Source organism: Ictidomys tridecemlineatus, chromosome 4 (assembly GCF_052094955.1).
Source record: "Ictidomys tridecemlineatus isolate mIctTri1 chromosome 4, mIctTri1.hap1, whole genome shotgun sequence".
In the NCBI taxonomy this organism is placed as follows: domain Eukaryota; kingdom Metazoa; phylum Chordata; class Mammalia; order Rodentia; family Sciuridae; genus Ictidomys; species Ictidomys tridecemlineatus.
Window position 1 is genome coordinate 173,886,094 of NC_135480.1, and position 571,132 is coordinate 174,457,225.

The window sequence follows — 571,132 nt, forward strand, 5'->3', positions numbered from 1 at the left end:
CCTCAGCACCACATACCAACAAGGATGTTGTGTCCGCCGATAACTAAAAAATAAATATTTTAAAAAAAGAGCTCATAATATATTCCTAAGAAAATATATATGAAGGAAACTGACCTCCTACATCTATAGCTGAGCGTAGTGGGGCATACACGTAATCCCAGAGGCTCAGGAGGCTGAGGCAGGAGGATCAGGAGTTCAAAGCCAGCATCAGCAAAAAGTGAGGCGCTAGGGAACTCAATGAGACCCTCTCTATAAATAAAATACAAAATAGGGAAGGGGATATGGCTCAGTGGTTAAGTGCTCCTGAGTTCAATACCTGGTACCCCCCAAAAAAGAGGGACTACAAACTGAAAAAGAAGGCAGACATAGACTGCAGATACTAAAATGATAAAAAATAGTATATAAAGTAACTATGTTTAACGGTTTCACCTGAAGAGTTAAGCACTATGTAGTGCAAAAAGAAAGAACATTTGGACCAAGTTGGACCTTCAGGGTAAGTGCCCTAAGGAAATAATGCCTGAATTGGGATAAGAATTATCTGGGTAGAAAAAAAGGATGAAGGCATTCCAAACTGAGAAATCAAAATCATGATGAGCAATGATATGGAAGCATTGAACAGTATGAGGCAATCAAGGAAAACTACAAGAATTTCTATTATTAGAACAATAAATGCAGGGAAGGGTAAGAGAAGCTGAAGAAGTACAGGGAGATTAGCAGGTGGAGGGCTCTGTAGACTATGTAGAAAATATGACCTCACTGAAGGATTTTAAGGAGGGAATATCACAGTCAGTTTTGTTTTAAATAGTAGTAAGGGGAAAGAATTTAAGATGGGCAAAGCTAGAGGAGTGAAGATTATCTAGGAGGCTAGTATATGGTAGAAATAATAAAGGTCTAAACTACCAAAGTGACAGTAAATCTGAGGAGTAAAGAGATTTGAGAAACAATAGACAAAATTGGCAAAAGCTGGCGAGTATTAGAAGGGCTCCCAATGTTTCTTGCTTACAACTAGGTGATACTAACTGATCTGGGGAATACAACAGGAAGAATAGAATGGGATAGAATAAAATAATGCACTAAATTATGAAGATGTTAGGCCTGAGGCCCTTGTGGAAAATCAAGCTTGCAGATGTTTAACAAGCAATTGGATTTGTTAGATTTAAACTCAAAGGATAAGTTATTGCTAAAATAACCCATACATTAGCTAACTCACCCAAGGAGAAAGAAGCACAGTGACCCAAGTGTGGAACTCAGAGTTAGGAAATCATATGAAATTTTTTATAAGTTTTATGGCTTCTTAAAAGACAGTTCATAGGCAAATACAACTATAAATCCATATTAAGCATATATATAGTTTCAGAAAATTTAAAACCATCTAAAAGAATAATAGAATGGTTAAATTAATGTAGTATATCTACTTCAGAGAAGATCATAGTCATTAAAAATTACACTTAGGGTGGGTTGGGGCTATGGCTCAGCAGTAATGCACTTGCCTAGCATGTATGAGGCACTGGGTTTGATTCTCAGTACCTCATATAAATAAATAAAATAAAGGTCTATCAACAACTAAATAATTATTTTAAAAAATTATACTTAGGAAGAAGTTACAGTGCATAGGAAAGATTTATGATAAATTATTAATTACTTTCTTACTTTTTAAAAAATCTACACATTATTTAGACAATGTAAAGATATGAATGGTAAAATCTGGAAATAAATACAAATAAATACAAATTGCTATATAAATTATTTTGAAATTAGAAGTTGGTGGGAATTTGCCCTTCTACCTTTGCATATCTTCCCAAGTCAATATATAATATTATTAAAATTGGAAAAACTTTAAAAGAAACAACAGGATTTCCAATCACCAAGAGCCCCTCAAAAAACAAAGTAATGAATTAATATATGAGATTTCAGGACAGTTGCCTCAGATGTTCTTCCCTTCTAGAAGTCTGCAGCCTATCATGTCTGCAAAATAGGCCTCCAGAGATGACATCCTGGGTCTTCAGGGTAGACACATGGCTCTGCCTCTGTACCTCAAGACTCAGTGTCATCCATCACTACATCTCTTTTCTGAAATTCTTGGGTCCACCACCATACTTGACCAACTCCTCTTCTTTCAACCCAGTACCTCTTCCATCTTCTCCTTAAAAATACCCAGGTAGCTAGGTGCGGTGGCACATGCCTGTAATCCCAGAGGCTCGAGAAGTTGAGGAGGAGGATCACGAGTTCAAAGCCAGCCTCAACAAAAGTGAGGTGCTAAGCAACTCAATGAGACTGTCTCTAAATACAAAAAAGGACTGGGGATGCGGTTCCGTGGTTGAGTGTCCCTGAGTTCAAACACCAGTACTCCCCCGACCCTTAAAAAAAAAAATACCCAACTAAATTAAATTCCCCTCCCAAACAAGAGCCTGGGTAATGTTGTAGAACAGGTGTTTTCCAAGTCCTGTTTATGACCAGAAACACAAACATAAACAATTCCATGGAACAAGAAATATAGAATTCCTGGAAGGAGAGCATAGTTATCTTTTTATTCTACTGGCAAGGAGTAGGAGACAGAAATTAATAACTTGGTAAATTATTTTGGCAAAAATATAAATTAACAAGCACAGAATAAGTATCTAATATTGCCTTTTGTATTTTCTCTCAGGACTCAAATTACCTTCTTCACCCAGTGGTTACAAATTCAAACATCAGGCATGTAATGCAAATGAGTAAAAATGGACAAGTTGTAAGAAAACAAAATAAAGGTCCCAACATCCTTAATAAAACTCCTATAGCACAAGAATTAAAACCAAGAATCAATAAGTGAGATGGACTCAAACTAAAAAGTTTCTTCTCAGCAAAAGAAACAATCTGTGAGGTGAACAGAGAGCCTACATTTTGGGAGCAAATTTTTACCCCTCACACATCAGATAGAGCACTAATCTCTAGGGTATATAAAGAATTCAAAAAGCCAAACACTAAAAAAAACCCAAATAACCCATTCAACAAATGGGCCAAGGACATAAACAGATACTTCCCAGAAGAGGATATTCAATCAATTAACAAAATCATAAAAAATGTTCATCATCTCTAGCAATTAGAGAAATGCAAATCAAAACTATTCTAAGATACCATCTCACTCTAGATAGAATGGCAGCTATTATGAAGACAAACAATCATAAATATTGGCGAGGATGTGGGGAAAAAGGCACACTCATACACATTGCTAGGGGGACTGCAAATTGGTGCACCCAATATGAAAAACTGTATGGAGATTCCTTGGAAAATTTGGAATGGAACCACCATTTGACCCAGCTATCCCACTCCTCAGTCTATACCCTAAGGACTTAAAAAGAGCATACTACAGGGACACAGTCACATCAATGTTTATAGCAGCACAATTCACAATAGTTAATCTGTGGAACCAAATTAGCTATTTATTTATCTACTGAAGATGCCCTTCAGTAGATAAATGGATTTTTAAAATGTGGCATATATACACAATGGAATATTATTCAGCAATAAAAGAGAATAAAATCATGGCATTTGTAGGTAAATGGGTGGCACTGGAGAAGATAATGCTAAGTGAAGTAAGCCAATCCCCCCCCCAAAAAAAACAAATGGCGAATGTTTTCTCTGATATAAGGTGACTGACTCATAGTGGTGTAGGAAGAGGGAGCATGGGAGGAATAGATAAACTCTAGATAGGGCAGAGAGGTGGGAGGAGAAGGAAGGGGCCAGGGGGTTAGCAATGATGGTAGAATGTGATGGACACCATTATCAAAGTACATGTATGAAGACATGAGTTGGTGTGAACATACTTTATATACAGATATGAAAAATTGTGTTCTATATGTGTGATAAGAATTGTGATGCATTCCGTTGCCATGTATTTAAAAAAATAAAAGCAATTAAAAAAAAAGAAAAGAAAATTATAGTCACAATGATAAACAGCAACCAGACCTTAGCCTTGGCATTAACCATGGCAAGAATATGGTAAAAACTGGGGCAAGAGCTGGACATGGTGGTGCACACCTGTAATCCCAGGTACTTAGGAGGCTGATGCAGGAGGATTACAAGTTTGAAGCCAGCCTGAGCAATGTTGCAAAGCCCTAAGCAACTTAGCAAGATCCTGTCTTGAAATAAAACATTTAAAAAAAAAGGACCGGGAGTGTAGTTGTGCAGTTCAATGGTAAAGCACCTCTGGGTTCAATTCCCAGTACCAAAAAAAAAAAAAAAAGGCTGGATATGGTGGCACACACCTATAATCCCAGTGGCTCAGGAGGCTGAAGCAGGAAGATCACGAGTACAAAGCCAGATCTCAGTAACAATGAGGTACTTAGCAACTCAGTGAGACCCGGTCTCTAAATAAAATACATTGATTTATGATAATATGAGCTGGGCATGATGGTGCATGCCTTTAATCCAAGTGACTTGGGAGGCAGAGGCAGGAGGACCCAAAATTCGAGGCCAGACAAAGCAACTTAGAGATACCATCTTTCAAAATAAAAAAGAACTGGAGGTATAGCTCAATAGAGTGGTAGAGTACTCCTAGGTTCACTCCCAAGTACCAAAAAAAAAAAAAAAAAAGAAGATGAAATGAGGCGTGTCATCAGGAACCTTAAAAGAAATAAAAAGCTGAGGCAGGAGCATGGCAAGCTCAAGACCAGATTCAGCAATTTAGCGACACCCTTTCTCAAAATAAAAAGTAAAAAAGATTGGGGAAGATAGGGGTTGTAGCTCAGTGGTAGAGTGCTTGCCTAACATGAGTGAGGTACTAAGTTCAATCCTCAGCACCACATTAAGACAAATAAATAAAATAAAGGTTAACTTTTTTTAAAAAAAAGTAAATTTAAAAAAAGGGAGGGGACTGGGGATTTAGCTCAGTAGTAAGCATCTCTGGGTTCAATCCCCAGTAAGTAAGGAAGAAAATTTAAATACAGCATATACTAGACACCAGGTATTATTCTAAGCACATGTATTTATTCATTTAATCCTCAAAAAGAAACTATAATAAGTAATAATATTGTCCCCATTTTATAGATGAGAAAACTGAGGTACTAAAAAATTAAACAGTTTGAGGTTTCTCAGGTAGGATGTCACAGTTAGGATTTGAATATGGTAGTTTCATGCTAGAATCTATGTCCTTATTCATAATACCTAAGGCATATTCTGGCCTTGACAAAAGGGGATCACCCAGATTGCCCTATATGAAGGATGAGTTACCTTCATAGAGATAATTTTTTTACCCTAAATTCAGAAAGAAGGCTGTTAAGCCTCATCCCATATGGGGGATGGGAATTCTTTGTTCTGTGATGCAATGATGACCTCAGAGTAAACTGCCATTAGGCTGAGGAAAATGCAACAGCTACAAGAAGACCTGCCTTGGGTTAAGGGAGAAATGGGTATTCTCTGGGGTCAGCTGACCCAAGCTCTGACTTGCAGACACTGTGGCAGCAGCTGCTTTCAGAGTCCAGGGAATCTGGTGATACTATGCTTGTTCATGGTTTGGCAGTTCCGGAGATGGTGGTACCTTGGGAGCTGGCAACAGCTTCAGCCCTGGTGCTCTGGGGACATCATGCAAGGCAAGGTGGGTGACTTCTGAACATGGAAGTGCAGTTCGATTAATAACTATTGACACTACATGTGAGGTTAGGTGAGGAATCACTAGTATGTGTGTGGCCCCAGATGGATGATGATAAACCCTAGATTTGAGGCTGAATGTCCATTGACATGAGATTTGAAGCCTGATGAATGATCACTGACTCCAGATGTAGGGTTATCTGAGGAAATGGAGATCTCAAAATGAGGACTCATAACTTTTAACACTGGATGAGGAATTGGGTGAGTGACTACTAACCACATATGTGGGACCAGATGAGTTAACTGTTCACTCTTCATGTAGAGCAGAAACTGAGGACTTCATGACACAGCTTGTATCTTCAAGAAGGCTTTGTGTCTGATAATATCTCTCTCTACTCCCTAGGGCCTACCCCTTCTGGACTTCTTTGGCTCATGGAGGCAAAAATCAGAGGAGGAAGAGGAAGAAGAGGGAGAAGAAATGGAAGAAGGAAAAAAGGAAGAAAAGTCATCATCTATGAATTCGTTGAAATCACATTCTCCTACCAAAGATGATCCCATTGGAGAGCAAGGCAGCCAAGCCCCACCCAAGCCACCCTATTGTTCCAAGAGCCTCCCCAAGGCCATAGGGACACCAGAACAAATACTCACATCACCCACAAACCCCTTCAGATCCTTCCCTACCTTCCAGATCCTGACCAACCTGCCTGTGAAGAACAAGACAACATTGGGGGGCTGCCTGCAGCAGAGAAAAAGCCAGCTATTCTGGGGTCTCCCTGCTCTGCACAGTGAGTCCTTGGACACCATCTTCCTGAGCCCAGATGGCCCCTCCTCCCTGAAGCTATCTGTTTGTCCTTCTATTTTCTTCAACAAGCTTGCCTTCCTGTCTAGGTATAACTTGCTGCTTCCCCATTATCTTTCCCCAACGCAGCTTCTTACTCATGAAGCTCATACAACAGAATATTTGGAAAGAATGACCTCTAATTCTCAGTTAGTTCCATCTCCATCCTCCCCTCCTGTCCCATCATCATCCCTCCACCTTAAGCCCTTGCCTAAGAATCACAAGCAAGTCTTATCTGGTGCTAAGGCACACACACAGTGGCTTACACAGTATAAAGAGATTCCTTGGGTCTCTGGGGATCAAGTGCTGCACCCACAGTCTGAACTCCAAAGAATCAGAACCTCCAAGTTCTCATCCTCATCCAAGGCCTGGTGGGGGGTACCAAGGGACTTCAACCTCCATCAACCCAACCCAGAGTCACTCTCTACCTCTCTTCTCTATGCCTCTAGACCTTTGGAAGTCCTAACTAGATTTGAGGCCCCATGTAGGACCATGGGACAAACTGAGAACCTGAAATCCTCTGAGCCAGCAATGTCAGCTCCTAGCCCAACCCTAGCTTCCCTGACAGAACTCCAGTCAGCTAGCCCCATAGTAGGCCTGACTAGATCTAAATCCCTCTGGGAAACCACAGAGCTAAAAGAGAACTATCAGATCTCTGAGCCACCAAACCTGGCCTTTTACCAAACTACAACACCCATGATGGAAGCTCAAGGAACTAGCCCTCCAGGAGTTGCACCTCAATATGAAGCTCAGTGGGGAACCAAAGGCCATAAAGACAGCCCCCAAGTTTCTGAACCCCCAAGACCAGCCTCCTGTCAACCCCCAGTTTCTCTGTCAGGACCCCAAAAAGTAAGCCCTAAACGAGGACTATCTAGGCCTAAGGACTTCTGGGGAACCATGGGATACAGAGAGAATCCTCAAGTCACTAAATCTCCAATGCCAGCCCCTTGCCCTCCCCTAGACTCCCTGTCACAAATCGAAAAAAACAGTGTCCTAGAAGACCTATCTGGATATGAGCCACAGCTGAGAGGCACAGAAAACTCAGGAAATCCCTGGGCCTTTGAACCTCCATGTGTGGACCTCCGGCCAAGACTCTCTGAAAGCAGTTCTGCATATGTCCCCTCAGGACATAAGACTCCACTGAGGGGCATGCAGAGTAGAGAAGATTTGGGGGTTTCTGCAGACCCAGTTTCATCTCCCAGGCTTCCCTCAGCCTCTCTGATGGAATCTTTAGTAATGAGCTTCCAGGAAGTCCTGTTGGAGTCCAAAGCTTTGCAGGAGACCAAGGGGCAAAGAGAGAATCTCTGGGTATCTGATACCCTAGACCCTACCCATACAACATCTCCAACCCCCTTTATAGAACTATACAAAATCAATACTGTGAATGGCCTCCCTAGATCAGAAGCTACATGGAAGGACATGGAGCATTCCAGAAATTCCTGGGATTCTGAGCCCCCATCTCTTGCCTCTGGCCCACTCTCAACTCTTGTACTAAAGCCCCTCAGAGATAGCTCTGTGGAAATCCTATTTGGTTCTGAAGTTAGATGTGGGGACACACAAAGAAAAAATAACTCTTGGGCCTCTGAGCTTCCAGCTCACAGCATACCCCAGGATCTACATGGAGCCAGTCCCCTAGGAGTTCTGTCTGACTCTGAACCTATTAGAGAGAACATGGAGCAGAAAGAAAACTGTTATGTTTCTGTAGTTTGGGGCCCCAACCAACCCACAAACTCTCTTTCCAAGTCCCCCCAAAATGAGCCTTTTGGAGACCAATGCAAATATAAGCTTGTGAGGGAAGAAGTGAAAGAGAGAGAGAACTGTGGGGTCACTCAGCTCCCAGCCCTCAGCTCTCTGTCTGCTCCTCTACAAGAACCACATACTGACCTTGAATTTATGTGCAGAAATGTGCAACCTAGGGAGGCTCCCCAGGGTCCCAGCCCACCAGTAGTGGATCCCCTGCATCCAATATCCTGGCCTCCCAACCTAGCTGAAGCACAAAAGATTGAGCCCACCCAACCTAGCCTACAGAAAGGAGAGATGTTCTCAGGAGATAAGGCAGAGGCCCCATCCTCCCAAGATAAGGCTATCCCAGAAATGCTCACCGACCCTGGGATCCATGCCTGGCAATGGAGTAGAGAGTTAGAACTCAAGCTGAAGAAACTGCAGCAGAGCCCATCTTTCAGTTCCCCTGTCCTGAGTTCCGTAACTCTAGACTCCTGGGGACTCTCTTCCTGCCCACCACAGCAAACTAATTCCCCAAATCTACACCCCCACTCTTTAAGTTGTAATCCCCCTAAAGTTCAGAGCACACTGTCTCAGTCTGTCCAGTCCTCCCACTGTCACCACACCCACTCCTCTTTCCTGCCTCAGCCAGGAAAGAAAACTTCTGGCAGAGTAGAAAAGTCTCAGAAAAAGGAGAGAATAAAAGATAAGATGGTAGCCCAAGTCTCACCCCAGGGGCCACATAGTCAAATGCAGGCTGGTGAGAACTGTCTAGGTATGGGAAAGCTATCAAACCCTGGGGTTCTAACCTCAGGCAAAAGACAAGCCAAAAAGAAAGAGAGTCTCAGAAAATTCAAATCAGGAGAATGTGAAAGAGGGAATGCAAGACTGAGTTCATCCACACTCACAGAGAAGAGCCACCCTGCCCAGGCCTGCAGACTAGCAGAGGCCCTTGTAAGCAGATTTCCCCAAAGGTCTCAGAGCAGGGGCCAGAGCTCTCAATTCACTGCTCTCCCTCACCAGCTTCTGCCCAAGGCTACAGGTCCCCAGAATCAGCGAAGTTCAGGGCAAGTAGCTGGTGACATTCAGAACCCTCGTCACTGTGAACACTGTCCTTGGGTGCACATGGAGAAGAATCTTTCATCCCCCACACCCCAGGTTCCCCGAACCAGGGGTCTTCTAAGAGTCCTAGACAAATTTCTGGGTATCCATGGAACCCTGCCCACTAAATCCTGTCAATAGAGAAAAAACTGGTAGTACTGCCACTCAGTACCTCATAACCTATAGCCAACCTATAGTTGGAGGGTGAGGAGAAAATCTAATAAACTAGCTGACCTAGACAAATCCTACTCATGTCTTCTTTGGAGTCAAGGTTACTGGAGTATCAATTCCTTACTAGCTTCCGCTGCTGCCATATTCCCTCAGGATCAGTTCCCAGAGGTAAAGAACTCAGCATTCTGCAGACTCTTTTCCAGATTTTACAGATGACCACATCTGTTATACACACATCTCTACCGAGTGAGGATATAGGGCCAGGAAAATGCAGCATAATGCTGCCCTTTAAGAAAAATACTTCACAACAAGTGAACATAAAAATATATCCATTTACATGAGCACTAGCCTGAGTCTAGGAAGTTGTTCTTGGTCCTGGGTATGGTTCCCTTCTTCATCCACTTGACCCACAATTTATCCAATGATAAATTTATCATTTCTTCTCAGCCCTGCTCCTTTCTCCCTGTGTCAGCTCATCCATCCCCAAGGCCACCAAAAAGAACACTTTTTCACATTTAATAACCATCAGGATTTTTCTTCTATAGTTACTAACTTGTTCACAGCCCTCTCCTATTTTCCTATTGCACAGCTGTTTGAATACTACATTGTCTTTATTCTGTTGCTCTAATAATCACCAAAAAATAAGAAATTTTGTCAGAATTCTGATGTGTCTCACAGGGCTAAAATCAAGGAGTTAGCTAGGCATGGTGGTGCATGCCTGTAATCCCAGTAGCTCAGGAAGCTGAGGGAGGAGGATCACAAGTTAAAAGCCAGCCTCAGCAACTTAATGACTCTAAGCAATTTAGTGAGACTAAAAAAAATTTTTAAAAGAGGGGTTGGGGAGGCTAGGGATGTGGCTTATTGGTTAATCACCCTTGGGTTCAATCCCTGGTTCAAAAAAGGGGCAGGGCCCATGGGGGTGGGGGATGGGTGGTCCGCAAGGCTGCATTTCTTTCTGTAGGATGTAGCTAGGATTCATTCCTTCACTTTCCCAGGCTCTAGAGGCCTGACTACTGGCCCCCCACCACCCTTCCTCTATCTTCAAAGGTAATAGAGGAAAGTCGTTGCATTATTTTGGCCTCTTTTGTCTCCCACTTCCATTTTAAAGACCCCTGTGATTAGAGAGTCCAGGATACTCTTCCTATCTTTATATGTAAGGTAATATATTCATAAATTCTAGGGATTGGGATGTGGACATCTTGGGAAGCCATTATCTTACCTACCAGAGTTATTAACTCGACCTGTTCATGTATGATACAAATATTTTTCCCTATCTATAGCTTCCCATCACCTAATTTTGCTTATACTGTCTTTTTCTATACCAAAGTTTAAAAGTCTTATGTAGCCAGGCATGGCTCATCCCAGGAGCTTGGGAGGCTGAGGCAGTAGTATCACAAATTCAAAGGCAGCCTCAGCAACCTAGTGAGGCTCTAAGCAACTTACACAGTCTCAAAAAATAAAAAGGGGGGCTGGGGATGTGGCTCAAGCGGTAGCGCGCTCGCCTGGCATGCGTGCGGCCCAGGTTCGATCCTCAGCACCACATACTAACAAAGATGTGTGTCCGCCGAGAACTAAAAAATAAATATTAAAAATTCTCTCTCCTCTCTCTCTTCTAAAAAAAAAACAAACAAACAAACAAACAATGTGGCTTCCCAATTAAAAATAAATAAATAAATAAAATAAAAAGGGCTAGGGATGTAGCTCAATGTTGAGTGCCCCTGGGTTCAATCCCTGATACCAAAAATAACAATAATTTCTATGTAGTTAAATCTACCAACACTGTCCTTTACAGCCTTTCTAAAACACTTTCTTCTGCAACTTTCATAGTTTATTTTCAATTGTTGATGGACTTTATTGTCTTTATTTTTATGTGGTGCTGAGTATCGCAAAACATGCATGCTAGGTGATACCACTGAGCCCCAGCCCCACTTTCAGAATAGTTTTGTAATATTTATGTTAGATTGTTAATCATAATTTTTAGTGTGATATAAAGTGAAAACCTAACTTTCCCCCATAATGATGTCCAATTTTACCAATAACAATTTTTAATTTTTATTTTTGGTAACAGGGACTGAACCCAGAGACACTCAACCACTGAGCCACATCCAAACTCTTTTTATTTTTTAATTCTAAAACAGGGTCTCACAAAGTTGCTGAGGATGGGTTTGAACTTGTGATCCTCCTGCCTTAGCACCCTAAGCCTCTGGGATTACAGGTGTGCACCACTGTGCCCAGCCTCCAATAACATTTTTTTTAAAGCACAATGACTTGAGCCCATTCCACTAAGTATCTGAGCTTCAGATACAGAGTCAATGGATTACTAATATGATCATATTCAACTTGTCTATTTTTTTTCTTTTTTTCCTCCAATGTACACAGTTCTATTGAAAGAGACTATATCATCCAAATACCTGAGCCAGAAACTTGTCATTCTTAACTCCTCTGTTGCCCTTCTCCCTGACCCATCATCAAATTATATCATAAAATGCATTTCAAATCCATCTTCACCTCATTTCCACCACTTAGTCCAGTTATCATTCCTCACCAAATTAGTTGTCATATTACTTTTAATCCATCCTCCACATGGGCTATAGTTCAACTGACTCCATTTTTTTCAAGTAGATGCCGTAAGTTTGAGCAAAGTAACATACAGATGCAACTTCTAGACTGGGTATATAGGTCAAACTAGTTGTCACATTTGGTTACTTGGGAAAATCTCAATATAGTATGGGTATTAGACTGATTCCTAACCACCACCAGAAAATTTATGAGGGAAAGGTGGTACTTACCGACTTTAAAAAGTTATCAAGTAGTATGATCTCACTTTAGCTTTAAAAATGCATAGACACATGTTTACACACACACATACAAAAAGATTTAAGAGTTAAGATCTTAGAAATAGTAATTTTTTTGGGGGGGGGGGCCAGGCATGGAGGCACATGCCTGAAATTTCAGCAACTCGGAAGGCTGAGGCAGCAGAATCACAAATTCAAAGCCAGCCTCAGCAATTTAGCAAGGCCCTTAAGTGCCTCACAAAACTACATCTCAAAATAAAAAAAGAGCTGAGGACATGACTCAATGGTTAAGCATCCCCAAGATCAATCCCTGGTACCCCCCAAAACAAAAAAATTATCATCTGGGTACAATGGCACATGCCTGTAATCCCAGCTACTCAAGAGACTGAGGCAGGAAAATTGCAAGTTCAAGGCCAGCCTTAGCAATACAGCAAGATCCTGTCTCAAAATTTAAAAACAAAACAAAACAAAAGGGCTGGGGTATAACACTGGTAAAACAACCCCTGTGTACTTCAATCAGTTCCACCTCTGCCAATACAAAGTGGAATTGTCTATACAAAACAATGAGCATGCAGATATTGTACTGTATATCTGGAAACAGGTTTTTTACAATAAAAGGGGAAGGGCAAATTAATATCACAATCTGAAAATCACTTCCCTGCCTAAATTTATCATACCTTTAGTTCACTTCTGTTCACAACATGGTTCCTGATCTCTTCAAATTCATTCCAGTATTCCGTTGCTATTCTATCCTGCTACTTAAGCACGTCCTGCTTTCTACCCTATGCCTTTTGCTCTAAGTGCTCTCCCTTTCTCTTCTCCTTACCACTAGTTTACCACCATCAAGGACTAGCTCATACTACCTCCAGAGTCTGCTTATTATTTTGTCATAGTATGGTTTCTCTTGCTTACAACCTTATTAACGGCACACTTTTCTGAGAGTATAGCTTTATTTGTTTTGTTTTAAAGATTATTTTTTTAAATATTTTTTTTAGTTGATGATAGACCTTTATTTATTTATATGCAGTGCTGAGAATCAAACCCAGTGCCTCACACATGCCAGGCAAACACACTACCGCTGAGCCCCAGCCCAAGCCCCAAGAGTATGGCTTTAAAGAAACTGAAGCTATTCAAGATAAAAAGTTCAAACTCCCAAACCAGTGCTCTTTACATTCTACAATATTCACTCCAATTTGTATATTTTATTTGAAAATTTAACAGCACTCAGAAGCTACATGTTGCTGCTCTGCTTCCTCATTAAAATCCCTGTTCTATTTCATATTGTCCAAACCTATCTATAGAGTCTGAGTCTTGCTGGCAAAGGGCAGAGTTGAAGAACATTCCCTTCCACTACTATGGTCTCAAAACAATGTAATTTTGAATTTCCACTTGACATGGCAACAGTCAATGTCTATGCTTCTCTAAAGAGCCTTATGAAAAGTTCAAATCCTATATTCTTAAGTTTTTTAAAGGTCTCAGAAGGGGTAGGAAAGGCTTACAAACCACTTAACATTTGTCACAGTTCAGCTGAACTAATGTTTGGCAGGCCTGTGTTCTTTATGGGCACTGAGTATATAGTGGATCATCAGAGCAATTTATATCTTAGACCCAAATACATTGTATAATGTTAGTTTTACAGTTCCACCTTTGCCTCTATAGTATATTGTTGGTTCTGTGATCTATTTGATGCCATAATCTTGGTCAAAACAATCCTCTACTCATAGCACTTATCCTATGGAAAGAAGTGCTTAGGGGCTGGGGTTGTGTCTCAAGTGATATCAAGTGCTTGCCTAGCACACATGAGGCACTGGGTTCGATCCTCAGCACCACACTAAGATACAGATATTGTATCCACCTAAAATTTAAAAACAAATATTTTTTTTAAAAAAGTGCTTAGCTAGTTAAGATCAACTTCCAGTTTTCTTGCCAGGCATGGTGGTATATGCCTCTAATCTCAGCTACTCAGAAGGCTGAGGCAGAAGGATCACCAAATTCAAGGCCAGCCTAGGAAATTCATCTTTTGTCCCAAAGGGCTGGGGATATAGCCAAGTGGTAGAATGCTTGACTAACATTCATAAATGTTAAATCAATCCCCAGTATCAATAATAATTTCTTTCTTTTTTTTTTGGGGGGGGGGTCATGCTGGGGATTGAACCCAGGATGCGCCTCATGCATTCGAGGCAAGCATTCTACCAAATGAGCTATATCCCCAGCCCTCCAATTTTTTTTGAGAACATAGGGGTAAGAAGTGGGGCTGGAATGGACTGCCTACACAATTTGCTTCTTGAAATTTCAAGTATGCAGGCTTCTGTAGGTGCAAGTTAACGGAACAGCCATATTACTTTCTACAGTTTTGGAAGCATTTTCAATCCTTGTACCAGCTTGAGACCCCAAAATAAGCACTTCAATCTACAACTACACTGCTTCAAACACGAGTGCTAGAATTAGCAGCAGGTCTCCTGAGCACAAGTCTTCTCTTGGTTTTTCCTAAAGAATCTACAGAGGGGGCTGAGGTTATAGAACTCAGTAGTAGAGTTCAATCCCCAGCACCACCACCACAAAAAAAAAAAAAAAAAAAGAAAAAGAAAAAGGAAAAGCAGAGGGTGCACAGAGAATATTCACTGATGTTGTTCAGTGATGGAGTACTGGTCTAATCCCAGTACCACAAACAAAGAAAACCTTTCCCAAAATAGCCTTGTCTTTGGCCCTCATTGAGGTCAGGCTGCCAACTCTCAAAGATGACAGTGTCAAAAGTCAGAGCAGAAAAAAAGACTGTTGGCTAACCATGAGAAATACACCTAAATGAGAGGACCAGTAAGCTAAGAAGGACTAGTAACATCTAGTGAAGAAATCATCAAAGAAAATAAGGAATAGTCAATTCAAATTCCACCAGTGCAAAAATATCTACTCACAGCAAAAGTTCCAAAGATGTCCCAATTTAAAAATGATTTGTATGCAAAATCAGATAGAGGCTGGGTGCACACCTGTTAATCCCAGCAACTCCAAAGGCTGAGACAGGAGGATTCAAAGATTGCTTCAGCAACTGAGTGAGACCCTAAGCAACTTAGTGAGACCTTGTCTAAAATAAATAATATATATAAATAAAAAAATTTATATATAAGTAAAATATATTTATATATAAATAAAAGGCTGGGGGTATAGCTCAGTAGTAGAGAGCGAGTTCAATCCCCAGTACCACTAAAAAAAAAAAAGCAGAGGGGGCACAGAGAATATTCAAAAGCAGACATAATATTACTATACTTGGGGCTGGGGATGTGGCTCAAGCAGTAGCGCACTCACCTGGCATGCATGCGGCCTGGGTTCGATCCTCAGCACCACATACAAACAAAGATGTTGTGTCCGCCAAAAAATAAAAAATAAATATTAAAATTCTCTCTCTCTAAAAAAAAAAAAAAAAAATTACTACACTTTTACAACCCTAAGATTTTTAGAGAGTACTTTCAAATCTAGTTCTTGGTCAAGAAAAGGTGGCTCTGGGCTGGGGTTGTAGCACAGTGGTGGAGTGCTTGCCTAGCATGTGTGAAGCACTAGATTCGATTCTCAGTGCCACATAAAAAATATTGGGTCCATCTACAACTAAAACTATTAAAAAAAAATAAGATAAGGGGGCTCTAGCTTTACCATCCACACCAAATATTTAGGTAGAGAGATGCCACATTCTCCACAGATGCAGCTCCATCAGGCTGCTCCTCTTCCACGGCAAATCTATCCAGTGATAACTGCAGATACACAGTGAGCCAGCAGGAGATATCATACCAATGTTCATCAGTCAGAAAAGGGTGCGATCTTGCCTCCAGGACTTCAATGGAATTGTGCCTTGTCAATGAGGGGTAGCCCAAGGCCCTTCCCAGAAAAAGAAGCAGGCACAAGGGCCAGGACTCAAGCTCCATTTTGACCCAACGTTTATTGTCCTTTTACAACATGTCAATTTTTGGTTTAAAAACTGCTTGTGATTAGTTTTCCAACAATAACTCAAAAGCATGTAAAATAAAATCAATCTACTCTCTATAAACACCCAGCAACTGTGGCCCCTCACCCACCTACCCAGGTTGGCTACGGGAAGGGAGGGCTCGGGCAGCATTGAGTGACGTGCAGATGCTTTACTGTAGGAGTCAGTGGTAATGCCTTGGTTCACACCCCACACAGGTCCCCTGTACTGCCCCAAACTACAAGAGAAATGGCGTAGGCCCAAAGGCCCAATTCTCCGTTGGTAATTCACTCTCCACCTCCCAAAAGAAAATCACTTTTATTTTATCACTTTTGTTTTGTATTTTTTGCAACAAAAAACCCCCTGTCCAGAGTCTGACTGGTAGCTCAACTGTTCAGACTGAGAAATGGAGCAGGCCCTGGGCGCACCCCTGGTCCCTCCTGGGCAAGCGCCCCCACCCCCAGGGAACAAGGTCCAACCAGGCCAGCTCGACACATGCTGGCCACTATCACTTAGCCGTACAGGTCATCATCATTATCTTCCGTGTACACACTGCCACCTGTGCCACCTCCACTGCCCTGACTAGGGCCAGCTCCACCCTGGTTCCCTGAAGGGAATCTGTATAGTAAGAGAAAAGACAAAAAAAAAAAAAAAAAAAAAAAGAGGGTAAGGATAGGACCTATGTAGGCTTTTCACTCTACATTCTTTAGGACTCTCGCCATCTTCTTTATACAGGTCCCCAAAGCAACTTAAGAACTGCCCACGGCCCCCAACCATTACCTGAAACTGCCAAAACCTCGACTCTGCTGAAGGGTTTGAGCAAACATTTCATACTTCCGAATGTCATTATCACTGACAGAACGACGGGCAAAGCGCATGGCTTCCTCAAAGTGATCTCTGCGGATCTCTGGCACTGGATCATCTTCTTCTACTTCCTATTAAAAAAATTGGTAAATACAGACCACCCTGGCTAGTTAAGACCCAGATTTGACTCTGTCCCTGGTCTCCCCACCCTTCTATTACTTCAGTAGCTTATTTGTCTCCTGGTCCTCAATCTAATCTGCCTGAGATACCAGACCAAACTTTCTAAAATTGAGTCACTGCTCTGCTCTAGGGAAGCCATTAGTCACATTACTTTTAAAACTCGTCCATGGATTCTGGAAAAGGAAAAAGTGCAAAGATAGAAATCACATCAGTGTTTGTCAGGGTCTAATAAAGGGAGAAGATGCTGACTAAATGGTCTGAGGAAACTTTAACAGTGATAGTAGTTAAAGAACTTAAATACACATCTGTCAAAAAGCATGGAAATTGTATCTAAAAAGGATGCAGTGCATATTACTGCATAAATATTATACCTCAATAAATCTACAGTTCAAAAAGAAAATATCAATTGCTCTCAGGGTTTACCACATTATTACTCCCTATGTAATGGCCTTGCTTCCAGTAACACCTGTGCTTAATTAAATAAACCTGGGTTTTCCCAATTCCTGCAACCCTACTACTAGAGCGAGTTAATTGGGTAGTTTATCCCCTTATCCAAATTCTCTCAAACCCTATCTCTTCCACTGAGAGGCCACCCCCATTGCTCTAGCTTACAAGTCTGCTTCCAAGCATTAATACATCATTACTTTATAAGATTTCATTGAAGAAAGGAGAGATGTCACAGATATCTTCCCAAAAGGTAAAAAAAAAAAAAAGCCACTTACTCATTTATTAAGTCACAAACATGGAACCATGATAAAGTGAGAAACAAGTCATCTTTATAGAGCTTACACACAAAAATATTTTGGTAGGTCCATGTCCTCTTTCCCCACTACCAGGGATAGAGCTATAGTTAAGTTCGAAATCTTGTTCCATTTGTTTGCTGCACAGTTATACTTTGATTTTCTTCAAGAAGGAAGGAAATACTATGGTTTACCTCAGCATTCTCTCTTTAATGCCCTGACTCAATTTTTTTTTCAGGCAGATAACCTTTCAAATATCTTGTATTCTCAACTCCAGGGCCCAGGGCACAGCGGAGACTGTTCCTGGCTTCCCAGACTGGCACCACTGATGCAGACTCACCATGGCAGATGGGTTTGTCTGCCTCTCCCGTTCTCGCCTAATCTCACTCTCAATGGATTCACGAATGGCCAGCTTACAAGCACGTTGGCAAATCTCTGTCAGGTCTGCTCCAGAGAAGCCATTAGTCATCTTTGCCAGGAACTCCAAATCCACATCCTGAAAGCAGCAGCACAGCTACTTTAGAATTTAGTCTTTCATCTCTTGGGATATACTGATCTTCAGGCTCCCTAAGCACTTCCAACTTCAGTGTGCCCCATCTTCTGCCTCACCCATTTTTTAAAAATTATTTGGTACTGGGGATTGACCATAGATACTTTACCACTGAGCTACATCACCAGTCCTTTACTTAAAACAAAAACAAACAAAAAAAAAGGGGCAAGCCAGGGATTGAACCCAGGAACACTTAGGAATACTTAATCACTGAGCCACATCCCCAGCCCTTTTTTATTTTTTTCTTTTGAGAAAAGGTATCACTAAGTTGCTGGAGCTGGCCTCAAATTTGCAATTCCTCCTCCCTCAGCCTCCAGAGTTCCTGGGATTAAAGGAGTAAGCCACTACTATATCCAGCTCCTATTAGACCAGTCCTAACCCCAGAAATCGCCAATGGAACCCTGTCCAGAAACCAAAAAGCACTCCACACCAGCTTCACAAGGCCCTATGTCCCACAACCTTGCCTTGGCAACTGGGGACTTGCGCAGATTGGCCTTGAGGATGGCAACACGGGACTTCTCATCAGGCAGTGGGATGTAAATAAGCTGATCAAGGCGGCCAGGTCTTAGGATGGCAGGATCAATAATGTCAGGCCGATTGGTAGCGCCAATGATGAAAACATTCTTTTTTGTGGACATGCCATCCATTTCTGTCAGGATCTGGTTAATTACTCGGTCAGCAGCCCCACCACCATCTCCAATGTTACCACCACGAGCTTTGGCAATTGAATCCAGCTCATCAAAAAACAGCACACAAGGAGCAGCTTGGCGTGCCTGTGTAAGGAACAAAAACTTAGCATTAACACAACTGAGTCTCTCAGACCTAAGAAGGAAAAAAGTAATTTTCAATGTCCCAGATGAGGTGACAATAGTAAGATGATTTTTTAAAAATATTTATTTTTTTAGTTATAGTTGGACACAATACCTTTCTACCCATCTATATATTTATTTATATGTGGTGCTGAGAATCGAACCCAGGGCCTCACACGCACTAGGCGTATGCCACAATCCCAGCCCAGTAAGACTATTTTGACTCTCCCAAACAATCAGTTTCTATCCTACCTTGCCCCCAACCAAGTGAACAGATAGCCCAGCCTCTTATACCTTACCTTGTCAAAGATTTCCCTGACATTGGCCTCAGATTCTCCAAACCACATGGTGAGCAGTTCAGGACCCTTGATGGAGATGAAGTTGGCCTGGCATTCATTAGCAATAGCTTTAGCCAGCAAGGTTTTCCCACAGCCTGGAGGTCCATAGAATAGAACTCCCTTGGATGGTGTCATACCAAACTTAAGAAATTTGTCTGGGTGTTCTACAGGATACTAGAAGGCAAAGGAAAGAAGATTCGAGGCTACCTCCATTTTTCCCCACAGGGCCAAGGACCGAATTCAGGGCATTGTGCATGCCAGGCAAGCAATCCCCAATCCCATATCTTCATATTTTGAAAGAAACATAACCAAATAGAATCAATCCCTCCACCACTTTATGGTGCATTCTATGGGCTAAGAACCTGGCTACCTAGGAGCAGGTTTCTGAGTTGTGGTGTCACAACTCTAGCAGAGAATGTGCTGACACCCTGAGACCACTCAGGTCAATTACAACATACTGTGTCAGGGACTCTCCTAGACCAAGTTACCCTACCTGGACTAGCTCCTGAAGCTCACGTTTGACATCCTCCAGGCCCCCAATGTCTTCCCAGGTTACCTGTGGCACTTCTACCACAGTTTCCCGCAGTGCTGATGGGTTGCTCTGACTCAAGGCCCACTAAAAAGGAAAAAATAAAAAGGGGGATGAGACTTCCCACGGGAGAGAAAGTGTATGTGTGTGTGTATCTCAGGTGGGGGTATAGTCCTTACCCGGAAATCATCCATAGTCACTGCCAGGGAGTTCATGACTTCAGCATCAATGGTCTCATCCTCTAAGTCAATTAGATCCATCTTCTTGCGGATGGCCTGCAGGGCAGCCTCTGAGCACAGAGCTGCTAAGTCAGCACCCACATGTCCATGAGTCTCATTGGCTACCTGCAGAAAGATATCTACTGATATTCTGTCTCTAAGACCCAGCTGCCTTAGGAAACTTGAGGGATAAAAGAATCATGATCTCTTCCATTTGCTTGAACACATACACTAGCAGACCCCCCACCAGTTGAGGTTTCAGTACTCAAGCCTGAATTTGGGCAGTGGAAATAAAGTTACCCCAACAATTCTGCTTTACTCTACTGCATTATCACTAAAACACATCACTTTTTTCCTGGTTTCAGTTTCAGATCATTTTCTTTCCCCTCCCTAGGAATCTAAACCAATCTCCTCCCATCTTAAGTTCATCTCTAATCAGTTCCTTGCAACTTCTTAGAAACAAAGATATCCTAATTCCTGGTCAGCCCTCATCAAGACTCTACCTGTTCCAGGTCCACGTCATCTGCCAGCTTCATGTTCTTGGTATGGATCTGAAGAATTTCCAAACGTCCTGTAGCATCAGGGATTCCAATATCTACTTCCCTGTCAAAGCGACCTGTGGGACAGTGCAGGGATCATTTCTGGGTCCAGAGGGAAGAAGGAACAGGCCTAAGGCAATCATCCACCTCATCCTCAGGCTTTCCTAGCATTAGCACTGAAGGTTTCATGACCTGGGAAACCTGGTTTGTCAGTATCAGACAAACAGGATGGTTGGTCATTTTAGATAAAAATAGGGAAAGGAAAAGAATCCCTGGGGCTCTATCATTGCAAAGAGCTTTAAGAAATCCTCAGGATTTGTTAGCTTAGATAAGGACAGAGGTGGGATCATGGAGATTACACCCAGTAGAACTATAATCTCCCTATGAGCAAGGGTAGGGTTGAAAGAAATCTGGGGTCCTTACCAAATCGCCGTAGGGCTGGATCAATGCTATTGGGTCTGTTGGTTGCTGCCATAACTATTACATGTGCTCTCTGCTTTAGCCCATCCATAAGGGTCAATAACTGTGATACGATACGCCGCTCCACCTCCCCATGAGTCTGTCAAGACAAGATTATCTGGTAAGAAGCGAAATCAGGACCTTCCAACCACCCACCATCCTTCAGGTAAGCTCCTACTTTCTCTCTTTTGGGAGCAATGGCATCTAGCTCATCGATGAATATGATAGCAGGAGCATTCTTTTCAGCCTCCTCAAAGGCTTTACGAAGGTTGCTCTCAGACTCACCAGCCAACTTGCTCATAATCTCAGGACCTGAAAGGATTCAGAAAGAAAATTTTAACAAAACTATACTAAATGAGAAATCAGTTCTCATTTTCCCAGCCTATAGAAACATCACGGGTAAGAAAGTGGTAACCTCTACAGCCAATATCCCAAGACAATCGGGCAGGCTGGAGAGAAGCCAAAGGACTCAGTACACTTTCCTCACAGAAGAGCCAAAAGTGTGAAGATGACAGCAGATGCTCTGGGACCACTGGTCAAAAGGAGGCAGTATACCAGTTGGACCTCTACCAGCTAAATACCATTCTCAGAGAGCCAAGTGATCTCAGCCCATCTTCCCCAAACCCTCTCAAATAATTGTGTTCCTTTTGATTTCTCATTTCAGTTTGCTCCTCCTAAATGTCTTTAGTCTGTTTACAATCTTTCTCAAGGGGGAAAAGGATAAGGAGCAACAATATCTTCAACTTGTAGTTTATCTATCCAGTAATACACCCTACCAGAAGATGCCAAAGTATGTACAACTGCATGGATGCAAATGGACACTTGTCCATGAACTCCTCAGCTCAAAGTTGGGTCTAGCCAGAGTCAAGATAAACCAAGACTTTTACCATTGATCAGGAAGAAAAAAGCTCCAGTCTCATTTGCCACAGCTCGGGCAATCAAGGTCTTCCCAGTTCCAGGAGGTCCATAGAGGAGAATTCCCCGAGGAGGCTAAGAACCAATACAGAGTGTGATTAGGTTCAGACTTTCATCTTCTCCCAACACTATCCATCTTAAAATGGCTCAACTAGGGCTCTAGAGAGGGTGAGAATCAAGGTTTAACCCCAACACCAATAAGAATAAGCCCTCGAGGAGGCTGGGTGTGGTGGTGCATGCCTGTAATCACAGTGGCTTAGGAGGCTGAGGTATGAGGATTGCCAAGTTCAAATCCAGCCTCAGCTACTTAGTGAGTCCCTAAGCAACAAACCAAGACCCTGTCTCAAAATAAAAAACAAGGGCTGGAGATGTGGCTCAAGTGGTAGCGCGCTCGCCTGGCATGCGTGCAGCCTGGGTTCGATCCTCAGCACCACATACAAACAAAGATGTTGTATCCGCCGAAAACTAAAACAAAAATAAATATTAAAAATTCTCTCTCTTTAAAAATAAATAAAAAAAAAATAACAAAAAAGGGGCTAGGGATATAGGGAAGCTGGCAGAGTGCTTGTCTTGCATGCACAAGGCTATGGTTCAATTTCCAGCACCACAAAAAAAAGGGCTGGGGATGTGGCTCAGTGGTTAAGTGTCACCCCTGAGGAGTTCAATCTCTGGTACCTCCCAAAAATAAACCTTTCATGGATATGGATGCAGCTCAGTAATAGAATGCTTGCTTAGCACATGTAAGACCCTGGGTTCAATCCCTAGTATTGCCCAAAAAAAAGAAAGTAAATGACAATAAATGCTGCTTAGGCAATTTACTTCAGGCCATACTCAGTCCTGCCAACACCAGAGAAAATATTGCTAAAAAGATGGCAACATTTATGAATGCAATTTCCACAGGAGACTAATAGCACAAAATCACCCTAAGAGACTCTATTATAAGGGAGTTTAAAGATCCTGGGACTAGAATAAATTCAATCTTAAAAGACAAAATGCCAAGGACCAGCTAAACCATTTAAAAAAACATGGTCTATATTCTTCATTGTCAAAAGTTCATTCACTCTATAATCACAGTTTTCCAGAATTTATTATGATATCGGAAATGCTTTTCCTTAGGGTTAACAACAGATATTCCTCTTTGAAACTATCTTTTCTGTGGCCCCACATACAGGCAGGATATTGAAACTGCTCACATAGAAGATGAAATTACTTGTAAAATGCTTACAAGGCAAAGTATTAATTTCATCTTCATTGTGTCCCACGATACAGAAAAGGTCAGAAAGCTACACTCTTTAGATGGGTAGTACTGGACCACTAGCACTCTGCAAATTTCCTTAAAGTCTGCTTCTATTAAATGACAAAGTTCTTGAAAGAAGGGCAAATTATGGTGAGAATTGTTTTTGCAGGCTCCATGAGGTTAAGAACTGCTTTTATGTTTTTAAAGATACACATATATGCCCAGTATAAAAGATTTGTGAGCCACGCGCGGTGGCACACGCCTGTAATCCCAGTGACTCAGGGGGCTGAGGCAGGAGATTGAGAGTTCAAAGCCAGCCTCAGCAACAGCAAGATGCTGAGCTGAGAACCCAGTAAGACCCTATTAGTAATTAAAATACAAAAAAGGGCTGGGGATATGCCTCAGTGGTTGCGTGTCCCTGAGTTCAATCCCCAGTACCAAAAGAAAAAAAAAATACATATGAGCCAGACCCTGTGGTACACACCTGTAATCCCAATAGCTGGGGAAGCTGAGGGTAGAATTTTGAGTTCAAAGCCAGCCCCAGCAACTTAGTTGAGACCCTGTCTCTAAATAAAATATAAAAAGGGGCTGGAGTTATAACTCAGTGGTGGAGCGCTTGGCTAGCATGTGTGAAGCACTAGGTTCAATTCTCAGTTCTGCATATAAATAAATGAATAAAATAAAGGTGCATTAACATCTAAAAAAATATTTTAAAGAGGGGGGCCTAGGGCTATGGTTCAGTGGTTAAATGCCCTGGGTTCAATTCCCAGTTTTAAAAAAAAAAATTAGTTTATCTTTTCTTTTTTTGGTACTGGGGATTGAACCCAGGGGCGCTCTACCACTAAATAACATCCTAGCACTTTTATTATTTCTTTTTTTTTCCCCAACATTTTTTATACCTTTATAAAACCCGTGACTCGCACGTACTAGGCAACTGCCTGACCACTGAGCCACAACCAGAGGCCCCTTTTAGACAGTCTCATTGAGTTACTTAGGGCCTCACTAATTTGCTGAGGCTAGCCTCAAACTTGCAATCCTCCTACCTTAGCCTCCCAAATTGCTGGGATTACAGATGTGTGCCACCACATCCAGCTAGCCTGCTATTCTTGACCATCAGTAGCTTTAATAAATTTAGAGCTTTCTACAATACCAACTAAGATAAAAATGCCCCTCTAATCCAAGCAGTAAGTGAAAACAGTCAGAGGATTAGACATTGTGTAGACATTAATTACCATCCTAGACTAGAACCCACAAAGCCCAGGAAGCTCACCTTCACGCCAATTGCCTTAAAGAGTGCAGGATGTCTCAGAGGAAGCTCCACCATCTCCTTTATCTGAGCTAGTTGCTTCCTACAGCCACCAATGTCATCATAGCCTACTTCATTCAAGGACTCTTCCTCATCCTGAACATGGGAGAGACAAAGAAAGGAGAAGGCAGGAATATTTTATCAGCTAAAATTAATAAGAGTTTCTCCAAATAATCCCATTAAGTGGTGTGGAAAAATCTGCTGTATGAATATGACAAGATTCTTGTCTAAAGGGATCATGCATTAAAGAACTACTTCAAAAATTCCAAGGCACAGTCCTTTGCTCTCACACAGCCCTTACTCTTTCTGGAAAGGACTCTCTAAAACCTGAAACTAGAAACTCTGGGAATGGGGCACAGGCCTGGATGCCATCCATTAGCTTCATTTCAAAAATTATTCCAGGGCTGGGGATGTGGCTCAAGCGGTAGCGTGCTCTTCTGGCATGCGTGAGGCCCGGGTTCGATCCTCAGCACCACATACAAACAAAGATGTTGTGTCCGCCAAATACTAAAAAAAATAAATATTAAAAAATTCTCTCTCTCCCTCTCTCATTAAAAAAAAAAATTATTCCAGGGCTGCTGACAGTTCAGTTGCGAGCACTTGACTAGAGTACACAAAGCCCTGGGTTTGATCCCCAGTGCCACAAGAAAAAAATAAAAAATATTCCAATCTGTTTTAACTTTTAGGTTCAATCTAAAATTCCTGGTATTGGGTTCTCCAAAAAACACATGGGCCCAGAAATGTACATCGGGGAGGTTTCCCCACTTCCAGAAGCAGCTAAGTCCAAAAAGCACCCAGTCTCAATAGTTGCAACATGACTCACACACTAAATACAACGAAACTGGGTACTAGGGCCAGGGAGCAAACTCACCTCTCGTTTGATAGGCTCTCCTTCACAGTGGATCACTGTGTCTGGAGCAACAATACAATAAGGGCTGGGATCTGTCTCCACTACTTTGAACTCCACAGCACGCATCCCACCACGGACAAGGAAAATGTCCCCTAAAACAGCAAGCAGTAAAAGTGCAGTTAGAGGTCAACTACCAGACCAAATGAGAATTCCTTAAGGTCTAAAATGGCAAATCACTACATATTGCCCTATTCTGCCCCATTCCACCTCTCCTTGTCTCAGTAAAGCCCATAAAATATAATTTCCAGGGTAGAGACAGACCAAGCTTTCACTACTATAACCATCAATGGTAGAGTTGTATACACACTTTTTAACTATAACACAGCTAAAATGAACCACCTTCTCACTTCAGAGACACGAGAGGACAAGAGGACAGCTTACTCTTTGGGAACACAGAGGCAGAAGACACATGGTAAGATACATGTGTTATACACAAATATGTGAAAATGAGAAAAAGATATTCCAATACTCTAAAGTATTCCCACAAACATCTTTAAAACTCAGTTCCTAGAATTATCTCTCACCTTTCCGGATGGGTCGATAAGCTTCCAGGAAGTACGGCTTAAGGTATACCTCAAAGAGATTGCCAGTGATGCCTTCCACTGTGTCATCGATGGGTAGCACATGGATACGTTTGCCGTACTTCACATCAGGGCATGGCTGGATGCTGAGGATGACAAGCAGACTCCACATTACCAACCACACTGCAGCCCCAAGCACTGGGCGTCCGAAAGGGCCTGGCACAGACAGCTGATGGCAAGCGAAAAAGAAAAGGCAGGGATGGCTTTAGGTGAAGAGAGGAAGGAGAGCAGGGTTGGAGTGAAGGCAAAGGAACAGCAAAGCAGAACTAAGACAGGTCACACTCAGGGTAGGGTAGCAAAAGCTACTAAAAGAGGCTACTAGGGCAGCCCACTCCTAATCAGTGAGCCAAAATTAAGAATATTTGGAAGTCCCACCAAAAAAGACACATACAACCCTACTACTAGAGTCTTCAGTGAATGACATCCAAGGATGATTCCTTCTAGCTAATACTAGTGACTTGTATTAATAATACAAGAGAGGCCTTAGTCAGACAAGTGTCATGGTCAGGGAAATAGAAGTGAAAAAATAATCTCAGCCACATGGTCAGAAAATCTTCAGAAAGTGATAAGCATCCTCAGGAAGAAGAGTCCATGAAAAATAATCAGAAGCCTTAGATGATCTTAGCCAGGTGACTGGTAGTTGGGGAAGCCTCTCATTTACATTTATATAGGAACAAGCAAAATCACTCACACTGAAGCTATCCTGGGTCTGGCTCCAACCATACCACTCTCCTAGATTAACTTACATCCTTAAAAGAACCATTAGAAGCCCACCTTCCATATGCTTCCCACCTCATTCTAGCCCCATCACAAACCATTCATTGAACACAGTAGTATATAAGGAGGCTATTTGGCAGCTATATACCCTCATCCTAAGATATGATGGCTTATACCTCTAATAAGAAAAAACAAAGGCATCAAGAGTCACAGAAACGTCAACTTGTCTCATGGGCTATGCAGAGGTAGATTTTGAAGTCCAGGAAGACAGAACTGAAACCTAAAGAGAACCCTAAAGCATAGGTCCTCCCGTGGCCAGGTAGCTTCCTGTACCAGCAGCTGCCAAGGAAATCATACTGGCTGTAACATAGGGGAATACTGCCTTTAATGCAGGATGTCTCTGACCTCCCATCCCTGAGGGGCCAAGAACCCCACACACACACCTGATGACATCCCCTAGGCGTACACGAAGGTTATTCCGAACAACTCTATTCATTCGAATCTTCTCATCAGAACATGTGTCATCAGAAAGCACAATGCACACAGCTTCCCGCCTCTTCTTTCCTTTCAGCAACACTGTGTCACCTCGGAACAACTGCAGTTCATCCATCTTGGGCTAAGGAAAGAAGGTTAAGGCCTTTGGGTCACTGGGCAAAATGGGGTAAGCAGCAGCCCTGGAGACTGGGATTCCCAGTAAACCCCACTCTATCTGCTGCCACTGTAAGAAAAATGAGAAAAGAAACCTGGGGAAATCCCTCCAGTGCAATAAAGAAAGACTGGAGTGTCTACCCAACTTACCTGGGACAAGGATACCACACTGTTGTCCTCATTGATGGCTTCATCAACAATCAACCGATTGGGACGGTTCTTCTGTTTGAGAATGGCTGTTGATAAGTCATCACCCTTTGAACTAGAAGGAGGAAACAAAGTCAGTTCCAATAGATACCCCATATCTAGAGGCCCCAACAATCTCCAAAAAACACATACTTAGGAAACAAAGTGGATAGGTGAAGGTATTCCTATACAGAGCTCAGATGAAAGAAATTCAATCAAGAAAACAAGGAGCAGTATCCAGTTATATTACATTCCTCATTCTATTAACTCTAATAATTAAGAGAAATGAAAAGTCTTAAAACTGTATAAAGCATCAGTTCAGAGCAGGAGCAATGCAGTCAGACCTATCTGAAACCCAACACTGCCAATGTTTAATTGCAACATTGGGCAAGTTAGTTAATCTCTCTGGACTTTGATGTCCTCATCTGTAAAATGGGGACTGCAGTAGTACCTATTTCAAGAGATTTACCTTTTTAAAAGAATTTTTAAATAAATAAATAAATAATAAAGAGATTTACCATTTTAAGTGAGATAATGAGTGTAAATACTCAACACAATGCCTGTAACAAGGTTCTAATGGTCATCATGATTAGCACTCCAAAGCAAAACACAAGCTCTTTTTTATGCTAACCTTCCAAAGAATAAACTGAGCTAGACAACTTCCCTTAGGGGCCTGGGGACACCAAGTCTCACCAAGCAAGCTGGGGAACAATGAAGCAGAATTATTAGCACTACTCTCCTCACAAGATAGACCTGTTCAATGCTAGAGCTTTCCCAAGTACCACAAGAATAGCAAGCAGGCAGATGTAGTGGTGCACGCCTGTAATCCCAAAGACTTGGAAGGCGGAGGCAAAAGGATCCTTGGTCTGTTCGAAGTCAGCCCAGCCTACCTCGCAAGGCCTTCTCAAAATAAATAAATAAATAGGGGCTGGGGATGTGGCTCAAGCGGTAGCGCGCTCGCCTGGCATGCGTGTGACCCGGGTTCGATCCTCAGCACCACATACCAACAAAGATGTTGTGTCTGCCGAGAACTGAAAAATAAATATTAAAAATTCTCTCTCTCTCTCTCTCTCTCTCTCTCCTCTCTCACTCTCTCTTAAAAAAATAAAATAAAATAAATAAATAAATAAATAAATTTTTAAAAGCAGATAGAGATGTAGCTGAGTGACAAAGTGCCGCTAGGTTCAATCACAGTACCAACATACACACACACACACACACACACACACACACACACACACACAAAGAAAAAGAAAACCAAGCACTCAAAAAACTATCATATTCAGAAAAAGCATTTAACAGTCTAGAACCTTCAGAAAGAGGTTCAAAATTGGGCAGGGGTTCTACATGCCTCAGCTACTTGAGAGATTGAGGAATAGGATCTCAAGTTGGAGATCAGCCTGGTCAAAATAAAAAGTATTTTAAAAGGTCTAGGAATGTACTCAGAGAAGAGTGCTTGCCTGGCATATGTGAGGCCCTGGTTCAATCCCCAGGAAAGAGGCAGGCAGGCAATTAGTCAGAATCAAGTCTAAAGGAACTTCACAGTAATTTCTGCAAAGGCACACAACTTCATAGAGTTCGTTCATCAAGTCAAAACCAAGAAACGCTAAAACATGTGACAAATTCAAATCCCTCTCATCCAAATGAAGGTTGCCAGAGTCTAAACTCAATTTCTTTCACTTCCTAGAAGCTAGGATCATTCAGCAAATAGTGAATGAAAATAATTTTTTAGCTAGCTCTCTCCATCACATACTAGATTCAATGGGCTCTCCCTTTGAAGAGTTACTTCTTCTCACTAAGGTTGGGCAAATGTGTTAACCAAAGAAAAAAATATAACTATTTCTTCATTCAACAATTGTCTACTGTAATCCAGGTACTGTTCTAGGAGCTAGGAATATTGCTAACAAAATAGTATTGCCATTAGATATACCTTCACAATTTGGAAAATAGATAAGATGCATGGGTTCTAGAATATCAAATAAACCCATTCATTTTACAAAATGGTAAGCTCTCTGCTAATCTTCACTCTGTTTGTTGTTTTTGTTTTGGTTTTTTTGTTGTTGTTTGGTACCAGGGATTGAACCCAGGAACATTCGGCCACTGAGCCACATCCCCAGCCCTTTTTAATATTTTATTTAGAAACAGGGACTCACTGAAATTTTAGGGCCTAAGTTGCTGAGGCTGGTTCTGAATTCACGATCCTCCTGTCTCAGCCTCTGGAGTCACTAGGATTACAAGCATGCATCATCACATCTGGCTGGTTCTATCTTTACTACTGCTTTTAAACTAATTTCCAATAGTAGTTTCCCCATCTGTAACTTTACTCCCCCATTCTAAAAGTGAGCCATTCTGTGCACAATGCTGCAGAGCAGGTAGACTCTTTGAAAAATTATCAACACTCTAGCATGGGCAATGTAACTGCCCAGGGCAACCTATGTAAACTTACCAGTTCTCCTGCCTACCCCCAACCCATCAAAATACCATCCTATACTCCCCCCCCCCAAGGACTGCCCATCTTCCTGTTTGATTTACAAAACTGGGGCTGGAAAAAAAATAAAATGCCAGTTGCTTCAAGTCATCATACTTTGTATATTAACCTCAAAACTGCATTCTAGAAAAACCTCCAATATGCCTACCATTACTGACCCTACCTCTAAAGAGTGATATGCCCTTCACTTAATGTAAAAACCTCTAAGACAGGCACAGTGGCACACACCTGTAATCCCAGCAACTCAGGAGGCTGAGGCAGGAGGATCACAAGTTCAAAATCAGCCTCAGCAACTCAGCAAGACCTTGTCTCAAAATAAAAAGGACTGGAGAGCTGGGTGTGGTGGCACACACCTGTAATTCCAGCAACAGAGAAGGCTGAGGCAGAAGGGTCACAAGTTGGAGGCCAGTCTCAGAACCTTAACGAAGCCCTAAGCAACTTAGCAAGACCCTGTCTCAAGGAGAGAAAAAAGTGGGAGGACAGGGGAGACAGGGATGTGCTCAGTGGTTAAACCACCTCTTGGTCCAATCCCTGGTACCAAAAACAAACAAGACCTCTAATTCCTTATCTGTGGAGATCAGTAAAAGAATGAATTCAGCCTGACCATAGGCTAACTGCAATTCTGGAGGTTCTTTGGGAACATTCCCCATTGTCTTATGCATGACTCAGGTCCTTTCCAGAACCAACAGGCCACAGGAGACTTGGAGAAGATTCAGTAAGTCATTAAGATGACCTAGAGGTGAGAAACTGCTAGTGATTCCAGGTTACAAGAATTTTAGATTTTTAGTTTTGAAAAGCAGAGGCTAGCTGGATATAACCTGAGAGCCTATTTTAGGTATCAACAATCACCTTTTTAATTAAGCAAGTAATACTTCATCCCAATTCAGAAACTTGAGAAAAAGGAACACACCTCAAAACACTAATCTCTTCAAAGCAGGAAGGTGATTTACATACAAGTTTTTAGTAGAACGTGGTTTTTTTGTTTTGTTTTGTTTTTTTGTATCTAAACCTCTAGATTCTAGGCAGAATAGGCTGAGGTGACCAGGTTTTATCTGATGCTTTCCTGAGAGATGAAGGTAGGGCCAGAAACCCCCAGGCCCAGAGAATTTCTCTAGGTGGCTGTTTCAAAAAAGGGGCGTGTGTGGGCAACTCCAACCTGCAAGTCACAAAAGCTAAAGTGTAGGGAAGCCCACAAAACATAAACTGAGCTTCAAACTTTAGCAAGGACCTCTCTAGAGCCTCCTCGTAGGCCTAAAGTAGGACGATGGCCAGAGGCGAAAGGCAGGGGCTGCCCTTTCCTGAACAGGCCCTCACAACTCAGGTGGCTGAGGATGCCAACCTCGGGCCAAGTAGTCCCAGCTCCAAAAGGGCCAGTGTGAGCTTTCCTGAGCTCGCTGGGACTTCCCCCGCCCGGAACCGCAGCCTGAGTCTCAAGGCTCCAGAGGCCTTCACGTGGCCCAAAGTCCACGCCCACCGGGCCCAGTTGGGGCTGCGGGCTCGCGGGGCCTGCTCTCTTCGTGGGCCCAGGGTCGTCCACGGGTGGTACGCGGATTCGCAGACCGGTACCTCAAGGCCCTGGGGCTCCGCGCAAGCAGCGTGAGACGTAATACCTCACTACGCCGGGGCCGCAGTTCCGAGAGGGTCAATCAGGCCAGCCGGGGCCTGCATGACACAGCACGATCTCGCCCAGGCTCCGACCCGGGCCCAAGACAAGCACAGCCTAGGTGGCGCGCTGGGACGCGGGCCCATAGGCCCTCGTTTGCCCACTTCCTCGCCTTTCCTCTCCCACCTTCCCGGTCTCCACCTCTCAGACGCGCCCCCGGCCAGGCCCCGACCGGGGCCTACCCAGCGCGGCGGATCCCGCGGTGCGCGCCCCCGCAGCTAGCTGGCGGGCGCGCGCACACACTCACTCGGCTCCAGAAGCCATGGCGCGCGCCTCTCCCGGTCGGCAGCTGTGGCGGCCCGCGGGTAACGGCTACAAGAGTGGCAGGCGACCGACTGGGCCGGAGCTAGGCTCTCCCAGGCTGGGGGAGGGATGGCGAGCAGCAGCTACAAACCCACAGGGGGCCTCCCTCTCGCTTCCTCCCAGCGGCACTCGGGCTGCGGGCGGGCGGGCGGGAGACGCTGGCTGATTCGCGAGGAGGCAGCGGCAGCGAAGACTCCAACGACGGCTGCAAACGCTTAGCTGAGACTGAGTCGAGAAAAGCCGAATCATCGGAAGGAAAGCCGCTCTCCCTTCAGCCAATCAGCACCTGCCTTGGGAACTCGCGCCCGCCTCTCCGCGCCTCTCCCCAGCAACCCAGAGACCACAGCCAATCAGAAAATTCGCTTATGGCCTGGGTCCCGCCTCAGGGATACAACACGCCTAGTAACGCCACGTCAATTGGTCGCAACGCTACGCTTCCTCGACGGATTGTGAGTCTAGACCAATCAGCGGAAGAAACTGGGCCAGATCGACTAGTAAAAGGAGAGCCTTTAAGCCTTTGGAGGCGGACTCTCCCACTTGGCTCCAGTTCATTGGCTTCCGAGTTTATCCCCCTGGAAGAACCTGGCACAATGGATTGAACTCTTATATTAGTCTAGTTCTGTTGTAGTGATAATCCACACTAGTTTCTCCACAAACCTGGGGATCCTTTTATTCCATCACCACACAAACACTTCTTGATTCTTTAAAACACTGGCACCAAGCCAGGTGCCATGGCGCATGCCCAGCAATTTGGAAAACTGAGGCACGAGGATGGCAAGTTCAAGACCAGCCTCAGCAACTTAGTGAGGTCCTAAGCAATGTGGACAGTCTCAAAGTAAAAATATAAAAATAAATAAATAAAAAGGGATGGGGATGTGACTCAGTCGTTAAGTGCCCCTGAATTCAATACCAAGCACCAAAAACAAAATACTGGCACCAGCAACCCCTACTCTGGCTCTTTTGACTAGCACCCCAGCTATTCATCCGGGCTACCTCATTGTCATTGCACCCTCCCCAACAGTTAATCCCACGAGTTTTACCGTTTCCAAGTGCTTAAGGGAGGGGTGCTTCCCCTACCATAGAGTATTAATATTGATGCCTGGAGGAGAGCACATTCAGAGTCCAAAGAGGTCAAAAGGCAGCCACAGAACACAAAGCAGAGCCAATATCATCCAAGGCAGCAAGAAAATTACATACTGGAATTAGAAGTCCCTCAGCTACAATAACTGGCGTCAATAGGGTTCTTTGGGGCTTGCTGACTCAAATCACACTTCACCCCCATCCACACAGACAAGTTTGACTGAAATGAGTTCAGTTTCTAGAATTTAGAATTAGGAAGTAGGTGAGAGGTCATTGATAGACTCAGAGATCTGGTTGTCCCTCCTCAGTATTAAGAACCTGCCATTAACTTGAAAAGCCTGTCTAGGTCACCCTCCATACCTAACTCCTGTCACCAAGCACAGGATTTGGGCTTTGGGTCTGGAAAGGACTAAGGCACTGAATGAGGATTAGTATAGTCTTTCCATCATAGCTAGGCCTCCAGTTCATAAGACAGATGATGTTGAGAGGATGGGAGTTCATATACAAGGCCTAGATTCAATCGCTAGCACCCCCCGACACACACACACACACCAACAAATAAAAGGGGGGAAGCACAGGCAGTTAATATTGGGAGAGGGTTCTTTTGACAACCAGCACTCAACTAAGCACCCAAAAGCTTTCCCATCCAAGTATATGTACTAGGCAGACAAGATATATATATATATATGCATTTTTATTCAACACAGGAAAAGGGGAAACAGGAAAAACAGATGCTACAAGCAAAGTCAATGACTTGTTGGTAGCAGGGAATACTTCCTCCAGAAGGAAGGAGTATCCCAAACCACACAGGACTGCCACCAACTTCACCAGTACAAGAGTTACATAGGAATGATCAGCTCCAGTCACATCACCCAAGGAGGGTAAAGCAAGGGGAGGTGGGGAGGCCCTCCTCACAGAGATGATTCACTGGGCCCTCAGCTCAGGCTCTTGGAAACATAGCAGCTACAGGTCATGAGGCTCCTGCAGAGATGTCTGAAACTCTTCAAGGAAGGTTTCACAGTCAGGGGAATGGATCCAGCTCAAATAGATTTCTAAGTACAGGGGGAGAGACCTGGAGAGCAAGAAGAGTGATGCATAAGAGTGAAAGATCAAAGGTTAGGCAACTTTCCCTCCCTTTCATTCCTTCATCACCCCCAATACTCCCAAGGACTCCACAACTCCAACTGTCCTTCATCCCCAAGCCAGCAACCCTTACCAGGTAGATTCCTTCTGTGGCAGTTGAGTTTGGGCCTGCAGCCTCCAACAGAAAGCAGCGGCCTCATCCTTCCTATCCAGCCTCCTTAGAGTCTGAAGCAGGTAAAAGGAAGCATCTCTATTACCTGTAGCCCACCCCAGAGTAGAAAGATTAAGAATTTGATATAGGCTTAGGCATCATTTTATAAAAGAAGAAACTGAGAACTATAGAGACTGTCTTGTTTACACTCACATATGAAACCAAGAGTAGATCACTCACAACCATTCCTCTTCCAGGATTTGTCACCTGCCCAGTAAAAAGGGCTCAGCTGGCCCCATTCCCACATAGCCCACACCAATGCAGTCATGGTCTTTGTGTCTTAAGGACACAGGAAACCAGGGAACTCTTGGGAGCCTTGTATATATACTATGTTTATATGTGCACACTTAGATATATCCTAGTTTTAAACAGCATAATCTCACTCAGCCCTCCTGTCTCAGAAAACCACTCTTACACAAATGTACCAAGTACCTCCTCTGTAGACCTCTCTGTCCCTGAACATCCATGCATAACTGATGTTATGTATAGCATACATACCTGGGCAAACCTGCACACTGAGGAGGAAGTCCTGTAGGGCTTTGGTATCTTGACCATTGGCTGCCCATTCCAGTCCACGACTGATCAGGGCAGCTGCCCGAAGATGTTTCAGTGCCATATCTGACCTACACCCCTGCTCACAGTTGGAAGCTGCCCCTGAGGACCATACCCAAAATTAATAAGTGTCTTCCTAACCACATATCACCAAAACTCCAAGTTCCCCTCTCTCTCTTCTTTTGTTTGGAGCCCCTTCTCTTAAGTCTTCTAGTCTGGTGGACTGGGATACACAGAAAGGAAACCCACTTTCACCTCCACCCCTTCCAGGAGATAAGGAAAACTGAAATTCTAAATCACCTTGTTCTTTGTCCTCAGGTATGGCCCGGAAGAGCAACTCAAGGCACCTGATATGGAACATGGAGCAGGAGCGAAGAAGAATCAAACTCAGAAATTCAGGTGAGTGAGTAAGAACAGAATTCACCAACCCAGGTCCCAATCAGAAAATCTTTCTTCCATACTTCCCCAGGACCCTAGGTGGCTTACTGGGCTCACCGGCTAAATTCACTAATTGCCTCTTTTGGGGCCCTCAGTTGTACCCAGGCCCGGCCCTGAAGCAGGTAAACAGCAGAGACCCAGAGTGGGCAGGATGGCAGTTCCTTGGTTCCTTTTCTTGCATCTTCCCATGGCTGGAGCATCTTGGGAAGCAGAGAAGATGTGCGGGTAAGCAGCTCCTCACATACAGTCAAAGCATCTTGGGCTCGGCCTGCCTGTATCAGTGCTGCTGCCGCCTCCAAGAACACCTCAGGCATGCAAGGTCCTGGGGGGCTGGTTGGTGGGCAGAACTAGAGTGGGAGAAGGATGCATGTCTTGAAGAGATCTCTTCACCAGGCTCTGGTACTATAAAGACCATATAGAGCCTGGTCTTCCATAATGGACAGACATAATAGTAGAGGGAAAAGCAGAACAATCATTCTGCTCTACTCCAAAGGAACCCTTAACCCTCCCATTTCATTATGGAGAACCTACCCGTGGATCTGAGCCATCCAGCAACAGGGCCAGCAGGTCCAAGTAATGCTCTGCAGCATCTTCTGCCCTGGAAAGTCATAACACATAAACACTACCTTAAGCCCTGGCAGGGTCCTCCAAGGGCTTCAGGGAAAACGTTCTCTCCTTGCTAATGAAGGGATGCTTGTAGGCCTTGAGGAATAAGAGAGAAGGTGAGGTCTAGGCCTACAACCCTGGCTCTGCATGGATCTACCTTAGTTACAGAATGGACTGGGGAGATTTCAGTGTTTCAAAGATAGAAGTTATTGTCTGGATGAAAAGCCCTCAGATCAGGTCCAGCAGTAAGGCAGGACACTGGGGAGTAGAGACCTATTGCCTCATTCATCACCCAACTCACAGGAACAAAAAACAGAGTCATGGCTGGGCACAGATGTGCACATCCTATAATCCTAGTGGCTCAGGAAGCTGAGGCAGGAGGACCACAAGTTCAAAGCCAGCCTCAGCAACTTAGCGAGGCCCTAAGCAACTCAGTAAGACCCTATCTCTAAATAAAAATACCAAAAAGAGGTAGGGATGTGGAGCAGTAGTTAAGTGCACCTGGGTTCAATGCTCAGTACCAAAACAAAATAGAAAACCTAGAGTCATACCCTGGGGAAGGCATGAAGTGGGAAGAGGAGCTCAGCTGAGCAAGAGGGAACCTCACCTCCCCATCTGTAGGCATCTGCTTGCTAACAGGTGCTTGGCTTGGCTCTGTGTGCCACAGTAAAGGGGAGAGGCTGGGTCAGGTCGTGGGAGTAGCAATTCTACCTCAATGAGAGGCTGTGGAACTTCAGAGCTATGGGTGGTACTCAAGGCCTAAATAGGAAAGAAAGAAGAAAGTATATCCATAATCTTTGGGAGTCATGCTTCCTTATACTTGTATCTTGTCTAGTTACTTCAACACCAGCACCTCAGCCATTCTCCACCCCATATATTCATCTGACAGTTACTTACCTCAACCAGCAGCTCCAGACTCTCCAGCTCTGCAGCTGTATCCCCCAATTGCCGATATAATCTGGAAGCCTCTAGAAGTGGAAGACCCCAGGGTGATCCCCCTTTCAGGGCTGCAATCAAGTACAGCAAAGCTCTCTGTGGATTTCCCTAGAGGGGTAAAAGGACATAGGCCTCAGCTACCATCAAAAAGAAAATGCTGTTTATAATGCCCAAGGTTTCCCCCATTTCTCCCACCCCTCAGGGCTATCTTTACCATCTTACGAAGACAGGATCCTAATGCTGTATACACCTGTACCAAGAGAGGTCGTGGACACAGACCTGAGGCTGCTTCATGCAGGCTGCTCAATGCCCTTGGTAGGCTCCCTGAAATCAGCTCCTGGAGGCCTGAGGGCAATTAGGGTGTGAGATTAGAGAGGCCCATAAAGTAGAAAATGTGATGGGAAAGTGAGCCCAGAAAAATTCCATGGAACTGAATGGGATATGACAGGGAGAGTATAAGCCCAGAGGATACCTTAAGGGAAAGGATGAGTCAGGTTGCTAACTGACCTTGACGGTAGGCAAATGCTGTCAAAAGGATATCCCTCAAACCCTGGGCATTCTGCAGGGTCAATGGGGCATCTGATTCCTCAGCTGGAGGGTTCCAAGTTTTTAGAAGTAGCAGCAGATCCTTAGAGGCCCCATTCTGGAGAGAAAAGGATCAAGTCTCTAAGTCTAAAACCACTCTCACTTCTCCAGTCTTGGGCTCCTTGAGTTAAAGACTCCTCCTGATTCCTGCTCCCCCAATTCTACGAGAAAGATATCTGAGAAGGAAGGATAAAGGAAAGAATAATAATTTAGGGCAGTGGGGATCTTTTCTAGTATGCCTTCTCATTCAGGATATGCCAATAAGGTCACGGGGCCAGTTTAGTAACCATGTTCGGGTTACTACTGAGAAGACTGAGATTGTGAGTTAGTTTCAGCAAGATCATGCACAAAAGCCCTAACCGTAACCAAATTCATTAAGCTGTTCTTAAAAAATGCCCCAAAGATAATCCCCCACAATGGGACAACCAGAGCAAGGTTACCTCAGAAAACTCAGGTTTTCAGACTACAAATGTAGAAGGCTTTCCAGTAATCATGCACCTGCAGCAGTGGAGAAGGAAGGAGGGATGACACCCTCATCTTCAGATCACTTCCCCCATTACCTGGTTGCCATTCAGAGTCTGCAACAGCAAGGCCAGGTCTTCAAGACGGTCAATGCTCAGCCAAAGGGCAGCCTGCAGGCCAGCCAGGTGGTGCAGGGCACACAGTAGCTTGGGCAGAAGGGAGGAAGCACAGAGGACAGACTCCCACAACTTCCTGATCCCTTGTTCTGGCCTGGGCCCCAACTGCTCCTGGGTCTCTAGCACTATAGAGTACACATACACAAAGCAAAGGTGAGACCACATACTCCATCTCCCCACACTCTCTGTCTTTCCTCTTCTGCAAAAGCCCAAGGATTACAATAATAACACCCCAACCTGGTCTGAGGAGCCCATAGAGAATTACAGAAGGGCACCTCTCTCCATGAAGATGATGTTTTTTGTTGTTTCTCCCAACCTCTTAGACAGACTTAAATCCAGACTAAAGCTGGCAGGGGAATAGAAGGCAAACTGACCCTCACCTCTTTCTAGGCCTCGTTGTATATCCTGGGCCTGGTCTTCAGTGAAACCCTGGGCTAGGCTCACTTTCAGGATAATGAAGTTACAGGTGACAGTCAGCTCCAAGGGGAGAACAGGGACAGCTGCAGGAAGTCCTGAAGCAATAGATGCTGATCTTAGGCTCTCTCACTCACACACTCTGGTTCTCTCACATGAAAATTTTCCCAAATAAGATCCCAATCCAGAGATCATCCCACTCTAAACAAAACAGCTTCAATGAAGAACATGTCCTCTGGTCAGACAGTCCGGAAAGAGCAAATCATTCGGGAAACCACTTCTTCCCATGCTACCGTTGTGTTTGCATGCTTCCGAGCCCATACACAGGCAGGCGCAGAAGAGAAACTCCATGTACAAAGACAATTCCACTTTGGCCCATTCTGTGTACTCCCTGTCCCCTAAGTAATCATCTCAATCCCAGAAATACAGAAGATTCTTGGCTGTGGAGAAGGCAAAACGACCATCCTGGAGAAGACTCTGCTTACCATGCAGAATGTGTAGGAGCTCCCTGAGTCCCTCCAGTGTGTCTTGAACCAACTTGTGGCGCCTCAGAGACACACCAGAGTCCTGAGCCACCTGCCAAAAGTGGGAGGGAACGTTACTGAGAATGAGTCTTTTTTTCACTCCCCTTTCAACAGCATTCTCCAGGCATTTTTTGCTCTTCGAGGGAAGTCAAACTGTGCTCCTTCCCAAAGACTGGGGTAAATTCACTGCAAACGCGCTTTCTGGGATCCTGGTGCAACAAAGTGAGGGTCCCAGTAACCACGTTACCTTGGCCTGTCGAACGAGCCGGTCGTTCTTTTCCTTCCACAGGTCCAGGCAGCTGGCGCGAGCTTCTGGGGAGCCCAGGAAAGACTGGTGGGCCATGGTCGAGGAGGGTGAACCCCTACACCTGCGGAGGGTTTCTGATGGGTGAGGGTAACCCCGCCGTAGCCCCCACCATAGTCGAGAGAGGCTTGCTCACTTCCGCACCCTTTCGGGGTCCCTTCGAGATCCTTACAAAGGCTGTCCACCCTTTCCAGCACAAATCCGGAGATCACGCGTCCCGCGGCTCCCACCCTCGCCTCTGGTTGGCCCGCCCAGCAAAACTCTCTGCCGTGATTGGTCCTCTTCAAGAGTTGTTTCCGCGGGAAACTTGGGTAAGAAAAGTGTCCCGACCGAACAGAACAGTCAGAAGCGGTGTGGCATGTCTGAGCTGGGAAGTCGCGTGGCAGGCCCTTCCACCTGCTAGCCCTCGCGGGGCCCACCGCCTTCACAAACGGTGGCAGCAAGCGTTCTCAGAACTAGTCTGTAACTCAGCCTTTCCACGCAGCCACACCCCCAGGCCTGCCCGGATTTCCCCTCTCCGGCGTGTTGGCCCGCGCAGTGTATGCTGGGGTACGTAGTACGACGGGGAAAGCCACGCCCTCCGTAATAGTCCCTTAACTGGGCAAAAACAGTACAAAATTCAACCCTCCATGTGTAAAATCAACTCAAAATGGGTCACAAATACAAGAACCAAAAATCCAAAACTTCTGAAAGAAAACATAAGATAATCCGTTTGTGGTCTTGAATTTGACAACTCAAATATATTTTTTTTAATATTTATTTTTTAGGGGCTGGGGATGTGGCTCAAGGGGTAGCGCGCTCGCCTGGCATGCGTGCGGCCCGGTCCTCAGCACCACATACAAACAAAGATGTTGTGTCCGCCGAAAACTAAAAAATATCAAAATTCTCTCTCTTAAAAAAAATATTTATTTTTTAGTTGTAGTTGGACACAATACTTTCATTTTATTTACTTATTTTTATGTGGTGCTGAGGATCGAACCCAGGGCTAGACGAGCACTCTACCGCTGAGCCACAACCCCAACCCCCCCAAATATATTCTTAAATACCATAAACGTATTCTTAAGTACATTACAAACATGAACATTCTTAAGTACGAAAGCATGACCAACCACAACAAAAAAAATGACTTCACTAAAACAAAAACCACTTAGTGCAGCAGCGCAGGCCTCAAATCCCAGCTCTTCTGGAGGCTGAGAAAGGAGAACCCAAGTTCAAGGCCAGTGAGGCCCTGCCTCAAAAAATAAAATAAAAAGGGATGGGGATGGAGCTCAGAGGTAGAGTGGCCCTGGGTTCAATCCCCAGTACGAGAAAGAAAGGGAGCCAGGGAAGGTTAGGGAATTTGGGTAGATAACGGAAATATTCTAAAACTAAATTGTTGCACGTGGTAATAATTTTTTATATATAACATCAAAATCTCAAGCAAAAAAAGAATAGGATTTGGATTTTTTTCAAATTTAAAAATGTTTATGCCTCAAAGGATATTAAGAAAATGAAGGCAGTGCAGTCACACACACTTGTAGTCCCAGCTGATCCAGAGGCTGAGGTGGATTTACTTTAGCCCAGGAATCAAGACCCCATCTCAATTGACAACAAAGGGCTGGAAATGTAGCTTAGTGATAGAGTGCTTGCCTGGCATATGTGAAGCTCTGGGTTCAATACTCAGCACCAAAAAAAAAAGAGACAAAGAAAGAAAATGAAGAGAAAATTGTTGGGTCTTCCTCCAGTTTCCAGGTTTTCCTCTCCCTAAGGCAAACCAATCTTTCTCTGCCTTTTACCAAGAAATTCTCTGACTTACCTCTTCTGAAAATAGGTCATAAGACCCATCTTATTCCAGAGGGGTCCTTTCCCATACTCTGGAGGAAGAAATACTGCACCTTGCTAGGCTTCCCCATCCAGTCTATTAGCAATAATGCCTATGCAATAAACACCAAAAAGGTCAGGCTGGAAAACTTCCTTATATCTGAACACATGGTGGTTCCTGGAGGTAGTATATCTAGATAGGAGGTTGGAGCTTTGCACCCTTTTCCACCATATGTACATCTTCTTCTATATCCTTAATAATAAACTGGTGTTATGGTTTGGATCCACAATAGCTTTTAAAGGTTCATGTGTTGAAGGTTTGGTCCCTAGTACAGCAATGTTGGGGGGGGGGGGTTGCAGACACGCACTTTGGGAAGTGATTGGATCAGGAGGGCCATAAACTCATCACACATGCTTGCCTAGCATGTGTGAGGTTGATCCAATTCTCAGCACCACATATACATAAATAAAATAAAGGCATTGTGTCCAATTACACCTAAAATTTTTTTTTTAAAAAAGGGTATTGTGTCCACCTACAACTAAAAAAATATTTTTAAAAAATTGATTAAGGGGCTGGAGCTGTGGCTCAGTGGTAAACCGCTTGCCTCGCACATGTGAGGCCCTGGGTTCAATCCCCAGCACCACTTAAAAACAAATAAATAAAAATAAAGATATTGTGTCCATCTACAACTAAAAATAAATAAATAAATAAATAAATAGGTTAATCTACTGATACTCACAAGTGAATGGATTAATGGTAGGTAGTGAAAACTATAGGAGGGAGGACCTAATTGAAAGGAGTAGGACACTTTGGGGACATGCCCTTGGTGGCTATCTTTTGTCCCTGCTCCTCACCCCTCTCTCTCTCTCTCCACTCTACTCTCCCCCCACTCTCTGCTTTCAGGTCCCCATGAGGTGGGCATTGCTTCTCCACCACACTCTCTCTACATACTCAGGCCCATAAGAATGAAGCAAGTTGACCATGAACTGAAACCATGACCCAAAATAAATCTTTCCTTTTTTTTCCCCCTCAGGTACAAAATAGGACAAAAAGTCGACACCACTGATAAACATAAGTAAATGTTTCCTTGAGTTTTGTGAGCCTCTCAAGCAAATTAATCAACCCAGGAGGGGGTTGTGGAAACCCAACCTATACTGAGAAAAATCCCAATTTTTTTCAATCAGAAGCACAGGTGAAACAACCTGGGGCTTGCAATTTACTTTTGAAGTGGTGAGGGAAGTGGAAGAAGTATTGGGAACTGAATCTTCATTCTGAGGGAACTAATCTTATTTGCTTATTGATAGTGTCAAAACTGAATTGAAGTAGAGGCTTCTCATCTGGTGTCCACTGCAGAAGTGCTTGCTTGTTGGAAGGAAGAAATACCCATGCCTTGTGAAGTCACAAAAGTCTTCTGTGTTGGTTGTGGTTAGAGAAAAGGGGAAGTCAATATTTTGTTTTTTACTGACTTTTACAACAACCCATAGAATGGAGAAAATATTTGCAAATCACAGAGATCTGGCAAAGAACTGGTATCTAAAGTATATAGAGAATGCTTACAATACAATAATTTAAAAAAGACAAATAACCCAATTTAAAAATAGGCAAAGGATCTGAATGGATAATTTTCCAATGAGTACAAGGAAAGATGTTCAACATCACAGACCTTTAAAGAAATGCAAACCCAAAACACAATATTATTTCACATACAGTAAAATGATTGGATCAAAAATAGATAATAACAAGGGTTGACATCACTGTGGAGAAATCAGAACTCATACACACTGCTGGAAGGAATATAAAATGGTATAGCAACTTTGGAAAACAGAATGGCAGTTCTTTAAAAGATCAGAATTACCAAATGGCCCAGTATTTCTACAATATACCATTGGATATATACTCAAGAGAAATTGAAACATATGCCCAAACAAAAACATACATGAATCCAGGGGTGGTAGCACACACCTTTAATCTCAGAGGCTGAGGCAGGAGGATCAAGAGATCAAAGCTAGCCTAGCAAAAGTAAGGCACTAAGCAACTCAGTGAGACCTTGTATCTAAATAAAATATAAAATATGGCTGGGGATGTGGCTCAGTGGTTGAGTGCCCCTGAGTTCAATCCCCAGTACCAAAAAAAAAAAAAAAAGGGAGCCAGGCATGTTTACAGGCACACGCCTGTAATTCCATCAGTTTAGGAGGCCAAGGCAGGAGGATAACTAGTTCAAAGTCAGCCTCAGCAATTTAGTGAAGCCCTAAGTAACTCAGTGAGACTTTTGTCTCAAAATAAAAATAAAAAAGGACAGGGATGTGGTTCAGTGGTTGAGTGACCCAGGTACATAAAACAGAAAACAAAAGCCTTATACATGAATGTTCATAGAAGCCTTATTTACAATAACTAAAGGTGAAAATCCAAATGTTCATCAACATATGAAGAAGTAAAATGTGGTCTATCCATGCAATGGAATTACTTGGTTATAAAAAGGAATGAAGTACCAATATATAATGCCATGTGGATGAACTTTGAAAATATTAAGCCAAATGAAAGACAGACCTCAAATGTGGTAGTGCAGGCCTATAATCCCAGCAACTCAGGAGGCTGAGGGAGAAGAGTCACAAGTTCAGTTCGAGGCCAGCCTCAGCAACTTAGTAGTCCTAAGCAACTAAGTGAGAAGCTGTCTCAAAATAAAAAAAATTTAAAAAGGGTAATGGTAAAGTGTCTTCAGGTTCAATCTCCAGTACAACAAAAAAAACAAAAACAAAAACAAAAAAGAGGAGAAAGAAGTAGGAGGAGGAGCAAAGAAGCAAAGAAGTCAGACAGAAAAGGGCACATACTGAATGATCCCATTTATACAAAATATCCATAATAGGTAAATATGAAACATAAAGCAGATTCCTGAGGCCAGGGATTTGGGGATAAGAAGGAAAGTGATTGTTTAATGGGTACAGGGTTTCTTTTTAGGGTAATGAAAATTCTAGAATTGATAGTGCTGATGATTGCACATTATGAATGTACTTTTTAAAATGGCTAAAATATGGTAGGCTTGGTAACACCGCTTGTAATCCCAGGAACTCTGGAGGCTGAGGCAGGAAGATCGGAAGTTCCAAGCCAGCCTCAGCAATTCAGCAAGGACTTAAGCAACTTAGTGAGACCCTGACTCAAAAAATAAAAATGGCAGGGGATGTAACTCAGTGGTAAGGTGCACCTGGGTTCAATCCCCAGAAACCCCCTGCCAAACAAAAGGTTAAAACGTTGGATTTTATCTGAACTTAAAAAGAAAAAGAATCGAAAAGCTGAGGCCAAGTTCAAAGCCAGCCTTAGCAACTTGGTAAGGCCCTAAGCAACTTAGTGAAACCCTGTCTCAAAATAAAAAATAAGGGTTGGGGTTGTAGCTCAGTGGTAGAGTGTCTGCCTAGCATGTATGAGGCACTGGGTTCAATCCTCAGCACCACATAAAAATAATATAAAGGTATTGTGTTCATCTATAACTAAAAAAGAATATTTTAAAAATAATAATAATAAAAAAGGCTAGGGATGTGCCTCAGATTCAATCCATGGTACCAAAAAAGAAGAGAAAAAAAACAACATATACTGATATATAAACCTTGGAAACATGATGAAGAGGTCAATCACAAAAGACCACAGATTATATGATCTCATTTCTTTCTTCTTCTTCTCATTTTTTTTGCTGTACTGGAGATTGAACCCAAGGGCGCTCTACTATTGAACTACACCCCTATCCCTTTTTATTTTTAATTTTGAGACAGGGTCTTGCTCAGTCTCCCAGTTTGTCCTCAAATGTGGGTTCCTCTAGCCTCAGGTTTCCAAGTAGCTGGCATTAAAGGCATGTGCCATCATGCTTGGCAAGAAAGAAATTCCAGTAGTATATTTAATGGTAATCAATTTTCTAACACATCTTTCTCTAAAAGAATCTTAAAGATTTATCAGGAGAAAGTGATTAGACAGTGGTTGATAGATTAGATTATCCTTAGGCTGTAGGTAAGGAAGGCTCTGCAAAATAAATAAATAATAAAATACAATTTGCGGGGAGGTGAAGGTACAGACAAAGATACTAGAGGTACTGCCTTAGGTACTAGAGTACTAAAGAACTAAAGTACTAAAGGTACTTCCCTAGGTACTAGAGATGGAAAGGGTGTTTTCCTTTCTCACAAAGGAATTGTTCCACCAAACTACCTCAGAAGTTGCCACCAGGTTGGGGGAGGGTTTTCTTTTCTTTTTCCCCTTATTTCTTTTATAGGCTAGCTGGGGCCATAACTTATCCATCTTCATTATTTGTCTTTAATATTTTTTAGTTGTCAATGGACCTTTATTTTATTTATTTATATGCAGTGCTGAGAATCGAACCCAGTGCCTTACACATACTAGCGCTCTACCACTGAGTCACAACCCTAGCCCCTCTCCATCCTACATTATTAAACCTGTTTATAACCCAGTGTAACCAAGGATCTATCCTTTAATTGCCTCACAGAATACATACTTTTCATCTTTGCATTTGACCTCTGTACCCTAGTCTGTTAGCCATTAATACTTTGAACTCTTCCCTTAGCTACCTACCACAGCAGTATATTTCTTCCTCACAACCAATGCTCCTTACCTTTTCTTCCTCATGCCAACTAAAGGTAAGTGCTCTCCCATTTTTTAAAGATCATTTCTTCTTTTCCTTTTAAACAATAGCTTTATTTTATTTATTTACTTTTATGTGGTGCTAAGGATCAAACTCAGCACCTTGCATGTGCAAGGCAAGCACTCTACCACTGAGCCACAACCCCAGCCCCAAGATCGTCTCTTCTTTCAGCAATCCCAACTTCTCATGACTTGGACATGTTCAAACCTCCAACCTAACCTTGGCCCTAATCCTTCTCCCCAGAGGTTCTTTTCAACTTTTTTTAAAAGATAAATAATCCACTTTTTTTATTTTATATCTACTTTTGTGGTACTGAGGAGTGAACCCAGGGGGTATAACCACTTAGCTACATTCCCAGCCCTTTTTGAGACAGGGTCTCACTAAATTGCTGAGGCTGGCCTTGAACTTACAATCCTCGTTTCCAGCATCCTCAATCACTAGGATTAAAGGCATATGTCACCACACCTACCTGGCTTCCAAACTTTTTTTTTCCTCCCCAGTACTTGGGATTGAACTCAAGGACACATGGCCACTGAGCCACATTCCCAGCCCTATTTTGTATTTTATTTAGAGACAAGGTCTCACTGAGTTGCTTAGTGCCTTGCTTTTGCTGGGGCTGGCTTTGAACTCACAATCCTCCTGCCTCAGCCTCTCAAGCCGCTGGAATTACAGGTATTTGTACCTGGCCAAACTCTTTTGATGGATATCTCCAGAGGATCTCATGCCAGCACTTCAAACGTGACACCTGAGAATGAGGGTGGAATGGACAGAGGACACAGGAGAAATATAAGAGAAGCACTAGGATTCCTATGGTTCTGAGGCTATAAAAATTAATAAATTAATAAATACAATTTGGCTTCAAGTCCAGGAATAATCAATGAGACAAGGTGGAATGTTCTACAAGATGGGCAAGAAGGTCTGTACTCTGGAGGAAGCAAGAGAATCACAAGTTTGAGCCAGCCTCAGCAACATAGTGAGACACTGTCTAAAAATAAAAAAAGGGTTAGAGATGTAGTCAGTGGTTGAGTGCTTATCTAGCATATGCCAGGTCCTAGGTTCAATTTCCATTATCATCTCCCAACACCCCCCAAAGTAAAAAGATGGGCAAGTGGATCTGATAAAGAGAGCCAAGAACACTGGCACATGTGTGTAATCTTAGCAAATGAGGAGGTTAACAAGGAGGATTGCAAATTCAAGGCCAGTCATAGCAACTCAGAGAGGATGTCTCAAAATAAAAAATAAAAAAGGCTAGGGATGTGGCACAGTGGTAAAGCAGCCCTGGGTTCAATCCCCAGTATCATAAATAAAAAAATAGGCAGCACAGGTTGGGAAACTAGGGAGGCTTCCACAGAAGTGAAGAGCAAAGTGTCTTTAGAGTGAAAGGACACATCAGGGGAGATGATTTGGGGCTTCAGTGAAATTCTGTGTACTCTATGATACCTGGGTTTATCTTCTCAGTCTTCTCTGCAATCAGCCAAAATGCAAGAACTCAAAAAATGTGTTGACTGAATAGCAAAGGAAAATCATAGGTGGGATAATAGGACTGATTTAGGAAAAAGTGGGGGCAGTAAATTCAGACAACTCCAACCTCTTGCCAAAGGTTCTCAGGTATAGCCAAGCATGTCTAAGATGACTGATCCAATCTGCCTGAGAGAGGAGACTGACCCTCCCTTCAACACATGTATAACAGTGGGGACTCCCCCACATCTCAGACAAACATATTTACATTTTTTTATTCCACTTTGGAGACCCACCATAGCTAACACCCTTATCCATCAGATGCAACCAAATCAGGAGTTAGGGATCAGACTCCACTGTGATTTTGAATTCTAAAATAATGAAGTCCCAGAGCCAGCAGTGCCTGGCTGCATGGTGGAAAGAGATGTAGCTGAGCCTCTCTTGTAGTTTAGCTAGCACCTGTACAGGCCAAGCTATATTATTCTCCAGTTCTCTCTGTAGTCAGATATAAGCATCCATAGCCTAGGCTACCTCTGATGAGCCAGAACTAGTTTTCTGAACCAGGAGCTCACAGCACCATCCACTCGCATCACCAATGCTATGCCCAGGAGAAGTCCCACGCTGCTCACGATGAAGCCTATGGCCTCAAAAATGAACCTGCAAAGAAAGGTGGAGTGCCTCAGGAGACGAAGAGTAGGTTTAGTGCTTTTTCCCTACAGAGGCAAAACCTTGTTCATCCTGGATGTTCTTAATTTGCTCTAAATTTCTCCCACCCACCATTTTCCCTTTTAAGTAAATCCACTCACTTGGGGGCAAACACCTTCCAGACCATGAGATGCCTGCGGAGGATGGAGGCAGCCAAGGTACAAGCCAGAATCTAAGGAGAGAGAGGAGAGTCCCAGTTACTTGGGAAAGGGAGAAAGAAGCAATGCAAAGGGAAAACTGCTATAGGCCACTGTGAAAAAATGAAAGAAAAAGGAAAGCAGCATGTGTTTCTGGGGAAAAAACAACAACAACAACAAAAAACCCTGGGACATGAGCTAAGAAACCTAATTCTTGCCCTGGCCCAACTACTAACTCAGTGACTTTGGGCAAGTCACCATCCATCTTTGATGCTAACAATTAAGTTTTGACTCCCAGGGTAGAGGAAGATGTCAGTACATCTTCTGCATCCAGAGAGAAGGATGGCTCCATGATCATAGTTTAAGAATCCTGGCCATTACTCAAGTCTTTCCAGTATGTCCATAATTCCCAAATGCAACTAGCAAGGTGCAGATCTAGGTTGTAGAGGAAATGATCCAGGACTAGATAAAGAAACACAGGTTTAAGTCTCAAAATTGTCATTTGAGGTCACCAGGCTTAGGCAACCTCTTCATTTATCTACACTTCAGTTGAGAGATTCCCAAGGTTTTTCTGTTTGTTTTTGAGACAGAGTCTCATTATTTTGCCCAAGCTAGACTCAAAGTTGGGATCCTTCTGCCTCTCCCTCCTGAGTAGCTGGGATTATATGCATGAACCACTGTACCCTGCTTTCCCAGGATTTTTTAAAGTATGAAAGAATGTGAAACATACACATGAGAAAAGATTACTAGCTCCCTGATTTCTCTATACGTACCTGAACACCAAGGACAAAGAGGTACTTGAGGCCCAGCTGCAGAAGTGCTGCATTGAAGTGGTGAGGTGCATCCCGGAGCCTCATCTCCATCAGTGGCTCCTCCACCTCCTCCTCAGGCCTGACTCTGGCCTCAGCTTCACTCCCTGGGGGTTGCCGCCTCTTCCTTGGCCCTTGACTCTCACATAGGAAAGGCCACAACAGAAGTAGTGGGCAACCTACTGCCTCAAGGAAAGGGCAGGGCTGACATCAATGGAAGACATTGAGATTGGTCCACCCTAGTCCCCAACCACCCTAGTTGGCTCAGACTCCAGTTAGCCTAGGCCAAGGGATGCCAAGGATCTAACGAAACCACATCTTCTTTCTAAATTCAGGATTTTCCTTTTTTTCCACAAAGCCAGAGAAAACAATGAAAGTAAGGGAGAGGAAGCAAGGAGGTACCTGAAAAGAGGAGGTGGGAGGCAAAGGTGTTGGCTCCTACTAGCAAAGCAGGCAGCCAAGTAGAGGAGCCATGACCTTCTGGGAATCCCACAAAAGCTGCATGCCAATGGATGGCTGGAAAGACAGGCTGGTGGCCTGTAGAGTAGAAGGTCTGTGTGGCCATGAGGGCCCATGCTGACACTGCCTGCCATGGCACAGTAAAAGGACCTGGAGGAAAAAGTATACCTCTTTATGATTACAACTCATCCCCTAATCCAGAGCCTACCACCCTACCATCATATACAGCAGCTAATTCAGTGGTAATTTTCATACACATATGCCCACCACCCCAACCTCTCTATAAGACAACACTCTCATTATTCTTTTCTTTGGCACTGGAGATTGAACCCAGAGGTACTCCATCACTGAGCTATATCCCCAGTCTTTTTTTTTTTTAATTTTGAGATAGGATCTCACTAAGTTGCCAAGGCTTGCCTCAAACTTGCAATCTTCCTGCTTTAGCATTTTGAGTCACTGGGATTACAGGAGTGAGTCACCATGCCTGGACACTCTCATTATTCTAATTCCCTGTTGCACAAACTCCAGGCATCCTAATCTGAATCCCACTGAATTCAATCTATTTCTTTGTCTCACATATACACAGCTCACTATCATAATGTATTCATAATTTGCCACTTCTATCACTGGAGAATAAGGAAATGTGTTCATAAGGATGCAGCATTTCCATGAGTCCTGGAGGACTCCTTACCTATCACTCCTCCTACCCCCACCTCCAGTAACTCATTAAAGCCAATAGGAGGGATCAGCTTGGCTACAGCAGGTAAGAGAAAGGACATTAGTAAGACTTTCCCAATTGTGTGGGGCATGAGACCCTATGTCAAGGTGAGGAACATAAGGAACAACACCTCCTTGAAAACAAGAGGGGCTGGACTCATATCATTACTATCTTAGATGAATCAGGGCTGAGATATATATTTACCAGGGGTGGTGATGGGTATCCCAGCAGCAAGCAGATGCAGGAGAAGGAAGCTCTGCAGAAACAGAAGCAGGAACACAAGGCTGATGCGTTCTGCATGCAACAGCAGAAGTGGAAAGGCCAAAAAGGTGAGGGCTGTGACCATAGCAGCTGAGTAGATGCTCCCCAACTGATAGGCAGCCACAGTCAAGGGACCCTGAGATTTGGTCCTCTCTAGACGGCCCCGGAACTCCTCCTGCATGTGTCGGTAAATTTGAGGGACCACATAATCCAAGTCAGCTTGAGAAGTAGGGGGCCCCGAGAAGGGAGTGAGGACAATCCTGGTCCTTGGGGCACTTGCCCCAGCCTTTACCAGCACTGTCACAGGCCTCCAGAGAAGCAGCATGAGTCCTGAAGCAGCCAGCGCCACCACTGCCCGAGGAAGCACAACTGATGCCCCAGCAACCAGGGCTCGGAGACGCGGGGGTGCTTCATCGGCCCCTGATGCCAATGCCCAGTAGGCAGCAGTGCCCAGTGCCATTACAGGCAGCCCCCAGCGCACAAAGAGCACAGGGGGCTCAGGGCTCTTGAGATTACCATAGCGGCCAAGCCATAGTCGCACAGCAACTAATAGGGTCACCAGTGCCCCAACACAAGCTCCGTACCACAAATTTTTGGCTCGACCTCCCACCATGGATGCCAGAGGACTCAGCCAGGGAGAGGAGTGGCAAGCAGGTGTCTCTTCAGGGCAGCGATGAAAAAGCCCAGCTAGCCTTGTACATAAAAGCAACCCAACTCCAAGCTTCAGGGCATATGCACCACTGTGCCGTGGGGGGCCTGTTGGGGAAGAAGAGCCAAGGCGGGGTATTGTGAGCAGTTTAGGCGGTAGCAGCTGACCCTCCCAGTGAAGCTGGGCAACCAGGAGCAAAATGAGTGAGCCCAAAAGGAAAGGGGTAGCCCTGGCCTCAGCTACAACAAAACTATCAGAGAAGAAGGCAGCCAAGCGAATGAGCAGGAGTAAAAGGACAGGCCCAGGGATGGGAAGCAGAGTTGCTATGGGCCTCTTAGACCCCCAGCCAGCCCAAGCTTTCCACAGAAAAGGGAGAAGTGAGCTTGTTGCAGCCATGGTCCCTAGAACCACTGGATCCAGCTTCAGCCCAGTAGTTGCCAGGAGTCCTGCATATAGTATGGCTCCACCCAGGCCCCAGGCCCCAGGTATAAGCAGCAGAGGGCGAAAGTGGAAGCTTGGGGATGTTGCCCACTGGGATGCGAGCAGACAGAGAAAGCAGGCAGCAGCCAAGAGAGCAGCACCCCCTGCCATGCGGACCAGAGAGAAACGGGCCCAAGACTCAATGCATATAGCCCGAGCTCCCCGCAGGAATTGCTGCAGCTCAGCAATCACAGTCTGCAATGCAGCCTCAGCCCCTTGGGAGTTCTGAAGAAGCCACTGGTAATCAGCAGAGGCCTTGGAGAAGAGATTCTGTAGCTGATGAAGCTCCTTAACTTGGAGGTCCTGAGTAGCAGCTGAGTAGGTGTGAAGAAATCGGGATACCTAACAGAAAAGGTCAGAGACCAAGGGCAACAGGTCAGAAATATAATTTAGGGCAGAGGAAAGGATAAGTATTACAAGAGGGGGCACTTGGAATCAGGGACCCAAACTCTGTTTAGCATAGAAGGAAGGAATAATGGGAAGGGGACATGGCTATGAAGGTGGGAAGACTAAACAAAGGACAATGTAGTAGCCATTATGCTTCTCTTATGCCCACCCTAATTTTATCACTCAGAAGCCCAGCCCTCTTACCCACCTGCTGGGCATTGAGATGGAGAGCTGAGGCTTGGGCTAGAGCAGAGAGGTGGGGCTGGGAGTCCTTGCCTGCTGAGAACAGCTCAGCTATCACCTCCCCAATGTTTCCAAATGGTATGGGCAGGCCTAGTAGCAGGGCCAGTGTGGGCACAAGGCTGACTTGAGGAATCACTTCTGGCTCCTAGAGGAAAAGGACAGGGATTAATGAGTTCATCAGAAAGCTGAAGTAAGGGGCTGGGCTGGGGCTCAGCAGTAGAGTGCTTGCCTTGCACGTGTGAAGCACTGGGTTTGATCCTCAGCACCACATAAAAATAAATAAACAAAATAAAAGTATGTGTCCATCTACAACTCCCCCCGCCATTTATTTATTTATTTATTTAAAGAAAGCTGAGTGTTTGGGATGAAGGAAATAAGTGGAGCCATGGGTTGGTGATCCCAGGATCATGGATTTGGGAGCCTAAAATAAAGTGACCTATAAGAGTACTGTGATCAGAGATGGGGTTGTGGCTCAGCGGTAGCGAGCTCGCCTAACAATATGCAAGGCCCTGAGTTTCATTCTCAGCACCACATAAAAATAAGCAAACAAAATAAAGGTATTGTGTCCAACTAAAAAATAAATGTAAAAAAAATTAGTTAAAAAAATACTGTGATCATAGGGCTTGGCAGGGTGTCAGACGCCTATAATCCCAGCAGCTCAGGAGCATGAGGCAGGAGGATAGTGAGTTAAAAGCCAGCCAGCCTCAACAAAAAAGAAACGAGGTGCTGCAACTCAGTGAGAACCTGTCACTAAATAAAATACAAAATAGGGCTGGGGATGTGGCTCAGTAGTCGAGTGCTGTGGAGTTCAATCCCTGTGGAGTTCAATCCCCAGTACTAAATAAAAATTAAATAAAAAGAATACTGTGATCATGCTGGGCATGGTGGCGCATACCTGTAATCCCCATGGCTCAGGAGGCTGAGGCAGGAGGATCACGAGTTCAACACCAGCCACAGCAACTTACAAGGCCTTAAGCAACTCAGTGAGACCCTGTCTCTAAATAAAATACAAAAAGGGCTGAGGAATATGGCTCAGTGGTTGAGCACCCTTGGGTTCAATCCCTAGTACCAAAATAAATAAATAAATAAAAATACTGTGATTATGGTAAGGAATGAATACTGGTAAACCAGAAAAGGCACAGTCCAGGCCTCACCTCTGGTGGGGTGCTGGGAAACAGGGCTGTGGGGCTGTATAGAAAGAGTGCAGCTGAGACTTCCAGCTCACTGTCCCCTCCATGGTCTCCATTCATGGTCATCCCGTGGTCCCCAGCCACCACCAGCAGTGTGTCATTCTCCAAACGGTCCACAAGTCCCCTGTGAACCAAGAAATGTGTCAGGGGATAGAGATGGATCAAGATCTTTCTCAAGGACCCATTCACCCCAAGCTATGACTTTCATAAGTAGGATCTAGACCTTTGGCAAAGAGACACCTCTTCAATCTATTGTCCAAATCCACCCATTGAGTTATTCAAGATGAATGAGACCCCTCACTTTAGAAAAAGACCTGGAAAATATAGAGATCAGCCAGGAAAGAGGCTCCAAATAAGGACTTTTTCTCCTGGAACAGTACATTCTGAGATTCTCAGGCACAAACCCACTCCCCCAGTCATTACCCCACACTCACTGGATCACCTGGTCCATCTGGCTAAGTTTCTTGGCCATTTCAGGGTGGTGAGGGCCATGCTTGTGGCCACAATGATCCACACCCAGGAAGTGAGCAATCAGCACGTCCCATTCACCACTGTCCACTGTGAAGGGGAGAACACTGAGCACAGGGTACCAAGGCCCGCTCCTCAACCCCAGCAAGGCTTTAACACTCCTCTATGTCTGGGAACAAACACCCAGGCCATTTTACCCATGGGAGGTTCAGAATCTGTAGACTAAAGCAGCTGTCCCCAGTTCCCAGTCTTAGGGACTAAGTGTTCTGGCCCATTGCTCACTGGTGGGATACAGGTGTTCCAGGATGCCATTGTCCACTGTGTGTAGGTCTCTGACATTGAAGGAAGAGAAGAAGAAAGCTTTTGAAAAAGCTCCAGGGAAAAGATCTTTCCAGGTATCATCTCCCATGAAGACTACACGCCTTCCTGCAGGGACATGTGGAGGGGAGGGTGGTCAGAAGCTGAGTAGGAGTCAGGGGAGGGGAGAAACAGAAGAGGAGACCCTTTAAGACCCATTAGAAATCCCAACCATGTATCTTAAAGCACAGCTATTCTATCCAGCAACTCTTATCTTTCAGGGCCCAAAATTCCCATCAGGAAATTTTCCCTGATGACCATACTTCACCTAGACTTCTCACTCCCATTCCTCCAAAATGATTTGCTAATTTTCAGCACCTGGGTATCTCTGCTGATCTGTTTTTCTTGGGTGTATTCTGCTTTTTCCAAGTCAGTGAGTGAATAGGGACTGGATCTGCCTATACTCTTCTTCACACTTGTGAGTCAAGATTCATCTTCTCTTCATTTCTCCCTTGCCCCTTTACTGAGAGTTCCCCAAGATCAAAATCAACATTCCACATAGATTTAAACTTTCACCAAAGACAAAGTCCTTTGTCCCCCAAACTGAGCTTTCTACACACAAGGTCCCAATGTCATTCTCCCCCTCCCTAGACCCCTACGCCACAACCAAGTGGGCAGCTGGGCACCCAAAGTTCTGGCTCCAGAACTTCTAAATAAGATATCTGCCAAAGTATTCTTGGCTTCCAAAGGAGCCCATACTGACCTGCATTGGTGAGTTGTTTAATAAGATTGTCTTCCAATATGGCATGGCTGGCAAAGTTATTGCCAGCATCAATAAAAGTAGGTAATGAGCCGGTGGTGAGGGCCTTGAGGCGCTGCATGGTGGTCGTAGGAGGATCAACCTGAGATCGGTAGAGTCGGGCATGGTGAGGCTGAATCTCCAGGATCCTTTGCAAGGAGCGTAGTTTGCCCAGGAAGGGCAGTGAGACAGGAGGCTCCCCAGGCACTTTTGAGTACTGGGGCTGGGCAAAATCAAATCGCAGGGCATCTATCAGCACCAACACAACCCGGGAGAACCGGGAAGCCATCCAGCAGGCCCCAGGCTTCCCTTGGTTTCCCCAAGGCAGGAACCCAGGACCTGGGGGCTCTTGGCAGCTGCTATGGTTAGTGAGCTCCAAACGGGTGAGAAGGAAGCCACTGGTGAAGAGGGCAATACCAGCATAGAAGAGGAAGCAGACCCAGGCCAGGAAGAGCAACACGGAGATCTTCTGCATCCTGCTAGGGACAGGAAAGGGAATTCATTATTGTGGGGTGAGGTTGGGATATACTGGTCTCTCGATACAATGCCCAGATAGAACCCCTTACTCTTAGAAGCAGTCCTGGACAAAAACAGCCCCATAAACAACCCATTACAATGTTCCACTCCACGAGTTATGCCAGTATTTCTGAGAAGAGGTCTCTAAGCTATGAGCAGCAACCTGGAGCCACTGTTAAAAATACTATTTCCAGAGTCCATCTTATATCTATTCAGGATCTTTGCTGGTAGCTCATAAGGAATTTGCATACAACCAGGAAATCCTAATGTTGAAATATCAGAGTCCACGAGGAGAACTTACTCCCAGTGGCGGTCCGCTCCTGACCCAGGGGAACCAGGGCTCACGCGATGGCGCCGCCTGGCGGGGACGGAGGAAACGAGGAGAAGTCACACTCGCTTCCCGGCAGTCTGGATAGCCAAGAGGACCCAAAGCAAGACCTCTTCTGCGTAGCAGGGCAGAGGCACCGGTATAAATCCCATTGGGCCTCGCCGGGACCCAGACGTCCACGCGGCTCTGCCTCCTCTAATGGCTACCCGGCCTCCCCCTGGGCACTCTGGCCCTGGTATTGGGCAGCCGTGACAGCGAGCTGGGGCAGGAGTGGGGGCTCCCTTACTTTGGGTTGATGGCATTGAGGTTTTCGAGAGACCCTGGCTCACCTGAATCAGCGCCCGGAAGTACAGCTGCAGCGTCTGTGGCCAGCACAGAGGTGCACGCGTCAGACAGAGCGGCCCACGGAGAGCCTCATCGCCACCTGCCGGCTCCTGGGTGAAAGTTCGGCAAGGATGGTAGGGCTTTCAAGAGTTTGTCACTTAGTAATTGAGAATGGGGCAAGCAAGGGACTAAGCTAGAAGAGTTCAGGGAGCCACTGTCCATTCTTCGTATGACTAAAAGCTTGGCTACTGGAATAAAACTTATCTAACTCTAATTCTACAACTCATTGTGATTACTGTGCATTAGCTATGTAAAATACGAATAAATTTTACATTTTTCCCTTTTTTTCAGTTGACTCCAACTGATAGGTTTCATCATTCCTGCTCTCAAAGTCTCTTACTGAACCTTACAATAAATTAATGAAAAAGCAAATAATCCAGTTTAAAAACGAGCAAAAGATCTGAATAGATATTCCTCTAAAAGATAACACATGGAAAGATAGTTGCTTAACATCATTAAACTTGGGCTGGGGATGTAATTCAATGTTAGAGCACTTGCCTAGAATGCAGGAGGCCCTGGGTTCAATCCCTAATTAAAAAAAAAAAAAAAAAAAAACATTGACTATCAAGAAAATACTGGAGGGCTGGAGTTGTAGCTCACTAGTAGAGCACTTGCCATGGACACATGGGGACCTGAGTTCAATCCTCAGCACCAAATAAAAATAAACAAAAATAAAGTTATTGTGTCCATCAACAACTAAAAAATATTTTTTAAAAATACTGGAGATATCACTTCAAATCCACCAGGATGGATATAGTCAAAAGGCCAAGGCTAAGGGTGTAGCTCCAGGGTAGAGCATTTGCTTAGCACACAATACCCAAGCTTCAATACCCAGCCAACATGCCCACACACACACAACTGTAAGTATCGGCAAAGATGTGGAGAAATTCATATTCATACTTGGCTGGTGGGATTGTAAAATGGTGCAGCACCTTTGGAAAACAGATCATCAGTTCCTCAAAAGGCAAAACAGTTATCATATGACCCAGCAATTTCATTCCTGGGTATATATATATATATATATATATCCAAGAGAAATGAAACATGTCTAAACAAAAAACTTGTACATATATATTCATAATAGCATTATCCATAATTGCTAAAAGGTAGAAACCCAAATGTCCATTACTAATAAACAAAACACGGTGTACTCATACAATAGAATATCGTGTGTGCATGTGGAAGGTGAAGAAAATGTTCTAAAATTGTTGCACAAGTGCGAATATACTAACTTTTTTTTAAATGTACATTTTAAGTGGGAAATGATATTTGAATTAAATCTTAATGAAACTAATAAAACAAACACCAGGTATGGAGGTGCAGGCCTGCAATCCCAGGTAGACAGGAAGCATACACAAGAGGATCACAAGTTCAAGGCTATAAACAACTTAGACCCTGTCTCAAAATAAAATTTAAAAAGGGCTGGGATGTTACTCAGTAGTTAAGCGCCCCTAGGTTCAATCCCTTGTACTAAAAAACAAAACCTTTTTTTTTTTTTAATGTTTAACTCTTGATATGCAACTCAGCAATTTTTTTTTTTAAGAGAGAAAGAGCGCGAGCACAAGAGATTTTAATATTTATTTTTTAGTTTTCGGCAGACACAACATCTTTGTTTTTGTATGTGGTGCTGAGGATCGAACCTGGGCCGCATGCATGCCAGGCGAGCACGCTACCGCTTGAGCCACATCCCCAGCCCAATCTTTTTAAAAATTTAACCTTTATTTTATTTATTTTTTATGTGGTGCTGAGGATCGAACCCAAGGCCTCACCCATGCTAGGCAAGTCTCTACCACTGAGGCACAACCCCAGTCCATGGTTTATCATGTGCATAATAAAGCCCTACATGACCTTACAAGTCTACACAGTAACCTCCTTGCCACTTTGCTTTTTTTGCCTTTGGCAGTGCTGGGAATCAAACCCAAGGATCAAATACCTTGCACATGCTAGGCAAGTGCTCTACCATACCATATCCTCAGCCTTCCTTTGCTCTCATGGTTGTAAGCCAGGCATGCTCTTAGAATCTTTGCATTTGCAATCTCCTTTGTCAGCTTCATTCCAGATGCCCAGATGGCTGTTTCCCTTCCCTCCTTTATATCTAAGTTCAAATATAGCATTAGATGAGGATTCCTGGAATCCTCTACTTAATATTACAGCCCCTCCGACACAGCACTTATGGCTTTCTCCCAATGTCTGTTTGTCTTCCCTATCTGACCTCAGATTCTGTGAAATCAAAGGCAGTTGTTTTTATAACTCACATCTAACACTGAGCTTGGCACATGTAGACTTCATTAAATGTTTTTGAATAAATGAATTACAACTGCCCTCAGTCCTTGAAGACCTTTGAAGCACTTAGCAGTACTACCCTGTCAGAGCAATTTTCCTGTGTAAAATCCCTAAACACCTGCCTCAAAACACATAGCCCTACATGTAGCAGGAGGGAGATTAACTCCCCAGCTGGCAGTAGGCATGTGATTTAATCCTTCCATACTATCCTAGTTTCTTTTTCTATTTTTTGCAGTACTGGGGATTGAATCCAAGGGCACTTTGCCACCAAGCTAAATCCCCAATCCTTTTTATTCTTTATTTTGAGATAAGGTCTAAATTGCCTAGGCTGGCCTTGAACTTGGGATCCTTCTGCCTCAGCTCCCAACTTCCTGGGATCACAGGAGTGTGCCACTGCACCTGGCCCAGTTTCTCTTGAAGACAGAAAGGCAGATTTCACTTTATATGATGTTCATTCTTGCTCATGGAAGCATGAGTTCCCAAGAGCTGACAGGACTAGAGGGTGAAAAACAACAGTGGGTTTCCCAACTTCATTACCAATCAAAGAGGACAGTTTCTGGTGTACCACTAGTGAGTTTATTACATGATTAATAAGTTCAAATTAAAAAAATAAAACCCAAAATCTTGGCAGGGAGACTAAAGCCAGAAACTAATAGTGCTGCTTCCGTCCCCAGACTCCCTGGCCAAGGCCAATTCCACTAACTCAGTTTGACTCGATCAAGTTCTTCATCAAGATTTGCATCCGTGCCCTGGACATCACTGCCACTCCTGGTGGAAACCGAATTCTGGGCCCCTGGCACTGGGGCTTTGGTGAGGGCTCCATATACACCCATGGCCTAAGAAGAGGGATAGAGAAAAAGCCATAAAGACAAATGGCGGAAGGTATAGCCGAACCTACCAATGGCTAAAAGGAAAAAGGTTTGGCTGGGACTAGTGAGCTTGGATTTTCTTTCTCCCCTCCCCTCAACCCTTAGACTTTAAGGATTTAAAGTCAGCTCTAGGAATCTCACTAACTATCAGAGCAGGGTGACCCTCAGATCTCTAACATAGGTATCCACAGAAAGGTATCTTGAGAGTTTCCTTATCTGCAGAAGTGAGTAAAGTGTCTCATTCTTAGAGATTCCTTCTCTATAAGGAATGAAGAGAAATCAAGGGCCAAGGCAACCTGAAGATCTCCATGATGTGTTAAGTGGTGCTGATGATAGTGAGGGTTTCAGCCCCCAGGACTGGGGTTCTGTGCCCCTGGGGTCTTCAAAGAGCTCTAACCTGAGCCACCATACTGGTAACATCGCCAGGATTGGAAGGCAGTAGGATAGTGTTGGAGTCCTTGGCCAGTTTGGAGAACGCACTGACATATTGCTCTGCCACAGTCAGTGAAGCTGCTGCATCTCCATTCTATAGCCACAGGGGAATAAAATCAGGGATCACAGATTTAGAGAAGGGGATATTGGAAGAAAAAGGAGGTGAGGTTTCAAGAAAGAGGGTATGCATATGTAATCTGGCTCAATAGGACCCTGAATGGCAGGAACTTCTCTCAATGGTGGATGAGAGAACCCCCTCCATTGTCAATTCCTGTTCCCCACTCCTAACTGAGGATTTCTCACATGTTGTGTCAAAGCTGCGGCCAGGATGCGAATAGCTTCAGCCTTAGCCTTGGCCTTGGCCAGAACTGCACTAGCTTCTCCTGGAAGAAAAGATAGTGAGCTTAACCCATAAAATCAGAGTACCCCAAAGTTCCTGTCCCAGTACCAACTCTCAAAGACCCATGCCCTCCTCATTCCTCAGCCTCTACCCTCTGCTCACCTGCTGCCTGATTTATTTGTTCAGCCTTTTCTGCTTCAGAGGCCAGGATCTGAGCCTGTTTCTTTCCCTCTGCCACATTGATGGCCGACTCTCGGGTTCCTTCAGACTCTAGAACTGTGGCCCGTTTCCTCCGCTCTGCCTCCACCTGGAAGCCCCCAGCAACCCTTATCAACAAACCAGGGGAAACCCTTACTAAGACCTCCAACTATACTCATGCCAGTAAGGAAGATACTCTAAGTCCCTCTGGGACTGGATTACCAAGGTCCTCTTCCCTACCTGCATCTGCATGGACTCTTTCACCCGAGGTGGCACATGGATATCCTTGATCTCATAACGGAGGCAACGGATGCCCCAGCAGTCAGCAGCCTGGTTGATGGCATCCACAATGTTGGCATTTAGGGACTCCCGCTCCTAGAGGGAAAAAGATGTAAGCTCCACAGCTTTAACCTACCTACCAGGGAGCTAAGATAATAAGGGCCTGGGTCTGATCTTGTTTCCCAGAAAGGACTGACAGTGCCAAGCTGCCAAGCACATGCTTCAAACCCCAACTTTGCTTCAGATCCACGTACCCGGAAGACTTTGTCCAGAGAAAGTTTGCCAAGCTCTGATCTCATGGTCGTCTGAGCTAGCTGGGTGACAGCATACTCAGGGTCCTCCACACCATAACTTGCCTAAAGGAGAATGAAAAGTGTAAAAAGCTTTGGTACAGGATTTTAGGGAGGAGGGCAATTCAGAAGGCTGGATAAAGCAGGAGGCAAATACCTTGTAAGGGTCCATGATGCGTAGGTAAAGGACTCCATCAATCTGCAGAGTTACATTGTCTGCAGGAATAGAAGCAGGAGAGAAAATGAAGGTCACAGCCCTAGGTCCCAGTCAGCTCTTTCTCCTAAGCTCTGGATCTATGTAGCAACCACATCCTAATGATCTCAGTGCACCCGTGTCACCCTGTACCCTCACCAAGAGTCACAGCCGACTGCTCAGGCACGTTGATGACAATTTCCTTGAGACTCTGCACATATCGGATCCGGTCTAACACAGGGATGAGGATGTTCAAGCCCTGGGAAGAGGAGTCATGGATCCTCAGAAGGATGGGGGTAATGCAGTTGGAATTTAAGCTAGGACTGGAGTAAGTAGGGAGTAAACATGTGCAGTAGCCCCTGCCAAGAGGTGTCCCCAGAAGACTGGGATGTCAGTGGTAAAGTAACCTAATAGCACCCGAATGCACGATTAGGCCTCTGAATGAAGAGAAAGGTAGGGAATGGGAGCCAGGAGAATAGCTATCTCTAATCGGACAGGTGGGGCTGAGAGGGTAGGTAGTAGCTAGGGTAATAGGAAAAGGTGGTTAACATGGGATGCACGTCAGTAGCCTGGGCCCTGCTAGGATTGGTCCGAAGAGTTCAGAGCCAAAGGTGCAGACAGGCCCCAAGGAGGCATCACTCCCACATTCAAGGGATCCAAGCATCAGGCTGCCCCGAGGTGCGCAAAAGGTTCTCACTGGCTCCAAGATCCGGTGGAATCGGCCCATTCGCTCCACCACCCAGGCCTCCTGCTGCGGCACAAACAGTACTACTGTGTTTCGGGGCAATCCTGAGGAGGCGCGGCGCGGAGGGGCAGAAGCCTGCACAGCGCTCTGAAGGAAAGACAAGAGTAAGCTGAGACCCCCGCTGGCCCAGCACCATGCCCCTCTGTCCTGAAGGCATCGCCCTAAACCTCGACTCACAAGGGTCCTCGGAGAATGACTCACGTGGGGCCCATGACCTCTGACCCCAGTCCTCTCCCAAAATTGGAAACCCTCTCCTTCCTAGATGAGGACCCAGGTGATCTCTGTCCCGACCCTCTGGAGAAGGTTGTCTCATTCTCACCCTCAGCAAAAGGGCTCCACTGCCCCGCGCCGCGCGCGCCAGCATTTCCCACAGCCGCGGCGACCTCCGGAACCAACGAGACGCGGAGCAGAGAGGCCGGGCCAGAAGCCCTCACCGGAGGCTTTCCTTCAGCAGTTCCACTCCCCCGGATGTACTTCCGCCGCCTCTTCCCCCACTCCACACTCACTCAATCGGAGTTCCTTGGAAGAGCGTGTTTAAATTGTTCCCGGGGAAACGCAGAGGGCCGGAGGCTGGTTTGTTCTGGTTCTGGTAGTTGGCGTCCAAAATCCGAAGCATCTTGGCCCAAATGGAGTCTATTTTCCTCTCGCAAGTGACCCAGAAACACCTACTACCGAGTTCTTTAACCCTACCTGATACCCAATTTACCCTCTAAAGTGTATAATCACGCCCGTGTGTTACCATAGCGACTGCTGGATTGGAACTGACTCGTTGCCATGGTTGCCACAGTGACATTCTGTGGTAGGCCTGCTGTGTTGTGCCCAGCTCTCCCACTGGGGACTGACCCCATTCCCGTTGCCATGGTAATAGGGCCTAACTTTGCTCGTCGTCGATTGAGCCGAGATTTACCCTCCCCTCTTTTCCCGAGATACCACAGCTCTTTCCACTTCTTCCCAGTAGAAGTCTGTCAGGCCTGGTCCTCCCATAGAGTCCAGCAAACAGCATCAAGCTTCAACCTCGTCTAAAGCACGTCACCTTGCACAAATCCCTGATGCTATGGCACTCCCTTTAAGAAACCTGTATAATTGTCATCCTCATAGGGCACTGAAGTTCTGAGGAGCTAAAATCATTAACAAAACCAGTATAGAATTCAGCTCTCCCCCAGCACCCTCATTACCTGAATAAAAAAAGCAAAATCATGCCCCAAGAATCAGCAGGACTTAGCCCAAGACTTCATGGGCTCAGGCTTCCTCTACTCCAGAAGAAAGGGCAGGGTCACAGCTTCAGTTAGGCCCTCCATCACCCTTTACATCCTCTCTCCAACAGAAAAAAAAAAATAGAGCTTAGTTCAAGTTTCCAAACAAGAATTTATTATTTTTAAAATTTATTTTCCTAAAAAAAAAAAAAAAGTACCAGGTACAATTTTTCCTGTTTGTTTGTTTCATTTTGTTTTTGTTTTTTTCAAGTTTCAGCAAATGCTTGTTCCCCTCAGTCATGTCCCAGGAGTCAAGGGCTGAGGCTGGGTCTGAGTCTGGAGTGGGGAACAGGGTAGTTGGGAGCCACATAACTGAGTTTGAGAGATGCCCCTTATCCCAGCTGAGGTAGGTGGGTCAGAATCTGGCCAGGTGAGAGGAGACATCCCAGTCCTTGGCCCTGACTCTGTCCCTGGACACCTTCCTCAGTCAGGACCCAAAGTAAGGAGATATAGGCAAAAGGAAAGGGACAACTGAGTCTGGAGCCCCAGGTGAGGGGTGGTTAACCCCTGTGTGTGTGCATGCATGCACACTCTTTTTCTCACAAATATCACAAACACAAGCTTGTGCTTCCTCACACACACACACACACACACACACATTCTCATAAGTTGGCTTTCAAAGATGTATTGAAGGGTAGGGGAAGGGAAGGTAACAGGGAAGGACAGGGGAAGCTGAGTCTTTGGCTAGTGACTCAGTCCCTCTGGGATAATCCCTCTGTCCTCAGCTGAGGAAGAACAGTTTTCTCCCTGCCCCCACACTTCAGCCTCTTCAACTCCTGAGTTTGGAGCAATATTTGAGAGTGAGAAAGGAGGAAGGATGATGCCAATTATCAGGTTTGGGAGGTTACCAAGGCAATCCAATTTGAATAAATTATAAATTAAAAATAAATAAAATAAGAAGTGGCCCCTGCCCAGGACAGGGAGGCAACGCTGGCATGACTTGCCTGGGGACTTGGGACAATCTCAGGGTAGCTCTGGTTCCTCTGTACTACCTAAGCTGGCCTGGGAAACCCAAGGGAGGGAACAGGCACATGGAGTACCCGGAGTAGGGCAGGGTGTGGAAGGATCAGAAGCTTTAAATACCCAAATAATCAATTTGGGCATGAGCGTGGTGAGGACTTTAATTCAATCCTAAGGGGTTTTCGCCATTTCTCCACGTGTTTACTCTGTCCAGGATGGAGCAGGATGGGCAGGCTTTTGGCCCACCTAGGTTCAGAGCACTGGCAATCAGGGAAAAGGAGAATAACGTGGATTGTGGGGAGCCTCAGTTACGGCCTGCAGTTCATAGGGGAGCCCTGTGTCCAGCTCCAGGCTCCGTCGGGAAAAAAGCAGGCGGATATCTCCATGTAGGCTTAATCGGCCTGAGCGGGAGCTCCGGAACCTAGGGAAAGACAGTGTGATCAAGGTAAGAATCCAGAACTAGAGAAGCCAGGAAAGATTCTTTTATTCACGGAAGGGATACCTGGATCCTGTCCTTACCTGAGGTGCAGCAAGTAGCAGAGGAGGCGGTGGGTGGGACTAGCATTTCCCTCCTCACCCACAGGCACCAAAAAGAGGCGATGGCGCAAGAAGGTCATGTGGGCAGCAGGCATGTCCGAGAAGTCAAAGGTCACAAGGAACATCTTCACCACAGTCTGGTTGGGGTTAAATAAGGTCTGGGGGCAGGATATTCAAAGTTGGTATAGCCTAAGGGCTGTTTTCTTCTTTCCCCATGCCCAGTCCCTCAGAGGACACTCACCACTTGAATGGTGCCCACCTTGGGCACGCTGTAACCCTTCCTCCCCAGGGGATTCAGGTCCACGACACCCTAGGAAAACCAAAAAGCCATCAACCAAATTGGGGACCAGGAAAGCCCTGAATACCAGTCTCTCCAAAATCTCATTCTGGACTCGCTGCCACACTAGCCCTGACTTACTTTTAGGTGAAGAACATCTAAGGAATACCTTTGGGCCCCTGCCCCAGTCCCCAATCCCTCCTCCTTCTGAAGTGCTAACTTTGGTGTGAGGTCAAGTCATACCAGGAAGGGGGCCGGGGCATTTTGCTCAGAAACATCAAAGAAGGTGACAGTGACAGGCAGCGTGACATGCTGGGGACAGTAGGACCCACTAGCTCCAATCTCTGCTGTGAAGCCCTCAATGTGGCCAGATGGTGCAAAGCGTCCTCGCAACAATGATTCCTGGTGTTAGAGTGGGGAAAACACATTATGAGACAGATGCCATTATTTTCCTTATCCATCCAAGCCACATTCCACTATCCCTCTCCTCCCAGGACCCCCCAATCACAAAGCCCAGGGGGAGCTACCTCAAAGTTGCCCAGCAGGGTACGGCTGACAGCAGGGGTAGGAACAGGGGAGGCACTGAGGGGGCTCAGCAGGCCTGGTCCCTTCCGGAGGCTTCGAAGGGAGCTCCTGGTAGGGGAGGGGACACAATGGGTTGGCTTGAGGAATTCTGGGATTCCTGCTCATATCCTTCGGCTCCACCCTTTGCCACTATCAAGTGGTTCCTGCTCTGGGGTCCCCTACTCTAGTGATAGAAAGAAGAATACAGACTTTTGTGCCAACTCTCACAGATAGGGTAGAGGGAGAAGCTGGTCACTTACAGCTTCAGGCGACGGGCACCTTTCAGCCTCCGCCCCACGGGACTGCAGTCTCTTGAGTCCTATTGAGAGAAAACATTGAGAAAAGTGGTGGAGAGGAGCTCATCACAAGCTCTAGAGGAACATCTTCACAGGCCTCCACCATTAATCACACAAATATCCTCTTAGGAGTAGATGAGCTCCTCTACGGGCTTACCAAAACAGGCTCCTTGGGCCCGGGAAGCAGGTGGCTCCAGAAGGGTGTGGCTTTGGCATCAGAACAGTTGGCAGCAGGAGGGTGGCCCAGGGTTCCCCGGCGCCTCCGAGGGGCTGGCCCCTCATCCTCAGAGCTGACATCCAGGGCTTCTCCAGCGGGAAGCAGCCTTCGCTTGGTAGGGCAGGGGCCTGGAGGTCCAGGGCCAGGGGGTGTGTGCTCGGGACTGTGCCCATTGGCAGTGCCAGGGGACTCCCTAGGCCAGGGGCTTCCCCCGTTGCCCACCCCAGCCACTGGGCTCTTACCCCCTATTTGTGCAAGACTGTGCAAATCAGTGTCAAGTGTGTGCAGCTGGCCTGAAGGGGCTGGCCCTGGAGACTCCCCCAGGGACCCCTGTCCCCCTGGATCTGGGGAAGCCCAGTCTCTGGTGTGCAAAGTATTGCAGGAAGCATTTGATGGGAGCCAGGGGGGTCTTCGGGCCCCTGAAGTCCAAGGTGAGGTGGCATTACCTCCCTGTTCCACAACACAGAGGCCATGATGGGAGAAATGCTGGCTGGCCACACCCAGTCCCAGACCCAGTCCCTCTGGGGCCAATAGCCCCACAGTAGATGGTTCTTCAGGGGGTAATCCCTCTCTGGCCCCCAGCCCAGGGCCTCTCTTCAGCTCCCGGGGACCCTCAGTAGGTGGGGCCGGCCGCTTCAGAGCCCTGTGAGGCTCAGAGGCACCAGCTGGAGGGGAAAAGATGGATACCTGGTAGACCCCGGGGGATGCTGCCCCCCCTGCTGGGCTGTAGCCCATGAGCAGGCCACCCTGGAGGGTCCCCTGTCTGACTGGAGGCTGTGAAGGGCCAGCCTCTGGCTCTGAGGATGGAGACGGCTCCGCCTGCACGTGGCGCATGAAGCTCCCCTTGGGTCAGGGGGGCCCCCCCACACGGCCTTTATGCTGGGCCTGGGTTGGGGGGCCTGGGGACATCTGTGCAAGAGAAGAGAAGAAAAGATAAGGGAAATTAATGAGTCTTCTCCTTCCAGCCGAGTTTCAGACCTTCCCTTAACCTGAAGAAGTGACTTTGAGAAATTCCTGGGGATGAAGGTATCCAAATCCCCAGATGGATTAATGGAATACAGAGGCCACTCTTAGAACTTCTGAGAGGATGACATTATTTAGCTCAAGTTTCTTACTGCACCTGCTCTCCACTCCCACTTACCCCGATGAAGGGGCCTCAAGCCTAGATGTGTGTCCCCTCTTCCAGACTGATGCCTTGTTCCCCTAGCTTGCAGTCTGGTCCATGCCTGCTGCACTGGCAAGGTGACTGCCACCATTCCGGGCAGCTCCTGGGTTCAGCTGGACCCTGATGAAAGAACAGACATAAACCAGGATCTGTGGAGTCAGTAGTAAGGGCCCTCCCTGATTGTGGACTAATAGAGTATACTCCAGGATACCATTCTCCCACACCATGAGCACTTCAGAAGTAAGCTCCAGATCCAGTACCCAGGCTGTAGAGCTGAGCTACCTGAGGAGTCACAGAAAGGTAGGTCTTGGTTCAATGTAAAAAGGATGTTAAGAAATGAGGCAAAATGAACTATTTGTCAGGGCCACCATCTTGGGGACTCCTGCCCTGAATTGGAGGGGGGATGAAATACCCTCAAGATCCAAGAGATCATGTCAGCTAGGGGGTGGGCAGAGAAATAATTCAGCTCTCTTACTCAAGGCTGTGGAATTGCACAACTCTTTCCCATATGTCTATATCAAAAAGGACAAGTGGCACCCCACAGTGCTAAGGGCAGAGTTCTTGTAGACTGTCACACCCCATTACACTCTTCTCAGAGTCACAAACCTCAGGTCAGCTCAAAGCCAGCCCTATAGCCTTGAACTCCCAATCTCCCCCAGCAATCTCTTTTTAACAAGAGACAACAAATCCAATCAAAAACAAGTGGCAGGGGAGGAAGGGACAACAGAAGACACTTCCCAGGGCCTGCCCCTCCCCCTAGGCTCTGTGACCTAGAGATAAGGCAGCAGCAGGCAGTCAGCTGGAAGCAACTAGAAGTATCTCCATGCCCCTCCCCCAGGGTTCACATACCCAAAAACACCTATACCCAAACCACTGCTTTTCTGCCAGAGTGCATGATTATCTCCATGGACTAGTGTACACTCAGGTGCCTATACTAGGGTAAAGAAACTGTCAAGCTGAAAGCCCCCAGGGTCAGCTTTCTCCCTTGGGCTTTTGCTGCCTGCCACCTACAATGCCCTTTCTCCTTCAAGGTGGGCCCTTTGTATGCCTATCCTAGCCATATTCTTCCTCCTTCAAATGCCAACCCTTCCAAAAAATCAGCTCTGGGTCTGGGCATGTAGCTCAGAGATATAGCACTTGCCTACTATGCATGAGGCCTTGGGTTCAGTTTCCAGCACTCTAAAATAAATAAAGTACAACAGAAAGTCTGTTCTTTACCCCAGACCATATCTTCCTCATCTGAGACCTCACCTATGGGAGTGTCACTACCTCATGTAAATATGAGCATCTTCTAGACCAGCCACAGGATTTCTGAAGACATGTCTATGCCCCACTATCTTACTCATCTCCAAACACAGAGGAAAGCACATGACAAACTCAAAAAGTGGAATGCTAGCCCCAGAGATTTGGGCAGCAGTCCTGACAGTGCAGGGGGAAAACTTCCTGATGAGAGAAGCAGAGAGATTAATTGTACAGGAAGAATCAGCAACAATAGAAGTGGGGGGTGGGAGGTGGGAGGTGGGGAGAGAAGGGATATTTGCACTCAGGGATTGAAAACCTTTCCTTTTCAAATTATTCTCATTGCATCCTACACTTTCCCATCTCATCACGTCCTCATTAGAATTGAAATACCTAAGAAAATTCTGGTCCCTTGTGGTGGGTGGGATGGCTGGAAAGGGTGGAACACCAGTGGCAGTGTTGTCAGAGGATACAATGTGCACTCTGATCTCTACCCATTCATTTCTTCATCCAAGCCATACAGGTTCAGAAAGGGCCTTTTCCTTAGCACCCTCACATCCTATGTCTCCCAGTTGCCTGCCTGAGCCCTTGCCCTGGGGAAGCCAGGTGATGACATGATGCCCTACTTGACCCTAGCATGCCTGGCATCTGCTCATTACCCCAGAGCCCTTGCAGTTCCTGCCCCATCAACGAGAAGCTGGAAGATTCACTCTCCTGCCACCCAGCCAGTCTGGCTCTAGACCATTGCTTCAAGCTGACTCATGGGGCAGGACTGCAGGGGGGCAGGGCAGGGTAGGCCAAACCTCACCCTCCATCGTGGGGTGGGCAGCAGCTGGCATCAAACAGCTGGGCCAGGCTGTGGCTAGCAAGGACTACAGCTCCCAACATGCCAAGGGAGCAAAACAGAAAAAAAACAAGTCCCAGAATACCATGGGATCTGTACCCTCAAACACCTGCTAGGCCAGGGAGGTGACAGAGGTGGGTATTGATATAGGCAGAGCTCCTAGATTAATTCTCCCCTTCCTTCCCTTCAGTGTTAAAGATACCCACTTCTGCTCTGACTAAGGAGGGTGACAGGAAGGAAAATTCCTACCTATGTGCTTTCCACCCTCATTCTGTGCAAAGAGAACTACTGCTGGCTATTTTATATTTTGTCTCTACAAGCTTGGGAGATTGTTCTTACAGACCACCACTGTGGGTAGAAAGGTCAACCTCTGCTTTCTCACCAACCCCCTGTCCCCAGCCTAGAGCCCTTCACACTGAGAGGAGAGGGAGCAGATCTCAGTAACCCCTCCAAACTAAGCCAAGCAGACTCACCTTAGCTTCTGGACTCCTTTTTCTGGACGATTCCCCTCCCCTTGCTTAGTCTCCCAGGTCCTTTCCTCCCCATACCCTGGGACAGGCCCCATAACCTACTGTGGCTAAGGAGATTTGCTCTTTCCCCTTAGCACACACTCACCCCGCTCCCAAATTGGCTCCGCTGCGGTGGCGCTGCTCCGGGCCCTTCCGTCCTGTCCCGGTCCCACCCCTCGATCCTCGGTCCTCCCTGCCACGGGCCCCCAACCCAGACAAAGGGTAGCTCAGGCTGAGCCCTGCTCTGCGAGGCTCTTCCTAATCAGCTTCGTGTGCAATACTAGCGGACCCTCGCGCCCGCAGCCCCCCAGCCGCTGTTGCGCCCCTCCCCGCGTCGATCCCTCCCCGGGGCCACCCCGGCTCCGCGCCGCCGACTCCGCTGCCCCTCTGACTCACAGGCCATTTCCTACCAGCTGATGGGGCCGCCCGCCCCGCCCAGCGCCCCACCACCCCCGCCGCTGCCGCCACGCCCCCCTAAGACCACGCCCCCTGAGCAGCAACCATGCTCATTGGCTTATAGGAGGCCAGCCTCCCTGCGACCCTAAGTGTAAGTCACGCCCTCTACTGTAGGTGCACACCTATTGGTCCACAAGGGGGCAGGCCTACCCAAGGCCGCCCCGCCCATCTCCTTAACTCCTCAGCTGCCAAAGCAACTCCTGTCCTGCCATTTAACCCTTTCAAAGGTGCAGGCCTCACACTTCTCAACCCTCCTCCCCCATCCTTCCTGTTCTGAGACTGATTAACAGAAAGTCACAGCGCTTTCACATACGCAATTCAACAACCCCCCAAAATCAACCTGCTCTTCTTACACCAGACCCTACCCCCAAATATACCCATTCCCATTCTACTCTCCCTACATTCCAAACCAGAGCTCAAAGCCACAGGACTGCTGGAGCCCAGGAAGCTTCATACCAGAGCAGAAGATCTAATTTAATACCCAATCTTCACCGTGCTGAGAAATGGTATTCATCCTTTTCCTACAGCTAATTTATGTTCCTTTGCCTTTGTTAGAGGGGTCCAAGGACTCCTGATTTAAGGATAAATTTTAATTTCAGGAACCTAGGTATTATTCTTCGTGTCTCTGAACTCCTATTCCGAGATCAGGGTGCCCCATCCCAGTTGCCAGCACTTTTTACTCAAGTCCATATTCAAAGAGCAGAGCACATTAGGAAGCAGGATAGGAGGGCTTCTGCCCAGAGCTAGGGAAATGAGCCCAACTCTTGTGATGGAGCTTATCCTCATGACTCACAGCTCCCTCGAAACTCCCAATCCTCCCCTTGAGTCACTGGGCCCCAGGCCCTATCCCAGATCTAGCTAAGTAAAGTGGCAGCAGAAAAAGCATCTCTAACCCTGTCCTCCTATTCTTTAAATGACCAGGATGGAAACCGCTGCAAGAATTAGGTGTTCAAAGACTTTTTAGAGGACCTTTTCTAGAAGCAACCTAAGAAAATGGATAGTTCTGTCTAGCTCACCCTCTGAACTTATCAGGAAGTCATGCAGGTTATCAGTAAAATCAGTCTGGATTCCTCTGTCATCCACAGAAGTAGGAGGCAAACATAAAAGCCAAAAGAAGTAAAGTCCATTATTCTACAGTTGAGAGGCAACGAAAAGCCTTAAGTTCTTGTTTCTACTTTATTGTGAGCTACCCAAGACCATCAGGTTGTCGCCAGATAGTAAAAAGAAGCTGTCCTTCCCTATTTGCTCTTTTTGCTTTAGACTTAGGGGGGCAAGCAAGTGTCAGTTCTTTTAGGCTCCCTTCTCCTTACCTCAGATGAGGGGAAAGCCCTGAAAAAGAACCCAATTCCCCTAGACTGACTTCCTTGCTGGCTGGTTCCCTAATATTAAGGAATAGAATTAAAGAAATTCTTAACACCCTGACCAAAATTGCAGAGTAAAACCTTACTGGGAAGACAGGTAGAGATACAGTACAGTGTAGTAAAGGAAAAAATCCCTTAGCAAACCTATCTTGTTCTACCTCATTTCCACTACCATTTGGCCTGGCCTTATATACCCTACAAAGGCCAGGGAACCATAACTCATGGAGAAGTATCAAAGATATTCTAGGCCTCTGTATGCTCTGGGAAACGTGGCATGGTAGAATCAAGAGGTCTTATGTCCTAAAATTTACCTTGCCTTTTTTTTTCCTTTTAATTAGCGGTTATCACAAACTGACCTATGTCCTTTCTCACAAACATATACCAATTTTTCTTTTCCTTTATTAGATGGAAGCTCCACGAGAACAGCAAGCTTATCTGTCTTTTGTCATTGGTCATATTCTCAGGGTCAACATCTCAGAGCCTGAGACTTAATAGGTATTCAATAAACATTGGCAAAGAAAAACAGTATGTGCAGGGCTGGTGAATAATAATCAGATATGGATTCTAACTCCTTTTCTTTCACTATGAAACCTGGGAAATCAGTCTCTTTGGCCATAAATTTCCAACTCTGTAAAATGAGGGATTTGTATAAACAATGACCACTGAAGGCCTTTACAACTCTGGCCTTATAATTCTAATGACTGTTGTTCACTCATGTCCACTTCAGAGGATGAACCCAGTTATCTGAATGCCCTGCAGCTTTCACCAAAGCAGAAAGGCTGTGTACTCCAGCCTCAGCAGCAAACTGATGCCCTTTCTCTTCACGCCCCACCCACTCACACAAAATGCCCCAGTCCTGAGGAAGCTGGTGTGAGTCTACCCTAGGCCCGCCCTCTCTGAGAGACTGTCTGGGAAGCAGTGTTGCCATAGCAATCAGTTCCTCTTCAAAAGGCTTCAGTTTGCCCTCCTTTACCCCACCCTACCCACAGCTTTGTCTGGCCTCAGCAGCCCCCCGCCCCAGCCAGTCTCTCAGCTACTGGGTGGTTGTATGGAAGACTGGCTTAGGGCCCCTTTCAGCAATACTGTCACACTCATTCAGTCACGGTGTGGAAAGCAGCCCTTTCCCACCCTCTCCCAGCCAGCAGAAGCAAAAAGACCTCTGGCATTATTTCAAGTCCCCATAAGGTAGCAGAGGAGTTCCCCCAACCCCCCCCCCATCAAGAGGATGAGGTCCTACTTCTGACAATTTCCAATCCAAGAGTATGGGGAGCCACTCCCTTTTCCTCCCCTAGCTGAGGCTGGAACCTCACATCCCTTCCAAGGTTAGGCTTACAATAGCAGCCTACCCCTGAAAAGACAAATCAAAGATCCTCAGTACTCCTTACTTCTTCCCTCCCTCCCAGAGAAGCCCAGAATTCCTGAGGGCCCTAGGATTCCCCAACCAGAGGAAGGACAAGGATGGGGAAAATCAGTTACTGACAAGCAGTAAAATGTGGCTACCAGTCACTTTTAAATCAGTTGGCAGAGACCTTGGTGGTAGTAGTGGGATGGGATCTGAACCTTGTTGCTGGTTACTGTGGTCTCTGGTCGTGGAGTACAAAGTCCCAGGCAGGGCAAGGACCAGGCCAGGCCCCAGGGTGAGGAAGGAAGTGGGAAATGAGCACACCCAAGAGCTTAAGGGCAGGGCAAAATGGGGGAGGGGGGGTAGAGACCAAGGCAGGCTTCTGGGAGGAACAGGAACTAGGGTTGGGGGTTGACAGAAACCCCATGGGGGAAGGGTCTCCGGGGGACATCAGCTAGGGGAAGAAATCCCTGTCTCAGCCCCACAGATCCAAGATAGACTAAGAAGACAATCACATAAGACCTGGTGGCAGCCGGATCTGGCTGCTTCTCTAGTGCCCAGGCCATAAGATAGGAATTGAGCAGCCAGGAGCACTACAAACTAGTTTCTTCAACCCCAACTAAATCCATCACCCTCACCCCTAGAACACAAAACACAAGTGTCTTCCTGAAGTCCCTACAATGCCTTAGACTGTTGCTTTCTAAAAGTACCAGTGGTTCTCCTGTCGTGGTTCTCCCGTCTCCACTGGGTCTACAACCCTTCTCCTCACACAGTGCTCCCAGGCGCATCCCCCTCTTCCTCCACATAGCCCCCTCAGACCCTTCCACACTCTGGACCACCAGTCCTTCTCCATCACCAGTCCTCTTCCCCTAAAGGTCTTCCAAATCCCCTCCCCCTCATGTATCCCCACTAACTCTCCACATCAGACAGCGACCCCGCCCCCTAACGTTGTGCTTCCCACCTCCACAAAGCACTCTCGCCCTTCCCCCGCATGGGTCCCTGGATAATGCCTCCTTGCCTTAACTGCTCCCCTAACTCCGCATCCAACCCCCATAGCAATCTCCAGATTCTCTTCATCCCTAACGGTGCCCCCCCGCCCACCTCCTGTCTGGCCAAGCGCACCCTCGTCCTTGACTCTTCTTTCTCGCGTACCCCGCCCCACACCTGTAGTTCCGTGGGTCCCGTTGCACTTGAGGAAGGTAATAGATTGGGGCAGTAATTGAGCAGCTCTAGCTGCAGCCTCGGCCTGCAAACCTCGCCACTTTGGCCAGAGCTCCGCCCCCACAACAGGCCGGCCCACCCTCTCCCTTGTCCCAGCTCCCACCTTCCCAGGGCTTGTCCCCTTTCCTCGTTTCTTTAATCCCTCAGGCTCCTCCCCTGTAACCAAGGCCCCGCCCTCCATGGTCCCTCCCCCTTCTCGTCTTCTTTGCATTTCCCCAGGATCCTCCGCTTTCCCCAGGCCCCACCCTGATTCCGCCTCCTTTTAGTCTCTCCGCCTGTCACCGAGACCCTCCCTCTCAGAGTAGTCCAGCCTGGCCGAATCTCCGCCAGACCCCTTCCACCACCAGCCCCCACCGATCTCTGAGGCATTCTTCGCCCGCCCCTTCTTTCTCTGGCCTCACCCAGGCGCTCAGGCTCCAGCCCGGATCCGCTGCCTCTGATTGGCGGCAGAGGCCCCAATGGATGACGAAGGAGACAAAGTGATGGCTGCAGGTCGCCTGAGTTCCCACCCCAGCCACGTGCGGCTTCTGTGATGACAGGTCTAGAGGGGCGGGGCTTTGGTCAGCCGGCTGCAAGCCCTAGCTGACTCGACCCAGACGCGGGTGGGGACCCGGAACCCGGGACAAAGCGCAAGCCTGAGGGCTCCGAGACCTGCTAGGACTCTCTCGAGCTTTCTTACTGGCGTGAGCAGCATGCGAAATTTGAAACTTTTTGTAGGGATGTCTGGGTTAGCAAGTGCGTTTCCCCGAATGGGATAGGTCAGTGTGCATGGTAGTGTAAGAAATTTCCGGGGTCTGTGAAAATAGGGGAATCGGTGGTGGAGTTTCAGGCTTCTGAAGCCTGCGATGTGCGGGCAGACCTAGTTTCTGGCAGGCGAGCTAAGGGTCAGATCTTTATCTGTTGAGGTAAAGGAGATCTGTGGGTTTTACAAGTATAAGTATTAATTCGGGGTTATGGGGGTCTGAAATTGCTGGAGAAAGTGGGTTTTCCCCCTTGTACAGGTGTTGAGTGAAGTTTGTGACTATTACAGATGTTCTGAAGTTTAATTAATCCTTAAGTCCTCTTCTCGCCTACCTACCCCGAGATTTATAGCAAGGTAGCAAGATGCTTCCCAGATACCGATAGATGGCAGCACAGGACTCTTGCAAAACAGCCTAGACAGCAGATTTGGGGCTTCTTGAAGGAGCCAACCCGGGAAGAGGGTCGGGATCCAACCTACTCAAGTTCTGAGGTTCTGAAAGTCTGAGATTCTTTTGGTTCTGTGACTTTTTATGAGTATTTAACTTAAACTGCTGGTCTAAGCGTCAATAGTGTGCCAGGCGCAAAAAAGAAAGAAAAAGGCATTTCCCTGCCCTTAAGGAATTTTTTGTTTAGACAGAACGGATCTATAGATAAAGCTGGAAGGGTTTTATATGTGAAAAAAGCATAGGGTTTGAAATCACCTGTGTTGCTTTCCGAACTTTGGGTATTTGCTTGTGGGTAGATTAATTTTTTTTAATAAACTCTAAATTTTAGAACAATTTTAGATTTACAGAAAATTTATGAAGATAGCATAGAGTTTCCATATACACTACAATTCAATTTCCCCTATTATAGGTTCATTTGTCATAATTAATGAACCAAGCCAGGGCGGTTGTGCACTACTCTAATAACAGTGACTCTGGAGGCTGGAGGCAAAAGGATCACAAGTTCTATGGAAGCCTGAATAACTTTAGTGAGCCCCTCAGCAACTGTTATGGTTTGGATATTAGGGGTCTCCCCGGAAGCTCAGTATTAATGCAGGAATGTTCTTAGGTGAAATGACTGAATTGTGAGAGTTGTAACCTTTTCAGTTCATCCCAGTTTGAATAGATCAACTGGGGTTCTAACTGTAGCCAGGTGGAGGAGGTGGGTTGTTGGTAGCATGTGGTAGAAGGGTTCATCTTCCTTGCAGTGCCTTCTCTGCTTCCTGGCCATCATGAATAGAGCAGTGCTCCACCATTAAGCCCTTCTGCCTCATCTTGGGCCTAGAGCCAGTGAGGTAGTCAAGGACACGAACTGACCCTCTGAAACTGTGAGCCAAAGTATACTTTTCTTCTTCTAAATAGTATTACCTTTAAGTCTATATTTTATTAAAATTTCCTTTGTTTTGCTGGGTACAGTGGCACAGGCCTGTAATCCCATGGCTTGGGAGGCTAAGGCAGGAGGATATTGAGTTCAAAACCAGCCTGAGTAGCTTAGTGAGGCGCTAAGCAACTTAGCAAGACCCTGTCTCTAAAATTAAAAATATATGTATAAAAAAAGACCTGGGGATATGGCTCAGTGGTTAAAAAAAAAAAAAGAATTTCCTTTATTTTTACTGTATGTCCTTTTATTTTGCCAGGATCCCACCCAGGCTAGCAAACATTACAGTATGTGGCTATCATGTCTCCTTAGTCACAGTCTCTCAGACTTCCTTGATTTTGATGACCTTGAGAATTTTGATGAGTACTGGTCAAGAATTTTGTAGATGGTCCTTCAATGGGCATTTATCTGTTTTTCTCATGATTATGTTACAGAACTGGGACCTTCTCAGAAACTGAGGCAGTGCAAAGGCCCCCCACTTCAACCTGTAATGCTTTGGATCAAATCAGAAAGATTTCAAACATGTTGCTCAGAGTAAGTCATATGTTTATTAGAAGGGTTAGGAAAGGGGAAAGGGGTACACTTTCAAAGGTGAGTGTGGATTCTGTGAGAGAGGAGAGAACAAAGTGCCTCTCCTGCCCTCCAGTTTTTTGAGGGTCCCAAAGAAGTTTCCAGACACTCCCACACAGGTTCACCTCTTGATTTTTGACTGACAGCAAGATGACATCACACTTTTAAGTCCCTACTGCCATGACCTTTCTAGGTCACTTTGGTTCATGCTGACTGGTTCTAATTGGAACCTGTTCGAACAGATTTTACAGTCCGGGAGGAATTATCCTTATCTCCCTGAATTCAGGTGTTTGGTCTGTGAAATGGTCATAAAAGTCCCCCTCCACCCTTTAGGGTAACTTGTGTTCTTATAGACATTAGGTTTTTTTTTTTTTTTTTTTTTTTTTTTTTAGTCCTTTAATTTTTTTGTTGTCGTTGATGAACCTTTATTTTATTCATTTATTTATATGTGATGCTGAGAATTGAACCAAGTGCCTCACGCATAAGAGGCAAGAGATCTATCACTGAGCCACAACCCCAGCCCCCTTATGGACATTATTCCAGGCCTGTATTTCTCTTACAGATAACAAGTAGTTTGCTGAGGAATGTGCCATATCCTGTTCACTTAAACCAGGCAGAGCTGCAGATAAATTGCTTCTTGGAAAAGAAAGCATGGGGATGTCAGCACAGTAGGCTCATTTTATAGAATTATTCACTTAACTTCATGTTACCACCACTCAGATCTGTCTGTCCCATATCAATTAGACTGGGGTTATGAGTTTTGTGGAGACCACAAAGGTAAAAGTATTACTTTCATCACATCATCACATCATGTCACATTATAGAGGTAAAGTGCCAGTATCTGTGGTGTATATATGGTATATTTGGAAACACAGACAATATACTTTGTGTTGCAATCTTTTTTATTTTGGAACAAAAATTTAAGGGTGTAGTTTTTTAAAATCTCTTTTAATTAGTAATCTTGTATATTTAAATATATATTTATAACATAAGCCGCACCTTTTTTTTTTTTTTTTTTTGGTGGTGGTACTGGGGATCAAACCTAGGGGTACTTTACCACTGAGCTACATTTCCCAACCCTTTTTATTTTTTCTATTTTGATACAGGGTCTTGCTAAATTGCTGAAGCTGATCTTGAACTTTAATCCTCCTGCCTCATCCTATTGAGTTGCTAGAATTACAGACATGCACCATCTGGCCCAGCACAATTTCTTTTTCATAATATTTTCAAAATTGTAATTGACACATAATCAATTTCTTTCTTCCTTCCTTCTTCTTTCCTTCCTTCCTTCCTTTCTTTCCTTCTTTCCTTCTTCCTTCCTTCCTTCCTTTCTTCCTTTCTTTCTTTCTATCTGTGGCACTTGGAATTGACCACCCAGGGTCTCATGTGTGCTAGGCAAAGGCTCTACCATTGAGCTACATCCCCAGCCCTTTATATTTTATTTTGAAACAGGGACTTGCTAAATTGCTCAGGCTGGTCTTGAATTTTCAATCCTCCTGCCCCAGCCTCCTTAGTCTCAGGGATTATAGACAAGTTGCCACCATATCCAGAGAAGAATAAGAAGGAAAAGGAGAAGAAATATACTAGGCATATAGAAAGTTATAAAGAATAGCCGAGGGTCTAGGGTTATGGCTCATCAGTAGAGCACTCTCCTAGCATATGCGAGGCCCTGGGTTTGATCCTTAGCACCACATAAAAATAAATAAAATAGGGGCTGGGGATGTGGCTCAAGCGGCAGCGTGCTCGCCTAGCATGCGTGCGGCCCGGGTTCGATCCTCAGCACCACATACAAACTAAGATGTTGTGTGCGCCAAATACTAAAAAATAAATATTAAAATTCTCTCTAAAAAAAATAATAAATAAATAAATAAATAAAATAAAGGTATCGTGTCTAACTACAACTAAAAAATAAATATTAAAACAAAAAAGAATAGCAAGATTGTAGTGCCCACCTATAATCCTAGTGATGTGGGAGGCTGTGGCAGAAGGGTCCCAAATTTGAGGCCAGCTACAGCCATTTTGCAAGAACAACAACCACAAAAAATTATAAAGAATACTAAAATAAAAAAAAAAGAAAAAATTTTATCACACAGATTTATCAAATCTTAGTTTTTAAATTTCTTTTAATTTTTTTATAGTTATAGATGGACAGAATGCCTTTATTTTCTTTGTTTATGTGGTGCTAAGGATCAAGCCCAGTGCCTTACATATGCCAGACTAGCGTTCTGCCACTGAGTTACAGCCCCAGCCCAGATCTTAGTATTTTATCACATTTGCTTTAAATTCTCTTTTAAAGAAATTAGCGAAGCTAGGTGCTTTGGCCTTTGCCTGTAGCCCCAGCAACTCCACAGGCCGAGGCAAGAGGGTGGCAAGTTCCAGGCCAGCCTAAGCAATTTAGAAAGCCCCTCATAAACTTATCGAGACCCTGCTCAAACAAAAAATAGAAAGTGTTGGTGATGTAGCTCAGTGGTAAAGTGCCCCTGGGTTCAATCCCCAGAACTACAGAAAAATGGATAATAAATAAGATTAAAGAAATTAGTATTTCAGATCAAGTTAAACCCTTTAAGTACTCCTCCCTAGTCTCTTTCCTATCATTTTTCACCTTCTGTCTGAGAAATAACCATTATCCCAAAATGGTATTTATTTTGTTTATGTACTTAAACAATTTTATTGCTTAGTATACACATAAGTCTATTGAAACATAGCCCCCCTTTGAAATTAAAAACTCCAAATTGTTTTAACTTCTGAACTTCCTCATACTGAGAATGGATGCTGAGGGAGGCTGGCCTTAAGGGGCACCTGGGAACCTGAGAGAGTGACACATTTCCTAGCTAAATCTATATTATGTATGTTTCCTGCCTTTTGTCTCACTGTACCCTTGAGTCTGATAAGACAGAGAATTGGAAAAGGAAAGTCTCTTTTATATTCCTTGAAGCCAGCTTTTTTTTGTTTTTTTTTTTCCCCTTGCCAAAACAGCCTCCTGAGTTTTTAGTGGAGCAGAACAAGGAGTCAAATCTCTTGCTCCCTCTTTCACATTGGGCATAAACCTGTTGACAGAATTGCTGAGTCACAGGGCCTGTGTAAACTCAGCTTCAGTAGATGTTGTATTGTAGGGACAGACGAGGCAAGGCACCGAAGATAGCAGGAAACAGTTTTATTTGGCTGCAGCCAGGCTCAGAGGGCACAGCTTTTGTTGTAATCAATTAATCTCCTGAACCCTGAGTTCAGGTAGTTTCAGAGTTTTATACCCAGCATGTAAGGGGAGGGGCTCAGAAGTTCACATAAAAGCAGCTTTTTTTTTTTTCCCCACTGTTTTGGGCAAGTTAACCCTTCAAGGACAACATCTAAGAAAGGGAGAGCTTCTTCTCCCCTTTCTTTCCTCCCCCTGCTAGTTGTTACCATGGAGCTCAGTTAGTAACTTATCTTTAAAATGTAGACATCTTTGTGAAGTCCCAGCTCAAGGCCAGAGGCCATGTTTGCACATTTCTACAAACTACTACACTGGATATTTTTGTGAAAAACTAGTAAGTGGGTGTCCAGAACCTGGAGTTCTGGTATCTTCCCGGCCAATGGCCAAGTAAAACTGGGCAACATGAACATAGGAAGTTTATCTACATTGAACTCTTTTGCAGAGACTCTTTTGCTGACAGTCCTAAAATCAGGCATGATGAAGATTTCTAGAGAAGCTCAGTTAAAAGACTTTTCTGTGGAGAAAGAGGGTGCCACTTCAGTTGCCCACATATTTTCTGAAGAGATTATAATAGTTCCAACTCCTATAGCAATATATAAGAGGTCTAGATACTGCACATCCTTGCAAACAATTTTTTAACTTTTGGGGGGAGGTGGGGTTCAAAGGGGATTGAACCCAGGGCCTTGCACTGTAGTGGCACTCCCTCCTCCACAGAAAAATCTTAATTAAGCTTCTCTAGGGACCCTCACCAAATCTATTCTTAGACTATCAGCAAGAATTTCTGCAAAAAAAGTTTTCAAGTGGGAAGTGTGTTCAAGTAGACTGTGATAAGGCAGTCTGGTGGAGCCAGGAGCTTTCACAGAGGTATTTGCATTTCAAAGGATAGAAGTTAGATCCCTAGGAGTCCACAAGATAGGAGTAAATGGTACAAATCAGGTTCCTTGGAACCAGCTTGGTGGCAGTGTGTGTGTGTGTGTGTGTGGGGGGGGGTGGAACCTCTTCCTTTCCTAGGCACTGGTTTTCACAGAGAGTGTCCTTGATTTATTTTCCAGGCCTGGGTTGATTGCCCAGAATAGTAGGACAAAACTACTTTTATGTGGACTTCTGCAGATTGTGAGCCTCTGAGCTCCTTCTTCCCCTACACACTGGGTATAAAGTTCTAAGCATTTGAACAAACTGGTTTAGGCAAAAGCCACCTCTGGACTGGCTACAGCCAATAAACCTGCTTCCTGCTAATTCCTAGGTGTCCAGCTTTGTCTGTCCTATAATAGCACATGCTAGGCAAGTGCTCTATAATTGAGCTACATCCTCAGCCTACATCCTTGAAAACGCTGATGATGATCTTTTTTATTTTGGTGAATCTCAGTGAGGCATTAATTGTATTTCTGTGATTTCTACTGAAGTCAAGCACTTTTTTTTTTTTTAAATCAGTGTCAATTGGTTATCTTGTGTTGTATGTCATGTTATCTTCTGTGAGAAACAGAAATTCTGGTGGTCCATTTTCAGAATATAGTATTTAGCCTTAACTGGGATGTAACATCCAATTGAAACTGGTCTTGAAATCAGGATAAGGTCCTTAACCCCCCTCCCACCCCTCCCACACACACACACACACACACACACACACACACACACACACACACACACACTGATGATTAAACACCTGAGAAATACTAAGGCAAGAGCAAAAAGTTTTGTGTAAAGGATAGAACAGAGAGAGAGAGAGAGAGAAAGAGAGAGAGAGATTCCTCCAGAGAGGAGAGGGTCCGGAGCTGGTGCCCAAGGGAGTAGGGGTGTCTTGCCCCTTTTATAGATTTCAGGTTTCCTTTCTCCTCATGCTTCCTCCTCACATCCTGCCTATGTAACCAAAAGGGCAGGAAGAGAGTTATCTGGGGAGTGATTGCTTGTGTTGGAAAACGTGATCCTTCACCTTCCCCAAAGGTTGTTAGCAACCAGATGATGGGGAGTGCTATCTACTCATTAACTTTTTCTTGGTACCTGTCCTTTGCAGCTATCTGTTCATTGCCCTGCTCTCACAATCATAGTCATGTTAACTATACCCCTTTGCCCTCCCCAATTTAAAAATTAGCCTATTGCATAGATTGTTACCCCAAGCTCTTCCTATCAGAGCATGGGACAGTGCTGCCTTAGGGATAAAAATAGGTGGACTGTCCACCAAAGTGTACTTCCTTTCAGACTTTGTTCAGTAGCACACCTTCTGCAGAAGGTGTTTGCCTTGCCAAGGTTGTTGTTGTTGTTGTTCTTCTTCTTCCTTTTTAATTAGGTATATATGACAGCAGAATGCATTTTGATTTCATTGTATACAATTGCAGCACAACTGTACATTTCTATGGTTGTATACTATGTAGCTGGTCATACCATATGTGCAGTCATACATTGTACCTAGGGTAATAATGTCCATCTCATTCCACCATCTTTCCTACCTTCATGTCCCCCCACCCTTACCTCCCCTTTGCTCCATCAAAGTTTCTCCATTTTTCCCATTCCTCCCCCCCCATTATGGATCAGCATCCACTTATCAGAGAGAACATTTTGCCAAGGTACTTCTGAGCATGTGTTTGATTTCTTGCAGTACCCAGTATTTCTAATAATTTTGGCGTCCAACATGGGGCTCCATACATTGCCTAGGGGATTGTGAGTACTACCTCCTTAGAGGACAAACCTATTAGCTTGTTGTGGTGGCCTTGGAGTGGGGGAGGAAACCTGCAATCCCTGAGGCTGACAACAGATCCCAAATTGAAAGTGCATCAGCAACCCAGGGAAAGAGCCTAAGGAAGCACCACGGTGACTAGGTAACCCCGTGCACAGACCAAGGTAGAAAAATCTATTCTTGAGAAAGACGTGGTGGTCAGGACATCTTGGAGGTTGAGAGGGTGTTGCAAGAAGCTTCCAGTGGGGGGTTGAGCCCCCCCCCCCAAAATAAAAAACCTCTAAAACTGTAGTGTAGAAAAAGAGAATGCTGGCAAGGGAAAAGACACCCAAATTTCCCCAGATGCCCCTTTGGGTCTTATGTTAAAATATTGGAAAGATAGTCCTAGCACAAAAGGGAAAAAGAAACCAAAGATGATAAAATACTGTTGTTTTTATTTGGACTCATTGAGAATGTAAGGAGTTTGGGGTATACAGTAAATCTCCAGAAAAAAATTGTAGGCCTAGGGACAGGGAGGGAAAATGAAAAGCACAGGCCCATCCTATGTCTGAGTCATACTATAAAAAGCTGTAACGGGCTGTATTTTAATTTCTAAAGGATTAAATCTGATAGTTCTTTTTCATCCCACTTGTAAGGATTTAATACCTAGTAAACAGCTACCAAATCTTTGTTTCCTCTCAGTTTTATGTACACTTCAACATACCTGTGATATTGTATGTCATGTTTATATACATGCTCGTGTCTATATCTTGTACATGGTATCAAAATTGGTTTATAGGTAAATGAGTACTCATAAATTTAATACATGGATCCAAGTCCCTTTCAGTTTATGTGACTTAAATAAAACTAACAAATAAGAGTCAATTTAAATTGGTAAGAGTAAAGATGCTGTTGAAATCACTAATCCACATATTTTTCTAGGTGGCAAACCAACCAAAGTGTTGGTTTCTATAAAATGTTTAAAGTGCAATGTCTATTGCTTCTAAGGATTTTTCTTTGGCAGGAATAAATCTAGTTAAATTATTAACTAGGCTTGTTTGATAGCTTGATTTTCATGGGTAACCTAAGTTAGAAATGGGTAGATTGGGTTTTTTAAAATATTTATTTTTTAGGTGTAGTTGGACACATACCTTTATTTAATTTATTTATTTTTATGTGGTGCTGAGGATCAAACCCAAGGCCCCGCATGTGCTAGGCTAGTGCTCTACCACTGAGCTACAACCCAAGCCCTGGTAAATTAGTTTTTGTGTGTGTGTGTGTATATATGTGTATGTGGTGCTGGGGATTGAATCCAGGGCCTTGTGCAAGCGAGGCAAGTGCTCTACCAACTGAGCTATATCCCCAGCCCCCTTAGTTTTTAACATAAATAGAATTAATCTTCAGAAATGTGTTAGAAGAGACATCTGAGCCAGGCGTGGTGTCGCATGCCTGTAATCCCAGCAGCTTGGGGGAAGCTAAGGCAAGAGGATCATACGTTCAAAACCAGCCTCAGCAACAGCAAGGTGCTTAGCAACTCATTGAGACCCTGTCGCTAAATAAAATTCAACATAGGTTGAGGATGTGGTTCAGGGTCAAGTGCTCCTGAGTTCAATCCCTAGTACCACAAAAAAAAAAAAAAAAAAAGAAAGAAAGAAAGAAAAAAAGAAGAAAAAAGGAAGAGACATCTGATTAATTTGCCAAATTCATATACTAAAACATCAACTATGTATAAACTCAAGTATTCTTGGCTTCTGGAACTCCATAAGGTAACAAATATTTGGGTCTGTTAAATGTGTTTTTATAAATTTATAAATAAAAGAAAAAGTTTAAGATTGCTTGTTTTAGAGTTTTAACCTAAACGCAATATTAATAAGAGTTAAAATTCTAACAGGTGTAATTATATATGCAAAAAGTACAAAAGGTTTCAGCTATGTTTTAACTAAAGCTTATTAAAAAGTGATTTGTCTATGGGCTGGGGATGTGGCTCAATCTGTAGAGCGCTCGCCTGGTATGCATGTGGCCCAGGTTCAATCCTCAGCACCACATACAAACAAAGATGTTGTGTCCGCCGATAACTAAAAAATAAATATTAAAAAATTCTGTCTCTCTCACTCTCTTTAAAAAAAAGTGATTTGTCTAAATTTAGAAATTTTATAAGGATTGTTTCAGAATGTAAATTTAGGAAAGAGCACTGGAAAAAGAGAGATATAAAAAAAGTTATAGGTATGGAAATATATTTTAGTATGAAAAATTAGAAGGAAAAAGAAATGTTTCTGGGTGAGAAAGTATTTCATATGGTAAACAAGTTGTAGAATGTCTAAGTAAGTTGCACAAGGCTTGTGGAAGTAACTCTCAAAAAGTTCATATGTGTGATTAAGTTGACTATAATCAGCACAAAGTTATTTAAGTGTTTTTCCCTAAGGTTAACCTTTAATAGGTGAATTCTTTGTTTAGAAACAACAAGTACCCCTTAAAACATTGATCTGCTATTATATATCAAGACAACTTCTTGTGTCTATTAGGTTTTATTACTTTAAAATTAAGTCTCAAAGGATTTAGAGTTTATATCTGTTTCAAAGTCTTTTAAATGATTACTTTGTAACTGGTCAAATAAACAATTGTTTTGTATACATCTGAGAACTGTTTGAGTCTTGTCTATGTTTTTTTAATACATGCTCATCTTTTTAAATATCTATATATCTATATAAATCTATATCTATCTATATCTATCTCTCTCTCTCTTTCTCTCTCTCTCTCTCTCTCTCTCTCTCTCTCTCTCTATATATATATATATATATATATATATATATATATAATTTTTTAATGTGATGCTGGGGTTCAAACCCAGTATCTCACATGTGCTAGGCAAGTGCTCTACCACTGAGCCACAACACTAGTCCTTGTATAAGTTTTAATGTAAAAGCTAAACTTAATTAATAAGGACATCTGTGTAATTGTGATCCTAACCATTACTGGTTTCTCCGTATATTAGATGCATTCATGTTCTTCAAGTATACAAGCATTTTAAAATGTAAAGCTTAGGAGAGTATTTTATCAAATTGGTGATCTCCAAAATAAAATTGTCTATAGCAATAATCTCCTCAGATTTACATAGAAATAACCAATTTGGTTGGTATTTATGTCATTCAATGTTTTGTAGCTGGATAAAGGTAACCTGTTATCAATAAATTATAAGTTATATACATAGTAATTTTGTGTTACTTTTTACACTAGGATGGGAGTTTAAATGTGTTTTTAGAAGGTAATAAGGAGAGTATGATTTGTTTAAGTTAAGAGCTCTCTTGGCCTTTTTGTTTTATTCATGTTTCAGATGTAATGTTATATTATGTTAACTGATATTTAGATAGATTTGGGAAGTAATACATGAGAACTTTGTAAAAATGATATTTAAGAAAGAGGCAACTTATGGCTTCAGAAATAAAGCATTTTACATAAGATTTGTCAAGAACCCAGACTCACCTGAAATAAGACTGCCTCTGACCTTATTTTATGTTAGGGTGGCTCCCAAGTAGGCCAGAATTAAGCACATTTATAGTTAGGTTCAAAAGATAAATTTTTGTTGTAAAGGTTATTGTGATCTCAATCAGACATAACTTTCCTCTGTTCATATATGAATACACGAGCAGTGTAACTCCACATCATGTTCAACCACAAGAATAGAATCTAATTAGAATAAGTTATACTATGTGTGTGTGTGTGTGTGTGTGTGTGTGTGTGTGTATATATATATAATGTCAAAATACAGTTTACTGGGTTGGGATTGTGGCTCAATGGTAAAGCCCTTGCCTAGCACGTGTGAGGCACTTGGTGTGATTCTTAGCACCACATTAAAACAAATACATAAAATAAAAAGGCATCGTGTCTATCTACAACTAAAAAAATATAATACAGTTTACAGGCACTGGATTGTAGCTCAGTGGTAGAGCACTTGCATAGCGTGTGTTAGGAACTGGGCTCAATCCTCAGCTCCACATAAAAATAAAAACAAAACAAAGGTATTGTGTTCATCTTCAACTAAAAGTGTTTTTTTAAATACAGTTTACTTTCACGTGTATCTAAAAAGAACAACAAAAAAGTAAAAAATAAAACACATTTTCCACACACAAAAAAGACTACTGTGAGCTCAAAAATAAATAAGAGATATAATACAAAACTAAGTAAGGATTTGGATAAATTATAAAAGGTATTTAAAGTTGAAAAGAGTTTTGTTTTGTTTTTAATTTTTTTGGTTATTAATGGATCTTTTATTTATTTATTTGTATGTGGTACTGAGGATTGAACCCCGGGCTTCACACATGCCAGGCAAGTGCTCTACCACTGAGCCACAACTCCAGCCCAAGAATTTTAAAAGGAAGTAAAATTTACAAAGAATCTTGTATGTGATTGAGTTGATAAATTTATGGGTCTTTGTGGCAGCAAAATAGATATTAAAGATATAGTCTGATTGGGTGTGGTGGCACACACCTGTAATCCCAGTGGCCGGGAGACTGAGACAGGAGGATCACAAGTTCAAAGCCAGCCTCAGCAAAAGCCAGCCTCAGCAAAAGATATAGCTTGGTGCCTCTTTTCTGTGTGTTTTTTGGGGAATAGCAGTTTGATCAGTGTCTGAAACTGGAGGCAGCCCAATGTTGTGGAAAAGACTAGATTTGGTCCCAGAGAATCTAGATTCAAGTGTATGCCCTTTGGGAAATCTAAGTTCATATCAAGGCATTCAAAATGGGGAAAGAGTATTATTGCATTTGGGGAATTAAAAAAAGGAGCTTCAGATGAAGATATTAAAAAGGCTTACCAAAAATAAGCCCTCAAATTTCATCTGGACAAGAACAAATCTCCTCAAGCAGAGCAAAAATTTAAAGAGGTCACAGAAGCTTATGAAATGTTGAGCGATCTTAAAAAGAGGGAAATATATGATCAGTTTGGGGAAGAAGGGTCAAAAGGAGGAGCAGGAGGTACCTTTCAGTACACCTTTTGTGGTAATACTCATGCCACATTTGCAGCATTTTTCGGAGGTTCCAACCCCTTTGAAATCTTCTTTGGAAGACAGATGTGTGGTGGTAGATATTCTGAAAAAATGGAAATAGATGGAGATCTTTTTAGTGCCTTGGGATTCAGCATGAATGGATATTCGAGAAACAGGAATTCTGTGGGGCCATTCCATCTCAAACAATATTATTCAGTTATTCATGAATTTAGAGTATCACTTGAAGAAATATACAATGGTTGTACCAAACAGTTCTTAGAACAGGGTAAACCCTGATGAAAGTAATTATAGATTTGAGGACAAAATTCTCACCATTGAAATTAAAAAAGGGTTGAAAGAAGGCACCAAAATTTACTTTTCCAAGGGAAGAAGATGAAACACAAAATAATATTCTGGCAGACACTGTTTTTATTATTAAAGACAAAGATCCCCCCAAATTCAAAAGAGATAAATCAAATATAATTTATAATGCTAAAATTAGTTTATGGGAGACATTATGTGGCTGTTCAATTAATGTGCCTACACTGAATGGAAGAAACATACCTATGACAATAAATGATATTGTAAAATCTGGCATGAGAAAAAGAATTATTGGATATGCCCTGCCATTTGCAAAAAGTCCTAATCAATGTGGTGACCTTCTAATGGAATTTGAGATGTCCTTCCTAGATACTATATCTTCATCATCCAAAAAAGTTCTTAGAAAACATCTTCCTGCCTCACAGAATGAAGAATTTTATTACCCATATTTTGATAAGGCACTGAAAATATAAAAGGACTGGCAGTTTACTGATGTAGATGTGAATTCTGTAAAAAAAAATGTGTAAATTCTTCTGAGGGCTCATTAAATTGCATGAATAGAGATGGTTCAAATAAACAGGCAAAAGGGATTTTTACAGTTAGAGATGAAGGGAAAACTTCTCACTGTATTTTATTTCTCCTAAATCAGAAATTTTAGTATTTTGCTTATACATGAAAGTTGGTGTAATGGTTAATTTGAATTGTCAAATGATTTGATTAGGAGATGCCAAAGATTAAGAGAATTACAAGTGTGTCAATGAGGGTGTGTCTAGGAATGTTTAACATGTGGGATAGCCAACTGAAGTGGAGACACTCCCTATGTGTAGGCAGCACCCACCAATAGGATGATGGCTTGGATGGAATAAAAGTTGGAAGAACAAGTGTGTAGCAGCAGATGCAAGCTCAATTCTTCTTGAATGGGTTCTTGATCACCGCAGTCATCTGAGGATATCAGACCCTTGCTTCAATTCTCCAGTAGCCTTTAGTCTTAGACTAGGGTAGCATCATTGATCTCTCTTGTTCTGGGGCTTTAGCTTCTTGGACTGTGCAGCTACTGGTCCTTCCAGCTCTCCAGCCTGCAGAAGGCCATTGTGGACTATCTAGCTTCTGGTCGAGTAAGCCAACCTAATAAGTCTGCCTTTTATAATACTTTCTGTTTATTCTTTTCCTCTAGAGAACCCTGACTAATACAGTTGGTTTTGTGAAGTCAGCAGATATATTTTTAAATAAAGTACTAGACAATCCAATTACTTTATTTCTTATATCTTTAGATAATAAGTATTACTAGGTTCCTGTTTATAATGGAAATTTCAATTCTTTTAAAAAATTTTATATTTTTTTGTTCATAGATACAACTTTTTAAAATGTTTTTTATTTATTTTTATGTGGTGCTGAGAATTGAACTCAGTACCTCATACATGGGAGGCAAGTGCTATACCACTGAGCTATGGTCTCAGCCCTCAATTCTTAACTATACATGCAATATGTATTTCTAGAAGAGAATAAAAGCCAAAGTTGTTTGGAAATGTGGTTATTAGATTTAAATCACCTTGAAATACTGTTTAAGGGCTAATACTAACCAGTAAAGAACATATTCATGAATATGTTTCACCATTTTGATTTTTGAAGTATATGGTGTTATTTTCTCTATTTATTTATTTATTAGTTGTTGATATGTGGTGCTGAGAATTGAACCCAGTGCTTCACATATGCTCGGCAAGTGCTCTGCCACTGAGCCACCACCCCAGCCCCCAGTTGTAATGTTCTTAAGACCAGACCTTTCCTTCATAAAAATAAAATAAATGGCAATTTGTCTCCTGTGGAAATCCCAATTGCCTGAATTACTGATATTTTAGAAATAGACCATTTTTAAATGCCATATGTAATTTTATGCATGTTAACTATATATCTTTGGCTTAATAAATTATAGGCTCATTTTGATGTCCACTAGTTTAAAATAATTTGTTTAATAAGAATTGTGTTTTTAGAGGAAATGAAACACTGTTACGGAATTAATTTCCAATTACACAGTTTTCTATAACTTACTCATATATGCTATATATACCTTATATAATTTCCCTAAAAAGAATAAACTATTACTAATGGTGTTAAACCAAAATATAGGAAACATAAACACAAACTGCTGCTTATGATCAATGTTGCTACTACTTGCTATGCATATGATTATCTGAACTGCTAAAAAGGGGAGAACTCATTTTCCTGAGTGATTTCCACCTCAAAAAGTTAATGTCTAGGATGGATGACAGTATCAAAGGATACAAGAACAAAAGTGAAAATAAGATAGAAAGGTATAACAAGAAAAAGGGACAACTTCTGAGAAATAGAAAGTTCAGTGGTCCATTTTCAGAATAAGAATTGAGCCTTAATTGGAATACAAGATCCAATCGTAGCCATTTTGAGATCCAATTATAGCCATTTTTAACTATACCCCTTATCTTTGTCCTCCCCAATTTTAAAATTAGCCCCTCACATAGATTGTAACCCAGAGCTCCTCCTATCAAAGCAAGGGACAGTGCTGCCTTAGGGATGAAAGCATGTGGACTTCCTGCCGAAGTCTGCTTACTTGCCAGACTTTATTCAGTAGCACATCCTTCTGCAGAAGTAAAGTTTGGGGGCTGGGGCTGAAGCTCAATGGTAGAGCACTTACCTAGCATGTGTGAGGCACTGGGTTCAATCTGTAGCACCACCTAAAAATAAACAATTAAAATAAAGCTATGCTGTCCATCTACAAGTACAAAAAAAAAATTAAAGTTTGCCTTTACTTATTGGAAGTAATGCTCCTTACAACCATGTGTTTGATTTCTTGTGGCACCCCAGTGTTCTAATACTTCTTTTGTGACTTGTCCAATCAAGTCCTTGGCCCATTTTTCCATTTACTTTTCTGTATTTCCCTATATATTTGTAGGAACTCTTTGTATATTCTAGATATGATTCTTTTGCTAGAAAAAAAATCTGTTGAAAATACATTTTCCACACTATGGTTTACCTTTTTCATTTTTATTATTTTTTTAAGATGAACACGACATCTTTATTTATTTATTTTTATGTGGTGCTGAGGATTGAACCCAGTGCCTCACATGTGTGACGCAAGTGCTCTACCTCTGAGCTATAACTCCAGAACCCACCTTTTTATTTTCTGTATTGTGTCTTTCAATGAACAAATTGTTAACTTTAATACAGTTCAATGTATCTTTTTGGTTAATAAAATTTCTGCCCTGTTTAAAAATCTTTGCCTACCCTAAGGTAATGAATGTATTCTCTTATGCTGAAACTTTATTATTTTACCTTTTATAAACATCTGGAATAGATTTTGTGTATCGTCTGAGGTAGGGGTCAAGGTTTAGCATTTATGGAGGAAGAACAGAGGCTCTACTGGGAGCCTTAGAGTTCTACCTTATACTGTATTGAATTGTTTGAGGAAGAAAGGGGCCATAGGTCTTGTGTATATATTTAAATGTATTTGGGTTGGGAGAAGGCCTTGGTCTGTGCCAGAGAACTCCTCATGGTCCCCTGACTACTGGGCATGGCTATATCCACTCTGAGTTCCTTCTCCCTATTATCCCCTACCAACCCCTGAGACCCCACCCCTACCCCACCTTAGTTGCTGGATCTATTCACATTCATAAAGATGGGAATTGATTTTCCACTTGTAGGATTTTTCTACCATACTCTCTGTCTTTATTCACATTCTGCAATGTTAATTAGTTCAGCCCCTCCAGACAAACATTTTTTTTTTTTGCTTTTATCTGTATTGCTAGATGGAGATTTTGGATTATATCTCAAAAGTAGGTGCTTTGCTAGGGAGTGGTGGTGCACACCTATAATCCCAGCTGCTCTGGAGGCTAAGGCAGGAGGATTGTGAGTTCAAAACCAACCTCAGCAAAAGCGAGGCACTAAGCAACTCAGTGAGACTCCATCTCTAAATAAAATAGGGCTAGGGATGTGGCTCAGCGGTAGAGTGACCCTAAATTCAATCCCTGGTAGCCCCCTCAAAAAGCAGGTATAGTTTATTTTAGCTTGTTCCTTTAGAAAAGAAATCATATAAATTTTTGTCTATGTACAGGCCTCATCCAAATAGTCTCCATGCTTTTGTGGATATAATTTTAATGATGAAACAAAGTTTCTCTGTGTCTATTGTAACTGAGATGTCAGTTGGGGTCATCTTTTCTTTTGAGATTAGACAAAATTGCTGCTATTCCTTTACCTTATATAAAGGAAGAACTCTGGTGCCATTCTAGAGCCTTCTGTGAAATCTGGGATGGAGAGGAGTTTGATTTTTTCATGATATTCTCTCTCTCTTTTTATTATACAAGTCAGTGTTGAATTTTATTTGACTGAAGAATTACCCTCTATGAGAAGTCTACATGATATAATTACACGTGAAAATGTTTCCAAGGAAGTTGAGAAAACACGAATTCAGTAAAAGCTGGAACTTGCTAAAATGTGTTATAACTGATGATGTCAACTGGGCATGGTGACCCATGCTGTAATCCCAGTTACTCAGAAAGCTGAGGCAGTAGGATCATAAATTCAAATCCAGCCTGGGCAACTTAGCAAGACCCTGTCTCAAAATAAGAAACGTGAAAATATAAAAGACTGGCAATGTAGCTCAGTGGGAGAGCTCCCCTAGATTCAATCCCTGGTACCATCAAAAACAAAAACAAAACCCTCAAACAACTGAGTGGCAAAAATATACGTAAATATATGTAAAGCTGGGATTACAGACTGTGGGTTTGATCCACCACCACCAAAAAAAAAAAAAAAAAAGGCAAAACAAACAAACACAAAACAAAATCACAAAACAAAATAAGATTATGTGAAGCAGAAAAAAGCTTTGCAAGGCTTATGAAAATGTAATTTGGGATGGGAAAGAGGATAAAATGAATTGGACATAACTTTCCTGTGTTCATATATGAATATACAACCAGTGTAACTCCGTATCATGTAGAACCACAAAAATGGGAAGTTATATTCCCTGTATGTATAATGTGTCAAAATACATTCTACTGTCATGTATAATTTAAAATAATACATAAAGATTTAAAGAAGCAAATACAGGGCTGGGGATGTGGCTCAAGCGGTAGCGCGCTTGCCTGGCATGCGTGCAGCCCGGGTTGGATCCTCAGCACCACATACAAACAAAGATGTTGTGCCCGCCGAAAACAAAAAAATAAATATTAAAAGAATAAATAAATTTTTAAAAAAAGAAGCAAATACAAAAAAGTGTAATTTTAAAAAAATGTATGTTTATTAATTGTGTAAAGTACTTTGCAGAAAATATTTGAATCTATCATGTGTTATTAAACTATTAATGCATTATTAAACTAATGTGTCAATTTTAGTTTTCATTTGTTCTCATAAACTTAATTATTGCTGGGGCTGGGAGTTTTAGCTCAGTGACAGAGTGTTTACTTTTGTGTGTAAGGCCTTGTGTTTAATTTTCAACATCATACAATAAAACAAAACCCAGAATCATATTCTGTTTCCATTTCTGACAAAATTATCAGAAAACTGATGATTGTTTGTTTGCTTTTAAGTCTTGGGTGCTAGGGACTTGAACCCAGGGACTTGCCCATACTTGAGCAAATACTCTTTCACTGAGCCACAATACCACTGGGCATGGCTACATTCATTCTGAGTTCCTTCTCCCTATTATCCCCTATGAACTCCTGAGACCCCACCCCTACCCCACCTTAGTTAAAATTTTTATTTGGGGAAAGTCTCACTAAGTTTCCCAGGCTTGTCTTGAACTTGTGATCCTCCTGCCTCAGCCTACCAAGTCACTGGGGTTACAGATGTGTGACACCTTGCCTAGCCTAGAAAGACATTTTCAAAGATGACATACATAAAATCTTAATCAGAATTATCAGATGAATATTGTAATTTATTTATTTATTTTTTTTGGTACTAGGGATTGAAATCAGGGGTACTCAGCCACTGAACCACATCCCCAGCCCTATTTTGTATTTTATTTAGAGACAGGGTCTCACTGAGTTGTGTAGTGCCTCGCTTTTGCTGAGGCTGGCTTTGAACTCACAATCCTGCTGCCTTGACCTCTGGAGCTGCTGGGATTACAGGCATGTGCCACCAGACCAAGCTTGCAATTGATTTTTAAGAAATGTGGACGAACACAGTACTTTTATTTATTTTTTATATAGTGCTGAAGATCGAATCCAGTACCTCACATGTGCTAGGCAAGTGCTCTACCATTCACCCACAATTCCAGCCCCTGCAATTGATTTTGATAATGTTGTGAACTCCAACTAAGCAAAATGTTACCTCCAGAAAAGATTATCATCCTTCTCATTTGTAGACCAAAAAAATTATTCAGTTTTTATTTGTTTAACATTTTCAATTTAAAAATTGTGGAAATTTAGTGGAATGCAGTGGCCCATGCCTGTAATCCCAGTGATTTAGGAGGATTAAAAGTACCAAGCCAGACTCTATAATTTAGTGTGACCCTTTCTCAAAATAAATAATTCAGCCGGGTGTGGTGGCACATGCCTGTAATCCCAGTGGTTCGGGAGTCTGAGGCAGGAGGATCGAGAGTTCAAAGCCAGCTTCAGCAAAAACGAGGCATTAAGCAACTCAGTGAGACCCTGTCTCTAAATAAAACACAAAATAGGGCTGGGGATGTGGCTCAGTGGTTGAGTTCCCCTAAGTTCTATCCCCAGTAACCCTCAAAATAAAAAATAACGAATACAACTGAGCAGAGCCAAATAGATTCTGGTGCTATACTCTTAGACCTCAAAAACTGTGAACTAGGGGCTGGGGATGTGGCTCAAGCGGTAGCGCGCTCGCCTAGCATGCGTGCGGCCCGGGTTCGATCCTCAGCACCACATACAAACGAAGATGTTGTATCCGCCGAGAACTAAGAAAAAATAAATAAATGTTAAAATTCTCTCTCTCTCTCTGTCCCCCCCCTCACTCTCTCTTTAAAAAAAAAAAAAAAACTGTGAACTAAATAAACCTCTTTTCTTTACAGGGTACTCAGACTATCAAGGCTTCAGACAACATTCAGGTTCTAAAAAGCATCAGTAAAAGTAAACTGATAGGTGTCAAATTAGGCATGGGTAACATAATTATAAAAGACTGAAAAAAAATGACCACTAAAAATCTGCAAGGGTTTTTAAATTGTAAGGAGCTTAAGAATTACAGGATCTTTATTTTTCTATTCTATATTATGTCAAAGTACATGGAGACATCTACATAGAAAAGGTCTTAGCCTTACATCCAAAGTTTGGTGAATAAGCCTATATTTAAATATTTTAAATTAAAATAAAATGTTTGAGTTATGTACATTACTAGTATTTGATTCCTCTAATAAATCAGCTAATGAACCAGATCATGTTGAATAAGAAAGCTTTTACTATTCATGTCAAGAAATGATGTATTAGTGGCATTATTACACAACAAAGTAATCATATTTGCATGTTGAAAAAAAATTCACAGCTGGGTGTGGTGCCACGGGTCTGTTAATCCCAGTGATTTTGGAGACTGAGGCTGGAGGATTGCAGGTTTGAGGCTAGCCTCACTACTTATTGAGACTGTCTCAAAATAAAAGATAAAAAAGTGTTGTGGGTGTTGCTCAGTGGGTAAAGTGTCCCTGTGTTCAATCCCCATTACTATAAAAAAAGATATGTGTGTATATATGCATATATACATGATATAGTACATACATATATTTTTGTTAAAAAATAAAAAATACAAAAGTAGTGGGGTTATGGCTTAGTGATAGAGCACTGTGGATGGGTTTCATTGCCATTATCAAATACAAAAAATGTGGAAATTTGCTTTCTTTCTTGATATATAAGTACCTATATAATAGCTTTAAATTTGCTTTATGGCCCACAAAGCCTAAATATTTACTGTTTGATTCTTCATGGAAAAAGTTTGTTGATCTCTCCTATCAATAATGTATAGTAGTAAAACTGAGAGAATACCCCATCATTTCTTCTGTTTCCAATTATTGGATAATGTTTTTCAATAGATACAGACATCCCTACTCTCAGAAGCTTTGTACTAGATTGAGGGGAGGAGTGAACAGGCAATAAATAAAAATGTATAAGTGAAAAGAGAATTGAAGGAATGGTATGTGAAAATAAAACAGTGTGATGGAGAGTGCTGGGGATCCAATTAGATTGGGTGGTCAGGGAAGGTGTTACCAAGAAGGTAATTGCAAATTAAGCCCAAATGATAAGAATTAAACAGGTAAAGATTTTGAGACAGTTTATACCAGCATTGGATTTTTGCGGGGGAGGGGTTGGTGAGCACTGGTGATTGAACTCAGGGACACTCAACCACTGAGCCACATCCCCAGCCCTATTTTGTATTTTATTTAGAGACAGAGTCTCACTCAGTTGCTGAGCGCCTCACCTCCATTGCTGAAGTTGGCTTTGAACTAGCTATTCTCCTGTCTCAGCTTCTGGAGGCACTGGGATTACAGGTGTGGGCTATATTTGTAGTGGAGATTGAATCCAAGGGGACTTTACTACTAAGCTACAACCCCAGCCATTTTTAGTTTTTATTTTGAGGCGGAATGGATTTGGTGCTTTTGGGGAAAATAAAAAAGATCAATGTTGCTAGACCAAGATAAGCGGTCTATAGGGAGAGGACTGTTAGATCCCAGACTAGGTGTCATGTCTGCTTCCTGCATCTGTCATGAGGCCCTGCCCCAGGTTTAAGAGTAACCATCTTCTTTGCAAAATATTTTTTCATGCTCTCATATCTGCTCTCTTTTGACTCAGCCTGTGTTGGAGGCTATGTATTTGAGGTAACTGATCAAGAGTTTGCTTTCCATTCTATCCTGTCTTGGTTAGTTTCCACTCTGTATATCTTATTTTTGGGGTCTGAGGTTGTATAAGAAGGCCAGCCCAACTCTGACATCTGGTGGTGTGGATAATATTGGATAGATCAAATCTTTTTTCTTCTCCAGGCTCCAAGCTATAACATTTGGAGTGCCATTCTTTTTTTTTTTTTTTTTTTTTTTTTATTCCTTTGGGTGCCTGGGATTGAACTCAGGTGCACTCCTCCACCACTGAGCCACATCCCAGCACCATTTTCATTTTATTTAGGTATAGGGTCTCTCTGAATTACTTGGCGCCTCGCTGTTGCTGAGCTGACTTTGAATGAGATCCTCCTGCCTCAACCTCCTGAGCCACTGGAATTTCAGGTGTGTGCCATGGCACCTGGCTGGAGTGTCATTCTCTCGTAGTACTTGTTCTAGTACTTAGAAAGTAATAGTAAAGTTGGAAAGCTGGGTTCAGCATTTATCTTGCTACTTCATTCAGTTCTTTTTTGGTGACATCTTGGGAAAATTTGACTAACTGGCTGGATTGTAGCTCAGTGGTGGAGTGCTAGGCTCTGGAATTCAATCTCCAGTACCACACCACACATGGAGAAGGAGAAGGGGAAGGGGAAGAAGAGGAAGAAGAAAAAGAAGAGGAAGAAGAAGAAAACTGGTCTAAAGTAAGTTTCAGGGATCATCTGTGGATTCCAATTATCAAAGCCATTTTATCCTCCCTGGGCTTAAGTTCATGCAAAAGGTATATATCTCTTTCCTTCCTTCCTCCCTCCCTCCCTCCCTCCCTCCCTCCCTTCCTTCCTTCCTCCCTCCCTCCCTCCCTCCCTTCCTTCCTTCCTCCCTCCCTCCCTTCCTTCCTCCCTCCCTCCCTTCCTTCCTTCCTCCCTCCCTCCCTCCCTCCCTCCCTCCCTTCCTTCCTCCCTCCCTCCCTTCCTCCCTCCCTCCCTTCCTTCCTTCCTCCCTCCCTCCCTCCCTCCCTTCCTTCCTCCCTCCCTCCCTTCCTTCCTTCCTTCCTTCCTTCCCTTCCTCCTTCCTTCCTTCTGACAGGTTCTCTTTTGACATGTTGCCCAGGCTGACATGGAACTCTTGGGCCTAGGCAATATTCCTGCTTCATCCTCTCGAATAGTTGAGACCACAGGTATATGCCACCAGAGCCTGACTTTTTGTTCTAAATATGGTTGTGTGTGTGTGTGTGTGTTTTTTTTTTAATATTTATTTCTTTTGTTGTAGTTGGACACAATACCTTTATTTCACTTATTTATTTCTATGTGATGCTGAAGATTGAACACAGGGTCTCGCAGGTGCAAGGCGAGTGCAGAGCCTGACTTTTAATGCTCTGGTTTTCTGTTATTGTTTGCACTGAATGGTTCCTTGATGAGTGTAACTGGTCCTGATCAAATGCCTGGAGAACAGAGGACCTTATTGCTTTCTTCCTCTGAACTTTCCCTTTTAACTGTTAAACTGCAATGCCTTAGAGCCTGTATCATAATCTTCAGTGACTCTTGCTTTCCTAAGCCCATCTTTACCATCTGTGTATATTCCCTGCTAGTGTTCTCAACATAAGTAATAATAAACAGGCTTTGGGGCTAGGGTTGTGGCTCAGTGACAGAGTGCTTGCTTTGAATATGAGAGGCACTGGGTTCGATCCTCAGCTCCACATAAAAATAAATAGACAAAATAAAGATATTGTGCCCATGTCAATTAAAAAGATATATTTAAAAAACAAGCTTTGGATTTTTACCATGTAGCAGATAATTCTGGGGGTGGGTATTTGGGATTGAATCCAGGAGCACTTTACCACTAAACTATATCCCCAGCCCTTGTTATTTATTATTTTTAGACAGGGTTTTACTAAGTTGCTTAGAGTCTTGCTAAATTGTTGAGGCTGTTCTTGAACTTGTGATCATCCTCCTCAGCCTCTCAAATTCCTGGGATTACAGGCTTGTGCCATAGTGTCCAGCTGTATCAGGTAATCTAAGTGCATATCTTCATTTAAACCTTAAGACCAGCTTATGAAGTAGATATTATTTTTTCTCTCTTTTTAAAATTTATATATGAATAAAGTCATTATTATTATTATTATTATTATTATTATTATTATTATTATGTACTGGACCTTGAACCTAGGGGAATTCTACCACTGAGCTACCTCCCCAGCCAGTTTTAGTTTTTGAGACAGGGTTTCACTAACTTGTTGAGGCTGGCTGGTAACTTGCAATCCTCCTACCCAAGTCTCCTGAGTCTCTGGTATTACAGGTGTGTGACACCACTTCTGGCCTTGTGGCCAATACATACTGTTATTACTTACTCTCTGAAAAATTAAGATTATTTAACTTGTCCTAGGTTACAGGTATGAAAACTAGGACTCAAATCCAGGTGTGATAGGCAGATTCTAAGAACTTCTGTAATGATCCTATCTCCTGGTAGTATTCATGGACTTGTTTAATTTCCTTCCCTTGCATGTAACTTGCTTTTGGGAAAGAGGATACATTAAAAATGAGGGTAAGTCACTTCTGTAACTAGGTTTCAAAAGATTGTGAATTCTATTTTCATAGCAGACTCTACTGCCTTCTCAGCTTGCATGCTTTGATGAAACAAGCTGCCATGTTGGAGAGGCCCACACATGACAAGGAACAGTCAACAGCCAATAAGGAATCAGAACAAGAGCCCTAGAGGAATTGAATCCTGCCAACAATCACATGAACAAGCTTGGAAATGGATCCTTTCCAGTTCAATCTGGTACTTTGCAGCTTGTGAGAAGCTGTTCCCAGATTTCTGACCAACAGAAACTGTGAGGTTTTTTTTTTTTTTTTTTTTTTTTTAATGTGGTTCTAAGGATCGAACCCAGTGGCTCACACATGCTAGGCAAGCACTCTGCCACTGAGCTACAGACTCAGCCCAGAAACTGTGAAATATTTTTTTGTTTTTAATGTGTGTGTATATGTGTGTGGTACTGGGGATAGAACCCAGGAGTGTTTTAACACTGAACTACATCCCTAGCCCTTTTAATTTTTTTTATTTGAGACAGAGTTTCACTAAGTTGCTCAGGCTGGTTTTGTACTTTTGATCCTCCTGCCCTCGGTCCTGAGTAGCTGGGATTACAGGTGTGCACCACTATGCCTGGCAAATTAATGTTTCAAGCTACTGAGTTTTGGGGTAATTTGTTATATGACAATATGTACTACTCCAGATGAATCTGGCTCCAAAGTTCATGCTTGTCACAATTTTATTAGGTTGTTTCCAGGTGAATGGTGACGTTCCATCCTTCATCGGATGTCCTCTGTATCCTCTAGGAGAATTTCTGATTTCATTAGAGCTCTGTTTGCTGTCTCTAAACTCAGTCACAGAATCCATAAGTTCAATTCCTTTTTAGCAACTTGCTCTTATGGTTTAGGACAGCTGGGCTAAATAGCTAGGCATTCCAACCTCTAGTAGCCTAGAGAATACCCAGAGATTTTGAGTTCAGACATCTCCCTTGACTAGGCTGGCTGAGTTGCCTCAAAATCTTCCTTGGGTTATTGCTGCAAATTTGGATTAAAACAGGAAAGATCAAGTTTTTTTCTCTTCCATAACATTTGTAGTTTCTCATAACACTTATTCCAATAAGAGGAGTCATGTGGTAGCTAGTCCCCATCCCAGCACTAGAAGTTGAAACCAGGGGTGCTGTCCACCACTTAGCTACATCCCCAGCCCTTTTTTATTTCGAAATAGGGTCTTGCTAAATTGCTCAGGCTGGCCTCGAACTTGCAATCCTCCTGCCTCAGCCTCTCAAGTCATTGGGATTACAGACATGGGCCAGCCTGGCTATGAAGTTTGCTATTTTTTAAAAAAAAATTTTAGTTGTTTTTTAGATGGACACAATATCTTTATTTTTTTAAAATTTATTTTTATGTGTTGGTGAGGATCAAACCCAGGGCCTCACGCATGCAAGGCAAACGCTCTACCACTGAGCTACAACCCCAGCCCTAGGGGGTTTGCTATTGTGGGTAAAGATCCTGTTAGAGGGGCTGGGGTTGTGGCTCAGTGGTAGAGCACTTGCCTGGCATGTGTAAGACCCTTGGTTTGATCCTCAGCACCACATATAAATAAATAAATAAATAAATAAACTAAAGGTCCATTTACAGCTAATATATATATAAAAGATCCTGTTAGATCCTCTCTGGGTCTGGCAGGTAGAGTCCTCTGGGCCAAGAATTTGCCAATGGTGAAACCTAGCTGGGCTAATGAGACTAAGAAAGCACATAGTGTATGTGGTGCTCAATCTTGGCAGCACTATGTATCTTCCTGTTTTCTATTCTATTTTTTTAAAGTTCTTCACATGTGCATACATCATCTTGCCATCAGTAGCCAGTCAGCTTAAAATGTCCCTCTCTTAATGTAAACATTAATGGTCTGATTTCTGCATATTAGGTGCTATTCCAGTTAATGGAGAAACAATGAAGAGCATGAAAATAAGTCAGAGACTTCCAGACACTATATTTTCTTTTCTTTCTTTCTTTTCTTTTTCTTTTTTTTTTTCTTTTGTGATGCTGGGGACTGAATCCAGGGTCTTGTGCATGTGAGGCAAGTACTCTACCAACTGACCTATACTCCCAACCTCCAGACACTATGTTCACTCAGTTGTGTGTGTGTTTTTTTTCTTGTCCTAAATAACTAATTAAAATTTACTTTGGTCAGACATGATGATGCACACCTGTAAATCTCAACAGTTCGGGAGGTGAGGCAGAAGTGTAACTTCGAGGCCAGTCCCAACAACTTACAGAGACTCTGCCTCAAATAATAACAAGGACTGGGAATGTAGCTCAGTAGAATAGAGTCCCTGGATTCAATCCCCAGTACCAACAAAACAAAATAAAAACATTCTTTGCCATGTGGTACAATCTTGCTAAAATATATGGCAAGTAACCAGTCAGCTGTTAAGGCTAACCTTTTTAAGGAAGTCTAATGGAAATTCTTCAATGAAAAGAATGTTTCTGAGTGGAAGCCCCACCCACGTGGGAGGAACCGAGTGCTTCAGTTCCCGCCTCACACAGGTGAGGGGAAGCCCCACCCCACTTGGCGTGAGGATTTGTTAGTGGGCTGAGGGGCATTTAGTCTCGCCCGTAAGAGGAAGGGGACTCCGCCTCCTACGCGCCTCAAGAGGGGCGGGGTTGGAGGACTGGGCGTGAATTGATTGGTTAGGGGGCGGGGCGCCAGGGGTGTGTTCCGCTCAGGCTCTCGCACAGATCCCGGGTGAAGTGACGGTGGGAGTCTGCCGCTCTGGTCTCCCAGCGATGGCGCCGCGGTGCCGCGCCCAATCCCTGGTTTACCGGCGGGTACTTAGTGCTGTCCAGAGCTCACTCAGATGGTGAGAACTGGAGCGGGACCGGGGGAGCGGAGGGAAGCTGTCTGCTACGGGGACCATGAAGAGCTGCCGGACCCTTGGGACTGATAGCGGGCGCCGTCGCGGCACCTGCTGAGAGAAAAGAGGGAGCGGCCCGGCGGGGGCCCGGCGGTGGCTAGTCGGCGTAAGCTAGCCGGCACCTCGGCCATGTCACTGCTCTGTGTGCGCGGTGAGTGTGCGTATTGGAGTGGGGAGGCGGCAGGTTCCACACACTTGGGTTATCGTACAGTTATCACCTCTCCCAAAGTTCCCTTCCGCGCCTTGGAGGACAGATGTGTTAACCGTTTATAAACATTTGAAAAATTTCCTCTCCCCACGCTTCTGCAAGGGACTGTTACCTCTCCATTCTGGTAGCCATGTGACAGTGTTGTTAGTTGGCCGGCCCAAGTCCTACAAACAGTGACTGGGTTTTTTCTCCTGTGAGAGCGGACGAGTTAGGAGACCGCGGATCGTTGGAGCCTGTCAATAGCGGGCAGTCTCCCATTGTTTCTTCCTTTTCTCTGCACTGTAAAACTAGTATATAGTAGCAGGTTCTTTTTTATCACTCTTTAAATGCGTTAGTGATACAGCTGCCCATTCCTTCTTCCAGTGTATTTCCTGATTTGCACCTTTATTGCTTGTTCCCTGCTCCTTCCCTGAACCCCAGTCTGTAGTCTAGACTAAAATTATTCTCATATTTCACTCTGAAGGGTGTTTGTTCTCTGTTGGAACAGAGCATAGTTTTTTTTTTTTCTTCTTCCCTTGAAGCTTCCATCCCAGTAACTCACAGTGAAGGTCTTTTATTGCTTTTTCCCTGAGGACATTTGACCTAAGAAGATATGTTAAAGCTAGAGCTTTGGGGGTTTAAGATAGAGACCATGAATACATTAAGCTTCATGTAGATAGAGACTGATTCCTATTGGTTTTTGTAGTACTCCCAGTGCCTGCTTTAATAGAAGCTCAATGTTGGTTTTGAATGAATGCAAAAACTGATTTTAGAGAGATTATCTGCTCAGAAAAAGCAGGGTTTGGATTACTGTTGAATTTATCTTGGGAAATTTAAGTTACAACCTGTCATAGCTGGGTTGAACAAAATGGGATAAAGTGTCTTGATTATGAGTGAGAAAGTACTTATACACTGAAGGCTTCACCAGAGCTTTTTCCTGGTACCTTTTACTGGACAGTTAAGAGTTTATGTTTTTTTTGGCTGTACAGATTAGAAGCATTGTCCTTGTTTGTGATCTCTCTGATAACAGTGTTTCCCCCAGATGCTGGCAAATGGAACTGCTTTGCCCTGCTCTCTTCCATGGTTTTGTTAAATCTGCATTAACCCAAAATGGGATTTTGTTATTTCCGGGGATTATGAGACACAGTTTTTCTTCTTTCATGGTTGATTTTTCATTAATGAGAATTTTGCTTTGGTTTTAGTAAGATATTTTCTCTCAGCAGCTGGGAGTCTATTTATTTCTTTAGAACCCTGCTGCTGTGTAGCAGGATTTGGGAAAGGTTGGGTTTTGCAATGTCTTTTGGGCAGTTTATTAATTCTCTACTGCCACACCATAATAAAGACTTATGAAAGACTCTTTAAAAAACAAATTCTAAAGCAGGCAATGGTGCACACGTGTAATCCCAGAGCTAGGGAGGCTGGGGCAGGAGCATCACAAGCTTAAGGTCAGCCTCAGCAGTTTACCCAGGCCATAAGCAACTTAGTGAGACCCTGTCTTAAAACAAAAAGTAAAGATTGGGGTTGTAGCTTAGTGAGAAAGTGCCTCTGGGTTCAATTCAATAAAGTAAATAAAACAAATTCCATTTAACTGAATTTAAATAACTTTAGAGAAGGAGTTGCTGCTATTTTCATTTGTTTTAAAATCAGCTAGCTTTAATAGAAGCTCAATGTTGGTACCTACTGTTTGGCTAACATCTTTGCTATTTATCTATTGTGGTGCTGGGGATTGAACATAGGGTCTCAGGCATGCCAAACATGTACTTTACCATTGAACTACATTCCAGATTCTTTTTTCCTTTTAATGTTACATTAGGGGCTGGGAATGTGGCTCAGGCCGTAGCGTGCTCGTCTGGCATGCGTGTGGCCAGGGTTCAATCCTCAGCACCACATACCAACAAAGATGTTGTGTCCGCCGAGAACTAAAAAAAAATAAATATTAAAAATTCTCCCCCCCCCTCTCTCTCTCTCCCTCTCTCCTCTCTCACTCACTCTCACTCTCTCTTTAAAAAAAAAAAATGTTACATTAGTCAAACTTCTCTACTTTTGAGGAGAATAGAGACCCTGAGCAGGTCAGTATCCTTTTTTTTCTTTTTTGGTATAGGGAAGGTCTTTATCTTTTGAATAGACATCTGGCATTTATTTGTTTATTTTGATGGTGCTGTGGATCAAACCCAGGATCTTACACTTGAAAGGCAAGTGAGCCCACTCTCTCAGACTCAGAAAATTTTAATTACTGAAACAAGCCACTATCTTTTATGCAAATACTCATTAAATGGTAAAGTATTCACCTGGGAAAATGTACAGAAATGGGTAAATATTTTAAAAATGATATTCCTTGCATTATATTTTGACTCTAGAAATATTATTCGTATTCTGAAAATAGCTTATATAGTAGATAGTGTATAACAACTTACTTTCATTTAATGGTGGAGTAGAATTGAATTAGAAATTTTCTCCATGTAGTAAAACTCAAGTAGTTAACTTGATGTAGAAACTGGCAAACTGGGGCTGGAGTTGTGGCTCAGTGGTGGAGTGCTTGACTAGCATGTTTGAGGCACTGGGTTTGATTCTCAGCACCATATATAAATAAATAAAATAAAGGTCTGTCCACAACTAAAATAAAAAAAAAGAAAGAAAGAAATTGGCAAACTGGTGTTCATTTAATCATCCCCAGACATCTTGATTCAAACTTCATTTCCTTAGTTTAATCCTTCAATCATGCTTTATTGCCTACAGCCCTCCTTTTGACTCTGTATTCCTGCCTGTGCTTATACAGATACTTTGCTTCTGCACTGTATTCCCCATACTACCTTTGCTTTATGCTGCACTTGTAACCCCTGAAATATCTTTGGGGGAAGTTGGGTTTTGTAATGTCTTTTGGGAAGTTTGTTAATTCTCTACTGCCACACCATAATGTTTCTATATTTTCTAATTAAGAAACTTTCCTTTTATTTTGGGTACCAGGAAATGAATCATTCATGGGTACTTAACAAACCACTGAGCCACATCCCCACCCCATGTGCCTTTTTAATTTTTATTTAACAGAGTCTTGCTAAGTTGTTTAGGGTCTCTCTAAGTTGCTGAGGTAGGTTTTGAACCTGTGATCCTCATGCCTCAGCCTCCCAAACCACTGGGATTACAGACGTGTGCCACCACACCTGGCTCTTTTCATATTTTCTGCTTATTGAAAATGTATTTTTTCCAGTTTAAAGTCTGTATTTTGTTGTTGAAAATTTTCAGTTCCTCCTTCAAACTCTTAGAGCACTTGTGTCTGAACCATGCTATTAATATGGTAATGAATCTTGTACTAGTCCTATATTGCTATGCTTATGGTGACCCAAATAAAGGAAGCAATAGCACTGGTCAGATCAGATCTGGAATTGTGTTCAACTGGGCTATTTCCTTCTAAGAGGCACATTGAGAAAATCTATTATTTTAAGAGGAAAAAAATTTTTTTTAAGAGCTTGATGATTAAAGAAAGGTGCAGTAGTTGTTTAAAGAATGTGGGAAGTTTACTTGTGGGAAGATTTAAGAGGGACAGGATCATAACAGTAGAAGAAGATAGTTTAAAAAACTGTAGATCCTTTTGCCAAATCTGGAGGATAGACCTGAGACAAGTGGACCAATGGTTTAAAATTGGATATTAGATTAAAATAAAGAGCTGAAACAATTGTTTTTAACAAATGTAATAGACTGAGGATTTTTTTTTTTTTTTAACACTGAAAGAGATTGAATGAGTGGTAAGGATATTCTAAAAGGATGTTGAGGGGCTGCAGTTCTGGCTCAGTGGTAGAGCTCTGGCTCCTCTAGCACATGTGAAGCCCTGGGTTCAATCCTTAGCACCACAAAAAAATAAATAAATGACCAACTACTAAAATATATATATAATATATAAAATTTAAAAAAATAAAAAGATATTGACCATTGGGTGGGTGGTTAGTCTTGAATTTTTAAGAAATCACTTTTTTATAGAATTCCTTTAGATTTTTTTTTTTAAGAGAGAATTTTTTTTTTTTTTAATATTTAGTTTTTAGTTTTCGGCAGACACAACATCTTTCTTTGTGGTGCTGAGGATCGAACCTGGGCCCCAGGCATGCCAGGCAAGCGAGCTACCGCTTGAGCCACATCCCCAGCCCTAGAATTCCTTTAGTTTTGTAGCCACACACAGTGGCACATGCAGGTAATCCCAGTGACTCAAGAGGGAAGAACACAAGTTCAAGGCCAGCCTCAGTAATTTAGTGAGGCCCTAAACAACTTAGGGAGACCATTTCTCAAACTAAAAAAATAAAAAAGGGCTGGGGAGGTGGCTCGATGGTTGAACACTGCTGAGAGTTCAATACCTAGTACCAAACAAAACAAAACAAAACAAAATTCACTTACTCTTTTAAAAAATATTTCCTGGGCTGGGGATGTGGCTCAAGCAGTAGCGCGCTTGGCTGGCATGCGTGCGGCCCGGGTTCGATCCTCAGCACCACATACAAACAAAGATGTTGTGTCTGCCGAGAACTAAAATAAATAAATATTAAAAAATAAAAATAAAAAAAAAATAAAAATATTTCCTGAAACAACATACTGCAGGGACACAGCCACATCAATGCTTATGGTAGCACAATTCACAATAGCTGAACTGTGGAACCTACCTAGATGCCCTTCAGTTGATGGATAAAGAAAATGTGATATATGTATACAATGGAATATTATTCACCATTAAAGAGAATAAAATCATGGCATTTGCAGGTAAATGGATGAAGCTGGAGAATATAATGCTAAGTGAAATTAGCTAACACCAAAAAACCAAATTTCTCTTGATTTAAGATTCAGATCCATAATATGCTATGGGAGGGGATGGGAGGATTAAATGAACCCTAGATAGGGCAAAGGGGAAAAGGGGAGGGAGGGGAGGCAGCCGCGGATGGGGTAGGAAAGATGGTGGAATTTGATGGTCATCATTATCCTAAGTACATGTAAGAAGACACCAAGGATGTGACTCTACTTTGTGTACAACCAGAGATATGAAAGATTGTGCACTATATGTGTAATATGAATTGTAATGCATTCTGTTGTCATATATAATAAACCAAAATAAAATACAAATAAAAATTTATTACATGCCTAAGGCATGGAAAGATAAATAAGTATACTAATAAGTATTTTTCGATGTACTAAACAACTTAAAAAGCTGTATGTTCCCTCAGTCATGTCTAAAAATATCATTTCCATTGCATCATTTGAATATATATATTCATAGTCTTTTTAAAAAAATATTTAATTTTTAGTTGTAGTTGGACACAATACCTTTATTTTATTTATTTATTTTTATGTGGTGCTGAGGATTGCATGTGCTAGGTGAGCCCTGTGTTACTGAGCCACAACCCCAGTCCCTCATATATTCTTTTTTTTTTTTAGTTGTCAATGGATCTTTATTTATTTATATGTGGTGCTAAGAATCGAACCCTGTGCCTCACACATGCCAGACAAGTGCTCTGCCACTGAGCCACGTCCCCAGCACCCCCCTCATATGTTCTTAATATGTATTATTTCTTGGGTTTATAAATAAAATGTGTAAAATATAAAAAAATTTCCTGACATAAATATTTTAACATTTTTGGCACAGCTTTTCTCATAATCCTGATATTATTTTGCTTCCATAGCATCAGTACTACATGAACAACTTCAGTAAACTTAATCAGGGATTTTCTTTAACATTTATTGCTGTGGTGTTCATGATGAACTTAATCTAAATAAACATTTTAAAAAATTGGGCCTTTCCATAATATCTATTTGTAATTCCCAGTGTTTATAACAGTGCTTAGTCACACAATTTTCCCTCCTAATTTTCACCAGAAATGACCACCATTGACTTGATGAAGAACCATTTTTTGGAATTTAAAAAGTATTATATACTAATATATTACTGATTATAGAAATTTGAGAAAAATGAAGAAAAGTATAAAAAAGGAAAATAAAAATCTTTTTTTTTTTTTTTAATATTTATTAGTTCTCGGCGGACACAACATCTTTGTTGGTATGTGGTGCTGAGGATTGAACCCGGGCCGCACGCATGCCAGGCGAGCGAGCTACCACTTGAGCCACATCCCCAGCCCCGAAAATAAAAATCTTCACGTAACTACCATCTGCTAGAATCATTGTTAACTTTTTTATTCATTGCTTTTTTTGTGAGTTCTGGGGATTAAATCCTGGGCCTGAAGCATGCTAAGCATATATTCTACCACAGGGTTCACCTCCATCCCTTATTTAGTTTTTTTTTTTATAAGGTAATATATGTGCATAATAAGAAATTCAAATAATTGTGTAATGAAAGAAAAACATTCTCTTGTCCCTATTTCTTATTACTTAGTAGTGCTGTTTATTGGTTTGTATGTATTTTTCTTTTTCATTACATATCAATATAAAGTTCTACAAGTGAATGTAGAGTTTTCCTCAATTTTTATTTTTTTTAAGATGTTGATGAACCTTTATTTTACTCATTTTATTTTGAACCCAGTGCCTCACACATGCTAGGCAAGCACTCTGCCACTGAGCCACAACCCCAGCTCTCCTCAACTTTTTAACTTCATGATTTTCCTGTTAGCTATATACAATTCTTTCTAATGGCTGTAGACCATCCCATTATATATGTTATCTATTATTTATTTATTTATATTTATATTTATTTTTAAATTTGTTTTAATTAGTTACACATGACAGTACAATGATCTTGACATATCATACATTTGAATCAGATGGAGTATAATTTCTCATTTTTCTGAGTGTACAGGTTGCAGAATCACATTGGTCATTCAGTCACGTTTATACATACAGCAATAATAAAGTCTATTTTATTCTGCTATCTTTCCTTTCCCCCTTATTTATTTATTTATTTTGGTGGTGCTGGGGATTGAACCCAGGGCCTTGTGCATGCTAGGCAAGCACTCAACCAACTGAGCTACATCCCCAGCTCCTATAATTTATTTTTATTATGATTTTTTTTTCTGGTATTGGGGATTGAGCCCAGGGGCAATATACCACGGAGCTACATCCCCAGCCCTTTTTTATTTTTTTAGTTTGAGACAGGGCTTGAATTGCTGAGGCTGGGCTTGAATTTGCAATCCTCCTGCCTTAGCCTCCCTAGTTGCTGGGATTATAGGCCTGCACTGTGGTTCCAGCTGTGTCTGTATTTAGATTCCTATTAATGGATAGTCAGGATTTAAAAAAATTTCCTTTTAACAATCTACAATTTAACATCCTGGTAGGTGGTTTTTGTTATATGTTTGAAGAACTCTAGTCAACTTTTCAACTGGACTTTTGTTTGATTGGCTCCTTGCTATATTCTTTTTCCTTGTGGGAAATGAGAGATTGAACCCAGGGGTACTTTTCCACTGAGCTACATTCCCAGACCCTTTTATTTTTTATTTTGAGACAGGGTCTTGCTGAGTTGCTTAGGGCTTCCCTGAGTTGCTGAGACTAGTCCTGAACTTGTGACCCTCCTGCCTCAGGCCTGCAAGAGGAAACAGTTATCTTGGCATGCACCACTGTGCCTGGCCATTGCTATATTCTTTGGTGAAATAATTACACTCAGTTGGATTCATTAGCAAAACCAAATGTTTCAGTGTCTCTCAGAACATCATCCCTTAGTAGAGGCAAGTTCTTTACGATAACATAATATTTTGTGCTTAACAAAAAGACCAAGACTACTCTGGTAAGTTTTACTTGTGATTACATGTAAGTTTTACTTGTGATTACATGTACGTTTCTTTTTCTTTCTTTCTTTTTGTATTTGAAAATTGGGTTGGGGTTGTATTTCAGTTGCAGAGTGCCTGCTTTAGCATGCTTGAGGCCCTGGGTTTGAGCCCCAGTCCACACAAATTCCAAATTGAATGTGTATTACTTATATTTTTTAAACAAAAAATGCCGGCTGGGGTTGTGGCTCAGTGGTAGAGCATCCGCCTGGCACATGTGAGACCCTGGGTTCCATCCTCAGCACCACATAAAAATAAAACAAAATAAAGATACTGTGTCCATGTATAACTAAAAAAAAAAAAAATGCCACTAGTGATAGTAACTGGACCAAGTTGATTATGTTGTGACTTCCTCTTAAAAAACTCTAATTTATCACTAATTAGTTATCCAATTAACTGAAAGGATACTGCTGGGAAACTCTTAGAAGGTGAACTTTGATGTTTCAAGTATTTATAGCACACCCAGGGCACACATTGATTGTGGGTTGATTCTCTTACAGAGAGAACTCTAAGATAGATTTTTGTTTACATTCACTGTGGCAAATAGGAATGATAATGATTTTAGATTTTCCAGGCACAAGGGTAGATTGGTCAAGTACTTCTCACTCCCCCCACATTATTGTAATTTGCTTCAGCTAATTCCTTGCTGACTTTTCCCATCACATCATGGTTTCAGTAGTCCCTGTCCTTACAAGCAGAGTTGCTGCTGGTTCCTTTCACTTAATTGTGGCTTCAGGAAATTGATTGTGCCTTGTCTGAGCCACAGAGCAGTGAGAGAGGAAAGGACCAATTTCCTCTGCTATGTGCTTTCGTCATAAACTCTCTTCCTTATAAGCAGTAATACTTAATCCTAATTTCTTTTCTAAAAATGGGATTTTTTCTTTTCCTTCTTTCTCTGTCTCTCTTTTTCTTCTTCTTTTTTTGTTAGTACTAAAAGTGGGATTTCGTCTCTCTCTCTCTCTCTCTCTTTTTTGTTGATATTCAGGGATTTAATTCAGGGCTTGCACATGATAGGCAAGTGCTCTACTACTGAGTTACCTCCTCAGCCCTTTTTCTTTTTTGAGACAGGGTCCCACTAAATTGCTGAGGCTGACCTTGAACTTGTTGATCCTTCTGCCTCAGTCTGCTGAATCACTGGGAATACATGTTTGATGTACACAGCTTCCTTTTCTTATACAAACCCGGAGTCTAAATTTTAGAATATCAATAGGTCTGATATAAGATAAGTAAAATTAGTTCCTTCCAAAATGGGAAAGTAACTGTACATGTTTTTCTTTTTTCCGCTCCATTGCTGGGGAATCAAACCCAGGGCCTTTTTCTAACTTTTTTTTTTTTTTTTTTTTTGTATAGGGGATTTGGGGATTGAACTCAGGGATGCTTAACTACTGAACCACATCACCAGCCTTTTATTTTATTATTATTATTTTTTAATTTGAGACAGGATCTCCCTAAGTTGCTTAGGGCCTTACTGAATTGCTGAGGCTGGCTTTGAACTTGGGTCCTCCTGCTTCAACCTCTTGAGTTGCTGGGATTTCAGGTGTGTGCCACTGTTCTTGGCTTTTTCTAACTTTTAAAGCAAGATTCTTTGGTGTGAGAGCTGGTCTCTAGTTAAGTGATCCTCTTGCTTCAGCCTCCTGAGAGCTGAATCTATGGACACAGGTCACCATGCCTGGCTTTATATACCCTTTCTTTTTGTTTTGAGGTGCTGGGATTGAATCCAGGGTCTTCAGAATGCTAGGCAAGTATTCTACCCCTGAATTACATTCCCAGCCCTTTATATGTGTACTGTCTTTATTAAAGGTCAGAGAAGATTTGTTTTTTTTTTTTTTGTATATTTTGAAAAAACTTTTTATTGATTTTGGGCACAGTGACCTGCACCCGTAGTGCCAGCTACTAAGGAAGCCAAGGCAGGAGGATCCCTTGCCTAGACAACATGGCAAGAACTATCTCTATAAACAAACAAGCAAAAAAAAAAAAACTTAAAAAATTGTCTTTATATATGTTATACACGCATATGTAAACATAAATTTTAAGTGTTCAGCTCACTGAATTATTACAAAATCAACACACTCCTGTGACTACCACCCCAGGTCAAGAATAGAACATGACCAACACCTAGGAAGCTCCCTTTGTCCTTTATCCCAGTCATTATTCCCTCCTTGCATTCCAAAGTAACCACTTGACTCCAACACTAGTTTTGTCCATTTGGTTTCGTTTCTTTTCTTTCTTTCTTTCAATTCATAGACTTTGTATATTTTAGAGCAGTTTTAGGTTCACAGAAAAATTGAGTGGAAAGTTTGCCTGTTTTTTTTTTTTTTTTTTTTGGTACTGGGCGTTAAACCCAGGAGCACTTTACACTTTACCACTGAGGTACATCCCTAGCCCTTTTATTTTTCAATTTTGAGACAGGGTCTCTCTAAATATGATCCTTTGTCTTAGCCTTACAGGTTTCTAGGATTATAGGCATGTACCACCATGCTTGGATTTGAATTATGTATGTATTACTGTGAGTCTGGTTTATTTTGCTTAACATTATGTTAGATGCTTCCACTTCATTGATTTTCATTACTATGTAATATCTCATTGTATGAATATATCATGGGTTTTAAAAAATGTATTGATCTGGTGACAGTGAAGTTTGGATGAAGTGGGGAGATATTGGAGGTACATTATAGCAGGAGTGATTTAGATTGAAAATAGTTTCTTGATGAGATTTGAACTGTCATAAAAAAGCTGTGAAATTCATTTTTCCAGAACTCATTTTTCAAATCTGTTTCCTTTTGTGTGTAATATGGTATAGCTGCTCTGCATGACTTAACTAACTTTGTATTTTCTGTTTTGTTGTGATCCTTTCTTTCATTACTGGGAAATGAAATAAAAATATAGGTATGTGGTAAAATTTTATGTTCAATTTAATAAAGGAACAGTTGTTGTTGTCATGGTGGTGCTTGGGATTGTACCCAGCGCCTCATATGTGCCAGGCAAGTGCTCTACCACTAAGCTACATCCTCTCATTAATAAAGGAAATTGTATTTCATTTATCTGTTTGTCATGTTTAGTGGCAAATGGAATTTTTTCTCAAGTGTAATCTCCCTAAGCAACTATCCACTGAATATGTGAGAAAGGCCCATAGAATCAAAGGAAAAAGAGTGATGAGGAGTTATTTTTTGTGCCTGTGAACTCCGCAATGATGAAAAGTATGATAAAAAGTTTGTGCTAGGGTATATGTATGTAAACCTTTTTCTCTTAAAAAATGATATAAATAAAAGCAATTCTTGGTCTTTAGGGAATATAAAATTCCCAAAAGAAGAATTTGATTATTTTTCTATAAATGCTTTTGCTTCTTGTATTTCTGTACATTGAATACTTATTTGGACCTGGCATTGTGGTACAGACCTGTAATTGTGCTACTCTGGAGGCTGAGGCAGAAGGATTGCAAATTTGAGGCCAGTCTTGGCAACTTAATGAGACCGACTTAAAAAAAAAAAAAAGGCCTGGAAATATAGCTCAGAAGTAGAATGCCCCTGGGTTTCATCTCTAGTACCAAAGAAACAGCTGGGCTTGGTGGCACATGCCTACAATCCCAGTGAAGCAGGAGGCTGAGGCAGGAGGATCCAAGTTCAAGGCCAGCCTCAGCAAGTTAATGAGGTCTTAAGCAACTAAGCAAGATCCTGTCTCAAAATAAAATTAAAAAAGGCTGGGGATAAAACTCAGTGGTAAAGCACCCAAAACAACAACAAACAAAAATTAACAAACATACAAAACCAAATTTATTTGTTATTGTGGAGAACAGATAGGCCCATGGATTGTGTTGGGCTATTAATTTTCTTTTGCAGCTGTTTGTTTTATTGATTTTTCTGTAGTGTTTCATTGTGAGTGATATTGAGAAGGAAGGGTAATGAGTAATGAAAGTGTGCTAAGCAACAAAGGAGAGGCTGGCAGTTGGACAGTGGGAAGATAATTGCTTTTATATAATTTGGTGGGGCAAAGATGAATCAAAAGACTAGCTCGCGGGCTGGGGATGTGGCTCAAGCGGTAGCGCGCTCGCCTGGCGTGCGTTCCGCCCGGGTTCGATCCTCAGCACCACATACAAACAAAGATGTTGTGTCCGCCGATAACTGAAAAATAAATATTTAAAAAAAAAAGACTAGCTCATTTACTTGATTTCTATTAGTTGTGAGCCAGATTTGTAGAGACTTCATCTGTAAAAGGATAAAGGAAATCTGCCAAGGAGAGGTGTATCCACCTCACTTCAGCCATCCATACCCCATAAAGCTTGTCATTCCTTCAAATGGTGCAGTCCTTTTGTAATCTTAAACTTCAGACTTTGACTATTATTCTCTAACTTGCTAACTGTAGATTGATCGATTCCTCTCTCTTTCTTTAATGGTAATAGAACCCAGGGACACTCTCCCACTTAGCTATATCCTCAGGTGTTTTCAATTTGAAACAGGTCTTACCAAGTTGTGGAGGTTGAACTCAACTTGGCATCCTCCTGCCTCAGTCTCCAGAGTCTCTAGGATTATAGGCATGTGCCATGTGTCTGGTTCCAGTCCATCTTTCTAGCTTTCACCTTTGGTATCTTTTGATACACTGTGAAATAGGGTAGATGTTACAGGCTTCGGTTTTAGATATACATGACTTGGTGAATATATTTCACCCTGATGAGTTATGTACTCTTACATATGTTGCTTGGCTTCATTGAAACTTAATTTCCACATTTTGAAATCATATATTCATTCAAAAATATTTAGTGAGCTCCCTATTCTAAAGGAGTTTAATTCCATTAAAGAATGGTTCAGAAATCAGGTAAATAATATAATTTCAGATAATGGCAAGTACAGTGAAGAAAATGAAGTAGGATAAAAGAATTGTGTTCAGAGTGGAAGAATTATTTGAAATAGGATTGACCTGGATATAGTGGCACATGCCTATAATCCCATGGAATTGGGATTCTCAGGAGGATTACAGTTTGGAGGCCAGCTTCAGCAGCATAGTGAGACCCTGTCTCAAAATCAAAAAGAGCTAGGGATGTAGGTCAGTGGTAGTGTCCCTGGATATAGTTCTTAATAATGGAAAAACAAAAACAAAGCAAGCAAACAACAAAGAAGACAAAGAAGAAAATTTGTTTATAGCTTGAAGGGAAAGAATATGTAACAAAGGGAGAGTTGAGGTGAGATGGGGATTAGGAGAGATGAGAACTCACATCTCTATAAAATAGGGTGCAGGGGATAATTTAGAGAGCTTGAAGAGAGGGCAAATAGTTTCATTCATTTTTCAATAACTATTGTGCTAAGCACTTGGGGTAGAATGGTGAGAAAAAAAAATCCCTTGTCATCCTGGAAGTTATACTACAGACCAGTGAAGAAATAAACATTAATAAACAAAGAAGAATCATACAAATTAATACAAAATTACAACTAGGGAAAAATATAACCATGATATATGCTGAAAGGAGAGCACATGTTATTATGAGAACATGAGACAAGGAGAGTTACCTATTCAGGTCAAAAAAGCCCTTTCTAATGAAGTAAAAAATTAAACTGATGTCTTGAAAAAGAGGCATACTTAACCAAGTGAGAGGAGAGGTTCTAAGAAGAAATAGGATATGTAAAGGTCTTGTGTTGAGAAGGAAGAGCTGAAAGAAAGCATGGATAGTTGGTGTGCAAAGAGGAAAGGAAAACATGGATCAAGAGGCAAGGGAGATAGGAAGGGCCAAACTACAGAGCCTTATCAACATAAAACATGGTAAGTCAATAGAAATAAGACTAAGGGAGAAGTTGATAAACTGAAAACACTGGATTTGTAATTACATTTATTTGATTCTTCTTTTTATCACTGAAAGCTTTTGGCAAGCCTCTTGACTACTCAGCCACAATTTTTATTTTATTTTTTTTACTTTAGTTTTTATTCTTTTTAGATATACATGCAGTTGAATGTATTTTGACATATTATACATACACAGAGTATAACTTCCCATTCTTGTGGTAGTACATGATGTAGCGTTATACTGGTCGTGTATTCATATATGAACATAGGAAAGATATGTCAAATTTATTCTACTATCTTTCTTATTCCCTTACCCCTTCCCTTCCCTTTATCTGCTTTTCCATCCCCCTTCCCTTCCCTTTATTCCCCTTTGTCACTCCTCCCACCGTTGTGTGTTAGCATGTTCACATCAAAGAGAACATTTGGCCTTTGGTTTTTTGGGATTGGCTTATTTCACTTAGCATGATAGTCACCAGTTCCATTTATTTACAAGCAGATGCCATAATTTTATTCTTCTTTATGGCTGAATAATATTCCATTGTGTATATATACCACATTTTCTTTATTCATTCACTGTTGAGGGGCACCTAGGTTGGTTCCACAGCTTAGCTATTGTGAATAGATCAGCTACAATTTTTTTTTTTTATATCAGGGATTGAACTTAGGGGCACTTGACCACTGAGTCACATCCCCAGGCCTATTTCATATTTTATTTAAAGACAGGGTCTCATTGAGTTGCTTAGCACCTACCTTGCTTTTGCTGAGGCTGCTTTGAACTTGCTCTTTTCCTACCTTAGCCTCCAGAGCCTCTGGGCTTATAGGCGCATGCTGCCGTGCCCAGCTCAATTTTTAAATGGAAGTTTTAATATCTGTTCAACATACCTCATAGAGTTGATGACAAACTCTGAATGAGATCATGCTGTGAAATTCCTTTGGAAGTTATAGTCACTTTTATTCTTGATTAGTCCCTCTTTCCTCTGTGGAAACTTAAGTGTTTTTACACTTATAAAGGAAGAGGATGTGATCCGTTCATAAACATTTATTGAACACTTAACATGGGTGAGGCATTGAGCTAGCCACCCTAGGTATATAAAGATGAGTAAGAAGTGGGCCTTGCCCTCAAGAAATTGAAAGACAAGAAGGAGAGAAAGCCATGTATCCAGCTAAGCAAGATGCAAGTTGCAGTTTTAGATAGTTACTATGATAAATTGTTTTAAGAAATTCCATTTGAGGGACAGGAAAGAATTATCGAATCAAGTTTTTCATCATAGTGTTATAAATTAGGATAGGGAACAGCATAATAGCTTTTGGGGAGATGATGATTTTGGTGTTATTAAATTTGAGGTGCTGGCAGTCTGTTGAGTTCATGTGTTCTGTTTGAAAACATGACTTGGGAGATATGGGTTAGAGGTATAGATCTGGTCTATCGTAGAAGAATGACTACATGGTAGCATGTGCTCCTCCTCATCTTCATATACCTTATTTAATCAACTACAAGATCCCCTAAATGGTAAGATGCATCATTTTACATATCATCATGAGAAAAAATAGTATTATTGAGCTCTGATTCAAACTGTCTAATTTAGAATATGTAAGCCAGGCATGGTAGTGCCCACCTGTGGCTGAAGCAGGAGGATCCCAAGTTCAAGACCAGCCTCAGCAGTTTAGCAAGACTCTAAGTAATATAGGGAAACTCTCAGAATAAAAAAAATAAGAAGGGCTGGGGATGTGACTCAGTGATTTAAGTACCCCTGGGTTCAATCCCCGCACCCCCCCTCCAAAAAAGATATAAAATGTACTTACTTGGAGATAAATTAAGCTTCCAGTAAAATATGGGGACCTTTCATGTAAGTTGAGAAAGGGATTGGGGATGTTGCTCTGTGGTGGAGTACTCACTGAGCATGCACAAGTCCCTGGGTTCAATTCCCAGTGCTGCAAAAAAGAAAGGGGCGGGGAGGCATGGTGATGGTGGCAAGTGCCTGTAATCCCAGTTGTTGGGAGGTTGAGATAAGAGGATCCCTTGAACCTAGGGGTTCAAAGCCAGCCTATCTGGGGAAAAGGTGGGGGGAGGAGAGAAAGGTAATTATTATATACGAAGTCAGCCCAATAAATAAAATTATAGAATTTCCTATTTGGCTAGTCTGTCAAAGGGCTGGTCTGCTGACCTCAGGCTATGGTGTTAGAAGTTTTTTGTTTGTTTGTTTTTTTCTATTACTGGTGATAGAACCCAGGGACATTCTACTATTGAGCTACATGCCCAACCTCTTTTTATGATTTATTTATTTTTTTAAAAATATTTTTTAGTTGTAGATGGATACATTTATTTATTTATTTTTGTGTAATGCTGAGGATCGAACCCAGGGCCTCACACATGCTAGGTGAGTGCTCTACCACTGAACCACAATCCCAGCCCCTTTATTTTTTATTTTAAGATAGAGTTTCTCTCTAAGTTACTGATGCATCCACTTGCAATCCTCCTTTTTCAGGCTCCTGAGAGCTAGGATTATAGTCATGTGCCAACACACCTGATGGGTCCTAGAGATTTTAACATCTAGTCTTGGGTATACTAGCTAAGAGAACTGTCATGTTAGTATATGCATTTAGTATATTAGTTTTTGTTGTGGATCCAACAGGAGTTTATTCAAGAGAATAAGCTTCAAGGGGCTGGGGTTGTGGCTCAATGGTAGAGCACTTGCCTAGCATGTGTGAGGCACTGGGTTCAATTCTCAGCATCACATATAAATAAATGAATAAAATAAAGGTCCATCAACATCTAAAAAAATATTTACAAAAACAGCAAATAGAGAATAAGCTTCAGAGTTTGCCTTGTATTCTATGAAGTTAGCATAATATTCCTTATGAAATTCATTAAGAGAACACTTAAAACAAAAAAAAACTTTTTTGTTGTTACTGGGATGGAACCTAGGGGTGCTCTACTACTGAGCTATATCCCAGTTCTTTCCTTTTTTATTTTAAAACAGAGTCTAAGTTGCTGAGATTGGCTTCGAACTCATTCTTCCTTCCTCAGTCTGCCCTGTTGCTGAGATTATAAGTGTGTAACACTGTGCCTGGCTAGAGAACACTTATTAAAACATTATTATATAAATCATTCTGCTTTATTTACAAAGATGAGCAGACGTGGTCCATCTTCCAACTAGATGGAAGACAAAGGTAGATAGAATAACTGCAATATAGAACAGAATATGAGTAACAGAGGATTACTAAAATATAGCAGATTTCAAATGGAGGATGGTAAGGGAAAATGTTTTGGTGGTAATTTTTTTCTCAACATAAGAATACTATATAGTCACTTTAGAAATTAGGGGAAATACATCATCAAAAGAAAAATAAAGCGAGCATGGGAGCAATGGAGGAACTTTGGATAGGGTAAAGAGGATGGAGGGAAAGGGACGGAGGAGGTATGGGAGTAGGAAAGATAGTGGAATGAGATGGACATCATTATCCTAATTACGTGTATGAAGACATGAATGGTGTGAGTCTACTTTGTATACAACCAGAGACATGAAAAATTGTGTACTATGAATTGAAATGTATTCTGCTGTTATGTATTAGAATAAATAAATAAATTTTAAAAAATAAAAAAATTAACTCCATTGGTCTTTTTTAAAAAATATTTTTGTAGTTATAAATGGACAGAATGCTTTTATTTTTTATTTTTTTTATTTAGTTTTTTAATGTGCTAAGGATTGAACCCAGTGCCTCACATGTGCTAGGCATGCACTCTGCCACTGAGCTACAGCCCCAGCCCCTCCACTGGTCTTTTCTTCCCCAGTTTATCTCTTCTTTTTGTTTTGCATTGTACTTTCTTTATAATTTATCCTGATTTCTTTTTCTTCATGGAATAGTACTATATAGAATACAGTTTTATAAAATCAAGAAATATTCAATGCAGATTAGAATTTGATAGCCTTTGTGGGGTTTATCTTCAGTTTTTTGGAAACTGGGAAAGATCTTTTAGAAACTTCTAGTAAACTAAAAGGTAGATCAAGAAGGCCAATAAAGGGAGCATGGGAGCAATGAAGTAATGTTTCATTTAAAATTATGATACTTTGTAAGCTACTTGAAAATGTGAAAAAAACTAAAGGAAATAATCAAGGAAGGGATTGTTAATTGCTACTTCAATAATTCCAATCTGCTCACTGTTAATAGATCACTAAAGAAATAAACCATGGGCTGGAGTTGAGGCTCAGTGGTAGAGTGCTTGCCTTGCATGTGTGAAGCACTGGGTTCAATCCTCAGCACCACATAAAAATAAAATAAAGGTATTATATCCACCCACAACTAAAAAAAAATTTAAAAAGAATAAACCATAATAAATTACTGAAATTAAAAAAAAAGGCATCAGTATTTGATATTTCAGGATTTGTTGCTTGTATGTTTTTGTGGTATTGGTATTGATTGCATGGCAGAATGACCCAGCCCTTTCAAGTGGAACTCCATCTAGAATACTTAGAACCTCTGGTTCTCTTTTCAAGATGATAACATGTTTCTTCCTATGTTCTATAATTGCTGTTTGTATAATGTCGGCAAAACTTGCTTGTTAACTTTCTTGAGATCTAGTTCTGTAGATTTGTTCCAAATGGAGAATGGAGGTATGCTATTAACATAACCCCCCATCCCCAATACACACACTTTAATGACTTGAATTCTAGCTTGTACCTATTTTGAATTATGTTAAATGGGACCAGAGTCTTTCACATAATAAAGAATACTTAGTAGACATTTGATTTGATTTAATGTATGTATGTATCAGCAATTTAATAACCTCTGGGCTTCCCTATGGTATTTTTAGTGAATTTTAGTAAAGACCAAGAAATAGGCTGAGCACTGTGGAACATTCCTATTTTCCCAGCTGCTGGGGAGGCTGATGTGGGAGGATCCTTTGAGCCTAGGAGATTGGGACCAACCTGGGAACATAGTGTGATTCTCCCTTTCTGTCTCTCTCTGTTTTTATTTTTATTTTTTGAGGTGCTTGGGTGCTGGAGATTGAACTCACGAATGCTCTAATGCTTTACCACAGGGGTACACCCCCAGCTCTTTTTTTGGGTGGGTTGCTGGGAGTTGAACTCAGGGTCACTCAACCACTGAGCCACATCCCTAGCCCTTTATTTATTAAAGATTATTTAGAGACAGGGTCTCACTGAATTACTTAGCACATCGCTTTTGCTGAGGCTGGCCTTGAACTCATAACCCTCTTGCCTCAGCTTCCCGAGAGACTGGGATTACAGGAGCACCACCATGCCTGACTTGTTTGTATTTTAATGAGACGGGGTCTTGCTATGTTGCTGAGGCCAGCCTGTAATATGGAATCCTCTTGTCTCAGCATCCCAAGTTGTAGGGATTACAGGCATGCTCCACCATGCCCTGCTGAGACTCCCACCCCTGTCTATCTCTCTTTTCTTTTAATATTATTTTTTATGTAGTTGTAGATGGACGGCATGCCTTTATTTTATTTGTTCATTTTTTTATGCCGTCTAAGGATTCAACCCAGTGTCTCACTTGTGCTAGGCAAGTGCTCTGCCACTGAACTACAGCCCCAGCCCAGGGACCCCCGCTTCTTGACAAAAAAAACAAAACAAAACAATAGTCATAATTTATATACAAGATAAGAAATCTTAATTCTAATGGTTTTATCTATTAGAGTTAAAACATGAGGGTGAGTGTTTTGGATAATATCCCACTTTTAAAATATTTCGTTATAGCCTATAAGAGTTACTTTCCTAGGTGGCTAGACTGAATTTGTGCTATGTATAACCAAATCTGAATTATTTCTGATAAATAGTAACCATAGAAATTTGTTTATGTATCAATGTAAAATATTCTAGCTGAGGTTTATTTATTTAGAAAATATTTAAAAATATGTATTTGAACACTTGTAACATGCTTAATTATAACCTGGACTTTGTTTACTTTAGAATTAGTCATTGGCTTTGTTGGTTGAGGTTTGACGTAAGTACTTTTTGTTTGTTTTTTAGCTTAAGAAGGATTTTATAGATAGTAAACTTTGTTGGTTCTTTGATTTAAAAGTTATTTTTTAAAGGAAAAGGTAACATATTTGTGTATACTTTATATTCTCTTTAGATTTTGATAAAAAGCTGTGAAGTGGAAATTTAGCAGTGATATTTAAGACTTCAGAATACACATAAATGAATGAAATTATAGATGTAGTACTGCTTTGCAAGTTTAGTTTTATTACTCTGAGCTATGTCTTTAGCACTTTAAAAATTGTCTTTTATTTTTTAGGACATTATACTTAGACATAATAGTTCATATTGACAGTTTTCTTTTAATCCCATTACTATTCTCTTCTTTCTCTGCCCCCCCCCCCAACTCTTTTCCTCCATTGGTCTTCTTTCTATCTCTTCATTTATTATTTTATTTAATTTTTTTTTCTTGGCACTGGAGATTGGATCCAGGGATGCCTTACCACTAAGCTGCAGCCTCAGCCCTTTTTATTTTTTGATATAGGGTTTCACTAAGTTGCTTAGGGCCTTACTAAATTGCTAAAGTGGCCTTGAACTTGTGATCCTCCTGCCTCAGCCTTCTGAGTCGCCAGGATTATTGGTATTTGTCCCTGTACCTAGTTTATTTTTTTAAATTACTACATTATAGTTATATATAAAATTGGAATACATTGTGGTATACTTGTACATGAAAATAGCATACATTAATCAACTTCATGCCTCACTTCTTGCTCTTTTGCTCCCTTCCTGCCTCCTCCTTGGTCCTGTACTTCTTTTCTACTTATCTCCCTTCTATTTTCCTAAGAACTTCTCCCCCCTTTTCTCTCACAATTTGAAGGTTGGTTTAATATTTAGTAAAGCTATTTTTATAATGCAAGGACTAAATTCACTCAACCAAGTTGATAGGTAATGTAAAAAAAAGTTAACAAAATTTGATATGCTTCTTCAAATGTATTGTCTAATATACCAAACCAAAACCAAAACAAAACAGAGAAAGCTTTAACAAATCATAAATACAAGGGTACTTTCTTAACCTGAAAAGGAATTTCTACATGTAACTTACATAGGACAGAAAACATATATTTAGTGAACAATTATTGAAAATAAGGATACCAGTTCCTACCACTATTCAATATTGATTTGAATAATTTCTGTGCACAAAATTTTGTACAGGAATACACGTAGCAGCACTATTCTGTATATCTACAAATTCGAACATGATTTCAATGCTCAAATGTATAATAAAGTACAACTAAATTGTGATCACTCAATGTAATAGTACCATAGTTAACAATGAGAAAATCACATTTACCAATAATAAGATGAATGAATCTGGAAAACAGTGTTGAGTGAATGCAACTGAACACAAAAGAGGACATATGTAGTATAGGTACTATACATTGCTGTAAGTGAGGAGAAAGCTTACACCTGGCCTGTAACCTTGAAGGCAGTATGCAGAGTTCCTGGGATTTGGATGATGTGTGTGTGTGTGTGTGTGTGTGTGTGTGTGTGTGTGTGTGTGTGTTTTAATCTAGAGGCTAGTTACATTGTGGTTTTATTCATGAAAATTCATGATGCGGAACACTCATGCTATCTCTCTCTTTCTTTGAATTATTATAATTATACAGAGTAGTTGGGTTCATTTTGACAAAATCTTTCATGTATGGAATTTGAATTACTCCATTTCATTCCTAGTACACCCTGCCTTTTCCTCTCTTCCTCTCTTCCCCATTCTCTTTCCTCTATTCTACTGACCTTCCTTTTGCTTATTTATTTATTTGGTACTGGGTATTGAACCCAGGAGTGTTTAACCACTAGGAGGCTGATTCATAGTGGGGTCAGGAGGGGGAGCATGAGAGGAATAGATGAACTCTAGATAGGGCAGAGGGGTGGGAGGGGAAGGGAGGGGGCATGGGGTTAGAAATGATGGTGGAATGAGATGGACATCATTATCCAAAATACACGTATGAAGACATGAATGGTGTGAATATACTTTGTATATAACCAGAGATGAAAAATTGTGCTCTATTTGTGTAATATGAATTGTAATGCATTCTGCTGTCATATATAACAAGTTAGAATAAAAAAATTAACAAGATAGAAATAATAAAAAAATAATTTATTTTATAGTACAGTGTATTTTGACATATAGTACACAGATGGATCACAAAATCTCATTCCTCTGGCTGTACATGGTTCAGTCACTGCAGTAGTGTAATCATATATATATATATATAGATAGATAGATAGATAGATAGATAGAAAGAAAGATAGTAATAATATCTTTTTCTACCATCCTTCCCATCCTCACAACCCCACCCCTCCCTTTATTCCCCTCTACCAAAGTTCCTTAGTTCTTCCCTATCCCCCTGTCCCACTATGGATCAGCATCCACTTATGAGAGAAAACATTCAGCTTTTGGTTTTTTGGGATTAGCTTATTTCACTTAGCATGATATTCTCTAGTTCTATCTATTTATCTGCAGATGCCGTAATTTCATTCTTCTTTAAGGCTGAGTAATATTCCATTGTGTGTATATATACCACATTTTCTTTATCCATTTATCTGTTGAAAGCCCTTTTATTTTGAGACAGGGTCTGCTTAAGCTGCTTAAGGCCTTGCTAAGATGCTGAGGCTGGCTTTGAACTTGCGATCTTTCTGCCTCAGCCTCCTGAGTCACTGAGTTTACAGGCATGCACCACCATACCCAGCTATTTATTTATATTTGATTGGTGTTTTCTATGTATATGTAAAGGTGAAATTCACTGTGGTATTTTTTTATGCATATAGAATGATTTTATTAAATTCATTCTGCATTTCTTTCCTTTTCCTGTCTCTCCTTCCTCCCTTTCAATTTCCTCCTTCTACAGTACTGATTTTTCCTATATTTTTATATCTGGAGAACTGCCTTTAAAAATTCCTCATTTCTCTCTTTCTTCCACTTATGGGGAAAAAAACCCATTAGACACATGAGCTTCTAAGTCTGGCAAATGACAGGATTTAATTCATTTTTATGACTGAATAGAAATCCATTGTGTGTTTGTACCACATTTTTTTTTCTTTTTAAAAAATGTATTCTAATCATTTATATATTACAGTAGAAAGCTCTTTGATTCATTGTACACAGTGGAGTAAAATTTTCCACTTCTCTGGTTGTGCATGAAATAGAGTCACAATCATTCGTGCAATCATACATGTACCTAGGGTAATGATGCCCATCTCATTCCACCATCTTTCCTACCCCTTTGCCCTCTCCTCCTTTTCCCTTTGCTGCATCCAAAGTTCCTTCACTTATCTTACCCCCCTACCCCCTTATGGATTAGCATCCACTTATCAGAGAAAACATTCAGCCCCTGTTTTTTTGAGATTGGCTTACTTCGCTCAACATGATATTCTCCAGCTTCATCCATTTACCTGCAAATGCCATAATTTTATTCTCTTTTAATGCTGAGTAATATTCCATTGTGTATGTACCACAGTTTCTTTATCCATTCATCTATTGAAGGGCATCTAGGTTGCTTCCACAGTTTACCAATAGTGAATTGTGCTGTATTACTGTAGTATGCTGTTTTTAAGTCTTTAAGGTATAGGTTGAGGAGTGGGATAGCTGGGTCAAATGGTGGTTTCTTTCCAAGTTTTCTAAAAAATCTCCATACTGCTTTCCAGATTAGTTGCACCAATTTGCAATACCACCAGCAATGTATGAATGTGCCTTTTCTCCACATCCTTGTCAACATTTATTGTTGCTTGTATTCTTGATAGCTGCCATTCTGACTGGAGTGAGGTGAAATCTTAGGGTAGTTTTGATTTGCATTTCTTGAATTTTTAGAGATGTTGAACATTTTTTTCATATGTTTGTTGATCGATTGTATTTATTCTTCTGAGAAGTGTCTATTCAACTCCTTAGCCCATTTATTGATTGGGTTGTTTGTTTTTTTGGTGTTAAGTTTTTTGAGTTCTTTATATATCCTGGAGATTATTGCTTTATCTGACAAGCCTGTGGCAAAAATGTGCTTCCAAAGTGTAGGCTCTCTCTTTGCTTCATTGACTGTTTCTTTTGCTGAGAAGAAGCTTTTTAGTTTGAATCCATCCCATTTATTGATTCTTGATTTTATTTCTTGCGCTTTAGGACTCTTGTTAAGGAAGTTGGGGCCTAATCCGACATGATGAAGATTTTGGCCTACTTTTTCTTCTATTAGGCGTAGGTTCTCTAGTCTAATTCCTTGATCCGTTTTGAGATGAGTTTTGTTCATGGTGAGAGAGAAGGGTTTAGTTTCATTTTGCTGCACATGGATTTCCAGTTTTAAAGCACCATTTGTTGAAGAAGCTATTTTTTATCCAATGTATGTTTTTGGCACCTTTCTCTAGTATGAGATAACTGTATTTATGTGGGTTTGTCTCTTTTGGTCTACATTTCTATTTTGGTGCCAATACTATTCCATTTTTGTTTCTATTGCTCTGTAGTATAGTTTAAGGTCTGGTATTGAAGTATTGAATGCCTCCTGCTTCACTTTTCTTGCTAAAAGTTGCTTTGGCTATTCTGGGTCTTTTATTTTTCAAAATGAATTTCATAATTGCTTTTTCTATTTCTATAAGGAATGAAGTTGGGATTTTAATTGGAATCTCATTGAATCTGTATAGTATGGCCATTTTGACAGTATTGATTCTGCCTATGCAAGAGCATGGGAGAGCTTTCCGTCTTCTAAGGTCTTCTTCAATTTCTTTCTTTAATGTTCTGTAGTTTTCATTGTAGAGGTCTTTCACCTGTTATTTAAGTTTATTCCCAAGGTTTTTTTTTTATTTTTTTTTGAGGCTATTTTGAATGGGGCAGTTTTCCTAATTTCTCTTTCAGAGGATTCATCACTGATGTATAGAAATGCATTTAATTTATAGGTATAGATTTAAATTTTGTTTTAGTTATAGGTGGACTCAGTATCTTCATTTTCATTTATTTATTTATTTTATGTGGTGCTGAGGATTGAACCCAAGGCCTCACACATGTGAGGCAAGCCAAGCAGTCTACCACTGAGCCACAACCCCAGCCCTTGGTATTGATTTTATATCCTAGTACTTGCTGAATGACTTTATTAATTCTAGAGGTTTTCTGGTGGAATTTTTTGGATCCTCTAAGTATACAATCATGTCCTTGGCAAATAATGATATATCTTCTTTTCCTGTTTGAATTCCTTTCATTTCTTTCTTCTGCCTAATTGCTCTGGCTAGAGTTTCAAGGGCTGTGTTGAATGAATAAAAGTGGTAAAAGAGAGCATCCCTGTCTTGTTCCAGTTTTTAGAAGCAATGCTTCCAATTTTTCTTCATTTAGCATGATATTGGCCTTGGGTTTAGCATAGATAACTCTTACATTGTTCAGGTATGTTCCTACTATGCTTAGTTTTTCTAGAGTTTTGAACATGAAAAGGTGCTGTATTTTGTCAAATGCTTTCTCTGCAATAATTGATACAATTATATGATTCTTAAAGTCTATTGATGTGATGGATTATATTTATTGATTTCCATATGTTGAACCAACCGTACAGCCCTGAGATGAGCCCTATTTGATCATGGTACACTATTTTTTTTTTTTTGAGAGAGAGAGAGAGAGAGAGAGAGAGAGAGAGAATTTTTTAATATTTATTGTTTAGTTTTCGGCGGACACAACATCTTTATTTGTATGTGGTGCTGAGGATCGAACCCGGGCCGCACGCATGCCAGGCGAGCGCGCTACCGCTTGAGCCACATCCCCAGTCCCACTATTTTTTTAAAATATGTTTTTGTATGTGATTTGCCAAAATTTTATTGAGGATTTTTGTATCTATGTTCATCCGGGATATTGGTCTGAAAATTTCTTTCTTTGATGTATCTTAGTCTGGTTTTGGTATCAGGGTGATACTAGCCTTGTAAAATGAATTTGGAAGGATTCCCTTCTTTTTTATTTCATGGAATAATTTGAAGAGTATTTCTATCACATTTTCTTTAAAGAACTAGGAAAAACAGTCCCAGCCCTTTTTATTTTGTTTTGAGACAGGGTCTTGCTAAATAATTCAGAATAGCAACTTGAAATCTTTCTGCCTTAACCTCCTTTGTTTGGGCTACAGGAATTTTTGTGTTTAGAAAATTGACACTTTTTTACTGTTTTGGGAATTCCTGCAAGTAGGTGAGAATATAAATTTATGTTACCACTTGGAATATAACTTGGAAATATCCAATAAAGTTGTGCATATCCTATAGTCTAGCAATTCTTAGGCCCAAGCAGCATGCAGGAGGATGATGACTGCAGCATTGTTTGTAATGGCAAACATTTAGAAACATCTCAAAGTCTCATGATAGAAGTTTAAATTAGATGAATTTCATGTTTGTTAAGTGGAGTGCTAAAATAAGTTAAAGTGAATAAACTAAAGCTATATTTACCCATAATGATAAATCTTAAACCAAAATGGATAGAAAAGCAAGTTCAGACAGATGGGCTATATCATATATTTAACATTTAGAAACATGCAAAAATATAGTGATGTATATCCATGGATACAAATATATGTTGTAAAATAACCTGGACTGGAGTAATGCATATCAATTTCAGAATGATAGATGGATGGAAGGAATGGGATTAAGTAGTGATTTCAGTGTATCTGTAATGTACTAATTAAATCTTTAAAAAATGATTTGAAGTAAATATGGCAAAATGATGAGATTTGGTCAGTATGGCTCTTAGGTACATGGTGGTAATAATATTTTCTTTTAAATATGTTTTAAATATTTAAATAATAGGATACATTTCTTTAAAAAGTCTAGTATATAGTATACATGGCACAAAATAACCATGTTTTTGGGCTTAGAGAAGAATAAATTTTCTAAGAACTAGGGCTTAACCTACTTAGGTGACATTTCAGACTTTCCAGAAAAATAAAATTTAGAGTAAGCATAGGTTCAAATGCACATAGTAGAATTATTATTGAGTGTCAGTTTCTATAATGTGGATCCAAAGGTTCAACCTAGACATTTTTCTTGGTACATGTGACTTTGTCTCCTTACCATGCATGTTGTGTGATTACCCTTGAAAGCCCTGGAAGCAGTTTATTTGACTGTTTGTGCCCCTGCTGCCCCCACCCCCATCAAACCCAGGGCCTCATGCATCTTAAGCATGGGTTCTACACTGAACTATATTCCCAGATCAAGAAAGTGGTGCCAGAAATTAAACCTAAAGTTCTTGCATTCTAGGAAAGCATTCTGCCACTGAGCTACACCTCCAGCCATTTGTTTTTATTTTGAGGTAGAGTTTAGCTAAGTTTCCAAGGCTGACCTCTAATTTGAGATCCTCTTACCTCTGCCTCCCAAGTGGCTGGGGTTGCAGGTGTATGCCACCATACTCAGATTTAAAGTACTTTTAAAATACAACTTTTACTCTCTATAGTCATCAAAGGTTACTTATAATGTTACTAGTTTGTTAGGACTGTCATAACAAAGAATTAAAAAAAGTTTGGAAAGTTTGGGAAATAGACATTTGTAAATTATAACTGCCATAACAAAGAACTACAAATTGGGTGGGTTGAACAACAAAAATTTATTTTCTCACAGGTTTAGAGACTCAAAGTTCAAATCTGTCTCTCTGTAGAGTCAATTTCTTCTCAAGGCTTTGAGAATTGTTTTAATGCTTCTTGCCTGGCTTCTGCTGGTTTATTGGCATGTCTGGTGTTCTCTGGCTTGCACAAGTATCACCTCCTATCTCTGCTTCATTTTCAATCTTCACATGGTAGACTCCTTCCTTGTGTGTTATGTCAATGTCCAGATTTCACCTTTGTAGAATATCAGTCATCTTAGATTAGGAGTCTTCTGATGACCTCTTTTTTTTTTTTTTTTTGGCTGGGGATTGAAGCCAGGGGTGTTTTACATCTGAACTACATTCTCAGTTCTTTTTTTTTTGTGGGGGGGGGTCTGGGGATTAAACCCAGGGGCACTCAACCACTGATCCACATCCACAGCCCCTTTTAAAATATTTTAGTTAGAGAGAGGGTCTTGCTAATTTGCTTAGGGCTCTGCTAAATTGCTGAGGCTGGCTTTGAACTCGTGATCCTCCTTCTTCAGCCTCCCAAACTGCTGGGATTATTGGTGTGTGCCACCTTGCCCAGCTCCCTTTTATTTTTTTTATTTTGAGACAGGTCTCACTAAGTTGCTTAGGGCCTTACTATGCTAATTTGCTGAGGCTGGCCTCAAATTTTCAATCCTTTTGTCTCAGTTTCCTGAGTGACTGGGATTCCAATGTGTACCACTGTTCATGGCTTCTAATGACCTTTTTAAAACTAATTGAAGTAGCAATGATTTTCTTTTTTTTTTTTGGCAGGGGGGTGGGGGCTGGGGGTTGAACCCAGGGCCTTGTGCATATGAGGTAAACACTCTACTGAGCTTTATCCCCAGCCTTGCAATGACTTTTATTTCCAAATAAGGTTACATTCTGAGGTATTGAGGATGAGGACTTCAACATAGAAATTTTAGGGAGACAGTTCAATCCATAACAATAACATTTGGTAATTAAAAACAAGGTGATTGTCCTGTAGTAGTGCATAAGAAGTACTATTTATGAAGTTATTAATGGGGAAAAACAAATTGAAAAACCAGAGGTAAAGGGAAAATAATGTATATTGATTGAATAAAGATTGAAGATATAAATGGTCATCTTATAGAATTATGAAAAAAATTTTTTCCACTTTTTCATTGTTTTTTTAACTTTATAAGAGCCTTCTAGGTAGAAGAACCTTCTAGCCTTCTTTTGGAAGGCCCTGTGGTAGGAAAGAGATTATTACAGTGTTCCAGGAACTGGAAGTAGGCCTGTGATAGGGTAGAATAGTGGGATGAGAGTAAGCCAGAGAATTTGAAAATGAAGTGGAAGCCAGGTTAGACAGAATTTTATTTATTTATTATTTTTTTTTGAGAGAGAGAGAGAGAGAGAGAGAGAGAGAGAGAGAATTTTTTAATATTTATTTTTTAGTTCTCGGCGGACACAACATCTTTGTTGTATGTGGTGCTGAGGATTGAACCCAGGCCGCACGCATGCCAGGCGAGTGCGTTACCGCCTGAGCCACATCCTCAGCCCCCAGATAGAATTTTAGAGCATGGTAAAAGTTTAGATTTTGTTCTGGTTAAATAAATAAATAAATAAATAAATAAATAAATAAATATTTATTTTCAGTGCTGGGTTTGAACCCAGGACCTTGTGCAAGTGAGGTAAGCACTCTATTAACTGAGCTATGTCCGCAGCCCTCCTAATTTACATTTTTAAAGAATATATTGGGACTAGGGATGTGGTTTGTAGCTCAGTGATAGTGTGTTATCTAGCATGAAGGAGGCCTTGGGTTTGATCTCTGGCACCACAAACAAAACAAAACAAAAGCAAAAAACAAAACCAGAACCATTAGAGATCCAGAATGAAAATGAAAGGCTAATTAGTAGGCTGTTGCAATAGAGTAGGTGATTTATGAAGATGGATTAGACTGCTTGGTTAAAATGGAAGTTGAGATTTAGAGTAGTAGATGGAATTGAGCACTATTTACTAGGTGAATTGGCAGGACTTCATTTATTGGAAATAGGGGATGATGGAGAAAGGGTCCTCAAGAATTCAATCACACAATTCTAGCTTGAGCGACTGAATGGCAGTTCTGTTTTTTAAGGTATTGAAGATTGAGTGAAATAATAGACTTTGGGAAGGGTAAATCAAAAATTCAGATTTAGAAATACTAAGTTTGGAAAGCCTGGGAGATAGACATTTGTAAATTATAACCATAGAGATTGTATTTCAAACTAGAGAATGCTTTCATACCCTCCTGCCCTTTTAAAATTCAATCTCTAGGGAATTCCAGTATCTGAGGGGTTGGATAGAAGAGAAAGAAGTGGTAGTAAAGGAAAAGGAGCAACCAAACAGCACACACATCAGTAGAGTTAGGTCATGAAAATGAAGAGAAGAGTGTATTTCCAAGAATGAGCTCTGTCAGCTTGGAGTAGAGAATATGGGCACTGAAAAGTGTTTATTGGATTTGTCCTAGTCCAGAGAAGTTTCAGTGGAATGGTGGGAATGCAAGACAGAATGGAATGGTTAAGAATCAACAAGAGGTGAGGAAGTAGAGGTGAAAAATGTAAAAAGCAGTTTTATTTTAACACATATTCCATATTCAGCTTAATGCTTCTCCCGGTTAATAGGCCAGGGGTGGCCTATCTTTAAGGGCAGGGGTAATGTCATAGTCCCCTTTTTTGCCTTCCTTAACTGTATTATAATGCCTAGGTGCATAACTGGTTCTCAATAAATTCTGAATAAACATAGTTTCCACAACATACTGTCTTTTACTTTATAGTGTTAATATCTCTCTCTCTCTCTCTCTCTCTCTCTCTCTTTTGGTGGCTGGGGATCGAATCCAAAGCCTTGTGCAAATGAGGCAAGCACTCTACCAATTGAGCTATATCCCCAGCCCTATAGTATTAATCTCATGCTTTCAAATCCACATATTTATTATAAGTATTTCTGCTTTTGGTTTTTTAGGGCCTCTTACAGTATACTGTTTTGAGTGTCACTTAGAAAATGTCTCCATATTTTTTAGATCTTTTTTGGGGCATGCTTTTTTCCTCCTCTTCCTTTATTTAAATTTTTAGTTTTTCTTTTTTTGCAGTGCTGGTGATTGAACCTAGGGCCCTGTGCATGCTTGGCAAGCACTCTTCCACTGAGCTACATCCATAGCCTACCTCCCTCCTTCCTTTAAATCATAAGTGTTTATCTTGCTATATTCAACTTATTCCACATTTACATAGAATTTGTTATTAGCCTACCTCATTTCTGAAGGAGTTTTTTACCTTTTTACCTTCATTTATACTTATAAATGTTTTCTATCTTTCTTAAGATTTTGTCAGATTATTTTTTTCTTTGTAGAAACATTTATTGAGTACCTTTATCAACACAACCAGTTCTTTTTTACAATTACTAATGTTTCCTCCAGGTCGGTTTTTAGGTTTTGAGTTTATGATGAGTATTTTTTCCTGAGTTATTCCCATATTACTCTTTTCCCTTTAGTCTTCCTCTGCCTTGAACACTTCTGTATTGTTCCCTTGGATACCTTTTACTTGTGCTTGGGATCCAAGGGATTCAGCAGATTATTCAGATTAATATATACTCTTTATTCTAAGCCAGGGCTTCTATCCTGATCCTTTATCTGCTATCCTTCTCCAGTAATCAAAGTAGGGAGCCAAGGAAATTTTAGTGTCCACTTAAAAAAAAATTTGTTTGTTATAATTATATATAATAGTACAATTCATTATGCTGTATTTGTACATGCAGATAATATGATTTGATCAGTCTCATCCCCTAGTACCAATCCTTTCCTTTCCCTTCATTCCTTCCTTTGATCCACTTACTCTGCTCCACTGATCTCTGTTGTGGTCGTCATCATCATCATTTATTTCAATTAGTTTAGTACCCAGTTTTAAAAAATATTTATTTTTTAGTTGTAAGTGGACACACAATATCTTTATTTAATTTTTATGTGACGCTGAAGATTGAACCCAGTGCCTCATGCATGCTAGGTGAGCTCTCTACCACTGAGCCCCAGCCCCAGCCCTAGCCCTAGTACTCGTTTTTTTATTAGCATTATAGTTATACATAGTAGTGGGTTCTTTTTGACAAATCTTACATGCATGGAATTTGAATTAGTCCACTTCAATCATCATCTCTGTCTTTTTCTTCTCCTCCTCCCGCCCCCTATTCTTCCTCTACTGATTTTCCTTTTAGTTATTTGTCACATGTTACATGTTTGTCCATGTATTTTTGATTGGTGCTTTCTACATATGCATAAATGTTTAATTCCCTGTGGTATATTTATATATATGCATAACATGATTTTATTAAATCAGCTCTGCATTTCTTTCCCTTTCCTGTTTCTTTCCCGCCCTCTTTTTCTTTTTTTTGGTTCTGGGGATTGAACGTAGGGGTACTTACCACTGAGCCACGTCCCCAATCCTTTTTTTTTTTTACATTTTATTTAGAGACAGGGTCTTGCTGAGTTCACCAACTACCTCACTAATCTGCTGAGGATGGATTTAAACTCACAATCCTCTTGCCTCAGCCTCCCAAATTGCTGGGATTATAGGCATGCACCACTGTGCCTGGCCCTCCCTCTTTTTCTTTCTTTCTTTCTTTCTTTTTTTAAAAATGTTTTAGTTGTCAATGGACCTTTATTTTTTTTTTGTATGTGGTGCTGAATTCGAACCCAGTGCCTCACACATACTGGGCAAGTACTGTTCCACTGACCTACAACCCCAGCCCTCCTCTCTCCGTTTTGATCTCCTCCTCCTGTTTCACTGATCTTCCCTACATCTTTATGGTATCCAATTCCTCCTTCTTTTTTCCCTTATTTTTCTGTAGCTTCTGCATATGAGAGAAAGCATTTGACCCTTGATTTTTCTGAGTCTTGCTTATTTCACTTATGATATTTGTTCTCCAGTTCCATCCGTGGCAGAGCACTTGCCTCACACATGTGAGGCACTGGGTTCGATCCTCAGCACCACATAAAAATAAATAAATAAAGATATTGTGTTCAACTACAACAAAAAAATAAAATAAAACAACAAAAAACTTCACTGTGTGTAGATTCCACATTTTCTTTTTAATTTTTTTTTTTAGTTGTAGATATATCTTTATTTATTTATTTATTTATTTATTTATATGGTACTAAGGCTCAAACCCAGTGCCTCACATATGCCTAGGGAAGTGCTCTACCACTGAGCTACAACCCCAGTCCATTTTCTTAGCCCATTCATCTATTTTTTTTTTATTTTTTATTTTTTTTATTTTTTAGTTCTCAGCGGACACAACATCTTTATTTGTATGTGGTGCTGAGGATCGAACCCGGGCCGCACGCATGCCAGGCGAGCGCGCTACCGCTTGAGCCACATCCCCAGCCCCCATTCATCTATTTTTAAAAAATAAATCTTTATCTATCTATCTGTTTATTTGTATTTATGTGGTGCTGAGGTTCAAACCCATGGCCTCACACGTGTTAGGCAAGTGATCTATTGCTGAGGTACAACCCCAGCCCCCCACCCCCCCATTCATCTATTGATGGGCATCTGGGTTGGGTGTATAATTTGGCTATTGTGAAGGGTGTTGCTATAAACATTGAGGTGGCTATATTACCATAGTATGCTGATTTTAGTTCTTTTGGATAAATACCAATGAGTGGAATAGCTGGGTCATATGGTGGTTTCATTCCTAGTTTTTTGAGGATTTCCGCACTGCTTTCCATGGTGGTTATACTAATTTGTAGTCCACCAACCATATATGATTGTGTATTTTTCTCCAGACCCTTGCCAGCATTTCTTCTTCTTATTATTATTTTTAAATATTTGTTTTTTAGTTGTAGTTGGACATGAAACCTTCATTTTACTTATTTATTTTTATGTGGTGCTGAGGATCGAACCCAGGTCCTTGCACATTCTAGGCAAGCACTCTAACACTGAGCCACAACCTCAGGCTACTAGCACTTATTATTATTTGTATTCTTGATAATTGTTCTGACTAGAGTGAGATGGAATCTTAGTGTAGTTTTAAATTGTATTTCCCGATGACTAGAAGTATTGAACATTTTTTCATATATTTGTTGGCCATTTGTGGTTTTTCTTTTGAGAAATGTTCTTTTTCTTTTGCCCATTTATTGATTGAATTATTTTTAATTTTTTATGTTTTGGTGTTAAGCTTTTTGAGTTCTATTCTGGTTATTAATCCCCTGTCAGAAGAATAGCTGGCAAAGATTTTCTTCCATTCTGTAGGCTTTCTCTTCATGTTCTTTTAATTATTTCCTTTGTTGTACAGAATCTTTTTAATTTGATGGTATTCTACTTATTGATTCTTGATTTTATTTCTTTTATTTCTTCTCTTCTCCCTTCCCCTGATTCACTTGCTTTACTCTTACTGAGCCCCCTTCAATAATAATAATAATGATAATAATAATAATTATTTCAATTAATTTAGAACTTTTTTTTTTTTTTTTGCACTGGGCATTGAACCTGGGTGTGTTCTACCATGGGCCACAACCCAGTCCTTTTTATTTTTTATTTTGAGACAGAGTCTTCCCAAGTTGCCAAGGCTGACCTTTTAAGTTGCTGAGATTATAGGTATGTGCCACTGTGCCTGGCAGCACCAACTTTTTATTCTACCTTTAGAGTAGACCTAGGTTTAAGAAGCTACTCATATTTCTTATATTCCCAGTATCACAGGAACTTTCTAAATAAGAAAAAACATTATGAATGTCATATTGAAAAGAGTATAGAGAAGAGATAATTGCCACTCCTAGATTTCATAATATATAATTTCTTCAGTCTATCTGTTTAGACTCAGAGAAGCAGCATGGATTATCTAATTGGAGGGATGAGTTGAATCCATGGAAATAAGAAATGAAAGGAGCCAAGGAGTTTAGTTACAATATAGGAAGTTGGGTTTGAAATAGATTTAGGCAAACAGTTTAGGACTGAGTTGATGTCAGGTCCTTTATTGGTTTTGATTGTTTTGGATGTTGACTACTGTAACCCTTCATAATCCTTGATGTCAATTAAGTTGGCGATTTAGATTTGAAAGAGGAGTATTTTGCTGTGGTGACAAAGAGTTGCCGTTCAGATCTGATGGTTAGTGTCAAACAGAATTCAGGTCTTCAATAGTTCCTTGTCTGGTGTTACCATTCCTTTACTAGACAGTGAGGCACATGTGGGTGTATATTTCTCTATTATGTGACACAGTGTCTTAATTTAGACACTCAAATAATGAAGGACTGAATCTAAAATGTAAAGATGTCTATGTGTTAGAGATTGCTAATATTTATCTGCTCTCCTTTTTTTTTAAAGAGAGAGAGAGAGGAGAGAGAGAGAGAGAGAGAATTTTTAATATTTATTTTTTAGTTCTCGGCGGACACAACATCTTTGTTGGTATGTGGTGCTGAGGATTGAACCCGGGCCGCACACATGGCAGGCGAGCGCGCTACTGCTTGAGCCACATCCCCAGCCCAATATCTGCTCTCCTTTAAACTAATTCTTTTTTTTTTTTTTTTTGAGAGAGAGAGAGAGAGAGAGAGAGAGAGAGAGAGAGAATTTTAATATTTATTTTTTAGTTTTCGGCAGACACAACATCTTTTTTTGTTTGTATGTGGTGCTCAGGATCGAACCCAGGCCGCACGCATGCCAGGCGAGCACGCTACTGCTTGAGCCACATCCCCAGCCCACTAATTCTTAATTCTTAACATATTAGATTCTTTTCATCATTTCTGCCTCCATATTAGTGTAAGCTACTATTATCTCCCTTTCTCTTTTCTCTTCTTTTTTTTTCTTCTGTGGTGCTGGGGGTTGAACTTAGGGCCTTATACCACTTGTACCACTGCCCAAGAATGCATTTTTTTTTCCTGTGCCAGAGATCAAACCCTAGGCTGCTCCTGCTCCTCCTCTTCCTCCAAATTTGCAGTCTCTCTTCTTAAATTTTTGATAATAGCTGAGAGAGTATATACTATTGTATAAAATTTTACTCAGGGAAATTAATGATTTACCAAAGTTTATGGGTAAGAAATAATAAGTGACTATTAATATATAAGCTCTGGTTTGCAAAATAGGCAGAGAAACTTTAAAAGAGGAATAAATATTTTTAAGAATACATACACAATTATAATTTTCACGTGAAAATTGATATACCTTTCCAACCCTCTCATCCAGTTTCTTTTCATTATGTTACCAGGGATGGAACCCAGAAGGGTTTAACCTCTGAGCCACTTCCCTACTAGCCCTTTTTATATTTTATTTAGAGTTAGGGTCTCGCTAAGTTGCTTAAGGCCTCCCTAAGTTGCTGAGGCTGGCTTTGAACTTGCCATCCTCCTACCTCAGCCTCCTGAGCCACTGGGATTGTAGGGGTGTGCCCCTGTGCTGGGCTCATCCAGTTTCTTGAGGAAGACCTTTTAGCCTGTTGGCAAGATGTATCATGGAGCCATCTAATGAGCCTGTCTCTGGGTCTCAGTGAAGAAATGAAGAGAAAAAGTCAAGCTGTCTCCACTCCAGATAGAGGAAGTTAACAAGGATCCCTACTGGAATATACTGTCCAGTCCAGAGGAATTGCAGTCCACCATAGTGGTGAAGAGTGTAGGTAGGCCTTGTGGTCAAAGGGCCTGAGTTTGAGTCTCAGCTCTATTATTTACTGGCTTTGTAACCTTGAGCAAATTGTTTAAATCTAAGACTGAGTGTCCTTATCTGTGACATGAAAATAATACTACTGCTTATCTCAAAAATTCTGTAAGGATTACATGGGCTTTTAAGGGATTAAGTAGCAGTTAGTATGTTTTCTAAAATATTAGTTATAGTTATTGTTCTCACAGTTCTATCACTGCTGAAATTCTGTCATCACTCAAAGGAATGTCTTGTTTTTGTGATATAGGGTTTATGTTGTAACTTTTGATTTCTACATCTGTTTTCCCACAAACTCTCAGAGACCCATTTAAAATTTGTGTTTCTATTGCCTGGTATACTTGGCACATTATACATTTGGGTCAATCCGCATAAAGACAGTTTGAGTTCCACTAATCAAGAGGCCTTTGTACAGAATACTTTCAAAGTACAAACAATGAATACTAACATTAAAAAAAGAAAAAAAATCTGTGTGCCTCATGTATAAAATTGGTTAATGAACTCTCAGGATAATAATTTTGCTTATGTATGAACAAAACATAAGCAGACTTTAACACTGACTCCTAACAACTAACACTCAAGGTCTAGTGGGGAATAAAGGGATGATTCTTTGCCAAATATGAAAACTCGGGGATATATATGTCCACTTTTTGGTGGTTGTGATGTGCTGTAATCAAAGAACATAGAATTCTTCTGATAGCCTTTGTGTCCCTGAGGAACATGAGTCTTCAGCTGTCAATTCTATTGTCTCAGGCTGTCCCAGAGAAGTGGCTATTGGTCCTTATTTTTGGTACTGGTGATTGAATCCAGGGGCGCTTAACCACTAGCCCCAGCCCTTTTTAACTAATTTATTTATTTATAGTTGTAGTTATACACAATACCTTTATTGTATTTGTTTTATTTTTATTTTTTATGTGGTGCCGGGGATCGAACCCAGTGCCTCACAAGTGCTAGGCAAGTGCGCTACCATTGAGCCACAACCCCAGATCCCCTTTTTATTTTTTGAGATGTATATTATCATTAAGTTTGCTTAGGGCCTCATGAAGTTGCTGAGGCTAATTTTGGACTTGAAATTCTCCTGCTTCAGCCTCCCAAGTCACTGTGACTTTGTCCCAGCATTCTAACACTGGGCACAGATAATCTGCTGATCCTTAAGAAATATGGAAGTAAAAAGTTGATCATGAGTGTATATTTTATTTATTTTTATTTAAAAAAATTTTTTTTTAGTTATAGATGGACACAATATCTTTATTTTTATTTACTTATTTTTATATGGTGCTGAGGATCGAACCCAGGGCCTTGTGCATGCAAGGCAAGTGCTCTACCACTGAGCTACAACCCCAGCCCACAAGTGTATATTTTAGCTGTAGTATTGGCTACTCAAAATTTATTATCCTAAGAGTTCATCAACCAATTTTATACATGAGGGACACAGATTTCTTTCTTTTTTTTTTAAATGTTAGTATTCATTTAGACAAAATTATAAAAATGTGGAATATATAATTTGCTCTGTCACTAGTACTTATTATTAATTCTTTCCCTTTTTTTCCCGTCTTCTCTCCCTGTTCCCTTCCCTCTACTCTACTAATATTTCTGCTATTTACTTATAGGTATTTTAAAAAAATCAGTGTCTTGTGGATATATATGATGGTGAGATTCACTTTGATATGTTGATGTATGTATCTAGTAAAGTTAGGTCAGATTCATTCCACTGTTCTTCCCTTGTCCTATCCCTCATCCTTCCTCCTTTACTCTTTCTTCTACTCCACTAATCCTTGTTCTATTTTGATGGAATTCCCCTTCCCCCACCTTTCTGTTTTCATTTTTCCTATTTTGGATTAGCTTCCACATATCAGAGAAAACACTGGATCTTTGACTTTCTGGGTTGGGGTTATTTCGCATAGCATGATAGTCTCCAGTTCCATCCATTTCCTGACAAATGCCATACTTTCCTTCTACTTTATGGCCATGTAATTCTCCATTGTGTATATATATATCTATACCACATTTAAAAAAAATCTGTTCATCTGTTGAAGGACACCTGGGTTGATTCCATGGCTTGGCTACTGAATTGAGGCACACAGATTTCTAAGTATGTGAGGGAATTATTGGGTTTGGTTACCCAAGAAAGTCTTGTTGCAAAGAGGTATTTGTGGCAATTATGTCAGGGATCCTTTACCAAAATTATACTCAAGGAGTTTTGGAGAAATAATATGAATGAAAAAGATAAGTCTTGTCCTTTAACGAGCTTTTGCTCATGTAGGAGTTAAGCTTTTGATGTAAGATGGAAAACAGGGTGAGCATATAAACTGCTGTGACAATTCAGAACAGTGAGGTGGTTTTTGTTTGGGCTTTATTTATTTATTTTTTTAAACTGGGGATCGAGTACAGGGATACTTTACCACTGACCTACATCTTTAGTCTTTCTTGAAAAAATATTTTTATAGAAGGATACAATATATTTTGTTTATTTATTTTTTTATGTGGTGCTGAGGATTGAACCCAGTGCCTCATACATGCTAGGCAAGTGCTCTACCACTGAGCCACAACCCCAGCCCTCATCCCCAGCCTTTTAAATTTTTTATTTCGAAGTAAAACAGTGTTTTGGTAAGTTGTTGAGGCTGGGTTTGAACTTGTAGTTTTTCTGTCTCAACCTTCTAAGTCATTGGGATAGAGATGTATGCCACTATGCCCAACAGTATTTTTGGCTGACAGTGTTTGGAAAAAACTCAAGTTTAGTAGGATTGATAATATTCAAATTTGTGTTAAAATGAAGAATATTAGAGCATGTAGAAATGAAGTATATTGTAAATGTCCTTATTAAGGACAGAAGGCATATATTTGTGTGTGTGTGAGCATGCGCGCGTGTTGCACTCTTATTTGCTTGCACTCTGTATTAAACCCAGCACCTTGTGTAGTGCTAAGTGTATGTTCTGCCACTGAGATGTTTCCCTAGTCCTATTAATGTATTTTCTTTTTCAAATAGTCTGCTTTTTCACCACTTTACATAGCACTGCTACTAATCATCATCATAAAAGCTAGCACTTATTCACTGTTTACTATATACCAGAACCTGTTCTAAGGGCTTATACTTCTTGACTCGGGTTTTAGTCAGCTTTTTCACTGCTGTGACTAAAGGATCTGACCAACACAACTGTAGGGAAAGAAAAGTTTATTTGAAGGCTTTTGGTTTCAGAAGTCTTAGTCCAGAGAAGGCCAGTTGCATTCCTTGGAGCTGGAGGTGAGGCAGAACATTGTGGTGGAAGAGTGTGGCAGAGGGAACAGCTCACATCATGGTGATCATGAAGGAGAGAGGGAGGGGGAGGGGGAGAGAGGGAGAGAAGGGGAAAGAGGGAAAGGGAGAGGGAGAGGGGGACGGGAGAGAGAAAGAGGGAGAAGAGAGAGAGAGGAAGAGGGAGAGGGAGGGAGGGAGAGAGAGAGAGAGAGAGAGAGAGAGAGAGAGAGAGAGAGAGAGAGAGAGAGAGAGAGAGAGAGAGACTCCAGCTCCATATACAAAATATGTACCCCGTAGCCACACCCCCCCAATTAACAGCTTCCACCAGCCACATCTCACCTGCCTCTAGTTACCAATTAATCCCATCAGGGATCAATTCACTGATTGGGTTAAGACTCTCACAATCAGTCATCTCGCCTCTGAACCTTCTTGCTTTGTCTCACATGTGAGCTTTTGGGGGGTCATCTAATATTCAAATCACAACAACTCACCTCACTTACCTATTATTATTATTATTATTTTTAAAGATCTAGCAGCTTATATTTTATATCCAAGCGTGTCTTAGCATTTTCATACAGGGCACCATTTGTTTTTGCTGGAGATCAAAGAACCCAGGGCCTCTTGCATGCCAGGTGAGCACTCTACCATTGAGTTGTACCCCCAGCCCTGTTTCTTTGTATTTTGAAGGACATGAGACCTGAGACCCAGATAGATTAAGTAATTATCTTGCCCATGGTCACACAACTATGGAGTGGCTTGGATTCCAACCATTGAAGTCAGACACCAGGACCAGCCACAACTGGCCACTAAGCTAAATGTTTTACCACTAAGCTAAATGTTTTCTTTGTTTATTCTTTTTTTCGTGCTTTGTTCTTTCCTGCCAGATATTGCCTTTTTTCCTTTTACATTTGTATCAGAGTTATAAATATATATGAAGAATTCATCAGCAAGGTCGGGTATGGTGACACAGCCTGTAATCCCAGCAGCTTAGAAGGCTGAGGCAGGAGGATCACAAATTCAAAGCTAGCCTCAGCAACTTAGCAAGGCCCTAAGCAACTTAGCAGACCCTATCTCAGAATAAAAAACAAAAAGAACTGGAGATGTGGCAAAAAAAAAAAAAAAAAAGAAAAAGAAAAAAAAGAGTCCATCAGTGTGTACTATAAGTTAGAACAAATTGCAGTCCCTAGGACCAGGGTTGTAGATCAGTGATAGAGAGCATGCCTACCATGCAGGAGGCCCTGAGTTTGATGTTTTGAGAAGATTTCCTTCCCATTATAATTTTAAGGCAACTTGTTTGTTACTTGCTAGGACAAAGAAGACTTAGAGGAGAAGCTTTGCATTCAAGACTGTCTCCCCTTCATCTTTTTCTTCCTTGCATGCTTTATGTTATACCTTATCTAGGAGCGTGAGGTAGCTAGTATTCAGGGCATCTCCAGTTTAGGGAGATATCAGTCTTAAATCCTAGTGGATTTTCCCAGCTTACTCAATCTTTGACTTCCCTGTCAAGAATGTCATCTTTCTTCAGGTTCATCTTCTAGTTATCACTTCCCAGGCTACCATCCTCCCTCACCTGCAATTCTGCAAGAGTCCTATGACTTTGCCTCCCACCGATTTGTTCTGTAAACTGCAGCTAGAGTCATTTTTCTGAAATGTAAATCTGGTTAATATCCCTTATCATAGCCAGACATGGTGGAGCATGTCTGTAATCCCAGCGACTATTAAGGCTGAGGCAAGAGGTTAGACATTTTGAGGCCATTCTCATTCAGCAATTTAGCAAGACCCTGTCTAAAAATAAAATAGAATGGGCTGGGAATGCATCTCAGAGGTAGATGCCCCTGGATTCAATCCCTAGTACAAAAACAAAATAAAACAAAACCACAACAAAACAAAACCCTTCAGGATAAAGCCTTGATCTTTATATTCCTTAGATTGTTTTTTTTCCCTAGTTATCTTAGATTTCTCCTCAACACCTGCCATTTTCTATATACACTCTTGCAGTTTAAACCAGTTAGACTTCTAGTGGTTCCTCATATACACAACTTTTTCCTTACCTCTGAGGATACATGCAAAAATAAAGATGTAAAAATGGCTATCCTATGTGCAACCTAGCCAGGTGTGGTGGCACACTCCTGTAATTCTAGCTACTCAGGAGGCTGAGGCAGGAGGATTGCAAGTTGGAGGCCAGCCTCAATAATTTGGCAAGATCCTATCTCAAAAAAAAAAAAAAAAAAGGGATGGGGATGTAGCCCAGTAGCAAATCACCCCTGGGTTCAATTCCTAGGACCAAAAATCAATCAAACAAACAAAAAAATGTGCATTCTAGTACTATGAAAACCAGCAAAGCCATACAACTTGGTTTCCTATGAATAGCAGAAATTGGGCCCTCAGAGTTAATTTGTTCAGGATCAAATGCAATTTAATAAGCAGGTTCTTTTACTGCTTTAGCTTCAGGAATTTGGACAGTATAGAGCAGAGCCATTTTAAGTATTCTGCTTTTCTTTTTATTTTTTTTCTACTTTTGCCCACCAGTCATGTGATCCAGTCTTGTTTATATGATTCACATTTCTCTCCCTTAAGTTAGTTGTTAATTGATTTGGTTTGTCATTATAATTTATATACATCTCATTTTGGCATAGCTTTTCTTTCAAGGATACTTGCTGGGGTGCTAGTATTCTACTGGTTGACTGCCCTTAGGTCTAATTAAAGGAAGACAGGGTGGTGGGTCATGCTGTAGATATGGGTCCTTAAATACATGAAGAGTTGTATTTGCTTTTTTCCTAGCTCAGGGCTCATAGTGTGGTATTTATTATAGCAAAGCACCTAGAACTTAATGGGCTCCTTTTTCATCCGAGTAGCAACAGGCTTGGGACAGAGTTTCTGGGTTGCAATATTTTGCTTATATCAGTAAGAATTTGGGCAGGGCCAAGTAGGAGTCAGACTTGTATTCCTACACAGTCTGTGGTTCAACTTGTATAAAATGCCTTTGACCAAGGAATTCCTTTTTGAAAAAAAATTTATTAAACAAAGATAAATCATCATTTTTTTAAGTATCAAACTTTATTTTCCTCCACAAAATAATTAGTTAAAGATACTTTTTGAGCCAGGCACAGTGGTGCAACCCTGTAATCCTAGTCACCTGGGAGGCTGAGGAAGGAGAATCAGAAGTTTGAGGCCAGCCTCCCCAACTTAAGAAGACCCTGTATCAAAGTAAAAAAATAAAAAGGTCTGGCTGGGGATGTAGCTCAGTTGTAGATCATCCCTGGGTTCAATTCCCAGTATCTGGGAATATATATACACATATATATATGTATATATATGTATATGTATATATATATATGATTTAATATATATTAAATATATTCAGGATATATTTAAAAACCTAATAACCTCACATCTCTCCCTATCTCATGTTCTGAGTTAATATATATTAAATCATATGTATATATAGAGGAATGATTTAATATATATTATAGATGTAAAATATGAAGTTTTATGGAATGATTAATAATAAGTTGTAAAAACTGTGATAAACATAGAAAAATATTTGCTGTATTACTGAGAGGAGAATGATGTTCTTCTTAGACTGAGTATTAAGCTTTGATAGTTCATGAAGGAGGAGAAAGGTGAAGAACATCTTGCTAGCCCATTAGAGCAGCCGAGTCAACTCCTGTGGTCAGTTGGCTGACAGACATCATAGTGCATTTGTTTTTTGTCAAAATACTTGACAAGTGTAAAAATGTAATACATTAAAGTAAGCAAATTTATAATTCTAACAGTTTTTATATATATTGAACAGGGCAGTGGGATTATATATGATTCCTATGTTTAAAAATGTTAACTTTCAAACAAAAAGGGAATGGTGGTTATTTGAGAGACGATATGCTTTTCTTTAATGCTAGATTCTGAAGCAGGAGGGTTAAAAACAAGGCAACTAGTGCCCCAGGATTTGGAAATTGTCCGATGAGTAGGACGGGCTAGAACAAGGCAGTTATTCCCTGTGCCTGGGGAATGAGGTCACCGGTTGCAGAGTTAGTGCGAATAGGATTATTTCCTATAATCTCAAGGATGCCAGTTGTAGATTTAGTTCTACAGCAAGGTCAGAGAAACTCGGGAGCTGAAGCGAGAGTTTGTTTTTTTGAGAGTTTGGATACAGTGCTAATATATTCTCTTATTTCTCCCTTTACTTATAAGAAGACTGGGGGAAAAATACTCTGCCTGGGCCTTCTCCTTTTAGTCCTGACTGCTAGGGTTTTCGTATGGGCTAGAATCTTCACGAGCCTAAGTGTTATGAAATGACTATTTCCTTATTTTTTTTTACAGATATTAGTGTGAAAGAGGGAGGCTTGTGTGCTGGAGCCCCTCCTAGCTTTGAGTCTAAAAACACTACTTTTAAATTTTAAATTGTCCCTCTATATTTGCAGGTTCTTCATCTGTGAATCAGAAATATTCGGAGAAAAAAATTGTGTCTGTGATTCTCTGTACCATAAAAGAAATTTGTGTCTGTGCTGAATATGTAGAAACTTACTCCTTGTCATTATTTCATAAACAACACAATGTAGCAAGTATTTGCATTGTATTAGGTATCATGAGTAATCTAAAGATGATTTAAAGTTTACAGGAGGATGTCTATAGGTTTTATACAGCTATTACCTATGCCATTTTATATAAGAGAACTTGAACCTCTGTGAATTTTGGTATTCTCCCATGTCCTGGAGCCAATTTCCCATGGATACCGAGGGATAACTATAGTTTTAAGTGAAAAATATTTTACACTAGTACTATTTATGTTTTAAGTACATATTAGTTTTATATGATAATTCTAAATAGGAATAAAGGATATACATCAAAAAGTAAATCTTCTTAGGTGTGCCCCTCAATTCTTCACTGAGTGGCATGGACTGAAACAAGATTTTTAGTGTGTATTCTTCTAAATATTTTCCATCTTTGTATCAGCATGTGTGTGGATCTCCACTTCCTTTGTGTTTTACATTAATATATTTTGGAGATTGTTCTCAGTAGCTACCTATAGATCTGCCTTATTTTTATTGCATAATATTTTATTATAAATTATTAATAATCTACTTTTTATTTTTTAAAATACTTTTTAAAAGTTGTTGATGGACCTTTATTTAATTATATGTAGTGCTGAAAATTGAACTCAGTGCTTCACACATGCTAGGCAAGTGCTTTACCACTGAGCCACATCCACAGTCCTAAGAATCTAGTAGAAATAGGTCAAGAGCCTGAATTGCAAACTGATCCATATACTTGGAATAATAGGCATAAAAATTTCAGAGCTAACATTTACTAGGAAACTGAGGAACCTGAGTCTAGCTAGAAGACTTGCACTTTTGCATAGATTTAGACCCTAGGGCGACTAGAGTAATTGACAAGAAATCATTTTCCAAAGCACTGGAAATAAGTTATTAGAAAATATAAGAGAAAAAAATACTCCATTCATATTAACACATATTAACACAAAATATCTAGAAGAAAGCCACAAGAGATATGAAAACCCTGTGTGATGAAAGCTAGAATATTCTAAACTAGATAACCTGAAAAACCCTTAATAGTACAAAAGGTTGGAAATGCTCATCAAATATAATAAACATCCCATTAGGAGTATAGCTAGGACAATCCCCTAGGGGCTAAAATGGAAAAGAATGAACAAACTAGAACAGTAAACTAGAGCTGATGCTTTAGAAAAGTGGAAGATATAGGGGCAGTTGTTGATGGTTTTGTTGTTCCTAGTGGAATAGCTGCCCACCCTCTAACAGCCCAGCTAATTTACACAAGTCGTCATACCTGAATTTGAGTCTTATATTAGCACCTCTGAACTCTGGTAAGTTGGGCAAATCTTGTTTAAGTCCCAGCTTCCTCACCTTCAAAACGGGACAACACTGGTTCTCACCTTTTCTGGTAGCTATGAAGGTTAAATTAAATGGAACTAAATTACTAGCTGACATTTTTTTTTTCCTGAGTGTTTACTATGTTTCATGGCAGTGCTATAAGGAGTGAGTACATAGACTCACTTCTGTTCAAATGGATATGAGGTGAATTTGACTCTACCCTCACTCCAAATCTGTACGTTGAAGCCTTAATTCCTAAAGTGGTAGTATTTGGAGATAGACCCTTTTGGAGGTAATTAGGTGTTATGGTTTGGAACTATGGTGTTCTCCAAAAGCTTCTATGTTAATGCAGGAGGCAAATTGATGAGATTATGAGAACTATCACCCAGTCAGTGGATTAATTCACATGATGGATTAATAATTTGAATGAACTACTGGATGGTTAACTGTAGGCAAGTAGATAGTGGTCACTTGAGGTGTCCTTTGGGGAATTATATATTTTGTCCCTAGTTCCCCAGGTTCTCTGTTTCTACCTGTCATGAAGTGAGCAGCTTTCTTCTGACACACCCCTCTACCATGATGTTCTTCTGCCTCACCTCAGGCCCATAGCAATGGAGTCTGTTGATCATGCGTTGTGGGCCCCAAATAAACTTTTCCTTCTCTAAGTTGTTCTTGTAGGTTATTTTGGTCCTAGGGACACAAGGCTGACTAACATGTTAGGTTTAGATAAGAGAATAGAGTAGGGTCTTCATGATAGAATTAGTGACCTTATAAGAAGAGATACCAGTGAGCTTGTATTCTCTTCCCTTCTTACCATGTGAGTTCACAGCATGAAGCTGGATATCACTGGGGGATCAACCACAGTGACATCTTGATCTGGGATTACCAGCCTCCAGAACTGTGAGAGATAAATTCCTGTGGTATAAGCTTCTCAGTCTGTGTGTTCTTTTTTTTTTTTTTTTTTTTTGGCAGTGCTGGGGATTGAACCCAGGGCTTTATGCATGTGAGGCAAGATCTCTGCCAACAGAGCTATATCCCCAGTAGTCTGTGGTTTCTTATTATGGCAACCCAAGCTAATACATAAAGTAAGGGAGACATTCTTTTTTATTTTTTTAAACTTTTATTGTATTTATTTATTTTTATATGGTGCTGAGAATCGAATCCAGTGCCTCACATGTGCCGGGCAAGCACTCTACCACTGATCCACAACCAATCCCCAGGAAGACATTCTTAACTCAGAGACATGTGGATTCTAATGGCTACCTAAGGATAAGAGAGACAAGGTGGTGCATCAGGGAGTGGGAAATGCAGTCCTTATTTCCATAAAGCAAGAACCCTCAAAGTGAAACCAGAACTATAAAATATTTACAGAGAGATGACCAGGAAGTTTATCCATCTTAGATTGGACTCTGAATAGATTGAGGGAGGTGTCTGAATTAAGAATTCATAACTGTAGCCAGGCATGGTGTCGGTGTCACATACCTATAGTCCTAGAGACTGGGTTGGCTGAGGCAGGAAGATCACAAGTTTGAGGCCAGCCTTAGCAATTTAGCAAGGCCCTAAGCAACTTAGCGAGACCCTGTCTCAAAATAAAAAATAAAAAAGGCCGGGGATGCATGTCAGTGGTTGAGCACCCTGGGTTCAATCTCCAGTATCATAAACTAAATAAATAAATACAATAAAAATAAACAAACATGAAAAAGACCAGGCATATTTGAAAAGAACTGTAAAATAATACTTCTAGTAAAAAATTCATTAAAGTTAAAAACTGAGGACCTAACAGATAAGGAAGGTATTATTGAATTCTGAATGTAGACTAGAGAGAAATTATTCATTATTATACAAAGAGAAAAAGATAAAAAAATGTAAGAGAGGCTAATGTTAACAGAAATTTTTATTTTTGTGTAGGGGGTAATAAGGAGAATGGAGAGGCAGTATTTGAAGATAAATGACCAGACTTTTAAAAATTAACTAGAATAAAAAACCAATTATTCACAGAGAATGACAGATTGATTTAGTACTTTCTAATAGTAATAATAGAAGTGCTGAGAGAAGTTGCTAACAAGTAGTTTTTTCCTAGCTAAATTATTAAAAAATGAAACAGACATTTAGACAAAAATATTAGGATGTAAACTTCGGGATGTTAGGAATTTTCATTTTTGTCCTGCTGTATCCCTAATGCCTTGAGCAGTCCTGGCTCATAATAGACATTTAGTAAATATTTGTTGAATCAGAAAAAAATTGAACAGACTCTCACATTGCTTCTAGAAGAGGAGAATTAAAATGAAAAGTAAGGGTTGAGATACAAGAAAGGAAGTTAACTAAAGAAATTGTCAATTGTAGGTTGCTGTAGTTTGAATATATTACCCCCCAAATTCATGTCTTGAAAACTTAATCTCCAATGCAATAGTGTTGAGAAGTGGCCCCTTTAAGAGGCAGAGCCTTCATGAATAGATTAATGTTACTATCACAGGAGTAGGTTCATTATTATGAGGGTAGGTTTGTTATAAAAGTGACTTTGGCTCTTTTTCTCTGATTAGATGTATTTGTGTTAATCACCTTTTCATCTCTGTGATGAAAGTACCTGAAAGTCTCAGAGGTCTTGCTCCATGGTTGGCCAACTCCATTGCTTTGGGCCTGAGGTGAGACAGAGCATCATGGCAGAGGGGCGTTGCAGAGAAAAGCTATTTAGGGGCTGGGGATGTGGCTCAAGTGGTAGCGCGCTCGCCTGGCATGCGTGCAGCCCGGGTTCGATCCTCAGCACCACATACCAACAAAGATGTTGTGTCCGCCAAGAACTAAAAAATAAATATTAAAAATTCTCTCTCTCTCTCTCTCTCTCTCTCTCTCTCTCTCTCTCTCTCTCTCTCTCTCTCTCTCTCTCTCCCCCCCTCTCACTCTCTTAAAAAAAATTAAAAAAAAAAAAAGCTATTTAGCTTGTGGGGGAAGAAGGAGAGAGCCAGGAAGGGGCCAGGGACAAATAATTGTCCCCAAGACCATGCCCTCAGCAACCTATTTCCTTCAGTAACACCCCATCTGCTTACAATCACCACCATAGTTTATTCAAATTATGAATCCATCAAATGGATTAATCCACTGATGAGGTTACAGCTCCCACAGTACAATCATTCCACCTCTTAACATTGCAGCATTGTCTAACACATGAGCTTTATGGGAAAACATAATATGTTACTTGATACAAAGTTATTATGACTACAGGAAATTTATCCATATGCACTGGTTTAGAATTTAACCCCTATGTTAGATGTAGTTCCATCATGGTTTTCTCTATGGGGGAGGATAAAGGGCTGCTGTAGTGCTATGCTACATTCCGCGCTACTGTTTGAGCCACATCCTCAGTCTTCTTGTTCTTTTTTTAAAGTTTTTTTTTTCATTGTAGTTGGAAATAATACCTTTATTTTATTTATGTATTTTTATGTGGTGCTGAGGATCGAACTCAGGGCCTCGTACATGCTAGGTGAGCACTCTACCGCTGAGCCACAATCCCAGCCCTCTTGTTATTTTTAAAGGATTTTTTTCTTTAGTTTGCTGAGAATTCCAAGTGTACTTACTTTAAATTCACTTTCACATTCTGTTATATTAACATTGTTTCTTATTGTTGCTTTTGTTTTTCTTAGCGTTGGTGTTTTCCATTTTTTAAAAATAATTTTATTGATTTTTAAAAAAATAAATGATAGCGGAATGCATTACAATTCTTATTGCATATATATAGCACAATTTTTCATATCTCTGGTTGCATATAAAGTATGTTGACACCAATTTGTGTCTTCATACATGAACTTTGGATAATGATGTCTATAACATTCCACCATCCTTTTTGTAAAGGTGCATTATGGCAGGAGGCTTTTAAGTAAGAATCTAGTTTTAAATTAGGTCCTCTGGACTTTTGTCTATGATAATGTGAGATGTCACTATGTTCTGGTTCTGGCTGAGATTTTTTGCTTCAACCTGATTCCCAAGGTTGAAGTTCTCCTTCCTATGCAACCTTCTTTAAAATTTAAGAAATGTCATTTTCATTGACATCTTTCTTTTTTAAAGGAAAAATTTTTATAATAACTTTATTTATCTGTTTGTTTTTATGTGGTGCCGAGGATTGAACCCAGTGCCTTATGTGTGCTAGGCAAGCACTCTCTCACTGAGTCACAACTCCAGCCCTTAATGACATCTTTTCCCTGGATTTAGCTCTCTTGCTTAGCTGACATTTGAAGTCTTTTTTTTACTTTTATTAGTGTTTTGCTATCTTGGATTCTGTTTTGTTAGCAGTCTTGAAATTTGGTGCCCAGAATTGAATTATTTTGCCTGATGTTTAAATTCCCTAAGCATTACCATCTGGTCTTTTACCCTTCAGGTTCCATTTCCTTTCCCTCACACTGCTCTCTTTGAGGCACCATGAATACAGATTATTTAAGCTTCCTTCTTTTAGTTTACTCACTTCCCTGTCTGGAGTGGTCTCCTTCTGCCTTTCTTATCTAGATTCTGACAGTTTTCAAGGCCCATCTCAAAGAGTACTTCTCCATGAAGACTTTCCTAATTACCTTTAGCCTCATTCTTTGAACCCTTGGTTTCATGGTCTTCACCATTGTTTCTCAGTCTTGGTATTATCAATACTTTTGGTTTGACAGTTCTTTGTTCTGGGAACTATTCTGGACACTGAAGAATTTTTAGCAGCGTCCCTGGTTTCTACCTACTAACTGTCAATAACATCACCTAGGAACTTATTAGGAATAAAGATTCTCAGGGCCCTGAATGCCACTGAATCAAGAAACAGAGATAGTTGAGCCCTGCACTCTGTGCTTTAATAGCCCTCCAGAAGGTTTTGAGGTATGTTGAAGTTTGAGATTCACTTTCTCAGAAGATTGCGTTTTTCTCTCTCTCCTTTTTTTTTGGAGGAAAGAACCATTGTTATAATTGTATTGTTGATTAGCATAATGGCAAATTTATGCTTGAGGATCAGTTGCTAATTGCAAAACTTAATCTTTTCGAGGTAGTCTTAGCCAGGTATTCAGAGAGATGTGTGCTTTCTGTATTTATGGAAAAGAATAATTGGGAAGAGGATTTGAATTGATATGAAACTTTACAAAGGACATACTTATATTCAGTAAAAACAAATAGATTTTAGCAGTAATTGCTTCCTGAAAATGGAGAGGGTCTTGAAAAACTATTGAATGACCATCTCTTGGAAGTATGAGTGGGCTGGATGTCATTTGCAGTGAAGCTTTTTTTTTTTTTTTTAAAGTTTTGATTTGTAATATAGTACAAGGAGTAGAACCTTTAAGTATCCTTTCCAGGCTTTGTGTCTTGTGTTTTCTTGTTATTCTTTCCCTGCTGCACTTAGCCCTAATCTTAATGGATTTGATATTTGGTGCTTTCTGGAATTGAGCATTTTTCCTGCATGGATAGCCTTTGACCTTTCTCAGGAGGTGACATATCCAATCTGTATGTAGGAGTCCTTGTGAAGTTCTCTACTGACATTTTGGAAATAGCTCTTTGTGATCAGTTTGTCAGGAAACTCCTCTTGATATCTGCTTATTCTCAGAAGTTACTTGTCACTCTAGTTTTAAAAAATCCTCACAGCTGGATGTGATGGTGCACACCTGTAATTCCAACTTAGTGAAACTCTGACTCAAAAATAAAATAAAAAAGGGTTGGGAATGTAGCTCATTGGGAGGTAGGGTACACCTAGGTTTAGTCTGCAGTACCACTCCCCAATCCCCCAAAAGCTATCATCTACATCTGACCTATTATGATCTTTTTTGGGCATGAGTATAATGGAGGGATCTTCTTTTTTTAATTATTTTTTTACTTATATATGACAGCAGAATGCATTACTGTACTTATTACACATATAGAGCACAATTTTTCAAATCTCTGGTTGTATACAAAGTATATTCACACCAATTTGTGTCTTCATACATGTAGTTTGGATAATATGTCCATAACATTCTACCATCATTTCAACCCTATACCCCCTCCCTTTCCCTCCCACCCTTTTGCGCTATCTAGAGTTTGTCTATTCCTCCCATGTTCCCCCTCCCTACCCCACTATGAATCAGCCTCCTTATATCAGAGAAAACATTTGGCATTTGGTTTTTTTAGGATTGGCTAACTTCACTTGGCATTATCTTCTTTAACTTCATCCATTTACCTGAAAATGGCATGATTTTATTCTCTTATTGCTGAGTAATATTCCATTGTGTATATATGCCACTTTTTTATTATCCATTTATCTATTGAAAGGCATCTAGGTTGGTTCTACAGTTTAGCTATTGTGAATTGTGCTGCTATAAACATTGATGTGGCTGTATCCCTGTAGTATGCTGTTTTTAAGTTCTTTGGGTATAGAGCAAGGAGAAGGATAGCTGAATCAAATGGTGGTTTCATTCCCAATTTTCCAAGAAATCTCCATACTGCTTTCCATATTGGCTACACCAATTTGCAGTTCCACCAGCAGTGTATGAGTGTACCTTTTCCTCCACATTCTCGCCAACACTTATTGTTGTTTTTATTCATAATAGCTGCCATTCTGACTGGGGGGAGATGAAATCTTAGATAGTTTGATTTGCATTTCTCTAATTGCTAGCAATGATGAACATTTTTTTTTATATTTGTTGATTGATTGTATATCATCTGAGAAGTGTCTGTTCAGGTCCTTGGCCCATTTATTGATTGGATAATTATTATTTTTTTTTGGTGTTTAGCTTTTTGAGTTCTTTATATACCCTAGAGATTAATGCTCTATTTGATGTGTGAGGGGTAAAGATTTGCTCCCAAGATGTAGGCTCTCTATTCACCTCACAGATTGTTTCTTTTGCTGAGAAGAAACTTTTTAGTTGGAATCTATCCCATTTATTGATTCTTGATTTTTTTTCCTTTTGGTGGGGCTGGAGATTGAACTTGGGGTCTAATGCATGTTAGACAAGTTCTACCACTGAAATATACCCTAACTCTATTAGGATTCTTTATTTAAGTTATTTATTTTTTATTCATTTTTGGTACTGAGAATTGAACCCAGAGGCATTTTACCACTGAACTGCATGCCCAGTCCTTTTTATTTTTTATTTTGAGACAGTGTCTTGCTAAGTTTCCGAGGGTCTTGCTAAGTTACTGACACTGGCAATGAACTTGAGATCCTCCTGTCTCAGCCTTCTTTGTCATTGGAATTATAGACATGCACTACTGTGTCCAGCCTATGATGAGTTTTAAATAAGAAATATTTGTAACTTAAAGTTTAGAAAGATCTCCAACATGAAACTGATGACCTGCTATAGGAACAATGTAGTTCTCTCTACCTCTCTGAGGAGACTGAAACAGAGATTTCTGCATTGAGTATGAGATTATATTGTGTGACATGAACTCTCTCTCTTCAATGAAGAACTTCTTTTCTCAAGAATTACACTTGACAATGGAATCCCACCTCTAATATTGGCACACAGCATGTGCTCAAGAAATGTTGCTGAGGTAAAAAGATTTGTAAAATTCCTCATAGTGTCTTCTTTTTTCTCTTATAGTTAAAAGAGCCAAATTCCAGGGTTCACCAGGTAAGTCCAGCCTTCTATTATTTTGTTCCTTCTCCTTCCATACTGTCTGTGATTTTAAGTGTTCTTTAAAAAAATCATTAATTTTTGTAGTCCATTGGTTAAATTCAATAATTAACTAATTGATTCACTAAAGTAATTCATAACCTTATTAATTAAAATCAGTGCTATTGTAAAACATTAAAGTTGTTTGTATATCTGTGTTTGTCAATAAGTTGCTTTACCTCTTAGTCAACCCAATTCTACTTCTCAAAAGTAATTTTTGTTTTTTTTTGTACCAGGGATTAAACCCAGGGACACTTAATCATTGAGCCACAGCCCATTTTTTTTTTTTTTTTTTTTTTTTGAGACAGGGTCTCAGTAAGTTGCTTAGGGCCTTGCTATGCTGAGGCCGGCCTGGAACCTGTAGTCCTCCTACCTCAGCTTCCCGAACCACTCGGATTACAGGCATGAGCCACCCCACCCTTCCTATTTAGAGATTTTTTTTTTTTTGTAATTTCAGACCATTCCTTTGTACACATTATAGACAGAAATAGATCATATTCCATGTATCTTTGTGCAACATGCTTTGTCCTCCAGCAACATATTGTGAGCATATTTGTGTTTTTCTATTTCTTTCATTTAAGGTACTATGTAGAATTTTGTTATGTTTTGTACTCTAGGATCTTTATATCTACCTACCTACCTACCTATCTATCTACACACACACACATATATGTATATATTTAAAATATTTTTAGTTGTAGATGGACATAACAACTTTATTTTTGTATGTGGTGCTGAGGGTTGAACCTAGTTCCCCATGCATGCTAGGCAAGTGCTCTACCACTGAGCCACAATCCCAGTTTGTACTCTAGGATCTTGATGGATGAATATTTAAATTGTTTCCAATGTTTGGCTATTATAAATAATAAATTTTCTTATGTGCTTATCGTTGTCCAGTTCTGCAAATGTAGTTATATGCTAGAGTCTAGAAATAGATTTAATGGGTCAAAGTTGTTTTAGTTTTATTTTGTTTTGGCAGGCTGGCAGTTGAACCCATGACCTTGTATATACTCTTCCACTGAACTACATTCCTAGCCCCCAAAGTTATGTATTTTTAAAAAATTTGGTAGCTGCTGCCGAATTGCTATTCTTAATTTTTTTCTTTCTTTTGGTGCTAGGGATTGAACCTAGGGCCTTGCACATGCTAAGCATACTCTCTAGCACTCAGCTATACCAGTCCTGAAAGTTTTTACTTGATTATGATGAGACCAAAAGTATACAAGCACTTATTTCCCCAAATCCTTTTATCAGCACTAGATAATGTGAAACTTAAATCTTTGTCCATCTGAAGATGAAAAATGCTATCTACTTATTTTAGTATGCAGTTCCTTAATTATAAATGTCAATTTATAAAGACTTACTCTGGTTACTGCTGGGGAGGGGAACTGGGGGTTACTGGAAAAATAATGAACTTGGTTGGGAACCTAGGAAAACCTGACAAACCAGACCTTGTTACAACAGGAACTAAAACAGTTTCAGAGCCTACTGTTCTTTCCATAGGCTCTTAGGTAGGGCTTCTCTCTTTCTGAGGATCTCCTCTGTTCTTTCTCTGGGCTGGCTTTCTCTGCTTACCCATCTTGCAAAAGATCCATAATAGCTGCTACAGTGGAATTTTTATGCCCTTTCTTCCAATTTTTGCACCAACCACCAATTTTCAGTAATTTTCCCCCTTCTATTTAAAATCTTTTGCAAGAGAATCAGATCTGTCTCAGCTCTTGGCCAGCCCATGACTTAGCTGTTCTTTAGTTGTGTCTACCCATGGTCTGATCAATTATGTATGATTTGATGTGTGGGGGGGTGTAATATAATATCATATAAAATATAATGTAGCTCAGAGGCCTAGGCCTCAGTAGAGCCCTTACTTAGCACATGGAACGCCCTGAGTTCAGTCCCCAGGACCACCAACAAAACAAAACAAAACAAAACAAAACAAAACAAAAAATACAGCTTAGTGGTCTACTGTATTATGTGGCTTTTATCTTCATGTGTCTTTAGGGAAAAGAGAGAAGGATGTAGGTCAGAGTTCTGAGCTTTATTTCCAGGCCTCTATCTTTGTTTAGAATTCAATTTATCCTCTCAAATTATAGTGTTTCCTTTTATGTGGCTTGTTCTTCAGGCCAAATTGTGTAGATTAAGCTTGAAGCCCTCTTCCTTTATGAGGATTTTGCCTCAGTTTTTATCCCTGTCAACACTCTGCAGCTGTTATCTTTCTACATTTTATCAAATTTACATGTCTTGTGCTTCTATTAGATTAGTTCAGTTATTTTCTTCAAACAATAAGTGGTTATAAATTTACTTTGGAAAATTCTGATTAGTTCTTTTTTTTTTTTTTTCTTTTTTGGGTACTGGGGATTGAACCTAGTCCTATTTTGTATTTTATTTAGAGACAGGATCTTACTGAGTTGCTTACACCTCGCTTTTGCTGAGGCTGGCTTTGAACTCATGATCCTTCTGCCTCAGCCTCCTAAGATGCTGGGATTATAGGTGTGGGCCAGTACACCCAGCCTGATTAGTTCTAATTAACATTTTAATAGACAATCAATTAGAATAGGAAATATCTAATATATTTTGTATTTCATGAATCTTTTGTTTCAGTTGGCATGAGTCTGTATGTTTTTACTGGGTCATATGATGCAAAATATATTAAAATTTGAAAAATACCATATTAGATTGTACTCTTGAAGATGGTGTATGGTTTTATAATTTTTGTGACTCTGGTGCCTGGAATTGTACAATGGATGCTTCAGAGTATTTTTTTTTTTGTACATTTAATAATGTGGATATTCTAAGGGCTTTGTGAGATTGGATAACAATTTGAGTTCTGATATTACATTTTTGTTTTGCATTTTTTCAGAAAAATTTAACACATATGTGACCCTGAAAGTACAGAATGTGAAGAGCACAACTGTAGCAGTTCGAGGCGATCAACCTTCCTGGGAACAAGATTTCATGTTGTAAGTACTTTGCAGCCAGCATGCCTAAGTATTCTGTAATCTTTCTAAGGTTATGGCATCATATGAAACAAAAATTCTGTGCATACCTAAGATTGACAAAAAGTGCGAACATTGTTAAATATTCTTTTGGAAAACTAAAACCGTAGTTATAGGAACAAGTGAGGTGTGTGGTAGGTGAAGTATATCTTCAGTTGTTTCTATTTAATAGATTCACAATCTATTCTTAGAGATGGATGATGAATGTGGGTAAACTCCTAATTTATGAGCTTGAAAACATTACCTCATCAGATTTTTTTCAGTAGTCAGAATTAGCATATTAGAGTTAGTACAATTACTTAGCAGAATATTAAATATTATTTAACTTTAATATTTTATTGATTCTCAGAAGCCTTCTTGAGGAAATATGGCTGTACCTATCAGGGACAGTGTTTGTATCTACCCAAGTCATCTGCCTTAGAGGATAAATATTCTGTGCTTATAAGCATTTTGTTTTATTTTCTATTATTTTTTGCAGTGCTGGAAATTGATCGTAAGACCTCATATGTTAGGCAAGCACTCTACCACTGAGGCTATATCTCAACCCTTCCTTTTATGTTATTGAGTAAAATACCCTATGTTTGAGTAAATTTCTTATGGTAGATTTTCTTATGTATGACAGAAAATTAATATTTTTTAAATAAAATTCTGGCATTAAAAATATTTTCTCACACCCCTCCCCTTAATTTTCAGTATTTTTTTTTCTTTTTCTAGAAGAGAAAAGTGTAGAATATCTTATTGAAGGACTGGGCTAATCTCTTAACTTTTCTTTTTTTTAATTTTTTTTTTTTTTAGTTGAAGACAGACAGTATGTCTTTATTTTGTTTATTTTTATGTGGTGCTAAGGATCAAACCTGGTGACTCACAAGTGCTAGGCAAGTGCTCTGCCACTGAGCTATAGCCCCAGCCCTCTCTTAACTTTTCTGAGTGCCAGTTTCCTTATCTCTAAGGATCTATCATTATTTCTTAACAAAGATCCTAAAGGTCTACCTTACTTATTTAAAGGTTATATTTGCTTTTTGAGAGTAGGAGATGGGCATGAAGGAGATAAAGGAAATATGTATTGAAAGTACTGTGAAATTTGAAATTGCTTTACAAGTTTTACAGTGCAGTTTAGAGAGGCATTGGAATGATTGTTATTTTTATGGAGAAACAGTCCAGTCCTTTGGGCTTTTAATAAATATTTTGCTACTTAAGGTACCATTTAGGAAGCTTTATTATAATAGTTAAACAGTACTAATAGTTAAAGAGGGCCTAGGCTAAGACAGTAACAGAAAGGCTAGCAAAAAAAAAAAAAAAAAAAAAAAAAAAAAACCCCACAATGGATAGAAGTGCTAAGGAGGTAGAACTAAAAGATTTGTTGGGATGATTAGGTGGGTTGTATGCTGCTCATTAGGTTGGGGTTAAGGTATTTGGATCAGTTTGTATTTGAAGTTCTTAGAGTTCAGGTAGGAGGTATATTAAGAAGATAGTTAGAAAACTGAACCTGGCACTTAGGGAATGAATGTGGTTTGGGGAAATATTTTAGTCCGTTGAAGCCATAAGCACAGATAAGAAAACTCAGAGAATGTATACTTTGAAAAAAGAGACTGGGACAAATGCAGCATTAAAGAGAGGATTAAGGAGACTAAGAAGGAATGAGTAGAGAGATAGTGGAGAACCAGGAGTTGGTGGTGTCATGGAAGCAGAGGAAGAACTGGGGCTTCAAAAAGAAGGCTAGTGGTATCACATTACTCTCTGGTTGCCTCTCTCTCATGATTATAAACCTCATTTATTCTCTTTTTAGTTAAAGTGACATGAGACAAGACCACCTACCTGTTCCCTTCTTTACATGTGTAATGTGCAGAGTTCATACAAGTCTCTTCACATATTAGCCATTCCCAGTGTGGCTCTGGTATATAAAGGTAGTGATCCTTTTCTCTTCTGACTTCCAGTGCTGTCACAATTACTTCCTGTTATAACTCTTCCCAGCATGTGAAACACAGTGATCTTCTGCAGTCTGTCATCAGCATAGCTAGCTTTATTCTTATATGTTTATTTTCCAGTTGCCCATAGCATGTCCCTTGCAACCCTGCTTTTAATGTGTGTGAATTTTCTTCTGTCTCCCATATTGAGATGCTGTGTGAATTTGGCCCTCTCCCTTTTTACACATGGGTTTTGTTAGCTATTTGCTTTATCTTTTTGCTCCTCTTTGTCCTTTCATCACTTGCAACTTCATTGCTGATCTTTTCCCCTCCCTTTATCTTTTTTCCTCTTCCTTGATGTATTATGTGACAATCTCTAATATTCATTTTGGTATTTCTCATTTATATTTAATATTTCTGTGTTTTAATTTCAGGACTTGATTATTTCTTAAGGAGGGTATCTTCAGTTATTGGTGCGAATGTCTAGCTCAGCATCTTGTGTACATGTATGCACATACACTGTTGATTGGAGTTTTTTTGACAGAAAAAAGCAACTTCCCCAGGGCTCTAGGGATGAGGCATAAATAGAATTCTCAGACTTCTCTTAGTTGTGCCTGCAGAGCACACAGAGATGAGAAAAGAAGCTTCTTATAGAAGACATTTTCATTGTTTGAACCATATTCCCCAGAGAGTTCTCTAAAGAACAGATTTTCTTCATCTATTTAAAGTCATGCTGTTAAAGACCCCTAGCTATTTCTTTTATCATTGGCTTGAGATGCTTTTTAGGAGTTGCTTTAGGAATATTATATATGTATCCCTAAGCAATGTTTCTTTTCCAGATTCAAATGAAAGGTACTTCAGATTTAAGGGTATTACATGTATTTCAAAGACTGATTAATTAGGCTGAATGACTATATGACAAAAAGCTCTCTGAACATCCTTAGTGGCTGGGTAAGTCATGTCATTTGTTGCTTTGAAGAGCTCAAAGTTGTGGAGACAAGAACTGGTCTGATGTTAATGTGTCTTCCATAAAGTACCAAGTTATATATATATTATAAGTGCTCAGGAAATATTAATTAAATGAATAAATGAACTCATTAGCATGTTCTCTGTGTTATATGCTTTGTATGTATGTGAAAACGACAGATTTTCTTTCACTGTGTAATTTCAACACACTTGATATGAATTCAATGACTATAAATCCACATCCTTGTAAATCTGAGAACACTTACCTCATAGTACAACAGGGAAGCCTGGCAGGCTTTCTCAACAGCACACACTTGAAACTTCTGGTGATGAATAGCTTTTGTTTCTGAGAATGCCTTTCTGCTTTTTTTGATGGAATTGTCCTTTTCTAGTTTTTCTTGCCGTTCTTGCCCTTCAAGAAACCTTGCATCCTAATAAGAGCTTTCTGGAGAATGTTTTTAGCATTAATGTGTTTTTTAACATGCATGGTGGTGCATGTCTGTAGTCCCAGAAGCTCAGGGGGCTAAGGTAGGAGGATTGCAAGTTTGAGGCCAGTCTTAGCAACTTAACAAGTCCTAAGCAACTTTGCAAGGCCTTGTCTCAAAATAAAAAAATCAAAAGGGCTGGGGATGTGGCTCAGTGGTTAAGCACCCCTGGGTTCTGTCTCTGTACAAAAATAAAATAAATAATTTAAGTGTTTTTATGTTCTACCCTAAAATTATGATTTGTCCTTATAAGCAGATATTCTACCCATGTATGTCATTTCTTTTACATAGTGATTATTTGGCTCTTTCTGGAATGATTTCTTTTCCAATAATTTATTATTATTATTATTATTATTATTATAAGCTTAACTGATAATGAGAGTCCTCCAGGGACTGAGTGACTTTACCTACATTCTCCTCTAACACTCTAGTGTCCCTCACCTGCCTTTGCCCACTTGTTCCCATCAAACTTATGTGTTCTCATGAGCCCTTTTACTTCTACCTAGATTTCCTTTCATAACTCTTGTAAAAAAAGATTTACCTTTCCTAAAAACTTCCTGTATACATTCCATAAGTATAAATTGCAGCAGTGTTATCAATAAAACATATGTTGCCTAAGGGTAGAAATTGTAGATAGGCAGGCAGGCATGGCAATAATGGCTTCATCACTTGGCCTTATTAGTCTAACCATGATTATATCTCCAAAGGCTAGGGGACAGTGAGAAACACATTTTTCTTTATTTCTTTCTCAAAATTTATTAAGGTTTAATTGGTATACAAAATGGCATGTAATTAGTGCATATAATTTGGCAAGTTTGGACATATATGTGAACTTGTATTATTACCACCACCTTGATCAAGGGAATAAACATACCCATCACCTCCAGCAGTTTCCTTGTTCCTCACCTTTTGTGCTAGGAACACTTAACATGAAATCTACTTTCTCAACAAATTTTTAGGTGTGCATGCCTTGTTGTTAATTGTGTGAGTGTGTGTGTGTGTGTGTGGGTATAAAACATAGATATCTATGTTATATAGCAAGTCTCAGGATAGCAAGTCTCAGGAACTTACTCTCCATTTTTTTTTTTTTCCTTTTCAGGGCACTGGTGATTGAACCCAGGGGCACTTTGCCACTGAGCTGTATTCCTAGTCCTTCCACTCTTCTTTCCTAACTTCCTTCCTTCCTTCCTTCTTTCCTTTCTTTATTGTGGTACTAGGACTCAAACCCAGACCCAGGGCCTCACATGTGCTAGGCAGGTGCTTTATTGTAGAACTACATCCTTAGTCCCCAGCCCTTTTTATTTTTATTTTGAGACAGGATCTCACTAAGATGCCAAGGCAGCCCACAAACTTGTGATCCTCTTGCCTCAGTTTTCCAAATCTCTGGGATTACAAGTGTGTGCCACCACACCCAGCTGGGGCTTACTCATGAATAATGAACAAAAGCAATTTTTTTTGGTGTGTGTGTATGTGTGTGTGTGTGTATACCTTAACATAGATTCTGGGAACCTAAAGATGATTGCAGCATTCTGAGACATTTTGATTTTCCCTAAGAAAATATCCTGGGTAAGAAAGTATTCAGGATTAGTAAAATGGGAAATGTAACATTTGTTTCAATTATCTGGCTTTGGTCAAACTCCTTTCTTCTTCTTTTCTCTAGTGAGATCAGTCGTCTGGACCTGGGTCTAAGTGTGGAGGTATGGAACAAAGGGCTGATATGGGACACCATGGTGGGGACCGTGTGGATTGCACTGAAGACAATTCGTCAGTCAGATGAGGTCAGTCAGTGCATTGCCTGTTTGGAGTATGGTTTAGCTCTTCATTTTCCTCATCTTGGCTTCACTTCAGCTTTTATTTTATAGTCAGCCATGCAACTCAGATTACTCTTCTCCTTTTCTAATTAAGAGGGTTTAGGACCTATCCGTTACCATCCTCACCCAGAGGGTCATGTGATTATAATTAAGTCTGTTTTTCCATATATCCCAATACTGAATTCAGAGATAACAAAGCAACTCCTTAGCCTTATTAGGTAGATAGCCTCATTTGGATAGTGTGCATGTATGCACCTACATTCTCCGCTAAGACATTGTCCTGGGAGAGGTCCCATTAAAATTTCTCAGCTAACTGGCTGGATTTTTCTTTTGCTTTGTTGAGTCACTTAGGGAACTGGTTTCAGTCCTCTTCTGCATGTAACCCTACCAGAATTTAAGGAACTTCCAGGCTTAGCAATTGCTATTCATATGGTCTTTATGCATTATTTCCTGAACTGAACTCCCGTTCTACTTTCCCTGTTTAGAATAACTCAGATAGCATAATTTCCCCACATATACTCACTTTGTATTAGACAGAAGCTATTATGTTCCTACTTGGTTTTCACATGAACTATGTGTTTTTTCCAGGACTGGGAAAGTTGAGCTTATTGCCTCCGTTTTCTTTTATTTCTGGCTAAATCTCTACTCCCTCAGGCAGATGGGCAGTTTATTTTCATTGCATCTCTTGCTCATTTCCATTTAACTAGCAATGTCAGTAGCTCTTTATTGATGAGAAGCAGAGACATATATCATTAAATGACACAGTCATTAAGAATTATGCAGATTAAATATTGATCCATGGAATGCTTAGTTTTAGAGTTTGGTACTCAAGAAATCTGTCCTGAAGAGAGCTAAGCATAATAAAAGCTGCTCTCCCCACTAAAGTTGGAGAACAGAAGTCTATGTGTAGCACAGGCAGGTCATAACAGTGGCATGTGTGCCTTATCAGGATATAAGTGGCCCTCAGAAGCTCTCAAAAAGGGAAAATCAGAGAACACCTGGCTCTCGAATCAAGAGGAAAGCCAAGAAAGATTAAAGTTTAATTTTGGATTTTGTTTCCTAGGAAGGGCCTGGTGAGTGGTCTACATTGGAGTCTGAGACATTAATGAAAGATGATGAGATCTGTGGAACTAAAAACCCAACTCCTCATAAAATCTTGCTTGATACAAGATTCGAGTTGCCTTTCGGTGAGTCTTTGTGATGAGATTTTTAAGATCACTTAATACTTTTTACCATATTGTGTGAGATTGTTGGCTAGTTGTTTCATGAATGTATATTTTATCTTCTCACCCATTTCCTTTGAGAGCATTTTGTCTTCATTTCTATGCCCCATGACCCCTGGCTTAGGGCAAGGATGCAAAGCAAAGTCTAGCAGGCGGTTATTAAAAATCCACAATAAAAAGCATACTCTTCAAGTCATTTAATTTTCTGTGACTGTTATTATAATTTATGAAATATCTGCTTGTTAGATTTATTATTTTGAAAATATATTTTTTAATATTTATTTTTTAGTTGTAGTTGGACACAGTACCTTTATTTTACTTATTTATTTTTATGTGGGGCTGAGGATCGAATCCAGGGCCTCACACTTGCTAGGTGAGCACTCTACTGCCGAGCCACAACCCCAGCCCTTGAAAATATTTTAACATTTAATATCTTGAAGTAATTTTATACCTTATGATTTATTAATTTAAAAGAGAACTGATAAATTGAACATTATTTTAAACAAATTTTAAAATAAGAAAAAATACATGCTTCTGATAAAAATTCAAATGGGAATGAAATGTATGTGGGTAAAATATTAAAAGTTTCTTTCTACTTCCTTTCACCTCCTTTCTATTCACCTGAGATAAACCACCAATAACTTTTCTGTGTCTTGATCTAGACACAGATTTTCTAGGAATTTATTTTGGCTAAATTTGGATCACACCTTATATACTGTATATTTATTGTGGTATATAATGTTGTATAAACTACTTTTTTTGTGTATATTTAGGACATTATTCCATGTTATACTTTAAGAACTATCTTACTGATCTGAAAAGCTGTGTTTACTATAATTATCCTGGTAATCCTTTACTGTTTGACATGTAATTTGTTTCCATTTTTTGATATATATTGCTATAACTAATAATGTTATATATCTATGCCCATTATGAGTCTGGGATAAATATCTTACAGTAGAATTACAAAGTCAAAGGGCACAATGCACATCACTGTTTTTCAAAGATACTGCAAAGTTACTTGTTAAAACGATTGCACAATTTATACTTTTACCCACTGTTTGATGAATATTTACTTCTGCATATCCTTGCCAACATTTTGTATGTTCCAGTTTTTAACCTTTGTCTATCTAATTGATTTAAATTGTTTTTTGTTTCAGTTGAATTCTATTAGTGTAATTTTAATTTTTATTGTTCATATTGTTGATGTTTACATATACTTTTTTATTGCTACTGTTTTATGATTTCAATTTATTTAGGTCTTAGATAAAAGCTAAAAATAACGTGATTTTTCCAGCTAGTTCAAAAACAACTGAACTCAGAACTAACTATATACTTTAGAAAAATGGAAAGGAAAACTTGCTTGTGAAATTGTAGGCTAAGAAAAGCAAATGGAGTTCTTGTTTTTAGCTTAGTTGCTTGTATTTTTAGTGCTATATTCTTGACTGTACCAATTTGGAATAGAATTTTCATCTTGTTGAGCTGGGAGGGAGATGAGAGTGAGTAGGTCTTGGTTTATATACTATAGACATTGACTGTTCTTACCAAATTTTAGTAGATTTTCTTCAATAAATATTTCTTCAGATGCTGTTGTCCTAGGAACATTTCTAGAGACTTTAAATGGTTGTTTTTAAATGTGTATAATCGATTTTGCTAGGGAACATGTTTTTGAAGCAGCTTACACTGTTAGGTTAGGAGTTCATTCATTCCTTATTGAATTTTAAACAAATATTCCTCTGTTTCACTACTGCATCATTTATATTCTGTTTTATATATAGCAGTATGCATTTCTGTCTAGATTTTTAGTTTCTCGAGGTCCTTGTGTAGTTTTTCTTGGTATGTCTAGTGTTTACTTGGTATGTAATAATGACTAATGGCTATTTGAATAAATGCTTAGGATAAAAACTTACCTAAGTAAAAAGTTTATTTTTCACTGGAGTTAATATAAATGTGCCTTTGACCCCAGTGATAGAAAACTTTGACCTCAATGATAACATTTTGGCCCTAATAATAGCTAGCTTGGGATTCAGTTTTCAAAAATTTAATGATCTTTTTAAATTTTTGAAAGAAAAATTTTAGCTTTCAGCATCCCATATTTTGACAAAGGAATTTTCTTTCAGATAATATAGAAACTTGTGAAACTAGTTGTGTGGTGCATGTCTGTAATCCCAGCCACCTGGGAGGCTGAGGCAGGAGGACCACAAGTTCAAGGCCAGCCTGGCAACTTAGTGAGAACCTGTCTCAAAGTAAAAAGTATATTAGAGCTCAGGTTGTAGCTTAGGGGTAGAGTGCTTGCCTCTCACATATGAGGCATTGGGTTTGATTCTCAGAACTACATAAAAATAAATAAAATAAAAACGTATGGTGTCCATCTGCAACTGAAAAAATTTTTAAAAAGCAAATTAAAAACATTTTTTTAATTGTTGATGGACCTTTATTTATATGCAGTGCTGAGAATTGAACCCAGTTCCTCACACATGCTAGGTAAGCACTCTGCCTCTGAGCCACAACCCCTTCCAAAAGTAAACTTTTTTAAAAATAAAAGAAACCTATTTAAAATTCTGTTAACCTGTGAGAATTTATAAAATCTCCTGTGTGAATTGTGCAAAAAACTTGGGAAGTATCAAATATATAATCCTGGGAAAGAAAAGCAAAGCCAGTGTGGTACACAAAGTAGGTCTTATTGCACTAGCATTGGGAAGACTTGGCGGCAGAATTGCACAAAACATTGCTCAGTGTCTTAACCACTACAGATTGGTGAGTAACGAAAAATAAAAAATAAAATAAAAAGAATATGGTACTTGAAATTATATTGACTACAGTTTTAATCATGACTCATCTGTTTATGAACTGTGTGACTGTGGAGAAATTACTTGACCTTTCTGGCCTTTAGTTTCTTCATCTGCAAAATAGAACAGTGGGAATAATAGCACACCATATTGGTTTTGTGAAGAAACATACAAGATAATGTTCATGTCGAGTACCAAGTCACCAGTAAAATTCATCTTTCACTACCACCTTTCAAACTACAGTTATTTGACTATAGAATTATTTGCTGATGATTGAACTATTACCAGCTAATGTGATTTCTTTTTTGTCTTTTTTGATGGTAGATATCCCAGAGGAGGAAGCCAGATATTGGACCTACAAATTGGAGCAAATCAATGCCTTAGGAGCTGATAATGAGGTAGGAAATGCTTTATTTGAAATATGGAAAGATGGGGATGTTGTCAAGCATGTTGTCCTAAAGAATGAAGTAACTTAAATTGCAATAAAGAAAGAGAACAGCTAAAAGATAGCCTGAAATTTCATTAGAAAGCTCCATTTCCCGCTTTTCCTATTTCTTGCTGTCTAAAGGACAGTGGGACAAGTCTGACTCTAGACTGTTGAGGAGGGAGCTGGTACTAGGGAATCTGTCTTCTTTTGTTACATAAATGAGCAGAAGGTATTTCTTCTGTTCCCTTCCAGATTTTTGGATATTATCCTTATTTGTGTATTCTTTTTAGGGATGTTTAGACTATTGCATTCATTGTTTGATACTGCTTTCATAATTTATCTCCAGAGATGAGTCTGGTGTGTAGAAGAAAATATAATTCAATCTGGAGGCATTAGGAATGGAGGATTTTTTGTTTCTGGCAGTGCAAGGGAAAGATAATATATTTGTTTACTTTCGGACATGTTGGGCTATTAAAAATGAGTCTTATAAGAATTTGAGTGGCAGAAGATACTTCAGTGGAAATGTCTAGTGAATGGCTTCATGAGAAAATCTGGAGCTCAAGCTGTAGGCATGCAGTTTGGATTCATTAACCTGTGGGTAGCAACTGAAGTCAGCAGTAGAAAAACTAAACAAGGCAGAGCATGAAAGAGTATTAAAGAAGAACAAAACTTGGGAAATATCAAATATATGATCCTGGGAAAGAAAAGGAACTGAGTAAGAGGTGCCTAAAATTGAGAGAATAGGAAAGGTTCCTGGAACAAAGGAAACAAAATGAAAGTTATGGAACGAAGAAAAAAGATTCCTGATAATATCATGTGTTCAGAGAAAATGAATTCTGTAATAGAATTATAGAGTAATTGGATTTGGTGATTAACACCAACATTCATAGAAGCCAAAATGCTGTGGTTTGATGACTGTGTTAGTTTCCTAAAGCTGCCATAAAGTACCATAAACTGTGTGACCAAAAGCAACTGAATTTTATTCTTTCACAGCTCTGAAGGCTTGAAGTCTGAAATCCAGTGGTTAGCAGGGTTAGTTCATCCCAGTCTGGAGGTTCAGAAGAGAAATCTTCTATCCCTCTCTCCTGTCTTTAATGGCAGTTCTTGCTGTTCCTTGGCTTTAGATGCATTCTTCTAATCTCAGCCTCTGTTGTCACATGTCTCTCTGTGTCCCTCTGTGTGTTTTCAGTATATCTTGTATGTCTGTGTTCAGGTTTTCATTCTTCTTATAAGGATACCAGTCATTGGATTAATTCAATTGCATCTACATAGATTTTAATTCCAAATAAGGTCAAATTCACGGTACTTAGGGTCAGAACTTCAACATCTCTCTTGTGTGTGTGTGTGTGTGTTGCTAGGGATCAAACCAGGGCCTCATGCATGTTAGGCAAGAACTCTACCACTGAGCTGCATTTCCAGTGAAATAGTGAGTGAGTTAAATGAAAGGTGAAGAAGTGAAATTTGGGACAAGTGATAACTACACTTTGGTTTTTTGTACTGGGGATTGAATCTAGGGGCACTTTACCACTGAGCCCATCTCCAGCCCAAAACTAATCCTATTTTTCTTTAACAGCTTTATTGAAATATAATTCATACAAATCATGTAGTTTACCCATTTAAAGTATGCAGTTTAATGGTTTTAAGAATATTCAGAGTTGTGCTTTTTTTGGTGGGGAAGTACTGGTTTTTGAACCCAGTGGGTCTTCACCATTGAGCCACATCCTTATCCCTTTTATTTTGAGACAGGATCTCACTATGTTGCTTAGGGCCTTGCTAAATTGCTGAGTCTGGTCTCAAATTTGCCTCAACCTCCCAAGTTACTGGGATTATAGCATACACCACCATGCCTGGCTGAATTTTGAACATTTTGATTACCCCATTAAAACAAACAAACAAAGAAAAAATTCTGTGCCCTTAGACATTACTCTCCAATCTCATATTCTTTAGCCCTAGACAACTACTAATATACCTTCTGGTTTTCTACATTGACTTATTCTGGACATTTAATGTAAATGGAATTACATAATATGTGTTCCTTTGTTGACTGTCTCTCTTTAGGTAGCATAATGTTTTCAAGGTTTCATCCATGTTGTGACAAGTATCATACTTCATTCCTTTTATTGCCAAATAACATTCCTTTGTACAAATATATTATATTCTATTTATTCATTTAAGAGTTGATGGATAGATGTGTTGTTTACACTTTTTAGCTGTTATAGATAATATTGCCATGAACACACATACAAAATTTTGTGTGGACATACATTTTCATTTCTCTTGGGTATAGACCTCATGGTAGAATTTCTGGGTCAGAACTGTTGGACACAGTGCCAGACTGACATTTTCTACTCCCATTGTGAATGTATAAGGATTTTAGGTTTTTCATATTCTTGTTGGTACTTCTTGTTATCTCTTTTTTTATTATTACTATCCTAGTGGGTAGAAGTGGTATTTTATTTTGATTGTTACTCCATGTAAAAACTTTTCTTCTTCTTTTTTATATTTATTTTTTTGTAGTTGTAGTTGGACACAATACCTTCATTCCATTCATTTATTTTATGTGGTGCTGGGGATCAAACCCAGGGCCCAGCATATCTAGGCGAGTTCTCTACCGATGAGCCCCAGCCCCAGCCCCAGCCCCAATTTAAAAACTTTTCTAAAAATATAGAATTACTCTCTTTTTTGCTGGAATTCAAAAATACATTAGTATATATCTCTAACAGATAATGCCTTCTAAAAAATAACCACAATGCCACTATCACCTTGAATTTAGCAATAATATCTTAACATCATCTAATACATAGTTTGAGTTCAAATTTCTTTTGTTGTCTTAAAGATGTCTTTTTATATTTGATTTGTTCAGTATCTAAACAAAAAAATGTATATTTGGTTATTATGTCTCTTAAATCATTCTTATTGTATAACTGTTCCATTTCCAAATACACATTCTGTATTTGGCTGATTATGTCCCTAAGGTCTCATTTACTATGTTATTTTATTCCTTTTATTTCTTTTAAGTTGATAACTATACCTAGTAGCTTGAGGATTAGATTGAGATTTAGACTGAAGTTCATTTTGAGGGGGGGTAGGCAGTTGATATCTTATCTCAGTTTTAGAGTTAAAATTCAACAAGCCTTCATGTATTGTCAGCCTGTTTCTTCATTATAAAATTCTTCCATCAGTCTTTCACCTAATGGTTTTAGCAGCAAATAACTATCATTACTTTATTCGGGTTTTCAAAAGGATGATTTAACTATGATTTGTCTACAAATAGAACTTTTTCTTAACAGCTATTTGATTTGCTTGAAATGTAGTCTGTTAGTCACCTTCCTCTAGCTGTGACAAATTACCTGGGATAAATCAACTTAAAGGAGGAAAGATTTATTTTGGCCCACAGTTCCAGAAGTTTTAGTCCATGGTCACTTGGCCCCATGGACTAAAATAGAGTTGCTTACCACATGATAGTTGGGAAGCAGAGAGAGGAAAGGGCCAGGGACAAAATATATCCTTCAAGGACATGTCTTTGAGGGTCTATTTCCTACAACTAGGTCCTACCTCCTACATTTCCACCACCTCCCAATAGTCCTTTAAATTATGAATCCATTGCCAGAAGCTAAGGCAGAGGAATTACAAGTTTGAGGCCAGCCTCAGCAATTAGTCAGACTTTGTCCACCCCTCCAACTCCCCCGCACAAGAAAAAGTCAATGGGGGGCTGGTGATGTAGTTCAATGTAAAGTATCTCTGGGTTAAATCTTCAGTACCCTCCCCCACTATATCTATCTCTAAATTTGTATCAATGGCTAAATCCATTGATGAGATTAGAATCCTTTTGATCTAGTCATCTTCCAAAGGCTCCACCTCTGAACACTGCTGTTTTGGGGACCAGTCCTTCAACTTGTGTGTAAGCTTTTGGGGGACATTTCAGATCCAAACCATAACACAGTCTACACAGGAAAAATATTGTTTTCATCAATTTTCAGAATGACGAGCTATTGCCTCAGCAACTTCTCAAAGTGACCTGTGAGTTATTTTTTTGTTTTTGATTACATGTTATTATGAATTTGTGCCTACAGATTTGTTATCTGGTGATGGCCTGTTTCCTGTTTGTGGATGGCACCTTGCTGTGCCTTTATATAAGGGACAAGGCATCTTTCTGGGACTCTTTAAAAGGATACTAATACCACTCATGAAGACTCAGTCCTTATAATCCACTCACATGTCACAGGATCTACCTCCTGATACAGTCATGTTGGTGAATAGGTTTTTCTACAGATGAATGTGGGGGACATAAATGTTCACACATGCCAAGCAGGTGCTCTACCACTGAGCTATATCCCCAGCCCTTGCTCTCATTTTTTTTTAAAGTATTGATCTTATATAGCAGATTTTATTTGTTCGTATAGAGAATTGTCTTAGATTTCTATGTAGCTAATTTTGAATCTTTAAATATTAAGTTTTTATTCTATTTCCAGGCCTTATATTTTTTGTTTGAAATTTTATATGTATGTGTATATACATACATACATTTTTTTTTTTGGTACTGGGAACTGAACCCAGAATCCTTTACTGCTGACCTACATCCCAAGTCCTTTTATTTTTGTTTTGGGACGGGATCTTGCAGTGTTTTGAGGCTTGCCTTGAACTTTCAATTCTCCTGCCTCAGCCTCCCAAGATGCTAGGATTATAGGTGTGCACCACCATTTCTGGCTGTACATATATGTTTATATCAACTCATTTTAATTTTTGGAACAGTTGTAGATTTATAGAAATATTGATCAGATGGTTCAAAGAGTTTATCTCCTCCCTGCCAATCCCACCCTAAAGTTTCTCCTATTTTTGACATCTTTACATTAGTATGGTACATGGGTTACAATTAACAAACCAATATATATATTATTATAACTAAAGAGTTGGTACTTTATTTATTTATTTTTTGAAAATACCTTAATTTTATTTATTTATTAATAGGTGGTGCTGAGGATCGAACCCAGGGCCTCACACATGCTAGGCGAGAATTCTAGCGCTGAGCCACAATCCCAACCCTGGTACTTTATTATTATATATTTTATTAACTAAAAACTTAAGCTTGAATGTTTTTACCATAAAGAAATAAATGTTTAGAGGAAATAGATAAGTTTACCCAAAATAAATAAATAAATCCTAATAAATAAATAAATCTATAGTTATTTTCTCAGTTTTTAATTTCATGTTATTTTTTTTGTTTCAAGATTCTATCCAAGTTACTATAGTATATTTGGTTGTCATATTGCCTTAGGCTCTATTTGCCTATAGCATTTTATCAGACTTTCCTTATTTTTGATGACCCCTAATTTAAAAAAAATTCAATACCTAAGACATGCAGTACAGTTGGCCTTCTGTTTCTCAGTTCTACATCTGCAGATACAACCCTACCTTGGGTTGAAAAATATTTATTTTAAAAATGGAATTTATACTGAACACTTTTTTTTTTTTTGTGGTGCCAACAGTTGAACCCAGGGCATCATATATGCTAAGTTCATACTCTGCTATTGAGCTTCCTCCTTAGCTATGTAATCAGTTTTTTTCCCTTGTCATTATTCCCCAAACAATATAGAATAACAATTATTTACATAATATTTACATAGTATCAGGTAATATATAATCTAGAGATGGTTAAAGGATACAAAAGGATGTGTATAAGTTATATGCAAATACTATATCATTTTACGTAAGGGGCTTGAGCCTCTGTGGATTTGAGGATTCATTGGGGAAGGTGTCCTGGAACCAAGGGATGATAAATGTATAATTTTTGATAGAGACAGAGTGGAGAGCCTTGTATTTTTCCTAACTTCATAAGTCCTTTTTTGTGGTACTGGGAGTGAACCCACTGAACTACATCCCCAGCTCATTAATTTTTTTTTTTTTTTTAAATTTTGAGACAGTCTCACTGATTTGCTGAAGCTGGTCTCCAACCTACAATATTCTTGCCTCAGCCTTCTGAATAGCTGGGATTGCAGGTGTGAACATGACAGGCTTATTAATTGTCAATGTTTGTCATTGATTTGGATAGATATCCTTCATCAGAGTAAGGAAATTTTATTTTCTAAGCTTTTTTGTCATGAAACAGAATGAAATTATATCAAATCTTTTCCTGTCTCTATTATATCATATACTTTTTCTCTTTTAATCTAGTTAATGTGCTACATTATATGAATAGATTTATCAGATATTGATCTTGCATTTAAAATCTGCCTGGCTAGGAGATATATATATATCCTATATAGATCCTATATACACATTTATATGCCAACATGCATTTATATGCACATATATATGTTTCTATTCACATATAAATATTACATGCTTATGTAATGTGATGGATTTGGCTTGGTAATCTATTAATTAAAATTTTTGTATTTTTATTCATAAGTGAGATTTTTCTTTTTTTAAAAAAAATACTATTATTGTTTCTCTTTTGCAGTAGATCTTAGGGTTTTTTTTTTTCCTTAGTTATCTAAGTGTTAATTTTGTTGTGATTGGACTTCAACTTTCCATTTTGGGCCTAGGACATACTCTTTAAATGTGGCTTTTGAAAATGTCTACTCTAATTTCTTAAGTCTGAACTCTTCTAGTTTAATAATTTAAAGTTTCTCACTGTTATCCCTATGTGCTGCCTTCAAAAATCAGCATTTTATTTATAATGGTAATTTTTTATAATCTAGTCCCTTTGTCACTTTGAAGTGAATGTTTAACTTTCAAGAAGTTTATGTGAGGGGCAGTTTTACTAAGATTATCATATTATTTAAATTTTTCATCACTTCTGTTCACTCCCTATTGGAAGTAGCAATAGCAGTATTATTTTATTTGTGCCATAGTTTATTATTTGTAAAATATGTTATATAAAAAAGTATATACAAAAAGTCTTTTGTGCTGGGTGTAGTGGCTCATACCTGTAATCCCAGTGGCTCGGGATGCTGAGGAGGAGGATCATGAGTTCAAAGCCAGCCTCAGCAACTTAGTGAGGCCTTAAGCAACTCAGTGAGACACTTTCTCTAAATAAAATATAAAAAAGGGCTAGGGATGTGGCTCAGTGGTTTAAGTGCTCCTAGGTTCAATCCCTGGTACAAAAAAAAAAAAAGTCTTTTGCATTTTTTGATCCAATCACTTGAAGTGCCCTTCATCATTAACATCCTTATGTATACATCATCAACTTTTGTCTAGATTACTCTAAAGTTTAGTCAATTTCCCCCTTGTACTCTGCATCTCATCTTAATCTCATCTTAATATCAACCAGCATAATCTTTAAGTGTAATTAAGTCATATTTCTCTATGTTTAAAACTCTTAATGACTTTCCAGTACACTAGAATAAAATTGATCCTCATTATTATCAAACTTTATTCCCCCAGTGAACAAGGCCCTGCATACAGTGGGCATTCAAAAAAAATTTTTAGTTCTGTCGTCTGATTGGGGGATATCTATACTTTAGCCACAGGAAAACTCAGAGGATTGTCAAATACTGATGCTCCTGAGACCAAGCCTTCTACAATTGCCTGGCAGAGCTAGGCAGATGTCTAGATGCCCTTGCCAGAACAACTTCTACCATCTTACTTTAGCCCAATGAATTGGGCCAGCACCATAACGTAGTCTGGCTTTGTGGATCTAGGATCATGCGTGGAAAATAGTAGTGGGATGTTCTGTTTGTGTTCAATAAAAACTTGACTCCAGCCAAAGACTACATCTTTTCATAGGTAGCTATGATTTTTTCCTCCCTTCTTTACTTAGGTTTCTTATACATTTTTTTCTCTCTCTTTTCTGTTTCTAGTATTCTATTCAAGAAGAAAGCCAGAGGAAGTCCTTGCCCACTGCTGCCGCCCAGTGTTGTAAGTGAGAAACTTGTCTCTGAACCTGTCTTTATTGCAGCTTTCTGTTCCTTGTTCAGATGTGGCTTATTTTGAGTCAAAGAGGGTGAACAGTGTGTATAAATAGAAGTGATTCCAGAAGTTCTGCTGTCTTGGCACAAGCCTGCAGTGGCTGACTGTTCACTTATCACTCATTAACTTCAGGAATCAGTTTTGGTTTTGTGTGTTGTAAGTGGGGCAGTGGTACTTTGTGTTTTTTTTTCCTCCTTCATTTGCTAGATTTTACCCCTGGGGTATACCCGCTTTATCCCCTTTTACCTGTTGTTATTTTTTTGGTACCATGGATTGAACTTGGGGGCACTGGCCACTGAGCCACATCCCCAGCTCTATTTTATATATTTTTAAATTTAGAAACAGGGTCTCACTGAGTTGCTTAGCACCTACCTTGCTTTTGCTGAGGCTGGCTTTGAACTTGCATTCCTCCTGCCTCAGCCTCCAGAGCCACTGGGATTATAGGCGTGCGCCACCAAGCCCGGTTATGTGTTTTTGTTTGTTTTTTTTAAGGCTCAGTTTAAATGTCATCATCTCTGTTTCCTCTTTCCCATAAATTTAGCTTATGTGTCTCCCCTCTGTGTTTTCATATTCCCTGTGCCCATCACATAACCTGTCATATTTTGTAAGCTGTGTATATTTAATTAACAAGAAACAAAATTTGGTGGCTGGGGATATAGCTCAGTGGCAGAATACATGTATAAGGTCCTGGGTTTGATCCCCATTGCCACAAAAAAACAAATAAACAACAACAACAACAAAACCCATAAAGTTTTAAAAGATAGACATTCTTTTATTTTATATTCTGATATCTGGCTCAATACCTGATGCATAGTAAACTCCAATAAAGTTTGATGAATGAATTAAATGAATGAGAGAACCTGTCATTTCTCTTGGGATTAATTTGTCCAGATCATACACATTCTTTCTGGAAATGAGTCATGTATTGTTGGTATATTTCTACCTTCTTGATTTCTTTCAAATAAATTAAGTAGCTACTAAAGGGGACACTAAAGTCTATTTTAGTTTTTCAGCCAGTGAGATATATATTGAACTCTGACAGTGTGCCAGATGCTGTTCTAAGAGTTTAAATGTACTGACTGATTTAGTCTTCACAAAAACCAAAGGCACAGATTTTATTCTTGCACCCATTTTTCAGGTGAGGAAACTGAGGCATAAGGAGATTGAGTAATTTGCTATGAATCATTTAGCTACTAAGGAGTAAAGTAAACATTTCAAATGCTGACAACTTGACTCCATAGTTTACATGTTGAACCCCACTGGGTTACACTGCTTCCTTAGTATTGTTTATGAGAAGGAAAAACCTCTGTTCATCATTTGTAAATCTATTGATTACCTTCAGTTATATATATTCCACAGGACACTTTCCTGATAAAATTAAGACCAATGGAAGAGGTCAACATTTTTTTCTTTAAGAAAACCCACTTTTTATATGATGTATTGCAACCACATTTTTATTTTGTTTTGCTTTGTTTGCTATTTAGGGTCAAACATTTAGAATCTTAGGAGGCCCAAAACAATCTAAATATGACAGTCCGAAGAGACTAACTACTACACTTTTGTAAATCAATCTATACAATTATGGGAAATACTCCTGGGAAAAGAAGCACCAAAATATTAATCAATTTTTTTCTTTGGGATGTGGGATTATAGCCTTAAATTTTACTAATATTTAACAATACAATACTTTTAATGCTTGTTGAGTTATTATTAAGAGAAATGGACTGATGGAGAGCTTGTTTGAAAGTTCTCTCAGGGGAGCACAGCTACTTGTATACCTTTGTTGGAAGAGTGGTCCTCCTCTCTTGGGCAAGATTGTCCTCTTTGACCAAGTGCACCGCTTCAGGAGGCATGCATATGGAATGGTGAGGGAGGAAGGTGACATCTGCCTAGCCTGCCAGATCAGCCAAATTAACCTTGGTGATCAGTGGGCTAACAGATGTCTTAGCCAGCTTGTCCTCAGATCCAAAATGGAGTAATTGAGTCCTTCTTTAAAAACAATATATATATATATATATATATATATATATATATATATATATATAGTTTGTTTTATTCATTTATTTATATGCAATGTTGAGAATTGAACCCAGTGCCTCACACATGCTAGGCAAGCATTCTACCACTGAGCCACAACCCCAGCACCTCCCCCCACTCCCAGTCCTTTTTCTTGATCTGGATTGGCTGCTGTCTTTATGTTACTGAAATTCTTTACTTCAGTTTCTTGATGTATAAAATGGGAATAGTTGATCTACATAATCTCTAGGACTTTCTTAACTGTAATATCATATGTCCCTATGAATTCCTAGTACTGAGATGCCTTTGTGTGGTTGACCACTCCACTTCCCAAGGTATTAGGGTCAGTGTTCTCCACTACTAGTGAATTGTCTTCAAAGTGTTTTCAGAAATCACAGGGCTGAAATTATATTGTTAAATGTATGCATATATGATTATGTAACAATTCATCCCCCATTATGTATATTTATAACGCACCAATAAAACTATGGAAAAATCATTTGGCTGCTGCTGTAAAGAAACCATTGCTGGCTTGTGGTTGCAGCACAGTGGTAGAGTGCTCGCCTTGCATGTGTGAGGCACTTGATTCGATCCTTAGTACCACATAAAAATAAAGGTATATTGTCCATCTATAACTAAAGAAAATTAAAAAGAAAAGAAACCATTGCTATCATAAATCTTCAATACAAGAGTTTCTCTAGCCCCAGTTACTTGGATTCTTTCCTTCCTTCCTTTCTTCTTTGTGATGGGTATTGAACCCAGGTACTTATAACTTGCTAGGCAAGCACTCTATCAATGAGCTATACCCCCAGCCCTGGATATTTTCCTAAAGTGATGGGATTCTTTAAAAGTATTAAGGTATACTGTATGCTTCTTCCTAATGTTTTTGTTGTTTTCTGTTACTACAGATTGAACTGGGGGTTGCTGTACCACCAAGCTTTATCCCTAGCACTTTTTATTTTGAAAACAGAAGCTAGCAAAGTCATCGAGGCTAGCCCCTCAATGTTTATTTCATGTCAAAACTTTCTGATTTAACATCCATTAATAACATTCTGTATTCACTTTCATTTTTAGGATGTTTTTGTTTCCTTTAATAAATGTTATGTATTTATTTTAAAATGCTTTAGGGAAATAAATGTTGTAGGGTACAGGTTAAGTGTCCTTTATCTGAAATTCTTAGATCCAGAAGTGTTTCAGACTTTGGTGTTTTACATAGACTTTACAGGTTGAGAATTCCTAATTTGAAAATTCAAAATCCAAAGTGCTCCAAAATCTAAAACTCTTTGAGTGCCACCATGATGCTCAAAATGTTTTAGATTTTGGAGCATTTCAGATTTTCAGATTAGGAATGTTCAATTTGTAATTACTGTGATAATGTCACATTTGTTTTTTATCCTCTATATTATTGCCAGTTCAAGTAGCTGGGCTATCTTGTGCCTTTTGCTTCAGGGAAAGGTGTGAAAGATAACAGAAGAGAGACTGGGGTTGTGGCTCAGTGGTAGAGCACTTGTCTGGCATGTGTGAGTCCCTGGGTTCTATCCTCAGCACCATATATAAATAAATAAAGTGAAAAATCCATTGGCCTCTCTCTCTCTCTCTCTCTCTCTCTCTCTCTCTCTCTCTCTCTCTCTCTCTGTGTATACACACACACACATATATTTAAAGAAAGATAGCAGAAGAAATTATCTTCTAGGTTGTAGTTTTTAAAAGCTTAGGACTTCAAGAGAATCTACAAAAGTTTTGGATAAATTCTATGAGAGAGAGCATGAACAGAGCTTCACCTTAATCATCTTACTCTTTAAAAAAGCTTCCTTTACATTAAGACTCAAAAGAGATAATGCGTGTTTTAAGAACAGTAACAATAACATTACTCTTCCTAGGAGAAGTCTTGCTCCTCTCTTTGTTGGTTGTTTTGCCTGTCTGGCTGATACTCCTTGGTTGCTCCCTGTCTTCTGTGGGGGAGGCGAAGGCTGACTGTCCTATTGGTGTCTAAGTCTCCAAAAGTTATTTCAAGGGACTCCATGGAATTCAGTTCCTGAATATAAGAGATTGTTCTGGTTCAACCTTTTTTGTCCCCCTATTGACTGTTTCCACCTAAAGATGTACTTAGAGCCTTTTTTGTGGTGCTGGGGATTTGAACCCAGGTCCTTGTGTAGGCAAGGCAAGCATTCTACCAATTGAGCTATATCCCCAACCCTCTTTTTATTTTATTTTATTTTAAAGAAGGATTCTTACCATGTTGCTCAGGCTGGCCTTGAACTCATGGTCCTCATACCTCAGCCTCCTGAGTTGCTGAAATTGTGGGCATGTATCACCATGCTTAGTCTAAATGTTTCTTCAATGGGGAAATGCCAAAACATTTCAGGCCTGTGTTAATTAGCTTTCTGTTAGTGCTAGAGATAAACCTTTTTCTCATTAGAATCTGATGTATTTTGGCTCATAAGTTTTGGGGATTTCAGTCTATGATCAGTTGCCCCCATGGTTTTTGGCAAGGTAGTACATCATGGTAGGAGTGTGTGATACAGGAAACTGCTCATCTCATGGCATCTAGGAAGCAAAAGAGAGGGAGAAAAAGGGATTCTATTGTTTTCTTTTAGAGCACACTCCCAGTGACTTAAAGACCTCCACAGTCCTTACCTCTTAAATGTTGTACTACCTCCTAATAATGCCAAGCTGGGAACCAAGCCTTTGTTTAACACATGAGCCCTTTGGGGGCATTGCAAATCCAAACTTATATGGCAAGGCCTAACCATATTCCATAGAATTCATTTGACTCATGGGAAGCTCACTTATTCTAGCCCTGAGAAACAGTGTATGCAGGTCATTCCATGTTCTCCTCCATCTCCCAGTCTTGCTTTCTCTGTCCAGTCTCCTTTTGGGTTCTCTTATAAGTACATTGACTAACTGTCAATAATCTGGAAAGAAGAGTTTTTCCTCATCTCTTATGTTCTTTCTTTCTTTCTTTCTTTTTTTTTTGAAATGAGGATCACTATGGACTTATGGGTTCTTTTTTTTTTTTTAGTTGTAGATGGACACAGTAACTTTATTTTTTTTTAATATGGTGTTTAGGATTGAATGTAGTGCAGCCACAATCCCAGCCCATCTTTTTTTTTTTTAACTTAAAATGTTATATAATCCAGTTTTGTCATTCTCTTTGATATTCAGTTGTACCAAACTGGGCCTGTGAGTATTCCTTTAAACTGGATCCTGGGTCCAATTTCCTTCCCTTCCTAGTACATAATATTTCAGGGTCATCTTGTCCTTTCCCTGCCTCAGTTCTAGAAGAAGTCATTTATTCCATAAGCCCTCCCTATTTTTAGTGGGAAATGGTATTTATACATTAAAATGTTAGCACTAGTTATGCTTCTTTGAATTGTCCCCAGAAGGCTCATGTGTTAATGATGGAGCTAGGAAATATAACACAACTCATGTTCCTATGGTTATCAGCACATAACATCTTATTCACATGTTTTTTTCTGTTCCTCCAATCCATATATCTGTCTTGCTTTTCTTTCAGCAAGAACCTCTGTTCCAAAGAATTTCAAATTATTCATTCTTTTGCTGTGTTCTATAATGTATACAAGAATATTTCAGGAGTAATTTTCCAATGTTATTACCAATAGTAAGCTTACTAAGTAAAGTTTAACATTTTTAAAAGTTATTTTTTTAACCTTAGGATATAATTCACATAGGATTACAAAGCTGCTATCACAATTAAAAATATAGCAGAATTTCATAGTGTTATCTGATATCTATTCTATATTCAATTCCCTAATTTTTGTAATCTCTCTTTTCTCCCTTTTTGTTCCACTATAAGATCTAGTTAGGACTTATGCATTGCATTTATATGTGAAGTGATTTAGGGGTCTAAAACCATGTTTTTGTGTGTTGCTCTCCAATAGTCCCAGCATCATTTATTTAAAAGGTGATTTTTCTTCATTAAATTGCCTTTGCATCTTTGTTAAAAATTCTTATTATTATTACAACATCCCATTAGTTTCCTTCCTTAGCAGATTAGATTTTATATATTCACATTCATGCTTTCTTTTAGGACACATGCCTCAGATATGGCTTCCTTTGGGAGTAGCAGATACCAAGAGATACATGCTAAACCTCAGCACATCATGTTTAATTTTGCAGGTGTTATCTGTATGTCATCATATTTATGTTGGAGTATCTTTTATATTAAATTGGTACATTATAATTATACATAATAGTGGGATTCATTGTTATATATTGGTACATGTGCACAATGTAAAAATATAATTTGATCCATATGTGGAGTACCTTGTTTGCTCCTTAAGTTTATAAGGAGATTTTGAGGTTGTTAAATCTGATCTACATATTTGATACAGGTCTTCCTTGCAATAAATGATACCTCAACCAGGACTAAATATGATAAGTTGGTATAAAAGAATAAATGATTTGTTTCTTTTTCAAATGTCTAAACTTTCTAAGATATTAAATCTTTAATGTTCAATATAAGTATATTTCTACTTCTGTCTTATCAAAGAATGCAGTAGCATACCATATTGACATACGAAATAGTTTTACTTCTTAATAAGTTCAACAAGTTTCTGCCTTTTCAGTTTTTTCCACTGTACTAATGATGACATCACTAGCTGCAATTGAGAAGTGAATAAAAAATGATTCAGTATCTGGCAAGAGTTTGATGAAATGAGTACTTAGATATACTACTAGGATATACAAATCAGTACAACATTTATAACTCACAAGTTCTAGGAAGTGTTCAAAGAAAAGAATATACACACATGCGTTTGTGATTTGTTTTTAGATAATTGGGATTATCTTAATAAGATTAGGATCCTATTATTTAAAACTTATGCACATAAATATTTCACATCTCAAAAATTATTTAAGTGAATATTCCATTGCATTTAAATATCATTATTATCCATTCTTCCTTTTTAAATGAATTCTGTATTCTGTAGGAAGTACCAAACAAAGATAAATGAACAAAAGGCTCTCCTACTGAGCCACAACAAATAACTTCTTAACAGTAACAACAACAACAAATATAGCTTGAACTTTCGTTTGAGATGCAATTCACTATTTGTACTTCAAAGAAATTTTTCTGGTTGTCTACTAAGGGTTTGTTTTACGAGATTTGTTACAAACATTACCTAAAAATGTGATGTGAGACAGAGACACACACACACACTCTCTCTCTCTCTCTCTCTCTCTCTCTCACACACACACACACACACACACACACACACCCATCCAGTCACATATGTCCTGAGTGAGAATCAATCTTAAGCAAAATTCCACATATTATTTAAATTTTACTTGAGGAATGAATTAGTTCAAATTGTTGAGTGTGCATCACATCAGAAATAACAGTGACCAGGGCCATATGTTTTATATCATATGTGGAAGCTAGAGAGGAAAAAGGAAAAGGTAGTGGGGATCTCATGGAAATTTAAGAGAGATCACTAGAATAGAAGAAAGGCAACAGGGGGAGGGAGGAGGAAAGGGAACAGGGAATGGTGAACCATTATGTACAACTCTAATGTGCCAATAAGAAAGTGTGGGGGTAAAAAAGAAACAACAGTGACCAAACAAACATTCAGAAGTACTGTCAGTAATATACTCTTTGGTTGTTTATTCTGACACCATTAATTTTTAAAAATTTCTTTTTCACTGTCTGTAAAAGAGATATGTTTATATAAAATGATTTAGTCTCTTCCTTTTCAACTTATCATTGTATTGATCTACCACACTGATATGTGGTGCATTGATTCTTAGATAGGAAGCAGAGGCTGTTCAATGCTTTCTACTACTCTTCAGCCATTAGGCCTGATATACCATATTCCTAGTCTGTAACACATTTCAAATGCTCTTTAAATCCTCCTGTTATTCTTGGTTTCTATCAAAAACTGTTCACTGTCACTCTGTGACTTGTTTTATTTCTAATATCCTACCTAAGAAAGAGGTAGAGAAATAGCCCATTCTGTATATGACAATATAAAGAATATTCTAGGTAAACCAAATAGTCCCCTTGGAAGATTAGGTTCCTGTCTGTTTTGTAGACAATTGTGCAATACCCCCACTAAAATCAAGCAAGCACAAAACTCTGGGAAGATATTGCCAGTGCTGTTATTAGTTCCATTTCTTCTCTCCCCACAAACAAGCCTAACTTTAAATTTATGGGTGCTCTGACTGCCTCTCAATAGGGGCCAGGTCTTTTTTAATGGTTGAGCTAGACCTTACTAGCCACACTAAATTATATTCAGTTTTATTTATGGTTTTGAGAATTGAATCTAGGGCCTTGTGCTTGCTAGGCAAGTTCTCTAGGAGATCAGGTCTTGCTTTCCTAGTCAGGTGATGGTAGAATCCAGCAGAACAGGCATTTTGTCCGTCTATTTCTGTTCCAGAATCCCTTTCTTCCATTTTGGACCCACCCCATGCCAGAAGGAGTGAATCCAGTTGGCAATTACTGTGTCAAGGATTTTAGTTTAGAGAATGCAGCTTTCAGTTATCATGCCAGCATTTTATACCAGAGGACACCAACTTGAGAGGACTTGGCACTTCCTGAACATCAGACCTAACCATTTTGCAAAGCCTCCAGATGCAAAGAAAGCTTGGCTGGCACCAGATCCTGTAACCTGTTCTACAGCAATTTGCATTTTGTATTATATATTTTATAGATGACCATTGCTACCATGCTGATAACCCCTGCATAATAGAAGAGAACATCTCTTAGAGAACTTGTGGCTTCACTCAACTAGACCTAGCATCTTTTCAAGAGCATATAGGAGGTAAATCTATGCTTGTAATAGTTTCTTGAGGAGATCCAGAATCCCTCACCATAACGTTTTTTTTTAATGTAATACTGGAAATTGAACCTAGTGATACAGAGGCACTGTATTACTCACCTGCATCCTCAGCCCTTTTTATTTTTTTGAGACAGAGTCTAATTAAGTTCCTAAGGCTGGCCTTGAACTTGTGGTCCTCCTGCCTCAGCCTCTCAGTTGGCTGGGATTATAGGCCTGTGTCATCATGTGTGGCTAGCTACAAACATATGCCTTCCTTGAAGCCATAATATAATGCTTATGCTGTTCACTTAAACTCATAAAAGAGATGTTCAGTTCCATAATTTTCCTGGTCATTTTTTTTTAAATTGTCATACTATGCTTTTCAACAGATATCATGGGTTCAGAGGGTTCTGTTCAGTGTTATCTAGGTCAAAATTTTGCAATCTCTTTTCAAGTCACTGTGATTTAAAGTTGCAGAATGTATTAGTGTCCTTGTTAATTATGAATTCTTGGTGACCACTTTTTATGATATTGTGCAGAATAACTTTTTTTCAGGTTTTCTAAACAGTTGTTATTTTTGGTATCATTTTTTTTTTCTAGAAAATGGGAAAACTGGGGTGAAAGCATAAGCCTGGTTCTAAGGTCCATGTTCTTTCCATTGCACCACATGATCATGGCAAAAATCTCATGGAATATAATTTGCCATTCAGAAACATGTTTTTCTTATTTGGCAACTGCGTTTTGCGTTATTTTAAAACTAATTTATTGACTATTTTATATGCATACTTGGCATAAAATTTTTACGTATTAAAGGGAATATAATAAAAGGCTTCCCTCTCATTCTTGTTCCTGTATCAGTCATCTGGGTCTTTTCCCCAGAGGCAGTCATCACTAATTGTTTCTTATGCATCATTTGACAGTTTATACTTCTTCAAGCATACAGTATACATCATTATTCTGTCCATCTTCTGAATTTGTTTTTGAATTCCATATACTATAATAAAATGTCTATAGCCAACTTATATTTGAAATTTAAATACTTCTTGATTTGTGTTCTTTTTGAATTATTACCATATTTTAAGAATTTATTGAAACTATACAGAATGGATTGTTTATTTTATGAATTGAATTCTGTGGTAAAGATCAGTTTCCGGAAATCCTGGACTTGAATACAATAGGAATGTTTCCTCTGTCCTTATTCACCCTCCTAGAATGACTTTCATACATTTGTTATTGGGTTAAGAATTTCTGGCAGTTTATGGCCACAGAATGTGTTTCCCAATTTTTTAATTCTTGGTGGTTACTTTGTATGGCATAAGAAGAGGATTTTTTCCTCCAAACAGAGTAACTCAGTCCCTTCTTTTACTTAAAAAAATTTAAAAAATAGAAACACATGTTTACTATAAAAATCTTAAATGATTCAGAAATGTGTGATATGAAGGCTGAAAGTACTCTGTAATTCCCCCCTCTCTACTCCACTCTGAGATTACTACTATATACAGTTTACTGCATATTCTCCTATTGTTTTAATTTTTCTTTTAAAAAAATAAGTTAAAAACTTTATGCAATATATGAACATGTGAAACTATATATATGTAAATGCACAAATTTTGGTATGTAATAATAGAGCTAATGCTCATGGGTGCACTGTCTGTCATTATCTTCTATGATAGTTTAATAATATACTCTAAACTTTTCCTTAACTTACCATTACTCCTTGAATGACAGGATTTTTTCCTATTAGACTGGTGCATAATAAGGGTACGGGCAGTCTTTGGTTTCTTAGTCTTAGTCTCCAATGTGTTAGAGGAAGGAAGTGATACTTGGTTGTTTGCCCCTGAGGTACCTCATCCCATCTGTGTTTTAGGGAAAGACAGTTGGCTTTTAGGGGTGGTTAGTGTGTGGTTTCCAGTGTTTTCTGGAAGGTGGCATTCTTTTTCTTTGGATTAGAAATTTCTCCAGAGTTTATATATTTCTAGGATGTTTCTGTAATTAAGACTGCTAAACTCATATTTTGACAAATGAGACATGAAGTTGGCAATAACTAAAGTTTTCTCAGGTATATTGTAAGGTAATTTTAAGGTGTTCATGGTTTTCCTTAGTAGAAAAAATGAAATTTTAGGAGATGCTTGCCAAAAAGACAACTTTTCTTAATTTCTCTTGTGAAACTTTTAGGGCTCTAGACCACTATTACAGAAAAGAAATCTAAAGCCTTTGAGTTCAAAGGAGTTTATCCATTAGATCTTTTAGGTTCTTCCTCCCCAAAGGCTTCTAATGTACAGGTAGACAAAGAACATATTTTGGGGGACCAAAGAGGCACTAATAAGTGGATGCAAAAAGAATCAGAAGGCCTGGATTATAACCTAGACTCAGGTCAAAGGAGAGGCCACATACACAAAAAGTGCAACTTCAGTGTTATTTATAATAGTGCTTAGCAGGTTCATAATAATCTTCTGAATCAGGAAAGTCCTAAGGTGGCAAAGGAAAAAACAAATGGCTAAGGATGGCATAAAGATTATTCAAGAAGGCTTTCCAGAGCAGTGAATTTAGAAATGACTTTTGAAAGAACCAAATGAAGTGTGTTGGTTGAAAGGAAAGATTTTTCATAGTAAGAAAATTGAAAAATATCAGAAAAGGATTCAAATTATGCAAGGCATGTTGGTGTGGAGGAAGTAGAGTGATGTCACAGCTGTGCTTGCTAATCTACTGAAGGAAATGAATCCCTATGCTGTACAATTTTCTTGAAAGAGCTAAGAAATATGGGGCTGACCTCGTTTGGCAGATTCATTCCTTTGGGAACCCTTTCTTTTATTTCAACTACCTATTGACCACCTTGTTGCTCATCACCTTCTTTCCTTTTAAATCCATCATGGTAGGATTGAAAATTTTGTGCCACTTAATTTTTTGGTGGCTAATATATGGTTGCTATGACTGAATACCTATTTCTGTGAGCACTGGAAGTAGAAGAGCAAGCCGTACATCATTGATGACTTTTATAAATTTACCATGGACCACACATACTGCAGGAAAATAGGATTATATGACCAACTGGCCTCTATATTACAGATTCTTATAGCTTACAAGTTTCCTCTATTTTCCCCTTTTCATTTCTAAAATCCTAGAAGGCAGATGTACAGAGCTCATGTTATTCCTTTGCCACTTTTTCCCCACCATTTTGCCACTTTGATTATTGTTCTTGGATAGCACTGAGGATCAAACCTATAGCCTTGTGCTTGCTAGGCCAATATCTACTTCTGAGCTCTGTCCTTAGCTCCCATTTTGCCACTTCTTTCTGAGACTCTCATTCTTGCATTAAAGCTTTGTAATTTATTGTGGTGTTCTGAAGGTGACTGATTCTTATTTACCTTGCACTGGGATGTTTTTCTCCATTTTATTTTATTTGTTTTTGGAGGAAACATGTTGTAGAAGTACAAAACTCGAAAGAGATAATATGTATGTTAGGAAAAACAGTCCTTTTTTTCTCTACCCTATCCTTTAGCCTTGCATTTGTGCCCAGAAGCCATCACCATTTATTATTTATATATGAATATATTTATTCTAATTAGTTATGCATGACAGTAGAATGCATTTTGATACATCCTAACTTCTCATTCATCTGATTGTACATGAGGTAGAATTACACTGGTCATATAATCATATATGCACTTAGGGTAATAATGTCTGATTCATTCTACTACTATTCCTACTCCCATGCCACTTCCCCTCCCTTTACTCCCCTCTGTCTAATCCAAATTACCTCTATTCTCCTCCCACTCCCTCATTGTGAATTATCATCTGCATATCAGAGAAAACATTCAGCAATTGGTTCTTTGGGATTCGCTTATTTCACTTAGCATAGTATTCTCCAGTTCTATCCATTTACTGGCAAATGCCATAATTTCATTCTTCTTTAAGGCTTAGTAATATTCCATTGTGTATATATACCACAGTTTCTTTATCCATTCATCTGTTGAAGGGCACCTAGGCTGGTTCCATAGTTTTGACTATCGTGAATTTAGCTGCTATAAACATTGATATGTCTGCATCACTGTAGTATGCTGATTTTAAGTCATTTGGGTATAAACCGAGGAGCGGGATGATGGGTCAAATGGTAGTCCCATTTTCTGAGGAATCTCCATACTGCTTTACATAGTAGAGCAACCACTATTTATTATAGATTGCTCTAGAAAGAATTTATGTATTCACAAACATGTGGATAGATAGCTATAGATTCCCCCAACAAATGTTAGTATGATAGTATTGTATGCCTTGCTTTTATTCATATATACATGTATATATGGAACCAGTCACCTATTAATGAATATTTTTATTGAGTTGAAATTTATATAGCATAAAATAATTGTTTTAAAGTTTTTAATCCAGTGACATTTAGTATGTTCACAGAGTTATGGAACCGTCACCTCTAACAGTTCCAAACATTTTCATCACTTTCAAAGGAGATCCCATACCTGTAAACATTCATTCTCAATTCTTTCCACACTTCACCTCTGGCAACCCTTAATCTCCTTTCTTTATGGACTTACTTTTCCTGGACATTTCATATGAAAAGAATCATTTAATATGTGCTCTTTTGCAATTGATATACACATATATTTTTTTTTTAGTACTGGGGATTTACCCAATGCACTTTATCACTGAGGTACATCCCCAGTACTCTTATTTTTCATTTTGAGTCAGGGTCTCACCAAGTTGCTTAGGGCCTGCTAAATTGCTGAGGCCAAACTCAAACTTGTGATACTCCTGTCTCAGCCTCTTGAGCTGCTAGAATTAGAGGCATGTAACCCCGTGCCCAGTTGTAATTGCTTTCTTCACATAGCATAATGTTTTTGAGGTTTATCTGTGTTGTAGCATGTATCAGACCTTTATTCCACTTTATGGCTGATTAATATTCCTTTGTATGGGTATATCACAATTTTTTTATCCATTCATTGCTGATGCAAATTTGTTCTTTTGTTTGTCTTTTACTTTTAGCTGTTTTGAATACTGCTGCCATTAAGAGTAGTATACAAATATTTGAATATCTACTTTCAACCTTTTGGGCATATACTAGGTTTTGAGTTGCATATATTAGGTTCTGAATGAACATTTAGCTTCTTTCAATATTTGCAGTTACAGTGCTGAAATTGATATCATTTTACATACATAATTTCATATATTTATGAATATCTGTCTGTATTGGGTGATTAGCTAGAAGTGGGATTGCTAGGTCAAAGCTTTTGTGCATGTAATGGTTCATTTAACATTTTAAAAAATTTCTTAGTTGTAGATGAATGAAATACCTTTATTTAATTATTTATTTTTATGTGGTGCTGAGGATTGAACCCAGTGCCCACACATGCCAGGCAAATGCTCTAACACTGAGCTACAACCTCCATTTTTTTAAGACATTGCAAAATTATCTGACAGAATGTATTATTCATAACTCCACTAACAAAGAAAGAGAGTGCTTTATCTTCCTTTGGCTTTTAGAAATAGCCTTCCTAGAAATCATATTGTAGAGAATACATTGAAGACACTATAGACAAGCAGTTCCTCTACAGGATTCACTCAGTCTCCTTCCCACTTGCCTGTCTAACCTGTCTTTCCCTTGTCTACCATCCTGGTCCTCTGATTCCCTGACTTCCTATTTTGGATTTTGATAACTGGGTCCTTTTTTTTTTTTTTTTTTTTTTTGGTGATCTGCTCAAAGTCCTTTCTCTGGTTCATCAACAACTTCCTGTGTATATTTAAATTTTGGGCCAACATTTGATTTCATTTTCAATAATAATATGACAACAGAAGGAATGGTGGTAGGGTGGCAAACACAGAAGCATCTTGTTAAGAATGGTATGAAATTTGTTCAGAAAGGCTTTCTAGAAGAGGTGAGGTTAGAGATATCTTAAACTAATTTGAGTATAATGATTTAAGGTAGAGATTATTCATGGTAGGATAAATAAAAACTATGAAGAAAGGATTCAGAAACCTCTCCCCACCACAAATCCTGGAATCTTTTATTGGTTAGAACATTCTTTCCTAATACCTCATCTCATTGGGTAGCGGGGAGTAAAGGATCTGCCAGTCCATAGCTTCTGCTGTCTCCAGTCTAGGACTCAGAGAGGCAGAAAAATAAACTAATTATAGACTCCTTAACTCCTCAACAGTGCACAGGTAGTATTGTTTTAGTGGCAGGGCAGCACAATAGGTCCAAGACTTCTGCCAATAAGAAGGAATGGTGATGGGGTGATGAGTTTTACGCTGTGCATGTGGTATCAGTGGAAGCAGTTGACATTGATGTTGATTATAGGTGCTGGCAAACTAACAAAGAAAAGGCAGAAACTGTAACAATATGGTTTAGCTGATAAAAATGTTAATTGTAGTCTTCTGACTCACTCATTTATTTATTTCTATCCTGCCTTCTTCCAGAAAGAAATTTGAGGTAGCTAATTGTAGTCATTACATCAGCTTATTATCATTTATGTTTTAGTTACAATGATACTCATTATGCACTTTAAAAATGTCAGGTTAATGTATCAAAGTTTGATTTGATGAGAGCACTTAAGTATCTATTTCTGGGCACAGTAAGATTAATTATTCCCATAAAAATGTGGTCATCTGATGGCTTATTTTTACAGGTTTTATTGGCTCAGAGTAATAAAGAGATGAATTTGATAAACTTGATTGACAGAATTGTTGCAGATAGCAACAATTGATAGGATTGTTAATTACACAAATAATTATTGGATACTTCTTCCTCATACCAAGAAGCATGCTAGGCACTAGGCATATAGAGATGGGAAAGTCCCTGACCTTGGGGAACTCAAGTTCAGAAAGGAAGAAACAAGTAAGTAGTATCATGTGATAAGTGAATGGTAAAGGTAAGTACTTGGTATTCAAGAAGTACAGAAGAAAAAATCCAAATGTAGGGTGGTTAGGAAAGGCATTCCAGAGGATGTGATCTCAATCAAAGTCCATAGTTTACATTTTGGTTCACTCTTGATGTACATTCTATGGGTTTTGACATAGATGTGTAATGACATATAACTACCCTTTGGTATTATACAGAATAGCTCCACTGCCTTATGGTTTACCTATTCATCCCTACCTCCCATGAAACTCCTGGCATAAATTGAGTCTTGAAGGATGAGTAGGAGAAAAGAATTTTTGGTACAAGAATACTGAGTGAAAAAGCATGTTGGGGGGTACTACAAATAGAAAATTCTGGATGGCTTGAGGGTAGGGGAATGAGAAGAGTGGGGAAGAGTCAGAGATGAGGCCAGAGAGATACAGAAAGATAGTATCATGAAGGGCTTGAATGCCATAGCAAGGTGTTCATATTTTATCTTGAAGACAATGGGGAGCCTTTGAAAACTTGATGCAGAAGAATAACAATCAGATGGCGGGAGTTATAGTGATGAGGATTTACTACAACTCCTCTAATTATAGAATATGACACAGATATATAGATGACTGAATGTTTGATTTAATGAATTAGTGTTAAAGTGGGCAAAAAGTAGACTTTTGCCAGCTACCCCAGAGAATCTTCCATGGGCCCTATCCCAGTCATAACCCTCTTATGTCTAAAAGTTACTAATGTTCTTACTCTTTAGATGACTTCCTTGCTTTTCATTGATGTTATCATCCAAGTGTGCATATCTAAATGTTAGACTTTATTTTTGCCTGTTTTGCCTTTTTGGTATATATTAACAATGCTTTTTTACCTATGGGTCTGGTCTTTTAATTTTTTCCTTGCAGTTTGTTGAAGAAATCAGGTCATTTGACTCCATAATTTTGTTTGACTTGTACAATTTCCCACATTTTGGATTTTGGTCAATACATCCCCATGGTATAGTTTAATACATTCTTCTGTCCTCTGTATTTTCTGTATATTGATAGTTGGACTAGAAGGTTGGTCAAGTGAAAATGTGGTCAAGTAAAATAATTTAAAACACCCTTACCCTATTGGTGGACATTTGCCTTGTTCCCACATTTTTGCTATTAGAATACAGTGAGAAACTTTATACAATTATGTTTTTTGGGAAAATATGTGTAAATAGATCTTTCCTCTATTACATATTTATGTACTTTTCTTGTATAGCACTTGTTCAGTATGTGTGATTATTTGCTTAATATTTATTTCCTTCCCTTGGCTATAAATTTAATGATGGAATGTGCCTATGTATCCACAATAACTTTGCTGAGTAAATATTAGTTGAATAAATGAGTATCTATAAGTGGGATTATTATGTAAAATATGCCCATTTCAGATTTTGTTAAATACTGTCAAATTACACTCTTAAAAAAATTACACCTATTTGTGTTCCTACCATTGTACTTGTTTTCTCACATCCAACCACACTGATCCTCCTGCCTCTCCCCTTTTCCCACGCCATTCTTTCCTTCTATAAACATTTTTGACACTTTCTTTCTAGATTCTTTGTAGGTGCTTAGGCTATATCAGGGAACAAAACAAAATCCTGAGTGTCAAGAGGCAAACAATAAGCACAATGAATAAGGAAATCAGTCATACAGAATATTAGAGAGCAGACAAACAAAAAAATCCATGTTGATAAAACAATCGGTAATGATAGAATTGGACTTGAATTTCAATTTTGAATAAGATGATGAGAATATTGGTCACAATGAGAAGGTAACATTTGGGCAAAGACGGAAGAGGTGAGGGAAATAAATTGTGTCTCTCTGGAAAAATAGTGTGGCAATATGCAGAGGAAATACCTAAGTAAAGGCTAGTTGTGACTGTAAAGGGGTAGAAGAGGACTGCTGGGTGGTGGTAATGCTCTTCCTTGATCTGTATGTTATTATGAGAGTGTTCCGTTTCATTGAACAGTACAGTTATGATTTGTTCACTTTTCTGTTCAGTAGAACTTTTACATTTAAAATAAGGAGTGGATGTTGAACATTTCAGAATGCCTGAATGAGTATTTTCCTTTAACTTATTAATATGATGAGTGCATTAATCAATTTTTATTAAAATTATATTTGCATCTTTATAATATAATCAATTATGATGAATTACTGTTTTATTATACTATTAATTTGATTTACTTATATTTCATTTTGAATTTTTGTGTCTGTATTCATAAGTAAGGTAGGCTAATAGTTTTTTTTTCTTTTTTTATTTCCCTATGTTAGGTTTGAAGTGCTTTTCTTAATTATAGGTTTTTTACTACTATTTTCTATAGAAAGAGAAGTTCTATGGTACTTATCTAATCTACTGTCTAGAAAAAGGGAAGGGAATAATTTCTAATGTTTGACTTTATGTCTTTCTAAGCTACCTGGTAATTACTACAATTAAGTAATTGATAGGTGAGTCCTGTCATTGCTTAGACAGATGGCTATTCACTTGGGGTGTGAGGCTGCAATATTCTGTTGTTTCAGAGTCATGGAAAAATTAACTAGCACTGGACTATTAATTGGTGATGTAACAGTTGCCTGGGAGTGTTTTGTTTGATAATTATAGACCTTATTTTTTAATGTGACTATTTTTGATTTCTTACATTTTCAACTAGAAACAAGACAAAATATGCAGAAGAAGCAGCCTCTATATTGCTGTGGCCTAGTCACTTAGCCTGGGGGACTGGGATAAATTCAGGTTTACCTTTTAGGAAAGAGAATTAATTTTGAATTGAATCCTAGAACTGCTAGAATTTTTTTTTTACTTGCCATATGACCACATTGAAGTATTTTCAAGCTATGTAGGATAGTGGGTCTGGCTGCCTTCTTCCTCCAACATCACAGGAACACTATGCTACTGTGAGAGAGTGTGGTTTTTATCATATAGGAAATTTCAACTAGGTTGAAAGACATATTCTGAGCATCTCATGATTGTTTTTCTCTCCATTTTCTTTTAAAAAGAAACAAGGTATATGGAAGATGATATGTCATGAGCTTTGTAATGTTTTGAACAACCAATAAAAAATGTTTTAAAAAATAAAACAAATGACAAAAATATAAACAAATATTTTTCAATTTTTAAGTAAAAATGTAAAAAAAAAAAAAAGAAACAAGATAATTACACTCTCACAGTTGCTATGGTGAGCATGGGAAAGCCTGGAAAAATTTTCCTTTAACTCCTCCCATGGTTAGAAAGTTAAATTAACCAGGCATGGTGGCACACACCTGTAATCCCATGTAATCCTAGCAGCTCAGGTGGCCAAGGCAGGAGAATTGTGAGTTCAAAGCCAGCCTCAGCAATTTATCGAGGCCCTAAGCAACTCAGCGAGACTCATCTCTAAATAAAATATTAAAAAGGGCTGGGGATGTGGCTCAGAGGTAAAACACCCTGGGTTCAAACCCTGGTACCAAAAAAAAAAAAAAAGTAAACTCAATTATATCAGTTATTGAAATTTTTCAATGACATATTAAAATACCATCTCTTCTCTGAGGAGAGGAAGAAGGTAAGTACCTGGGAAGAAAAGTGATTTTTCACTGTATTCTAAATTTAATAGCCTGTAACTGATTAGCCCCATGTGCCTAGGATAGGGGTTAGCTGAGAGAAATGCAGCCAGCTTGGGTTGGCAGCATCAATGCACCTAGAATTTTGAGTCAGATTGCAAACTTTCAAGTGAGCTTCATCTTCAGAACTCTGAGGACCATCCGGATCAGATAATGTAGATTCCTTAGTGGACCAGAGTCTGCAGTCAGAGTCTGCAGACCTGGGGGGTGTTTTCTTTGTGCCACCTATTTATTAGGAAACTGTAAAACAAATAAAAACCTGGCAACAGGTCAAAACAGCAAATGCTTGTTGCTGACCGTATTCCAGTAACAGTCCTAAGTATTTTCCATGCATTTCTCCTCTAATCCTTACAAGGATGTGAGGAGAGTCATGCTATTGTTATTTTCACTTATAGATAAGGAAACATCTGTCAAGATCAGAGCACTAGTATGTGGTAGAGCCAGAAGAACTGAGCTTTGACTTTAAAATCTACCTTCATAAATTAAATGACTTCTTGTTTAATGGGATTAACTGCCTATTTTTATTGATATCTTTGTCACAAGTAGTTGCTTCAAATTCATTTTGGGTATGGGATAGGATTTAAATTTAATTAGTATTTAATTTTTAACTTATTTTTAAAAATAAGTAGAAGATGTTTCATTTTCTTCTATCCTTCAGTTTCTGTGTTTAAGTGGATTTTATTAAAAATTTTATAATTCAGAAAAAATAGTTCTCTCTGAGGATCCAATAGGCCAGCATATTTTATTACATATTGGACTATTGGAGGGTAAGTTTTTAAGAGAGACATTGCCATTCTTTGGCTTTTTAACTTTCTTTTAGTAGAAAGCAGCAAAACTGGACATCATCACTTCCAGACAGGGGATCATCCCAGACCCATGGTTTCAGGACTGAGCTTCTGGTAGATATACTGTGACAGGCTCAGGTTTGGTGAACACAGAGATAAGGAAAGATTTCTTAGAAGCAGTAGGTAAAATTTTTCTTACTTTGACTAAGGGAAGGAAGAGCTCCTAAAGCATGATGCCCTGAGAGAGGGACTAACCTAGGCCTAGAAGGAAGCAGTAGTTTTTGTTATTTTTTGTTTTGTGATTCTGTATCCAGTCAATACCAAAGAGCAAGACTATTTTTTAGATTTTTCTCGTATTGGTAGAAGGCAGAGACTCTCCATATTAAGTTAATGGAATACAAGTAGGGCAGGCCCAAGTAAGATAGGCATTTAAGAATGGGTGGATGGGGAAATGATCTTTGACTTCCTGCTAAAATTGTCTCTATCACACTTCTTTTGCTTGTTCTTTGTGGTTTTCTTAGGTCACTGGACCTATTTGGGCTGGGGAGAACAGCAAAGTACGTAAGAATTTCAATTTCTTATAATTTTCCTGGTCTTACCTTTTAATGTTTTCCCTTTGAACCATGAAGCTGGATATTCATGCATACAAGCATATATAACACCATTGTCCTTTCCTCTCCCACTTTACTATTGGGAGACAATTGTCTGTAGTGGAATATTATATTATTTCAGTCTGGCTTCTTGAAGATTGTGGGGGTAAGAGGGCAGATTTCAAATCAAAGTGCAAGTCAGAATCATGCCAGGATCACCTGATCATTATTTCTCAGATCTTTATCAGTATGACTGGGGAGAAATGCAGAATACACTACTGTCTTGGGTTTATTAGTCTGACAAAATGTGAATGTCATTTCAGCCAAAATTCTGGTTTTATGAAGGAAACAAGAGGCTGAGAACATGGTTCAGCTTTCCTTGAAGTAGCCCTGCTAAAGATTTGTTCTAGAGCTTAAAAGAGTGGGCAGCCAGTTCTTTCTAGCTCTAGGCTGACATTACTGACTGTGTTACCCATCTAACAAGGGATGAAGTTGAGTCTTAGTGATTAGGTATCCAACAGGTGCTTAGAAGGGTCAAATTTTGTCCTGTCATTGTATTTTCTCACAAAGTATGTACTTGCTGTAATTTGAATCCCAAGTATTTTTACTGTTAGAGAACTGCTCAAAAGCAGCCTAAGAGTGCAGAGAAGTTAAGATTTTCAAGCCAATAAAAAGTAACTTAAGCCTTGAAAAAATGTGCCAGTTCTCTTTGATCCCCCCTCACCCCCGACCCCAACCCCAGCTGATAAAGTTCTAGCTATACTTAGTATTTAAAGATGGGAACTGAATCCAAGAATACTACATACCAGAGAACACTAAATACCAGAGAGCCTCATTTGCCCCAAGTTAGATTACTTTCCCCAGCCAACTTTTCCAGGCTTATTTTCTATCATTCCTGTACATTTCCTTTTATGTAGCTGCCAAGCTAGCTAACAAAATATTTCTAAAAAATGTATGGCCTCTCTCCTGTTTGGGCCTTTAATCATGCTATTGCTTTTATCCAGAATCCAGAAGATATATTTTCCCCTCAGTCTTTACCTTTTGAAAACACAAAGTTCTTCAAAGCTGTCTCCTCCATAAAGCTTTCCTTACTCACCCTCTCAGGAAGTTTTCAATTGATATTGTGCTTAATTTATGCTACTCTTATGTAGTAACTTCCTTGTATAACAATTCATTCTGTTCATGTTTTCATACCTGTATTACTTGACTTGTATTCTGAACCTTCTTTGCTGTTTAACCTTGCATGTAGGCACTCAATATTTGAATGAGTAAATGTCCCCATCTTTTAAATTTTCCATACTTCAAATGGTCTTTGCTAGGGGTTTTTCAGTGTTTGCCATTTAACTAGCCACAGGTCCTTCCTTAGGCTGAATAACCAAACCTGTACTCAGCTTCTTTTTCTCTGCAAAACCTGGAGTTTTCCTAGTGAACATGGTACTATGGAGTAGATTGTAGAGCTAAGTAGGAGATGGTGACTGACACACTAAAATAACAGTTCTTTTATTCAAACTGAAGGGTTACACAGTTTCCTTAATTTCCTTTTTCAGTTTCTAGTTAGATTTGGTTGTGCCAGGAAATTTACTTTCTAGGGAAATTGAGGGTGGTAGAGAGGAGATAAACTGGCCTTTGCCTCTGCCTGCTTTTTTCCCGTTTTTCTCTTTTGTCTCACCTCATTTTTTTTTTGTATTTTCTTTCTCCTGACTCTCCTGTTTTTTATATTCTCTCTTCTTCTAACCTTTTCTTGCTGTGACCTGCATCCTAGCCAGAAGCTTGACCCCAAGGATCCCAATTAACCATGGCCTGCCACTTGCCCCAACCACTAAACAGAAAAGGTGATGGTGAAAATCAGGAAAAGAAACTTTAATCAGTAGGATCATATTGGGAAGGCAAAGTGAGATCCAGTATCTCAGCCCTATCTTTGTCTCAGCCCTGTCTTCAGGTTGCCAGTAGGAGCTTTAAGTTCAGATAGAGGAAGAATTGGCGCAGGGAGCAGTAGGTATGCATAATTAATCAGTCTTGGAGCAGGGAGCAGTAGGTATGCATAATTAATCAGTCTTGGCCAAACTGTAGACTGACCTCTGTGAAGTAGCTCCAGAGAAGACTATCAATTGAGGGGGAATTACTCCTTGCTGCTCAGGATGTTTGTCTGTCAGACCTGTGGTAGGGATTGATGATTGGAGACTTCTAGGTACCACTCTAGGGACCTGAAACAGGATGCTATAAATATCATACCTCAGTCTTCAAGGGGAATAAGATATATCAGGTAAATTTAGGGTTAATAAACCATGTATTACTAGTTGTTAGATGAATACTTCTTAAATGATTAACATGCATATGTGAAAAGCTGAGCAGGGATATGACTCAAAGTTTATGGTAATAAAGGAGACTGATACAAAATGAAGTCAGATGCCAAGCTTTATCCTGGTTTTGGTTACTCATAGGGCATCTGCTGGCCTTGGTAAAGAGTCACTATTTTTAGCAAAAGGCATCCTCTAGGTCCCTGTTTTATTTCTAGGCACTTTTTTCCCCTTAATATTTGCCCTTTATTTATTTAATATAGAAGTGTTGTTCGTCTTTAGAAAAGTTGGTGGGTAATTCTCCCCTTAGCCTAGCAAAATAATAAAGCAGAGCATTATTTAGGAGATCAGATAGAGTGATAAATTGTCTAAGTAGTTTCTGGCTTTGGATCATGGATTCCTAATTCTGACTGAGCTAATCTCTTTGGCCTTATGGTTGATAGGATCATCTATTGTTGTTGCCTCTTTGTAGACTCAGTCTTGATTTTCTGACTTTAGTGCTAATATATTTCTTGCCTGAATTTAAGAAGACTTTCAGTTTTGTCTTCTTTGTTGTTTCTGTTCCCTCTTGTTGTTTCTGTTCCCACATCTGTAATGCATGAATAGTCCAGCACTGACTTCTTCAGACTTACTGCTCCTTCTGTGGGTTCAGAAAGACTTAAGTCTGAATGGCATATTGTTTTTGTCTCTTGACCTTTTTCTTTTTGATTTTGAGAACAAGAAATTCATCAAGGGTTAAAACCAGTGCCTCCAAAGTCTGTTTCTGCTAATGTGTCTTCAGAATGCTTTGTAGCCAGAATGCTTTGCATTCTTGTTGTTTATCTTTGTTTTCAATACTCTTGCTTGTCAGATGACTACTTTAACCAGAAAGTGTTACTAATAATTGTTTCTGACTCTTTGAATTTTAGCATCTTTATCCTGATTTTTTTTTTTTTTGGCCTTGGGTCTTGATTGATCTCCTTTCCTTTTTAAATACTCACCTGGTGCCATAAACTCAAGTGGAATAATCTGATATGATCTCCTCTTATGCCTACCCTTGGTCTCACCTTGTTGCTATAACTCCAGTGGAGTTTAACCTCTACTCCATTCCCCAGCTGAACCCACAAATGTGATCTAGAATCCAGTGCTTAAACACAACCCCATGTTTGTGCTGTCTCTTTTAGTGAAATTATTATCTACTAGGTTTAGTTTAGAAGCCAAGGGATCACTGTCCATTTTCCCCCAAGTTTTATCAGTTCTGCCTGGATTTTTTTTATATAGTTCATTAACTCCTTTCCATTTCTACTGCATGGATACAAGTCCTTGTCTACTGCTACAGTGATTGTAAAAGCCTAATATTATGGTCTTCAGGAGGCTTCTACTGCCAAAACTGCTACCCAGACTATCTTTTTTTAAATTTTTTTTAGTTGTAGTTGGACACAATACCTTTGTTTTATTTATTTATTTTTATGTGGTGCTGAGGATTGAACCCAGGGTCTCGTGCATGCTAGGTGAGCATTCTACTGCTGAGCCACAATCCTAGCCCCCAGACTGTCTTTTAAAATTACTAATGTGAGGAGTCCATCATCTGCTAAAAGTATCTCTCTTTCAGGATGATGAATATTCCTTTTCCTCATTGAGAATCAAATAGGAAGTTGGCAAGAAAGGACATGTGAGACCTTGTTAATCATACACATATGGATATGGTGTCAGATATGGCTTCTCTATAAAGTAGTTTACAAACACTACTTTTAAAAATATTTTTAGTTGTAGATGGACACAATACCTTTATTTGATTTATTTTTATGTGGTGCTGAGGATTGAACCCAATGCCTCTCATATGCTAAGCAAGTGTTCTACCACTGAGCTACAACCCCAGCCCCCAAACACTGCTTTTTTTGAAAGGGTTGAGCTCCCTTTCCAAGCATCATTTTGATTTGTAATGGTGGTCACTTTAGCTGGTCTGGAAAGTAGATAAAATTCTGAAAAATTGTAGTCACTGCTGTTTAGTAAAATGGCTGCATTATCAGCAATATCCCATGAGTAGTGTATGTTTTCTTCTTCTCTCAGCTCATGGTCAGGATGGGAATTCTGAGCCTAGGGTGTAGGTACTTAACAGGAATTGTTAGAAAAACTTGCCATGACATCCAGACAGTAAGTCTGCTGCTGTTCTCAGCTGCATCTAGTCTAGAGCCTTTGGCTTGATTTCTAAGCCTTGGCTTTGACCAGCTCCTCATGGTTGATCTGCTTTTTTGGTTTAGCCCATGCATTTTAAAGTCTGAAAAAAAAACAGTCTAACTTTAAATTAAAATTTATCTTTTCTAAGATATGGAAATGCTGTTTTTCCCCTTTGATAACAATAGAGGACCAAAATCTATTTGTGACATTTAAAAACAGATTTTAATTAGGATTATTAAAACTAAAGTAGCAGAATTCTAGAAAATTCTGCCCTGGAAAAATGCAACTTGGAGCACTTCTGAGAATCAGAACTAAAATTAAACCAAAATTAAACCAGGTGTTTTATCTTATTTGATAGAGCTTGTGGATATTAATTGAGATTCTTCCACATATGTTTTTGAGGTCACTGGGCTCATATGTAGCTCAGCTTGTTCTCGTTTTAAAGGTTCAGACTTGTGGTTATCAATGTTAGAGCAGAAAAAGTTCTGAAGAACTAAATAAAGCTGGAGTTCTTGGACTGACTGTGCTTATTCCACAGCCTTTGAAGACCCTGATAGTGCCGTCGATGACCGTGACAGTGACTATCGCAGTGAAACCAGCAATAGCATCCCACCTCCTTACCATACGACTTCCCAGCCCAATGCTTCTGTGCACCAGTTTCCTGTGCCTGTGCGATTGCCACATCAGCTACTGCTTCAGGGCAGTTCCCGGGATTCTTGCAATGACTCTATACAGAGTTATGACCTTGATTATCCAGAGCGTCGGGCCCTCAGGTAGGTATTAGGAACAAAGCACTTTCTTTTCCTAGCAATCAGTTCCCATGAAACAATTGACAAGAAGGATATGAGTGCTTTGACTTGAAGTGGTATAATATAGCAGTATGATGGGCCAAGCTTCTGTCATTTTGTGTATATTTTCAGTCTCTTTTCTCTTCTACACATTCATATACATCATCCATATACATTTTTACCAGGAATACTTTTCTTTATGATCAGTGATTTTCAACTAGTGAGGGCATTCTCACTTGGGGTGGATGGCTCCCCCTTGCTGCCAGCTTAGTGATTTATTTTTCCCATACCAGGGATTGAATCCAGGGGAGCTTTACTACTACTGAAGTACATCCCCAATCCCTGTTTATTCTTTATAAGGTCTCACTAAGTTGCCCAGACTGGCCTTGAACTTACAGTCTCCCTGCCTCAGCCTCCCATCTCTTGGATTATTGGTGTGCACAACTGCCCCTGGCTCAGCTCAGTGGTTTTGATACACCCTTCACCACAGGGAAAAAAAGAAAATCATAGATATTGAATATTTGGGTAATTCTTCCTGCTAAAATATTTTCTGGGAACTTTATAAGAAAACCAATATGATCTTATCATAGCAAATTCAGTACTTTTGCTGGAACTTTGTTTTAATTTAATTTAATTTCTTAAATATTTAAAGTATTTCATGGTTGAATAAAATTTAAAATACAATAAAGAATCTCCTACCCACACCTTTCTTCCCTTACCCTATTCCCTTTCTTCCTTCTAGTTCCCTCCCCATTGCTGTTTTTAGGTATCCTTCCATAAACTAGTGTCATGTATTTGTGTCAAAGAAAATGTGTACATTTATGTTCCTTCCATCCTCCAATGTTTTTAAAAAATATTGCAGACTTAAAATTTAGAGAAATAATGCAGTGAATATCCATATTTTTGTTGCCTCATTTATTAGTTATGTTAACATTTTGCCACTCTTACTTTATCTCATTCTTTCTGATATATATTCACATGCATGTATTTTTTTTTTGAAAAATTTGATTGTAAGTTGGAGATAACCATATTACTTTACCAGTAAGTTCTTCACATATAATTTCTAAGAAAAAGGACTTTTTAAAAAGTATTTAAATGTTTTTATTAGGATGTTATACATAACATTGGGGTTCATTTTGACAAAATCATAAATGCATGGAATATAATTTGCTCCACTTCAGTCCCCAGAAAGGACTTTTAAAAAACATAACCTTAGCATTGTGATCATAATCAAGAAATTCAATGATACAATTATGTTTTCTGATATATACATCATATTTAATTTCTCCAATAAGTCTCTGTAATGTTCCTTATATGTATTTTTAATTTCCTTTTTGATCTAGGATCCGATCAAGAATCTTGAAGCATTATATTGATTTTCCTTTTTATTAGTCTCCTTTAATCTAGCAAATCCCCCCTCCCTCCTCTTGTACCCTGTCTTTGGAGATACATGTTTTGAAGGGTGTATGCCAGGTGTTTTGAGAATGTCTTTTAGTTTGATTTTGTCTGATTGTTTCTTCATGTTTAGAATTTGGTTGAACATTTTTTTTTGGCAAAAATACTACATACTGTGATGTTTCTTTCACAGTGCATTCAGAAAGCATGTACTTTGTCTTACTAATGGTGATGTTTGGTTAAGGAATATGGTATGTGCTATTTTATTCCAGTGTAACAATATTCTTTCTCCTTTGTAATTAATAGTATCTGGGTGATACCTGAGATTGTATTAATATTCTACAGACTTTTAAAGTGATTTTAGCATCCATTGATCCTTGCTTCAATCAATTATTTTATTGTTCAGAGATTAGTTTTTAAAAAACCCATTCCAACTTAGCTCATATTTTTAATTTCTAAAATTCACCAGCTCACTAAACTTGGACACTGGTGAATTTTTATGCTTAATTTCAAAAGGCCATCTAGACAAGTCAAAGCCCTCAACTCTGCCAACTCCCCTTTTGGGGGCCCTGGTACCTATCCCAGTTTACTGTGTCATCTCTAAAAATATTTTCAGTTAAATTTTCTCATATTCTGACTCTTCATATTCTGATTCTGAAGAGAAACACATTAAGAAAGTTCTTACTCTTTAGTAGTTCATAACTTAAATGCTTGTTTTTTTCTTTATCTGTTTTTGTTTGTTTGTTTTTTAAGACGAGGTCTTGCTACTTGGCCCAGGATGACTTAGAATTCCTAGGCTCAAGTGATCCTCCTGCCTCAACCTCCTGAGTAGCTGTCATTACAAGCACACGCCACAGTGCTCAGCTTGAATACTTCTGTTTTATTCATTTGATTTTAGTTACATTGTTTACATTGTCCTACTTAAAAAAAAACGTAATTGCAAAAATAGTTTAAATTTTTTATTAGTGCAAAATAATTATATAAAATATTGGGTTTCACTGTGTCATATTTGTTCACACATATAACATACTTTGATCAGTTTAATCACCTGGTACTTCCCTTTTAGCCTCTCCTCTCCCTCACCAGGACCTGTTTTCTTTATTCTACTCGACCCATTCTACTTTTTCTTTCTCTTTTTGCAATAAATACATAAATAAAAATTTTCTTTTAGTTTTCTTCTCTGTGTTTGTAAGCTTTAGGGGTACAGTCCAAAAGTCATGATAACAGATCATCCCTGAATTACTGCATACTCTTCAGTTTGGACAAACTGATTTTCCTAACCATTATCTTATTATTTGGTTATTCCTGGGTTACTGCTATAATAAACAACCCTTGGAAGAGCATTAATGACATGCTTTAAGTTGCAAAATTTTCAATTGTTCTCATATAAATTGAGCTTTACTGAATCAATAGGTAAAATGAGATTTAAAAGTAAGTATTTTATAATGGCCAGCAGAGGAAAAGTTAAAAGGAATTTTAAGTAAACTTTTTTTTTCTTTTTTGGTACCAGGGATTGAACTCAAGGGTGCTTAACCACTGAGTCACATACTGAGCCCTTTTTATTTTATATTTTGAGACAGGGTCTCTATAAGTTGCTGAGGCTGGCCTTGAACTTAAATCCTCTTGCCTCAGCCTCCCAAGTTGCTAAGATTACAGGCATGCACCACCATACCTGGCATAAACTTTTTATTATAGACATTTTTTTAAAAATGTATTTTTTTAGTTGTCAGTGGACCTTTATTTTTGTTTATTTATTTTCAGTGCTGAGAATTGAACCCAGTGCCTCACATATGCTAGGCAAGCACTCTACTACTAGCAAGCAAGCACTACAACCCCAGCTACAACCCACTACAAGCACTACAACCTCAGCCCTATAGACATTTTTAACTCAATGTTTTATAATAATTTTTCCTTTAAGAGTTTTGGAGAGATTTTATCACTAGTATTGTTTATAAAAGCAAACACTAATTTCATGGACATAGTTCCACAAAGCTCAGTTATAAAGTCTGTTTTCAGTATCTTAAGTTGCATAGTTTTTTAAGAAGAAAGTTTAAAATTCTTGAGGGGGAAAATGTATTTTCTAGGAAATATAAAGTATAAAAATAAATAGTTATTTCCACTGTATCCATGGCTGTTGATTTAATCTGGAACTATAAAGACTCCTTCCAGGTTGGATTTAAGTTTAGTTTGAGTTTTTGGAGAATAATGGAGAGTTGTGAAATTGCATACAAAAAATATCATGCAACCAAATGAGCTTTTATTTAATTAATCTAGAATAACATGATTTTTATATAATTTGAGGTTTGACAACAGAAATTAAACTTTGTTGGATGTTATTAACCAAAGTATTTCTGGTATTGAGAAGCGTTAATAAAAGGTCAGCCTTACCCTGAAAGATTTTTTAGTGACCACTTTGATTTTGTTTCTGGACTTCATGTTTGATCTTGTTCTGTTTCCTAAATAAATGCTAGTATATGTTAGATTTATAAAAGAACACAGTGAGCTGATAAGTCCTTGGTCTGTAGGCCTTTGGTGTGTAGAAATACAGGAACCAGGCCATCTCCAACCTAAATGAAAGAAAAGTGAGCTGTCTTATGAATTCATTGTTTTGTGTTAGACATGTGGCTTTTACTGCTATAATCAGCACAGGAAAAGATACTTATTTTAATGTGATCCTTGATGTGTTAAGCCTTTGTGTTTCTCAAACAACAAATTACAAAACTTTAAATAAATTGCTGTTTTGGGTAGTATAATAAGGATAGACTTCTGATGGTCAAGTTATTTTTGTAATGCTTGTTTTTTTTCTTTTTAAAAGGAATATGTTTGACCATATTGTTGTCTTTGTAGCCTGAAATATAATTTTCAGCAAGTTAACAGCTTGACTTCTTTTTAGACACAAATGCATCAGCAAACTTGGGTTTCTTGAAATCTCTTGATAAGCCAGGTATGGTGAAGCACACCTGTAATCCCATCTACTCAGGAGGCTTAGACAGGAGGATCACAAGTTCAAGGTCAGCCTCAGCACTTAGTGAGACCCTGTCTCAAAAAATAAAAAGGGTTGGGAGATTGAGTGCCCTGGGATCATCAATCTCCAATGCTGGTGGAAAAGATCAAAATAAATAAAAGAAATCTCTTGGTATATTTTCCATTGTACCTAACAGTTCTATTATGTACACTATGTTGATATTGAAAAAGCGTGCTTAATTTTTTTTGTTTCTTAGAAAATAAAAGAAACTTAAAAAGCTAGCAATGACAGTGGTAGCAAGTGAAACATTTAAAAATTTTAAAGCTGTTCTTTTTATGATATGGAAAAAAACTATTTGACTCGGTATAATATTAAGAACATATGGATTTCCATTTCTTATTTTTTATTACTGGCAATTTTACTATTCTAATCCTTTCATTAAACAGGTTCTTTGATAACTTTTTTCTTCTTTTCCCTGTCTCTCCTTTTTTCTTTGCCCTACCATTCCTCCAATTTTAACCCCTTAGGCAAGGCTCACAGGCTAAATATGACAAAATTAGGATTATTTCAGCTTTCTCTGATGTTGACTATGAAGAACAAGAAGATAAATATGAGGAGATAGAAGGGAAAATATCACAAGACATTTTAGAAAATGATAACCAAAAGGAAACAGTGGTAAAAGAAAGTCAAAATCTTTCAAAAACTGATAAATACTATAGTCAACCAAAACAACCAAAGTACAATAGTTGGAAGAAGACACCATCTCAGAACCAACAGACAGAATTCCCTACAGTCCTTAATTTTGACCATAAGTTTGAAACATCTGTATTCTCCAGATATCCTCAGAATTATGATACAATAGATAGGAGAAGAAAAAAGAAACCCTTGTCTAGTAATATTGAAGATAGTAAAAGAAGGCTCTATGATGATAAATCTAAGATATATAAATCTGAGATATATCCTGATGCTGAAAATTATAACTGTTGTCACACTGAAAAGAAGAAACAGAATTTCTCAGTTTTACATCCCTACAAAAATGGATTTGTGGTTAAGAGTGGCACATGGACCACCAAGTTGGGAAGTTGTGATTATGATCTGCCATGTTGTTTAAGGGACTGTGAAAAGTCATCTGGCTCAAACCATGTAATTAATTTAACTCCCCTAGATATTATTGAAGATTCTACTAGCAGTACTTCTGAAGAACTCCTGGGCTCCCCCATTTCTGATGAGCAGGAAGATTTACTGTCATCAACATGGCATCCATCCAGTGTCCATCATATTGGAGACTTTTCTGATGAATATTATGTGGAGAACCCAGCATTGCAATTACAAAGCATAAATTGTGATGCAAATACAGTTGGGTGCTCTATGGGACAGATGACCCCTTCTAATGAGGAATCTAAAGAGGACTATGTAGATACAATGGATGAGCTTCAGTGTTTAGTAGAAACAGTATCAGAATATTTAGCAGAGAAGGAAGAGGAGATTAATAGATTTGGTCCCCTTTCAAAAACAAAAAAAACAGATAAACAAAATAGTACAATTGATGATGCAAAACAGAAAATGCCTAAGGATCAAATACCACCTTTAACTATTACCAAGGATGACAAGGACAAAACCCTTTCTTTCCCTGAGCTGAATGGAGTAAAATGTGCTGTTGGTTCTTTATTCAGTTCACTCACAGGAAAGGTGGGTTCTGGCACAAAGCATTTAACAAACTCTGTGGAAAAACTGGTTTATATAGTTCCAGAGAAAACAGAGACTGTTAATCAAACAGAGACAATTAATTTGGAATCTGGACCCAGTGCCAACTCAGTGTTGGAGAAGGATCTTTCCATGCAGTCTTCATTATTCTCTCAAACAGTTGATGATAAGAACGAACATGGCAGAACTTCTGGAAATGAGCACATGGGCAATAAGATGGGGAATCTAAGCTTTGAGAATGTAATAGAAACTACTGAAAGGGACTCAGTTCCACAAAGCTCAGTTATAAAGTCTGTTTTCAGCATGTTAAATCCACTAAAAATCTTTTCAGAAAAAGAGGAAACTAAAAAAGATGATCAGAGTAAAGAACTGAGGAGAGAAAGCTTTGTTGGATGTGGTACAGAGTCAAATCAAAGGGAGGACACCCTTGACAATCACAGTGGTAGCATCACTGCTTTAAATAGGAGGGAAGGAGAAACCAGAGACCAGTTCCAAATGCAAGCAAGTGAAGATTTGTGGTCCTCCCAAGTGGCCAACGAACCTTCAAGTTCAGCTAGTTGTGCAAGTAAGAAAGATGAGAATCTGTTTGAAAGAAAAACCTGTGTAGATTTGTCTCTGTTACCAGATCACCCAAAAATATGTGCCAAAGATAAGCCAGGACACATTTGTGTGTCTGGCAGTAGACCTGCAAATAAAGAGGCTTCTTCAAAGCTGTTAGAGAAGGACAAAGTTACTGGTGATGACGATTTCCTTGAGCCACTCAGAAAATCCTTTAGCCAGTTTTTGTTCACTTCTCCTGAGCCTTGTTCAAAGGAAACTTTGTCAGAATCTATGAAAATTGACCAGGTGAAAGAAGATGGCTGGGAAAGCAGCCCTAAGAAAGATGGACATTCCTTTTCCTTTAGTGGAAAATTACATATTCCATTTTTCAAAGTTCTTAGCCATTCTGAAAAGCAGCAGGATTTAAAAGAGAAAGGAAGCATTTTTCCTTTGTTTAAATTTCCTTTCACTGATAGTCATAAAGTTGTTAATGACCAGAGTTTTCATGACTCGGCAGTAACCACAGATAAAGAGATCCAAAGAAATTACCAGGAAGAGGCCAAACTTAGTTCAGTAAAATCTAACTCACTTCCAAATGTACATAACAATCTGGAGAAATTTGGTAGTACAGAGGAATTTAATAAGAATGATCAAGTACATTGTTCTAAAGATATCAACCTTAGTTCAATAAGGTCTAGCTCAGTTCCAAATATTCATAATGATCTAGGGAAATTTGGCAGTACAGAGAAATTTAATAAGAATGAGCAGATACATTGTTCTGAAGATGCCAAACTAAATATAATAAATGCTGATTCAGCCTCAAATATTATTAACAATTTTGGGAAATTTGGGAGTATAGAAGAATTAAATCCAAATGACCATACAGCAGTAAAGAGTTATGAAAGTGGTGCCTTACCTATCCCTGGAGTTGTGTCCCCAAAACATAAAACTTCAGATCTTTCAGGAGAAGGTAAGAATTTTACACAAGTGACATTTTCAACAGTATCTTCATTAGAGTTTAGTTCTACCATTTCAAAATCCACAGTGATTAATGAAGACAAAGTTATAGAAAATACTTCCAAAAAACAAACACAAGGGGGCCTCCTTTCTGGCCTACTTAACAGGTTTTCTTCTGAAAACTTGTCTAATCAACAAGAATTAAATTCAAAAAACAATGATTCCTCTCATAAGAATAGTACTCCAAGTTTATTACTCTCTGGATTATTTAACTTGATATCTAATAGCAGTACGAGTGATTGTAAAGCAGATGAAGCAAAGTTTATGTCTTTAGGTGACATTAAAAGTTTGGATGGAAATAAACATTTATCCTTAGATAAGAGCCCTGCTACTTCATGTGTGACTTCTGAGAACAAGATAAACCGGGTTGAAAACCATGAAACTTCAGGCTTCATAAAAAGCTTTTTATCATTATCAAAAGAAAACATACCAGCATCTGATGCTTGGGTTAATAATCATTATTGCCCTCCTCCATGCAAAACCCAGCAAAATGAAAAGCATTGCCCCACTTCTGAGAACATAGTATTTCAAAGTGCTGCCAGTTCTGAACAGGGCCTCTTAGAGAAATCTTTGATTGAGAGGCCGACACCAAACCATATTCTTGAGGCAAAATCACGTGAAAAATTAAACACAGTAAATTCACCTGTATTAAATCCTAACATTTTTAATAAATCAAATCATTATCAGACTTTCGAAGGCATGAGCAATCCTTTCTATTTTGAATGGGACTCTGATATCAAAGATCTCTCTAAAAATTCCAGAAAACCTCAGCCAGTTTATTATATGTTGAATCAAAATACATTTCCATCAGCGGATGTTTTCTTTTGGCCTGACTCACAAAACCCAGTAATAAATTTTTGCCAGAAAGATCAAAATTCAAAAATCTTGGAGTGGAGAACAAATCCAAACAGTGTCATTTGGTGTGACTTACCATATGAATCATCCGACCAGTTAGCATTTAATGAAGATTACTTATTAAGAGGTGATATGTGGGCAGCTAACTCATTATATGGAAATTCTGTGTACCTTCCAATTAATAAGATGAAGAATTCACTAGAAGACTTGCCTATTGACTTAAGTTATTCTTCACATGAGAAAACTTCATGCTCCCTAGTTGATCAAGAATCATTAAGCATGGATAGAAACCTTATTTTTTCAGGTTTTGGTTATGAATATCAGGAATGGTTGTCATGTCTTGAAAATGGAGTCTGGTGGCCCTCAGAGAATGGGGATTATGGATATTATATGTTCCATGATAGTCAATATATCTATTCTCTCCTTACTGACTCTACTGGGCAGTATGTATATTTATATATACCAGATTATTCTTATGAAGAGTATTTGAATTATGATTTACAGACAAATTATCTATCAAGTATTACGTTAGATGACAGCATTATTTCTGCCCATAATCTTAAAGTAATTGACAAGGAAGATGAAATATTGTGGTATGTTGAAGAACAACCAATTGATGACCCTGTTGATTTATCTGTAGCTTTGCCAAGAAGGGAGGGACCATTGTATCTAAATTTAGAAACCTTTTCACAAGCATTTGAACAGTCAAGTTTAATCCAGAAGGATCAGCCATTGGATTTTTCAGTCTATAATCCTCAGAAGTTTAAAGGAGATCTTTTATCTTCCAAAGAAAGGCCCTGTGGCTCTGAATGTACGCTGGATCTCAGAAATCAGCCCCAAACTATTAGTAATCATGTCTTGAACAGAAGTCAAGTTACAGCAAGAGGTGAGAACCAGCCTCTAGCTAAAGATTCTTCAGTTCACCTTTCCAGTTTCCAGTGGCTTCCATCATTTTCTGATGAAGCTTCCTCTTCAGTTCATCCTGAAAATTTGACTAAAGGCTTGCAGCAAGCAGAAGAGACACCATCAGTGAACAAAGTGACTCCATTATTTTCTGTTTGGGATGCCTTGGTTGAAAGTACTTTGAATTTTGATAAAAGTGAATCTCCAGAGGCTTTAGTCATGCATAAAATGGATCAGCAGTCAAAACTGGCAGAACTTACAAGTGATGGTCTTCATCCATTAATTTTGAGTAAGCAATTGAAGAGTAACTCCCAAAAGGAGGAAGAAAATCAACTTAAGTATTCAGAGAAACTGACAGTATCCAATGTTCAGCAGCGAGACTTTACTAAAAATATAAGGCAAGAATTCCCCTTAAATAAAAGTATTCCTGTGAAAAAACAAAGTTTGTTAAAATCTGATTATCAAGTAAGTCCAACATTATCTCAGGCTAAATCAAGTAAAGAAGATGATAAAATCATTACAGCTGATTCTGTTTCAGATACTCCTGTACCACAGTTTAGTAGGGATGAGCACAAAAGGTGTGATCTTCCTCAGCAACAGTCTTCCAAAGAGCCTGAGAAAACATTATTTAAAAGTGCATTGAAGCTCTTTGGTCGAGAAGAATCTTCAGCAGGAACAATGGCAAATGAAAAACAGGCATCTAGATTTTTGAACCTCTTTAAAACCCAGGCGAATAAAGAAGAATCATCAAACTTGGAAAAGAGTGATGGTGATAAAAATGTAAAGACATCATCTCAGGAAAAGAAAGAATCTTCTAGTGTTTCACATATTTTTGGTACCCTTGGGGAATTCTTTAAAACCAATGTATCTCCCATACAAACAACTGAAAATATGCCTCTTTCTTCAGCAAATGATAAGGATGAGGTCAAGTCAAGTCTTAATTCTGTACAGCTAAATAGTCAAGGTATTGGGAACTTAGAAACTCCTGCAGCAGTTTATGTTGAAGGGAAGATTAGAGGTAGAAGTCTGAACAAACAGGCTACCATTGATGACAGTTGGCTAAGGGAACCATCAATGAAGGAAACCCAGGATAGTTTAAACGAAAAAGAAAAACCCTTCAGAGACCACCTAATCCAGCAGTCAATAGAACCATCTTTCTCAACAAGTTGTCTCAAAGACTCTCCTAGAGATTCTTCAAAAGAAATTAGTGACATGTCCACAGTGACAGAAGGTCCAAAAAGTAGTAAAATTCCTTTTGATATTCTGAGCAGAAGAAAATCAAATGAACTAGATCATCTTCCTGGTAAAGACTGGAGTTTTTCAACTGCTACAACATCTCCATCTCAACCAGAACCACCAATCAGAAAGAGTATATTTTCTTTCTTGAATAGATCTGAAAAATCTGAGAACAGAGCCTCTACTGCTTTACCAAGAGCTAGATCTCAAGCAGAAGGGCTATTCACACTTCCTTCCTTTTTTTCCACTACTAACTCAAGCATCAAGGATACCTCTTGTAAGAAGAGCTCTAGTTTCAGTTTCTTCAGCTTGTCCTTTTTGGATGAAAAGCAGCAGACTCCTGTTGCTCCAGTGACTACCCAGCCCTATAAGAAGCCAAGTGTTTTTGTAGACACTGTTGTCTCAATGACTAGGGAAGGTTCTAGTGATCATAGAGACAGCATAGCTCAAGAAGTAGTTCATAAACAACAATTGGCCCCTTGTATTTCCACTAGCAACACCACTGAGATTACCTCCGTGGCAGATGAGTTCAGTGTAGAGAAAACACAGGGAAAACTGAGTTCCAGTAATGAACCAGAGATATCTTTAGATTTTCAGGTGGATCAGGTACAAAAAGACACTGTTCCTCCTCCATCAGGATTTCAGTCACATGCTGAAATGTTCTTCATTGACCCAGAAACCCTTGAAGTAACAACTCCCCAGAAAGAAGAGGCTTTGAGCCAGAAAGCCTTCGCTGGTGACTCTCTGGCCAAGTCTTTTTCTTATGATAACCATTTGAATGAAAAACTCAATGATTTAGATGCTTGTACTGAATGCCAAAATGAAACATTTACTACAGACCCATTGAACTTACCATTAGAAATGGTCTCTGATGAAGTCTCACCCCAAATCAAGGAGCCAGCTGCTGCTTCTTCAGACCCTGGGTTTGCAGGGCACCTCCAGAACAGAGATGCAGATAAAAAGGAGGACAAATCAATGCTAGACTCTAAAGTAGAAATGCTTTCAGGGTTTATGACCAAAGTTAAATCTTTCTCTGGGTGCTTAATTGAACCTCCTAAAACTTTTTCTGGACTTTTCTCTTCTCCTAAATCTCCAAAGAAAAACTCCTTTCTCTCTTTTTCTTCTAATGCATCATCTCAGCCTCTCAAAGGTGAGCTGTTTGGAATTTTCAAAAGTTCCAAACCAGAAACATATAAACAAGAATCATCTGTTGCTACTTCATGGCTTCAGAATGGTTGTTCCAGAGAGGCTGTGGGATCCATACCTCCAGAAAGTTTGCATAGAGCTGCCTCTGCAGGACTCAATTCAGATTCTACTCTCAGTGACTGTAGAATGACTGTGGTTAGTACAAAGTCAGAATTAGATGGCTTGACAGACGACTCTAAACTAACAACCAAAACGGAAAAAAATAATGTTCTTGAAAATGTTTCAGAACCCCAAGGTTTTGAAACAGTTGCTACATCTTCTGTCTCAGAGGATGATATGAGGCAAGGAGTATTGTCTTTAAGTGATGGAGGAGACATGGGAATGCAGCAGGGTACAGACACAGAGGCATCATTAGAAGCAGAGCATATTCTGCTACTAACACAGTTGCATACAGATCCTGCCTGGATTACTGAAGAGCTTCCTCCTCCAACTCAACCACCTCTTCTTGAGCCAGAGCTAGCTATTCAGACTGCCTCTACAAACCAAAACATCTTGGAAGTGCAGGCAACCAATTCACTAGAAACCAATACTACACTGTTTGATGAGGGAAATGTCAATGAGAACACCACGTCAGAAACCCAAGGGGATATTTTTCATCCTCTGCAGGAAGAACCTGTGCTTTATGCCAAAGAAGTTTGTGGGGTACTTAATGCCCAGGAAGATCCACCTGCAGTCCCTCAGGAAATGGAGCAGCCAAGACCTCTTTTTGAGATCCCAAACATGACCAACTGGCCAAAGCTTCGCTTCCCATCCTCTACTACTGACCGTGGGAAGACACTGAGCTCTTTCTTTTCCTCACCTTCTCCCTCTGGCAACAAAGCAGTAGAGAGTGGTTTAATGTCTGGTTTTAAGAAGTTATCAACTCTATTTGAGGGAGGTAATAAAGGAAGTGTACCGCCAAGTAATTCAAAACTAGGGTTTGGAAAGAAACTGGATCTTTCATTTTCATGGCCCAAAGAGAACAAAGGGGACTCTGAACATGTTCCTGGAGAATCCTCCCCTCCAATTTTGATTATCAGCAATGATCTTAACTCCAGTGAGGCCAGCAAAGCTTCAGAGTCTTCTCAAATACCTGTAGCCAGTGCTCAGCCAGATGAGGTCTTAACTCAGTCCTCTGGGACCTCTGAGCAGCTAGATGCCAGGCCCAGTGTCTCTGTTCACGGATTGTCAGGGCCTGAAGAAGTAAAAACCCAGCTGGAAATCTCAGCATCTGGAGAACTTGGAGGTGCCCAAGGCAATCGTTCCACCTGTCCTTCATGGAAACCTGAGGAAGAACACTCTACTGTCTTTGAGCTGCCTAATCAGCCAGAAAAACAAGAAGAGGAGGTGTTGCCTGCTAGTATCTCAGCATCTGGAGAACTTGGAGGTGCCCAAGGCAGTCTCTCTGGCTCCACTTGTCCTTCAGGGAAACCAGAAGAAGAACACTGCACTGTCTCTGAGCTGCCTAATCAGCCAGGAAAACAAGAAGAGGAGGTGTTACCTGCTAGTACTGACTGTGTTTCAAGTGAACAGCGACCACTCACTCTAGATGACATTAAGGAACCAATGACCAACAAAAGGCCTGTTCTCAACTCAAGCATCATAAATGGTTTTAAGGAATTGACCATTTATGATGCAGATGACTTAGTGTTAGATTATGTTAGTTTGCTGTTTATCCTTTCTGTGTCTTTCCTAACACCTGTGCTTCACATTTATTAGGGGTTAGTGATAAGAACTAACACATTGGTATTTTCATTCTCTCCCTTCTCTCTAATGTCAAATGTAATCCATTTGTTGGAACAAGGAGCTTCTTGATTAAAGGAAAGGCTGAGCCCTGAGATTTACTCACTCTGGTTTGCTCTTCTTTATATAATGTGGAATGGAGAAAGGGAGGGCAGGAAGAGGGAGCAAGTATTTAAGGGGCATATATTAATTACAACTATGTAATAGAGTTGGATTCTTCCTTGGTTTGGTCTTAGGCACTTACATCTTATACTACATAGGGAGAAACCTAATTTGCTTTGGTTTTCCACATCTTCTAAGATGCTTCCTCCAGTGGCCATAAGGATATTAGGTAAAATACAAAAAAAAAAGACTTAGAACAATCTATATTCTATTCAACATGGATTTGAATAGCTTTTTGTCAGGTATCAATCTCTGATACCAAGGTTTCATAATGCTCTATACTGAAAAACTACAGCAAGGGGTAGCCCAAGTTACTATGAGACTTTACTCATCAGACATTATTCTCTGCTTTGAACCACCTTGAGGCTGAAAGTGCTTTGGTAAAGTCTTGCAGGAGCTCAGCTATCCAAAATTATAGTTCTTCAATAATACCAAACAGTGTAGTTTAAGAGTGCTACCTTGGGGGGAAAAGACTTTATGATTAAAAAGAAGGATAATAATCATAATAAGAACGCTACCTTGACCTTTGACCCAAACATGTCCAGAAGAGCTGGTCAAGGGTTTTAGAGATTGGGCAGGGCATGGTACACGTGTGTGCATGTATATGTGCATTGGGGACTACTCAGAACAGTGACTTATTACTATTCTGCTGACATGTGATGCAAATAGGAAATCAGCCTAAAAACAGCAGGTAATTGAGAGGAACCGTAAGGAAAATATCACTGGAAAAAAAGAAATCAATGATTTCTCTTAATTTAACCAAGGATAAATAAATTTAAGCCCTTTAGTTAAAGGCTTGACTCTGTCACAAGAAAATTCCTGTTTTGTTTTGTTTTGGTTTTTTTTTTTTTTTTTTTTTTGGCATGGAAGCTTTCCAACAGGATACCAGTAATAAAATGAGGACTCCTGACTTGGGATGCAGATAACATCAAGTCCCTCTGTCTTTATTAGGGCTGACTCCTTTAGATGATAGGACTATTAGGCTCAAGGGAGTATCATGGATACTGCCCTTCTTTCCACTGCTGTGCCATTTTCACCACTTTCCCTACCACAACTAACTCTCATTGTGGGGGGACAGATTTTTTTCTCAACATGGGAATTCAGGTGTTTGAGAGAGCGTTGGGCTAACCTTATTTCAGATATGGAGATGCATTAATATGACTATGACCCAGAAGGGTTAGATTTGTCTACTTTATCCATAACTGATTCTTTCCCTGAGAGAAACTGATATACAAAGGAGAAGTTTATCTTTGGGATACTTCTGTGTCCCAGGGGTATAGTTATACTGTAGCATTTATGTGGATGAGAACACTCCTTTGTGGAATTTCTTGGTCTTGGCCTCTATCTCCCAAAGGCTTCCATTAACTCATCCTACAAATGTCTAAGAGGTAATTGAAGGAACATGTTCCTTCTTATTTGATTATGCTATGATATAGGCGTACACATTTATAATTGTGGAGAAATAAATAAGAGCTTTATTTTATTAAATAATAGAAAAAGTAGATTCATTCACTCCACTATGTGGAAATTAGCGAACTTTAATCACAGCCACTGGACAAGTTTATCCAGAAGACTAAAGAATTTTAGGGATAGGCAGTAGTCATTTTACTATTTCTATTGAAAAATAGCATGTTAAGATAAACTGTTCTTAAAGGGTAGGTGTAGGGCTGAAGTTAAATGCTGTGGGAGAACCCAGCACATTGCTTTTTCCCTATTGTGATTCTGCTTAATAGAGATTAGTTTTCTAGATTAGGATGTTTGGTCCTCTCTTCCTAGGAACCTCCTGTTTGTGGTTATTGCCCTTGTTGTAATGTTTATTTCCTGAATTTATCTATACTTGTACCCTGGTCCCTAGTTTGCATTTATTTACTCATCTGTCTTCTTTTAAATCTTACAGCCCCACCAGCAGTAGTAGGTATGGCTCCTCCTGTAATGTGAGTCAAGGAAGCTCTCAGCTGAGTGAACTAGACCAATATCACGAACAAGATGATGATCGTCGGGAGAGGGATTCAATTCATTCCTGCCACAGTTCTGGTAGTCTCTCCAGAGATGGCCAGGCTGTCTTTGGAGAACAAGAAAAAGCCTTGGAAGTTACAGGTGAAACAGAGAAGGGGAGAGCTTGTGAACCCAAAGAGATGAGAGAAGATGCCATAGCCCATCCTCCCCCAGATCTGGTGCTACACAAGGACCATGTCCTACACCCCCAGGAGAGGTAGGTGATGACTGTCCCACATGCTTCCTCAGTACCTGCCCTGTGGTATTACTGAATATAAGAGTTTTTCATTTGTTTCTTTGCAGCTGGGTATGGTGGGGTGCAAGACATCCATGCTGAAATTTGCACTGCTTCTTTTCATTTTTTGGTAGAATTCCTAAGATATTTGGGAGATCTCTGAAGTCAGAACACTGAGTTCTCTGGAGTTAGTGAGCTGCAGTCTGCTAAGGCTTCTTGTATCTGCTGTTCTTGATCCTGCATATGGCAGTTTCTGAGTCTAAAACCCCACCTGAGTCCTGCATTCAGTGGGGCTACTTTGGGTGCCTTGCTGGTTTCCTAGTCTATTGATGTTTTAACTTCTTTTGTAAACAGTATTGTTGTTTTTTTTATGCTTCCTGAGAAAAACTAGGACAGAATTAAGAATTGATCAAGAGGACAGATTTAACTCACTCCTCTGTTTCCCCTGGGCTTGGCAATGTATTTGGCAATATAAAACCATAAGAAGAAAATTTTAAAATTTGTCACTTTTAATAATCTTTTAATGGAGCTTAATACAGACTTTGAATATTATTACTATTATTGACTTAAATTGGTTAGAGGAGCTGAGGAGGAATCGGAGTATAGCAGGTCTCTCAGTCTAGGCATTATTGATATTCTGGGCCGGCCAGATAATTGTTATAGGAAGCTATTTATGCACGTTAGATGCTATTAACAACCTCCAGTTTTGACTACCACAGTTTCTAAAATAATGATAGAATAAAGTCTGTCACTAAAAAGCCAAAAGCAGTAAATGCCAGTTACCTGGTAAAAGTTAAGAAATTGTTGGGACTTCTCTTCCACCACTAGATTAATGAATGAGTCACATACTTCTCTGAAGACATAAACTTACTATCTCTTGTGGTTCATCTAGTAGGCAAGACACTGGATCACTGAGCTCTGGACCAGCACCAGCCTTCTCACTAGATTGATGTTCCATTGAAAGGCTGGCTCTTTGTGGAGCTGAGATTTGGCAGCTACTTTTCTCAGGGTTGAGCTCTTGGTAGAGAAACAGAAGTGCCCAGAATGAGCACCTATCCTTTTCTTCAGGTTTTGTCTTCTCGGGTTCTCTCTGTGCATGTGAAGCCCAGTTCTACAAATGTTTTAGAATAGTTGACTCATTTAGATGACTTCAGAGTCTAACATGTTTTTTGCATGTACGGGTAGTGAATGTTTGTCTTCTGCCTTGGCTATAGGCTCCAAAGGAAGGAGGTGAAGCATTAGCACCAAGAATTAACTGTATTCAAGTTAAGAATGTGGCTGATGACTTGTTCTAATATAAAGTAGTGTTTCTCTGATATTTATTGTTCATTTTTTCTGAGGGTGTTCCAGAGGCAGGCAGCTCAAGGATCAAATCATGGAAGGAAAGGGCTGTTATTTATTTATTTATTTATTTGGCACTTTTTATGTAGTTTAGGAATTGGTACATCTTCTAAAATAGTGGAGCAGGAACGGTTTGCAGGAACAAAATTCCTCCCTAAGGAAGCTATGTGGAACCCCCAAAGAAGGTTGGTGGTCTCAAGAAGTAAGTGAGAGGATTATTCCACATATCTCTGACTGGTTTCTGTGGTTGACATTAACTTAGGGCCCTTGCTATTACTTCTAGTGTCATGATTCCTGACTATCCTAATGAGCCACCTCACTGGGTAATTGAAAAAAGGAGAAGCAAAAGTAGGAACAGATGAAAAGCTAAAAAAGAATTGTCATTTTAGAGAGGAATTGTTTTCACATTAAGTATTCAGGACAATGCTGTTTTAGTGGCCTGAATCACTAAACAAGTGTAGGCATGAATACAAATCATTTTATTTTAGATATTTGGAGATCTTGCTTTGAGCCCTGTCCTCTGTAACTCATGTTTTTTTTTTTTCTTGCCCCCAAATATTCTTTTCTTTGATACAAGTTTTCCTGAGGAGAATGCATCTTCACCATTTACCCAAGCCAGAGCACACTGGATCCGAGCAGTGACCAAGGTCCGACTCCAGCTGCAGGAGGTAGGGAATCTGTTCTGATTCTGATTGGGACAATTTTTCTTTTGAAATTGAGAGACATATGGTGCTGGAGAAGTAGTCAGTGATTAGTCATCTTCTTACAGTGTGCTTCTTGGAATGCATGGCAACTAAACCAGAGTCTTAAGATAGGGGAGATGGCCTTAGCTTTTTTCTGTGCTAATTAATGAAAATCAAATAGAGCTAGTGGGTTGAGAGCTTGAAGGTAAAGTTTTATGTTTATTTTCAGTACCATCATCTCTTTGAAGCCACAGATGAGGGTAGGGGACCATTTCAAGGCCTCTTGGATCAGTTCTTCCTTAGCCAGTTCAAATATTACTGGCTGATATTGTGGGGCCAGAAATAGGTTACAGAAATTTTTATGGGTTCACTAATTTAAGGCCCAAAACATCAATACATTAAGATCTGAAAGAGTATAAAAAAGAAAAAATAAAAATAAATATTTTTAAATTTTCTGGGTTATGAGTTTGACATGTCCTTAATCTGTGTGTCAATAGATAGACTCTAGTCTTCAGGCAGAAGGGATAGTTTTAAGTGATGACTTAAAACCTGTCAGTATATAATCTGTAGATAGACTTTCGCATCCTCTGACCCAGATGCTTCAGCTATCAGCATTTCACATTTGCTTTATCTGCTTTTGCTGTATTAGGAATAGTCTTTCTCTAAACTACTTGTGAGAAAGTTGGAAGTATGGTATTTTCTCTTCTAAATGCTCTTGTATTTCCCTGAAAATGAGAGTACTCTCCTGAGTAACCACAATTGAACCATCCAAATCAGGAAAACAATAATATTATAATCAGGACCCTGTGCAAATTTTGCTAACTATTCTGACAGTGTCTCATTTTTCTTTCTGATTCAGAATCTAATCCAGGATGACATGTTGTATTCAGTAGTCATGTCTGGTTTTTTATTTTTAGTTATAGCTAGGCACAATACCTTTATTTTATTTATTTATTTTTATGTGGTGCTGAGGATTGAACCTAGCACCTTGCACGTGCTAGGTGAGTGCTCTACTGCTGAGCCACAACCCCAGCCCTAGTAGTCACCTTTTTAGTCTTCCCTTAGTCTGGAATAGTTCTTCATCTTTTCTATCTTTAACTGTTTAAATGGTACAGGCCTTTCATCTTGTAGCATGTTCTTCAGTTTGGATGCATTCAGTGTTTATTCATGTTCACACTCAGGCCATGCTGTCTCGATTGGAATTACACAAAACCTGTGCTGTGCTCTTATCAGTGCATTGCATCAAGAAGTATAAGATGGCTACCTGTTCTACAATTTGTGATAGCCTTAATCATTTGGTTGAATTTGTACTGTCCTGGTTTCTTCATTGTCAAAAGATCCCTTTTTGGGTTGGGGTTACTGGCTCAGTGGTAGAGCGCTTGCCTAGCACGTGTGAGACACTGGGTTCTATTCTCAACACCACATAAAATTAAATAAAATAAAGATATTGTGTCCACATACATCTAAAAATATTGAAAAAGAGATACCCCTCTTTCCCTTTGTAATGGGTATGTGTTTTGTAGTAAGATCCTCTTAGACTATTGATACCGTGTGCCTCATCAAATCTCTACCTACCACCTTAGTATCCATTGATGACTTTTTTCTGAGGTTGTCACCACTAATGGTGGTTGTCAAGTAGTAACTTTGCTTTCATTATCCTTTCTACATTAATTAGTTGTTGTTCTACTATAAGGAGATTTCATTTTCTCCTGTTAATTTAATTATGTTAGTATGGAATCATGGATTTCTAATTTATGATGAGAGTTGTAATCCATTACTGTCATTTATTTTGATGGTCAAATTGTTCTAGCCTCAAGTTAAAGGATCTTAAGTTTGACCCTTAAGGGAAAAGATAGAATTTTAATAATTATTGAAAAAGTAACTGCTTTGTAGAAAGCATTTTTAATACAGATGTTTGAAATCCTTCTTTCTGTATATATGTGTACATCTGATCCTTTGTTACTCAAAATGAGTGTTACTAATAAAAACTCAAAACTGTGTGGCCTAAAATCTTGGAAAGAGAGTATTAACATATTTTAAATCTTTCTAATGAAAAATTTCAGTGAGGTTTGAAATTGGTAAAATATAAAAAATATTTTGACCCTTTCATAAGAACAGTTGACTGTCATCAGAGAAGATGAAATTTACTAGCCAGATTTCAACAGAATCTTTTAAAAATTGGCATGTAGAAACCAATTATACTTGATGTATTGGTATCCTTCACTATGACAGCCATGAAAATCAATTTATTGAAATAATTAAATGTGAAACCAAACCTTCAAGTCATTCTGCAACTAAATATTATTTTACATTTCTTTCACTGATAAAAATTAATACTGCCAGTATTTTTAGTGACAGCAAATATTTTTATCATTAATATTTTAAAAATTTAAATGATTGTTTTTATGCTTTTCCATTTTAACTTTCATAATGTAATTAACATTAATACAATTTTATGTGTGTATAATTTTTAAATGAATCTACACATATTGAGAGGAATATTGTAAGAAATTTCTGTGGGACAGGGCTGCTCAATCACAACACTGAGGGCCTGATGTAGACCAATATGAGGTAAACTAACATTTAAAGTGAACATTTATAGAGTGAATGTCATTAATACTATTTTTTCAAAATTAATGATCTTGTAATTTTTATTTAAAAGAAAGTAAAGTCATATTCTCCATGTAAAATGAAAACTCGATGAGAAAAATAAAAATATATTGGAACTGATATAATTTAAAATATGACTTTTTCTTTTTGAGAGAATTCAGTCTTTCAAAGGAAAAAAAATATATACCTAAAAATAGTCGCTAAAGCTTGGAAGCAGCTGGAGAAAAGACATAGTTTATCCAGGAGTAACTACAATTGCTACTTAAGTACTATTGCTTCTTGAGTACTGTTGCTACTTAAGCCACTATAGTACTTAAGTACTATTGCTACTTGAGTAAGAGAACAATAGTAAAAGAATTCTTAGCATGGGTAAAGTAACTGGCAGTTGATGAGTCGTGGCCAGCCATAGTTTAAAGCAATTCAGGAATTTGAGCCAGGAGAATTGCAAGGCCAGCTTCAGCAACTTAGTGAGACCCTTTATCAAATTTTAAAAAAGGGTTTGGGATGTCGCTCAGTGGTAAAGCACCTCTAGGTTTGATCCCCAATACCAAGAAAAAGAAGAAGAAGAAAAAAAAGAGGGATCTGATAGAAGCAGAATTGCACCATGTACACTTGAAATGAGATTTGCCAAAGATTGGTTGAGTTTATGAGAACAAACAAAGTAAACATAGCACTAAGGATTTTTCCACCCTAGTAATCGAAGTTCTACCTAGTCATGCCTTTACCCCTCTGCCTAAGATAATAATTTTTGTTAGTTTCTTATCATTATAGAATTTCATTATATAAGCATAAGCAAATATGAATGTTTTCTATTTTACTCCTTTTATATAAAAGGCAGCATATTATATACACTGAGAATATCTTTTTCTTTTTTCCTTAGTAATCTTTTCATATTAGCTCTAAGAGAATTTTCCACTTTTTGAAGCTGTATAATATTCCATTCTATGAATGTACTGCAAGTGTTTAGCAAATCCTTTGTTGATATTCATTTGATTGTTTCCAGTCATTTGATGTAACAAACCATGTTAGAAATGAGAAACCTTTTTGTGTATGTTATTTTGCATGTGTACAAATATATCTGAGGGAAATAGAGATTTGTAATTTTAGTACATATGCTAAATTGCTGCTCATTTTGTCAGTGACTTAAAACAACAAAGGGTTGTTTCTTACCCATGCTACATGTTATATTAAAGAGTTTTGCTTTAAATTGTCTTACCTCTGTAATTTTATGGAGTAGCAAGAAGTACCCAGCACTGGCCAGTCACAATAGTAAAGCAATAGAAAAGATACTAAATAAAAGAGAACATACAAAATGCACTCTGGCTCTTGAAAATTCTGCCTAGAAACTTCATGTCATTTTTGCTCACATTTCCCTTGCTAAAGCATATCCCTAACACCACCTATTAAATTTAGGTGAGTAAATATACCTTCATAGGAAAAAGGATATTTGTGAATGTCCCAAAGATATATAATGCCTTCCATAGGAGGTGTCCTAATGTATACCTTCATAGGAAAAAGGATATTTGTGAATGTCCCAAAGATATATAATGCCTTCCATAGGAGGTGTCCTAATGTATACTCCTAAGAATGATACCATGAAGGTACTTTCTCTTCCATAACCCCCCATTGGAGTGTTTGATCAAACTTTTGCTACTCTATTAGGTGCTAGTGTGTCAGTAGTTTAAATTTGTAGTTTCTATTAGTAAAGTTGAGCATGTTTATATATATATAAAGACTATTAAGTAATTACTTTCTGTGAATGGCCTATTCTTTGCCCATTTTCTGTCAAGTTATTAATATTTTTTCTTACTAATTCTCAGGTGTGTTTTATGTTTTAGGGAAATTAACTCTTTGTTATTATGTGAGTTGCCAGTATTTTTCTCAGTGAACCATTTTGAGGAAATTTTTTATGCTTAATATGAGGCACATTTTCCTAATCCAGAAAAATGAGGAGAATAATAGTATCTTTCTCTTGGCATTATAAATTGTTTAATAAGTCTATGATTTTTTAAAATGTCTCAGTGGCTTTACATTGCCTTTATGATAGAATAAAATCCTTCATGATCCACCTCAGTACAATTCAAAGTGTGATTCATGAATTAGCCCAACCCAGGAACTGTTTGTTTTTAGTCTTTGATGAAATAAATACCCATATTGAAAGTAACCATTTAGAGGCAATTTCATTTGCTATAACATCAATCCTATCAATGGCTCATTGAATAGGATATGGATGAAAAATATCAGACTCTGACATACTGGGAATATAAAGCCAAGTCTTAACCAAGAGTAATTTGAAAAACTGATGTGGATCCTACCTTAACTCTTGCTGCTACCCTGTTTGATGAACACTTCCAACATACATAACTATATTTTTCAAAATTTCTTGGAGACTTTGCATTTGCCTTTCCTACAATTAGAATATTCTTCCTCTTAATTCACCTAATTTTTCATTCACATCTTTAAAAACTCAATCAGATGTCAGGTTTTTGTTTTTGTTTGGAGGGGGCAGTGTTTCCAGATTCTCTCTCTTTTTGTTTAATATGTAGTTTTTTAGTTGTAGGTGGACACAATACCTTTATTTTATTTTTATGTGGTGCTGAGGATTGATCCCAGTGCTTTATGTGTGCCAGGCAAACACTCTACCACTGAGCCATAGCCACAGCCCAATATTTTATTTCTATGTGGTGCTGAGGATCAAACCCAGGGCCTCATGCATGCTAGGCAAGCACTCTGCCACTGAGCCACAACCCCAGCCCTCCAGATTCTCTGAATGCCTTTTCTAGATTGACATTTACCATGATGTAATGTAGTTACTTGTTTACTCATATGCCTGCCTTGCCTTTTTTCTTCTATAAGTTACTTGAATGTCAAACCTATGCTTTTTTTTGCTGGTATTCTAGAGCTTAGTATAGAATGTGGCAAAGAGCATTTAGCCAACCTTTTATAGATACTTAACTATCAAAAAAGGCCCATCATTGTTTCCACAGAAGTTTCTATGTTCTTTTTTATCTTCTCATTAATCCTATTTTTAACATTTCACAATGCCCAAGACTTAAAGCCAACAACAGCAAAATATTAATTATTATCATTATTTGTTTTCTTTTTAAAATTTATAGCTGTGTTTTCTTATGTAATTTATATGAATATAAATTTACTGAATTTGTATCACAATATGAGTGGAATTTTTATTTAGTTTTTATAAACTTTGTTTTGAACTTCAGTTTACTCTTCAGTATTTTTGAAAACATTTAATGATTATTAATAGATTACTAATATTCCATTTCATAAACGTCCCCTAACAGTTATTCTTTATTATAGATGTTATAATAAGCATGATCATATGTAAATCTATTTTATTTCTGATTATTTCTTTAGCTTTCTTAAAATGGAATTCAAATAAATTATTGAGTTAAAGAGCATATTCTTTTAAAAAACTTCTGATGAGAAGCCAACCCTGTTGGCACATACCTGTAATCCCAGCAACTCAGGAGGTTGAGGCAGAAGGATAACAAATTCAAAGGCCATACCGGGCAACTTAGTAAGACCCTGGCTCAAAATAAAGTAAAAAGGGCTGGGAGAGTAGCTTAGTGTTAAAATGCCTCAATTGCCATTTTCACAAGAGGAAAAAATAAATAAATGATACTCTTGATGAACTTCTGAATTTATTTTGGAAAAAAAGTTTTCCAGTTTGTGCTTTCAGTATTTGAATGTACTGTACCAAAATTATTATTTTAGAAAATATTTGTCAGTTTGACCAAAGAATAGTATCCCATTATTTTAATTTATATTTCTCATTATTTGTGGTTTTAGTATTTACCATATGTTTATAGTTATTTATACTTACTTAGCTGATATTGCATTAAATAGACTTTGAGGAAGTACCATAGAAACCTAGCTACACTTACGTCATTCCTATAAGACTGTCAGCAACTTGAGGGAAGAAATTCTATAGGGTCATGTCTATCCTCTGACTGAGTACCTGGCCATATGCACTTAATAAATATTTAATGACATTGCTAATGCTGATGAGGTAGTAATGTTGGAAGTGTGAGAGGGAATGAATATGAATCTGTACCTTATTTGGCTTAGCTGCAGAAAAGTCTGGGGGAGGAGGTGAGACTTTTAGCTCTAGAAACGGAGACTGCGGTGGCAGCAGGTGGGTGGGTGTTCCAGGTGGAAGGGACAGTGAAGGAGAAGGCATGGAGGTAGACCATAAGGAAGGCTTGATTGGAGCTCCTGGGCTATTGAAGAAAGCTGAGAAGGAGAGCCTTGGTAATCAGGGACAGAACTGAGGAAAGAAGCCTCTTGTTTAAATGGAGCAATCCTAGGAGGTCCAAGATTGCTGCTGGTCAGCCTGAGAGCATTTTCTCAGGGGTGATCACTAAAGCACAGAGAAAATTGGCCCTCTCTTACAAAGCTCTGTTTTCACTCCCAAGCAAAGAGACTCCCTTCTTGTCCTATAATTGAAGCTTGAAAGGGTTCCCTTTTTAAGGGGGAAATGAGCTCCAAGAGAGGTCATTAGGATCTCACCTCTTAGACTTAGCACTAGGAAAAACATTCTTTCTGTAATCTCAAACTCCAGAATATTCTCTGATCCACTGCTTATCTTTTTTGTTTCCTGTTACCATTGTTATTGTTATTGTTAATAGTATTATGTTGTTGGTGGTAGTAGTAGTTGTTGATTTGAAGGTTTTAGGACCCCTCCTTGAGGACTTGGGTGTTTCCTGTCTTAAATTCCACTACCTCAACTCTTTACCCTCACCCTCATGGAGGCCACCAATTTCTGATCTCTCCTTTTTCTTATAATCTTTTAGCCCTCTCCCTACCATTGCTGTTATAACACTTAAAATATTAGAGAATTATCTTAAATAAGTAATATATGTAAAAACATAAAATTAAAAAATATGAATAATATACTTTTCCTCCTTTTTCAGGCTCCCAGGCCTGTAGTCACCCTTTCCCCATTACCTTATTACCTGTATCTTATCAGTCCAGAGATAATCTACACAATTAAAGCACGTGTGTGCACAAATGCACATTTGTGTGTATTAACAATCCTCTTCTTTACCTTGCTTTTTTCATTTCCTGCTATATCTTGGAGATATTTCCTTATTTGTACAAATAGAGCTACTGCTCTATTAATAGCTACAGTTTTTCTATTATCCTATATAAAGCTACTGCCTTTTAAAACAGCTATATAGTACTTTTTGTAGCTGTATTATAACATATACAGTATCTACTATTGATGAATCTTTGTTTCTAATATTGTTGCAATGCAAATCCTACCTGTAAGCCTTAATACTTCATAACCTCTCTTACTGCATTTGGCACCCTTTGAGCTCATTATAAACCTTTCCCTGGAACAGGCCCTTTACTGCTTGACAAGGGCCCTAGCTGCTGCTACCCTGGTGCTGTGAGATAGCCCTTCCTCCCAACAGGCTCCTTCTGGTCTTTGGCAAACTGAAGAGTCCTTACCTGATATCTGAGACAAGAATTAATACATTCTGTGCTTCTCACCTTGACTGAAACCTAGCTGTTTCTTCTGAAGTCCCTTTGGTAGAGACTATATATTCTTGTTTTGCTTCATGTATTAATGGACAAGATGGAAGCCTTGGTTTTCTCTGGCTTCCTCTGTTACTTCCAAACCGTTACTGGATCACCACTTAACCCATTCCTATACCCACCTTTCTTGTTGCAATTAGATTACAACTTTTTCCATAATCCTCCATTTGTTCATTGAAAATCCTAGTTTCTATATCATAGGTTTTCTTTAAATCTCAACTACTGCCATAATAATTATCATCCTAAGGGCTGGGGTTGTGGCTCAGTGGTAGAGCAGAAGCATGTGTGAGACATTGGGTTTGATTCTCAGCACCACACATAAATAAATAAAATTAAGGTCCATTGACAACTTTAAACAAATATTTTAAAAAATTATCATCCTAATAACTATATTTATTGAATACAGCTATCTCTCAGGTATTATGTTAGGTGTTTGACATATATTACTCAATGCATTTCTCATAGTAATTCTATGAATTAGAGTTGTATTATTAGGACCATTCTATAAATTAAGGAACTTAATATTTAAGAAGATAGAAACTTGGGCATGGTGGCTCATGCCTGTAATCCCATGGCTGGGGAGGCTGAGGCAGGAGGACTTCTAGTTCAAAGCCAGCCTCAGCAAAAGTGAGGTACTAAGGAACTTGGTGAGACCCACATCAAGCTGGGTATGTGGCTCAGTGGTTGAGTGTCCCTGAGTTCAATCCCTGGTGCAACCCCCAGCCCCCAAAAAGAAGACAGAAACTTATTCAGCTAGCCAGAGTTAGAGCTGAGATTCAAATCTAGATTTATTTAATTCTTTACCACTTGCTCTGAATCTCTGATTTCATTTCCCAGTCAAACTCAGTCTGAAAATATTACAGGGAAAATTCTAGAAACAAAATAATTCATAGTTTTAAAATTAAATGCTATTCTGAGCAGCCTGATGAATCTTGTGCTTTCCTGTTCTTCCCCCCAGGATGTGAATCATCGTTTTGTCTAGTGTATCCATGCTGTATATGCTACCAGTCCATCAGTCACTCAGTAGCTGTCAACTGTCACATTATTGTACTGCCTATGTTCAAATAACTCTTATTTTACTTAATAATATCATCCAAGCACAGGGTGGTAATGATGTTAGCAATTTGGATATGCTTAAAAGAAGTTGGAAAGTGCTTCCTTTAAGTGGAAAGGTGAAAATTTTAGATATGTATATATGCATGTTTAGGAAAAACATATTATATATAGGGCTCTCATATATTAAGACCCTCTCTGGGGGATCTTGTAATGTATCCCCAACAGATAAGGGGAACTATTTTACTGATTTCATATTTATTTATTTATTTATTTAGTTTATTTACTTTTATGTGGTGCTGAGGGTTGAACCCAGGGCCTCGCACATGCTAGGCGAGTGCTTCTACTAATGAGCCACAACCCCAGTTCCCTTTACTGATTTCTTTAGGAATTAAGCTTTTAATCTTTTAAACATGAACAAAGTTCTCCCTTCTCTGAAGGTTGCCATGATATCATTAACCTGTCTGGAGTTAGAGGACAGGAGGGTGTCCAATACTGGCAGCAGGCCTTAGCTCTAGCTGATAGTATTTTCTAAGCATAGTAGCTAAAAAGGTAAGTACTCAGTTAACTCTACTGGAATAAGTCAGATCATTAGCTCTGCACAAAATTATTTAATTCCAAATAATAAGCACAGCAGTCTTTGTCACTCTCAACCACCTTACCTGACTCCTGCTACTTATTTGACTGCCCAGCCAATGAGAATATTTGACATTAAGAAGGAGCTCTGTTCTTCTATTAGAGAAAATTTGTTCGCCAATGTTATCCAAAAGGGAGCAACTATTCAGTTTTAAATTAAACCTGCTAATAAGTGGGTACCACTGTGTGCTTTTGGGGATACTTGTAAGACATGTACAGAGGGGAGATATAAATGATTAATAATTAAATATTTTATTTTTCACATACTTTTTCTCATCTCCTTATTTTCTCTGCAGCATTCTGTGCTTTCTTAAAATTCCTTCTTATAATTTCCCATTTTCTTGTCTTCCATTATCCTTAGATTCTCCCAATTGTTCTTTCCCTCCCTTTTTATCTTATCTAGCTCCTTTTTGTACAGTTTTCCTCTCAGGCATATTTTCCCCCTGCTCTCTTTCCTCTTGGTGCTGGAGATCAAACCCAGGCCTTGCACATACTAGGTACTCTGCTTTATAACTGTGCCATGCCCCTAGCCCCTCAGGAATCTTTTTAAATATCAAATCTGCATCTCTACAGAACCTATTCTTTAATTGAGCAGTTACTGGTGGATGTGGTGTTTCCTGCCTGTAATTCCAGCAACTTGGGGGACTGAGGGAAGAGGATTGCAAGTTCCAGGCCCAGTCTCTGCAATTCAGCAAGATCATGTCTCATAATAAAAAATAAAAAGGTTAAGGGATGTAACTCAGTGGTTAAGCACCCCTGGTTCAATCTTAAGGACTGCCACTCCTACCCAAATTGAGCAGCTACTGTATGACAGGTAGTGTGTTAGTCAACCAACTGACTTCCAGCTCTTCTTTCCTAAGCAGATGACTCCCAAATATATACTTCTACCTTTCCTTTTTCCTTAGGCTCTATCCTTCATGTCTAGTTTTCTATTAGTTATGTTTACTACACTTTCTCAATTATATGAACTTCCCTCCTGAGTATGTTCCTCTTCCTTTGTTCTCTGTTGGTATTAATGTCACTGTTATTCTAGTAGACACCAACTCAAAATTGCAGTGACACTTTACATTCTTCTCTCTTGCCTCCTGCTTGGATCATTTACCAGATCTTTTTTTCTTTTTTTTCCCTCTCTGGATTTCTTTTATCAGTCTCTTCTCTTTCCCTTTATGTTCAGTTCCTTTTTATTGCTAAGACTGTAGTATTGGTCTTCCTTGCTTTTATTTGTTTTTCTTGGAATCCATTGTGTATGCCACTGCAAGACTTATATTCTAGACAGAACACTACTGGTTACCACTGTGCCCAGGGCCCAACTTAAATGTCACATCCTTTAATGCCTTCCCTAAGTTCCAGATAGAGTTAGATGTTCCTCTGTCTGTCTGTCTACCTATCTTTCTTTATTTTTGTACTAGAGATTGAACCTTGAGGTGCTTAACCACTGAGCCACATCCTTAGCCCTTTTTATTTTGAGACGGGGTCTCACTAAGTTGTTTAGGGCCTCAATCAGTTGCTGAGGCTGACCTCAAACTTGAAATCCTCCTTCCTCAGCCTCCCAAGCCACTGGGATTACAGGTGTGCTACCATGCCCAGCTCATTTTTCTTTCCATAACATTTCATATGTAACCAATTTTGATATTTATTATATTGTCAAGGAATTATGTGAGCTTTGTCCTCAAGACTATGTATTTCTTGATGAGCATAGGAGTGCGCGCCTGTAATACCAGCTACTCAGGAGGCTGAGATAGAAGATCAGAAGTTTAAAGCCAGCCTGGGCAATTTAGCAAGTTCCTGTCTCATTAAAAAAAAAAAAAAGATTATGTATTTCTTAAAAGAATATATACAGTATTATTCCTTTTACATTACATTAGAAATAGGCAAAAGTAATCTGTGATGTCAGACATTTGGATAGTGATTACCTTTGTGGGAGGGAGTTGGTAGTGTTACTAGAGGAGGTATTGGCAGTTCTTAGAGAGAAAGGCCTAGACTCAGGACAAGTGGAGTTCTTTATATACATCAATGCATGCAAAAACTGCTTAGTTAGAGGCACAGAAATTTATTTAGGAAAACAGAAACACATTTAAGGGAGAATGTGGTCCATCTCAAAAGTGAGAAGCAATGCCTTGATCTGGGATTCTAATGTTATTAGAGGGACAGGAGCTAGGGGCTAAACTAGAGGTGGAGTCAGGGCAGAGTTACACAATTTTGAGCCAATTGCCCTCATGTCATGTTATATTTTGCAGACAAGGACACAGGCCAACAAGGCAGGCTGGGTTGCTTATGAGTAAATGCTTGTTTTACATTCCAAGCATTCATGGGTGTTTCTCATTTAAGACTCTGTACCCCCAAATTCCTGAGTAGTGATTAGATATGATCACAAGGTGGCTTCTGGAGTTCTGCACTGTTGTTTCTTGATCTGGATTTTGTTTACATTGGTGTAAAAATGCACTTTTGACTTGCATACTTCTTTATGTTTTATAATTCAGTAAAAAGTTTAAATAAAAGCTAAGTGAAAAATAGCATTGAAACATAGAATAGGAACTGTGTCTAACTTTATATCCCTGATGTTTGGAACCCAGTAAGCGCTTAATGAATATGTGACTGAGTAAGTAGATGAATGAAGTTTTCCCTCAAGATAATTAATTTTTTCTTCTATTGTTAGTTACATTATAATCTCAACTTTATAGCCTGACATCCATGATTACTCAAAGACTTAGCTCAATCTACCTTTTTTTATTTTTATCCAATCCAGAGGCTATATTGTTGGAAGAACTTGGGCCTTGCAATGAGCCAGAGCCTGAGTTTAAAATATTACTCTGCCACTCATTGTCTCTGTAACCTTTGACTTAGGCAATTCACCCAGCCTTTTAGAATCTTAATTTTCTCCTCTTTGAATGGATATCATACCCTTCAGCTAAATAAGATAATATATGCAGAGAGAGGCCTACCATGTTATTAGCATTCAGCAAATGTTATTTTCTCTTCCTTTCCAATAACTAACCTCCCTTTTTAAAAAACAAATATATGTATATTTTTTAGTTGTAGATGGACACAATACTTTTATTTTATTTATTTATTTTTATGTGGTGCTGAGGATCAAACCCAGTGCCTACATGTGCTAGGCAAGTGTTCTACCACTGAGCCATAAACCCAGCCCCCACCCCTGGCCTTTTTGGGTAATTCTGGGGATTGAACCTAGGACCTCGTGCATGCCAGGCAAGCACTCCATCACAGAGCCACAAACCCCAACTTTACCTTCCTTTTTCTTCCATTCAAATCTTTACCATCTGTATCTTTGCCTCAAATGTTCATTGTTTCCAGTTTTCACATATCCATATCCTTTGAATCAAATTCAGTTATTACCTTTTTTCACAGAGACTTCCCTGATTTCCCTCTAAACTAGTACCTTTAAAGCTGGAAATATTTTCTTCTCTCAATTTCTTATATGTTTTATATGTCTTTTTTGATACTTATTAGTCACTCACTCTCATCTTTAGGAGTTGCTGTAGGCTGCCCTCTCAATCTAGGCCCAAAGAGTAGGCACTCTAGGTAGGCCGTTGTGTTGGAGGCAGAATCTGTCTGTTGAAATAAACTGGGACATGAAAAGACAGGTTGAGAAAACTGTTTTGGGGTGTTTTAAATTTTTTAGTTGTAGATGGACACAGTATCTTTATTTATTTATTTTTATGTGATGTTAAGGATCAACCCCAGTGTTTCATGTGTGTGAGGCAAGCACTCATCACTGAGCTGCAACCCCAGCCCCTGTTTTTTTTAAAATTTTGTGTTTTGTTTTAATAATGTTATTGTATTTTATACCTTTATTTATTTATTTATTTATTTTTATGTGGTGTTGAGGATTGAACCTAGTGCCTCACACATGCTAGGCAAGCGCTCTACCAGTGCACTGCAACCTCAGCCCTGTTTTGGGCTTTTGGTATTCTTTTATATACTTACTTTTGCACAGGAGAAATTCAGATGTCTACCCAAGAATGTGGACCAAAGGAGTCAAGTTTCAGACCGCTTGAACTACCTTTTGCCTTTTTATTCCCTCCAGATTGAACCCAGGGCTTTGTGCATGGTAGGCAGGCACACTACCATTGTGCCACATCCCCTAGCCTTTGACTAATCTTTTGAATTAGTTCTGTTAAATAAGTCATTTTTTAAAAATTTATTTTGTATATTTGAGGTTTGTAACATGACGTTATAGGATACATGTATATATTTATATTTAAATATAAATGTTTTGTATATATGGTAAAATGGTTGATTTAGTGAAACAATTCAACATAACTATCTCTCATGTTTTTTATTTTTTTGGTAACCAGAACAACTAAAATCTATTTATTTTATGAAAATCCCAAATACCATAAATTTTATTAACTATATTGCTCATATTATACATTAGATTGCTAAGCTTGTTTACCCTACATATTTGTTTTATATTATTTGACCTACATCTATTTTCTCTCCCATAATTCTATTCCCATCTCAGTATTTGTATAACTGTATATTTCTTTTGCCAATCTTTTTATTTCCTATTTTTAAAAAATTTTTATCCCATTATGTATGCACATACATACATACACACACACATACACACCACATTTTTTAAATTTGTTGATCAGTGAATATTTAGATTATTTCCGTATCTTGGCTATTGTAACTAATGCTGCAACCAACATGGGAGTACAGATATCTTCATGAACTGCTGATTTCATCATCTTTGGTAATATATCCAGAAGAGGGATTGCTAGTCATATAGTAATTCTATTTTTAATTTCTTTAGGAACCACTATACTGTTTTCCAAAATAGTTGTATCAGTCTACAATCCCACCAACAATGTACTGTGGTTCCCTTTCACCATACCCTTTTCAACATTTGATATCTCTTATCTTTTAAAAATTTTTAAATATTTTATTTTTTAATTATTCCTGGACCTTTATTTATATGCAGTGCTGAGAATTGAACCCAGTGCCTCACACATGCTAGGCAAGCACTTTACCACTGAGCTAAAACCCCAGCCCTATCTTGTCTTTTTGATGATAGTGATCCTAATGGATGTGCGGTGGTATTTCATAGTTGTTATAATTTGCATTTCTCTGATGATTAGTGTTGTTGAGCAATTTTTCATACACGTATTGGCCATTGTCATATACGTATTTGCCATTTTCATGTCATCTTTAGAGAAATGGCTGTTCATGTCTTTCACCCATTTTTAAAATTGGGTTTTTTAGTATTTCTGCTAAATTTTGGATATTAACTCCTCATCAAATATGTGGCTTGGAAATATTTTTCCTAGTTCATAGGGATTCATTTCATTTATTCTTTTTGCTATGTAGAAACTTTCTAGTTTGACGTAGTCTCATTTATTTAATTTTGCTTTTGTAGCCTAAAAAGAAATATTTTGGTTCATACTGGTTTATCAAGGTAGGAAGCTAGGCAAGCATTTGAGTATGAAGTCTTAGGAATTAAGAATAGATAATCACATGGTATTATAGTTTGCATGTGAAGTGTCCCCCAAAAGCTTACTTGTGAGACAATGCAAGAAGGTTCAGAAGAGAAATGATTGGGTCATAATCTTAACCTAATCAGGGAAATGATCCTTGATGGGATTAAATGGTAGCGGGAGTCAGGTGGGGTGTAGCTGGAGGTATGGCTTTGGGGTATATATTTGTATTTGGCAAGCAATCTCTGTCTGCTTTCTGATCACCATGTGGGCTGCGTCCCTCTGCCATACTCTTCCACCATGATGTTTTGCCTCACCTCAAGCCCTGAGTAATGGAGCTGGCCTTTTATAGACTAAGACCTCTGAAACCATGAGCCCTCAAATAAACTTTCCTCCTTTAAAATTGTTCTGGTCAGTTTCTTAGCCCATTTATTGATTGGGTTATTTATTTTTTGTGGTATTAAGTTTTTTAAGTTCTTTATATATCCTAGAGATTAATGCTCTATCTGATGTGCGTATAGTAAAAATTTGCTCCCATTCTATAGGCTCTCTCTTTACTTCACTGATTGTTTCTTTGGCTGAGAAGAAGCTTTTCAGTTTGAATCCATCCCATTTATTGATTCTTATATTTCTTGTGATTTAGGAGTCTTATTAAGGAAATTGGTGCCTAATCCGACATGATGAAGTTTTGGGCCTACTTTTTCTTCTATTAGGCGCCGGGTCTCTGGTCTATTCCTAGGTCCTTGATCGACTTTGAGTTGAATTTTGTGCATGGTGAGAGATAGGGACTTAATTTTATTTTGCTGCATACGGATTTCCAATTTTCCCAGCACCATTTGTTAAAGAGGGTATGGTTCCTACAATGTATGTTTTTGGTGCCTTTGTCTAGTAGGAGATGACTGTAGTTATGTGGGTTTGTCTCTGTGTCCTCTATTCTGGACCATTGGTCTAAAGTTTATTTTGGTGCCAATACCATCCCATTTTTGTTACTATTGCTCTGTAGTATAGTTTAAGATCTGGTATTTTGATGCCATCTGCTTCACTCTTCTTGCTAAGGATTGCTTTGGCTATTCTGAGTCTCTTATTTTTCCAGATGAATTTCATGGTTGCTTTTTCTATTTCTATAATGAATGACTTTGAGATTTTAATTGGAATCACATTGAATCTGTATAGTATGGCCATTTTGACAGTATTGATTCTGCCTATGTAAGAATCAATATGGGAGAGCTTTCCATCTTCTAAGGACTTCTTGAATTTCTTTCTTTAGTGTTCTGTAGTTTTCATTGTAGAGGTCTTTCACCTCTTTCATTAGGTTGATTCCCAAGTCATTTATCCATTTTATTTATTTATTTATTTATTTATTTATTTATTTATTTATTTATTTATTTATTTATTTATTTATTTACTGAGGCTATTGTAAATGGGGTAGTTTTCCAACCCCAGTCAGAATGTCAGTTATTGAGAATACAAGCAACAGTAAGTGTTGGTGAGGATATAGGGGAAAAGGCACAGTCTTACATTGCTGGTGGGACTGCAGATTGGTTCAACCAATCTGGAAAGCAGTATGAGATTGCTTAGAAAATTTGGAATAGAACCACCATTTAACCCAGCTACCTCACTCCTCGATTTATACCCAAAGAACTTAAAAATAGCATACTACAGTGATGCAGCCACATCAATGTTCATAGCAGCACAATTAACAATAGCTAAATTGTGGAACCAGCCTACATGCCCTTCAAAGGGTAAAGAAAGTGTGGTATATATACACAATGGAGTATTACTCAGCATTAAAAGAGAATAAAATCATGGCATCTGCAGGTAAATGGATGGAGTTGGAGAATATTATGCTAAGTGAAGTAAGCCAGTCTCAAAAAACCAAAGGTTGAATGTTTTCTCTGATAAGTGTATGCTAATCCATAATGGGGGTGGTGGTGGTGGGGAGCATGGGAGGAATGAAGGAACTTTGGATAGGGCAAAGGGGAGGGAGGGGAAGAGAGGAGGCATGAGGGTAAGAAAGATGGTGGAATGAGATGGACATCATTTTCCTAAATACATGTATGAAGACACCAATGGTATGACTCTACTTTGTGTACAACCAGAGAAATAAAAATTGTGCTCCATATGTGTATTATGAATCCAAATTCATTCTGCTGTCATGTATAACAAATTAGAACAAACAAACAAACAAATAAATGTTCTGGTCAGATCTTTCAGTCACAGCAGCAAAAAAGCTAACTAAAACACCTAAGCTGGGCACGGTGGCACATGCCTGTAATCCCAGTGACTTGGGAGGCGGAGGCAGGAGGATTGGGTGTTCAAAGCCAGTGACTCAACAAAAGCGAGTCACCAAGCATCTCAGTGAGACCCTGTCTCTAAATAAAATACAAAATAGGGCAGGGGGTGTGGCCCAGTGGCCAAGTGCCTCTGAGTTTAATCCCTGGTACTCCCCCCCAAAAAACAAACAAAACAAAAACACCTGGAATATTTTATCTAGCTATTATGACTTGGGGAGGGGTCCTAGTACATGTATATAGAAAAACTTAGTTCAGGGATTCAGAGATCCAATTCCTGGCCACATATTTTTTAAATAGTTCTGTTCTGTACTTGCATTTTCCTTGCATGTAAAGAAGCTTTAACTGCTTCTCAAGATTGCACTTGTGGTCAGGATTCCTAGGATAGCTTCTGAAGTTATGTGCAATAAACACTTAAAAATATGAAGTGGGCTGGGCACTGTGACACATTCTTATAATCCCAACTACTTTGGAGGCTGAGGGAAGAGGATCTCAGTTTGGGGCCTGAACAACTTAGCAAGACCCTGTCTCAGAATAAAAATTGTTGGTAATATAGTTCAGTGGTAGAGTGCCCTGGGTTTAATCCCCAGTACTTAAAAAAAAGTGTCAGGAATAGTCCAAGAAATAAAATAACATGAGCTCAGAAAGATGAAAATCAAGGAGTAATTTTTATCCTGTTTTTAATAAGTACATCATCATAAAGGAGAGCCAAGGCTCCTCACAAGTAGCAAGTTGTGTTCTTTTGTAAGTAATGCCACTGAGATTTACTATCAGTTTCTAAATGGGCATATCCTGAAGTATAGTCATACTATATAAATTCAGACTTCTTTTGGTGGGGGTGGAGGGTATTGGGATTGACTCCAGCGGTACTTAACCACTGAGTATCATCCCCAACCCTTTTTATTTTTTATTTTGAGACAGGTCATGCTAAGTTGCTGAGGCTGGCTTTGAACTTGTGTTAACCTCTCAAATTGGTGGGATTACAGGTGTGTGCCATCAAGCCCAGCAAAATAAGACTTTTTGAAGTCAGGGAAGAGGCCCATTGTGGCTTAGTTTCTTATGCTTTTACTTCTCTTTTCTGGTTGTCATTTCCAAGCATGCTAAGGAAATGTGTTTATTCAGTCCACATGTGAGGACTTTGAGACATAAACAGCCAAAGATGACAAGTTAGGGAGGGCATTCCAGATGAGAACTGGTATCCTGGAACATTTCTTTGTAACAGGTGGGATAAAAATTATCATTTGGGGGGGGGGATAAGATCAACGTATGGAGGCACCCACACATTCCTACTATATTATAGTTCAACCCACAACATGGACCACAGTTTATGCTGCTTGGTTCCAAGTCTTGTTTTCTGACAAAACACTTGATGGTTTTTAGCTTCCTTCCTCACCATCTTAATATTAACTCTAGATAGTGCCATCTGGAAATAGAAAAGGGGAGTTGGCACATTCAGTTGAGTATATCAGGTTTGGTTTGACCAAATTTAAGATATTGGAAACTGAATCCCTCAAGATGTGGACAGGACAAGAAAGAACTTTGATAATATGCTGTGGAACTTTCTTGACTGTACTCACTACTGAAGGATTTTGAGAAAACAGTGACAAAAATCTATTTGCATTTTAGAAGTATTCCTCTAGCAAATTATGTAGAGTAGATCAGTGTTTGGGAAGGTGAGGGAAATGTTTCTGGAGGAAGGGTGACTAGGCAGGATGAATATTTTATAGTAGTTTAAGTGAGAAATAATGAAGCTTGGACTAACTGTTATAAAGATGGAGACAGATTATATAGAAAGGTTAAATAGACTTGGTGACTGTGTGGCAAAGGGGCAAAAGAGTTTTGCAAGGGATTCAGTCACAGGATGGAGAATTAGAACATATGAAGATAAGTCATCTCTGCCTGGAATTGATATGGGTATTTTGGCAGCCTGGGACTTGAAATATCAATGCCAACACCAATAGTAGACTTACTGTTAGTGTTTCTTGCTTTCTAGGCTAAGTTTGGCTCATTCTTTGGTTTCATCTAGTTTAGTATTTCCCTTTCTTCCTGCCATGCTTCTGTTACTCTGTCAGAGATCCCCAACTAAGAATGATTTTTCCCCCTAAGCCTACTCTTCCCCTTTTACATTGCTAGCTTCCCATAATTCAGTGCTTCAAACCTGAGATAGCTAAATAGAGATATGCTTTCTGTTTGTTTGGTACTGGGAATTGAACCTGAGGTGCTTTACCACTGATGTACATCCCTAGCCCCCTGCACTTTTTTTTTTAATCTTTTTTACATTTTGAAATAGGTCTCACTAAGTTGCTGAGGCTCTCCATAAACTTCTGCCTCAGCCTCCAAAGTTACTGGGATTATAGGTATGTACCTTCATGCCTGGCCAGACCTGATATTTTAAAAATATATGGAGTATCCTATAAAAAAAAAAAAAAGAAAAAGAAAAACTTTCTTTTTGTGGCCTCTTCATTGAGCCTCAATACACTTGAAATTCATATGCTATCTAGGGATGTATTTCCAAAAGCTTATAGAAATGGGCCTAAACCAAGAGAATGTTCCAGATATGGGTTTGCCCTAAGACACATCTCAGAGCAAGTCACAAAGAACCAAAGGGGATATTTGATCAATATTAAGCCAGTTAGTCTTTATTTGGTACAAGATGTTCTCTTTTCCATGTAATTTCAGTTTGGGGGTTTCTCTTGGAGAATCCTTAGCACATGGCCCCTTGGCACCCCTTGGCTTCCCTTGGATATAGAGAGGGAGGCAGGGCCAATGCAATCTGTTGAATGGCCTGGGACATATATAAACAGAGACTAGTTTAGGATCTGCATTAGTCCTAAGTCTGAAAGCTGTGACTTTTCACCATGGTTGTGTGAGAGGGCAATAAACAGGTAGACTACTTTGATTAAGAATTTTTAATTATTTGGTCCTGAAATGAGTATAATAGAGTGCCTTTGGAAGTACAGGCTGAAAACCTGTTTAGCTGGACAATGCTGAGAAGGTTGTTTATTGGCTTTTTATGCTCAAGTTTTTGTTAATCAGGGATTAGCTTGACCTGATTTGTCAGCACTTTGTGATTCCTTAGGCCTGCCTTACAGCTTGTCAGGTCTGATTTAGGCTATGTGGCAGCTATGTCTTAGCACTTCAGTGAAGTTAGCACATCTCTGCCAGGTTCATCATTCCCCTGGGGTGGCATGATCCCAAGGTAAGAAGGAGATTCACCTCTCATTGCCCATCATTTTTGCTTATGTGTAGTTTCTGAGTAACTTAGGGAGGGAATAATTCTTCAGGGGAAAATATTCTTCTCATCCACCACAACAAACCATTTTCTTCACATATGAAATAAATCCCAGCTGTGTGACCACATGTCAGCCTCTTCATATTGCTTCTTCTGGCTTGGTAATAGAAAAGAATAGTCACAAACCAGCTTCTACATAAGACAGACTTGGGCTCCCCCCCATCCTTTGCTCCCCCACTTGTCCTTGACCTATCTAGTCTCTAGCAGTGACATCTGAAAAGGCAGGGAGAATTTAGAGTAGGTATGTTCTTTGCTTCCAGACTAGCTGTATTTGGTCTCAAGGAGACTTAGATTGGTTGTATGATGGGGAGAATTGTGATTGGTGAAGCCCTCTTCCAGTGTTCCTGTGACACTATTTCAGTTGCTTTAGCTGAAGACAAATTTTGTGCACCAGGTGGTCTTCTGACTAACCCACCTATTTGGCTCCCCCTTAAAGCTCCTGCAGCTCTGAACCTTCCCACAACTCTGCGTGAGTGTCAGTGTCTCATGTTGAATTTCCATCTTGACTCATCTGTTTCTAGGCGAAGATCCCTGCAAAGATTTAAATTGGGAACCCAGACCTTGAGAATGTCTGTTGAGAGCATTTCACAGCTTCTGGATAAATGCCTTTCCCTTATTAACCCAATCTGTTTTCCCAGCTATGCCCAGCTAGCTCCTCAGCAGCCCTGCTTTGAGGAAGCTTTCCAACTGGGTGCTGTGCTTTCTTACTTGGAAAAAGCACCCTACCATCTTACCCTGCCCAGGATTCCCAAGGGTCAGATGACAAAAGAAGGTGCATTGTTGTCCACATTAAAAAAAATGTGGTAAAAGAAATGGCCTACCTAATCCCCCAAAGCTAGTCCACTGAGGAGGTCTGATTGTCCTTTGGTTATAAGATATCTGACACTCTGTAGTATAGAATGATGGCAGAAAGAGCTCTATTGTTTACTACTTTTCCCTTTTATTTTCCTCCTTGCTTTTGCTAAAATATGGGAAGGTAGTAAAATACAAAGGTAAGTTGTGGCCAAAGCCATAAGTTCTCTTGTGAAGTTTGAACACTGTAATCATGGATAGCAAATTTGTTGTGTCTCATGTCCTAGACACATCTACTATCTGAGCCTTTGATTTTCTAGAAAGCCCAAACTTCTTAAAAGTAATGAGCTGAATGTGTTTGGTTAGGCAGATGGTCAAGACAAGTTTCTGATAGCTTTCAGAATACCACCTGAGGCCCCAGCCAAGCCCTAGAGCTACTTGTAGGAAGAAGTAGGTTCTTTAGGCAATGTTCTGGCACTGGAAATCTTCTCTAGTCTTGGAAGTGTGAGCTTCTCAGTCTAGGATGCTCAGACCCAAACCCAATGCTCATGGCTCTTCATAGGTGTCTACAGAGGGGGGGGGAGGGAATTCTGATTTAATCAGGCTTCCTTATATTTCTCGTTTTAAACCCTTTACTTCCTTCCTCTGGCCCAAGTCTGGGAAACTCCACAGTAAATTGGCTGTGACTTCCACTGAAATTTGACAGTTTTCAAGTTATTTTTTTTCCTCTGTATTTAGATGTGGTTATAGTTATGCTGTCAGCCCTTATCTTTTCTGTCATCCAGCCAGCTTCCAACTGGGTTAGGAGGTATTTGCTCTGCTGTCAGTATTGGCTGCATAATGAGGTAGATGGGTAAGAAATGGGTTATTTAGCATCTTTTGGAATCTAAATTTTCTTCCTTGGTTGAGGGGGAAGCAGTGTTAATGGAAGAAGGCTGTAGGGAGGCATATGCTGGCTCTGAAATCAGCTCTTTCTGCTCAGGATCTTGGATAAGCTAGAGAGATAATCATTAATTTAAAAGCTTGTTTTATCCACCATATATGACTGCTTGTTCTGCATTGTTGAATCCTAGGATGGCCCCAAAGATTGACTACCTGATTCTGGGCTAAAGGGGCTAGGTTCTGTTATAGATTATTATAAGGAATATTGCAGGGCAGCAGAACTTAATTTGGGCATGCTGGGCAAATCAAACTTACCCACCCAGTGTTGGTCTAAGGAGGAAGAAGGTCTTTTTTATTTGATCTGGCTCAAGGAAGGTAGAAGAAAAATGGCTTCTCTGGGTTGTTACTGGCTGATCAGAGTTCTGTATTGAGGACTTTATGGTTCTCTAGGCTCATAAAGCAATGTTTTTCCTGACCTGTGGGTTGCAGAGTGGAAGGGGTTGTTTCCTATACTTGGCATTTTATGGTCCAGAGCTTCAAGGGTCCCTAGATTATACTTGGACATTAATGTTGTAGTGAACAACTTGAGTGTTCTTTGAAGATAAGGACATTCGATTTCCCAGTGACTCTTAAGTAGAATTGTGGAATTGTTTAGAATTAGAACTACATAAGAACCAACTGTCTGGCAAAAGTTCCAGGGAAATAGGGCTGCTATTATAAAAAAGAGTTGGGAAATGTGGGATCATGAAAACAGCGTCCTGAACCTAGGGCAGCTTTTGGTCAATGTGGTATCATTTTAGGTTACTGAGTTCTGAATTCTGGATTCCCAAACAATCTTTGGTCATAACTTTTGCAGTTGAGTGTCCATCTTAGCTTACCTAGCTTCCCTTCTTTCCCCCTAGTCATTGCCTTGATATGGCTTAAGGGAGTTCTTATTTTCCATTTGGTTCTCTGTTTTTTTTTAGTGACTGTTTGGAAAGAACTAGATCAGATGTGTACTCTGAAAACGTGGCTCCATTTGACGTGAACTGCGCTTGGGCACTTTACCTGTCCTTCAGCTTTTCCAAAGGCTGGCTGCAGATTATATACACACAAAGCAAAACAACCAACCTAGAGCTTGTTTCAGGAGATAGGAAGATTCCCTTTATATTGTGCTCCACCAGTTTCTTGCTGTGGTTTAGTCTCCCTCTGAGACTGGGAGCTCCTCAAAGTATAAGACTCTGTCTTAACAGCTCTATATTCTATAGCTCAGACATGACAGGAGAAGATAAGCAGGGGGAAAGGAAGGAGGGGAGAGAAAGAAGGAAGGAAAAAATGGGGGAGGGGAAAGAGTAGGATCTATATTTAGCGAGAGGGAGAGACACTCACCAAGGGTGTGTGAGTGAGCTTGCTGGCAGGGTTGTGTGTGCGTGAGTGTGCTGGGAAGGGGGTGTGTGCGCCAGCAACGTGCGAGGAGGGCTGGTGCCCTATGGGAGGTTGCAGGCAGGAAGCAGCTGGAGAGGAGGAGGAGCAGCAGCAGGAGCAGGAGCTGCCCTGCTTTCGTCTCAGTCTCAAAGCACGAAATCGATTGAGTTAGAATTCCATATCCAGTTGAAGTTTAGCTGCTGTTGCCTTCAGCAGGCTGGTCATCAGAATCCCCTTGGCAGAGAGGTGTGGACCAGATTGGATTCCTAGATTTGCAGCCAGTCAGACTCCTGCCCCGCCTTCACTGAGGGGATTTTTCTCCTGGGCATTGTTCCTATCATCAACTTTGTGCGGTGGAGCCAGCCAGCTGGGTGAAACTGAGAATAATAGCTTCTTGGCTCTGTTTGTCTGTTGGGCGAGTGGCAGAGCTGTGGCTCAGAAAGTTCATCTTGTGGCTTCTCTGTCAAATCAAGGAATGCTTCTGAATGGATTTCCTCTTAAAGACAGCACTTGCATTCTAAAACTTGAGAATTCATGGTTTTAATTGTGTTTTGTTTTTTCATTTCCTTAACCCTTATTTTGGTTGCAGCAGCAAGGTAAGTGATATTGAATGTCTGATTGACTCTTAACGACAAGCAGGGACAAAAGCAAAGCATTTGTGGGTGGAATATGGAGCAGCCACATTAATTACATAACTGCTTGAGCCAACTTGCTGGTGGGGGTCATTATAATGAGTGAAAAACCAGCATACTCAGCACTGGGGTAGAATATTTACACGCACATGTTTGTCTGCTGATACTCTTGACCATTCATTTCTCCTTGGTACTTTGCTATCCATATACAAACAACCTATCCACCCTTCTGGTTGTTTGCATACTTATATACAATCAATCTTTTTTGCTCTCTCTGTGTCCATATGTGTTTCTGAATTACCTGTTCATTTCCTCTCTTGTGCATGTGTTACATGTAGACAACTAATCAATTCATTTTATGCGAATACAGATAAGCCATCTCTTCCTCTGTGTATATTCATATATAGAGATCATTTGTCCCTTTATGCATATGCATATACTCAGGTAACCTTCCTTTTCTTTTATATATCCAGAAGACCTCTCCATACTTCTTCTGTGTATTCATGATGTGTAGAGGGGTTGGGAGCCTATAACATCCTATCTAAGGTTTTAATTCATCCTCTCATGTGCATATTTCTGTGAACAGGAAAGTCATCTTCTTTTGAGATACTTTGAATTTTCTCAGCCTTGAGTGTGTGCACACATGCATATAGATAATTTGTCTATTTATATCATGCATGTGTGGTGAAAGAGCACTAATTGTAGATTGAAGACCCACTTGTAAATCCTAGCTTCTTTGGTGACCTTGGTCAAGTCTAAGTTAGCCTCTCAAGCTTCATTTTTTTCAACTATGTAATCAGAACAATAATTCTTTCCTCCTGCCCCACAGGGTTGTTGTGATGATAAAAAGAGTGCCACAAAAACTGAAATTTCTAAACGAATATAATCTTTTACTATTATTACATGTCCCTCTAGTGCACCTTTTTACCCAGCTGCCTTGAGATGATGCTGTTGTCTGTGCAAGGTCCCTGAGCCTTCCATGTGAAGGGGTGGCTTCTGTGGAAGTAGCCAGGTTTATACTGTAGTTTTGCTCAGTGTATTTATTGGAAAGAAGCTACCCAGAACTACAGGATATTGAAAATAGTTTTGTGTTGAGAGAAAGAAAAAGTCATCCTTTGCAGGTTGGGGCCTTGATACTTGGTTCTTTGTAGCTTTGAGGAAGACTGAACCTGTCACAAAACAGAAATGTGCTGCTTCTAACTAGGATCAAAGTGAGCAGGTAAAAAGATGAGTGAAAGAAACAGAGCATTCTGCTGCTACTGAGATGACAGTGAGCCTCTAGTACTAGGTTTTGAAGACTCTCCAGTGTCCCCAGCCCCTAACTACTAGACCTGTGTTGTCCAGTGTGGTAGCCCACTGGCCACATGTGACTGTTGAGTACTTAAGGTATACCTAGTACTAGTCTATTTTGAGATGTACTATAAACATGAAATATGTATGAGATTTCAAGGACTTAGTATGAAAAATGCAAATATATGGTAATTTTTTATATTGATTACATGTTGAAATGATATTTTGGATTTTGGGTTAAATAAAATACGAAGATTAATTTTACCTGTTTCTTTTTACTTTTTTATGTGGCTGCTAGAAAATTTTAAATGACATATGTGGCTCATGTTATAGTTCTGTTAAGACAGTGCTTCTCTAGACTCATCATTAGGATAAGGACCAGGGTAGCTTTTCATTCTGGAAGGGCAAATAGGAGCCCCATCACAGCAGCCCTGGGGATGACAGGAACCATGACAGGACCTCTTCCTATAGGTCTCATAAGCTAGAGAGATAACAGCTAATTGACAGTCTGGCAATTTTTGTCCTAAGCAAGTTCCCAAAAAAATTATACGTAAGTATAATTGGAAAGAGATTTCCAACTTAGCTTTATGATGAAAAGGGGTTGTAAGCCATCAATCTAGATGGAAACCTAGAACTTGAAGATAGAATGTTGTCAAATTAGGAGACCTGGATTCTAATTCAATTCTGCAATCAACTCCTTTGTTCTTTCCATGGCCCTGAATTTTCTGTCTGTGACATGTCCTGTGCTTGGGCATGGTAAGTCCCTGTTCCACGCACTGGGAATTCAAAAACAAATGAAGGAGTTTTCTCTGTAATGGAATTCACACCCTCTGTGGGCCCTTAAACAAAAGCCTCCCACCCAGACAGAAACCAGGTGTCATTCTAGGTCAAGGGTTAGAATCTTGGATAAGTGAGCTTTTGAAAATCTAAGAACTCCTGCCCTGCCTAAAGACTTTAAAATTCAAAATTTAGAAAAACACTGTGACAGCCAACCAAAACTTCTCCACAAGACTTGCTATATCCTCCACATTCTGTAGAATGTGGAGGATATAGCAAGTCCTAGGAAATGTGGTACTGAGACCTTGCTAAACTCTTGGTCTAAGACGTTCCCTTCTCACCCTTCATACCTTATACCCTGATTACTTTCTTCTGATGAGATACTTTGTAGGCATTGATTCTTTCCAAAAGATTAACATCCTTAGAGCATCCTTACTTGCTGTGGCCCTAGAAATCTATTCCTCTCACCATTTTTGCCACACAACATAATTGATAAGTGGCCCAGGAATGACCCTGTCCTCTCTTGGGATCCAGAGTTCTTAGCTTGCTGCCTGCTGTTTCACAAATTGAAAGGTTGCTTGATATATGTACATTGAATCCCATTTCGTTCCCAGAGATCCCTTTGTTGTATCCTCTAAACCAAGATTTGGGTTACGGGCAATTTTTGTAAGGACTAGTCACATTCCTAATCATGTTTATTTGATAGATCAGAGAGAATAGTACACAAATAAACCATTTCAGAAAACTTAATTTTTTTCCCCTCTTGGCTTGGTTTTGATAAGCTCATGCTGATAAGATGCATTTAAGGGGTTGACTTTCTGCTCTAATTCTCAGTTTTCTATCATTAAAACTTTAATCCTTTTGATTAATTCATTTTGTTTTGATGTGTTCCCTTTTCAAATGCAGATATTCCTTGAAAGGGCTGCCTTATTTTTCCCAGAATTAGTCATTCCTTAGAAAAAGCACAGAAAAGTCTGGTCATTTCAGAGGTATGCTTGAAATTTGAAGAGCTTACCAGAATGGATAGACCAACAGGAATGGGCAAAGTGACAACACTGAGTACCTTAATGACAACACTGAGTACATAAATGGAAGCTAAAAGGCTTGGTTTGAGCTAAGGCTCAAAAATCTCGTATCTCATCCTAGCTCAAAGCATTACTTCTCTGTGGCCTTACCTTTCCTGGTTTTGCCTCTTACCTCCTTCTACCCCATGGAATTAAATGTTTAAACTTTTTATTACAATTTTGGCAATAACCTAAATCATTTCATATTGTTGTCTATATGTCTCTCACCAAACCTGTCTCTAAACTTTAATATCTTAGAAATATGGAATATAGCTTAATGGCACACCCAAGGTACCCATTTATTTGCATTGACTTGGAGATAAAATGGTTTGCCTCCTTTCCTTGCATTTCTTTGGCGAATAGTAGCAAAAGGAAGCTGGGGAAGAAGGTGGCTTGCACCTCCTGATGCTGAAGGTTGCCTTATCTGCCCATTTTTGGCTTCTGGTATCTATTGAACTCTGATCAAAGTGACTGTCTGATCTTCTAGGCATGACCTCCTTCTCTGCTTTGGATCCTAATGACCTGAATTAGTAAGTGTAGTTCCTTTGGGGGAACCTGTATCCCCAGTAGATGATTCTTAAGTTTAGAGTTCATGCAGGGGCAGTGGCTACCAACTCAGAAGAGGGTTTTATTTGTTTAATGTGGAAGCAAGCATTTTTGTGGCTAGGAGAAGTGCTATGGCAGCTCTAGTTGGAAATATTTGTTAGTGACGTAGAGAACCAAGCAGCTCTCCGTTTAGTCCTTCAGGAGGTCATAGAAAAGTGACTGTACTATTTTCCCTCTGTGTGGCTGGCCAGTGAGTGTTGTGGGTGCTACAGTCTGGGAGTGGACAATGGTCAGACTGTCCAGGAAGCTAGGCCAAGCCTATCTGGACTATTGATCTGAGAGACAGAAGCAGATAGGCCTCAGGTTAATCTGGCCTGAGTTAAAGCAGTAGCAGGAAAGTCAACTTCATTTAGTTCCTGATGAGCTGCCTTATCTGGACCAAAATATGTCTGGCCTTGCAAGATCTGAAAGTGAATTCTGTGTCTCTCCAGCATTAGAAAGAAAAAGCTTGCTTTCTGAAATAATTTTTCCCTTCTTCATGCTGTCAGGCTGCCTAAGGGAGGATAGCAGACCTCCTGACACCTGAATGAGGTGTTGGGAACCAAATGATTTGTTTAAAGTTTTTTGTTTGTTTGTTTGTTTTTCTTTTTTTAATTTTAAAAGGAAATCTTCTATTGGGTGTGATGGTGCACACCTATGATCATAGCAACAACACAAGAAGCTGAGTCAGGAGGACCAAAAGTTCGAGGCCAGTCTCAGCAACTTAGCAAGACCCCGTCTCAAAATTTAAAAAATAAATTAAAAAAGGACTGGGGTAGTAGCTCAGTGGTAAAGCGCCCCTGGGTTTAATCCCCAGAACTAAGAAAAAAAGAAAACATACAAACTTCTACGAGAAAGCAAGATTAACTCAAGGGATAACACTCTGCTGGTGGGATTCCAGGCCCTGCTGCAGATTCTTAAAATGGACTGAGAAAGAAGTCCAGGGCAAAGTAGAAGTCATGGATCAGTCTAATCATACCACTTAGGTAATTTGGATGATTGGCTCGCATATTGGTATCCATGCTTCTTTCACTCTGGGATTTGCCACATCAGTAATAACAACAATTACAGTGCTATACAGTTTACTAAATACCACTTTCTCATTTTAGCTTGCAACATTCCTGTAATTAGCTCTCCTTACAGATAAGGAAACTAATGCACAGAGAGGTCAGGAGTTTAATACAGGGTTACTGGTGAAACAGAGAACCCAAACTCAAGTTTCCTGATTCTTAGTCTAGTAGCACTTGCTCGTGGCCTCATGTGCTTATACACAGAGCTTCCATCTTTGTTTAGGAAACTATCATTCTCTTCTGAGACAAACTTAAAAGACTAGTTGGCAGATCCAGCCCTTGTGGAGCCAGAAAGTTCAGGGCTAATACCAGTGCCAAGAACAAATCAGGGACTCCCAACTCTGCATGAGTGAGAAAAGAAAGGAGTATTTTTGGAAATATAAATTTGTGCTTGTGGGAGGAGAATTTGAGTTAATCCCAGAATTGGAATTTAATCTCCCTAGCCAGCTGGGCACAAGGCCCAAAAGCCAGGAATTGAGGTTGTTGTATACCTAGGGCATCCTCAAAAGCTAGGTTGAGTTGGCCACATTAGAGGTATAGCTGGTCCTGGCTCCTTGAAACCTTGAAGTAAAGCAATAATGGATACCTCACAGAATAGGTAACATTCTTAAATGAGGAATTCCTTTATTAAGTAGAATTCTTAGTGGAGCTGAAGACAAGAAAGAAAGATAGGAAATGGGAATTCATCTAGTTTCTGTCTCTTGGCTCTTGACCTAGTTACTTCCAGAATAAGGAGTCAGCTTTATCTTTATTACAGGTCTTGCAGCTTGTCCTTCTTGTTCCTAGTTTGGGGAAACACAGTGCTTTTAAATTTCAGGCTCACAGACAATAGCTAAAAATGGTGGGTTTTCCTGAAAATGAGTTGCCACAAGAGTAGTCAGCTTATTTCTTTAAGGCAGGTCTTCCCTTTTATGATTAACTTGAATGCTGGAAAAATAAAAGGAGACAAATGTTTAGAAAATTTAGGAATCCAGAAAGATTTAGAAATTCTAGAAAATGGAGAAACCATCTCTGGCCAAAGAACATAGCTCCCATCTTACCCCTCACAGAGTGACCTAAGAACCAGAATATTGAAATCTCACACATTTGTACTTTTCACTCTCTTCCTTCCCTGCATTTTGCACATTCCTAATGAAAAGGAAATGGATGCCATCCCATATAAGATATCTTTGCCTTTATCGTACAGTCTCCAGTGGCTTAGGGTACAGGAGCAAGATAGATTGGTGGAAGGTCTGTCTTCATGTTTTTTAGTTTTTTGGGGGGGAGTCAGAAAGGCATCCTGGAGTCCTCTGTTATGTAAACAACTCCTCCCTTGGCTCATATATTCCTCTCTCCAAGCCAGTCAGAAGGTTAAAACAACCATCGATTATTCAAGCAGTGATAGTGTGTGTGCTCAGCAAAACTTACCATGCTCCTCTGAAGGATCCTCTGTGGACCAGAAAAACTGAGCCTGGATATGTTTCAGCTGCACCAAGCAGTTAGGAACTATTAAGCAGAATTAAAAAACACCAGGTTGAGCTTGAGTGCCCTTCATCCTCAGTTGTGAACCGATCATATGTATGCTTTTCGCTGGTTGCCTCTCTAGATCCAAACATGCTAAATGCTACCTAGGTTCTGGTCAGTGACAGTGCCCATACTGTACCACCTTATTCTGGAATTAAATATAAAAATGCTTTTTTTTCCCTCCAAGTTTAAAATACTTGCCATGATCCTTTTTCCAAGTTAAGATTGTTATCCCTAAACAAAGGGAAAACACTTTATGCTATAATCACAGGCAGGAGTGAACCATTGAGTAGCAGAGTCTTCACCAGAATAACAAAATGAAAGAGAAAGAAACATTCCATGTCCTTGTCTCTCATTGTGTGTGATTTGAGTGTTTGGAGTTATGTATCTGTTTGTTCATTCCTGAACCAGACTCTAGTGCTGAATTTTATGAAGGTTCAAATAAGCAGTCACTCATTTATACTATCTCATCTACCTTCCAGTAGCTTGTCTTGGTACTGATACCTTTCGTACTTGCCCAGAACACAAAAAAGACTTGATTTAATTTCTTATCAGAATTTGAAGGGGAAGTCAAGGAGAGAGAACTGATTGCCTACAGTCTTTAAGGCCAAGTTTGGTAGGCAAGTCAGTATTGATTCTTACAGTCTTAGAACATAGTGTTCTTATTCCTCTTTAACAGTTTGATTCTGATTGAAATTATCCTGCTGCTTTCTGATCTGAGTGCACTATTTTCCTTTTTCACTAGCTACAGGATAAGTGTCAAGCCAAGATCCAGGGGTATGTACCAGGTTTGGAGGCCGCACATGAGGTCAATCCAGGTATCACTGTGGGCTAAGCCCAAGCCATCAGCCAACAATAATTGCTAGAAACAATCCAAAAAGAGCAGACAGGCTGTTGCCTTCCAAAGCAATCTGTACTAAGCTTCCTGACGAGAAATAAGGAGAAGAAGCAGAGAATCAATCCCTTCAGACTCTGAGAAAGAAAATGAAGCGATTATTGCAAGAGTCAGAGGAAGAAATCATGGTCACCTTGGGACCTTCCTCCAGGCTTCCCCCAGATAAGGCTAAGGCAGAGACTCTGTGTGGCATCAAGAGCAAGTCCTCAGGCCCTACTGGATCCTTACCAGAGGACAGCTCCCTACTTGCATGCTGTGGGTCAGCAGCCTCAGCCATTGGTGGAGATAGAGATGGGGACTTGGCCCAGCTTTGCAGCTTTGGACAACAGGCCAACAGCCAACTTCCTCTGGGCTCTACAGGTTGTGTTTCAGGGTCTGGTTCTCAGGACCTCTCATCTGCCAACTTTACCACAAGTTACCAAGTGCCCTCAGAGAGGAACCAAGCCAAGCCCCTTTCATCCAGAGGCTCTGTCCAAGGTTGTAACCGTGAACGGCGAGAACCTTTGGGGGATGTAGTAGAATATATCATCAGAGAGCTGCAAGGCATCAGCCGTCTCCAGACTGAGATTGCTGAGCTTCAGCAGCACTTGAGCCAAGTTCGGGGCTCAGTGGATGAAGTGTCTAGCTGTGTAGACTCTGTACTCAGTGAAATAGAAGGCTTGCATGTTGGCAGCAGTTCCCTGGCTAAGGTGTGTGAGGGGGAAAAGGCCCAGGAACCCCATGTGGAAAAAAATAGTGAGGAAGCCATGCTTTACCTGTATGGACTTCCTGAACAAGATGGGGAAAATACTATGGAACTGGTGGATAACTTCCTAGCCAGACACCTGTGTATAAATGGAATGCAGTGCAACAGATACATCAAAGAGGCTTATAGGGCAGGCAAAGCCCCTGCCCCTAGGCCCACTGTGGTGAAGCTTGCCCATCTAGAGCATAGAGACTTCATCTTGCAAAAATCCATCCTTCTGCAAAGTGCAGGGGTTCAGGTTGCCACCAGAGAAGAACCAAGCTGGACACAGGACTATAAGAATCCCTTGAAGGAGTCTTTATCCTCTTTTCAGCAACTTCAGGATCACAGTAGGAATTCTTTAAATAAGAATAAACCAGTTCTTCAGATGAAATCAGGGGACAGAGAACCTATAACAGGATCAAATCAGATGAAATCTCAGAACCAACATAGAGAACACCAGATTCCTAAGCAGCAAGACCCTTGCTTCCTAATGAAGAATAATTTATCAGAGCAAAGTAATGTGTCTAAGTTAGGGGATGAAGTAAAAGGAACATTAGGAACATTCCAGATTTTCAGTGGCACCTGTGGTGAACTGTCAGGGAGAGAGGCTTCTTTGTCTCCTCTCCATCAACTTGAGAAACCTTCTCTAGTGTTAATCTCAAAAGAGGAAGATAACAGGAAATCCCAGTCTTTCAAAGAGTGCAGCCAAGAACTTGAAACCTGTAAAGTAGCGAAATTAGAAAATGATTGCAGCCATAAAAATGAGGTCAGCAGCTGCCTGTCACTCTCTGAGTTGCTGAAGACAGAGAGGATAAATACAGAGGACAAGCTTCTGAGTTGTGAAGCTGGACTTGATATTCTGAGCTCAAAGCAACTAGAGGACCTTTTGGCAGACAAGTCCAGAAAGTTTGCAACTCTAAGCTCTGATAGCATGATGGAGGAAATGATCATAGGGCCTGAAACTTTCAGCAACATGGTTCATATTGATCTGAATGAAGAGGAAGAATGTGCTGCTCGGGTCCTTAAGGATGTCTTTGACAAGTCCTCTTGTGTTCTGGGTGGCTCCCAGGAGGATGAGGATGTGGAAATTAAGTTTCACACAACGAAGCTAGGCCGAGCAATTCACCACTTTCGTTCAGCTCTGCAGGGAGTATTTCAGAAGCTGGAAAACAGTGGGTCCATTAGTCTTGAGGACCTGGAAAGTAATGAGAGTGGTTCTCAGTCAGAGAACAGTGATCGACTTCTTGGGACAGTGAATTCTGGATGTCCCCAAGATTGCTCCATAGAGAGCCCTGGGAGTCAGGGTAGTGAAAGTTTGCTCAGTATGATCTCTGGAGGATTGGGCATCTCTGCACAGGAAGACCAAATCCCTCAAGACCCAAGCAACTTTTCTCTTGCTTCTAATAACTCACCTCTTGCTTATTCATTGCCCACTATTGCTCTGGCCCCGCATCTGGGAAGTGAGACTTGTTCCTGGCCTGAATCTCCCAAGCAAGACAGACTAAGCCTGGAGCAAGTGTGTGCAGAGACCATTTACCTCAACAAGTGCATCAATAATTTTAAAAATGTTCTAAGAGAGAAAAGACTGAGGCAGAAAAAACTTTTGCACGAGCTAGTACAAAAGGCAAACCATCTCTCGGTAGAAGACATGCCCTCAGGTATTCTGAGTCTCTATGTAATGATTTCCCAGCGGGCTCCATATGGATCCTTCTGGACTGCATGGGGTCTATCGTGGTGGTGGGTTCACCAAGTAACAGGGAGGTCTAAACTATTGGAGTCAGTCCTTAAGCTAATCTCGTGGGAATTGGAGTGAAAGAGGTTTCTGTAGCAATAGGAATTAAGTTGGGGTGTTTTCAGTTTGTTGGGTGGATTGTACCTTTACTAAAAGGGCAGATGTAGTTTACAGCTGCAGGACTTTTAGGATATTCAGGTGTAAAGTACACATGGGAGTGAGAAACAAGAGAAGGGGATGAGACATATTGTTCAAAGGCACTAGAAGGGCCAAGAAAGAATCCTGTGTTGTGTCTTCAAATTATTCTCTGTGGTTTTCTGGTTGAGATAAGATTGTCATTTCCTCAGCACCCAATAGGGCTTCTCTACATCGTAGGTCCCTGTAGTAGTTTTTGAATTCTATCCTGCCTTTTTCCTAAGTATCAGCTTTACAAAACAGAACTTTATTTCCTTGGAATGGCCAGGAACTGCTTATACTTCTGACCCTGTGTAAGGGCCCTACTGCCCTCTATGGATCATATTCCCTTTTCTCCTCCTCCAGGTAAAGATTGCTTACCTGAGAACTGGAGAATAGAATGGTTTTCAACTATAGGGAATAAGAGAACCTTTTCTAGGTAGTATGGAGATATGTTGCTTTAAAATTTCTTCTTCTAATCAAAAATTAAATATAACCAAAGAGCATATGCTGTATTCAACCAGTTTTAAATGTAAGTGGAGTTGTCCTTGTTTGCATATAACCTGATTAATTTTCCTAAGGCAAAATTAAAAGTATGAGGCATGTTGGAAAAGGTGTGAGGGAAACAGGCACTCCTGCAGGGCTGGTGGGATGGGAGTGTAAATTGGTCTAACCTCTAAGGAAAGCAATGGGCAAAATTCATCAGCATTACACACACACACACACACACACACACACACACACACACACACACACATATATCTCCTTTGTGCCCTAAGCCCCACTTTCAGGAATGTAACCTGCAGATACATGTTCACATGTGGAAGTGACATATGTACGAGAGTATTTTTGAAGCATTATCTTTAATAGCAAGGATTAAGAACAACCTAAGTGTTCATTAAATACTAGTTAAATAAATTATTGGCATATCCAAACAATGGAATACAGTATCATGTAGCTATAAAAGGAACGAGGTAGCTCTTGACTCAAATGAAAAAATATCTAAGGTATCTTGATGTGAAAAGCATAGAGCAGAACAGTATGTATAAGATGCTTTCATTTGTATAAAAAGGGGAAGGAAAGAAACACACACCCCCATAGTGTCTGCTTGTAGTGTATGTATAGAATATCTAAGGAAAGATACAAAAGAAACTCTTGCATCACTTAACAACAGGAATACATTCTGAGATATGCATTGTTAGTTGATTTTTTGTCATTGTGTGAACATTATAGTGTCCTTACATAAACCTGGATCATATAGTTTACTATACACCTAGACTGTTATTAACTGAGATGTCATTATGTGATGCATGTCTGTGTATGGTTGATCATGGGAAAGGTATTAGAGGAGAAAACAAATGAGATGGAATGGATTTTTCACTGTACATCCTCTTATATATATTTTAGAACTTAAATCATATGAATGTAGTACTCAGTTATAAAGTTAAATTAAGAAAATCATATTACTCTTCCTTTCAAATATCCCTAGAGCAACTCCTTACAGCTGTCCAACAACAACAACAACAACAACAACAACAATGTCTAAATTCCTTCACTTGGCATTCAAGGTTACTAAAATTGGTATATACATTTTCAGGCATATCTCCCATTATTCCCCTATATAATTCCTAAAAGGAAATTTTACTGGCTTACAAATTTGCTTTGTTCTTTCTGTTCTCAGCATATTCACAGATATATGCTTCCTTCTAACATAAGGTACTGTGTTTACCATTTCAGCCTAGCAAAAGTTACTTATTCTTCAACACAACAGCCAAAACATCACTTCTTCCAGAAAGCTCTCTGAAATTTCATTGCTGTAAAGGATCTCTCTTCTTAGCTTTATAGCCTATTTTGTCCAGGCAGTAATTCCTTACAAACTCCTTAAAGCTTGGTGGGAGCTGATACTAGCATGAGCATCAAGGGTACTTGTGTCTGACTCTTCAGTTTGGAAATGCCCTTTCTGGCCTGACATCCTGTTAGGTGATGCAGGAGCTTGTGGTACCTGAGGTAAGCAGATGGTGATAGCAGTGGTGATGATGAAAAGGAGATTTGGGAAGCACCACTGAGAAAGCAAGTCAGGTCAGGCATGGTGGTTCATGCCTGTAATCCCAGCAACTCTAGAGACTGAGGTGGGAGGATCTCAAGTTTGAGTCCAGCCTCAGCCTTCAGGCCTTGTCTGAAAATAAAATTAAAGGGCTCAGAATATAGATCAGTGGTAGAGCACCCATGGATTCAATCCCCAGTACCGAGAGGTGAGAGGGCAGAGGGAGGCAAGCAAGATGTGGTAATAGTCTGAGGTCTACAGAGGGAAGGCTGGAGGGAGTGTCATTATTTATTTACTACATACATCCCTTCCATAACCCTTCCATGCTGGTTTGGTTCTGACTTTAGCACTGTTCCATAGAGCAGGGTAAGCTTACAGACCAGGCTCTCACCAACATACTCCTTTTATAGATTTCACCAGAACATTTTCCATAACCTAGTAAACTGATTCAGAATCACAGTGGCTGCTAACCATGACAAAGTATTTGATAAATCAGCTTTCTCCACTGCAATATTTGAGACTTTTTAGGGCCCAAGTTTACTAGTTGTAAGCTTATCATTAAGTTGAGTTCTTATTTTTCATCTTTTTTTGTGTGTGCTTAGCATTGTTTAAGTACTTACCTGTGCTTTCCATTCCTGCCAATCCACCAGAGTAGCTGGTCAAGAGCACCAGATGACCACCATATTGCCAAAGTGAGGGTTCATTTTCGATCCTCCTTTTAAGCAGTCAATCAGCAACTTGACACAATTGATGATGTCCTTCTTTTTATTGTAAGACCTTTTTTGGTGGGGGAGGGGCAGTACCAGGGATTGAACTCAGAGGCGATCAACCACTGAGCCACATCCCCAGCCCTTTTTTGTATTTTATTTAGAAACAGGGTCTCACTGAGTTGCTTAGTGCTTTGCCATTGCTGAGGCTGGCTTGGAACTTGCAATCCTCCTGTCTCAGCCTCCTGAACCACTGGGATTACAGATGTGTGCCACAGTGCTCAACCATTGTTTTTATTTTTTAAACAATAGTCATCACAATTAGAATGAAGTAGAACACAGAAGTTTTAAATTTTGATGAAATTCAATTTATCCATTTTTTCTTGTGTTGATTAAAATTTTTGTGTTGTTATTTAAGAGACCTTTGTTTAATCCTTAGTTACAAAGATTTAATCTTTCTTTTCCCCCTGAGAGTTATATTTAATTAGAGCAGGGTATTAGCTATTATATTTAGATCTGTGATCCATTTTGAGGGGTTTGTGTGTGTGTGTGTGTGTGTGTGTGTGTGTGTGTGTGTTTTGTAAGGTAGGGGTTCATCCTCATTTTTTGTGCCTATGGATATTTAGTTGCCCAGCATGGTTTGTAGACAAAGACCATCTTGCTTGGGGCTATAGCTCAGTGGCAGAATACTTGCCTAATGTGCATGAAGCAATGGATTCAATCCCCAGTACTATGAGAGAGAGAAGGAAAAAAAAAAAAAAGAAAAAAAGACTTTCAATTCTATTCCATTGACTTTCATTCTCTTGCCTCAGTTCTTTCTCAGTTTTCAAGAGATTGAACCCGGGCTCCACCCAACCCTTTATTTTATTTTGAGATGGGATCACTAAGTTCCCTGGGCAGGTCTCAAACTTGTGATCCTCCCGTCTTGGCCTCCCAAGAGGCTGGAGATTGCAGGTGTGCACTCAATGCCCAGCAAGTTCTTTCTTTTTGAAATGACTTCTTTATTTAGCTTTCATAATGCTTCTCTGTCTTTGTTTTCTTTCACCATTATTCATTATCCCTTTTTAGTTATGTTTGCTAATCCTTGCTCATCTCTTCAACCTTGTAATATCCCTGGCTTCAATCCTGCCTTATTTTATTCATACTCACTTCCTAATTGATAATACTCCAATCCCTAGAGCTTCATAGGCATACTGAATTTATGTGTCCAGCTCATACGTCTTCCATAAATACCAGACTCCAAACCTATGTAACATTCCCATTTTTATGTAAGTAGGCGTCTCAGATTTCTTTTTCCCCAGTTCTCTTCTTTTCCTGTAGGCCTTCCTTACCAGTAAAGGGCAAAGTCATTCCTGACTTTTTTTTCCCCCCTTCACAACCCTCATCCAATTCAGTCTTCTCTGCCTTTAAAAAAAAAATCCTGAATTTTGCCACTATTTCTGCCACTATTATCCTTGTCCAAGCCACTATTTTCTCTCAGATTATTGCCGTTGTCTAAATGGTCTTCCTTTTTCTGTGCATGCCCCTCTCCAGTAATTTTTACAAAACATAAGTCAGATCATATTACTTCTCTGCTCAAAACCTTCTAGTGATTTTATGTCTCACTTATTTTCTTCTACTTTAATAAAATCTTCACTCAGGATGAAAAACAAAGTTCTTCTAAGGGCCCATTTGAACTGACACTTTATTGCAAACTTGCTGTTCCTCACAACAATTATGGTCTCACCTCAGGCTTTGCACTTGATTTATGTTCTGCCTGAATACTTTTCTCCTAATACTCTGTGATTTCCTTACTCATTTCCTTCAAGTCTCTGCTTAGATGTAATCTTATCAATGAGATAACATTTAATAAAATTTTAATACCAACTCTTAACATAGTCATCAGGAGCCATTATCTTTTTTCCCTTACCTGAATTTTTTATCACAGCCTTTATCACATGTGACATAGTATATATTTATTTCTTTTGGTGACAGAAACTAGAAATGGAACTAGAAATGCCTGTTTTGAATTTTGGCTTTGCCACTTGCTGTGACTTGGGGCAAGTTTCTTAACCTCTCTGATCTTCAGTTTAATCAATAATAATAACAAAAATGGAAATAGTAATATTATTTACTCAGTGGGGTTGTTGTGAGAAATAAATGCATTTACTAAGATAAAATTAAGTGTCTGGTTAGTGTCACCTACCATCATATTTATCATCGGCACTTACAGTTTGCTCCTTCTACTTTAATAAAATCTTCTTAAGATCTGGGAATATTTTTAGTTACTGTTGCATCACTAGCACCAAGAACACTGCCTAATGTGTACTAGGTTCTTAGTATTTAAATTCTTGCAATAACCCTGGGAGGTAGCTGTTCTTACCTTCTTATAGATAAGGAAAAATAGGTTCAAATAAGTTGAGTACCTCAAGTCTTTGACTCCCAAGTCCAATGGAGTTAAGATTGTTTTATTGGGCATATTGGTAGAAGTGTGGGTGAGCAACTATGTCAATTTTTCATAAAATGGATTAACTAGAAGAGTGAGATTACTTGTTGGAGTTAGGGATTTTTTTTTTTCAAAGCAATTGTTCTATAGATGTTATAACTTAAAATGAAAAATAAATCTGAGTGGGAAGATCCTAAGGCATTTTAGGAAATGAAGAAGCACAAAATTATTATTAACAAGAAAAGTGTTTGTTTGTCCAATGGTTGGGACAAACTGAATAGCTAGGATGGCAGTTCCTTGGGTTCTGGAAAATGGTACAGGACATTGATGAACAGATTTATATTTTCTCTGTCTTTATTTTAGTTTATGTTTTCTAAGTCCTAAAATATGCAGGTTTCTTTTACAACATTCAAATGCCAAAAGCTGTGATTATCTCTCAAGCTATAAAGGTAAAATCAGATGTATAATGCTTGCTCTCAAGAAGTTTTGCTCATAAGAAGTTCTCAAGCCTGACATGATAGCTCCATGTAATCCCAGTGACTTGGAAGGCTGGAACAGGAGGATTATAAATTGGAGGCCAGCCTAGGCAACTGAGCAAGACCCTATCTTAAAAAAAAATTAAAGGTCTTGGGATGTAATTGAGTGATAGAGTGCCTTTGAATTCAGTCCCCAGTACTGAAAGAGAAAAAAAGTTCTCAAGAAGTTCACAGTTGTCAAGAAATATAAAGGAAGATGTTTATATAGACAACTGCAGTAAAGATAGTATTGACAACATACTGTCACAGAAGTGCACACAGAGTACCATGGACACACAGTGGAGAGTCTTCTAATTCTGCCTTTTTGAGGAAGGCAGATAAATTTCATAGAAGTATTAATATTTGAGCTAACTCTTATAAAGAGTTAAGTACTGGTCTACTCAGTAGACATGAGGGGTATGAAAGGTAGATGTGCAGGATGTTAAAGATATGATGGGCAATGGGTGGGACACATGAAAAAGAACGGAAGAAAAGTAGGTTAAATTAGTAGGGAAAGTACAAATGTTGAAGCATATTATGAGCTATAGTAAAGCCATTGATGCAATTAAGCAAAGAAAAAATGTGATATAGGCCAGCCATGGTGGTGCGTGCCTATAATTCCAGCAGCTTGGGAGGCTGAGGCAGGAGGATCACAAGTTTAAGCATAGCTTTAGCAATTTAGCAAGACCCTGTCTCAAAAATTAAAAGGGCTGGTAAAGTGCCCCAGGGTTAAATTTTTGGTATTAAAAAAAGGGAAAGAAAATAAAATGTTATCTGGATATGGTGGCATATACCTCTGATCCTAGCTACTTGGAAACTGAGCAGGTTCAAGGCCTGGCTTTAAAAAATAAAAAAGGATGGGGATATAATTCTGTGGTAGAGTGTCTCTAGGTTCAATCCCCAGTACAAAAAGAGAGAGGGAAGGAGGGAGAGGGAAAAAAGGCAGTGTGGAGTATGGATTAGAGAGGAGCAAGTCACTGGACAGGGAGGTCAGCCTGGGATGTCTTCTTATAGATAATAGACAATGCCAATCTAGACTAAGGTAGTGGCAGTTTGGAATGAAGAGACGGAGAGAATGTCAGAGATATTTAAGAGGTAGACTATAGACGGCTGAGTGATTGACTGGATAGGGATAGGGTGGAAAGAGAGGAATCAAGTGTCTGGCTGAGAGGTCTTAGGTCTCAGATACAGGAGGAGGAATTTAGAAGTGGAAAATGTAAATTTAGTATTTGGACATGTTGAATTTGAACTAAGCATGGGATATCCAGGTGCTATTCAATAGGCAGTTGTTAAAGTGCTGGGATAAGGTAGGGATCTGAAGGTTAAGTATAACTACTTTAAGAAGTAGAAGAGAGATCTTACTAGTGAGATGGAAGGAACTTGTCAGGTGATACTGAGAACTCAGTTGAGGTTAAAAATCTGCATTTATTTGCTCTGATTCTCATCAGTATTTTAGTAGAATTTGTCTAGGCATGATATTATAAATACCAATAAGAAGGATGAGTAGAACTTAGCTACACTAGGGGGGCTTGAACTCTTGCTTGGGTGGGCATTAGGGAAGTCCTTACAGTGCTATTTAAGGTTGATGGAACAGAATGAGTAAATATGTGGCATTTTGAGTATGTGACCATTTGGGAAACAAGGCAATTACATTATAGTAAGCTTCTATGATGTCAGGAAGGGAGTGGGGGAGAATCAAATCATGGGAGACTTTGCTGGCCTTGTCAACTGATTGGATTTTATTCTGTAGGCATTATGGGGAAATATGGGGGAATAGGATTCAACCAAAATAACTTTGACATGATGTGAAAAATGTATTTAAGACAGTGGAGGAGGAAAGAAACATTTCCAATTTGAGTCATAGGGTCAGTTAAAGTGTTCCATGCCTAATTTTTCTTATTCAAAGGGAACAGAATATATATACTGGGGAGAGTGGGATGTAGATGTGGAAGAGATATGTCCTTGGTGCAAGAAGTGTCATTCTGCTACACTGTTCTGAAGGCTTCCTAGTCTTGAATTCATTCTTCTATCAGGACATGGTACATATTGGGTCATCATAAATAGCTTGAAAATTTGGGAACTATGAATTAGTTTTTTGGTTTCTCATTTTCACTAGTGATGTGATATCAGTGGGTCTTGAAAAGGAAGCGGGAAAATGAGGAGAGCTGATGGGCCCCAGTGGATGGACTGCTGTTATTCTTTTCTGTTGTTATTTTTGTGGTACTGCAAGTTGAACCCAGAGCCTTGTGCATGCCAGGCAACTGCTTTACCACTGAGCTATATACTCAGCCTTTATTTTGAGACAGGGTTTTACTAAGTTGCCCATGTTGACCTTAAACTTACAAAACTCCTACCTCAGCCTCTCAAGTAGCTGGGGTTACAGGCATGTGCCATTGTGCCTGGTTTGAAATTTTTTTGTTTGTCTTAGAGAGCTCCTCTCAGTGGCAGAGACTTCTATTTACAAAGAAAACATTGTGGATGATGAAGCTCTTAAGAAGCAGTTCAGATTCTTGTTCTCCCCTACCCTTTGCATAGTGTTATAAGACATAACCTCAACAGAAAAGGCTGTCAAGAAAATGTTTAGATGGTTACAGTCAACAATTGAAGCACCATGCAAAAGAAGAGGTAGGAACAATGGTGACCATATGATTCAAGTTTCCTACCCAAGATCAATGTGAGTCATGGAGAATACTTTCTACCAGGAAACACTAGTTTGTTTTGTTTTTTTTTTTTTTTGGATTTTTTTTTTTTTTTTGCTGCTGTCATCCCTTTCAGGAGTTACCTGTGTTAACTTGGACAGATTACAGAAACTGTTGTTGGAGGAAGTCCCATATAGGATCAGCTGGGTAAGCTGGCATCATTCCCTCTCAGCTGATGGACTCTGTTTGTTTCGTTCATCTTTTTGTTTCCATTGTCTATCTAGAACAGCCACTAGAAGAAGTTAATGATAAATGTTCAGATAAAATGGATGTTGACACACTAAAACTGAAACTGTTCTAGTCTGTTTGCTTATGTTTCCCATGCTTTTGGAGTCATGTCCCAAACTGCTATTGACCAAATAAAGCTTATGCCATCAACTTGCTATATTCCAAGTTGTTGGCACTGAATGTGATACACAGGACAGAAGCAACAAGAGAGTACATCAGTAATTCCCCCAAATCTCCTCCAGATCGTACTCTGACCCTGCCAGGAAGAAGGATTAGTGCTGTCACCTGGGCAATGAAGCCAGAAGGGCAGATCACATTCACACTCTCAGGGGTCCCCAGCTGGTGAACACCAGGGCAAAACCTAGTGGGAACAGAGCAAAGTAGACACACTTGAAAAAAATCTCTAGAATTTATTTACCTGTATACCTGTCCTCTGAAGAATGCTTATATGGGGCCTATACACACAATTGTGAGAAAGCTCTCATGAGCAATTTAGAAACTAAGGAAACCAAAGCACCCTAAACAAGGCATAACCTTTTATTGTACCTTGACTCCAGCTAGGGCCCATTTCTGACAACTTAGGATCATTCTGGTTATAGTTGTGCCCCAAATTACACTTTTTACCTAGTCTGAGCAGGAAGGACTCAGAAATAGAAAACAGTTTTATAAATCTTAATCTGTATACTGTCTTTACATCAGGAAGCTCCATGTGTGGCCTAGAGGGTGCTGAAGTCCCTGATGATTAGAAAGGGAATAATCTTTGGACATTATTTGTCTCCTATTATATTTTGCTTGAGTCTTTCTGAAAGTGTCCTTTTCCTTTGAAAGTATTGTTCTGGGCTGGGTACAGTGGTGCACACCTGTAATACTAGCAGTTGTGGAGCCTGAGGCAGGAGGTTCACAAGTTCAAGGCCAGCCTCAGCAACTTAGCAAGACCCTGTCTCAAAAAATAAAAAGGACTGGGGATGAATGTAGTTTAGTGGTAAAATGTCCCTAGGTTCACTTCCTGGTACCAAAAACAAAAAAAAAGAAAGTAGTTTTTCTGGATTTGATAAATTACCAGATCTGGGGTTATAGTAATCTTCCAGATTGCTGCAACTTTTTGCCACCCCCCTGACCAGCGCGGGCAGCTGAATTAAGATCGCTGGTGAGAATCTGCAGGGACAGAAAATAAAACACAGACATAACTTACCTTTACATAAGCTTCAGGATGGCTTCCCTGGCTCTTGGCCTCAGGCTCCCCAAAAGGGAGAGCAAGAGAAAGTCATGAGAGGCTGACAAGAGAGAGGGAACACTTTCAAAAGTGAGGTTTTATCGGGGGAGATTCTTATTCTTAGAAAATTCTATCTAAAAAAGACCAGAAGGAGCAAGACTACAAGGGAACAGGTGAGTGTAACTCAACTCTAGAGGCACGCCCCACAAAGAGAACCTCTTTACTATGGGGTGAGGGACAACTGAGTCACGAGTCATGGCACTACAGTGCCAGACTACAGTGATCTTTCAGGTCCCCTTGGCAACAGGACTGGAAGGCATGGTTACTCAAGGTAGCTCCCCTACAACTTTTGTTAGGATAACAGCCAATTAGTGCCTCAGGGTCTCTACCCTTTTAGCATCTTGGTTCTGACCTTGACCCCAGGCCATACCTTGGTCTCTCTTAATTTAAAGGGTCTAGGAAAACAGGTTAGGGCTCACTGGACAAATGCATGACCAGCTCTGAATTGCCAAATGGAAAGGGCTCAGCCATCAGGCCTTGGGGATTTGAGGACTTATTCCAGATCCAGAGTAAGCTCACATGGCTTTGTAGGACTCAGTAGCTCAGATAGTCTGTTGGAATAGTTCTTGGTAACAAACCTGGTCTTGTGGCCCTGGCAATCCTGACCCTGAATGCAGACCACTTTGCAAAGGGGAAAACAACAAGTGGAATCCTCAAGCAGACTTTGTTGTTTGGTTTAAGTAGTCTCTAGGATGTTCAAATTAAAATAAGAAGCCATACTGGGCACAGTGGTATACTTCTCTAATTCCACTGGTTCAGGAGGGTGAGACAGGAGAATTGCAAGTTCAGAGTCAGCCTTGGCAATTCTGTGGGACTCTAAGCTACTTAGTGTGATCCTGTCTCAAAATTAAAAATTAAAAAGGGCTGACGATATAGTGGTAAACTGTCTCTGGGTTAAATCCCTAATCTCCCCCCCATTCCCCCCCCCCAAATACATAAAAACCAGAGGCTGGCAAACAAAGGTGGTAAAAATTCTGAGACCCAGGGCTGGGTCAGTGGTAAAGCACTTGTCTCACGTGTGCAGGGCACTGGGTTCGATCCTCAGCACCACATAAAAATAAATAAAGATAATTTTTATTCATCTACAACTAAAAAAAATAGTAAAAAGAAACAATAATAATAATTCTGGGACCCAGTCAGCTGGGCGCTGGCCTTCCCAGAAATCCAGAGGTCCTCTCCTCTCCTCCATGTTCCTCAGGATTAACTAGCATTTTCTTTGGGTTCCCTGCTATAGGACTGAATCTACTAACCTTTATACCCCTTTCCCCCCCTGCTCTTTCTCTCCTTTGCAGAAGGAAAGCGAGAAGCCCTTCAGGTTGTGCCTATGGCCCTTTGGGTCCTTTTTGCATCTATTCTCCACCCTGCCCTCTGAGTACTGTGTGTGTATGTATGTGTGCATGATCTGTGCCTCTGAGCTGTGGCTCATGCAGATAGTCTGTTTTCCAGAAAGAAGTTTGTATGCATGCTTCGCGCTATGTGTGCTCCAGCTGACACACCTGGAGCTCAGTGAGAGAATGTGTGTGTGTACTGGCACAGGTGCACATTCAATGTAGCATGTGTGTGTTTACACTTGTACTCAGTCCGACTTCCCCAGACACTGATTGTCCTCCTACTCTACACAGTGTGTGTTTCTTTTCTGCCTGTTGCTGCAGACTCTGGCATACACTATAAACCCTGGCTGAGCCCAGCATGCGCACATACTTTGTATTTGAGAGCAAAAGTTGCCACAGGCATTTTGTCCCTTTGCTTGGGGCCCTAAGTGTGAAATTGCTTTGTGTTTCTGAGCAGGCTTCCTGACCTCTCCCTGGGCACAAGCTTCCAGTAGACTGTGTGTGGTTCCCCGAAGCCTTGTGAATGCATATTATACTAATGCTTCTTGCCTGTCAGCATTGGCTCTTGAATTTAGTGAGGGTTTGCTTTGCCTGTTACTTGGGCCCCAGTGAACACTGTGAATCTTCCTCAGATGTGTTTGTGCACATGTTCTGAAGCCATAAACTCAGGATTCATGCTCACCTTGTTTCCTTCAGGTGCAAGTTGTGTCCATGAATATACCTCCTATAAGTACTTTGTCTAGACCTCCTCCCACTCCCTTCCTTCCTTCAGTGTGCTGTGTGTGCATGTTGTGTGCTTCTGTGGACTATTGTCCCTTCTGAGCACAGGAAATGCACATGATCTGGCCCTGGCTTGCAAAGACTTCTTGTGACTTTGTTTTCTTAAGCCTAATAGTTTTGGCAGATGTTGATTCTGAGAATTAAAAAGAAAATAAGAGTCTGCTCAGTACAGCAGCTGTTTTTAAAGGGAAGATCAGTTCTGGTTGGTAGGATCTGGGGATTTAGAGAAGGGCTCACCTGATGCCCGGCACCTGCCCTTGTCCCCAAGCAGCCTTAGGAACAAACATTATTTCACACCTACTTTTGTTTCTTCTGTTGTACCCATTGTCTTTTGCTTCAGCCACTTCTGGATGCCTTTAGGCCTGACCCTCTTGTTACCAGTATCACAACTCACAACCAGGATAGGCAGCAGAGGTGAAATAAGAGTGTGGGCAGTAGACAGATAAGCTTGATTTAAAGCATAGACAATGTAAGAAGCATCTTACTAGGAATTGGCCTAAATTAAAAACTCAAATCTGAGCCTAGTATTGATCCATCCTACTTGCCCACCTTTCCATCTCCTGTTAGCCCTGCCCTATCTCTCTCTATTTTGTTCTGTCTTGCCTCATTCGATCCAATCCATAACTTCTCCCTTCTTTAGCTGTCCCCAAACATGTACCCACCCATCTACCCCCTGCCCCATCCAAAATTAAGCAGCTTACTTCTTCCTTCCTTCTGGAGCTTGTTTGCTCTAGGGAAGTTAGGAGGAAAGGGAAGTTGTTGTGGTGGAGGGGAACAAGAATGGGCAAGAAGCCCCAGACCTGCTAGCACTAGATTTCTTGTGCCAGAAAATCATTTGCCATTGATTCTCTGGAGTGCCCTGGCAGCTTTGAAACTCTTTTCTCTGCACTGCTTGAAAGACTTTGCTTGTTTTGTTTTGTGTAAAAACCTTTAACAAGTGTTTTTTAACTGTTCATTCCTTGATTTGGTACCTCAGTTTTCAACTTTATATTCTTGGACCTATAAAATTTACCAGAATGATAACCCAAGAGTCTAATTTGCCCTGGGCTTTTACTATACTTGAGTACTCAGTATCAGTGAGTTAGGGCTTCAAGGAACCCAAACTGTCAAATCACAAGTTGAGATGGGAATCTAGAAAGACTAGATTGACTTCTTGTTTAGCCAAAAGAGCTAATGTAGCTGGAAGAAGACTCAGCTCTATATGAAGTTGCCCTTTTGCTTTAGTGAGACCTGGAAGCCTAAGAATGCCCTTCTCTTGGTCTTGGACTACTACTGTCAATAGCAGTGTCTTGACTGGTGAGTTCCAGCAGCTCTCACATTCCCAGTGGACCTTAGCCCTGGAATCTCAGTGGGATTGGCCTTGTATCATTACCATTCACTGGGGAGAAGGAAAAGAAGTACTGTTCATTTCAGCAGTCCGTTGACTCAGATGATAGATTATTGGCTTAGAATCAGGCTGGCTATATCGCTATGTGTTGAATGCCCCTTCTTTCCTAGGATCTAACATGTTTTTCTCTTTTAAAAGATTCCAGATGATGGTGACCCTTCTCTGTCTCAGTGGCTTCCAGAAGGGTAAGTGATTCCATACAAGTTTTCTATGGATTATATGCTGCCTCTCTCTGCGTTTAGCTTTTCCCTTGGGAAATAGTGGAGGCAGCTCCATAAGCTGGACCCTAGGGAGGGAAAAGTTTCCACCGTAGATTGGTTCCCTGGGACAAGAGAGAGAACTGCTGATTCTTAAAGGCAGAAGAGGGAGCTTTGCTGTGAATTCCCTGGGATAGGGGAGGGAGCTTTGGGACTCTCCCATCCTTGCCTCTCTGATTGCTGATCCATTGAATCAGAGTGGTGATATACTTTTTATTTTAAAAATGAGGACATTAGGGGGGAAAACCAGCATTTGGAAACACTTTCTTTCCATTTCATTGTTGATGGTACAGCTGATTAGAGTACTCCCTGGGCTTCAGCTGTTGTGAGTCACCTGCTTATTCCATTCCACTGTAGTCAAGACTAAGTCACATCCCTTCTGAGCTCTGTGTGTGCAGTCTGTGCTTCTTGTCTGGGAATTTCAGGCTCATGTGACTGCACCAGAGAGTCATTTTAAGCTTCTGGACTGCTGCCTGTGACTGACTGACTGTTCTTAGGAGAGAGAAGAGTTTAAATGCCTCCCGGGGCCTCACTCTCCCCGACATACACTGCCAATTAGTTTTCTGACCTTCCTTTTCCCTTTTCCCTACAAAGGCTTCTGGCATCTGAATTCTCAGTAATTACCTCCTCTTTTCTGTGCACGGAAGAACATCAGATCATAAAATTATCTAGTTCGTTCTTTTGTTATTTCTTTGTTTCTCTTTTTCTTTCCAGTTCTGGGAATCAAACCCTGGGCCTCACATATGCTAGGCAACTTTTCTGCCACTGAGCTATATCCCCAGCCCTCTACTATATTTTTACATACTTCTTATTTTGTGGCTGGTCTTTTTTTTAAATACTTTTTTAGTTGTTGATAGACCTTTATTTTGTTTATTTATTTTTATGTGGTGCTGAGAATCAAACCCAGTGCCTCACACATGCTAGGCAAGTGCGCTACCACTGAGCCCCAGCCCCAGCCCCGTGATTGGTCTTTTTTTAAAATCAAGAGTCAAATCAGGTGAATGAGCTACCTCTGTCTCTTTTTCAAAAGATCATTTATGTTGCAAAACTTCTTGGCTTAAGTGGTACATATTATCGTTTTTAGAATTAGTTCTAAGCTTGTGGCAGCAGTTTCTTCTTCAGTGAACTTTGTTTTTTTTTTTCTTCTAATAATTCTAATACCCATGCCAATAGAACATATTCAAACTTATTCTTAAATGGAACCATGTAAAGGTTTTCTAAAAATTCCCTTTTGTCTTCTCTTTCCTTCAGCATAATCCTTAGAAACTGTCACAAGTATAGAACTTCCCTTGGACTGGTAATTTCATTAAAAACAAAGTCCATTGCTAATGCCCAGGGAGCTAGTTTACTAGAAATTAACATATTGAGTTGACCATTCCAGCTCCTGGCCTTGACCCATTTTGTGGCTCCATTATTTGCCCATATTGCTTGAAGTACCTGCTTATTCTTATGAGACTTTTTTTAAACCAGCAGTTTCTAGCCCAGCTTCCCTGCCTTCCTTATTGCTTCATTGAAACTAAGTATATGAGTTCTTTTCATTGAGGATCAGAGTTTCAGCATCCAAAAGGCCAGAGAAATTTTGTAACCTATCCACCTCATTTTATGGAAGTGACACCAAGACCCAGAGAGAAGAAGGAGTATTGGCAGAAGATTTATAGGGAATTAGGAGAGTTGGAACTAAAATCCAGGTTATCTCAATGTAAGATTGATGTTCTGTTGGCAACATTCTGTTTTTATTGCATATAGTTATGAAAGAACACACAAATAACAAAATTAATATGTATAGTGAAGTATACAAATTTTAGAAATTTACAGTTCCTCTAGCTATAATATTTTCTAGTCTCTGTTAATGTGTCCACAGGACTAGGCCAGACTCTCAGAGTCCCTTTGCTGTTCTTCCTAAGTGGAACTTTCCCACCACCCACACCAAATGGTATTTTGGTAATTTTCCATCCCCCCCCCACCTGCTTCAATTTGATTAGGAGAGCTTCTCTCTCAATGGAGAGCCCCCCTCCCCCTTTTTTTAAAGGAGACTCAGTAGACGGAACTGATGATTCATTTACTCTTGGATAAAGAGGGTCTCATTCTGTATGTCATTGTTTGATAGTCTTGCTTACATTGGCAGTAGGCTCCTTCTGTAGAAACAAGAGTTTGGAGAACAGTGTCTTTGGCCTCTGTGTGAGCAGGAGTCCTCTTGACCACCAATTTCTAACTTGCTTTCAGAAGCACAAGTACCTTCAAATAAACAGATATATCTTAATTATTCCAGTAGGATAAAGGAGCTCTCAGTCCTTGCTTAAAACCACATGAGACCCTTAATGACATTCTAAGAGTATATTCCATTGCTCCTTCTGTGGCTTTATCTCCCTTACTTACTGTCTTCCTTTATCCTTTTGAAAGCACATGATGAAGGTTCATCTTCCTCTGGGGAGAGGAGATAAAGGAGAATGGAACTCTGAACCTGCTAGTAACTCAAGTCAGAGCTGAAGGTCCTAACACATTTCCTTCCTTCCTCAGGCCAGCTGGAGGGCTCTATGGCATTGACAGCATGCCAGACCTACGCAGAAAAAAGCCATTGCCACTTGTCAGTGATCTGGTGAGTGAAGACTCGTGTGTAAGATTAGGCAGTATCCTTGGGGTAATCTTCATTGGATCTTGGCAAGCTATCAGAATTGGAAATGGTCCATTTAGTGTTCCAGATCAGATCATCATTGGTTATGATGATTATTCATTTAGAACCTTCCTGAGACTTTATAATAGCTTCAAGGGGACCTTGTTATGCCTCACTCCATAGAGCTCCAGGCACCTTAGTAGGTCAAGCTCCTGCCTGGAACATTTGTGGCTCAGACCTTCAGAGCTGGACTCTGGGGTCTTTCTTTAGGTCTCTTAATCCTCTAGAAATCTCTATAGCTCTCTTTGATGTCCTGGGTTGTAAACTGCCTCTAGCCCTTCATCTGGATTATTGAGCGTATATGTGATGAGCGTGACTGGAGCTTTCTGGAAGTCAACAGAAAGTCATCCTAAGATATAAACTTTGTAGACTCTCTCTGTTAACTGAATGTCTGGCACTGAGAGGAAATGATAAACATTTGTAGGATTATATTGCAATAGATGTAAAAGTTAAAGTTAATCTTGGGACCTCTAGGATAACCAGAAGCTCCCACTCCATGTCGTACATTCTGAGGCAGGATCAGCTCAAGGAATTTTGTATAGTCTGTGGGTCACAGGGGTAGGGGAGAACCCAGGTGGTCTCAGAGTCCCAGAGTCCTAAAGCTCAATATAAAGTATAAGGGTTCAGATTTAGTAAGATCTAAACCATTTCCTTATTTCCATTTACTGTTCCTGGTTCTTCCCTTTTTTCTCCCTATTCTATCCATTCTGTTTTTTTCTATTCACTCCTTTTCTTTCTTCTCCATTCCATGTTCTTTTTCTCCCTTGGTTTCTTCCTCCTTAGCTGGCTGAATGAAAGTGTCATTTGATATTTTTCTCTTCTTTCTTTCCTTTATTTTCTATCATTTATGTATCTTCTTTCTCTTTTTTCCCCTCTTGTTCTTCCATTATCTAGCCAGATGAAGGTAAAATCTGATGTCATTTCTTTATTACCATCCTCCCTACTTTATTATTTCTCATCCCATCTTTCTTTTCTTTTTTCTTATCCTCTGTTCCCTCCTTACCTACCAGCAAGTATCTAGCTCATGTCTCATTTTTACTACTCTATCTTTTACCCTTGTCTGTCTTTTATTGTGGCTTAACTCTAGAGTAGGAGCTCTAGGCCCTGGGCCCTGGTCAGCTGTCTGGGTTGAACTGGATAGAGACAGATGGGGTTGGGACATTTTTCCCACTTTATACTATGGGGACTGATCTCTCAGTTGCCTCTGAAAGTATTCAGGCCCTTGGGGGCTTTAACATCATGTTATTCCTTTCTCTGCTCTCCTCGGTGCAGGCTATGGTGAGTGTCTCCAGAGCCCCTCCCTGTCCTCTGAGTCCATATCCCAAATCACTTGGGCCCCTCCCAGCTGATTTTTTGCTTAGCCTGATACGATGATTTGTGTCTGCCCAGTGCCCACTGCCTTAAGGAAACCAGGTGTCTCAGGAGCTGCCCCCCTAAAGGGTAGGCTTGGCAGACACAAGGGATCCCTTTACTCAAGAGCCTGGCTAACAAGACAGCCTTGGCTTTCAGACCTAACTCTTTGCCTGCTGGATTTGACTGAGACTGCATTGCCCTTTTCCTTGCCAAGTGCCCTGATCATTTGGGCTGCTAGCCTCTATAGTTCCCCAAGGACTGGGCATGGGGAGGTACCAGGGAATGGGGGTTAGCGTAGAATCATTGTTTCTAGTGATAGTCATTGAATGTGACTCTGACAGAATTGTGTGCCTCTCTTATTCTTATAACTTGTTTCCTTCTATCATTCTAAGCTTTTCATTTTCCTTTGCCTTCATATAAACAAGGAGTTTCTGTGGGGTAGGATACCTAAAGATAGTGAGAGAAGGAGAAATCCTTTTGATTGTGGATGTCCTGAAGGAAGTGCTGTTTCTGACATTGTTAGAACAGTCTCCTGCTGGCCTTGAGATACTTGTTACCTGTTGCCCAGGGGCAGTACTTGTGAGTGACAGTGAAAATAGAATGGAGTGATAGTCAAGTGACTTTGGTCACTGAAGCTCCTTCCCTGGGGCTTTGCCAGCTCTTGGTCATGGCCAGGGCTGACATCAAGTCTTCTCTCACAGTCACTGGTCCAGTCACGGAAGGCAGGGATTACTTCTGCAATGGCTACACGTACCTCTCTTAAGGATGAAGAGCTGGTAAGTGACCCATGGGCTTTCACAAGTTCACTGGCCTCAGGACTGGTGATCATCTCTGGTGTGGCTGTGCTAACTGGGCATTCAAGAGTATATGGCACACATTTCTGATGAAACATATTGATAGCAATAAGTCCCAGTTTTCTATAAGGGGAGAGGCAGACCAGACTAGAGTCTCATTTTGAAGGGTTGACAACCGAACTTGGATTTTATGGTAGGCCTAGTACCCTCCGTTTCCCCAGAAAGCGTGAATGTTAGGATAAGGCTCAGACCCAGCATCAGGTCTAACCTGTGTTAGATGACCAGGAACACACTATATTCAGAGCTTCTTTCAGCTAGGCTGGGCTATGGGCTAGGCCAGGCTATCATATCTTTTCCATTGCCAGAGGAAAAACCAGGGTCCTGATTGTCCCACAGATTCTCCTTTCTGGCATCTCCCCGCAGAGTCCTAAAATCACAGGTGGATAATTGGGTGTGTATTTTTCAGAAATCCCATGTATATAAGAAAACCCTGCAGGCCTTAATCTACCCCATCTCATGTACCACACCACACAACTTTGAAGTCTGGTCAGCTACCACCCCGACCTACTGCTATGAATGTGAAGGCCTACTCTGGGGCATTGCCCGGCAAGGCATGCGCTGCAGCCAGTGTGGGGTCAAGTGTCATGAGAAGTGCCAGGACCTGCTCAACGCCGACTGCCTGCAGCGTGAGTGCCCCTGTGGGATGAGGGTTGGACTGTCAGGGCAATAGAGCCTCTGCAAAATAGTTTGCAGTGGAGAGTTATATTGGCTGAACCACCAGTCCATCTGATTCTTTTCAGAGAAGGTAGGGTACAAACTCAAGGGGTGATTCCTTTCCAGATAACAAATCTTATAGTACCCTCTTAAGCACCTTTAGCAAAAATTCTTTGAGCTTTCTGTATTCTTTTGACAGCTAGAATCTCTTCCAGGATTGAATTGATCCTAGAGACTAAACTTGAATAGTATATACAGTAGCCTTATTTCCTAAATGACTAGAACTTGTTTAATCAGGGACTAAAACTAATAAGAAGAGAGAGTGAGTTCCATGAGGTTCCAGGCTTCACAGAGGAACTTCCTGAGGTCTAAATCCTATAACCCACAAAAGGAATCATTTACTCCTTGTGTGTAGATTGAGATTTTAGACAATAGAATAGAAATTTCAATAGATGGAGTCTATTGTCCAAGACAGTGTGTCAGTCTCCCAAGAGAAACTATATATGTGACTTGTATTATCATGAGGAGTGGGGAGAATGGGAACAGGAAAACTGCTAGCTCCTGTCAGGGGAAGTTGTATTGCCCAAAGCTTCTGTCTCCCTGCTCCCCTTCTGCCAGACTAGTACTAGCTGTTGCTGGGTCCCAGAAAAATCAGGGGAGCGGGAGGTTGGAAAGTATTCTCCTCCTCCTTCAGTTTTCCCAGGTGTTACCCAGAACCAAGCCATAGTATTGAAAACTTTAAGGATTGTAGTAGAAAAAGGGAAAAATAATCATAGTGACCATTTATTGAGTACCTGTAGATGCCAGACTCTGGGCTAGGTTTTTACATATACTGTCTGAAATAATGCTTATTTCAACCCTGAGAAATAAACATCATTATCTCCCCTTAGGAAAAAAACTAGTTCATGAGCTAGGAATGATAGATAGAGCCAGGACTTGAACCCAAGTCTGTCTGACACCAAAGGCCATACTTTTCTTATAATACCACACTGGAGGCATAAGACAGAGCCCAACTCTTGTGCCACATTGAGTTCTTGGATTTGTATCATGCTTGACATGGATGAGATGGGTTGTGTTAAGCTCATCCACCACCATTCCCTGATAACTCAGACATCTGTTGGTGTTATTTTGAGTTGGAGAGTTGATGAAAATTTTACCTATATATACAAATGAATAGTAAATGAATCCCCATCACAATTATCCAGATTTTGCTACCCTTTGAGTTGCAGATTCCACTGGCTAAGCAGCAGGCCCCACTGGCCAAGCAGCAGGCCCCATAGTGATTGGCTCTTCCCAGAGATATTCCAGTCTCCCTATGCTTCTCCCACTGCTACACATCTTCGCCCAGGCACTGTTCCTCAGCTCAAACTTGGTCTAGTAGGTGGTCTGTTGGTTAATCCTGCTTTCTATCTGGTCATCTTTCAGGGGCTGCAGAAAAGAGCTCTAAACATGGAGCTGAGGACCGGACACAGAACATTATCATGGCCATGAAGGACCGCATGAAGATCCGAGAGCGAAATAAGCCGGAGATCTTTGAAGTTATCAGGGATGTCTTCACAGTGAGCAAAGTAGCCCACGTGCAGCAGATGAAAACAGTGAAACAGAGTGTACTGGATGGCACTTCTAAATGGTCAGCCAAGATTACCATCACTGGTGAGCTGGCAAAAATTGGAGGGGACAGGGATTCCAGGGCTATGGGGAGGAGTCTGGGGAAGAAGCATCTTGAGTATGAGGGAGCAAGTGAATGGGGGGAAAGAAGATAGAACTAAGGGGAAGAGGGAGAGCCTCATTATTTAATACTCCTCCTCATCTAGACTCAGTCAGTGCTGGAAGAGGCAAGATTGGCAATTCCAAACCATGTGAACCATAATACAAGGATTTGTATTATGATACCCTGACACTGTCCACTTGGTTAGCAGTTTGATATTATAAGAGCTCAAGATGGGAGGAGGAGAGAGATAGGTGACCAGGGAACAGTTAACTAGTAATTTATTAACCAGGTTAGTGGAACTGAAGCATGCTTACATTAGAGGGATGTAGCAGTGAGGGGTAAATTTTTATTTATTTAGGGTTTTGGTAGGGAGCTGGAATTGTTAGGGCTAGTTTTTAAGAGAAAGGCAGTGGCCCAAGACTACATATAGCTATGGAGGAGCATAGGAAGAGAGAGGCTGCTCTAAGGGAAGAGCCTATGAGTGAGGGCTCCTCACTTACTCTGAAGTCTAATCTGAAGCCCCCTGTATGTGCTTGGGTTGCAGTGGTGTGTGCCCAGGGCTTACAAGCCAAGGATAAAACAGGATCCAGTGACCCTTATGTGACTGTGCAAGTTGGTAAAACCAAGAAGCGTACCAAGACCATTTTTGGAAACTTGAATCCTGTTTGGGAGGAGAAGTTCCATTTGTAAGTTACAGAGGGTTTTGTTTTACCTGAGACTGTGTATTTTAGAAGCAACATTACATCCTGCTTTTCTGAGTCCTGGGAAGAGGCAAAGGCAGTGAAGAAATCCCATTTCCCACATTCCTCACTTGGGCAGCAGCCATTCTTTGTCTAGACATAGCACTTTGCCCATACCTTTTCTTAACTGAGCTATTTATGAGACCTCTGGGTACCCCATTTTTCTTTTTCTAACTACCCTGTTGTACTTTCCAGCCATGTCACCCTGTCTAGGAAGGGTTGGGCTTTCTTTCTTTTTTCCTTTTTTTTTTTTTTTTTTGGACACTGAGGATTGAACCAATGGGCATTTAATGAGTTATGTCCTCAGTCCTTTTTATTTTTTATTTTGAGGCAGTGTCTCACTAAAAAGTTGCTTAGGTCCTCACTAAATTGCTGAAGCTGGCCTCAAACTTGTGATCCTCCTTTCTCAGCCTCCTGAGTACTGGGATTACAGATGTGTGCTGCCCTACTTAGCTAGGTTTGGGTTGTTCTAAGGAGTGAGGAAAGAATGTCCTTGTCCTGTAACTGGATAATGCTGACTTGAAGATGGAAATCTGGGGTCTGGAGAAGTTTCCGTTTCCCTTCAGGGAAACTTTTCTTCCTGTCTCAGCTTTCACCTCCTTTCTTTTTCCATTAACTCATTTTTTTATAGTTTATTTTATATGACAGTAAAGGTTGATTTTGAAAAATAGTGAACTCTGGCCTAGGAGTTGGACTAATATCTGGAGAATCCAGATGCTTCCTCTTCCCACTTTTAATGCCAAGGGATCAGGACTTTGGATCTGAATCAGCTAAGAAGATGGCTATGTAGAAGCCATCTTCTGTTGACTCCTCATAGAATTTGTGTGGAAGAGAATTGTGGTGTAAAATTAATCTCTAATCCAGGGCAACAGTTTCTGGAAGAAGCAACCATTTCTTTGAGAATCTGAATGAGTTGTTTTCTGGATCCTGTTCTCTCACCCAAAAGTTGTACTCAGTAGACTTTGCTGTTTCTTTTTCTATGTTCTTATAATATCTTTTCACATTTCTGTTAAAATATTTCAGTGTAACAGGACTTGACTCTATGACTAATTTTAAGTGAATTGGCTCTGTGGTCATTTTTGCACACTTTTAGTAAATAAACTTAAGTTCCTATTCTGTATAAGACCCTCTACACCGTTGTGTGTATCAAAGTGAACAAGACGCTCCCTGGTTTCAAGAAGCTCAATGTTGATTGGTCCATTATTTTTCAGTACAGCAGTAGTTACACTGAAATATTTTAACAGAAATGTGAAAAGATATTATAAGAACATAGAAAAAGAAACAGCAAAGTCTACTGAGTACAACTTTTGGGTGAGAGAACAGGATCCAGAAAACAATTTCTGGGGAAGAGAACAGGATTGGAACCTGGGCAGTTCCCTTATCCAAAGCAAACACCATAGAGGAGATGGTGATTCAAGGGAATAATAAAGGAAAATAGAAGTTCACCAGGCACATAGTTGAAAAGATGGAGGATTTACATAGAGAGATAACAAGCAGATAAGATGGACCCACTGAAAACATCTAGCACCTTTACTGACTTCGTGTCTCAGAGCTGGGGAGGGAGCAAAGTAGTTGCTTCCTAGGTTTCTGGCATGTCTAGCTATTGTCCTGTTAGTATTGCTAAGAGCACTGCAGAGGAAGTAAAAATTGACCCTGATTACTCATTCTCCTTCTTTGTTTCAAGGTAATAAGGACTAGATAATGACTCACACAACTACTCAAGCTAAGGGATAGCTGGGAACTTTAGTATCACTGGCCCCTGACTCCTCTTGCTCTTTCAGGCTCTGAAATAGAGTTGATGGACCTTTTGGGAGGGAATTTGAAGTGATAGGAGTGGTGATACTGGGTCTTTCCCTAACAGAGCCTGCCTAAATCTCTTACAGTGAGTGCCATAACTCCTCTGACCGCATTAAGGTACGTGTGTGGGATGAGGATGATGACATCAAATCAAGAGTAAAGCAGCGGCTAAAGCGAGAGTCTGATGATTTCCTTGGCCAAACCATCATCGAGGTTCGGACACTGAGTGGCGAGATGGATGTCTGGTACAATCTGGGTGAGGAAACCAGACCAGAAGAAGTTGCTAGGAAAGGAGGGCACAAAAGGGGATTTGGGCAAATCTCCCATCTACCAAATCACTAATCCCCAAAGCATATCTCTCTACAGAAGCTGTCCTATCTTCAGAGAGCTGACTGTGGGTAGGAATGGATGATAGGGAAGTTGTGGTGGTAGGAACTCACTCTGGCTAAACATTCTCCAGGTTGCTGAAGGCCCTTTAGTCTTCATTCTCATCCCTAATGCCTTTAACTTCCTAACTACTTCTGTTCTCTTATCTAGCTAGTATAGGGGTATTTGTGGACTGTATGGTCACTATAGTAAGTTCACCCTATTGGGAAAATTCCTAGGTTCTTGCCATTTTTTCCCTGGGTTAAGCCAGAATGGGGCTGTTTGCACTGTCTGTAGTTGTATTGGTGTTAATCTCCAGTCTTCTTTCATCCTTAGAGAAGAGGACAGACAAATCAGCCGTCTCGGGAGCTATTCGACTACAGATCAATGTGGAGATCAAGGGGGAGGAGAAGGTAGCCCCGTACCATGTGCAGTATACATGCCTCCATGAGGTGAGCCAGCCCTTTGTAGGTGTGTGGAGGTGTGCTGGGGCTAGAAAACAGTGAGGAACCATTGAGGATTGCTAGATGGTTGAGGATCTGGAGATTGTTTTTCATTTATTCCTTGGCTTTCTGTGCTATACAGGAAGGCTGAGGGAGGGATGGAGCCTAGACTCAGTTCTCTTTTACTAATGTGAGAACAACCTGCTAGGGCCTCAGGAGGCACCAAGCAGTAACTCAAAGGACAGAATTACTAAGGATCCTATTAACATTCTCTTGGACTTTATCAGTAGTTTTTGGTTTTGCTTTTTTTTTTTTTTAATCTCTATTTAATTCTTTCCTTTTCTCTGTTCCGTTTCCTACAGAACCTTTTCCATTATCTCACAGACATTCAGGGTAGTGGAGGAGTCCAGATTCCTGAGGCTCGAGGAGATGATGCATGGAAGGTGTACTTTGATGAGACAGCCCAAGAAATTGTGGATGAATTTGCCATGCGCTATGGCATTGAGTCCATATATCAGGCTATGACGTAAGGCTCTCCTGGGGCTCTGGGAATTGACTACTTATTCTTGGGGTGGCTATAGGAAAAAGGATGTGGTGGACAGGTGTTTAGTGTGGGGTAGTATGCAAGGATGTTTTAGTTCACTCTATGCCTCAAGGCAAAGAAAGGAAGTGTGTTTGTATCTCAAAGAAGGTATTTATCTGTCTACTCCCAAATTCAGGAATTGGAATGGAAAAAGGCATAAGAGGGAATGCAAGCACACATCTGCCCAGACATTACAGGCCTGAATAGACAGGGCATGTGTATCGTCATATATATGTGGGGGTGACCAACAAGCTGACCTAGACTGGCCTGGGAGTTGAAGAGGACACTAAACTATAGGGAAAGCAGTTGTGTGCAGAGTCAACCTGGACTCCCTTAATAGGAGTTCATAATTGATGTTGTGAGAAGTATTGGTGAGCCTACCCCTAGAGCTGTACACAGGAAGCAGCCCTGTATAAGCAAAGATCTCCCTGGCTATGCATCATTGATTTCACAACCTTATTGAATTTCTACTTGGCTTTTGCTGCAAGCTCTGCAGAGTCTTTGAGAATGAATATGTTGTGTTTTTCAGGCATTTTGCATGTTTGTCATCCAAATACATGTGTCCTGGTGTGCCAGCAGTGATGAGCACCTTACTGGCCAACATCAATGCCTACTATGCCCACACAACTGCCTCTACCAATGTCTCTGCATCTGACCGCTTTGCAGCCTCCAACTTTGGGGTGAGTGTGATATAAACACATAATAAGCCTATTTGTTATCAATTAATAAAAATTTGATTTTTCCTAGCCAGTTATGTAGAGTCAATGCCTAAAATTCAGGTAGTTGCCACCTTTTTTTAATATTTATTTTTTAGTTGTAATTGGGCACAATACCTTTGTTTTATTTATTTATTTTTATGTGATGCTGAGGATCAAACCCAGGTCCTTGCACGTGCTAGGTGAGTGCTCTACCACTGAGCCACAACCCCAGCCCAGGTAGTTGCCACCTTAATAGATGAAACTTCTTTCCTTATGGATATGTAGATTATATTAATTGACTAGGCTCAGACACAGATAAATGATAGCACCACTGTAGTGTTAGCAGGATTGCTACTTGGTCTCAGACAGAACTCTCTGGGTTAACAACTTGGCTAAGTCACCATGTTTTTCAGTCTTACAGGTCCACAAATGGACCTTTCTTAATATTATTTAGTCTCTGCATCAGAGTTAAATCTTTTACGATTATATAAGGCTGATGATGTCTTAAGTGAGGATGACAGTGTGTAGCTGGACTATTTTCCCTTTCCAGGTTATGTTCTTCTGGGTTAAAGTACCAGAGAAGTTGAATCATTAACTCATAATGTCACCTGACATAAATTTGCTATAAACCAGAAGAAATATTTTTGACCCATCACAGAAGGTCCCTTTGTAGGGATAAAATTGCTTATATTGTCCCATCTATTGAGTCCATGAGCCCTGCTTTTTGATACTAATCACTTTTTTTTTTGTTATTGTTGATAGGTTCTTTCTGTAGGTGAATTGATGTAATTGATTAAACCATTCAAATATATTTCATTTTGTCTCATTCCATCATGAATTGACATAATCAATATCTATATCTAAACATATAATTAACATGAGTACTAAAAATTCTGTGTACAGCTTTCAAGTACATGATCCTACACTAAATTATACTTTTTCTATGAAAATCAATATTAAAATAGTATGTATTATATAATTAACAATTAAAAATTATACATTAAGGTAAATTAGAAAGTTGTTTAAAAAGAGACCCCTTCCCAGGAACAGTGGTGCACAGACCTGTAATCCCAGCAACTTAGGAGGCTAGGGCAGGAGGATCACAACTTCAAAGCCTGTTTCAGAATAAAAAATAAAAGGGCTGGGGATGTGACTCAGTGGTTAAGGCCCCTGGGTTCAATCCCCAGTACCCAAAAATAAAAAGAGACTCCTCATGTCTGACTGTCTTCTAAATGCCTCACCATTTATATCTTCCATCTTCACTGCTAGGCTATGGCTATATAATTGCTATGCATTATCCCAAGATAAGTCAAGAGACCTCAGAACTCAGGAACAAGTTGGAGAATGTGCTTGACATTTTTTTTTTTTTTATCTGACTGATACAGAAATACACGAGTAATGTCCTGTCAACTTGGATATAGAAAGGGATGTTTCCCCTTCCAGGGACTTGACTTTCCCCTCATCAGTGTGAGAAGATTCCATAGTTTGAGACAAAACAGCTAAGAAATGGGAAAGGAACCACCACCCCTCTTCTTTTTCCTTTACATTGTTTGTTCTCCCCATGGGCAGAGATGGGGTAGGAAATGTTGCCAGCCAGATGTCTCCTCCATACCCTGTCTACTCACCCAGAAATAGTTCTATTTCTGATGTAGTTTAGGGGTCTCTGGAATAGATTTTCTCTCTTTTCCTCAATATTTGTTTTTCACCCTCAGAAAGAGAGATTTGTAAAACTTCTGGACCAGCTGCACAACTCACTGAGGATAGACCTCTCTACATACAGAGTAAGTGAAGACATGGCAGTGAGGTGGGATGATAGATAATATCAAATTCAGTAGAGAGACATAGGCCAATCTTGGTTATAAAGGCTGAAAACAGGAAAAATTGGTCTGTCATCACACCCTCCTGGGTGGCCAGTATTACTGACAGCTGTGGTTCTCCTAACTCCAAGGACCATGAAGTTTATAAAATCAGGTTGTTTGTTACAGACAGTTGGCTTTCCAACACAACTTAACATTATTCTATAGACTCTCTGATAACATTCCCATTAGAGAGTTTCCTGAAGATAATCTCTTCTAAAAGTGTCCTTTAAAAAATTATGAACTTGTCAGGTTAGGTGGTACATACTTGTAATCCCAGCTACTTGGGAGATTAAGGCAGAAGGATCTTGAGTCTGAGGCCTGTATGAGTAACATAGGGAAGCCTGTCATACTTTCCTCATTTTTCAGGGGAAGCATGAGAAGGTCATTTGGGGGGAAAAAAGTAGCTTGGCATGGGCAAGTAATTTGTATCAGAGTGACGTCATATCCATGCCTAGGATGGAGGGAGGAAATAGTTGTAGTAGGAAGGTGGATATATTGGATGGGGCAGGAAAAGGAAATGGGTTTTTTTTCAGCTCCTCCTAAGTTACATCTTTTTAGACTGGATTTATTACTCACTTTAAATGTTGTGAATTTACAGAGAAGGCATTGTACACACATTAAAAAGTAAGTACAAAAACAACCTCAAAAAAAACTTTTTAAAAAAGTGAGGTTTTATATGTACTTCCAGTGTCCTTCATTTGCAAAAATAATGGGGAGATGACTGTATATCTTATTTTTGGCATATAAGTAGCCATTCAGAAGTTTTAAAACTGACCCTTGTGAACCAGACACGGTGGCTCATCATCAGCAACTCACAAGGCTGGGTTGGGAAATTTACAAGTTCCAGGCCAGCCTCAGCAACTTAGCAGGATCTCACAAAACTAAAAATAAAAAGGACTGGGAATGTAGCTCAGTATGGTAAAGTACCTCTGGGTTCATTTCCTAGTATCAAAAAACAAAAACAAAACAAACAAACAGACTCTTAAAGTGGAGAGTCATTGCCTCCTTTCACTCCTGCATGCAGCTTCTTCTAAAACGTATTCCAAAAGGAATGAAGTAAGGCATGCAGGAAAATCCTAAGGATCTCACTCCAAAGAAGTTCTGCTCAGAACTCTACCATCTGGCTCCAGAATAGTAGAAGAGATAGGGTCTACTGTATGAAAGTACAGGTCCTAGATCTCAGATTGACCTTAATGTAGTGGGACTACACTTATATTCCAGGATATACAGTTAGATTGTAATTTTTGAAGAACTCACTGGGTGTAAGAACCTTCATCCATGAAAACTGTGTGTGTGTGTGTTTGTGGGGGTGGGGGGGGTGTTCATTTGAACAAAAACATTGCATGGAATGTAGGATTGTGGGAAGGACGTGTTGCTTTCTGAGCTGTGGAGTATTAATCTCTGTTTTGGGGAAGGACCTGTCTTTAGGTTCTTGAAAAGAAAGAGGGAGACCTCTAATATCACAGGGTTTTGTTTGTTTGTTTGTTTGTTTGTTTTGCCCAGCTCAACTATAGAAAATCTCAGTAGGTTACTTTTGATTGAATTTTGGCAGATAAAATTTTCATATTCCTCTGTTCCTCTCTTACATTTGCTTGATTTGTAACAGAATAATTTCCCTGCTGGGAGCCCTGAGCGGCTTCAGGATTTAAAATCCACAGTGGATTTGCTGACCAGCATTACTTTCTTCAGAATGAAGGTAAGGATGAACTGGGCTAATTTGCTAGGCTGAAGATGTGACCACAGGAGAGTAAGAATCACTGGGCAGAGCTGGTGGATACAGGATTCTCTAAGCTTACATTTCCATACATCTGTTCCCTGGGTTACTTCTGAGAGAGTACATAGACAGTAGGAAAACAAGGATGAGTTGTAAATTCTCCCCATCAGTTTTCCTGGCAATTTCATCACAGAGCAAGGTCTAGGAACACAGAAATGAATGGAAGACTCTGTAGTGGGTTTGGGGAATGCTGGGGAGGATATCATACATAGGTAAGCAGGACCCTGAGCCTGTATTTCTTCTATCAATCAACAGGTACAAGAACTGCAGAGCCCTCCAAGAGCCAGCCAGGTGGTAAAGGATTGTGTGAAGGCCTGTTTGAACTCCACATATGAGTATATCTTCAACAACTGCCATGATTTATACAACCGCCAGTACCAGCTGGTAAGAAATTTGGGGTTAAGTGGGGCCAGCTGACTATAACTCTTTGGAGCCTGAGATTTTTTTTTTTTTTTTCAAGAAGCATAGTGGAAGGAGCTCAGGACAAAGTCCTTGATGTGCTCAGGGTAAATGAGTTATAGATTATGAAATATCTAAACCATGTGAGACATTTGTGGATTAGCAGGGACTCTTGGACAAAATGTGACACCTGAGTTGAACAGAAATAGCAATAAGTTTTACTTTCGTGCTGAAGAAAGTGAATCTATATTTAAGCACAGTTGAGGTGTTCAGTAGTAGAATTCTCAGTTTGTTGTGGTCATTTTTTCTTGCTGAAGGTTAATTTTGTTCTGACTCATAGTGATCACTATAAGGTCTGTGCTGCCTTCCCCTGAGATCTGTTGCTGTCCCTCTGCACTCCTGGCTCATGAAAGTCTAACTTTTCTCTCTGGTCACTTTTGTCTGCAGTGTCTTCTGTGGTATAATTCACCATCTAATTCTCAAGGCCAACCTGCTCCTTCTGTGAGGCTGTGCTGTTTCACCTGTTTTAGGCTGGCATCCTAAATCAGTGCCTGATGACACTATCTATTTCTAGATCCTTCAAATTTTACATATATTTCCCCAGACCCCTTGGCCCCCATTTAAAAACCTAGACTTCCTTCTAGATCCAATTACTCAGTTACCGTTTCTGTCTTAGTAATATCTTGATAGCCGTACAGAGTAGCTTTCCTTCAGTTTAACAAATAATATGTTGTTTGTCTGTCCTAGACCAGGTCTGAGGAAAGCACAGTACTCCTTTAGTAAGTTCAGTCTTATGAGCATATATGTAACTGTAATCAAAGTAGTCTGTTAGAAGGGTCTCTTATTTGGGGTAAAAATGGGAGTTCATAACTCACTTGAAACTAATGTTTGAAATATGATATGTCAAGAGCTTTGTAAGGTTTTGAACAACCAATAAAAAATAAATAAAGAGATAGGATGAAAGGATTCCAAGGAGGAAGTCACTCTTGATCAGATATGAGGGAAAGCTACATAAAACAAGGGGCATTTGAGATAGACTTTGAAAGGTAATAGGACCAAATAATAGGACTCCATTGATCTAAATTTATTGAGCATTTATCCTTTAACTTTATTTTTAATGCTTCCTAGGAGAACCTTAGTAAAGACTAAGATCTTGCTGCTTCCTCTCATTCCCAAATGTGCTTTTGGAAGCAGTCATATATTTAAAGCTTCCTTCTTTTAAGGTTTATAAAAATTGGTTCTGACAGCTATGGGAGGTTTTTCTGGGGTCCTTGTTTTGCTTGCTATATTCTGGGTTCCTCTGTTAACCATCTATGAATTCTCTCATGTGTTGGGGGGAACACCATCATCACTTTTGATCTTTCAACTATGCAGATATTGATTTGAATATTTGGTCCCTGTGCTCCAGCCTGAGAATAAACTGTAGACTTTGAAGAGGGCCTGAAAATTATACAAATAATTGCTTTAGTCTTTTTTATTTTGCTATCTGCCTTTTTCTTTTTCTCATTCTAATTTTCTTATTGTTCAATATTTACACTAGAGGAAAAAATTTGATATTGTTAATATTTCCATTACTGACCTTCAGTCATTGGTTCAATCATCAATCCATTCATTTAACAAACAGGCAATTAGAGATGTAAAGTTGAGTAAGACACATCTCTGCCTTAAGGGAGTTTGTTGTTTACTGGAGATGGAAGCAAATTGCTACATTTATTGTTCTTTTTATTTTTATTATATTTTATTGTAGTTGTAGTTCTCTGATAGGTCTGTACTAGAGTTTCACAGAAAGTGCTCTGGGACCCCAGAGGAGTAGTATCTTAACCAGACTAGGGGTGTCAGGGAACATTTCACAGAAGTAAAGTTCAACCTGGGTTTTAAGGAAGGAGTAAGACTTAGCTTCAAAAAGGGTCTGGAAGGAATGAGGAGAGGATACATGTGAAGAAAATAGAATGTTTGGTAGCACAAAATTGTACATGAGTATGCTAATTTAAGAAAATAAAAGCAATTTAATTAGGATAGTTACAGCATCAGGCTTTGGAATTCAGCTATGTAGGAATCTTGGTTCTGCTATTTACAGTTATATGACCTTGAGCAAGTCAAAGAACCTTGCTGTCCCCCAGTTTCATTATCTGAAAATGAAGGTGAAAATAATTCTACTCAATGGAGTTATTCTGAGAATCAAACAAGATAATAATGTGTAAAGTTCTTAGAGTGCCTGGTACTAAGGACATAGTGATCATGGTGTGGTGCTGGCTTCAACAGGAAAGAGAAGTGATAAGACATGAGGTTGAGAGAGGTCATATTCTGAAGAACATTTGTGTCAAGCTAAGGTGTTTAAACATAATTGAAGGCCTTTAAAAGACTTTAAGCAGAGGAATAACACTGAGATTTCCCTTATAGTAAGATCACTAAATACCTAGAGAAGGTATTGGAGTAAAGTTTAAAGACCAGTCAGGAGATCCTTGAATGATAATAGCCAGCCAGGATTGTTTCAGAAAAAGTTAAAGGAAGAAATGTATATAAGTGATTTTAATGAGGTAGAATCAATAGGATTTAGATTCTGTTTTGGTTTCCGGTAACTTCTTAGTGATCCAGGTTTATTAAGGACTGTTAGAGACTTTGCAGTGACATGACATCACATAAAAGCCCGATTCTTGCCATTCTGGGCAGCTTCACCTTTGCCTTTGTCCCATTGAGAAATAACATCCACTCCAATATCTCTATAGAAACTCCTACTTGTCCCTTCTGGGGTCTGAATGTGAAGTGGCCCCTCTTTTCCTGAGATCTACTCTTCCCTTGTCTCTTTTCAAGCAAACTTTTTCTTATCCAGTTAGGCAGTTAGCTTTTTAGATGCAGGTCTTCTCCCCAATGACCTTTAGTGAGTCAATAGAAGACTACCCTCCTGAAAATTAGACCAAAAAGCATACAAGGTCTGGCTAGTAGTTCACATAGAATTAGAAGGAGCTTCTCAGAGCTGAGATATGTGTGTGTGGCAGGGTGGGGAATGGGTGCTCAGAGAAGGGATACCACTAGAAGAGGGTGTCTGCAGAACTATACCTACTTAGGGAAACTAGAGAGGAGCTCACTTCATCCAGGGAGTCATCTACTGGAGCAAATGAGAAGGAGAAGGAAGGGGACCTTCATGTCTCCTGGACTGACCAAGCTTGTCAGAGCAGTACCCTGGGCCTGGGAAGTGACCTTTTCAAGAGAAAAAGGGCCTCCTAGTAGTCACTCCTTTCATGGAACAGAGACAGTCTTATGGAACACAGGCTCAAGGAAGGGTCCCTGATCTAGAGGAAGGGGCGTGGGATGGGGAATAAAAAGAGAAAGATTTAAGATACTCTCCAATTCTTTTGTCTCTCACTGTCTACTCTGGAACAAGAAGCAGGAGCTACCTCTAGAGGAACAAGGTCCCAGCATTCGGAACCTGGATTTTTGGCCCAAACTCATCACACTCATTGTGTCAATCATAGAGGAAGATAAAAATTCCTATACACCTGTTCTGAACCAGTGAGTATTACCCTACATGACCCTGTCTGGTTGGTGATTGCTCTGTCCATCTGTCTAACAGCTTCTTTCTTTCCTATCTCTGTATGTTTACAGTGCCATCTCTTCCTCCTGTCCGTCAGTCTGTCCCTCTGTCCCTTGTATCTGTCTGGGTAACTGTTTCTGGAGACAGGTGTGGAAACATAATGGGGGGCTCTGCCCAGACTGAGCCAGCCTCCCTGGAGTGAGAGGCTACTGGGAGCCCTAGGGGATCCAGAGACCATGTGTGTATGTTTCTGTCCATTGTGATTAAAGTGGGACTTCATAGAGCCCACCCCCTTGCCTTTTCTCCTCCACCTTATTTAGCTTAGACTTGCCTTCACCCTCAACCCTCCTTTGGGTCTCAATTCCTTTCTTTTGGGGCATTTTCTCCCCTGGACCCTCCTTGCCTCAGGGGATCCCCTTTGCCCTTACTTTTCTTATCAGTCCCTGGATTTCTTTTCTCCATATGAAACTAGCTCCGTTCCCTTGGCTTCTCCTCTCTTCAGTATGAACTCCCAAGTAGTAGGCATCTTGGAATTAATCACATCAAATAACTCTTGCCCTGTTCTCTGATTATAATTTCTTCTGTTATTCAGGTTTCCTCAGGAATTGAATGTGGGAAAAGTCAGCGCAGAAGTGATGTGGCATCTGTTTGCCCAAGACATGAAATACGCATTAGAGGGTAAGGGTCTGCCCAAGTCAGTGGGTTTTAGGCTCCTAGCCCAAGCACCTTGTAAGCTGTCCATTCCTCTCCTGGGCCACTATAAGTTCTGGGTAAATGGTGCAATGAGACTAGAGGGATTCTAGCCATGGTAGGAGGTGGACCTTAGGAGACTTTGGGTGGGCAGAGCTAAAGCCAAAGGAAATAATGAAAATGGCTCTGTGTGGAAACATAATAGGGGTCCCTGTAGGTGTAGGATACACTGAGATCAACTCATCCCATGGTGGGAATTCCCAGAAAGGTGGATTCCTCTTCCCAAGCAAACCTTTTCCTTATCCAACTAGGCAAGTTAGCTTCCAAGAGAATGGTCTTGTGAAACTTATCCTTACCATTTTAAACAATCAGAGAACTTTAAATACATAGCTAGATGCTGTTATTTTCTCATACTGGGCACTGACTGCCCTGACTTTCCTAGAAAGCTGCTCTGGAATAATGTGACAAAGCCAGTTCTTTCCTTATTACTTCTATAGAGTAGGGCCACAGATGTTATTATTCATCTCATTCATTTAGCTTATTCTTTTTTTCAATTCCCACCTTGGTCCACAAAGATACCATTCCCTACCTGTGTCATCTTCCCACCTGTACCCATCTGTGCTCACCTATTTAGCTGTCTTTCCTGTCTGTCTGTATAGGTTAGTCTAGCTCCCTAAAGTAGATCTAGGAGGAGGAGGACCTGGGGCAAGCACATAGTAGAGTCTAGATCTGTTATTTGGGTGGCTTGCAGAGGAAATGGCTAAAACTCATACTCTCAAAACTTAATGAGGTTTAGAAGCAATTAATTTTGAGGTTGAAAGAAACCTTGAAGATCTATGCTAAATTTGTGAAAACCACAGACTACACACATGCATTCTGTAATTCAGCCCCAGAGCAGGGGATGCATCCTGCCCACACTGGGTCTGTCTCAAGGCTATAGCACATTCACCTCTCAGTCTAGGGAGAAGATCACCAGTCCTCTTTCAGGCAACATTCACCAAACTTGATGCATTTGGTTCCAGTTCTTGAAGAACTCCAGCTCCAGTGGGTTTGGGGGAAAACATAAATAACCATGAAAAATAAATCATTTCCATAAGTAAGGGGTAGTACATGATGGAGAAGAGTTTTTCAGACCATAATATCTGAAGAGCTAAGTTAATTTAAAAGGGGAAACCCAGGGGCTGGGCTCTAAGCATTTTCCTGGTGCCAGCAATCAACTTTCTTTTATCAATCATATATAGGGTTCTAGGTGAGATATCTTTTCAAAGGGAGTTCTGCTAATGTTTAAAACAAGCACCAGCTAGGCACTGTGGAGCATGCCTGTAATCCCAGCAACTTGGGCACCTGAGGCAAGAGGATAACAAAGTTTGAGGGCAGCCTGGGGAATTTAGTGAGACTGTATCTCAAAATAAAAATTTTAAAAAGGGCTAGGTAGGTAACTCAGTGGTAGAGTACTTACCTAGCATGTATGAAGTCCTGCGTTCAATCCCTGGTACTATAAAAAACAAACAAACCACAAAAGAAGTTAAAAACTGCTTTAAGAAAATGAACAACTGTATTGGTTTCAAGTCTCACACTACTTATTTAGCAGTGTGACCTTGGACAGAGCTGCTTAATTTCTATGAGCTCCCCTTTTCTGATCTGCAAAATGGGAGTGATGATGGCATGGATTTCATTGAGCTGATGAAACAACTGAGGTATATAGGATATAGTTAGCATATTGCCTGGCACTTAGCACTAAATAAGCCATTAAAAACAATAAGAGGGGGCTGGAGGTATATCTCAGTGGTTGAATGCTTGCCTTACATATGAAAGTCACTGGGTTCAATCCTCAGCACCATACAAAACTAAACAAATCAAAAATAAAGGCATTGTGTGCATCTACAACTGAAAAAATATTAAAATTAAAAACAATAAGAAATCATTATAGGCAAAGATCAATGAACAGATTTTTTTTTTCTTTTTGCAGTACTGAGGATTGAAACCGGGTGCTCTATACCACTGAGCCACACCCCCAACTATTTTTATTTTTTATTTTAAGACAGTTTCTCACTAAGTTAATGAGGCTGACTTCAAACTGTGTTCTTCTTACCACAGCCTCCCAAGTTCCTAGGATTACAGCATGATCCACCCCACACAAAGTAGAATTTTAACAAGATTTTACTCCTGTAAAACAGAGCAGCTGGAACAGGGAGAAGTGGAAGCAGAGAACATAGATAGTGAAGGGCTATTGTAACAATTTAGGGATGAAGGGCTGGCCCTGGGATTAGAGCAGAGGAATGGAAAGGGAAAAATGGCCTTCAGTAGACATTAAAAGAAGTGATTGCTAGACCTAGTGATTCCTAGAATATGGATGGCAAATGAAGGAGAGACACCTGGATAATAAAAGGACAGCATTGATGATGATTGTGAAATGACAATTTAAGATTCTGTCCTTTACCAAGTATTTTCTAAATAGACTTTATTGGCGTATAATTTATATATAATCGAGTAAATGTACTTTAAGAATGCAATTTGATAAATTTATGGAAATAGTAGTTCAGTTTGATTAGCATTTCAGAGAGTAGACAGATCAGTGAGAGATGAGGATGGAGAGATACGACAGAATTAAATCATAAGAGATTGTAAGCCATGTTTAGGCTTCTGGACTTCATCCTGAGGCAGATGGGAACCACTGGCATGATCAGATTTATCATGGAAAGGCCACTCACTATGGCTACACTATGGAGAGTACCCTGAAGGGGAATGAGGCTGTCGTAGTAATCCAAGTGGTGGTGATGAGACCTAGGCAGGTAATAATATGACTTGAAGGAAATGGAGACATTTTGGAGGTAAAATCATCAGGGGTTGGTGATTTAACTGGATGTGAGTATAGAGGAAGAAGAAAAAATTTAGGATAATACTCAGCATTGGACAAGAGGGTAAGATTGATTGGTATACTGTGTCCAACTTCACCTGGAGATGTTAAGATAGTGAGAGATGGAGACTAAAGTTAGATTATGCACAATGAAACGTTGCATCAAAACCTTTCCTAAAAATTATCAGAACCAAAGAGAGATTTGGGGATATATCATCAGACTAGATAGTTAAAATCATAAGCTTGAAAAAACTTTCTAAGGATGAAAAATGGAAGGAGCACAGCAGAAGTCAGGGCAAGAAGGTTATGCAAACAAGATTACCCCTTCTGGCAGATTAACCCCACCAGCAGCAGCAATAGCAACCTCAAGCAACTTTTTCCTTGGACCTTGTTAGAATGTTGAACATGTTTTAACACTCATCCGTTAGTGTTTATACCACAGAAGTTAATGTTTATTATTATTATTATTTATTATTATTAATAATGTTTATTATAGAAATTGGGATCCAGAGAACAGATAATGGATTGACAGAGAAAGTAAGAATTATATGTAAATATAGTAACTTTTAGGTGGCTGGAAGGAAGAATTAGGAACAGCCCTGCCCCCCCTTCCAGTGAGTTGTTACAGGATGGAGGAAGGGGCTACTGGTGCTGCCTTTTCAAGTTTCTAGGTTTAGAACTGGTTCAAGGACAGAGGGGCTGGGGTGGAGAAGAGGGGTCTCTATTATGTCCCTGAGTTTTCCACTCTTTGTTGCTCATTGGTGTCTTTGCTCTGTCACAAGCAACCACTGTCATTCGTATTCGAAAAGTCCTCTTTCCTGGTGGTAAGAACTTTTGGTTGTTGTCCCTTTGCCTCTAGTCTTGTACCTTTTCCTTTTCCTGCTCACTGCTTCATAGAAGAGACAGCAAATGCAACTTCAGGTTGGAATGGTGCTGCCTATAGTACCAAGAGATGAAAGACCTGGGAACAAAAGTCTCTTGCAGCTGAATCCCAGGCTTCCATTTCCTCCCCAAGTGTCTGCTATACTAATTTACAAGAGCCAGCAGCCCCAGATTGGATGTTCTGCCTTGACATGGAGGAACATCACCTGTGGCATCCCAAAGTTGAGCAACATAGTCCCCAAGGACACCAGCCTCTTCTCTGTTGCTTAGTATTTCCCCCATTTGCTTGCCTTTGCCATTATGTTATGCCACCACACAGTTGGCTTTTATTATTGAAATTAATGCTTCAGTTCTCTAGGGGGTGGGGAATGAAGAGAACCTTGGCCAGTACTCTGGACTCTGAGCCCAGCTGAGTGATCTGAATCCTAGATTTTCCAGAAGTCTCTGGAGATTCAGCTAGATGACCTTCCAAATCCATAATAATAGTCTGTTTTCTGCAACATGATGGCCTTTGCTTCTGGCTGTGTTTCCATAGTTTCCAAACTGACTATACTTCCTACTTTGGTTTTCCCTGAATCTGTGTAGTTGTCATTAACCCATTCATGCCATATACAACTTCACATCTCTGCATTTAAGCCTGCCTGGAGGAATGGCTCAACTACTAATATTTTTTAAAAAACTCTGGAAAACCATTGTCCCTCTACAGTCCTGAGCTGTGTCCTCAATGATCAGCATTAGCAACTACAGCCCTTTCTCTTCTTCACCAGAGGCCAGTGACCTCACTCTGCACTTCTGAAAGTTAGAACAAGAAGACTATAGGCTTCATCTGGAAATTGCTTATTTCTAGAGAAGATTTGGGCCATTTCTTAGAGAGTAGCTGAATAGAACACTGGTTGGAGAGATAGCTATGAGAAGGAGGTTGGGAATCACAAGTCTTCTGAGACATCTGGTAGAGCCACCTGACAGGATCTGTTACCTTGGAAAAGTTTGGGAACCATGGCCTCTGCTGCTCAGACCTGATCCAGCCTCCCTCCCCTCACTAGAGCATGAGAAAGACCGGCTGTGTAAGAGTGCTGACTACATGAACCTGCACTTCAAGGTGAAGTGGCTCCACAATGAATATGTGCAGGATCTGCCTGCCCTCCAGGGGCAGGTGCCTGAGTACCCAGTGTAAGTCATGTGGGCAGTACAGAGGGAGGGAAGAGGGCCCCCTGAGTGGATGGGGCTGGTATCCTCAATTCATTTCAGCAGGCCAGTCTTGGAACTGCTCATTCTGGGCACTAGTGTAGAAAGAGAAGAGTGTCAAAACATGCCTTGCCAGTCTGATGGAGCTCTCAAGCATTTAGCATATGCCAACCACTAGCTTCAACCCTCCATTCTCCTGCTCTGGATGTAGGTGGTTTGAGCAGTTTGTGCTACAGTGGCTGGATGAGAATGAGGATGTATCCCTTGAATTCCTGCGTGGGGCCCTGGAACGAGATAAGAAGGATGGGGTAAGTTGGAAGCCTAGCCTGCACCAGGGCCAGGTCAGGTCTCCCAGCATTTAGTTATTGGTAGAAGTTCCTGGGCTTCCACCAGGCTGGCTGTCCCTGCCCTTTAGAGTCCATAAGAGGGATATGGAGGGCCACTAAGGCACCCCTGCTGGCCAGAGCTCTTTCAGACCCTATAAGCTTGAGAAAAGGTAGCAGCTGTGGATGGTGACCCTTGTGTATGGCCTTCCTTAGTTCCAGCAGACATCAGAGCATGCACTCTTTTCCTGCTCTGTGGTGGACATCTTCACGCAGCTCAATCAGAGCTTTGAGATCATCCGGAAGCTGGAATGCCCAGACCCCAACATCCTTGCCCACTACATGAGGAGATTTGCTAAGGTGACCATGACCCTCTCCCCCTTTCCCTTACCAACACTGTATGTACAACCTACTCTCTGTCGTTATTCAGCCCCTCTCTGCTAGGACCTCAGGTAAAACCTAGTATTAGCCCATTGCCATTTGCTTGTGTCTGGGGAAGATAGACCTGTCTCAGTGTTACTCTTCGGTTGAGAGGACATTTTGCCTCTTTGTGTGAGATTCCCCCTTTATTTCCCTGATCTTATTGTTCTGGAATGAGAAATACAACCTCAGGCAAGATCCTTTCAGGGAGAACAAAGGGTTCCCACTCCTCTTCTTTCCTCCTCTTTTCTCAGACCATCGGGAAAGTGCTGATGGAATATGCAGACATCTTATCGAAGAACTTCCCAGATTATTGCACAAAAGAGAAACTGGTAAGGTCAGGCCCTGGGCATTTAAAGAAAGGAAATGAAGGACATTTGATTCCTTCCTGGCTTTTGAAGTTATCCTCAGATGCTCTTGATTTCTGGGTCCCTCCCAAGCTTGCTTGAGACCCATACCACAAGATAATAAGAACTTGACTGAGTTCCTCTGAGCCTGTTTGGTGCTTTATCCTCTACCAAGCTAGATCTTTGCTTGATCTTTTTTTAATTGAAGACATTCAGGGAGTTATAAAAGGTAATACTGTGAATAGCTGTATACCATCCAACTTAAAGGAAAAAACATTTGCTTCTAGTATTCATTCAAGGAGAATTGTCTGAATTGGCTCCAAATCTTAGTGCTTAGGGAAAGACCCATGTAATATGTAAAGTCCCTGTGGCTTTGGAACAATGTTAAAGGGAGGGACCCTAGCCTAGTGGGTCCTGTGCTGAAAGGAGCCAAGATTTAATGACTTTATCTGTCCCCGAAGCCCTGCATCCTGATGAACAACATGCAGCAATTGAGGGTCCAGTTGGAGAAAATGTTTGAAGCCATGGGAGGCAAGGAGGTAGGTCTTAGGGCTTGGGGTCACCTACTTTCCCGTTATTCCTGAACTCTCTGGCCACAGACTATGCTATTTATTGATTAGGGATATGTTAGGAGGTTAGCTTGGGGTCTGGGCTGGCTTGATCTGAGAAGGGCATTGAGGTAAAGCTCTAGGAAGGAGTAGGCATTGGGATAAGATGCGAGGAGGGAGGAACAGGCATTGAGTTATAGCCCTAGGAGGGAGGAGCAGGCATTGGGAAAAAGTTCCAGGAGGGAAGAGTAGGCACTGGGGTAAGGTCCTTGGAGAGAGGATTAGGGTTCAGAAGGGAAGAGGGTAAGAGAAGGAGCCTAGCCAGACCTACTTTCTGTGGATACAGCTAGATCCTGAAGCTGCAGACAGTCTGAAGGAACTGCAGGTGAAACTGAATACAGTTCTGGATGAGCTCAGCATGGTGTTTGGAAACAGGTCAGTGATCCTAAACATGGCTTTTGGAGCCAGGTGTGATCCCTGGCCAGTCCCAGAGCCCCTGCCCATACCCATTCAGCCAGCTGCAGGTATGTTGGTCTTCCCTCTGCTCCTGTTGACTGTACCTGCTAAAGCTATGCCGTGAGCATAGACATATGAGCTCGAATAGCTGGTGCTGCTCCAGGGTCAAGGTATGGGGGCAGGGGAGGACTGCACTGTAGGTACATGTGTAGCTTCCAGGTGCGGATCGATGAGTGTGTTCGACAAATGGCAGATATCCTGGGCCAGGTTCGGGGCACAGGAAATGCGTCCCCCAACGCCAGGGCTTCAGTGGCTCAGGATGCAGATAGTGTGTTGCGGCCTCTCATGGACTTTCTGGATGGCAAGTGAGTACAGCATTTAGGACTGTTCTTTGGGGACAAGCAAAACAGAGGCCATCAAACAGAGAAGCCTCCTGGGGATGGGGACTCCTGGACCCTCAGCATGGCCTCACTTGTTGACTGGACCTGCAGCCTCACACTCTTTGCCACTGTGTGTGAGAAGACAGTACTCAAGCGTGTCCTGAAGGAGCTCTGGCGGGTGGTGATGAACACAATGGAAAGAATGATTGTTCTGCCACCCCTCACAGACCAGACGGTAAGGACACCTCCCTCCCACTTCCTCCTGCTATCTCCCACTCCCACTTTTTGATGGAGTTTGGAGTCCCCTGCTTTTGACTGATCCCCTCTCTGCCCAGGGCACCCAGTTGATCTTCACTGCTGCCAAGGAGCTGAGCCATCTTTCCAAACTCAAGGTTCTTGGGATGTGGGGTCCTCCTGAAGCTGGGGAGAGGGTACCATGGGAGGAAGGCTATCTGGGCTTTGGATATTGAAGAGGAAGGGGAGGAGAGGAGTGGAACATACAGCCATGGGCTGGCAGTTGAGCCAAGACTTTCATGACCTCCTTGAGCTGTCCTTTATTACTGCTTTCTCTGGGGTTCCAGGACCATATGGTGCGAGAAGAAACACGGAATCTCACTCCAAAGCAGTGTGCTGTCCTCGACCTGGCCCTGGACACCATCAAGGTGGAGACCTCCCCCTTTCCAGATAGTCTTACCTCCACACACACACACCTGGCCTTAGCATTCCACCCTGCCAGACTAGGTGTCCCTCAGGTTCTTACCACTCCACATTCAAATAAGTGGCCCTATGCATTAAAGGATACAAAGAAAGAGAATCAGATATGTTCCTAAATTCAAGACACTTAAGATTGGCAAGGTGGTAATAAGGCAGGTCCATGTGTACTGTGATTCAAGGCAGTTAGGCAAGGTATCAAGTTCCCTAAATTCAGAGGGATAAAAGCACTTTTGGCTATTCTCCCTGCCTGAAATGTTTTTTTTTTTCCTATATCTGTGCCTGACCAAATAGACCTTTCTGTCAAACACTACCTCCAGGAATGTGGCTCTACCCTACTGCTCCTGCCAGACACCCCAAAGAGGACCTTCATCTTAGAAACTGTCCTGGCTTCTCTGAGAACAGCTGGGGAACTGCCACTCTGTGAGAGGGTGAATCAAGTGCCCATTTATCTTTCAGCAATACTTCCACGCGGGAGGCAATGGACTAAAGAAAACCTTCCTGGAGAAGAGCCCAGATCTGCAGTCTCTACGCTATGCTCTATCCCTGTACACACAGACTACAGACACTCTCATCAAGACCTTTGTGCGCTCCCAGACTGCCCAGGGTAAGGTCCTAAGAGCTTTGCATCTTCACCTTTTCCTCCCTTACTTATCTGCTTCTGGGAAGTCAGGATCTTCAAGCCCTTAGGGGTTTCTTCTTCAGAGGACTTTCAAACCTGAATCTCAGGATTTCTGGAGGGGATTTCAGTATTTACCCTAATCCATACTTATACAAGGCAGGAGAATCATAGGGTCCTGGGAAATGGACCTGAAATTTCTTTCCCCAGACATCACCTGGCCAGTGCATGTTTATTGAGCTCATGAAGCATACCGTGTCTTGCGGGGACGGACACCCTATAATACTATATCTTTTCTCATGTTTGTTCTTATTTCTAGTCAAAGGAGCAAGAGAAGCAGGGATCAGCCTGGCTAAAGGGTTCAGGGAGAAATTTTACAAAACTGATTATCTATATAAGGTCTGTAATATCACGGAAGATTTGAATTTATCTAAAAAGATTTTTCAAAACCATTGTTCTGTAATCTAGATTAAAAACAGAGGAAACTAGAAGAGGCACAGAGGAGGTGGCAGGGGATACACCTACAGGGAGAACAAGTATATATGTATGTTTTCTACCCATTTCTTTGTTGTTTAAAGGCCTAGGAAATTAGAGCCTACAACCTCTTACCCTGCTGGACTTACATACCTTCTCTCTATATTTTATAACTACTTCTGCCCATGATTCAGTTGATCTCCATCCAGAGAAGTCTAATGTGAAACACTGGGACACGAAACCCAGCTCTTGGACTTCTTTTTCCACCCTACTCCATCTTTTTTGCTCCCCACAGTATTTGTAGTGCTGCTTTGAATGCCATAACTCCTTTAGCCTCTAACGATTCTTCTTTTTCTGTCCTATTGCTGCTACAACCTTTTGACTTGCCTGTCTTCACTCAGTATATGATGGGAAAGGTATTAGGTTTACTGCTAATGAGGACATTCGGCCGGAAAAGGGTATGTTATACATCTTGAAGATATGAATCTAACATGAGATAACACTGACCTCCTGTGAGCTGCTTATGCTGGGGAAGCTGAACCAGGTGTTGAGCTTCTCAAGACTTGGAGATGAGCGATGTATTCATATAGCCCAGGAAGGATCAGCCTTCCCATTATTAACTCCCATCCTGTAATCAGAATTTTCTCACCTCTCCACCTCAGAACAAAGAAGGGATTTATCTGAGGTGCAGAGTAGTGTTGTTTTCTCAAAATAGGGTGGGGCCTCTACTAAGAGGAACCTTCCCATTGACTTCTCAGATTGAGACTATAAAGAGTTGTTCTGTGAAGGGGCCTAGATTTAAGTAAGACAAAGTCTTTTCAGTGAGGGCACCCTCCCAAGTAGGGTCCTCCAGAAACCCTGGGGATAAGTAGGAGGTTGCTACTTTTGTCTAAAAGGGACCCATAATGTTCTATTAAGAGACACTATAGGGTGGACATAGTTTACACACACAGGGGTAAATGTATGATGATGGCACTGTCCTCCCCAACATTTTTTAATGAAAAATTCTTTAGCCTAGGAGATAGAGGTTTGGGGATCCTGAGATATCCCTAGTACATTTTTTAAGAAAGTTTTTCTCCTAAGATGCTGTCATCTTAACTTGTGTTATAATGTATAATTATAATTCTTTATCTCCTAATTCTTTATCTCCTTTCTTTCCCTTCTCCCATTGCTTATTTTCCCATGGCTACTGTGGGTGATTGTTTCTTGCTTTAGGGTATAGGGTAGTGGCCCCCTAAACCCTCAGTGTTGCCTGGAATAATTGGTCCTAAAGACTTAAGAGTTCTCCAATGGGCAATTATCCATCTGTCTGTTCCTCAGCATCTGGTGTGGATGATCCTGTGGGAGAAGTCTCTATTCAGGTGGACTTATTTACACACCCTGGTACTGGGGAGCACAAGGTTACAGTGAAAGGTGAGCAGTGTAAACTTATAAGTCTGACTTTTCTTGCCAGTAATTTCACTCATCAGTTGAAGGCAGAGGCTGCCCATCCCAGCCTTGCACCTCAGCTTTCCTCCAAGGGAAATGTCACCTGGGGCTTAAGAACTGGGAATACTTGGTGGGATCACTCACAGGTTTCCCTTGTTTGGGCAGTGGTGGCTGCCAGTGATCTCAAGTGGCAGACAGCAGGTATGTTCCGGCCTTTTGTGGAAGTGACCATGGTTGGCCCACACCAAAGTGATAAGAAGAGGAAATTCACAACCAAATCCAAGAGCAACAACTGGGCCCCCAAGTATAATGAGACATTTCACTTGTAAGTTGTGGGATGGGAAACCTGCAGGAGTCTAGTATGGGGGTTCCCTGGCGGGTAAGACTGCAGAGGTGGGGAGAAGAGGGATGGACTGGATGACAAACTGGGATGAGTTCAGCTGAAGACTCTCAGCTCTGGCCTCCTGCCTTCTACCCTGTACTCACAGCCTCCTGGGAAATGAAGAGGGTCCAGAGGCCTATGAGTTGCAGATATGTGTGAAGGATTACTGCTTTGCCCGGGAGGATCGCGTTCTAGGGCTGGCTGTGATGCCTCTGAGGGATGTGGCAGCCAAGGGCAGCTGTGCCTGCTGGTGCCCATTGGGCCGGAAGATCCACATGGATGAGACAGGCATGACCATTCTCCGGATTCTGTCTCAGAGGAGCAATGACGAGGTGGCCCGAGAGTTTGTGAAACTCAAATCAGAGTCCCGTTCCATGGAAGAAGGCAGCTGAGCACTCTTGGTGTATGTGTCCACCAGGCAGCACCTATTGCACAAATCAGCCAGTGGGGGCTAGCTGTATATCCAGCCTAGGGTCCTTGTAGTAAAGAGGCTGATCTCTTTGGTTAAGTATATTTAAGGAAATTTGGGGGACATTGAGAGTATGACTTTTTACAAAAAGCTTCATGAATTCCTGAGTAGCCAGTTTGTGGTACTAGGAGCTGGACTGTGGGAGCTACTCCCTTTAGAAATTTTCCACAAAGAGAGAGGGACAGACATTTCAGAAAGTGTCAGTCATTCTTGGTAGATACCCCTCTGCTCCACTTCCCATGTCTATACTTCTCCAAACCACACCTTATCCAGTTAGATACTCACATTCCAAGTATTAGAAGAACAAGTTTAGAGGACCTGGAGTTTGTTCCTGGCTGGCTAGATAGTCAGTTTAGCCTATAGATATTGCTGAGCTGTGTGATTTATATTGGAGAGTGGGAAGGGAAGGAGCACACAGAATAGAATTTAATGTTTTTTGAGCAGAATCTACTGGTTTTGTTTGGCTCCAATGAGAACAAGGCTTTGAAAATGAACAAGATACTTTCTGGAAATGAGCTGTGCTAATCTCTTCCCTCAGATTTTATCTGTCATGAATAGAAACAAGTTCACATGGTGCTTCAGAGCCCTGAGAAGACTATTTGTTTGGAACTCACATATCAGGGGCCATCTTCCCAGAGTCCCCTACCTCACCTCTATAGGCAGGGGAGTGATCCTGAAGACACAGGAGGTTGTTCTCTTGTGTATATACCTGAGAGCTAGCTGAAGGGTTTTCTTCTCGGTAGACCCGGAATAAAGCCAAAACTTGTGGAAACTAGAGAGGGCTGTCCTTATCTATGACTGTGTCTTCTGACTGCCTTCCTTCTTGCAGAAAGTTCTAGTCTTTGGCCTTTCTCCCTGTCATCAGGGTCAGCTGCTGGTCCCCTCATAGATGTTCAACCCTACAGAAGGAGCTTGGACTCTGATCTGTACAGACTGGATGGAGAGGGCCTCAACATTCCATGGGAGGTCAGACAAATTCTTGCAGAGGGTCAGATGGACTTCCCAGGCCCTTGCTCAGAGATGTGACATGATCCTCTTGGATTTCCTCAATAGCAACCGCCTGAACTTCCTGAGGATTCAGCATTGTCCACAGCTGTACTGGCCAATATGTGAAACAAGAAACCAAGCATCTTTGCTGTTTTTAATTATTGTATGTGCCATTGTTACAGGAAATTATAGGCTAGTCTGTAATAAATTATCTTATAGCAGCCTTTGGAGTCTGGTAATTATGTGAATGGTAGAAAACTATAGAAACAACCATCCTATATAATGGTAGCTTTTGGCCCAGTGGCTTCACACTCATTCTCCCTTCCTGTTCCCACAAATGATACAGCCTAAAATAGTTATGAATGAGCACCAAATAGTACAGCAACAAGTGGGCTAGTATCTTGGCCTGGACCTGAGACCACCAACCAGTTTAATAGAATCATGTATTAAAGTCATCTATAGGAAGGTATCAGCTTCCTGCAAAAGGTCCAGAAAAGTAGATGATGTGTGCCAGTGCTTCCTCTTTCCTTTGTCTTGGATTACTAGCCCTGGCTATGAGATAAGGCAGGATCCTACCAGGAAAAGATGCTGAGGGCTGAGGCTGCCATGGCCAAAGGGTTAGGCCTAGGAGTACACACTGCCTTTCCTTTAGATTCTTTTCAAGGAAGAGCTACATTGAAAAAACTATTGCAAGGAGGAGTAAATAAGGTAAAAGTGAGACTTCCTGACATGGGGATCCAAAAAGCAGAAGCAAGAAAAATGTCTCACCTACTCTCTCAGCCTGCACTGTCATCACCTGGAGCGGGGAACTAGCTCCTTTTCCATTTGCTTGCTAAATAGATCCTCACAGTTCAGGTGCCAAGTCATGTAAAAACTTCCTCCTCCTCTCCCAAACCAGTCACCTTCTTGCATCAAAATTTCAGCATCAAAATTATCCCTTGAACCCAATGTCTCCCTTCAGTTCACACTATAAGTGGCTTTTAGTTCCCCTCTTTGCTATTTGGGTGATAATTCCCTGCCTCTGTTCTTCCCCTGCCCTCTTCACACTCTACTAAGTCTCTTTCCTATTAACACTCTTCAGTGGTTATCCTCTAGGCTGAAACTCCAAGGCCCTACAGGACAGCACAGCCACCACCACCCCACACATCATCCTGCAGTTGTCTGAAATGCTGTCCTTACAGGACCCCCCCCCCACAAACACACACACACACACACACACACACACACACACACACACATCACCTGAACTCCTTAGTGCCCTTGAACATTCTGACCCCCTTGCTGGAGTGTCCAGCAGCCCTTTCCACTGCCTCCCAGTCTTTGACATCTCAAGGAAACCGTGGGAACACGACCAACCTTCCCCACAGCAGTGTTATATTTCACTTGTCTGTCCCCCATCAACATGCCACGGTCTACCAAAGGCGGAGTATGAGTATTTCTTCTCCCCAGAGTCCTGCACTTAAATAGAGCTCAAATGCAAGCCTGACCTACAGCTGCTGGAGGCCTTCGGGAAAATCTAGCAGGACCTGCACCTGAAACGGGGGGGGGGGGGGGGGGGCGTGGCCGGGTACAGCTCGTGGAGGGTAGGGGCGTGGTCGGGAGGGCTCTGTTGCACCTGCGCAGAAGAGTGCGTTAAGATGGAGGTCACTGGAGTCGACGGCTTTGCTGCGACGGTAAGCAAGAGGCGCCCAAAGGGGGCGCCCAAGGAGAAGTTATCGCCTATTCCCTCCCAACATTCCTTGGAGACTGTATACCTGACATTCATCTCTGTACTTCCCAGTAGCTGTTCCTCCTCCTCCTCTCTTGAGAACTGTTTTCACAACACTCCCTGCGGTCATGGTTTCCTTCCCATATACTGGTTTCCCATACATTTCCAAAGATGTATTTGTTCACACAACTAGCAAAGGGGTCTTTAATTCCCTAAATAACTTTCCCAAAAGGCACACATTTGTCCAGTTATTTCATGAAGCAGATACCCCAAGTCTCCATCTGTGGCACATCCCTGTTAACTCGGGCGGTTTGTCCACTTTTCCAGCACTATCCAGATTCTCAGAAGGCATAAACGTTGCCCACTCTTGATATGGAAGTGGCACATTTGCTATCATCCCTTCTTAAGATACAGGATACTTACTCAATTGGGAAAAGTAAAGTTCTGGCTGGTTTCCTGTGGTTTGTAGCAGGATTGCAGATCTGTGTTGGTAAATAACTTTACAATCAAATTTCACATTTTTAAAATGCAGATTCCCAGGATGTGTTTTTTTTTTTTTTTTAATGAAAGATCTGTTTGTTCCCATTTCACAAAGCAAGTTGTTGGAGTTAAGAAGTAACTGTTAAAAGTCATCAAATACTGCACATTTTGTTTTGTTTTTCAGTACTGGGGAATGAAATCGGGGAATGCTCTACCAAAAGGCTGTATCCCGGATTTTAAGACAGGGTCTCCCTAAATTGCACCCTCTAGCCTCAAACTTGCAATCCTCCTGTCTCGGCCTTCCAAATGATGGGGATTTCAGATGTGCCCACCATGCCCAGCTCTCCTTGTTTTCTTATGCTGGGCTTTATGTTACTTTGCTGGCATCTAGTAGACATTTGAATTTGCAATTCCTGATGTAGAACTTTGAGTCATTTTCTTACTTTGAGTTCCTAATAGGAACTGAAATCCAAAGGCTAGATAATATGTTTAGGTTGGCTTTGGCTCCTGGAGTGCTCTGATTAGTATCAGAGATCATTCTAAAACCTAGAACCCAGGGTGAAATTTGTACCAAAGTAGTTTTGGTAAGAGAATTCAAGCAAAATATCAGAAGCTAGCTAGCTCTGTGGCTCATTTGATCATGAAGAGATCCAATTTGCCAGCCCTCACATGCTCACCCTCCCTCTCACTCCTTTCCTCCCCCACTGATAGGGCCAGGCCAAGGACACCTGGTTATGAAAGGGCCTAATTCTGTTCTGTACTGAAAGTGATATCTCAAAAGTAGTCTCCTTCATTCCAGTGGTAACCCTCCCCTCAAGAAATAACATCTCCAAGTATTAAAAGTAGGCTGCAGGGCTGGGGTTGTGGCTCAGTGGTAGAGCTCTTGTCTAGCATGTGCAAGGTACTGGCTTTAAGTCTCAGTACCACATATAAATAAATGAAAAAAATAAAGATCCATCAACATCTATTAAAGTAGGCTGCAGACTATCTAATCAGAAGCACCTATAATCATGGATTTATAAGACAAAATCACTTCTTTCCACATATATGTGTGACCCACATACTCATTATAACTAACTCCCTGAATGATCCTCCTGTGCTCAGAAGAGAAGCAACATAGAATAGCAGAGATGGTATTAAAGCAGGAGACAGAAGACATTAATACTGGTCTCTGCTCTGCTACATAGTAGGAGACTTTGACCTTTAACTTCTCAGTGCCCTGCCTTTGTTAACTTGGACTAATAATTCCTGCCATGGCTACCTCAGAGGAATGAAATAGACACATATGTAAAAGGATTTTGGAAACTATACATTTTCTTTACATGTTTATGGATTGTTGTTATAAATTATAACATTCTGATTAATTTTAAGGAATTTGTCTTGTTGGGTCTCAGGTTCAAACTTTGAGTTCCTAATAGGAACTGAAATCCTATTTCAGTTCCTATTAGGAACTGAAATAAGAGCTCAACAAATCCAATTAAGAGCTCAACAAATCCAAATTTGTTGAGCTCTTACTATGTGTTAGGTATTCTTCTAGGCACAGGGTGTCACATTGAACAAGAGGCAAAGACTCCCTAGTAGGTATCAGCATACTAGGTGCCAACTAAGTACCCAGTGCCGAATCACCAGCATGATGAAGCAGTAGAAATAATCTTTTTTTTAAAAAATTTTTTTGTAGTTGTAGATGGAGAGAATACTTTTATTTTATTTATCTTTATGTGGTGCTAAAGTTTAAACACAGTGCCTCACACCTGCTGGGCAAGTGCTCTGCCACTGAGCTATAGCCTCAGCCCAGTAAAAAAAATCTTGATTCTAGACTTAACTAGGTCACTATATAGCTGTGTGAGAAAGATTTTTTTCCTCTGTATGAACCTGAATCTCCTCATCTGTAAAATGAGGAGGATAAACAAGGTAACCTCTAAAGTTCTTTCCAACTAAATTATGTTTGTCCTCTGAAATCCTAATTGCTGAAGTTTCCTAGCCCTGATGAGGTTATTGCCTGCTGGAATTACCAGACCTATAAAGCTGAGACCCACAAAGCTAAACAGTCACAGAGCTAGGAGGACAACAGAGTGCTAATGTCATTCTAGATTCAGCACAACTGTAGTCACAACAATATTGCTGTGTAGTAGTGGAGTGTTTAGAGAGACTTTAAAAACCAGTTAGACTTGGAAGGAAGGGAAGCTTTAGATTAGAGGAAAGGAAGCAACTTTTACAGATATTAAAAATTGAATGGAAGTTCAAAGGAGAGGCCATTGTTGTTTTCTAATGTATCAGAGTCTTGTCTGAAAAATGGTTGGTATCTTCAAAAGGGTTTAACTGAAGAGAGTTTAACCAAGGGGTCTTATCAGTGTTAAAGGGATTAACAAGGAATGGTGAAATACACAGTGACTATCAATAGTGGTGAGTCAGTCATACTCCCAGACCTGAAGGGGAAAAGAGAGAGGATTTTGTTGTCAGAGCTCAGTTAGAGTTCAAATCTGGAATAGATTGCCTGACAGAAGTACTTATGCTCATAAGTACTTACTAACCACTGAAAAAACTTGGAGAAGGCAGAGAATAAGTCGAGGAATAAATGCCCTAACCTTTCTCCTCTTGACCTCTACTTTCCAGCTAGTGCCTCCCTTAGGCAGAAACCATACAAGAAGTCTAGGGGGAAAGGAGTTGAGTGATATGGTCAGTAGAAGTCAGCATTCCAGAGCAAGGCTCAGTGTGGCTGGAAGTGAGTGAAGGGGAAGGTAATAGGGGATCAAGTCAGAAACTATAGGGCTCTGTAATCCATTATAATGACTTTGGTTTTTAATGGGAATAAGTTAAGAAGTCATTGGGAAGACCTTCAGAACTGTGTGACTTCTAACATCAGAATTCCTATCACTCACTAGGGAATCAACTGTTCATTTGTTCAAAAATATTTATTTGGAACATACCATATGCTGAACATACCATATGCTGGGGATATGTTGGTATGTAGTTTCCTACCCTTGGAGAAAATGTGATCTAATTAAGGGGAGAGATAATTTCAATTAATATATAATTGTTAAGATAAAGGTGAACATAGAAGGTGTTATGGAGCTCATGGAAAATAAATGCCCTAACCTTTCTCCTCTGAGAAGAATTCCTAAGGAAGTTACATTCATCATGAATATAAACTGAATCTTACCCAATAGAACTTAGCTAGGTATAAATTGCAAGAAATAGAGTTCTGGGTATCTGAAGTAGTATGTGCATTTTGGAATAAAAAGTTGGTGATGTGCTGGGAATTGCAGGTACTTTGTATCAGAGAATTACAGGTACTTTATATTGGGAGAGTTGATTCAGGGCAGGAGGATGGTGAGAAATAAGACTAGAAAAGTAAGCAGATACCAGGTCATGAAGAGGAATGTAGACTTTATCTTGAAGATAATGGTCAGTTTTTATGCAAAAAGAATGGCAAAAGGTAATGCTTTGGGGCCTAAGAATATAGCCTCAGTGGTAAAGCACTTGCCTAGCACATCTGGGTTTGATCTCTATCCAGTACTACCCTCCCCCCAAAAAAGATATCATTTTTGAAAGATAACTCTGTGTAGACAATGAAGAGTCAAATTAAGTGGGCTTGGGGGTAGAGGACAGTAGGGTATAAGATTGTAGACTAGGAAGCTACCAACCATGGTAGACTAAATTTAGGAAAAAACCATGGGGATAGAGATAAGTGGACGATTATTCCAAGTTAACTCTTTATTAGTGAAGAGAATGTATAGAACTTTTATGATTAATTACTAGTTAGGGAAAATAAAAAAGAGCATTGTAAAAGATAACTCTCAGATTTTTAGTTTTGGCAAGTAGGCACAAGGTAACACTAGTAACTGATGTCCAAAGACGGGAAATAAAAGAAATAAATATTTGGTGTATGTGAGAAGTGGTGAATAGAAATAAAGATTTCAGTTTTGTACATGTCGTTTTTTAAATGTGGTAGCAAACACATTATAGAAAATTTTCAGTTTAAACCATTCAAAAGTATACAATTCGGTGACATTAAGTACATGCACAGTATTGCACTTCCATCACCACTACCTAGTCAGAGTATTTTCATCACCTAAAAGGAAATTCCACACCCATTAAGTGATCACACTCCAGGGCATGTGTACTTTGAAGCATTTGTGTGACATCCAAATACAGATGTGAAATAGATGTTTGGATATGTAGTACTGAAGCTCAGGACAAAAATTTAGGCTGAAGACACAGATTACTAAATCATTAGTATACACATAGGGACTTCTTAAACTGAGGCCTATGGACTTGAAAGGCAGACTCTGAATGTCTTGAATAAAGTGTAAAATGTATTTGTATAAGCATGTACATATATTTTTCTTATTTATTTTTGTGATGCTGGGAGTTGAACTCGGGGCCTTATGCATGCTATATGCAAGCACTCTACCAACTGAGCTATACCTTCAGGCCTATATGTATATTTTTTCTGAAGAAGAAATCATTAGCATTAATCAAATTCTGAAAGGAGTTTCTTAACCTGAACAAAGTTAATAACCATTGGTATAAATAGTAAATGAAGCCAGGGGCAATTAAGAAAAATCAGGGAAAGTGAGCAGTGAGAAAAAAAAGAATGAAGATGGAACCTTGGGTAACATTTAAGGTATAGAGAGGTTCAAAGGGATTTTTCTCAAATACAAGAAATAAAACTCACATCTGCCTTAACATAGGAAATTAGGCTCTCAGAAGACAATGTTGTTTCCTACTTGTTAACATGTTACCGTTGTCCCTGCAAACACTCACAAACATACTTATTTCACAAACTTATTTATTTGTGCCCCAGACTAATTCCTTATGTTGCTACCCTTTTAACTTCTTCCTGATGTATTCTTATTTGTGGACATTTTTTTTGGTGCAGAGAGTATAGTTTATATAGTTAATAATAAAGAGATAAGTAAATTGTCATAATTTGCAACATGTGTATGCATGTATGCATACCTCCTTGTGGTATGTTGTGAACCTTATGCTAAACCAGTGGTTCTCCAAATATGTGCCCTGAACCAACAGTAGCAACATCACCCAAATCCCTAAGAAATGCCAGTTCTGAGATCCCACAACAGACTTGCTGAATTTGAAATTCAGGGGTGGGACCCAGCCTTCCAGATAATTCTGATGACTGCTAAAGTTTGAGAAAAACTATGCTAGACTATTTCTAGCTAACTTTTTTAGTCCACAATTAAAACCCAATTTCCTGGTTCTCTCATTATCTTTAAAAAAAATTTTTTTAGTTGTCAATGGATCTTAATTTTATTTATTTTTATGTGGTGCTGAGAATCGAACCCAGTACCTCACACATGCGAGGCAAGTGCTCTACCACTGAACTACAACACCAGCCTCTCATTATCTTCTATAATAAAATCTTGATGGCAATATTTTGCAGTATCTGATATATTCCTCATAAAAAGTTGTCTTTGAACATTCTTGTCCATCTGTAATCTTCTCCACTGCTTTGAATTATACATACGAATATTTCCTACATGTCACTTTGGTGTTCAGTAGTCATATTGTGAACTGCTCAGTTATTAAAATAGTGTGAAAAGGAAATAATTATTTCTGTGAATATCCTTTTGTAAATTACCCATTTAGTTCTTTATGTTGGAATCTCCCAGTGTTCTGCTAAGTCTACTTTGAAGAATATGAAATGAACCTCAGTGAAATTGTATCTTTCTTCTTCCTCCTCTACCCTTGACCCAGGATTCTTTTCAGCCACATGGCCTTACCTAGAGATATAATAGCTATATACAAATCCCTTGGGTTTCATAAAATTACTAGCCATAGTCAGAAAGAAATTACAAGAAGCTACAGAATAGAACTTAGTACTTGAAGTCAGTCACTTCTGGTTTTCAACTTGCTATAAGCCAGACAGCACAATATTTTAGTTGTTTCTATCTTCCCAAGAACACTGTACACTGGTTGAGAGAATGAATGTCTTATAACACTAAACACAAAGTTAGGAGACAAAAATTTTAATTCTGGTCCTGTCTCTAAGTCATAAATTAACTTAATAGACCTCTGATTTCATCATTTCTAAACTAGATCTAATAAATTTTGCTCTGTCCACTCTTCAGTGTCTTTGTAAGAGTCTAAAGAGAGAATGTATGAAATATTCTTTAAAAGTTCAGAGAGCTCTATAAAAGTGAGGTAACATAATTTTGATTCAGATGTGTGTGTCCTCTCTTTCTCTCTAATATATATATATATATATATATATATATATATATATATATATATATATATATAATTTCTAGTCCTAATCCTAATAGCCTTTAAATTCTTTGGCCTTTAGTTTGCTTTTATTTCAGATGAAGAAGTGCAGATTAGATTGGTGCAGTGGTTCTCAGCTTCACTACACATTGGAATCGTGTGGTACCAAAAAATGCTGATGACTAAAAACATCGATGAACCCACGAAATTTGATTTAATTAGTTTAGAATGCATGTTAGACCTTGAGATTTTTTTTAATTCCCCAGTTGTTACCAAGGTTTTGTGTTTTTAAATAAGCAAAAGCATTTATTCAGATAAAATTTTACACAAGCCAGGCATGGTGGCACATGCCTGTAATCCTGGGGATTCAGGAAGCTGAAGCAAAAGAATTGCAAGTTTCAGGCCAACCTCAGTAACCTAATGAGGCTTTAGGAAATTTAGTGAGATTCTGTATCAAAATAAAAAAGGAGCTAGGATGTAGCTCAGTGGTAAAGCATCCCTGGGTTCAATCCCCAGTACCAAGATAAATAAATAAATAATCTTACACAAAACTCCAGGTCACAAAATGCATACCAGTGCAACTTCAACAATAGCTTTTCTAGTACTTTAAGTTCTGACTTCCAAACCCTTTTTCTCATATCACACTTTACAACTCCTAAGGCTTCATGAAGATTAAAACAAAACAAAAAAACATTGGAGTAGGTGGTGAGCATTGGTGCACGCCTATAATCCCAGCGGCTCACGAGGCTGAGACAGGAGAATCACGAGTTCAAATCCAGCCTCAGCAATGGCGAGTTGCTTAGCAGCTCAGTGAGACCCTGTCTTTAAATAAATTACAAAATAGAGCTGGGGATGTGGCTCAGTTGCTGAGTGCCCTGAGTTCAATACCCAGTACCAAAATAAATAAATTAATTAAATTAATTAAATTAAATTAAATTAAATTGACTAGTTCTCAGTTACAGTCCTAGAAACCCCTTCAGAATCTTTTCATTTGTGGCCAACTTTTTAAGAGATGATCTAGAATAGTGTCAAGAACAGTCAAGCAGGGATTCAAATTCTAACTCTAGCGCATTCTCATCATATGACCCTGAGCAAGTGACCTAACTCTTTTTTTTTTAAGAGAGAGAGACAGAGAGAGAGAAAGAGAGAATTTTTTTTAATATTTATTTTTTAGTTTTCGGTGGACACAACATCTTTATTTTATTTTTATGTGGTACTGAGGATTGAACCCAGCGCCCCGCGCATGCCAGGCAAGCGTGTTACCACTTGAGCCACATCCCCAGCCTGTGACCTAACTCTTGAACTTCAGTATTTTTATCTGTGAAAAATAATAATAACCTCCTCTTAGTCCCAGGTTTAATGAAAAACATAATGATCTGCGTAAAGCACTTAGTAAGCTGTCCAGCACACAATACATTTTTTATGAATGGTAGGCATTATTATAATATCAACAGGCCCTTGACTAACTGACAAGCAGTTTTTGTTTTATTCTTAGGTGATGTTTCTCTGGGATGAAATACATAAAACCTTTATTTTCAGGTAAGTGCTTAGCTCATATCTTCTGAGATATCCAATATTCAACTATCAGTAGTGGTGTTTTCTTACTACTACACTGTACTGTGTTCCACCCACAGAACTTGTACTTTTAGGGCATTCATTAATGTAGTGAACTGAAGCCCTCCAAGATGCTTCTTAGAAGTTTGGATCTTCAGAAACTCAGTGAAGGATTCAGACTTGATTTGCATCTGACCTGGCCTGAGACTATTTTTGCTGCAAAGGTGGGAGGAAAAATTACAAAGATGAACATAAGGTTTTTATAGAAAGTCTTTGATTATCACCACTGATGATATCAGTTCCCACTTGGGAGTAGTGTTTGAGTGTTTTTTAAAGGACAATAAGAGGAATATTCTTAAAAAACTTGAGTCAGAGTTGGGGTTGTGGCTTAGGGGTAGAGCACTTGCCTAGCATGTTCAAGGTCCTGGGTTCAATCCTCAGCACCACATAAAAATAAACAAAACTATTGTGTTCAACTAAAAAATAAATTTTTTTTAAAAAAAAGACTTGAGTCAAACAGGTAAATGATTTAACTTTGAAGCAGTATAAAACAGAAAGCCGTGCTATGAAAGCCTTGGTGAAAGTCTTTTGCAAAGCTAAAGGTGACAGCATTTCTGATCTGTAAGAGTTTAAAAAATAAAAAATAAAACAGAGAAGTAATCTAGCAGACACTTTCACTGAGTTTATTGATTTAACTGAAATTATTGATATTATAGTAAGATTAATCATGATGTGACCACTACTCTTGATATCTCTCAGTCCTTTTCCCATGTGATTTTAATGACAGTCACAATGGCTGTGCTGAATTTGTTTTCTTCTTTATAGAAATCTAATTTAATAAACACACTTTCTCAAATTTCAGACTGTACACTTTGCATCTGCAGTATTACAATTTGTCTCATTAATATCAGTTTTTTCTTTTTCTCTTTCATCTTGAGTTTGCTGGAAGTAAATGGAGAATCAAAGATTAATTATTCCTCTACTCCCACCTCTAAACTCTTAGAAATAAGGGAAATTAGACCTACAACTGAGAATTAAATTGTAACATCAACACAGATCAAGGTATGGTGTGCATGTCTATAATCCCAGCTACTCAGGAGGCTAAGTCAGAAGAATCACAAGTTAAAGGCCAGCTTCCACAATTTATTGAGAATCCTGTCTCAAAATAAAATTTAAGTCTGTTGATGTGGTGAATTATATTTATTGATTTCCATATTTGAACCAACCTTGCATTCCTAGAATGAACCCCACTTTTTCATGGTGCACTATCTTTTTGGTATGTTTTTGCATGCATTTTGCCAGTATTTTATTGAGAATTTTTGTGTCAGTGTTCATCAGGGATATTGGTCTGAAGTTTTCCTTCCTTGATGTAGCTTTGGTATCCAGGTGACACTAGCTTCACAGAATTTGGAAGGGTTGCCTCCTTTTCTGTTTTATGGAATATTTGAGGAGTATTGGTTTAAGTTCTTCTTTGAAAGTCTTGTAAAACTTGGCTGAGAATCCGTCTGGTCCTGGGCTTTTCTTTGTTGGTAGGCTTCTGATGGTGTCTTCAATTTCATTGCTTGAAATTGATCTGTTTAAATTATCTATATCCTCTTGATTCAATTTGGATAGTCATATGTCTCTAGATATTTGTTGATGTCTTTAAGATTTTTCTATTTTATTGGAGTATAAATTTTCAAAGTAGCTTCTGATTATCATCTGTATTTCAGTGGTGTCCATGGTGGTATTTGCTTTTTAATCATGAATTTTAGTACTTTGGGTTTTCTCTCAAAATCGTTTTCTTCATTGGCTTGGCTGAGGGTTTATCAATTTTGGTTTTTTTGTTTGTTTGTTTGTTTTTTTGGAAAACCAACTTTTTGTTTCACTGATTTTTTTGAAAAATTTTTAATATTTATTTTTTAGTTGTAGTAGGATACAATACCTTTATTTTATTGATTGATTTTTATATGGTGTTGAGATTCAAACCCAGGGCCTTCCACGTGCTAGGCAAGTGCTCTTCTGCTGAACTACAACCTCAGCCTTTGAATTGTTTTTGTTTCAATTTCATTAATTTTGGCTCTTATTTTAATTATTTCCTGTCTTCTGCTTCTGGTGTTAGTTTGTTCTTCTTTTTCTAGGGCTTTGAGATATAATGTTAGGTTGTTTATTTAATGATTGTCTGTTCTTTTAATGAATGAGCTCATGCAGTGAACTTTCCTCTTAGAACTGCCTTTATTGTGTTCCAGAGATTTTAATATGTTGTCTCATTATTCTTATTTACCTCTAAGTATTTTTATTTCATCCCTGTTTTCTTCAGTTATCCATTGGTCATTCAATAGTATATTATTTAGTCTCCAGATGTTAGAGTAACTTCTATTTTTTTATTTTATCATTATTTTCTAATTTTATTGTGATCTGATAGAATACAAGGTATTATATCTATTTTTTTTGTATTTTCTAAGAGCTGCTTTGTGGACTAAGATGTGATCTATTTTAGAGAATGTTCCTTGGCTGCTAAAATTAAAGTGTATTCATTTGTTGATGGATGAAATATTCTATATATGTCTGTTAAGTCTAAATTATTAATAGACTTAAAAGGCAAGAATCACATGATTATCTCAATATATACAGAAAAGGTGTTTGACAGTATTCAGCATCCATCCATGCTCAAAACACTAGAAAAAGTAGGAATAGCAAGAACATACCTCAACATGATAAAAGCTATATACTCTAAACCCAAGGCCAACATCATTCTAAATGGCCGAAAATTGAAAAAATTCTCTCTAAAAAATGGAACAAGATAGGGATGCCCTCTTTCACCATTCAAAATAGTTCTGAAATCCTAGCCAGAGCAATTATACAAAAGAAAGAATTAATACGAAAAGAACTCAAACTATCCTTATGTGCTGATGACATGATTCTATATTTAAAAGACCCCAAAAAATCCATCAGAAAGCTTTATTAACTCATAAATGAATTCAGCAAAGTAGCAGTGTATAAAATCAACAGCCATATATCAATTGCATTCCTATACACCAATGATGTATCAGCTGAAAAAGAAATCAGGAAAACTATCCCCTTTTACAATAGCCTAGGTGGGGGGGGACAACAAATTGGGAATCAAACAAAAGAAGTGAAAGACCTATATAATAAAAACTACAGAACAGTAAAGAAAGAAATTGAAAAAGACCTCAGAAAATGGAAAGATCTTTCATGTTCTTGGATAGGCAGAATTAATATTGTCAAAATGGCCATATTGCCAAAAGTGCTATACAGATTAAGGGCAATCCTATTAAAATTTCAATGATGTTCTTCACAGAAATAGAAAAAGCAATCATGAAATCCATTTGGAAAAATAAGAGACCCAGAATAGCCTAAACAATTCTTATCGAGAAAAGTGATACAAGAGGCATCACAATACCAGACCTTAAATTTTTCTACAGAGCTATGGTAACCAAAACAGCATGCTATTGGCGCAAAAACAGACATGAAGACTAATGAAACAATAGAAAATAAAGAGATAAGCCCACATAAATACAGTTAACTCATTCTAGATACAGGCACCATAAACATAGCTTTGAGAAAACATAGCCTCTTCAACAAACGGTGCCGGGGAAACTGGAAATCCACATATAGTAGAATGAAATTGAACCCCCATCGCTCAAGCTGCACAAAACTCAAAGTGGACCAAGGATCTAGGCATTAGACCAGAAACCCTGTGCTTACTAGAAAAAAAGTAGATCCAACTCTCTATCATGTCAACTTAGGACCTGACTTCCTCAATAAGACTCCTAAAGTGCTAAAAGTAAAATCAAGAATCAATAAATGGGATGGTATCAAACTGAAAAGCTTTTTTACAGCAAAGGAAACAAATCAAGAATATGAACAGAGATCCTACAGAATGGGAGAAAATCTTTACTATCTGCACCTCAGAGCATTAATCTCCAGGTTATACAAAGAATCTAAAAGCTTCACACACACACACACACACACACACACACACACACACACACACACACACCAATTCAATCAATAAATGGGCAAAGAAACTGAGCACTTTACAGAAAAAAGAAATATGAATGGTTTAAAAATATGTGAAAAAATGTTTAGTATCTCTAGCAATTAGAGAAATGCAAATTAAAACTAACTGAGATGCCTATCTCACTCCAGGCAGGATGGCATAAAGAATATAAGTAACAATAAATGTTGGTGAGGATGTGGGAAGAAAGATAGTCTTATACATTGTTGGTGGGGCTGCAAATGGTGTAATAACATGGAAAGCAGTATGGAGATTCCTTAGAAAACTTGGAATGGAGCCACCATTTTACCTACCCTGTTATCCCACTCCTTGACCTATACTCAGAGGACTTAAATCAGCATACTGCTGTGATGCAGCCATATCAATGTTTATAGCAGCTCAACTCACAATAGCCAAGCTATGGAAACAACCTGAGTTTCCTTCAATGGATGAATGGATAAAGAAACTATGGTATATGTACACAATGGAATATTACTCAGCCATAAAGAAAAATGAAATATGGCATTTGCTGGTAAATGGATGGAACTGGAGAATATCATACTAAGTGAAATTAGCTAATCCCCAAAAAACAAAGGCCAAATGTTCTCTCTGATATGTGGATGCTAACCTGCAACAAGGGAGGGTGTGGGGTGGAGAACAGAAGTCGGTTGGATTAGACAAATAAGAAGAAAGGGAGGGCTGAGTGAGGGGAATAGGAAGGGTAGCTTACTATCAGACATAACTTTTCTAGCCTTGTATTTGAATACATGATCATGATAACTCTAATCATTTACAACCACAAGAATAGGATTCTAATTAGAATAAAATATACTCTATGTATGTATAATTTGCCAAAATACATTCTACTGTCATGTAAAACTAAAAAGAACAAATAATAAAATTTAAAAGCAATGGGGATATTGCTTGGTAGTAGAGCACCCTTGGGTTCAATCCCCAGTACTGAAATTTTTTTAAAAAAAGAAATCCAGGGCTGTAATTGTGGCTCAGTGGTAGAGTTCTTGCTGTGAGGCACTAAGTTCGATCTTCAGCACCACATTAAAAAATAAATAAACAAAATAAAATTATTGTGTCCATCTACAACTAAAGAAAATAATATTTTAAAAAATCCAAATTGGACATATTTTATGACTTGACAAAAGGCATTTACCTAAAGAAAATTCACAGAAGTGCTATCAGTTAGCAATGGAAACACAGAAACAAGGGAGTGAGAAGCATACTCTGATTTTACCTATCCCAGTTTTGTCCATGGGAGAGATCATAGCTCTCAAATCTAAACATCCTTACCTCTCCTTTCTGGCTTGATGCTATTAAATATCTGAAATACACCACAGTTTAATTTCCCTTGTTCACCAAGCAGGCTTCTGATTATAATTGGTTTCTCATATATATCTTTTTTTAAAAAAAATTTCCAGTACTGGGGTTCAAACCCAGGGGCACTCTACCATCGAGATACATCCCCAAACCTTTTTATTTTTTATTTTGAGATAGGGTCTCACCATGTTGCTGAGGCTGGTCTCAAATTTTCAATCCTCCTCTTTCAGCCTCCAGAGTAGCTGGGATTACAGACATGAACCCCTGTGCCTGGTTTCTGTTTGTTTTTCTTTGAAGAGAAATATGTGAGTGTACCAAGGTAAATATCCCAGTCACTGAGATAGTTTATCTATTTCATTATAAATAATCATTTGCCATTCTCAGCTTCTGAAACCTTACAGTTAGTTTGAGTAATAGATTCAGGCTCAGTGAACAGCCAAAACCAAATATCTGAGCCTAAAAATTGAAGTCCAGATCATGAACTTTGGTGAATAAAAGCAATGGATAAAATCTGGGGCTAAGGCTGTAGCTCAGTGGTAGAGCGTTTGCCTTACTCATGCGAGTCACTGGGTTAAATCCTCAGAACCATATAAAAATAATAAAGATTTTGTGTCCATCTACAACTAAAAAATAAATTTTAAAAAATGGATAAAATCTAACCTGATTTTTCCTCTTCATTGTCAACTGCAACCCCTTTTTCATCCTCACTGCCAGTACTTTATTCATTTTTTTTCTGGATTATAAGAACCATCTTATTTCTTGGCCATCAGCCAAACTATACATTAATGCTATCTCTTTCTAAATCATAAGTCTGATCATACTAACTTACCTTTTAAATTATTCAGTTACATTCTGTAGTATTTTCCACTCCATGCCCTTTCACATGGGAGACTGTTGTTCACCTCTGCCTGAAAAACCTATCAATCAACCATATTAACTAAGCTGACTTGTGCTTTATGACATGACTCAAAATGTGCTCCAAGGAACCTTGCCTGCAGTTTAATAATACCTTGTCCTTGTACTTCCAAAATACTCACACTATATAGCAATTGTTTACTCATGTCTTTCCTGCTAGACTGAATTTCTTATGACCAACCAAGTACTCTGTGTGTGTGTGTGTGTGTGTGTGTGTGTGTGAGAGAGAGAGAGAGAGAGAGAAATAATTTTCAGATATTATTGTTTGTAAATATCATTGTAATTTATGATTTTCCCATAAATTGCCATAATAAATTATTTAAAAGATTAAGGCTTCTCTCTCTCTCTCTCTCTCTCTCTCTCTCTCTCTCTCTCTCTCTCTCTCTCTCTTTGCAGTACTAGGGATTGAACATAGGGCTTCCAGTATGCTAGGCAAGTGGTGCTCTACCACCGAGCTACATCTCTAACCCTTTTTATTTTATTTTGAGGTGGGGTCTTGCTAAGTTGCTGAGGCTGACCTCAAATTTGTAATCCTACTGCCTCAGCCTACCAAGTAGTATGTGCCACTGTGTTCAGTATTTTAAAAATTTAAAATTATTAATTCAGTTTTTTAAAGCCCATTGACTAGTATTGCATTGAATTTGTATATTAATCTTGGGAATAATTTGCATCTTTGCAATATTGAGTTTTCCTATCTAGGAAATTCCATTTACAGTTTGTCTTAGAAATGACCATGACCCAGGTGATCAATTCACTCTTTTCTCTCTCTCTTCCCTTTGGCATTGGGTATTGAACTCAGGGGTATTGTACTTTACAACTGAGTTCTATTCCCAGCCTTTTTATTTTGAGACAGGGTTTTGCTAAATTGCTTACTCACTAAATTGCTAAGACTGATCTCCAATTTGTGATCTTCTATCTCACCCTCCTGAGCCGCTGGGATTACGGGCATGTACTCCCACATCCAGCACTCTTCTCTTTCTTAGAATTATTTACTACCAAGACATCTAATTAAGGACTTCTCATTACCATGAGAACTATCATAATGTCCACAGTATTGCCTTTTAGTGGCCAACTCCACCCAAGATTCTAAATTTAGAGATCCTAGAATTATAGCTCTTATGAGGTTTTTGTTTGGTTTAGTGTAGTTTTTGTTTAGTTTGGTTTGATTTGTAGCACTGGTGATTGAACCCAGGTATGCTCTACATCTCCAGTCCTTTTTTTATTTTGCACCAGGGTCTTACTAAATCGCTTAGGCTGGCCTCAGATTTATAATCCTCCTCCCAAATACCTGGGATTACAGGCATGTGGCACCATCCCTACCCCACCTTCTTATGTAATAAGATATGGTATTTGATAGTGTTCTAGTGATTTGATAGTGTTCTAGTGATATTTCTTTCCAAATAACTTTGATAAATATTATAATCCAAGAAAAATTTCTCCTGGCAGTGATAAATGTTCTTTTCAGTTCTCTAAAAACTGTGTTTCCTTGACTCTCCAGTAATCAACTGCTTAGTTTTAAAAAGTAGAGCATCTCTAAACTGGGAGCAGTGGCACACACTTATAATCCCAGCCACTTGAGAGGTTGAGGCAGGAGAATCTCAAGTCCAGCCTAAGCAACTGAGCAAGGGCCATGTCTCAAAGGATGAAGGGAGATGGGAATGGAGTTCAGTGGTAAAGTGCCCCAGGGGTTCAATCCCTATTACTACACATACACACAAGCAGTAGAACTTATATTAGTTATATTTTAACTTCATGCCTTCCTTTCTAAAGAGAACCCTAAATTTCATGCTGAGATTTACTTTGGCTATACTTTAATCTTAGCATATTTATAAATCCTCTTTAGGTAGATTATTTACAGGGAATATTTCCATTGACATTAATGTCAGTTCTTGTTAACTTCCTTTCAAGGACATGTCTCTGTGAGTGTAAAGTTTCTATTTCAAATTTCTTTGTGCCTTTTTTTTGGCGGGGAGGGTCCTATAGCCTGACTATCAAGCACCACATTAGGACCAATAATACAATTGACTACTAAGTGTGACTCAGAAGAAGTTCATCAAGGGTTCAATTCAGGGAGCGTCAGGATTCTCTGTGAGATTAGAGTTTCAGAAGAGCTGCCACGTGCTTGATTTATTGCAAGAACTGCGATGTGCAAGACTGTTACTCTTGCTTTAGACAGCATTAGTCTGGATAAACTACTGTAATTTGTATTTATTGGGCTTGAATTAAAAAACAGAGAACGAATGCCAGAAAGGTTATTGGAAATTCCTGAGAGATACATTGGAGCAAAGAAATTCCTAAAAGAGATTGAGTTTATGTAACATCAGAATGGCATGTGTTTGAGAATTAGGGCAAGTGGGAAAGCTTGCCTTAAAATTTAAATTTTTTAAAAATCTTTAAAATTTCAGAGATTGGTGCTGAGAAAAAAGAAAAGTGTTCATAATTAATTTTATTGGCTACCACCCATTTAGTAAGAAAATAGATCAGCCAGATTTTAGGGTCCAGGATCCTTGACTCCAGCACCTAATTCAGTGACCACATTGTTATCTGATGGAAGGTAATGATAGCTGGATGGAACTATCCAAAGTTGCATGCTTGAAGGGATGAGTTCTTGTTCATCTCAGTGCTTACCAGCTAGAGAGAAATCAAAATACAACTTGAGCAGGCTCTACTGTTGACTCTTTTAGGCTTCCAGGGTTTATAGGAGTCAGGAGATATTGAATAAAATAAGGGATTTATAAATAGAGCTGTGTGAAATGGAAAAGCTATCTTGAGAGACAGTGATTTCTTTACTGCAATTATTTAAGCAAGGGCACCAAGATGGCTGAACATAAGAAAGACTACTCTGGGTAGAATGTTGGGCTAGATATCTCCCAGTGCCCTTCCAATTTTGAAATTCCACAATTTCCAGTATCAGAGTGACCCTAAGAGGCAATCCAAGATCCAGGATGACTCCCAGCTCAGACATTCTTGGTGGGAATGTAAAGCAATTCTGTTTACTTGGGGCTTAGTTTAATTAAGACATGCTCAGTCTGTTCCTCTGTGACTCCCCTTATATCCTATCTCCATATGATATAAGAACAAACTACCCGACAACTCCAGCTAGCAGTGCATTGCAGGGATATCCCCAGTTTGGTCTCAAAGCCAAGGTTTCCTGGGGACATATGGGAACAAGGATCCTCAGCCTGGTGTGACTTAAGCTCCCACAGTTTATTGGCCTGATAACATCAGAAATGTGCTGCCTGCTGGAGTGAAATAGATTAGTAGAGTTTAGGCCACAGGTAAATAATTGATATGCAGAGCCCAGAAATTCCCTTATAGTTTAAGATGCTGGATTTTGTTAAGTCACATGCACCTGACTTCATGGTTGTCACATTTATATCTTATTAAGTAGGACAGTGAGGGAAATGTGCCTTTGGATTGATTTCAGTTGAGAGATGTGCAGATTCCAGAGCTGATTCTAAACATCGCCAGATAATGTTTGTATTCTCTATAGTAATTGTTAAAGTTATCAACAGGAGACAGCTTGTAACAAGTAATTTTTAGAAAAGTTTTCTTTGGGTTATATTTTTTAACATATTATCTATTGCTTGTCTTCATTCTTGATTCAACTTTTTTTTTTTCAGCCTATCACTTAGAAGTCAGGCCCTGTGCCATGGCTTTGGTTGACACAGAAATGAATTAGAAATGGTCCCATTCACTAATATGATAGAAGAGATTAAATTCAAAAAATAATTTTGAGGAAAAAAATATGACTACTTTTGAGAGAATAAACCAATAAAGTTGTGGGAGTTAAGAGTGGGCAGATTTTTCTGTATGTTAGAGCAGAGAAACTCCATTGCAAAGTTCATGGAATTTACACTGGCTTTTGTTAACTCTGGAGGACTTTTAAAAAATACTTTTATTTTATTTATTTATTTATTTTTATGTGGTGCTGAGGATTGAACCCAGTGCTTCATATGTGCCAGACAAGCACTCTCCCATGGAGCCACAACCCCTACCCTGGAAGATTTTGACAGAGCTAGAGGAGGGATCTTTGGAAGGAATGGTAATGACAGTGGCACATAGGCTAGTTTTTTTTTTATTAGTTGCTCAAGACAATACAATGATCTTGACATACCATACATTTGATTCAAATAGGGTATGACTTCTCATTTTTCCACGTGTACAGGTTGCAGGATCACATTGGTTATACAGCCATGTATATACATACAGCAATACTAGTGTCAGTTGTATTCTGCTGCCCTCCCTATCCCCCTCCCCTTCCCTCCTCTCCCCTCACCTCTCTCTACTCAATCTGCTGTGACACTTTTCTCTCTCTCTTTTTTTCCCTTCCCCCTCACACCATCATATATGTATTTTGTGTAACAATGAGGGTCTCCTTCTATCTTCCGTGCAATTCCCCTTCTCCCTCTCATTCCCTCCCACCTCTCTTCCTTGTCTAGTGGTAATCATCTTCTCATGCTCTTCCTTCCTACTCTGTTTTGAGTCACCTCCCTTATATCAGAGAAGACATTGGGCATTTGTCTTTTAGGGATTGGCTAACTTCACTTAGCATAATCTGCTCTAATGCCATCCATTTCCCTGCAAATGCCATGATCTTGTTATTTTTTAGTGCTGCATAATATTCCATTGTGTATAAATGCCATTTTTTTATCCATTCATCTATTGAAGGGCATCTAAGTTGGTTCCACAGTCTAGCTATCGTGAATTATGCTGCTATGAACATTGACGTAGCTGTGTCCCTGTAGTATGCTCTTTTTAGGTCTTTTGGGTATAGTCCGAGAAGGGGAATAGCTGGGTGAAATGGTGGTTCCATTCTATAGGCTAGTTTTAACCAAGGTAAGTAATGGGAGAGAAAGATAAAAGAGTAGTTTGGGTTCAAATCGGAGCATCTTGGATGTGAGGCTTTGTTCAGTAACCCATAGGGAGCCATTGAAGGTTTTTGAGTCGATTGATAAAGTGACACCATCATTGGTCTGATTTAGGGCTACAGTGGATAGATTATAACAATTGGAAGCAAATAGCAAGATATGGGATCCAGGGGAAAATATTAAAAGTCTGCGACAATATTTACTGGAATAGAAAGGCAGTAATAGCTTCAAGGGACCCTCAGATGGGATATATGGGTCTTGGCAGATGACCAGAGGAGGAACTAAAGGTGATGCCTGGATTTCATGAACACATTATATATAGTGAATCAGAGGAACAAAATAATTAAGATCAGGGAAAGTGATGAATGTTATTTTGGAACATGTTTATTTTAAGATGCTAGTGAGCTAAGAGGGAATTCCAAAAGTTCATTCTTGAATTCATATTCAGAATAGAGATAAAGGACAAGGGCTGGAGTTCAGGGGTAGCACACTTGCCTGGCATGTGTGAGGCACTGGGTTCAATTCTTAGCACCACATATAAATAAATAAAAAGGTCTATCAACAACTAAAAATATATTTAAAAAAAGAATAGAGATAGAGTTTTAGGAGTCAGGGCTTTAGAAGAGAAGAAACATTATAAGATCACCACTCAGGGAAAGCATAAACAGACCGATACAAGCAATGCTTTGGGGTAAGAGAACCTATCATGTGTAAAGCATGTCAGAGGTGAGGAGACTAAATACAGAGCAACTATCTCATTAGCCATAGACCATACATTTGATAAGTATTGATTTTGGGGTTTAAATTTAGGTCATTATAACTCTACTGCATCATACTGCAAAATAGTAAAAGAGGTATTGGAAGGAAAATGCATTGTCATAGAAACAGGGAGGAGAAGACTGTCTTAATGAACTTTGAAGTAACCATGGAAATTGAGACAAAAAGGTAAAATGTTTTCAAATGCTTTGCTTGTTGTACTGGCTTTTGTTGGAAATTTTTGCCAAGGTCACAGTTAGGGACATTGAGAGAGACTATTTAAAGGCTTTAAACTGAACCTTGCATTGTGTTCCTATATACAAATGTGTTTTTTAATTTACTCAAAAACATTTCAGGTATAAAAGTAGAGTCTTTTTACCTGAAATGTTTTTGAGTAAATTAAAAAACTGCCCTTGGGGACATGATATTGATATATTCCTCATGTTTCCATTAAGAGAGTTAGATAAGTATCTTTAATGCATGTTTTCTCAATTGTTAGAAGAGGGTGGTTATAATTTAGTCTCACTGTCTCTACTTTCTATTCAATGCACTGCATTTAGCTTTATCAAAGTCATTAATGACCTTCATCTTACTGGTTTCTGCCCTTATCTTACTCAATCTTCCAGCAGCTTTTTCCTTCTTCTTCAAGGACTATGCTCTATTTTCCCCTACTCATCTCATTCACTTCCAAAGTTCCAAGAACCATCTGTGCACTTATGACTTCCCACTTCCTATCTTCAAGTTGAACCTCTCCCCAGAACACTAAATTGGTATATCCAACTGTCTTCCACCCAAAATGTTTAAAGGCAGCTTGAACTTAACACCATCAAAACCTAACTTCTTATTTTCACCCCGTAAGCCTCCTTCTTTCATCATTTCAATAAGAGTTCAATCCCCAGTACAAAACAAAAACAAAAACAAAAAACCTTTATCTTTCCAGGCACTAAAGAAAAAAACCTTGGTGTCCCTTTTGACTACTACATTTCTTTTACATTCCATTTTCAATCCAGCAAATGCTACTGACTCTACCTGCAGACTATATTCAGAATCTGACCACTTCTCACTCCCTCTCGTGCTCCCATCCTGGTCCAATCTGCTGTCATATCTTGCTTGGATTATTGTGACAACCATCAACTGGTTTCCCTGCTTTTCACTATACTTTGTTCTCAACACAGTGGTCCAAGTGATCATTGTAAGTAGATCTGAGCAATCCTTTGCTTAAAACACTCCAATGACTTTTCCACATCATTCAGAATAATGGCCTATAAGGGCCAACATTTTCTGCCCCCATTCAACTTCCCTGACAACAAATTTTATTACTCTCTCACTACTAGCCTTTATCTATACAGCCCTCTTTGCTGTTCTTTCAAAATTTCAAACAATGTTTCTATGTTTTTAAAGGAGGTAAGTATTAATGAGCAGAGCAAGAAGGTGGCAATGTCCTTGCTTCTCCAGGAGTGAGGACTTCCTTGGGCTCTAGACATTTCAGTGCCAAAACCAGGAAGGTCCTAGACAAACCAGAATGGATTGGTCACCCTAAGAAGATGATTGATAGTAGGTGAAAAGGACCAATAGCACAAAAGAGGGGGTACTGGAATGTGGAACCAACTGGACAATGATGTACCTAGCTGTATTCAAGGATTGATGGGGGATAAGAAAAGCAAACAGTTCTCTCCCTTTTCAGAGGAATTTGTGTTCCTCTATTGATTTCTTCCAAGCACAAAAAGGGAAGAGAGATAATATAAAACAAAAGGTTATACTTTTGCCAAGATTTTGTTAAGATTTTGCCAAATGACGTAAAGAAATATTATAAAAAATTTGGATGTAAGGGCCTTTACACAGCAGGAACACTTGCCTAGCATATTCCCAGCATCATACACATAAAGAACAAAATAACAACAATTAAAATGTAAATGTAAGAAAATAAACAAGCTTTAATGTATTTGGTTTAGGATCTGGGAAGTAATGAACACAATGAGACATTGTCTTTTAAAAAAATGTTAACCTTTCATCCCATTTAAAGCTCCCAAAGCATCTAAATCCCATCCATTAAGGTCCCACCCATCCTTTCCTTAGAAACGTTCACTAACTGCTGTGATTCAAACTAAAATATTCGATGTTTGAGACACCATCATTTTTAAAAATGGAAAGTGATTTAAAAACCAGAAGTGGTTTGTGGTATTCCAATGCTATCTACTTTCCTCTTTTCCATTCCTTCTTCTTCCCAATTTTTTCTTTGAAAATTTTGAAACTCACTCTCTCTGTCTTAGTAGTTTTAAGTTTTTGGAGTATCTGCTATCTGTAGTATTAAGCTAAAGTAAATATGAAATAAAACCTGTCCTTGAGTGACTCACCTCCAAATAGGTCAATTAAGATCTTCTGTTCCTCCCTTGTTTCTTTTCTTGTCTTATATTTTCATTATCAAGCATCTCTCTTACCATCCTCTACTAGGTTCTGAAGCAGCACACAGAGCATAGAATACATATGGTACATTGGTGCCCCAGATGTCAGTTGAAGTACTCATCCTGTGAGGTAAAATAGAATTAGTTTGAATCTATGTCTTATGCAGTGGGAACCCTACATCCTTCCCAGTCTTCCTGGAAATCTGAGGTAGGGTAGCATTTTTATTTCTATTGATTTTTAAAAAGCTTCCTCTGGTTCACAGTTTCTGCTTCCTCCAAATTGGTATCAATTACTGATTCAATCTCTTCATTTTACCTGGTCTGTCATTACTTCAGTTCAGTCTAGGTGATCATCCTGATTTTTTGACCTCCCCCTTCTTTTCGTCCCTCACCCTTTCCTTTCCTCACTCCCCACCACGCACTACACAAACGCAGGCTTATTCACACCAGTATTTAAAATATGTCACTGTTTTAGTCAGCTTATTCATCACTGTGCACAAAAGACCTGATAAGAACAATATAGGGAAGTAAAAGTTTATTTTGGCTCATGGTTTCAGAGTTTTAATTCATCATCAGCCAACTCCATAGCTCTGCTCACGAGGGACAAAATATAAACCCCAAAGACATGCCCTTAGTGACCTACCTTCTTCAGCCACCCCCTACCTGCCTACACTTACCACCCAGTTAATCCATATCAATCAAAGCTAATAAGGTCAAAGCTGTCATAATCTAATCATTTTGCCACTGAACCTTCTTGCATTATTTCACACATAAACTTTTGGGGGATACCTCATATCTAAACCATAAGAATCACAGGCTTTGCTGAAAGTTTTGGCAGAACAAATGGTATTTATGACATTAAAGCAAGCAAATGAAAACTGAAATCTGAATATTACATATTTGCTCCTTTCAGTCATCTCACTGTATTGCTCATTCTTTTTCCTATAAGAGCCTTCACTGTAGGCTTCACAGAACCAATTCCCCTCACTTTCTTCTTCAGAAATATTTAGTTTTTCATCCCCCCCCTCTTAGCTCTGTGACTACCTTTACATATCCAAAGAGTCTTGTGATGTTATCTTTGAATGGATACAGATGCATTCTGGTCCTGAGCTTGGGCCTTGAACAGAGGTATTGAAATATCAAGTTCTTTCTCTTGGACATATGGGGTTGTAGCTCAGTGGTAGAGCACTTGCCTAGTACATGTGAGGCACTGTGTTCAATCCTCAGCACCACATAAAAACATAAATAAGTTATTGAGAGGAATTGGGGATATAGAGGGGAAAAAATTACTGAATTTCAAAAGAGAGGTGAAGTCAATATTCAAGTCCAAGAAAAACTAGCACAAAATTGTCTAACCGTGCCTGGACTTCAATTTGAATCCAACCCCTAGCTACTGTTACTAGAGGAGAGGCAAGTCAATGTCTAGGTTCTTGGCTTCTCAAACAAAGAATTGAGCAAGACACACAGGAGAAGCAACCAGAGCATAAATTTATTGAAAGTGAATGTACACTTTGTAAAATAGAGTGGGCCTAGCAGAAGAGAATAGCTCTAGTCCCCAAGACCAGGAATATGGTGGTTTATATCTGCCTTCAGTAGGGGACTTCAGAAGAAGTAGTACTTTGCCTCACTCCACTTCTCTTGGTCTTATTGATGCCTAGAACATGCAAGTTCCCATAGCAACATGGGCAGCACAAGCAGGTACATTGTCCTGTGACTTAGCTGACATCTTAGTATAATCTACTATTTTGTCATCCTTTACCTCCTATCTCATGAGATGTGATCCTGAAATTCCACCAATACCAATAAAAATTTGAATCCTCAGCAGACAGGCAATTAGGTGCAATCCAATTGCCAGTTCTTTTGTGGGTAGGCTCCCTTGTGCTGAATGGGTTTATATAAAGGGTAATCTTCAGCCTCAAGTTATAATAACAGAGGGGACAAGCTTTATAAATTTTTCTCACCATATCTGTTATTTGAGGCCCCAAAAGGGCCAAGTGGCTATTTCAAGGGTGGCTTCTCTTCCCTCATGAAAAGAATCTTGTAAGGACTTTCCACTGTAGGGATAGGTAGATAACATTTGGCCATCCTTTCCACCAATCCCCATGTCTTTGAGCTCTGGTCTGTTTATCCTCAGGGTTGTAGATCGGGTAGAGCCTTTATTCATGAAAGAGGAATAAGGCCATGACAGGGATTGTTATTTCCTCTTGAACTGCTTCCTTGGCTGCTTTATCAGCCATTTTTCTGCCTGTGGATATATTTTTGTTATTTTTTTTATTTGTTCTTTTTAGTTATACGTGATAGCAGAATGTATTTTGACACATTGTACATACATGGAAAATAACTTCCCATTTTTGTGGTTCTATGGATATTTTTTGACATATTCCTCTGGTGCCCCAGCAATGGATGACTACTCTTGCCTTGGGAAAGTGTAGTTGTAGATTTTTTTTCTTTGTGTTTGGGGATTTTTGACCTGTTAAGAGACCCCTTTCCTTTCATATGACTGCATGAGCATAAAACATCATGAAGGCATATTTAGGGTTTGTATATACAATAATACCTATTTTGTCTCTTTATAAGGACTCTTGTTAGAGGAATGGGTTTGGCCTTTTGAGCTGAAGTCTCTGGGAGCAGAGGGTTAGCCTTTATGGTTTTATGTACACTAACTACTAAATAACTAGCCCTTCTCTGGTCATTTTGAACAAAACTGCTGTGAGTAAACCATTCTTCAGGGTTATGGAGGGGTCTATCATACAAAATACGGTTGACTGGTGTAGGTCTGAAGAACAACCTCTTCACAGGAGCAGTCTTGTTGGGAGGTTGGTGGGCATTCAAGAGGCTGGGTTAAGAATATTACAAGTCCTGGGGCTGGGGTGCACTTGCCTAGCATATGTGAGGCACTGGGTTCAATCCTTAGCACCACATAAATAAATAAGTAAATAAATAAATAAATGTATGTATTGTGTCCATCTACGACTAAAAAAAAAAAAAGAATGTTACAAGTCCTGACTTCAGAATTATCTAGGAGTATTGCCTGATATTTTGTAAGCCTTTCTCCAGTTATCCACAAATGTTATTTTATTCCTAGGATGGTTTTTACTTGATGGGAAGTTTGGACCTCAAGGGAATGGTCTTAAGGAAATCTTAATGGCTTCCTCCTATGGCTGCCAGTATCTGCAAGTACTCTGGTCACCCTGTTGCCTCTCCATCTAGTTTTTTGTTTTTGTTGTTTTGTTTTGAGAAATGAGCTAAAGGTCTAGGTTAATTGCCCAGGTTTTGAGTTAGGACTCCAGTAGCTATTCCTTTTTTTTTTCCTGCTGTGTAGAGGATAATAGATTTTGTCAAATTAGGTAATTCTTAGGGCTGGAACCTGGTTTAGAGCCTGTTTTAGAGATCTAAGGCCAAATTCATTTCTGGATCTCATTCTATAGGCTCTGAATCTGGTCCTTTGGTCCCCTCATAGAGAGATTTTTCAGTAGGATGAAGTTGGGGATCCAGATTCTGTAAAAGCCCACCATATCCAAAAAAGGTCACAAGTATGGTTTGGTAGCTGGTAGACCTAATTCATAAATGGGTTTTATCCTATCTGGGAGATTTGTCTGGTTCCTGTGGTAGTATATATCCCAATTATTGATCCTTTTGTTTGGAGATTTAGGCCTTTTATTATATATCTGATATCTCCCCTGTGCTAGAAAATTGAGTGCCTTGAAGTATTGTATTTGAAGACCTCTTCTGTCAAACTACATATCAGTAGGTCATCCACATCCTAAAGGATCCCTCCTTGCTCAAGTTGGAGATCCCTTAAGTCCTTTGCCAAGCCTCAGGTAAAGAAAAAAGGGCTATCCCTAAACCACTGAGAGAGGACTGTCCATGTGTATCATTATCTTTCCTTGTTAAAAGGGTTTTTCCTTTCAAAAGCAAAGAAATATTGGGTTACTAGGTATAGAGAGACTGAAAAAAATGCATCTTTGAAATTCCACACAGTAAACCAGGTGGTCTTTCCTGGCATTTAAGAGAATAAGAAATAGGGGTCAGTAACAAAAGGGTATACAGGGACCACGGCCTAATTGGCTAGTCCTCCACTGTTTTGTTTTGTTTTTTAATTTTGGGAGTTTTGTTTGTTTGTTTATTTGGTACCAGGAATTGAATTCAGGGCACTCTACCACTGAGCCACATTCCCAGCCCTATTATTTTTTGTCTCTTGTTTAGAGACAGGGTCTTACTGAGTTGCTTAGCACCTCGCTTTTGCTTGGGCTGGCTTTGAACTCGAGATCCTCCTGCCTCTGCCTTTTGAGCTGCTGGGATTACAGGTATGCACCACTATGCCCAGGCCCCACTGTTTTTTTTTTAATTTATTTTTTAGCTTTATATGGACACAGTATCTTTGTTTTATTTTTATGTGGTGCTGAGGATGGAACCCAGTGCCTCATGCATGCCAGGTGAACGCACTACCACTTGAGCCATATCCCTAGCCCTTCACTGGGTTTTAACACAGGAAAAATTGATTGGCAATGTCTAAGAAGTCCATATTGAACTAGTTCATCTATGATGAACTTTTTTGTATTTTTCTTTTTTTAATATTTATTTTTCAATTGTAGTTGGACACAATACCTTTATTTTATTATTTATTTTTTTTATGTGGTGCTAAGGATCAAACCCAGGGCCTCACACATGCTAGGTGAGCGCTCTACCACTGAGCCACAATCCAAGCCCTTGGCTTTTTCTTTCAAGGGATATTGTTTGTGTTAAGGTAATGGTGGGGTCCTTTAAGGTTATATATACCAGGTAGGTATAAATTGCCCTCCCGTTATACCAGGCCAGTGGATTTACTTACAAGTCAATGACATTTGGTGTGGGAGTACTATCTGTAGCTATGAGAATGGCTTGGGGTTTATATCCCAGTTGTAAGATAATTCTCAGTTTTTCCATGAAGTTTTTTTCATGGAGAGGGATTGGGGAGCTAGAAACTATTAGAAACTCACACATGAGAAGTTTTTGTCCAAATTGACATGATATGGGGGAGTAAAGAAATTTGTTTTGTTTTGTTTCTGTCTATGCCTACCACCATGGTGGTTTGGGAGGAAAGCTTTTCTGCACAAGTGGCTAGAACCTGAGTAACTGGCCTCCATGTCTAAAAGGAATTAAATTGGCTTACAGTGACATCCAAGGTTACCTAGGACTCCTTGGAGGTGATGGTAGTATCTTTGAGTAGAGGCCTCAGCAACGGCCCCAGGCATCCTCAGTTGCTCATAGACTCCATTAGCATTACCTGTGCAGTTAGAGTCTTGTCTAATGGGTCCCCTTTTTGGAACAAGGGCATTCAATCCTCCAGAGCAACAAGGACCTGGCAGTGGTTTGGAGCAATCTTTGGTCAATGTCCAGCACCTTGCACTTAAAGCAAAAGATTTTTCTTGGGGCCTCTCCAGTTTTTCCTTGAGACACCTTATGGGTTCTGAGGGCATTGCCAATTATGGTTGATGTTCTGATTGCTGCCTTTCTTTAGTGTGGTCCTTTTTACCTTTCTCTAGATCCCTGATGTTGTAAAACATAAAGGTGAAGTCTAATAGTTGGTTCTTATTAGTCTGGGATCCCATTTGAAGTTTTCACATAATATTTGGAGCTTACTGGCTGATGAAATATTGACCTAATAAAGCAACCCCTTCTCTTGAGGAAGGGTCTATATTGGTATAGTTTCAGAAATCTTTCTGTAGGCAATCATAAAAGTTTGCTGAATTTTTATACTTTTCCTGGGTAATACTCCTTAATTTTCATAATTAAAAGGCTTATTCATGCCTTTTTTCATTCCTACTAAGTGAGCTTCTATCATGTGCCCTACTCATGGCTACTTGAGTATTATAGTACAATTTGGGGTAATTGGCTGGGACATTTTTGGCCCTGGGGTAATTTCTAGTTCGGGTGTCAGCAAAGATTTTATCAGCTTCCCTGAAGGCTGCTTCAGTAGTTAACTCTTTCTTAAAAAGAGATATATAGCACACTGTCAAAATAAATTGAATGTTCTTCCAGGTTATGGTTTAGATATCAGATGTCCCCCAAAGGCTCATGTGTGAGACAATGCAAGAAAGTTTAGAGGTGATATAATTGGATTATGAGAGCCTTAACCTTGTCAATGCATTAATCTACTTGAATGGATTAACTGGGTAGTAACTGTAGGCAGGTAGGGTGTAGCTGGAGAAGATGGGTCACTGGGACATATCTTTGGTGTTTGAGTGGAGCAGTCTTTCTCTGCTTCCTGGTGCCAAGTTTTATTTTTCTCTGCTACATCCTTCCATCATGGTATTCTGCCTCACCTTGGGCTCAGAGCTATGTAGTTAGCCATCTGTGCATGGGACCTCTAAAACCACAAGCACCAAATATAAGTTTTCGTCTAGCAGTGAAAAAACACTCCAGGTTAAATCAAAGGCCATAGATTTTGAAATCCCGCATCAAAATTATCTGGGTCCTTGGAATGTTTTCCTAGCCTCTCTTCACATTGTTGGATATGAGCAACTGAGAAAAAGACATGCACTCTTACTGACCCTTTGACTCCAGCCACTTCCCTAAGGGGTAAGAGTCCTTGTGTAGTACCAACGTAGGTAGTCTCACTGTGTATGTTGTTTGGACAAAGAGGGGAATGGTGATCTATTTCCTTTATTGGGTGGTAAGGAAGGAGTTGTTGGTGTTTCCCCTGAGAGACTTGAGGGTGAATCAGTAAAGGGTTGTGCATGAAATCTGGATCAGAGATGAGAGAGCAAGAGTCTTTTCTGGGGACTGGTGGATTTTTGTCTTTGCACTGTAAAGGGCTTTTGTAGAAGGCCATGGAGTCTTGGATATATGGGATTTCTGACCATTTGTCTTGTTTTTGCAAAACAGATCCAATGGAAGGATAGTTTTGGCTACCATTAAAGGGCCACTGTTCAGAGTCTCCTTTTATTGGGGCCAAACAGTATTGTAATAGAAGACGAGACATCTCTTCCTCAGATTATCAGTATTGAAACTGTCCCAGGAATGGAGAATACAGCCAAGAGGGGATACCTGCGGTACGGAGGTAGTTTCTCCCATGATTGTCTATAAAACTTTTTTTTTTTTAAAAAAAAAAAAGAGAACCCTAAGGATCTAGGGAATAGACTCCAAATTCCATCTGTTATGGTCTAGATATTAAGAGTTTCCCAAAATCTCACATGTGAGACAATGGAAAAAAGTTTAGTGGTACAGCTGGCACCTCCTTCTGACTCACCATTCGATGAGTGGTGCTGCCTGGCATGGTAGAAAGGTCTAAAGGTGCAATTCTGAACATCTCCTCTGCCAGTGGCATGTTTCCGGTTCCACTATTGGCCAACTACTCTGCGACCAAGGCTTTTGTAGATTTCTTCTCTCAGTGCCTCCATGAGGAGTATAGAAGCAAGGGCATCTTTGTGCAGAGTGTCCTGCCATACAAAACTGGCTAAAATTCGAAAGCCAACTTGGGACAAGCCCTCTTCAGAGACATTTGTGAAATCTGCAATTAAAACAGTAGGCTTGCAGTCCCGAACCAATGGATACCTGATCCATTCTCTTATGGGCTCAATAAACTCCATCCTGCCTTCTTGGATTTATCTTAAAATATCCATGGGTCTCAACAAGTCCCTGAGGGCTCGCTATCTGAAGAAAGCCAAGAAGAACTAAACATCATCCCACAGCCAGATGCTTCTGCCTGTGCACATTCGCTGCAGGGCACCCACCAGTCCCCAGAAGTTGCTGTTCTCATTGCAGCAATTGCTAACCTGGCCAAATGTTGTCATGATTTGGAGGAAAAAAGAAGTTGCTTTTAGAAGTTCCCGACACATGTTCTGGATTCCACCAGAACTAATTTTGAAGTTTAATATAAACACTCATATAAAATGGATGTAGAACTCATATTACCAAGAACAATCTAATAGGAAAAAACATGATTATAGCAAATCACAGAATGACAAACATAAAAGCCATCTCTTCCATCTGGCCCCAAAGTCAGTGATCATTATTATATTTTCTCTAAAAACATACCATAAAATATAATCACTAGCAATTCTTTTTTTCTTTTTTTTTAAATTTTACTCACTTTGAGGGAGTGGGGATTAATTAATTTGCTTGTTGGTGACAGTAATGATTTTGAAAAAAATGGGGAATTAATTTGCTTATTGGTGGCCAAACTGTAATTTACATAGATCTCTATAAGGTTTTCTAAATGTATATATCAATTTATATGTTTATATGGAACTATTCCTTCTAAAAAGTATAATCATGAAAGAGGGAATTATTTCTGACACGTAAAGCCTACTAAAATAAGCTTTATTATAACATCTTATTTCTTCTCAGTTTACACAAATGTAAATACTGAAACTGTGCAGTATGATTGAATTATAAAGATAAGTGGACCAAGGCTGGGGTTGTGGCTCAGTGGTAGAGTGCTTGCCTAGTACGCATGAGTCCCTGGGTTCGATCCCCAGCCCTACAGTAAAAAAACTAAATAGAGTACAATGAATCGAAAAGCTTTCTGCTGTCATGTAGAACTGATTAGAACTAATACAAAATAAGTTTTTTAAAAACGAAGTTTAAAAAAATAAAGGTATATTTAAAAAAAAGATAAATGGACCAAAATGTACATTGAGACTGACCATCCCTATGGTACCACTGACACCCCAACTCAGGACCTGCACAGACCCCAGCCTTCTTTGTTTTTGCTTTGCACCAATATTGCTCACATGTATGAAAACAGACTACTTAAATAATAATGGCTATCATGGAAATGGCATTGTACTTCTTAAATTGGAACTCTACAGTACTGATACAATTAGCTTTAATAAAAGGTGATATAACCATGGGTTGAAAAAAAAAAGTTTAGTGGTAAAAGGATTGGGCTGAGAGTTTTAACCTAATCAGTACATTAATCCCCCAATAGAGATGACCTGTAGGCAGGTAGGGTATGTCTGAAGGAGGTGGGTCATTTGAGGTATGGCTTTGGTGTATGTTTTTTGTCTGTGGGGAAGGGAGCTCTATCTGCTTCCAGCTGCCATGTCCCCAGGTGCTTTCCCCTGCCACACACTTCTGCCATGATATTCTACCACCTCAGGCCCCAAGGAATGAAGTTGGCTGTCTATGAACTGAGACCTCTAAAACTATGAGCCCCAAAATAAACTTTTCCTTCTCTAATTGTTCTTCTCAGGTCTTTTGGTCACAGCAGTGAAAAAGCTGACCAGAATACCATCTGAAGTTTCCTTAGGAAGAATGAGATATCTCTGACTTAGTTATCTCTGGGACATCCTCTGGGGATCCTGGCCGAGGTGACCAGATACCTCTTGCCTTTAGTGAGCACCAGTGTCACTATTGAATGTTTCCTAGAACATATTTCTTCTCTAATATTGTGATTTCCTTCTGGTTCCTAAGTCCCTCACTGAGAAGATGGTTACCTTTATAGATTAGCCTGAGAGAAAAGAATTGATTACAAAATACAGGGAGTCATATGAAACCTAGGTCTGGGAGACGAATAGGAAGTTGTCACAAAGGACTTGAAAGAGAAAGTCCCAGTTTATTTGTCTCTGGGGTGCTTTCTTAACCTCAGAATGAAGCAGAATTTTCTCCAATGACAATGGCTAACAATAATGCATGGGATTCCTGGATGTAGTACCCAGCTTTGGTAGTCATATCATATGACTATTTTCAGAATTCCTTATGACTATTTTCAGAATTCCAATGAAACTTGACCTCCCTACCCAAGAGGCTAAGAGGCACCCAGCCTGCTGTATCAGGAACTACTTGGCTGGAATACATCCAGGAACTACTTGGCTGTATTCTAGCAATCCAAATTCTATTTCCACTTTTCTATCAAATTTAAGTAATAAAATATGCAATAATCATCATCCTGGTCTAGTCCATGTTCTAATATACGGGAAACTATCATAGTCAGTAAGCCCCTACCTTCCAATAGAGGTAGGGAGGATCTAATAGTGCAAAAGGGGAAGTCTATCTCAGAAGTAGGTATTGAGCATATCTCAGGAGAGAAGGAATTGATAGTTTGGTCATAAAGGTCTGGAGGAATCAAGAAAAGAAAGAAGAGTGTGGACTCATAGGGCCAGGCTTAATCACCACAATAGAAATGGAGATCTGTGGCATGATTTTCCATGGCCGAACTATGCCCTTGGATGGCCACAGAGTTGAGGTCGATGGATGTTTTTTACCATGTGCCTATGAGAATAGAGTAAATTACAGGAGAGTGGAGCAAGGATTATCAGGAGTTGGGAATATAGTGGAATGATTAACAACATAAAGTCTAGCACCAGAGTGCCTAAATTCAAATTTAACCTGACTACTTGCTAGATCTAATACGCCCCTTTTTTTTATATCGATGTAAGCAGCAAAGAGGTGTTTATTGAGAGCTAGCTCGGTCCTCCACGCACACACAGCAACTAGTGATGCTGAGAGGCCCTGAGCCCAGGTTTGCAGCAATTTTATACACTCTTTGGGGAAGGCAGGGATTTCACATACATCATAGCATCTCTTAGCAAATCATCACACACCGCAGGAAAATCATAAAACAACTCTAAAACATGATTAGCACATTCACTGGTGGGAACAAGTTGGGTAAGGGTGATTGGTTAGTACAATAGGGGGATTCGTTTGAACTGATTGCTTTAAGCCACGAGGGGAGTATGTGCTGAACTACATGATTTCCCAACATGTTATCAACCACCATAAACTACTGGGAGGGTCAGCTGGCATCCCAGGTATTTTCCCCATCTCATGCTGATTGGTGGCTTCTAGGGGATTGCTATGGGTCCCCACCTAGCCTGATTGAGTCAGGGACACCTAGCGCAGAAGATCTCTCCTGTTATTTGTAGATAAACAACTCAGGAGGGTGGGTATGTGCCTAGGAGTGCTCTGTGGGTCTTTCCAAGGGCAAGGGTCATGCCCCCTTCCTCAGACAGGCTTTGCTCTGAGATAGAGGCTAGTTTTTCATTCCCTCCTTTGTCTAGAAATTTGGGAACCAATCATGGTTCCCTCAGCTGGGGGCCTACATCTTGGTAAACAGTAACCCTCAGGGAACAGTCTTTAACTTCCCAGATTCACTCAAAATTGGCCTCCTAGATCCAACCTGACTTGATTTACCTATCTACACTGTCTATCTATTTCTGGCTTCATTCCCCTTCTAATTTTTGGAACTCGTTATTGCTGTAAGGAGAAGGGGAGATGGCTTGTTCTGGCTGCTTCAGAGCTGAAAGGGGGCGTTGAACGTGAGGGAGCTCTACGACATGGGGGATGATGTGGGGGACATGAGTTCCCTTTTAGAAGACAGTTTCATTTGAAGTCTGGTTGGGGAAAAACAAGCTGTCATCTGGGGATGGATACTTCTATGAGAGAAACAAAAATCATGAATACTGAATAAATGTTGCAGCAGCTGGAACATGTCGCTGTATAGAAGTTCCTTCACCAGGCTTTAACATCCCCAGTTATCAGGACTGTAAACATAACACTTAACTTTTAGTGTTACAGATGTCCTTCCCCATAATATACAGTTTAATAATTTAATGTCATCTGATCTTGCAAAATCCTTTTACTAGGGTAACCACTGTGTCTAATAGAAAAACCTTTAATTCTGTTACTTAGGGCTGCATAATCATACTAGCAAACACCAAGCCTACCTGTGTAGATTAGGAATATCTGTAGGCCTTAAACTAAAATTTCTCTGGCAGTTCCTCTTGAAAGTTTCTTTTGATAGTTATCAGGCATTCTTGCCTAAGAATCTCTTTTGTAGCCTCCAATCTTACTTATTCTTGGGGGCTAACACAAGGTATCTAATACTTTTAACAAGTTACTTAATCTCTTTATGGTTCATTTTATTTTATTTATTTATTTTTCAGTTTCCTCATTTTTTAAATAGGAATAAAAATATAGAGTTGTTGTGAGGATAAATTACTTAATATATTTAAAACATAAAAACCACTATATAAATATTTATAATTATGGTTTTCCTTCACAGTTCCTCCACATAAAAGGAATAAGGGGGCTAATCAGGTTTGAAATAGGTGCTTTTAACACATTAAATGTCTAGATGTAGTGAAGAGAAAGTCAGTTTCTCATCCTGAGTACTAGGAAAGGGCTCCTTCCTATTACTTCTTGGTCTGTGATAGTTAGTTTTATACATCAGTTTGGCTATTTACTCAAATATTAATCTAGATTTTGTGTGTGTGTGAGAATATTTTATAGATGTGGTTAATATCTCTAATCAGTTGACTTTAAATAAAGATTACCCTCAATAATATGCATGGGTCTCATCCACTTTATCTATCAAAGAGAGAGAGAGCATGAGAACTTACATCTTTATGATATTTTTTTTAAAGAGTGAGAGAGGAGAGAGAGAGAGAGAGAGAGAGAGAATTTTTAATATTTATTTTTTAGTTCTCGGCAGACACAACATCTTTGTTGGTATGTGATGCTGAGGATCGAACCCGGGCCACACGCATACCAGGCGAGCGCACTACTGCTTGAGCCACATCCCCAGCCCACATCTTTATGATATTGACTCTTCCTAAGAACAATTGAATTTCTAAATTAAAGTCCTATTTTAAAATGTTTCTTTTTATAAGCCTTATGCATTAACTTTGTGCCTATGTTTTATCTTTTATGGGGGTTGTCCCTCTCCTAAGTAGGATTTTTACTGTATTTTATAACTTGATAATATGCCTATTTCTATAATATAGATACTGATTTTTTACTAATTAATTTATTAATTTTAAAAATAGGCACTCTGCTGAGTTCTCATACTGTTTAAAAATAATTTTTCTAGTTTATTATCTTGTGTTTTCTGAGCACAAAATTATCTCACCTGCAAATAATGATACTGATGCTTCCCACTTTCCAATTTTTATGTGTCATTTCTCTAGTTACTTTGGATATACTTCCAGAGCAATGTTAAATAATAGCTCCTGTAAGAGAGATCCTTACTGCTTTCTTGTCGTTAATGGAAATGCTTCTAATTTTTCAGCATTAAAACATGATGCTGAACACTCATACATTCATGGTGGGACTGCAAATTGGTGCAGCCAATATTGAAAGCAGTATGGAGATTCCTTGGAAAACTGAGAATGGAACCATAATTTGACCCAGCTATTCCTCTCCTCAATTTATACCCAAAGGACTTAAAAATAGCAAACTACAGGGACACAGCACATCAATGTTTATAGCAGCACAGTACACAATAGATAAACTATGGAACCAATCTAGATGCCCCTTAGTAGATGAATGGATTAAAAAATGTGGCATATATACACAATGGAATATTACTCAGCAATAAAATAGAATAAAATTATGGCATTTGCAGGTAAATGGATGGCATTGGAGAAAATAATGCTAAATGAAGTTAGCCAATCCCCCCCCAAAAAAAATGCCAAATGTTTTCTCTGATATAAGGAGACTGACCCATAATAAGGTAGGGAGGGGGAGCATGGGAGGAATAAACAAACTCTAGATAGGGCAGAGAAGTGGGAGGGGAAGGGAGGGAGCAGGGGGTTACCAAGGATTGTGGAATGTGATGGGCATCATTATCCAAAGTACATGTATGAAGACATAAATTTGTGTGAATATACTTTATATACAAACAGATATGAAAAATTGTGCTCTATATGTGTAATAAGAATTGTAATGCATTCTGTTATATATTTTTTAAATAAAATCAATTTTATAAAACATGATGCTGAGAGCTGGGATTGTGGCTCAGTGGTAGAACACTCAATTAGCATGTGTGAGGCCCTGGGTTTGATCCTCAGCACCACATAAAGATAAATAAATAAAGGTATTTATTTATTTGTGTCCATCTACAACTAAATGTATGTGTGTGTGTGTGTGTGTGTGTGTGTGTAAAACATGATGCTGAATCTTGGCTGTAGATACATATTGCAAAGGAAATATTCATCTACCTATCATTAAGAATTTTTTACAAGCATGGATGTAAAATTGGTGACAAATATCTTTTCAATGTCTATGATAATGATTGTAAGACTTAAAATTTGAACTATTGATCTGGGAGAAGATGGCGTTGGGAAGTGAGTGAGCCACTCCGTGCTCCGCGCCCCCGTGCCCGCAGTGTGTGTTGCCACGTCTTAAAAGAAAAAGTAAAGATCATTAAAGGAGATCTGTCGACAAAGACTAAGCACCAGGGGCCTAGGTGGAGTGAATCCGTCACAACTCCAGCCAAGGTGGAATGAGTCCGTCACGATTCTAGCGAGAGCAGTAAGGCTGTAGCCCCCGAGCTGCCCGGCTCTCTCGGCCCCTTTTCCTTCTCCACTCCACCTTCCTGCTTTGCTTCTCCCCTGCCATCTCTCCTCCCACGCTCACTCCCTAAATCTAGATCTCAATTCCTTTCCCCCCGCCCTGCCCGCTCTCTCATGTGCCCAGTCACCCCATGCGGGCCCCGAGGGGCTGCCTCGCCTCCCCCAGCCCGCACCCCCTCCCCGGTCGTTCCGACGGCCCCGCCGCCACTTCCTGTGGAGCACCTTAGAGCAGACTCTTCACCGCACGAGTGAGCCGACCCGCCGAGTAAAATGGAACAGCTGATGAGTGACAATTTAAAATCTAAGTGATCCAACATGGTGGCGGACGCAGAGAGATCAAGTCTCTAACCCCTTCAGCTGCGCGGGCATAGGAAGAAGTAAACTATCAAAATGCTGTTTGCTCAGGACCACTAGGCAATGTTGAGCTGAAGTGGATCCGGGGCGAACAGCCTGGCCTTCTCAGAACACACCGAGCCCGAATTGGCTGCATTCTAGCTCCGGTTCGCCAGCTTCTCATGACTCAGCACTAAAGATCCTGCTGAAATAACTAGTCGGCCCACCTGAACTCACAGAGGTAAAAGCCAACTGAGCAAGATAGCCAGACGGAGGGAATCAGGAGTGATGCAGGACTAGCGGCGCAGAACTCCCGGCTACTGCTCCCACCAGTGCTGACAACAGAGGTCCCTTGCACCAGCTACCAGGGGAGTTGCTACCTGAGGGCAAACAAATTCGCTGGGGGTCCTCAGCCCCAAGCTCTACAAGCTTAGGGTCTGAGGGAGGCAAACAGGGAGAGTGTGCCCAGGTGTTCATGAAAACAGAGCTCCCAGGAGCAGCAGACCTGGTGTGTAGCCAGTATTGTGGTGAGTGTCACAGGTGAGCAGGGTCTGGCTTGAGGAAACACAAGAGAAGGCCCTAGGCACTCAGAATTGGAGACCCACACAGTCTGGGAGGAAGAGCTGATGCACAGTGATTGGATCCCACCTAACAAGAAGAGAAGCTTGGCCCAGTGGGCATAGCTCCACCTACTGGAAGAGAAGTTAATCAAGCTCTATGACTGCATTTATTATTATTTTTTTATGATTATTAGTAGTATTTTTTTATTTTATTTTCATTTTTTCTTGTTGATGTTGTTCTTTAACTTTTTTATTAATGGTTTCAAATTTTTTTAATTCTTTTTATTTTATTATTGCTATTATTTTTTAAACTTTAATTTCCATTTTTCTTATTATCATTATAATTTTTTTGGTTTTAAATTTGTTTTTTCATTTTTTCTTTCTTTCTTTTCACTTTTTTCTCTTGTCTTTTCATTTCTTTTCAATTTTCTTATTCCCCCTTCCTTGAATTCTACCTGCCTACACTCATTCTCTTTAGTGACTTCTTCCCTTCCCTTCTAATATCTCTCCTCCCAAGCATCAAATAAATTTATAAGAGTAAACAGTAACTCAGCAGTCAAACAGAACAAGAAGTAACATGAGCATAAAAAAGCAAGGAAGAAAAGGAGTACAAACAATGAAGGACAGCCTAAATATTCTGGAGGACCTAGAGTCATCAGAAAAATGGCCATATAAAGAACTCAAGGAATACCTTAGACAGATGGAAAGGAACCTTAAAGATCACATTGAAAATTAATTACATAAACAGATAAAAGAAGTAGTTAAGCATCTTTATCAGGAGATAGAGATTATAAAAAAAATCAAACAATAATTCTAGAAATGAAGGATACTATAAACCAAACTAAAAACTCAAATGAGAATACCACTAACAGAATTCAGCAAGTAGAAGCAAGAACGTCAGATAATGAAGACAAAATATATCATCTTGAAAAGAGTCTAGCCAACTCAGAAAAAAATTACGAGAAAAACATCCAAGAGATATGAGATAACATAAAAAAAAAACAAATTTAAGAGTCATTGGGATAGAGAAAGGTATAGAGACTCAAACCAAGGGAATGAGTAACCTGCTGAATGAAATAATTACAGAAAACTTTCCAGAAATAAAAAAGGAAACGGATATACAAATTGTAGATGCATACAGGACACCGAGCACACAAAATCACAGTAGACCAACGCCAAGACACATTGTTATGAAGATAGCCAATATACAGAACAAAGAGAAAATATTAAAAGCTACAAGAGAAAGGAGGCAGATTACATTCAGGGGTAAACCAATAAGGTTAACAACGGATTTTTCATCACAGACCCTGAAAGCGAGAAGATCCTGGAAAAATGTATTTCAAACACTGAAAGACAATGGATGCCAACCAAGAATTCTGTATCCAGCAAAATTAAGCTTCAGGTACGACAATGAAATAAAAATCTTTCATGATAAACAAAAGCTAAAAGAATTTGTAGCCAGAAAACCAGCATTGCAAAGCATCTTGAGCAAAACACTACACGAGGAAGAAATGAAAAACAATAACCAAAACCATCAGTGGGAAGTACCCCGGTAAAGACAGAGGACGAGGGGAAAGCTAATCCTGGAGAAACAAACTAAATGAGAAAAAAAAAAGAGATAAATAATCAAACATGGCAGGAAGTACAAACCATATATCAATAGTAACTCTAAACGTTAATGGCTTAAACTCTCCAATAAAGCGACATAGGCTGGTAACATGGATTAAAAAAACAAATCCAACAATATGCTGCCTCCAGGAGACACATCTGATTGGAAAAGACATACACAGGCTCAAGGTGAAAGGTTGGGAAAAAATATACCACTCACACGGTCCTCGTAAGCAAGGAGGGGTGGCCATTCTCATATCGAATAAAATCGACTTCAAGACTAAGTTAATCAAAAGGGATAAGGAAGGACATTATATGCTGTTAAAAGGAACCATTCACCAACAAGACATAACAATTATCAATATTTATGCACCAAATAATGGTGCTGCGACATTCATAAAACAAACTCTCCTCAAGTTCAAGAATCAAATGGACCACAACACAATAATTATGGGTGACTTCAACACACCTCTCTCACCATTGGACACATCCTCCAAACAAAAGTTGAATAAAGAAACTATTGACCTCAATATCACAATCAATAACCTAGACTTAACTGACATATATAGTATATATCAACTATCATCAAGTGGATTTACTTTTTTCTCAGCAGCACATGGATCCTTCTCAAAAATAGACCATATATTATGCCATAGGGCAACCCTCAGTAAATATAAAGGGGTGGAGATAATACCATGCATTTTATCAGATCATAATGGAATGAAACTGGAAATCCATGATAAAAGAAGGAAGGAAAAATCCTACATCACATGGAAAATGAACAATATGTTACTGAATGATCAATGGGTTACAGAAGACATAAAGGAGGAAATCAAAAAATTCTTAGAGATAAATGAAAATACAGACACAACATATCGGAATCTATGGGACACAATGAAAGCAGTTTTAAGAGGGAAATTCATTGCCTGGAGGTCATTCCTCAAAAAAAGGAAAAACCAACAAATAAATGAGCTCACACTTCATCTCAAAGCCCTAGAAAAGGAAGAGCAAAACAACAGCAAATGTAGCAGGAGGCAAGAAATAATTAAAATCAGAGCAGAAATCAACGAAATTGAAACAAAAGAAACTATTGAAAAAATTAACAAAACTAAAAGTTGGTTCTTTGAAAAAATAAATAAGATCAACAGACACTTAGCCATGCTAACAAAGAGAAGAAGAGAGAGAACTCAAATTACTAACATACGGGATGAAAAAGGCAATATCACAACAGATGCTATAGAAATACAGAAGACAATTAGAAATTATTTTGAAAACCTATATTCCAATAAAATAGAAGATAGTGAAGACATCGATAAATTCCTTAAGTCATATGATTTGCCCAGACTGAGTCAGGAGGATACACACAATTTAAACAGACCAATATCAATGGATGAAATAGAAGAAGCAATCAAAAGACTACCAACCAAGAAAAGCCCAGGACCAGATGGGTACACAGCAGAGTTTTACAAAACCTTTAAAGAAGCATTAATACCAATACTTTTCAAGTTATTTCAGGAAATAGAAAAAGAGGGAGCTCTACCAAATTCATTCTATGAGGCCAACATCACCCTGATTCTGAAACCAAAGACACCTCAAAGAAAGAAAACTACAGACCAATATCTCTGGTGAACCTAGATGCAAAAATCCTCAATAAAATTCTGGCAAATCGGATACAAAGGCACATCAAAAAAATTGTGCACCATGATCAAGTAGGATTCATCCCTGGGATGCAAGGATGGTTCAATATACGGAAATCAATAAATGTTATTAACCACATCAATAGACTTAAAGATAAGAACCATATGATCATCTCGATAGACGCAGAAAAAGCATTTGACAAAGTACAGCATCCCTTTATGTTCAAAACTTTAGAAAAACTAGGGATAACAGGAACTTACCTCGACATTGTAAAAGCTATCTATGCTAAGCCTCAGGCTAGCATCATTCTGAATGGAGAAAAACTGAAGGCATTCCCTCTAAAATCTGGAACAAGACAGGGATGCTCCCATCACCACTTCTATTCAATATAGTTCTCGAAACACTGGCCAGAGCAATTAGACAGACGAAAGAAATTAAAGGCATTAAGATAGGAAAAGAAGAACTTAAATCATCACTATTTGCAGATGACATGATTCTATACCTAGAAGATCCAAAAGGGTCTACAAAGAAGCTGCTAGAGTTAATAAATGAATTCAGCAAAGTGGCAGGATATAAAATCAACACACATAAATCAAAGGCATTTCTGTATATCAGCGACAAAACTTCTGAAACGGAAATGAGGAAAAACACTCCATTCACAATATCCTCAAAAAAAATAAAATACTTGGGAATCAACCTAACAAAAGAGGTGAAAGACTTATACAATGAAAACTACAAAACCCTAAAGAGAGAAATAGAAGAGGATCTTAGAATATGGAAAAATATACCCTGTTCATGGATAGGCAGAACTAACATTATCAAAATGGCGATATTACCAAAAGTTCTCTATAGGTTTAATGCAATGCCAATCAAAATCCCAATGGCATTTCTTGTAGAAATAGATAAAGCAATCATGAAATTCATATGGAAAAATAAAAGACCCAGAATAACAAAAACAATTCTAAGCAGGAAGTGTGAATCAGGTGGTATAGCGATACCAGATTTCAAACTATATTACAGAGCAATAGTAACAAAAACAGCATGGTACTGGTACCAAAACAGGCGGGTGGACCAATGGTACAGAATAGAGGACACAGAGACTAATCCACAAAGCTACAACTATCTTATATTTGATAAAGGAGCTAAAAGCATGCAATGGAGGAAGGATAGCATCTTCAACAAATGGTGTTGGGAAAATTGGAAATCCATATGCAACAAAATGAAACTGAATCCCCTCCTCTCGCCATGCACAAAAGTTAACTCAAAGTGGATCAAGGAGCTAGATATCAAATCAGAGACTCTGCATCTGATAGAAGAAAAAGTTGGCTCTGATCTACATATTGTGGGGCCGGGCTCCAAATTCCTTAATAGGACACCCATAGCACAAGAGTTAATAACTAGAATCAACAAATGGGACTTACTTAAACTAAAAAGTTTTTTCTCATCAAGAGAAACAATAAGAGAGGTAAATAGGGAGCCTACATCCTGGGAACAAATTTTTACTCCTCACACTTCAGATAAAGCCCTAATATCCAGAGTATACAAAGAACTCAAAAAATTAGACAATAAGAAAACAAATAACCCAATCAACATATGGGCCAAGGACATGAACAAACACTTCACAGAGGAGGACATACAATCAATCAACAAGTACATGAAAAAATGCTCACCATCTCTAGCAGTCAGAGAAATGCAAATCAAAACCACCCTAAGATACCATCTCACCCAGTAAGATTGGCAGCCATTATGAAGTCAAACAACAACGAGTGCTGGCAAGGATGTGGGGAAAAGGGTACTCTTGTACATTGCTGGTGGGACTGCAAATTGATGCGGCCAATTTGGAAACCAGTATGGAGATTCCTGGGAAAGCTGGGAATGGAACCACCATTTGACCCAGCTATTGCCCTTCTCGGACTATTCTTTGAAGACCTTAAAAGAGCGCACTACAAGGATACTGCCACATCGATGTTCATAGCAGCACAATTCACAATTGCTAGACTGTGGAATCAACCCAGATGCCCTTCAATAGATGAATGGATAAAAAAAAATGTGGCATTTATACACCATTGAGTATTACGCAGCACTAAAAAATGACAAAATCATGGAATTTGCAGGGAAATGGATGGCACTAGAGCAGATTATGCTTAGTGAAGCTAGCCAATCCCTAAAAAACAAATACCAAATGTCTTCTTTGATATAATGAGAGCAACTAAGAACAGAGCAGGGAGGAAGAGCAGGAAGAAAAGATTAACATTAAACAGAGACATGAAGTGGGAGGGAAAGGGAGAAAAAAAGGAAATTGCATGGAAATGGAGGGAGACCCTCATTGTTATACAAAATTACATATAAGATGTTGTGAGGGGAATGGGATAATAAACATGGAGGGAAATGAATTACAGTAGATGGGGTAGAGAGAGAAGATGGGAGGGAAGGGGAGGGGGGAGAGTAGAGGATAGGAAAGGTAGCAGTCACTAATATGGCAGTATGTAAAAATGTGGATGTGTAACCGATGTGATTCTGCAATCTGTATTTGGGGTAAAAATGGGAGTTCATAATCCACTTGATTCTAATGTATGAAATATGATATGTCAAGAGTTTTGTAATGTTGTGAATAACCAATAAAAAAAAATTTGAACTATTACTATAATGTCTTATATTGATACATTTTCTAATGTTTGGTTCTCCTGAATGGTTTGCTTTATAATGGAAGATTTTTGACTTTTAGTCATTTGCTTCTGCCTACACTATAGTTTTGACACTGGCAGAACTGACAGAATTTGCTTCCTGTTGAAGGAGTTTCAAAAGTCATACCTTCTTGTTCTTGCCACTAAGTCTGCTAAGCATGGATTCCAGATTTCTTACTCATAGCTACACAAGAAAGGACTTATATTTTACCCCAAAATAACTAATCATATTGAAAGCCCAAGAGAATTTAACAAATAAGTGCTGTACAAACTATCAACATTCCAGGTACTTTCTTTTTAAACTATAACATTGCTATATATTCATATTCCTTTGATTTCTAAGCATTTACTTCAGAAATATCCAGATGTTTTTAACAACAGAAACTAGTTTTTCAGTAATGAAACTATATGGAAAATTCCAGATAAAAGCAGTTATTCAATTGAGAGAATTTTCTCCTTTACCTCCTCATTCCTCTTTACCCTAAACTCAACTTCAGGTCCTTAGAAATCTCCATGCTCTGCATAACATGATTTGAAAAATCTCTGCTTTATATTATTTTCTTGCATAAGGAAAGGAAATGACAGGTGTTTGCTTTAGATTACAAATGACTTAGAAATCCAGAATAGAAAATGAAGTTTCTAAACTCCCTGTCAGTGCTTTGTATTATCTCACCCTTGCTTCTAATTTTAAAACCAATAAAATTTGTTTAAGAGGAAGCATAATAATTTCTAAAATTCCATTCAACAAGCATTTGTCAACTACCTACTATGTGCAGAGCAGTTCAGACTAGCTTAGTAAATATTAACTTGTTTTTATAGACTAAAAGAAAGGGGAAATAAGTTATCTCAAAGCATCAGTATCATGCCACCTGATAAGTGGAACCAATCTAGATGCCCCTCAGTAGATGAATGGATTAAAGTGGAATTTGTGAGTCTGCAAAATTACAAGTGCCTGGAGGATATTGTATGGGTTCCAATATCTGTTCAGACCTAAGTAAAAGCTCAAACTGGAAAAGAAAGGTCGTCTTATCTCTCACCCTAAACATAAATCAACTCAATATGGATCAAAGACCTTGGAATTAGACTAGAAGCTATGCAATTCCTAGAAAAAAACAGGGCTAAACATTCTGGCTTTTAGGCACAGGGAACAACTTTCTCAATAAGACCCCTAAAGCTTAGGAAACAATGGCAAGAGTTAATAAATGGGATAAAATCAAAATAAAAGCTTCTGCACAGCAAAAGAAACAATTATGATTGTGGAGAAAGAACCCGCAGAATGGAAGAAAATCTTTGCTAGCTACTTTTCTGACAGAGGATTAATATCTAGAATATATAAAGAATTCAAAAAATTTTACATCAAAAAATCAAATCAATTAATAAATGGAAAAATGAACTAAACAGATACTTCTCAAAAGAAGAAATACAAATGGTCAACAAATACATGAAAAAATGTTCAACATCATTAGCAAAGGAAATGCAAACCAAAACTACACTGAAATTGCATCTCACAGTAGTCAGAATGGCTGTCATCAAGAATACAAATAAGGAAAAAAAAAAAGAATAAATGCTGGAAAGGATGTGGAGAAAAAGGAACATTTTTACACTGTTGGTGGGGCTTTTAAATTAGTATAACGACTATAGAAATCAGTATGGAGGCTCCTTAAAAGATTAAGCAGAATACAACAATTACTAATTGGGCATTATGTAAAATTGTGGATGTGTAACCGACGTGATTCTGCAATCTGCATTTGGGGTAAAATTGGGAGTTCATAACCCACTTCAATCTAATGTATGAAATATGATATGTCAAGAGCTTTGTAATGTTGTGAACAACCAATAAAAAAAATAAAATAAAAATAAAATAAAATAAAAAAAGATTAAGCATGGGACCACCATATGACCCAGCTATACCACTTCTTGGTATTCATCCTGAAGAAATGAAATCATCTTAATACAATGATACACGCATACTCATGTTAATATCAGCAGAGTTCATAGTAGCCGAACTATGGAACCAGCTAGGTGTCCACTAGCAGATAAGAAAATGTGGTTTATATACATAATGGAGTTTTTTCAGCCATTAAAAAATTATATTATGGCATTTGTAGGAAAATGGATGGAACTAAAGAGCATCATGGTAAGTCAAACTCAGAAGGTTAAGGGTCCTATGTTTTCTCTCAGATATGGAAGCTAGAGAGGAAAAAGGAAAACAAAGGTGTGGGTGGATCTCCTAAAAATCAAAGGGAAATCAGTAGAGGAAAGAGTGGGATGGTGGGAGGAGGAAAATCTGGGGAGATACCACCCAAATTATACTGTGTCCATGAACAAATGTGTAGCAACAAATCCCATTGATATGTACAACAATAATGCACCAATAAAAATGTGGGAAAGAAAAGAAAAAGAGGGGTCTTTGTAGCACAATGCTGCTTTCAAAGCCTGCCTTATAGACTGAACAGATAATTCCTCAGGAAGAATATGAGTTTGAAAATATAAAAAATGTGGTAGCTAAGAAATTGTAATGTTTTGCAGGTTCCTCTCTATTCCATTTTGTAAAAGAAGTTGTTTTATATTCATCTCCAGCTCTTGGCTTTAAACCATCTGAAATCAAAGCTGAGTTTACTGAAAAGTTATTTGGGATCCATGAACCACCTTTGGGAAAAAGAGGTTGTTTTTTTTTTTTTCTAATTTGTTATGTATGACAACAGAATGTATTATAATTCATATTACACATATAGAGCATGATATTTCATATCTCTGGTTGTACACAAAGTAGAGTCACACACTTTGTGTCTATACATTTACTTAGGGTAATGATGTCCATCTCTTTCCACCTTCTTTCTTAACCCCAAACCTCCTCCCTTCCCCTCCCTCCCCTTTGCTCCATCTAGAGTTCTTCTAATTTTTTGTTTTTTCGTTTTCCATATCTAGAGAAAACAGAGAAACTAAAGAAAAAAAATCACAACACAAGAATTCAGCAAGTTCCCCAGAATCAGCTATAAATAGTAAACTGATGCAGATATAGTCATTTGAATGGTTTCATAGACTAGTAGATATTTTGTCATTTACTCCCTTACCCCCAGTTTTAAAGTTCCTATGTTTAGGAGGTCTTTGTTTTCCTAGAGTAGTCTGCTATTAGAAAGAAATTATGTTGAAATAAGAAAAGGGATAAAAGGGGTAAGGCAGGGGCTGTAACTGAGAAGAGGTACAGTGCGCGGTGCCAGCAGATGTAGCACTGTGACTCTTCAGCACTTTTCAGGGTAAGACATGCTGTTTGGTTTGAGGGTTCTGTTTCATTTTTGTACATGTGTTTTGTTTTATTAGAATTCTAAGAAAAGTTGCCAACTTTGCTGAGATTCTGTGGTGGGAAATGAGATAGGGAAGCCTTGGTTCGTGGAATAACTCTGGGGATTACTGCATTGGGTAGAAGAGTGAACTCAAAAATCTGGTGAGCCAGCGCAGTGGCACACACCTGTAATCCCAGTGGCTCACAAATTCAAACTCAGTGAGATCCTTCCTGTCTCTAATAAAATACAAAATAGGGCTGGGGATGTGGCTCAGTGGTCGAGTGTCCCTGAGTTCAATCCCCAGTACCCCACCCCACCCCACCCCACCCACACATACAAAAAAATCTTGTAAGAGGAGACTAGAAGCCTTTGTGATTTTATCAAACAGTTTTGGGGAAATGTAGCTACTACTTTAGTTAGGGAATGATAGGCACATCTGCCTCAGTGAGCGCCTTTCCTTGAATTCTCAGTAGTGTTTAAGCCGACCAGGAATTTGTTCATTTGTAATCTCTGCTGCTCTTTTAATGGTGCATCCTGGAAGACAGATTTATTCATTGAGAGCCTACTATGACTTGTGTGCTTGCACTCTATGATATTCTAGTACTAAGTCATTGGAAATGCTAGCATCACAAATATCTCATTGCTATATTCCACTGTGCTTGTTATATTTTATGTAGTTCTCAGACTGAGCTAAATATAAGCTTAAAGGTTTGTCCTTAAAGTCTTCCCCCAAAATATTTTACTTAGAAAATTCATCAATCTTTTGTGTTATTAAATATGGGGGTGGGGGAATAAGATGCTAACAGCAACTTATCTGTGACTTGGGGGAACTTGAAGATGGTTTGAAATGTGATGCCAATTAGAAAATTATAGGCTTAATCAATAGATTGGTACTGTGTCCACAACCCCAGTTTTCAGGTTGTCTTCATTTCTATTTCATGCTGGGGAACTATGAACTCAAGGTGGGACAGGTTATTTCTACCTATGGACTCTCATGTCTAAATGAAATGGCTTTAGTATCTGTAACTGTGTCTTACAGTGGCTAATTCTATTCCTGGGCTTTTCTTTGATAACTTTCTTTTATAACTTTAATGTTTCTCAACATCCCTCTTAAAATGTGATAACTGTCCCTGAAAACAGTAATTAAAAAGGGAAAAATAGTAACTTTACAATATAGTCCTGGCAGACACCATCTTAGCCAAATAACCTGAGTTCATATCATCAGGAATATGTACCAAAAGCATGTATCCCCTACTATCGTGCACTGAGAAGAGCACATCAGACAGATCCAAATAGAGTTACATTCTATAGAATAACTAACTAGTATCCTTCAAAAGCGTTGAAGTCACAAAAAAACAATGAAAGAGTGAAAAATAGCCACAGGTTGGAGGAGACATAACAACTAAATGCAATGTGTAATTTCAAGAAGGGATCTTGGAACAAATAAATAAATAAATTTCAGTGAGTGAAAATACACATCCACTCCAGTTAGTAGTATTATACCAAGGTTAATTTCTTAATTTGTTAATTTTTCTATGATTATGATAAGATGTTAACATAAGGGTAATGTGGGTAAAGGGTATATGGAAATTCTCTGTACTACTTTTGAAATTCTCTTGTAAATTTAAGATTATCTCAAAATAAGACTTTTTAAAAAAACTTATGACTCAAATTGGACCTACTATTTTAATACTTATTAAAAATTACTTTCCTGAGCTGAGGTTGTGGCTCAGTAGTAGAGCAGTTGCCTAGCATGTGTGAGGCCCTGGGTTCGATCCTCAGCACCACACACACAAAATAAATAAAAAATAAAATTAAAAAAAAACATTACTTTTGGGCTGGGGATGTGGTTCAAGTGGTAGCGAGCTTGCCTGGCATGCGTGCGGCCCGAGTTCGATCCTCAGCACCACATACAAAGATGTTTGTCTGGTGAGAACTAAAAAATAAAAAAAATATTAAAATAAAAAAAATTACTCTCCTGAGTAAGATAGAAAGAATATTTACTTCAGTGATATATTCAGTTTATTTTTTTCAGTTCTTTTTATTATTATATATTGAATTGATGTAAAAGTTCATAGCAAATGTGTAAGTTGTAAGGAGTATAATAATACAGGTACAAGGGTAGCTTGAAGCTCTCAGTATCTCTGTTCAATCCTTTTTTTCTCTCTTTAACCTCCATCATGAATTTTATATTTTTCATTTCCTTACTTTTTTCATATTTTAATGTATGAAGTATGCATCTAATAATAATATATTTTCACATTATCTTTAAATTTGTATAAAAGGGGTAAATAATACTATGTGTATTCTTCTATAATGTGTTTTTCCCTAAATATCTTATTCCTGAGACTTATCAATTTTGATGTATGCTGTAGCTGCTTTATAGCTTTCCTTTGTATGAACATACCATAAGTTACTTCTTCATTCTACTGTTAATAGCCATTTGGTTGGTATCCACTTTTGCTGTTAAAACAAAATAAAACAAAAGAGCTACTTCACATATCCTTATATATGACCTAAGAGTCTTCCTAGTGTAAATACTTAAAAATAGACTTACTGTGTTATAGGGTAAGTGCCTTATCAACTTTATTATATAAAACCAAATTATTTTCCAAAGTGGATATCTAACTTTTAATACCTCCAATGATATATGTGTTCTAGTTGTTCCACTTTCTCCCTAACATAATATTATTAGACTTTAACTTTTTAAGAATGTGGTAGATATGTATATTAAATTTTTAAATATTGCTATTGACTGATTACTGTGGAAGGCAATTGTATACTTCACTTAATTTTCTCACAGTTCTTTTATTTTAGTCTCATAATGGAAACTAATGCTGTACTTTTTAAAAAATGCATAATTACCCTTAAATCTCTAACAGATTTATCCCTTAAAAGGCCTTTGTCCATCCTGTATCACTCTAACCCATTTCCTGTTGTTTTTTTTTTAATATAATTTTCAGCCAGGTGCAGTCGTGCATGCCTATAATCCCAGCTATTTGTGAGGCTATGGCAAGGAACTCACAAGTTCAAGGCCAGTTTAGGCAACTCAGAAGACTCTGTCTCAAAATAAAAAACAAAAAGGCCCAGGAATGTGGATCAGTGGTAGAGCACCCCTGGGTTCAATCCCCAATGGGGTATTACCAAAATAAAGGGTGGCTTTAAATTTTTATTTCTCATTTTAGAAAAAATTTGAGGCAGGAAGTGGTTAAAAACTTTCCCCAAGTCACATTGTCATTAATTCATAGCCAACTATAAAATAAAACACAGTTCTCTGCTCCTACTCCGTTTTTTGCTTCATCTTTTCTCTTTTCCTCCCATACCACATTTATTCCTCCCTTCCCGCATGTTTGTCCACTCTTCCTCTGAATTTAACAGCCTAGCTATACTATCCAGGTGGCTTGCCATGTGATATGATGTGTATGCTAAGAGCAGTATAAGATTGGGTGAGCAAGGGCCTGGTTCCAGCTGAGCAATTGTAGTACTCAGTCTCCGTCGCTAGCTAAGTGCTTCACAACCTTTTTAGTTTTCAAGCTGTGTTGCCTGTGAGTATTTGGCCTGCTACCCTCTCACAGTTGCTGCTTAGCCCTGCAGGAGTTGAAGAGTATCCAGAACTTTGGGCCATCCTATCCTTGGCTCTCCTCTTTCAGCAGCAGAAGGAACCCCAAGCCTACTGTGGAAGCAAGGAGGGGTGGGACTGGATGCCCAGAGAATGATGGCATGGGAACTGCTAACATTGGTTATAAGAACACAGATTCTGTTGGCAGAAGAAAGATGCCTAAGATTGGAGTAAAAAACTGTCAGTCCACAAGCACAAATTATTTTGGCTCGCACTGTATGTAAATCTCTCTCTCTTTTTTTTTAATCTGAATACCTATTTATTTATTTATTATTTTTTTGTGGTGCTGAGGATGAAACCCAGTGCCTCACACACGCTAGGAAAGCGTTCTGCCACTGAGCTACAGCCCCAGCCCCTCATTTCTATCATTTTAAGGAATTTATATTCTGAAGATGAGGCAGATGAATGTTCTATTTACCCTTTGAGCTACTCCCTGCTAGGACTGCTTTTTTTTTTTTTTTAGGAGCGTGAGAGAGAAGAGAGAGAGAGAGAGAATTTTTTAATATTTCTTTTTCAGTTTTCGGTGGACACAATATCTTTATTTTATTTTATGTGGTGCTGAGGATCGAATCCAGCACCCCACACATGCCTGGCGAGCGCGTTACTGCTTGAGCCACATCCCCAGCCCAGGACTGCTAATTTAATTAGATTTTGTTTTATTTTTCTCAATAGTCATTTCCATATAATTAATGAATATTTTCTAGTAATACTATGATTTTTCTTCAAATTATTTTGTATTTTGGCTATTATAAATGAATAGATTCACTTCTAATACAATTTCTAAATTTCTGTTTATTTTTCATGAAACAGAAATTCAGTTATTTTTTTAATTTTAATCTTGTAACTATTTTAATCTTATAAATATCTGTCTTTACTGAAGTAATATATTAATTCAGTAAAAACTCAATGAATAAAATCTGAGTACTTTTCTAGGAAGCATGCACTTGCTTATTTGTCACAGTGCTCAGCACTTCATCTATCTGCTGTTAACTACCTGGCACCTAAAGTTAGTTGATGCAACTCTGCCTAGATTACTGAAGTATGAATTTCATACAAGGTAACTTGAGACTCACAGAGGACAGAACTGGAAATATATTTCAGAGTAATCACAGTTGTCCAGGGTTTTTGTTGTTGTTTGTTTTAATGTCTTTATTTTTGTTTTTTTTTGGTTTATTTATTGTGATGGAGATCAAATCTAGGGCTTTGCACATGCTAAGTAATGCTTTACCACTGAGCATTACCAGCCCACCCGAGTTATTTTTTCCCCTGGTAGTTGAATAGCTCTGGATAGGGAATACCCTTTTACTTAGACCTTACTCTCCCCTACCTGCCCCTGCTGTAATCTTGTATAGGATGATTAAGGTGAAACTTTGCCTTTAAAGTTTTCTAGTCATGGGCCAGGGATGTGGCTCAAGTGGTAGCGCGCTCGCCAGGCATGTGTTCCTTCGTTTGGCCCAAGTTTGATCCTCAGCACCACATACAAACAAATATGTTGTGTCCGCCAAAAACTAAAAATAAATATTAAAAATTCTCTCTCTCTCTCTCTCTCTCTCTTTAAAAAAAAAAGTTTTCTAGTCATGCCTTATCCATACTTAGTGATTTATTGGACCTGGAAGAAATTGATTAGAATAAATCTATTTTATTGACATTTTCTGAATTGGTTTAAGGATGGAGAGAAAGAAGGAAAGGAAAGAAGGATTTGTTTATATAGCAAACTTGTGGTGTGATAAAATATAATTTTCAAAAGGTTAAAAAACATGATTTGGGGGCGCTGGAGTTGTGGCTCAGTGGCAAAGTATTTGCCTAGCATGTGTGAGGTACTGGGTTCAATCCTCAGCACCACATATAAATAAATAAATAATAAAGGTACCTCAAAAACTAAAAAATATTTTTAAAAAACCATGATTTTCATATAAATATAAAAATATCAGGTATCAAAAGTTTTATTTAATTCATTAACTAATGAGAGAATCAATCAGATGTTAAGACCAGTTCAAATGAAAATTTCAGAGCTAAATGTTTATAGGAAATTTAATAAAGAAATGTTAAGATTTCTGAATTACATATAGAATTAAATAATGTCCCAAAGTGAAATATGTCATAACCTTTGGAGTTCTTTTCCATAAGACAAGAAATATTTGTATCTCTACTGGATAAAAATCTACAAGTTAACCTGTGCCTCAAGCAATTATAAAATAGTCCAAAAATAAATTGGAAAACTAATCAAAGATATAAATCCAAAATTGCATTAAAACATCACCCAGTAACTTCATTCACCTGTTTCTAAGTTTCAGTTGCCTTTTATGGATGGGTCATAGTCATCAATTTAGACTTTGTTGCCAGGAAGTGCAATCTGTTTCTCAAGCTTTGAAATTTTAACTTTTTGATGAGGATAAATGAATGGAGTGAATTCTAAAACCTAGCTTATGTATGTTAGGGGGTATTATTTTGGATTTCAAAATTTCAAATTAAATGAAAGAGTGTCAGCTTAAAAAAAAATCTCATTCAAAATATTTTTATTTTCTTTGTAGAGATTCCATGGGATTGTAGTAGGTACTACTCTGCAATGTCTCTAACAGAAATCCGAAGTGAGCACGGATTCGATGGAAGAGGTAGGAAGACTCAGGAAAAGAAATAAAATCAAATCTGTACATTCTTATTATTGCCTCTGAAAAGTGTTTGTGTATATACGTATGTGTTTATGGCAGGTAAACAGACTACTAACCTACCAAACAAATGACCAGGAAGGGAAACATATTTTGTAGAAGTAACGAGTTCCTCTGTTTTGTCATCTAAGAATTCTAATTTGAGTAGTTGCAATTTCTCATCTTTTATAATTTTCCAGAGTTTGGAGTTTCACAAGAAAGCATTGTCTTCCTTTCCTCTCTCTATCCTTCACAACTGTCTCCTGCTAAAAAGAGCTGGTCAGGATGAAAAGAAGTTACTGAGGCATTTAATGTCCTCTTGCAGTCTTTCTGTGGGCAGAACAAATGGATCTGGCTGTGTTGTTAGGGAGGATTTCCATACCATTTCCATGATTTCCTTTGGGGAATCAAGATACTAAAGGAAACTAGATTAATCATACTTAAGCCATCTTTCAGAATGGAACTACCTGGCATGTAAAAATGTTTTTAAATTCTGACATGAAATTTTGAAAAAGCAGACCAGAATGTAGTTTTACGTGTAGGCTTCCTTTTAAGGAATGATGATAGATGGTGCAGAGATTGAAATTAGTTCACTGAATAAAGGCCACACTGTAGCATTTTTGCATTTTGTCATTGAGTAGGTTATTCCTTTCTGGAGAGAACCCATTCGAAAGGCCCTGGTTCCAGGAGGAAGTCAGGAAATGCCTCAGAGGGAAAGCCAAGGGAGTCCTTTCTCCCCTCAGGAGAGCCAAAGGAGAGAGATCTGAGGAAAACAGGGTTAATTGACCAACTTCTCCAACATCTTCTTATGGGGAAAAAATATGGAGAACAGAAATCTTTCAGGAGTAGTAAGTTCTCAGCAAATGAAAATTATGAATATCATCAATAAGGACTAATTAATTCATTCATTTATTTAACAAATATTTATTGATTACCAAATGAGTGCCAGCCATTGTGCCAGGTGCAGCATTACAATTAGTTTGCATAACCAGTTTAGACAATTAGTTTGCATAACTGTGAAGAAACTAAAAACCACTGAATCATACAGTTTAAGTAGGTAGATTGCATGTATGTAGGTTATATCTCAATATTTGATAAACCAGACATCTAAAGTCTCTAGAACTATAGAATTGTTTCTTTACAAAATTTGAAGTAATTGAACTAATATTTAAGAACTTTTCCTGACCTCAGTAATACAGGCTGTATTCCAGATAAAATACAGGATTTCTAGTTAAATTTGAATTTCAGATTTTAAAAAAAAATGACTTCTAGTATAGCTGTGCCCCATGTGATATTTGGGTACACTTATTTTAGATATCTTTGCTAAAAATTTACTATATTTGGCAACCCTACAGTTAAATTGCTTCTTTAGCATCACCAAGGCTTTTTGTTTCCAGCTAATAGGTTTTATTTCCACCTCATGGTTCCCATGCCAAGGAAGGTTTTATAATTGAGCAGCACCAAAAGCGATATCCAGTAGTTCAGCAAGTAGGACTCATTTTTCCTTTTACTACATTGATGAGAAATCATTGGTCCTATATTCCAAATGAGGTCAGAATAGCAAACAAAGTACTTCAGCCCTTGTGAAATGTTCCTGTGGGCTGGGGCCTCTGCCTCAAAGAGAAAAGGGAGAGACCTAAGGTCTCTGAGGGGTCTAGGGTGGGTACTTTGTTTTTAAGGGCCTGAGTTATGCCAGTCAGTTTTCTATGGGACTCTGTTAAGGAAATAGTTATTGTTTGTTTTTGTTTTGTGTTGTTTTGTTTAGCTTTTATGACTGTTTTGATTTTCTATAGGACCTGGTCTTGTTTTCACTGTATTTGGCCATATGAATCAGTGATCCTCTAGGGGATGGAGTTGTGAGAGCTCAAGGTTTGGACTTAGCTTCTTCTGCAGGCTTTTCTTAACACTAAATCTACATATTGTCTTCAGCCATGCTTAACAGCCTCCTGTTAACTGACTTTAGTTAAGGTTAAAAAAAAAAAAATTAGACTTAGCGGAGTGTTCTCTCAGCCCAGATGTTCTGTGATTATGCAGATCCTTCCACAGGAGGAGGGGATTATCCTCCATTGGAGGGATTTGGACAGAAATCTGACCTCAATTTGGCAAAACACTCTTGTAACCATCTTTTCAGTTATGTGCTTGTTCATTCAATAAATCTTTATTAAATCTGGGGACTAATGCTGAGCTAATTTTTCTTATTTTCCCTTAAATAAGAAAGGGGGAAAAAAGACATGGTCTCCATCTTTTTAAAAAATTTGACAAAAATGTATATTTATTTTGTACCTAATGTTTTGAAATATATATTCCAATACATATTTCAGAATATTATATACATACATATATCATATAACAACATATATATGTATATTATATATGTGTATATATATGTGTGCATTGTGGAATAGCTAAATCAAGCTAATTATATAAATAACATATGTATATGTTATATGTGTATATATATGCATTATGGAATGGCTAAATCAAGCTAATTAACATAGTTATCATTTTTGTAATGAGAACACATAAAACCTATTTATCATTTTCAAAGTTGCTATATATTACTATTAACTGTAGTCACCATGTTGTAAAATAGATTTCCTCCCATATGAAATTTTGTAACCTTGAATTAACACCTACCAACCCCTTTCCCCACCACTGCCCCAAGTCCCTGGTAACCATCATTCTGTTCAGTCATAAAAAGAATGAAAATATGTCATTTGTGACTATATGGATGAACCTTGAAGATATTATGTTAACTGAAATAAGCAAAGCATATAAAGACAAATACTGAATGATTTCACTTATACGCAGAATCTAAAAAAGTAGGTCTCATGTTCTCTGTCTTTAAGGAGTTCTTTGTTGAGTGGGGGGGAATATGGTATTATAAGTGTGACAAAGGATTTGACTATAGATCATAGGACATAGCATTATTAGCTATGTAATGAAATGAAACTGTGGTGAGAAAGCAAATTACTTATTGCCTCTCCTACAGGGCAATAGTCCTGGCCTTACCCATGATCTCTCTGTCATGTCATTTAGCTAGGCTTCTTACCTTTTGGGGGGGGGGTAATTGGGTATTTAACCAGGGTACTCTAACCACTGAAGTACATTCCCAGCCTTTTTTAATTTTAATTTTGAGACAAGGTCTTGCTAAGTGGCCTGGACTTATGATCTCCTGCCTCAGCCTAGGATTAAAAGCATGCATCACCATGCTCTGCTACTTCTTACCATTCTTTATGTGAAGATATCATCTGCTGCACTCCAGACATCTGGGAGTTTAGACAAGGTTATAAGCCATATGGTAAACTAAATCTGTTAGCTATAATGTTTTAGATTATGTGATTTGACCACCTAATGTAAATTGATTCCAACTTAAATGGACCAAATATCCATCCCATTGTAGCTCTCCTCACTTATTTTGTTAGACAAGGAAAGAGGGAAAGAAATTTCTATCACAGGCATTAAGTGACTTGGCAGAAATCCCCTAGGTCATACAGCAGGGAGTCATTCCTGAGTTTCCCTTGCCAACATTTGGTCTTAACTGAGTTGTCAGTATGGATAATTATAAAAAGCAGAGGCCTTGATTAATATACATTCCTGACAATCATCTCATTTTTAGCTGGAAAATCTCATTTGTGATCCATTTCCCATTATAAGCAAGGGGATATTTGCTCAGAATCTTCTAAGCATGATTGACAGCTAATCGACTGAATTTCTCTCCTTTTCTCCCTTCCTCCTTATTCCTCTTAGTTACTTACTTTTCAGTGGGTCATTATGCAAAATTTAGAGTGTACAGGAGGATGTACATAGATAGATTATATGCAAATACTACACCATTGTATATAAGAAACTTAAGCATCATCAATTTGGGTATTCCCAAGGGCCCTAGAACCTATCCCCCACTAATACTGAAAAACAGATCTATACATTTAAATTTTTCATAATATATCAATAACCTCACTATTTCTAATAGTTGTAAAACCTCTGTTTTTTAAAGTATTTTTTTTAGTTGTCAATCGACATTTATTTATTTATTTATTTATATGCAATGTTGAAAATCCAACCCAGTGCCTCACACAAGTGAGTGCTAGGCAAGCACTCTACCACTGAACTACAACCCCAGCCCAACACCTCTGTTTTGATAGGATGATTTTGTCTTATATTGTAGTTATCAGACTCAGACCTACTACATTAAAATTTGATATTCTGTCTTATTCGTCTTTTTATCCCACCACAGCACACTGGCTTCTGTGTAATAGATGCTTGGTGATGATTTAATAATTTAAATTTAGTTAAGCAAGCATGTCAGAGAAAACAGTCTGTCTGTCTCTTTGTCCTCTGCAGCAGCAGACATAAGAGCTGAATGCACTCTAATCCAGTTTAGTTCTGATACTATCTCCTCAGGTTTGTCTAATTTGCTAAAGCAGCTCACAGAGCTCAGAAAACATATTTAAAATTTCAGGTTCATTATAAAGGATATTTCAAAGGAGACAAATAAGTGTCAGATGAAGCGATATACAGGGTAAGGTCTGGAAGGGTCTCAAGCTCAGGAGCTTCTGTTCCTGTGGAGGTGGGGTACAACATTCTCCAAGTGTCTATATGAGTCCTTGTTCACCTTGCTGGGATTCTCCACTTGTTCATCTGTCCTAAAGCTCTCCAAACCCTATCCTTTGGGGATTTAATGGAGACTATTACATAGGCATGAAAGCTAATAGACTTGGTGGGGAACCCCAACAAGGCCTGTCTATGCAGCATTCCTTCCTCCAGAGTATGAGGTAGGAACCCTCTGGAATGAGGTGGGGTATTATGACTTAACTATTAGACAAGGGTAAGTCAGAGAAATTTTTTATAGCCAGCTCCAGAAAGATTAGAATTTCCCCAACCTTCCTTTGGAAAGAGACATTTTAGTTTCTTTGGCCTGCCTTGGAGAGGAAGTTAAGAGCCAGGAACTATGGATGAAAAACAAAATAAACAAAAACCAAACATGTTTATATACATACATATATGTGTATAATAAATATATATATGTATATATTTCATACAGGAACAATATCAGGAAAAGTTTAGGAAACCTGGCCTGGAAAAGAGCCTCAGTTAGCCTAAGACAGGTTGTTGAAATTGATTTGTGAGGGAGGGCTGGATTTCTGTGTTTAGCAGTTATGATTGCAGAGACATAATCTAGAAAGCACTTACAAAGGATTAATGTGTAGATTCTCAGGATGTTTTTGTCCTGTTTCTTCCAGAAAGCTTGAAGACTTGAGGATTTCCCCCTTGAAATATATTATTCATTTCTTTGAATAAAGAGACAAAAATCCCATTTTTAAATAAATATCCTCAGCAAGAAAGTGTTGGAACCTAGTATAGTCTTCACTAGCAGCCAGCATCCCAGGTTGATCTGCAGAGGTCCATCATTCTTTCTTATCATTTCTCTTCTCCCCCCACCCACCCCCAGAATATGAGAGATTTCTGCAAGCCAACAACAGAGAATTCAACGCTCTTTTTGGATATCCAGTAAGTATCCCACCTTGGGCTATTTCAGAAGGGAGTTAATATTTTGTAATATTTCTCTTTGTTAAGGAAACAGGGAATTCATTATAGGTGTGAATCCTTCAATATAAAGTCTACTTTCTTTTAAGTTCCTATACAATGTGTGGTACAATGAGTGTTTAGAAACCAAATTAATCCAAGTACCTAAACTCAGGGGAGAATATGTCTCAGATTTTAGATTTATATATGACAACTAGAAAAGAAATACTATAGCTTTTTGTTTTGCACAAATGAAAGCTTAGTTCCACAATTGTCTTTTTTCACTTAGATATTAAGAAAATACATGTAGATCTACTACACTCATTATTTTCCATTATATTGATAAACCTTATGTTATTCAACCAGTTTTCTATTGATGAACATTTAAAATTTCTCCAGCATTTTTCTATGATAAATAGTCCTGCCAAGCTCAGTGGCACACACCTGTAATCCTAGCTAATCTGGAGACTGAGGGAGGAGGATTACAAGTTTAAGGCCAGCCTCGGCAACTTAGTGAGACCCTACCTCAAAATAAAAAATAAAAAGGACAGGGGGGCACTGGGGTTGTGGCTTAATGGTAGAGCACTCGCCTAGTACGTCCAAGGCCCTGGGTTCCATCCTCAGCACCACATAAAAATAAATAAATAAATAACAAATAAATAAGTAAAGGTGTTGTGTCTAACTACAACTAAAATATATATATATTTTTAATATTTTCACCACTGGAGCTACATTCCAGTCCTTTTTATTATATATATATATATATATATATATATATATATATATAATAAAATAATATATATATATATATAAAATAAAAAGGACTAGAATGTAGCTCCAGTGGTGAAGTACCCCTGGGCTCAACCCCCAGTACTAAACGAAGAAAAAAAGGAAAGAAATCTACAATAAATGATCCTACATGACCAACATTATATATTGTATCTGCATAGGTATATAATATGTATATTCCATATATAGGTATAAATATATATAGTTTGTCACATTTGTATTCATATATGTTGTGAGAACTTCCTGGAAGTGAATTGGCTAAGATAAAAGGAAAACACATTAAAAATTATGATACATACTGCCAGCTTGCCCTCTAAAAAGATTATATCCTTTTATAGTTCTGCCTATAGTAGAGATCTGCCACGTGACCAGCACGAGCTTCATAAAAGAAGGTTCAATGCACAAGAAATTGCTAGTGAGTTTTAAATTAAAGAGACAGACTGTCATTACCTTTAACCCCAGCTCTGAGCCCGCTTCTCCTAGCTCCCGCCTCCAGCCACCTTATGCTGTGCGAGGTTTACAAAAGAGACTAGAGAGAGAGAGAGAACACCAGGGAGTGAGCTTTTATTGGGGAACAAAAAATTCAAGGGAAAATCTCATCCAATGAAGGTTAAGGGGGGCAGCATCCCAAGGTCAGGGCCAGCGATTGGGTCTTCAGATCAGTGGCTAGGCATGCCTCTTCATAGACAAGCCCTCGTACCTGGGACAGGGTGTGGGATGGCTTTAACCCCACTGTGTCCAATGCCTCTCATCCAGCCTGGGAGGTAACTCAAATCACGTGTGAGGATGGCCTCCCACATAGAGACTGTCCATTTTTCTATATTCCTGCAAACTGGTTATTATCAATCTTCACCTTCAATGAAAAAAGACTCTTAGATGAAAAATGGCATTTTGTTATCTCTTCTTCCTTAATTTTAAGTGTGATTGATAATCTTCTTGTGTTAGCCATTTATATTTCTTTTTCTGAAAACTGCCTATTAATGATCTTTGCCAATTTTCTGCTGGGTTGTTCATTTTTCACCTACTTATTTGTTTATGAATAAGTAGTTCATTGAAAAGATATATATTGAGAGTTTTCAAGATGGCAGAATAGAGGAGGTCGATTTCCTAGCTGCCCCAAGGAGTGAAACCAAGAAAGCAGACAGGCAGCTTCTCAGAAAGAATGGATGAACAAAAAAAAGTGGGGTGACTTTACTGAACTGGCACGGGCAGAAGATATTGTTGGAGATCCTGAACACAAGACCAGGAAACATGGGGTCAGAAGGCAATGAAGGGGTCTAAGAATTGGTTCCCCCACTACTCATCCCTAGGGTACAGTCTTCCAGTGTGGACAAGCAAGTACTGGGTACTGGAGGTGTACTGATTTAAAATCTCCAGACCTATCTGCATTCAGCAAAGAGCCCCAAACAATGGAGCATCTAAGCCAAAACCCTACCTCCAGGAACTCTGCTTACTGGTTTACCTCTCTCACTCCAGCAATCCAGAGGGTGGAGCATCACACTCTAGAAGACTCCCACCTAAAACTGCTGACAAGAGAAGCTGAGAATATTTTGAACCCCAACAGAAAGAATTCTTTAACTTTTCATCAAGATCTTTTTTTTAATTCTTTTTCTCTGTATAATTGTGACCTTAATGGTACATGGACATTTATACATATTCATTTTTTTCTCATTTCTAGCATTTTTGAAGCCAATTATTTTTTATGGATTAGTTATTTTATGAACTAGAATGTTTGATTAGTATGTTTTAGTTATGTTTTGTATTCTTTTATTTTATTTTTTAAAAAATTTTATTCTTATATATTTTTTCTCCTACTAGTTTTCCTTGATTCTCTCTTTTCTTCTGATAACAGCCAATCTCTATCGTTCTTTCACTCTTCCTTTAATTTTTTACTTCTTCTTCTCTCCTCCTCCCTCATAATCATCGAATCCTATATCACTTCTGTTCTCTCCCTGTCCACCATTTGAAATTATAAACCTTTTTGCAAACTCGCTGTTTTTATTGTAGGCAATAACTGATCATATCATTTCTGTTTATTGTGATAATTAACATTGTAAACATCATAGTAGGAACTATTTGGTTTAATGCTGTATATTGTTTGCATTTGGTTGTTATTATTTGTCTCCCCCTAAATAGTGAAGTACTGGAAGCCTTCAGGGACACTAAAAGTCCAGAGTAGAAATTCTACTGCCTCAGATCCATACTGATAGATGGGTAGACACACAAAGAACACGAGAAAAAAAGGGAACAAATCATGTCAAAGAAAGCAAGATGCTCCAATAACAGAATCCATCAACACAACAGTAGAATAAATGTCAGAGAAGGAGTTTAGAATGTACATAGTTAAACTGGATCTGCAAAGTAAAATACGGTATAAGGAATGAAATCAGAGAGAAAATGCAGGAAGTGAAAGATCACTTCAATAAAGAGGCAGAGGGCTAGAGGTGTGGCTCAGTGGTGGAGCACTTTCCTGGCATGTGTGAGGCATTGGGTTCAACCCTCAGCACCGCCTGAAAATAAGTGAATAAAATAAAAGTATTTGTCAATCTACAACTAAAAAAAAAACTTTTTTTAAAAAATTTAGTGGCAGAGATTCTGGAAAAATAAACAAGCAGAATTCTTTGAAATGAAGGAAACAGTAAACCAAATTAAAAATTCAATTTGCATCACCAACAGACTACACCACTTAGAAGACAGAACCTCAGGCAATGAACACAAAATATATAATCTTGAAAATAGAGTTGACCATGGAGAGAAGATTTAAAAAAAAATCAACAGAACTTCCAAGAACTATGGGATAAACTGAAAAGGCCAAATTTATTGGGATAGATGAAGCCACAAAGATACAAACCAAGGAATGCACAATCTTTTCAATGAAATAATACATGAATATTTCCCAAACCTTAAAACTGAAATGGAAAATCAAATACAAGAGGCTTACAGGACGCCAAATGTACAGAAGTACAACAGACCCACACAAAGGCACATTTTAATGAAAATGCCTAACATACAGAATAAGGATAAAATTTTAAAGGCTGTGAGAGAAAAATATCAGATTATGTATAGAGGGAAATCAATTTGGATCTCAGCTAACTTATCAACCCAGACCCTCAAAGCTAGGAGGTCCTGCAATAACATATACCAAGCTCTGAAAGAAAATGTTTGCCAACAAAGAATTCTGTATCCAGTAAAATTAAACTTTAGATTTGAAGGTGAAATAAAAAAAGTCCATGATAAACAAAAGTTAAAAGAATTCACAACTATAGAACATTCTCAACAAAATATTCCATGAAGATGAAAGGGGAGGGCTGGGGTTGTGGCACAGAAGCAGAGTGCTTGCCTTGCAATGTGAGGCACTTGGTTTGATCCTCAGCACCGCATAAATACAAATAATCAAAATAAAGACAAAAAAAAAGGTAAAAGGTGAAGAAAAAAAGTGAAAACCAGCAAAGAGAAGAACTACACTAAAGGAATAGTCAATCAAGGAGAAACGACTTCAAATTAAAAACTAGAAATAAACCATGACTGGGAATACAAATCATATCTCAGTAATAACCTTGAACATTAATTCAGGGGCCTAAAATCATCATCAAAAGACATAAACTGGCAGATTGGATTAAAAAGCAAGCCCCAAACAATACTGTCTCCAAGACACTCACCTTGTTGCCAAAGACATCCACAGACTGAAGGTATAAGGATGGGAAAAAACATATCATTCACATGGATCACATAAACAAGCAGGGGTTTCTATGCTCAGATAAAGTGGACTTCAAGCCAAAGCTAATCAGAAGGGACAAAGAAGCTCATTTCATACCCCTTAAGGGAATTATATATCAACAAGACATAAGGGCTGGGGATGTGGCTCAAGCAGTAGCGCGCTCGCCTGGCATGCGTGCGGCCCGGGTTCGATCCTCAGCACCACATACCAACAAAGATGTTGTGTCCGCCGAGAACTAAAAAATAAATATTAAAAATTCTCTCTCTCTCTCTCTCTCTCTCTCTCTCTCTCTCTCTCTCTCTCTCTCCCTCCTGTCTCTCACTCTCTCTTTAAAAAAAAAAAAAGACATAACATTCATAAATATTTATGCCCCAAACAATGGAGCATCTACATACATCAAACAAACCCTTCTCAATTTCAAGGATCAAATAGACCACAACACCACAATACTGGGTAACTTTAACATGCCTCTGTCACCACTGGATAGACCTAATAAAAAAGCTATAGAAGTAAAAAATACAATTGATAATTTAGACTTATCAGATATATATAGAATATTTCATCCATCAATTAATACACTTTCTTCTCAGCAGCACACAGATCCTTCTCTAATATAGACCATGGTATGTAAGCTATCACATATGTTGGCATACAATTGTAATAGTACCTTAATATATTTTTAGCATCTGTAGGTTATTTTCATAGCTCCCTTTCCATTGATACTAATTTTTGTGTTTTTTTTCCTGATTAGACTTTTTGATTCTTATCAAATTTTAGCCATAGTGTGTGTGTGTGTGTGTGTGTGTGTGTGTATATATATATATTACTACATAATTTGATTGTTAATCTAGCTTTTTTCTAATAAAAATACTTTAAGTTATAAATGTTCATCTGACTACTGTTTCATCCTAGAGATCCTGATATTTTAAGCTTTTATTATCACTTATTCAGAGCACTTAGTTCAGAGACATGTGGGGGTGGGGTTCTGTATATCTTAAGGTAATGGATTTCTTTTTTAAAATTTGTTTAGACATTGATGACCTTTATTTTATTAATTTACTTGTATGTGGTGCTAAGAATCGAACCCAGTGCCTCACACATGCTAGGCAAGGGCTCTACCACTGAGCCACAACCCTAGGATGATTGATTCCTAATGTAATAAATCATTCATGAAACAGTCTGCATGGTTTCAAATTTAAAAAAAAGTAATGGAAATGCTTTTTATATTGATTATATTGGTTACATACATGTCAAAACTGATCAAATTGCATATTTCAAATATGTATATTTTATTGTACTTCAATAAAGCCATGGGGGGACTAGTAGTAATCTCCAGCTTCATTCAGCAAATGCTATAATTTCACTCTTCTTCATGACTGAGTAGTATTCCATTATGTATACATACCACATTTTCTTTATCCATTCATCTCTTGAAGGACACCTAGGTTGGTTCCATAGCTTGGCTGTTGTGAATTGAGCTGCTGTAAACATTGATGTGGCTATATCACTGTAGTATGCTGATTTTTAAGTCCTTTGGGTATAAACCAAAGAGTGGGATAACTGGGTCAAATGGTGGTTCCATTCCAAGTTTTCTAAGGAATCTCCATCTGTTTTCCAGAGTGGTTGCACCAATTTGCAGCCCTACCCGCAATATAGGAGTGAACCTTTTCCCCCACATAATGTAATACACACACACACACACACACACACACATACACACACATACACACACACACACACACATTTATTTATTTATTTTTAATGTGGTGCTTAGGAGCAAACCCAGTGCCTCACATGTGGAAGGCAAGCTCTCTACCACTGAGCTACAACCCCAATCCCACCAACAACATGATTCTATATTTAGAAGACCCAAAAAACTTAATAATTGCCATTCTGACTGGAGTGAGGTGGAATATCAGTGTAATTTTAACTTACATTTCTCTAATTGCTAGAGAAGGTGAACATTTTTCATATATTTACTGACCACTTGTATTTCTTCTTTTATTAAGTGCCTATTCAGTTTCTTTGCCCATTTATTGATTGGTTATTTGTTTGCTTGGTGTTGAGTTCTGTGTATATCCTGGAGATTAATGCTGTAGATAAAGTGCAGGTGGCAAAGCTTTTTTCCCATCCTTTAGGGTCTCTCTTCATGTTCTTGGTTCTTTGCTGTGAAGAAGCTTTTTAGTTTGATATCATCCCACTTATTGATTCCTAATTTTACTTCTTGTGCTTTAGGAGTCTTGCTGAGGAAGTCAGTTCCTGAGCTGACATGATGGAAAGTTGGCTCTACATTTTCTTCTAGTATGCACAGGGTCATGGGTCTAATTCCTAGGACCTTGATCCACTTTAAGTTGAGTTTTGTGCAGGGTGAGAGATAGGGGTTGAATTTCATTCTGCTGCATGATGTTGTCCCAGCACCATCTATTGAAGAGGCTATCTTTCCTCCAGTGTATGTTTATGATGCCTTTGTCTAGGATGAGATAACTGTAAGCATATTAAAAAGATAGTGTACCATGATCAAATAGGGTTCATCCAAGGGATGCAAAGTTGGTTCAACATAATGGAAATAAATAAACATAATTCATCACATCAATAAACATAAAGATAAGAATCACATGATTATCTCAATAGATGTAGAAAAGGATTTGACAAAATTCAGCATTCATTCATGCTCAAAACACTAGAAAAACTAGGGATAGTAGGAGCATACCTCAACATTGTAAAAGCTATATATGTTAAAGCCAGAGCCAACATCATTCTAAATGAAAAAAAAATTGAAAGCATTCCCCCTAAAAACTGGAACAAGACAGGGATGCCTTCTTTCAGCACTTCTACTCAACATAGTCCTTGAAACTCTAGCCAGAGCAATTAGACAAAAGAAAACAATTAAAGGGACTCAAATAGGAAAAGAACTATCCCTGTTTACCAATAACATGATTCTATATTTAGAATACCCAAAAAACTCCACAAGAAGCCTTCTAGAACTCATAAACAAATTCAGCAAAATAGAGTATATAAAACTAACACCCATGAATTAATTGTGTTCCTATATACCAGTGATGGATCAGCTGAAAGAAAAATTAAGAAAACTGTCCCATTCACAAAAGCCTAAAAAGAAAAAATACAGAATCAATCTAACAAAAGAGGTGAAAATTCCAATGACATTCTTCATAGAAATATAAAAAGCATTCATGAAATTCATTTGGAAAATAAAAGGCCCAGAATAGCCAAATCAATCCTTAGCAAGAAAAGGAAAGCAGGAGGCATCACAATACCAGACTTTAAATTATGCTACAAAGCTATAATAACAAAAACAGCATGATATTGGCACAAAAATAGACATGAAGACCAATGGAACAGAATAGAAGAAACAGAGACAAACCCACATAAATATGGTTATCTTATAACAGCTTCTTTTTTCACCTGCTTTGTATTCTTCCACAAATTTACTACTGTTTATTTAAACACTTTCAGTCTTTTATAAGTATAAGCAATGGTTTTATACATGTTATTTAATGCATGTGTATAACACTATATATATGTGTGTGTGTTTGTAGTTTATGTGGAATGTTAGTTTATGATTTCTGAGAGTGGTTCTTGATAATAATGTTCAATGTGGTGCAATGGAGCAGGATTTTCCCTCTCTCTATTGCCCAGACTTACATAAGAAGCAGTATGATACAATAAAAGTAAGTTTTTGGTATCATATAGACCTGAGTTTCAATGCAGTTCTGCTTCCTTACTAAAACAAGTCATTCTGACCTTTAGTTCTTTTATATATAAAAAGGGCATAATAAAATTCACCTTACATGCTGGTCATAGCATTGTGAAAATGTGGCTTCTGTTTCTCCAAGAAACTGTGCTCCATGTGATTATAAAAGATTGAAAACAATACAATGTCCATGTACAAGAAACTGTTTAAATAAACTATGGTAAATATGCAGAAGAAATATTATGCAGCTGAAAAGGACTTGTTTCATTTACCTCTGTATTCATGGTTCCTGCCCCCAAGTTGGCACATAGATAATATATGCTGAATATTTAATAGTGAATAAATAAGTGCTGAATATTGAATGAACAAATAGATTAACCCAGTTTTAAGCTGTCATTTGTCTCTCTAATTGTGCATGATTTTTGTTGTTGTTGTTGTTTTTGGTTTTTACTCATAGAACAATGCCATCAAGACCTCAAAATATACTATTTTGAACTTCCTGCCCCTGAACCTATTTGAACAGTTCCAGAGACTTGCAAATGCCTATTTCCTGGTATTGCTAATTCTACAGGTATTGCCTCATGGGCCCTTTTCCATGGTGTTTTATAAACTTTTCTGGGGTCAGGTTGTATAATCAGTCCCTAAACTGAGAGATATCTTCTCTCTTTAGACAGAGGCAAATGAACAGCTGGTAACTCAAGCTAGTCCCCTAGAATAGCTAAGGTTAGGATTAGCCAATGTGAATCAACCCTCTGCAGGAGGGAGACAAGGTCACCAAATTCCAAGGAATGGGGGTTCCTCACGACTGCATGGCCCCAGTTCACCTAGACCATAGGTGGCCACAGACTCTCCATCCCAACACCAACTGCAATACTATTCCTCTTTCTCATCCTAGACTCCACAACAGGAAGTTGATGTGTAGGAGTCTGAGGAAGGAGGATTATTTAGAATATAAGACTGCTAGCACAAGGAAAGCAGCATAGGGTAGGCCCAAATTAGAGCAGAAGACAGATCATCTGAGGTCTCCTTGTGCGGAAGAGGTGTGGGAGAGTGTATGGTTCCCCACACCCACTCTTACTCCAGTATCCTTTGTTATCAGAAAAGAACTGGCCTTTTTCCATCAGGACAAAGATTGTGAAGCTCAGAACAGATTGGTAGCTACTGACAGTCTTTCCTTCCTTATCCTCCCTTGGGAAATGTTTACTTATATCCTGAGGGTTACAGGAAAACTAAAACAGTGAAAGCAACAGGATAGTTGGATTTATTATGAATTTAGGGAGTGAAAATGTTGGTGGAGGTAGGGAATTGGGGAAAAATATATTGTCCTTTAAGTTTTCTGACCCAAGATTCTCCTTTTCCTTCTCTCAGTTGATTCCCCAGATCTCCTCCTTGGCATGGTACACTACTGTGGTACCTCTGGTGGTGGTGCTGTCCATAACAGGAGTGAAGGACGCCATCGACGACTTGGTGAAGTGGCTTCCTGGGCTTCCTTCACTGTAGCTTGACAGTCTGTGGGCAATAAAACTTCCCAGAAGTATCTCAAGCCAAGATGCACTGAATGGAAAAAGATGTTTCCCTTCTTTGTTTCTTTATGTATCTCAGAAGGATATGTAATTCCCATCCGCCTAAGGCTGGTTCTCTTTTCACAGCCAGAAAGGGACAATGCAAGGCCTTTCTCTGCCTTTGGGCTGCCATCATTTTGAGCCCTTCCTCCAGGTCTCCTTCCTTTGGCTCTGCCACTCCCTCACTCTTCCTTCAACCCACTTTTAGCTTTCTCTGGTTTCACACTCATCCTTCTCCCTCTGTGCCCCCTTCTCCCATTTTATATTCTCTTTTCCTTCCTCCCAATATTCTGCTCCTCCTTGTTCCTGTTTTTCCTCTTTCTTCTCCTCCTCCTCCACATTTCCCTTCTCTCCAATTCTCCCTATTTCCTTTCCAGCTTTCAGTTCTATTCACACACAACTAGGAGCCCTCTAGTTTAGAAAGCCTCAGACACAGCTCCTTTCCTGAATCAAGTTAACAACTGGTGAGAGAAAATGGTTCGCAGCTAATGCTTCTAAGGGGAAAACCCAGCCCCACATCTGTTAGGGGGATTCAGGACGTCGATCCTTGTAATTTCCCCAAGAGAACCCTGATTTTGCCTATCTAGGTTTTCAGACCAAAGCTTGAAAGCCTGTTTCTCCAACTTTTTAATTGTAAAATCCAAGCTTAGCACATTTGATGGTTTAAATTTTAGTCACAACTTAGATGTGCAAAAATGTAACTATTTCTCTATAACTGGACTCATTTAAATTCATAACCACTCATAAATCCCACCCCACTCTTTCCAGGAAAAACAAAACAAAACAAAAGTTGTTGATTCGGGGTAATCCAGCTACTTCTGGTTTAGAACCACCTCTTTAGGATAAATATTTGGACAATTATGAATTGTAACAAATTCAGGATTCTCTCTGCCCCCTGCACAGTCCTGCCCTTTTTTCAGTCCTGGCACTGGGATATAGCCTAAATTTGTTCTCCTGCTATTTGGACTTTGAATATCAGCTTCCTTCTTCATTCCATCTGCTGTAGAAGTTTCTGTATGTCGACCACAGTTGGGATAGGGATGGAAGTATGCTTAGCAATACACTCCTTTTTCCTGCATCTGCCAAGGCATATGGGACTCTCTAGTTCTGCCTGTCACTCTGTATACTCTGTATACTCTGTCCTCTGTGCCTTTTGATATAGTTACCCCAGGCTTTGGCCTTTGTCTTTCTTCTTCCCGGGTAATTTTTCTGACTTTCCTTCTCAGCTTACACGTGGCATTAGGTTCTTAGCCTGATTTTAGTGGTAGAAAGGGCTTTGGAATGGAAGAAAGGGAAATTACAAAGGAGGGTATATATATATATTGGGTAATATTTCAAAATGTTAAAATTTTACATGCAGTTCTATATATCTGTTTCCTGAACATCTTCTTGTGTGGTTTTAGAAAAGGCACCAAAGTGACAATCATGTTAACAACTGTTCTGTTCTGCTGCTGGCAGATGGCAGGTACGTTTTTTAAGGAAGCCAATTTAGGTAGGACCAGTCCCAAGAGAGGGTCAGCCTTATTAAAGTGTGATGTCCTGGGTACTTGGGAAAGGTAGTTCAGGACAGTGAAAAGAACCTCAGATTGGCACAAAAGGAATTTGTTTCTAGATGTCATTGAGTATGCCCTTAACTTGCCACCTTACTTCAAATGTCTCTGGGACTCATTTTTCTTCTCTTTAAAGTATAAATAATATTTTTCACTTAGAAGATGAAGGAAAAATAATTTATATTAAAGCAATTTATATGTTATAACATGATATTAAATATACAAGTGATTATTATCAGTGTCATGGTTAGAAAGAAGACATTTGAGTTTATAACATTACTGGATTTGGTCAGGTTATCTTTCCTATTAACAGTCTAAAGAAGTATTTGTGTCAACACCATTGCTCTGGTGTTTGGTCTTAGGCACCTAAAGTGTTGGCAAGACTGAAAGGAGACAAACATGTTCCTATGTAAGGCAAAATATGAAGATATCATAAGAGGTATAACAAATTACTTCTTTGATTTCTTGGCAAAAGAAATCAAAGAAGACTTTCTGGAGGAGGTGATATCTGTACCAGACCTTGAAGAATGGGAAGAATTCAATAAAAGGGATTGTGTGAAAAGAAGAATGGCCAGCATGAGCAGAAGCACAACTGCAATAAAGTGAAAACCTGAAGGAAGTCAAGGTTGAGGTTCAGCCTTTCTCATGGTGGCCTTACAGCTCACTTGTATCTGTAATTTTTATCATGTAATTCTGTCATCTGGTGTTCTAGGCATCTCATCCTATTGTTTATTTTGTCTGCTGATTCTTACTTACACTAGATTGTTTCCTTGAGTATTTAGAACTGTTGAAATCTCCCATAAGACACCAAAAATGGCATGGTGGCACTTGCCTGTAATCCCCAGTGGCTCATGAGGCTAGGGCAGGAGGATTGCAAGTTCAAAGCCAGCCTCAGCAAAAGAAAGGCACGAAATAACTCAGTGAGACCCTGATTCTAAATAAAATACAAAATAGGGCTGGGGATGTGGTCAGTGGTCGAGTGCCCCTGAGTTCTATCTTGGTACAAAAAAAAAAAAAAAAAAAAGACACCAAAAAGGACGTGTTGTAATTAAGAAGAAAAATAGAAAGAAAGAAAGAAAGAAAGAAAGAAGGAAGGAAGGAAGGAAGGAAGGAAGGAAGGAAAGAGGAAAGAAGAAAGAAAGAAAGGAAAAGAAAAGAAAAGAAAGAAAGGGCAAAACTGAAGTGTATTCGTAACTAGCCAAGGGAGTTGCTGACCAAATGAATTTAGTCAAATGAACACTGAAGCTTGAGGCCTTGGATTTTATAAGATTATTGGAGGGAAATTTGTCATGGAGTTATTTTAGGGCAGAAGTTAATTAGCAAGGCCCTGGTTAGACTCTGTATCCAACGAGAATCTGATGAATTTTATACACAGAGGTGAGGCTCAGCTGTCCAGCTTTCAAAGCAGCTTTCTTTTTTCTAGAATATGAGTCTGAGCATTGCTGCTACTGCAAAAGCTTCTCTGTTTAGCAAGTTGGGATTTTTGTCATTTTTCAGTTATCAATAATTTTGTTGACAAAAGTAAACTGAGTTATCATTCTAGAAGGGTTTTATGTTTGCTTCTGTCAGATGACTCAGTGGTTTCATCTGCCAGGACCTAACTTGGAAAAAGTATAAGGGTGAATGAACCCCATGTCACATAAGGATTCAGATTCTCAGGGGAGAGTCCTCCATTCACTGACCTCAACCTTCCATATTAAGGTAGGCAGACTGTCTTGCCTGTGGTCAGTTTACTTTTTAGGCCACCCTTTCACTAATGCTGCTGTCCTTAAGGGTTCTGACTTCATGAGGATTCTTTTTCTTTTTCTTTTTTTTTCCTGTAGTTGTAGATGGATAGCATGCCTTTAATTTGTTTATTTATTTTTATGTGATGCTGAGGCTCGAACCCAGTGCCTCACATGTGTGAGGCAAGCGCTCTGCCACTGAGCTACAGTCCCAGCCCTATGAGGGGTCTATAGTTCCAAATGACTACCTCTTAAGATCATAAGAGTTCACCACTTGTCCATGTTGTAGGATAAATTAAAACTTAGGTTACTAGATCGTTAAAACTAGAAATCCCCTTCCTTACCCCAGACCAAAACAGCTTCAGTACACTCTCCCAGTTCTAGATTTAATTCTCTCTTTTTTCTGGATCCTTACTTTATGGCAAGAAAAGCCTTCCTTTGAGAGTGAGCAGGAGAAGGACTGGGCCTGAGAGGCTTGAGGCATGGGACAGGGGACAGGGAAGGTGTCACTGCCAGCTATACCCCTAAAGGGAAAACAAAAACAAAAAAACCCAAAAGCCTTGCTTTTGAGAGTGTTGACTTTAAGTATTTGTTGGAAAGTATCAGTGCGTTTCAGAACTCCACAGGTATCATTCATGTAAAACAGAGAGTGTAAGTGAATGGTCTCCCCTGAAGTCAGAGCATCGCCTTCTCTAGCTCTCTGGCCATTCTTCCTAAACTATAAGTTAAAATGCAAAGCCTGGAAATAAAAATGTACTTATGGCATAAGTACATAAATTCCTTACTGATTTGAATAGTTTAAATCAGTAAGGAATTTATCCACTCTCCCAGATCTAAGATGTATGGTTATTATAATGTCCAAGAACAAATTGGTACTAGTTTGACAGCTCCTTATGTAATAAAATATAAGCCTTTATCCAGGTGCATTGGCATAAACCTGTAATCCCAGTGAAGTGGGAGGATGAGGCAGGAAGATCATAAATTCAAGACCCTGTTTCAAAGTACACAATTCTTAAAAGGGCTGGGATGTGGCTCAGTGATAGAGGATCCCTGGGTTCAATCCCCAGTCTCAACAAATAATTTATTTTATAAACACACACTTTTATTATCTGTAAACATATTTTTAAATTTCCAGGAAAAGTAGAAAGTGATATCCCTGCTTTCTGCTTGTGTTTCATTGGTGAAAACCATGGCAGATAGAATGCTAGAGAACCCACAAAAGTAAATGTCAAATCAAGACTAAATAAAGCAAGTCCCAGCTGTCTTTCTCCAAGGCTTATAGCTACTACACGTCAGTGCTATCAGAAAATTCTCTATATGAAGGTGAAATTTATATTAAAGGATTTTATTACTTATAAGAAATTTGGCACTTCTCAAAGAGAAGATTTTCTTAGAAAAGTATACCTATGGGAATTATGGCTTTGTGTGTCTGGCAAAGTGCTGATGTATATCATGGCCTACAGGTGACAAGACTGTCTACAGAGATGAACTGTGGAATGATGTCTAGATGTGGCCTCTGTTTCTCAAATCTTTGGGCACTTGGTATAATAGAATTATTTAAGGGGGTAGTTAATGTTTCCAAATGTTTGTGGATACACACACACACACACACACACACACACACACACATATATATATCTTCTCCTTATCCTTTGTCAGAAAGGCAAGACTTACAAATTCTATGCAGTTGGAGAAATTGAAGCACAAAAAATGAGGGAGTAAAAGAAGTATTATTGTAGAACCTGCCAGGAAAATGGGGTTTTGAGAGTCAAAGGTAATATGATTTTAACATAAAGAAAATTTGTATAGGGCTGGGATTGTGGCTCAGTGGTTTAGCATGCGTGGGGCACTGGGTTTGATCCTCAGCACCACATAAAAATAAAATAAAGATATTGTGTCCACTTAAAACTAAGAAATAAATACTTAAAAAGATAAAATTTGTATAGCCATATGATAGAATATATTTTAGCTATTCAAAATAAATACTTCTATAAATACTTTCCAAGATATATTACTAAATGAAAAATGCAAAGTGCAGAAAGCTATGTCTTTAATGCATAACTTTTAGATTATATATTGTATGGAATTTTGTGACTTGAAGGTTTTGGGGTTTTTTTTGATACTGAGGATTGAACTCAGGGGTACTCAACCACGGAGCCACATCCCCAGCCCTATTTTGTATTTTATTTAGAGACAGGGTCTCACTGAGTTGCTTAGCGCCTCGCTCTTGATAAACCTGGTTTTGAACTTGCAATCCTCCTGCCTCAGCCTCCTGAGCCACTGGGATTACAAGCAAGTGCCACTGTGCCCAGTTGAGTTGAGATTTTCTAGAAAGAAACACACACAGAAAAATTACAGTGGCTACCTTTAGGGAGTCTAACTAAGGTCTGTGGATAAGGGAGACTTTAATTTTTCCTTCTAAATTCTTTACTATTCTGTTTCACTTAGAAAATAATCATGTGGGGCTGGGGTTGTAGCTCAGTTGTAGAGTGCTTGCCTAGCACGTGTGAGGCCCTGGGTTAGATTCTCAGCACCGCATATAAATAAAAATAAAGGTCCATTGACAACTAAAAACTACTTTAAAAAAAATAAAATAATCATGTGCATGTATGTCTACATATACATGTATGATATGTAGACCCTATGTCTGTGTATGGGGTTCTAAGAAATGTTTATAACCTGAAGTCAAGAGAAATGGGTCCCATTCTTGATAGCAGGGAGGATGCACCACAAACCAGTTTGATCCTGTCTTCTTTCATCTCAGCCTTGTTTTATGTTTTGTTTCTTGATTGTTAAAACAGAGCTTTGGAGAATTCACAGAGCAGACATTTAAAGATCATTATCTTGCAGGGTGAAGGAGGACAAATGGATGAATGTCCAAGTGGGAGATATAATAAAACTAAAAAATGACCAGGCTGTCCCTGTGAGTACCTATTCTGGCTGTGGCTTTTTATTTTTTGGCTTGAGCGGGATCCTGGGACCCTTACATCCCTTTTGCTGCCATTGCTCTTGGTGACCTTCGTCTGCCTCACTTTGCATCAGAGATCAACAACTCCTAGAGTAAGAAACTTATTCTCCATCCTTCCCCAAAGCTACAGACAAAGTATGAGTAGCTTTGAGAGAGCTGTGTGGTAGCAGTGATGGGTCCCAGACATAGAAAGTAAACCAGGTGTCTATAAAATTCTTAGGGATGTCTGTTCCTGAGGGACTGCTTTTGTCACACTGTAATGTTAAAAGCCTGCCTTCCTGCTTTCCTTAGCTTCTCTGACTTTTCTAATCACAGGCAGATCTACTATTACTCTCCAGCAGTGAGCCATACAGTCTGACATACATAGAAACAGCAGACCTGGATGGGTAAGTGTTCCTCCCTGATATTCCATTAAGACAATTTAGCCAGCTCTGAGTGGCATCTCACTGAGAGAGAGCATGATGCAGGTAAATGACCTTATTATAAGGTGGAAGTGGTAGTATATCAGCCAGAGAGCCTAGAAATATCCAAATGAGAAAAGACAGGAAACCAGATCCTTGGGATCCTTAAAAATGAAGGCCAAGCTCTTGGCAGCAATGATTGAGCCCCCACTGGGTACAGAATCTGGGCAAATAAACTCCATGTTCTCCATTTCTAAACTGAAAACATTATCTCTGACAGTAGTCAGCCTTCCATAACCACAGGATCTGTATCAGTGGCTTTGACCACTCAGAGATGGAAAATATTTGAAAAAAATTTGCATCTTTATAAACATGTACAGACTTTTTTCCTTGTCTTCTTTTGCTAAATAATTAACAAGTATTTACATAGCATTTACATTATATTGAGAATTATAAGCAATCTAGCCAGACATAGTGGCACATTCCTGTAATCCCAGCAATTGAGGAGACTGAGGCAGGAAGATTGCAAGTTCCAGATTAGCCTCAGCAACTTAGCAAGGCCCTAAGCAATTTAGTAAGACCTATCTCAAAATAAAAATAATAGAAAGGACTGGGGATGTAATTCAGTGGTTAAGTGCTTGTGGGTTCAATCATCAGTGCCAAAAAAGAAAAAAAAAGAACTATAAGCAATCTAGAGATTACTTTAAGTATGGAGGGTGTGCAAGGTTATATGCAAATATTCTACCATTTTATATAAGGAACTTGAGGATTTGGGTATCTTTGGGGGATCCTGGAATCAATCCCCTGAAGATATTGAGGGACAGCTGTATTTCATAATGCTAAGTAGCAGGAAAGAGGTTAATAGAACTATACATTTTCTCTTTTTTAAATATTTTAAAATTGTATTTGTTTATTTCTTTTTTTATTTCTTACATACATGACAATAGTGGAATGCATTACAGTCATAATTATCCATTTACAACACTATTTTTCGTAACTCTGTATATAAAGTATGTCCACTCCAAATTATGCCATTATACATGAGCTCTTTAATTATTATTTTTTGCATTACAATTCTAATACACCTTTATACCACAATTTATCATATCTCTGATTGTATATAAGGTATGTTGACCCAAATTCACATCTTCATACATGTATTTTGTATAATGATGAGGGTCTCCTTTCACCATCCATGCTATTCCCCTTCTTTCTTCCTTTCCCTCCCACCCCTATTCCCTATCTAGAGGTAATCTTCCTCCCTTGCTCTCCCTCTCAACCCCATTTTGAGTCACCCCCCTTATATCAGAGAAGACATTCAGCATTTGTTTTTTGGGGATTGGCTAACTTCACTTAGCATAATCTTCTCTAATGCCATCCATTTCCCTGCAAATGCCATGATCTTATTCTTTTTTATTGCTGAGTAATATTCCATTGTGTATAAATGCCACATTTTTTTTATTCATTCCCCCACTGAAGGACATCTAGGTTGGCTCCACAGTATAGCTATTGTGAATTGGGCTGCTATAAACATTGATGTAGCTGTATCCCTGTAGTATGCTGTTTTTAGGTACTTTGGGTATAGTCTGAGAAGAGGAATAGCTGGGTCAAATGGAGGTTCCATTCCCAGCTTTCCAAGGAATCTCCATATTGCTTTCCAAATTGGCTTCACCAATTTTTAGTCCCACCAGCAGTGTATGAGTGTACCTTTTTCCCCCGCATCTTTGCCAGCACTTGTTGTTTGTCTTCATAATGGCTGCCATTCTTACTGGAGTGAGATGGTATCTTAGTGTAGTTTTAATTTGCATTTCTCTGATTGCTAGAGATGATGAGCATTTTTTCGTATATTTGTTGATTGATCCTTTATCCTCTTCTGAGAAGTGTCTGTTCAGGTCCTTGGCCCATTTATTGATTGGATTTTTTTTTTTTTTTGGTGCTTATCTTGTTGAGCTCCCAGATAGAACTATAAATTTTCAGAAGAGAGTTCCAAAGTTTCCAGGGAGAAAAAAATGAATGTGGAAGTAATTATTTACCAGTAAAATGCTGTTCTGTGAGTTTTTGCAGTAGAAATTCACTAATGTACAAGAGCTAAAGTCTAGGAGGATAGGGATCATCTGTAGAGAGCTTGTCTTATGGAGATTTGTGTTTATCAGCTTTTTCTTTTTCTTGTGACTATCTCATTGTCCCTCCACAAACTTTTTGAAATGTGGCTTCTATTTTTGCTTCTGTCTTTTTAAATTCCTGTGTCAGCAAATGGTTAATTGGGACTTCTTTGTGGGGCCCTATGCATACTTATGAGGTCAGGAGTATGTTTCCTCAGAGGTTTGTGCAGGCTCCTACCAAAATCCACTCTTTTTTCTTGAAGGGAGCAAGTTGCTTGGTGATGTCTCTTCTACTTGTCTAGATCATCTGGCCAGCTAGATCTCCTGGGTTGGTTTAAGTAGTGATGACATGTTGCTGGGGGGAGAGGGGAATGAGTGGGCTAGCACTCTGCTTCTCACTCAATACTGCCACAAGAGTAGGGAACAGTGCAAGGGATTCCAACAGCTCAAACCCTTAGCCCAAACTCTGTTGGCAACATCTATTTTTCAAACCCTTTGAAGAAGTTGGAAAAATGGTCCTGTGGGGCTTCTGTGTTTATATCCTATAGTCTAGTGATCCTGTGTCCTTTACTTTAGTGAAACCAACTTAAAAGTGAAGCAGGCCATCACCAGTACCGGTGACCTGGAAGATAATCTGGAGCTGCTTTCTGTCTTTGATGGTAAGTTAGGAAATAGGTTTACCCACCCAAACTTTCATCAGGAGAGGACTGGCTAAATAAAATACAACACATCCATACAGGGAATTCTACTCAATTCATTACAGACAATATGCTAGTTGATGTTTGTTTATTTTACATTGCTGGGAATTGAACCCAAGGCCTTACGCATGCTCAGCAAGTACTCTACCACTAAACCACATCCCCAGCCCACAAGTTGATATTTATTGACATAGAAAAATAGTTATGCCATATTAGTAGGAGAAAAAATGCATGTTATGAAAGACTGCATAGTATATGTAACATAAACCTATTTGTGGAAACATGAATGTTTGATGTATAGGGAAAAAAATTTGAAAAGATATTCTTCAAAAGGTTAATAGCACTTTTCTCTAAACTTTTCTCTAGATTTTACCTTATCATTTTAAGTATAGCATAAATACTTTTAAAAGATATATGTACTAATCAGGAAGATGTTAAATTATTTCCATTTTGAAAAAATACTAGGTTTTCTTTAAGTATTTTTTTTCGTTTCTTCACATTTAGAGATCAACTGATCTGGCAGTACTGATGATAATAAGTTATGTGAGTTTTCCTCTCTGGATGATCCATGTCACATACATAATTATTTTTCTTTGATGTCCAGAAACTTTTATTTGCTTTTCTGAAGGGAGCTGGTAAGAAATAGGAAGCAGCTGAGACAGAATAGGAAAAAAATGTCATGAGTTTTCTTTCTACTTTTCTGTTGTGTCTCCTTCCATCCTGTTAGGAAAACCTAAATATTACAGAGCCAGAACTTTCACTCCTTCATTTTTCTGCAGGAGAAGTGAAGTGTGATCCTCCCAATAACAAGTTAGATAAATTCACAGGAATCCTGACCTATAAGAGGAAAAGCTACCCCCTGGACCATGACAAGCTGCTGCTCCGTGGCTGCATCATCAGGAATACAGATTGGTGTTTTGGCCTGGTCATTTATACTGGTACGTTTCCCTGAAGCCATAACCAGACTCTCAGCCTGTTGGAATCTGTTGTGGATAGTTAGTTTTTAGGATATGGATATGACATCAGCTGTATATCAGTACTCTATGGTTTAGAAATAGGTAGCTACAGAGTGGTAGATATGTGTATGTAAAAATTTTTTTATTTCTTAGAAAACAAAGTGACATGTTTTCCAGGCAGTGAGCTTCCAACATATCAGCTCCACCTTTGTTAGAGAAAGGCTTTGTGTTCAAGATCACAGAGCATTCATGAGTCTTTTCAACCAAATGTGGATACAATGAAGGGTATATATAGAGAGAAAGGAAGAGAACTTGCATATGAAAGGGGAGAGATTCATTTGGACTACTCTCATGAGGAGATAATAGAGATAGTGCTCATTATGGAAAAATAAAAGTATTATATGAAAAGTTCATATCAGAAGGTACCACAGTTAGAATCACAGTGCATAATACTTAGAGCAAGAGATGTTCTTGGATTATATTATGGTTCAGGAAAGTAAAGGAAGCCTCTGTGATATGTCCTCAGTGATAATTGACAACTGTGTTAGTTAACTTTCTTTTTAAAATTCCCCGCTCCATGTCCCTCCTGGGCAGTGGAAAGGCTGGCAGCAAAAAGACCACACGACATGGAAGTAATTTTTTATAAAGTGGGGCAAGGCAGCTCTTTGAGACCTTATAAGCAAGAGAGAGAGCATGAGCCTACGGTTGGTTGGTTTATTTATTTATTTATTTAAAATTTATTTTTTTTTAATTGTAGTTGGACACAATACCTTTATTTGTTTTTATGTGGTGCTGAGGATCAAACCCAGGGCCTTGCACATGCTAGGTGAGCACTCTACTGCTGAGCCACAACCCCAGCCCTACGTCTGGTTTATTTTTATATGGGGGATACACAAAACACTTTTCCATAGAATATATTCTTCACCAAATCAGGCAGAGAAACTCTGGAGAAAGCTATGAGAAAGCAGACTTCCTAGCCAAGGGAAGGCAGTGATCACCTGCATCAGGCAGAGTGAGAAGAGCCCCAGGGTAATGCCAGATCAAAACCTTCTTGGATCAAGGCTGAGTGAAGATGCTATCTATAATAGCTGAGGGGTGGCCTCCCACAAAAAAAATATATATATATTTTTAGCTTAGAGTCCAGGGAGGCCCTGGTGGAATGTCTTTCCTTGGTTTTTTACCTGAAATGGTAGCTTAGAAGCTAGTTCCCAAACTCAAAAGATGTAAAATAGACTTATTTTCCTTACTGTACTAAAAGTACAGTTTTCACTAACAAAATATTCATTTTTGTGAGGATGGCCTTAGGCCCAAGCCTAAGCAACTCCATTTTAAAACTCCAGATTAAAACCTGCAGTCTCACCAGCCATGCCTCATGGAGCCCTCCAGTATGGCCCTCAGACACAAACAAGTCACTTCTCCCCACCCTGACAGACTCAGAGTGAAGTCTCTGGCATGTTGTCCTCACCCTGATAAGGGAGAAAGGCAAGAAAATCAGGGTGGAGACCACTAGACCAGATGCTTTAACCTGAGGATGAATGATAGCAGCTGATAGGGATTGAAAGGGTGGTCAGAAGCCCCAAAATTTAGTATAATGATGGAGCAGATGAACAGACATTCAGCCAGCCAACACTGATACACACAAGCCTGAGAGCCTGATGAAGACCTGGACTGACATCCCAACTCTTCCTCATCTGCCTGATCCCTTCTGCATTGCTCTCCCTGCTCTCAAACTCTACAGCAGTCTCTTGACTCTGGTGAGAAAAGGACTTTTCCCTATGACCACCTCCTCAGCCAGCCTCAGCTCCACCCCAGGAGAAGCCTGCCTTGGTTCCTGATCTGATCACCATGGCCTGAGTGAGTGTTCATCTGCTGGACTTAGAGCCTAAGGCTTGAGACTTATGACCTGACCCTTGAGCTTAGCATGCAGAGGGAATGTCTGTCATGAGCCTGTCATGATTAAGTGTGTTTGCAGTGGTTAGAATTAATATAGAGTTATTTGCTGTGAATTGGTTGTGTCTATTGCAGTGTCTAGCATTAAGGATTGTTATTTCCTTAAGAACCTATAGAGTGAAATTGTATTGAGTGATTTGAGAGAATAAAGCATTGACAAAGGCGGAAGTGTGTGGACATTCTTTATTTCTCCCCCTTGTCTGCATAAGCCACACCTTTTGCCATAGCGACAGTTGGCTTAGTCGGCAATCAAGGAAACAAAATGTCTGGGAGAAATGTCTTGTCCTGCCTGTGTGACAACCACATATAAAATTCAGAAGCTTTTTCTAAACACAGTGAAACTTGTTATAATACTTACATTGGTAATCATAGCAATAAACCTAACAGGACATTACACCTCTGCAAAGACATATATCAAATTGGTAATAACACCACACAGATACACCATCATATAGCAAATTACACAATTTGCTTCCTAGACAGATATATTCAATAACACAGAAACTGGATAGAGAAGTGCTTACACAGACACCTAGAAAATCAAATTGCAAAAGCACTACAGCATATAGAGACAGATACATCTTTTGTGTGGTTTTGTAGAGAAAAGTATATTAAATTAGTCTACAGCATATTGGAAAAATGAGGAAATTCAATAACATCTTTAAAAAGAAAGAAAGTAACCAGGAACTTAGTTCTGCTAGCCCTGTAGAGAACTAGAAAGAACAATGCAAGGGAAACTGCCAGGATTTAACAAGGTAACTAAAGGAATTGATATCCTCCATCCCACCCAGAGGTAGATCAGCCAATCATTGCTAGAGCCACTTCAAAAGAAATCCTGGGATTGCTAGTTAAAACTGTTAATGACAGATGAAGACAGGACCAAAGGTGAAACCTTTGTAAGAAAGGCCCTGGATAGACAGAAAACTCACCCAGATAATCGGGAAGTTTTACCGGTAACTACACGAAAAATGACCAGAACACCAAGGAAAAGGGGGTCAAAAGATAGTGGTAATGAAGAGGAAGTTGAAGTGAGAACTTTTAGTAGAATAGAGCTGCATCAGTTAAGGAATGAATCTGCCCAGATGGGGAGCAAGATATAGAATCTCTACTAAGACTTTTGGAGCATGGAGCCCACGCAATTAGAGTTAATGGAGGTGAAATGCATATAATAACCTCTATAGTAGAAAATTAATCTATATATGAGGCTTTAGTGGCTGACACTAGTAAGAAAAGATTGCAGGAACACACTGTCCTGGAATGGGTAGCATTAGTATGGGTGAGGGCATTTCCTGTGATGGATGTAGGCAGTGTTGAATCACAGATACAATGGACTACACACCAACAGGCTATTAAATTAACTAGGAAATTAAGAATATACTTTATGATATACAATATACATACATGTAACATGCCATTACAGGCAGAGCTGTTACCTCAGATGAAAAGACTAATAATTAGAGGTGGTCCACCTCATCTCAAACTAACTTTAACATCAGCACAAGAAGGCATGCATATATTACAAGATGTAGTTACTTCTTTTAAAGAAGCCAATGAGCTGGATGGTGTCAGATCTTTTTCTTTCCCAACTCAGCCCTCACCATACCAGTGCAGTTTTCCAGCTCAGCCCTCACCACACCAGTTCAGTTTTCCAGCTCAGTCCTCACAAAGCAAAATTAGATTTCTTACAACAGAGAGCAAAGGCAGCCTTGGGTAAATACGGAGCCTCCCAGACAAAGGGCCCTATGAGGGAGGAGTTCCATACCCAGGAGGCCCAGGAGCAGTACACCATTTAGAGGACAAGGACAGAAATCCCAGTCAGGAGACAGATTCCCTTCGAACAGATGACCCACATCAAACAACAGACAAAGGACACAAAACAACAACTTCCCCAAACACAACAGCAACTTCAGACACACAAATTCACCAATTTACAACAGGAACATGACATTCAACAGCAGGGAAACTCAGGAGTCAAGACAGTATTTTTTATATTAGAACAGCCTGGGGATAATAAAATATATATAGATTTACCCTTAATACTCACAGAAAAAAAAAGGAAAAATAGAAACACATAAATTCCTAATAGATATAGGAAGCCAAGTAACTATTTTGGGGGTATCATTTAATAGGAGTAGAGAATATAGAAATTAATACAAAATGGAAAAATGTAACTATCCCTTTATGGGACAGAGAAGTCTTTAAAACCAAGATACTTTTAGATGAAATACCTTTTAAGGTTCTAGGGATGGATCTTATACCCAGAATTTTCCCATCATGGATAACTTACAGAAAGTTTTAAAATATTATGACTAAGTCTCAGGCACATCTAGCTTCATTACTGATGGACCCCATAGTACTCCCTAAAATTAAATATAGCTTTACAAAACAATACCCAAAAAAAGGAGGACACACTGAAATAACCAATAAAATTGAAGAATTGTTGAGGGAAGACATCATAGAAAGAACTATTTTATTTGACTAAAATAGCCCAATTTGGTCTGTTTTTAAAACCTAATGGTAAATAGAGATTTACAGTAGATTATAGAGCAGTCAATGCACTGACACCACAGATGCCAGGAGACCTGCCAGGCATTACCACAATATTACAACATGTACACTCCAACAATTTTAAATTTTTTGTAACTATAGACTTCTCAGATATGTTCTTTGCCATCCCTATAGCAGAAGAATCCAGGGAGATGACCACATTTACATGGAATTCTGTGCAATATCACAAAATATTCAAAAGATTACCACAAGGCTATAAAAATAGCCCACTAACAGCTCATATTGCACTATCAGAATCCCTTAAGGATCTTAAAATTAAGGATGTCTCAGTATATACATATGTAGATGATATACTAATAGCAGGATATGATAACAAGATTTGCATGAAATGTCAGAGGAAGTAATACTTGATAGCAAAAGGATGGAGAGAAAGTACAGGGACCAGATCAAACAGTAAAATTTTTAGGGGTTTTGATCACAGCAGAAGGAAGGCAAGTCCCAGATCAAATTATAGATAGAATATTGGGACTACAACCTCCAACCAATAAGAAAGAAGCACAATAATTGATAGGAATATTAGGATATAGGTGCAACCATATACTATTCTTAAATCTCATTTTACAACCAATATATGCAATAACAAGGAAATCATAAGACTTTATCTGGGAATCACATCACCAAAAAGCTTTAGATGTATTGAAACAGTATATAACAGAATCTAGAAAACTGCATAACATCCAAGGAACTTATTATTGTGGACATCATTTTTACACCGGACTATGGTATATGGGGACTCTATAATAACAAAACTAAGTCCCAACCAATAGGATTCTTTTGTAAAACATTCCCATATGCATCCAATAAGTATTCATTATTTGAAAAATTAGCATGGGTTGCCTTTGAGGCTCTGAAACAAGCTAAAACTATGACCAATGATCACATTATATTAAGAATTCCAATTTCACTTAAAGACTGGTGTAGACGCACCCCCAAAGAGACACAAAATATTATATGGGAAAAGAAAGTCCTGATGTGGCAATAGTACCTACAATAATTTTTACAAGAGGAGGATCCAAAAGTAGGCATATTTAATAAATCCAGAAGAAGTAGCAAAGCCACCATTTGTACTAGTACCTGTTTTTCCAATACAATCCACATTGAAAATATAGGCACATGGAGACCTGAATACAATGAAAATATACAAAATGCATGGTTTATAGATGGATAAAGTACAGTAATGAAAGAAGTTATTAAGTGGAAGCAGCAGCATATAACCATAAGACAGGCAAAATCTTGACAGAGCAAGGGGAGCACATGTCAGCACAACATGCAGAACTAATAGCAGTTGCATTAGTCATTAGAGAGACCTTGTTAAAAAAATGTAAGGAAATATATATTTATACAGATTCATGGTGTGTTGCTTCTTCAGACTTCTATATCAGTGGAAAACCATTGTGGTCAAGAGATATTTGGAAAGAACTAAATGAAGCCAGTACAAAATTTAACATAACAGTTACACATGTAGATGCACATACGAACAGGGACACAGACACCAGTACACTTAACAACACAGTAGATAAATTATCAAAAACAGCTACAATCAAGCTAGAAAGGAATTGGGAACTAAAACCTACTAAAGATCCTTGTAAACTTAAATTTAAGGGAACATGCGAAAATATCAAACCTGAAAATACAATAATAGACATTGCTGAACATGATAATTATAAAGTTACATGAACAATTAGGTTATATAGAAGTACATGCATTATATGACTGGTTCCAAAAATGGAACTTAGATGTAAAATGGATTGCTATCAAAACTTCTGGAATGAGATGGACATCACTACCCTAAGTATGAAGAAGACACGAATTGTGTGAATATACTTTGTATACAAGCAGAAAGATAAAAAATTGTGCTCTATATTTATAACATGAATTATAATGCATTCTGCTGATTATATATATATATATATATATATATATATATATATATGAAACAAATTAGAATAAAAATGTTAAACACTTCTGTATGCAGATGTACTACATGCCCCAAAATGAAACTGAGATTTAATCTACATAAAACTGCCCAACCAGATCTAGAATATAAAGATTTTATCTACAGAAAACAAATTGACTTCATAGAACCCCTTAAGGATTTCCATAATAAGTATGTTGCCACATTAGTGGACACATATACAGGTACTGGAATGACATTTGCAGCTACCAAACCAACATAAAATATGTCAGAGAGCACTACCAGTACTGGTAACAAGTTCATTCTATAGGCTTCTCAATTTTGACACCTTGTACTGGCACATTCCAAATTGCCAAATTCCATTACTTAAAAGAAAGTGGCCACTAAGCACTGCTTATACTCATATTCATGATAGCCTTAAAAACTTCAGGATACATGCTAAGTGAAATACAGAAATTAAAACCAGAGAAGAAAAACTTAAGAGCATATGAATATGTTGCAGATTACTTGGAACTTCCTGCTTAAAAGAACACTATTGGATGCTCTTGTCTGTGTCAACACCTATCTGGAACACAAGCAGATGGAAACTGGTATTGTAATAACCTATGTTTGTAAAGCCAGTGTGACGACCCACATTCTTTTATTTTAGCCAATATCTGGTTTCAATTTGTACAGGATCATTTGATTACCTTGTAGTGACTATTTGGATCAACTGGAAAATGTAAAAGAAATGGTTCATTGGGACTTATATGCAAGACCAATTTACAAATGTCTCAACCCTATTGAATCTCCTGATTATGATTATATTGTAATTATAATCCCTGGGTACATTGCTACCACTTTGATATTAACCAGATGTAATTGGACCATGGTCACTATTGGTGGTTATGGAATGATACAACAATCCATAATGAGAAGTGACTTTTGGACATATGTGGAGTCCGGCCTTTGGCGGGTGGAATAGGTGATGCCTCTGTATTGATTTGCAGCGTACACTTAGGATACCCCCTGAGCGTGAACACTGTGAATCAAGGGGGGTGGATTGTAACAATGGCCTTAGGCCCAAGCCTAAGCAACTCCATTTTAAAACTCCACATTAAAACCTGCAGTCTCACCAGCCATGCCTCATGGAGCCCTCCAGTATGGCCCTCAGACACAAACAAGTCACTTCTCCCCACCCTGACAGACTCAGAGTGAAGTCTCTGGCATGTTGTCCTCACCCTGATAAGGGAGAAAGGCAAGAAAATCAGGGTGGAGACCACTAGACCAGATGTTTTAACCTGAGGATGAATGATAGCAGCTGATAGGGATTGAAAGGGTGGTCAGAAGCCCCAAAATTTAGTATAATGATGGAGCAGATGAAGCAGACATTCAGCCAGCCAACACTGATACACACAAGCCTGAGAACCTGATGAAGACCTGGACTGACATCCCAACTCTTCTCATCTGCCTGATCCCTTCTGCATTGCTCTCCCTGCTCTCAAACTCTACAGCAGTCTCTTGACTCTGGTGAGAAAAGGACTTTTCCCTATGACCACCTCCTCAGCCAGCCTCAGCTCCACCCCAAGAGAAGCCTGCCTTGGTTCCTGATCTGATCACCATGGCCTGAGTAAGTGTTCATCTGCTGGACTTAGAGCCTAAGGCTTGAGACTTATGACCTGACCCTTGAGCTTAGCATGCAGAGGGAATGTCTGTCATGAGCCTGTCATGATTAAGTGTGTTTGCAGTGGTTAGAATTAATATAGAGTTATTTGCTGTGAATTGATTGTGTCTATTGCAGTGTCTAGCATTAAGGATTGTCATTTCCTTGATTAAGAACCTATAGAGTGAAATTGTATTGAGTGATTTGAGAGAATAAAGCATTGACAAAGGGAGAAGTGTGTGGACATTTTTTATTTCTCCCCCTTGACTGCATAACCTTTTGCCATCATGACAATTTTTCAGCCAAAATTCTTTATCTTACCCAATGCAATAGCCATTAGGTTGCTTACTCTCACAACTTAGTTAAGGTTTCCCTCCGATTCTTGGTTGATTACATGGTCATGAGCAGCTTTGGGAAGCTCCACACAAAGAACCAATGAACCAAGGGCATCCTGAGGTACTCAGTAAAGCGTTTAGTTTCTGTTCCTGCTGCATGATGCCAAGTTCTACCATGATCTTCGCCTTCTTTTTGAAACCCAGGTGAGTGGGCCCAGTCTTTCTTTTTTTTTTTTTTAACTGTTTTGGGTTTTAACCTTTTACCTTCGGAGTACATTGTCAGTATGTGTAAAACTTTAAAATTTCATTATTTATTTACTTATTTATTTATTTATTTTATTGATTGTTCAAAACATTATAGAGCTCATGATATATCATCTTTCATACATTTGACTCAATTGGGTTTTGAACTCCATTTTTACCCCAAATACAGATTGCAGAATCACATCTGTTACGTACTCACATTTTTACATAATGGCATATTAGTGACTGTTGTATTCTGCTACCTTTCCTATCCCCTACTATCCCCCCTCCCCTCCCCTCCCCTCCCATCTTCCCTCTCTACCTCCTCTGCTGTTGTTCAATTCTCTCCCCTTTTTCCCCTCCCCCTTGCCCCTCATAATCTCTTATACTTTTGTATAACAATGAGGGTCTCCTTCCATTTCCATGCACTATCCCTCCTCTCTCCCTTTCCCTCCCACCTCTTGTCCCTGTTTAATGTTAATATTTTTCTCATGCTCTTCCTCCCTGCTCTGTTTTTAGTTGCTCTCCTTATATCAAAGAAGACATTTGGCATTTGTTTTTTAGGGATTGGCTAGTTTCACTTAGCATAATCTTCTCTAATGCCATCCATTTCCCTGCAAATTCTATGATTTTGTCATTTCTTAGTGCTGCATAATACTGCATTGTGTATAGATGCCACATTTTTTTTTATCCATTCATTTATTGAAGGGCATCTAGGTTGGTTCCACAGTCTAGCTATTGTGAATTGTGCCGCTATAATCATTGATATGGCCGTATCCCTATAGTGCGCTCTTTTAAGGTCCTCAGGGAATAGTCCGAGAAGGGCGATAGCTGGGTCAAATGGTGGATCCATTCCCAGCTTTCCCAGGAATCTCCATACTGCTTTCCAAATTGGCCTCACCATTTTGCAGTCCCACCAGCAGTGTACAAGTGTACCCTTTTCCCCACATCCTTACCAACACTTATTGTTGTTTGACTTCATAATGACTGCCAATCTTACTGGAGTGAGATGGTATCTTAGGGTGGTTTTGATTTGCATTTCTCTGATTGCTAGAGATGGTGAGCATTTTTTCATGTACTTATTGATTGATTGTATGTCCTCCTCTGTGAAGTGTCTGTTGAGGTCCTTGGCCCATTTGTTGATTGGGTTATTTGTTATCTTATTGTTTAATTTTTTGAGTTCTTTGTACATTCTGGATATTAGGGCTCTATCTGAGGTGTGAGGGGTAAAAATTTGTTCCCAGGATGTAGGCTCTCTATTTACCTCTTTTATTGTTTCTCTTGCTGAGAAAAAAACTTTTTAGTTTAAGTAAGTCCCATTTGTTTATTCTTGTTATTAACTCTTGGGCTATGGGTGTCCTATTAAGGAATTTGGAGCCCGACCCCACTATATGTAGATCGGAGCCAACTTTTTCTTCTATCAGACCCAGTGTCTCTGATTTGATATCTAGCTCCTTGATCCATTTTGAGTTAACTTTTGTGGATGGTGAGAGAAAGGGATTCAATTTCATTTTGTTGCATATGGATTTCCAATTTTCCCAGCACCATTTGTTGAAGATGCTATCCTTCCTCCATTGCATGTTTTTAGCCCCTTTATCAAATATAAGATAGTTGTAACTTTGTGGATTAGTCTCTGTGTCCTCTATTCTGTACCATTGGTCCACCTGCCTGTTTTGGTACCAGTACCATTCTGTTTTTGTTACTATTGCTTTGTAGTACCGTTTGAACTCTGGTATCGCTATACCTCCAGATTCACACTTCCTGCTTAGAATTGCTTTTGCTATTCTGGGTCATTTGTTTTTCCATATGAATTTCATGATTGCTTTATCTATTTCTACAAAAAATGCCGTTGGGATTTTGATTGGCATCGCATTAAACCTGTAGAGAACTTTGGGTAATATCGCCATTTTGATGATGTTAGTTCTGCCTATCCATGAACAGGATACATTTTTCCATCTTCTGAGATCTTCTCTCTCTCTCTTTAGGGTTCTGTAGTTTTCATTGTATAAATCTTTCACCTCTTTTGTTAGGTTGATTCCCAAGTATCTTATTTTCTTTGAGGATATTGTGAATGGAGTGGTTTTCCTTATTTCCATTTCAGAGGTTTCATTGCTGATATACAGGAATGCCTTCGATTTATGCATGTTGATTTTATATCCTGCCACTTTGCTGAATTCATTTATTAACTCTAGCAGCTTCTTTGTAGACCCTTTTGGGTCTGTTAAGTAGATTATCATGTCATCCGCAAATAGCAATAATTTAATTTCTTCTTTTCCTATTTTTATGCCTTTAATTTCTTTTGTCTGTCTAATTGCTCTGGCTAGTACTTCGAGAACTAAATTGAATAGAAGTGGTGATAGAGGGCATCCCTGTCTTGTTCTAGATTTTAGAGGGAATGCCTTCAATTTTTCTCCATTTAGGATGATGCTAGCCTGAGGATTAGCATATATAGCTTTTACAATGTTGAGGTAAGTTCCTGTTATCCCTAGTTTTTCTAGTGCTTTGAACATAAAGGGATGCTGTACTTTGTCAAATGCTTTTTCTGCATCTATCAAGATGATCATATGGTTCTTATCTTTAAGTCTATTGATGTGGTGAATAGCATTTATTGATTTCCGTATATTGAACCAGCCTTGCATCCCAGGGATGAATCCTACTTGATCATGGTGCACAAGTTTTTTGATATGTTTTTGTATTCGATTCGCCAGAATTTTATTGAGAATTTTTGCATCCAAGTTCATTAGAGATATTGGTCTGTAGTTTTCTTTCTTTGAAGTGTCTTTGTCTGGTTTTGGGATCAGAGTGATGTTGGCCTCATACAATAAATTTGGAAGAGCTCTTTCTTTTTCTATTTCTTGAAATACCTTGAAAAGTATTGGTATTAATTCTTCTTTGAAGGTTTTGTAGAACTCCGCTGTATACCCATCCGGTCCAGGGCTTTTCTTGGTTGGTAGTCTTTTGATGGCTTCTTCTATTTCTTCCTTTGTTATTGGTCTGTTTAAATTGTGTGTGTCTTCCTGTCTCAATCTGGGCAGATCGTATGCCTTAAGAAATTTATCGATATCTTCACTATCTTCTATTTTATTGGAATATAGGGTTTCAAAATACTTTCTAATTATCTTCTGTATTTCTGTAGTGTCTGTTGTGATATTGCCTTTTTCATCCCGTATGTTAGTAATTTGAGTTCTCTCTCTTCTTCTCTTCGTTAGCATGGCTAAGGGCCTGTCTATCTTATTTATTTTTTCAAAGAACCAACTTTTAGTTTTATCAATTTTTTCAATGTTTTTTTTGTTTCAATTTCATTGATTTCTGCTCTAATTTTAATTATTTCTTGTCTTCTACTACATTTGCTGTTGTTTTGCTCTTCCTTTTCTAGGTTTTTGAGGTGTAGTGTGAGTTCATTTATTTGTTGCTTTTTCTTTTTTTGAGGAATGAACTCCAAGCAATGAATTTCCCTCTTAAAACTGCTTTCATTGTGTCCCATAGATTCCAGTATGTTGTGTCTGTATTATCATTTGTCTCTAAGAATTTTTTCATCTCCTCCTTTATGTCTTCTGTAAACCATTGATCATTCAGTAACATATTGTTCATTTTCCATGTGATGTAGGATTTTTCCTTCCTTCTTTTATCATTGATTTCCAATTTCATTCCATTATTATCAGATATGGTGCATGGTATTATCTCCATGCCTTTATATTTACTAAGAGTTGCCTTATGGCATACTATATAGTCTATCTTTGAGTAGGATCCATGTGCTGCTGAGAAGAACGTGTATCCACTTGATGATGGTTGATATATACTATATATGTCGGTTAAGTCTAGGTTATTGATTGTGCTGTTGAGTTCTATAGTTTCTTTATTCAGTTTTTGTCTAGAGTATCTGTTTAATGGCGAGAGCGGTGTGTTGAAGTCACCCATAATTATTGTGTTGTGGTCTATTTGACTCTTGAACTTGAGGAGGGTTTCTTTTATGAACGTTGCAGCTCCATTGTTTGGTGCATACAAATTGATAATTGTTATGTCTTGTTGGTGGATGGTTCCTTTTAACAGTATATAGTGTCCTTCTTTATCCTTCTTGATTAACTTAAGTTTGAAGTTGATTTTATTTGATGTGAGTATGGCCACTCCTGCTTGCTTCCGAGGGCCATGTGAGTGGTATGATTTTTCCCAACCTTTTACCTTCAGCCTGTGTGTGTCTTTTCCTATCATATGAGTCTCCTGAAGGCAGCATATTGTTGGATTTGTTTTTTTGATCCAGGTTACTAGCCTATGTCTCTTGATTGGTGAGTTTAGTCCATTAACATTTAAGGTTACAATTGAGATATGATTTGTACTTCCAGTCATGCTTCTTTATTTATTTATTTTAGTTTGGCTAGTTTTACTTTTTGGTTATTTTCCTCCCCCTTTACTGAGATACCTGCTGCTGTTAGTTTTGGGCACTATTTTTTAATTCCTCTTCTTGCAGTATTTTGTTCAAAATGCTTTGCAGTGCTGGTTTTCTTGCTGAGAATTCTTTTAGCTTTTGTTTCTTGTGAAAGATTTTAATTTCATTGTCAAATCTGAAGCTTAATTTTGCTGGATACAGTATTCTTGGTTGGAATCCATTATTTTTCAGCATTTGAAATACATTGTTCCAGGATATTCTCACTTTCAAAGTCTGTGATAAGAAATTAGTCGTTAACCTAATTGGTTTACCCCTGAATGTAATCTGCCTCCTCTCTCTCGTAGCTTTTAATATACTCTCCTTGTTCTGTACGTTGGCTATCTTCATAATTATATGTCTTGGAGTTGGTCTATTATGGTTTTGAATGTTTGGGGTCCTGTAGGCTTCCAGAATTTGGCAATCCATTCCATCTTTCATCTCTGGGAAGTTTTCTAGAATTATTTCATTTAATGCTGTCCATTCCTTTGGTTTGAATCTCTGTGCCTTCTTCTATCCTGATGACCCTCAAATTTGGTTTTTTTATGACATCCCATATCTCTTGAATAGATTGCTCGTGGGATTTAAGCATCTTTTCCGTGTTGACTATATTCTTTTCAAGTTGATAAACCTTGTCTTCATTATCTGATGTTCTGACTTCTACTTGATCAAGTCTATTTTTAATATTCTTGTTTGAGTTTTTAATTTGGTTTATAGTTTCCTGCAATTCTAGGATTATTGTTTGATTTTTTTTAAGATCTCTATCTCCTGGTAGAGCTTGTTCTTTGCCATTTGAGTTTGTTTGTTTAATTCATTTTCAAAATATACTTTTATTGCTTGGACTTGCTGTCTCATGTCTTCTCTAATATTCCTTTCCATTCGAGTTAGGTATGCCTTGAGTTCTTTCCCTATCCCTGCTTCTGATGTTTCTATGTCTTCCTGTAGAATTAAGTTGTCCTGCATTGTTTGTACTCCTTTTTTCCCTTGTTTTCTCATGTTGTCCACATTACTTCCTGCTCTATTTGATTGCCGTGTTTCTGCTCTCTTCTATAGATTTGTTTTGGTTCTGTATTACTCTGTTGTCTCTCCTTTGTCCCTGCTAACGTGGATTCCGCTGGGAAGGAATTCTGACAGCCGAGCTCCAGTGACGTCACTACTCTGCTATGACAGGCCCCAGGCTCCTTGCCAGGGTGTCCTAATGGGGGGGTATGACTGGACTGTCTCTGTTTGGTTTCAGCTCTCGGTCGCAGCAGGCGGGCGGTCTCCAGCCACCAAGTATCACAGGCAGCGGGCGGGTGATCGATTGCCGGCAGGGGGGGTTGGACTCCAGCCGCCCAGTCGCACGTGCAGCGGGCCGGCTGTCGCAGTGGGCAGGCGATCTCTAGCCACCCAGTCGTGCGGTCAGTAGCCAGCGGGCGGGCGTTCTCCTACCGCCCAGTTACGCGGGCAGTGGGTGAACTGTCGCCAGCGGGCCTGCAGTTTCCAGCCGCCCAGTTGCGAGGGCCTGGCCTCTAGTCCCCTGGTTTCTCCTGCTAGTGTTGGTTTCTCCTGCTAGACCAGATTTCCCCTGAGTGATGGCTCTCGGCAGTTCAAACTGTACTCTGGGCCTGCTGTTTGTTGGGTGTGGAGGGTGGCTATTGGGAACCCCAGCACTCTATTGTTTTGTTCCCGTTGTGGGGGATAGAACTGTACCACTTCCTTCCCCCTCTGAAATCCTGTACTCAGCCCAGGGATCAGTGCGGGCTCATCCGGCAATATTCCACAGAATTGCAGCCACTTTTCTCCCTGCTTGCTAATTAATCGCTTCTCTGCGGCGTCCTGCCTTCTGTAGCCGCAGGGCAGGCCGGGAGAATCAGTCAGCCCAGATCTCCAGGGTCGCACAGTTGGCTACTGGGATCCCCAGCACTCTATCATTTTGATTTTTTCTGCTTGCCCCTCCCCTAGCACTGGCTAGACAGGTTTCATTTTGGCTGCTGATGGGAGGGGGAGTTGAAGGTCAGGTGTCTCTAGTTTTTCCCTAGTCTTTATGCAGGCTCACTCTGATACTCCCTCCCCCGGAAAGCCTAGGAGAGATTTTATGCGAATTCCCCGATGTATGGGGGATGAGCTGAGTGACACACACCTGTTTTATTGTTGCAATCTGTCGGAGAGTGGCGGTGGATATTTCAGCTCTCCAAGATGGTGGCCGCTGATTGCCTTGGTGGAGTTTCCGTTGTGGAGGATAAGGCTGTATCGCTTCCTTCCCCGTCTGAAATCCTGTTCTCAGCCCGGGAGTCAGTGAGGGCTTGGCCGGCAGGATTCCACCGAATCGCAGCCACTTTTCTCCCTGCTTGCTAATTAATCGCTTCTCTGCGGTGCCCCGCCTTCTGTAGCTGCGGGGCAGGCCGCGAGAATCAGTCAGCCCAGATCTCCAGGGTCGAACAGTTGGCTATTGGGACTGGGCCCAGTCTTTCTAAGGACTATGGAAGATATGGTCTCTGTCGCTTCCAGGCTCTGAACCAAATTTTGCATTACTTCAAACCCTTCAAGGAATGCTTCAGAGGAAAGAATGGCACATTTTATGTTGTACACTCCCAGTGTTGCCCACATACCACAGTAGTTACAGTTCTCCTGTGGGGAAACATGGGTGAAATTCCCTCTGTAGAGCACATGTAAAAATAATGATCAGATGGTAAAAGGCTAGAGAAATTGCTACCTAGTGTTTTCTATCCTCTTATACTTTCTCTGAAGCCATATCTCTAATTAATAATTTGTAGCTCTAGTCTCAATGGTTATTAATCACTCCTTCCTTCTACTTACTATCTGCCCTTCCATGAAGAAACAGGTTCTCATCTCTCAACCCCACAGAAGCTTAGCCTCCAGCTCATACTTCAAGTAAAATCACTGCCATTGCCTCTTCCTTTATTCCATTCCCAGTTAGAAGCTTTAAGTATATCCTGGCCCAGCAGTGGGGTTACTAAAAAGAAGGCAGAGATCTTTGTATCAGGAAATTCTTTCCAGGTGGTAATAAGAGAGAAACTTAAGAATTTCTATTCTGAATTAACTCATCTCAAAAAAATATGTCAGAACTGTCTGAGGTGCTAAAAAGAGAGGAGTCAGCATGAATGCACTTCACAGAAGTAGTCTGGACTATCCTCAGAAACAAATGTTCCCTTTTGAGTTACTCGTACCATCTGTGATCTTTTTTTCAGAGCTTTGCCTCCTGGAATTGCATAAGAGGTTAGAATAGGTAATCATAGAGTTATATTTCAATCCAATTTCAAGACTCTGAGTCTGATATCTCTCTGTTTTACTTAGGGCCAGACACCAAATTAATGCAGAACAGTGGGAAATCCATCTTTAAACGAACACATATCGACCATCTCATGAATCTCTTTGTGATCTGGGTAAGTTAAAAGACTTTTTTCCTCTGCTTTTTTTTTCTTTGGTGGTGGTGGTACTGAGGATTGAATATAGAGCCTCACACATGTGCCATCAAGGAACATCTGCAAACCTTTTTATTTTTTATTTTGAGACAGCATTTCACAAAGTTGCCCAAGATGGCATTGAACTTGTAATCTCCTGCCTCAACATCATGAATTGCTGGGATTATAAGTGTTCCCAATTTTCACTCTGTTTACAAATAGATTTCCACAGGAATAGCTAGATTTCCAACTTGTAATTTAGTTGTTTGAAAGTCTCAAGTTTTGAAGCAGAAAAGAACAGAACCAATTTACAAAGGATTCTAGTTTATACTTCTGTTGTGGAGAACAGTGAAAATTTGTTTAATAAGATATTACACTTTGGGCTGGGGTTGTGGCTCAGCGGTAGAGCACTCGCCTAGCCCGTTCCAGGCCCTGGGTTCGATCCTCAGCATCACATAAAAATAAAATAATAAAATAAAGGTATTGTGTCCAATTACAAATAAAAAATAAAATATTTTTTAAAAAGATATTACACTTTGATTAGTAGTACCAAAACACCCTACTTTAGAAATTAAAAAATATTTTTATTTTCTCATAATCAGTTTTACTCATAATCACATTAATAAAGACTCACTGAACTAATAGAACACCTTATTTAAACTGATGATTTTCAAATTCTATTTTCTTAGAAGAGTGCTGCATGGAGAATAGGAGAGGTCAAGTGGGTTTTGTTCTAGCCTCATTTGAAGTTCCTATTTCAAAAAGAGTAGTTTAACATTTATCTGTTTGATAAGATTTCAGTTGGAAAAATAGGGGGTTCTTCTGTTGAGAAATAAAATTATAAAAGCACTCTAAAATATGAAAATCAGCTTCGGTAACAGAAGTTTAAATTAAAGACTATTAATAATTTATGTCCATGCTATCTGATATAGGTTGCCTTTGTTCTTTCTGGATAGAGAACAATTGATTTCTTCACTTAACTTCTTTGCATTACTGAGCAGTTCCAGTGATACCTACACTTAATTTCATGACTTTCTGTTTTCATTTTTATTCTGTTGATAAACTGAACATTTTAAAAATACATTTTCTTTCTGTATACTTCTCATCAATATCTGAATTATAAACTGCCTTTTCTTCTACATTTATTATGAGAAACAGCACAGTTCTTTTCAAAATCCTTTGAGATTTAGTATAAATGGTTTCAGAAAATTAGGACTGTTCATTCAGCTTTGGAACCCGTAGCAATTATCCACTATCTTTCTTTTTATGCCACTGAATGTATAACTTTCAGCAGTTGAACAAAGTTCCATTTTCTGGCTTTTTTTTAAGGTACCCTGGATTGAACCCAGAAAAGCTCTACCACTGAACTACATCCCTAACCTTTTTTTATTTTTTGTGGCAAGGTGTAGCTAAATTGCTGAGATCACTGTAATCCTCGGTCACTGGGATTACAGGTATGCACCACTATGCCCAGCTTCCCAGCTTCTTAATGAGAAAGACAATCATAGTCAAGAATTCAGAAAAGGTGATATAGGCACATATGCTTTTGATAATATTAGGAACATGTAACATTAGCCAATTAGCTAGGTATTTTGGCCTAGGCTCCAACACAGGATGTGTCCCATCTGCCTAAAACAGTTCCAGCTATTTGTATACCTTCTGAAAGGCAGTAGCAGTATTTGACATCTATAGAAGGATTTTTTTTTTTTTTTGGTTGTTGTTGTATAACCGTTTATTGCTTTGTCTCTCCCAGGCGAATGGAGACCCCAGGAGGGCAGAAAAATCTTAGTTCAGAGATCTATACTCAGCTTCCAGATGTCCAGGCAAAGGGTCCAGGGCCACTCTGGTGGCCTGTCCCACCACTCCAGCCTAGAGTTGGCTCTGGGGAGGGGTGAGCATGTAGCTGCTGGTTACAGAGGACTGCCCCTGTATGCAGTGACATGGCAGGCCCCATCTGCAGTTTGCTTGAGTGTGGAGGTGGCTCAGCGAGATGCAGGGTCTCCTGGGTCCAGGACATGCCTGAGTCTTTGGCACCCCAGTGTTGGAGTCTGAGGCCAACAAAGGCACCCGTGGGTCTGGTGGAGTCCAGGTAGGGCTCCAGGTAGGGCTCCAGGTAGGGCTCCGGGTAGGGCTCCAGGCAGGCTCCAGGCAGGCTCCAGGCAGGCTCCAGGCAGGCTCCAGGCAGGCTCCAGGCAGGCTCCAGGCAGGCGGCAAAGGCCATGACATGCGCAGAGTAGTTCTGCTCCTGCACTCAGTGCACCAGGTGCGCCTGTGGGCCTCGTCGGAACACCGCCAAGTCCTCGCCTCCGTGCGTCTCCCCTGACAGGGCTTTTGAAGGATTTTAACTTTCACAATATTTTCACACCATTAATTATAGCCTCACTACATCCATAAGCAATAAGCAAGTTAAGAAGGATTTTCCCCTTTTGACATGTCAATTGAGAAAGAATAAAGTATCATGAAGTTCCACAGAAATATAATGGCAAAGACAGGTTTATGACTCATGAAGTTATCGAGTCATATTTATTGAGAATCTGTTATGTGCTCAGCATGTGCTGGATGTAGTGAGAATTATAAAGGTGTGTAAGAAATGGTTGTAGCCGAGGATGTAGAGCTGGCTGTACCTGACGGCGCGTCTGACATGAAGCTGGGTGGGGTAGAGAGTAGGGGGCGGTAGTCGGGGGTGGTGGGAGAAGGAGGAGGCTGCGAATCACTTATAAATAGCACCCAAGCAAGACCCGAAGCCGAAATTCCAGGAGGGTGAGCGAGTGCTGTGCTTTCATGGGCCTCTCCTTTATGAAGCAAAGTGCGTTAAGGTTGCCATAAAGGACAAACAAGTGAAATACTTTATACATTAGAGTTGTTGGAATAAAAAAAAAAGTGCTGTGAGGCCCAGGCGCTCTGAAAAAACTTTGAAGACACGTGAGGATATTGTAGCCCTGTTTCCTGTTCCTGAAGGAGCGCCCTCAGTACACCACCCCCTCCTGACCTCTAGTTGGGATGAATGGGTTCCAGAGAGCAGAGTGCTCAAGTGCGTGGATACCAATCTGCAGAAACAGCGAGAACTCCAAAAAGCCAATCAGGAGCAGTATGCAGAGAGGAAGATGAGAGGGGCTGCAACAGAAAAATGTTGAAGTGAAAACCAAAAAGAACAAACAGAAAACACCTGGAAATGGAGATGGTGGTAGTACCAGTGAGACACCTCAGCCTCCTCAGAAGAAAAGGGCCCGGGTAGATCCTGCTGTTGAAAATGAAGAAACATTTATGAACAGAGTTGAAGTTAAAGTAAAGATTCCTGAAGAGCTAAAACCATGGCTTGTTGATGACTGGGACTTAATTACCAGACTTAATTAACAGCTCTTTTATCTTCCTGCGAAGAAGAATGTGGATTCTATTCTTGAGGATTATGCAAATTACAAGAAATCTCGAGGAAACACAGATAATAAGGAGTAGCTGTTAATGAAGTTGTGGCAGGAATAAAAGAATACTTCAATGTAATGCTGGGCGCTCAACTGCTCTACAAATCTGAGAGACCACAGTATGCCGAAATCCTTGCAGATCATCCTGATGCACCCATGTCCCAGGTGTATGGAACGCCACATCTACTGAGATTATTTGTAGGAATTGGAGCAATGTTGGCCTATACACCTCTAGATAAGAAGAGCCTTGCTTTATTACTGAATTATCTTCATGATTTCCTCAAGTACCTGGCAAAGAATTCTGCAACTTTGTTTAGTGCCAGCGATTATGAAGTCGATCTTCCTAAATACCATCGGAAAGCAGTGTGAGGAGGTGTACTTCATTCACTTGTGTTTGGATCTCTGTAAACACATTTTTGTTCTTAGTGCTTCTCTTGTACAAATGATGTACTTTGAAGATGTTAGTGTGTAACAAAATTGATGTTTCTTTTCTGTTTGAATTTAAACAGAGAAAATAAAAGGGGTTACTGCTCCTTTTTTCCTTTCTTTCTTTTAATTTCAATTTCAAAGTTTCTACTAGTGTATTCAATGATGGACAACAGAGAGACATGCTGTAAAGTGTTTGCCTAGTTGACAAAGCTGCTTTTGAATGCTGGTGGTTCTATTCCTTTGACACTACGCACTTTTATAATATGTGTTAATGCTGTATGACAAAATGATCTGATTCCTAGTGCCAAAGGTTCAATTCAGTGTATATAACTGAACACACTCATCCATTTGTGCTCCTTTTTTTTTTTTTAATGGTGCTTAAAGTAAAGAGCCCATCCTTCGAAAGTCATCCATATTGTTCCTTAGGCATTATATCTTTTCTCAAATTGTTGAAGAATGGTGGCTTGTTTCATGGTTTTTGTATTTGTGTCTTACTCACATTTTAACATGATAGATACAATGCATTGTGTAGCTACAGTTTTCTGGAAAAGTCAAATCTTTTAGGAATTGTTTTTCAAAACTTCAATAAATTTTTTCTTTAAATTTCAAAAAAAAAGAAAAAAGAAAGAAATGGCTGTAGCCCTCAAGTTTAGAATCCATTGTGGGGAAGGTCTCAATATCAATATGTGCCAGTTGCTTTACATGTATCATTTTATTCAGTAATCACATCTATTCAACAGACATAACTCTTCATCATCAATGTTCTTTCTGCTATACTTGTTGTTTCCTTGGGGAGACAGAATTAAAACATAAGGCAAATACTGTTTAACATGGCAGATTAACATGTAAAGAAATTATGAAACTAAAAGGGAGATCCTAAAGGTTTCCAGGGAGGAAAAAAGGTCATACACAAAGATTAGGAATCAGAATAACATTTGACCACCTCAACAGCAAAGAGCAGAAGATAGCTATTAATGCTTACAAAAGTCTTCCAGGAAATTATTTGCAATTTTTAAGTCTAAATCCAGTGAAACTATCAGTGAAATTGAAGTGTAAATAAATATCCATATATTTTTATTTTCTCATAATCAATTTTACTCATGATCACTTTAATAAAGACTCACTTTGAACTAACAGAACACTTTATTTAAACTGATGATTTTCAAATTCTATTTTCTTAGAAGAGTGCTGCATGGAGAATAGGAGAGGTCAAGTAAGTTTTGACAAATACAAAAAAAAAAAATTTACTCATCAAATATCCTTTGTCAGCAAACTTCAAGAATGTATACTCAAGCCAGGTGTGGTGGTATACACCTGTAATCCCAGCAACTTAGAAGGCTAAGGCAGGACAATCACAAGTTTGAGGACAGCATAAGCAACTTAGTGAGGCCCTAAGCAACTTAGTGAGACCTGTATTAAAATAAAAAAGGAAAAGACTTGGGATATAACTCAATGGTAAAGTATCCAACAGACACAATACCTTTATTTTATATATTTATTTTCTGGTGCTGAGGATCAATCTCTACTCAAGCTAAACAGAAGATAAGACAGAAGTATAAACCAAGAAGGAAGCAGCTAAGGAAGCCAGGAAGCATGGCCGTAGTGGAAGGAAGCCCCAGGATGGGGGCCAAACAGCAGGCCTAGAAAACAACTATTAAGATCAGGGTAGGCTTGGAGAGGGATCTGTGTAGGTGTCTTCAGAGGAACAGGGTCTCTGCTCAGGCTCTCAGCTAGTAACTGCTGCAAAGGCCCTGCATTTGTGAGGTCCTTCATAAGGATCTTTCCTTCAGGAAGCATGGGATGTTTTCTGGGGTAGTGAGTTCACTTCAAGGCATCTAGTTGAAGAAGGATGTGAAGACTTCCCATTCAAGTTAAATAAAATGACTGTAAAGAAATACAAATGGAAAATAAATACCTAACATTTGGGACACAGAATGAAGACCTATCAGCAGACCCGAGATGATTTTGGCATGCAAATAGATTATAAAGCAGAGTAAGGGATGCTTCCATAGAAATACATTCTTCTTGGTAGCACTTAAGAGTGGCTCCAAGCTGGAATCAGCAGGAATAGAGAGCAGTGTGGGATTCGGGGCAATAATTAGAGTAATTAATTTTAAAACTGTCAATAAAACAACATGAGCAACAGCCAGGTGTGGTGGTGCATACATTCAATCCCAGTGGCTTGGGAGACATAAATTCAAGGCCAGCCTCAGCAAATTAGCAAGGCCCTAAGCAACTTAGTGAGACCCTGTATCAAAATAAAAAACAAAAGGGTCAGGGATATGGCTTAGTGGTAAAGTGCCCCTGGGTTCAATCTCCAGTACAAAAAACAAAAAACAAAACATGGGCAACAGTTGTACCTTCCTACCATCTATATAAACAAATATATTTGCCTTCTAGTCCTAAAATAGAAAACTGTTTTTAAAAGAAATTTAACAACCTACCTGAAGAGGGCTAGAGATTTTGTTTTTTGTTTGTTTTTAGTTATAGATAGACACAATACCTTTATTTTATATATTTATTTTCTGGTGCTGAGGATCAAACCCAGTGCTTCACACATGTTAGGCATGTGCTCTACCACTGAGCTGCAGCCCCAGCCCTTGTTTTTGTTTTTTTATGTCTGGTGCTACTGGAGATCTCAGGGCCCTGCATGTGCTAGGCAATTGCTTGTATCCCTGAGCCACATCCCAAGGACTACGGCTTCTAGTGTGTTAATACTTCAGAGTAAAACCCACTTAATTTTAAATCAGGGAGGTTCAAATGTGCCTAAAAGTTCCCTGTGTACCTAGGAACAATATGTTCTATCTTCCTATTAATAGTTCTCCATTCAGGAGAATGCCCTACTAGGGAGACAAAATTTACCAAAGAAAGCAAAACCTACACCAGAAACCTATAAGGATCAAACTATTTTTTTAATTATTTATCTTTATTTATTTATTTTTATGTGGTGCTGAGGATTAAACCCAGCGCCTCACACGAGCTAGGCAAGCGCTGTACCACTGAGCCACAATCCCAGCCCCCAAACTATGAACTTTTGTTCATATTTTTAAGTGGACTGGAGGAACCTGGTAGCACAAAAAGAAGAATAAGGGTCCAATAACTGACCCTGGAATAAACAGATTATAATTCAAGGAGAACTTTCAAAAAATTTTTTGGACTATTTTTAGAAAGAAGCAGCAGTTGCATACAAGAAATAATAAGTTGCTTGGAGAAAAAAGGAAGATTAAAAGAAAAGAAATTGGGGGACTTGGAAGATGGTGGCGAAGGGAGTGCATCACCCCCGTGTGCCGCGTCACTGTGCGGCAGAATGACGAGTTGAAACAGCTGAAGGCTGTCTTGTTGGGAATTTCCAGTGAAATTGAGGTGCTCCAGAATCTAGTGGAGGGATTTTCATCGTGGGAGGATCGGCTGCGGGGGCTCGGTCGCGGGCGATTTCTCCGCACGGAGGGTCGCATTGCTTGTTCGGCGGATCGCCCTGCGACTGGAGTCTGTGGCGAGTGCTGGGAAGCGGCGAGGTGTTGGCGCGGGGGTGCAGCGCTGCGGATTCTGTGGGCTCCTGCCAGCGGTACAATGGCTATGTTCAGTGCACTGGCCCGGTGGCCTGCCAGCATGGTGGACATGTCGCACTGAGGCAGACACGTCACACTGGTTGGAGTGGGGGTGGAGCAGAGCCGCCGCCTGCATCCAGAAAAGGCCCAGCGACCCGCCGGAGTGGCAGTCAGGTAGCCCCATTTGGAGTGGGGGCCGAGCAGAGCTGCCGCCGGAACCCGCAAGGTAGGCAGATCTGCGACCCACTGGCGGAACAGGCCTAGAGGCCGGCCAGTGGGGTAGACACGTCACACCAATTGGAGTAGGGGCCGAGCAGAGCCGCCGCCTGCATCCGGATCAGGCCCAACGACCCGAGGGTGTGGTAGTCACGTCACCACAATCGGAGTGGGGGCAGAGTAGAGCCACCACCCCCGCTCACAGGGTGGGCAGACTTGCGACCAACCAGCAGAGCAGGCCTAGCGGCCTGCCAGCGTGGTAAACAGATCACCCCAATTGGAGGAGGAGCACAGCCTCTACCCGCCCTGCAAGGGAGATTTTTCAACTATACAAGAGCAATATAAATAAATAGGGGGAAAATTTCAAAAACACAACAGTTTCACCAAGCAGAAAGAAACGCGAGCAGTATGAAAAGACAAGGAACGAAAGGACCACAAGCAATGCAAGTCAACTCAACTTTAGAAGAGGTAATAGCTGCAACAGATGGAATGTCAGATAAAGAATTCAGGATATACATGCTTCGGATGATCTGGAGTCTCAAGGAAGACATGAGACAGCAAAATCAGACAATGAAAGATCACTTTGACAAGGAATTACATAAACAAATCCAGGAAGCAAAAGATCAATTATACAGGGAGATAGAGGTAATAAAAAACAAACAAATAGAAATCCTAGAAATGCAGGAAGCAATAAACCAACTTAAAAACTCAATTGAGAATACTACCAGCAGAGTAGATCACTTAGAGGATAGAACATCAGACAATGAAGACAAATTATTTCAACTTGAAAAGAACATAGGCAGCTCAGCAAGACTGTTAAGAAACCATGAGCAGAACATCCAAGAAATATGGGACAACATAAAGAGACCAAACTTAAGAGTCATTGGGTTACAGGAAGGCATAGAGGTCCATACCAAAGGAATAAACAATCTATTCAATGAAATAATAAGAGAAAACTTCCCAGACTTGAAGTATGAGACAGGATCCCAAATCCTAGAAGCCTACAGGACGCCGAATGTGCAAAATCATAAGAGATCCACACCTAGACACATTATAATGAAGATGCCCAACATACAGAATAAGGAGAGAATTTTAAAAGCTACAAGAGAAAGGAAGCAGATTACATTTAGGGGTAAACCAATCAGGATAACAGCTGATCTTTCAACAAAGACTCTGAAAGCTAGAAGAGCCTGGAATAACATATTTCAAACACTGAAAGAAAATGGGTTCCAACCAAGAATCATGTATCTGGCGAAATTAAGCTTCAGGATGGAAGATGAAATTAAAACCTTCCATGATAAACAAAAGTTAAAAGAATTTGCAGCTAGAAAACCATCTCTTCAAAAAATCCTTGGCAAAACATTACAGGAAGAGGAAATGGAAAATAACAATGAAAACCAACAGTGGGAGGTAGGACAGTAAAGGGGGAAAAGTAATCAAAGAGGAAAACAAATCAGGTTTAGTAACATTAATAAACAAATATGGCTGGAAGAACAAAACATATCTCAATAATAACCCTAAATGTTAATGGCTTAAACTCACCAATTAAGAGACACAGGCTAGTTGAATGGATTACAAAACAAGACCCAACAATATCCTGCCTACAGGAGATGCATTTGATAGGAAAAGATATACATAGACTGAAGGTGAAAGGTTGGGAAAAATCATGTCACTCATATGGACTGCGGAAACAAGCAGGAGTGTCCATACTCGTATCAAATAAAATAGATTTCAAGCCAAAGTTAATCAAAAGGGATAAAGAGGGACACTACATACTGCTCAAGGGAACCATACACCAACAAGACATAACAATCATAAATATATATGCCCCAAACAATGGTGCAGCTATGATCATCAAGCAAACTCTTCTCAAGTTCAAGAGTCTAATAGACCACCATACAATAATCATGGGATACTTCAACACACCTCTCTCACCACTGGACAGATCTTCCAAACAAAAGTTGAATAAGGAAACTATAGAACTCAATAACACAATTAACAACCTAGACTTAATTGACATATATAGAATATACCACCCAACATCAAGCACTTACACTTTTTTCTCAGCAGCACATGGATCCTTCTCAAAAATAGATCATATATTATGTCACAGGGCAACTCTTAGACAATATAAAGGAGTAGAGATAATACCATGCATCTTATCTGATCATAATGAAATGAAACTGAAAATCAATGATAAAAGAAGGAAGGAAAAATCATGCATCACTTGGAGAATGAACAATAGGTTACTGAATGATCAATGGGTTTTAGAAGACATCAAGGAGGAAATTAAAAAATTCTTAGAGTTAAGTGAAAACACAGACACAACATATCAGAATCTATGGGACACATTGAAAGCAGTTCTAAGAGGAAAATTCATTGCTTGGAGTTCATTCCTTAAAAAAAGAAAAAAACAACAAATAAATGATCTCGTACTTCATCTCAAAATCCTAGAAAAAGAAGAGCAAAACAACAGCAAAAGAAGTAGAAGGCAAGAAATAATTAAAATCAGAGCTGAAATTAATGAAATCGAAACAAAAGAAACAATTGAAAAAATTGACAAAACTAAAAGTTGGTTCTTTGAAAAAATAAATAAAATCGACAGACCCTTAGCCATGCTAACGAAGAGAAGAAGAGAGAGAACTCAAATTACTAGCATATGGAATGAAAAAGGCAATATCACAACAGACACTTCAGAAGTACAGAAGATAATCAGAAATTATTTTGAATCCTTATACTCCAATAAAATAGAAGATAGTGAAGGCATCGATAAATTTCTTAAGTCATATGATCTGCCCAGATCGAGTCAGGAGGATATAGACAACCTAAACAGACCAATAACAATTGAGGAAATAGAAGAAACCATCAAAAGACTACCAACTAAGAAAAGCCCAGGACCGGATGGGTATACAGCAGAGTTTTACAAAATCTTTAAAGAGGAACTAACACCAATACTTTACAAGCTATTTCAGGAAATAGAAAAAGAGAGAGAACTTCCAAATTCATTCTATGAGGCCAACATCACCCTGATGCCTAAACCAGACAAAGACACTTCAAAGAAAGAAAACTACAGACCAATATCTCTAATGAACCTAGATGCAAAAATCCTCAATAAAATTCTGGTGAATTGGATTCAAAAACATATCAAAAAAATAGTACACCATGATCAAGTAGAATTCATCCCTGGGATGCAAGGCTGGTTCAATATATGGAAATCAATAAATGTTATTCACCACATCAATAGACTTAAAAATAAGAACCATATGATCATCTCGATATATGCAGAAAAAGCATTCGATAAAGTACAGCATCCCTTTATCTTCAAAACTCTAGAAAAATTAAGGATAACTGGAACATACCTCAACATTGTAAAAGCAATCTATGCTAAGCCACAGGCTAGCATCATTCTGAATGGAGAAAAATTGAAGGCATTCCCTCTAAAATCTGGAACAAGACAGGGATGCCCCCTATCACCACTTCTATTAAATATAGTCCTTGAAACACTGGCCGGAGCAATTAGACAGATGAAAGAAATCAAAGGCATAAAAATAGGAAAATAAGAACTTAAATTATCACTATTTGCAGATGACATGATTCTATACCTAGAAGACCCAAAAGGGTCTACAAAGAAATTATTTGAGCTAATAAATGAATTCAGCAAAGTGGCAGGATATAAAATCAACACGCATAAATCAAAGGCATCCCTGTATATCAGCGACAAATCCTCTGAAATGGAAATGAGGACAACTACTCCATTCACAATATCCTCAAAAAAAAAATAAAATACTTGGGAATCACCTAACAAAAGAGGTGAAAGACTTATACAATGGAAACTACAGAACCCTAAAGAGAGATATAGAAGAAGATCTTAGAAGTTGGAAAAATATACCCTGTTCATGGATAGGCAGAACTAACATCATCAAAATGGCGATATTACCAAAAGTTCTCTAAGTTCAATGCAATGTCAATCAAAATCCCAACGGCATTTCTTGTAGAAATAGATAAAGCAATCATGAAATTCATATGGAAAAATAAAAGACCCAGAATAGCAAAAACAATGCTAAGCAGGAAGTGTGAATCAGGTGGTATAGCAATACCAGACTTCAAACTATACTACAGAGCAATAGTAATAAAAAAAGCATGGTACTGGTACCAAAATAGGCAGGTGGACCAATGGTACAGAATAGAGGACACAGTAACCAATCCACAAAACTACAACTATCTTATATTTGATAAAGGGGCTAAAAGCATGCAATGGAGGAAGGATAGCATCTTCAACAAATGGTGCTGGGAAAACTGGAAATCCATTTGCATCAAAATGAAACTGAATCCCTTTCTCTCGCCATGCACAAAAGTTAACTCAAAATGGATCAAGGAGCTTGATATCAAATCAGAGACACAGCGTCTGATAGAAGAAAAAGTCGGCTATGATCTACATACTGTGGGGTCGGGCTCCAAATTCCTCAATAGGACACCCATAGCGCAAGAGTTAATAACTAGAATCAACAAATGGGACTTACTCAAACTAAAAAGTTTTTTCTCAGCAAAAGAAACAATAAGAGAGGTAAACAGGGAGCCTACATCCTGGGAATAAATCTTTACTCCTCACACTTCAGCCCTAATATCCAGAGTATACAAAGAACTCAAAAAATTAGACAATAAGATAACAAATAACCCAATCAACAAATGGGCCAAGGACCTGAACAGACACTTCTCAGAGGAGGATATACAATCAATCAATAAGTACTTGAAAAAATGCTCACCATCGATAGCAGTCAGAGAAATGCAAATCAAAACCACCCTAAGATACCATCTCACTCCAGTAAGATTGGCAGCCATTATGAAGTCAAACAACATCAAGTGCTGGTGAGGATGTGGGGAAAAGGGTACACTTGTTCATTGTTGGTGGGACTACAAATTGGTGCAGCCAATTTGGAAAGCAGTATGGAGATTTCTTGGAAAGCTGGGAATGGAACCACCATTTGACCCAGCTATTCCCCTTCTCGGTCTATTCCCTAAAGACCTAAAAAGAGCATGCTACAGGGACACTGCTACATCGATGTTCATAGCAGCACAATTCATGATAGCAAGATTGTGGAACCAACCTAGATGCCCTTCAATAGATGAATGGATTAAAAAAAATGTGGCATTTATACACAATGGAGTATTACTCTGCATTAAAAAATGACAAAATCATAGAATTTGGAGGGAAATGGATGGCATTAGAGCAGATTATGCTAAGTGAAGCTAGCCAATCCCTAAAACACAAATGCCAAATGTCTTCTTTGATATAAGGGGAGTAACTAAGGACAGAGTAGGGACGAAGAGCATGAGAAGAAGATTAACATTAAACAGGGATGAGAGGTGGGAGGGAAAGGGAGAGAGAAGGGAAAGTGCATGGAAATGGAAGGTGATCCTCAGGGTTATACAAAATTACATGCAAGAGGAAGTGTGGGGTAAGGGAAGAATAATACAAGTGGAAGAAATGATTTACAGTAGAGGGGGTAGAGAGAGAAGAGGGGAGGGGAGGGGAGAGGAGCAGGGATAGTAGAGGATAGGAAAGGCAGCAGAATACAACAGACACTAGAAAGGCAATGTGTAAATCAATGGAAGTGTAACTGATGTGATTCAGCAATCTGTATACGGGGTAAAAATGGGAATTCATAACCCACTTGAATCAAACTGTGAAATATGATATATCAAGAACTATGTAATGTTTTGAACGACTCAACAATAAAAAAAAAGAAAAAAAAAGAAATTATAAAAAGGAATTTTAGAAAGTAAAAACAAGACTATTAATGTTAAAAAGCCAGAAAACATGCTAAAATTGAGCCAGGAAACTCCCCTGAACCATAAAACAAAGAGACAAAGAGATAGAAAATATGAGAGGATTTGTTTGTTTTAACAGAGGACTAAACAGAAGAGTTGGGCAAGGAGGAGTCCCTCATATGTTTTCATAGGGATAAGAAATAAGATGGTGACAAAAAGAGGGGGATGAGGCAGGGGGGGAGAAAGAGAGAGAGAGAGAGAGAGAGAGAGAGAGAGAGAGAGAGAGAGAGAGAGAGAGAGAGAGAGAGAGGAGAGAGAGAACCAGATTGGCATGGGACTTCTCATGCAACACTGGGTCCTAGAAACCAGTAGGGTACATTCCTTCACAGTTCCTAGTGAAAATGACTTTGACTTAGATATTTGACATATGTGTGTGTGTGTGTGTGTGTGTGTGTGTATCCAATTAAACAACAAATCAAGTGAGAGAGCAAACTTGTTCCTGCCATAGGATGCTTACCCTTGCTGGCAATGTCTGCCCTCAAATCTGCATGGCTTGCATCTTTTCCAGCATTTCAGAGAAGCCTTCTGGGCACATGGGTTCATTGACTATTTATATACTTTAATGTATGTTTGAAATTTTTCACAATAAAAGGGTTTTTTAAAAAAAAATCTCAGTTTCTAAGAATGGTCCCAGTCAGACCTGTTTCTATTTCAACCTGCCTTGCTATTCTTATCTTCAAAGATTTTCTCATCAGTGGTACACAGATAGGACCTCTGATCATCTACCAATGGGTTTCCTTGAACTATCTAAACCTGTGACCAGAATCACCAATTTGAAGACCACTGGGTAGACTTAGAGGTCATTCACATAATATCATGCATATCTTCTCTATAGGCATGTGAGCATACAGTACTGGTGAGATATAAAGTGTTATGTATAAGCACAGTAAAACATTTGGCAGTAGCTTAAAAAGTCAAACATTAATTTTTTTGTAGGATTTACTAACTCCACTCCAAGTTATTTCCAAAGGAAATGAAAGCTTATGTCTTCGAAAAGATTATTCAGAAGTGTTCACTGCAGCTTTATTTGTAATAGCCAAAAACTGGAAACAACCCCAATGTTCCATAAAAGGCAAATTAGTACACAAATTGTGCATTAGCTATACAAAATAATACTATTCAGCAATATAAATGAACCATTGATAGATGCAAAAATATAGATGAATCCCAAAATCATTTTGCTGAGTGAAAAGAAGTCAGACCAATAAAAAGAGTGCCATGCTAATATGATTCCATTTACATGAAATTCTTAAAAAAGAAAACTGAGCTGGGTGTTGTGGCACATGCCTGTAATCCCAGTGACTTGAGAGACTGAGGCAGAAGAATCACAAGTTGAGGCCAGACTTTGCAAATTAGTAATGCCCTAAGCAACTTGGTGAGCCCTTGCCTCAAAAAGTAAAAAGGGCTAGAAATGTAGCTCAGTGGTAAAGAGCCCCTTGAATCAATACCCAGTACCTGCCCTCCCACCGGGGGAAAAAAAAAAAAAAGAACCAAACTGATCTAAAGTTGTATGGGGATCAGAGGAAGAGAAGAGTGGGAAGGAAGAATTATAAAAGGGCACAGGAAACTAGCCAGTATTTTGTTACCTTGAGTAGGGTAAAGGTTTCATAGGCATATGTGTATATATGTGTGTGTGTGTGTGTGTATACATTATGTACATATATACTTATGTACCTATATATCAAGTTGTATTCTTTAAGTATGTATAAATTTAGGGGGATAGTGACTAGAAGGGGGACATACAGTGGGTTCTGGATGCTAGAAATGTCATCTGATTGTTAGTTTAATTAGTGTGATGACTTTGGGAAAATTTATCAACTTACATGTTTGTGATTTCTTTTTATGGAGGGATACTACAACAAAACTACATCCCTAGCCCTTTTTTTGTTTTGTTTTTTTTGAAACAAGGTCTCACTGAGTTTCTGAGGCTGGCCTTGAACTTGGGAGCCTCCTACCTCAACCTCCCAAGTAGCGGGGATTACAGGCATGCACCACTGTGCCCAATTATATGATTTTTGCATGTGTGTTCATGTTCATTAACAATTAAATGTCAAATAATTTTAAATAAAGGGCATGAGCTGGGCATGTTGGCACATGTCTGTAATCCCAGCAACTCAGGGTATTCGGGCAGCTGAGGCAGGAAGATCACAAGTTCAAGTTCTAGGCTAGCCTAGACAACTTAGCAAGATCCTGTCTCAAAATTAAAAGATAAAAAGGCCTGGGGATGTAGCTCAGTGGTAGAACACCCAAGTTCAATTCTCAGTGCTGTCCCCCCCAAAAAAAAAAAGTCTTGAGGGATTTTTTTCTCATTAAACTTTGTTTTAATGGATCTCAAAATTCTGTGATACATTTTTAGTCAAATTGTTTCCATTAAAAAGTATTGATTTTAAATGAAAATAACTTAAAACTGACACACTCACAAAAAAAAGATCCACAAAACATTCTTCTTTAAAAGAAGTCAAATTATCATTGTTTTCAGATGATATGATCCCATACTTAGAAGATCCAAAAATCTCATCAAAAGACTGCTAGAGCTAATAAACAAATTCAGCAAACTAGCCAGTTACAAAATCGACATGCAAATTAATAGCTTTTCCATATATCAACAATGAATCTGCTCAGAAAGGAGTCAGGAAAATAATTCCATTCAAAATAGCTTTCTTTTACTTCAAAAATAAAATAAAATACCTAAAAATAAATCTAAAGAAGGAGGTGGAAAACCTCCACAATCAAAACTATAGAACATTGAAGAAAGAAATTAAGTAGTACTTGACATAATTTATTTTCAAAACCCCAAGGATGGTTCATGTTGGACTTTCTTTTCTGTCCTGTGTACTAATGCCTGGGGCCTATGAACTATAGATCTTCCTTGTCCTATAAGGAAAGAGACATTTTACTGAAAGATAAGGCTCCATAAGTTTGAACTGAAGCAGCATATACCTTGGATGAAATGTTCATTTAATTCATCTCTTTTATTTTCTTTTGTTATATAGATTTTCCTGATTTTAGGCATCATGTGTATTATCCTAGCAATCGGGCATGGTATTTGGGAGACCAAGAAAGGCTACCACTTCCAGATTTTTATGCCATGGGAAAGTTATATCTCTTCTTCAGTTATCTCTGCCATGTTCACTTTCTGGTCCTACTTCATTATTCTCAACACCATGGTGCCCATTTCTCTTTATGTAAGGTAGGTGTCTTTGATCATTTGGGGTTATAGGGAAAGGGGTTGACTTCATACTTCCTGCTTAATTCTCCAACTAGAGCATGAACTTATAGAAAGAATATACTACATGCTATTTACTCTTTACTTTCCACATGCATGGTATATAAAACATTCTGAGAGATATATGGAGAGTACATAAATGCCTTCCATGTCTAGAATACTGAGCTAGATACTACATGGTCTGTACAAAAAGAAAACCATCTCTGCCCTCAAATAAACTGCAAGTGACTAAAAAAGAAACAATTTGAAACAAGAAATGAAATGAAACAATTTGAAAAAAGACACAAATTTTGTGATGCTGAAGCCAGGCCAGGCAGCGTCTATTACCAATGAGATAGGATCTAAACATTCATTCATATGTCAGTCACTCAGTACTCAAGAGTATATTTTCCCCGGGCTGGGGATGTGGCTCAAGCGGTAGCGGGCTCGCCTGGTATGCGTGCGGCCCAGGTTCGATCCTCAGCACCACATACCAACAAAGATGTTGTGTCCGCCGAGAACTAAAAAAATAAATATTAAAAAAAAAAATTCTCTCTCTCTCTCTCCTCTCTCACTCTCTCTTTAAAAAAAAATTTTTTTTTTAAAGAGTATATTTTCCCATAGAAACAAGATGGCAAATGGTAGATAGGTCTGGTTATAATCTAAGTTCAGTCCCTAAAAGTTGGAGAAGAGGAAGGGTGTTTCCTCCCCCCCCCCTTTTTTTTCTTTTAATAGTTTTTTAGTTCCTAATAGACCTTTATTTTATTTATTGGTACGTGGTGCTGAGACTTGAACTCAAGGCTTCACACATGCTAGGCAAACACTCTACCACTGAGCCACAACCCCAGCCCTCCTCCCCTTTTTTAAAAAAAAATACATATTTATTTTTTTTAGTTGTAGTTGGACATAATACCTTTGTTACATTCATTTCTTTTTATGTGGCCCTGAGGATCGAACCCAAGGCCCCACACATGCTAGGTGAGCACTTTACTACAACTGAGCCACAATCCCAGCCCTTCTTCCCTTTTTTAATAAGCACCTTGGACAAAAATTTGAAATAGATGAAACAAGTCTTCACCATACTTTGGTATTACTTTTCTGAGTTAAGCATTCCTTTGCACATACAGAGACCCAAATGTGTTTTAGTTTTCTTCTTTCCTAAGGCCGTCAGTATGACATCCCAGCCTCCAAAAGCATTGCCTTGTTTAATAAATATTTATTGAACACCTACTATGTGCCAAGCAATATACTAGGTATTAGAGCTAGAAACATGAATAAGGAGCCATCCCTTTCCCTAGAGCTTGCAGTGTAGCCATGGAAACACACACATAAATAAAAAATTATGGTATAATATGAAAAAAATGATGGAACTGAAATATTTAAGTGCTATAGGCGCCTTGAGAAGGAATAGATAAATTCTATCTGTAGAGGTGAGGAAGGTTTTCAGAAAAGGTATTAATCAAACTGATATTTGGAAAAACAGATAAAGAACATTGCAAGCAGAAAGTTCAGCATGTACAAAAGGTGTAGAGGTTTTTAAAAGCTAAACTAAGGTATTGATTGATAATTTCAAGTCAGATCCAGAAAAGCCTTAAATTCCAGATCAAAGAGTTTGAATTTTATCCTAAAAGCAGTAAGGAACCAGCCAAGATTTTTCTAATGAAAGAAAGAATGTGATTAAATGTTCGGGTTTAGAAAGACTGATGTGGCTGGTAAAAGCCTAGAAGGGGTCAAGTATGACTCCAAGCATGAGGATCATCAATAGAGTCACCCATGAGAATTTGAATAATTCTTTCTTCAGCTCAAAGAAAAAGACTCAGGCTTTTCAATGCTGCTGTTTCAGACAGGGGTCACTGACAAATCAGTTTAACATACATTAAGTATAAATGATGACAAGAAGGAGGTCCCTTAAAAATCTTCATAGTTTTAAAATGAAAATGTTATTGACCATAAAATATCTATAATGCATGTTATTTGCAGCAGAAGAGCAAATGTGACAAAGGCAACATGGAAATTGATAGAAACAGAGAGGCCATTAGGGAAAAGGCATCCCACAGGCAGGCTGACTGCCTAGGAATTTTTCAGGTCAGCCCATAAGCCATTTCTGGTTTTCACAGCTTCTTCTCTTCTTCTGAAACAATGAAACTCTGAGTATGACAGGTTTCTCTCTCTTCTCCACAATATAGCAGAATTAATCTTTTAATTAGGTCAACTTAGCCTTTTATAAGTCAAATAATATTCCAAAAGTTAAAAAATTTGTGACTTTTCCTGGATGCATTTTAGAAAAAGTGAAAGGGGAGTGCAACTCAGACAAGTTAATCAGGTATATCTGGATCTAGGTGGTAAAGCCTTTCATGGTGATAGTCAAGGTCAGTTTTTTTTTAATATTTATTTTTTAGTTGTAGGTGGATACAGTATCTTTATTTTATTTTTATGTGGTGCTGAGGATTGAACCCAGTGCCTCACACATGCTAGACGAGCACTCTACCATTGAGCAGCCACCCCAGCCCTCAAGGTCAGTTTTGATGTGCTGCTTGCTAAGAAAGTTCCTTCAGGAGAGCAGGTTCCTAGAGAAGATGCTCTGATTTTCAGATGCTGGCTCCTGACATGCCATGGGACCAGTAAGAAGAAACCAAGATAATGTATTTGTCATGCTCTGACCAAGACCTTTCTTTTCTTGCTTTCTCCTTAGTGTTGAAATAATAAGACTAGGCAACAGTTTTTATATCAATTGGGATCGGAATATGTTTTATCAACCAAAGAACACCCCAGCACAGGCGCGTACTACCACACTAAATGAGGAGCTTGGCCAGGTCAAATATTTGTTCTCTGATAAAACAGGGACATTGACTCAGAACATCATGATTTTCAACAAGTGTTCTATCAATGGAAAGGTCTATGGTACGTATGCCTTGCTGCTTTCCTGAGTCCTAGAAAAATTCTGCTTTGCTAGTTTAAGAGTAAACTAGTTTTACTGACCATAAAAAAAATTAAGACCCTTATTCCAGAGGGATCCTATACTACACCCAGGAGGAAGAAAGGCCACAACTGAGTAGCCAGGAAGAATCTGAACAGACAGACCTTGCTAGGTTTCCCCACTCAAATCTATTGCCATTAGTTCAGATCCTTAATTATTTATCCAGGGTCTTCCATTTTTTATCTGAGAGTGTCTTTATCATATAAAACTATTATCAAATAAATGTGTCATGTTTTTCTCCCATGGTGGGGGAAAAAGAGTAAACTAGCTTTAAATCTATGAGCTTCTGAAATTCACATTTACCTACTATTCTCATAGTCCTTTCTATTCACTAAGCAAAAAACACCCAGCCCACTCAGTTCCAACCAAAAAGTGCAAATTTAGTACCTTGTAGATGGAGTCCATTGTGTGGACACTGAGAATACCAAAATGTGCGAGACTTACTCTCTGTCCTCAAGGAATTTACAATGTACTGAGGAAAAACAATATACTCAGTTCATTGGCTATTAAATCAGGTGGGTGTTGGTTAATGGCTACAAATTTTCAGTGAGATAGAAAGAATAAGTTTTTGAGATCTACTAGAGAGCACAATGACTACAATTGGCAATAGTATATTGTATATTTCAAAATTTCTAAAAGAATATATTTCAAATATTATTACATGGGAAGTGATAATTAATTTGACATGTTAATTAACTTGACAATCATTTCACAGTGTATACATATATGAAAGCATCACATTTTATCCATAAATATACCTAAATAATTGTCAATTAAAAATAACCATAAGGGCTGGGGATGTGGCTCAAGCTGTAGCGCGCTCGCCTAGCATGCGTGCGGCCCGGGTTCGATCCTCAGCAGCACCACATACCAACAAAGATGTTGTGTCCGCCGAGAACTAAGAAAAAATAAATAAATGTTAAAATTCTCTCTCTCTCTCTCTCTGTCCCCCTCTCTCTCACTCACTCTTTAAAAAAAAAAAACCATAAATAACTAATTAGAACAAATAAATAAATTTAAAAGAAAAAAATTAACCATAAATAAAAATAAATCAGATAAAACAGTATAGTATTGAAACCTCTAAACAAAGGGGAATGAAGGGAAGGGAAAGAGGATGGGAATAGAAGAGAGAAAAATGAATCACACATATCTTTCTTATTCTTGTATATGAATACACATCATATATCACCAAAGTAACAGGATCCTAACTGGAACAAGTTATACTTATTCTATACATGAATAATGTGCAAAATACACTCTGTCATCATGTATATCTAGAAAGAACAAAATAAACCCACAAACAGTACTGAAAGAAGCTATCGGTTTGATTAGTGTCTTCCATGGCTAGTCCTTCATTTATTGTATGCCTTAAACATAACCTTGTTTTTGTGAGAATTAAATCCTCATGTGTGTGAATATTCATGCCTCCTGCCCTAGACAGCAGAAGGAGGTAATCACACCTGAAAAGCTAGAGCACATGGCATTGTCTTCTGGAGTGATGAAAAAGTTTTGAACTTGATAGAGGTGGTAGCTACACAACATTGTGAAAGTATCAAATGCTCCTAAACTGTACACTTTAAAACTGTTCATTATATGTTGTATGGATTTCACCTCAATAAAAAATTAAAAATTTTAAATTAGAAAAAGAACATTCTGATATTTTTCTATTACTATTTTAAACCAAGCTTTTATTTGTATAAACTCTGAAGACTAATTTTTTGATGAGTTGATTTAGGTGAGGATGATAATTCTCTGGCTCATTTCCCGACCTGAATGACTGGGTAAGGTTGAAAGGATCATTTCTGTACTTGGCATCAGGTTGTCCTCCATTCATCTGTCTGTACCATCCACTGGTCAAGAATCCTAAACACTCTGTAATTAATTCCACTCCTCTTCTAGGTAACTTTTTGATTGAGTGGCTTCCTAAGTTTGGAAGTCTCTCAAAAGATACAATGACTAACCTCTAGCCTGGCCTTGAGTCTTAAGGGAAAAGAGCTGAATGGGGCCCAATCAGAAGACTTCTTCTTGTCTTTGGTTTAGGGAAAGGAGCTTACTAGGGACACTGAGGGTTAGGTGGCCTGAGGGGATTCGAGGCAACTTGACTACAAACCTAAGATGAAGAATCAAAAGAAATGTTTTTAAAAACACTCCTTTAAATTATCATTGACTCAGCAATTCCATTCCTAGGTATCCACCACAAAATGAAACAAAGACTCAAACAGATATACACAAATAGTCATTGCAACATTATTTTCAATAGCCCAAAGGTGAAAATAATTCATGTGGCCATCAACAGATGAATGGATTTTTTAAAAGTATATAAATTCAAAGGAATATTATTTTAGCCATAAAAATTAATAAAGTTTGATACATGATACAACATAGATGAACCTTGAAAAGCCCGATATAAAAAAAACATTATGCAAGTGAAAAGCCAGATATAAAAAGCAGAGTTCTACTTCTATGAAATACAGAAAATTGGAAAATTCATAGAAATAGAAAGTAGAATAGAGGTTACTAGAGAGGGATGGGGAGGAATAGGAAGTTTCTGTTTGGAATAGTGGTGATAGTTGTACAACATTGTAAATGTAGTTAATGCCACTGAATTTTACAGTTAATATGGCAGCTTTTGTGTTATATGTATTTTACCACAATTAGAATTAAACCCTCTTTTAAACCCCATGCCAAGTCTCTACTCTGTTTGCTTGCCAATAGGTAATTCCTGTAACAAGGAGGAACTAAGGGAGTCACTACCTGAGGTGAGTGATTATAGCTTTCTGGGAAACGCATTTGGGAGCTGGGTGAGACTGTGCCACGTGGAAGCATCTCTAATACAAAGGGAACTCAGTCCCCGAAATATTAAAGCTTTTACTAGCCTCAGAATATCAGAAACCCTTATGTAAATGGTCTATGTTTATCTGAGGGAATTTGGGGGTTTTAATGAAAATAGCTATGTTGTCTTTTCCTCTTTAAAAAAAAAAAAAGAATTTGTGCTCATTGTAAAAAAAATTCAAATAATATAGAAATATGTAAAGAAGAAAGTTAACACTATTCAATCCAATTTTGGTGACCAATGTAAAATTTGTAGGGTTTTCCTGACAAATAGCTAGATAGCTAGATATATAGATAGAATGCTATTTTCACCTTCTCTTTGTTCACCTGAAACTGTAGTGAGGTCATCTTTCAATCTCAGCAGATATAGGTTTATTATTTTTTTCTTTTAAAATTTTTTAATTGTTGATAGACCTTTATTGTATTTATTTATTGATATGTGGTGCTGAGAATTCAACCCAGTACCTCACATGCTAAGCAAGTGCTCCACCACTGAGCTACAACCCCAGCCCATGGTTTATTATCTTTAAGGGATATGTAATAAGTATCCAGTTGTATTAGTGTACTTTAATATAACCAATCCCTATTTTTTTCCATTTTGCTATTACAATAGAATTTTGTTAAGTACCTGGTATATACATTATTATATAGTTATGCTTTCTTAGAATAAATCCCCAGAAGTAAAATTGCTTGGTCAAAGAGTAGCCCTATTTTTAATACATTTAATTTTCTTATATTGCCCTCCAAACAGATTTGTATCACATACATACCCCCCAAAATATATGACAATTCTTTTTCCCCCATATTTTTGTTAGTACTGGGTCATAACAGTTTTTTAATCTGTGGAAATTTAATTGGGTGAAAAATAATATCTCATTTTGAAATTAATTTTTAACTATAAAGAAAAACATTAAAAGTATACTTATTTATAGAATATTGTGATGTTTTGATATATGTATATACACATATATAAACTGTAATATTCATATCAGGGTAAACATATCTACTCAAACATTATTTCTTTCTGGTAAAAATATTAAAAATTCTTTTCTTAGTTTTTTTAAAATATAAAGTACATTATTATTATGTATCGTTACCCTTCTGTATAATAGCATACCACAACTTCTTTTTTTATGTGTGTGTGTGATGCTAGGGATTGAACCCAAGACTTTGTGCATATGAGGCAAGCACTCTACCAACTGAGCTATATCCCCAGCCCCACAACTTCTTGATCCTACCTAACAGTAACTTACCCATTGATCAACCTCTTCCCATCCCACTCTCCTGCAATATTGCATTCTTAATTTACCTTGCTTTGGTTTCTAATGAGGTTGAATTTTTCTTATGTGCTTATTTTCTTTCCCCTTACAAATCTCTTTATTGCCTACTTATACTTGTTCTTTGCCCTTTTTTTTCTTATTTAAAGAGCTCTTCATATAGTAAAAAACAACTCTTTATTTTTTCCATTTTGTCTTTTGGTGTTTGGTTCTTCTTTTTTTAATTAATTTTATTTTTTAACTACATGACAGCGGAATGCATTACAATTCTTATTACATATATATAGCACAATTTTTCATATCTCTGTATATAAAGTATGTTCACACCAATTCATGTCTTCATACATGTACTTTGGATACTGATGTCATTCACATTCTACCATCATTGCTAACCCCTTGCCCTCCTCCCTTCCCCTCCCACCCCTTTTCACTATCTAGAGCTAGTCTCTATTCTATTTCTCCCATGCTCCCTCTCCCTACCCTACTATGAGTCAGCCTCCTTATATTAGAGAAAACATTCGGCATTTGTTTTTTTGGGATTGGCTAACTTTGCTTAGCATTTTCTTCTCCAACTCCATCCATTTACCTGCAAATGCCATGATTTTATTCTCTTTTATTGCTGAGTAAATTCCATTGTGTATATATGCCACATTTTTTATGGTGTTTGGTTTTTTAAATAATTTTTTCTGTGTAGAAGTTTTAAACTTATGTAATCAAATCTTTTTTTCTTCTAGGATTCATGACAAACTCAACAGTCCTTACGCATACAATTATAAAAATAATCTTCTTATGCACTCTTCCTATCTCTAGCTATTCATTTTTACTATTTTCTGCAGCATTGGACGTCAGCTTTTGTGTATGGGTTGATTTTAAGCATTCCTGCACAGGGCTTCCTCCCTTGCCTCCAGGTTACTCCTTACTGTATCCCTGTCCTGATAGAGATCCAACCCCAAACCTTAACCATTTGACTTACTTACAGCTGGCTCTACTCTCAATGTCCACCTTACCTACCCATCCAAAGAGATTGGGAAGGGGAAGGAAAATCACTCCTTTTCATAAATAGTTTTTCAGGAGCTTTCTTGGCAACCTTGACTGTGTAAACAAAGTTATACTTTCTAGGTATTAAATTCTCCCTGGAGTTTCTTTCTCTTTCTTCTTCCTTTCACTACTGATTAATCATAGAACACTTTGCTATATATCACTGGAATTTCTTTTCTTATAAACAAACTTAATTGCTATTTCAATCTCTTCATAAAAAGGCTCTCTTCTCCCTGTCTAAACTAAAACATGACTTTCACTGAGAACATATCCATTTTCCTCCATTTCTTTCATACTCTGCATACTATAATCCCTAAGATATTTGAGAGTCAGAGACAGGAAGGACCAGGTATATTGATAAGTGAAAGCAAAATTAAGTCTGTGAACAATCATGTACTGCAGATTCTTTGTCATGAGACCTTATCTTTGTCTTGCAATATTCCTTTCTATTCCTATTTTTTTAAATGTTACAAAATAAGGTTTATTCTGCAATACTTTATCATAATGAATTGCATCTCTTTGGCAAAAATAAACTTTATAAACATTTTAATAATCAGAGATTAGATACAAAAGCTAATCATTTGTAAGTTGTTTTTAATATGAGCAAAGACTGGCAACTGAGAAGTGGTTCATTTGGACTGTCATCTACTGTTTCTAGCCCTCTTTTGTCCTGTGGGGCAAAAATAGTGCAACACAGTGATGCCACTGTATTTAGCACTCTGTTCCCTTCTCAACTCCCCAGTCAGGCAGAAGACAATGAGAAACAAGACTCTCCCCAAACATCACTTAAGAATAGGGAATGTTGGGCTGGGGTTGTAGCTCAGTGGTAGAGGGCTTGCCTTGTGTGTGAGGCATTGGATTCAGTTCTCAGCAATGCACTTTAAATAAATTAAAGGCCCATCGATAACAAAAAAATATATATTTTAAAAAAAGAATAGGGAGTGTTTACCTCCTCACATCCTCAGGTTTGATTATCGGATATGATTTGAAAGTTCAAAGAGTAGTTTAAAGATAGCTGTAAGTCATTCAGAATATCTGGGGTAAAAGTGGAACAAGAGGGTCTTCCATGATTGGATTAGAAATAAGACTGAGCAATATGCTGTCTCCAAGAGACTTGCCTCATAAGCAAAGACACCCATAGACTAAAGGTGAAAAGATGAGGAAAAAATATATATCATTCACCTGGATCTCATAAACAAGCAGAGGTTTCTATCCTCATATCAGATAAAGTGGACTTTGAGCCAAAGTTAATCAGAAGGGACTAAGAAGGTCATTTCCTACCCCTTAAGAGAATTATACAACAACAAAACATAAAAATCGTAAATTTTATGACCCAAACAGTGTAGCACCTAAGTACATCAAAAAAACCCTTCTGAATTTTAAGAGTTGAGTAGACCACAACACAATAATACTGGATGACATCTACACACCTCTCTCATCACTAGATAGATCCTCCAAACCTAAACTAAAGAAGCTATATAACTGAAAAACACAATAATTTAGACTTAACAGACATATATAAAATTTTTCATCCTTCAATGACTAAATATACTTTTTTCTCAGCCACACATGGATCCTTCTCTAAAACAGACCATACCTTAGGCCACAAAGCAACTCTTAGCAAATACAAAAAAATAGAGATAATTTCTTGCATTCTTTCAGATCATAATGAAATGAAATTAGAAATCAACAATAAAATAAAAAATAAAAGCCACCTGGAGACTAAAAAATACACTATTGAATGACCAATGGATTGAAGAAGAAATCAGAGATGAAATTTTTAAAAAATACTTAGAGGTAATGAGAATAGCAACACAAGTTATCAAAATCTCTGGGACACTATGAAGGCAGTTCTAAGAGAAAAATCCATTGCACTGAGCACATTATTTAAAAAAATAGAAAGTCACCAAATAAATAACCTAACATTACATCTCAAAGCCCTAGAAAAAGAAGAACAAATCAAGAAAAGCAGAAGACAGAAAATAATTAAAATCAGAGCTAAAAATCAATGAAATTGAAACACACACACACACAGAGAGAGAAAAAAAATTCAAAAAAAATCAATGAAACAAAAAAGTTGATTCTTTGAAAAAAATCAATAAAATGGATAAACCCTTAGCTAAGCTAATGAAGAAAGAGAAAATGCACATTACTAATATTTGTGATGAAAAAGGAAATATCATCATGGACACTATTGAAATACAGACAATAATCAAACTACTTTGAAAACCTATACTCCAAAAAAAGAGAAAATCATGAAGACATCAATGCCAATGTCTGGGCTTGGCACTGAATCACAAGCCACTCACAGCTTTGTAGATTCAAACAACAATTCTTTATTCCCAAACTCACACCGGCCTCCACACACATGTTGAGGGGAAATCTCAGTTCTGCCCGCACAATTCACCTACTCCACGAGGCTTTTTTTCAAATCTTATTTGAATCTCAGTGGGAACAAGCAGCAGGAACACCCTAATCCCAGCAGCAATAATCTTCAACCTCCAATTTCCCTAAAGCCCCTATTGTTTTAAACCAGGAACGCCCTAAACTTGTCTTAAACCTGGAAGCCTTAAACTCAAGGAGCGGGATACTTCCTCAAACCTGATCAGCTCTAAACCCGGATCTGCCCTGATCCTTGAGCAAGGTCACCTTACATGCAATGTCAACAGCGAAATTCCAAGGCAAGTCCATTTAACATGGGGTATGCTGGCAAGGAAATTTCGATGCGTCATTCCTACTTGGCAATGGCCCTCAGCAGACATCCATATATTTCTAAAGACATATGACCTATCCAAATTGAATCAAGAGACATAGAAAATTTAAACAGATCAATTTCTAGCAATGAAGATGCCATCTAAAGCCTACCAACAAAGAAAAGCCCAGGACCAGATGGATTCTCAGCTGAGTTCTACCAGACCTTCAATGAGGAAATTATACCAATAGTCCTCCCATTATTCCACAATATAGAAAAGAAGGGAACCCTTCCAAACTCATTCTATGAGTATCACACTGCTAGTATCACATTGTTACCAAAAAGACACATCAGTGAAAGAAAACTTGAAACTAATATCCCTCAAGAAAATAGATGCAAAAATTCTTAACAAAATACTAGCAAATCACATGCAAAAACATATTAAAAAGACAATGCACCAATCAAGTGGGGTTCAAATCCAGGGATGCAAGATTGGTTCAACATACAAAAATCAAAAATGTAATTCATCACATCAGTCAACTTAAAGACAAGAATCACATGATTATCTTGATAGAAGTAGAAAAAGCATTTGACAAAATTCAACATCCATTCATGCTCAAAACATTAGAAAAACTAGGGATGGTAGGAACATACATCAACATTGTAAAATCTATATGTGCTAAGCCCAAGGCCAACATCATTCTAAATGGTTGAAAATTGAAAAGCATTCTCTCTTAAAACTGGAACAAGACACATAATATGCCCACTTTCACCACTTCTATTCAACAGAGTCCTTAAAACCCTAGCCAGAGCAATTAGACAAAGAAATTAAAAAGACAATGCACCAATCAAGTGGGGTTCAATCCAGGGATGCAGATAGGAAAAGAAGAGCTCAAACTATCCCTATTTGCTGATGACATGATTCTATATTGAGAAAACAAAAAAAAAATCCATTAGAAAGCTTCTTGAACTCATAAACAAATTCAGCAAAGTAGCAGGGTATAAAATTAACACCCATAAATCAATTGTGTTCCTATATACCAATGAGGAAGCAGCTGAAAGAGAAATTTAGGAAAACTATCCCATTCATAATGCCTCAAAAAAAATTAAAAACTTGGGAATCAATCTAATGAAAGAGGTGAAAGACCTCTACAATGAAAACTACAGGACATTAAAGAAAGAAATGGAAGATTTTAGAAGATGGAAAGATCTCCCATGTTCTTGGATAGCAGAATTAATATTGTCAAAATGGCCATACTACCAAAAGTGCTATACATATTTAATGCAATTTCTATTAATGTTCTGATGATGTTCTTCACAGAAATAGAAAAAACAATCATGAAATTCATTTGGAATAATAAGAGGCCCAGAATAACCAAAGCAATCCTTAGCGAGAAAAGCAAAACAGGAGGCATCACAATACCAGACCTTAAATTATACTACAGAGTAATATTAACAGAAAAGAAGACACAGAGACAAACCCACATAAATACAGTCGCTCACGTCCTGCTCAGGCAGTGGAAACAGTTCCTCTGCGTGGCGAAGGCTGGCGGTGAAAAGACCACACAATAGGGAAGTAATTTTTAGAAAGCGGGGGCAGAACTGCTCTATGACCTTATGGGCCAAGCTTCCACACTGGAAAGAGAGAGAGCACAAGAACCCACTTTATTTTTACAAGGGGGCTTCAAAAGGAATTCAATGGAATGTTCTTTTGCCAAATAAGGTAGGAGGTGGGCTGTCCAAGCCTAATGGAAACGCCCAAGTCCAGAGCTATGAGAGCTGTCCCATTGGTAGAGCGAGGGCAGAAATCTCACACCTTGGGCAGTCTACACATGGGAATGCTGGGGATCGTTCCCAAGCGGAGATCTAAGTCCCCATGGGTCAGTACTGAGTAAAAGACCACTCCAGTAGTGTCACAGGTGAGTACCACATACAGTTATTTCATCCTAGACAAAGGCACCATAAACTACATTGCAGAAAAGAGAGCCTCTTCAACAGGTGGTGCTGGAAAAACTGGAAATCCATATATAGCAGAATGAAATTCAACCCCTCTCACCCTGCACAAAAATCAACTCATGGATCAAGAACCCAAGCCTTAGACCAATGACCCTGTGCACACCAGAAGAAAATGTAGGCCCAACTCTCAATCATGTCGGCTCAACTTTCCTCAAGACTCCAAAAACACCAAAAGTAAAATCAAGAATCAGTAAATGGGATGGTATCAAACTAAAAAATTTCACAACAAAGGAAACAAAGACATGAAGAGAGAACCTATGGGAAAAATCTTTGCTCTCTGCACCTCAGCTAGAGCATAATTAATCTCCAGGATATACATAGAACTCAACACCAAACAAATAACCCAATCAATAAATGGGCAAAGAAACTAAATAGGCACTGCACAGAAGAAGCAATTAGAGAAATGCCAATTAAAACTGCATTACTACATTGAGATTCCATCTCATTCCAGTCAGAATGGCAATTAGAGAAATGCCAATTAAAACTACATTACTACATTGAGATTCCATCTCACTCCAGTCAGAATGGCAATTACTAAGGATACATTGGTGTGGATGTGGGGAAAAAGGTTCACTGATGCATTGCTGGTGGGACTACAAATTGGTGCATTCACTCTAGAAAGCAGTATGGAAATTCCTTAGAAAACTTTTAATGGAACCACCATTTGATCCAATGGCCCACTCCTCAGTTTATACTTAAAGGACAATGATGCAGCCACATAATTATAACAGCTCAATTTACAGTAGCCAAGCTATGGAACCAGATGAATAGATAAAGAAAATGTGGTTCATATACATAATGGAATTATTACTCAGCCATAAAAAATGAAATTATGGCATTTGCTCTCAAACAGATGGAACTGGAAAAATATCATGCTAAGTGAAATAAGCCAGTCTCAAAAAAAAACCAAATAAAACCCAAAGGCTGAATGTTCTCTCTGATATGTGGATACTAACCCACAACAAGGGAGGGTAGGGAGGGGAGGAATAGATTCATTGGATTAGATAAAGGGAAATGAAGGGAAGGGAGGAGGGGTTATAAATAGGAAAGACAGAATTAATCCGAAATAATTTTCCTTTGCTCCTAAATGAATACATGGACTAGTGTGTATTATGTACAACCACAAGAATGGAATTCTGATTGGAGTTGTACTCCATGTATGTATAATATGTCAAAATATACTCTACTGTCATATATATCTTAAAACAGCAAATTAAAAAATTTAAAATTTTTTTTAAAAAAAGAGTCTGCCAGGTAGTGCTCAGCTTGTCTCCTGTGGGAAGGATCTCTTGTGGCCCAAGCAACTGGATGGTTCAGGTGAGAGCTATAAGTACCTGAGAAACCAGCACAGTATTTATCTTGCTTTTCCCTTCTCAAGAGTTCTCATCACATTCCAGAAACTACCCCCAAGTTGATCTATAAAATGTCAAGCTATTGACAGCTTTGTTCTGGCTTATATGTTCCAGAAAGGAAAAGATAACTTCAAAAAGCTGGCCGGTCCTGCCTTTCCATTTAATGACAAGACTTTGGTGGAAGCAGTAAAAAAAGGAGATTACCGGGTGCACTTGTTTTTCCTCTCCCTCTCATTATGTCATACTGTGATGTCACAAGAGAAAGTAGAAGGTGAGGGAGGCCTGAGGCTTCATGGACTGAGAATGTGTCATAGTGTAGGTGGGTTGGAGGTGAGATGGTTTGATATGATTTGTATGGCTTAATCTGAAAAAGAACTTTCCAACAGGGAGTATTGTCCTGCAATAGAACATGTAGTCAAGACAAGTAATTAGCTGGGAGAACTCAAATAAGAAACCACCTCTTGATTTTGGGGGATTTTCGTTTGTTTCTTTGGTACCAGGGATTAAACTCAGGGGTGCTTAACCACTCAGCCACATCCCCATCCCTTTTTTAAATTTTTCATTTTGAGACAAAATTGCTAAATTGCTGAGGCAGGCCTTGATCTTGTGATCCTCCTGCCTCAGCCTCCTGAGCTGCTGAGATTATAGGCGTGCACCACCATGCTCAGTTGGATACCTCTTGGTTTTTAAGAAAGATTTAGTCATTGAACAGGTTTCACACTTAATGCCATGTAGGGAACTTCTGAATTGTCCCCAAGAGTAATCCTACCATCTCTGACAAGACTTTCTAAATAATGAGTTTAGTTGTCCTCTTATTTTCTTTTTCTTTTCTTTTTTTTTTTTTTTTTGGCTGCTGTTGTTGACACAGGGTCTTGCTATATTGTTACCCAGGCTGACAGTTGAATGTTATCATTCTGCCTCAGCCTAACCAGTAGCTGGGATTGCAGATGTGTATACTACCACATCTAGTTTATCTTAGTTATTTCAGTAACAAATGTAGCAAAATCATTGATTAATTTATCCAAAATTTTTCAAAAAACAATGAGTGAGAAATTAATGATTATAAATTAAGATTTTTTTCTTAACAAGAAAAAAATATAGCTGGGTGTGGTGGTACACACCTATAATCTCAGTGACTTGGGAGGAGGATCCCAAGTTTGAGGCCAGCCTCAGCAACTTAGTGAGATCCTCAGCAACTCAGCAATACCCTGTCTCAAAAAAAGAAAAAGGGGTTGGGATGTGGCTCAGTGGTAAAGTGCCGCTGGGTTTAATCTCCATACTTAAAAAAGAGAGAGCAAATGTACACAACCAAATGAATAGTGTACTTTAAAGTCAATAGTCTTTTTTTTTTAAGAGAGAGCGAGAGAGATAGAGCGGTAGAGAGAGAAAGAATTTTTAATATTTTTTTTTCATTATTTGGCTGACACAGCATCTTTGTCTGTATGTGGTACTGAGGATCGAATCCGGGCCGCATGCATGCCAGGCAAGCGCGCTACCGCTTGAGCCACATCCCCAGCCGCGTGTCAATAGTCTCTTAATATTACCACCAGTAATGCCCTATATTTATGTTACTTTACAGTTTTTTTTTTAAAGAGAGAGTGAGAGAGGAGAGAGAGAATTTTTTAATATTTATTTTTTAGTTCTCGGCGGACACAACATCTTTGTTGGTATGTGGTGCTGAGGATCGAACCCGGGCCGCACGCATGCCAGGCGAGCGCGCTACCGCTTGAGCCACATCCCCAGCCCGTTACTTTAGTTTTATAAATAGCTTTCATTTATCTTCTATGATCTTTACAATAACCCTCTGAGGTTATTGTTCTGAGGCAGAACAGAAAACATGATCCCAATCTTACTGAGAAGGAAACTAAAGTTGAAAGAGATTGTGGCCTTGGGTTGTGCCTCAGTGGCAGAACACTTGCCTAGCATGTCAATCCTTAGCACCACATAAAAATAAACAAAATAAAGGCATGCTGTCCATCTACAACTACAAAAACAATTGTAAAAAAAAAAGAAATTGATTTTTAAAAAGAGATTAAGTTACTTGCCTAAAATCCTATAGTTCAGAAGGTTAGAGATAAACCAGGTGCACTGGCATGTGCACACCTGTAATCTCAGCGAATTGGGAAGCCAAAGGAGGATCACAGGTTCAAAGCCAGCCTCGGCAAACTATAGAGAGGCCCTAAGCAACTTACTGAGACCCTGTCTCAAAACATAAAAAGAGCTGAGGATATAGCTCAATGGCAAGACATCCCTAGATTTAATCCCCACTACCACCAACAACAAAAACCCTGAAGGGTAGAGATAAGAATCCAAATTTCTTATCTCCTGGCCCTGTGACCATAGCAGCCTCCCTCATGTTTCTTTGTGTCTGCCATTGCAACAAGATGCTATTATTTAAAGCATATTTGGCCTCAATTGTCCAGTAGATATTTCTTATGTCTGACCTAATATTATCCACTTACCTTCCATGTTCACAAGTATAAGACTCTGATGATGCCTGTTTTAAAAATCAAATTGACCTTCAGATGAGAAATAGCCAAAAAAAAAGATACATGTTGTGATAATAGTCTAACAAAGTTGAGTTCTAGAAATATCCTGATTAATACCAGATTGAAAGCTGATTCAACAGAGTGAGTCATTTAACTTCTCAGGGTGAGTTAAAGGTGATAATATGCATCTACACATTTATTTTAAACTGCTTACTAAATCATCTGTCTTTTATCTTGCATAGCAGTGTTTAGCCAAGTGTGGCCAGTCTTCCACGGCAATTTATGCCACGTACATGAGAATCCACTAAGAGATTTATTAAAAATTCAACTTCCTAGGTCCTTCTTCCAAATTTTGTGATTGTGGATTCAGTACGTTTGAGTGGGGCCCAGGAACCTCATTTTTAATAAGTTCTCTGAACCAATCTTTACCCATAAAGTTGGAACGGAATGCCTGTTTTGTTTGTATACATTGCAAATATCATTTACCTGTGTGATATTAACTCAGGTCTATGAAACAAGTTGGAAGTATTGGACGGGAAAAGAGATTGACATGTTTTATAAACCTGCCCTTTTAGCACCAGACTTGTGAAGAAGTTTGAGGAAAGATGTACCCTCCTGGGCTCCATCTTTATTTAAGCCACTTGGAAGACAGTGTCAATTCTGGGTGGACTTCAGCAGCTCATCTCTGTGGGCTCTAGTTGCCCTCTTCTCTCCTGTCAGGTGAGCTGGTGTACCAGGCTCAGTCCCCAGATGAAGGTGCCCTGGTCACTGCTGCCAGAAACCTTGGCTTTGTGTTCCGTTCCCGCACGTCTGAGACTATCACAGTGGTCGAAATGGGAAAAACCAGAGTCTATCAGCTGCTGGCTATTTTGGACTTCAACAATGTGCGCAAGAGGATGTCTGTTATTGGTGGGTGTCCCTTCTAGTCAGCGAGCTCGTGCTCGCTCTCTCTCGCTCTCTCTCTCTCTCTCTCTCTCTCTCTCTCTCTCTCTCTCCCTTTTATACATATTCACAATTGACTTTCTCTTTCATCTACACACAGATGTCTTCTCCCACTCATGTGTCTTCTCACAGGTATAGTGCCTCAAATATAAACACACATCCAATTCCCACTTTGTCTTATCTCTTTTGAATTTTCTCTCATACATGTATAGGAGCTCACTACCATGTACTAATAAATCCTTCTCTAGTGTTTCTGAGTAGTGGCTTGTCAGCACCCTCAAAGTCAAATAAGAACATAGAATAAATTCATAAAGCCTGAACATGGTGTAAGAAATGGAAGCAAATAATACAGTCAGCCCTCTTAGGTTCCATATCATACTCAAACAACCATAGATTAAAAATATTTGAAAAAAAAAGTTGCATCTGGAGTGGGGGCATAGTTTATTGGTAACTTAGTGTGCTTTTCATGAATAAGGCCTGAGAATCAATCTCCACACCAAAAAGAAAGAAAGAAAAAAAAAAACAAGTTCTGTCTGTACTGAAAATGTACAGACTTTTTCTTGTCACATTCTCTAAACAATTTAGTATTATAACTATTTATATAGTACCTACATTGCATTAGGCATCATAATTTAGAGATGATTAAAGTATACAGGTGCTGGGAATGGTGGCCCACACCTGTAATCCCAGCTTCCCTGGGAGGCTGAGGCAGGAAGATCAGGAAGATCGAGAGCCTCAGAAAAAGCAAGGCACTAAGCAACTCAGTGAGACCCTGTTTCTAAATAAAATACAAAATAGGCCTGGGGATGTGGCTCAGTGGTTGAGTACCCCTGAGTTCAATCTCCAGTACCTTCCCTGTCCAAAAAAAAAAAAAATATATATATATATATATATATATATATATATATTTGTAGGTTAAATGCAAACATTATGTTATTCTATATAAGGGAATCAAGCATCTGTGGATTTTGGTATCCACAAGGATGGGGCGGGGGGTATCCAATACCCTAGGATACTGAAAAATGATTGTATGGGAAAATTTATACTATCTGGCTTCCTCTATCAGTTTGGCCTCAGACTGAAGAGAAAGAAGGTCATTTTTCATCTTTTGTCCTTACTAAGTTGGGCTTTGGTCTAAGACTTGGAATTGATAAGCTAAATGTCATTCTGCATCAGTCTTCCACAAGTGATATTAAACGCCTTCCATAGATGCCTTTGTTGCTCTCACCAGCCCTCACCATATCATTTATCCTATGTGACCACTCATTGAGTTCTTAGCCTCCAATGGCAACACAAACAAATGTCATGGGAAATAGCCTCTTGCCAATCCTCAGTGACCCAGATAATTTCTTATAACAATAGGCTTAAATGATTGTTTTGCTTAATTTATCTTTAGTGCGGACTCCTGAAAATCGGGTAATATTGTTCTGCAAGGGAGCAGACACCATCATCTGTGAGCTGCTTCATCGTTCCTGTGTAGCCCTTAATAAAGTGACCATGGAACATTTGGATGTAAGTCTTTAGACTTCAGGAGAGGAATGGTGCATCTGGACACTTGTCCACAAATGTGTCCCCATGTCAATGTATTTCTGTTGTTACCAGCAGCCAAGGAATCTACTTGGATCACAGCTGGCCAGATTCAGCTACCCACCTGCATAAAAAATAGACAAACAATGGAAAAATGAATTTTATGCCATCTGATCAAACTGAGGAGCAGCAGCTAGACTGCTTCTCTGCAAGTCCCACAGAAGTGGTTATAATTTATAGAAACAAAAGCCAGGTGATATGTAGATGTAGCTAGGCTATACTGGACAGTGAACATAGCAGTTTCAGCTTCCTTGGCATTGCTGAGCCAACGGACAGTTTTTATTCTCTCAGCTCAGGAACTCTGTTTCATTCTATGGGTGTATACTGGTATCTGTGTCTCTTTAGTTCATAGAAAACTAAAACTGCCTCATTCTGTGGTATTTTTACTGACTATGTTGCCAATTTCTATGTCAAAGACTTGAGTGGGACAGCACCCCATAGGCATGACAAGAGTTGTATTTATGGGAACACTTAAAGTAATCAGAATTGTTCAGTGATTCCTGAGTAGTCCTCCTTTAAGAGGTCCCATGGTCAGACCTGGTGTTTGTTTCAGAAGAGGTCCTGCTGATATGGGAGGCCTTATCCACAAGCCATGATGAAAACAGGAGCAGAAAGTACCTGGCCTGAGATTCTGAGGAGGCTATTTGATATCTCCCTCTGTTGTCTACAGGATTACAATCCCCAAGGGCACATCCTTTCTCCCTATCTTCTTCTTCTTCTGCCCTGTAGTATTTGGTATACATCAAAAAGAGACTGGTTCCAGCTGCTGGCATGAGAAAAGAAAAACAGATCTATACATCTGGGGTCTCTACACCTAAGCATGGGTGTACAAAAGATTAGGGGAATGAGGAGAGAACAAAGAGCAGGATGGAGAGTGTTTCAGATTATATATATATTATATTATGTATATTATAATATATATTATATATATTATATATAATCTGAATATATATATTTGGAATATATATATATATATTCTGAACCACTCTCCATCCTGCCCTTTGTTCTCTCCTTATTCCCCTAATAATAATAATATATATATATATATATATATATATATATATAAATGTGTGTGTAAATATGTATATATATAATTAGGGGAAAATATATATAAATATAAATATGTATTTATTTTTATATATATAAAATAAGATAAATAGATTGAAGATAATTCTGTTTGATTTGGCTATTTAAAGATGACTCTACTTTAATATATAGCCAGAAGTCAAAGAAAAGATATCCAATAAGTATATTAAAAGAAGTTCAACAGGTGTTGGGGTTGTGGCTCAGCGGTAGCATAGCACACTTGTCTGGCATGTGTAAGGCACTGGGTTTGATTCTCAGCACCGAATATAAATAAATAAAACAACTAAAAAAAAAACTTAAAAAAAAGACATTCAACATCTTTATTCATTAAGGAAACGCAAATAAAAAACGTGAAATATCACTTTATACCCACTACAATGGCTAAAATAAAAAAGATGACTAGACAATAATAAGAGTTGACAAGGGTTTAGAGAAACTGTAAACTTTATACATCACTGATGGAAAAGTAAAATGACGTAGCCATTTTGGAAAACAATCAAATTGCATTTCCTCAGAAAGTTAAGCATAGACTTAACTCATAAAACCGTTTTAGATATTTTGACATGCTTCCTACTCCCTACCACCTTAATAGACACTTACAGTGAGGCCTGACTACACTATACTAACCATTAATACCAAAACTATAAGAGTCAAGCTTCAATAACCCACTCATGCAGAAGCACAGCTCCAGGGCCTCTAAGCCAGTGATCAGCAAACAGATCACACAAAAATAGATTATAGGGCTGGGGTTGTGGCTCAGTGGTAGAGCACTTGCCTAGCATGTGTAAGGCACTGGGTTTGATTCTCAGCACCGCATAAAAATAAATAAAATAAAGGTCCATCAACAACTGGAAAAAAAACAAAAACAAACAAAAAACAGGGGGCAGACAATATTTGGCCCCAGGCCCTGGTTTGTTCACCCCAGTACTAAGAGAGAAGAAAAACATATATATATAGGGATAAAAGATAATGTTGGGCTGGGGTTGTGGCTCAGCAGTAGAGCACTCACCTAGCATGTGCAAGACCCTGGAATTGATCCTCAGCACCACATAAGAATAAGTAAATAAAATAAAGGTATAAAAAAAGGTAATGTTAAAGCATGGTGCTAAATTATTAGTTGAATGGATTACTGAATCTGTCAGTGTTTTATTAAGTTTGTCAAGTGCTTTTATCCTTATCCAATACAAAATCAGTTTCTGCCACTATCATATCCTTCTTAAGAAATTTCCTGAGCTGGATGCACTGGTGAATGCCTGTAATTCCAGTGGCTAAGACAGGAAGATACCAAGTTCAAAGCCAGCATCAACAACTTAGTGAGACCCTCAGAAATTTAGCAAGACCCTATCTCAAAATAAAAAATGAAAAGGACTAGGGATATAGCTCAGTGGTAAAGTACCCTTGGGTTCAATCCCCAGTACCAAAAACAAAACAAAAAAAAAAAACACAAGTGTCCTGAGATCTTCTCAGGCTGCCAACAGGACAGAAGTTTAAGAGTTGACATTCCTTACATATATTGCTTTTTATTAATTTCACCTGAAAGTCAACATCAAACACTCATGAATTACACATGGAATTCTTATAATTCAAATAATGTTTCCTTTGCTTTTATAATGCCAACATGAATTATTTTGTAGTTTACTATAGTGGCAATAATCTAGAATTATTGCTCATGTGCAGTTCTCCCTACAAAAAATCTGTTTCTAACCCACACTTGCATGTATATTAGTTTTGTCCTAAACCACCCATATTTTCACCCAGCCTTCCTTATGACCATCCTGCAGATGCTTAGCTATGGTTAGTCAGGCTATAACAGTGGCCAAACAGTAAAAACAAGCTACCTCATCTAAGAATACTTCAACAGTGGCCTTGTTAACACAGCTGGCTGTAGCTAATCAACTAATGGAGACAAATACATAAGCATGTGCTATGTAAGATGTCCATTGAGTATTTGGTGGAGGAAAGAAAAGAAGAAAGAAAAATTAAAATGAATGTATGCTTGAAAAAGAACAGTAACACCATTGTTTTTTATGAGAACTCCTTCTTTTTACCTTATTATTCCTTTTTTTTTGGTACCAGAGATTGAACCCAAGGGTGCTCTGCCACTGAGTCACATTCCTAGCCCTTTTTAAATTTTATTTTGATACAGGGTGTTAATAAGTTGCTTAGGGCCTCACTAAGTTGCTGAGGCTGGCTCTGAACTCATGATCCTCCTACCTCAGCCTCCTGAGCTGCAGGAATTTCAGGTGTGTGCCCCATGCCCAGCTTTCTCTTCATTTTCATGCCACAGTCATTACTAGCCTCTCTGTAGAAGGTGAATTATTATCCCAATTTTATAAAAAAACTAGAAGTCTTAGTTTTCCCCAGAATCACATAGTAAATTATAGCTAACTCTGGGTAAACTATAGCTAAAGGTTAGAACCTTCTCTCTTAGAACTGTTCTCAATATTTTAGTTTATGCTGGCCCCATCCTTGGGACATTTTGCTGAGGAAGTTCAAGAGTGGCTTTTTGCTTAAACTAAACACTAATCCCATGGTACTAACCACTAAATCCTACTTAGCAGGCAGATGGAGCTTCTGGGGTCAATCTTTCACTTTTTAAACTCAGCATTAACCTAGACTAGAATTGGTACACACAAATATCTTCCAGGATTTTGCCAGCGAAGGTCTTCGCACCCTCATGGTGGCCTACCGAGAGTTGGATGATAAATTCTTCCAGACCTGGAGAAAGAAGCACAATGAGGCGTGTCTGTCTGTGAAAGATAGGGAAATTAAATTATCAACTGTTTATGAAGAGATTGAGAAAGACTTGATGGTGAGTGTGGGGATATTGGGGACAGACTGGGAACAAGGATGGTGGTGGTGGTAGCCAGTAAACTAAGCAAAGGTTCTAAGAGTGCATCCAGAGTATCTACAGGTGTAGGCTGTCTCTGAGAGGAAAAACAGGCAGGCTCAACAGGAAAGCCTACAGTTTTGGGTCAGGGAGGCTGGGTATTGGAATCCAAGCTGATTAGGTATGTACTGGGGTTCTGAACCTTTGTGAAAAGTGCACTGATTGTAATTTTTTTTCTTTCTGGCACTGTTTCTTATCCTGGAGCTTCTCACAAAAACTAAGTAATCTATAAGATCAAGATCCAACTAATAAAATAAATAAATAAATAAATAATAAAGATCCAACTAATGCACAGATTAAATAGTTCAGAACAAATTGATGGAATAATCAGGACAAGAATATTCATTCATTCAATATATTTATTAAGTGCCTCCTATGTACCAAATTCTGTGCCTATAGCAGTAGAGAAACCAGACAAAAAGCCATCTATATAGTTAGTATGTCAGATGGTGAAAGTGTTACAAGGGAAAATAAAGCCAGGAAGAGGGAGTGTGTTTTGGAGGGGCAGAGGCATTGCTGCTGTTTTAAACAGGGAAGTTACTCTTCACTGTGAAGAGGAGATCTGAGGACCTAAAGAAGGTGGCAAACATTTAGGGGAATGGAATTAATTGTTAAACTTGGTATCTTAGATGTTATGTTGAAGGTTCACTTGATGGTGAGTGGGGGGAGGAGAAGTATGCAGAGAGAAGTGATTTGTGCCCCTTAGATTAGTTCAGTTTGTCTAGCCATTGTTATATGTACACTTTAGTTAATATTACTAGGTATTAAAGAATAAGTTTAATGCCCAAAGTTTTTTAGAAGTAGCAAAATAGTCCCTACATAAATATAATTTTATTAGTTTTTAGGAAGAATTATCTTCTGGGAATGACCTTTGTTAATCCACCTCTTGGAGCTGAGGGTAGTCCTGAACTCAGTCACTGGAATGGTGAAGAGGGAGAAGAGAAAGTGTGAGGGGAAGTGTTCTAAAGTTTTAGATTATAACCATAGATCTATACATGCATTTTTGGTAAAGTACTTGTGTTTATTGTGCACAAAGTTTATACTTTATTTCACAACATCTAAGCTTTCTAAATGTCCTGAGGTGACAGTGTATCATAAAAAGTAGAGCTAGTGAATCAGCCAACTTATAAATATCTTTTTGTTATAATTGATAGAAAAGGTGCATCTTGGTTTTGTTTTATCTTTGGGAAGTGCATATCAGTACTTGTTTATTAGGCTACAGCAGATAGGCAGAAGGAAGCACACAGGGAGAGATGGAATCAAGAGCTCAAGGGTCTACATTTTGATGTGATCCACTGATGTGTATGCATCTCTGACTGAACTATAGGAATACTTTAATTCTGGAAACATGCATTCTTGCTAATATTTTAGTAGTAGAAATCTGATAATGAATGCTCTTAGAAACATGCTTGGTATATTCTGTTGCTTTGTCTTATTTTAAATTGAGCATTAAGAGACTGCATTGTTTTAGTTATAACTCTGCCAATATTTCTATCTAGAGGCCTGTTGCCATTTCTTTCTTCAGTGAAATTTTTGTCCCCAAGAAAGGATTGCAATTTTTTTAACAGATTGAATTGGTATAGTGTATTCTTATTTATCAAAAATACTGATATAGTTTGGGATTTTGAATTGATGAATATTCTTGGATGTGTGGAAAAGCATGATACATACATGACCTCAATCACACAAAATAGGATGTTGTATATGTATATGCATAACATATCCAACTAAGCTGCTTGTGACTTGATGACTTTGCTTTTTGCTTCTGTTTTTCTGTTTCCTGTAATGCACATAATTAATTTTTTAAAAAACAAAAGCTATTTTTTAAAACTCTAAGAAAAAATGTGGTAAGCCAAGCAGCCCTCTGGCTTTGCAAATGAGCTTTTCAGACAGAGTAGTAGCAAGAGGAAAAAAACCCTGACACAGGAGCAGGCCTAACTTGTTAGCTGGCAGCCAGTGTGGCTGGGACAGTATGAGTAAGGAGGAGAGAATTAAAGGACATGCAATGTGACAAGTAGGAATGGGTCATCATAAGCCAATGTAAGAACTCGTGGTAAATATGACGAACCATGGAAGAGTTCAACCAGAGAAGTGCTATAGCTTTTAAAGTCATTAGTCTGATTGCAGTGTTGATTTATACTCTACGACAATAGTACAGGTGAGAGATGATGATGGCTTGAATCAAACAGAAGTAGTAGAAGTGACAAGGAATGGTCAGATTATGTATGGTTTTTAAAAGTAGAGACAACAGATTTTGCTGATGGATTGGACTATTGAGGATGAGAAAAAGAAATGTTAAGAATGACCCTGACATTTCTGACCAATCTGATACAGGCCAGCCCTGCTATAAACAGAAATGACTGACACCAAAGGGAAAATATAGAGATCCCTAATCTCCTTCTACATTCAGTCCTTCTACAGGCCTGGCAGAATCAGTAATTCATCCATCTGTCAGTTCTTCGGGCTTATTCTTGTCTTCGCACTGTTGTGTTATTAGAGAGAAAAAGCATGATGTTGGATCAAGATTCTTTTAATCTAATGTGGAAAAATGTCTTGGAACCCTTAGATATTTCTAATAGGTACAATAGCAAAGTACACCCAAGCCCTTGTAGGGCTGAAGGGAAAACTGGAGTAGGATACAGAGATCCTTCCTTAAGACTTGCCACATTTGAGGACAGGAAGTATGCAGTAAAGCAAGGGAGAAGTGAAGGTGTACTGAGAAACAGATGGTTTAGAAGTAGCACATAACTTCATTAATGACTCAGGCAAATCCCTTCCCTCTCTGGTACCTAACACTAATTTTCTAAATTTGATTTCAATGTGTGGTTGAAAAGTTGTATGTGTAGAGAGGAAAAGTATGCAGAGTGCTATGCCACCAGGATCCTCCAGGACAGAGATAGCTCACTGAAGATAACACTGAAGTGCCAGTTCAGTTGTTGGGTAGCATATAGTGTGCTCTCGCTCGCTCGCTCGCTCTCTCCCTCTCTCTCTTCCTCACTCATTGATCTCTCTGTTCGAAGCTGTTAGGGGCCACAGGCATAGAAGACAAACTGCAAGATGGAGTGCCTGAGACAATCATCACCCTGAACAAAGCCAGAATTAAAATATGGGTTTTAACTGGTGATAAGCAAGGTAAAAGCTCCTAGCCTGCATGACTCTCTTCCTCACCTACTTTAACCATTTCTTTCCTCTTTTTTTCCTTTTTTCTTACCAATTTTCTTGACAAATACCTGTAACTCAAATGAAGTCCCTTCAATGTCTAATTTTGTATACAATTTGCTGAGCATGCACTGTATGCCAGATGCTATATTTTTCAATGAAAACATAGAGATGATCAATCAATCAAACATGACCCCTGTTTCAGCCAGGAACTTAAAAGCTAAAAACTTTATTATCTATTTTTTTTTTATTTTTTGCAGTATTGAACCCAGTATTGGAACCCAGGGCCTCATGTATGCTAGGCAGGTGCTCTTCTACTGAGCTACATTCTCAACACCCCCCCACACACACTTTATTTATCTATCTATTTATTTATTTTTTTGAGACAAGGTCTCACTAAATTACCCAGGCTGGCCTCAAACTTGCTATCCTCCTTTCTCAGCCTCCAGAGTAGCTAGGCTAAAAACTTTAAAGTTATCTTTGTACACTCTCTGTTGTCTCCAATATTTTAGCATGTCCCACCAATTCTTCTGAAAAATCCTCTTGACTATGTCATCACTCTAGTTCAACCTTCATCCTCTGTTGTGGTTCTACAAAAATTTCTGAATTAATCTGTCTTTTGCCATTACTAATTTCAGCATGACCTATATACAATCATCAGTTTAATTTTCCTCAAATTTTCAAATTTTATGGTGTTACTCCTCTGCTCAGGGACCTACAGGGATTCTACATTAAAAAGGTCAGATTCTATCTGATCTTCAAGACCTTGAAACTGGATGTGGGGGCACATGCCTATAATTCCAGTGACTTGGGAGGCTGAGGCAAGAAGAATTCAAGTTTAAGGTCAGTCTGGCAATTTAGCAGACCCTGTATCAAAATTTTAAAAAGGCTGTGCATGTGACTCAGTGGTAAAGCACCCCTGGGTTCAATCTCCATTTCTTTAAAAAAAAAAAAAAGAAAAAGAAAGGAAGTTCTTGGTAAACCATTGCTACCTATACAACCTTATCTGCATCCTAATATAACCATCATCTTCAATATGTCCCAAACAAACCAATTCCTACTCTAGGGTCTATGTTTGGGTTGTTTCCCTACTTGAAATACCTTTTCCTTTCCCTAAACACTTTTTTGTCGGGGATAGAGGAGTAGCTTTAGCTTAAAATATTTCTTTTTTATTATTAGCACATTATATTTATACATAATAGTTGGATTCATTTTGTCATAATCATGCATGAATTAAATTTAATTTGTTCCATTTTGGTCTCTGGTACCTCCTCTTCTCCTCCCCTCCTCCCACCCAGTATTTTTCTTCTTCTACCCTGCTGGCCTTCCTTTTATTTATTTACTTTTTTTATTTTTAGTTGGTGCTTTATAGATATACATAAAGGTGAAGTTCACTATTATATGTATATATACACATAGCATAATTTTTTCAAATTCAGTCTGCATTTCCTCCCCTTTCCTGTCCCTCTTTCCTTCCCCTCAATATCCTTCTATTCCACAAATCTTCCCTCTATTCTTATGAATTCAATCCCTCCTCTAGCTTCCCTTCCCCCTCCCCTTATTTTCCTCTAGCTTCCACATATGAGAGAAAGCATTTGACTCTTGATTTTTTGAGTCTGGCTTATTTCACAGCATGATACTCTCCTGATCTATCCATCTACCAGCAAATGCCATAATTTCATTATTTATGGTTGAGCAAAACTCCACTGTGTATACATACCATGTTTTCTTAATCCATTCATCAGGCACCTGGGCTGGTTCCATAACTTGGCTATTGTAAATTGTGCTGATGTGCCTGTCTCATTATAGTGTGCTGATTTTAGTTTTTAGTAAATACTGAGGAGTGGGATAGTTGGATCTATATATAGTGGTTAATATCCCTGTTCTTCTGAGGAATCTCCATATTGCTTTCCAAAATGATTGTACTAATTCACAGTCCCACCAACAATGTGTAAGTGTACCTTTTTTCCCATATCTTCACCAGCATTTATTATTATTTGTATTCTTGATGATTGTCATTCTAACTAGAATTAAGATGGAATCTCAATGTAGTTTTTATTTGCATTTCCCTGATTGCCAGTAATGTTGAAATTTCTTCACACATTTTTTGGTCATTTGTTTTCTTTCTTTCTTTTTGAGAATTATCTATTTAATTATTTTGCCCATTTATTCATTGGATTATTTGGGGTGCTTTGGTTTGCTTTAGTTTGGTGTTAAGCTTTTTGATTTCTTTATATATTCTGGATATTAATCCCCTATCAGAGGAGTAACTGGCAAAGATTTTCTTTTTGTTTTTAAATAAATGTTTATTTTTTTTAAAGAGAGAGTGAGAGAGAGGGAAAGAGAAAGAGAATTTTAATATTTATTTTTTTAGTATTTGGCGGACACAACATCTTTGTATGTGGTGCTGAGGATCGAACCCGGGCCGCACGCATGCCAGGCGAGTGCCTCCCAACTTGAGCCACATCCCTAGCCCAGGCAAAGATTTTCTCTCATTCTGATGGCTGTCTCTTCATGCTCTTAATCATTTCCTTTGCTGCGCAGAAGCTTTTTAATTTGATGCTATCCCACTTACTGATTCTTGGTTTTATTTCTTGAGCTCTAGGGGTCTTGTTAAGGAAGTTGGTGCCTGTGCCAATATGTTGGGCTGTTAAACCTATGTTTTCTTCTAGAAGTTGAAAAGTTTGGGGCCCAATTCCTAAGTCATTGATCCACTTTGATTTAACTTTTGGGCTAGGTGAGAGATAGGGTTCTAGTTTCATTCTTCTACATATGGATATCCAGTTTTTCCACCACCATTTGTTTAAAAGGTTGTCTTTTCTCTAACATAGATTTTTGGTTCCTCTGTCAAGTATCAGATGACTCTAACTATGTGGGATTGACTCTGTGTCTTCTATTCTATTCCATTGGTCTTCATGTCTATCTTGATGTCAATACTGTGATGTTTTTGTTACTATAGCTCTGTAGTATAATTTGAGATCAGGGATTATGATATTTCCAGCATCACTCTTCTTGCTCAAGATTGTTTTGGCTATTCTGGGTTTTTTATTCTTCCAAATGAATTTAAGACCATTTTTTTCTAGTTCTGTGAAGAATATCATTAGTATTTTGTTGGAGATTGCATTGAATATGTATAACACTTTTTGGTAATGTGGCCATTTTGACAATATTAATTCTGTATATCCAATAACATGGAAGGTCTTTCCATCTTCTAAGGTGGTCTTCATTTTCTTTCTTCAGTGTTCTATAGTTTTTATTTTAGGGGATCTTTCACCTCCTTGGTTAGATTTATTCCCAAGTATTAAAAATATGAAACACTTCACAAATTGGCATGTCATCCTTATGCAGGGTCCATGCTAACTTCTCTGTATCCATCCAATTTTAGTATATGTGCTGCCAAAGCAAGCACCCCTAACACTCTTACTCATCCTTCAAGGCCTTCCTTCAAGAAAGTTCCTGTGACAACTGCAATCTCTCTTCTGAATTTCGATACTACTTGTGGCCAGGGTTCAGGACTTAATTTTTAAAAATGTTTTCCTTTGTATGGATTTATTTCAAATTCCAGGTTTTCTAATGTAAAGAAGGGATACAACTTAAACATGCCTCAGTTCCCCATAAAGTCTAGGATGGAGCTGAATGTGGTGGTACATCCCTATAGTCTCAAGCTAAGGCAAGAGGATCACAACTTTGAAGCTAGCTTGAGCAAATTAGTGAGACCCTGTTTCAAAATTAAATTTTAAAAATTAAAAAGGCTGGGGATACAGCTCAGTGGTACAGTACTCCTGGGTTCAATCCCTAGTACTGCCAAAAAGGGTGGGGGCGATAAATAGGCACAGTCATGTTCTAAGAAATATATCCTGATTGCCTAGAGAAGTGGATACAGACAGATGTTACTTTCAGCAATAGGAAAAGGCTTTCTAGAGAAGGCTAAACCTGAATGGTTCTAGTTATTAATAAATTATTCACAAATCTGTACCAAGTAGACACTCATCTGTCAATGTTTGAATGAGACTTTCACTGATTAATAAAAAATACACTTTGCATCCAAGGCAAATGTAGACAAGTGGAGTTGAAGCTCACTGTTAGTGCGGATATAAACTATACCCTGTGACAACCCTGTCCCAATCTATAAACGCCAGCCAAAATGATATCTGTGTTGCCTTTCCTACAGAAACTGCCGTGAACATTGCCTACTCCTGTAACGTATTTGAGGATGAAATGGATGAGGTATTTGTGATTGAAGGCAAGGACAGTGATACAATTCTGCAAGAACTCAGGTACAGTTTGGAGGGTCACCACAGCCAATCCCTAGATCAAAGATTCCCTACACATCTCTTCCCCCAATGTGAACTCTACAACATCAGAAGGAATAAAGAAGAAATGTAGCAGGGAGGAAAATCTGAATATTTGAGAGAATTTTATAAAGAAGCACTCAGACTAGAGGAGTTGGAGTGTGGAGGATGGAGAAGTGAGGTTCACGGTGCTCAGGAACCTACAGCAGTAGCAGGTCTCAAGAGACAGTCAAGTCTAAGGTCCTGGCCAGTGCTTTGTAGAGTACTTGTACCTTTCTTGACTACTTTCACCATGAGCACATTTTCCTAAGCTCTGACCACTATTCTTGGTTTTTAGGAGAGCAAGGGGAAGGATGAAACCTGAATCTCTACTGGAATCAGACCCAATCAACATTTACCTAAAGAGGAAGTCCAAAAGGTCCTTCACAATGCCTGAGGAGGTGCCCTCTGGCGACTATGGCTTAATCATCAGTGGCTACAGTCTGGTAGGCAATAGTTATAACTCTTCTTCCAAGGAACTCCCTTCCTAGGTTCAACACTCTTCAGGGAAATTTCAAGACCTCTTCCCTATTCTTAGCTGTCCTATTGCCCATCTCTCAGATGCCAATGCCTGAAAGACACCTTTCTCCAAGATATTCTTGGCATGAATAAATGAAGAAAGGAAAGCCAAGAGAAAACTCCTTCTTGACCCAAATTCTTTACTACTGATGTGACCTGTCACTTAGAAGAAACAGGAACCCAGCAGAACCAGACCTCCAAGAAGTCACTTGGCCTCATATAGCCCTATCAACTGATTTGACTTAATGAGAGGCCTGACTAGTTTCCCATTTGAGGCTCAGCCAGAGAATACCTAGAATTGCCTTAGGGGTTTGGCCTTCCTTTGGGGTAGATTACCTTGGGAGCAGCTATGCCTACCCTATGAAAGAAAAGAGTTTGAATGCAAGGGGAGGAAACTCAAAGGTCATTTCTGGGCAGCTTGAAGAGTGGGTATGACTTGGTGTTGCAGGCTTATGCTCTAGAAGGGAACCTGGAGTTGGAACTGCTACGAACAGCGAGCATGTGCAAGGGGGTAATCTGCTGCCGGATGACACCCTTCCAGAAGGCCCAGGTGGTAGAGCTGGTGAAGAGGTACAAGAAGGTGGTGACACTGGCCATCGGGGATGGGGCCAATGACGTCAGCATGATCAAAGGCATGTGAGCGGAAGGGGGGGCATTAGTCCTCAGTCATGACTTGCCTCTTTCTTCCTTCATGGGCAAAATTGATCTGAGTGGCATTGTATTGCTGGCTCATACACCTACCTATTAAGCAGTACACAGTGATAATGTTTTGCAACTCCATTCCTGTTCCTCTACACCTGCATTCCCACTTATTTACACCTGCAGATATTTGCCCATATCCACAGGCATGCAAGTATTCAGATTCATTTACTTAACTATGAATGTAAATACATAGAAACTCATGGCTCCCACAAGAATATGTGTATTCATTCATAAAACAACAAGCTATACAACTACCATACCACCTGAGATGACATCAAGGCCCACAGAAAGAACCCCTGGACAGGAGTCATAGTCTGCTCTTTTTTTGAAGGATGTAGGCTATGAGGCCTAATGCAGCCCAACGCTGTGTTCTCAAGAACTTGCCCTGGCTCCCCTGGCTAGGAGAGAATAGATTAGTGATCACTTTGGACCAATAAAAGCAAATTGCTGAAATTTACTTGTTTTAATTTCAGATGAATATTATTAGCCTCCAGCAGTTTGTTGATCAGGGAGATATGGACAAAATATAGAGGTCCTCTAGTCTCATCTCTTTACCTACACAGGAAACACTAGCAGATATTCCAGCCTCAATTTCAATACTATCAAGTGTTCTCGCTGTCTTAACCAGTTTCTAGAATCACTCTGGTCTTTAGAGGCTGAGATTAAGCAATGCAGTAGGAGGTATATACCATATCAGTAAATTTGACCAGAAGAATAGTGAATTACCACAGACTGATTAAAACTTCTAGGAACTTCAATCTTATATTCCATCAAGTACAATCTTTGCTTTATCCAGAAAAATTCTCCTGAGACCTACTGAAGAGTTTATCTCTCACTGAAAAACTATTGCTCCCAATAGTTCAGGTTTTAGTCCCTTAGGTAAACTTAAATAATTAAATATTATATTAGATTGGCATCCATTTTGCATTCTTAATTGATTTAAGTGACTTCCATAGATAATAAGATATTTAAACCTTAACATCTAGATGTGGGAAAGAGTCTAAAGTGATAGAGTAGAAGCAAAGAATATCTGGGACAACTTTTGAGTTATTACTGGCCATACCAGGCATTCTTGAGTGGCAGCATTCAAAAAAAGTACAGAAAGAGACTGTTTTCCAGGTTGTGGGGGAGGGGCACTCCATTAAGGGGGAAGGGCTCTACTTAAGGAACTGCCTTTTTTAATTGAGCCTGAGTATTTTCCAAAGGTAAAACAAGGGGTTTATGCAACATTATCCAGCATTTCCTTTACATTTCTCAGGGTGGGAGTCTAACAAATAAGTTCTGTGGCTTAGAATCTTCTGGGCTTTCACTGCAGCTGCCCACATTGGGGTCGGCATCAGCGGCCAGGAGGGGATGCAGGCCATGCTCAACAGTGACTTTGCCTTCTCCCAGTTCCGCTACCTTCAACGTCTGCTGTTGGTACATGGCCGCTGGTCTTATAATCGCATGTGCAAATTTCTCAGCTTCTTCTTTTATAAGAATTTTGTCTTCACCTTGGTGCACTTCTGGTATGCTTTTTTCAACGGATTCTCTGCACAGGTAGGAGTTCATTGGGGATGGGGCCAATGATGTCAGCATGATCAAAGGCATGTGACCCTAATCATCTTGGTCTTCTCTAATCACTCACACTTTAACAAGCTCAGACCTTTTTCTACCTCTAGAGACCAATGTATGACACACTGCCATCCATCCATAGCTTTATGCCAACCCATAAAGCTTTTCACCCCACATTGATCCCATCTCCCAACCCTGCACTAATTGTAGATTTCCAAACCGTAAACATTCTGGCTTAGCTCTGTTCTTAATACCTACCTTCAGAAATCTTCCTAATAAGTTAGTTTCACTTGTTCTTTAACATTGGCATTAGAATTTCCAAACACATGTGATGGGAAGTATTGATGGACCTAGAATTTTTCTTAGCATCCAAAATATCCTTATGGAATAGGCTAAGGCCTCTGGGTCCTGCCAGACAAGCTATTCTGACATTCACTACAGCTTCCCTTTACTTCTCCTTCTCTACCCTGATTGCCTGCACCCCTGTCCCAAACACACACACACACACACACACACACACACACACACACACACACACACACAGTTGCTGCTTGGGTGAATTAATTCCTCATTTGAAATATGAAATTTCCACAACCATTCTGGGGAAAAGTGACACCTGAATTTTGATGTTTTAAGAGTAGTCCCCTTCCTATAAGTTTTTCAGGAGTCTGTCAAGATTACCAAAAGAAACTACCTCAGAAATGACCAGTTAGCCAGTTAGCAGACTGTGGACTGTGGGAGACTGTATACCCTCAGGGCCTAGCCAAGCCAATCTGGTTTTGTGTGTGTATGTGCTACATGTGTAGCTGCTGACCTCTTGTGGATAGTAAGGAAAGAGTTCCTTTCTAGTTCCCAGAATGGAACACCCAGCTGTAGAAGGTTCGATGAGTCTATTCCCTTTGCCAGTGTCAGATGTCCAGTGCTACAGAAGCCATTGAAGCCATATAAGGCAGAAAAAGAAAACAGCCTAAAGGTTTACTTGCCTGGTAGTGCATGGGTGTGGCTCCACTCTTGAGTCCTTTCTCTGCAGGAAGGAGCAGAGCAGGTTATGGTGCAGATCAGCATTGAAAGCTTGATGTGGCCTGGCACCAGCCTTGGACAGAGGGTTCTACATACAGTAGGATCAAATAAAAAATTGGAGCTCTCAGTCAAATTCTGAAATCCATACTAACTCTGGGTTAGTATGGTGGTGACTAAGGCAGCCAGGGGAGGGCTATCTTGGGCCTGGGAGGTGGAGGTGGGACTTTGGAGGAGAGAGGAGAATTTAAAAATCTCCTTGGTATTCTTCCAGGCAGTCTATGATACCTGGTTTATCACCTGCTACAATTTGATTTACACCTCCCTCCCTGTCCTGGGCTTGAGTCTATTTGATCAGGTAAGACCAGCAGCAAGCCTCTCAGTCAGGGTTGAAGCCCCTGAACCCTTGGGGAATATTCCCAAGAGTGGGGAAAAGAGCAAGAACTTAACTCAACAAAATTAACTGTAAAGAAAATAATTTCTAGAGCAAGTAAAAAGGAGCTTATTACCTGGAATAGGTATCATGAGAAAAAGAAAAAATCCTCCTGCACTGAAAATAATCACCAGGTTTTAAAAGTCAGGTTTTCCTGTCTCAACTTTATCTTTAGAGAGAGAAACATGGAAATTATGCTGTATAGTACATTGAGTGTATCCAAAAGTAGTAAAATGAAAGAGAGCTATTGGATCAGGACTGGGTAAAGCAAGGGGCTTCAAGAAAGGGGATTCCCTAGCAGGGGGTGGTGGTACATGCCGGTAATCCCAGCAGTTTGTAGGCTGAAACAGGAGGATCTCAAGTTCAAAGCCAGCTTCATCAACTTAGTGAGGCCCTAAGCAACTTAATGAGACCATCTCAAAATAAAAATTAAGGAAAGAACTAGGGATGTGACTCAGTGGTTGAGTGCCTCTGGGTTCAATCCCTCATACCAAAAACAAAAAAACAAAGATGATTACCATTTCGAGATGATGAGGATGAGCTAAGCCAAGCAGGAAAGACTAGGTGGGGAGTTCTAAGGAACAAGCATGGGAGCATGTGTATTCCATGCATCACAGGGAGCTAGACCAGGATATACCCTTTGTCCCTCTCAGAAATTTTCTGCATGTTGAGGGTCCTAGTACCCCTTCCCCCTCCTCTTCTATGCCAGTCTCAACTCCTGAGCACCACAGTAGACAAGGAGCATCCAAAGAGTTGTAAAACAACTGAAATAGGACATCATGGAATCATGGTTCCCAGTCTCCATCAGGGTAGTAGCGCTGAAAGAAATTCTACATGAAGTAGTTGCCAAACCTCAGAAAGACAAGAGGGATAGATTGTGTTACTCAGTAGTACTATCCTGCTTCGATGATCTAGTTCCAGTCATCTACCACTGAAGCCATGCCCCAAGTTTTGAATTTCAAGTTTCATATTTGGAAGATGAAGACAAGCCAGCATCATTCATACAGAGAATTCTCCCACCTTGAGTTCATCAGTAGCTATGGGAGGGAATAGGAAGAACATCATGAACAAGGATGTTTCCAAAGGACTAACTAGTCCCCCATTGGCTTCCTGTTCTTTACCCATTAGCTTTTAACACACACACACAAAAAAAAAAAAAAAAAAAAAAAAACTAAAGGAACACTTACATTTGGGGACCCATGTTTTAATGCCATCCCCATTCCATTCCAAGCTCCAGTCCTCCCTTCCAGCTACCCCCAAACCAAACTCCCTTTCACAATTCTCTAATCCTGAATGCCTCCAAGTGCTTCTCACCATCCTGACCTTCTCCTAGCTTCCTTCTACTACCTTGATCCTTGCCTAGAGAGGAGGACTTCAGGAAGGGTCTGTGGTCGCTGCCCTGTTCTCTGGTTCCACTTCTCAAGTACTCCATGAGGAAGCTCCTAGGCAGCCTGGCAGCAGACACAATGAGGGGAGACACCTCTACTCTGATGGAGATGGGACCTTCTATGGAGAGACTCTGAGCCTTCCTCCTTCCCTCTGGTATTTCCAGGATGTGAATGAAACTTGGAGCCTACATTTCCCAGAGCTGTATATCCCAGGCCAGCACAACCTCTATTTCAACAAGAAGGAATTTGTGAAGTGTTTATTACACGGGATCTACAGTTCCTTTGTGCTGTTCTTTGTCCCCATGGGAACAATTTACAACTCAGCACGCAGTGATGGAAAGGACATCTCCGACATCCAGACCTTTTGCCTGCTAGTACAAACCTCCTTGATCTGGGTGGTCACAGTGCAGGTGTGGCCAGTAGCAGTGGGAATGAGGGGATTGGATGGGGAGCTGTCTAGAAGGACAGGGAGGTAAGGAGGGGGGGAGACAGAAAGGAGCATCCTCCATCACAGAATTGGAGAAGGGAGGTGGCTAACAGAGAGAGCAGGTTATAGAGTATTGCACATAACCTAGTGCTTTTCAGATTGCCCTGCAGACAACCTACTGGACGATGATAAGCCACTTCGTCATCTGGGGTAGCCTGGGTTTCTACTTTTGCATCTTATTCTTCCTGTACAGTGATGGCTTGTGTCTAATGTTCCCCACCATCTTTCAATTCCTAGGTAAGACCCTGGCCAGTAGGTGGGGGAGGTACCAAGTATATTTATTAAATAAATGTTAGTATACTGAGAGGCTATTACTATGCGCTAAACTCTGTGGATAAAGAGATAAGAAATGATCTCTAACCTAAAGGGACTCAAAATCTAGGTAGGACTACCTAGATAGGATTCAAAGATATTTTACCTTAGAGTTTCCATGATTTTTTTTTTCAAATATCTAGTTTGATCTTCACGGGAATGCTATGATGTAGGCAGGGCAAGAATTATTAGCACCATTTTGGAGACTGGAGGTTTTTTTCAATTAAATGACTCAATATAGGTCTCCTGATTCCAGTCAACATCCTTTATACTGTAGCATTACTGCCGTATTGTCTCCTGTATTCATTTCTCTCTGTCTCAAGTCCACTTCATGAGGATAAAATACAGAAAGAGTAGCCAAATAGATGTCCTTGGCTTCTATCTCTTGTCAGGCCACTAACTTTTCTCCTCTAAAGCTTTCTGTCCCATTTTTGTATACAAGCCAATGTACTAGGATTCCCCATTACCTACCCCCACTCTCCTGCCTGCCCGGCCTGTAGAGGGAGACAAAAGTATGCAAATTCACAGTGACTGGCGGCACAAAGGACCCAAGTGCAATTATTTTGCATTTATATCATTCCTCAGGAGACCAGACTGTCTCCAATAACATCCTTCTTTGGACTAGAGAGGTATCTAAGTTCTGGCTAATACTGCCCACTCCTAACCTCTCCCCTTTCTCCAGACTGTTTGCCTTACCCCTCCTTGCTCATTGTGTACAGGTGTGGCTAGGAACACTATGAACCAGTCACAATTGTGGCTGGGCCTTATCCTCAGTGTGATCCTCTGTATAATTCCTGCATTTGGGTACCAGTTTCTCCAACCACTAATTTGGCCTCTCAGTGTGGACAAGGTAAGTGGAACAGGGAGCCTACCCAGATATGATTTATTATCCTTTTCCCCTTTGCCTTTGTGAATAAAACCCCATCCCCCATGCTCTGGATACAGGTTTTGGACACAATTCATTATGGCAAGATACCGCCACCACAAGTTCAAGTCCGGACCAAAGTGAAACACCCAGGCCTGCGACGTTCTGCCTATGCATTCTCCCACAAACAGGGCTTTGGGGCCCTCATCACTTCTGGAAAGACAACAAAGGCCAAGAAAAACAGCTTTCCTCTTAAAAAGTAGAAGCCCTTAAGGAAACCCAAAAACAGTCAGTTATTGTTCTTCCTCCCTTGTATACATGCAATTTAGAAAGGAGGGATTAGAGTCCCTGGGAACAGCATAAACCTGCTCCTCCACTCTCAGGACTGGGACTCAGCCTCTTCATTCCCCAGAAAGGCTGTGCCCAGGTAAGGCAAGAAGTAAGGAAAGAGTCCTCAGATATCTGCCAGAGTTGTAGCATTTCAAGAAAAATCAATCTCAGGCTTCCCTTCCACCATCCCTCTCAAGTTTTAATCCAGAAAAGCAAATGTGGAAGTAGAGGTGGTAGAGGGACAGTGCAGGGAAGGAGAAAAAGAAGACAGGACCTAAGAATCTTACTTTGGACCCTATCTCCCATACCCAGAGCATAACCTTCCCAGGGGCCCATAGGAACATATTTCCATCCTAGCACTCTTCTTAGGTTTATTTGGGAGATTTAGAGAGAGTATTTTGATGGCCCTGGTAGCAAAAGTGGGAGGCAGCTTTGGAGAGTTGGTCTTGAGAAGCCAAAGGAGTTTCTGGACCCCAAAAAAAGATGTGGTTCTTGCCGGGATAAGTTGCTGAAGATTTTGCTTTCTTCCCCTCTCTTTTGACCTCTTTGACCCAAGAACCGATGCATGATCAGACCTCAGAACCAGGATGGGAAAAATGGAGAGGATTTTTTTAGACTTATGTCTTAGGGGGATATAACCATAATTGGTGAGCATCTGTCTTCATTCCATAAAATTATTTTGAGAAGAAATTGTATATATTTGGAATATTGTTTCTAAGAAGTTTATGGTAAAATAAATTGCATATTTTTGAGTGAAGAGATTTGTGTGGCTTATTGGGGTCCAAGTGATAATAATATAGTCTGAGCAATATCATTTTCCCACAAACCCCTCACCTTTTTCCCCCTTCAAATTAGACCAACCTATTCCCTCTTGGCTATCTCCCCTTTTTTTCAGTTCCACTTTTCTGCCCTGTCTTGCTAAACTCTATCTTTGCTTCAGGTGACCACACCTTTTATCTCTATAGTGTTTTCCTCTTTGCATTCCTTAAATATTGGTTCCTAAAGCTCGATCATAGGTTCTCTGCTCATTTTTCCCTGTACCCCTTTTCTTAGTGACTTTGTCCAAACTCTTGCCTTCATTTACCAACAGAAAGATGGTAGCCCTCATCTCTCTGGGGAGGTATAGATCCATATATTAAATCAACTCTGAGATCTTTCACTTAGCTGAGGCTTTGGAAGCATAAATTCAAACCTGCTCAACCTGATCATTTTCCCCCAGATTTTAAAAGGATGCCACCACCATCATTCTAGTGATCCAAAGCAGATAGATGGGAATCTTCCTTTACTTCTTCCTCTAGATTGATGTCCAGTCAGTAATCGAGTCATGTAAATTCTCTATCCTTATTTCTTGTTTTCTCTTCCCTTCCACTATTGCTATCATTGCCTTTGCTCAGACTTTCATCACCTCTTAACTTGGATTCTGGCATAAAATCTCCAACTTAATTTATCTGATTCTTTCCCTTCAACAGCATCAATAATACTATTTCCAGAGTAATCTTTCTGAAAGGAAAATTGTCATGTCAAGCTCCAGTTACCATCCTTTGAGGACTCCCCAAGCTTTCTAGGTCAAGTTAAAGTGTGGACACTTTATTATTGGGCCCCCTCTAGCCCTGTCTTCCATGACTAGTCATGAATTTGTGGTCTTCATGTCATAAAATATACTGTTCTCGTATTCTAAAATGCTTTCCCCCACTCCTTTCTTTATCTAGTGAATTTTTAGTTATCCTTCAAATTCAGGTTATTTGGAATTAAGAGAAAGATGATGTTTGATGCCACTCAATATATTAAGCACCACTGAATTGTATACTTTTAAAAGGTTAATTTTATGCATTGCTCACCTCAATTTTTTTAAAAAAGGCTCAGATTAGGCATCTCTTCCAGGAGGTTTTCCTAATTCTTTAATGTGGTTTATATGCTTGCCCTATGTACTCAATTACTTCTCTATACATACCTCTATCAGACATACTTGTTAGAAGGCATTATAATCATTGATTTTCTTTCTAGACCCAGCATACACTAAATCTTTAATAAATGTCTGTTGAATGAATGAAAGAATATTGAAGTCTTCTGCTTCTCTACCTGTATGTCTTATTTTCATAAATAGCAACACTACCCAAGAGCTCAAACCAGAAACTTGGAAGTTGTGCTGGACTCTTCTCCACTATTCCTCTAACCCAAATCTACTCAGTAAGTTCCAGATTCTGAATCAGAAATGTCTTCATTTTTTTTCCTTTCTCCCATCCAAGAACTAATTAGTCCCAACCCCACTTAGTTTCCAAGATTGGGTACATTCAGTGTGGTATGGCTATAGACAATTTTTCCCTTTCTTATTCTTAATCCTGCTGCTCTCACTATAGCAACATCTGCTATGGTATGAGTGGGTATGTGTGGGACACTGAGGATTGAACCCAGGGACACTTTATCACTTTATCATTCTTGCCATACCACATCATTTCAGAACTAAAGGTTCCATCATCTTCAGAAGCATCTATGGCTTGGCTCTTTCTGTTCTCTCTCCATACTTTCATCCCTTCTTTGTTTAAAATCTGCTCTTAACTCAGATTGGGTCACTTCTTCCAGGAAAATAACACAATCTCATATTCTGAGTTAACTGCCTCTTTCTTGTGCGAGAGTACCTTGCACCTTTCCTTTCTTTCCATTTTCCAAAGTTTGAATATTTGATCATTCATAGGCCCCTTTTAATTATGGCTTACTTCTCTGCCTTCTCTGCTAGACCATTTTGAATGACCATATTTTTTAGGGCAATAATATTCTCATTCATTCTCTCTCTCTAAGCAGAAATGCTAGCACTTAGATATTTATGTTTTTCAGTGAATGATATCTACTACCTTTTATTTTTCTTAAACTTGCTTCTTTTTTTTTAAAGAGAGAGAGAGAGAGAGAGAGAGAGAGAGAGAGAGAGAGAATTTTTATGATACATAATTATTAATGGTCTTCCAACTAAGGCATCTGTAAAAATACAGTTTGGACCAGTAATATCCCCCAAAGCTCCTGAATAATCATCACCCACTTCTGGTGGTTTATGTGCATAGTAGGAGATTTGTGTCTCTACTAAGGAGCTAAGACAGTAAATGCCACATTGCAAAGTGAGGTGTGAGATGACCACTCAAGGCTTGTAAAAAGGGGATTATGAAAACCAAGTTTGGGCTGCAATGGTAGAGTGCTTGCTTAGCACATGTGAGGTACAGGTTCAATCCTTAGCACCAGATAAAAATAAAATAAAAGCATTCTGTTCATCTACAACTACAAAAAGAAACTGAGCTTGCAATTGTCAATTGTCCCACCCACCTTGAGTAAAGGTCCAGAAAATCTGCTTAATGGAGAGGAAACTTTGGAGAGAATTTTTTTTGGGGGGTTGTGCGGTACCAGGGATTGAACTCAGGGGTACTCGACCACTGAACCACATCCCTAGAACTATTTTGAATTTTATTAGAGACATAGTCTCACTGAGTTGCTTAGGGCCTTGCTTTTGCTGAAGCTGGCTTTGAAATAGAAATCTTCCTGCCTCAGCCTCCAGAGTTGCTGGGATTACAGGTATGCATCATCACACCTGGTTCTTTGGAAGGAATTATTAGTGTGCTTTAAGTCCCACCTCCAGTTCAGTTCAAGATGAAAAGCCTTCAAGGAAATAACTTGGAAGATTAATGTAATTAACATGTTTAGAGGACACAGAATACTACTACCTCACTCACCCCCAGAAAATCTAAAATCTAAAGAGTGAGAACAATTAACTATGTGCTCTATGGCAGAGCAAGATGAAGTAACAGTGGTGAGACGACCTGTGCTCCCATAGGTTTTCTGGGTAAGGGATGCATGGATGCTTCTCACAGACTAGATATAGGCCATCTCAGAGGGAGAATTGGTTGAGTTTCTTAATGTTAATTGTGAGATCACTGAAAGTTTGAAGAGACCTCAGTAGAAGGAAGCATGGGATATGCTGCCAATGCCTAGGAATTTGGAATTAGAAGGAAGAGATATGAGGTAAATTTTCTTCATCTTGATTTTGGAGGTTGTTATATGTGTATACATTTGTCAAAACTGATCAATCTGTATATTTTATTTTATGTAAACTATACCTCAATAAATTTGAGTTTTTAATGCCCCAGATTTTTAAAGGAGTTATGACAACTAGAGAAGCTAAATTTACCCATATTAAAGTAACTAAAAATAGAAAAACATCACCACCAATAGGGAGAGGATCTCTAAAGAACCTACAATAACAGAGTAGAAGTGATTTTATAGTTATCCCTCACCTCACAAATCCTATATAAAGGTTCTACTTACACATATACAGATTTACAATTTGATAATTACATATAGATATTAGCAACCATTTGAGTTACTGTCTCAGGCCCCTATGTTCAAAGCACAATTTGGGTATAGAACTTTCCAGGTTCTTTCATTCCGTTCAGCCTTATTACATACAACAAGTAGTTACTGACATCTGTCATCATTTAGGCATTGTTCTAGGAGCTGTAGATACAGTGAAGGATTTAAAAAAAAAAAAAGAGTTTCTATTACCATGGAGTTCACATTCTAGTAGGAGAGACAATAACCAAGTAAACATGATCATCCAGCTAATGTCCTAGTTCATTTTCTGTAGCTGATAACATAATACCAGACTGGTAAGCAGTTTTTTTTTTCTTTTTTTTTTAAGGTTTATTTTAGCTCACCATTCTGGTCTAAAGTCAAGGGGCCACATCCCATGATGGCCTTCTCACTGGCAGAGTCCAGAGGCAGCACAAGGCATTATGTGGATATGGACAGGGAATACTGGAGTAACCTAGTCAAACCAGCTTTTATAGAAGATCCATTCTTGGGATAACCCATTAACCCATTAATCATATGAATGGCTTGATCCATTCATGGATGCAGAGCTCTAATCTTAAAGGTCCCAACTTTTATTTATTTTTTTAGTACTAGGTATTAAACCAAAGGGCACTTTACCACTGAGCCACATCTCCAGCCTTTTTAAAATTATTTTGAGACAGGATCTCACTAAGTTACCTAGAGCCTCACTAAGATGCTGATGCTGGCTTTGAACCTGCTATTTTCCTACCTCAGCCTTCCAAGCCATGGGGAAGGTCTCAAGTCTTAATATTTCATAAGGGGCTTTAAATTTCAACATAAATTCTGGAGGGGACAAACCATATTCAACCTTAGCAGATAGTAAGTGCTCTGAAGATAAACACAACAGCTATTCTTTTATTTTAAATATTTATTTTTTAGTTGTAGTTGGATACAATACCTTTATTTTTACGTGGTGCTGAGGATCGAACCCAGGGCCTCGCATGTGCTAGGCGGGCACACTACCGCTGAGCCCCAGCCCCAGCCCACAATAGCTACTCTTAACAGTGACAAACTATGTGGGAGAAGGGTAACTACTTTATATTTAGTAGTCAGAGAGGGTTGTTCTGAGAAAATGACATATAAAATGAGACCTAAATGACTACAAAAGTCTGAAGAAGCTGGACAACAGTAATCGGAAGGTTGAAGCAGGAGGAATGCAAATTCAAGACCAGCCTCAGCAATTTAGTGAGGCTCAAAATAAAAAATAAAAAATGGCTAGGCATATGGCAGAGTAATTAAGGACTTCTGGGTTCAATCACCATGCCCCCCCAACAAATAATTGATGAAAAGGCAATCCAGAGTATATAGTTAAAGTCCTTCATTTAGAAGTAAGCTTTGTGTATATAAAAAAGAAAGAAGCCCAATGTAAATGAAATGCAGTGAGTGAAGGATAGGGTGGTTAGACATCATGGGAACAACGAAGAGTTTTTAAGACCATTTAATTGCTCAGGCTACTCTAATGGAGAACAGGGGTACAAAAGTGACATCAGGGAAACTAGGAGGCAATTGCAAGGTTTTAGGCATAGTGGTGGCTTGGAATAGAATGGTAGCAGGGCAAAAATAAATGGATGAATAAGACACAAAGAGAACCTGAGGACTTGTAGATTGACTATGGAAAATGTAGGCACTAGTTTATTAAATAATCCCATTGACTCACTCAATGGTTTCCTCTCTGATAATCAGGATATCAAATCCATTGATCACTGACTCTTCTGACACATGTCCTGATGAAGTGGTGGGTCTAGATGGCCTTATGTGTACCAGTTGACTCTACTACCCCTAGCCAAGAGAAGATATGTAACCCATTATAATTTCTCTCTCTGGAAATCAGAATTAGAACCCTTAGAAACTAAGTCAGTGTTGAGGAAAGGAGCCGAAAGTTCAAGTAGTTTCAGGAAGAGGGGCCTCCATTTTAAAATGGCAATGATTTGCTATAAGAAGACAAGTAATCCAAGGTATCTATCTAGTCTTCTATACAAAGAAGAATAAAGCAGATAACCAAAGAGAAAGACAAGACACTGTTCCATCCTGGTAAAAAGCCTCATGAGCACTTTTTCAAGTTCAGTTCTCAAAATAAGGTTGTTTTTACTTGCTGCTAATAGTTAAAACAAGGATAGCCCCAATTTACATAGGCTGCGTTCACACTTGTTCCTTTCTTTTTTTTTTTTTTTTTTTTCCCCTCAGTACTGGAGATTAACCCAGAGGTGCTTTACCATGGAGCTACAATTCCAGTCCTTTAGAGACAGGGTCTCACTAAATTGCCCAAGATTGACCTTGAATGTACCATCCTCCTGCCTCAGCCTCCTGAGTAGCTAGGATTATAGGTATGTGCTATGGTGCCTGGCCTCATTTTCTAACTCTTTAGAAATAGTAGATAACTTATAATATTGATGATAATGCAAAATGTTTCCCATCTATAACAATAAAAATGATTCCTATTTTGGGTAATGCAAATGGATTTTGTCCAGTAGCAAACAGACATTTCTAAAAATCAAGTCCTTGTTTGAACTGGTTTTAATATCTTACTGGTTTCCTCATTAATTAGAGAGTTTAAAATGTCTTTGAAATGTGTTCATTTTATATTTGTGTAAAATTTGTGATTTTATCTTTTTGAAAATTATCCTTTAACACAAATAACAAGACCTAACCCATACTAGCTACAGCCAAAAAAAAAAAAAGAGAGAGACTATCTGGATGGATGGAAGAATAATATGTCATTGTAAGGACTTAGACTCTTCACTTTTGCCCTTTGGCCTGCAAATGTTTGATGGGTAGCTAAAAGCAGAATTAAAGACTTAGCATCCCCACCTCCAGCTTGTGTCCATCTTCTCTGTTCTGAGTCACCTTGTATTTCACAATAAGGTCTGATCCAAAAAACATCTTGTGATGAGTTCAAGACCCCAGGCAACAGCAACTTTTTTTCCCTATTGGTATTAGGGATCAAAACCAGGGAAGCTTTACCACTGCCCTATTCTAAGCCCTTTTTATTTTTTATTTTGATACAAGGTCTCACTAAGTTGCTTAGGGCCTTGCTAAATTGCTGAGGCTGGCCTTGAACTTGTGATCCTCCAGCCTCAACCTCCTGAATCACTGGGATTACAAGTGTATGCCCACTACACAAAAGCAACTTTCTTACTAGAGTCAAGGCTCTCCCTGAAGAATCTTGAGATCATGATTGCCTGACCACATTTTATCAAGATCACCTACTCTGGCATCTGTGAAAGGTTCCAGCTATGCAAAACTCCAACCCTTGCCCTCATTCCCCTTTCTATAAAACCTCAAAGTCACTGTCAGTCCCTCCAAGACAGAGCTAAGGATATGGGTTGCCTTTTATTCTCAGTGTAGCTATACTATTTCAAGATCTTTTCATGCTTTTCACCATTACCAAAGTTTGTTTTGTGGGGCAAGTGGCCAAACCTGATTTGATGGATCCTCAGAGTCAGGTCTTTAGCCTAGAGACTCCAGCAACATGTCTCTAGACAGAAATGAAATAAAAACAAAAGATCTCCCCACCCAATAAATAAATTAAAAAAAAAAAAAAAGAGGGATACACCATCCAGGGCAGGTATCAAGCTGAACATCAGCCAGCTTCTGGATAGCCCCAAGAATCTAGGAAGTAGTCTCTTTTTGTCTAGATCTGGCTCTCCTCTGTACAACAGATGATGTTCCTTAGCAGACTGGTTTTCTGGTTATTCAGGCCATTTGGCAAGTAGAAGATGGATATCCACAGCCCTTGATATTCCATCAAGTCTAACCATGAGTAGGGGTATAGCTCTCTTTCTCCCAATTCCAAATTCTCAGGGAAGGGATTCTAATTGGCTTAGTTTAATTCCCTACCTGGGGTCATTTAATAGAGGGATCACACTGTGCAAATATGTGGCTTATCTCTTCCAATCCCCTCCCCTCTTCGTCCTCATGTAAGTCCTCAGAACTTAATTTTATCTTGCCATTGACATAATGCCCTTCTGTCTCCCCACTATTTGCAGGAGAGTTCCAAATGTTTACTATGTCATAGGAGGCATCTTGAAATCCTGACCATCTCTCCGGGGCACTCTCCACTCTTTCCACACCTTAGTCCTACAGTTATTTTGCCCCTTGTCCTTTCTGCACATGCAGATTCCCCCACAACCTTTTACCTCCTACTCATTCTTCAAAACTCAGTTCCCAACACACACACACAAATAAATAGAAAACTCAGTTACCATCACTTTGTGAACCCGAGGATGCATTACATACTTGTGACACTTATTAGCTTCCTTGACTGTGATCAGACAAGGCTGGGAGTCCTAGAGCATGGGGTCTCAGATGCTAGAGCATAGAACCTAGAATGGCTTTTTTTTTTTTTAAATTGAAATTATGGATTTCAATTTTTATTACCAGATTAAATTGCCAATACAATTTAATCTGGTAATAAGAATGGCTTCTGGGCTGGGTTTGTGGCTCAGTGGTAGAGTGCCTGCCTAGCACGCATGAGGCACTGGGTTCCATCCTTAGCACCACATAAATGTAAAATAAAGATATTGTGTCCACCTAAAACTAAAAAAATAAATATTAAAAAAAATAAGAATGGCTTCTTCTTAGTGGACTTCCAGTAACTATCTGCTGAATGACCCCCGCCCCCAACCTCTTCTTGCTAAAAGTAACAGGAGACACAGGCATCCTGCCCTGAGGAGAGGCACGGGGTTTCAGATTTTCGGGGACTTCTTAATCCTGGATATGCATGGGTTACTTTTAAAAATATTAAAGCCTGCCTGGCGCCCTAGCAAACGTCTGTACACGGGAGGCTGAAGCAGGAGAACCCCAAGTTTCAGCTCATCTTGGCAATTTATCAAGACCCTGTCTCAAAAGTAAAAAGGACTGGGGTTGCGGCTCAGTGGTAAAGCGCCCCTGGATTCGATCCCCAACACTCCGCCCCCCCCACCACCACCAAATTAAAGCCTGGGCAACACCCAGCCCCCACCTTACCCTGCCACAGTGACTAAGTCAATTGGTCTCTGGTGAGGTCAGGCCTTGTTTTTGTTTTGTTTTTTTGTCTTTGTTTTGTCTTTATACTTCCTCACGAACTTACAACGCGAGCCAGGATTCAATATCGTTGCTTTAGGCGAGGGTGGGAGCCCACACAAACCTGCCCTCCAAACCACCAGGCCGCTGCCCCACGCTCCCGCGGGTTTCAGCGCCCGGCAACATAACAGCACTACCACGCCGGACACCGCCCGCAGGGGCGGGGCGAGGGCCTCAGGAGGCGGGGCCACGGCTGCAGCCTCGCCGCTCCCCTCGCGGGAAAGCACGGCGCGTGACTCTTGCGCGCCCAACAAGGCGCGAGCAGGGGAGCTGGGCGAACACCTCGGGCCCAGCGGACCGAACCAAAGCGCGGTCCAGAAGGGCTGCACTAGGGCAACCCAGATCGGACCATCGGCACCACGTCTGCAGGGGGGACCGGGCGTTTCCAACCCGTCTGGAGAGGAGGGGAACGCCGGCGTGCACCGCCTGCAACGCGACCCCTGCAGGGCGCGAGACGCTGCCGCTGCAGCCGCCGCCCGCGCGGAAGGACGAGGCTGAAGCAAGAAGCGAGGTAGGAGCGACTCTTCTGAGGCTGGCGGGATCCTGGAGACCCACTGCCCCCAAGTTTCAAGTGGCCCCTTGGACCAGGCCCTCTGCCGGCCCACCCATTCTGTCCTCAGCGCCCCCGGCCTGCCCCTTAGCCCTTCCCTCCCAGCCCCACCCTCCCGGCCGTCTCCAACCCTCTGGGTGGATCAGGTCCCCAGTCCTTGGTCTGTATGGTCCGCGGAACCCTCAGACAGATATCCAGCACCTTTCAGCCTTTTGGGCACTACCCCAGATCTGTCCCCAACCGTCTTCTCAAACTGTCCCCGCAGAGAACCCCCGAGACCGACTTGCGTCCAGTAGTCATCCTTGTACCTAAATTTCCTGTGAAAGCCTTTGGGGAGGAGAGCGCGGCCGACGGGCACTCAGCCGGGGACAGCAGCCCGCGACTGCAGCGGGGACCACGGTGCAGCCAATTCCAGCCCGGGTCTTCGCGCCTTTGGCTCTTGCTTCCCAAGTTGGTCTCTACCCGGAGCAGGCTTTGGTTCTCCCTCTTTCCAGTTTTACCTGGAGAAAATCTTTGGCTTGGCAATTTGCCGGTTCCTTCGTACTGCCCTCATCTGCCGGGAAGGGCACAGTGATCCCGTTGCCCAAGGCCAACTGTGAACCGCCAGGCCAGCCCTTGCAGACACAGGGAACTGCTCTAGGAGGCAAAGACTACAATATTCATCTTTGTTTCCCCAGTCTCCAGCACAATGCCTGGCACATCGTAGCACTTATTAAATATCTTATTAGTAGATGAACGAATGAATCCAATGCAGAGGCGGTGGGGCAGAGTACTTTGGTGGGAAGGGTGTTCCTCCAGTTATATGAAGTGGAGAGAGGAAGAACTTTTAGAGGATTATTTCAGTCTTTCTTCAGTTCTTTCATCTAATCATCTAATTTCATTTACATAAGAGCTTCTGTATATCAGTTGTTTTCTGCTTCTGTTTACAAAAAACAAAAACGGGCCGGCCTGGGGCTGCAGAAATTCTTTTTTAATTTGTTTATTTGTTCTAATTTGTTATCTATGAAAACAGTGCATTTCAAGTCATACATATAGAGCACAATTTTCATGTCTCTGGTTGTACACAAAGTAGAGTCACCATTCGTTCCTTCATACATGTACTTAGGGTAATGATGTCCATCTCATTCCACCAGCTTTCCCTCCCTCCTGCCCCCTCCCTTTCCCTCCCTCCCCTTTGCCCTATCTAAAGTTCCTCCATTCCTCCCATGCTCCCCCCACCATCCCCATTAAGGATCAGCGTCCTCATATCAAAGAAAACATTCAGCATCTGTTTTTTGGGGATTGACTTCAGAAATTAGTTCCTTAGAGGCTACCCAGGTAATCTTGAAAGAGCTTTGCCAGTGTTACTGCTCCTCTTCCCATGAGACTAGCTGCTCCCTCTGGGGAAGAATTCTGGAGGCCAGCCACAGCCCTTTAAAGCTGGCTCAGTGGAGCTGGTCAGCTTGTGCTTTGGGACAACTGGAGAAATGAAGAACCTCAGTTATTTTACCCTTTCTTTAGTTTCTGAATACCCCTTTCTTTTCAGAGACTGCTGGAATAGACATTCCATGCAGGCTGTAGTGTGAGAGATTGATTTCCCAAATGCTACTAAATTATGATTAAGCCAGGTGGACAATTTATGTCTCTTTGAACCATAGTCAGGCAAGGATTACCACTGTGTAGGACATTGTTGGTGATAAACAAGAACACAGGCCTTTTAAAGTTGGAATTCTCAAAGAAACATAGAGCCTGAAACCTGTTTTTGTTGATGATCTGAAAAGACTGCATTTCCTGAGGATAAGACAGGGTTCAAGGACCTCAGTTTTGGCCCAGGTCCAGAGGAAAATAGGTGGTATTACTGAGTGGTGAAACAATGGTCGGAAGACTGTAGGAGTTTATAAGGTAGGAAGTAGTTGCCTAAGTAGTGGTAGCATTATTGTTCATGGGCTCAAAGTCTTAGCAAATAAATACAGTGGTTGAGTGTGGCTCAGTGGCAGAGTGGTTGCCTGGCTTGGAGGTCTTGGGTTCAATCCCCAGCACTGTGAAAGGAAGGAAGGAAGGAGGGAGCAAAGGAGGAAAGAAAAAAGGAAGATAGAAAGAGATTGGAATTTCTTAAGAGGCTCAGTAGATTTTAACGGTAGTAAGGTTTTGTGGAAGGAAGGCAATTCCAATCAGTATCCCTGGTATCCTGTTACCTGTGTGTCCCTCCTGCTGCTTTGCCTTGGGACTACCATTATTTCCTTCTTCTTTCTTCTTAATTGAAGCCAAACCTGCCTTAACTGGTGGCTGGATGTGTTCTTACCCATTTCTAGCATTGATTTATCCTTTTCCGATTTTTTTCTGTCATCCTGTTATAAAGTAAGTTATATACTGTTAAAAAGTAAGTCATAGATCATGGAAACCCTACATGAGGAGGGGCTCCTGAGCTGGATTAAGCAATATAATTTTTTTGGTAACCAATACTTTTTTTGTTGTTGTTTTGGTACTGGAGATTGAACTCAGGGGCACTCAACCACTGAGCCACATCCCCAACACTATTTTGTATTTTATTTAGATCAGGGTCTCACTGTATTGCTTAGTATCTTGCTGTTTCGAGGCTGGCTTTGATCCTCCTGTCTCAGCCTCCCAAGCTGTTGGGGTTATAGGCTTTCGCCACCTCACCTGGCTAACCAGTATGTTTTTAATGGACTTTCTACATTTTCCTGTCTAGGCTCCCTGTTAAGGTAAGACATCAATAATCACAGAACACTCTAGATTATTTTATTTTCTTCTCACTTCCAGTACTTCAGATCATTGCCTTATAAAATACAGGATGCCTAGTTAAATTTGAATTTCAGATAAACAGCAGAGAATCCTATATTTTTACTTGCTAAATCTGGCAACCCTAGTTCATAGAGAGGCTTATGTGTTCTCTCTGGGGCTTGCCTGCAAATATTTAGGACAATAACTCACGCTTTTCCTCCTATTACTCATACACAATGACTGTGCATTCTATTAAAACTCAGTTAAAGAGATAGCTCACTGCATGCTGGGGTAAGGGTAGGCTCTATAAGATGGTCTGATTGTTCAGCATTGAGATTACCCAGAAAACACCCACTCAAACACTGGCATGTAATATTTTAGCTTCTATCAAATGAGGCTGTGTTTGAGAGCATTTTTTGAATGGCCAGATGTCAACATTGCTCTGAGAAAGCTGGCGGGTGTTGGGAGTGGGATTCTAACAAATATAACTCAGCATAAACTCTGTTGTACCAAATTTACTCTTTTTAAAAAAAATTATGGTAAAATATGTGTAACATAAAACTTACCGTTAAAGTAACATTATGTATATTAACACTATTGTACAAACATCATCATCCATTTCTAGCACTTTGTTCAGCTTTCCAAACTGGGACTCTACCAATTAATTGGACACTAACTCCCCACTTTCCCCCATTTCCGTTTCTGGAACCATCACTCTACTTTCTGTCTTTGTGAATTTGGCTGCTCTAGGTACCCTCATGTAAGTGGAATCATATGATATTTATCCATTTGGACTGGTTTATTTGACTGCAGGTAATGTTTTTAAGGTTCATTCACATTATAGCTTTTATCAGAATTTCCCTCCTTTTTTAAGGCTAAAAAGTTTCCATTGTATATAATATTCCACTGTGTGTATGTATTTATACACTACATTCTGTTCACCCATTTTTTGTTCATGGACACTTGGGTTACTTGTGCCTTTTGGCTATTATGAATAATGGTGTCATGATCATGGGTGTGCAAATATGTTCTTCAGCAAACATAAGTTCTTACTTTCAGGTTTTAATGTAATTACAGAATCACATGATAATTTTATGCTTATTTTTTTGAAGGACCACCATACTATTTTCCACAGTGACTATATCATTATCTATTCTAAGCAGCAGTGTGCATGGTTCTGATTTTTCATGGTTCTGATTCTTGCCAACACTTGTTATTTTCTGACTTAAAAAGAAAAACATCCTAATGGGTATAAAGTAGTTTATTAATGTGGTTTGATTTGCATTTCTATAATTATATATATATATATATATATCTTTGGAGAAATGTCTTTTTAAGTCCTTGCTTCATTTTGAACTGGGTTGTTTTCTGTTGTTGAGATATAAAGTTTCCTTATATATTTTGGATAATAATCCATCATCAGATACATGATTTGTGCATTTTCTCTCATTCCATGGATTACGTTTTTACTCTGTTGATAATGTCCTTTTATGCACAAAAGATTTTAATGTTGATGAAGTCCAATTTATCTATTATTTTCTTTTGTTGAATGTGCTTTTGAATCATAGGCAATCATTGCCAAATTCAGTGACATCAGCTTCTATCATTGTCTAAGTTTTTTTTAATATAGTTTTAGTTCTTATGTTTAAATCTTTGATTCATTTTGAGTTAATTTTTATACATGATTCAAGATAAAAGTTCATTGTTTTGCATGTGGATATCCAGTTTTCTCAACACCATTTTTTGAAAAGACCATCCTTTCTCCATTGAATGGTCTTCTCATCCTTGTCAAAAATCATTTGACCAAATATATAATTTCTAGGCTGTTTTTCATTGGTCTATATATCTGTCTTTGTGCCAGTGCCATTACTATCTTGATAACTTTAGCTTGGTAGTAAGTTTAGAAAAATCATGAAGTACAAGTTCTCCAATTTTGTTTTTCTTTTTCAAGATTGTTGTTTTGGCTATTTAAGATCACCTGAGATTGCATATGATTTTTTTTTTTTCCGGTACTTGGGATTAAAACCAAGGTGCTGTACCACTGAGCTACATTTCTAGTGCTTACTCACTTATTTTTATTTTTTAATATATATTTTTTTTATTGTAGACAAACACAATACCTTTATTTTATTTATTTATTTTTATGTGGTGTGAGGATTGAACTCAGTGCCTCACATGTGCCAGGCAAGTGCTCTACCACTGAGCCACAACCCCAGCCCCTACTTACTTACTTTGTTTATTTATTTTTGTTTTAAGACAGAGTCTCACTGAAATTCTGAGGCTGGCCTTGAACTTATGATATTCCTATTTCAGCCTTACAAATAGCTGGGATTATAAATGTGCATCATCATGCCCAGCTTCCATATGATTTTAAAATGGATTTTAAAAAATATTTTGTAAAAATATGTTGGGATTTTTAATAGGAATTGTATTGAAACTAGTTCATTTTGGGTAGCATTGGCATCTTTTTTTTATATATATTTTTAGATGTTGATGAACCTTTATTTTATTCATTTATTTATATGCTGTGCTGAGAATTGAATCCAGGACCTCTACCACTGAGCCACATTGAAACTAGTTCATTTTGGGTAGCATTGGCATCTTTTTTTTATATATATTTTTAGATGTTGATGAACCTTTATTTTATTCATTTATTTATATGCTGTGCTGAGAATTGAATCCAGGACCTCTACCACTGAGCCACAACTCCAGCCCCATCATTGACATCTTAACAATATATTTTTTTTTTAGTTGTTGATAGACCTTTATTGAACCCAGTGCCTTACACATGCTAGGCAAGTACATTACCACTGAGACCCAGCCCCAGCCTGACATCTTAACAATATTAAGTTTTCCATTCCATGAAAACCGCACGTCTTTGCTTTTATTTGTGTTCTCTTTAGTTCTTCTAGCAACATTTTGTAGTTTTCAGTGTACAAACTTTTCATTTCCTTGGTTAAAGTTTATTCACAAGTATTTTATTCTTTTTGATGTTACTGTAAATTAAATAATTTTCTTGATTTCCCATTCAGTGTGTTTTATCATTAGTATATAGAAACACAACTGATTTTTATATGTTAATTTTATGTACTACAAACTGTGCAAAATTCATTTATTCTAGTAGGTTTTTTGTTTTGTTTTGTTTGTTTTCTTGGAACCAGGGATTGAACTCAGAGGCACTTAACCACCAAACCACATCCTCAGCCCTTTTTTTATATTTGATTTAGAGACAGGGTCTCACTGAGTTGCTTACAGCCTCACTAAGTTGCTGAGGCTGACTTTGAATTCATGATCCTCTTGCCTCAGTTTCCCCAGCCACTGGGATTACAGGCATGTGCCACTGTGCCTAGCTCTAGCTGCTTTTTTGTGGAGTCTTTAGAATTGTCAACAAATAAGATTATGTTATCTGGGAACAGAAAAATTTTTATTTTTTCCTATCCAATTTGAATGCCTTTTATTTGTTTTTTTGCCTAATTGCTCAGGCTAAGACATCCAATACTATTGGATGGAACTAGCAAAAGTAATCTATATTTATTCTTAACACATAGTCTTTATGGGTTTTATGATTTGGTAAGCAAATCCTTAGTAGGTACCAAGGAATGTTGAAAACGTTAAGTTAAGCCAAAAGCTGTGGTACATGCCTATATCCCAGCTACTTAGGAAGATTACTTGAGCCCTGGAGTTCAAACCAGACCTGTCAGCATAGCCAAATCCTGTCTCAAAAAAAGAAAGAAAAAGTTTTTATACTTAAATTATAACCTACGTACTCTGAATAAAACAAAAATGTATAATACATTTTAGAAAGATTTTTAACCAAAACATTTAATTTTTTTTTAAAAAAAATTAATTTTGATAAGGAAGAAAATCTCTGTTCCTTGGAATTCTTGGTTTAGCCCACTTTTTCCTGTATGTGGATCATTATAAAAACTTAAATTCAATAATAATATTTTTTTATTTATTTGGTACTAGGAATTGAACGCAGGGGCACTTTACTACTGATCTGCATCCCAAGTCCTTTTTATTTGAGACAGGGATCTTACTAAGTTGCTGAGAGTCTCACTAAATTGCTGTGGCTGACTGGGCATGGTGGCACTTGCCTGTAATCCCAGCAATTCAGGAGGCTGAGGCAGGAAGACTGCTAGTTCAGAGCCAGGCTCAGCAATCTAGTGAGGCTTTAAGCAACTTAGCAAAGGGCTGGGGATATAGTTCAGTGGTTAATTACCCCTAGGTTCAATCCCCAGTATCCGCCCCCACAGACAAAAAAAAAAAAAAAAAATTGCTGAGACCAGCCTCCAATTTGCCATCCTCCTGCATCAGCTTCCCCAGTTTCTGGGATCACAGGCGTCCACCACCATGCCCAAAAAATACACTTGCTGTAACTGAAATAATATTTGGATATATGTATTTTGTTTACAGAATTGAAAATTTTGGATCTAATGGGCTAATAAGATAGTCTTTTTGTCTTCTAGAAAGTGAAGACAGTGAGCTCTGAAATGTCTATTGTGTTTTGGCTTCTTGTGTGAGGTCCTGTGGACAAGGAAAATGGACTGATAACTGGGTAGAAAGAAGAACAGGGCCAGTCAACTTTTGACCAGAATTTAATTATTTTAGGATTAAGATAATTCTTGTTTGTTTTAGAATCCCAAAATCTATATTTGACTTGTTTACCTGTCTTTATACTTTTGTGTTTCCTTTCTTATAAAATTCCTTTCAAAAAGAAAATACAGCCTTATATTTAGTGTTAGGGAAAAATGGAAAGTTATTTTTATTCATGCTCAAGTAAAAGGAAAAAAGAGAGCAGAAATCTTCTAAAGGCAGCATAGGTAGGATTCAGATGACTCCCAGGTAAAAAGTAAAAACCCCTGAAGAGAAAGATGGAGACCTACTGCTGGTTCCATTCATCCTGGAGTTGTTTCTCTTCCCAAGTGTTCTTTTCTTGTTCTTTGAATGCTATTGTATCCTGTTAATTTAAAGATTCAGCCAAATTTTGTTACCCAGAGCATCTTATTTTCTGAGAGTTCTGTAAGGTACTAATGATTTACTTTTAATATCCCCTAAAGGAGAGTGACTTAAACATTTCTGTCTCATCTATGATTATATAACAATATATGATTATATAATAATATAAGGCCTTAAGCAACTTAGCAAGACCTTGTCTTAAAACAAAAATTAAAAGGGCTGGCTGGGGATATAGTTCAGTGGTTAAAACTTAATGGCTTAAAACTATAGTTAGTTGTCACTCATGATTTTGTGGGTTGACAAGGTGGGTTTTCTGCACCCATCCTTAAAAAAAGGAGTTCTAGGAATATTTTGAATAGGTGCATTGCTGGAATGGATTAAATCTCCCAAAGCAACTACTTTGAACAATTCTCTTATTTGGATGTACAAGAGTTATTCTACTTATTTAAAATAGTATTTTCCTTATACTTACAGCTATAAATTAACTTCTTAGTGTAACTTAGTGTAGTGTTTGTTGCAGTTCATATGATTTATATAATGTTCATTGCCTCGCATCCAACACAGCAACCTACAATCTTACTCATTCTTAACTATAGTGCTTGGAGAAGGGAGGCCTGGAAACAGGACCACTGCTCTGTTAAACATCTGTGAGTCTTTCTTGACAACCAGGTAGTAGAGATAGATAGCTAACAGGAGCACTGATCTAATGAGGGAAAAGGAAGCTTTGGCTTTTTATTGGATTATGACAGTCTAGTAAAGCACAGAGAATTTCAAACTTGTTTCATCCAGAGGGTAGCTCTTTTGTTCAAGTATATTTTACTGGAAAGGGTGCACAAAAAGGTAACAGTTGAGCTGTTGTGATTGAAGGCATGGAATTGGGAGAATTAGAGTCTAATTTTTTCATCTCCCTCTTTTTCTCTACCTCCCCTTCTCTCCCTTCTCAGTCCTCCGAGGGAGAAAGAGGTTGAGAAAAATGGTTGGGTTTGGGATTCTCCAATCTTCAGTTAATATCCATTAGTAGCCAACTATGTTTCAGGAAAAAAAATAACCAAAATATGTACTCAAAAATGCTTCATCTTAATTTTGGGGGGTGGGCACCAGGGATTGAACTCAGGGGACTTAATCACTGTTCCACATTCCCAGCCCTATTTTTTATTTTATTTTAGAGACAGAGTCTCACTGAATTGCTTAGCTCCTTGCTGTTGCTGAGGCTGACTTTGAACCTACGGTCCTTCTGTCTCAGCTTCCCAAGCCGCTGGGATTATGGCTACCCTTTGACTTTTTTTTTTTTTTTTTAACATTTGTTTTTTGGTTAGACACAATACCTTTATTTTGTTTATTTATTTTTATGTGGTGTTGAGGATCGAACCCAGGGCCTCGAGCATGTTAGGCAAGTGCTCTATCGCTGAGCCACAACCCCAGCCCCAGCCCTTTGTCTTAATTTAATGAGCTACATAGAATCAGCAATAAATGTAGATCCCTTTTAGTCTAAGATCTGTGCTAGTTTGTCAGCCTGTTTAAACGCAGAGTTAAGAATTTTTCTAGCCATGCTTTCTAGCTTAAAATATGAAAATAATCTTTGTTTTTAGAATATTTAAATGATGTATACATTTTTTAAACATACACTTAAAATCTATGTATTGAATGTTGCTGCAGCTCATTTCCTTTGTTGACTTCTTGGTCCAGTTTCCTCTAGACCGTAGTTTCAAACTTTTTAACTTTTATGTCATCCCTGACATACTGATTTAGTAAGTCTGGCATGAGATCTACTTGCCTAATAAATTCCCATATGAGGATGATTCTGCTGATTCTCAGACCACACTTTGAGTAGTACTGCTCTTAGTCACTGTAAAGGCTTTTTTTTTTTTTTTTTTTAGAAAAAGTCATAATGCACCAGAAAAATAGCACCACTGTTTTAAGAGTGTGAATTATGATATATTATACTGGGTTTTCTTCCTTTAAAGAATTAGTATTATAGATCTGCCACTCATTCAAGACTAAGAAATTGTGGAAAATAGTTCTAAGGAAATGCTATTTGCTGCCCAGACTTTACCCAAGAAAATGCTTACATTTAAATGTCTTTTTATGAAGAAAGATGACATGAAGGACACATTTTCCCTTGGGACTTTAAAAAAAACTTCTCTATTTTGTTTAAAAATAATATCTGAAAAATATTTTGTCTCTTTCTTTTCTGGTTATAGATAAAATATTTGCTCACTTTGTAGAATCTGAAAAGTGAAAGCAAGCATAAAATGAAACATATCATTGAACAATTCTTGGAAGCCAAATTTTTAATAGCTTATGGCACATTCAAACAATTGTTCTCATAATTTCAAACAATGGTCACCATAATTTATTAACTCAAACTTTGTCTCTGATAGTTTTTTTAAAATAGAATTTGGAAATTGGAGTTACTGAGTTAAAGGATTTGAACATTTTTAAGACTTGAAAATAGACATATATTTTTTTTCCCAGGGCTGGGGACATAGCTCAGTTGGTGGAGTACTTGCCTTGCATGCACAAGGCCCTGGGTTCGATCCCCAGCACCACACACAAAAAATAATAATAATAATAACAACAACAACAATAATATTCTAAGTTCATTATGAGGGTTATACCAAAATATATTTATATTGGCAAAGTATAAAAGTACCAATATTACTTAATCTTCACTGGAATTAATTATTATTATTTTGTCTTAAAACTGATAGGCAAAAGATGATATTGTTTTGTTGTTTTGTTTTGTTTTGTTTTTTTAGTTGTAGATAGACATAATACCTCTATGTTTTTTAATTTATTTATTTTTATGTTGTGCTGAGGATTAAACCCAGTGCCTCACAAGTGCTAGGCAAGTGTTCTACTGCTGAGCCACAACCCCAGTCTGGTATTTTATTGTTTTAAAATTAACTCTTTTTGTAGTTCATTAGCTATATTCTGTTCTTTCTTCTGTGAAGTATTGGCTCTTATCCTGCCTGTTTTTATGTTTTTGGTTTGAAGTGAAATAAACAAGTCACAGAAGGACAAATACTGCATGATTCCATCTTTATAAAGTATTTGAAATAGTCAAAACCATAGAAACAGAAGGTATGATCATGATTGCCTAGGGCTGGAGAAAAGGTAAATGGGGTGTTGCTGTTGAGTGGTTATAATGTTTCAGTTATATAAGATGAGTAAGTCCCAGAGATCTGCTGTACACCTTTGGGGTTATAGTTAACAATACTCTACACATAAAAACTTGTTAGGAAATGGGCATAGGGATGCTCAACCGATATTCTAGCGACTCTGGAGGCTGAGACGGGAGGATGCTGGGTTGGGTTAGGGATATAGCTCAGAGGTAGAGAAAAAAAAATTGTTAGGATGGTAACCTAATGATTCTTACCATAATTTTTAAAAATCTTAGTTTTTAGTTGTCAATTTTCACAAGTTTTTAGGATACTGGCCCTTTACTATATTTGTGGGTAATACTTATATGCTTTTAAATTTGTTTCTGAGTCTTAACATACAGAATTATATAATTTCCATGTGGTCATATCTTCAGTTGTATCTTGCAATTTCTGTACTCCCTTCTTTCAGCAAATGTCCTGAGTCTGGGACTGTTGGGCTTGGATCTCCAAAGAACTCTTTTTATGTACATGGTTCTTCCTGACTGAAATCCCTTCTCTGACTACTCCCCCCATATTTCTATTCATAAGAATCTAGACATTTGACCTTCTTTGTGAAAACTTTCTTGATCACCCTGTGAAAATTTGGGTATAATTTCCACTATGTTTTCATTGGTTTTGTTTGGAGCTACATTATAACAAGTACTAGTACTGGGAAAAAAGAAAGAAAAAAAAAAGATGCCACATGGTGGTGCACACCTGTAATCCCAGTGACTCAGGAGGCTAAGGAGAAGGATCAAAAGTTTGAGGCCAACTTGGGCAGTAGAGTAGGACCCTATCTCAAAATAAGTAATAAAAAGAGGTAGGCGTGTAGCTAAATGGTAGTGTGCCTCTGGGTTCAACCCCCAGTACTACCAAAAAGAAAAAGTAAATAGAAAATCAAGTAAGTGGAGACAGCATGTTTGGCCAATGAAGGCTGGTTATTGGAGAGGACAGAACAATAATGTGGGGTCAGGGAATTTATCTTTAAATAAAGAGACATTTTATCAAGTTAATTTATGTGCATGTGGTTAGGAAGTCAAATAGGGTAATATATGAACCCGTATTATTACTACATAATTTGTAGCATAACTTGTAATACATGACTGTTTTTTGGTTTGTTTAGTCTTCTATGTATTTGTCCCTAGTTCTTCCCAAATTCTTTAGCAAATCTGTATTCCTCCCAGTCTAATTTTCCAAATGGTCAGACAGTTCTTTTTCCTTGGCATTGAGGAATGTTGTTCCTCATTCTTCATCTCTTCAACTTTCTTGCAACACTAAGCTTAAACATCATTTTGCCAGAGACCTTCCCTGACCCACTCTCTTAATCAGATCCTCTCATTATCCTATACTTTTTATTTGTGGTATTTATCACAGCTTATAATGGTATTTTATTTGTACAGTTTTTTGTCTGCCTTCCTTCGCTAGATGGTAAGTTCTTTGAGGACTAGGATACTGCTGCATTATTCACCACTATATTCCTAGCAGTTATCTCAATTTTTGGCTCATAGGAATTTTTGCACAAAGACTAAATTATTAGCCCTTGAAAGAAGTCTTGAGAGAGGGCCTTAAATTACAACACTGGTTGTAGGAATTAGAAGAGAGGATGGATAGCTTTTTGTTTTTTTGGTACTGGAGTTTGAACCCAGGGACACTTTACCACTGAACTACATCCCCAGTCCCCTCTCTCTCTCTCTCTTTCTTTTTCTTTCTTTCTTCCTTCCTTCCTTTCTTTCTTTCTTTCTTTCTTTCTTTCTTTCTTTCTTTCTTTCTTATTTATTTTGGTAGGGGGTACTGGAGATTGAATTCAGGGACACTCAACCACTAAGCCACATCCCCAGCCCTATTTTGTATTTTATTTAGAGACAAGGTCTCATTGAGTTGCTTAGTGTCTTGCTTTTGCTGAGGCTGGCTTTGAACTCATGATCCTCCTGCCTCAGCCTCCCAAACTGCTGGGATTACCCAGTCTCCTTTATTTTTTATTTTGAGACAGGGTCTTACTAAATTGCTCAATCCTTCTGCCTCAGCCTCCCATGTTGCTGGGATTACAGGTGTGTGTCACCACACCTGGCAAGAGATTCTTTTCTAAAGCAGAGTTACGAGATTTGGGGAGGGCCACACGATGTTCCATCTAGATTTTAAGGAGAATCTTATCAGCCCATGAATTCATGTGGAGGACTCATTTTCACTGTGTTCTGTTGAAAGTGAGAAGTTCGGTCATCATATATTTAACAATAGTCATCTGGTAGGAGATTCTTGATTTGTGGATAACTTGCAAATCCACTCTAACCTTCTTTCTTTGTATTCCTTTGGAATGTTTCCTAGGACAGAATCACTTTGCTTTTACATCTTACAGGGAAACAAAGAACAGAGCCATTAAAAAGGGCTAAAGAATTTGAGGTACCATGCCTATTGGAAAGAAAACATTGGCTATGATGGTGACTTTGGTTCACTATTGTAAATTAGTAAATTGCATAGTACTAGGGTCTCAAAAAGGCAGTAGCAGGCATTTGGGTACAAGAAAAGAATATTCCTGATTCATACTTATTAAATTTTCACTTACTGAGCCCTACACAATACCAATTCCTGACGTCTTATATATCTTTTCTGTAACTCCTACCCCCATCTGTAGAAGTATTATCATCGTTGTTTAGAAATGAATCTGAAGCTAGGTGTGTGGTGCATACCTATAATTCCAGAAACTCAGAAGGTCTGCCAAGAGGATTGCAAGTTTTGAGGTCAGCCTCAACAAGTTAGTGAGACTCTGTCTCAAAATAAAAAATAAAAAGGGCTGGGGATGTAGCTCAGTGGTAGAGTGTCCCCTGGGTTCAATCCCCAGCACAAAATTTAAAAAAAAAAAAAACGTAAAAACGTAGGGCTGAGGGAACTTGCCTGGTACTGCAGAATTTTTTTTTTTAATGGATACACAATACCTTTATTTTATTTATTTGTTTGTTGTTTGTTTTTATGTAGTTCTGAGAATCAGACCAGGCAAGTGCTCTACCACTGAGCTAAAACCCCAGCCCCATAATTTGTTTTTAAGAAGGGTTATATGCCCATCTTTTTATAGTTCTCTGCATTGACCAGAAAGAAATGAAAATGACTAGAAGCTGGAAAAACCAAAGCAATGTTCTATTTTTTCATTATAATGGCTAGTAGTTAGCTAAAGTGAGTTCCTATGCCTTAAATAAACACATGTAATGTAAATAGGGACTAAACTCCAGCAAAATGAATGGGAATTGAAATGGAGCTCAAATAAGAGAGCAAATTATTGATAAATTCTAGTGAATCTTCAAGAGCCAGAGTTTTTAATTCAAACATAATTTCAGTTGTCAATACAGTATAAACTGGACTCTGATTAATAAATATAACACTTTGGGCTCTGGAAAGAGCTGACTTTATGATTTAACTGTCTTGTCTTTCTTTTGAATGCAGCCATTTCAAATACCTACTTCATAGTTTGCATAGTCCTGGTTATTTGTTTGGTTTTCCTCAGTGAACTAGAAGCTCCATGAAGGCAGGTACCAGGTCTGTTTGTTCATATAGTACAGTCAGTGCCTGGCACTTCATTGGTGCTCAGTTAATATTTTTTACTAATTTATATAGTCTTTATCTAGATTTTGGCATCTCAAGGTTCTCAGGATCATAATTCCTTCACATACCTGCCTGAAGCAGGAAAGGAAATTCTTCCAGAGCCCTGCTGGTATGCTTCTGGGTTAGGCTGTTACATTCCCCAGGTCCTACCTCTTTGGGTGGAGCCCCCAAGGCTTGATGCCACATGGGCTGTGTTTTTGGCAAAGGGGCTTGTCCTTGTTGTGAGGTTCTGACTATAAATGGATTATGCTATTTCCTGTCCCCAGGTGAACTCAGTGGGGCTGCAGCTGGCTGTGAGAGTTGAGTTACTGCTTTCTCTTCTGGAACCTCCCTCCTCTAGAGATGGCACCAGTATAGGGTGACCAAGTAGGAAATGCCAAACCTTTTCCTGAAGTTCTAAACAGCTTAAGGAGTCCTCCAGATGGAGCTGGAATCGCTCCCAGTGAGAAGAGCTGGATCTTACATAACTTTATAGACAGCCCTTTTTAGGAAAAAACAAACTGTTCCTCGGCTACTGCTGGACTTTTTGAGACACATCCTGAATTCTTTCCTAGCTGCTCAGCATTCCCCATTGAAGGCAGCTAACAGGACAAAACTGAAGATTGGTAAGGTTAATGGGGAAAATAGGAAAAGGGAGGGAGAGAGGGATGTCCATCATTCTGGCTGGAACATACTGTTCTGGTTCTCAAGCTGCAGCTCCCATCCAGGCAGTAGAGGGAGCACAGTGTAGTGTGGAGGGAACTCTGAAAGAGGAGTGGTACCTCTCTGCACATTCCAGAAGACAGCCCTTGTATTTCTTTTTCCTTTTCTTTTTTTTTAAAGAGATTTCTTTCTTTCTTTTTTTTTTTTTTTAAATGGGCCTTTGTGTGCAATGCTGAGAATTGAACCCAGTGCCTCACACATGCCAGGCAAGTGCTCTACCACTGAGCCACAACCCCAGCTCTAGCCCTTGTATTTCTTGTATCCTCCTTAGCACCCCCACACTCTAACAAGAAGGACTATAAACATGTAAATGGCTATAATAAACCACATTCTGCTCTGGAGAAAGATGTTTTTCTAGTTTAGTTTGGTGAAGATTCAGTTCCTCCTTAGTTCAATTCAGGAAACATTTTAAGCATCTACCATAAGCCTTTGAAGGATTTTCGTTGTTTTTATTGTTTTTGTACTGGGGTTGAACTCAGGGGCATTTAACCACTTAGCAACATTCCAGCACTTTTTTGTATTTTAGTTAGAGACAGGGTCTTGCTGAGTTGCTTAGGGCCTTGCTAAGTGTTTTTTTTTTTTTTAAATTGACTCATGTACATATTTATGGGGTACCGTGGGACATTTTGAAACATTTATACAATGTGTAAAGCATAATGGCATATCCATCACCTTAAACATTTATGATTTCTTTGTGTTGGAAATATTCAGATATTCAAAATTTTCTCTACTAGCTATTTTAAAATACATGATAAATTATTCTTTAAAGGTGTTCAAAGAGGCTGATGTAAATAGACTTCATCTTCAAAGGATAACTCCAAAAGGAGATCAATTTCAAGGTTAATGTAGAAATTTAGTCAAGTAATAATTATAGGTTGGTCTTTAGTCTGTAGGGATAGAGAAGGGTGAAAAGAATCAGTAATACTTGATGATCATTGGAATACGGTAGAATGTATAAAGTAGAAGATGACATAAGTAACCAAAACTCAAAATTGATGACTTAAAATAAGTTGGAAGTTTTTTTTTCTCAGCAAAAGCAACAAATACAGCCAGCCCTGGCAGCTTCATAGTCATTTGAGACCCAGGCTTCCTTCCTGATTTTTCCTCTGCTATCCTTAGGCCATCTTTATGATCACTCATACCCTACTAGCAGCAGGATAGGAAAAGGATGCACTCTGTTCATCATAAAGGGACTGCCAAGAAGTCCACACAGCATTTATATTGTAGCTTAGTAAAATGGCTACTCCCACTGTAAGAGAGATGGAAATGTAGAATTTTAATTGAGCAGCATCAAATCCAGCCAAATACCAAGGTTCTATTAAATTAAAAGTGAAAAAGACAGTGGATAATTCATTGGCAGCTAACAATTTGGCACCTGGGAAGGTGGGCAACTAATTTGATTCAGGCAAATTGTTTACAAAAGAGCAGAGATTTCACAAAGGTACACATGTACCACTTGAAAAGAGATGACTTTGATCAGTAGGCACAGCTTTAACATTTAAATCTTACTATTGTGAAGAATAAACAATTTAGTTCAGATAAATCCCCAACACAAGTATCAATATAGCTATACTAATTTAATCTGAATCACTATCAGGTAAAATTGCCATATTTGTGATTTTAAGTATCTTATCATTCATTAATATTCTGATTATAGAAGAGGGTAGACCAAACATATTGCTGCTATTTAAAACAAAATCCAAACAAGGTACAAATTAAGGCATTTGCTTAATCTCTACCACAGATATTAGCAAGGGCTTTGAGAGTCAGGCAAGAGATCCAAGCCCAACTCTTCTAATTTCAAGCTCTATGATCTTGGATAAAGTTAATCTCTTTAAGAGTCTCAGGTTTCTCAACTCCAAACAGCAGTGATACTATCTACTTTGCATAGTTATAGTAAAGATTAGAAATGCATTTATGACAAACATCTAGTATAGTTGGTAGCATAATAAAAATAGCTAATATTATTATAAGTATTTGTTATTTGCAAGAAGTCATTTATTTCCTTCTATCTCGTGGCACATTGAGAGGTTTTCCTCCAAAGATTTATAACCATTTGTACATTATTCTTAAGTTGCTTCTATAGCATTTTGGTTCCTGTTTACAAAGCCTGTAACTATTTGTGATAGCACCTCCATTCACAGTCTCCCCTTCATCTTTGCTCAAAATGAACTCTCCCCCGCCTCAAACCTTTCATCGATATTTATCACGTCCAAGCCCATCTTCCTGTTAATGATTTTCTTACTATCCACATTCGTACCACATATGGAAGTAGGGGAGGGGTTGGGGCCTAAGCCAATTGAGGTATGGATTTGGAACCTGAGGGCAGGGGGAAAAAAATGTCTTGTAGAATCATGTAATAGTATTGTTAAGCAGAAATAGAAAAATAAAGATGGTTTATAGTTCATTCTGATAATGCTTACTGCATTACTGCTAAATTCCACAGATGCTTTTGAAGTGCTTTATGTGAGGGAAATTAGCCAGTCTGTCAGACCCAATACAAATAACCTCAGGATTCTTCCTTTACATTCCTTAGTGGCTCCTTAGCGGGGAGCTGCCTCTGAAATGTCTGCATCAGCCCTGCAGGAAGAGGAAAGAACATCTTCTGGGATCAGAATTTTGAGATACAGACCTTGACTAATGAGACCTTTAATGTCTAAAGTAGGGGTCAGCAAATTGTGGCCTATGCCAGGATGTTTTCATATGGCCCACAAACTGAGAGTGATTTTTACTTTTTTTTTTTTTTTTTTTGGTAATGGGGATTGAACTCAGGGGCATTCGACTACTGAGCCACATCTCCAGCCCTATTTTGTATTTTATTTAGAGTTAGGGTCTCACTGAGTTGCTTAGCACCTTGCTATTGCTGAGGCTGACTTTGAACCCTCGATCCTCCTGCCTTAGCCTCCTGAGCCACTGGGATTACAGGCATGTGCCACTGTGCCCAGCTGTTTTTTACATTCCCAAATTAGATTAATTTCAGATGTTCTTACCACAAAAATGATAAGTTTTTGAGGAGATATATATCTCTTTATATAAAGATATATATCTCTTTATATATATCTCTCTTTATATAAAGAGATATATATCTTTTTGAGGAGATATATATGTGTGTGTGTTAATTAGCTTGATTTAATTATTCCACATTGTATTCATAAATCAGAACATTGCTTTTTACTCCATAAATACATATACATTGTCAATTTACAACAAAACATAAGAAAAAGAATATATGGCATAACAATGTGGCCCACAAAACCTAGATATCTATTCTCTGGTCTTTTGAATTTGCTGATCCCTGATCCAGAGGCCTTTTCTCTAAAAGGAGGTGGGTCTCATCAGACCCTGCAGGAATTTTAGATGTCTGTTTTAAATCCCAGGATAGGCACTGGCAGAAAGAGGTGTCAGCATCAATGAAGAATAATTCTGGAGACCTGGCCAACTAACCCCATACTGAGGAATTGCCAGGCTAGCAAGACTGAAGGCTTGTGTTGGGCTTAGAGCACAGTATTGCCTTTGTTCTTACTGAGCAGTGGCATAAGTCCCTTCGTTGGTGTTGCTTTCTCATACCTTTTAGGCTAAGTTCAGTAAGTCCTGTTGCTGATGCTGTATCAGTGGGATACATGCCTCAGATTGGAATACTGGGCCCCCCATATGGGATAATTCAGTTTGTGACTCCTGGATAGAGCAAGAGGATGCTTCTTTTTGCTACCATGTTCCCACCCAGGGATGCTTTACCACTGAGCTACATTCCCAAACATTTTTATTTTTTATTTTGGGCACTAAGTCCTTAGGGCCTTGCTAGTTGCTGAGGCTGGCCTTAAACTTTCAATCCTCCTGCCTTAGCCTCCCAAGTCGATCGATGGATTACAAGCATATAACACCACACCCAGCTGTTTCTTCCTTTTCTAATATAAACTAATGGAAGTCAATTTCTTATGTCTCCATAAGCAGATTCCTATTGCACATGTTCCTCAAATCAGAGGTAGGGATTATAGGCCTGAAAGAAAGGCATTGAACCTTAATGGACAGACTACTTCCCAACATCACTGTGACTTAGAAGAGGGAAAACCCCAGGAGGTAGCCAGGGCTCTCTACTTACATACATGAAATGACAGTTCTATTTCTGAAATACTTTACTTAAAGGATTTGATAGAGTTTACATTTCCTGTTATTTGTTTTTATTTTTCAAATATTTTTTGTTGCTACAATATCAGAAGATGTATACAATTAGACCCTTTTCAAGGAAGTAAAAGAGCTTGAAAAGGTAGGTACTCTGCCCCAGATGACCCAGCAAGCCAGGGAAGAAGCCAAAAATGAAAGCAGTGTTTCTATTCTTGGGCGTCCTGCCACTGTTTTAGGTATGGGTAGCTTCCAGATAGAACTGAGATCAAACTTCTTTATCACTAGTGATCAGATCTCATTGCTTTGGGGCTTCATTGTTTTTCTGATGACCAGGTAGATAAACCTTGAATGACACAAAAAGAATGTATTGATTGAGTGGTTCACTAGCTTGCCTTTCTGCCAGCACCCTAGCTCCTCAAAGTATTGGTATGTTGTGTCACTGATGATGGTTGTGAGTCAGCCACGGTCAGGAAGATGACAGAGTTATTGTTTCTGTGTGCGTGACTGCTTTCTTTGCACTTCAGCATTCCTACCTGGTGTGTAGTACATTCTTGTCATTCCAAAGAAGTCTGCTGTGTACACAGTCCCATAGGCCAGTCTACATCTATTTACATCAACTCTCCAGCTGCCAGCCTCCTCACGCTCCTATCTGCCTAATGGAACAAGTAGAAAAATGTGTCAGGAGTTGCCTTTCAGGGAGGTAATTGGGATATCCATAGAGTTCCAGATGCTATGGTCAGAGTATACAGTTGCTAGGATCCTAGCCCTTGGGGGACAAAGAATCTTTCAGGAGGGATCATCTGGGCACTGGCTCTTGGCCAGATGATGGCTGATTTCTTGGTGGTTTAATCTTATTGTGTAATGAATGTCTAGGAAAGAAACTCTGGTGACACAAATTTTCAAGGAATTTTATATTCCTGCTAAAAACTATGCAAATCAATTGAGGACCAGCTTAACCCATTCTTTGTCTCAAATATCTTATAAAACTCTCCAAGCAGACTTTTCTTTTTCATCTTAACACTCTCTGTACTACTCTGGGACTTGTGAAAGGGTCCGCTTTTGGTTGGTTCAATGGCAGTCTCTCCTTGATTTTATTCATCATTTCAATGCAACCAGTTTGTGAGTGGGTGTATGTGTGCCCTGACTAAAACAGTGTGTTAGATCTTTTGTACAAGACTCTGAAGAATGCTATGAGCAAAAGTTTTCAATTTGAGGTCCATCTGGTCCCAAAGAGTTGGGACTAGATACCTGGACCCATGAAAGCTCTGTTTCTTCCCCTTCCCTGTCACTGTTAATGCTAAACTGATTTTCAACAAAGCTAGCTTCCTCCAGAATCCAACTTAGCAACCTGGAGAAGCCTGAGGCCACTCCTATAGCAGGAAGCTGTCCTACATTTGGGCAGTAACCAGTAGAACTTGATACTGACGCCAGAGTGTAAAAATAAACACCTCCTACGGTCTGTCTTAATCCATTGGCATCAGAGTTGCTATTATTAGTCTTTAGGCCTCACAGGCAGCTGTGATGGACAGACAACAGCCTAGTCAGACCTATCCTGCCATCTTGGGATCAGAGTGTTCCTCCCCTTCACCTCCTGGGATGTTATCTGGGGCCCCAGGAGAAGCAGCATCAGTCTGGGCTCATACCTACAACAGGTATGAGATGGAGTCCTATAATGTCTTTAGTCTGCAAGAGCCTGAGGCTCCCAGCACCAGCTACCAGTCTACAGTATAATGAGCATAAGATGACTGATTCAGGCCTAGTGTAGAGCAGGGGGGAAAAGAGAATATGACTTTCTTTCTATTCCTTTGACTCTTTTTTTTTTTTCCATTTGTAGATGGACACAGTACCTTTTTTTATTTTTTATTTTTATGTGGTGCTGAGGATCAAACCTAGTGCCTCACACATGCCAGGCAAGCACTCTACCACTGAGCCACAGCTCCAAAAAGAGATTTTTTGCTCCCCAATTTCCTAGACCTGGAATCTTTAAAACTGGGAGAGAGGAAAGGACTCTTTCCTCTGCCAGGGGTATAATAATATTAGGGACTTATTACTGAGCACTAATCATGTGTCAGGTATTACATAGAGTATCTTATTTAATTCTCCGTCAAACCTTTGAGGGAAAATATGCCAGTATTACAGCTGAAAGACCTCAGGTTTGGTGAGGTTTACTGATTTCCCAAAGTTACATAGCTGTTTAAGGCCAGGCCCATCTTTACACCAAATCGGTGCAATGAACATTATAGAACATAGGCTCCCAAAGCCTCAAGAACTGGCCATACTCCAACCACCTGCTTTTTAAAAATTTAAAAATAAACAAAAACAAGCTGGAGCTGGGCTTGGTGACACACGCCTATAATCCCAGTGGCTCAGGAGGCTGAGATAAGAGGATCTCAAGTTCAAAGCAACTTTTAGCAATTTAGTAAGACCTTATCTCAAGATAAGAAGGGCTGGGAATGTGGCTCAGTGGTTAGGCACCTCTGGGTTCAATCCCTGGTGTAAAACAAACAAACAAAAAAAAAACAACAAAAAGCAAGCTGGGCTCAGTGGCACCTGCTTGTAATCTCAGTCCTTCGGGAGGCTGAAGCAGGAGGATAGCAAGTTCCAGGCTAGTGTTAGCAATTTAATGAGACCTGTCTCAAAATTAAAAAATAAAAACAAGGACTGGTAATGTTACTCAGTAGTAGAGCACTTCTTGTTTCAATCCCTATTACTATGGGAAGAAAAAAAGAGTTAACAAAAAATATTTGCTTACTTTAATCTTATAACTTAATATTGAGTAATTGGTACATAAAAATGGTTTCTGCTGCCACTTGCTAGCAAGGCAAGTGCTTTTACCAAGCCTGGTGACTGTCTAAAGTCTATTGGAAATTAAGGACACCTCCAGGAAAAGGGTTTGACTCTGACAGACTGATAGTACTCCTGACATGACCCCCTGCTGAGAACATGGCCAGATCAGAACTTGGTTCCCTAGAGGAGCAAGGCTTTGATGGCTTCTTGTGGACATGATATGAGGGAAGGGTGCCCTTAAATGAAAAAATTTCCTTGAAAGGCAGCCACGCTTCCCTCTCACTTTATCCTGCCTCCCCCACCCTGGACCCACAACTGGCTTGTGTAATTCAATCCAGATTCTTCTCATAACCTACTTCTCAGTGCATATGTGCCCTTTTATTTACAGCTTTGGACAAACTGATTGGATAGCAGCTTACCAGCCTACATGTTTCATCCACTGTCTAGAGGGAGGGAGAGCAGAGAACACTCTGACTTCACTTCCTAGAGCCCAGAAGCCAAAAGGATCAACCAAAGAGTAAGCAAGGTATTAACCACACTGAGCAGTTAAGAAGCAGCATAGGAGTCTTTTGTGTTCCAGCCACCTTACTCGTGCAAAACACATTCTTGAAAACTGTCCTGCAAGCAAAAGCAGGCCAAGCTGGGGCTTTGAGCATCCACCTCTGGTCTCTGTGTTTTCCTGTTCCCTGCTGCTCAGCTACACGTAGCATTGAAAGGCGTTACCCTGTGGTCTCTGCTGCATTCTCAGTCCCCTCATCTGAAGAGCTCTGACTGTCAAGGTAGGAACTAAATCTTCCTAATTCCCTATAGTCCCCTCTCCCCATAACATACATCCTCAAAAGAAATAAGATCTACAGCAAATTCTCAGTCTCTAGGGAATTAAAACCGTAGCAGTTAGAAGCCAGACACTTGGGAGGGTATGTGTCCACACAGTCATGCTGGAATGCAGGAGGGTGAGAAGGAGAGTGTTTATTAACACCTTGCACAGGAACCTCCCTGGGGCTTCAGATTTTATTTTGGCTTAGTTTATAATTAGGCCTGAAAGGGACCTTAAGAGGTCATCTGAGTGAACCCTCTGCCTCCAAATGGGTACAGTTAGTTGAGCTAAGGAGGGAATCAAATGGTTGCCCTGGTGGAGAAAGCATCCACTTTCTGACTGGTCCTGTGGGAAAAAAAGAAGTTTTTTTTTTTTTTTTTTTTCTCTAGGAATAGTCCCTTTTGGACAGAAAGAGACTCTGGAACAAAGCTAGTTTTTTCCCAATTTTTATGGAATAAAGGAAAGCCACCCTTTGCAATGAGGGTCAGTATTTTCTAGCCTGTTCTTTCCTAGCTATAATTTCCTAGTGCTGCAGTCTCCATTCATTGAATGGAGCCTGGGGAGCTTGAGGCACTGCTGAGCCTAGGAAGTAAAAGGCTTGGAACTTGTTGAGGATTCTGCCCAAGCTGTTCTCTGTCAGTGATATTTTTTAAAGGTGTCTGCAAATTTCATAAGGTGTCTGCAGTTCATAAGGGAGAAAACAGACCTGGGGAAAAGAAAGTAGGCCCACACTAGGTAGTCCTAGGGAAGAGCCCATTTGCTTTAGGCTTTTTCCAAGGTGTCTATATTTGACTTTTAGGGGTGGGGTGGACTTTTCTACAACATAGGTAAGAAGTCTAAAGCAAAGCATCTTCTGTGCTTCAAAAGAGGACACTATATTAGGGATCCTAAATAGGAAGCAGCTGGTGTGTCTGGGACAGCCTTCAGCCTAGACCCTTCCAGCACACTCCCAGAATGCTGCCCAGCCTTACTTGGAGACCAAAATAACATGAAACCAGTTAGAAACTAGCCTGAGTGAAGAACAGCTATACTCTACTCCAGGGAAAGACTGATGACCTCCTGGACGTTGGCTGCCATTTCATTTGTAGAAATCAGACTCCTGAGGCTATAGCCAGGTGTGCAGACATCGAACAGCTTGTTTGTTCTCTTTTTTACAACTCAGGCTCAGATGTCACAAAAGTCCCTGTTACTACCACTTCTTAACTATCCAAATTCTTTCAGCAGCTCTCCCGTATTTCACAGAGAAGTACTTGTCTTGTAGAAAACTCAGAGCTTCTGTCTAATTTCATGGCATCTAAAGATGTAGAACTTTGATAGCTAGAGGGTGGTTATACAAGCTGACTTTCCTGAGTTCATATACAGGACAAAGTTTATTTATGTTCTGGAAAATTAAGTATGCTATTGAGGCTGGGGATGTGGCTCAAGCGGTAGCGCGCTTGCCTGGTATGCGTGCCGCCTGGGTTTGATCCTCAGCACCACATACAAACAAAGATGTTGTGTCTGCTGAAAACTGAAAAATAAATATTAAAAAAAAATTCTCTCTCTCTCTCTCTCTCTCTCTCTCTCTCTCTCTCTTTAAAAAAAATTAAGTATGCTATTAGTGAAGTTAACCAATATTATTTTATAAACACTTGGTTTAGCAGCCACAAAGAAAGAGAAGAGATGATTTCTGTCAATAAATCATTTGTTTCTCTTCCTGTATTCCCAACCCCAACAAACCATGCTCAGTGCTGCTTTTGCCTTTGCCTTTGGCCAGGATCTAATAAGCCATAGCATCCCTTCAGGATGCCTTTGAGGACCAGGCACAGTGGCACATGCCTATAATCCCAGCAACTTTGGAGATTGAAGCAGGAAGATCCTAAGTTTAAAGCCAGTCTTAGCAACTTAGCAAGGTACTTAGCAACTCAGTGAGACCCTGTTTCTAAATAAAATACAAAAAAAGGGTCAGGGATGTGGCTCAGTGGTTAAGCACCCGAGTCCAATCCTCAGTAACAAAAAAAAAGAAATGCCTTTGTGGGTCTCAGAGTGGGGGAAAGGGAGTCAGAGTGTACAGAGCCTTCACTTCCCCTGCTTCAACCAGAGTAGCTATTTTATGTATTTGGGCTGGAAAAAAATAATTTTTTTTTTGAAACCACCACTCTAACCCTCTTCTCACATCCTGAAATGTCTTCTTTGCTGCCCTGGCCCCCTCAAGAAGCATATTGACAATGATTTTAACAAAATTATTATTCCTTCAAATTGGACTGTTACTTCTGAACATCAGCCAGTGCCTTAGACATAGCGGAATGCAATAGTAGATGCTTGTGGCTTACTTGGTTGATTAGTGACTCACTAAGTGATATTAATTAATAACTCCAGATTGTTTCTAGTTCAGGAAAGAAAGTACAGTTTATCATAATTAATTTGGATTTGTTTTAATTTGACCATTTCTGATCTTGGCTACTGGAATTAATCACACAGTCTGAAGTGAAACCATGGCCACTCACAGGTTGTTGCTGATGTAAAGGATACCTGCCTAGGTTAATCCAAAGAAAGTACCCCTATAAATTTCTAAAGAAGTGTCTTGAAGTGAAAGGTCAGCTTGAGTGCTTATTAGAAAAGACCAGAGACTATTTACTAAGATCTTATCTGTTTTCTTTTTGTTACAAATTACCTGTCTGGAAGTTTCCAAACCACTCAGTGTCTTGATTGTGGAAAAATGAAGATCTTTTTCTCTGCTGAGATACACTTGTTGTACCATCTAACTGTTTATCAGCAGCCTCCAATACACATCTATATTTGGGAGATGGTTTGCTCTATTTTTTGTCTTTAATTAACTTACATGTTTTATAAAAGTTATAATGTATTAAGTTATTTGTAAAGCTAAATAACAGAAAAGGGACATTAGTGGGAAAATTTGCCAAATTCAAAAAAATCTACAAGTTTAATTAGTAGTAATATACTCAGTGTTTATTTCTTTTTTTTTTTTTAAGAGAGAGAGAGAGAACTTTTTAATATTTATTTTTTTTAGTTTTCGGCGGATACAACATCTTTGTTTGTATGTGGTGCTGAGGATCTAACCCGCGCCGCATGCATGCCAGGCAAGCGTGCTATCGCTTGAGCCACATCCCTAGCCCCTCAGTGTTCATTTCTTTGTTTTAACGTTTGTACCACAATTATGTAGGAGGTACATATGCTAACAGAAAGGAATTAAAGGATGTACAAAAGAAGCCAGATGTGGTGCACATACCTGTAATCCCAGCTACTCAGGAGGATGAGGTGGGAAGATCACAATTCTAGGCCCAGAGCTGGGATTATAGCTCAGTGGTAGAGCACTTGCCTAGCATGTGTGAGGCACCAGGTTTGATTCTCAGCACTACAAATAAATAAATGAAATAAATGTCCATCAATAATAAAAAGTAAATATGAGGCCAATCTGGGCAACTTAGTGAGACCCTGTTTCAAAATAAAATCAAAAGGGCTAAGGATGTAGCTCACTGGTAGAACACACATGAATTCAATTCCCAGAGCCAAAAAAAAAAAAAAAATGTGCAGAAACTCTGAACTCCCTTTGTGTAAATTCTATAAATCTAAAATTATTCCAAAATGACTTATTTTTAAAGATTTCTACCTAACCATAAAGGTCTTCACAATGAAGAAAAAAAAGCCAAATAGTACCAAATCTGGGACAGTGTGAGCATCAAAATCAATACCAATAATGGATTGTGACTCACTGAGTTAAAAAAAAAATCCATACTTATACCAAATAAATAAAAAAAGAAAGGAAGGAAAAGGAAAATCTTTTTATATTAAAATAAATGTACAAGGAATAGTAAAGAGAAATTTTTCATGTTCAGCCATCGTAGTAATTGACTAATTCGGATAATAATTATCAATGACTGTTAAAAAGAACTAGAAGAAAATATGCTGGGTTACAGGACACAGTCTGAAAGTAATCTCCCCATAGGTTACCTATTAATTACAAAGGAGAACATGGTAACTTCACAATAGAGAAGCCTGGCAGATACTGTCATAATCAAAGGTTCAAAGTTAGCATTATCAATAAAGTGACCAAAAAATCTCCTGAGTTGGGTTTTGTTTTTTTCTTCTCTGCATTGTGTCTGTTTCTCTTGGACTCCTGCTTTCTGTTTTTGTTCTACTCTGTTCTTTCTTTTAGAGGCTGTCTTTGAAAGTTTGGTAATCTAGCTACTGATTAATATTTAAGAATCAAGTATTAAAAACCTGATTGGAAATCTTGTGGGAGTGAATAGGCACATTAGCTGGTGAATTTGTATGGAGGGCATCTGCAGCAAGCTGGCTTTCTCATGGGGGAACACCTAGAAATCTGTATCTGATAGTCTTCTCTGGATTAATTGAGTTTCTACGGAGAAGTTATCTTCCAGGGCTAAGGGTAGAATAAATCAGTTTAGCTATTGTTATTCTCCAGAAATAGAAAGGAGTCTAGGAATTCTCCAATGGAGACTTTCACTTCTCCAATTTCCATTTTGGCCCCTCATTCTTACTTCTGTGCCTTGTTTTCCTGAGTCTAACCTAGTTCCATTTAAATTTCTCTGGAAAATCTCCAGTTTCCTTTGGGAGCAGGAGAGGGGTCCATCTCCTGACAGTGTAGGGTAGATGGTGGGGATTGGGAGTCTTAAATTGCTGCTTCTAGACTTGAACCAACATCCTGGTTTTTAACTGTTTAGTACTTCACCCTACTTTCAGAGTACTTGGTCTCTAATTCCTGAGTCATTCTAGGATTCTTCAGAGGTGAATCTATTTGAATCTTTGATAGCATCTCTCTCTGTATGCACTGGTTTTGTGTCTAATATTTGTTCTCCTTTGTTGTTTTTGTTGAAAGTAATTTTTGAGAGATGGCAAGGGTATACCTTTACTCTGTTTATTAAAACTTCAAACTTCATAGATACATATCTTTTCTTTGAAGTTTTACATACAAGATTCTGGTTCTGCCACCACTGCAGTCTGCTCAAGTCCTAAACAGATTTTTTTTTTCTTTTTGATCCTCCTAAGTTATAAGGACAGATCCAATATATAACTCTAAGAAAAGAGTTCCCCATTTTTTTTAATATTTATTTTTCGGTTTTCGGCAGACACAACATCTTTATTTTATTTTATGTGGTGCTGAGGATCGAACCCAGTGCCCCACACATGCCAGGCAAGCGCGCCACCGCCTGAGCCACATCCCCAGCCCAAAAGTTCCCCATTTTTTAAAAAATATTTTTTAGTTGTAGATGAACTTTATTTTATTCATTTATTTTTATGTGATGCTGAGGATTGAACCCAGTGCCTTACACATGCTAGGCAAGCGCTCTACCACTGAGCTACAGCCCCAATTCCTAGCATTATTTTTGATAGTGGGAATTGAACTCAGGGGCACTTTACCACTGAGCCACATCCCCAGCCCTATTTTGTATTTTATTTAGAGACAGGGTCTCACTGAGTTGCTTAGCGCCTCGCAGTTGCTGAGGCTGGCTTTGAACCACGATTCTCCTATCTCATCCTCCCAAGCCTCTGGGATTACAGGCATGCACCACCACGCCCAGTTTAGTTCCTAGCATTTTTAAAGAGTAAGAACAATGCTTTACTTTTCTGTAAAATGTGTAGTTTCATACACACAAAGTACTTTCATACACACTTTTCAGTAGGTTCCTCTTCAAATCTGTTGAAGGATCTCTCTCTCTCTCTCTCTCTCTCTCTCTCTCTCTCTCTCTCTCTCTCTCTCTCTCTCTCTCTCTCTCTCTCTCTCTTAGGCTCCACATCCTTTTTTAGCCTACTGACTTCCCCTAAAATAGCTTGGTCCAGGCATAAAAGTACTCAGTAGCCAATGGTTGTGTTCATATCTGCTTTATTTTCACCACTCTAGATTTCTCAGTTACTTAAGAAAGTTATCATGTAGTCACTGAGTTCTGAAGAGTGGTGGAATTGAGGGGTGGAGAGAGGGACCCTTATTCAGTCTATTCAGATTTACCAAAGGTTGCTGTCCCATTTTAGTCAGTTGTATGGCTTGTTTGTGGGGCTTTTTTTCTTATTACTTGATGATAATGTATATTACAATTATTGATATTTACTGTATGTCAGACACAATATTAAATATTCAATAGGATTAATTCTTTAATGTTGTAGGTGTTAACTTTTATCACCATTCTACAGGAAGTGAGGGTAAGGAAAAGCTAGACGCAGGATCACACAACATACCAATAGCTATTATATCATTTTCAAACTATTATTGATTCAAATAAACAAATTTAACTTATAGACAACTGAAACAATTACTTTTTTTCATTCATTTATTGGTGCTTTTTTTTTTTTTTTTTTTTTTTTTGGTATCAGGAATGAACCCAGGGGTACTTAACCACTGAGCCAATCCCCAGCCCTTTTTCATGTTTTATTTAGAGCAGGGTCTTGATGAGTTGTTTAGGACTTCCCTAAGTAGGTGAGGCTGGCTTTGAACTCTCATTGTTCTGCCTCAGCCTCCCAAACCTCTGGGATTATGGGCATTAAATCCTGAGGGCCTTGCTAAATTGCTGACGTTGGTCTCAAAACTTGAAATCCTCCTTCTTCAGCTTCTTGAATTGTTGGGATTACAGGAATGTGCCACCACACCCAGCTATATGTGGCTTTTTTACATTTGAAGTCCTAGCAGTCTAAATCAATTATTGTATTGTTTATTATTCACTTATGGTTTCTTGTCTTCACATTATAAACTAATTTTTGCATGCTTTTTAATTTTGAGAATTTGTGGGCTTAAGTTGGGAGATATTTTCCTTCAGAGGAGCTTTGTCTCCTTCTGCTAAGAGATATGGGGTACCACCAAACTTAGATCACTTGAACTTCCTTCAGGGGTCTCAGTTTAATGCAGGAGTCTCAGATTTAGTTTCCTTACCTTTCCAATGGTCCAAGGCTTATCTTCCTAACAGCAATGATGCTTTTAGTTCAGGCCCACAAGGAACCCTTCTTATTATACAGTTTATGATTTTTCATCCTTTTGGGAGTTTGGGAGAGTAGCTTTGGAGATTTCTCCTATTTACTGTGAGCACTGAAGTGCTTAAAAATATGTAATATATGGGACCTAGTGTTTTCCAGTGTAAGAGTTCCTCATAGTATCTCATTCACAATAATGCAGAAAACTAAACTCTGTATAACTTAATATTCTACTTCTTATTAACTTATAAGCTTTTTTCAATGCCATTAAACATATCTTTGTACACATAATTTTTATGGTTTCATTATTTTCTATTATATTGGTAAACTTAGCCTTTTAAAAATATTTAGAATATTCTCATTTTTTATTTTTTAAAAGTTATACTGGAGTAAACATAATTGTGTAAATATGAGGTAAGTCAAGGGGCATGAGGGTATAAGGGAAAAGGATAACTGTTACTTTAGGACAAAGGTTACTAACTCAAAAGCCTTATAGGAGCCAGGCAAATAAATAAAGTGAATAGTTCAGAGTTTAAGATCTTGGCATTAAAGATCTATTTACTAAGCATTTTATTAGGACTCAGCTTTTTGGGTTTTTTCTTCCTTATTTTCCTCTTCTCCATTTTATAAGCTGTTTGCAGGTTATGCTAACCTGCAAGCTGACATAGTTCCAGCTAGCCTGCTCTGCATATCATTCAATAGCTGTATCAAACAAACTGGTGCCCTACTATGTGTTAAGATCCTATGCTCAGAAGTATCTATCAAGGTATAAGACATAGTCTCATTCTCTAAAAATGTCCTTTTATCAATAGATAAATAGTCAAATAAAATGGCCAAGGCCTGATACTAAATGAGTTGTACAGTTCAGGAGAACTTCCATGACAAAAGTTTCTAGACATGGTAGAATCTGAGCTAGAACCTTTTTTAAAAAAAATGGCAAGAGAAATAGAGGTTACAGTCCAGATATCTTCCCAGTGGCATGAACTAACGCTAAAAATTTGGAATAGATTTCATTGGAACATGGTTAGGATAAGTAAGAATGAACTTTGATTGCCTCCTTAAGGAATTTGGCTTTATCCTTGGATGGCAGGGGCCACTGATGACTTTTTACCAGTAGAGGAACACATTGAAGGCACTACTTTGGGGAAGTTAAATTTGTGTCAACATATATGATACTTGGGGGAGGACAGAGCCAGAAGAAAAGCAAGAAAACTAGTTAGAAGACTACAATAATTTGGGCTGGGGATGTGGCTCAAGCGGTAGCGCGCTCGTCTGGCATGCGTGCGGCCCAGGGTTCGATCCTCAGCACCACATACAAACAAAGATGTTGTGTCTGCCGAAAACTAAAAAATAAATATTAAAATTCTCTCTCCCTCCCTCCCTCCCTCCCTCCCTCCCCTCTCTCTCTCTCTCTCTCTCTCTCTCTCTCTCTCTCTCTCTCTCTCTTTAAAAAAAAAAGACTACAATAATTCAAAAGAGAGGTAATGCAGAACCAAATTAGGATGATAGTAATGGGGACAGGATCTAGTGTTTAATAGACTACTGGAGATTTGCTTCTGGAAGTTCAGTAAGAATGTAAGATTTAAAAATCAATAGCAAAGGGCTGGGGTTGTGGCTCAGAGGAAGAGTGCTTACCTCACATGCGTGAGGCACTTGGTTTGATCCTCAGCGCTACAAATAAAGGTATTGTGTTCACCTACAACTAAAAAATAAGTGGTTTTTCTTTTTATATCAATAGCAAAGATATGGGAAGGACTAAATCCAGCTTAAGCTGAAGGAGACTTCAGATCTGAAACTTTCTGTAAGTCTGCATTTGAATATGGGCCAAGAATTGTTTTATTAAATAATGAAGAAAGATATAAGAATTAGAACTAGGAGGATTAGTGTTACAGAAACCAGAAGAAATGGTGTTAGAGTAGGAGAAGATGGCTAATCATGTCAAATCAATTAAGATATTATAAGTTGAAAAAATTAAAGCTGCTTTACACAATTCAAATATTACAAGAAGGCAGATTTCTGCTGGTTAAGAAATGATGCATAATCCCAGCAACTTGGAAGGCTGAGGAAGGAGGATCACAAGTACAAGGCCAGCCTCAGCAATTTAGCAAGGCCCTAAGCAACTTTGAGAGAGATCCTGTCTCAAAATAAAAAGGGCTAGGGATGTGGCTCAATTGGTTAAGTACCCCTGGGTTCAATTCGTGGCACCAAAAAAGAAAAGAAAGAAATGGTGAAGGAGAAAATAGAGTTAACAGGCCATTCTTTTAAGAATTTTGTTGTTGAAAGGGCAAAAGAAAGAGAGGATTGTCTGAGTTGACATGCCAGTGATAGCCTCTGCTTTCTGGTTCACCTGAGATTCCCCCAGTTACAGGGCTCTCATAGATTTCTGCCTCTATGGAGCCAAGCAACACCCCTTAAAAGGCTGCTGCTGCTTTTTTATCTCTATACATATAATTGGCCCAGACATTTTATATATATATGGAATTTTTAAAAAAGTGATTGTTTTATGTTTGTTTTCATGGTTCATCTGTGTTGTGGCATGCATCAGTACTTCATTCCTTTTTATGCTGAATAATTTTCCATTATGTGGATATCCTTTCATCTGTTGAGTATGTTGGTTTTTGTTCCCATTTTTAAAAATATTATGAATAATGCTCCTGTGAACCTATTTCTTTTGGAGTCACTGGCATTACAGGCATGTGCCATGCACCTGGCCTAAGCTGCCTTTTTTTTTTTTTTTTTTTTTTTTTTTTTGGTACCAGGGATTGAACTCAGGGGAACTACACAGTCACATAATTCCAGCAGCTCTGGAGGCTAAGGCAGGAGAATGGTGAGTTCAAAGCCAACCTCAGCAAAAGTGAGGTGCTAAGCAACTCAGTGAGACCCTGTCTCTAAATAAAATACAAAATAGGGCTGGGGATTTGGCTCAGTGGTCGGGCACCACTGAGATCAATCCCTGGTACCAAAAAAAAAGATAATTTGTTAGTTTCTGTTAATGTTTGCATCTATAACACAGTGTAATTAGAAAAATAATAGCAGTATGCTTTCTCTTATGAAATGGTGATGACAGTTGATAGTTTTTTTTTGTTTGGTTGGTTTTTTGCAGAGTTATTTTGATATTGTTTTTAGTGATACTTCTGAACAATTAAAAAATTGGCAGTCCTAACTGGATATGGTGGCACATGACATGTCTGTAATCCTAGTTAGTAGGGAGGCCAAGGCAGGAGAATGGCAAGTTTGAGGTCAGCCTTGGCAACTTAGCAAGACTTTATTTATCTCAAAATAAATAAATAAATAAGAACGGGGGTTGTAGCTTAATGGTAGAGTTCTCGAGTGCCCTTGGGTATGGTTTTTTTGTTTGTTTGGTTTTGGGTGTTGCTTTTTTTTTTTTTTTTGGTGTGTGTGTGTGTGTGTGTGTGTGTGTGTGTGTGTGTGTGTGTTGGTTTTTGGTACCAGGGATTGAACCCAGGAGCACTTAACCACTGAGCCACATCCCTAGCCCTTTTTATTTTGAGACAGGATCTCCCTAAGTTGCTTAGGGCCTCACTAGGTTGCTGAAGCTGGCTTTGAATTTGCAATCCTCCTGCCTAAGCTGGAATCACAGGTGTATGCCACCGCATCCAGCTTGATGCCACAGTTTTGATGGGAATTTTGCTTTCTTGTCTTTGAAGTCAACCTGAAAATCACTGGTTCAGAAAAGAGAGTGATTATTTCTGGCTCTGAGGTGATTGGTGAAGACTTGATGGAGGAGTTGCTTAGAGTTTTGTAGATTTTAAGATAATTCTGAAGGTGGCCAAGTGTAAATCTGAATGAACAGAGGCAGTAAAGAGGAGATGGGCTTATGAAACAGGTTTGAAGCTATTCAAAGTAAGGTTGGGTGGAGGAGAATAGACAGCCAAGGTGAAGGACCCTGGAAGCCAAAATCAGGAGCTTCAACTTCTGAGAATGACAAACCATTACAAGGGACAGGAGAAGTGATATGTTGAAGAAAGATAGTGCTTTAGGAAAATGAATCTGGGAGTACTGGAAGGTAAATTGCAGGTGGGAAAACTAAGAGGCTGTTGAAGTTTATAGTATATTTGTATTTTGTTTCTGGTTATAAAATAATTTGATCTTTCATCAAAAGCCATATAGATTGTTGGCTTTTTGGAGAGTTATTTTGATACTCTTGTTTTTAGTGATACTCCTGAACCAATTAAAAAATTGACAATCCTAGCTGGGCATGGTGGCACATGACCATAATCCTAGCTAATAGGGAGGCCAAGGCAGGAGGATGGCAAGTTTGAGGTCAGCCTTGGCAACTTAGTGAGACTTTATCTCAAAATAAAAATAAATAAACAAATAAGAACTGGGGTTCTTTTAGTTGGGAAATAGGTTTCAATGTGGTCTGTGATGTGGTAAAATTAAATCAAGCACTGAAAGTATGCCGCCTTCCATAGGTGACTGGAACCCTTTCCCAGGCACATTAGAGTGGTTGGTTTAGCCTCACAGAAATTTCAGGGTCAAAGACTATGGGCTGAGAATTCTCACAATAAGCAGCTAGAACTCCAGGCACTTGGTCAGGAATACCTACTTTGCAAGCCTACAGCTATTTATCCAGTCCTCTTAGTGGTCTATACCAGTTCAGGGAGAGATGAATATGGTGACCAAAATCTCTGCTCCTTTCAGCCTCCCTGAGGGGACTGCTAATAGTTGGTTAGTTTTATGAACAGGAGCTTCTCTCCCTTCTTCCCTTCCTCATTGTTTCTTGCTTTCTAGGATCGGGGACCATGGCCCCTCAAACAAGCCAAAGTGGTCTTTTTATCCACTTTCATTCTTTTCTATAATTCATCTTAGTCACCCTGGTGTCAGAGGATATAGGCTTCATGGAGAAATAGAAGAAATAAGAAAGAGAAAGGGCTGGGGTTGTGGCTCAGTGGTAGAGCATTTGCCTACCATGTGTGAGGCACTGGGTTTGATTCTCAGCACCACATACCAATAAATATATAAAATTTAGAAATTCATCAACAACTAATAAAAATATTTAAAAAAAAAAAAAAAAAAGAAAGAGAAAGAAAACTACATTTCTTCTGGATCCTGAGAGGTAGCTGCTATGGTCTTGGACTGTGGTTTCTCTGAAGGCTTTTTTATTGAGGACCTGAAATCCAAAGGCTTCACTGTGGAGTCCAGACAGTGTATCTGCTCTCTGGATCTGTAGGTTCTGTATTTGCAGATTCAGCCAACTATGGATCACAGTATTCCGGAGGGAAAAATTGTGTCTGCACTGAACATTGTTTGGTAGGAAAAAAGAAAGATTTGTACAGACTTTTTTCCTTGTCATTACCTGAATAATGCAGTATACTAATTATTTATATAGCATTTATGTTGTATTTGGTATTATATGTAATCTAGAAATGTCTTTAAGTATACAGGAGAGTAAGCCTAAGTTAGATGCAAATACTATCCCATTTTATATAAGGATTTGAGCATTTTCAGACTTTCATATCCACAGAGGAACTGAAACTAGTCCCCACACACTCACAGATACCAAGGGATAACTGTAGGGAACCTTGGGAGGCACTCTATAGTCAGGGATACTGCTTGGGGACCCAGCCCACTTTGAGAGCATCTCTATATTCAAGGATAGCAGCAGGGAGCAGTGGCATGAAATGGACAAAGTGCTGCCACTTACTGTACAAGTGGCTCTTGCTGTGGTTTCTCTACTCCTATTCCCACAGAACTAGCCCAGAACTTGGACAGGAAAAGGGCGGAGAACTCAGGAGTTCTATAGACAACTGAAATTTTTCTCTGGCCTGAGAGAGACCATTCCCTTTCCTCAGCCTTCCTTTCCCCAGGGAAGATGGGCTTCCTGCCCTCTCAGTCTGGCTGAAGGATTCTTCCTCCATAGAAACCCACTTTGACCCAATTCAGGACTGACAAAAAACTGATGTATGTGAGAAGCCCAGTTCTGCTTCAGCTGGTAGACCTGAAGATCTAGGGAACTGAATCGAACTGTGTATTAGGAGGGGGACCTGCAGCCACATTGGTCCTAAGGCCCACAATCACTCTGTGCAGAAGCCTTCTTATAGCCCAGTCCTTTTAAATAGACCCCATCCATTTGCCTGAGGAGCCCCGAGGAAGCCTGGTGCTAAGATTGGTCAGGCATCCACAAGAACTGAGTTCCTTCTGATAGAATGGTCCCTGCAGCCTCCCTTCAGGACATCAGGAATCCCCTCCCAGACTGACTGCTCCACCCTAAGGCTAGTCTGGAATCCTAGTGAGAGGAATAAGCTGGAAAACAAGGAGCCATTCAAAGTGGACAAAAAGCAGGGGTGGGGGAGAGGTTTCTGACTAAGGTCTGAAAGCAGGGCCAAAGGAAGGAAGCTCCCAGGCTCTGCCCAGGCTATTTCCCTGACACTCCTAAGAATTGCAGAGGAGTTAGGCCCAGGCCAGCTCTCCTTATTTTTCCTTTGCTGTATTGAGATCTTCCATCTTCCGGCACCGCCTACCCTCTGCAACTGACTTCTCTCTCCACCCTCCCGTTCCCTAGGCTAACAGGCCCAGAGGGACTGATGGGGAGGGAGGCTGAGTGGCTGTACTGTGGGCATGCCTGCTCCTTTCCCTCCCCCCTTCCCTTAGCAGCAACGTCACCCGCAGCACCAGTACCAGCAGCCGCGACAGCAGCAAGGAGACGGGCTGGGATTGCGCAGCCTCCCTGCATTAGCTAGGATGCCATTGTATTAGCAGAAATCAGATCTTAGGAAATCATCCCAGCTCTCCTCCACCCCACCCCACCCCTCTGTGATCCTGTGAACAATGCCTCAGCTGGAGCTGTCCAGGTAGACCTCGGTGAGAGTGCAAAAGGACAGGAGCCTCTTGGTCCAGCTCAAGGCTCTTTACAGAGGTATGGCTCAGCGGTACTGGGGGGAGGGGAGCGGCAGAGCCTAAGAATCTCTGATCAACATTTGGGCCCTGGCTTCTGAGGGTTGGCTTTGTCTGTGAAAGCGAGTGAGTATTAGCAAGTTCCAGATAAGCTCATCCGTGCATGCATTTGGCTACCATGCAGGAATGGGGAAGTGCAGAGGCTTGGGCTAATGCTATTATGCCATTTTGTCAAGAAGCATAAGATCCTATGCTTCCTTTCTGGGCATTTGTAATGAAGCTGCTGTAGCCAATATAATCAGGATTAGGGGTGTTAGGTCTAGAAACAAAGGTTTAATGGGAGGAGACCCCTAAAGCTACTGTAAGTTTATGATGGAGACTATACTGGGATCCACAAAGCTTTCAAGAGGGGCTGGGCAGCCTTTTGCTTCACACTCATGTATATATGTGTGCACATAGACGCATGCACTGTCACTTTATCTTCTGGCACTGTGGGAGCCACTCAGCCCAAATTAAGAAAGAATGTTGACCAAAACCCCATAGTAGGGAGAGGGGGTGTGGGGGGAGAGCAGTTATTGTAATGATTCTTATAATCAGCCTTCTTATACAGACAGACTTAGCTTCTTCCTAGCAGAAAGAGACCAAAGCATAAGCTAAGTTAACATTCTCCAGTCCACCATCCTTCTCTCTTCCCTTTATCCCTGCCCTAGAGAAAACTCATTCAGGAAAAAGGCTCACCACAGGTCCTCAAGTCAAGGTCAGGTTGTTAGAGAATAGTGACAGTACATTACCCCACACACACACTCCCTTCCTTCAGGAGACCAAGAAAGAGGGAATGGGTTATAGCAGTATGTGAGGGAATGTGACTAGCAGTAGGATATTGATGACCAAAGACAGGGAAACTTTTCTTCTGAGGTTTTCCTGTTGCTGAGCAGGTAAAGAGTCCCTTAAATTTCTGTTTCCATTAACCACCTTGATTGAGAATTCAAAAACATGGTAATAGGAGACAAGCATTCCCTGGTGTGCAAATATGTGTTTGAGGTATACACTGGAAACTCGTGGGAGTGTTTAGTTCCCAGAAAGTATTTAGGAATGAACAATAGAGCAGGGGAAAGGGGGATTGTGGGACCATGAATGGGGCAGGGAGACAAGGACTGGGAACTGGAGCGGGAAGGACAGGATTGAGGACTCTACAGAGTAGAAGAGCGTGGGAGCAGTAATAGGAAAGAGACTATGGGCTCAGAGAATAGAGGTGAGTAGGTATGGGCTCTAACCAGGGAAGTTAAAGTGTAGGCCTGCCCAGGAGGTGGAAAGTAGCTGCTCTGGGAACAAGGTAGTCACTTAGACTTTAGGAAGAGGGTGTGGCCCAGATCTTTTTTTTTACCCTCCTTTGGGAGGCAATTATGATGGAAATAGTTGAGAATTAGACAAACTTGGGTTTGAATCCCATCTCAACTATAATTGTGTGGAAACTACTAAGCTTCAATTTTCTCTTCTGTAAAATGGGAATTATTATGTCTACTTGAAAGTGTCATAGTGGATGCCTATTGTGTAAATGGTCACTAATAAATAGCATTGTTTTGATAGACCAAGAGACCCATTTGGGACCAGAGTCAGTAAAAGGGCTCTTACTGAAAGCTTTCCCTGGATCTGGAGAGGCAGACTACACCACCTCATGCTGGCTGAGCCCACCCCTCTACTAGCTAACCAATAGCCATAGCTAGAGGGCTCATCTGAGAGAGCTTCCTTCAACTTTCTTTTTATTCTAGATTTTCTATTCCTTCTCCAGCTTCATCTTCCAAGTCTCTCCATTAATCACGCTAGAAAAGAAGTCTGGAATGAGCTTTTCCACCTCTGTTTTCTTGCTGCCTTTGTCAGAGTTATGGGCCACAGTATTAAACCTTGTTTTGACATAGGACAAGTCAGTCCTAGGAATCTTAGATGTGCTCTCAGTAAATGTTTTCTGTGGTATTTGAAATCAAGTCAAATATACAACATTCTCTCATTATATTCTTAACTGAACAAGAAAATTTTTCAAAAGTTGGGATTCCTGATCCTATCTTAATTTCGTTATTTATTCTCTTAAGTAATCTTAAGTAAGAAATTTCATTTTTCTGGGTATCACTTTCCTTATTTTTAAATATTAAGATGGCCCTGCCTACTTTGGTAAGTTGGTATGAGGTTCAGTGAGATATGATATATAAAAAGTGCTTTGTAAAAAATGTGAAGGGGGTGAGGTGAGGCATTAATACAAGATTTCATGAGATACCTGCAGAATTTCTCCATAGTTGATCAAATTGAATTGTCTATGGAGGAAGTGTTGGCAAGCATTGCCCTGGTTATATGGAGATTGGGAAGGAGTTAAGATCTTCTCTGAGATACACAATTATAAAATAAATGAAATCATGAGTAAAGGGGCTTGATACTTAAAGTAAGATTCCATATAACCTAAAGTAAAAGCCAAAACTATATAGCTCTTAGAATAAAAGCAAAAAAAAAAAAATTCTTTATGATCTTGGGTTAGATAAAGATATCTTAGGATACAAAAAGTTTTAACCCTAAAAGAAAAAAACTGAAAAATTGAGCTTTATAAGAATTAAAAACTTCTAACAATTAAAAAAAATGCCATTAAGAAAACAAACAGCGGCTGGGTTTGTAGCTCAGTGGTAGAGTGCTTGCCTAGCACGTGTGAGGCACTGGGTTCGATTCTCAGCACCACATAAAAATAAATAAAAGAAAGGTATCATGTCCATCTATATCTAAAAAGAAAGAAAATAAACAGTTTTCCACCACAGATGCAAAACAAGGGTCCTCGGGCTGTGGAAGCTGAGATTGAAAAGAGAAATAAGGGTGGGGAAGGACTCAGACACACAAACAAGCCATAGACTGAGAAGAAATATTCACAAGACATGTATCTGCAGAAGACATGTATCCAAAATAAATTTGAAAATTCCTACAACTCAATAAAGAAAAGACAACTCAATTTTTGAAAAATGAGTAAAATAGTCCTCAGATAATCAAGTACCTACCAGATTTCAAACACTGTAATAAGTTCTAGGGACAGAGTTGATTGTGTTAGTCTCTAACCTCTGACCTGCATTCTAAACTGGGAGACAGAAACAAAACAAAACAGTCAGTGCCCTCCAGCCAAGGGCTCCTATGCTACCTTCCATATATATTTGTTCTTATCCCTGGTTTAGAGGACCAGTGTTCTAGAATGTATCTGTGCATCAGTGTTTTGCCATATGAATACATGCATGTGCTGGTGGTGATTGTTCTAGGGAAAGAATCATAAACTCTTGTATACTTGTGAATAGTTCTTGAAAATGTTACTTTTAAAAGGGGGAAGTACCCATTAAAAATCATTTGTGGCTATAACTCATAGGTGCTCTTAAAATTATGTATGTGTATAAGAAATTTCTCCACACTCCTTTTAGTCTGGGCCTTGGAATTATGGCCTGGACCTTAGGGAAAATCTAGCACTATATGTAGGGAAAAATCTCCCTTTTAAAAAAAAAAATAATAATAATCCTTAAATTGTGTTCATAATGGGTACTTATTAGAATATACAGATGAATCAAAAAGAATTTAAAATAATTCAGAATCATTCAATAGAGATAGGAGCTATTAACATTTTTTTGCATATGTTTTAGATTTTCTTCCTTGCATATACACATATTTTTTTTAATGTGCCATACTATACATGCTGTTTGTAATCTGCTCTTTTCATATAATATAGATGTGAACACTTGCCAGACATGATGGCATGATGACAATGACATATGTCTGTAATCCCACTACTTGGGAAGTTGCAGAAGTATCATAAGTTCAGGGTTAGCCTGGGCAACTTATAGTGAGACCCTGTCTCATAAATAAATAAATAAATAAATAAATAAATAAATAAATAAATAGTCAGATAGATAAAAGTAAGGCTGATCTAGTGGTGGAGAGCCCCTGGGTTCAGTCTCCAGTACCACATACACAAACTTAAAAATATTTTGTGGGGCTGGGGTTATAGCTCAGTGGTAGAGCACTTGCCTAGCATGTATAAGGTTGGATCCTCACCACCACAAAAAATAAATAAATAAGCTGGACACAGTGGTGCACACCTGTAATCCCAGGAGCTGTGGAGGCTGAGGCAGAAGGATTGTGAGTTCAGAGCCAGCCTCAGCAAAACAGGGTGCTAAGCAACTCAGTAAGACCCTGTCTCTAAATAAAATAGAAAATAGAGATGGGGGTGTGGCTCAGTGGTCAAGTGCCCCTGAGGTACCCAAATAAATAAATAAAATGAAGGAATTATGTCTATCTATAACTAAAAATTTTAAAAACATTTTGTAAACATCTTTCCGAGTCAGTAATCATATTAACACAATATCATTGTTATTATTTATTTCAAACAGGGCCTCACTGTGTTGCCTAAACTGGTCTTGAACTCCTGGGCTCAAGTGATTTTCCTGCCTCATCCTCTCAAGTAGCTGGGACTATAGGTGTGTGCCACCATGCCCAGCTAAATAGTGCATTATTTTATTTCATTTTTTAAATTTAATTTTGTGCTGAGGATTGAACCAAGGGGTGCTTTACCGCTGAGCTACACCCTTAGTTATTTTTTATTTTGAGGCAGGGTCTCCCTAAATTGCTGAGACTGTCCTTGTATTTGTGATCCTCCTGCCTCAGCCTCCCAAGTAACTGGGATTACAGGTGTGCTCCACCACACCCCACTTAGTGTAATATTTTTAAGATTCATTTATATTGTAGCTTGTATCAAGACTTTGTTCCTTTTATCACCAAATAATATTTCCTTGCATGTACATATCACATTTGGATATCTATCAGTTTTTGGATATTTGGATTGTTTCCACTTGAATAATGCTGCTTTGAATGTTTGTATACAAGTTTGGAAGTAGAATTATTGGATCTTGTAACTCTGTTTTTAATATTTTGAAGGACTGCTGGGTCATTTTTCCAAAGTGGCTGCATCATTTTACAGTGCCCTCAGCAATGTTTGAGGGTTCTGGTTTCTTCACGCCATCAACACTTGTTATTTTATTTTGTATTTTAGCTATCCCAGTGGAAGTGAAGTGGCACTACATTGTGGTTTTTATTTCTCTATTGACTAATACTGTGTGCCTTTAGTTACTTTTATGTCTTCTTTGAAGAAGTATCTGTTTAGATTCTTTGCTCATTTTTAAATTGTGTATCTTTGTTGATTGATTGATTGTGGCACTAGGGATCAAACCCAGAGCCTTGAATATGTTAGGCAAGTGCTTTACCAGTGAGCTACATTCTCTGTGTTATCTGTTGAGTTGTAAAAGTCCTTTATATATTTTGATAAGATATATAAGATATATCTTTTCGGGCTGGGGATATAGTTCAGTTAGTAGAGTGCTTGCCTTTCAAAGATATATATCTTATCAGATACATAATTCCCAAATATTTTCTCCCATATAATGAATTGGCTTTTCACTTTCTTGGTGGTATCCTTTGAAGCGCAAAGATGTTTAATTTTTGTGCAATCCACTTTATCTGTTTTTTTTCTTTTTATCACTTTTGCTTTTGGTGTCCTAAGAAACTATCGCCTAATTCAAAATAACAAATATTTACTGTATATCTTCTTTTGTAACTCATAATCTTGTAACTCAGTTTAGCTTCTCTGGTTTCTGCCTTCCTTTATCTCTACCTCATTACCCAAGTCAACACACAAGGGTTTAGAGTCCAACAGAGAAGACTTCCTCTCAGAAAAGGGAGGAAGAAGAATCTAAATACTTGCTTCTTAGTTTTAATATGATTTAATTTAACATAAATAATTATATTTTATTACAATTTTCCCTCACACATATATTTATTAGCCATTTGCATTTTTTCTTTAACAAGTATGACTTGTTCATGTCCCTGAGCATGTGTAACTTACTTGCTCTTTCCTGTACTTTTCATGAAGAGCTGTGGCCCTGCGTCAAAATGAGTTAGAAATCTTCAGAAATCCATATCAGGGGTTCAGTTAAATGATGAATAAAAGAAAGATAGTGGAGGATTTAGACTCAGAGTAAATAAAAAGAAAATGATCGAATAAAAAGGGAAAGAAAAGAAATGAATGGATCAGGGAAAATGATATATGAGGAGTCTAAGTGAAGAGAAGACTGTGGGGACCTGCACTTGGAGGTACAGAGACTGGAACTAGAGGAAGCCACTCTGCCATGGTACAGCCAAGAGACCAGAGAATCTCAGAATGGGCTCTGTGTCCTTGGAGCCAGGCAACCTTGAACAAGAGAGAACTTCAAGGTATCAGAGGTGAACTTGGAAAGAAAGACTTTCTAGGGAATTCTAGTAGTGAAAGTTCTGGGCTCAAACTTAGCAGAATTTGGATGGTTCAGGAGGTCTGTACCCTTAGACAAATATCATAAATATATTAGGCCCATCATGTGTGCCAAGCCTTGTGTAATGGTATGATAGAGTGAAACAAAAGAGATAAAAATAGTCCCCACCCCCATGGAGGAGGGGAGAGGAGGGAAGAGGCCATCAACCATACTTGCAGTCGCCCTAATGTCCACTTCAGCTTACACTCAAGAAGCTCCAGTATAATAGTGTGAATATTAGAATTCATAGTCATTAGAAAGGAGAAGGACAAGTATTCTGGGATTCTTAGGAGGAGAAGTGGGTCAGAGGTGACAGCCACTTGGTCAAATAATATAGTATATTTAAAAATACATTTCTTGCTGGGCATGGTGGCACATGCCTATAATCCCAGCTATTCAGGAAGCTGAGGGAGTTGAATCTCAAGCTGACTTCCTTATATATAAGGGCAGCCTGTGAAAGGGCTCTGGGTATAGCTTAGTGGTGGAATGCCAATGGGTTCAATACTCAGTCTACAAAATAAATATATTCATTTCTTACAAATTTATAGCTATGACTATATAATGTATTGGTCTTGATTTCTCCACCTGTCCATAAACTTGAATGCTGAGCTCTGTGAGAGGCATATCTGTATCCCCTCTGTGTCTTGGACCTTTTCAGACATCCTAAATGGTTTTCCCTTAATTATGTCACTATGCAGAATTAGTCATTGTTTACTGTTCAGAACGAGGTCCTTGCAAGAGAAGGGGAAAGAGCTGTCCCTGAGATCCCCAGATCTTTATATGTGGTCTTTTGTCACAATTGGATGCATGGTGACCTTAAAATGAAGAGGGACCCTAGGACCTGGATCTGTGCAATGCAGAAAGTATGATGGGGTCCCCACCTGCCTTATCAGGCTGTGCTATCAAGGCTTCATCTTGACCCAGAGCCTTTTTTCCTCCTGGACTCTTCTCCACTGAAAATACTGTTGGGAAGGGCTGTCCCTGACTTCCAGGGAGGTGACATTAGGTTCCCTTTCTTTCCCTCTCTCTCCAGGTGCCAAGCTCTCCTGATGAAATGTGTTCTGCCCCACTGGGCTCCAGGGGCAGTGTCTGGTGCTGTTGATGCCCTTGTTCGAACTTTCCAGAATGGATAGTCCCCCAAAGCTGACTGGAGAGACCCTCATCGTGCACCATATTCCCCTAGTGCACTGTCAAGTTCCAGACAGGCAGTGCTGTGGAGGGGCAAGTGGAAATAGTGGAAGCACAAGACCTAATCCTTTCTGCCCACCCGAGCTGGGCATCACCCAGCCTGACCAAGACTTGGGACAAGCTGACTCCCTTCTATACAACAACCTGCAGTCTACTCCAGGGGCATCTACACGGTCAGCAGATAGCACCAAAAGTAGAGGACGGGATGGAAGAGGCTCTGGGGTCCCCAAACGACACAATCCCTTCTTGCTGCAGGAGGGTGTGAGTGAGCCGGGACTTGGGGACCTGTATGATGACAGCATTGGTGACAGTGCCACCCAGCAGTCCTTCCACCTGCACAGCACCAGCCAGCCCACCTTCCATCTATCTTCTTTCCAATTACCACCCTCTGGCCCTGGAGGGGGCAGGCCATGGGGAACAACACGCAGTCGGGCTGGAGTGGTGGAGGGACAAGAACAGGAGCCAGTGACCACCTTGGGTACTCAGCAGTGCAGCACTAGCCACTGCTGCCGGCCAGAGCTCGAAACAGAGACCATGGAGCTGGATGAGTGTGGGGGACATGGTGGAAGTGGCAGTGGAGAGGGAGCCAGTGACACCTCTGGCTTTTCCTTTGACCAGGAATGGAAACTTAGTTCAGATGAATCCCCAAGGAACCCTGGACGCTCTGGCTCAGGAGCTCAGCACTGCCGCTGCAGTAGCACATCCAGTCAGTCTGAGGCAGCTGACCAGTCCATGGGCTATGTCAGTGACTCCTCCTGCAACAGTTCAGATGGTGTGCTGGTCACCTTCAGCGCCCTCTACAATAAGATGCATGGCAACTCCCGTGCCAATCTCAACTCAGCCCCACAGTCCTGCAGCGACTCTTCCTTTTGCAGCCACTCAGACCCTGGCGCCTTCTACCTGGACCTGCATCCCTCCCCAGCTGAGTCTAAGATGTCTTGTGAGTCCCACCACCCTGAAAGTGGAGGAAGGGAAGTGGGCTGTGGTTGTCCTCACACCTCATCTCCTGAGCTTGATGCCAACTGTAACTCCTACCGCCCACACTGTGAGCCCTGCCCAGCGGTGGCTGACCTCACAGCCTGCTTCCAGAGCCAGGCCCGTCTTGTTGTGGCCACACAAAATTACTATAAACTCGTCACCTGTGACCTGTCCTCCCAATCATCCCCAAGCCCAGCTGGCTCTTCTATTACTAGCTGCTCTGAGGAACACACCAAGATAAGTCCCCCACCAGGCCCTGGCCCAGACCCAGGCCCCAGCCAGCCTTCTGAGTATTACCTCTTCCAGAAGCCAGAAGCTCAGCCAGAGGAACAAGAGACAGTGGGCTCCTCCACAGAAGCAGTAGCTGCCATGGGCCCCACTGTGCTCGAGGGGCAAGTGTACACCAATACTTCACCCCCCAACCTCAGCACTGGACGTCAGCGCTCTCGAAGCTACGACCGCAGTCTTGAGCGCAGCCCTCCTGTCCGCCTGGGCTCACTGGAACGCATGTTGAGTTGCCCAGTACGTTTGAGTGAGGGATCTGCAGCCCTGGCTGGGTCCAGCTCCCCACCCAAGAGGGTCACCTCCTTTGCTGAGCTAGCCAAGGGCCGGAAGAAAACTGCAAGCTCTGGGTCCCCACCACTTCGGGTGAGCGTTGGGGACTCCTCCCAGGAGTTCTCACCCATCCAAGAAGCCCAGCAAGATAAGGTGGACCCACTGGATGAGGGCTCTCGCTGTAGCCATAGCCTTCCACCCATGCCCTTGGGGCCAGGCCTAGACCTACTTGGCCCAGAGCCCTGGTCCACTCAGGTCTGTCAGGGCCCCCAGTCCAGTGAGACTCCACCAGCTGGCCTCAGAGCTACTGGGCAGGTTCCCCTGGCCCCACTGATGGATCCAGGGTCTGCTCTCCCTGGAAGCCCTGCCAACAGCCATACCCAGAGGGATGCAAGAGTTAGAGCTGACGGTAAGGAACTCAGAGGCTGAAGAATACCAAGATATATGCATGACCTCCTTTGTGATAGGTCCCCAACAACCACCCCATCCATACCATGACGGATTCCTCTGGCTAGATCTATTATCTTTCCAGTTCTGGGCAATGTCCTTCTGCCCTGGAGGGGGCAGCAGGGGTGGGGAGCAGAGGGAAGAAGAGAGAGGCTTAAAAAATACACTGGAGGGCTGGGATATAGCTCAGTTTGTAGAGTGCTTGCCTTGCATGCACAAGCCCTGGGTTCAATCCCCAGCACCACCAAAAAAGAAAAAGAAAAGGCCTTTATAACAAATTCGAATAAAAAAGTTAAAAAAAAAACACACACACACACACTGAAGAGATGGAATCTACAGGACTTAGATACTGATGTATTAGGAAACAAAATATTCATAAGATTGTGTTTCTCAACCCAGATGACTGGAAAGATGATGGTACCCTGAATAGGGATTAGAAACAGAAGTAGATTTTTAAAAAAATATATTTTTTCTTAAGTTTTAGGTGGACACAATATCTTTATTTTACATTTATTTGGTGCTGAGGATCAAACCCAGTGCCTCATGCATGCTAGGTGAGCACTCTACCACTAAGCCACACCCCAGCCCAGAAACAGAAGTAGAATTATTGAAAAAAAAGGACAAAGGAGTTGTTCAATTTTGGATATTTAGGAATTTGCAGTGCTTAAGAGACAACCAAAGGCTGTGTCCAACAGGAAAACCGCACTGGATAGCAGTGGAGTCCATTCTTTATCAATTATTAGAGCTACCCTAAGAACTTGAAACTTAAGCTAGGGACCAGGGCACGCACCTGTAGTCCCAGCCACTTGGTACATTTATGCAGGAAAGTTGCTTGAGCCCAAGAGTTAGGCAATATAGTGAGACCCTGTTTCTAAAAGTAAAAATTAAAAAAGAGAAAGAACCTGTGACCTAGCTTCCCTAGGCCAGCCTTTTCCCTATTCATTTTATTGTATTTTAAGTATTATTATTTTATATAAGCCTTTGTGTTAAGGTGGTGCTGGTGACAAAAATAATGAGAAGGACAATCTGCCCTCAAGGAAATCCAACTAAGGAAGGAAACAGATCATTCAAATGCAAAGATGGCAGTATATGCTGCTGGTCAGAGAAAGGATTATCTAAATCAGAATGGAATGTCAGGGGAGGATGGCTAGCACAGTTTACATTTGAGCCCAATCTAGAAAAATGATGAGCATTAGGTTTTGTGGAGACTTTTAAGAATGTTCTGGGCTCATGGAATAGTCTGTACAAAACTACAAAGGCACAGAATAGCTTGATGTGTCCCAGGAATTGCAAGTACAGTAGTAATTCAGTATAGCCATTGTAGGATGGGAATGGAAGCACTAAAGGATTTTAATCAGGGAAGTAGCTTTGTTACTGCTCTTAATGTTTGTTGTTGTTTGCTTAGATCCAAGTCTAATTTTAAAGTTCACTGGTGGTTTGGATGGGCAATGGACTGAAAGGGTGTCTCTATGGAAATCAGGAGAGACCACCATATAGATTGGAAAGTTTGTGGAATAAAAATAGTTGAAGCTATGTGAGTAAATAAGAGCATCCAGGAAGAATATGTGGAGTTACAAAGCCAATGAGGATAAAGGTCTGGGGACACTATGATTTAAGGGTGAATAGAGCAACCTTCAAAAGAGATTGATATTGGGCTGGGGATTAACTCAGTTGGTAGAGTGCTTGCCTCGCATGTACAAGGCCCTGGGTTCAATTCCCCAGCACCACAAAAAAAAAAAAAAAAAAAAAGATTGAGGTGAAGCCAGGTGTATGGTGGTGCATACCTATAAACCCAGTGATTCAGGAGTCAGAGGCAGGAGGATTGCAAGTTTGAAGCCAGTCTCAGCAATGTAGCCAGACCCTCAAGAACTTAGTAATATAACAAAATTTTAAAAATTAAATAAAAAGTTCTAGAGGTCTATTCAGTGGTAGAGGACCCTGGGTTCAATCCCTAGTGCTGGAAGGGCAGGGCTGACTTAAGATGACTTTGCCAGAAAATAGAAGAAAACCTATAAGAGAGTGAAAAAGAAAAATCACCGCATGATAATGGGGACAGATCTTGAGAGCAACTGTAGGAGTACTGAGGGCAGAAGCCAGATCTCAGAGAGCTTGGAAGGAGAGGGGGGAATACAAAGGGAACAAGTTCTCCCACAGCCGCACTGCAGCCTTAGGTTGGGTCTTTTGGCTTCTCAAAGGAAAGGGGTTAAAAGTATTGGGCTGGGAGTGTGGCTCAGTGGTAGAGCAGCTGCCTAGCATGCGTGAGGCCCTGGGTTTGATCCCCAGCACTACAAAAAAAAGAAGAGTGTTTTCAAAAAAGTCACCTGTGCTCTTGGGGATCTTAGCCCATCAGAAGACTGCACACACCCAAACATACATAAACAGCTGCCCTGGGGCAGAGTTGACAAGGAGGTCTGTAGGGAAGAGGCAGGTTCAGGGATTGGCCAGAGAGAGCAATTTGGAACCCACTTTTTCTTAAGACTACAATGTCTGGGGTGTATCTAGTGAGATGCTGTGGCTGGCATTCCATGAGCATGAAAAGTCTGGTCAGAAAAGAGAGGCATTCAAAATTTGTTTCTATCAGTGAGTTATGGTTCTCTTCTATAAGTCTCCAGTAAGTGGGCTGAGGTCGTGTCTCAGGAAGAGCGCTCACCTAGCATGTGTGAGGCACTGGATTCGATCCTCAGCACCACATAAATATAAAATAAAGGTATTGTGTCCACCTACAACTAAAATATAAATTTTTTTTTAAAATCTCTAGTAACCTACCACAGGGCTTTTATCCTGACTTGATACACACAATTGTAGTTGGACACCATACCTTTATTATTTATTTATTTATTTATAAATATTTATTTTTTTAGTTGTAGATGGACACAATACCTTTTTTTGTGTGTTTATTTGTTTTTATGTGGTGCTGAGAATCACCTAGCGTGTGTGAGGCACTGGGTTTGATCCTTAGCAAAAATAAATAAAATAAAAGCATTCAGTCCATCTACAACTACAAAATATATATGTAATTTTTTTCAAAGTTAAAATCATACATTTATTCATAGATTCCAGTGGGAAGAGCTGATTTCCCCCACACTTCTGACCCAATGAGTGCTTACTGGTATTCCATGGAGTTCTGGGCACTACATTTTAAGAAGAAACTTGAAGACTTGGGCTGTTCACCCAGAGAACAACAAACTCAAGTGAATATAGCCTCTGTCTCTAATTTTCTTAAGGACTATCACATAGAAAAGTGATAAAACCTGCTCTCTATATTCCCTGAGAGAAATGAGACACATTCCCCAGAGTGGGCCTCCTTATCTGATTCTCCTGCCCCAATTCACACCCTGGGGCATTATAAGGAGGCTTTTTAAAGAGTAGGAATAAATAGTTAATTCAGACATACTCTGTGTAGTTGGTGCAATAAAGCTGTGGTTGAGAGGACCTAATCTGATAGTCAGCATCAGCTCAGCCTTGAAATGTGATTAAATAGAAAGAAGGATGATGTTCCCAATGGAGATAACAGTGTGCTTAAAAATGGGGATGGAGTTGGGCATGGAAGGGCAGGTTTGTAATCCAGCTACTTGCCAGTATGAGGCAAGAGGATCACAAATTGCAGGCTGCCCTGAGAAATTTAGACCCTGTTTCAAAATTTTTTTCTCAATTTTTTTCAAGGACTGGGAGCATAGTTATTTGTAGAGCACTTGTTTAGCATGTGACAGTCTCTTGGTTCAATTCCCAGTGCCAAAAAAAAAAAAGGGAAGGAAGTGGGGAGGGAGAGAAAAAGAAAGGAAAGAAGGAAATGGGGATGGGTAGGGAGAACAGAGTTAAGGATGGTAAGTATGGAAGTCCTAGGAAAGAGCAGCCTGATTTATGCCATGTGCAGGCACCTACTCACCTGAGAACATTTGATTTTTTTCTGTGGTCACTAGAAACCACAGGAGATAAAATAAGGTAAATTATTTCAAAAGGCTAGCTGATTTATGTATAGTGATTGTGAATGCAGTGAAACTGGCATGAATCAAAACTGGGGATTCATTCAACTATTCAGTACCTACTATGTACCAGGCCCTATGTTGGGCCCTGGGGATACAGCAAAGAACAGTATAATCCCTATTTTTCTGGGGCTTTTACAAAAAGTAATAGGCAATAAATACCCAAAAATAATTTCTGATGATATTAAAATGCTAAAAAGAAGAAGAAACAGGGTGATGAGACAGAGTGACCTGCCAGAGGGGTGAGGGTGGTCAGAGAAGGTCTTACTGGGAGGAGTGATATTAGAGTTGATGTCTGAGTAGTGAGATTTTAGAAAGAAAGAAGTCACAGTCACGGGTGCAAAAGGCAACAAGGTGTTAATGAAATTAGTTTGTAAGAACAGAAGGAAAGTGTGGCTAGAACAAAGTAAGCAAGGGAGAATAACACTAGGGATGGTGGGAGGATATAGTTTGAAAATGTCCCCAGGGCATGTTTCTGAAACACCTCCCTAATGGGGCTGTGGTTCCCATCCATCATGACTCACTGATGTAAAAGAGATGAGGTGTAGGAAAACCAGGCTGACTTCACATTGTGAGTAGTGTAATGTGGTGGAGAGAACTTAGACCCCAAAGTCAGAATCTGGCCTAGACAGAATTCTGGCTATGAACTTGAGCAAATGACTTAATGTCTCTAAGGTTTAAAATGTTAACTGTTAAGTAAGAATATAGTCCTGTCTCTGTAATAGAGTTTTGAGCCACTCTTTCAGTGAGCCACACCCAGGGTTTTTGAAAATGTTTGTGGCGCCACCTTGTGTTCATTCACAGGTCCACCACATGCTCTGTGTTTTCTTAGGCATGTGGTATATACACAAACACGGTCCTGGGGTTCTGTGTTTAGTTCTGAACCCCATGAAGTCTTCTGACCTGAAGACTGACTGAAAGAACAAGACATCAACATGCTTGTGCAGAGGGAACAGATGTGGATTCTGAGGTTCCAGTGCCAGGGTCATGGAAGAGCAGCTTTGGGGGTAGAAGGATAACAGGAAGGCTGATTTGGGCTGCTACAAGTAAAGAAGTATTTTTCAGGGTGTGGTGGTATACACCTGAATCCCAGCTGCTTAGAAGGTTGAGGCAGGAGGATTGCAAGTTCAAGGCCAGCCTTGGCAACTGATGGAGACCCTGTCTTGCTAACTATTGGGGATGCAGCTCAGTAGTAGAGTGTTTATTTGCCTAGCACATGACAGGCCCTGGGTTCAAGCCTCAGTACTAAAAAAAAAAAAATGGTGATTTGCTCAAGAATGAAACAATCTAATATGAGTGGAGACAGGATGATGAATGAGTCAATAACATGACAAAGTTATTGTCAATAACAAACACTGAGAATCTGTGACTCTAACTCTTAAGAGTTTAGGCCTTAGAAACAAAGAAAACGGTGTTTCTGTGGGGCGTGGCACACCTGTAGTCCCAATAATCCCAATAATTTGGGAGAGTGAGGCGGTAGGATCTCAAGTTTGAGGCCAGCCTCAGCAAGTTAGAATGGTCCTTAGGAACTTAGTGAGACCCTGTGTCAAAATTTAAAAAGTAAAAAGGTCTGGGGCTGTGGCTTATTGGTAAAGCACTCCTGGGTTCAATCTCCAGGACCAAAAAAAGAAAAAAAAAATGGTGTTTCTGCCAGTAACAAAAATGGAAGAAAGTATCAGGGAAGCTGTTTTAAAGTAGCATATTCTTAGTGAAAGAGCCCTACATCAGAAGAATCTAAAGATCAAAAAGGAAGTCAAAGTTAATGCTGTGGGCTCGTGAGTCATTTATATGAAAGTCTGAACTTAAGCTATTCTATGCAAGAGAGAAAGTGTGAAGTGAGATATAAGAATTGTGTCTTAAGGTACATGTACCTTTGAAGTGAAGAAAATGAAGAAGGATTGAACAGCAAAGAGATATAAACAGACCAGTATCATAAAAACATAGGAAACATGTTACAGAAGGAACAGTGTCCCTCCCATGACTTCTGCCCTATTCAGTTCGAACAATCTAGGTCCTGCCCCTCTTCCCCAGGGGGCATCATCATCTACTGTCTATGCTTCTGTGTTTTCTTCATGGTGGGTTTCAGTGTCTGATTCCTTCTCCATACCTGTTGCTACAGGGGGTGGTGCTGAGAGCCGACCAGTCCTTCGCTACAGCAAGGAGCAGAGGCCAACGACGCTGCCTATTCAGCCCTTCGTGTTCCAGCACCACTTCCCCAAGCAGCTGGCCAAGGCCCGGGCTCTCCACAGCCTTTCCCAGCTCTACAGCCTCTCTGGCTGCAGCCGTGCACAGCAGCCTGCCCCACTGGCTGTCCCCACTGCTCCAGGCCCAGCCCCAGCTCCCTCAGGGGAGCCACAGGTGTCCACACCCCGAAACACTGGCAGAGGTGCCAGGAAAGCTGGGCCTGAGCCAGAGACCTTACGGCCATCACCCCTGGGCAGCTACTCCCCCATCCGGAGTGCTGGCCCCTTTGGGCCCAGCACTGACTCTTCTGCCTCTACTTCATGCTCCCCTCCTCCAGAGCAGGCCACAGCCACAGAAAGCCTGCCCCCATGGAACCACTCCTGTCTTCCTACCGTCCGGCCTGCCACCTCCCAGCAGCCACAGAAGGAGGATCAGAAGATACTGACCTTGGCTGAATACCGACTCCATGGAACAGGAAGCTTGCCACCTCTGGGCTCCTGGAGATCTGGCTTCAGCCGGGCAGAAAGCCTGACCCGAGGAGGTGGTGAGGGCAGCATGGCCTCCAGACCCAGTAATGGTATGGACTTCATCCCCAGCCCAAGCAATTCTACCTCTCCTTTGAATGGTTTCTTATATTCTAGCCTGCGGACAGGGGTTGAAATATTTGCATCTCCTTCCCCAGCGCCCTAACCCTGAGGCTTTAGTGGGCCCACTGGTTGGACATGAAATGCTGTCTCCTTTTAACTCTTGCTTGTCTGTTTCTTCTGCTGATCTTCTGCTTCCAGCCAACCACCTATCCCCTCAAGCCCTCAAGTGGCGGGAATACAGGCGGAAGAACCCACTAGGGCCACCTGGTTTGTCAGGGAGCCTAGACCGAAGGCCACAGGAAGCTCGGCTGGCCCGCAGGAACCCCATCTTTGAGTTCCCTGGTTCCTTCAGTGCTGCTAGCCATCTGAATTGTCGACTAAATGGTGTGTGGGCAAGGTCCCCAGTACACCCAGGGCAGGCTCTGCCACAGCTGGGAAGGGCTGGAAAAGGGATCAGTTCCATAGGAATGTGTCTCAGAGAGAGTCTAAGATAGTGAACTGAGCTGGAACTCTTGGAAAAAGAGTTGTTTGGGATTGATTTTTCTCTTATTTACAGGTCAGGTAGTGAAGCCGTTAACACTGACCTGCCCTGACTTGCAAGACCCCTTCTCCTTGACTGAGAAGCCTCCAGCTGAGTTTTGTCTGTCCCCAGATGGCAACTCAGAAGCCATTTCTATCGACCTCCTTCAGAAGAAAGGTACATACAATCCCCAGCTCAGGCCAGGGATTCTGCTGCCACTACCTATGTACGTCTGTTGCCCTACTATCTAGGCCTCCAGAATATCTCCCTGTCTTAAAAGTCAAAGTGCTGAGAAGGACCTGGAGAGCACTGGAGCAAGAGGTAGAGGTTCATGTACTGTGAGTGAGCGAGTGTCATTTTCAAATGCTTAGGCACCAGACCTCGGCCCCTACCCTCACTGAGCCAAATATAGTGAGGGATGGGTGGTGGGAGCATGGGGGAATGGAGGAACTTTGGACTGGGCAAAGGGGAGGGTGGGGATGGGGCATGAGAATAGGAAAGATGGTGGAATGAGATGGACATCATTACTCTAGGTACATGTATGATTGAATGAATGGTATGACTCTATATCATGTACAACCGGAGAAATGAAAAGTTGTGCATCATTTGTGTACAGTGAATCGAAATGCATTCTGCTGTCATATAAAACTAATTAGAATAAATTTTTTTAAAAAATATTTTTTTAAAAGTATAGTGAGGAAGATCACTGTGTAATAAGTGCCTACGTGCTGTAGTGGGCATACTGAAGGGACAAGAGGATCTGGCAGCTTCTGGAAGCATGTTGGTGATATCTGGTTAGATGAGGACTGACAGGAACCTCCCTATTTGGCAAATAAGTGACCACTGAATTAAAAGAGAAGTTTCAGGGAGGGGTGGGGAAATAATTGAGTATAATTGCAGGCTAAAGGGTAGAAGCCTGGAAGGAGGAAAAGATGAAACTAAAGTTTCTTGCCCAAGTTCCTTGGGCAGGTGAGATCCAAAGCTTAGGGAGAAGAAAGAACTGGGCAAGGAACAGCCACTGCCTCCAAGATAAGGGGGAGGGAAGGAGGAGGCATAAATCTGATATACTGTTTTTTGTAGGGTTTGGATTTTTTGTTTGGTTGGTTGCTTAGTTTCATTTTGTTTTGTACTGGGGATTTAACCCAGGGTTGCTTTACCACTGAGTCACAACCTCAGCCCTTTTCATTTTTTGTTTTGAGATGGGTCTCATTAAGTTGCTTAAGGCCTCACTAAGTTGCTGAGGCTGGCCTCAAACTTGTGATCCTCCTGCCTCAGCCTTCCGAGCTGCTGGGATTACAGTGTGCGTCACTATGCCCAGCAAATCCAATATAAGTTTTGGAGGGAGAAGGAAGTTAAAGGAATTCATAACCAGTGGCTTCTGTTCTCTGTGTGAAGTAGATCCAAGGGCTTGAAGTGCAGTAAACATTTGACACAGCAGCTTAAGGGTTTAGCAGAGGATGCTAACTAGGCAAATACCAAAGAAGTGCCTTTGTTTGGCACCAACATGAGGGACCTGGATTTTCTCCATCCTCAGTCAGTGGCCTGTTTTCTCAGAGCAGATATTGATAGTAGAATTGATCCAGGATCAGAAAAGCTGGGAAGTGAGAAGGTTTAGGGTCTTGGCAGAGGTGGCACTGAGTTGGGCCCAGGCTGGGAGGTAAAGAAATGAGGGGCTGGGCATGGTGGGCACACCTATAATCCCAGCAACTTGGAAAGGCAAGGCAAGGCAAGAGGATTGCAAGTTTGAGGCTAGACTCCACAATCAGTGAGACCTCATCGCCAAATTTAACATTTAAAAAAAGGGATGGGGATGTGACACAGTGGTGGAGCACTCATAGGCTCAATTTCTCAGTACCAGTGTGGGACAGGGAGTACAGGAGGGGCCTGAACATGCACAAACAGAAAAAGGCAAGGACTGGGTGTCTCTGTGAGACCCAGGGACACTGCGAGTAAGTGTGGGAGCGCTGCCCCTTCCACACCGAAGTTCATTCCAACTGGATCGACTAAGAATTGGTTCAAGGACTTGTCAAATTCTCTTGCAGGACTGGTAAAAGCTGTTAACACAGCTGTGGACCTCATTGTGGCCCATTTTGGCACAAGCCGGGATCCTGGGGTAAAGGTAGGCAAGAAAATCTGTAGACCTTCACCCTGTATGCTGCTTTCTTGCTTTGTTCCCTTGCTTTCTTGCATTTAGAGCCCAGAGTTAGAACTCCGGGATGGGGCTGACTTAGAGAACCAAGGTCAGACTTCACATGATTTCCTGAACTTCCCTACTGCATTTGCAGGCAAAGCTGGGAAATAGTTCAGTGAGCCCCAATGTAGGCCATCTGGTTCTGAAGTACTTGTGCCCTGCGGTCCGGGCTATTCTAGAAGATGGGCTCAAGTCCTTTGTATTAGATGTCATCATCGGGCAGCGTAAGAACATGCCATGGAGTGTAGTTGAGGCTTCTACACAGCTAGGTAAGTTTTGGGTGGCAATATTGGAACCCCATACTGAATTTAAGGCCACAGAAGTCAGTTGTGTAACCTCCAACTCTGCCTTCCTCCCAGGCCCATCCACCAAGGTCCTGCATGGCCTCTACAACAAAGTCAGCCAGTTCCCAGAGCTCACCAGTCATACAATGCGCTTCAATGCCTTCATTCTTGGCCTGCTCAAGTGAGTGTGGAACAATAGGCTCTTCTCTACAGCCAGCCCTGTCGGGCTCTGCCTCCTCTCAAGAACCAGCTCCCTCAACTGAGATAGAAGGAGTAGATCTGTGCCAGGGCCCAGGCTTCCTTTCTTCCCAGCTGGCGACAGCCTCTCAGTAGGCACTGCTTTCCCTTTACACCCTCTGTTACTGATCACCAACATGGCCTCCTGCTTTTACAAATCCATACTGTGGCTTATTTGGAAATTAATTGGCTTCGGTGTCTCTGGATCTTGTGATCCCTGATCCATTCACCTCCAGTTCTGCTTCCAAATTCTTCTTGAACTGTAGGGCCACCTTAGAACCCATGCAGTAGTAGTATCCTTTCTTAGGTATGGGCCCAGATCACCCTCTTTGGCTGCCTGTCCTCTCACTTAGTAGCCACGCTGACTTCTTGGGTCTTGTGCGGGCTTCTAGGGGAAGTGACTCACTTGTAAATTACATGTCTACCCCATTCCTCATGTCCCCACTGACTTTCCAGAATTAGGTAGTATTCAGGCCCTAGAAAAAGATTTCACCTATATTTGCTCTCTGTATCTGACCCCTGTACTGCGTACTTTGTACCTTATTATCTGGCTCTATCCACACAAGACTCAATTTTTTTCACCTGTCTCCCTACAGCATCCGGTCCCTGGAGTTCTGGTTTAATCACCTCTATAACCATGAAGGTAAAGTCCAGAACCTGCTATGTCTCTCAAAGTCAATACAGGCCAGACCTCAGAGACTCAGAAAGAGGGAGAAATTACTGTATTTTCAGGTGCTGGAGGTGGGGGCGGGTTGGGTACACGCAGACCACACAGCCTCTTCCTCAGAGCTTTAAGCATCGACCCAAGTCTTCTCCTGGTTTCTACTTGACTTAGACCCTTGCAGGCAACAGGAGACTCAGGCAGTCTGGAAGTTAGAGTGACCAGAAACTCCTCTCTTTGAGATTCAAAAGCTGTCACTTCAGGTAGTGGAGTTTGTACACTGCACCGCTGCAGGGGGCCTGGTGTGCACCGTAACAGCACACTGCTGGGCAGCAGCATGTAGTGGCTCCACCTCAGTGTCCCACTCAGGTCAGGCTCTGCTCATTCCCTCTCTTTCCCTTAGATATCATCCAGACCCACTACCATCCCTGGGGCTTTCTGAGTGCAGCTCACACCGTGTGCCCTGGCCTCTTTGAGGAGCTGCTGCTACTGCTACAGCCCCTGGCCCTGCTGCCCTTCAACCTCGACTTGCTTTTCCAACATCGGCTGCTGCAAAGTGGGCAACAGCAGCGGCAGCACAAGGAACTGCTGCGGGTGTCCCAGGACCTGCTACTATCTGCCCACTCAACGCTGCAGTTGGCCCGGGCCCGTGGCCAGGAGGGCCCTGGAGACATGGACAGGGTAGCCCATGGGGAGCGAGTGAAGGGTGTAGGTGCTCCAGAAGGAGGAGAAGAGGACGAGGAAGAGGAAACAGAAGAGGTGGCAGAGACATCTGGGGGCTCAGGCCATGGCAGGTGGGCCCGAGGTGGACAGGCTGGCTGGTGGTACCAGCTCATGCAAAGCTCCCAGGTCTACATTGATGGCTCCACTGAGGCTTCTAGGTTCCCTCGAGGTAGCAGCAATAGCAACAGTGGCAGCAGCAGTGAAAAAAAGAAAGGGGCAGGAAGTGGGGGGCCTCCCCACGCTCCACCCCCCCGAGAGGGAGTAGTGGAAGGGGCTGAGGCCTGCCCTGCCCCTGAGGAGGCCCTTGGCCGGGAGAGGGGCTGGCCCTTCTGGATGGGAAGCCCCCCAGATTCTGTGCTCGCTGAGCTGAGACGCAGTCGGGAGAGGGAGGGGCCCACTGCCCCACCAGCAGAAAATGAGGAAGGGACCTCAGAGCCTTCTCCTGGGGGCATCAAGTGGGGACATCTCTTTGGTTCCCGAAAAGTTCAGCGGGAAGCCCGGCCCACAAACAGGTGAGATCCTCCCCATAGTATGGATGTGGAGTAGGGAAGCCTGACCTAAGCCAGGGCATGGACAGAGACCGAGCCTGGCTGCTCTCCCCTAGGCTGCCCTCGGACTGGCTGAGCCTGGACAAGTCCATGTTCCAACGAGTGGCACAGACTATGGGTGCCCGCCGCGAGACAGAGCCCAAGGAAAGCCTGCAGGAGCCACACTCTCCAGCCCTGCCCTCCAAGCCCCCCTGGTGAGCTAGGAGAAATGGAAGGATTGGGGAGCTGGGTTTGACTATCAGTGGGGTTTTTCTGACTTCCGTTTGTTATTTCTCCAGCGAGGTGCAGGCTCTGTGCCACCATCTGGCCACAGGCCCAGGACAGCTGAGCTTCCGCAAGGGAGATATCCTGCGGGTGCTGGGGCCAGCTGGAGGAGACTGGCTGCGCTGCAGCCGTGGCCCTGACACTGGCCTGGTGCCTCTGGCCTACGTGACGTTGACCCCAACTCCAAGTCCAACCCCTGGAAGCAGCCAAAACTGAGGCCCTGTGCATGCTGGTGGCCTCAGGGACCCTCATATCAATCCCAGACTCAGAGCCCAAGAGCCCTGCCCAAGCCCTCTGACTTGGCTACAGAAAGTAGACTGAGAGCTGGGGGCCACATATCCCTGTGCTGGCACCTGCTCCCTGTGCTCAGTATTAATTACTCCCCTTTAACTGTCCCAGTGACCTCGCCCACACCTCTACCCAGGAAAGGAGGGATGGGGTGCAGCACTGGGCTGCCAGGATTCCCCTGGCCCATTTGGGCCAACCCTTCTGGGGGTCTACATAGACAAAGCAAGTACCTGTGGCAGGAGATGACCTAGAAGGCCATCTGTAGGGTTCCCTAGGCAAGGTGGTAATAAGAATATGTAACAGTATTGGGGCCAGATCCCTAAGCCCCCTCAAGCTGTAAATAGGCTGTGACCAGTGCCTGGTCGTCAGAAGAGGGAGGAAGAGCCCAAGCTTCTGTTTATGTATTTATTTATTTATTTATTACACCTATTAATAAAAAAGGTGCTCAGCCTCCAAACCATTTCCTTTGTGCTCCCACTCCCCCACCCCCTGCCCACCAACTCTTTTCTTCCAAAAATATGGCCGGGATAGAAGGGCGAACTTGAGATCCAGGTACCTAAGCCAGGAGCTGCTTTTGGGTGGTGCTGAGGCCCAGAGCATCATGAGTGAGATGCCCAAACGTATGGCCAAACTGGAACTTATACCCTGTGCGGCCAAGAGAGTCTGTCATATATAGCCAGTAGCCTGAACGCCATTTAATTCTCAGCCAGTTGCCTAGACCACCCAAACTCTGGTCCTAACTCTGCCCTGTGAGCTACCTTAGTTTCCTTTTTTGTCTAATGATAAAGCTGAATCATATGATCCAAGATCCCCCCATTTGTTCTAATCTTCCAAGCCATGCCCCCTCCCATCCCACACACATAAACATTCCAGTCCACGGTGCCTCCCTCAGGCTGGTCTCACCTGGCACGTAGCCCCCATAGTGAGGGAGAAGACCTAGGTTCTGAAGGTAGGTCCTGGGAAGCGAGGGCAGAGTTTTAGAATCTTTCTGGGCCCTGCCCAGTGAGTTCTTCTGCCCAAATTCCTTCAGGGCCTGGTTGGTGAGCACTGGAAAGCTGGAGCCAAAGAGGAAGCGGGCGCGGGGCACATAGCCAGTGAAGCCTGAGTGGATGGGGACACTGAGTTAGACATCCTGTGGGCCTCCCCATGCCTTTGGTCATTATCCACCTCCTTACCTGACATGAAGAACTTCTGAGGGTCTGTATCATCCATGGAGTAGGGGGAAGCCTTGCGAAGGAAATTGATAGAAGAAAAATGATGCTGTTAAGTTAAGCCCCTGTTCTCTTACACAAGCTCCCAGGAACATGGGCATTCAAGCCCGACCCCTGTACCCACAGTCACACTACCCATGGTCAACCCCCGGCCTGGATGCAAAGGAAAAGCACCCCACAACACTTCTCACCAGGCTTCTTGGTCTTACTTGTTGTTTCTCCCACTTCAGCTCTGGCTTCTTCTCTGTCTCCAGCTCTAACTCTGACATTGGCTCTTGGTCTTTCTCCTTGTCTTTTTCCCCCTTGGCCTTCTTTGACAGTTTTTTACTCCCCTGCCCACCATGCCACTGAGTAAAACCATTCAGAGCCTCAGCCCAGACCTGGTTGCAGTTCTTAGCAAAGATGAACTGTGCCTGGGGTACAAAACCTGGTGTGCAGGGAACAAGGAAGATATGTTAGTACTGGGGACACATGCTATGGGATGGCAGCCCCTGTTCAGGCTGGTATACAAACCTGTGTACCCAGGGATCATGCTGGAGCTGAGCCTTTCATGCCCATGCCTGGGAGGGAGGCTCTTCCTGGGAAGCTCAGGAGATCTCGGAGAACGAATGGGAGGCAGAAGTGTGCGGTGGGTAGGGGGCCAGGCTAGGCCAGGAGGGCCTCGAAGTAGCTGACCAGTCAGCTGCCCGTAGGTCTGGCCCATGCTGAACCGAAGTAGTGGGCAATGTCCAGTGTACCTGTAGCACAGGACCCACCCACTCACCTCCAGAATCCCCCTGCCTCACCATCCCCAGAGACAGAAGAACCCTCTAAAGCCTTGATATTTCTGGACTTGGCTGTGTAGATATTTGGAGCAGGTGTTTTTAAAGCCTCTGCCTGGGCTTCCAGTCCTACTTCTCTGCTGTTCCCATGGAGAAGACAACATAGTACTTTGTGACAGACCCAGCTATTGCATCCTCTTGCTTTTCCTCCCTGCCTAGCACCATAGATACCTTGGATCTCTCAAACCAATACATCCACTTGACCCCAAGGGTTAGGTGACCCAACTCCTATATCTAAGTCCCAGAAGCCAGCAGAGGAGTACTCTGAATAGAAGTCTTACCCTGGGATATAGTGAGGGCTCAGAGGACTGAGTCCTGGGATGAAGTTGCTGGACACAGCCATGGGAACCCAGGAAGTTCCTTTTGTTTCCCTTCCTGCTGAGCTTCTGTGTACTGTGTCCAAGGCTGTGGAGCCAGAGGAAGGAGGCGGAGCTGGAGGAGGAGGGGGTAGGGTAGCACTAATGTGATGACTCGTGGGAGCCAAGGCCAGCAGAGCCAGAGAATGGGCTCACCGGTATCTGCCACAGGACAAGCCACCCAAGGCAAGGAAGAGGCTGAGAAATCCAATTTGTCCACTCCGAGAAAAAGGAAGCCTTGAGGTGGGAGGGCAAAAACCTCTAGGGCCCTTCAGGTCTCTATCAGAAGTCTTCCTTGAGGCCTCCCTGTGATCAGGGCCTGAGGAGGTATAGCTGTGGTGCCCCTGTGAGTGAGGTCCTTGGGAAAAGGTATGAGGGGAGATGATTGGGGAAAAAAGGAACCCGGAAAACTCTAGGTAATAAGTTTTTTCATTGAAGTAGTTTAACAAGCATTATTTGTTGAAAACCTTTATAATCTGAATCACCCCTTAACAAATATGCAATGTTCTGCTTGGCATACCAAGAGTGGTATGTGCACATTCAAAAAAGCTAAGTTCCATGGCTTTGGGGTATGTCTGAACCCCACTGTCTGTTTACAAATGCACACAGCACTACTCACTCTATACTCTTGCTGTACGGTACAAATTAATGTACACTTGGAGGGGGCACTGGGGAATTGAACCCAGGACTTCGTGCATGTCAGACAAGCACTCTTACCACTGAGCCACATCCCTGGCCATAGATAGATAGATAGATACATACATACATACATACATACATATACATACATATACTATGAAACCAAAGTGTTTGTGTAGAGAAGAACATAGCCATGAGGCCAGGCAGATGTGGGCTCATAATAGCTTGTGGCCTTGAGTGGACACAAACTCTCAGAGCAGGTAAATTCTTCTGAACCTGAATTCCTAAACAATATGTGAAGGTTAAAATAACCTAACCTACTGACGTACTTAAGGATAAAGTAAGCTAGTATGTGTGAAAGAAGTGGCACACAGCCACCAGAACTGCATTTCCTCTTTTTGTCTGATGTTATCTCTCAGCTTCTGACACATGGAAGATCAATGATCTTACATTCAGTGGATATAGGTTTTTTGTTTTGGGGTTTGTTTGGTTTTTTGTTTGATGGTTTTGAGATTTTTTTTTTCCACCATGGATTGAACCCAGGGGCACTTAACCACTGAGCCACAACCAACCCTTTTTATATTTTGTTTTTGAGATGGCCTCGCTAAGTTCCTGAGGCTGGTTTTGAACTTGTAGTCCTTCTGCCTCAGCCTCTCAGCTGCTGGGATTACAGGCATATGCCCTTAATCACCATGCCTGGCAATATAGGTATTCTTACTGGAAATTTAGGGGAAGGAGCTTTGAGGTTAGTGCTGGAGTTATAAAACTAAGGGACAAATTAGAATTTATTAAGAGAATGTACCAAATTCAAAGAGAAGAAAAAGCACTATAAAGACCAAATCGCAGAGAGAAGGAGAAGCATGATTAGAAATTAGCTCTGGGCTGAGTCAGGGCCAGGCTGGCCACTTTCCCAACTAGATTCACTTCACTGCTCATCTTCCCAGTCCCAGGCTGTGACTGCCTGTGCTGACCATGCACAACACTGACATCTCAGTGTATGTCAGGGGCCCAAGGAACACATTTCACATTCCTCACTGTTCTGCCAAGGATAGCCTTGGCATGTGTCATTTAGGAGACTGGCTCACAGTTAAGAAAATCTGCTAGAGTGAAGATAGGAGCTGAGGGGAGAGCCCAGAATAACAGAAGTCTGTCAACATTAACAACCAGGACTTTAGATTCTGTGACAGACACTTCCGGTCGAAGTTTCTATCTATTTTCTATCCCCTACTTCTATTTCCCTTCTAATAATCGGCCAGGAACTTAAGGGACAGCCAGCCTTAATTAGTTTAGGCCCATACTGATCCCCTAGCCAATAACTAGGGAAGCATTCTGGTGTTTTGGGCAATATGAGGGAAAGTCTGCTAGGGCAAGGTTAGGGGAGCATCCTGGGAAAAGTTTCTTTGCTCTTAAAAAGACATGCACACGAAAAATGGCTACTTCTGCCTCTAAACATTCTGGGAGTGTTAACCTGGAGACAAAGCCTGAATACATCAAAGATGGCTGACAGAATAAAACACCTGAGGTTTTGACAGTAATGGAGAGCCACTGAATTAAGCACCTTTTTATTTCATTATTGTTGAGACCACTTTGTTTTGTTTTCCATAAAGCCAAACACATCATAACTTTAAAAGTTAAATTAAAAGGCAGGCACACACCTATAATTGCAGCTACTTGGGAGGCTGAGGCAAGAGGATCACAAGTTCAAGGCCAGCCTGGGCAATTTATGAGACTTTGTCTCAAATAAAGTGAAAATACAAATATATACATGGACTTGGAATGGAGATAAGAGAACACTCCTGGTTTCAATACCCAGTACCATAAAACATATGTAATTGTTACAAATTCTATCTTCACTAAATGAACACTGGCCAAATTCTTGAGCCTCTGTTTTCTCATCTATACCATGGGAAATTTTAATGTTACCATCTCATAGAGTGGGATAAGATAGATAAGATGGTATGTAACAGGCAATTATCTCAGAATCTAGTTTATTTTAAGTGCTGACTAAGCAGCAGTTCAGGGGAGAAGGGAAGAGGTAAGGGCAACAACAGATGTTAGGGGAGAGGGTCTGTGAAATTGAAAAACAGAAACATTAGAATTTGGAATATAGATTAGGATGTAGGGACTAGAACAACGTTTTTCTGCAAAAAAGAACATGGCAGTTAGAAACAAGTGATGAATTAAAATAAAAGTACCACATAAAAATAAATACATAAAATGTAGATACCGTGTTCATCTACAACTAAAAAATATTTTTTAAAAAAGAAACAGGATTATTCTTAGATTTATGGTTTGTGAAGAAGCCCTGTCCATTATTATTTCCTATTACCTTTATTATTTAGGATACATAGCCTATTACCACTATTATTTCCATTGTATAAAGAACATTTATAGCCAGGCACGGTGGCACACACCTATAATCTCAGTGGCTTAGGAGGCAGAGGCAGGAGAATCGGAGGTTCAAAGCCAGCCTCAGCAACTTAGCAAGAACTTGTCTCAAAGTGAAAAAATAAAAAGAGCTGGGGATATGGCTCAGTGGTTAAGTGCCCCCAGGTTCAATCCCTGGTACCAAAAAAAGAAAAAAGAACATTGCTAAACACCTAAAGAATGTTCTGACCTGTGAAAAGGATTGAAGATTACTAAGGGATAGTTGGAATCCTTATTGCCTCTGTGGTTCTGTCCAGGAGATAATCATAGTAATTCAAATACAACTTGCTCCTGATAGGAGTTGCCACACGCAATGGCCAATGTTGGATTTGACTGCGAAGAAAAATGTTTAACCTGAGATTGTACCCATCCTCAAGATGAAGGGCTAGATAGGAAAGTAAAACAAAGCCAGGAGTGGTGACACACCACTCAGGAGGTTGAGACAGAAGGATTGAGGCCAGACTGGGCAACTTAGTGAGGTCCTGTCTCAAAAAGAGCTGTAATGAGCCAGGCACAGTGCACGCCTGTAATCTCAGCAGCTCAGGAGGCTGGAGGCAAGAAGATCTTGAGTTCAAAGCCAGCTTCAGCAAAACAAGTGAGGCACTAAGCAACTCAGTGAGACTCTATCTCTAAATAAAATACAGAACTGAGGATATGGCTCCAGGTTTGAGTGCAACTGAGTTTAATTCCTGGTACTCCCCCCCCTCCAAAAAAAGGGCTGTAATGTAGCTAAGTGATAGATCACCCCTGGGTTCAATCTCCAGTACCACTCAAAAGAAATTGGGCTGGAGGGACAAGCAGCATAGAAGAGAGGGGATACTCTAAGCACAGCCCTTGCTTGGTAAACATGTACTGAGGACAGTTTGTACCTAATGGATGGCAGCAATCACATCATGGAAGGGCAACTTTCCTTTCCTTCTAAGGAAGTAGGTAAATGAGATGATGTCTTTTCCTAAGCTGCTGTAACATGGAGTGGACTGAAAATTAGACCAGGGGTGAGGCGAGTAACTGAAGCTGGCATTCCCACTTGAAGCTATTAAGCTAAAAGGAGGCTTGGGTAATTCTGGTTAGTAGTTACCCTGGTCCACAAGAGAATCTGAAACAAACCCTCATATAAGACTCCTACAGATTAAAATCACAATCAAAGATTACTAGTGTACCAAAAAGCAACCACTATGCATGAGTCAGCAGAAGCATCAAACAATCGATTTATATCTCTCAAGAATTAACAGTAGTTAAAATATTTACAAAACATTCCATAAAACTTAAAATATTCCATGAGCTTCTAAAAAGTAGGGGTCAACATAAATGAACCTAGAACACATTATGAAAAGTGAAATAAGTCACACATAGAAGAAGAAATATTAATGATGCCACTTAGGGTGATTACAAGGAGCTGGGAGAGAGAAAAGGAAGGTGCTGGTCAAAAGGAACAAAGTTTCAGTTATGCAAAATAAATAAATCCCAGACATCTACTGTACAACACACAGGGCTTCTAGTTAGCAATATCTTATTGTGTACTTAAAAATTTGCTAAGAGGTTAGACTTTTTTCCCAAGCATGCTCTTCTAAGATGCTAAGAAACCAAAAGAGGGTAGATCTTATGTTAAGTGTTCTTATCACTAAAAATAGTGCAGGAGCAAATCTTTGGAAATAATAGGGCAGGAGAAAACTTTTGGAAATACTGATGACATTGATTGTGGTGATGATTTTATGGGTATACTTACCTCCAAATTCATCAAGTTGAATACACCTAAATACATGCAGTTTTTTATGTGATAATCGTACTTTAATAAAGTGGTTAAAAATAAACTAGGGAAATCAACAGAGACCAAAAATAGGCAAAGATTATAAGCCAGTTTTGTCTTAATGTTGTCTCAATTTTTTGTTTTGTTTTTAGAGTGCTGGGGTTCAAGCCCAGGGCTTTATGCATGCCAGGCAAATGCTCTACCACTGAGCTACATCTTCAGTCCCTCAATGTTGTCTTAACCATCACATGAACTTGAGGTTCATTTTCACAAGTTCATGAAGTGCAGAGAATAGGAAACAACGCTTGGTGACCACCCAACATATAGAAAACCTTTCCAGCATAAAACTGGCATACTGAAAGATCTGCCTCTTAATCTTAAAAGTGAATTAGAAATTAATCTGCCCTATCCTCTTCCTCAAAGGACTCAAGGAAAATTGCCTACCTTAAAACTTGGTACCAATGGAAAAGAGGAGCTTATCTCTCTTGAAATTCACAATTACAAACTGGGTCATACATGATTTTGCAAATAGGATTGAGTAGTCTGAAATACTATCAAGATAAGATTTCAGATGGGCACGGTGGCAAACACCTTTAATTCTAGTGGCTTGAGAGGCGGAGGCAGGATGATTGCAAGTTCAAAGCCAGCTTCAGCAACTTAGTAAGGCCATAAGTAACTTAATGGGACCCTGTCTCAAAATAAAATATAAAAAGGTGCTGGGGATATGGCTGAGTAGTTAAACACTTCTAGGTTCAATCCCCAGTACCAAAAAAATTAATCAGTTTAGGGGGCTGGGATTGTAGCTCAGTGGCAGAACGCTTGCCTCAAATGTGTGAGGCACTGGGTTCGATCTTCAGCACCACATAAAAATAAATAAATAAATAATAAAGGTATTGTGTCCATCTACAACTAAAAAAATATTTTTAAAAAATCAGTTGGGGCTGGGATGTGGCTCAAGTGGTAGCGCGCTCGCTTGGCATGCGTGCGGCCCGAGTTAGATCCTCAGCACCACATACAAAGATGTTGTGTCCGCCGATAACCAAAAAATAAATATTAAAATTCTTAAAAAAAAAAAATTAATCAGTTTAGGTCTGGGGTTGTGGCTCAGTGGTAGAGCACTCACCTAGCACGTGCAAGACCCTGGGTTCAATCCTCAGCACCACATTTTTTTTAAAAAGTGAAATAAAGGTATTGTGTCCAACTACAACTAAAAAAAATTTAAAATTAAAAAAAAGTTTTGAACAACTAATAATAAAAAAATAAATAAAAAAGAATGCACCACAAAAAATAATAATAATAATCAGTTTAGAGTAATTTAAACCAGTAATATACACGGAAAAACCTTGGAAAAACCCAAAACCCAAATAAAAATCTTCTAGGGAGGCACCCACCACCTTCAATGCAAAACAAAACAAAAAAAATACCCACAAATTTCAAGAAATCTGAGCTTATAGTACAAAAAATTGAAATTACATGAAAAAAATTACATAATACGCGGGAAATTAGTCATCATGAGTGAAATAAACAGAAACAAAGATAGTATCAGATCCACAGAGACTTGGGATCAAAATTATCGGTTTAATTTTTTAATAATTATCAGATATAAAGATACTTTTAAGAATATGTATGGTGCTAGGGTTGTAGCTCAGTGGTAGAGTGCTTGCCTAGCACGTGTGAGGCAGTGGACTGTTCAATACTCAGCACCACATAAAAATAAATAAATAAAGGAAAAAAAAGACATTTCTTAAAATCAAAGCTATGATAAAGAATAATAACATAAAGCCAGTCTGGGGATGTGGCTCAGTAGTAGAATGCTTGCCTGGCATGTGTAAGGCCCTGAATTGGAACAAACATTTTTTTTAAATATTTTTTTAGTTGCAGATGGACACAATACCTTTAGTTTTTATTTGTTTATTTTTATATGGTGCTGGGAATCAAACCCAGGGCCTCACACATGCAAGGCAAGAACTCTACCACTGAGCCACAACCCCAGCCCCTGGAATAAACATTTTTAATAACCTCTATATATAAAAATAAAGCAAGAAAAGCTTTTTTTTTTTGCCTGTAATCCCAGCTACTAAAGAGGCTGAGGCAGGAAGACCACAAGTTCGAGGTCAGCCTCAGCAGTTTAGCAAGATCCTGTTTTAAAATAAAAAATTAAAAGGGCTAGGGTTGTGGCTCGTTGGTTAAGTGCCCTAAATTCAATCTCCAGTATTGAAAAAAAAAAAAAAAAAGAAAAGTACTCAATGGACAGGCAAAAGCCTTTGGCATTTTCTCAAAAGTTTAAATGTACATACTCTGTCCTGAGAAGTCATATATTAATCATATATTAATCATGCACCTGTACATGAAAAACATTCTTTTGCTACTTTCAAGATTTCATCTTTGTTATTCAACAGTTTGACTATGAGTATAATCCCTACAACAACCATTAAGAAAATTAGTAAATATACATAATAACATACTTATCCTATAAATATGATATTGCTTTAACCTTAGAAAATTAATTAATATAATAAATTGTTCTTTTAGAAACATTTTCTTCCTTCTTATATCACCTGTTATATGAAACTCTTAGGTAAAAACTAGAAATCAAGGTGCAAATATTAGAAGGAAAGAAATAAAATTGGGCTTGGCCATATGACTCACTTTGGTCCCTGGAATGTTGACAGGGTTGATGTGACCCAAAAACAGGAAAGCAGTTGCACAACCATGCTGATCTTCTTGCCCTCTCTTCTCATCACCACAAGAAGAACATGTCCAGGCTATTCAGCCCGTCCAGGAGGACAAGAGACAGGTGGAGCAGAGGAAAACTTCTCCAGCAGATCCTAGTTTGGAAAGCTGTCTTCAGTCAACCCACAGATTTCTGAAAATAAATAATTGTTGTTTGATGCAACTGAGTTTTGATATGGTTAGTTACATGGCATTCTTGTGGTGATTGGTATAAATAGCTACCAAAAAAAAAAAAAAAAAAAAACCACAGTAAACATCACACTTAATAGTGAAATGTTAAAAACATTCTTTTAAAGATCAAGACTTAAGTGTTCCTACTGCCACTAATTCACTCAACGTTATATGAAAGTCTTAGGTAAAAACTAGAAATCAAAGTGCAAATATTAGAAGGAAAGAAATAAAATTGGGCTGGGGATGGCTCAGTGGTAGAGCCCTTGCCTGGCTTGTGTGAGGCCCAGAGTTGGAACCCCAGCACTGAGGAACCAGGAAGGAAAGAGGGAAAGAAGGGAGGGAGGGGAAATGCAGAGGGTTTTGAATAGAGAGGTAAAATGATCTCACTTTACATTTTAAAAAGAATACTCCAGGAGTTGAGGGTATAACTCAAATGGTAGGGCATTTACCTAGTATCACAGACAGACTGACAGACAAAACAAACCAAAGAAAAAAAACTTTGGATGCTTTGTAGAGAGTGGCCTGCAGAGGGGAAAAGTCATTAATAGGAAGCCCAAAATGTATGCTATTACAACAATTTAGGTAAGACAAATAGTCTAAGATTGAATTATAGATTTCAAAGGTACTGCATAGCTGGGCATTGTGGCACATGCCTATAATCCCAGTTATATGGGAGGTTAAGACAGGAGGATCAGCAAGGTTGACACCAACCTCTGCAATTTAGCAAGACCCTGTCTCAAAATTTTAAGAGGACTGGGGATTTAGATTATTGGCAAAGTGCCCCTAGTTTCAGTCCCCAGTACTGGGGGTGGGAGGTACAGCTTATATGTTTTGCTGATGAGCCTGATAAGAGGAAGTGAAAAAGAAAAAATAGTTGTTTGTACCCATTGATTTTTTAAAAATATTTTTAGCTGTAGGGATGGACACAATAACTTTATTTTGTTTATTTATTTTTTTATGTGGTGCTAAGGATTGGTGCCAGATTAAAATATTCTTAGAGGTAAACAAGGACACTGATACAACATATTGAAATCTCTGGGACACTATGAAGGCAGTTCTGATAGTTCATTGCATGGAGTTCATTCCTTCAAAAAAGAAAAAGTCAACAAATAAATGACATAACATGGGCTGGGGATGTGGCTCAAGTGGTAGCACACTCGCCTGGCATGCGTGCGGCCCAGGTTCAATCCTCAGCACCACATACAAAAACAAAGATGTTGTGTCCGCTGAAAACTAAAATAAATAAATAAATATTAAAAAAATAAAATAAAATAAATGACATAACATTACATCTCAAAGCCCTATAAAACGAAGAACAAATCAACCCAAAAGCATTAGAAGACTGGAAATAATTAAAATCAGAGCTGAAATCAATGAAATTGAAACAAAAGAAACAATTGAAAAAACTGACAAAACAAAAAGTTGGTTCTTTGAAAAAAATAAATAAAATTGATAAATCATTAGCCATGCTAATGAAGAGACGGAGAGAGAAAATTCAAATTATTAACATCCGTGATGAAAAAGGAAATCCATTATAGACACTACAGAAATACAAAAGATAATTAGAAATTATTTTGAAAATTTGTACTCCAATAAAATAGATATATCGAAGGCATCAACAAATTTCTGGAGGCATATAATATGCCCAAACTAAATCAGGATGATATACACAATTTAAACAGATCAATTTCAAGCAAGGAAATAGAGGACGCCATCAGAAGCCAACCAACCAAGAAAAACCCAGGACCAAATGGAAACACAGCTGAGTTCCATAAGACCTTTAAAGAAGAACTAATACCAATACTCCTCAAATTATTTCATGAAATAGAAAAAGAGGGAACACTTCCAAACACATTCTATGAGGCCAATATCACCCTGATTTGAAAACCAAAGATACATCAAAGAAAGAAAACTTCAGACCAATATCTCTAATAAATATAGATGCAAAAATTCTCAATAAAATTCTGGCAAATTGAATACCAAAACATATCAAAAAGATAGTGCACCACGATCAAGTAGAGTTCATCCCAGGGATGCAAGGTTGGTTCAACATACGGAAATCAAAAAATGTAATTCATCACATCGATAGACTCAAAGATAAAAAGCATATGATCATCTCAATAGATGCAGGGAAAGCATTTGACAAAATACAGCACACATTTCATGTTCAAAACAGTAGAAATACTAGGGATATCAGGAACATATCTCAACATTGTAAAAGCTATCTATGCTAAGCCCCAGGCCAACATCATTCTAAATGGAGAAAAATCGAAAGCATTCCCTCTAAAAACTGGAACAAGACAGGGATGCCCTCTTTCTCCACTTCTATTTAACATAATTATTAAAACTCTAGCCAGAGCAATTAGACAAAAGAAATTAAAGGGATACAAATAGAAAAAGAACTCAAATTATCACTATTTGCCAATATGATTCTATACCTAGAGGACCCAAAAAATTCCACCAGAAAACTTCTAGAACTAATAGATGAATTCAGCAAAGTAGCAGGATATAAAATCAACACCCATAAATCGAAGGCATTTCTATACATCAGTGACAAATCCTCAGAAAGAGAAACTAAAAAAACCACTCCATTTACAATAGCCTCAAAAATAAAATAAAATACTTGGGAATCAACAAAAGAGGTGAAAGACCTCTAAAATGAAAATTACAGAAAGCTAAAGAAAGAAATTAAAGAAGATCTTAGAAGATTGAATGATCTCTCATGTTCTTGGATAGGCAGAACTAATTTGTCAAAATGGTCATACTACCAAAACTGTTACATAGATTTATTGCAGAAACTTCTAAGAAGATATACAAGTGATTAACAAATACATGAAAAAAAATGTTCAACATCTTTAGTAATTAGAGAAATGCAAATAAAAACTACCCTAAGATTTCTTCTCACTCCAATCAGAATGGCAGCTGTCAAGAATACAAGCAATAAGCATTGGCGAAGATGTGGGGGGGGGTACACTCATACATTGCTTGTAGGACTGCAAATTGATGCAGCCAATTTGGAATGCAATATGGAGATTCCTTGGAAAACCTGGAATGGAAACACCGTTTGACCCAGCTATCCCACTCCTAGTTCTATACCCAAAGGACTTAAAATCAGCATAGTATAGTGACGTAGCTCTATTCACAATAGTTAAACTGTGGAACCAACCTGATGCCCATCTATAGATGAATGGATAGGGAAACTTTGGTGTATATATACACAATGGAATATTATTCAGCATTAAAAGAGAATAAAATCATGGCATTTGCAGGTAAATAGATGGAATTGGAGAATATCATGCTAAGCATTAAAAGAGAATAAAATTATTGAATTTGCAGGTAAAAAGATGGAGTTGTAGAATATCATGCTAAGTGAAGTAAGCCAATTCCAAAAAACAAAGACTGAATGTTTTTTCTGATTAGTGGATGCTGATCCATAATGGGGTGGCGGCGTGGAAAGAATGGAGGAATTTTGGATTGGGCAAACGGAAGGGTGGAAAGGAGAGGGGCATGGGGCAGAAAAGATCGTGGAATGAGATGGACATAATTACCCTAGGTACATGTATGATTGCACAAATGATGAGACTCCCCTACATCATGAACCAGAGAAATGAAAATTTGTGCTCCATTTGTGTACAATGAATTGAAATGCATTCTGCTGTCGTGTATAACTAAGCAAAACAAATAAAAAATATATACTAAAAAATAAAACAAAAAAATTGAAAGCACACTTATAAATATCTCAGAGGTATTGGAAGAAGCACTAGAAAAGTAAATTTTAAAAAAGTGCTTTGAACTAAGTGATAGTAAAAGCTTAAAATGTCAGGATCTCTGGGACAGAATGGTACTCAGCTGAACACTTATAACTTAAAGTATACATATCAGAAAGAAGCTAGAATAACAATCAAATTATTTTCAAATTATGTAATAGGAAGAAAAAATAAGAGTAGAAGCAGATATATATGAAACAGAGAAGAAATAATAAAGCTAAAATTTTATAAAAATAAAGTTTAATCAGGAAAAAAGCAAGAACACAAAAATTAATATCAATGGAAAGGGGGCTGTCAAAATAACTCAACACATGCTAAAAATATATTAAGTCATAATACAATTGTATGCCAACATATGTGATAGCTTACATAACATGATCTATATTAGAGAAGGATCTCTGTGCTGCTGAGAAGAAAGTGTATTCATTGACAGATGAAATATTCTATATGTGTCTGATAAGACTAAATTATTAATTGTAATTTTTTCTTCTATAGCTTTTTAAATTTTTGTTTGGAGAATCTATCCAGTGGTGACATAGGCATGTTTAAAGTTACCTACTATTATTGTGTTGTGGTCTATTTGATTGTTGAAATCGAGAAGAGTTTGTTTGATGTAAGTAGATGCTCCATTGTTTGGGGCATAAATATTTATGAATGTTATCTCTTGTTGATGTTTAATTCCCTTAAGGGGTATGAAATAACTTTCTTTGTCCCTTCTTATTAACTTTGGCTTGAAGTACACTTTATATGAGTATTGAAACTTCTGCTTATTTATGTGATCCATGTGAGTGATATGTTTTTTCTCATTCTTTCACCTTCAGTCTGTGGATGTCTTTGGCTATAAAGTGAGTCTCTTGGAGACAGCATATTATTGGGTCTTATTTTTTAATTCAATCTGCCAATCTGTGCCTTTTGATTGATGAGTGTAGGTCATTAATATTCAAGGTTATTATTGAAATATGGTTTGTATTCCCAGTCGTTTGGGTTTATATCTAATTTTTAATTTGAATTAATTTCTCCTTTGATTGGCTATTACTTTAATGTAGTTCCTCCCTTTACTGGTCATTTTTTTTTCATCTTCATGGAATTTTTCTATTTGTTCTAATTAGTTATACATGACAGTATAATGCATTTTGACACATCATATATAGAGAGAGAGCATAACTTCTTATTCTTCTAGTTGTACATGATATAGAATCATACCGGTCATGTAATCAAATATGTACATACGGTAATAATGTCCAATTCATTCTACTATCCTTCCTACTCCATTACCCTCCCTCTTCCCTTCACTCCCCTCTGCCTAATCCAAAGAAGACCTGGATTTTTAAATACTAACATTATTGACATTTTGGCCCAGAAAATTCTTTATAGTAGGAGGCTGTCCTGTGTCCCCTGTGTAGGATGTTTAGCTATATCCCTGGCCCCTACTCACTAGATACCAGTAGCACTTCTTCCCATTGTGACAACCAAAAATATTTCTAGACATTGCCAGTGCTAGTAGCCTCATAGAATGAGTTTGGAAGGACTCTCTCCTTTTCTATTTCATGAAATAATTTGAGGAGTACTGGTATTAGTTCTTTGATGGCCTTGTAGAACTTAGCTGAGAATCCATCTGGTCCTGGGCTTTTCTTGGTTGGTAGGCTTTTGACAGCATCTTCTATTTCACTGCTGAAAATTGATCTGTTTAAATTGTGTATGTCCTTCTGACTCAGTTTGGGTAGATCATATGTTTCTAGATATTTGTCAATGTCTTTGAGATTTTCTATTTTGTTGGAGTATAAATTTTCAAAGTAATTTCTAATTTTCTGTATTTCAGCAGCATCTGCTGTGATATTTCCTTTTTCATCACAACTTTTAGTAATTTGAGCTTTCTTTCTCCTTCTCTTTGTTAGTATGGCTCAGGGTTTATCAATTTTATTTATTTTTTCAAAGAATCAACTTTTCATTTTGTCAATTTTTTTCAATGGTTTGTTTCAATTTCATTTATTTCAGCTCTGATTTTAATTATTTCCTGTCTTCTACTACTTTTGATGTTGATATTCATAAGTATGCCATTTAATTTTAAAATAGTTTTCATTCGAGGGTGAGGTTCTATGTATCTTAAGGTGATTGATTTTTTTAAAAAAAAATTAATTTTTTAAAAAAATTTTAGTGTATGGGCTGGGGATGTGGCTCAAGCGGTAGCGCACTCGCCTGGCATGCGTGCAGCCCGGGTTCGATCCTCAGCAACACATACAAACAAAGATGTTGTGTCCGCGGATAACTAAAAAATAAATATTAAAAAATTCTCTCTCTCTCTCTCTCTCTCTCTCTAAAAAAATAAAATAAAAAATAAAAAATTTTTAGTGTAGATAGACACAATACCTTTATTTTATTTATTCATTTTTATGTGGTGCTTAAGATCGAACCCAGTGCCTCACACATGCTGGGCAAGCACTCTGCCACTGAGCTACATCCCCAGCCCACAGTGATTTTAATATAATAAATCATATAGGAAACACAAATCTGCATGATTTCAAAATTAAAAAAAAAAACTAATGGAAATCCTTTTTAAATTGATTGTATTGGTTATATACATGTCAAACTTATCAAACTGCATACTTGAAATATGTGTGTTTCAGCCAGGTGAGGTGGCACACACCTGTAATCCCAGCAGCTCAGGGGCGCAGAGACAAGAGGATCATGAGTTCAAAGCCAGCCTCAGCAAAAGTGAGGCACTAAGTAACTCAGTGAGACCCTGTCTCTAAATTAAATTCAAAATAGAGCTGAGGATGTTGCTCAGTGGTTAAGCACCCTTGGATTCAATCCCTGGTATCAAAAATTTAAAAATAAAAATAAATAGGGATGAAGTTCTGGCTCAGTGGTAGAGCAAGTGTGGGGCACTGGGTTTGGTTCTCAGCACCACATATAAATAAATAAAATAAAGGCATCAACATCTAAAAAAGTTTTTTTTAATAAATAAATAAATAAAGGGCCAAGATATAGATCAGTGGTAAAGTGCCTCTCTGTTCAATTCCCAATGCAAAAAGGAAAAAAAAAAAATCACCATTGCTTACCCTGACAGAAATACTAAAACCACCTATAAATTAATCTAATTTAAATCTGATCAAATGTATAACCATCAACTTACATGAAATAAAGGGGACTGAGGAACATACTAATTTATACCACAAGCTTCTCATCAGAATTCAGACTTTTTGAGAAATTTTATAGGAAAAATTACATGAATTCTTTAAAAAAAGATGGAGAATGGATTTAAGAAATTTAAAATGATTAAGAGACATATCAATTACAACATAAGAATCTTATTTAAATATCAATTCAAGTAAATAATTTTTGAGAACCAAGCATATCACCAGGCTGGTGGCACATCTCTGTAATTCGAGCGCCTTGGGAGGCTGAGGCAGGAGGATCCTAAGTTAAAAGCCAACCTCAGCAATTTAGCAAGGCCCTAAGCAATTAGTGACGTCCTGTCTCAAAAATAATACATAAAAAGGACTGGAGATGTGGCTCAGTGGTTAAGCACCCCTGGGTTCAATCTCAAATACAAAAAACAAACAAGTCAATAGGGAAATGTGGACAATTAGATACTTGGTATTGTTGTTTTTTAAAAAGTGTGACAATGTCAGGCCTGGTGGCATAGGCCAGTAATCCCAGGACCTTGAGAGGCTTAAACATGAGGATTACAAATTTGAAGCCAGCTTTGGCAATTTAGCAGACCCTCAGCAATTTTTAGCAAGAGACCCTGTCTCAAAAATAAAAAAGGACAGAGGATGTGGTAAAATGCCTGTGGATTCTATCCCCAATACAAAAAAAAAAAAAATTGGTGTGACAATGATACTGTGCTTTTATTTTAAAGAAGAACCAGCCTTCAACCTTTAGAGATAATAAAACAAAGTAGTTACCAATGAAATGATAAAAACGGACATAAATATGCACCAAACAGTTGGTTCCTGGAATAGGGCAGGGGCATAGAGGAAACAAGACTGGGCCATGAATTACTCATGGGGAATCACTGGTATAGAAGCTCCATCAAAGTAGGTATTTCATGTGCTTCCACATATGAGAAAGCAGGCACTGCTTTTCTCCCTTTGTATATTCTACATCCATTGATAGCATCTTCATCATCCTTGCTTATCATCTATCTTCCAACCACCTGCATATTTTCTCCTATTTTTTTTTTTAATCGTGGTTAATGCCACCCAGTATCTCAGCTAAACACTTAACAATTAACCTGGTTTGGGCTGGGTGGTGCACACCTGTAAACCCAACTACTCCAGAGGTTGAAGCAGGAAGATCACAAGTTCCAGTCAACTTAGTGAGACCCTGTCTTGAAAAACATAAAAGGGGGTTGGGATTGTGGCTCAGCGATAGAGCTCGCCTAGCACGTGCGAGGCCCTGGGTTCGATCCTCAGCACCACATTAAAAAATAATAATAAGTAAACAAAATAAAGATATTGTTCCCAACTACAACTAAAATATATATATTAAAAAATATATATAAAGGGCTGGAGATTTAGCTCCTCAGTGGTAGCACACCCCTGGGTTTAATCACCCACCATCAATTAAGCCAACCATGTTGATATTAATTAAAACGAGGCATAAATTCCTAGTACTTAAAGTCTCACACAACTTTAGAAAGCAAATTCAAAAAATAGTCGTAGATGTTAACAATAATTTAATTGGTGAGTAAGCAGGTATTGGTGAGACCAAATGTCTCCGGAAAAATGAGCATGGCCTAGGCAGAGATTGCTCTTAGCGTTGGACTCCCTAAACTAGCTCTACAAGGATTGGAAATGACTCCCTGTCCTCTCTCTACACTGGTGTGATACCTTCCCTTATACAACAACAGTCTTTCCTATACCTTCTCTCAACCCAAACAAGTGATGCATCATCATCTAAGACCTTTATTTCTTTCTCATTAGCCCTTGAAAAGCAAATAGCAGAGTTCTTGGTTCCAACTCTCATAAATGCGTGACAGAAATCGGTTAGAAGGTAGTCACCCACGCGATGCAGACTCTGTTTATATTTCTTAGTTTGCAACAGAAATATAGTGCTTTAAATTTCTTAGAAAAAGTTGAGACTTTGCTTCTTCAGCTGTCTCCACTCCAGAGGCCCGCGCCTTCCCTCCATTCTGCCATTAGGTGGCAGCAGGCTCACTGATGTTGGAAACTTCTAGGCAGGGAGCCGACTGCCCCGAACCATGACGTCACCAAATCCCGGTGTTGATTGGTTTTTTCTCGGCTGATCTGGAGGAGGAGCCAGTGGCAGAACCGGAAGCGTTGAGTAAGGCGAGTTCAGCTTCCCAAGACTGGGCTTGCGCATTCAGGACGCCGACCTGACTTTAAAAAGGGCAGCTGCAGCTCCTCCTCTGGCCTGAGGAGGCAGACCCTCCTTCTACTTGACTGAGGGAGGAATCAGATTGAGGGGTCACATTGATAAAGGCCGGGCAATACGGAGGGGAGGAGTCACCTTGAGAGGAGGGGTCACAATGACTGGTGGAGTCACCCAGAGAGGTCTCACTGAGTGGGAGGAACACAGAGGAGGGGGTGCAGCACTGAGGGATTCTGATATACACTGATGGTGGCACTGTCTTTCTAAGGAAAGGGGAGGGGTCTCAGAGGGAAAACGGTCTTTGAAGGGGTGGGATCTTGCTGAGGGGCAGGCGCTCGCGGAAGGAGGGGCTTCCCGGCAGGTGGAGGCTTCACTTAATAGAGGGTCATTTGGACAAAGAGGGAGGTCCAGGCTGGGTGGCCACTGAGCGGAAGCACTGGAATCTGAACTTTATTTCGGGGAGGTGGGATGGAGTGAGGAGGAATCGGGCCAAGCCAGGGATGGGCCAGCCAGGGGCTCTCTATAGTCCTGGCGTGTCACTAACGCCCGAGGAGAAGGTAGAAGGCGTTAGGGACTCCAGACATTTAGTGTGTAGGGGTCGAAAAACCTGGGAAATGGACAGTCGGAGCTGGAGCGCAGGCCGGAAAGGTGGACGGGTTGCTGGGCTGCTTACGATTATGGCTGGGCCTGAGGGGTCTGATTATCTGCCATGCTGATCCATGGAGCCCAGGTGAAGGCTTCCTGAACCTATTCCTCCACGGACGTGACCCGAGGGAGAAGAAAGGATTTTCAGGGCAGCTCAAAGACGTTTGGGCAGTCCGCCCTTAATTCCCTATTTAAACCCGGGCCTGAACTCAATTGACCCCGGCACCCCAGGCACGCTCACCTAGAGTGTCGCTGCCAAGGACGGAGGTTGCGTACCTGGGGGGGCGTGGCCGCTGCCGGAGGCCGGGCTCCAAGGAGTTAAGCGCAGCCGGGCCCAGCCCCGCCCCTGGCAGGCCGCGAGCCTGATCCCCGGCGGCGAAGCGGAGCAGCCGCCGCCCGCCGCCTCCGCCTGCGGGGAGCCCGCCCGCCCGCCGGCTCCCGGGAGCGCCGCTGCCACCACCGCCCGGCCCAGGCCTAGGCCCTGCGCAGAGCCGAGCCGAGCGGAGCGGCGTCGACCCGGGCCCAGCTAGCTGGCGCGGCGGGGGCGGGCCCAGGATCTTGGGCTGGTCTTCCATTCTCCCGGCGGGAGCGGGAGTCCCGGCACCCCTGATCGGGCAGGCCCGCTCCCATGGCGAGCGCGGCCTGCCCGGGCCCCGGGGACCCTGCCATGTAAGCCAGGCCCGGGCTGGGGGCCCGGCCATGGCCGGGGAACGGCCCCCACTGCGGGGCCCTGGGCCCGGGCCGGGAGAGGCGCCGGGGGAGGGGCTGCCTGGGCCGGGGGCTGCAGGCGGAGGCCCGGGCCGGGGCCGCCCCTCCTCCTATCGAGCTCTCCGCAGCGCTGTGTCCAGCCTGGCGCGTGTGGACGATTTCCACTGCGCCGAGAAGATCGGGGCCGGCTTCTTCTCTGAGGTCTATAAGGTAAGACCCGCGGAAAGCACAGAGGGGCGGGACCGAGCCTTCAACCAGAGGCTGGAACTTGGGGGCTGGCCCCCAGGGTAGAGATCCCGGACTCCGGCAACCCACCCAATCTGTCCGACACTCACCGGCCCCTACTGCCCCCAGGTTCGGCACCGACAGTCAGGGCAAGTCATGGTGCTGAAGATGAACAAGCTCCCCAGTAACCGGGGCAATACACTACGGGAGGTGCAGCTGATGAACCGGCTCAGGCACCCTAACATCCTAAGGTGAGCGACTCCAGCCTCTTCCTGGGCACCTTGCTGGGCTGGAGGGAAAGGGGAAGAACCAGTGCGAAAAGTGGGAACTAAGGAGGGGCCGGGTCTCTTACAGCCTGCCCTCCTATCCTCCCCATCTTCTTCCAGGTTCATGGGGGTCTGTGTGCACCAGGGACAGCTGCACGCTCTTACAGAGGTGAGGATAGGTTAAGAAAGGGGAACCCACCTTCACCACTACCACCATCACCAAGGGGAAAGGGATCAATGTGCTTGCTGAATCTACGTAGAATAAGGAGAGGCATAGGACCGCTTCGTAGAATAAGGAGAGGCATAGGACCGCTTCCCAGGGGAAGGTCCTTGAACTTCCCTGTGGATAAACCACATATAGGAAGCCTCATCTGGTCTCATTCCCTGTGTCCTCTAGAACACAGCAGTCCCATAAACTTTATGCAGTGATGAAAATGTTCTGTGTGTACTGTCCAGTACAGTAGCCACCAGCTACTCTGAGGCGGGCTGGGGGGGGGGGTGCTACATCATGGGAAATGTCGCTGGTGTGAATGAGGAACTAAATGTTTAATTGTATTTAAATTTAATAACTCAAATAGTTTCACATGGCTAACAACAACTGCATTGGACAGGGCAGCCCTAGAACATGAATGGAGGCCCTTAGAGCACAGATGCACACTTCTGACTTTTGTGATCCTCCTTAATATCCCCTGGATGATAAGTGGGAGACCTAGAATGCAGGCTGAGACCTTGACACTCATTCTCCTTCCCCTATGCCCCAGTATATGAATGGGGGAACCCTAGAACAGCTGCTCAGCTCTCCTGAGCCCCTATCCTGGCCAGTCAGGCTCCGCCTAGCTCTGGATATTGCCCGAGGCCTGCGGTACCTGCATGCTAAAGGTGTATTCCACCGAGACCTCACATCCAAGGTAGGCTGGCAAGGTGGGTGGAGGCATGACTATTAGGTTATAATGTATTAGGCCCGATGGATGTTGGAATGTGGATAATAGATATATTAGGATATTAGGGTGGCAAGGTATTGGGGAATCCCGGGGTCCTAGGGTGAGAGGCTCTGAAGGACTGATAACTATCACACTGTTTAAAGTGTTGGACAATATTGCAATATTGGGGTGCACTGGAGAACTGGGAGAAAGGGTGGGGTTATGCTGGAGTGACAGAGCTTTGGGGTATATATATTGAGAGACCAGAGAGCAAAAGGTGATAAGTGTGTGAGGATGCCTATATGTGTGTATCAGAACTGTCTGGTCCGACGGGAAGACCGAGGCTTCACGGCCGTGGTCGGTGATTTCGGACTGGCTGAAAAGATTCCTGTGTATAGGTAAAGTAAATACTCTATTCCCCCACAAGCCTCCCAGAGGTCTCCTCTTGAAGTGAAGCCCCCAGGGACATTTCCCTTGGGGTGGGGAGGGTCCTCACTTTATATCTTTTTGCCTGGGGAAAATGCCTGAGTGGATGTTTCTGACTATCCCGCCCCCGCCCCTGCAGGGAAGGGGCAAGGAAGGAGCCATTGGCTGTGGTGGGTTCCCCATACTGGATGGCTCCAGAGGTGTTGAGGGGTGAGCTGTATGATGAGAAGGTAAGACATTAACTGATCAGAGCCCCAAGGGCCTTCAGAGACTCTTGAGATGCTCTCATAAGGCCCCATCCCATCCAAAATTCTACCAGATATTCAAGATTCCCCAAATCCCCCATGCCCTCACTATCACCCTCCCCACACATGAAAATTGTCAAGACTGCCTCCCCAAATCCTGACCTAGTCCTACAAAATTCTGAAGTAAAAACTGTCAGTTGTCCCCCTGACATTATTGTCTCATTATTATCTACCCATAGGCTGATGTCTTTGCCTTCGGGATTGTCCTCTGTGAGCTTATCGCCCGAGTACCTGCAGATCCCGACTACCTACCCCGTACAGAGGTGAACATCTCTAGGTTTGAAACAGAGGGAGACTCCAGACTAAGATGGCCCACAATCAAGGAGGGTTCCCTGGAGGTAGAGGACCTCATAGAGGGGCGGGAGGAAAACCCAAGGAAGGGTGACTTAGAGGCCCTGCTTGTATCCTCAGGACTTCGGCCTGGATGTGCCTGCTTTCCGAACCCTGGTAGGGGATGACTGCCCACTGCCTTTCCTGCTCCTGGCCATCCATTGCTGCAGCGTAAGAGCCTCTCTTTCCCTCTCAGCCCCCCTTCCCCCATCTATGAGCTGATGACTGCTCTAAGGGTCTCCAGTGATAGGAAGAAAACTCAGGAACCCCATAAACCACCTATGTCTACCCACTAGATGGAACCCAGCACCCGGGCCCCCTTTACTGAGATCACTCAGCACTTAGAATGGATCCTTGAACAGCTGCCTGAGCCAGCACTTCTTACCAGGACTCCCCTGATACACAATCAAGGTAAGTAAAGCCAGGTGTGTGGTGCACGCCTGTAATTCCAGCAACTCAAGAGGCTGAGGCAGGAGGATCTCAAGTTTGAGGCAACTCAGTGAGACTCTCAGCAACTTAACAAGACCCTGTTTCAAAATAAAAAGTAAAAAGGGCTGGGGATGTAGCTCAATGGTAATGGGTCCGTGGATTCAATTCCTAGTACCCAAAAAAAAAAAAAAAAACCAATCAGGGTAAGTGAGCATGACCTTGACCCAATAAAAGTTCAAAATTCAAGGGAGTTATTTAAGGTTAAGTGGATTTAATAATAGTTTGAGAACACTAGGAGTTGGTGTGGGCTGGGGAGAGAGGACAACTCAGAAGATGGTTTTCTAATGCTAGAGCCCAAGGGAGAAGAGGTAAAAAAAAAAAAAGGTGGGTAGGGGTGACATTTCCTCTTTCCAAGAGCACCCTGTGTGACTCCTTTTTCTAATGAAGCACTCAGAAGCTAGGATCAAATGCTAAGAATGGTGATCACAGACTTCTCTGTCTATAGGGTCTATTCCAAGAGGTGGTCCCTCTGCCACGCTTCCAAGACCAGACCCCCGGCTCTCCCGAAGCCGGTCAGACCTCTTCCTGCCCCCATCACCAGAATCACCCCCCAACTGGGGGGACAATCTGACACGAGTCAACCCCTTCTCACTACGGGAAGATCTCAAGGGTGGCAAGATCAAGCTCCTGGACACACCCAACAAGCCGGTCACGCCTCTGCCCCTTGTTCCACCATCACCACTGCCCTCTACTCAGCTGCCCTTGGTGACTACTCCAGAGGCCCTGGTCCAACCTGGGACACCTGCCAGACGCTGCCGCTCACTACCCTCATCCCCTGAACTCCCTCGACGTATGGAGACTGCACTGCCAGGTCCTGGCCCTCCTGCTATGGGTCCCTCAGCTGAAGAAAAGATGGAGTGTGAAGGCAGCAGCCCTGAGCCAGAACCCCCAGGACCAGCTCCCCAGCTGCCCCTGGTGGTGGCCACAGACAACTTTATCAGCACTTGCTCCTCAGCCTCCCAGCCCTGGTCCCCTAGATCAGGACCTCCCCTCAACAACAACCCCCCAGCTGTGGTGGTGAACTCCCCACAAGGCTGGGCGGGGGAGCCCTGGAACAGGGCTCAGCATAGCTTGCCCCGGGCAGCAGCCCTGGAGAGGACAGAACCCTCGCCACCCCCTTCAGCTCCCCGGGAGCCGGAGGAGGGGCTGCCCTGTCCTGGCTGCTGCCTTGGCCCTTTCAGCTTTGGTTTCCTGTCCATGTGCCCCCGCCCCACCCCAGCTGTCGCCCGCTACCGCAACCTGAACTGTGAGGCGGGCAGTCTCCTCTGCCACCGAGGGCACCACGCCAAGCCACCCACGCCCAGCCTGCAGCTGCCTGGGGCACGCTCTTAGCAGTGGGGCCTGTGATCTCAGGCCTCCAACTTTGGCCTTCAGGACACCCTGTAAGGATAGAGCACACTTGCTGGACAATGCCAGCCCCAGATGGGCTGACTGGCTCTTCTCCCCGTAGGGGAGCCTCAGCATGGACTCAAGGGACAGAGCACTTCCTATCCAACCCCTGGGCTCACTCTCCCACGGGGATCACTGAACCAGACACAGCATTGCTGACACACGAGACTAACACGTGCAAATTATTTAAAAATATTTCAATAAAAACTGCCTGGCTGGCTCCGGGCCGCCCCATCCACTCAGCCCTTGCGCCCTGCTCCCCCCACCCATTTCCAGTATGGGAGGTTCTTGAGGGGGGTCAAAGTCCCTTCTAGAGGCTTCTTTATCCTCTTCCCAGGATCAGTCCAATTTCTGGGACAGGTTTTCAAGCAGGCTGGCTAGAAGTGTCAGGTGTGGATCAGTCCTTAGTTGGCAATGCCCACACTCAGGGGGTGCCTGGGGATGACAATCTTGGATGTGCAGGCCACAGGTTAGGGATCAGAGTCACAAGCTCTTATTAGCATGAGTGTCTGGAAGGGTAAAGCATCAGTGAGTTCCACAGTTGACTGTTACCAAACCTTCATCCACCTTTTGCTATCTTTTCCCCAACTCTCTTAACAGCCACATCACCAGACTTTCTGCCCAACCTACCCTTACATAAGCAGACCAAGTGATCAGAGGCTGAGGATGTCTAACCCAGGAACAAGTTTCCCCTCTGTCCCGTCCCTGGACTCCCATGCCTCAGCCCCATCTCTCATGCTTACCCCATTCATTGCAAAGAATGATCCCCGTCTGGAAACCTGAAAGATGACTGCTCACAGATGAAGGGAAGGGAACTTGTACATGTCTCTGACTGTATATTCCACCATGAATATCTTTTTTGTATCTTGTTGCATCTTGAGTTTAAGGACAAGATTTAGAATGATTAGAAGTGGGAAATGCTCTGGACCCCTTCTAATCCATCCTACCATCTCTCATCTATGCATAAAACTTAGCCTATGTCCATATCTGGGCATGGTTCAGAGGCAGATTTCTAGACTCCAGCTACAAAAGGCTCTAAGTCCAGGGCAGAAAAAAATTACCCAAATCTTAAAAATGAAAACTCCAGATAGAGAACATAAGGATGTCCTTAGGTGTGATTCAAAGCTATTCCACTGCTCCCTTGTTCACTTCCCCAAGTGGTCTGGACTGAGAAAGTATGACCCCAGTTTGGGCAGCCTTGTCAAGGGATGGGGAGTCAGAATGCCGGTGTGAAGCCCTAGCTAAATTCTCAGCTTCTCCCTCTGAAAGATGACATGGATCCCAACTTAGTAATTTTTTTAAATTATGCCAAGGACTTTTAGACACCAAAGATAGAACAGAGAATAAGACTGCTCTAAAGTTATTAATCAAATAGGGGGAATAAAAAAAATAGGCAGATACATTATTGATTTATAGAAGAAATTTGGGAGTTGAGGTTGGGGAAGAAATTTTTTTACTATGTCTTTATGAGGGGATTATGGAGTTCAAAATGCCAAAAAAGTCCTCACCAACTTACTCATGTAAACCAGAAGTCCTCCATTGGTCCTTATTAGCGGTTGAGCTAATCCAATATGAATTGAAATCACCATGTGAAAATATAGGTTCTCCACTGGACTGATACTATGAAATTCAGAGAAACCAGAGATGTGTAGATAGTGATGAGAAATATAGGAGAAAATCAAACACTCTAGGAAAAGGCCTATAAACTTTGGCAAAGGGATATGATGGCTCATCTGTGACTTGTTCTGCATCCTTCAAGTGCCACTCTACAGATGCAGTCTCACTCTTTAGTTCACCTCCCAACTTGGTAAGAATATCTGCTATCCTTTGGAGGGGAGTTGCTATGTGGACTGTTCTGGTCCCAAAGAACCAGTTATTATGATCCAACCCACCAAATCTGGCACCTCGCAGTCAAAGAGCTGTTAAGCAGCCCATAGGACTGACCAGCAAGATGAGACACAAAGTAGAGATTATAAAAGTTTCAGCTCTCATGCCAACTCTAATCAGTTAGTAGAAGCCACGTGGAACACAGGACTGAGAAGACACAGGCCATTTTCAAGTTCAATGGCAGAGAGTGTTGTGATTATCAGTATTTGCCATGGACAAGGAATGCCATGGCATGTATGCCAGGTGTGCACTGCCATTCCTGATTTGATGACATACCTCCCTTCATCTAACAATGCCCCTTTGTTCTGTGGGTAAGGGTATGCTTACTGAGTAATCATATCTACTGAATGTGGCCAGGTTGGAGGATAGAGATTTACAATAGTCTTGGCTCTCCTCCCAAGTTTGACGAGTAGATGAGAAGTAAAAGCAGCGATATTCCTTTAGTATCCATCCCACTGGACAGCAATGGCCTACAAAGCAGAGAGAGTGCAACATCACAACCCGTAGGACCTAGGATGAAAGTGACTACTCATAATCTGATTGCTAACAACATTCCCCTAAGTATAATCTTGGCACCTTAATGGACTTCTAGTCCTTGATCTTTGCAATCTTCCTTTCTTTTTTCCTCTCCTGGAAATGCCTTTCCTTTGCATATACAGTTAAAAAAGAAAAAAAGTCATTTAACATATTTTTTTTCTTTTTGGAAGTGGGGATTGAACCCAGGGGTGCTTAACCACTGAGTCCCAGTCTTTTTTATTTTTTTATTTTGAAACAGGGTTTTCCTAAGTTACTTAGGGCCTCTCTAAGTTGCTGAGGCTGACCTCAACTTATAATCCTCCTGCCTCAGCCTCCTGAGTCTCTGGGATTGCAGGTGTGTGCTAGCCACCATGCTAGCTAACAACATTTCTTAACAATCTGGGAGGTTTATTTTAATTGGACTGGTCATTATCCCCAATTTCTGAAAGATTACAGTCTACTCCAAAAGTTTGATTATCCTCACCTAGGCCCCTGTATTTGGTCAACAAGCCTCCCATTTGTTCCTTCATCTCATTTGCTCCCTAAAGCATTCCCCACTGCCCATCAAAACTTCATCACACTCCTCCAGCCACTAGCTGCCTCCCCTCTCTACTCTTCCATAAGGAAACACTAGCTGCCTCTCCTCTCTACTCTTCCTCTTTTGCTCAGTCCCTATTTTGTAAATACTCTCCACTTTCCTCCTTCCCACCTCAAAATTTCTGTCTCTGTTCTTCTTTTCCTGATTATCCATAAGAAATAGACATTCCTCTTTAACATCCTATATTCCAATCTGTGCTCATAATCTTAACCCAACTCTCTCCAATGATTTGATTATCAGTCTTAACTCTATCATTTAAAAATCAGCTGAGTTGGGACTGGGACTGTGGCTCAGTGGTAGAGTTCTTGCCTAGCATGTGTGAGGCACTGGGTTCAATTTTCAGCATCACATATAAACAAATGATTTTTTTAAAAAGTCCATCAACATCTAAAAAAAATAAAAAATCAGCTAGGGGGCTGGGGTTGTGGCTCAGCGGCGGAGGACTCACGTAGCATGTGCGAGGCCCTGGATTCAATCCTAAGCACCACATAAAAATAAGATATTGTGTCCAACTAAAAGCTAAATTTTTTTAAAAAATCATCTAGGTATGGTGGTGTACACATGTAATCCTAGTTACTAGGGAGATGGAGAAAGGAGGATCTCAAGTTTGAGGCCAGCCTCAGCAACTCAGCAAGACCCTCAGCAACTTAGCAAGACCCTGTCTCAAAATTAAAAAAAAAAAAATTATAAAAAGGGCTGAGATTCAATTCCTAGCACAGGGGTTGGAGAAGTGGGTAGGCTAAAATGCAAAATAGAGCTGAGGGCCTGATGACACACACCACCAATGCCAGCTACTCTGGAGATTAAAGAAGGAGGATAGCAAGATGGAGGGCAACCTAGCAACTGTCTCAAAATAAAATTTAAAAAAATGTCTGGGAATGTAGCTCAGTGTTTACCTAGCATTTGCAAGGCCATGTGTTCCATGTCCAGTACTACCAAAAAAAAAAAAATTAAAAAAGTGAATTTTGCTTTTATGGTACTAGAGATCAAGCCCAGGCCTTCACACATACTGAGTAAATGCTCTACCACTAAGCTACATCCCCAACCTGAAAGTGAGTTTTTACCAGTCTAGTGTAAGAGATAGACAATGAAACAAAGGGATGAGATATTGAATGATGGACTCCAGAACATGAGATGAGTAGGGAGATAAATGAGGGTAGGAAACAGCTGATGGGAAGAAAGGAAACAGGAGTCCCCAGACTGGAGGAGGCTTCAGTGAAGTGAAAGAAGTAAAAGTCTGAGCAGTTGTGATCAGAGTAGAAATCTGCAACCGATGTTACAGCAGAGCAGTATGGGTTGCAGCTGTCAAGGGACTGTGGGCCATAGTAGATAAGAAGATTTAAAAAAACAAGGGCTGGGATGGGTGACTACATGTAATCTTGCTGCTTTAAACCTAGAGAAAACATTCAGATGCCCTCTGAGCAAAATAGAGCCCAACCCCCACCATAATCCATGAAAACTCTAGTCCCCTGGCACCCTGCCTAGAACCTCAGCCTGCTTCTGCACAGCCTTTTCTCTTTTAGGTGTCCCTTTACCCACCTCTACATACTGGCTGGGCTCCTGCTTTGAAAGTGGATGGATACCCCATCCTGGTCCCTTAAACCACATGATGGGTGCCACATGTGCCTGAGAACTTTAGCTATCTTGCCCCACCTCCCGACTGCACCTAGTGTTAGTCAGTAGTTCTTAACTTTTAGGGGGATCTCTGATGTATTGAAAATTAATTAAAGCTGCCACCAAGTCTTTAGAAAACTGTACAAACAACCAATCCCACATACAAATTCAAGGTGTTCCTAGATCCATGCTGTCAATGTCAACCAGATAAAAACTAATTTTGCCATGCTTCTTTAAACAGTGTGATTTGGACTGCTGGCTGCTACCCACTCCTCACCAGGATCTGCCTTAGAGCTAGGGGAGGCCCCTAAATCCAGTATGCTGCTTGATCTTTCTCCCCATTGGCCAAGGTTGCATGGCTCAGGCAGCCACTCTTCTGCTTCATTGCCTCTTTCCTGAACAATCCACTGATCCCTGGGAGCTAGATAGAGCCCTGTCCCAGTGTTTCCTTGCTTCAATCCATCCTTCACAGACCACCTCTCCCACCTCTCTTCTCCCAGAGCAGTTACCTTGTGGGGAGCATGTAAAGAAGGGTTTCAGTGTGTCCTGCATGTTGTGTAGCCTCTCCTGCAAGGCCCTCCTCTGGTCCTCCTCCCTTTGCAAAGTCTCCTGGGTCTTCTCCTTGTCCAACTGGCAGTCCTTTAGCTTCCCCTCAGCAGCCTGGCGATTTTCCTGCGCCACCTGTAGCACTTCCTGACTCTGGGCCAGCTTTCTCTTGGACTCTTGCAGATTCTCTTCCTTCTGCCCCAGCTGAGTTATCCTTAGGTGAAGCTGCTCCTGAAGGCTGCTATTAGTGTCTTCCAGAACACTGCTCACTTGCTGCAGTTTCTGAGATACCTGCAGATCTGGTTAGCCATAAAAAGAGATTTGGAGGGCATCTTCTCCAGCCAGACCCTAATGTCCTGAAACATTTTTATGAAACTTTTTGCATAACAGGCTAAAATATAAGACCTGATTGCCTAAAGCTTAAAGAGATATTGGATTAGATAAGGACTGACAGGGAAGACAGGGCACTGAAAATAGACCCAGCAGGAAACCGGACCAAAAGCTGAGGATGTAGTGGTAGTGACTATGAACTCTTCTGTGAAGGGAACTATGGGGGAGAGGAGAGAAGTAGTTTGAGGTAAGTGGGAAATGGGGCAGCCATACTCACAGCGGGCTCCCAGGCAGATGGCAGCCACCCCTAACAGCAGGCAGGTGAGGAGCAAGCTGAACAGGAGGTATCGCAAGCAAGCTGGACTACCTTAAAGGACAGGGATGAAGGGCAGTCAGTCCCAGGAAACAATTTACAGACTGAGGGCATGGGCAGCAGCGGAGATTCCAGAGGAGGACATTCTTTTTTTTTTTTAAAGAGAGAGTGAGAGATGAGAGAGAGAGAGAGAGAGAATTTTTAATATTTATGTTTTAGTTCTTGGCGGACACAACATCTTTGTTGTAGCGCGCTCACCTGGCATGCATGCGACCCGGGTTCGATCCTCAGAGGAGGACATTCTTAAGAGGAGGGCAAAGGAGCAGTGTGGTGGGGTTTTTCGGATGGTGGGAAGTTTTGCAGGTAGAGGAGAGAGGGAGTTCTAGAATGTGGGTTGGGGATTTGTAATTGGTAAGGTGAGTTGAGGCGCATTGCCTGGTAAAGGAGAACTAAATCTCAGAAAAAAGAGGGAAAGGGGATGACAGGATTTGTATATTGGGACCAAATGAATGGTGAGTAGTGATCTGGATGGACGCGTCTTGGAATAATCCCTACCGGGATGTGGCTTAGGGGGCAGGCAGCGGGGTCGCGGTGCTGAGCGAGCTATCTCAAGGCTGCACCCTGGGCTCATCCCCACAAAGAACTGAACAGGATGGGGATCAGCGCTCAACCCCCTGCTCCCGGGCCTCAGTCCCACCGGTTGGCACGTCAGGGTCGCCACCCTCCAAAGCATGCAGGAGGGGAGAACGCCTGGGGCTGGAAGGGGACAATACCCACAGGGGAGAAGCCTTCCAACAGGCGGCGACGTCACGGAGCTCCAGGTCGCAGTTAGCTGCTCTGACTTAAAACCTGCGGAAGAGCAACGTCCAGTGTGAAAGCCCCAGATCACGCCCCTTCTCCGCAGCTCGCCCCACACCGGGACTCCGGGCTGCCCTGAGACACCCTCTGTCACTGCTCCGGGACACCCGCATCACTCACTCCCGGAGTTTCTCTGCTCGCCCTCCACCCACACACACCCCCCGCCCCCCGCCCCCCGCCGCGACTCTCTCAGCTACCTCCGGGTCTCGGTTCATCCCCACCCGCCCCTCCACTCCCTCCCAGTCTCCCTTTATCCCTTTATCCTTACCTCAGGGGCCCTTATCTGCCTGCCTGCAACCGCCACCCCGCATTGCTCTCTTCCCTCTCCCTCCTCCGGCTCCCATTTCCCCCAGAACCCATCTCCCACAGGGCTGCCCTGAGTCTTCCTCCAGCACTTATCAGCCACCCTCTCCCCTCCTCCCCCCACACACTTGACCCCCTGGGATCTCCACCTTGCCCCTGAGACTTTTCTTCCCCTAGTTCCCATTTATCCTATGCTCTTCTAAGAACCACCCTCCTCATTTCTCCAAGGCCTTGTCCTCCCAAGATTTCTGTGGACTCCCCAGCTCAAGAGAACCCCATAAACCCATCCCCAGGGCTCTCCATACCTGATTTGTCCCCTAGTCCAGAGGAGGCCAAGCCGGAGGGCCCCCCTGGGACTGAGGGCACTTGAACATTTTCATAGGTGAGTTCCCCATCCTCATAGGCCTCTGGGTCTGGGGAGAAAAAGAACCAAAGTGGAAGTCAGGTGTGGTCTGTGGGATGAGGGTGGGTTGTGAAAGGGGATAGACAGGATGGAGGAGTCCCATGTTCCCCCCTTACCCTCTCCTAACTGGCTGGAGACAATCTTTTTCAGAGGTGCCTTCACAAACCGCAGGTCTGCATAGGTGATAGCATCAGCCATGGTCCTGAGCACCTCTGCAGGCTGGAGTCTTCCCTCTCATCCACAGGATCCAAGCCTCCCTGGCCACTCTCCTCTCTCCACACTCTTAGATTCTGTGATCTCTGTGATTGCACTTCTTAGCTCTTTGCCCTCCCACTTAACAAAAGAGGAAGATGTGAATGAGCCTCTGACAGATGGGCTCAATGAAGCAGAAGTCATCTTGGGTCAGAGCCAAAAGGGCAGGAGGGAAACACTCAGGTCCAGCGCACAGGCCAGGGGCTAGGCCTGGCCCTGGGTCAGCCCTGTGTCCCCCGACTCTTCATGTATCCTACTGGGGCTCCACACTGCTGGGCTCCAGTTATCTTCTCTGATTTGCCCTCTCCTCCTAACTGCCCTCTACTGGGGCTTGTTGATGTGTGGTTGGAGCTCTTTTGTGCCCAACTGACACCAGGCAATCTTTCCAATCATTGTTCCAGAAGGAGGTTTCATCTTTCCCATCAGATTGTGTCTCCTAGCATGGAGCCTTAGCTCTTTGTCATTCTGGGGTTTCCAGTAGGTCTATGAGTGAGTCCCTGATTTGGTGACTCAAATGGGTGTCATATCCCCATCAACTTGGGGGCTTTCATGCTGTACCCATCTTCTCTCTTGTGTAACCCTCAGAACTACCACACAGAGCCATAGCTGGGGCACCTCTGGGGAAATCTGTGGTAGCACTGATCTTCATTCACCCTGTGAGGGCCAGGAAACCAATGAGCCTGGAGTTTCACAAAGATCAAGCGACAGCTTCCTAGACCCACAAATAAGGCAAAGAAATTTCTTCTAACTTTTTTTGTAAAGTTTTTATTATTTATTTATTTTTGGTACTGGGGATTTGAACCCAAGGGTACTTTACAACTGTGCTACATCCCCAGCCTTTTTTATTTTTTATTTTGAAAAGGGGTCTCACTAAGTTACTCAGGACCTCAATAAGTTGCCCAGGCTAGCCTTGAACTTGTGATCCTCCTGTCTCATCCTCCTGAGTTGCTAGGATTACAGGCATGTGCCACCATGCCCAGTAAAATTCTTCTTTTAAAAGGTCTCAGGGAAGTGATGGCACATGCCTATAAGCAGGAGAATCACAAGTTCAAGGCCAGCCTGGGCAACTTATGGAGTCCTTGACTCAAAAGATAAAAAGGCTGGAGATATGACTCAGTAGTAAAACACCCTGGTTTAAATCCATAATATAAAAAAAAATTCAAAAGAGATATAACTCAGTGGTAGCATGCCCAGGTTCAATTCCCAGTATTGCAATTAATTAATTAATTAATTAAAATGAAAGGTATTGAGGGCTGGGGTTGTAGCTCAGTGATAGGGCAGAATGTGAAACTCTGCGTAGAAAACCCCAACATTAAAAAAAAATAACCTCCCAACTTTGTCCCTTTATGCCCATCCCCAAGGAAAAGGAGCATTTATGTATAGGAGAGACTCCCAGAAATTGGGATGCCCTCCAAGGTGGTGAGGACCTGGCTGATGGAGCAGAGAGGGAAACCAGGGAAGCAGAGAAGGAGTTCTGAGCAGCAGTGCCCAAGGGTGCTCCCTAATGTTCTTTTACCAGGATTTGACTCTCCCAGGAATGCCAAAAGGGCCTGCCTCAGGGGGTGGGAAACAGCTGAGACCAGACACCAATGGAATAGGGAAAAACCCAGTCCCTTTCAGAACACATCCGCCCCCTCAGAAACCCCTCCTGCAGCTGTGGGGAGGAAAAGGAAGGTCCTCACCACATGCTAATAGCTCATATGACTGGTGGTGTGTGTCAGGCTCTGTGATGGACCGCAGAGCACACGGTGCACAGCAGCACTGTCCAGCCTGCCCCAGAGAGGGTGGCCACTGAGGCAGAATGGCACACCTGGCACCTGAGGATGTGTCTGAGGAGAGGTGGATGTATGTGTGTGCGTGTGTGTACTTGTGTATGCACACCACCATCCCCAGCACTTTGTGATCTGTTAGGGGTGTCATGGGAGGTGAGTGTCCATGTTGCAGCCCACTCAGAGGATAAATGGATCCTGTGGCCCAAGGGGTGCCTGTGAAAGCTCTTACCTTTTGCCACCACAGGGAATGATGGGCCATTTTCAGAAAAATCATCATGGGTCATGGCAACAGATTCTACAAGTATTTCCTTTTTGAGGTTCACTGTTTCCTAAGGCGTCCCTGCAGCTGTTAACGGTCCTTGCTTGATTAAAGTTTCCAACAGCCCAGTCCCCTCCCCTGGGCACCCTGGCATGGCCTCCCCCAGATACAGACAGTGGCGTGTGCTGGTGACTCCCTGGGGGCCTCCAGGGGCCTGTGATAGTGGGAAGCTACAGAGCAGCTGGTGCCAGGGTGGGTGGGGACAGTCAGGGCACTGCCTCTATGGGGTACAGGGGTGACAGTAGTCAGCATGTGAGTAAATTCTATTTATAGGAATTCCAAAAACTGTAGAAAATGTCCTAGTTTTCAGAACCACTGCACAGGTGAACATGACCTGGATGCCAGGTAAAGTGACAAAGTCAAGCTTTCAGTATGCACTCAAAAAAGAAAATGGGCATGCAGTCTAACATGACCCTTGAAGAGGCTTAAAAAGGGGTTACCCAAGTGGAGCTGGGCTGGGCTAAGCTGTCCATCCACATCTCCACATCTTCATCAGACTTGGTCTGTACATCTCTCCTCCGTAGCTGTTTTGATGACAGTTACATATTTCAAGACATTCTGCATTCCATTCCTTCTTATAGTACTTTGTGGTTCTTTTAAGTGAATAGAGTAAAAGAAGGGAATTCTTGCCCTTCTCTAGGTATGTCACATAGGCCTTTGCAATACTCACATTCACATTACCTTTCTAGGCTGGACATCAGACATGATGCCTGTGACTTGGAGGTGCACTCCTACTGTCCAAGTTTCAGTAACAGTGTTTTTTTTTTTTTAATTCTGTTTTCAGTTGTAGATGAACACAATACATTTATTTTGTTTAATTATTTTTACGTGGTGTTGAGGATCAAACCTAGTGCCTCACACATGCTAGGCAAGTGCTCTACCACTGAGCCAAAACCCCAGCCCCAACAGTGAGTTTTCTTTTCTTTCTTTTTTTTTTTTTTTAAGAGCTGAGGGGTCAGTGTTGTGTGTTTCAACCTTTCAAGGACCATAATGTCATCATCTGAGATCTGGGAGGACCAACACCAAAGTCTACTTCTTGCTGTCTCTTGGTTGTTCCACTGCTTATTGTGGGAAACAGGTTGTGAAGGTCTATAAGGGGAGGGGGCCCAACTGTGAGGGCATGGGGTGGGATGGCATGGGGAAGGGCTCCTCTCTGTCAACTTTGATAAAGTCTCGTCAGCATCAGGAAGTCAGGAGATTCTCCTAAGACTCTGAAAGTCAGGTTATACTTCATCTTTACTGTAACTCACTGGCTTCTAGAAAACCCGAGTCAGGTGACAGGGTAGACAGAATAATAACCTCCCTAAAACATTCACACTCTAAACCTTGGAACTGGCAAATACATTACTTTACCTGATAAAATGTAGATGTGACTTATGTGAAGGTCTGTTAAACGGGAGGTCATCCTGTTTAATTCTTGCAGGCCCAGTCTAAACACAGTTTCTTTTTTTTTTTTTAATTTATTTTTAGATGTTGATGAATCTTTATTTTATTCATTTCTTTATATGTGGTGCTGAGAATTGAACCCAGTGCCTCACACATGCTAGGCAAGCACTCTACCACTGAGCCACAGCCTCACATAGGTTCTTAAAAGGGAGAACCTTTAAATGAGAAATTATACCCCAATGATTCAAAAGTATGAATCGCCAAGATCATTGTAATGTCTTGTGTAGCTATTAAAAAATAAATTAATTAAAAAAAAAAAGGGAGAACCTTTTCCGGCCATGGGAAGAGAGATTCAAGGAGGGAAGATTCAAGGATTACAGAGATACAACATGAAGACTCAAGCCACAGTTGCTGACTTTGAAAGTGGAGAAAAGGGATCATTAGCCAAGGAGTCCAGGCAACCTCTAGAAGATGGAAAAGCAAATAAACAGAAAGGAACCCAGCCCTGCTGTCACCTTAATTTTAGTTGTAGACCTGCATCAGACTTCTAACCTGTAAGATAATACATTTTTAATGGTTTAAGCCATGAAGTTTGTAGTGCCAAAATTGAACAAACATGATTCTATGGTTGAAATGGCCAGTCCCTACCACAGGTGTGGCAATTTCCCGTCTCTAAAATGCAAGATGTCCAGACCTCATTCAAGAGTATGACTGCAGCTGGGTGCGGTGGTGCATGCCTGTAGTCTTAGCAACTCAGGAGGATCAAGAGTTCAAAGCCAGCTTCAGCAAAGGCAAGGTGTTCAACAACTCAGTGAGACCCTGTCTCTAAATAAAATACAAGATAGGGCTGGAGATGCAGCTCAGAGGTTGAGTTCCCCTGAGTTCAATCCTTGGTCCCCCACCCCCAGCCTAAAAAAAAAGTGGGAGTATGATTGCTAGAGACAGGAGATGTAACCTTGAGCAAAGGCCTCTTTTAAAACATCAGCCACAATAGCTTCAGAGTCAGGAAGGAGAACTATAGGCCATCTGATAGTACCATCAAGGGGACTTGTGATTCTTTGATCCCTGAAACTTAAGAGCACTGGGAGGGCTCTGGTGACTTGCCCCAGGCCTCTCCTTAGTCCTGTCTTGAATAGTGACACAGATAATAATCTTATATACTGATGGCACAGAGCTGAGAAGAAAAGCAAATACCTTGCTTCAAAAGGCAAACTCAAGATTCAAGCATTGCCACAGGCAAAATGATGGCTCCTATCTGCAGAATGAAGTGTCATAAAGGAAAGGACAGTGGGGCGCACAGTGGTGCACTCCTGTGATCCCAGCGACTGGGAAGGCTGAAGCAGGAAGGTGGCAAGTTTAAGACCAACCTCAACAACTTAGTGAGACCCTGTTTAAAAAAAGACTGGGCATGTAGCTCAGTGGTAGAATGTTCGAGTTTCAATCCCAGTACTGCAAAAAATTAAAAAGCAAAAACAAAGGATAAGAGCTAGCATTTATTTATTTAAACAAAATTAGGGGTTCAAAAAATATGTTACATGAGCATAAGCTGAAGGGAGAGCTTTGGCCTAACAGATTATGAACAAAAATTCAAAGTGAAAGGCAGCTATGAGGCTTTTTAGACTTGAATGGACCTTAGAGAGCCCAACCTATTTATCTTACAAATTAGGAAAATGGGCTCTGTGGGCCGTAAGCTCATTATGAATTACCTAGTGACTAGGAGGGTTTGGACAAAAGGCTGTCCCAAAAGACATTTACCAAGTGTGTCAGCACTATGTCATTTACCAAGTATGTCAGCACTATGTCAGCCACACCTAGAGCTCCTCCTAAGGGGCAAACCTCTGCTGATGAGTTAGCCCTAGACCCCTAGAATTGTGATTTGTGATCCACTTCAACCTTTCTGACCTCAGCTGGTTGACAGAGGCAAGAGGATAACTGCCTTGAGGCTGCGGGCCACAGATAAGCCAGGAAATCAGGGATGACATGAGCTTATCATGTGTCCATTCTCAGGAATGTAAGTGGAAAATGTAGAGATGACTTCTCATTAGCAGTAGGAGGTGAAGGTTGAAGGATGCTTAGAGTCTGTCAACCCAGAGTGGAGTCCTCCACACTTAGCAAGGAGGATTGGGCTACTTCTGGCTCACACACTTAGTGAGGAATGCATATCCTGGCAGAGTAACTGACACTGAGTATCACGAGGGGACAGAGTTGCTGCTACAAAATGGGAGCAAGAGGAAGGGATCTGCACTGGTGCCTCATGTTGCTCTGTGTCCAGTGATAGAGCCACTGATGGGTAACCTTGACAGCCTGAAAAGATGCGGTTAACCAAGGCTCAGAGCTGTTGAAAACTAAAATCTGACTTACCCACCAGGCAAGCAGTCTAGTCCAGCAAGAATTGCTGCTTGAGAGAGAGGAGAGTCTAGAATGAATTGCAGAGGAAAATGAAGATGATCCAGTTGCAACCTTAGAAACAACCACAGCAAGTCAGTGCCTTGTGCCCCTGACTCTCCTATTTTAAGTTTGTCTTGTTTTGTTGCAGTATGGGTATTGAACCAGGGATTTGCACATGCTAGACAAAAACTGAGCTACATCACTGGCATTTTTTATTTTGAGACAGGGTCTTGTGTTGCCCAGATTGGCCTTGAATTTGTGATCTCCCTGCCTCTATCTCTACTGGTGCCATTGTGCCCAACTGTAAATTTTTATTTTTCTTCTTCCCCTTTCTTTCTCAAGAAACTGACCTGAAGAAACAGTTACAACATGAACTTAATGCAGGACATGAGTAGATTTGAACTAAGTGGAAAGTATGGCAAATTCTGTGAGGGTGTGGTAACTGGGGTTACGAATACACCAACAATCACACCCCTGGGAGTAGGGAAGAGTGTTATGTTTGGCACAGGCTCTCTGAGTTCCCCAATGGTTTTTGGTCCCAGTTTTGCATTATGGATGTAAAACAGTATCCCATTTTTACTTTAAATTGTACATCTTTTAATCCTAGTAGATTTGCACATATTTCCATGTTTCTTAGCCAGTTGGATTTGCTTTTGTATTGAGGTTAGAATTCTTTGCATTTATTTTTTCTCCCCTGCCCTGAACATTATTTTGAAACATTTTAAATCTAAAGGAAAGTTGAAAGAATAATACAATGAACACCTCTATGTCCTTGTTAAGGCTCAATCAGAGAAGCAGAACCATAGGATATGCATATTACTTACATATACAGGCAGTCACGTGCTGTATAACAATGCTTTCATCAATGATAGACAATATATACATGACAGTGCTCCCATAAGATTATAATGAAGCTGAAAAATTCTTATCACCTAGTATTTTTACTGTGCCTTTTTTTTATGTTTAGATACATCAATACTTTCATTTTTGTGGTACTGGGGATTAAACTGAGGGTCTTGCACATGCTAGGCAAGTGCTCAACCACTGAACTACATCCTCAGCAGGAACATCAGTACTTACATTATGTTAATGTTACCTACAGTATTCGGTATAGTGACATGCTGGATGGGTTTGTAGCTTAAGAGCAATAGGCTCTATCAAAGAGTCTAGATAATGTAGTCAACTATCCCATCTAGGTTTAAGCATATTCTATGTTGTTTGCTTAAGGATTAAATCACCTAATGATGCATCTTAGAATGTGGCCCATAATTAAGTGGCACGATTGTAGTACATACATAAGCACTTTTTTCAACTAAGAGTGGGATGGGGAATTGCTTTTACACAATTATACACTTGTAGGAGCTGAAAAGAGACTCTGAAAGGCATCTTTGCTTCTGATACTGGAGTATGGAAATATGGGTAGAAAATAGGGAGAGCAGAGATAAGCCAGGATCCATGGGGACAGACTCTATAACTGCCTCTATCTTGATGCTATATATGTCCTGCAGGAGAAGCTGTGCTTCTAGCATACCCTGCTGCCACACTGGAATGCAGTCCCTGCTACTTAGGCCTAGCACATAATAGGCACTCACTAGCAATCACTGGATGTACCAGGACTGTTTATTATGTTGTCTTTACTTTTCCCAATGAGTTGATTTGTTATTTTTTAAAATATACAATGACCTAGTTTTAGATTCTGTTTTATTCCACTGATCAATTTTTCCCCTTTATCCAGTAAGTGGCCTTACAGTGTGTTCTGATATTTGCTAAAGTAAATCTCTCTCTCTCTCTCTCTCTCTCTCTCTCTCTCTCTCTCTCTCTCTCTCTCTCTCTCTCTCTTGGTGGTGGGTGGTGGTGGTGGTGGGGATCAAACCCAGGGTCTCACAAATGCTAGGCAAGTACTCTGGACTAAGCTACATCCCCAGTTCTCTCACACTTAAAAAAATTTTTTTTCTGGGTTTAGTCCTCGTACTAAATATATATATAGAGAGATATACCTTTTTTCCTCATACTGGGCATGGTGGCACACACCTGTAATCCCAGGGGTTATGAATACACCAACAATCTCACCCCTGGAGTCTAAGGAGTCTGAGGCAGCAGGATTGCAAGTTCTAGGCCAGCTTTAGCAACTTAGCAAGACCCTGACTCAAAATAAAAAAATTAAAATAGCTGGGGGAATGGGGTTGTGGCTCAGTGGTAGAGTGTTTGCCTAGCATGTGTGAGGTACTGGGTTTGATCCTCATGAAAAACAAGTAAATAAAATAGTTATAAAAAAAATAAAGGGGAGGGGAAGGGAGGAATGAAGGACAGCAGAATAAAGTAGACATTATTATTGCTGTGGGTATATACGTGACTGCATGACCAATGCAATTCTGCAACCTATACACTCAGAAAAATGAGAAACTATATCCCATCTGATTCAAATGTATGATATGGCATGATCATTGATTGTACTGTCATTTGTAACTAATTAAAACAAATTTAAAAAAAGAGAGAGAAAAATAAATAAATAAATAAAAGAGCTGGGGATAGGGATGGAGCTGTAGCTCAGTGATAGAATGCTTGCCTAGCACATGTAAGGCACTGGGTCCCATCCATAAAAAAAATAATAATAAATAAAATAAAGGCATGCTGTCCATGTACAACTAAAAAAAAAAAATTAAAAAGAGAGCGAGAGGGGCTGGGGATGTGGCTCAAGCGGTAGCGCACTCGCCTGGCATGCGTGCGGCCAGGGTTCGATCCTCAGCACCACATACAAACAAAGATGTTGTGTCCGCCGAAAACTAAAAAAATAAATATTAAAAAATTTTCTGTTTCTCTCTCTCTTTAAAAAAAAAATGAAGTGAGGGGCTGGGATTAAAGCTCAGTGGTAGAGTGATTGCCTAGCATATGTGAGGCCCTCGGTTCATTCCTTAGTACCATATGAAAATAAATAAAGATATGTGTCCACCTACAACTAAAATAAATTAAAAAAATATAGATTCACATTTTTTAATAATATTGTATAACTTTCTTCTTTATTCTTGAGTACTGTGGGGGTTTTTTTGTTTGTTTGGGTTTGTTTTGTTTTTTGGTACCAGGAACTGAAGTCAGGGAAGCTTATCCACTGAGCCACATCCTCAGCCCATTTTTTTTTTTTTTTTTTTTTTTTTTTAGAGACAGGGTCTCACTGAGTTGCTTAGGGCCTTGATAAGTTTCTGAAGCTAGCTTTGGACTCACAATCCTCCTGGCTCAGCCTCCAGAGCTGATGGGATTATCGGTGTGCACCACAGTACTCAATAAGTACTGTGCATTTTGTAGTTAAGTTTACACACCATAGCCTAGTGGTTACAAGAGTAGCATCAATGCTAAACTACCAGGACTCAAATTTCTACTTGGAAATGTTACTGGCTACTGCTCTGAGGTAAATCATTGAATTTCTCCGCTCCTCAGTATTCTCTGGTAAAATCATCATTATCATTATCATCTCAAAAGGATGTTGTAGGATTAATGCAAAGTGCTTAGAATGGTGTATGTTACCAATATTATTCTAAGAGTTTTATAATTTTGTAATTGGAGATTGAAATTGTGCTGGGCATGGTGGCACCCTCCTGTTATATTAGCTACACTGGTGGTCCAGGTGCCAGCCAGGGCATCTTAACAAGATCCTATCTCAAAATTAAAAAGAAAAAGACCTGGGGATATAGCTTGGTGGTAGAGTGTTCCTGAATTCAATCCCCAGTATTGTAAAAAAAAGAAAGGAAAAGAGGAAAATTTGAAATTGAGATTTACCATTTGAGATGCTTATTACTAGAGTAAAATATGATTTGTTTTCATTATATTTATCATGGTTCCAGTTACTCTCCCAATTGCATTAAGTCTTTATTACTAGAGTCTTTTGGATTTTCTGGTAATACAATCACTTCAGCAATTCAAAGAACTTTATGCTTTCTTTTCAGATGGTTATAGTAATTCACTGTCTTGTCTTACTGCATTCAGTAAAATTTCCAAAATATGTTAAATAAGAAGAATGGCAGACATCTCTGTCTAAATTCTTCCTGAAATATATCTATTTTCTCTAAATTTTAAGTTGATTGCTGAGGAATTTTAAACTGTAATTTCTTATCATTCTTTAATTTTCCCTTTTATCTGTAGGAAATAAATAAAATTAATAACAACTAGTCTTGACTATTTTTATTCTCTTTTAGGCCCCTTAATTGTGCTTGCCTAAGGTTTACTTTTTTTTTTTTTTTTTTTTATACTAGAGATTGAACCCAGGGGAGCCACATCCCCAGCCCTTTTTATTTTTATTTTTTTAATAGTAGACAGGATCTCTCTAAGTTGCTGAGGGTCTTGCTAAGTTGCTGAGGCTGGCCTCAAACTTGCAATCCTCCTGCTTCAGTCTCCTGAATTTATAGGCATGGACCACCATGCCCAGCTACCTATTTTATGATCCCTTTAAAATAACAACTTTTTGGACTTATTTATCTTTTTTAAAATTTTGTTTTTCATTTCTAAATGTTAGCTTCTGTCATAATTATTTTCTGTTTTCTTTTGGTGTCTTTTCTTGGTGTTTTAATAACTTTTAAAAATGAGTACTCCCTTTATTTTTCCTGTGGGTTTTTTTTTTCCTTTAAGCTTGTTACCTTTATGGTAGTTCAGGGAATAATATATGATACAAGGTAATTAAGAAAGTATCCAGTGTTGCACTATTTTTGTTCATTCAACATTTATTTTGGAAATGTGGTAAGTTGTTTTTTCTTTTTTGAAACCAGCTTTATGGGCTGGGGTTGTGGCTCAGTGGTAGAGTGGCACTTGTGAGGCGCTAGGTTCAATCCTTAGCACCAGGTAAAAATAAATAAATAGAAAAAAGTTTTGTGTTCATCTACAACTAAAAATATTTAAAAAATAAAACCAGCTTTATTGCATTGTAATTTTTGTATTTTTTATTTTTTTGATGGTATTGGGGATTGAATCCAGGGCCTCATGCATGCTAAACAAGTGCTCTACAACTGAGCTATATCCCCAGTCCTTGCACTGTAATTCTTTAAAATTATTTTTAATTTGAAACAGTCTTTTGCAAAGTTGCCCAGGCTGGCCTTGAACTTGAGATCCTCTTACTTCAGACTCCTGAGTCACTGGGACTACAGGCATGTACCACCTTACCTGGCTACTGCATGTAGTTTACATACAACAAAGTTGATCAGTTTTGAATTATAGCATCTTGAGTTTTGACAGATGTATTCAACTCTGTACCCACCCAGTCAAGACACAAAGTATTCCTATCACCCAGAAATTCACCCCTTCACCTTTTCAGGCACTTCCCCAATCCTGAAACTCAAATACTCCTGTTTTGACACTGTTACATAGCTCTGCCTTTGTTTATTTGTCTGATAAGTCTCTTTATCTTTATTTTAAAACTCTATCGCTTTGCTTTAATTGAATTTCTCTTAAGTTATATGTACCTGAATTATTTGATTAATAGCAAAGTGTGACAGTCTTTTTGTTTTTGCTTTTGGTACAGGGGGTACTTTACAGACTGAGCTACATCTTCAGCCCTTTTGTTTTGAAACACAGTATCAATAAGTTGCTTTAGGGCCTCAGGAAATTGATGAGACTGGCCTTGAACTTGTGATCCTTCTGTTTCAGCCTCTGAAGTGGCTGGGGTTAAGTGGAGACAACTGTACCCAGCCTGACAGTCTTTTTAATGTGAGGATTCACTTCACTTGTGTTTACTGGTAAAGAGTGATGCTTTTGATTTTATTTTTTCCATCGTACTTGTTTTTGTTTCATTCTAATGTTTTAGGGGGAATAGCACATAACTTTTATTTATATTTCCATGTTATGGAATTTCCAGAAAACAGTTTAGACACAGGAGCTTTTTATGCCCTAAGGAAATAAGAGGGCCTGGAAACCACTCTAGGGGAAGCCATGTTGGACTGACTGGAGCAGAATTGGGTTCCTGGAGCCAGGCGCCATGGCAAACCTGGAAATGTACCATTATCCAAAATAAATAAATATTTTTTTTTTAAATAAGAGATTCACAGCACCCATTATAGAAGGTGTCCCATTTACCAGAGCCAGCATAGAAGTGTCTTGTATTAGATTTGTGGAAAGAACTTGAAATCATTCTAGAAAAAGCCAATTAGAAATTTAAGGTAATTTTTCTTTTTAGCTAGCTTTAAGTAGAAAGAGTGGAAACATGGATGAAACAATGGAAGATGAGACTTGTCATTAAGGTCTGTGGAGCCCAGGCAGTGAGGCTCACCTATAATCCCACTCGGGAGGCTAAGGAAGGAACACAACTTCCAGGTTAGCCTCATCAATTTAGAGAGACCCTGTCTCAAAAGATTTTCAGGCTACATTTTTCACAGGGTATTATTTGTTTTAAAATGTTTACATTGATGCTGGGGATATAGCTCAGTTGATAGAATGCTTGCCTCTCAATGCACAAAATCCTGGGTTTAATCCCCAGCACCACCAAAAAAAAAAAAAAGAAGTTGCCTAAAATGTTTACATTGTTGTTAACTCTTCTTTACCTTAATTGAATGGATTGCTATTCATTACTTTATTCCCTTATTACTTTGGAGTTTTTCATCCTGTTATTAGTTATCATTCTCATCGTTGCTCTCAGATACACACGACTCTTCTAGTATATAAAACAGAATAACTATTTCCAAAATATTATAATGATCTTCTACTTCCTCCCCACCCCAGTGAAATGTGATCTTGAGATTACTTTCATTACCCTTCTTTCCTCCCCCTTTTCTTCCCTGCCTCTCGTCCATTAGACTTCCGGAACACTTTACCTTCCCTTTATCCCTGCCATCTGATTCCAGAGTAAGATAATTTACTTTTCTTAGAATTTCCCTTGCAGTGTGTTCAGTTTCAAGAGTTCTTATTTAGCATGTGGGTTACACATTATAAATAAGTTTGGATATAAATACATAGATCATGGTTCATTACTCCCCGCTGCTTTCTTTCCTCTTTTCTTCATCTTCCCCTGTCTTAAAGTTCTGATTCATTTGTTCCTTAATTAGGGTCTTCTCTTCTCTCAAAAGTCTTTCTCAGACAAAGTATAGTGACTTTAGCAAACTGTCAAATATCTTTTATTCTTCCTTGAATGGGTTCAAGTTGCAGGCCTTTTACTCATTAACCTACATTCACTTTTGCTGCCTTTTAACTTCTAGGGTTGCAGATGAGAATAAAGACCTTGAAGCCTGTCAGGTGGTGCACACCTGTAATCCAAGCAGCTCCTGAGGCTCCTGAGTTCAAAGCCAGCCTCAGCAACAGAGAGGCGCTAAGCAACTCAGTGAGACCCTGTCTCTATATAAAATACAAACTAGGGCTGCAGATGTGGCTAAGTGATTGAGTGCCCCTGAGTTCCATCCCTGAGTTCCATCCCTGAAAAGAAAAAAAGAAAGAAAGAAAAGAAAAAAAGACCTTGATTTCTGACAGAAAAAGTGTGTAGGACTCTTAGGTCTTTCAAGTTTCCTTACCTGTTATGGCTGTGTGTCTTTTTCTATCAACCTGGTCTGGAATTTAAGTCTTTTCCCAGCACATAGAAATGTCATCTATTATTTAATCATGACCTCTTCTTTCCTGTTCCCTTTCTTCTGGAACCCAGTGTGTTGCAGACCTCCTGGGTCTGTTTCAGTCTCTCATCTGTCACTACCAGACATGCATATCTATATTTTTATTGTACATTTTGAGATCTTCTATTTCATTTTCTGGACCCATTTTTGGGGGGGTTTCAGCAGTAGCTGTCTTCTCCTTTGGCACCTTTGGTACTGTTATCACATTTTCTAGTTCAAGTTTGAGCTTCATACTCACCTCCTTCAGGTTCTCATATTTTCTGTTAGGCATTCATCAGTTTCTGCAAACATGTCTATTTGCTCTCTGGTTTGTCTGTATTTTCCCAGCTTCAAAAGCTGAGAAATGCAATTCACTAGTAGGTTTTTTTTGTTTGTGGCTCTTTTTTGTTTGTTTTTGGTGACAGTGTTGGGGCGTGGTCAGGGAGACTGCAAAGTTATTGATTGTCCTTGAGAAGCAGGTTGTTTCTGGGACTTGTTTTCTTCCTGAAGATCCTTGTCCTTGGCTCTGAGACTGTCCTCCAGAACTTGTCTGCAGGGAATTCTTTGCTGGGAGTCCAGTAGAGCCCAGTGAGAGGGGAAGTGGAAGGATGAGCCTCATTAGGATTGCCAACTACCCGAATCTTCCCACAACTTCTCCCCACCACTCTGGTAGTCTATGTGTTATTGACAAATACTTATTTGATAATCATCAAAAGACTCAGAAACCATTAACAGTAGTTGCCTCTGGGAACTACCACTAGAATGTGGTGAGGAAGAGGTTTATATCAGGATTTTTATTTATTTATTTATCTATTTTTGCACTTCTGGGGATTGAACCTACTGAGCCACATTCTCAGCCCTTTTTTTAAAAAATTTTTTTATTTTGAGACGGGATCTCACTAAGATGCTGAGGCTGACCTCAAACTTACAATCCTCCTGCCTCAGCCTCCCAAATTATTGGGATAGTAGGCATGTGCCCCCATGCCCAGCTATTGACTATGCTGTAGGATGTTTAGTAGCATCTTTGGTCTCTTCCCACTAGCATCTCCTCCTTACTTTTGACCACCAAAACTGTTTCCAAGGCAGGGAGTACAGCTGAGTAGAGAGAGCATGAAATTAGTATGAACAAGGCTCAGGACTTGATGACAGTACTAAAAAAAGAAAAAAGAAGAAGTTTCCACACAAGCTCCCAAATGTCCCCTAAGGGGCAGAGTTCCCCTCTGGTTGAGAACCACTGCTATATACCCTTTATTTTTTTTAATATTTATTTTTTTAGTTTTAGGTGGACACAATATCTTTATTTTATTTTTATATGGTGCTGAGAATCGAACCCAGTGCCCCACGAATGTTAGGTGAACACGCTACCACTTGAGCCACATCCCTAGCCCCGCTGTATACCCTTTCTATAACTGTAGATTCTATTTGATTTTTTAATCACGTGCATACACCATTTCTGTAATTAAACACTTCACAGAGGTCACAGACAGAGAAGGAAATGTGAAGCTGTGGTAAGGAAATAGAAAATGTACAGTAAAGGATAGGGAACTAAATTAGCAAAGTAGGAAGAAATTTGGATATATGTAAAAAAAAAGTAGAGACAGAGTGAGTGAACAAGGATCAGAAACAGGAACATGAAGACCCACATTCTTCTGTCACTGAGGCCCCAATACTATAGAGTTCCAAGATACAGTAACATACTGCAGGGGTCCCGTTATCATAGCCGTTAGGCCTCCCAACTGCCTCATGTGTCCTCATAATAAACACTCCTTTTCCTAGTCTGTTATTACAAAGTCCCAGGAGATTTAATGCTCACCCAAAGGCAGGCTGCCACTCTACAGGCCAGTACCCCGTTCACACTTCTTAGCCCCACATTTTACGATGGACTCTGATCAAGCAAAACAATAAGAGTAACGAGTAGGCTGAAAATACAGCTTATTAAAACTATAGAAAGGACGTTAGAAAACTCTTCTTGGAAAGAAAAAACATACATCCATAAGAACTGGCTACTAATTCCTCAAAATTGCCATATGCAGGAGAAGAAGACTGTTGTATGATTGTAGATCAGGACAAAAGTTATGATACGTATTTGGTTCCAAATAAAATGTTTTTTTTTCAATAAGAAAGATTGAAAATGAGTGCTTGACCAGTAGTGAGGTCCCCATCTCTGCAAGTGTTCATAGGGTGGTTCCTGCAGTAGGCATAAATTTGGACCAGATCTTTTATCCTCCTTCTCGCTATATAATTCTAGAAACTGATAAACAAGGCAATAAACCAAATTAACCCTCATAATAAGCATAAATATCTCAGGGTCAAGTGACATGATAGTGCATGTGAGTTTAGAGAAGTGTGGCTCATGGAAGAATTGAGCAATAAGTCAAGATATCAAGTGGTTCAGCATCTTCCTTTGCCACTGGTCTGCTGACATTTCCCTACAGAATTACTCAGAACTCTGGGCTGCAAGAGATAAGGAAACCTAACTTTGACTTAAGCAGAAAGGGAATTTATTAGCTTTCATAACTGAAAAGCTCAGAAGGTGGATCTAGCTCTGCATGATTTCAGATTAAGTCATTAAGGCTTCATCTCTCTGGCTACCTAACTCTGTTTCCCTCCTGTAACCAAAACCAGCTTGGAATTTAAAACCATCTTGACCGACTGCAAAGCAAAGTCAAAGATGGAGGGGCCTTAGCTAGATGATTCCAAGTCCCCTTCGCAACTATAAGTAATTCCTTAAGTTTTGTCATTGAATCTTTGTCTCAAAAACCATTCTTGTTTGGGTCTTAAGTTTATTTCTATTCTCTAAGCTGAGATCTCAGGAAGAGAGGGAAAGTTGGGTCCCCAGAAGTCCTAGTGGCTTCCTTAAGTATCTGCCCCTGGGAAGTTGCTTGAGACTGGGGACCACTGGCTGGAATCATACACCAGTAAGGCAATGGATCCCACCAAGAAAAGCACCTGGAGCTATGGAAAGGGAAAGGAATGTCAGCAATGACAAGCTGACCAACTAAAGATGTGAGTATTGTCTTAGTTTCAGAGACCAGTTGGGAAGCTGTCATGGTCCTGGTGTTCATCCTTCAGGAGTTAGGCCAGAGTATGAACTTTGGTGATGGAGACAAGGTAAGAAAGTAAGAAAAAAATGAAGGGTCATAGAGGAGAAAGAAGGTAAAGGAAGTTCAAACCACACATGTTGCATCCATCCATGAAAAATAAAATCGTTTTTAAGAAACTCAATTTGAGAGCGACTATCACCCGGCTTCTCATAAGATCGAGTCCGCTAAGTTAGCGAACGAGTGAGAAGGTTGCAGCGAGCTGGGTGTAGTCCTGAGCTGGACTCTGGGGCGGCCTAAACAGTAGAACTACGACTCCCAGGATGCCGCGGAGGCGAGCAGCATTACGACTGCGCAGAGGTGACGGTAATACCATGCCTTGCCCCTTGGGGGCGCTTGCGTCTAATTCTGGGTGCTGAGGGTACTGGCTGGGAAAACGGGTCTAGGGGCTGACGTCTGCCTCCTGCGTTTGGAGCGTTGGAGCCCTCTCCCCTGATTCCTGGCTCGTACCAGATCCCCGCCTCTTCAAAGTTAGCTCTGACGATTTCCTAGCTCGCACACACTGAGCCAACTTCAGAAACGCAGCAGCTCTCAGAACTCCACATCCTGCTGCCGGTGGCTACCCGCATCCGTTGTCCGCCCCCTAACCACCTTCCCTCCTACGCAGCCCAGCTGCCTGTTCTTACTGCGACCTGGGCGTCTCCTGGGGAGGCCCAGGTTGTGATCCTCTGAAGTCTAGGGACCCAAGGGCATTTGTTTGTTTCTAGAGAGGGTGTCCCCTTCTCATTGTGACCATCCGGCCAGTAGAGAATCAAGCGCAGGGTTCCCTGCTCTGTGGTTTTCTTTGGGACTCATACTGAAGTGGGAAGGAGTGAAGCTTGGAAGTGAAAACCTCAGCTTCCCCTTTCTTCTGCCCCTCAAACCCCAGGTCTGTCAAGCTGGACTTAACGTCTACAGAGGCCCTAGAAGGAGATGGCCTACAGCTCAGACTGAGGTGGTTGGAGTTTTTGCCAGAGTGAGGGATGGATCATAGATGGGCTACAGGAAAGGTGGAAGGTACCCCGCTACTGGAGTGCAAGAACTAAGCCGTGTGACAGAGACTATGTTGTTACCAGGGCAACGAAGCTGACTACCTGGACCCATTTGGAGCTAGGTTGTATTATTGTGGTAGACATTGAGAGTGGGGGTTGTTTCGAGTGCTAACTGGAAAGATAGAGGATGTGATAGATGGTGGCTCTCCATCTCCTCCCTACTGGGGATTGAAGGAGGACCTTGCACATGCTAGGCCAGTGTTCTATCCCTGAGCTACATACCCAGCAGCTTTTTTTTTTTTTTTTTTTTTGGTATTGGGGTTGAACTCAGGGGTACTCAACCACTGAGCGATATTCACATTCCCAGCCTTATTTTGTATTTTATTTAGAGGCAGGGTCTCACTGAGTTGCTTAGCACTTTGCCATGATGAGGCAGGCTTTGAACTCATAATCCTCCTGTCTCAGCCTCCTGAGCCGGTGGGATTATAGGTGTGCGCCACTGCACCCAACACCAGCAGCCCTTTTTAAATTTTTTTTTTTTAATTGTGACCCAGGACCTTGCTAAGTTGCCCAGGCTGACCTCAAACTTGAGATCTTCCTGCCTCAGCTTCCCCAATAGCTGGGATCATACACATGTGTCATCACTCCCACCCTAAGCATATAAAATCTATCACCTTCTCTCCATCCCCACTGCTCCTGCCAC

At 39.9% G+C, this 571,132-nt stretch overlaps 12 protein-coding genes, 2 long non-coding RNA genes, 2 other non-coding genes and 2 pseudogenes across 71 annotated transcripts; 7 read left to right on the forward strand and 11 right to left on the reverse strand.

Moving 5' to 3' along the window:
- Positions 1–5,341: 5,341 nt before the first annotated feature.
- Spata31g1 (SPATA31 subfamily G member 1) lies at positions 5,342–9,652 on the forward strand. The gene is made up of 2 exons (XM_021726952.3): positions 5,342–5,572; positions 5,969–9,652. Exons 1-2 carry the CDS (start codon positions 5,342–5,344, stop codon positions 9,365–9,367), a joined length of 3,630 nt encoding a protein of 1,209 aa, XP_021582627.1. The 3' UTR covers positions 9,368–9,652.
- A 6,446-nt stretch (positions 9,653–16,098) lies between these two features.
- Positions 16,099–32,495, reverse strand: Vcp (valosin containing protein). Its single transcript, XM_005326233.5, has 17 exons — positions 32,206–32,495; positions 27,772–27,883; positions 27,417–27,589; positions 26,200–26,342; positions 25,637–25,767; positions 24,730–24,861; positions 22,195–22,297; positions 21,486–21,619; positions 21,272–21,407; positions 20,813–20,925; positions 20,271–20,435; positions 20,056–20,178; positions 19,524–19,736; positions 18,880–19,188; positions 18,206–18,361; positions 16,922–17,076; positions 16,099–16,759 (listed from the first exon to the last, which is right to left on the reverse strand). The coding sequence occupies exons 1-17, from the start codon at positions 32,220–32,222 to the stop codon at positions 16,654–16,656; spliced, it is 2,421 nt and encodes an 806-aa protein (XP_005326290.1). The 5' UTR covers positions 32,223–32,495; the 3' UTR covers positions 16,099–16,653.
- A 1,518-nt stretch (positions 32,496–34,013) lies between these two features.
- Fancg (FA complementation group G) lies at positions 34,014–42,740 on the reverse strand. Of its 5 annotated transcripts, none has more exons than XM_005326348.5 (15): positions 39,805–42,740; positions 39,576–39,696; positions 39,290–39,380; positions 38,771–38,902; positions 38,313–38,515; positions 37,675–37,810; positions 37,382–37,512; positions 37,129–37,275; positions 36,839–36,990; positions 36,157–36,223; positions 35,683–35,972; positions 35,488–35,534; positions 35,134–35,289; positions 34,558–34,681; positions 34,014–34,413 (listed from the first exon to the last, which is right to left on the reverse strand). In XM_005326348.5, exons 2-15 carry the CDS (start codon positions 39,669–39,671, stop codon positions 34,305–34,307), a joined length of 1,881 nt encoding a protein of 626 aa, XP_005326405.1. In that variant the 5' UTR covers positions 39,672–39,696; positions 39,805–42,740; the 3' UTR covers positions 34,014–34,304. The 5 variants fall into 5 exon arrangements, 4 of the variants coding, with proteins under 4 accessions (XP_005326405.1, XP_040141908.1, XP_040141909.1 ...); XM_040285974.2 differs by having other exon boundaries at positions 39,777–42,740; XR_002484081.3 differs by having other exon boundaries at positions 34,558–34,649; positions 39,576–42,740.
- Positions 42,741–47,780: 5,040 nt separating this feature from the next.
- Pigo (phosphatidylinositol glycan anchor biosynthesis class O) lies at positions 47,781–57,374 on the reverse strand. Of its 8 annotated transcripts, none has more exons than XM_040285977.2 (12): positions 56,306–57,374; positions 55,950–56,006; positions 55,097–55,608; positions 54,319–54,462; positions 54,003–54,126; positions 53,533–53,692; positions 52,344–52,523; positions 50,563–52,090; positions 49,584–49,790; positions 49,146–49,363; positions 48,337–48,407; positions 47,781–48,187 (listed from the first exon to the last, which is right to left on the reverse strand). In XM_040285977.2, exons 3-12 carry the CDS (start codon positions 55,605–55,607, stop codon positions 48,058–48,060), a joined length of 3,273 nt encoding a protein of 1,090 aa, XP_040141911.1. In that variant the 5' UTR covers position 55,608; positions 55,950–56,006; positions 56,306–57,374; the 3' UTR covers positions 47,781–48,057. The 8 variants fall into 8 exon arrangements, with proteins under 8 accessions (XP_040141911.1, XP_040141910.1, XP_040141915.1 ...); XM_040285976.2 differs by having other exon boundaries at positions 55,097–55,611; XM_040285981.2 differs by lacking the exon at positions 55,950–56,006 and having other exon boundaries at positions 50,563–51,375; positions 52,042–52,090; positions 56,306–57,372.
- Positions 57,375–59,196: 1,822 nt separating this feature from the next.
- On the reverse strand, positions 59,197–62,469 carry Stoml2 (stomatin like 2). Of its 3 annotated transcripts, XM_005326236.4 has the most exons (10): positions 62,309–62,469; positions 61,942–62,076; positions 61,404–61,503; positions 61,209–61,267; positions 61,016–61,117; positions 60,723–60,857; positions 60,447–60,591; positions 60,248–60,327; positions 59,910–60,038; positions 59,197–59,479 (listed from the first exon to the last, which is right to left on the reverse strand). In XM_005326236.4, the coding sequence occupies exons 1-10, from the start codon at positions 62,351–62,353 to the stop codon at positions 59,342–59,344; spliced, it is 1,068 nt and encodes a 355-aa protein (XP_005326293.1). In that variant the 5' UTR covers positions 62,354–62,469; the 3' UTR covers positions 59,197–59,341. The 3 variants fall into 3 exon arrangements, with proteins under 3 accessions (XP_005326293.1, XP_040141917.1, XP_077903926.1); XM_040285983.1 differs by lacking the exon at positions 60,248–60,327; XM_078047800.1 differs by lacking the exons at positions 61,404–61,503; positions 62,309–62,469 and having other exon boundaries at positions 61,942–62,070.
- An 865-nt stretch (positions 62,470–63,334) lies between these two features.
- On the reverse strand, positions 63,335–74,769 carry Atosb (atos homolog B). Of its 6 annotated transcripts, XM_021726959.3 has the most exons (10): positions 69,957–70,205; positions 67,235–67,378; positions 66,336–67,002; positions 66,034–66,221; positions 65,841–65,899; positions 65,544–65,649; positions 65,260–65,418; positions 64,981–65,049; positions 64,722–64,897; positions 63,335–64,623 (listed from the first exon to the last, which is right to left on the reverse strand). In XM_021726959.3, the coding sequence occupies exons 3-10, from the start codon at positions 66,925–66,927 to the stop codon at positions 64,470–64,472; spliced, it is 1,503 nt and encodes a 500-aa protein (XP_021582634.1). In that variant the 5' UTR covers positions 66,928–67,002; positions 67,235–67,378; positions 69,957–70,205; the 3' UTR covers positions 63,335–64,469. The 6 variants fall into 6 exon arrangements, with proteins under 6 accessions (XP_021582634.1, XP_021582633.1, XP_005326295.1 ...); XM_021726958.3 differs by lacking the exon at positions 69,957–70,205 and adding an exon at positions 74,632–74,769 and having other exon boundaries at positions 66,034–67,002; XM_005326238.3 differs by lacking the exon at positions 69,957–70,205 and adding an exon at positions 74,174–74,321 and having other exon boundaries at positions 66,034–67,002.
- Positions 74,770–74,808: 39 nt separating this feature from the next.
- LOC120889837 (dnaJ homolog subfamily B member 4 pseudogene) lies at positions 74,809–90,335 on the forward strand (annotated as a pseudogene). Its single transcript, XR_005734002.2, has 3 exons — positions 74,809–74,913; positions 76,768–76,867; positions 78,010–90,335. The product of XR_005734002.2 is annotated as a dnaJ homolog subfamily B member 4 pseudogene (transcript).
- An 11,726-nt stretch (positions 90,336–102,061) lies between these two features.
- Unc13b (unc-13 homolog B) lies at positions 102,062–300,037 on the forward strand. Of its 29 annotated transcripts, XR_013438170.1 has the most exons (45): positions 102,065–102,421; positions 154,745–154,774; positions 157,671–157,770; positions 162,822–162,939; positions 164,036–164,159; positions 167,309–167,382; positions 175,214–175,271; positions 195,897–195,932; positions 200,958–201,192; positions 206,095–214,587; positions 216,810–217,124; positions 219,061–219,151; positions 267,106–267,152; positions 269,742–269,820; positions 271,950–272,024; positions 272,509–272,728; positions 274,182–274,409; positions 275,012–275,153; positions 277,091–277,260; positions 277,707–277,822; positions 278,176–278,339; positions 278,926–279,076; positions 280,807–280,875; positions 282,560–282,649; positions 282,983–283,111; positions 286,509–286,636; positions 287,251–287,336; positions 290,988–291,029; positions 292,131–292,257; positions 292,484–292,580; positions 292,812–292,955; positions 293,270–293,347; positions 293,824–293,901; positions 294,257–294,345; positions 294,579–294,731; positions 294,858–294,981; positions 295,082–295,138; positions 295,328–295,408; positions 295,917–296,064; positions 296,952–297,008; positions 297,871–297,963; positions 298,144–298,303; positions 298,467–298,763; positions 299,695–299,795; positions 299,883–300,037. XR_013438170.1 is itself a non-coding variant. In XM_078047776.1 (44 exons), the coding sequence occupies exons 1-43, from the start codon at positions 102,400–102,402 to the stop codon at positions 298,750–298,752; spliced, it is 13,404 nt and encodes a 4,467-aa protein (XP_077903902.1). In that variant the 5' UTR covers positions 102,065–102,399; the 3' UTR covers positions 298,753–298,763; positions 299,695–300,037. The 29 variants fall into 29 exon arrangements, 25 of the variants coding, with proteins under 25 accessions (XP_077903914.1, XP_077903913.1, XP_077903902.1 ...); XR_013438169.1 differs by having other exon boundaries at positions 298,467–299,795; XM_078047776.1 differs by having other exon boundaries at positions 299,695–300,037.
- On the reverse strand, positions 109,341–109,413 carry Trnaa-agc (transfer RNA alanine (anticodon AGC)). The gene has a single exon. It is a non-coding gene; the product is annotated as a tRNA-Ala (tRNA).
- Positions 269,269–269,932, reverse strand: LOC144377303 (uncharacterized). Its single transcript, XR_013438173.1, has 2 exons — positions 269,601–269,932; positions 269,269–269,459 (listed from the first exon to the last, which is right to left on the reverse strand). It is a non-coding gene; the product is annotated as an uncharacterized LOC144377303 (long non-coding RNA).
- Positions 300,038–301,436: 1,399 nt separating the features above from the next.
- LOC101957720 (phospholipid-transporting ATPase FetA) lies at positions 301,437–452,568 on the forward strand. Its single transcript, XM_078044974.1, has 29 exons — positions 301,437–301,489; positions 309,728–309,771; positions 354,599–354,679; positions 360,165–360,223; positions 368,915–369,028; positions 369,826–369,924; positions 371,423–371,484; positions 376,144–376,216; positions 376,577–376,647; positions 379,341–379,423; positions 380,242–380,400; positions 396,789–396,877; positions 413,330–413,526; positions 416,234–416,442; positions 419,234–419,277; positions 427,840–427,996; positions 430,935–431,123; positions 432,553–432,668; positions 436,477–436,641; positions 439,740–439,851; positions 444,050–444,155; positions 444,508–444,655; positions 445,177–445,360; positions 446,746–446,969; positions 448,276–448,359; positions 449,987–450,232; positions 450,408–450,546; positions 451,341–451,471; positions 451,567–452,568. Exons 2-29 carry the CDS (start codon positions 309,744–309,746, stop codon positions 451,747–451,749), a joined length of 3,552 nt encoding a protein of 1,183 aa, XP_077901100.1. The 5' UTR covers positions 301,437–301,489; positions 309,728–309,743; the 3' UTR covers positions 451,750–452,568.
- LOC144377304 (mortality factor 4-like protein 1 pseudogene) lies at positions 399,764–400,750 on the forward strand (annotated as a pseudogene).
- Positions 443,182–443,287, reverse strand: LOC120890250 (U6 spliceosomal RNA). The gene has a single exon (XR_005734489.1). It is a non-coding gene; the product is annotated as a U6 spliceosomal RNA (small nuclear RNA).
- An 8,884-nt stretch (positions 452,569–461,452) lies between the features above and the next one.
- Positions 461,453–520,864, forward strand: Rusc2 (RUN and SH3 domain containing 2). 7 transcript variants are annotated; one of them, XM_078047801.1, is made up of 14 exons: positions 461,453–461,759; positions 484,212–484,349; positions 484,521–484,602; positions 505,803–507,899; positions 514,040–514,681; positions 514,890–515,075; positions 515,248–515,388; positions 517,254–517,330; positions 517,497–517,671; positions 517,762–517,867; positions 518,520–518,566; positions 518,988–519,819; positions 519,912–520,049; positions 520,134–520,864. In XM_078047801.1, the coding sequence occupies exons 4-14, from the start codon at positions 505,871–505,873 to the stop codon at positions 520,333–520,335; spliced, it is 4,575 nt and encodes a 1,524-aa protein (XP_077903927.1). In that variant the 5' UTR covers positions 461,453–461,759; positions 484,212–484,349; positions 484,521–484,602; positions 505,803–505,870; the 3' UTR covers positions 520,336–520,864. The 7 variants fall into 7 exon arrangements, with proteins under 7 accessions (XP_077903927.1, XP_021582640.1, XP_013214514.1 ...); XM_021726965.3 differs by lacking the exon at positions 484,521–484,602; XM_013359060.4 differs by lacking the exons at positions 484,212–484,349; positions 484,521–484,602.
- On the reverse strand, positions 520,799–522,876 carry Cimip2b (ciliary microtubule inner protein 2B). 3 transcript variants are annotated; one of them, XM_005326242.5, is made up of 6 exons: positions 522,721–522,876; positions 522,132–522,355; positions 521,828–522,045; positions 521,583–521,634; positions 521,311–521,508; positions 520,799–521,052 (listed from the first exon to the last, which is right to left on the reverse strand). In XM_005326242.5, the coding sequence occupies exons 1-6, from the start codon at positions 522,780–522,782 to the stop codon at positions 520,964–520,966; spliced, it is 843 nt and encodes a 280-aa protein (XP_005326299.1). In that variant the 5' UTR covers positions 522,783–522,876; the 3' UTR covers positions 520,799–520,963. The 3 variants fall into 3 exon arrangements, with proteins under 3 accessions (XP_005326299.1, XP_040141946.1, XP_040141947.1); XM_040286012.2 differs by having other exon boundaries at positions 521,810–522,045; XM_040286013.2 differs by having other exon boundaries at positions 521,810–522,045; positions 522,132–522,322; positions 522,721–522,870.
- A 16,067-nt stretch (positions 522,877–538,943) lies between these two features.
- On the reverse strand, positions 538,944–540,421 carry LOC120889838 (uncharacterized). Its single transcript, XR_005734007.2, has 2 exons — positions 540,290–540,421; positions 538,944–539,620 (listed from the first exon to the last, which is right to left on the reverse strand). It is a non-coding gene; the product is annotated as an uncharacterized LOC120889838 (long non-coding RNA).
- Positions 540,422–540,960: 539 nt separating this feature from the next.
- On the forward strand, positions 540,961–545,557 carry Tesk1 (testis associated actin remodelling kinase 1). The gene is made up of 10 exons (XM_005326244.5): positions 540,961–541,179; positions 541,324–541,445; positions 541,581–541,629; positions 542,222–542,368; positions 542,696–542,778; positions 542,946–543,036; positions 543,291–543,374; positions 543,523–543,612; positions 543,738–543,852; positions 544,376–545,557. Exons 1-10 carry the CDS (start codon positions 540,961–540,963, stop codon positions 545,260–545,262), a joined length of 1,887 nt encoding a protein of 628 aa, XP_005326301.3. The 3' UTR covers positions 545,263–545,557.
- Positions 545,388–553,083, reverse strand: Cd72 (CD72 molecule). The gene is given in 9 exon segments (XM_078044975.1): positions 545,388–545,828; positions 546,063–546,197; positions 546,836–546,939; positions 547,534–547,676; positions 550,444–550,779; positions 551,088–551,177; positions 551,901–551,972; positions 552,590–552,776; positions 552,778–553,083. Coding segments are annotated over 8 exon segments (1,170 nt in total). The 5' UTR covers positions 552,886–553,083; the 3' UTR covers positions 545,388–545,828; positions 546,063–546,067.
- Between the last annotated feature and the right edge of the window lie 18,049 nt (positions 553,084–571,132).

What these genes read in the sequence shown, in the direction of transcription:
- Spata31g1 (XM_021726952.3), top strand. Translation starts at nt 5,342, where the DNA reads ATGCAACAGCTACAAGAAGACCTGCCTTGGGTTAAGGGAGAAATGGGT. An exon ending in GGGACATCATGCAAGGCAAG is followed by an intron (nt 5,573 to 5,968) that starts GTGGGTGACTTC and finishes TCTACTCCCTAG; the next exon opens with GGCCTACCCCTTCTGGACTT.
- Vcp (XM_005326233.5), bottom strand. An exon ending in CGCCTAGGGGATGTCATCAG is followed by an intron (nt 26,343 to 27,416) that starts GTGTGTGTGTGG and finishes TGTCATCCTCAG; the next exon opens with CATCCAGCCATGCCCTGATG. An exon ending in TTGCTCCCAAAAGAGAGAAA is followed by an intron (nt 21,408 to 21,485) that starts GTAGGAGCTTAC and finishes TTGTCTTGACAG; the next exon opens with ACTCATGGGGAGGTGGAGCG.
- Fancg (XM_005326348.5), bottom strand. Translation starts at nt 39,671, where the DNA reads ATGGCCCACCAGTCTTTCCTGGGCTCCCCAGAAGCTCGCGCCAGCTGC. An exon ending in TGGATGGCTCAGATCCACGG is followed by an intron (nt 35,973 to 36,156) that starts GTAGGTTCTCCA and finishes CTCCCACTCTAG; the next exon opens with TTCTGCCCACCAACCAGCCC. An exon ending in GCAATTAGTGAATTTAGCCG is followed by an intron (nt 35,535 to 35,682) that starts GTGAGCCCAGTA and finishes GTTCCATATCAG; the next exon opens with GTGCCTTGAGTTGCTCTTCC.
- Pigo (XM_005326234.5), bottom strand. Translation starts at nt 55,607, where the DNA reads ATGCAGAAGATCTCCGTGTTGCTCTTCCTGGCCTGGGTCTGCTTCCTC. An exon ending in GGAACACCTGTATCCCACCA is followed by an intron (nt 54,127 to 54,318) that starts GTGAGCAATGGG and finishes TCCCCTTCACAG; the next exon opens with TGGACAGTGGTGAATGGGAC. An exon ending in TGGAAGGTGTTTGCCCCCAA is followed by an intron (nt 48,188 to 48,336) that starts GTGAGTGGATTT and finishes CTTTCTTTGCAG; the next exon opens with GTTCATTTTTGAGGCCATAG.
- Stoml2 (XM_005326236.4), bottom strand. Translation starts at nt 62,353, where the DNA reads ATGCTGGCGCGCGCGGCGCGGGGCAGTGGAGCCCTTTTGCTGAGG. An exon ending in CTCTGGACAAAGTCTTCCGG is followed by an intron (nt 60,858 to 61,015) that starts GTACGTGGATCT and finishes TTTTCCCTCTAG; the next exon opens with GAGCGGGAGTCCCTAAATGC. An exon ending in ACAAATAAATCAGGCAGCAG is followed by an intron (nt 60,328 to 60,446) that starts GTGAGCAGAGGG and finishes CTTTTCTTCCAG; the next exon opens with GAGAAGCTAGTGCAGTTCTG.
- Atosb (XM_021726958.3), bottom strand. Translation starts at nt 66,927, where the DNA reads ATGCGCCACGTGCAGGCGGAGCCGTCTCCATCCTCAGAGCCAGAGGCT. An exon ending in CCCTGCTGGGCAACTTTGAG is followed by an intron (nt 65,419 to 65,543) that starts GTAGCTCCCCCT and finishes CTCTAACACCAG; the next exon opens with GAATCATTGTTGCGAGGACG. An exon ending in TGCTACTTGCTGCACCTCAG is followed by an intron (nt 64,624 to 64,721) that starts GTAAGGACAGGA and finishes GTCTTTCCCTAG; the next exon opens with GTTCCGGAGCTCCCGCTCAG.
- Unc13b (XM_078047775.1), top strand. Translation starts at nt 102,400, where the DNA reads ATGTCACTGCTCTGTGTGCGCG. An exon ending in GTCCTACACCCCCAGGAGAG is followed by an intron (nt 217,125 to 219,060) that starts GTAGGTGATGAC and finishes CTTTGATACAAG; the next exon opens with TTTTCCTGAGGAGAATGCAT. An exon ending in ACAACCGCCAGTACCAGCTG is followed by an intron (nt 283,112 to 286,508) that starts GTAAGAAATTTG and finishes CTCTGGAACAAG; the next exon opens with AAGCAGGAGCTACCTCTAGA.
- LOC101957720 (XM_078044974.1), top strand. Translation starts at nt 309,744, where the DNA reads ATGAAATACATAAAACCTTTATTTTCAG. An exon ending in CAAGAGGATGTCTGTTATTG is followed by an intron (nt 431,124 to 432,552) that starts GTGGGTGTCCCT and finishes ATTTATCTTTAG; the next exon opens with TGCGGACTCCTGAAAATCGG. An exon ending in ACAATTCTGCAAGAACTCAG is followed by an intron (nt 444,156 to 444,507) that starts GTACAGTTTGGA and finishes CTTGGTTTTTAG; the next exon opens with GAGAGCAAGGGGAAGGATGA.
- Rusc2 (XM_078047801.1), top strand. Translation starts at nt 505,871, where the DNA reads ATGCCCTTGTTCGAACTTTCCAGAATGGATAGTCCCCCAAAGCTGACT. An exon ending in TTCATTCTTGGCCTGCTCAA is followed by an intron (nt 517,868 to 518,519) that starts GTGAGTGTGGAA and finishes GTCTCCCTACAG; the next exon opens with CATCCGGTCCCTGGAGTTCT. An exon ending in CTGCCCTCCAAGCCCCCCTG is followed by an intron (nt 520,050 to 520,133) that starts GTGAGCTAGGAG and finishes TTATTTCTCCAG; the next exon opens with CGAGGTGCAGGCTCTGTGCC.
- Cimip2b (XM_040286012.2), bottom strand. Translation starts at nt 522,782, where the DNA reads ATGGCTGTGTCCAGCAACTTCATCCCAGGACTCAGTCCTCTGAGCCCT. An exon ending in AGCCCTCACTATATCCCAGG is followed by an intron (nt 522,356 to 522,720) that starts GTAAGACTTCTA and finishes CCTGTGCTACAG; the next exon opens with GTACACTGGACATTGCCCAC. An exon ending in TCAGAAGTTCTTCATGTCAG is followed by an intron (nt 521,509 to 521,582) that starts GTAAGGAGGTGG and finishes CCATCCACTCAG; the next exon opens with GCTTCACTGGCTATGTGCCC.
- Tesk1 (XM_005326244.5), top strand. Translation starts at nt 540,961, where the DNA reads ATGGCCGGGGAACGGCCCCCACTGCGGGGCCCTGGGCCCGGGCCGGGA. An exon ending in AGCTGCACGCTCTTACAGAG is followed by an intron (nt 541,630 to 542,221) that starts GTGAGGATAGGT and finishes CCTATGCCCCAG; the next exon opens with TATATGAATGGGGGAACCCT. An exon ending in GAAAAGATTCCTGTGTATAG is followed by an intron (nt 542,779 to 542,945) that starts GTAAAGTAAATA and finishes CCGCCCCTGCAG; the next exon opens with GGAAGGGGCAAGGAAGGAGC.